The sequence below is a fragment of the Prionailurus viverrinus genome, chromosome X, assembly GCF_022837055.1.
Source record: "Prionailurus viverrinus isolate Anna chromosome X, UM_Priviv_1.0, whole genome shotgun sequence".
Classification (NCBI taxonomy): Eukaryota; Metazoa; Chordata; class Mammalia; order Carnivora; family Felidae; genus Prionailurus; species Prionailurus viverrinus.
Window position 1 is genome coordinate 2,295,661 of NC_062579.1, and position 446,483 is coordinate 2,742,143.

The following is a 446,483-nucleotide window of genomic DNA, read 5'->3' on the forward strand; positions in this document are numbered from 1 at the left end:
GGGATGCTTTGATGCCTTCCGAATTGTCTCTAATGCCTCCTCTGCGTCTCCAGAAGAAGAAATTCACACACTTCCTTTTTGAGATGCAACACTTTCCAGAACACTGGGGGGTGAAGTGAGAAGTAGAAAGAGATGGTCTGACTTTCAAGACTCACACAGGTCAGTCGAACCTGGTGTCCTGTCTCACCTCCTAGGGCTTCTCCCCATGAGGGGGCTGTTAATCAGCCTCGTCAAGTCTCTGGAGCATGATCATCTGCTTCCAAGTACTCGCATGATCCAGACCACACCCTGGCCCATGGATTCCCTACCACACAGACAAAGAGCCTCCTCTTTGAATGCCAGGTCACCCCCATACCATGATGATGCCAGTCTCATTTCAGGCCATAAGAGCACTTCCCAGCTATGCCCTCATTTGACAACCCCACCCTCTTTACAAAGCTGCTCTATGAATATTTCCAGGCTAACCCCTTCTCTGGAGGCAGAGAAGCTCAAAAGGTAAGATTCAGTCTGACACAGTAAATTGTTGAGTCACAGCTCTGGAATGTGGAATGTTTTTTTTCAGGAGGATGTTCCTCTTCTCAATCTGAATATAAAATACATGGTGATTACAGATGTTCAGTTATCAAGTATTTAATGCTGTCAGTCCAGCCGTGTGTGTTCCAGTGTGAACAGTTATTCCCAAACGTGAACACTTGAGAAAGTTGTGTAGGAGCATAAAGATGTGGGCTGCACCATACGTAGTGGTTTATGTCTGAGTAACCCATACCTTTGCACTTTGGAAAGCCTTCAGATGGCACGCCTAAATCCCTAAGGACAGGAGCCCCACCTGTGTTGTTTAGCATTGTACTTACAGAATCCGTTTTTGGAAATGAGCATTTCACTCAACTATTTGGTAGATACTCACTCATTGAGTGAATGAATAGATGTGAATAAGTAGATGAGGAAGCTATGGTATGATGAAATCAATCTGTGGGGGCCAGAAGCAAAGGAGCCCCACTGCACTGTGTCATGGGAGGCATTTCTTCTGGAGAAAAAGGGGTTTCCTGTTCCCAACTGGCCCTGAGAGATGCAGACCCAGGGACAGAAATTAGAAGCGAGAGAAGAGATGTTTGACTCAGTTGAGTCCACTGAACCCTGGTCTGAGTGATGTTAATCATCCCAGCAGTTGAGTGGGGGGAGGGGGGGGATTCCTATCTCTTTTTTGCTTCATGGTAAATTGAGTCCTGGGCACAGAGGGATATTCCAAAGGTGTTCCTGGAGTTGACATTGGCTGTTCTTGACAGTGAACTGGCTTCCAGTTGCTATTCTGATGAATGAAGATCTTCAGGTCTCCAAAGTACAGAGAAGTGAGGCTTACACACTGTATGTTTCTTGCCGCACGCCCCCAAGCCCCATACATGACTAAAATCTGTCTGTTCTTGGGTCATTTCCAGCTTGTTATGTAAAGCCTATCTGGTCACCCGAGGTCCATGATTCTTGCTTCTATGCAGGCCCCTGAAGGACAAGGGCTATGGTTTATTCTCTACGGTTCACAGATAGACCTTGTCCTACCCTGTACTCATGTGCATTCATTTTGTCTTTCTTACTTAGGTTTTGCAGTGTGCTTGCAAGGAGCCCCTTATTCAAGCAGACCAAGAAAACGTGAGACTTTCCACACGTGTATTCACTTCACAACCAACATGTCAATGCATGGATGGGTAGGTCCCTGTTACTCATTTGTGAGCAACCGTGTGTCACTGGGGCACAGCTTGACGTAGACTTGACCAGTCATCTAAATGGAGATTGGATGTCTCAGTTCTCAGGAACTGCTCATGGTAACACTGACTCTGGATCTAGTCCTCCCCCGGAGCTTGGTCACCCTTCCTCCAGCTAGACTGGGAGGGAAGTCAGGAATGCTGTGGTTCCAGCCAGTGAAGGAATCTGTGGGCCGTCTTCCACTCCCACAGGCCTGCTAGGAGTTCGGGCCGTGTCTACTTTATTTGACATCATGGTCAAGTGGGGCTAATATTTATCTTCTTCAAGTTATGCTCTTTACATGCTTCACATACTCGCATGTAATTGGGATTTGCCACATGGTTTAAGTTCCTGGGATTCCTGCAAAAGCTTCAAGTACAGCAAAGGAGGGTTTGAAGAGAATGAACTTGAGGGCTTTGCAGATGGAAATGCAGCTTGGAAACATTTCAGAGGCACAGCTAATAAATATAATGTGTGTGTATTATCACTAACATATATATAACATACAATATAGCTCACATATATATGTAATCATTATATACAATTTCACATTATATAATATATATTATACAGTAGCAACATGGCTAAGGTGATCTGGAAGCTTCTATGTGTTCCCTTTTACATCCATTTGCTGGGGATTTGATTTATAGATTCTGACTCAGTTAAATTCCAGGGGTCTCAGATCCTGAAAATTGAAAGGATTGAATGAGATTAATTTTGCTCTAGGTTTATAGATTCATGTTTTATTTGTTTTTTTTTAATTTTTTAAGTATTTATTTTTGAGAGAGAGAAAGAGTGTATGGCAGGGGCAGAGAGACAGGGAGACACAGAATCTGAAACAGGCTCCAGGCTCCCAGCTGTCAGCACAGAACCCGAAGCGGGGCTCAAACCCACAAACCGCGAGACCATGACCTGAGCCAAAATCGGACATTTAACTGGTTAAGCCACCCAGGCACCCCCGTGATTTATTTGCGAACACTGAAAAACCCGAAAGCTTATCTGGTTTGGTATATAGAGCATTCATTCTTATCAGATAATAACAACTCCCCTTCTAAGCCCCATGGTTTCAGGAAATACGCGGAATTTTTCTCTTCTCAGAGAATATTTGAGAACAGCATGTGACCTTAGCAAATCCAACATGGCAAGCATTTGACTCTGCTATAATACTAAAACCTACTAAATACTAAAACGTTATTTTAATTATTCCGTGTAAAAATATCTTTTTTCCAGCATTTAGATGTAAGCGGTACTATCACGCAAAGTAAACACAGGTTCACAAGCATTACCTTATCTTGCATATTTTGCCACCTCAAAAGACGATTGATGGAAGGTTAGCTGTGGGCTTGAGTAAATATTCATGATAGACAATATATTACTTGGCAGGCTTGTGCCAAATGCCCCAAATTGTTTTAGTTACTAATAAAACAAACACTAAACACTTACATGTTTGACCCACGGAAAGATTTCTGTATTAGACTTGGCCAAATGAATTGCCCGCAAGTGTCAGAGGATTCCGTGGGATCCTGGATGCCGTGATTTCATCTGAATGTGGTTTTTGTTTGTTACTGGAAAATATTACAGTCAAGGGGCGCCTGGCTGGCTCAGTCAGTAGAGCGTGCAACTCTTGATCTCAGGGTTGTGAGTTTGAGCCCCAAGCTGGATGTAGAGATTACTAAAAAAATAAACAAACTTCAATGAAATAAAATATTACAGTCAAGAGCCAAGTGTACAAAAAACAAGATTTGGGCAGCGTTTGTCTTCTTCTTTAAATAATATTAGACACCAAATATATAAGTAGAGTATGTAGACAAATATATATGGTTTTCTTTATATAGGCATTACGTATTACATAGTATATGTTTGTATAATATATGATTACTTATAATCAAGATATGATAGAATGGTGATATATGATCTCATCTATATGTACAGTTTTATTTCTGGTGACCAGCAAAATAGACGAAAGGAAGAACGGTGATTATCAGAAGGCAAGCCAGTGATTGTTAAAAGCCAGCTGTGTTTGTGTGTCCACCACCGTGCTGAAAGATCGGTAAGGCCCACGTTTGTAACTGCCATCAGCACATCTGCAAAGGTCACATTGTCTGTAATTCTAAATTTCTTACTGCAGCCTTAATTCTCAGATTCTGAGCCGCGTCCCTTGCGTTGAACACAATGAAACGTTTTAGAGAGTGTGGGCGAGCCTGTCCTATCCTCTCTTTGAATACGAGTTAACGAGGAATAAAAAGAAGGAAGATTAATACAAGCCAGGTTCTCGTGACTGCAAGCCAGTGTCGGGACTTTGTATAAACCCAGAGAAAGAAGCTTTCTAGCAGTAATCGTGAAAATTCTGACCTTTCAACGTGAATATCCAAAAAAGTAAATGCAAGCTTCAAAGACTTGAATCAAGTCAGTCCCTAGAAGGGCTGAAGTGGCCGTTGACCATGGAGAACTGATTTTCCAGTTCTTTGAAAGACTGGGGCTTGACATTACTACTTGACATTTTAAATTATTGTTCAGGAAGATAGTTGTAAAGAATTGCCTTGGTGATTTGTTTTATATAGATAGGTAGATAGGTAGGTAGGTAGGTAGGTAGGTAGGTAGATAGATAGATAGATAGATATAGGTATAGTCATCTCGCCTTAAAATCAGAGAATGTTGTCAGTGAGAAGAAACTTTTTTAGATAGAATAGTTTGACTAACAACTGAGATAGGAATGAATAATCTTCCATCAGTGTTTTCATTTGCTCCCTAAGCCCCACAATACTCTGCATTTTAGGACATTACCCCTTGTACTCTGCATATATCTCTGCATGGGCTAATCTGAATGATGGTAGTCTGTCCCTGTGTTAGTCTGTCCGGGCAGCTACTACAGAATCCCACAGACTGGGGGAGGGGTCCTAAATAGCACACATTTATTTCTCACAGTTCTGGAGGCTGGACGTCCCAGATCACGGGCCCAGTACATTCAGTACTGGGTGAAGACCCGCTTCCTGGTTCAAGGACGTCTGTCTTCTCACTGCGCCCTCACGGAGGAAGGTATGAGGGAGATCTCTGGGGACTCTTTGAGAAAGGCACTAATCCCACTGATGAGGGTGTCACCCTCGTGACCTAACCACCTCCCAGAGGACCCCGGCTCTAACACTAGAGCTTAGGATCTCAAAATATGAATGAAGAGTGGACCAGGGGCCACAATGGTTATATACAGAGTGTAGAAAACATGTTCCCATATGTTCTCGTGTTACCATCGTGATAGGTGTAGACAGGCTGTGAGACGGGCAGCACGGAGGGTCAGTAGAAACACAGTATTACACACTGGGGAGGTGAGACTCAGTCCGAGTGATGTTAATCATCCCACAAGGTACAGTCCAGTAGACTTTCAAAGCCAGGACAGAATCAGCAGTCTGAGACAAAAGGCATTTTCTCCCTCCCTTTTGGTATTTCACATTATAAGTCACACAGGAAGATGTTCATCAAAAGAAAGTTGTATGAACACCCATTCGTGAGAAGCTAAATGTTGAGGATTATTTGCTCTTCAAAGTAACAGGTACATAGGTAGTCATACAGAAAGGGATTTAAAAAACATGTGCAGTCGATTGGGAAAATGTTGTTTATATTTTTCCTCAGCATGAAAACGAAACAGCTGTTTTAAACAGTGAGTATTCATTAATTCACTTTTCACTTATTTTGTAATGTGTATTTGCTAAGCAACTACTATGTACCAAGGATTGGATTAAGCGTTGGGGATAAAAGAGTGAGCAAAACCAAACACCCAAACAGCCTATTTTCTGCCTCGTGGAATGTGTAGCCTCTTGGTGAAGACCGAGGTTAAGGAAATGATTTTTAAAATGTAAATTGTGTATCTATTACCTGGCAAGATGGAATAACTCATGTGGCATGCATTTGGGAATCAGTGCAACATTTTTAATGGAAGTAACATTGAACTGAGATCAGAAGGAGTTGAGGGAAATTTTCTATGTCAGGACAAAGTCACCCAAGCCAGTTCCTGAAACCCTCTTGGGGGAATTGCAGCTCTGTGGTTCTCTGCTACATGGTGGGCATCACCCGAGGACTAAGATCTCAGTGCCCATCACATCACACTTTCTCTGTTCATTGTCTTAAGAGAAAACTTTAGGGGCGCCTGAGTGGCTCAGTTGGTTAAGCGTTTGACTCTTGATTTTGGCTCAGGTCATGATCTCATGGTTTGTGAGCTCGAGCCCCGCACTGGGCTCTGTGCTGACAGTGCAGAGCCTGCTTGGGATTCTCTCTCTGTCCCTTTTTCTGCCTGTCCCTGGCTCACACTCTGCCTCAAAAATAAATAAACAGTTAAAAAAAAAAGAAAAAAACCTTAAAGTGGTTTATTAAATTGTAGTATCTTTGACTTAGGTTTGGGGAGTTTTCATTTGGTTCTCTTCTGTGTAGATGTAACTTACATACATGTGTTCATCATTTGATTGAAGTAGATTATTCTGTAATCGAAGTCAATTAACCAGAAAAAATAGCTCTCATTTTATGTTATTTAACTCTATCCTATTAAAATAGCACCCGAAAACGTGTACCATGCAGGGGCAATCACAACTCACTATGACTTTGACCTCTGAGAACACATTTTAGAATACTGAAAAATGTGTCACGGCTGTTTTTCTCCCTGACAAGAACAAAGACAGATTTATCTAGAGATTTATTAGCAAAATATGCTTTTGTGGCAAAATCAGCAAGAGGCTAAGCTTTGAGACTTACAGAAAGCAGAACAAAACAGGATAAAAAAATCTTTTAGTTAACCTATCATTCATGAGATAGAGCATTTATTTTATTTATTTATTTATTTATTTTATTTATTTATTTATTAATATGAAATTTATAATCAAATTGATTTCCATACAGCACTCACCACTAGAGACTTTGGCATTGGTTGAAATCTTCGATGGCTAGCGTTCTTCAGGGGAGAAGTTTTAGGTCTACTTTAAAAACAAATTGGAATTACACAAATTGGAATTCCTAAAAACAAAATTTAAAACCTGTTTTTGATCCAGGTAGCCAGAGAAATGGTAAGCTTATTGGAATTTGAAAAGTGAAAAACAAACAAAAAATTGGCATGTTAGTCTCTTACGTGCTTTTCAGCCACAAGGACTTGTCTAAGACCAGAGAATGAAGGATAAGCAAGGTCCTAATATCCTCGGTTCTGGCCTCACATTTTCAGTATCTGTAATGACTTTGTGCTCAGCTAGACTTGTATTGCCAACGAACTCCAAAATGGTCCCGCATATGGCGTGGGCAAAACCAGGAAGGCAGACATCTCATTAGTATTTGTTCTTAGCGAGATTGCGTCTTTGTCCAAATGCTCTATAGTCAGAAACATGGTAGACTTTGGTTGTTGTGTGGGTGCCAGAATTCTTCTAGATCAGATAGTGTTTGTTTTGAGTCCTAGAGCAAGTGTCCGTCTAGAGGACTGTTCCAGAAGGCCAGTTTGTGTTCCCTGAATCAGAAATAAAGGCAAGTCCAGTGAGAGACCGAGCCAGAGGCACAGTGGACTAATGTGTCCTGCGTCCTGACCAGCTTCGCATCCCCTCCAGCTCCATCACGGCTGATGCCTGACCCGGTCCTGGTCCAACCACCTGATGCCTGGCCCGGTCCTGGTTATGGCTGCTGGTGTATTAGCACCCCAGCACTGCCCGCAGTTGGGATTTGGAATGGGTCTTGCTCAGGGTGCCCTGAGGGTCTGCGGGGATGCATCCAGCTGGCTCCCCTTCCAGGACTCAGATGCCTGTCAGCCTCCCTGCTCAAAATGGGCAATCCGCTCTGAACGCATCAGTCATGGGGTGGAGAACAGCCCTGCCTCCCTCCATTCCCTGGACCATCTAGCTCTCGCGTCCTTGCCCCATCGATTCCTTCATTCAGGAGAGTTCCCATAGGAACATATCATTAATACCCAGTAATACCCAATAATACCTAGAGTTTTCAAGCCGGGAAAGCCCAGATGCTTCCTCACATGGGTTTATAGGGGATGGCAGAATGAAATCAGTGACCAGCTCTCCTGGAGTCACGTTGTTTATGGCAGCACATTTCCTGGAACATTAGATCTGGAAAGGGTTGTGTGGCCACAGGCCGTTCCTGGAGGCCTGGGATCTGCGGGAACCCTTTCCAGCACGGCCCTCACGGGCAGGGAGACGCAGGACTGGCAGACATGTGAGCTGTGGCTGCATCACCCGGACCCTCTGCCAGACCCGGGCATGAAGGATGTTGAAAACTTCATTGAGTTGGTGTTGACACAGATTGAGGTCTAAGTTTGCTTCATTTTACATTGTCAAACCTCAAGTGTTTAAGTGCAGTCCTTCTAAAACTTCACACAGGGTGAGTTGTAACACAGAAATGTGTTGAAAACGCTCCAGGAGACCTCCTACATAGATGGTTATGTTTGTGGCAGACTTTTTGTGCGGCTCCCTTTAAATCATGCATCTTAACTGATCTCGGGGCTCAGGTCTCCCTAACAGGGCTCCACATAGAGCAGAGATTAATTACTTCCAGGAGGCCTTTTTACCCAATCATTCCTGATGAGAGCAGGGGCATTTGAAATGCTGACTGTACAATTTATAGTTTGTGGTGAAATATTCATTTTGGTACCAGCCGTTCTGTTAGACATGTTCGCAATCCAGATAGCTCAGGAATGGCACCTAGCTGGGAATTGTACGTGTGGTTTTATCACTCACTTTCTGGGGGAGGAAATAGCATTGTCTTTTACTGCAAGAGCCCCTGGGGAGTGAGTCAGCTGTGGGTAAAGAAAAATGCACGGAGCCAAGAGTCTAGAATCAGAAAGGCATGATTTCTAGTGTTGCTGGTGCTGGCTTGCCCCATAACGTCTTGTACAATTTATGTTACCCTCCCAGAAGGCAAGGAGGACAGAAACCAAGCAGAGAAAACCCACTTTTATCACTTTTGTCTGTATAGGTTTCAAAGTTAAAAAAAAAAAAACTCTAACTTATGAATGTTTGAAAATAGTTTAGTCTGTGGATTGGCCAGGATAAGGCATGGTGCTGTTTTCGTTGGAATAAGGAAGGGTGTGCATTGTCTGCATCCTGCTCTCAGAAGGCTCACGGTATATTGCAGAACATACAGAGTTTCTCCTCATACGTGCATGTTTGCTGACTGACTAAAATCTATTCAGAACCCCCAAGTCAATACTCGTGATTCTGCTGTAGTCATCCATGAATGTGCAGAGCAGTAAAACTCTCTAGTCCATAGACACCCACGTTCCTAGCTAAGTCTGAACAAGTCACTGCTTTGCCCTTCCTCTTTTAACGCTTGTCCTCTAAACAGGTGTTCTTTATGTGTTCTAACGATTTACTCATTTTTGTGCTTTTGGTTGGTGATTCCATAGCTTAAAATGACCCCCGAGCATGGTGCTGAAGTGCTGTCTATATAACATACACGTATACATGTATATGTGTGTGCAGGTATGTGTATGTGTAGGTTATGCTGCTGGTAGTATGGGGTGATGTCATGGGAACACGCACAGAATACCCACACCTGGGAAAGGAAGGGCGTGGTCAGGCCCCAGCGTAAGTCTCCGTCACGTACAAACATAGCAGGGGAAGACGTCTGGCCCACCTCTCGTTTGACTTCCGCCTGCTGAGAGGTGACATGAACCATCACCACCATCCAGTTACTGTAGGTCTGCTGAGGCTGAACAATAGAAAGGAGATGGGAAACTTGGATCCTGGATACAGATTGGAAACTTGTTATATATAATATATATTAGTCAAGCCACTCCCCTCTTTATCAAACTTCCATAATCCTTTAAGGAAAGTTTTGACACCCCAGTGTCATCTGGCCAACAGCTAATCAGACCTTATCTTTATCACTCTTCTCTATCAGCAGATGCAGTTACAGGTTCTGTGACGTCTGCATAAAGAACTGTTTTTAGTAAGAATATAAAACAACAAAATCTAAATTCAGGTGTGATGTTTTAGGAGCCTTGCAAAGATTCATTAGTTTGATCATAAATACACACTGGTCAGTAACCTACCACCCACACTCACGTTCCTTTTGGTCACTGACGAGGCCAAACCCATTCGTAACTCACAGTGCTCAAACTAACTCAAAGTGGGATCCTTCTCATCATTCATTCACAGAAATCATCAGCTCCTCAGAGAGATGGGGCCTTGGGTACCATATCTACAGTAGTCACCCACCACCCCATTCCAAAGTTACTTACTATGTGTGCCCTTGTATTACTTTGTTTAGTCATTTCATGCTTTGGAATTATATTACATATATTGGTATGGAGCATACGGTCAATTATAGGTTGAATGAATGAATGCAGGAGTCCATACGTTTTTAGAAAGAGCTTATTAAAATAGCGTTACATTCCAGAAATCTGAGAATCAGTGTGGGTTAACAGTAGTAAACATGATGAGATTGGTCCTAACGAGAAAGTCAAAATAATAAGATTCTCTTGCTACTGCACAAAAGCAGACATCTAAAAAAGGTTAGCATTCAACAAAATTCCTTAGTTAAGTCAGAAGAGCTTACTACTTTCTTAATCTGAGAGAGAACACAAGGCAAATCTCATGCCAGGCAGCAAGACAACAGTAGACTTTCCAAGCACAATGAAAATAAAGTGTTCTGTTATCCCCAGTGTTTACACAATGCCATGAAAGGGCTGGGAACTAAAAAACTTTTTGAAGAGTTTGACAAGGATTAGGAAAAAAAAAAACCAAGAATTCACTTATGAAAGATACTTGTAAGAAAATGTTTCTATCCCCAAATGACACTCAGAAAATGGCACGTATGAAATATTGTGTTCACAGTAGCAAACAAAATAATTACACTCCCAGGAGTAAACTTAGCAAGTGTTATGAATGAAAAATATGAAGAAAGCCATAAAGCTAAAGAAAATTGAAGTGCTTCAGAAACAAGGCATAAATTGTCACTGAGACAGCTCAATATTGTAGAAATGATAGTTTTCCCTAAATTAATTTGTAAAAATTCAAAACAACCCCAGCCAAATTCCTTTTGTTAACTTTTAAAAATCATCTGGAGTGAAAGAAGAGCCAGAAACATCCTAAAAATGGAAATTGTGGGGCATTGGGACATATAGGACCATAAAATTGAAGTAATAATAAACACGTGCTAGAATAGACAAATCACAGAAACAAGTATATAGTAACAGATAAACAGAAAGACTATCTCATTAAAATAGTATTCCAAATCTGTCATGAAATGATGGATTACTCTTATGAAAACTGGTTTCCTATCTCACTCCATACACACAAAAAAGTGAACTATAGTTTTTTTTAATTACACGTAGTAAACAAAACTATCACAGGACAAAAAGAAAACATGGGTGACTCTTTTGTAATGTTCTGCCAAGGAAGGCATTTCCAGACATGGCAGTTAAAAATGAAAGTATGAAGAAAAAACTTGTATTTTATTTATTCTATAAACAAAGCAAACTACCTAAAAATTCAAATTACACAATTATCTGGAAACAAATGGTCATATATCAATAAGCAAAAAGTTGGTATCTGTTAATTAGCCCTTACAATATCTTTCACAATCAGCAAAACAAAAATGAGCAAATTTGCAAATAGGCAATTTCCAGAGAAAGAGAAGGAAATTAATTAATAAACATTAAAAAAAACCCAAACTCATTAATGTCCCTCTGCCATAAAATAATTTTGCAAGATTTTACTTTTTTCCTATTATTTTGGCAAAAAAATTAACAAAGTGGTAATAACATAGTTTCACTTTTTAAAGAAAGGCTGAAAAATGGAAACCTTCATATAATCTCGGTGGGTTAAACTTATGAATAAACTCAAATTTCTATTATATTCAGTACATGTTCACTTTTGAAGTGTATGTGATTCTTGATTGTGTGATTTGTTTCAAATAAGCTAGTTATAAAAATATTTGCAAAAATGCCCAAAGATACAGCTATCTAGAAGGTAAGAATAGATAAAATGTGAAAGACATACAAATACAGATGTCTATTTTTACAGAGCAAAACAATGATTGTTCACAATAGAATAGATAGATAATTGTTCACAATATAGTTCACAATATAGTTCACAATATAGTTCACAATAATAATTGTTCACAATAGAATATTATTCAATAGCTTATTTTACATTCATCTGATGGAGTAGCACTCTGACCTTTGGGGTAATGCTATGGAAATAAAAAATGTTGTGGAAAGATGTGAATAATATATATTTAGGAGAATGTATCATGAGATCCAATATTGCAGATGTATATTTACAATATATTTTGTGGCTATAACTGGGAGGAAGACTTATGGGGGACTATGAGTAGGTATTTAGTTTAGAGTTTTTAAAACTTACCTTTATATGCCTATCTATTACTTTCAGAACAAGAAAAATAAGTAATAATATGCACAGTTCAAGTGAAAGTATATGAATAAGAATGTCATCTATTCTATAAGTATCTTTGGGGAGGCAAGATTTGTGTGAGCACAGCTAATATCATCTCAATGGGGAAAAACTGAGAGCTTTCCCTCTGAGATCAGGAAACATGACAGGGATGTCCACTCTCACCACTGTTTAACATAGTGTTGGAAGTCCTAGCCTCAGCACTCAGACAACAAAATGAAACAAAAGGCATCCATATTGGCAAAAAAGAAGTCAAGCTTTCCCTTTTTGCAGATGACATGATACTCTACATGGAAAACCTGAAAGACTTCACCAAAAAACTGCTAGAGTTGATAACTGAATTTGGCACAGTTGCAGCATTTAAATCAACATACAGAAGCTGGTTGCATTTCTACATACCAATAATGTAGCAACAGAAAGAGATATCAAGGAATTGATCCCATTTACAGTTGTACCAAGAACCATAAAATGCTTAGGAATAAACCTAACCAAAGAGGTAAAAGATCTGTACACTGAAACTATAGAAAGCTTAGGAAAGAAATGGAAGAAGACACAAAGAAATGGGAAAACATTCCATACTCACGGATTGGGAGAACAAATAGTGTTAAAATGTCGATACTACCCAAAGCAATCTACATATTAAATGCAATCCCGATCAAAATAGCACCAGCATCTTCTCAGAGCTGGAACAAACAATCCTAATATTTGTATGGAACCACAAAGACCCCAAATAGTCAAAGTAATATTGAAGAAGAAAACCAAAGCGAGAGGCATCGCGTTCCTGGACTTTAGCCTGTGCTACAAAGCTGTAATCATTCAAGGCAGTATGGTATTGGCATAAGAACAGACACATAGATCAATGGAATAGAATAGAGAACCCAGAACTGGACCCACAAATGTATGGCCAACTCATCTTCAACAAAGCAGGAAAGAGTATCTAGTGGAAAAAAGACAATCTCTCAGCAAATGGTGCTGGGAGAAGCGGACACCAACATGCAGAAGAATGAAACTGGACCACTTTCTTAGACCGTACACAAAAATAAATTCAAAATGGACCTAAATGTGAGACAGGAAACCATCAAAATCCTAGAAGAAGAAACAGGCAACAACCTCTTTGACCTCAGCCACAGCAACTCTTCTTACTTGACACATCTCCAAAGGCAAGGGAAAAAAAAGCAAAAATGAACTACTGGGACCTCATCAAGATAAAAATCTTCTGCACAGCAAAGGAAACAATCAGCAAAACTAAAAGGCAACCAATGGAATGGGAGAATATATTTGCAAATGACATATCAGATAAAGAGTTAGTATCCAAAATCTATAAAGAAGTTACCAAGCTCAACACCCAAAAAACAAACAATCCAGTGAAGAAATGGGCAAAAGATATGAATAGACACTTTTACAAAGAAGACATCCAAATGGCCAAAAGACACATCAAAGATGCCCAATGTCACTCATCATTAGGGAAATACAAATCAAAGTCACATTGAGATACCACCTTAAACCAGAGTGGCTAAAATTAACAACTCAGGCAACAACAGATGTTGGCAAGGATGCAGAGGATCTCTTTTGCATTGCTGGTGGGAATGCAAACTGGTGCAGCCACTCTGGAAAACAGTATGGAGGTTCCTCAAAAAAATTAAAAATAGAAGTACCCTATGACTCAGCAACTGCATGAATAGGTAGTTATCCAAAGGATACAAAAACAATGATTCAAAGGGGCACATGCACCCCAATGATAGCAGCACTATCAACAATGGCCAAATTATGGAAAGAGCCCAAATGTCCATCAACTGATGAATGGATAGAGAAGATGTGGTATATGTATGCAATGGAATATTACTCAGCAATGAAAAAGAATGAAATCTTGCATTTGCAACAATGTGGATGGGACTAAAAGGTATTATGCTAACTGAAATAAGTCAGTCAGAGAAAGACAGATATCATATGTTTTTCACTCATATGTGGAAATTGAGAAACTTAACAGAAGACCATGAGGGAAAGTAAAGAAAAAAAAAGTTATAAATAGAAAGGGAGGCAAGAGAGTCTTAAATACAGAGAACAAACTGACGGTTGATGGAGGTGGAGGAGCGGGGAAAATGGATGACGAGCACTGAGGAGGGCACTTGTTGGGATGAGCACTAGGTGTTGTATGTAAGTGATAAATTAAAGGAATCTATTTTTGAAGCCAAGAGCAGACTGTATACACTGCATGTTAGCTAACTTGACAATAAATTATACCTTTAGAAAAAGATTATGCAAGTGGCACATGGCTGGTGCAGTCAGAAAAGCATGCAGCTCTTGATCTTGGGGCTGTAAATTCACGCCCCTTGTTGGGTCTAGAGATTACTTAAAAATAAAATCTTAAAAATGTGTATGAGCAAAATAACAAACTTTGGAAAAAGTGTTTTAACTTGAGTCCAGATGAGTAACATCACATGCTGTCTAACTATAAGAGATGGCTCCCTCCTGGTGAGAGAATCAACCTCAGTATGCTAGCATCTGCTACTCTGTTTCTCCCAGTGTGTTGAGATCAATGGGCTCAGGTGCCTGGAAAATAAAATAATATGTACCCCCTTCAAACCAGTTCTTTCCCCCTTTCTAATCAAGAAAAGGAATGATTCACATCTTCAGCCTTCATTAACTATCTTATGGAATAAGGAAACTGGCATCTATTTTCCCCAAATGAATGCTGTTCTATATTAACATTCTTGCCATAAAAACCTAACAACAGAGGGGTGCCTGGCTGGCTCAGTAGGTGGAGCATGGGACCCCACATTGGGGTTAAAGAGATTACTTAAAAAAAACATAACCACATGGTTGGGGGGAAGAAAGTCTTTAAGAATTGTAACAATCTGGGGCGCCTGGGTGGCGCAGTCAGTTAAGCGTCCGACTTCAGCCAGGTCACGATCTCACAGTCTGTGAGTTCGAGCCCCGAGTCAGGCTCTGGGCTGATGGCTCAGAGCCTGGAGCCTGTTTCCGATTCTGTGTCTCCCTCTCTCTCTGCCCCTCCCCCGTTCATGCTCTGTCTCTCTCTGTCCCAAAAATAAATAAATGTTGAAAAAAAATTAAAAAAAAAAAAAGAATTGTAACAATCTTTCTATCGTATGAAAACAATATGTCTCTGCAACTTGGCATCTGACTTGAAGGTTGGACCAATGTAAGACTGAGTAGGGTCTTCCTGGGACCAAGAGGAAGTTGACTTTGAGAAGGCTTCCAATCTGGAAGAAATATACCAGGTCTTTCCAAAAGCTGAGGTGTGGATGGTGGGGACAGATTGAGCGAGTACATGTTTCATTGAGGACCCAGGTTTTCTAAGCACTGATTTTTCAATTTTTCTGGGTTCCCATGAAATTTCTTAGTACCCACCTGTCCATTTTCACACATTTGCAGCCAGGAAGAAATAGCTCCTTTCTGGGACAGGTGGAAAAAGGTCTCACATCAGTAAATGAAATGACCTGGGTGAAAAAAAAAAATGATTCACTTGGCCCTGGTCATTTCTATCACATAGCATTTTAGGCACCATGGGAAGGTGCATATCTGTGCACACAAGTTACAATGCTATATTGGACAAGGGTTGAAACACAGTAGCACAAGCATGTAGGTTTTTGTGATTTGTAATGGTTGACAATATTTTTCAAGGGCTGACTGATTCCACTCAAAAGTGTTTATTCAGGGAAATTCCGTAGTGTATTCAGAAAAAGCCAAATGATTAAAAGCCAACGCCCGTAACTCCAGGCTGACTTGTCTTCTTATTTTCCTCTGTGATGGTATATATAGCAAAGCAGGGAGCTAATGTGGTGCATTAAATCACAGCCCTGATTTTATTTGCTTAGAGTTCTCTTCTGTTCAGTTAAAATAAATGGGAAAAAATGGAAAGGCTTTCAGATTCTCCCCCTGCCCCTGTTTAACTCACTTCAATTTAGATCAGTCACACCAGACCCTGAAACTGTGCTGCATGCTCTTATAAATCTCCAAGTTCTCTGGATGTTCTTATGCCTCTATTTTGTGTTCAAATAGATGTCTGGGGAAACTAACGTAATACTATGCAGGGAAAATAATACGCAGAGTTATAACCAATGGCTTCTGTAACCACAGCAAAAATATATTTTCTCTCTTTTGCATGAAAAATATATTTACAAGTCCCTCCCCTAAAGCAGATAAAACTAAGGGAAGGACCATCATTTCTGATGACATTAAAAAACGCCTTGACATATAAACTATTTATTATTGGTTAATATTAGAGGCTGGCAGCCAGTCTTGAGTGTTTTTTTTATAAGCTTTTTTTCTTTTCCTTTTTAAAAAAATTTTTTTTTTAATTTTTCAAATTTACATCCAAATTAATTAGCATATAGTGCAACAATGATTTCAGGAGTAGATGCCTGAATGCCCCTTACCCATTTAGCCCATCCCCCCTCCCATAACCCCTCCAGTAACCCTCTCATTGTTCTTCATATTTAAGAGTTTATGTTTTGTTACCCTCCATGTTTTTATATTATGTTTGCTTCCCTTCCCTTATGTTCATATGTTCTGTGTCTTAAAGTCCTCTTAGGAGTGAAGTCATATGATATTTGTCTTTCTCTGACTAATTTCGCTTAGCATAATACCCTCTAGTTCCATCCACATAGTTGCAAATGGCAAGATTTCATTCTTTTTGATTGACAGAAAATACTCCATTGTATATATAGACCACATCTTCTTTATCCATTCATCTATCGATGGACATTTGGCTTCTTTCCATACTTTGGCTATTGTTTTTTTTTTAACGTTTATTTATTTTTGAGACAGAGAGAGACAGAGCATGAATGGGGGAGGGACAGAGAGAGGGAGACACAGAATCGGAAGCAGGCTCCAGGCTCTGAGCCATCAGCCCAGAGCCCGACGCGGGGCTCGAACTCACGGACCGTGAGATCGTGACCTGAGCTGAAGTTGGACGCTTAACCGACTGAGCCACCCAGGCGCCCCTTTAATTTTTTTTCAGCGTTTATTTTTGAGACAGAGAGAGACAGAGCATGAATGAGGGAGGGTCAGAGAGAGAGGAAGACACAGAATCTGAAACAGGCTCCAGGCTCTGAGCAGTCAGCACAGAGCCCAACGTGGGGCTTGAACTCACAGACCGCGAGATCATGACCTGAGCCGAAGTTGGATGCTTAACCGACTGAGCCACCCAGGCGCCCCTGGCTATTGTTGATAGTACTGCTATAAACATGGGGGTGCATATGTCCCTTCGAAACAGCATACCTGTATCCCTTGGATAAATACCTAATAGTGCAATTGCTGGGATGTAGGGTAGTTCTATGTTTAATTTTTTGAGGAACCTTCATACTGTTTTCCATAGTGGCTGCACCAGTTTGCATTCCCACAACAAGGTAAAAGAGATACTCTTTCTCCACATCCTCGCCAACATCTGATGTTGCCTGACGTGTTAATGTTAGCCATTCCAACAGGTGTGAGGTGGTATCTCATTGTGGTTTTGATTTGTATTTCCCTGATGATGAGTGATGTGTAGCATTTTTTCATGTGTCAGTTGGCCATCTGGATGTCTTCCTTGGAGAAGTGTCTATTCATGTCTTTTGCCCATTTCTTCACTGGATTACTTGTTTTTTGGGTGTTGAGTTTGTTAGGTTCTTTATAGATTGTGGATACTAACCCTTTATCTGATATGTCGTTTGCAATATCTTCTCCCATTCCATCGGTTGCCTTTTAAGGGGATGCAAGCTGAGAAAGTGTCAAAGCACGTGGCAAACTGTCATGTGTAGGTTAGGTATTACTGATGAAAACGTGCGTTTGAGACTCAAGTATTAATTTCATTGCTTATGTATCTTTTGGCCAGATTTATTTTCAAAAATTTATCCTCAACTATACCTATTTTTCTTAAATGCCAGCAATATTAGTTTTAGACAGTGGGAAAAGATGATTATGTAGTAGTTCTGTAGATCTAGAAATAGTTTGGCTGCTTCTTTCTCATTACTTAACAAATGTGTCTTACTGAACTTGTTTAGCATTATGAATTGATGATTACCCATTGGCTAGACAAGATGTTAGGCAAAGCTTACTCTCACTACAACTGTATGTCTGAGACTTTGAGAACCATATTTTAATCAGGGTCTTTGGAATTTTTTCTAATCATTCTATAAATTCAAATGATCATATTTCAGGTAGAGTAAATATATAAAAATCAACCCTTCCCCACCACTTACAATAACATGACCATAAGAAATATGCAAGGTAGATGATAATATCAGTATCAAATTGGGAATTTTATTCTGGCACATATTATATAGAAGATTTTACATGAAAAAAGTTAAACCCGCTAGATAAAGAAACAAGGGATACAGCAGACAATTTTAGAATTATGGATTGTATATAGAAAACTTATGGAAAGAGTACCGGGCTGGCTCAGTCTGTAGAGCGTGCTACTCTTGATCTCAGGATTGTGGGTATAGAGATTACTTAAAATTAAAAGATTTTTTTTAAAAAGAATACTTATTGAAGAAATGCTTTAAAGAACAATAACAAAAAGAGTAGAATTAAAAATATGTGAACAGGGGCGCCTGGATGGCTCAGTTGGTTAAGCATCTGACTCTTGATTTCGACTCAGGTCATGATCTCACAGTCCATGAGTTTGAGCCCCACGGTAGGCTCTGTGCTGACAGATTCTCTCTCTTTCTGCCCCTCCCCCAATTCACGTGTTCTCTCCCTCAAAAATAAATAAACTTAAAAAAAATAGATCAGCAGAGGAGACATCATTTAATCCATCAGCCTGAAGAAAATCAGTATGCAAAGGTAATGTACAGTGTTGGGAACGGTGAGGAGGCTGGAATTCTGTACCCCATTACTGGGAGTGCACAGTGAGACACTGCTCATGGAGGGCAAGTCGGAGGAGTGTTCAGTATAAATGTGCACAATTCCATTACTATTTCTCAGCTATTTTCACACATGATAACGGTACAGAAATTCTTTTCACATTTGTTTTGTAAAATTACAATAATAAGCTTCCTAAAACACTGACATGATAGCATTGGTTAAAGAAATCCCTGTTAGCATGACGTGATACTAAGAACTGGTAACAAGATGGTATGTCTTCATTGCTTCTAGAAAGTTGTCTATGCTTTCAAATTTAAAAAGCAAGTAGTACAGAAAATATGTATATTTAATGCAGTCATACATAGTTTATTCTGTGCGTGTAAACATACCCAAATTAACGTGTACTAGGCTCTGCACACTGTTTGTTTTAGGGCACACAGATGAATGGTGGGGCACAAAGACCAGTTTTTCTCTACTTTCTATAATTCTTAGCAACCAAATTTATGAATTCATTAAAAATATAAGCACTGTAGTGTCTTCAGTGTTTTTATGCAGAACACAAGATTGTGCAAATCTTGTATGTAACTCTCCAGCTTCCCCTCTCTGACCTATAAAAATAGGATAAGGATAGTCCAATGGCACTGTGTTCCTGGGAAAAGCAAACAACACAATGTGGCAGTAACTTTTCAATGTGTAACCCATAACACAGATGTCATGCTATATGATTTTAAGTATTAATCTACATTAGTATTCACCTGGGACAACTCAAGCCTCAATTTAATTCCACAAAACTTGGGATCTTTGCCCTTGAAAATATTTTGAAGAAACACAGTTTTGAAAAGTAGAACCAAAGTACTCACAAATGTATCTTAGATGGAGCGGGGCGCCTGGGTCGCTCAGTTGCTTAAACCTCCTTCGGCTCAGGTCATGATCTCACAGATCGTGACTACAAGCCCCGCATCTGGCTCCACAGAGCCTGCCTAGGATTCTCTGTCTCCCTCTCTCTCAGCCCCTCCCCCATTCATGTTTTCTGTCTCTCACACAAAAATAAATCAACATTAAAAAAAATGGATTGAGCCTATTAGGCAGCGGTCAGTCATCCGTGGCACACAGTTTCCCTGTTCTTCCTCCCCTTCCCTTGCCACAGGAGCAAGTAGACCCCCATTTCCCTGTCTGTTGTCTTAGTATGCAGGCTCTCAGCAAGCCTTGTCTGGTACTAGTCATGTGGACACATTACAGGTTGAGAGTCTGTCCCTTCTGTGGTAGCAACGAGTTCAGTGACACGATTCCATTGCCAAGACCAAAGGGAGTCATTTACAAATGTTGCCTGAATTCACCCCATCTCACAACCAGACCAGGTTGAAGTTCACATGATTGATCAACCCACTGGATGACATGAACTTACTCCTTGTGGTTTATGGTCGGTGTCCAAGTAACTTGTGGAGACCTTGTTAGATGATTCCTAACTTCATCTTCTGGATGCCTCTTGGGTTCTCTCGTTGGCTTTGGGAGCACAATTCATTGATCTCCTTTAAAAAGCAAGTGATAGAATTCAAATAAATATTCAAGAAAGCTGCAGGTTGGCCTAACGCTAACATGTACGCTGATGTGTATCATGAATGAGCGTTGAGGGCAAGCTTCAGAACACATTCCTGGCCACACGAAAAATCTAATGTTGGAACGTTGGAAAGACAAACATGGTTTTATTATTTAAAAAATGTTTAATGTTTATTTTTGAGAGAGAGAGACAGACAGAGACACAGCACGAACAGGGGAGGGACAGAGAGAAAGGGAGACACAGAACTCAAAGCAGGCTCCAGGCTCCGAGCTGAGCCACCCAGGTGCCCCGGTACTGCCTGCTTTTAAATGAAATGAATTGAATGTCTCTGTGTTGTAAAATTAATACATATTACTTATAAGAAATTTTGAAAAAAAATACAGTCAGCCAAATGTTGACATACATTGTGCATGCCTTCCATATTTACTAATTTTATTGCTTTGTATTTGTTCTCTATTTATCAAAATCTTTTAATCCATTTTTTCTTTTACATTATCATACCCATGCCAAAAATTTTAATAATTGTATAATATACTATCTTATGTTTTTGCTCACACATTTTTCTGCTGCTAGATTCTTTCTCCTTTTGGCTAATATTTACTATTTTGACTAAGACTTCCACAGATTTTTTTTTTAACGTTTTATTTATTTTTGAGACAGAGAGAGACAGAGCATGAACGGGGGAGGGGCAGAGAGAGAGGGAGACACAGAATTGGAAGCAGGCTCCAGGCTCTGAGCCATCAGCCCAGAGCCCGACGCGGGGCTCGAACTCATGGACCGCGAGATCATGACCTGAGCCAAAGTCGGCCGCCCAATCGATTGAGCCACCCAGGTGCCCCCTCACAGATATTTTGGATGTTTGTTGATATTTATTAATTTTGATATTATGATAGCTTTTTATGTTTAATAGCCCTAGAATAATTTTCCAAATATGAAATTGCCAAATAAAGAGTATACCTGTATTTTAGATACTTGACAAGTATTGCTGAAAACTTACCAAATTATAATTTGTATTCACTGGACACACTCAAACCATAAACAATCTTTCCAAAAGTTTTGCCAGTTTAGCAAAGTGAAAGTCTGGTATTTGTTTTTCTTTTTCTCTTTCTTTCTTTCTCTCTTTTTTTCTTCTTTCCTTCCTTCCTCTCCCTTCTCTCTTTTCTTTCTTTCTTTTTCTATAATGCATGCTTCTTTTGGTAGTGAGGTTGAATACTCCCCCTGCATTTTTCAAGCAACTTTATGGAGGTGTGATTGATAGATAAAAAAGCAGTATGTATTTAATGTATAGAGCTCAATAAGTTTGGGATTAAATATACATCTGTGAAACCATCATCCCTATCAAGGACATAAGTATATCCATGACCTCCCAAAGTTTCCTTGCACATTCTTATCATCATCATCATCATCATCATCATCTGGGTTTGGTAAGAATACTTAATGTAACATCTGTCCTCTTAGCAGATTTTAAGTATACAATACAGTATTGTTAACTACAGCGTCTGTGCTCTAGAGTGGATCTCCAAGACTTACTCATATTGTGTAACTGAAATGTTGTACCCAACAGCCAACAACTGCCCATCACCCCTTCTCACAGTGCCTGGCAGCCATTCCATTCTCTGCTCCTATGAATCTCACTCTTTTAGTTTTCACATAGAAGTGAAGTCATACAATATTTTTTTAACTACATCTACCTCTCAGTTTGTGTGGCAGGTTTAAACAAGTAGAACCAATTGTATTCTTTGTAGTTGTCTCTTTAAAGATAAAATTAATAAATTTGCTGCTCTATACTAGACATTTTGTAAAAACACTGACTTAATAAGAAAACTGACCACAGTCAGACACAACTATATTATTTTCTTCCAATGTAATAAATGAAAGCTAGTAAGTATAAAACAGAGTACGGTGTCTGTACAAGAAATTGACAATCTGTTGGGCTTGGGCAGTAGAGAGCAGGATGTTTAGTTTACAGTATGTAATTATTTCACTGATGCTGAGATGAGCCAAAATGTCTTGAGAATCTTGTCTTAGAATTTTCTTCAAGAATTAAGACATATCCCTTTAAAAAACATTTAAAAAAAAAATCTTTTAAAGATGGGTTTGGAATTCTGAAAAAAAATATCATAAGTTATCTGGGTTATTCCATTAGAGGAAAGGAGAAGTAGTATCCATCAACAATAAGCTTTTATTTTATTTTTTAATGTTTATTTATTTTTGAGAGAGAGAGAGGGAGGGGCAGAGAGAGAGAGAGGGAAAGAATCCCAAGCCGACTCTGCACTGTCAGCACAGAGTCCGACACATTGCTCAATCTTATGCACCGTGAGATCATGACCTGAGCTGAAATCAAGAGTTGGATGCTTCATTGACTGGGCCACCCAGATGCCCAGACGATAAGTTATTAAGGTCAAGGGGTGATGCCTGACTGTTAGGAGGCCTCTTAAAATCACAACATCCTAGATCATTAGAACTGGAAGGAACCATAGAGACTGCATTGCTCAAGCCCCATATTTTAGATGAGGAAACTAATGTCCAGAGAAGCAAAATGGATTTGCAGAGGTCCCACATACGTTGCAGTTCTGAGAAGGAACTAAAATCTCCAGTGTCCCAATTCAGTCCTGTAGGGGAAAATGGAGAAGCCAAAGGAAGATCTGATACAATATCTCTTATGTGCGATAACTAAGTAAGGAGAAAATCAGACCTAAGAAATGGGTGTGGACAATAATGAATTAAAACTTAGAAACATTCTAAAAATAATAAAGCGATGGCATAAGAAAAAGACTTTGTAATCTAATGAATCATGACTTTTGAGAGAAGGGATTATATTCTATGCATCTTTGAATTTCAAGTGCCAGGCAAATTGCCCAACTCATAGAAAGTTCTCAAAACTGTTGTTGAAAACTGCTTACCAGTTTCACAACGCTTCTCAGTGACTGGGGTAAGTCGTACATTGTTGTTGTACCTCAGCAGTAGAGACTACAGTGTGGGTGCTGGCCACACTGGGCAGTGCAGGTTTGAATGTGTGGGCACAGCTGGAGCATTGGAAACACCAGGACTGATTTTAAGTGCCAACCAAGTCCCTGTATCAACATGAACTGGGCCATAAAAGTTGAGCTGCTACTCAACATTACGTAACTTCCAATTGAGAACATTTGACTTCACCTTTGATTTTCCGTTAAGAGTTAAGAGGGAACATTCTGGATGCGTGGGTAAGCCTGAAACATTTGGAATCCTTCTTGCTCAACTACAGCTCCCACTCAAATTTGAACTTCTTTGTTCTCATGGCAGTTCGTGGCCAAGAGCTCAGGATGCACTGAAGTGTCCATCTGGTGTCAGTCCCCGTGGCAGCATCAGTGCAGTCGGCTGATGACTTTGTCCATGTCTGATGTGTCCCAGATCCCCTTGGGGTTCCTGCAGTGGCTCACTTTCAGGAAGGAGAGAGTTGGATTTTCCTTTCGTAGCAACAGCTTTCACATGTTTTCAATAAGAGAAAACAGATGCACGTACAGTTCTCTTTGCAGTCCATAAATTCACAGGGAATGCATTCCTTTCTTTGTTTTTGCCTTTCTCACCAAGGGCTGCAGAGGTTTGCCAGGCATCCAAGATCTTGCTCTTGAGGCCCAACCTCGGAGCCCCATGCAATCCACAGCCAGAGACCCAAGCCTATCCCTGAAACAGTGCACCTGCTTAAACCATCTGTGGAGTCCAAACAGATTTGATTTCCCTTGCACCTCATTTATACTAGCAGCAATCACATGGGTAGGGCTGAATTCTTCAATCAAGGCATCAGTGGGGACGTAGCTGGATCAACCCCAAGTAATCACTATAGGTAGTGTGCTAAAAAAACACTTATGGGCAGATATCCATTGAAATCTTCTGCTGTTTGACTCATGTCACAAATGAGGTAACCAAAGCATCTAATCACATAAGGTAACCTGCCTGGAGTACTGATAGACTTAACTGTAACATGTTTCACAATATCCATATGTAATTGCTACTCAATTCAGTTTTCATCTGTTAAATATGTCCATTTGTAGAGGGACATATTAGCTATTTCCTGAATATATCATTTATTCTAAGGATCATGTTGTGCTTAAAAAAAACAAAACAAAAAACAAGTGATCATGCCAGCAATTGAAAATACTATGTTGACCCAAGGGATACAGGAGTGCTGATGCATAGGGGCACTTGTACCCCAATGTTTATAGCAGCACTTTCGACAATAGACAAATTGTGGAAAGAGCCTAAATGTCCATCAACTGATGAATGGATAAAGAAATTGTGGTTTATATACACAATGGAATATTACATGGCAATGAGAAAGAATGAAATTTGGCCTTTTGTAGCAACGTGGATGGAACTGGAGAGTGTTATGCTAAGTGAAGTAAGTCATACAGAGAAAGACAGATACCATATGTTTTCACTCTTAATGTGGATCCTGAGAAACTTAACAGAAGACCATGGGAGAGGGAAAGGAAAAAAAAAAAGTTAGAGAGGGAGAGAGCCAAACCATAAGAGACTCTTAAAAACTGAGAGTAAACTGAGGGTTGATGGGGGGTAGGAGGGAGGGGGGGTGGGTGATGGGCACTGAGGAGGGCACCTGTTGGGATGAGCACTGGGTGTTGTATGGAAACCAATTTGACAATAAATTTCATATTAAAAAAAATACTATGCTGGTTATATGCCACTGTGTAAGCGTTAAGACTAAACCAGGGGCACCTGGGTGGCTCAGTCAGTTAAGCGTCCAACTTCAGCTCAGATCATGGTCTCGTGGTCTGGTCTCTGAGTTCAAGCCCGGCAGTGGGCTCTATGCTGACAGCTAGGAGCCTGGAGCCTGCTTCACATTCTGTGTGTGTGTGTCTCTCTCTGTCAAAAATGAACATTTAAAAAAATAAAAATTAAAGAAAAATTGTAAACCAATCTTCCTAACCATTCATTTATAAAGTCAGATACTTAAATTGTAATTTGGGAAAATTAGTGAATAGAATTACTCTATTCTTCATACTTAACATTTGGGATCTATTTCTATGATTATCTTTATTCTGAAGGTAAGAATAAAGCCTGTGGCAATGTCCTAAATCTTGAACAGGCTCTTCCTCCAGTTCATTGCCTTTGTCTTTATCTAATTTCATTAATGCCTCTTACTCACATTTTACTGTCCCATCACTGGCTTTCAGCTTGAAAAAGGACTGAAACTACTTGAAATCTTCTATATTATAAGTAAGCTAACCACTCGTTACTAAAGTCCGCAATGTCCAAAAATATGCCTTTGTTAAACCTAAAAATTACATAATTGTGGGAAACCAGGCTAATGAATGAGGGGTAGTGACGTGATGGTCACAGATGTGTCTGGTCTAGGTTATTAGTCCAGACTGTTACAATCTTTCCCTGACTTCTTTGATATTCGGAAGACATTTCTGTGATCCCAGAAATAAACACCTGCTTTTAAAAAATGACATTATTGGGGCGCCTGGATGCCTCAGTTGGTTAAGCGTCCGACTTCGGCTCAGGTCATGATCTCGTGATTCCTGAGTCTGAGCCCTGCATCAGGCTCTGTGCTGACAGCTCAGAGCCTGGAGCCCACTTCCAATTCTGTGTCTCCCTCTCTCTCTGCCCCTCCCCCACTCACATGCTGTCTCTCTCTCTCTCTTTCTCTCTCTCTCTCTCAAAAATAAACTGTTTTTAAATGACATTATTTTTTTAATAATATTGTTTCCTAAATGATAATCTGTGTAAAATCTGCTTATTTTACATAAACCACATAAAAATGTGAGGACTAAATAAGGCTCATAAAAATTATTAATAAATGAAAATATTTCATTAATATAAAATTGATTTATTTTTTTTAATCTTTTTTTTTCAACGTTTATTTATTTTTGGGACAGAGAGAGACAGAGCATGAACGGGGGAGGGGCAGAGAGAGAGGGAGACACAGAATTGGAAACAGGCTCCAGGCTCTGAGCCATCAGCCCAGAGCCCGACGCGGGACTCGAACTCCCGGACCGCGAGATCGTGACCTGGCTGAAGTCGGACGCTTAACCGACTGCACCACCCAGACGCCCCAATATAAAATTTATTAATATAAAATGAATTAATATAAGTGAAATGAAAAATTTATTAAATGAAAGTTGCCAATATTTAATCAATGTTAATTATATGGCTAATTATGAATATAGGACAATTCTGAAAGGTATATTGTATATTACATAGTTGTCCAATCTAGTTTAGAAGTAACTTTTTTTGACATGTATATTTTAAATTCCAGTATAGTTGATGTGCGGTGTTATATTAGTTTCAGGTGTACAATGTAGTGATTCAACAATTCCATACATTACTCAGTGTTCATCATGGTAAGTGTGCTCTTTATCCCCATCACCTGTTTCACCCATCCCCTCACCCACCTCCCCTCTGGCAGCCACCAGTTTCTTGTCTATAGTTAAGACTCTGGTTTTTTTGTCTTTTTTTTTTTTAGTTTTCTTCATTTCTTTTGTTTTTTAAAGTCCACATATGATTGAAATCATGTGGTATTTGTTGTTCTCTGACTGGCTTATTTCACTTCGCATTATATCCTCTGGATCCATCCATGTTGTTGCAAATGGCAAGATTTCATTCTTTTTAATGGTTGAGTACTATTCTATTGTATATATACCCCATTTTCTTTATCCATTGATGGACAGTTGGGTTGTGCCCACAGCTTGGCTGTGGTAAATAATGCTGCAGTAAACATAAGGGTGCATATAGCCCTTTGAATTAGTGTTTTCATATTCTTTGGGTAAATGTGCAGTAGTGGAATTACTGGACCCTCTGGTAATTCTATTTTTAATTTTTCGTGGAACCTCCATATTGTTTTTTGGAGTGGCTGCACCAGCTTACATTCCCACCAGCAGTGCACAAGGGTTCTTTTTCCCCCACATCCTCGCCAACACTTGTTGTTTCTTGTGTTTTTGATTTTAGCCATTCTGACAGGTGTGCGGTGGTATCCATTGTAGTTTTGATTTGCGTTTCCCTGATGATGAGTGATGTTGAGCATCTTTTCATGTGCCTGTCAGCCATCTGGCTGTCTTCTTTAGGCAAATGTCTGTTCACATCTTCTGCCCATTTTTTAATTGCATTATTTGTTTTTGTGGTGTTGAGTTGTGTACATTCTTTATGTATTTTGGATACTAACCCTTTATTGGATATGTAATTTGCAAATATCTTCTCCCATCCCGTTGGTTGCCCTAATTTAGTTTTGTTGATTGTTTCCTTCACTGTGCAGAAGCGTTCTATTTTGATGTAGTCCTGGTTGATTTTTGATGTTGTTTCCTTTCTCTCAGAAGACATATCTAGAAAAATATTGCTATGACTAATGTCGGAGAAATTACGGTGTGTGCTCTCTTCTAGGATTTTTATGGTTTCAGGTCTCACACTTAGGTCTTTAACCCATTTTGAGTTTTTTTGTGTCAGCTGTATGAAAGTGGTCCAGTTTCATTCTTTTGCATGTAGGTGTCCAGTTTCCCCGGTACCAGTTGTTGAAATGACTTTTCCCATGGCATATTCTTGCCTCCTTTGTTGTAGATTAATCGACCAAATAGTCGTGGGTTTACTTCTGGGCTCTCTATTCTGTTCCATTGATCTATGTGTCTTTTATTGTGCCAGTACCATACTGTTTGGGTTACTACTGCTTTGTAGTATATGAAGAGAAGATATTTAAACTGCATTTACATTACTAATAAGTAATTAGTCTTTACTAATTGCTAAGTAATAAGTAATAACTAACTAATAATTACTAAGTAATAAGTCTTAGTAATTGTTAAGGAGGGATATGAAAATGAGCAAGAACAGAATCTCTTCTCCTTTAAATTATAATTTCTTTAAGTGATTATATATAATTTGTAATTGCTGCAACCCTGATCAAAACCATTTGGAGGGGCGCCTGGGTGGCGCAGTCGGTTAAGCGTCAGACTTCAGCCAGGTCACGATCTCGCGGTCCGTGAGTTCGAGCCCCGCGTCAGGCTCTGGGCTGATGGCTCGGAGCCTGGAGCCTGTTTCCGATTCTGTCTCCCTCTCTCTCTGCCCCTCCCCCGTTCATGCTCTGTCTCTCTCTGTCCCCAAAAAAATAAACGTTGAAAAAAAATTAAAAAAAAAAACCATTTGGAAACAGATGGAGAACCTGGAGCACAAAATGAAAGAATGACATAAAAACCCAGAGTAAATGCAGAAGAAAGTTAAAATGTTTTTGAAAAACAACAACGAATGGGGCTAACCAAATATTGAAAAGACTTGCAAAGTGATGATGGTAAAGCAGTGAGATAATGGTTCAGGAATTGATGTAAACATACAAATTTAAGTTCTGGAATAATTTCTAAAGATGAGTAAGACATTAAGAGATGATAAAAGTGGCATTTTCGTCAATGGAGACAAGTCACATTGACCAAGAGATGGCCTGGAGACAGCCGGCTATTTGGAAAACAGTGTCTCAGAATAGACATGATATCCAGATAATATACAGACAGCACTATATACAGACAGAAGGAAGATTTACATAATAAAAGAAATGCTAGCAACAGTAATATGAATCATTTAATGATGGGGGTTAACATAATTTTTAATTGCACAAAGATTAAAACAACAGATATTTTTAAAAATAAGTAATTAAAAAGGGTTTGGCAAACTATATAGCAAGTGTGCTAGTGCTAACGTGAGAATGTGTCTTATTTGGCCAAATCTAAGAATGGTTTTTACACGTTTACATTGTTGTTTCAAAAAAGAAGAGAAAACAGAAAAGACATAAAACAAGGAAGGACAAGAGGAAGAAAAATAGGAAAAGAAAAAGAAAAATGAAAGAAAACAAGGAAGAATGTGCAACAGACATTGCATGTGGCCACAAATCCTGAAATGTTCACTGTCTGGCCCTTTACAGAAAAGTCTTCATTCCCTACTTTTCACTGTACACCAAATAAAAATCAAATGTGAAAAACACCATAAACAGTAGGAGTGAAATGAACATTTGGGGAGAGAAGGATTTGAAATATGTATGTCAAAACTCACCCATTTTTTAATACAAGAATAAACCAAAAAACAAACAAACAAGACTTGTTCCTTAGGGTTTAGCTTCAGTATTATATACTGAGAGTCTCTAAGAATGTTTCCATTTTTTAATTTTTTATTTTATTAAAAAAGAACTTTTTTTAATGTTTATTTATTTTTTAGACAGAGAGAGACAGAGCATGAGCAGGGGAGGAGCAGAGAGGGAGGGAGACACAGAATCCGAAGCAGGCTCCAGGCTCTAAGCCATCAGCACAGAGCCCGATGCAGGGCTCAAACCCACAACCCGTGAGATCACGACCTGAGCCGAAGTTGGATGCTTAACCGACAGAGGCACTGGGGTGCCCCAGAATGTTTACATTTTAATGTAACTTAATAATAGTGCATTTTTTCTGAGTATAATTTTATTAATTTTTTACTTATGATTTCCCATGTTCTGTCTTACAAGAGAAAAAGTTTTCTATGGATCATCAGTAGCTACAATTCGATGACTTAAAACTCCATTTGGCAGAACTGAGAAAAAGGCCTCAGTGTTGTGGGAGATGCAGATCCAAATTCCACATGGCCTACTGAAACGCGTCACTACCTGGAGGTGTGGTATCTTGGAGGCAGGTGACAGGGCGAGGCGGGGAGGGGGGAGGGTCGACATGCTGGAGACCAACCTGAGGGTATGTGCTGCCCAGTTGTTGAGACTGATAAGCAGTAAATTCATGGTATTTTGTAAAATAGCCCTTCACGGGCACCTGGATGGCTCAGTCAGTTAAGCATCCAACTCTTGATCAGGTCATGATCTCGTGGTTCATGGGTTCCAGCCCCACACAGGGCATTGAGCTGACAGCATGGAGCCTAATGGGGATTCTGTCTCTCTGTCTCTCTGCCCCTCCCCTGCTTGGTTGCACACACTCTCTCAAAATAAATTAAAACAAACCAGCCATAATTTCATACATTCATATCTGCTGTGTGCCTGCCAGGTGACAAGATGTATTCCACCCACAGGCAAATAAAACCATAGCAACAACCTGGTGTCCCCACACAAGCAGGAGTCCTACGTGTCCATCAGAGCAAACCACATCTTGTTCTGCCACTGCCCCCTTGCTCCTCGCTCTGAGGCCGTGATACCAATCTGCCTCTTGCATCAAGCCATGTGTACGTCCTCGAACCTTTTTAGGGGGAAGTGGAGTCAGGAAAGAGCTGAGTTTCCTTTAAAAAACGTTAGTAATTGGTTATTTTTCTTTTTACTGGATTTTACTTTTCTTACCTCGGGGTTTATATGGGTTTTGAATTCTGTACCTGCAAGAATCCAAAATTATGTCCCCCTTTAAAAGTGGAAGCACTTTATTGTACTGTGCAGTGTGATGTCTCTGGTGGGAATGAGCTAATACATAGTAGGTATGAACAGGGACATGCAGCCATCAACAAACACACTAATTCAGGAGTCACCCAAAAATACATAGATTATATCCTTCTTCAAGGATAGATCATTTAATTTCATGTAGTAAATTTTTTTTTAATATTTATTTATTTTTGAGAGAGAGAGTGTGAGCAGGGGAGGGTCGGAGAGAGAAGGAGTCACAGAATCCAAAGCGGGCTCTGAGCTGTCAGCACAGAGCCCAACGTGGGGCTTGAACCCACGAACCGTGAGATAATGACCTGAGCTGAAGTCAGATGCTTAACTGACTGAGCCACCCAGGCGCCCCATTTAATTTTATTTATTAACTGAATTAATTTGTTAAATTAGCTTCTGAAGTGTAGAGTCGTGGTGTGAACGAGAACACTGTTGAGATTGAGATATTATTCGATGTTTTTTTTAAAAAAAAATTTCAAATGTTTATTTTTGAGAGAGAGAGACAGAGTGTGAGCAGGGGAGGGACAGAGAGAAGTAGACACAGAATCTGAAGCAGGCTCGATGCTCTGAGCTGTTAGGACAGAGCCCAATGTGGGGCCCAAACACGTGAACCATGAGATCATGACCTGAGCTGAAGTCAGAAACTTAACTGACTGAGCCCCCCAGGCGCCCCTATTCAATGCTTAGTAAATTGGACCTCCAGCACGCAGTCTGGCATGGGTGATGGAGGTGTAAACTTTTGGTTTGGCTAGGGACTCGTTAATCTGACATTGATTTTTAAAGCACAGGCTGCCGTTTAGAAAACAAAGGTACCAGAACTCTAGGTTATTTATTGATGAGCCAGGCCACCAAGGGGATTTTCTGACCGAGGTCACACCAGCTAGTGGAGGTCCATAAGGCAATTAGGTCAAGCCCTGTTTTAATTAACCTGAAATCACTTGAACATCAGTCCTGATTTTTACTAATTGCTGTCCTCACAAATGGACTCATGGGCTCTGAGGTTTCCCCAAGGTTCAACATAACTATGTCACTGTTATTTCTCAACTATATCTCAAATATGCAAATTTCTTATTTTAAAATTAGATGTCATGCAGGTGTGCAGGTTTGTGTACACACACACACACACACACATTGATGGTTAATGTGGAAGCTTTAATGTGTCCTACTTGAGTTTTGCAAAAAAATATATTCTGAGATCTTTACAAACTTCCAAAGATATGCATACCACTAGAATGGCATCCTTTACCCCCTAAAAACGGTGACAATAGTATCAGGATCTTTTGTCAGAATCTGGGCAGTAAAGATCGAGTAAAAGGAAGAGGGAGCCCCTGGGTGGCTCTGTGGGTTAAGTGTCCGACCCTCGATCTCAGGGTGGTCAGTTTTAAGCTTTGCGTTGGGCTCCACCATGGAACCTACCTAGAAAAAAAAGAAAATGCTCATGTGAAAACACATTTAGAGTAATGAGAGCCAAAAAGAAAGCTGAGGAAGAAGTCCTGGAGTTCTGTTAGCATCACCAGGAAACTGCACAGCGCATTTACCCAGAATTAGAATTGATGCCTCAGCAAAATCTGTGCCACTTACGAAGAGTCCCGCCATGAGCATTTGAGTCCAGCAGTGCCATGAGCCCACTATGCGGACTGACGCACACCCAGGTCCCTGCACACAGCACAGATGTGATTACCCACACCCTCTCCATGGCCAACACTAGAACCGGACGCCTCGAGAGTTCCTAAAGACGTGCTTCGTGGGCACGGCACGTCTTTAGGGAATTAAAACAGCGTTTCTCCCTGTTCTGAACAAAAGTTCCATCTCATACCTCCTCCTGTGGGAGAACGTGCATAGACACAGCATCTTCCATTGGGAAACAGGAATTTGCCACCAGTCAATGTTCCTTCAATGTGGCAAGGAAATGTTGCTGCTGCAAAATTCCAGAAGTTTGTCGAATATGGGAGGATCCGGCAGGATCACTGGCTGCTGTCTGAGTGTCCTTACTAGCCCTAAAATCATTTGATTTTCACGTGGGTAACAAAAGCATTTGGTCATGTGCCAAGTAGATACAGGTTGCGGAGCTGGAGTAATTATCATAAACGTCTAATAAACATCATGCAAGCAAGCCCTCGGTAAACGTCTGTCTGCCTCGATTTTTTATTGAGAGAATGTGATACACATACCCTAAAGGGGTGGGCAAATGTTTCCAGATGACAGAAGGAAGCAAGATGCTCACTTCCTAATGTATTTAGGCAAAGTGGATTTCCAATATTAGATTATACTTTTAATTGAAAGGGCACTGCATGACAGAGCATTTCCATCAGTGACTTAGAGGATTAGTAATGCATTTAAATTAATAAAATATATACTATCCCTGTAGCAAATCCATTTCTGAAAATTCGGTATTTGGTTTTGGTCACTTTGGTTACCTCAAGAACCTTTGTATTCGTAAATTTTAATCAAATAATACTTCGTTGCATGACTCATACACAGTTTGTATGCAGTATTTTTGCTGTATTTATATCATAGCGTGGCATCACTATTTAAAATATTAAAACTAAAGGTTAGCCTTTTAAATACATGGAAATTTCATTTTAGTAGTTATCTAAGTTACCTCTAATCACCGCCCACTTCAAAGATTAAAATCTCTTTATTTTTTAAGACCTGCACGTACACACTCAACCGATAAAAATTAGGATTTTTAAAATGATGTGAACTTTTGTCTCGATTTTCCACCTGATCGTTCATAGAGAAATGTGGAAAGCACACAAATTTCAACCACAGTTAAAAGCACAGCCCTCTGCTGCCTGATGTTTCCTGCTGATGGATACGTTTGGACAAGGCGTCACACATGCACCCTCTCCCCAAGTGCACGCAGAGTCACAATGATGGCAACTGCAGGACTTCTTTGTCTGAGAAGTCCTGTGACAGCTCCAACGATCATCGTCACTGTGTATTCTGAGTGGGACAGAATTCCCCCTGAGCTAACAAAGTGAAGTTAGCCAAAGGCTGCTGTCTTGTTTTAGACGTGTGTGCGTTGATGCAAAACTGTGTAGTTGACACGTACGTATTGAGGATTTATGGTAGATGAAGCCCGGAAAAGCATGAGGTGAAGACTGGAAGAGCCACTGAGGATAGACTGAACATTTTACATGCGTAATGTTTGCAATAATGAAATAGGTCATTTAATCATGAAGCATGAAGGATCACGTTTGGAATCAAAATACACTTGGCTTCTGTCTGTGGAGAGTCCAGTATCTAGTTCAGGATGTAAAGAAAACAGACTTTGCGCATGCTCAAAATCCTATCTGTATGTTTTCTGCTTGATTTGGAGTAACAAAATTGGACATGTTTCTGGTAGTTTTAAGGATTCATGGAGCTATGGCTGTGAAATGTACCAGTGAAAGCCAGAGAGAAGGGGAGCGTTCATAGGAGGAAGATTTCTATTGAGCGTCATTATTGCTCTTGGAAAGTTCCAAGACAACAGGGCCGTAAGGAATGGGTGTTAGTCAAGGATACGTGCAATGCAGACAATGTAGGGAAATAGGTCAGCATGTAGCCACTGACACATACACTCAGGGTTAAGACTCTGTCCTCAACTTATTTTAGAAAAATTGTGTTTTGTAACCAGCATAACATGTTTTAGAAGGAGAAACATTTTCTATTAAGGATTCTGCATGGCTTTTTCCTTTTTTAACATTTATTTATTTTTGAGACAGCGTGAGTAGAGGAGGGACAGAGAGAGACAGAGACTCAGAATCTGAAGCAGGATCTGGGTTTTGAGCCATCAGCACAGAGCCCGATGTAGGGCTCAAAATCATGGATATGAGATCATGACTGAGCCAAAGTCAGATGCTCAACTGACTGAGCCACCAGGTGCCCCTGCGTGGCTTTTATTTTGAAGAAGTAGCTAATTTTGCTTAAGCAACAGACCCTAGAAGAGGAACAGCTGCTGGTATTTCTTCCTAAAAATTCAAGATGAGCATCTCGAGTTGATGGAAGCAAAATGAAGACACGTGACTGTCCAAACTCACGGAACGTATGGCTCCAGAGTCATCTCCCTTTGATGTCATTCACATCCGGGAAAGGAAGCACGGGGAGAATGTGACGTGCCACCAAGAGTGCCCTTTACAGACAAGGGAAAATAAGCATCACGCATACGTGCCATGTTAAATAACGGTGGAAGCTGTACGATGCAGGAGAGGTCAAAGGGAGCACGGAGAAAGATTTCTGTAAGATCTCCGTGGAAGGAGAGAGTGGTTCCAACTCAGACAGCAAAGAAAGCCCTTCTGGAGGATTTGAAGCTGAGCCTGGGTCTGCAACATGCCTTGTGAGTTCCTGCCACGCCACCCCCGATATTTACTGATCCCCCTGATGGTGTATATGAAGTGCTTCCTTCTCTGGTGACCCAGGCATTCAGTTTCCTGGAACTGATTTCCTTACAAGGAACACATACCTGTATACCGTGTAGCTGCCGCATGTTTAAAACCGCTTCATGAGCCCCTTCCAGGTTTGCAGCCCAAAGTACTTCAGCCTTGTCTTAATCCTGCACTACTCCTGCATTTGGTGCAAGAAAGACGATATTGTGTGTGAGGCTATAAACACAAGGTGTCAGTGAATGGGTCGTCCATTTCCCGTAGCAGGTATCTTTTGCGTGTCTGTGACAGACACAGTTTTGCACTAGACAGGACTTCTGTTATAAAAAAGCAAGAAATCCCGGAGCACAGACAAGAAACGGTCAGAGAAATACAAAACTCTTCACTGAAATGCGAGAGATGTGTCTGGGGTAGAGGAGAGCAAACATGTTCACAATGTTCTGGGTACACGTAGGATTTCGTTTCCATGTTGTCCTAGGGTCCTCCGGAGAAACAGAGGCAACGGGAGAATGTTTGGAGGTTTGGCATGAGGCATTGCCTCATGTGATTGTGGGGGCTGAGACGCCCCCACATCTGCCATGTGCAGGGTCGCGAGCCCAGGGAAGTCAGTGGCGTGAGCTGTAGTGTGAGAGCAGGAGAGCAAGAACTGTGAGGTCCCAGGAACGGTCCACGTGGTTCCTTAGCAGTGACACATGTAGGGTGGTAACACGAAGCTGCATGCTAGCAGGGCGAACGGACGGGGACGAGGTACTCTTTGAACTCTCTTGGCAACTTCTGTAAGTTGAAGGCTGTTCCAGAATGAACCATTTCTGGCTTTGTTTCAAGCCAGAGGACACAGTGGGTGGCGAGAAGGGAGCAAAATAAGTAGTGGAAGACGGGATGTAAGCCAGTCACAGCGGGACAGCCCCCACCGTCGGGGGGTGACGTGATTAGGAAGGACAGCGCAGCTAGGAGCTGATGGGGGAGAAACGCAGACTTCCCAGCTCCAGCGGCAGAAGACAGGGCCGTGGATGGAGTTTCGGGGAAAGAAGGGAGGTTTGGGTCTGGGCACGGAAGGCCCATTTCGTACGGACGACTGAGAGCCGAGTCCCAGGTCGTGCCCGGGGATTGGCACTGTTGTTTGCAGAGACAGAGTTGCATACAGGGAGAGTGTGGCCAGAGGAACAAGAAGTCCATGTGGGACATCCCGACTCAGGAAAGGATGAGACATCCAAGCAGAGACTAATGTACGGATTTCATAAGTGATTTGAAAGGGCTGGCTTTAGAAATTAGAGAGTGAATTACTGTAAGCCAAGACAGACATGGGGAGGGGCACCGGGACGTGGAGGGACCCTGGGGTCTCAGGGGCACAGGCGACCAGAGTCCATGGGAGATGTGGGGGCCATGCAGGGTCCCACGCTTACAGCCACAGCGGAGCGAGGAAGCAGAGCCAGGAGGCCGATGGTCAACCCCTGCTGATGACACTTAGTGCTTCTCTAGGGAGTTAGAGGTGTCACAGTGAATGAGTTCAGTGTAGACACTCGGTGGAGTGGACACAGCATGGTTCCACATCAAAGCACAGCAAAGGAGGCTTAGGCAAGAAGGAAGGAAAAGAACATATTGTGTTCCAGAAGATTTGTGAGGGAGGCTTGAGAACATGGGGGATCACCATACAGCACGGACTCTCCACCTCAGCTCTGCGGCAGTGGGGCCGGTGCCCTTCGGTGCTGGGGTGTCCCGTGCACCCCACGATGGTGAGCTGCCTCCCCCATCTCCACCCCTGGCAGGGATTCTCGACCTCGGCTCTGTGGGCAGTGGGGCCGGTGCCCCTCGGTGCTGGGGTGTCCTGTGCACCCCGAGGTGGCGAGCTGCCTCCCCGTTCTCCACCCACCGCCCCTCCTCCAGGCACAACAATCAGAACCGTCTCCAGACATCACCCCAGGTCCCCTTAGGGGTGCACATCAGCGAACCACTGCTTGGTCACAGTTTGTTTTATGTGGCAGAGGAAAGCAGGATGGGAGACGGGGAGAGGAGGAAGGAAGAAGGAGACAGTTGTGCATTTCTGCTTTGTAAAAACCTCAGCTCCAGCCACTGGCATCAGTGCACTCAGAAACACCCCCCGTGGTATCTGTTGGATAAATTTTGTAGGCAAGAAATATGTGCATTGTGTGTGTCCTTTCAACCAAGCTGAAGTTCGCATGTACTAATTCCCTCTCGACGTGGGAAGAGTTATTGTTTTCGCAGCCCTAAGTCCCAGGCTGAGCCGGGCCACACACGGAGCCACAAATGCCCAGGAACGTTGATTCTGTATGCACGTGAGGGGGCAGTGTGAGCAGGAGGGCGCAGCTGTTTGCAGCAGATGTTAGAGACACAGAGCCCGCCTGGCAGTAGCTTCTGAGCACCAGCCGAGCAGGGAGGCACTTTCCAAACTTACCACTGCCCTCGGGTTTGCCTAATTCGTCAATTCCTGTGGGTCCCTTCCGTGCTCCTGTGTCTTACTTGAAAGGTGTGACATTTCACGATTCGGATGCAGCCAGAATGCTGTGTACCAAAAGACGTGCAGAGCAAAGACATTCCAAAATGAAGGCAGTTGCTTCTAGAAGCTTTGTGGACTCCCTCTGAGCATCAGGCACTTTTTATTAGTAAAGTGTTGCTTCAGGATTCTTAAATAGCACCCGAATCATGCCCACCAGGTCTGGTGTGTTGGAAAAGGCACTTCACTTCTATATGAAGCCAGACGTATATGCCCAGTCTAATGCTCCTAAAAGCATCAGCAGGGGCGCCTGGGAGGGCTTAGTCGGTTGACCGAACGACTCTCAGGTTCTGACTTAGGTCATGATCGCACGGTCCCTGAGATGGAACTGCCCATCAGACTGTGCGCTGACAGTGTGGAGCCTGCTTGGGATTCTGTCTCTCCTTCTCTGCCCCTACCCAGTGTGCACTCACTGTCTCTCTGAAAATAAATCAATAAGCATTAAAAAACTCATCACTGAAACCAGACTGGGGGACAGTCTACAAAACGCCTGACCAGTCCTCAGAAGTGTGAAGGTCCTGAGAAATAAGGAAACACAAAATTCCATACGATGTGGGAGCCCAATGAGACATGAAGATTATTGCAGTGTGGGACCTTCAGTGGAACCCCAGACAGGAAGAGGGCTTTACCCAAGAACTGAAGAAACCCAGGTACAGCGTGGAGTTTAGCTGATGGTACTGCAACAACGTTAATCTCTTAGTTGTGACAAGTGTTGTGTGGTTATGTAAGATGTTAACATCTCGGGGGTGCATAAGAGCTCTCTCTACTTATCGTCTTTCCAACTTCCTGTACATCTAGAATTATTCACAAATAAAAAGTCTGTTTAAAGAAAGGGCACCCAGGGCACCTGGGTGGCTCAGTAGGATGAGCGTCCGACTTCAGCTCAGGTCATGATCTCACAGTCCGTGGTTCAACCCCTGCATCAGGCTCTGTGCTGACAGCTCGGAGCCTGGAGCCTGCTTCAGATTCTGTGTCTCCCCATCTCCCCTCCCCTCCCCTGCTCATTCTCTCTCTGTCTCAAAAATAAATAAAAACATTAAAAAAATAAAATAAATACATAAAAAAAATAAAGAAACGGCACCCTTAAAAGGGGTTGGAAATGTGTAAGTTTTACATTCAAAAGGCATTAACCTGGCAACGACCACCCATGAAACCCTGAATCTGATTTGCGACCTCAAGACCAGGTGGTTTCAGATGCTGTGTCTCCCTCTCTCTCTGCACCTCCCCTGCTTGTGCTCTGTCTCTCTCTGTCTCAAAAATAAATAAACATTTTTAAAATTTTTAAGAAAAGGAAGCAATTAGAAGTGAAAAGAAACAGGTGTTTGCCAGGTGAGTAATGGAAGCCAGCCATTGTGTAAATGTAGCTCGATTCCATTTGCACAGCATCTGATGTCAGAAGTATGTGTGGTTACAGGTGAACAAACTTACACTCACAGTGCTTAAGCCACTTGTCCAGTATCACACAACTGCAGGTAACAGACTTCAGTTCCATTCCTTCTCTACCCAAGAAAAAACCCCTATTTTCCATTCTGGCATCTTCCCCGCCAATGCAGGTTTCGCACAGAAACTTACGACACAGGAGAAGAGACCAGAAGGATCAAGAGAACATGTAACAAACTCCCAAAACAAATAGTTATGTGGACAGGCATGAAATGGGAAGAAAACAGAGCACTTGGGGAATGTGGACAAGCATGGACTGTGCTGTAAAAGGAACAGCTGGGGAGAGTGGAGAAGCATATGGTGTGGTGGATAAGGAGCAGCTGAGGAGAGCGGAGAAGCATATGGTGTGGTGCATAAGGAGGAGCTGGGAAGAGTGGAGAAGCATATGCTGTGGTGGATAAGGAGCAGCTGGTGATAGTGGAGAAGCATATGCTGTGGCGGATAAGGAGCAGCTGGGGAGACTGGAGAAGCATATGGTGTGGCAGATAAGGAGCAGCTGGGGAGAGTTGAGAAGCATAGGGTGTGGCGGATAAGGAGCAGCTGGGGAGAGTGGAGAAGCATATGCTGTGGCGGATAAGGAGCAGCTGGGGAGAGCGGAGAAGCATGTGCTGTGGTGGATAAGGAGCAGCTGGGGAGAGTGGAGAAGCATGTGCTGTGGCGGATAAGGAGCAGCTGGGGAGAGTGGAGAAGCATATGGTGTGGTGGGTAAGGAGCAGCTGGGGAGAGTGGAGAAGCATATGGTGTGGTGGGTAAGGAGCAGCTGGGGAGAGTGGAGAAGCATATGCTATGGCAGATATGGAGCAGCTGGGGAGAGTGGAGAAGCATATGCTGTGGTGGATAAGGAGCAGCTGGGAGAGTGGAGAAGCATATGGTGTGGTGGATAAGGAGCAGCTGGGGAGAGTGGAGAAGCATATGGTGTGGTGGATATGGAGCAGCTTGGGACAGTGGAGAAGCATATGGTGTGGTGGGTAAGGAGCAGCTGGGGAGAGTGGAGAGGCATATGGTGTGGCGGATAAGGAGCAGCCTAGGAGAGCGGAGAAGCATATGCCGTGGTGGATAAGGAGCAGCTGGGGAGAGTGGAGAAGCATATGCTGTGGTGGGTAAGGAGCAGCTGGGGACAGTGGAGAAGCATATGCTGAGGTGGATAAGGAGCAGCTGGGGAGAGTGGAGAAGCATATGCTGTGGCGGATAAGGAGCAGCTGGGGAGAGTGGAGAAGCATATGCTGTGGTGGATAAGGAAAAGCTGGGGAGAGTGGAGAAGCATATACTGTGGCGGATAAGGAGCAGCTGGGGAGAGCGGAGAAGCATATGCTGCGGCGGATAAGGAGCAGCTGGGGACAGTGGAGAAGCATATGGTGTGGTGGATAAGGAGCAGCTGGGGAGAGTGGAGAAGCATATGCCGTGGCGGATAAGGAGCAGCTGGGGAGAGCGGAGAAGCATATGCTGTGGCGGATAAGGAGCAGCTGGGGACAGTGGAGAAGCATATGCTGTGGTGGATAAGGAGCAGCTGGGGACAGTGGAGAAGCTTATGCTGTGGTGGGTAAGGAGCAGCTGGGGACAGTGGAGAAGCATATGCTGTGGTGGATAAGGAGCAGCTGGGGAGAGTGGAGAAGCATATTGTGTGGCGGATAAGGAGCAGCTGGGAGAGTGGAGAATCATGGACTGTGTCGTAAAAGAAGCAGCTGGTGTGAGTGAAAAGGAGTGGGCTGGGCTATAGAAATAACAGCTGGGAGGGTGGAGACAGTCTCTGGAGAAGGAGCAGCACCGACGAAGGGATACAGGCTGTGAGGATATAGGGTTCACCGCCACACAAGCTGTGGACGTGTAGGAAAATTAACGTCCTTAACTTCACGTTCCTCTTGGGTAAAAGCAGGGGCCAAGGGTACCAGTTTCATACCATTTAGGGATTCTTTAAAATGATATATGCAAATCTTGTAGTCTCATGACTTGCTCATAAGATGCATTTCGCCTCCAAGGAATCCCCGCGGCACCAGAGATACTCGCGTCCCTGAGTCATTTTCTGTAGGAATTGTTCATGGAAAGAATGTGCATCTAGGGGCTGTACTCGCATCACAGCAGGAAGAATCCGGCACAGTGTCATGCCCAGCACACACGACATTTCAACTCCGTCATCCACAGAGGTTATTTCTGACGTTCTTCAACTGCAGGGGGACATATGTGACGCAGATGTATCCTCCCCGAGCCTGGTGCCAGCCGTAGTCCCAGCATGATGTGTCAGCATAAAACTGGTATCCCTCAGGTGTGAAAGGTGGCAACTGTTTCAAAATACGTCTTCTGTGCCAGACCCCTCCCCACACCTCCCTGGATTTCTCAGTAATGATGTATGAAGGACTCTGACAGCTCAAAGCGACATTTCCAAAGGAGAAAAGAAAACAAGGCCAGGCTTCTATAAATCATTCAAAAAGTGTGTTGAGTTCAAGAAAGTTAGTTCCATCTTTGGTGAAGACTGATCCATTCTAAACCTATTGGTAAGTTGAGAATCTGCTTTGGGAGACCTTTCATTGGAAGTATCCAGTGACCATGGCAGTTAACTCTCCTAAAAGCTATCCTGAGTTCACACTTCATCATGCTTGGGTGTTAGGGTCTGGAAGCAATGACGAATCTACTAGGTTCCAACACTGTGCTGAAGTGTTCTGTTTGGGCAGTGAAATTGGATCCTAATACATGCCTTTCTCTGAAAAGATGAATAAACCATATTGAAAACACAGTCTAGTTAAAACGTGTTGTTTCCTTCCTTGCTTCATTAAGCTTATTATGGTAATAACAAACAGGGAAAGATGGAAAAGGAAGAAATTATAGGAAGGAAAATAAGATGGAGATATATTGAAAATAAATGAGAGTCCGTATATAATGTTAGGCCTGAAGAAAAAAGCAAATTAATAATAGTGGCTTTGGTGATAGACTTGGATATGTATCTTAGTTCTACCACTTTCTGGTTGGTTAGGTTTTTTTTAGTGTTTATGGTAAATGCTTTCCAATCATAAAGTATTTTTTAAATGCACAGAAAAGTATAGGAAATGTTACAGTGAACAATTTTGCACCTTGCAGAAGTTTTAATATTTTGTTTCATTTGGTTCAGGTATTTTTTAAACGATTAGACAGAACAATTAACTGCATATATTGTCCCCTTTTTCTCCCCCCTTATTCCAGATGTAATTACTAATCCTTATGTGGTTTTTATTATCCTCATAAAACTTTTATACTTTTATTATGCATTCAGGCATCTGTAAACAATACATGGTTAAGGGGCGCATGGGTGGCGCAGTCAGTTAAGCGTCCGACTTCAGCCAGGTCACGATCTCACGGTCCGTGAGTTCGAGCCCCGCCTCGGGCTCTGGGCTGATGGCCCAGAGCCTGGAGCCTCTTTCCGATTCTGTGTCTCCCTCTCTCTCTGCCCCTCCCCCGTTCATGCTCTGTCTCTCTCTGTCTCAAAAATAAATAAACGTTGGAAAAAAAAATTAAAAAAAAAAAAACAATACATGGTTAAGTTACGTACATGGAATCACATGGTCTATATTCTTTGGTCCTCGCTTTTTTTCACGCAATGTGTTTGAATTTCAATCATATTCTGTGGGTGATGGTATAATGTGTTTTAACACAGGGAAGATGTCATTAAATTATCCTGCACTTTAAATATACATGTATCTATTCTATCGGTGAACCTAAGTTGATCCCAGTTCCATCAGCGCTGTAGTTTGTTTATACATTACTTGGGGCTCATTTTCGAGTTCTGTGAGAGAGCCTAATGGGCAACCTAGGTTCTCATCATGTTTCTCCCAGATCATCATGATCAGATTTGGGCAGCAAGGACCAGGCATTGCTCTTTGTGAAGAACTCCTCAAGAGATTCTCATGGGCACTGGGATCAAGATAGGCCCCTTCTTTAGAGAAACCCTTAGATCTGATGGACAAGTCATGGTGCTTAAGAATGTTTATTGCCCCATATTCTAGAGCAGGGATTCTAATGTGCAACCAGGGGTAAGAATTTCTGCTCTAGAACACACACATGCAGGTGGAGTTTCCAGGTGGTCCAGATGGTAGGAGAAAGGTTATCTTTAACTTTGCTCAATATTGCCAGTTGCCCACCAGAAGGATTATGTTAATTATATATGCTCCCCTCAACAGTTGGTATTGCCGCTCTTTGGGGATAGAAATGCATACTTTTGGGCGCCTGGGTGGCTCAGTCATTTGAGTCTTTGACTCTTCGTTTCAGCTCAGGTCATGATCTCACGGTTCATGAGATCAAGCCCCAAGTCAGGCTCTGCATTGAGCAGGGAACCTGCTTAGGATTCTCTCTCCCTGCCTCTGTCCCTTCCCTGCTCTCTCTGTCTCTCTCAAGGTAAATAAACTTATGTATAAAAAAAAAAGAAATGCATGCCTTTGTAATGTTTTATAACTTCTCAACTGACAATGAGGTCAAGGTCTTTCTGGTCACTGTCCATTTGGGTTTGCCGTTCAGTAGATTGCATCCCATATAATTTGCCCATTTTAATTTTTTTAATGTTTATTTATTGTTGAGAGAGAATGAGAGAGACACAGAGTACGAGGAGAGGAGGGGCACAAAGAGAAGGAGACACAGAATCTGAAACAGGCTCCAGACTCTGAGCCTGCCGTGGGGCTCAAAGTCACAAACTGTGAGATCATGACCTGAGCTGAAGTCGGCCACTTAACTGAGCCACCCAGGCGCCCCTACGTTGCCCATTTTAAAATGTCTTGAGGATTTTTTTAAAGTAGTAATTTCTTGGTTTTTTTTTTTAAAAAATGTACCTGGAAATCGTCCATTTCAGTGAAATGAGTTGGCATACGTGGCCTCTCTTTGGTGTCTTCATTTGTTTTCATCTCATTTATGGTCTCTTTCCTTATGTAAAACAGAATAATGCCAAAGTTTCAGTGTTTTTAGAAGTGTCTTAATGATTTGCATACTGATACAGCTTGAGGAATTCTGTAAAATGCAGCCACCTTTTGCAAAACACACCCCTGTTCAAACACAGAACATTCCATCACTGCAGAAAGCTCTCTGTGGCCTGAGAAGTCCTCTACTCATTTCTGTTTTCTTAAGATATGGAGATGTTCTAAGAATATATTATGGTAAGAAAGACTGGTTCCGACATATGTATTCCAGTTCTTTGCTTCCATCTGTGTTTTTACTTTTCCCTTTCTTGAAAGTATCTTCTGATACATAGAAAGTATTTATTATTATTGTTGTTGTTGTTGTTGTTGTTGTTTTGAAAAGCCTACAGACACCTGGCTAGCTAACTCGTGGAGCATCCAACTCTTGATCACAAGGTCGTGGGTTTGAGCCTCATGCTGGGTATGGAGCCTAATTAAAAAAGAGAAGAGATAAGTCTGGTTTATTAACTTTTCCTTCATAGTTAACACATTCCATGTCCTGCGAAGTCTTTGGCGACCCCCAGGATCATACATGACACTCTTCTTTTGTTGTAGACGTTGTTTATGGTTTCAGATTTCATGTTTTGGTCTCTGATGCATTCAAGTTTACTGCTTCTCCGGGTACATATCCTGATGTTATATCACCATTGTTGGCGATCTGTTTTTTTAATTGGCATCCAGTGGGTTAGGTTCAGATCCTATCTTCGGTCCTACTTTCTGTTCCAACATCACGTCCATTTGCAAGGCCTGTGCCAGCTGCTTGGGTCACCGGGTGCGTGCATCACTTGAGGTGGTATATACAGTGCTCAAGTTCTCAAAGCCTTTGCTGTGCCCCCTTGTGTGTGTCCCACGTGTTGCCCAGTTGAGGAGTAAGACCAGGACAGGGGCTTCAGTGGGTTCACACTTGGAAGTGGGGGCTGTGTTTCTCCAGCTCGACCCCCCTGGAGTGAGCTCTGCCTCGGGTCACCAGGAATAATACAGCATGCCCCGTTTTGGTATGTAATGAGTAATTGTTTAGTATGGGCACGTTCTAGATATCACAGGGAATGTCTTGTATTAAAAGCATTTTCGTTGTTTATCTGAAATTCTAATTTTACTAAGTATCTTAGTATTTTAATTTTAATTCTGATCTTGTATTTAAGTCTGCTGACTGTTCCTCACACTCTGTGCCTCCTGGGTGCCTCTTTACCTGATTTTTGTGGCCAGAAAGACAGGTTTCCATCAGGGCTTCAGCTGCGTGTGTGCGTGCTTGCGTGTGCACACACACACACACACACACACACACACACACACACACTCTGTTGTGTAGTTCCCTGTGACCAGGGTCACATTTGGGATGAAGCAGGAAGAGAGGAAAGTCATGACTCGCCCACGGCCCACAGGTGGCAAGGGCTCCTTTTCTCCTCTGTCTCGGGGAAGGAAGTGGGATGGGTCTCCTATAGGGGCTCCCCCTGCAACATCTGTGGCTGCCTACCTGGCAATGAAGTCATTCAGCCTGCATCAGCCAGGAGAGAGAGGAGAGAGAGAACCAAGCAGAAAGAAACACACATTCCCTCCACACCGTCGGGCACACACGAGGCTGTTTCTCTAGTTTGGGGGCAAAACCCGGAGAGTTGCTCCTAAAGATAGATATCTTGTCCAAGCTCCCTGCCAAGTTCTGGCATCCACTTAGCCCTCTGGTCAAAGCTGCGGAACCAACAAAGAAAAACTGGGAAACTCACTTCTATTATGGGACTTTTTCAGGTCTGGATTTCAGTCCCTCCAGGTGCTTACTGTTTCCTTTTTAGGGATCCTGACTGATTGTTTTTGTATTTTGGTCCCGGATTTTAACTATGCCCAATGGAAGGAGAATGTTAATTTAATTGTCTTATTCTATCCTATCCCCATTATTATAATTTGAAAAATCTCCTCTTTCCTCCGTGAAATTACTTCGGCCTAGTTTATTTTCACCATATATATAGTTGTGTCTTTCTCATCGCTGATCTATGCACGTGTCTTCCTAAGGCCACGCAGTCCTGATTTTCTGTGTGACCTCCTCAGGCTCCAGAACAACGATCGAAAGCAAGTAATGGGAGTCCTGCAAAGTTGCTCGTGTTTTTCAAGGTTGTTTTGGCTATTCTGGGTCCTCTTCAGCTCCTTTAAATTTCAAGCATTGGTGGTCAACAAAGCTTGCTGGAAATAGAACTACATTCCATCCATACATAATAATGTGGGGAACTGAGATCTCAACAATAAGGAATCTTAAAATCCGTGAGCATGATTTATGTTTTCATTTATCTAAATCTACTTTAATTTCTCTCAGCAATATTCTATTGTTTCAGGGTAGAGGTTTTGCTCAGATTTTGTTAAATGTATCCTTAATATCCTTTGTTTTGTGATGTTATTATAGATGGCATTTTAGTACCTAAAATTCCATTTGTTACTAGTATGTAATGTATGTATATATACACACATACGTGTGTATTGAAATTTTAACTCTATCCCCATGCAAAATTCACCAATTAGGATTAATAGTTGTTTGTAGATTATTAGCATTTCCTACATACAAAATCATGTTTCTGCCATGATAGACTCTTGGTCTACCTTCTTAATATCATCCCCTTAAATAACGATTGACAGTTGACCCTTAAATAACAACACTGGAGTTTGGGATGCTGACCACCCCCCGCCCCGCCCCGCACAATCTGCCTATAACTTCTGCCTCCCCAAAAACTTAACTACAAATAGCTTATTGTCAACTGGAACCCTTATCAATAACAAGCACTTGATTATCACATATTTTCTATGTTCTATGTATTGCATACTCTGTTCTGACAGTAAAGTAAACTAGGGAAAAGCAGGTATTATGAAGAAAATCATAAGAGAAAATATATTTACAGTACTGTACTGTACTTATTGAAAAAATATCCACGTGTAAGTAGACCCAGTTCAAACCCCGTGTTGTGCCAGAATCAAATAATATTTGTATTGTTGCACTGTGACCTTCAGTACAACCTAGAATAAAATGAGAATATTCTTTTTTTTTTTTAACCGTGTTTTGTTGGAACGTGTTTAGTCTTTCACTGTCAGACTCCAACAATCATAATTGGGTCTTGAATTTTACCACAAGCCCTTTCTGTGTCTAAATTGACCATATGTCTCTCTTATATCAATACTAGAAGTTACATTGATTGTTTTTTTTATGTGTTAATGCAGCCATGCGGGTATGGAACGAAGCTTCCTTGGCCATAATGTATTAATCTTTTTTGCTCCTGATGATTGCTGAATTTTGTTAAGGATTGTTGTGTTTGTGTTTTATTTCTTACACTATTCTTACTTGGTGTCATGGTTATTCTGGGTTTATTAAGTCATATATATATATAGTGTCTTCTGTTTTTTCCTGAAGAAGTTCATATAGTTTTAATATTATTACTTCCTTTAATGTCACCTAGAATTGATCAATAGAGCCATTTGGCCTCAAATTTTCTTTGGAGGAAGGTTTTATTTTTTTTTTTAAGTTTATTTATTTATTTTAAGAGAGAACGAGCTGGGGAGGGACAGAGAGAGGGATCCGAAGCAGGCTGTCAGCACAGAGCCCAACACGGGGCTGGAACTCACGAACCATGAGGACATGACGTGGGCTGAGGTCAGACACTTAACTGACTGAGCCCACCCCCACCCCCAGGTGCCCTGGAGGAAGGTTTTAGTTATAAATGCAATGTCAGGCCTATTCTGATTTTTTCCCCTGTTTATGTGTGTGTTTCCCTGCTTATGTGTGTTATGGTTTTTTTAAATGTCTGCTTCATCCAAGTGTTTCATTTGATTGGCGTGCATTGTTTCATAGCATATGCTCCTTACATCATGTAATATGTGCAGTGATGCCCCTTATTTCCTGATGACTGCTAGAAATCACTCTCTGTGTGCATACCCTTCGTTCTTCACTGCTCCCGCCCCCTGCTACATCAGGTTCACGTAGGCTCTTAACTTCTTTCAATGTACTATATTTTGGTTAGTTGATATTTGCTATTAGTTCATCATTTTCTATTCCACTGATTTCAGTACTATGTTTGATAGTTCTTCCTTTCTTGTTGTTTTTACTTAATTTGGGATTAATTTGCTATTGTTTATCTAGCTTAAGTGTAGGCTCAATGTGTCAGATTCCAAACTCCCTTCTTTTCTGAGAACCCTAAGAGCCATAAACTCTCCTAGAGGTGCCTAGGTGGCTCATTCAGTTAAGTGTCTGACTTCAGCTCAGGTCATGATGTCTCGGGTTCGTGAGTTTGAGCCCTGCGTCGGGCTCTGTGCTCACAGCTTAGAGCCTGGAGCCTGCTTCAGATTCTTGTGGCTCCCTCTCTCTCTGCCCCTCCCCCACTTGTACTCTCTCTCAAAAATAAATAAACATTTAAAAAACTTTAAAAAAAAACCTCTCCTGTACGCATGCTTTAGGTGCATCCCACAAATTCTGATGTGTCGCTTTATCAGTTTTTCATGTTTTCTTACTCCTGTTGTCATTTCTTTCTTGTCCTATACCTATGTTGCTTAATTTCTAAGTATACTAGGATTTCCTAGGCAGTCTTGTTCCTTATTTCTAATTGTTTTCCTGTCGCTGAATATGTGTCGATATTTTCAATTCTTTTCAGTTAATTGAGATGTTTTATGACCCTGTAGATATCCTCTGTTGATAATTACTCCATGTCCCTTTAAAAGAGCATGTCTTAGTGCTGCTCTTGGGCGGAGGGTCCCATAAACATCGATTATTTAGGTGCTGTCTGTGAGAGTGCTGTTCAGATCGTCTGTGTCCTTCATGACTTGTGTTTTGTCTACATTCGGTAACGGGTGCAGAGTCAGTTATAGATCTTTCTTTCTATTACCTTCCGACCTGTTTTTGCAAGTGAGAAATCTGCTGGCATTGTAATTGCTATTCAGTGCAACCAAATTGTGCTTTTTCTGTGGGATAATCTGTCATTTTATCTGTTACCTTAAACCTGCCATTTCCCTCGGAAAGTCTAGGGCTCAGTAGGTTTATTGATCCTGCTCGTTATTTGAGTGCACCTTAGATTGGACTTGTCTTTCGCCTTTCTTGGTTTCTGCCAAGATCCATAAGGCATAAGGCTGTTTTTTCTTAAAATGTTTATTTCTTCTAGAACTTCAACTTACACTTATGTCATCGCTTCTCAATCTAGTCCCCAAATTGTCTCAGCTTCTCGTTTCATATTTCATGTCTCTTTCTATGTCTGTGCTGAATCCGAATAAATTTGCACACACTGCCCTTCCTGGTTACAGACTCTCTTTTTAGATGTTCCCAGTCTTATGTTGATCCTATCCCTTCAAGATTTCTTTTTTCCATTTTGGAGAATATATTTTCAATCTTCAGTGTTTTCAACTGCATCTGTTAAAAAAAATCCATCTTTTTTCTATATCTGTTTTTTTATTTCCCTTTTTAAATATTCAACTTTTCACATTATCCTTTTGGGGATCCAAAGTCTTTGTCACATCTCTTTCTGTAGGTTTGTTTCGTGTGGACCAAACTTACGCTACGACCATTGGTTTCACGGGGTGTGTATCTTGTTTGTGTGTAGGGGTGTGAGTTTGCATTGCAGTCCCATTCAGAGGAGACATGCTGTCGACCTTGCACCGTCTAGCCCCCAGCTCCGTGTACCCCCTCCCGTCCCCTTCCTGTGCCCTCAGTGCAAGGGGCTGTCGTGCTCTGTAGTCCTGCCCTCGTGAGACTAGGACTGTGGCAGATCCTCATGATAGTAACCCTGCTCATGATAGTAAGTGACCTGCTTGATTTGCCTTCTTTTGAGTTACCGTTTAGTGTGTCCTTTCATCCGGGGTCCTAAGCCACACCTTTAAAGTCAGCTGAAGCCACCAGGCTACACACAACGCTTCTGTGAGCCTCCTCCCCAGAGTCCCCGGTTTCATGTGGGTAAAGCTGGCCCCCGGCCCCTGCCGCAGGTTGGGGAAATGCAGTCCTTGCTGTTTCCGTGCGGACAGACTCCCAGTGAACCTTGAGCCCCGTTGGCACCCTCCCCCCACCCCCATGCCCGGCGGCTTTATCTTACTGATATTTCTGTCTTCTGTGAAGGTCAGTCCGCACCACTGCCTGTTTGAAACAGGGGGTTCTGCACACTGAGCTGTCTTAATCGGAAATAAGCGCTCTGGTTTGTTTTCATTTTCATTTTGTTTTCCTGCAGGGAAAAGGCTCTCATGTGTCACTGGAAAGGAGCTATCACAAGCTCTGACCCTTAGAGATTGTTGCCTTGCTCTTGAGTTCCGGACTCCTTAGAGGCATAGCCTTGATGCCCCTCCCTTTAGAAGAGGGTGTAATGTTTTCATTCCATCCCGTTCTCACTCCATCCCGGCCGCCCTCCTGCACGGACACACAAAGTGGCCTTGTCTCCAGCAGCGACCCACACGCTGAATATTCCGGTCCTGCCACCTTGTCAACAGAGGGTGTGGAAGGACTGGCTGAGCTGTAAGCCCCTCCATGTGTCAGGGCTCTATTGACGCCCTGTCTCCTGTCCTTGGTGTCCCAGCAGAGAGGCACAGATGCTTGTGTGGGTCTTTAGCAAGAGCAGAGGGCTTGCGCCCAAACTTTGGCTGCGACTGGACGGCGTGCTGTGATCTGCACTTTTTCTAGCAGTGGAAATGGCCTGAGCCATGACACAAGAGTGCTTGACCTTCAAATGGGAGTAAGTCACAGAAAGAGGAAGTATCCTAGGGAAAACTGGGTGAGTGGGATTCCACTAAGCCATCGAGAATTGTTTGAGTTCCTACCATGTGCCATATCACAGATGTGAATGAGAAAGAACTTCACTGGCCTGAATTATTATATTGTGGTTGAATGCTTACAGTCAAGAGTCAAGAAGCCTGTTACATAAAATTGGACAAAACAGGATGCTTCTCTGGACCTCAGTGACCGTTTCTGTGTAAATGATAATATTCAGATCCGTTGAGTTCTTCCTAAGGCCCAGAAGCTAAGAGCTTTATGTGTAGCACAGCATTTAACCCTCACAGCTTTCTGGTAAGGCAGGCACTGTTCCCCATCCTTTAACTAATTGCCCAGCACAGCACAGCAGAGAATGGGGAGTCCTGAGGTTGACAGAGTCCCAGCCCATCATATTCTGGTGTGCTTCCAGAAGGGAAGACACGGGGGTGATTGGTCCTGCCTTGCTAGTCAGCTCCGAGGAGGCAGTGAGAGTTACAAAGGCCCTGGCCCCCAGCACGTGCTCAAAAATTAGTTCATCAGCAACATGGAGGTGACATCTAGTAGTGGGAAACCCATTAGGAGATGTCCATCAGATTTTCCTGGGGTTTCTTTCTTCCCGACATCTCCTGCTAACCGACCACCATCACTGCCCTTTGCACAGGTTTACATCTTTGTAGTGCTGTCTGTGTCCTGACTGAGGGTTCAGTGTAAAACCTTGAACTCTTGAGAGAAAATGTTTTCTTTTCAAATGGAATGTGTGATTTGCATCAAGGGTCATGGGGTGGCACAGGCAGGGCTGAGGCAGTGTCCTGGCTCCCATCCATGCAGGCAGGGACAGTGTCTTCAGAAGGGGTTGGGGAGCTCAGTCGGTTAAGCATCTGACTCTTGGTTTAGGCTCAGGTCATGATCTCACGGTTTGTGAGTTTGAGTCCTCAGTCAGGCTCCACACTAATGAGACAGAGACTGCTTCGGATGGTCTCTCTCCTTCTCTCTCTGCCCCTCCCACATCTGTCTCTCTGTCAAAATAAATAAATAAACTTTAAAATAAAAAGGGAGATTTTATGTCTCCTGTCTCATTGAGAACATGATGCTCGGGATGAAAAGTGGGGAGACAGGGGTAACAGGTACTCGTCATGCTTCAGTGCCCACCGTGAGTGACAGAATACAATGAAACTTCATGCTTATTCACGGGAGAAGCAGCTATTCCCCTGGCCACAGCCAAATCTCTACCAGCATTGCCCCCAAATCCAGTAATTAAGTACCCCCCCCGGGTTCTGCCACATCCTCATGGCTGCAGTACGTGAACACTGTTCTTCAACTTGTATGATTTAAATAACTATATCTGAAAGTTAGACTTCACATCATGACTGTAACTTCAATCCTGTTAACACGTGCCATCAACAGAAGGTTCCACGGAAATATATCCACCACCATTAGCAACCACGTCTCTGCAACCCACACTCATGTCTGGGACTGCACTTGCCGACGTAGGAAGGAAAGAACCTTCCATGTCTGCTGACTGCACAGCGTTGTTCAGGAGGAAATCTGTGTCCGTCCTATCGTCCAGTTAGAACCCCTTAAAAGAGCAAAGATATGTAAAGAAAACCTGTAACCTGCACTTCTTTGTAACACTAACGACCTTAAAAATAATAATTTGATGAGCCCCAAAAGCCATCCCCCACAAAAAAAAAAGTGGGTAGGGGGGTTCAGCTTGAACCATAAAATGAGAAGACCTGATACACGTCCAATGTCTTCGCAAAAGTATTTTATTTTTCTACTTTACTAACAAATGGTCAGAGAACGGTCTTCCCCTTGTATGTGAGCACAGTCTTGTCTCCTGAGGTTATTGGTGTAAAATAACTGAACCCCTGCAGTGAGTCCATGGAAACATCCCCAGGGGGCATCAATGGATTTGAACAGAATCTGGTTTCCTTTGTTTGGACCCTTGAAAATGGTTCCCTACTTTGGTTTTTTTCCCCTCTTCTCTTTCCCCTGTTTTGCTCACTTGCCCTCCTCTGGACCTCAGTAAACCGCAAGAGTCCCATCCGCAGTTCTCAGAAGAGCTCTTCTGACACGTGCCAGGGTGGGATTGTGTCAATGGCGCTGAGTGAGGGGCATGAAACCCAGAATGACCTCTGGGTGTTCCGTCTGCAGGTTTTACAGCAGTCGAAGCAAATGGCTACTGGGGCCAGACCATAAGGATATGTCCCTCTGTCTTCTCATAGCCCCATAATCTCCAACCCGGCTTTGCTCAGGGGATTTCCTTATCAGCTGTTCCCATTAGCTCAGTCAAGCCTTTCACCTTGAGTCTCTTCTGAACCAGGGCTATCATGACAGTTGTAACCTGTGGCCTCGGCAAACTGATGCGGGCTTGCAATCACAGGAAGCAAGCGTTGTTCCCTCCCCTTACGGCCTTTCTCACTCCTCTCTTGAGTTCCCTCAGCCCACCGCTGTCACCTCAGCAATGCTCCAGCCTCTAAAACCCATGTACTCGTGGACAGAATGTGTCGCCCCAGATTTGGTATGTTGAAGCCCTGACCCCCAATGTGATGGATCTTGGAGGTGGGGCCTCTGGGAGGGAATAAGAGTTGGATGGAGTCATGAGGTTGGGGCCTCATAATGGCATCAGTGCACTTACAAGACAGATATGAGAGAGTAAGTACACACAAAGAAGAGGCCATGTGAGCCCACAGCAAGATGGCAGCCATCTCCAACCCAGGAGTAGAGGCCTCAGAATGAAACCTATCTTGCCAGCACCTGGATCTTGGACTTCCCAACCTCCAGAACTATGAGAAAATAAATGTTGTCTGTGTTTTTTGTTACGGCAGCTGTAGCTGACTGATAGATATTCCACTATAGTTGATGATAATCCACACAACAGGAAGTAGTAACCCCTTCTCTGAATTTACCTTCTTACTGCTATTGTCATAACCTGCTTCCGGATATAATCACACATGTACATGGGTGTTTACCCTTGCAGATAATAAGCTATTTAAGGGCAGGACCATATCTCATGTCGTAGCATCTACTGCTCTGTCTTATCTAGGGTCGGTGAACTATAAAGTATTTCTCATTGTTGAAAGACACAGTTAACAATGGATGTTTTTTTTTGTGTGTGAAGATTTCCCCACTTATTGTTTATAACATTTTACTTCTGACTGTATTCATTTGAAATCCAAGGGAAAAAGAAAGTGAAGTTTATGACCTCTCAATGCAAATGTGAAAAAGAAGGAATCACAAAGGGATCCGTTTAAAAAATAGTGTGATTACAGTAATAAAAGCATTCCAATATATTTATGCAAAAGGCTGAACTTCTCCCTCTCTTTGACGTATGTTCTCTGCATGCTTACCTCTGTATCTTTGCTACCATTGCAGACTTGTGTCCTGTCTCATTTTCCGTTGAATTTGATCTTTTTAAGTCCAATTGAAGCCCACTTCCTGGAAGAAAATTTCTGAACTCCTATTCCATGCATTGGAGGTCTCATTTTTTTCCCACTTTTATTTGGAGTAGGGGCACCTGGGTGGCTCAGTCGGTTGAGCTTCCAGCTTCGGCTCAGGTCATGGTCTCATGGCTCATGGGTTTGGGCCCCGTGTAGAGTTCTGTGCTGACAGCTCAGAGCCTGGAGCCTGCTTTGGATTCTGTGTCTCCCTCTCTATCTGCCTCCCCTGCTCATGCTCTCTCTCTCTCTCTCAAGAATAAATAAACATTAACAAAATTATGAATAAATAAATAGGAGTAGATGATTCTTGATGGGGCTCCCATATGCCCTATTTGTTTCTGTGCTTCTCATAGATAATAAGTTCTGTATCTCCCACTGGTTTGTTCTTAATTAAGATCAGTGATTGAGCTTTTTTCTTTCCTGAGAATCCCCATCAGACTGGGTGCTGAGCCTGGTGCACAATTTAGGATCAGTATTTTGCTGTTGAGTTTTCATTTGTTAAGTTTAGGATAATTTTGTTCTTGGTTTTTATCATATATCCTTTTTCAAAAACTTTATTGAAGTATTCTGAGGCATTCATGTTGCAGATTGGATACCAGAAGTGACAGAAGATACATCCCCCCTTCTCTTAAATATAAATTTTTGATGTCACACAAGTCTTTGTAGGCTCCCAGGTGGAAAAAGGAGGGCCCTGAATCTGGTTGTGTGCAATGCTTCTGGTGTTTCTTACCTTCATCTCCCTCATTCTGGCATCTCTCCTGACCTCTTGCCCATGACGCCACTTGAAATCCGTGTCCAGGAATTTCCACCATCAGGACAGGGATCATCTCTGAATCAGTCTCATGGCCATGGAAAAAATGAGCTCTTGCTTTCCTCTATTGGGGGCACCTCGGTGACTGAGGCAGAGAGAGCAGGACTTATCTGATTGGTTGTTGCTATGGAAATCAGGACCCACCCCCCAAATTGGGTATGATGTCATAGTGGGTAGGGTGAGGGTTGGCACCGCAATTTAGGCAGAATGAGGAAGCAAGCCTAGCACTCACCACAGCTTTACAGTTACTTAGGACATAATATGTAATATTTAATTCGGCATTTTTCAGAAGCTGGTTGGCAAATTTAAACGTAAGAGTTCATCAGGTTGAAACTCTTCAATGAAGTCATCATGTACCTCTATAGAAATCTTAGGGAGATTTTGATAGTCCCATCTGGTTTGGGCTTATTATTTGTATTAGAATTTTAAAATTATTTAAGATAAATAAAAGTAGAAGAATTGAGTAAAGGATAAATGAAATTAAACACTCTTGTGTATATGTACAAAATAAAAATTCACTTTATAGAATCCCATGCTGACAGCTCAGAGCCTGGAGCATGCTTCGGATTCTGTGTCTCCCTCTCTCTCTACCCCTCTCCCCGCTTGAACTGCCTCTCTCTGTCTTTCAAAAATAAATATTAAATAAAATTAGAATCCCATTTATTTCAACCATTAAATCATTTAATAATAAAAACAATCTTGTAGTGGTTCTGCGAGTGTTTATAATGCATCTCTAGCACAATCGAACAGTGTAGCACCTTGAAATAATGGAAGAAGCCCACAACACTGCACTCACCCTCCCTGTCCTGTGTTGTTTTTATAACACGTGACTCCAACATACATGTTAAACCCACAATGTACTCTTAAATGTTGCTTTAAACTGTTCATTATTTTTTTTAAACGGGAGAAGAAGAGTCTCAGATTCGCCCACATAAACTGCGTTTTCACACCCTTCCCTTTGTGTACGTTCAGTTTTCCCTCTGGTATCCTTTCCATTCTGCCTGAAGAACTTTGTTGAAGATTTCTTGAAGAGCGTGTCTCTTGGAGACAAATTTCTCAGCTTCTCTGTGTCTTAACAAGGCTTTATTTCCCCTCTCTTTTTTGCTGATATTTTTACTATACGTAAAATTAGAGACTGGCAGTCTTGGGGTTTGTTTTTTGTTTTTAGCCCTTTGTAGAGGACACTCCACAATGTTCTGACGAGCATGGTTTCCATGGGCTCAGAGTGTATGTCCTAACTCACAAAAAGAGAAAAAGGCTGCAAAGCAGCCCCAAAATTGGCATCTCGGTCTGCTAATTCCTTCCCAAGTTCACATCAGTGACATAGGTCTCCATTATCCACCTGGGAGTTCGAGCACTGAGTATATTTTGGGCAGTGATGGATGCCATCTTCCTAGAGCAAACGAGCAGCTTTGAAGAAGGAAAATGGTTAAGAACTTAAGCGGCTGATTCATCCCATTAACCAAAGGGCTTTCAAAGTGCAAATGTGCCAAAGATATCACTGCCTCCTTAAATGGATTCTACGCACTGTTGACATCACTGTACCAGTAAGCATCATGATATTTTGATGGCCATGAACACCACAGCTATGGACATTTCTCCAGAAACCACTAGACACACTTTTGACTAATTTATCTAGTTCTCCTTAAACACCTGTCAGTTGGTGGAACAATTGCTTAATATTTTTCCTTTATTTAAATGGGAAAACAGCTTATTTGCCAGAATCCACTGATTTTTGTTTTAGAATTCTAGGTACACACTCTTAAAAATAGCATTAAATGGAATAAGTGTCATGGGTTTGTACTGGCAATATTTGCAGTGAAGAGTTACACCTTTTAATGGCAATTTTCACTTCTGGGAATCATGTTTAATGGGGTCAGAGGCAGACATCAGACTTTTCATTTTGTCTCCATTAAGTAACAATGAAATGGTTGGGGGGGGACTGTGGACCTGTTTGTGCCTAAGTGGAAAATGTGCATATAATCTGGTTGCCTGGATTTTTTTTTTTAGCTCTTATTTCATAGCGAGCACTGACATTTCAGGTGAATAACATGTGAAAGTTATTTAAACTCTCACAAATGAATCCCATATTAAACAGAAAGTCTTCGTCTTGGTTTTATTCTGGTCGCACTCTCATGTGAAAATCTCCCATATTATCAAAGCTGAAAGATAAAACTATAAATGATCATTTGTAAATTGGAAGAAATTAAACCTTAAAATGCACAGGATGAGGGGCACCTGGGTGGCTTAAGCATCCAACATTGGCTCAGGTCATGATCTCACAGTTGGTGAGTTCGAGCCCCGCATCAGGCTCTGTGCTGACAGCTCAGAGCCTGGAGCCTGATTTGGATTCTGTGTCTCCTCTCCCTGCCCCTGCTCTGCTCATGCTCTGTCTGTCTCTCTCTCTCTCTCTCTCTCTCTCTCTCTCTCTCTCTCTCACCCACACACAAATAAGGAAACATTAAAAATTTTTTTAATATTAAAAAAAAAGACATGATATGAAAAATCGTAAGAAATAGAGGCTGGTTGATTATGAAGCAGTGACAAGTCCTTGGAAAACAGAAATCATGTATTCCTCCCAGGGAAGAGAGCGAGATTAAACACACCAGTACAACGTAAAATACCACTTACAGTGCCTAACTGCCTGGCTGTATGTTACTGTGAATGCAGGATGGAGCACGGGTTGTTCCTAATTGACCTTGCAATGTGCTTGAGGGCCAGCCTTCAGGAAGATGCTGGTTAGTGATTGGTTATAAAGGCCCTGGCTGTAGCCGGCAGCAAAGCCTGGGGGTGGCAGGGACTTCAGACTTCTGAGCATGTGGAGGCCAAGGTGAGCGGTAGCCTGGCCTCTGTCTCCTCTCTCAGAGCTTAGAACCATCACCAGCCTCTCTGCTGCTGGTGTCACAGGTGTTAGAACTCCTGTAAGATGCTATCAGATCTTAACTGAATGGTGTCGGATTTAACTGAATTCAATAAGCCATGCATACAAATCATAAAAATTAAAGCAAGGGGCGATAAGCTGAGATCACTTGGAAAACGTCACCTTTTTCCAGTCCCTCGTATAACGCGATTAATGACTTAGGTCATTACCAAAAACCATCACAAAGGCAGAAAAGCCCACAGAATTTGCTGCAACCATGCATTTTTAACTTAGTAACTTGAATTGAGCACCCACTATGTGCCAGGCAGTGATGAACGCTGTGGGTAAAGACAGATAAGAACACAAGTTCCCTGTCCTCGGAGGGAACCAGGTGTACTCATAAAGGGATTCTACTACGTATGGTCACTGACATGTTCCCTGTGCAGCACTTTCTAAACATCTTAAGAGATGACGTATTAGAATAATCATCACCTAGGGGTAGTCAGGTTAACTCTAACAGAATGAGTTTCATTGGATAATTGAAAATGGATTTATATCTTAGATGCTGGAATTGTTTATTTGCAAACTGTTGTTTTAAATGGTTTCAAATTTATTTTCGAGAGCGAGAGAGACAGAGTGTGACTGGAAGAGGGACAGAGAGAGAGGGAGGCACAGACTCTGAAGCAAGCTCCAGGCTCCGAGCTGTCCGTATAGAACCTGATGCAGGGCTAGAACTCACGAACCGTGAGCTCATGACCTGAGCCGAAGTCGGACACTCAACTGACTGAGCCACCCAGGCGCCCCTATTTGCAAACTATTTTAATTACCCCAAACTAGAAGTTGTCCATGTACTTTCTCAGGGAAGGTTATAACTCGTAGTGTCTAGGTTTGGTGACAAAGCCCATAGTTATGGAAAAGTAATGACAGCAAAAAAGAGTACATACATTTTATTCTCAGAACTGTGGCCTTAATGTTACTGATTTCTGAAAGCAATGTCATCATTTAGAACAAAAATGACCATTACAGTATAAATTTTACTTCTTCATGATATTAACCTAACTTTTCAGGTTTTATTTATGCACTTCTGTGTCTCAAATTGTTCCTCTTTGCCACTATTATTTAAATTTTTTTTAATGCTTATTATTTTTGAGAGACAGAGACACAGACAGAGACCAAGCAGGGAGGGGGCAGAGAGAGAGGGAGGCATAGAATCTGAAGCCGGCTCCAGGCTCTGAGCTGTCAGCACAGAGCCCGACGCGGGGCTTGAACTCACAGACCGCGACATCATGACCTGAGCCGTAGTTGGCTGCCCAACCAACTGAGCCACCCGGGCGCCCCCCCCCCCCTTTGCCACTATTATTATATATTTGATCTATTCCTGTTATAGTCCGTACAAATAAGCTTTTTTCAAAGACACGTTCAGAACTCTTTCTCCTGCTTGGTGTAATGCCAGTGCTAGAATGCTAACATGGAGGCTGGTCTAGGCCAGCACTTCTCAAACGCTAATGTGCCCACTGCGTACCTGGGGTCTTGTTAGAAAACAGATGCTGATTCTGCAATGGTTTGCAAGACCACTGTCATGAAATGCACAGACTTAGACGGCTTTCAGACCAAGTCCTATTTTCTTATACCCAAGTTTGTCATGAAGCGGGTTGTTAATTTGACAAACTATGGGCGACTTGGAATGGTTGGGCATGTGTAGTCATGATCTTTGTGTCTCCCATTGCAAAATAATCTGTCTACAGTTAACATCATCCCCGCAAGTAGATCGGAATGCTTTGTTAGTTTTGTTTTGTGTAATAATTGTTGTGTGCTAATCAGGGAAGATGATGGGCACAAATTATTGTCATCTAATTAAATTCAGACACAGTGATCACAGTGAATTACCTGCATTACAGGCTTATTTTTTCTTTTTTTTTTTTTAATTTTTTTAATGTTTATTTATTTTGGGGACAGAGGGAGACAGAGCATGAACAAGGGAGGGGCAGAGAGAGAGGGAGACACAGAATCGGAAGCAGGCTCCAGGCTCCGAGCCATCAGCCCAGAGCCCGACACGGGGCTTGAACTCACGGACCGCGAGATCGTGACCTGAGCTGAAGTCAGACGCTCAACCGACTGAGCCACCCAGGCGCCCCCAGGCTTATTTTCTCTAACAGTTATAACGATAGCAACCATAGTATTACATACAACGTAACTGAGTGAGCACCTGTGATGTGTTTCACGGTGTAATGACATCAAATCCTACCAACAACCTTAAAACTTAGGTATCATTTTATCCCTGTGTTGCTGTGGCGAAACTAACTTTTTGAGAAGTTAATTCATTTATTCTTTATATCATTTCTAGCAAGTTAAAAGTGGAACCAAAGATTCAAGCCCACACAGATTCTTTTTCTTTTCCCGGATGTGGCTGCGGCTTCGTTTCAAACTTCCATTGTGCCAGTCGAAAAGCTGCCACTTCCTGAAGGTGAACTTGCCAGTGCATTTTCTGTCTTTTGAACTCCTTTCTCTCAGAGAGGTGTCCCTTTCCAGGAGGTGACCTGTTGTTCATTTCAGCTGAATTGTCAGCCCCATCTTGGGCCCTCAGCCCTCTTCTGTTCTAAAGCTCCGCCATATGTCTCTGGGGCCCTCAGAGAGTCAGAAGACGGCCCGTATCCCGCTATCTTACTCTCCCACATATATATTTTCCCCTTTGGAGGCAGGGATTGCCTCTTACAAGAGTTTCAGGTGGGGAAGGGAAATTTCATCTGCGTCTTGATAGGAGGCAGCCATGCCCACCCCCACCGGCAGGCATGGTGCTGTGCTATCCCCTCATCGGCTCCTTACTGTTAGGACTCTGGTGTCCCTCTGCTTGGAGAGGTGCATGTCCCATGGTGCACTGCTCTCACTTGAGGACTTAAGGCCATACCCTTATGGTTTTGAGTTCTCAAATGATCTGACTCTTGATACTTAAATGCAAAATTTGGAATAAAAACAAATTACTTTCTCAAGCACCAGTTTCTTGGAAGAAATGCTTTGCTCAAGATCAGTACTTCTGCTGGGAAATGAAAAAGAGCTCAGCTTTGCTACTCAAAGCCACAAATTTCACTCCAGCCTTCCTGGGTTCTTGTGTGTTCATCCTCTTGAGGAGCAGTAAGTTTCAGCCCGATGGCTTCCAGTGCTGATGCTCTGCAAAATATAAAGAGTTACCAAGAATAAAACATGCACCAGATATTACTTCCAACAAAAGGGTTAAATATTTATTTTTGAGAGAGAGCGACAGAACATAAGCAGCAGAGTGGCAGAGAGAGAGGGAGACACAGAATCTGAAGCAGGCTCCAGGCTCCGAGCTGTCAGCACAGAGCCCCACGTGGGGCTCAAACCCATGAACTGCAAGATCATGACCTGAGCCAAAGTTGGATGCTTAACTGACTGAACCACCCAGGTGCCCCACTTGCAAAAAATTTTTAAAGGGCATATTCATATGTTTGGAAATAAGAGTACAAATGTGAACATGATGCTTTTGGACAGCGATCATCCAGAAAATAATTAAGCAGGTGACACATGTATTTTTCTTATACACATACCACTGTGGAGGTTGAATCAAGAAACTGCCCTGGGGTTCCTGAGTGGCTCAGTCAGTTAAGCGTCAGACTTTGGGTCAGGTCATGATCTCATGGCTTGTGAGTTCGAGCCCAGCATCAGGCTCTGTGCTGACAGCTCGGAGCCTGGAGCCTGCTTCGGATTCTGTGTCTCCTCCTCTCTCTATCTGCCCCTGCCCTGCTTACACACTCTCTCTCTTTCAAAAATAAAGAAACATTAGAAGAAACTGCCCTTATTGGAAATATTTTGATTTCTGTAACTATCTGAAGCCAAAAAGAGAAGGGATTTATCTGAGATGAAATGTCACCAAGGTTTTATAGAATTCCTGAATGAGTCTCTTGAAACGCTTTGGAAGTGTTAATACAACAAATCAAAATTTTGTTTTCTGTGCATTTTGGTTTAGGTTTTGTTTTCCATTCTCTTTTATTATGATTTTCTTATCTGTGTAGAATTGCTCAAATCTAGGATGGATCTCTCTCTTTTTTTTTTCCTATCTTTTTGAATTACTGCTAAAGGAAAGTTTCAATTTTTAAAAAGCTGAAGTGTTTTCCAGGAGTTCTTATAATCCCAAGCTAGGTAAACTGATATAATTTATACTGATAGTGTAGACATTGACCATTCTTTTTTTTTTCCACAAAGGCAATTTTTTTAAACCAAAGTTATGACTGATAGAGAACAGATATTTTGCTAAAATGGAAATGAAAATTATATGCATACCTGAATTCACGCTGATGTGTATGCAGAAAGTTTAACAGGAGGCCAACGGTACAGGAGGAATAGTCTCTCTCCAGAGTTATCCTGGGGTAAAGTGGTATCGTGTGACTTGTAACGCTCTGTGAATGTCGTTGTAAGCTATTGCCTACAGATGTCTGATGGAGCAAACAGACCATGAGAATGCCCGCCTCTCGTGAAATCTCCTTACAAGCCTTTTCAACTCACTCAAGATTTATGGGTCCTGGATCCAAAGACAGGCACACAAACCTCATTCCTCCAGTTACATCTGTAAGACAATACCAGATTCGCCATCTTGTTTGCAGGCACCAAAGGGTGATGGGTTTTGAGCATTTAAAGTGCTTACCTCTGCACTTGGGGGAAGTATGGAAAATCACTTAGGGGTCCCCATTGTCAGGTGTCTCCTATGGAAGCTTCCAGCCAGTGCATGTGAGGAAACAAAGCCCAGAGAAACCAACAGGCTGACGAAATGGCACCTCCATTTGGGACTTCTCAGTTCTCTATGCATCAGGAAATGTATATTGCTTCCCTGAAGGAGCCTATATTTTGGGGGTTACATAATGATGACTATCTCATCATGGATTGTTGTCTTAAGAATAAAACCACCTCAGCTCTTCTTTTTTACGAAAATGTATGTAATTAAGTGAAGAATTAAATATGCAGTTGTTCATTTTTCCATTTGGCAGTATTCCTGTAATGGGTGAAAGAGTTTATAGTAATCTACAAAGAGCCAACATGCAAACAACATCATGGATAGTATCTCAAGTTTTCAATAAGCGTAATATGAAATAGGCAGGTGGGGTCGCCACTGGTGTTTACGGGAAACATAAGTACTGTTAAATCTAGATGCAGTGGGGATTTAGCATCTGTTGAAGGTTCTTCTGATGTTCATCTTACATGGCTTAGATTCCCAGGGCAGCGAATTGAGTTGAAGAGCATAGAGCATGAATGCAGTATCCATAAGTAAATGAGTTCCCTAAGTAAAAAAAAAAAAAATTATTTCATGACCTGTTATTTTTAAAAATCTGATCGTGGGTCACAGAATGGAGCATGGGTTTGGGGCAGTGACCAGGGAGTAGGACCAGGTGGAAAGATCCTGTGTCTCCAGAGTCGTTTGCATCACACGTTACACAAGATTGGTACCTGGGCAGCTGTCAGCCTCAAAAGGGTGGATGAAGCAGATAATGATGGAGACGACTTTCCCCGGAGCAACCGACACGTCACCGTCACATGGACACTCCACACTTGACTACCTAGCTCGGGTTGTACATCCTGGGAACAGGCTTCGGTTCTAACTTGATGTCGTATGGACTCGGGACACCTCCGGTAACTTGCTAGTGGAAGAACCATATCCTCCCTCTGAGTTACCAAACCTGAGCTGTTGGAACATGCGAACTGGCTGTCCCTCTGGCTGTCCCTGGAGGTTGCCCTTCCCGAGAGAGCCGCCATCAAGAACAGCTTTGGCAGGGGCGCCTGGGTGGCGCAGTCGGTTAAGCGTCCGACTTCAGCCAGGTCACGATCTCGCGGTCCGGGAGTTCGAGCCCCGCGTCAGGCTCTGGGCTGATGGCTCGGAGCCTGGAGCCTGTTTGCGATTCTGTGTCTCCCTCTCTCTCTGCCCCTCCCCCGTTCATGCTCTGTCTCTCTCTGTCCCAAAAATAAATAAACGTTGAAAAAAAAAAAAAAAAGAACAGCTTTGGCAGAGGTTATTTTGCATCTTGAGGATGCTCAGGTGCTAGTATTTCACGAGCTGAGAAGAGTATGGCCATAGCGCTTTGGCTTAAATCCCCTTGGCCGAATGCTTTCCACACGTTCACCATCCAAGACTCCATGCACAGTGTAGACAGGCCTGTGTGTTTCTCTGCAGGAGAGAAAGAGGAACCATTAGAGACTAAGCTTCAGATACCATGGTGATTTATCACTAAATATTCTGACATCTCTTCTTTTCACTGAGTGGGTAGAATGACAGATAATGTCTTAAAAAGCATAATGAACGCAGTGTTGTGTTAGTTTTAGGTGTACGATATAGTGACTCAATGATTCTGTACGTTACTGCTCATCACAGTGTGCTCTTCAAACCCATCACCCCTTACCCCCTTCCCCTACCTCCCCTCCCTCCTGCCTCTCCCCACCTCCCCTCACTTCCCCATCCCCCTACCTCCCCTCAATCCCCCCTCCCCCCACATCCCCTCATTCCCCCCTCCCCCATCTCCCCTCTGGTAATCATCAGTAATGTTCTCTGTTGTTAAGTGTCTGTTTTTTCATTTGTCTCTTTCTTCCTTTGCTCATTTGTTTCTGAAATTCTACATCTGAGGGAAATGATATGGTATTTGTCTTTCTCTGACTCCCTTCACTTAGCATTATATTCTCTAGCTCCATCCATGTTGTTGCCAATGGCAGGTTCCGTTCTTTCTTATGGCTGATAGTCCATTGTATGTATATATGGTACCACATCCTCTTTATCCATTCATCTGTGAAAGCGCACTTACTCATAATATCCTTAAAGCCTACTCAGAAATAAGGACCTTAATCACCATTTATGGGATTCAGCCTATTTCCTACCTCTACTTCTTCCACAGACAGGGGAACCATAGGATGCATTTTCCGCATAGAGTGTTGGCACCCACTATTTCTGGCCTAAATTCCTCAAATGTGTATGTCATGTTGATATCACTTCTGAAAGTTCTCCAGTGACATTGAACTCTGTGAACAGTCTGAGCACATTGTATACATATAACTAAGTTTGCATTCTGTCACTGGAAGCTGTTTGCCTTAATTCTTGTTTTCATATTTCATTTAATAATGTTACTTCAGAGAACATAGTTCACAAAATTGAGAATGACCATGGAAAGAAGCTCACACCACATTATATTACAGTTCACCATTAATAAATAAGCACATTGTAACATGTGTATTATTAATTCAAATCTAGAAAAGCTTGATAGTTTCCAGGTTTTACATTTGGCATTGGACTTTGCAGAAATTTTGCAATTGGCGTTAAGAAGTTCAGGCATCGCAGACATTGTGCATCAAATACTGCACTCCCAAACAGTGGGAGAAACCTAAATATTATTAGGCATGCTTCTGGCTAATCATGTTAAGTTTCACCAGCTTTGTGTCACAAGGCATTCTGCTTACAGAGAATATAAACAGGTATTCTTGTTAAAGTTTTCCGTAAATTCGTGTTCTTCCTTTCTGCTTTCCTGAACCCTGACTTATGTTCCTCATAAGCCTGATAGGACAGATAGCCTGATAGGACAGAGCAAAGATCTGTCACAAAGCAAGATCCATCGTGAAACTCCCCCAAATTAGTCAGGATGTACTAAAATGCAAGTTATCAGTTCCTCAAGCATGTATAATTATTCAGGTTTTTTATTTTTATTTATTTTTTTTTAATTTTTTTTTCAACGTTTATTTATTTTTGGGACAGAGAGAGACAGAGCATGAACGGGCGAGGGGCAGAGAGAGAGGGAGACACAGAATCGCAAACAGGCTCCAGGCTCTGAGCCATCAGCCCAGAGCCCGACGCGGGGCTCGAACTCACGGACCGCGAGATCGTGACCTGGCTGAAGTCGGACGCTTAACCGACTGCGCCACCCAGGCGCCCCTATTCAGGTTTTTTAAAAAATTTATTACTGAGGCATAGTTGACATACGACTTATTTTTAATTTAATCCGATTTTCATCCCTACTTTTATTTTCGTCAGTTTTTGTTTTGAAATATAATCAAGCATACAGACATGTCTAAATGTAGTGTAAAATCGACTAAAAATTGTTACCAAATTCTGGATACGTCGTTTGCCACATTTTCCTAGCTGTATTTCTTCGTTCCTTCGTCTCTTCTCTTTTCTTTTTTCTTTTTCTTCCTCTCCTCTCCTTTCACTTCCTATCATCTATCTGTCTGTCCATCTCTATCATCTCTCTCTCTCTTCACTTTCCTCCTTTCTCTTTTGTGCATACACATACAGGTGACACACATACACATGCCCCTGTGTACAAATTACTTGCATAATTTCCTGAACTGTTTGAAACTGAGTTGTCAGTTTCACGCCCGTGTGGCCCAGAGCATCATGGTGCATATTTCCTAAGGATAAAGGCTGCGTGAGCCTGATACAGTTATCAAAATCAGGGAATGTAATGTTGGCACGACCCTGTTCTCTAATTCTCATCTGTGCACAAACTTTGACCATAGTCTCTATAATTTCCTTTTCACCTGTGTCTTTCCTTTTGCAGGACCCAGTCCACAACCAGGAGCTGCATTACTTTGTCACACATCCTTCATTTCCTTCATTGTTAGAGCAGTCTCCCTTCCTGCTTAATGACATTGATGTTTCTGAGGATTATAGGCCAGTTCTTTTATGGAATGCATGGTTCCTCACGATTAGATCCAGTTTATTCATTGTGGGCAAGAACACCATATACCAGATGTTGTGTTCTTTGCACTGCCTCGTGTCAGGGTGCACCTGATGTCCCGGTATCCAGTTACTGGTCATGTCAAACTGCATCACTTGGTTCAGATGACATTTCCTTGATTTTTTTTTCCTGTAAAGTTACTCATCTTCCCTTTGCTGTTCATAAAAAATGTATGGTATGGATAAGAAATCAGTGAAATATATCTTGAGACCATGTCTATATAATCTGTTCATCAAACTCCTTTTGCATCTGGTTGCCATTAATGCCAATGTGATGGTTGGAAAATGGTGATTTTCTCTCTATTTATTCAAAATGCATTAGTTGGCATTCTCCTTTATGTTTTTTTTTTGTATTGGCCATCAGTATGGACTCATTGATAATGCAAATGCATTTTATTGACGTGATCCCTTTTCAGGCTGGCACCTGTTCTGACATGTTCCCAGCAATTCTTATGCACTTTCTGACATAACCTTATCATTGCTTCTTTAAAAATTTTTTTAAGTTTATTTATTTTAAGAGAATGAGTGGGGGGAAGCGGCAGAGAGAGGGAGAGAGAGAATCCCAAGCAAGCTCTGCACTGTCAGCGCGGAGCCCGATGCGGGACTTGAATGCGCCAACCGTGAGATCATGACCCTAGCCGAAACCAAGAGTCACATGCTTTCACCGACTGAGCCACCCAGGTGCCCCACATGATCATTGTTTCTTAAATGTCAAAATGAAGATGAAAATAAATGGCAGTCCCCACAGATAAATTGTACCTGGAAAACAAACTCAGCAATTATGCAATGCTAAAATCGAATTTAATGAGACCTAGTCTGGTGTAGATGGTAACCGAATTATTTTCATGAAAATCTATCAGTGTTTTAATGTTGTAATGGAGTCTTTGAATGCTAGTTAAGTGACCACCTGGTTCACCGTACCAAGGTCTTACTCAACAGTGGTGCCGAAGCTAATTTTGAATGGTTCCCGTAGTTGAGTGTACGTATTAAACTTTTTTTTTAATTCCAGTATAGTTAGCATACGGTATACTTTATATAAGTTCAAACATACAATATAGTGATTCAAGAGTTCTGTACATTACCCCGTGCTCATCACGATAAGTGTATGCTTCCTCCCTTTCACCTTTTTCACCCATCCCCCACCCACCTCCCCTCTGGTGACCACTAGTCTGTTCCCTGTAGTTAAGAGTCTGGTTTTTTATTTGTCACTTTTTTTCATTGTTCATCTGTTTTTTAAATTCCACATATCAGTGAAATCATATGGTATTTGTCTCTTTGACTTATTTTGCTTAACATTATCCATCCATCCATATATCCATTCATCTACCAATGGATACTTGGGCTGCTTCTATAATTCGGCTATTGTAAATAATGCTGCAGTAAACACAGGGGTGCGTGTAGCTTTTTGAACTAGTGTTTTCATATTCTTTGGGTAAATACCCAGGAATAAAATTACTAAATCTTACAGAATTTATAATTTTTAATTTTTTGAGGAACCTCATACTGTGCTACACAGTGGCTGCACAGTGCAGTAGGGTTCCTTTTTCCCCACATCCTAACAGGAATGAGGTGATATCCCATCGTGGTTTTTATTTGCATTTCCCTGATGATGAGTGATGTTGAGCCTCTTTCCATGTGCCTGTGGGCCAGATATCTGCATTTCTTCTTTGGAAAAATGTCTCTTCATGCCTTCTTTAGTTGGATTATTTGGCGTTTGGGTGTTGAGTTGTATTAATTCTTTATATATTTTGGATACTAACCCCTTATGGGAAAAGTCAATTGCAAATGTCTTCTCCCATTCAGTAGGTTGTCTTTTACTTTTGTTGATGGTTTCTTTTGCTATGCAGCTTTTTATTTTCTTGTGGTTCCAATAGGTTATTTTTGATTTAGTGTCCCTTGCCTCGGGAGACATATCTAGAAAAATGTTGTTACGGACAGTGTCAGAGAAATCACTACCTATGCTCTCTTCTAGGATTTTTATGGTTTCCTGTCTCACATATAAGTCTTAATCCATTTTGAATTTATTTTTATGGACGGTATAAAAGAGAGATCCTGTTTCATTCTTTTGCATGTAGCTGTTCATGTTTCCCAACACCATTTGTTTGAAGAGACTCTGGTTTTCCCATTGTATATGCTTGCCTCCTTTGTCAAAGATGCATCAAATATATAATCGCGGGTTTATTTCTGGGCTCTGTATTCTGTTCTCCTGATCTGTCTGTCTGTCCTTGTGCCAGTACATTACTGTTTTGATTACGCTAACTTTGTAATGTATCTTGAAATCTGGGATTGTGGTGACTCCTGTTTCCTTCTTTTTCAAGACTGCTTTGGCTATTTGGGGTCTTCTTTGGTTCCATACACATGCTAGGATTATTTGTCCTGGTTCTGTGAAAAATACTGTTGGTATTTTGATAGGGATTGCGTTAAATCTGTAGAGCGCTTTGGGTAATACGGACATTTTGACGTTATGTATTCTTCTAATCCGTGAGAATGGAAGGTCTTTTCGTTTCTTTGTGTCATATTCAGTGTCTTTCATTAGTGTTGTATAGTTTTCAGACTCCAGGTCTCTCAACTCTTTGGTTAAGTTTATTCATAGATATTTTATTATTTTTGCTGTCATTATAAACAGGATTGTTTTCTTGATTTCTCCTTCTGTTATTTCCTTATTAGTGTATAAAGGTGCAATGGTTTTATGTATATTCATTTTGTATCCTGGGACCTTACTGAATTCCTTTATGAATTCTAGTAGTTTTTTGGTGGAGGCTTTAGGGTTTTCTATATACAGTGTCTTTTCATCTGCAAATAGTGAACATTTTACTTCTTCCTCCCAATTTGGATACCTTTTATTTCTTTTTATTGTCTGTGGCTATAGCTGTGGCTAGGACTTCCAGTACTATGCTGAATAAAAGTGGTAAGAGTAGAGATCCTTGTCTTATTCCTGATCTTAGGGGGAAAGCTCTCAGTTTTTCTCATTGAGTATGATGTTAGCTGTGGGTTTTTCATAGATGGCCTTTATTTTATTGAGGTTATGTTCCCTCTAAACCTTTGTTGAGTTGTTTTTTTTTTTAGCATGGATGGATGTACCTTCTCAATGTTTTTTTTCTTTTTGCATCTATTTAAATAATCATTGTGGTTTTGATTCTTTCAAAATCAAAACATTGATTGATTTGTAAATATTGAACCACCCTTGCATCCCAGGACTAAGTCCCACCTGATTTTGGTGAATGACTTTTTTAAATTGTTTAATGTTTATTTGGTTTTGAGAGAGAGAGCATGAACAGGGGAGGAACAGAGAGATAGGGAGACACAGAATCAGAAGCAAGCTCCAAGCTCCAAGCTGTCAGCACAGAGCTTGACGCGGGGCTCAAAGTCACAAACCGCAAGATCATGACCTGAGCTGAAGCTGGATGTTTAAGCGATTGAACCACCCAGGTTCCAGGTACCCCTGGAGAATGATTTTTTTTTTAAATGCATTGTTGGATTTGATTGGCTGATTTTTTTTGAGCATTTTTGCATCTATGTTCATCAGAGATATTGACCTGTAGTTCTTTTTTATAGTGTCTTTATCTAGTTTTGGTATCAGGACAATGCCAGCCTCATAGAATATATGGAAACTTTTCTTCCCCTTCTATTTTTTGTAGTAGTTTGAGAAGAATAAATAGGTATTAACTCTTCTTTAAATGTTTGCTCGAATTCCCCTGAGAAGTCAACTGGTCCTGGACTTTTCTTGGGAGTTTTTTGATTATTGATTCAATTTCATCGCTGGTAATCTGTTCAAATTTTCTGTTTCTTCAATTCAGTTTTTGGAGGTTATATGTTTCTAGGAATTTATCCATTTCCTCTAGGTTGTCCAAATATTTGGCATATAATTGTTTGCAGTATTCTCTCACCATCCTCCACACCTCTGCCGTGTTGGTTACTTCTCCTCTCTCATTCTGATTTTGTGTATTTGAGTCCTCTCCCTGTCTCCCTCTGGCTAAAGATTTATCAATTTTGGTGATCTTTTAAAAGAACCAGGCTCCCGTTTTCATTTATCTGCTCTATTGTGTTTTTAGTTCGTATTTCAATTATACCTGCTCTAATCTTTAGTACTTCCTTCCTTCTACTGGCTTGAGATTTTGCTTATTCTTTTTTCTAGCTCCTTTAGGTGTATGGTTAGGTGGTTTATTTGATCTTCTTGCTTCTTGAGGTAGGCCTGTATTGCTATAACCTTCCCTCTTAGAACAGCTTTGCTGCATCCCAAAGATTTTGGACCATTGTGCTTTCATTTGCACTTCTCTCCGTGCATTTTCTCATATCGTCTTTGATTTCCTGGTTGACTCATTCATTGTTTCGTAGCATGTCATGTAAACTCCGTGACTTTGTGCTTTTCCCAGATTTTTTCTTGTGGTTGATTTCTAGTTGCATAGCATTGTGGTCAGAAAAGATGCATGGTATGACTTCAATCTTCAATCGTCTTGAAGATTCAATCTTCAGTCTTCTTGAATTAGTTTGAGACTTGTTTTGTGGCCTAATATGTGGTGATCTTCCCTGGAGAATGCTCCATGTGCACTTGAAAAGAATGTGTATTCTGTTTTAGGATGGAATATTCTGAGTGTATCTGTTAGATCCATCTGGTCTAGTGTGTCATTCAAACCACTGTTTCCTTGTTGATTTTCTGTCCGGATGATCTATCCATTGATGTAAGTGGGGTGTTCAAATCCCCTACTCTTATTGTATGATTATCAATTACTTCCCTTCTGTTTTTTATTAACTGCTTTATGTATTTGTGTGCTCTCACCTGTGTGCATAAATATTCACAATCCTTATAACTTCTTGGTGGGTTGTTCCCTTTGCGATCGTGTTGTGTCGTCCTTTGTCTCTCACTGCAGTCTTTGTTTTAAAGTCCTTTCTGTCCATTGTAAGTATCGCTACCCAGCTTTCATTTCACTTCCATTTGCATGGGAAGTGGTTTTCCATCCCTTCACTTTCAATCTGCATGTGTCTTTAGGTCTGAAATGAGTCTCTCGTAGGCAGCATACAGATCAGAAGCAAGCTCCAGGCATTTCTATCCATTCGGTCACCGTATGTCTTTTGATTCGAGCATTTAGTCCATTTACGTTCAAACTAATTATCAATAGCTGTGTACTTATTGCCATGTGTTACTTGTTTTATGGTTGTTTTTGTAGTTCTTCTCTGAGCCTTCCCTTGCTGTTTTCTCTCAGGGTTTGCTGGCTTTCTTTAGTGATGAACTTGGGTTCATTTCTCTCTCTCTCTTTGCATATCTATTTAGTGGTTTTTGATTTGTGGTTACCATGAGCTTTATATATAACCTCTAATGCATACAGCAGTCTATATTAAGTTGATGGTTGCTTAAGTTTGAACCCATTGTAAAAGCAATAAATTTTTACTCCCCTCCCCCACATTTAGGTATATGGAGCCATACTTACATATTTTTATTTTGTGAATCCTTTGACAGATTTTTAGATGTACTTAATCTTATTGATTTTGTGCTTCCTACTTTTCGTCTGTTTATGGTCTTCCTTTTTCACCCCAAAAGCCCCCTTTAACACTTCTCATAGGGCTGGATCAGTGGTGATGAATTCCTTTAAGTTTTGTTTATCGGGGAAACTCTTTATGTCTCCTTCTATCCTTCTGTCTTTGCTGAATAGAGTATTCTTGGGTGCACATTTTCCTTGCAGCCGTTTGAATACATCATGCCACTCCTTTCCGGACTACAGAATTTTGCAGAAAAATGAGCTGACAGCTTTATGGGGTTTCCATCATATGTAGCTGTTTTCTTTCTCTCACTGCCTTTACAATTCTCTACCATTGCTTTTTGCCATTTTAATTACTATGTGTCTTAGTATGGACCTCCTTGAGTTGATTTTCTTGAGTGCTGTCTATGCCTCCGGGGTCTGAATTTCTGTTTTATTTTCCAGATTCAAGAAGTCAGCAGTTATTTCTTCAAATACATTTTCTGCCCCCTTTTCTCTGTCTTCACATTCTGGGATCCCTATAATGCAAATGTTAGTATACATGGTGATGTCATTGAGTTCCCTTAATCTATTTTCATTTATTGTGATTATTGTTTCTCTCTAGCACCTACTCAGTCTGATTGCTTTCCATTACTCTGTCCTCCACGTCACTGATCCATCTTTCTACTTCCTCTCTCCTATTTATTCCTTCTGATGTTATTTTTTTAATTTCTGTTATCGTGTTCTTCATCTCTGATTGGTTCTTCCTTATGTTTTCTGCCTCTTTGTTAAGGGTCTCATTGATGTCCCCTACTGTCTTTTCAAGTCCGGTGAGTATTTTTGTGACCATTACTTTAAATTCTCTATCAGACATATTACTTACATTTATTCGTTTGGGTCTCTTGATTTGATTTTGTCCTCTTCTTTCATTTGGGATGTTTTCCTCTGTCTCTCCTTTTGTGTAACTCTCAGTGTCTGTTTCTCTGTGTTAGGAAAGTGATCTCCATCTCCTCGTCTTGAAAGTAGTGCCCCATGAAGAAGAGGCCGTATAGTGGCCTGTGTGCAGTGTCCCCCGTTCACCAGAGCCTGACCCTTCACGCATGTCTCCTGTGTGCATTGCCATGTGTCCTTGTGTCGTGGCTGAACTGTGTTCACCTTCAGTCCAGTCACCTGCAGTGGCTCCCTTTCCCTGTTGTGGGCAGGCTTTGGTCCCTGTGTGGTTCGTGGGCCTGCCTGGGTCTGCCTTGGGCTTGAGTTGAATCAGACCAGGTCTCTGCCAGAGATGCATCAGCAGTGACCTGCAGGGCAGCGTCCCTGTTTGTGCCCTGAGAAGCTTTTATTGGTGGGCAGAGACTGAAGCCAGATGTCTGCCTTCGGCGTACTGCTGGGGCTGTAATCAGACTGGCGTGTGTGGTTATCTTCCCCTCTCCCCGGGGCAGAAGTCTCTCTGGAGGGGTGCTGGCCCAGTTCACAGCTGCTTGCACACAGCCTCACTTGGGGCACCACTAGGGGAGGACTCCCTCCCAGGGCGTGGTGGGGAGCAGTTCCACAGTGGAGCACATGACTGGGACTAGCTGGGACTAGCCAGGTGGAGAGGTCCCCCCACACTGCTTCCAGCAGGTGTCTGTGTATCCAGGCAGGAGCACGGGTGGAGGAAATGTTGCCCACCAGCACTTTTTTCTTGGCGACGTGTCCGAAAGATCCCTGCCCCTCCAGCTCTGAGATTAGTAAATCAACCTCCTTCCTATATACCCCAGGCATTTTTCAAGCCGCTGCTTCTGCACTGAATCTTAGAGCACTGTGTGTTATGCTGTCTCTTTAAGGGCAGGGACTCAGTTTCCTCTCACCCCGTGGCTCGCTCAGAGCCAAGCCCACTGATTTTTAAAGTTGCAGGTGTTACGCCCCACTGATGATAACAACTGGCAAAATGAACTTGCTCTGGTTTTCAAAGCCAAATGCCATAGGGACTCATCTTTGCATGCACATGCCTGACGTTCCCGGTGTGTGGTCTGCTCCTCTCCCTCCTCTGTGCTTGTGGTGTCTATCCCTCTCGAGGAGGGTCCTCAGATCTGTTTGTCTCCAGACCATGTCTCCACCCTTCCTACCCTGTTTGATGCGGCCTCTTCTGTACACTTGCTGTAGAGAGTCTGTTCTGGCAATCTCAGGCCATTATCTGGGTTATTTCCACTGATGGGATGTCATCTAGGTGAATGGGTGGGACACACTGAGCCTGGGATGTTCCTCCTCTGCCATCTTCTCTGGACGTCCTCAACAGTACCTATTGTCTTTTCTTTTTTAAGGTTTTAAATGTTTATTTATTTTTGAGAGAGAGAGAGGGAGACACAGAATCCGAAGCAGGCTCTGGGCTCTGAGCTGTCAGCACAGAGCCCAATGCGGGGCTCGAACCCACAAACCGCAAGCTCGTGACTTGAGCCGAAGTCAGACACTTCACCAACTGAGCCACCCAGGCGCCCCTGTACCTATCATATTGTAACACTAATTTCACTAGTTGGCATTTCCTGTTGATTATGAGCAGAGAGCCTACCTGAAATTGTCTATGTTGTTCTTTGTTTTGATTTCAAGAGCTGTAACAGTGAGGCTATTTCCTCTTCATACAGCAGAACTTTAAGTATTTGAAGGGCATCCTCCTGCTTCCTTGGGTCTGTCATCCTTTGGCCAAACATCACCACACCCCACCTGTTTTCAAAGACACTGGTTTCCCTATCGATTTGCTATCGTCAGCAGATACTGTGCAATCTCTGGGGCAAAATGTACCAATGCCCATCAATTATTATGACTACCTGGACCACTGTGGTTGAGGAAACAATAACAGAGCATGTTCAGGCTCTTGCAGGGGATGTTGCCGTCGATCCCTGACGTCTGCCAGGATCACACGGAAGAGGAGAGTGCTGACTTCCATCCTAAATTTCAAATAGAGACCATGCTTCAGTGTGATACTCAGATGCGGTCTAACCTGTATAGCATACTTGACATTCTACGCAAAATGAAATTATTCTTCTAATACGCCAATCTCTGAAAGTAGTTAAATTTTATCACATTGTTAGCTTAGAACAATTTTATGGTCAGTGTAAATGTCATGGCTTTTATTTCCCCATAACGGGTTCTTTTGGATCCTGGCTTATTATATAATGCATGCATTGCGGGAAGGCTTGGAAAATCTCCCAATTGGGAAAACTGAGGATAAATATAATGAGGTGAGGTTAAGGAAATAAATGTCAGCTTTCCATTTAGCTTTCAAAAAATTATCAGGCAGAACTGCAGAATAGGGGAGAATTGAATTCACTTGAGGTGTGTTTACATGTTTACTATTTAGCTTCTGCATACCTCGCAGAAAACATGAAACGATTCTATGCTAACATTTTTCATGAAATTTTCCTGTCCTACAACACACGCGTATTTTCATTCGATGTGCTTCTCTAGCCTATGCTGTGAATGCAGGCAATTTTTTCAGGAGGAATAGCAAACTGTAAAACTGTAAACATTTAACCTAGTGGAAAAGATCTTTCAGAGGCTTATTCTTTGATTAAATACATACTTGCTTCAGTGTGATGGGTGTGTGGAAGCCTTTGAAAACGTTTCAGACGCAACAATCAGCTAGGGACACACTGCCCGGTTGTGTGTAACTGGTAACTTTGCAAAACAAACAAGCTGCTACAAAGTATAAAGTCAAGGTAGACATTGCGGAAGGAAAAAACAGCAGAATAGCCCTGGTTTCCACCCATCAAGACAGTTTCACATTTCAACACATTCCACGTCATTCCTATTTGAAAGCATTCACTCATGAGAATGGCATCATTCTGGTCCAAAGAACACCATCGTGCCAACCTGCTTATGTTGGGCAGTGAAAACTTTTCACAGTTGGCCACAGGTTTTTAATTAAAAATATTCGTGATGATTTTGCAGAGTCATAAAAATTCCAATATTCTTCATAGAAGAGTCCCTAGAGAGAGATTGCCCAGGCTGTGTCTGTTCGGCAGAAATGTGAACTCTACCCAAAAAGAATGCATGCTTTTGCCTTCTCTCAGTGGCCCTCCCTCAACATGGAGGAGGGCTGGGTATTAAGAAGGACTCGTCCCCACGACTCCATACAATTCTCACAGAGGTGAACAGACCGTAGGAGGCAGCAGCAACAAGAAAGAAACCAAGAGCCTGTGTTGGGGTGGAATTTTCCACTCTGTAATGGAGGGAGGGTAGCGTGCTCCTCTTCTTGCTTCAGGGCACCTACAGTGCATGGAGACCCCAAGGCGTGAGAAGATGTGCTAAGCCTCGGGGGCACCTTACAATTCTGCGTCATCCTCAGAGGGGGTGGCCACCACCCTTTTCCGTCAGAAGACTCCAGGGACAGCCTGAGGCTCCGCTCTTCTCTCGCCAAGAGCCACGGGCTCTGAGTGAGTTGCTTGGAGCTGCATTGGCTCTCCTCAGTCCGTTCCAGAAGCTTGGTGCTTATTTAAGGCATTGTAGTCGGGCAGCCAGGCTAAAAACAGAAGCAAAGGTGAATGTTCCCACTACACACGTGCAGAGGGCTTAGGTGTAAATGCAGATATCTAGGTATCTGTATTTTTGGAAGGAGCTAGGAGGCAAAGAACTCAAGCAACCCAGTGAAGTTGCGGAAATACAGCCTCAGTGAATGCTAACTGAATGTTGAAGCAGTTTGCAGCTGGACATTTTTAGGAGGTATTTGGGCCTTATCTAAACTCCCGTTTCCTGAAGGTTATACTGAAGACACATTTAATGAAGCTCTTTGTATTAGGCAGAGCTGGCATTTATTATCAGAAACTGTGCACTGTACAACGAACTAAGGACAGCCGTTCATTAGGCAAGGTGTCATGTATGTATCTCAAATAAATTCTTTGTATTGCACATAGTTGACTTATACATGTAACCTAGATGTTAGATGTTCTTTTCCTTCTGACTCAGGAGAACCCACGCATAATTGATAAGGCTGCAACACTAACTAACGAAGTCTTGCTAAGGGAGGAAAAATATAGTTTCATCCATTTTTTTTTTGTTTGTTTCCTGTCTTCAGAGGCAACCAACTAAAGATGTTCTTAATATTTGGAGGAAGGAGTGATTGTTCCTTACCTTGTGTTCTCATCGCACATTGAATCTCCCTCTATTAAAACAATTACGAAGGGCACCTGGGTGACTCAGTCGGTTAAGCGTCCAACTCTTGATATCGGCTCAGGTCGTGATCTTGTGGTGATGAGATCGAGTCCCAGGTTGGGCTCCATGCTCAATGTGGAGCCCGCTTGACATTCTGTCTCTGCCCCTCCCCTGCTTGCTCACTCTCTCTTGCTCTCTCAAAATAAATAAACATTTTTTAAAAATACCAGAACTCATACCATATTTTTCTGTAATCATTTCTGCCTTCCTTACTGAATTACTAGCTCTTTGGTGGCTGGGGATATAAAAAAATATTTCTGTTGGAGTAAGCCCCTTTAAATGTCAAATCCTCCATACGTGCGATTTAAGCCTCACAAAAGCACTACATGATAGATTTCATCATTTTCATTTGGTTAATGAAACACAGATTCAAAAAGACCAAGTCACCTGCTCAAGATCAGAGCACAAATCCATAGTTAATTTCAGACTTGAAACATGTTCTGGCAAAAATCACCAACGGAGACATTTCAACCACCACTGTGAATCATGTGTATTTCTCTTCTCAGGAACTCACCTGTGTTTAATGTATAATTAAGGTAATTTCAGCCAATATTTAATAAATACCTAGTTAGGTTTTCACCTTACGAAAAGATAGGACACAGTGCTTTCTATTTATTTACTAATAATTAGTAAATTAGTCAAGTTTTTGAGAAGTTTCACTTTCAGAGATGGTATAGTGAATGCATTAGTTCTCTATTGCTGCGTAACAAATTGTCCACAAAGGTAATGGCAGAAAGCATTTGTCACCTCACTGTTTTTGTGGGTCAGGAATCCTGCCATAGTTTGTCTGGTTGTCTCATGAGCCTTCATCAGATGCTCACTAGTCTTCTTCTGGGTTTTCTGGCTTAGGTTTCTCATGAGCCTTCATCAGACCCTCCCTGATCTTCTGGGTTGTCTGGCTCAGGGTTTCTCATGGGTCTTCATCAGGCATAGACTGATCTTTCTTCTGGTTGTTGGAAGAATGGCAGGATTCGGTTTCTCCTGTGCTGTTGGATAGAAGGTCTCAGTTCTTTGTTGGTTCTGGGCAGGAAGCTGCCCTCAGTTCCTTGTCATATGGGAGTCTCTTTGGCCAGCTCACAAATTACATCATTGAAACAAACAAGTGAGGAGAAGCAGACAGAGAGGACCAGCAAAACAGAAATGTAACAATCTTTTGTACCAATGTTCACAGTGTTACATTAACACCTGGCAGTGGTCTGTTCCTTGGAAGCAACATGTTACTTTCAGCCCACACTTGACAGGAGGCGATTATGCAGGCCTGCAGGTGAGGAAGCTGGGATCGCTTGGTGGTCATGTCAGAAGGCTGCTTGCTGGGGCACCTGGGTGGCTCAGTTGGTTGGGCGTCCAGCTTCGGTTCGGGTCATGATCCAGGCGTTCATAAGTTCAAACCCTGCGTTGAGCTCGCCGTTGTCAGCCTGTCCGCGTAAAGCCTGCTTCGGATCCCCTGTGCTCCTCTCTCAGCCCCTTCCCAACTTGCAGTTGGGAAAATAAAATAAATAAATAAATAAATAAATAAATAAATAAATAAATAAAAACAAAAATAAATATTTGTTAAAAAAAAACGAAAGAAAGCAATACATGAAGAGAGGGCTGAACAGTGTGTTTAGAACTGGACAATTACAGTTCACCGTGTATAAAAGATTTGAGTGAATTCTTTCAGAGATTCTAATTCCATCTGACATCCAACTGGCAACATTGGAAGTTGCCTCTAAAGCAGAATTAAATATCTTTAAATAATACACAAGCATATTCCTTGCAAGGTCTTTTTTTTTTAAGTATTTACTATAAACCTGGGCATTATGCAAATTAAGTAAGTGCTTTGTCTGATTGCTGACCACCATTGAGATGTCAACACTGTGAGAGAGCTCACCCTACATCCTGACCTCCAGCTCTGAAAACTTTAATTTTTGTTAATGTTTCTTTTTTGGAGAGAGAGAGAGAGAGACAGAGAGAGACAGAGCGTGTGTGGGGGAGGGCCGGAGAGAGAGGGGGAGACACAGAATCCGAAACAGGCTCCCAGGCTCTGACCTGTCAGCACAGAGCCCAGAGCGGGGCTAGAACTCACGAACTGTGAGATCGTGACCTGAACTGAAGCGGACGCCCAACCAACTGAGCCACCCAGACGCCCCTTGAAAACTTTAAGTAAATGTTAGAAAAAAATTGTGTCTGTGTGTAGAATATAATATGAAAAAATAAACCACCCAGTTTTATATTTGAACAGTGCACAAATTCAAACTTCAACTCTGTGAAAAGTCACTTTTCATGAGTGACAAAGAATATTAGAGTAGAAAGTTTTAAAATGCGTCCCCCTGAGGTTTTCAATAAGATCAGCCTAGAAACCGCACACTAATGATGACAGAATCAAGGCTTATAAGATCCATTTTAGAATATTCTGACTTTTAGTCATGTTACAAAGACAAGAGCCTCATTATGTTTTACCGTTTATACTTCTGAACTGCTAATGTATGTATTACTTTTCTATATATTATTAAATTCCATGTTAAGTGGAAAATGTTAATATTTTAACTCCACAGTTTAAACACTATTAATGCTAATGTTGTGATTCTACTTTTCAAAGGGCAAACTTTTCAGGTTCAATTTGAACCTTTTTAACTTTTATTTCTGCACTCTTTGGAGAGAATACTTTGGTGGCATGGATTTTCGTGAAAGTCAGAGAACGAAAAGCTAAGTTATGTCCAACTGGAATGTGTTTGAAGCTTTATTTGAAGGTGTATCCCTAATATGTGAGTAATTCATGACAATTAAAACACAGGCATGACACCAAGCAGGGAAGGCTGGACTCCAGCAATGCAGATGCTTTCCACTGCCTTGTCTACCCCTCTGAACAAACCTCTTCCTACTTTTGCCTTCTTTGCGGGCGTTTCATCACACCTGAAATGGGTACAGGGGTCTGTCATAAGAGCACCAGTCTGAGCGCCTTCCACATATGCTATAGTTTCAGGCCATCACCCCAGGAACGCCACTGTAAGTGCTCTAGACTAAATGACTAAAACTTGGGCAATTTTTCTCCTTCAGCCCATAAAGAGAAGTTGCAAACCAGTTATTTGAAACCTGTGAACCCCAAGAAGCTGTTGCTGTGTCCCATCTCCATATTTCGTGTAACATGCACTATATACTAGCATTTAACACACTTCATCGGAATGATCCTGTGTATGTGCCTATGTCCAACCACATACCTGAGGGAGAGGCTCAGCATCTTTGTGCCCAAGCATATAATGCAGTGCCTGGCACTGACCAGATGCTTAAGCATTGTAAAAACACCCCCCTCCCCAGCAACCCTAACATATGCTTATGTTATTGACCGTAACAACAGCACACGTGATGCCCAGAATTCTAGACCAACTGGGGCGGTGTTATGAGCTTGCAAGCAAGGTATTTTCTGGCATTAACATTAATACAGGGAGAGCATCAGCCGTTGACGAGCTGCCTCCTCTTGACAAGCATGTTAATTAGGTTTTCCCAGCTTTAAAGGCAGAAAGTCACCGCATTTTCCTCAAGGAATGAGAACACATGTGACAGTAAAGAATCTCCTGCAGGAGCCTGCGGAATCTCCATCAAGAGGCCACCACGCTGAAGAGGCATTCAGCTGGGATTGCCCTGGGGAAAGCCAGGATGCAAATATAGCTAGAGCTGTGCAGAAAGAGTTAAAAGCCATTCTGATCACCCGTTTCTTTGTTGTTCTCCTGGCTCTCAAAAGTTACTCGTTTTCACCGCTTTTGTTTTTGGTCTCTCTGTTGCATTTTCCCTTGTTTCCAACACAATGGCTTTCTCCTTTGCCAAGATTTCCAGACTGTGGGTCAGGAGTTTGCCCGTAAGAAACCTCCTGAGTGTGTCTGCTCCTTCGAGGCTTTGGCTGAAGAAGCATTCCTCACAAGGGAATGTGGTCATGTGCAAGCACCTAGAGTTTGGGCCAGATAATGATTTTGTTTGAACTCTCGTGCTTTTAGCCAACTTTCTTTCATGTAAGTTGTAGTTCTATAGCAAAGTCATGGTTATGTCATCTGTTACGGAGCAATTACCACAATAATGCTAAGAAAAAAATAAAAAGAAAAAAAAAAGAAGGAAATCATCCAAAACCTAGCCATTAACAAGAGCAGATGTTTGAAAGCTAATGGTTGTGTAAATAACAAGGCGTGTGACATTATCAGGACGGTTCAGCATTTAAAGACAGGTTGTTGATTTTCTCTACATAATGACACAAACTGAGCTGGAAACTGTTCAGTTGCGTAAGCAAAATAGTTTAAATATTTCAAAACACCAACATGACCCCAAAGAGTAAGCCAATTAATAATTTTTTTAAATGTTTATTTATCTTGGACAGAGAGAGAGAGAGACAGAGCATGAGTGTGGGAGGGGCAGAGAGAGAGAGGGAGACACAGAATCCGAAGTAGGCACCAGGCTCCAAGCTCTCAGCACAGAGCCTGACGCGGGGCTCGAACTCATGGGCCGTGAGATCATGACCTGAGCCAAAGTCGGTCGCTCAACCTACTGAGCCACGCAGGCACCCCAAGGTAATTAATAATTTTAATTAATTGTCATGGAATCCAGTGAATCCAGTGAGTAACTTTGTCATACTATGTAGCTTGGCATACAGGTGAACTCACGACCTCTGAAATCATTCTGGATTAAGAACTTTTGAAAACCTTGTGTATGCTGGATTTCTAGATTAGTCTGAGAGAGGCTTTGATGATTTAATGCAGAAATGTGCTTGTTATTGTTTGAAATACCATTTGAGAAAGACCAGATAGTGTAATGTGGGTTTCATCTCAGTTTGCATCTACACAAATTGCTTCCTCTGTAAGCATTTAATCTCTGATAGCAATTCATGCATTACCCGACTTAGGGTCTGTATCAGCAGATCACGTGGAGGAGACAGAGGGATAATGTCCCCATTCTCTATTAAACCGCCTCTCACTTATTACACCAGGACCCTAAACCATTATTTGAGAACTTTAGAAAGGATTACACTCCGGGAACCCCTCAATTTACGTCCGTTTGACTGAGACAGAGCTATGAACCGCCGATGAATGCTTGCCAACTTAGGTGCACCTACTTTGAAATGATTGCAGAACTCTAGTTCGGCAACACATATCACATTGACTTGCTTTGTTTCAGTCAGGTTTTTTTCTCCAACCAGCAACTGCATGTAGACCCAGGCCAAGTTGTACCACAGACCATGGGGTACGCCAGACTTTTAATGGTACGGGTTTTTTTCCCCTCAAAATAGAGGTTGCACAAGTACTGATTTGGATTGTCCCAACTTGGATTTCTGTTATTGTTGAGGAAGAAGATACTGCACTGAAATAAAGTCAGCTTCTAGCCAGGGCTAAATAATCCTCATCTTGAGGATGGGGATGCCCAGTACCTGTTGGCTGAATGGCTTCGAGAAGCATTATCAGACGAAACGTGACCCCACTCGCAGCTACTGACTTAACAGACTGGGCAAAGCCTTTCTGCTCACAGCATGCCAAGCTCCGTGTCTCACTTCATTAAGGATAAGGGGTTGCCATCCGAATGAGATATAGATTTTAAATTCTGTAATATATGTATTACCCGCCAGAGAATGTTGCCAGAACACTCCAGTCTTTCTATTCTGGTCAAATTAAGTAATGGAATATTCCTTGCCCCTGGACAGGAGTACAGCAAAAGAGAAAACTGTTTTATTTCCCACTATGTGGTGTGTGTGTGTGTGTGTGTGTGTGTGTGTGGTGTGTGACAGGAGCTGATGTTGAGCCACAGATTTGAATGTGAGCAATTTATTTGCGATGTGACCTTAAGAAACATCAGTGAGAGAAAGGGGAGGTAAGACAAGAGAAGAAGCTAAGGGTGTTTTTTTCCCAGCAAGTTCCCAGCGTGGACAGCTGGAGCTTACTTCTCGTGACAGTGTCTGGGTGGCAGTGCAGAACACAAGCTTTGGCGTTCTCCCTCCCAGAACAAGAGGGGGCTGATGCTGTTGGCCATGCGTGCCCATCAGCCATTGGGCGGGGCCAGTGTGGGAGGCATGAATCCCCTGGCCCTTCCGGCATGCTGTGTGCTCCACCAGAGCAGGCCCTCGGCCAAGGAGACACAGGTGCTGGGAGCTGGGACACCAGAAAACAAACCAGGGCCTTGTGGTTGAAAATCATAAGGGCTTAAGGAAATATGGGCAGGATATCTGTTTATATCTATATTTATATCTGTATTTATGTCTGTGTATCTATTTATCATCTGAATCAGTATGTCTGTCTGTGTCTATATGCATACCTATATCTGTATTGGCAATTGTACCTGTACGTATGCATTTATATCTATAGATACAGGTGTGTATGCATATATTTATCTACATACTTGCTGTGGCTTTGCAAAACAAAACCCCAATTATATCTAAGTGTCCAGATTTTACAAAACGCTTGCATAAACAAAGGTATGTATCTATGTTACAAAATGAGCCGGGAAACCCAATCATTTGTAAATTGATGGATTCAAATGTAAATTGAACAACTGAAAAACTATTGTATGAAACAACATTTGGATCAATGGGAAAATCATACCAGAACTACGAGCTATCTAGCAAGTAATGAAGAGGTTAATTCCATATGCCAAAGCCTAGGACAAACCTCTTTATATCTACCTAAGCTTTCTTTATTAAAGTGAAAAAGACTAAGTGTAAATGAATTACATCTTCAATATAAGAAACTAGAAAAAATATAATTAAAAAATAGGACAATGAGACTTATGGCTTCTCCTGTAAGAAGAAAAGTCAACTCTCCTTGGATAAGAGAGGGGAGGACATCGCAGTGCTGCCCCCAAGATTGCAGAGATAGACAAGCAAATACAGGGAGTGCTGTCTAACCAGAGCAGAAACTCCCAGGAGGAAACAGCCAGGGGCACCCTGGAAAACCTGAGGTGTTGGAACGGATGGAGACTGAGTGTAACCAACTCTGTGTGAACAAGTCTGAGAGTTAAAACCTCCAGGGGATTGCAGGATCCTAAACTTCGTGAGGTTTGCCTAGAGAAGCATGACTGGGCTCCCACAGTGAACACTGGAAGAAAATTCCTTCGTGATTCCAGTAGAAGGAGAAACAGAGCTTAACAGCATGAGTCAGTGGGATGTAAGTGACATCTGTGGGCTACTGCACCCAACCGCAGCCGAATACACATTCTTCTCAAGCTTACATGGGGTATTCACCAAAGGACACCACATTCTGGGCTCTAAAACACACCTTGATGAATTTAAAAGAATAGAAACCACACAGAATCAAACTAGAAATCAATAACAAAAACATAACTGGAAAACTGCCAAATACATGGAGATAAAACAACACACTTCTAAATTACACAATAGGTCAAAGAAATTACAAAATATTTCCCACCAAATAAATGAAAGCAGAACTTATCAAAATATGTGGGATGCAGTGAAGGCACTGCTTAGAAGGAAATGTATAGCATTAGATGTATATATTAGAAAAGAAGAAAGATTGAAAGTTGGTCATCTAAGTTTCACGTTAAGAAACTACAAAAAGGAGAGCAAATTAAATCCATTCGGAGCCGAAAAGAAGAATTGGAGAAGAAATCAATGAAATTGAAAATGAAATCAGTATATGAAACCAATGATACTACAGGCTGGTTCTTCAAAAATAATCAATGAAAACAATAAGCTTCTAGCCAAGCTAAGACAAGAAGAGGATACAAATTAATGTCAGAAATGAAAGAGGAGACATCATTACAGATCCCATGGTTATTGGAAGGCTAATAAGAGACTGCTATGAACAACTCTGTGGTCACAGATGTGATAACCTACACGAAATACAACAATTCCAGGGTGCCTGGGTGGGTCAGTCGGTTGGGTGTCCAACTCTTGATTTCCACTCAGGTCACAATCCCAGGATTGTGGGACTGAGTCTCATGTCAGGCTCTGTGATGAGCGTGGAGCCTGCTGAAGATTCTCAGTCTCTCTTCCTCTGCTTCTTTTCCCTGCTTGCTGTCTCTCTTTAAAAAAAAAAAATCCCTTGAAAGACACAATGTGCCAAAACTCACACAAGAAGAGATGATCTGAATGGGCCTAAAACTAGTACAGACATTGAATAACATTGAATTAACAAACTTCCAAAATGGGAAGCATGAGGGCTAGATGGGTTCATTCGTCAATGCTAGTAAACATAATGAAGTAATTATACCAATGTTTTACAGTCTCTTTCAGAAGATAGAAGCAGAAGGGATGCTTCTAACTCATTCTGAGGCCAGCATTACCCTAATACAAACATCTCTCGTGAACATAGATGCGAAAATCCTCAAGGAAATACTAGTATAAGAAGCACAAGAAGAAGTATATACTATGAGTAAGGTGGAATGATCCCAGCAGTGCTGGTTCAACATTCTAAAATCAGTCAGTGTATATCATATGTCTTCACTCATATGTGGAACTTGAGAAACTTAACAGAAAACCATGGGGAAAGGGAAGAGGGAAAAAATAGTTACAAACAGAGAGGGAAGGAGGCAAACCATTACAGACTCTTAAATACAGAGAACAAACTGAGGGTTGATGGGGGGGGGTGTTGGGGAGGGGAGAGAATGGGTTATGGGCACTGAGGAGGGCACTTGTTGGGATGAGCACTGGGTGTTGTATGTAAGTGATGAACCACAGGAATCTACCCCCCAAACCAAGAGCACTTTTAATATACTGTATTTAATACACTGTATTTTAATACACTGTATTTAATACACTGTATTTTAATACACTGTATTTAATACACTGTATTTTAATACACTGTATTTAATATACTGTATTTAAATACACATTTAATGCACTGCCAATTTTACAATAAATTATATTAATAAATAAAAAAAATCAGTGTGATCCAGAACATCAACAGGCTAAAAAAGAAGAATCATCGGGGCGCCTGGGTGGCGCAGTCGGTTAAGCGTCCGACTTCAGTCAGGTCATGATCTCGAGGTCCATGAGTTCGAGCCCCGCGTCAGGCTCTGGGCTGATGGCTCGGAGCCTGGAGCCTGTTTCCGATTCTGTGTCTCCCTCTCTCTCTGCCCCTTCCCCGTTTATGCTCTGTCTCTCTCTGTCCCAAAAATAAATAAAAAACGTTGAAAAAAAAAAAAAGAAGAATCATCTAATCATATTGGCAGACACAGAGAAAATATTCAACAAAATCCAATACCCTTTCATGACAGAAATTCTCATTACAGTAGGAATAGGGGAAAGCCTTCTCAACTTGATGAAAATGTCTATAAAAAAAACAAAATAAAAGAATAAACATCAAAGTGAAAGTTGCTAAAATAGCATAAATGATAAATATACCTTACCATGATTTCCTTGAAATTAACTAGATATAGAGTTATAAATATATATACATATATATTTGTATATACACAATGATACATTTATCTATATGTCTTAACTATATATTTACATTTACAGGGATACATTTACAATGATTGATATAAATCAATTTATTAAAGATTATGTGATTATGCAATCATTGTAAATTGATATAAATATATATGCATTTTTAGAAAGTTGGATTAGGGAAAATGAGAGGAAACAAAAACTGAATGAGATTATGAATAAAAACAATAGTGTGATCACAGACACTCACTGAAGAGATGAAAAGAATTCCAAGAGCATATTTGATGCACTCCTATTGCTATACATATGAGAATTCAGAAGGGAATGGTTGATTTCCTGCAAAAAAAAATCCAAACCTGGTTTCCAAAGAGCCAGAAAACTGAACTTACAAATAATTAAGGAAGGTGTTGAAAGGTAATTTAAAGAGACGCTAGGTTACTAAACAATATACATCAGGCTCGGATGGCTTTACAGCTGAGGTTTATTTGAGCTTTAAGGTCCAGATCAATTCTATGAGATGAAAGCTGGAAGACTGCCCGCTCTCATGATGTTACCACAGTTTTACTGCTAAACGTGCCAAGGTACAAAACAAGTGAAGAAATATAGAATAATTGTGATTATCATGAATGAGTAGATGCAAAAATTCTAAATTGATTTTTAGTCAGTAGAGAGTCTAACACAGTCAACGTGACCGATCTTTTTAACCCAGGATGCAGGATGATTGAAGATCTTTTGTTCTACTAACAAATTAAAGGAGAAAACCATCTGTTTATATTCATGGTGGCTGATGATGGAAAAACATTTGATAAATTCAGCAGCTACTCCTCAAAAAAGGCTAAGAACCAGAACAAAATGATGTAATCATGAAACGGACCAGTTATTACCAATTATCTTGATAAAGAACCAGTGAGCTATTTCTATTAAACTTAAGGAGAAAACCGAGAGGCACACCCCCCTACTCATATTTACCACTGCTTTGAATGTTTTCATTAAAGCACAAAGGCCAAAGAAGTTAAATGATCATTATACGTATAATGTTTAAGTTATAGAAATGTTTAGTATGCAGATGCTAACCCTGTATATCTAACAAAAATTAAAAGTAATGGGGCTCCTGGTGGCTCACTCAGTCCGTTAAGCGTCCGACTTCAGCTCAGGTCATGATCTCACAATCCATGAGTTTGAGCCCCACGTCGGGCTCTGTGCTGACAGCTCGGAGCCTGGATCCTGCTTTAGATTCTGTGTCTCCCTCTCTCTCTGCCCCTCCCCCACTTGTGCTCTGTCTCTCTAGCTGTCAAAAATAAAATGAGCATAAAAAAATTTTTTAAAAAGAAAAATACATTGTAAACCATATATTATATGTAACTATATATATTTTAATCCTTATGTATTTGTTTTATAATATATAGTATATATATAGTATAGTCTAGCATTTCTATCCAGTATTGTAAACATAGGTATGTAAAATATAAATTCAGGAGTTTTGTGTTCATATCAAAGGAAAAAGTCATGCCTGTAATAAATATTCGTCATTGAGAGAAAAAAAAATGATGCTCCAAAATCAACCTGTGAATTCGATACAATTTCAAATAGGACTTTTTTAACAGAATGGAAAGAAAGTAATGGAAGAGGCAGAATGTCGACAGAAAATGTAACAGTATTTGGTACATTGTAGCTCTTGCTGAGGTCTGAGCTCAGTAACAGGGAATCTTATTTGCTTTCTGCCTGCACATCAAGTTGAAAGGGAGGAGGGTGGTGACAGAGGAGGCAAGCAGGTACGTGGCCGTGAGAACATTCACGTTGTTTGCTTTCCCCTCAATGAGTTCACTGGGACTCACAACGTTTCCACTTGAAATACTTGTGGGAAATTAATGGAGGCATAGGCCGTAGAGAAAACGGTGGCACTTAACCACGTAATCCAAGGAGGGCAACCTGGGTTGGGACACTTGGGTTGCTTCTATATCGTAACTCTTGTAAATAATGCTGCTTCCTGAAAGCACTGTTAGGATGCTCTCCCTGTTTGCACTGCCCTTACTCACCCGTGTTTCGTGTTTTACGGCCACGACATTGGCACTTGGCAGGCACTTGGCATTTTCCTTTTCCAGTTGGTAGAAGAAAGCAGAAAGTTGCATCCATAACGGATGGTGGAATCTGCTGTGGAAACTCAGGAGCCGTTATTCCGCAGGGTTATTTTCAACTTAGACTGTGACGTCTTTGTCACGGTCTTTCCTCAATCCTGATGAACATGTGCACTTTTGGAGGGTTTCGGCTTTGCGTTTTTTCTTGTTGCTTGTTAATGCTGCTTTAAAACCTGTTAGTTTGTGTCCTGTTTGTAATCATTTTTGGTCTACGTGAATATTTTTTTTAAAAAGAGACCTAATGAGGGGCGCCTGGGTGGCTCAGGTGGTTGGGCGTCCCGACTTCAGCTCAGGTTGTGATCTCGCAGTTGGTGAGTTCAAGCCCTGCATCAACACTTGTATACATTACTCAGTGCTCATCGTGATAAGTGCTCTCCCATCCCCTTACGTGTTTTACCCATTCCCCTCCTACCCATCTACCCTCTGGTGACCACCTGTTCTCTGTAGTTAAGAGTCTAGTTTTGTGTGTGTGTGTTTGTTTTGTTGTTGTTGTTTGGTTTGTCTCCTTTTTCTGTGTTCATTTGCTTTGTTTCTTAAATCCCATATATGAGTAAAATGATACTCTCTCACTGACTTATTTCACTTAACATCATACTCTCTACATCCATCCATATTATTGCAATGACCAGATTTCATTCTTTTTCATGTCTCAGTAATACTCCATTGTGTGTGTATGAATACACCCCACACCTTTTTTCTTTTCTTCAAATGACTGTTGAGTTTATTTGCTTGATCAGTAATAGTCCCGGAAAAATTAGTTAACACTGAGACAACTGGAATAAAATACTAATTGTAAAAATCCATGACACCTTGAGGGGCACCTGGCTGGCTCAGTCAGTGGAACATGTGACTCTTGATCTCTGGGTTCTGAGTTCGGGCCCCACGTTACGTGTAGACATTACTTAAATAAATACACTTAAAAAAATCCGTAATGCCATGACAAGAATTAGAGTTTACCAAAGCAAAAAAAGATACCTTCAATCCTACCAGTAAATACAAAATTAATGTAATATGATCAGCAGCAAGAAGGCTTTTATATGTTTATACTTGACATGTGACCATATTTCAGTCACCATAGTATGTCCTCCAATTAAAAAAAAATAGTACACTGATTTTCTGTGACAAAGTTGAAAAGGTCAAGGCCTAAGGGTGGCGAGACCAGACCTGGGGCCTCCTACGTGCAAGGCACACACTCTCTCACTCAGCTACACCCCCTCCTGTATCACATCTCCTTTATCGATTCATTCATCAATATCAATAGACACTTGGGTGGCTTCTATATCGTAACTCTTGTAAATAATGCTGCTGTAAACATAGGGGTGCATATAGCTTTTCAAATTAGCCTTTTTGTATTCTTTGGGTAAATACCCACTAGTGCCATTGTCGGACCGTAGGGTAGTTCTGGTTTTCACTTTCTGAGGAAGCTTCATACTGTTTTCCAGAGTGGCTGCACCAGTTTGCATTCCTACCAGCAATGCAAAAGGGTTCCTCTTTCTCAGCATATACTCACCAATACCTGTTGTTTCTTGTGTTGTTATTGTTAGCCATTCTGACAGGTGTGAGGTGGTATCTCATTATGGTTTTGATTTGCATTTCCCTGATGATAAGTGATGTGGAGCATCCTTTCATGTGTCTTTGGCCATCTGGACGTCTTTGGAGACATGCCTGTTCATGTCCTCTGCTCATTTTTTAATTGGATTATTTTTTATTTTTTAGTGTTCAGTTGTAGAAGTTCTTTATGTATTTTGGATACTAACCCCTTATCACACAGGCTCTTTGCAAATATCTTGTCCCTTCAGTAATTGTCTTTTACTTTTGTTGATGGTTTCCTTTGCTGTGCAGAAGCTTTTTATTTTGATGTAGTCCCAGTAGTTTATTTTTGCTTTTGTTTTTCTTGCAGGAGACAGATCTAGAAAGATGTTGCTGATGTGAGAGAAATTACTGCCTGTGCCCTCTTCTAGGATTTTTATGGTTTCAGACCTTACATTTAGGTCTTTCATCCATTTTGAGTTTATTTTTGTGTCTGGTGTAAGAAAGCGGCCCAGTTTCATTCTTCCTTGTGCAACTCTCCACTCTTCCCAAGACCATTGTATGTCATTGCCTCCTTTGTCAAAGATTAATTGACCATATATAATCATGGGTTTATTTCTGGGCTCTCTATTCTGTTCCACTGATTTTTGTGTCTGTTTTTGTGCCCATACCATGCTGTTTTGATGACTACAGCTTTGCAGTATATCTTGAAATCTGGGATTGTGATGCCTCCAGTTTTGTTCTTCTTTCTCAAGATTGCTTTGGCTAGGGGCGCCTGGGTGGCGCAGTCGGTTAAGCGTCCGACTTCAGCCAGGTCACGATCTCGCGGTCCGTGAGTTCGAGCCCCGCGTCAGGCTCTGGGCTGATGGCTCGGAGCCTGGAGCCTGTTTCCGATTCTGTGTCTCCCTCTCTCTCTGCCCCTCCCCCGTTCATGCTCTGTCTCTCTCTGTCCCAAAAATAAATAAACGTTAAAAAAAAAAAGTTTAAAAAAAAAAAAAGATTGCTTTGGCTATTTGGAGTCTTTTGTGTTTCCATACAGATTTTAGGATTGTTTGTTTTACTCCTGTGAAAAATACTGGTAGTATTTTAATAGGGGTTGGATTAGGTCTGCAGATTGCTTTGGGTAATAAGGAAATTTTAACAATATTTGTTCTTCTAATCCATGAACATGCAATGTCTTTCCATGTGTTTGTGTCTTCAGTTTCTTTCATCAGTGTTTTATACTCTTCAGAGTACAAGTCTTTGACCTCCTGGTTAAGTTTATTCCTAGGTGTTTTATTTCAAGACTGCTTTTTAAAAAAATAGCCAAACAATAACTCCTTCTGCCTGAAATAGTCCCTAAACACGAAAAATATTTCTTATACATGAGCCCAGCTGGGTGTCCTGTCCTTTCTATAGCTTCAGATAAGCTTGTTAGTACTTGATCACATGACGAAGACTGGATTTGTTGTAATGACAAAAATCTCATGGTTCTATGCCAAACATTGAAATACAGCATGAAGCACTTGCTGAAAAAAAAATTTGTGATGCAGTGTTTTAAAGGTGCACAGACAAAACAAACAAAAACTGAAGGAAACCAGTTGTCTGTCATGTTTCAGATGACATATATTGAAATATGAATCAGTTCTTCATTAACGTTCAGCCATCTGGTTACTCATGGTTAGTTACTAGGGAGGCTACTACGTGGTTAGTAAGGGAAGCTGGCAGATGCTACGTTCATTCTTCCTCCTAGCTGGTTTTCCAACAGCCAATTAAAATATGTTAGAAATGTTAGATACCCCACTGTACCTCAGTATACTATTTGTTCTCTCTAAAACTTAATCCACAGGATTCCAAATGCATTGTATAACTTTTATCATTATGCTTCAACATAAATAATTAGCACAGTTTAGAGAAGTAAAAGAATATAAATGTCAATAAAAATTCCCCGCGTAAGCAAAATTTAAAAATGCTTTTGTTTCGTATAAAAACCTAGACGTGCAAATGATTTCAGATAAATGATCTATATTTTTTGCACATAGAATCACATTTATAAATCTTTTTCTTAAAAGTAGTTGAAATGACCGCCCTTACACTATACATTTAAACTTTGCACGCAGAGGATATAGCAAGGGATGTTCATTTGATTAATTATTGCTTCATGTTGCTATCTAGGATAGAAACCACACGATGTGTGTAACAGACGTGTTCTTTGAGTCTGGCATGGATTCCTATCAACTTGCTAAACATCAGGATACCTCAGAAGGCTCTTTGTTGCCACAGAGCTTATATGCATTAATAAGTTTTATGTTCTGAATATGAAAAAAAAATCTGTTCCCAGACATACCAGACCTAAAATTTATGCTGCCAAAATCAGGATTTGAAAGACGCTCAAGAAAGACTTCTCATTTCCCAGTATGCGGCCAGAGTTTGCCTTTGACAGGTTGTGTTTCTACTTGATAGATCAGTGGCTTGGGGTTTACCGAGGATTTCAGAATGAAATTTACTGAAGTCATCCAGGGAAGGTCATCAGAACATCAAGGGGCTTCCATCAACAGAGGGCTTAGATAGTTATCTGGGTCTTTCGGTGTTGCATATACCCATTTGATGAAGGTTACATAAGATGGGTTGGTCTGCAAAGCATTGCTTAAATAGAGCGATTGCAACAAGCAGGCTTTTGTCCACGGCAGGACTCCTCGTCCATCTCAGATGACAACCCTTAGGGCACGTCTCCTGGCAGCACTCGCTTGCACATGCCCACCATCGCTCTGCAATCTGACACTGCCTGGTAACTGCAAGACTCTACGTAGACATTGTCGTAACGCAGAAACTCTCGAGCACGGAGGGGTGAAAGGAACGTGGGTTCTATGTGATGGATTGGTAATGATGCCACTGTAATTCAGCTGAATCTTGGGGGAGAATGGGACCAATGTTTGGCATTGTGCTTTCATACAAACCAGCAAAGAAAAGTGAGTTTTTTAAATGCTGTTTCACTTGGCACGTAATCCCACTCTTTGTGTTTTGTTGGATAGCTCGTGTGTGTATCTATCATGGCTTCAAAAGTAAAACAACTTCTTATTATTTAAACAATAAAGCACTTGCAGGGAAAAACTAAGTAGGATTTATTTCTGCTCAAGACAGATTTTCCCACATGTAACAACCACGTCCAAAGAACTTATAAAACTGTCCTTGGTTTTACAGTGATAAATGGAGAACATTGAGTCTTTCAATCAAACAAGGTATCAAGATTGTTTATTGTGGTTGCTTTTTGTGTTAAGCAATGAATTGCAAAATAAGTTACTGCAGTATATAGATAACACTCAAATAAACATGCCACTAGTGGAGAAAGGGCATATTTTTCCAGGAACCAATATTTTCTCCCTTCTTCATTTTTTCTAATGTTGATCAAAACAATCTTCTGGCAAATTCAGTTTTGTTTTTTTTTTTTTAAAAGGCTCTATGTGTGTGTCTGTGTGTCTGTGTAGATAGACATTGTAGATGTATATATCTGCTGTGTTGTTAACAATATAAGACCGGGAAGGTGGAAATCAATGCTTGTCAAAACAATCCTTTAGCAAATTTAGTTTTTTAAAAGAGGACCTTTTATGTACTTGTATAGAGATAGATAGATAGATAGATAGATAGATAGATAGATAGATATAGGTGTATAGGCATATAGAGAGGCATAGAGATATAGAGTTATATACACATTTATAGATAAATAGATAAATAATATGTATATATCTGAGACTTTATGAACAATAAAAGACTGGGAAGACAAATTAATTCATTTACAATAAGCTCCCATTAGTTTTCCCTGTAGTCTGTCTGTTGATCTTTAACTGTACCTCAGAAACATCCTGTGTCCACATTCATATTAGGATGATTTTTGTTCTCTGTCTTTATTGCTTCCTCTGGTGTTCTGGGTCACAGAGAAAATCCAAGTTCCTTCCACTGCTGCTTGGTACCAATTTCACAGTGAAGAGGCAGTGGGAGTACCGGGAGGAAAGGGCAGTGGTCTCTCTCATTTTTGAATCTTTATTGGTCTCTCTTAAGAGTCACTAAGAAATATTCCTCCTTAGGAGGCCACTCCTGAATAGCTCGGAACAGAAAAAGATGACCAGGAAACAGCTTTCTGCACACAACAAAGGTTTTTGCTACTACATAGTATGTTTGAATATCATATCAAGGAGACACCTAACATGTCCACCAGAATCAACCTCAGCACCAAACAGTTCCTGGTCCCTGGGGCAGATGCTGGTGGCCACCATCTTGAAGGTTGGAATCCCAGTAGGGGTTATGTAAGAATTCAGGCAAAAACCCCTCTTATCTCTTCATGAATCCTTGATTCATTTCACGTTTATTAATTCATTAAATAAACATTCATGAAATGCTTATTTCTTGGATAAATGGCTGGAGCATTGCGTAACCAGAATAAGGACCACCCTAGATAATTCACATGTCCGTATAGTGCAGTTGCTGTCAACTGTGGGAACAAAATGCTACGAAAATGTATTTCCTTTCTTGGTACCCCAGGAAGTGTCCTTCCATCCACAAAGTGAACTTCAAAGTATGGAAGGAGTTGTGTGTGTGTGTGTGTGTGTGTGTGTGTGTGTGTCCACATTCATATTAGGATGATTTTTGTGTGTGTGTGTTTTTAATTCCCTTCTGGAGGTCATCCCACAGGCAGCCCCAGTTGGGCTGACGGTCCTCAATGTAGGGTGGGGTTCACAAAACAACCGATTGGGATGTAGGAAGAATGCATGAGAACTTACACTGACATGTATATCTACCTGAGTAATTAAGAAAGTGATTAAGATGTATTGATCCATGACATCTGGCTTGATGTTGACGCCTCGCGTGACAGATGGGATGTGTCTTGGGCTTGGAATGCAAGATATCCTGAGGGCAAGTTGGGAATTTGCACAGCAGGAGGAGCCCAGAGCAGGCTTTTCCTTAACTGCCAACTTTTTGCCTGATGTGACATACACACAGTTGAGTAGATTTGCCGATTATTTCACGTAGGTTTAACTAATCTAGCCCCTCAAATTGGTATGTAGCTTAAAACCCTCCTGTAAAAGAATTGTGGATTGAATATATGTATCCATCTATCAAGTCCCAAAGAGTTGGATAAGAGCACAGCTGGGTCTCCTGTTTAATCCTAGTAGAAACTTATCATGATGAGGTCCACACAATGACCATCTAATGAGATCAGAGAAGCAGTCACCCGCCAGATGTGAAGTTACCAAGAGCATTATTTTAAAAAAATTTTTAAAGTTTACTTATTTTTGAGAGAGAGAGAGACAAAGTGTGAGTGGGGGGAGACAAAGTGTGAGGGGGGAGGGGCAGAGAATGAGACACAGAACGTGAAGCAGGCTCCAGGCTCTGAGCTGTCAACACAGAGCCCAATGCAGGGCTTGAACTCACAAACCATGAGATCATGACCTGAGCTGAAGTCCGATGCTCAACCGACTGAGCCACCCAGGTGCCCCTGAAATGTGAATTTACATACAATATTGTGAGTTATGAACCTTCCCCTCATATATGTTATGTATTAAAATAATTACTAATTAGATTACTAAGCCAACATAATGAGCAAGACAGTTGGATATTAGAGATGATACATATTTTAATGAGAACAGAAATGAATACACATCACACATAAAAATACATGGAAAAATACTTTTACCTTATAATTTATGTCAACCTCATCCTTTTTCTACTTCTGTGTTGGTTGTTGTTTGTTTTCTTCTTTGATGCTTATTTATTTTAAGAGAGAGAGAGCGTGCACATGAGGTGAGGACAGGCAGAGAGAGAGGGAGACAGAGAATCCCAAGCAGGCTTCGCACTGGCTTGAACTCACACACTGCGAGGTCATCACCTGAGCCAAAATCAAGAGTCAGGCACTTAACCAACTGAGCCACCCGGGTGGCCCTCTGTGTTGGTTTTACAAAGAAATGGAATGTGAATATAGTAACACATGCCATAACTTAGAGTGTAACAAATACCAACAAACTAAAGATGAAAGTTCTAAAATGTCCTACTCGTGGGAGTAAGTGAACAAAAACTGATTGGAGCCCATGGTTGTGCTTGCTGAAGAGAGGGGTCTGTGAGAGCAAAGCCCACCTCCCCCAGTGTTTCAGATGACATTCTCCTCTGTCATTCCCTCTCTGTGAAACTACTACTTTATGGTTCACAGGAGCCTTTCTTGTGTTTTTTTGTGAAGTGTAAGAAACAATTGCTAACATCCTGCTCTAAGATTTTCTGAAATCCCCAAAATAATTGCCTCTAATGATGCCCTCTGCTTTAGACCCTAGGGGTGCGCCTTATCAGACAGGGAAACTGGTATAAACATAAAGGTGTGTCCGCTTTTTATAAAAATGGGCCTTGGCTATTTGAGAACATCTACCCACATCCATCCTGCTTCAGGTGAAACTGGGAAGGGGCTGCAGAAACAGCTCTTTCTAAAGAAGAAAGCCTCTCTCTTTCAGATATTTGGTTATATTGTCCAACCAAAACAACAAAAACAAAAACAAAACACACGGGACTCCCTTTGTGTGCAGTGAGATCTCCCATCCACTCCTGCTACAAAAATCCCCCCCAATCCTCAGTCCTAATACATCATCCACCCCTCCATCCTCTCTCTCCACCTGAGTTTCACCTGCACCCCCATTCCAATCCCTGGCAGTTAGAATGGGTCCGTCTTTTTTTACTTGAGTAGAGTTGACACACAATGTTGCACGAGTTTCAGGTGTACAATGTGATGATTTCATAAGTTTATGCACTGTGCTGTGTTCACCACGGCATAGCTACCATCTGTCCCACGACACCACTGTTACTTACCACAGTTTCCTCATCCATTCATCTACTTTGAGGCATTTAGGTTGCTTCCACGTATTGGCTATTGTAAACAATACTTCAGTAAACATAGGGTGCGTATAGCTTTTCAAATCAATGTCTTTGTTTTCCCTGGGTAAATACCCAAAGGTCGAATTACTGGATGATATGGCATTTCTATTTTGTATGTTTTTGAGGAACCTTCATATGGTTTTCCAGAGTGGCTGCCCCAATTTGCATTCCTGCCAACAGTGCACGAGGGGTCCTTTTTCTCCACATCCTCACCAACACTTCTTGCTTTTGATTTTAGCCGTCTGACAGGTATGAGGTGGTCGCTTTGATTTGTTTCTCTGATGATGAGTGATGTTGAGTATCTTTTCATGTGTCTGATGGCCATCTGGATGTCTTTGGAGAAATGCATGTTGATGTCCTCTACTTATTTTTTTTAATTGGGTTATTTGTTTTCTGGTGTTTGGTTGTAGAAGTTCTTCATTTTGGATACTAACCCCTTACCACACAGGCTATTGGCAAATATCTTGTCCGATTCAGTAATTGTCTTTTACTTTTGTTGACGGCTTGCTTTGCTATGCGTCTTTTTACCTTGATGTAGTCCCAATAGTTTATTTTTACTTTTGTCTCCCTTGCCTCTGGAAACAGACCTAGAAAAATTAGGCTATAGCTGATGTCAGAGAAATTACTGCCTGTGCCCTCTTCTAGGATTTTTGTAGTTTTAGATCTTATATTTAGGTCTTTAATCCATTTTGAGTCTATTTTTTATGTCTGATGTAAGAAAGTGGTCCAGTTCATTCTTTTGCATGTAGCGGTTCTGTTTACCCAACACCATTTGTCAAAGAGACTGTCCTTTTACCATTGTATACCCTTGCCTTCTTTGTTGAAGATGAATTGACTGTATACTGGTGGGTTTATTTCTAGGCTCTCTCTTCTGTTCCACTGATCTTTGTGTCTGTTTTTTTGCCCATACCATACTATTTTGATGACTACAGCTTTGCAACGTATCTTAACAGCTGGGACTGTGATACCTCCAAGTTTTGTCAAGTTTTGTTCTTCTTTCTCAAGATTGCTTTGGCTACTTAGGGTCTTTTGTGTTTCCATACAGATTTTAGGATTGTTTGTTTTAGTTCCGTGAAAAATTCTGGTGGTATTTAAATAGGGATTGCATTAGGTCTGTAGATCACTTTGGGTAATATGGAAATTTTAACAATATTTGTTCTTCCAGTCCATGAGCATGGAATGTCTTTCCATGTGTTTGTGTCGACTTCAATTTCTTTCATCAGTGTTGCAAACTTTTCAGAGTACAAGTCTTTGACCTCCTGGTTAAATTTACTCCTGGGTATTTTACATGTTTGATGCAATTGTAGATGGGATGTTTTCTTAATTTCTCCTTCTGGTTCTTTATTATTGGTGTATAGAAATGCAAAAGATTTCTGTATGTTGATTTTGTATACCGTGACTGACCTGAATTTATGTATCAGTTCTAGCATTTTTTTATGGAGTCTTTCGGGTTTTCTACATAGAGTATCATGTTGTCTGCAAATAGTGACTTCATCCTTGCCAATCTGAATTCCTTTTATTTCTTTGTGTTGTCTGTTTGCTGTGGCTGATGGTTGCTTCAGTTTGAACCCATTCTTTACTCCTCTCCCCACCTTGTTTTTGGTATATGGGGTCATACTTTGCACCTTTTTATTTTGTGAATTCCTTGACTGATTTTTATCAATATACTTATCAATTTTACTGCTTTTGTGCTTCCTACTTTTTTTTACTCCTACTCATGTTTTTTTCCTTTCCACTCAAAGAGTCCCCTTTAAAATTTCTTGTAAGTCTGGTTTAGTGGATGAACTATTTTAACTTTTGTTTGTCTGAGAAACTCTTTCTCTCTCCCTCTATTCTGAATGACAGCCTTGTTGGATAGGGTATTGTTGGTTGCAGGTTTTTTCTTTCAGCACTTTGAATTTATCATGCCACTGCCTTCTAGCCTGCAAAGTTTCTGCTGAAAAATCTGCTGATAGCCTTATCAGATTTACTTTGTATGTAAGTGTTTTCTTTTCTTTTGATGCTTTAAAAATGTTATCCTTATCACTACTCTTTGCCATTTTAATTACTGTATGTCTTGGTGTGGACCTCCTTGGGTTGATTTTGTTGGGGGCTGTCTGTGCCTCCTGGATCTGGATTTCCGTTTCCTTCCCCAGATTTAGGAAGTTTCCAGATATTGTTTCTTCAAATAATAATAATTCTGCCACCTTTTCTTGCTCTTCTTCGGTGATCCCTATAATGTCGGTATTATTATGCTTGATGTTGTCACTGTGTTCCCTAAGTCAGTTCTCTTTTTTATAACTCATATTTATTTCTCCTGCTCAGCCTGATTGCTTTCCACCACTCTTCTCCTCCAGGTCACTGATCTGTTCTTCTGCTTCCTCTAGTCTCCTATTTATTCCATCTCAGGTATTTCTAATTTTAATTATTGAGTCCTTCATCTCTGATTGTTTTTAAGTTTTCTCTTTGTTGAATTTCTCACTGAGAGCCTCCACTCTTTTCTCAAGTCCAGTGAGTATTTTACCATAACTTAAATTTTCTATCGGGTGTACTGCTCACATCTGTTTATCTCCCTTGCTGTGATTTTGTCCTATTCTTTCATCTGGGACATACTCCTCTGTCTCCTCATTTTGTGTAACTCTCTGTTTCTATGTGTTAGGTAAGTCAGCTACATATCCTGCTCTTGAAAGTAGTGTCCATATGAAGAAGTCCTGTAGGGCTGTGCAGTATAGTGTCCTCTGTTCACCAGGACCTGGCACTTCGGGGGTGTCTCCTATGCATTTTGAATGCACCCTACTATCATGGCTGAGCCACTTTTCCCTTCAGTGCAGTCGTCTGCAATGGCTCTCTACCCGTTGTGGGCAGTTTGGTTCCTGTGTTATTTGTGGGCCAGTCTGGGCCCACATTTGGCTCAAATGAGTCAGACCAGGTGTTTGCTAGAGATGCAGTAGCACAGAATGCAAGATACTTTCCCTGTGTTGTTCCCAGAGTTTTTGCTGGTGAGCAGAGACTAGAGTCAGGCCAGAGGTCTGCCCCCAGCCCACTCCTAAGGCCACGTTCAGACTGATGTGTGTGGTTACCTTCCCCTCTCCCTGGGGCAGGAGTCACTCTGACACTGCCAGGTTTTGTTCCTCTATTTTTATATAAAAAATTATAAAGGGGAAAAAAAAGTTGGCAGGTGGAGCCACTGGACATTAACAATAACGAGTGGCCAGTGAGCAAATCCAAAATTGCTAGAGCTCTCTGGTAAGAGAGGAAATCAAATGAAAGCAACATTAGATATTACTTCTTAACCAACATATTCACATTCTGAAAGCATTATCGTAGACAGTGTTGACAAAGAGGTGGGGAAATGGGGTGACACAGAAAATTGTGCTATGACTATCAGCTTCTGAAATAAATTACATATTCTGGAATCTGTTTTAAATGTCTATTCCAATAATACCTACAGGTGTACGCACAGATATACGTACAAGGAGATATATGTACTCATGTTCATATTTAAACATAGGTTTAGGGGCACCTGGGTGGCTCAGTCAGTGAAGCGTCTGACTTCAGCTCAGGTCATGATCTCACAGTTGGTGGGTTCAAGACCCCACGTTGGGCTCTGTGCTGACACTGTGCAGTCTGGTTCGGATTCTGTGTCTCCCTGTGTCTCTGTCCCTCCCCTCTCATGCTCTGTCTCTCTGTCCGAAATAAATAAAAACTTTAAATATACATTTAAGTAAATTTATAATTTAAAAATACATTTATATTTAAATGTAAAGTTAAATAGTAACACACACACACAGATTACAGGGTGGGGATCTACACATGAACACAGATAGAAGTACAAGGACTTATACATGAACAAGAATATAATGACAATTTTGGGAAAAACCAACCCTCAAACTCCATCCATAGGAAAAAGGTTATACAATTTATGGTTTTCCAATCAGTGACATTCTAATTACAAAGAATGTCTAGATTTATGTGCATGGGCATGGAAAGATCAATAAGACGTTAATAGATGAGAAGGCACGTTGGAGAACAATGTGTATGGTTTGATTGAGTTTTCATAAAAAGGCTTCACTCTGTAGAAGCCTGGAGGGAAGGATACAGTGGGAAGCTGAAAATGTCAGTAATGAGCGGCTCCCGGAAGCCGAGGAGTCAGGGAGTAGAAAATGGGAAATTTTATATTGAGTCTGTCTTCGTCTACTGTGTGGATGTGTTATTCTGAGAACGTGAAATTCAGGCACTAGGGAAGCAGATCCAGTGGTTCCCAGACATGTTGACATCTGAATTAAAATTGCCGGTAGGATTGAGGTTGATCCTCCGCTGACTTGAAAGTAGGGAAATTAGCCCGGATCATCTGGATGGGCTCAGTGTCAATACTGGACCCACACTGTGGAACAGAGAAGCAGAAGAGAAGGCAGGGGTGATGTGGTGTGAGAAGCACTCAACCGCAGGACAGCTGGGGCGGTGGGAAGAGGGGTCTCGCACCAAGCATGCAGGCGGCCTGCAAGAGGAGGACCAGCACAGAAAATAGGTTCCCAGGATCGGGCTCCCTCCTCAGGTTTTCTGGGCCCGTTGCACCAAGGACACAGGCTATCTTTGTGTACAGTTTACAGCATGCCAAGCACAAAGGTTTCGCTGCAGAGGGAGAGAAAGAGAAAGGAATGGGGAGGTGGGAGGGAGAGAGAGAATTAACTCAGGGTATTCTCCAATTCCATTTGTTGTATAGGAAGGTCTGGAAGACCATGGAATCGTGGACGCGAGTTTAAGCAAGGTGATAGGGAACTCATACAAATTTTAAATGGGATGATGAAGTGTGGCCATTCAGGGTGACACACAGAGTTGGGCTTTCTTTTTTTTTTTTTAAGTTTTTTTATTTTGAGAGAGACCGTGTGAGCAGGGGACAGGCAGAGAGAGAGGGGGACAGAGGATGTGAAGCAAGCTCTGTGCTGACAGCAGTGAGCCCGCTGCAGGGCTTGAACCCACGAACTGTGAGATCATGACCTGAGCCAAAGGACTTCAACCAACTGAGCCACCCAGGTGCACCCAGAATTTGACTTTATTAGAAAACAAAAAACAAACAAACAAACAAACAAAAACCATCACATGGGGAAGAATTCCTGCACTGGTCACCACACTGAATTCTCCGCTTTACCCTGGGTGGCCCTGGGAGCACACCGCCAGGCCATCTGCATGCAGACCATTGTCTGCCTTCCCAACTGGGCTCCAGCTTCAGGATGGAATCCCTGTGTGTTTGACATCAGTCCACTCAGAGCTCCCACCCCCATTCCTAATTAACGGCTCATCACTGAACTGGGCCGTCAGCTCCTGCAGGCATCCCTGGGTTGACAAAGCTTTATTTATGGCTGCAGATAAACTCTTTTCCTTTATGCCAGAAGTGACTGCAAGGCCCCCTCCCAGCTGCAAAGCCCAGCCTTTGTTTCTGTGACTAAAGACTTCTTGCCTTTGGAATCTGGACAGACATCAAGAAATCTGCGTGCAGCCAAGTCCGAAATGTTCTGGGGGAATAGGAGGCAATAGACAACAGCTACACAACAAAAACCGACCTTCGCCAACGATTTCTTAAGGCAGTAAAACATTCATGCAAAAGGTTCACCTTTTCAAGACTTTCCAGAGACAAGCGCCATGCATCTCCATAAAATACGCGTTTCGGGTTCTCAGATGCACTCTGCTCCGCTACAGTGAAATGCCTGTTGATTTAAGCCGATCTCACGTAACGTGGCGGGGTGCTGTTGGCTTCCTGCAGATGCCAGGCCCCTTGGCAGGATGAAGACTCTGTTCTCTGTCACTCCTCCCCGGTGTTTTCCTTTGCTTTTTACAGGTGCTGGGTTGTCATCAACTGGATAAATGCTGGTGTTTTGGCTCCGGGCCTTCCTTGAGGAAGCTGGCATTTGCCCAGATGACAGTACAGCACCTGTAGACGCTCAGCAGTGAAGGTACAAAGTGGCCTTTGTGCACACAGTGGTGGGGTGCTCCCGCCTGCACGTGGGAGGCAGCAGCGGGACCAGCCTTTGCCTCTCCTGGTATGTCAACAGAATCTGGCCGGGGCTTCGGTTTGGTAACACTTCTGGGAGCCTCCGTGAGAGTGCCACAGGACACTCTGATGTATGATGCTGGCAGGGAACCACAGCTCGTTGGCATCTTCTCCAGCCTGGAACCAGAGTCACGCCCGCCATTTTGGACGAAGGAAATGTTGTTGTAAGTGACTCTGATAACAAAGGAGACACGAATATGCTTTGCGTCACAGGTCCTGGAAAGGCTAGCGCATCTTTTATCAACCACTCCCTCTGGTGTGACTACCTTTGGGAACAGAGTTCCAGTAAGTACTTCCATTATTAAATCTTAAATCACTGCATACAACAAAGCTGGAAAAGAGTTGTAATCATCTTCATGTGGACAAACAGTAATATTCATCAATCTACTCATCAGTCAGTGAATGAACCGTTTTTAAATTAAGGAAGATAATTGCTTAATGATATTTACATTGATCATTTGACATAATTCATTCAGTAACACTTCTTTCTATACAAATAAACTTATTTGTTTACAATAAACACAGTTTACTATAAATTTATTTCTATACAAATGCAGTAAAAAAAAATTGGGAAGCATACACCCCTGTAAGATGTTCACAAACATGCACCTTCACCTTACAGTCTGACTTAGCAGATACTGAATACTCAGCAAGCTGGTACTAAGCCAAACACACAAACCTCAGCATTTATATTCCAAACCAGAATGTGTAGTCATACCCAGCCTGCAAAAGGAGCTTTTTAGTTCAGAAGACCTCCAGCCGAGACTTCTAAATTTACCATCAGATTGGCCACTTGACAGGAAATGATGACAAGGGGGGACCATGCAAATATTTGCCAACCCCAACGTGGTGCATCATTGCTAACAAAAGAGAAGACTGCACAAATACTGTACTTTCATTCAAGTCTTGACTAAGTCCTTAAAAGTATGCCTCCTGAAGGTTCACAGATGCACTCAGAAACTAAAAAGCAAGGATAATTTTCCATGTAAAATAATAAAACAATTAAGATTTCTGTCCTATCTGGTTAAGGGAGGGAGGAAAGAAAAAAGGGAAAGATTTTGTAGGACAACTTAAACTTTACCCATATTGTGATTAATATACAGGCCAGTCGGCAAACCCAAGTGGTAGTTCAAGAAAAGCTAGGTTGCAATCAAGTTGCAGAAGTGATCGGTTCAGCACCGAGAGTTTGGATAACCTTGTTAGGCAATGGTAGTCGCTCTGGCTGCATATTAGAATCAATTTGGAAGCTCTTAAAACATTCCACCATGAAGATCTGATGGAATCCGTCAGGTGTAACTCCAAAACCAAAAACAAAACAGAAAACACAAACAAACCCTTCTATGTATCAAGTCACATTGACATTTGACTTGATCTCCATCTATACATAAACGTATTTAGTATCGCATACATTCAGAATCGTATACATTTCATACATATATGCATAGTATTTCACACACACACATAACATCATGTGCTTACTTACAGGCTACCTAGTACCTTTTTAAAAAATTGCAATTACAGTATAGTTAAGATACAGTGTTATATTAGTTTTAAGTGCACAATATAGTGATTCAACAATTCTATACATTACTCAGTGCTCATCACGATAAGTGTGCTCTTAATCTCCATCACCATGTGAACCCATCCCCCACCCGCCTCCCCTCTGGTAACCACCAGTTTGTTCTCTAGAGTTAAGAGTCTGTTTGGCTTGCCTTTCTTTGTTGATTCATTCTATTTTCCAAACTCTAGATAGGTGTGAAATCACGTGGTAGTTGCCTTTCTCTGACTGACTTATTTCACTTAGCATCAGACCCATCTGTGTCATTGTAAATGTCAAGATTTCATTATTTTTGATGGTTGAGTAATATTTCATTGTATAAAAATACCCCATCTTCTTTATCCATTCAGTGGACACTTGGGCTGCTTCCATAATTTAGCCACTGTAAATAATGCTGCATTAAACATAGGGGTGCATATACCTTTCCAAATTAGTGTTTTTGTAGGGGTTTTTTTTTTTGGTAGATAACCCATTAGTGCAATTACTGGGTCATAGGGTAGTTCTATTTTTAATTTTTTGAGGGACCTCCGTACTGTTTTCCAAAGTGATTGCACCAGTTTACATTCCCATCAACAGTGCACAAGACTTCTTTTTTCTCCAGATCCTTGCCAACACCTGTTGTTTCCTGTGTTCCTGATTTTAGCTATTCTGACAGGTGTGAGGTGATATCTCTTCATGGTTTTGATTTGCATTTCCTTGATGATGAATGATATTGAGCGTCTTTTCATGTGTCTGTTGGCCATCTGTATGTTTTCTTTGAGGAAATGTCTGTTCTTCTGCCCATTTTTTAATTGGATTATTTGGGGCGTTTTGATGTTCACTTATATGTTATTTATATATTTTGGATACTAACCCTTTACTGGATATATCACTTGCAAATATCTCCTCCCATTCAGTAGGTTGTCTTTTAGTTTTGTTGATGGTTTCCTTTCCTGTGGAGAAGCTTTTTATTCTGAGGTAGTCCAAATGGCCTATTTTTCATTTTGTTTGCCTTGCCTCAGGAAACATATCTAGAAAAATGTTGCTACAGCCTATGTTAGAGACATTATTAACCTGTGCTATGTTCTAGTATTTTTATGGTTTCAGGCCTCACATTTAAGTCCCTAGTCTATTTTGAGTTAATTCTTGTATACGGTGTAAGAAACTGGCCCAGTTTCATTCTTTTGCATGCAGGTGTCCACTTTTCACAGCACCATTTGTGGAAGAGACTGTCTGTTTCCCATTGCATATTGTTGCCTCTTTTGTCAAAGATTAATGACTGTGTAATTGTTGGTTTATTTCTGCGCTCTTTATTCTGTTCTACTGATCTGCATGTCTGTCTTTGTGTTAGTGCCATACTGTTTTGATTACTACAGCTTTGTAGTGTATCTTGAAATATGGGATTGTCATTCCTCCGGTCCTTATTTTTGAAGATTGCTCTGGCTGTTTCTAGGAGGATTTGTTGTAACTCTGTGAAAGATGCTGTTGGTATTTTGATAGAGAGTGTGTTAAATCTGTAGATTGCTTTAGGTGGTATGGAAATTTTAACAATCTTCGTCTTCCAATCCGTGACCATGGAGTATCTTTCCATTTGTTTGTGCTGTCTTCAGTTTCTTTTATCAAAGTTTTATAGTTTTCAGAGTATAGGTCTTTCACCTCTTTGGTTAAGTTTACTCCTAGATGTTTACATTTTGGGTGCAATTGTAAATGGGACTGTTTTCTTAATTTCTCTTTCTGCTACTTCACTGTTAGTGTACAGAAATGAAATGGATTTTTTTTAAATTTATTGTCGAGTTGACTAAGATACAGTATATACAGTGTGCTCTTGGTTTTGGAGGTAGATTCCCATGGTTCATCGCTAACATCCAACACCCAGTGCTCATCCCAACAAGTGCCCTCCTCAGTGCTCATCACCCATTTTCCCCTTTCCCCCACCCCCATCAACCCTCAGTTTGTTCTCTGTATTTAAGAGTCTCTTATGGTTTGCCTTTGTGCCTCTCTAACTTTTTTTATTTCCCTTTCCCCTCCCTCATGGTCTTCTGTTAAATTTCTCAAGATCCACATATGAGAGAAAACATGTGGTATATTTCTCTGCCTGACGTATTTCACTTAGCATAATACCCTCCAGTTCCATTGCTGCAAATGGCCGGATTTCATTCTTTCTTATTGCCAAGTAGTATTCCATTGTATATATAAACCACATCTTCTTTATCCATTCATCAGTTGATGGACATTAAGGCTCTTTCCATAATTTTTCTATTGTTTAAAGTGCTGCTCTAAATATTGAGAAACAACTGCCCCTCTGAATCAGCATTCCTGTATCCCTTGGGTAAATTCCTAGCAGTGCTATTTCTGGGTCATAGGGTAGATCTATTTTTAATTTTTTGAGGAACCTCCACACTGTTTTCCAGAACGGCTGTACCAGTTTGCATTCCCACCAACAGTGCAAGAGGGTTCCTGTATGAAATGGATTTCTGTATATTGATATTGTATCATACAACCTTACTGAATTCCTTTGTTACTCCTACTAGTCTTTAGTGTTTTCTCCATATAATGTCATGTCATCTGCAAATAGGGAAAGTTCTACTTCTTTCTCTAACCTGGATACATTTTATTTCTTTTCCTTTTCTGATTTCTATGGCTAGGACCTCCAGTACTGCGCTGAATAGAAGTGGTGGGAGTGGACATCCTTGTGTTGTTCTGGATCTTAGGAGAAAGCTGAAATTTTTTCACCACTGAGCATGATGTTAGCTGTTGATTTTTCACAGATGCCCTTTATTATGTTGAAGTGTAGTCCCTCTAAATCTACTTTGTTGAGTGTTTTTATCATGAATGGATGTTCTACTCTGCCAAATGCTTTTTTTGTATCTATTGAAATGATCATATGGTTTTTATTCTTTCTCTTGTTGAGAGATGTGATGTTATCACATTGATTAATTTGCGAATATTGAACCTTCCTTGCATCCCAGGAATAAATCCCACTTGGCCGCAGTGAATAAATTTTTTAATGTATTGTTGGATTTTTTTGCTACTGTTTTGTTGAGGATGTTTGCACATGTTTGTCAGAGACATTAGCCTGTGGTTCCCTTTTTTTATGGTGTTTTTATCTGTTTTTGATATCAAGGTAATGCTGGCCTTACAGAATGAATTTGGAAGCTCTCCTTTCTCTTCTATTTTTTGGCATAGCTTGCAAAGAATAGTTATGAACTCTTCTTTAATGTTTGGTAGAATTTCTCTGTGAAGCTACCTGGTCCTGGACTTTTGGTTATTGGGAGGTTTTTCTTTTTTTTTTTTTAAATTTCAGTATAGTTAACATACATCGTTATATTAGGGTCATCTTGGGAGCTTTTTTGATTACTGATTCAATTTCATTTCTGGCAATCAGGCTGTTCAAATGATATATTTCTTTTTAAATATATTTTTATGAACATTTTTTTACATTTAAATTTTACTTAATATACAATGCAATATTGGTTTCAGGAGTAGAATTCACTGGTTTCTCACTTACATATCTATATCTTTCTGAGTCAGTTGTGGGAGATATATGTTTCAAAGAATTTTTCCATTTATTCTAGGCTGTCCAATTTGTTGGCATATAATATTTTATAATATTCTCTTATAAATCCTTTGTATTTCTACGCTGTTGGTTGCTTATTTCTCCTCTTTAACCTCTGATTTTACTTGAATCCTCTCTCCCTCTTTATTCATTTACTCATTTATTTATATTTTGATGAGTGTGGCTAAAGGTTTATCAGTTTTGTCGATCTGTTCAAACAGCCAGTTCCTGGTTTCACTGATCTGTTCTTTTGGGTTTTTTAGTTTCTATTTTGTTTCTTTCTGCTGTAATCTTTATTGTTTCCTTCCTTCTACTGTTTTTGGGTTTTCTTTGTTCTTCTTTGTATAGCTTATTTAGTTGTAAGTTTAGGTTGTTTCTTTATGATTTTTCTTGCTTCTTGAGGTAGACTTGTATCGCTATAAACTTCCCTCCTGGATTAGCTTTTGCTGCACCCCAAAGATTTTTGACCGTTTCATTTTGTCTGCCCCTGGGTTTTTTTTTCCTCTTTGATTTCCTGGTTGATCCATTCATCATTTAGTAACATCTGATTTAACCTCCATGTGTTTGGGTTCTTTCCAGATTTTCTATTGTGGTTGATTTCTAGTTTCATGGCATTATGGTCAGAAACAATATATGACATGACTTTAGCTATTTTTATTTTGTTGACACTTGTTTTGTGGCTTGACATGTGATCTTTTCTGGATAATATTCCAAGTGTACTTCAAAAGAATGTGTCTTCGGCTGTTTTAAGACGGAATGTTTTGGATATATCTATCAGATCCTTCTGGTCCAGTGTATCATTCAAAGCTACTGTTTGCTTATTGATTTTCTGTTTGGATGATCTATCCATAGACATAAGTGGGGTATTTATGTTTGTTTTTAGGTGTTTTACGTATTTGGATGCTTTATGATGGGTGCATAAATATTTGCAATTGTTATATCTTGTTGGATTGTCCTCTTTATGATTAGAGAGTGTCTTTCTTTGTTTCTTGTTACAGTCTTTGTTTCAAACTCTATTTTGTCCATTATAAGCATTGGTACTCAGGCTTTCATATCACTTCCATTTGCGTGATAAATGCTTTTCCATCACTTCACTTTCTGTCTTCATGTGTCTTTAGGTCTGAAATGAGTTTTTTGTAGGCAGCATGTAGATGGATTTTTTTTTATCCATTCTGCCATCCTGTATCATTTGATTGGAGCATGTAGTCTCTTTACATTCAAAGTATTTATTGATAGCTATGTATTTATTGTCATTTTGCTACTCGCTGTATGGTTTTTCTGGCTCTTCTCTGTTCCTCTCTTCTCTTGCTCTGTTCTCAGTTACTTGGCTTTCTTTAGTGACATACTTGGATTCCCTTCTCTATTTTTCACATATCTGTTACTGATTTTTGATTTGTGGTTACATTAGGTTTGCATATAACATCTTATGCATATAGCAGTGTATATTTTGTAGGTAGTTGGTTATGTTCGTACCATTTTTTTAATGTTTATTTTTATTTTTGACAGAGAGAGAGACAGAGCATGAGCGGGGGAGGGGCAGAGAGAGAGGGAGACACAGAATCCGAAGCAAGCTCCAGGCTCTGAGCTGTCAGCACAGAGCCCGACATGGGGCTCGAACTCACAGACTGCAAGATCATGGCCTGAGCCGAAGTTAGACACTCAATCAACTGAGCCACCCAGGCGCCCCTGTACCATTTTTTAAATAATTTTTTAAAAATGTTTATTTATATTTGAGAGAGAGAGCGAGCAGGGGAAGGGCAGAGAGAGAAGGAGACACAGAATCTGAAGCAGGCTCCAGGCTCTGAGCTGTCAGCACGGAGCCTGATGCAGGGCTCAAACCCACGAACTGTGAGATCATGACCTGAGCTGAAGTCAGATGCTTAACAGACTGAGCCACCCAGATGCCCCTATACCCTTTTTTAAAATGTTTAATGTTTATTTACCTTTGAGAGAGAGAGAGAGAGAGAGAGAGAGAGAGAGAGAGAGAGAGAAAGAGAAAGTGCACACACTGGTGGGGGAGGGACAGAGAGAGGGAGACACAGAATCCGAAGCAGGCTCCAGGCTCTGAGCCGTCAGCACAGAGCCCAATGCGGGGCTTGAAACCACGAACCGTGAGATCGTGACCTGAGCCAAAGTCGGACACCCAACTGACTGAGCCACACAGGCGCCCCCATTTGTACCCATTCTTTACTCCTCTCCCCCGTGACACACGTTTTATGTATATGGTATCACACTTTACATCCTTTTATTTTGTGAATCCCTTGATTGATTTTTATAGATATACTTACTTTAACTGCTTCCGTGCTCCTACTTTCCTTACTCCTGCTTATGGTCTTTCCTTTCCATTCAAAACTATGCCTTTAACATTTCTTGTAGGGCTGGTTTGGTGGTGGGAATGGCGCCCACCAGCTCTTTAGTTCTTGAAGAAGTCTCCTGAGGATTTGTGCCCTTCCATCCTGTGCTCTGAGATTAGTCAACACATCTCCCTCCCATATACCCCAGTTGTTGTTCAAACTGTTGCTTCTATGTTGTACCTCAACAGTTCTTTGTTATGCTGCCACTTGATGGGCAGAGACTGAGTTTCCTCTCACCCTCTGGCTCTCCCAGAACCGAGCCTGGTGATGTTTAAAATTCTAGGTGTTAAGCCCCAGGATTGTTAGAACTTAGAAGTCAAGTGCCTCTGGTTTTCAAAGCCAAACATTATGGGTATTTGTTTTCCCTGTGTGGGTCCCCAGAGCTGGGGGGTGCCTGCTCTGGCTTCTCCTCCTCTCCCTTCTCTGTACCCACAGTGTCCCTCCCTCCCGCAGACAGTCCTGCAGGTGTTTGGTTCCCGAACACGTCTCTGCCCTTCTTATTCTCAATACGGCCTCTTTTCTACATTTAGTTGTGGAGAGTCTTGGGTCATTTCCTGGCTTATTGACACTCATGTGGGTGCATTCATATGATTATAGCTGTAGGACAAGGGGAGCCTAGGATCCTCCTTTCTGCCATGCTGTACACAGTACCTTTTGTAACTTGAGCTTATGGAGGACAGGCTGACAGGCAGAAGAGTCTAGTGGCCTGATACTCATGGCCCAGGTTCATTTTCAGACTTTGTAACTCACTAGCTACCTGATCTGGAGCTGACTTAACTTGTATCTCACTTTCCTCAGCTTTAACATGCTGCCATCCCCTTAGGATGCTTGAAGAAATGAATGAACTCATGCAAATAGCACACTTAGCCAAGTGCTTCACTGTTACTGCGCCCTCAGTAAATGTTAGCTGTAGGGGTTAATTCTATTAGCTGTTTCCCTTGTAAACTACAGAGAGGGCCTTATGATCGACCCAGCGCAATACCCAGAGGGTGCACTCAACGAAGGCATGAGGAATGGTTTCCATTATTCGTAATGCAGCCAATTGCTTTTGATGGGCTGTCGTTTGAGATGAGGAGGGAGATATCTGGGACAAAGAGGTCAATCAGAATCAGTTTTGGATTGCACACAGTCTGGGGCTGGAAGTTCACTGACAGATCGATTCTAATTGGCTGTCTTTGACTACATGTAAATCACTACAAGCTGCCTCTCTGAAAGCTGTTTCACCAGGCCAGAAAAGATTATAATTTCCACTAACGGCACACTAGAATATCCAAGCTGTGTCTGACCACCTATATGTTGTATCAGTATGTGCCACAGTAAATCCCCAGGTACCAAGAGAAGACTGGGCTATCTCTAGGTATACCTGCGTCTGTCTACATGTGGGACTGTCTGCATGTGTACTCAGTGTCTGTGTGTCTGTCTTCGCATATGATTCAGTGAAGCATAAAATGTCAGAAAACTTCACTCCAGTGCAATCCAATTGTATGCTACAGTATGACTCTGTACTCCTTCAGCTCTGCGAGCAGGAATGTCTATACCATTTGTCATTCATTCGTATCTTCCCATCGTCTGGAAGAGTGGTTCTCCACATCAGGCACATACGAGAATTAGCTGGGGAATTAGCTTTCAAACAGCTCTGTTGTCCACACGTCACTCCACGTCTGAAGGTACCAGAAGACACTGGCCTTCTTCAAAGCCTCCCAGGGGATTCAAGTAGGCAGCTAGTTCTGAGAGCCACTGACCCAGGGTCATGCTAATAACCAGGGGCGATCATTCAAAACTCAATCTTTACATGTTACAGTAATCTGAGACTGGAAACTTCCCTACTTTGGGCAGCGTTTACTGTTGTAGATAATGAATTTCAGTTTCCTTTTATTTTTTCTTTCTCAAAGCTACTTGTAGACCATGGATATGCACCTGGATTACTGTTAGTCCATGAAATGACTTTTCAAATCTATACATTTTAATTACACTTAAATTTAGTGTCACTGAACCAGACAGGTTTCTCAGACATGCAGCCTCTTCACCATGACATATACCTGTGCATATAGGTAGATATATTAGGTATATAGGTGTATCTATATTAGGATTGCTAACATTTGTTTTCTGTCGAAGTAAGACTCATGTAAACACAAAGTGTTAAAAGTGTGCAACCCAGTAGCATTTGGTACATTTGCAATGTTGTGCAAACACATCCTGTAGGTACAGAGCATTTCCATTAACTCCAGAGGGAGGGAGGCCCTGTGCCCGTGGAGCAGTCACCGGCATGCCCCCACCCCCGGCTCCTGGCGACCACTCATCTGCCTTCTGCATGGGGACTTCCCCAGTCCAGATGTCTGATAAAAATGCAGGCATACAGGGGTGCCCGGCTGGCTCGGTCGGTTGAGCGTCCGGCCTTGGCTCAGGTCATGATCTTACAGTTCATGAGTTCGAGCCCCTCTCTCTCTCTCTCTGTCTCTCTCTCAAAAATAAACATTTAAAAAATGCAGTCCTACAGTATGTGGCCTTTGGGGTCTGGATTCCTACATGTTATTGCTAATTGTCTTTAAAGAATCTGTCACCATTGTGATTTGAAAATTCCTCAGTGATGTTCAGAACATGTTTCTGTCTGTGGCTCACCTGCCAGTATGAGTCTTATCACTGTGGCTTCCAAAACGTGTCCCCAATCTGTTGGCTTCCCTGCACATCTGTGACCATTGCATTTTAATCCACAATCCCGTCTTTGCCAGGACAAAGGCCACGTCTTTGGCCTGATCTGCCCCCTTATTTTTCTTCACACCAGCTCTTCTGCCCATGGCTGCCAGAGTGATCTTTAAAAATGTTCACGAGACCTTGAATTTCCTATCCTGGCCTCTCTCTCCCTGCATCCCACAGCGCCTCAGCTCCCCACCTCTGAGCATTTCCATTTATTATTATTTGCTGTTCATTTATTGTCATGTCTTATCTATCACGCCTCTGCCTACTTTGAGGAAGAAAGCAAACGGGGAGCTTTCCTTTTGTAGGCAATGTCCCACCTCTAGAACAGGACCAGGTACACAGCAGAAACTGAGGGAATGTTTGTCGAATGAATGTATAAATCAAGTGGGTGATTTTATGGAGGAAGGAGAAGACTGAGGTTCCCCTGGAGAACACCACTTTATTCCTCACTCTTTATGTGGTGGCATTTGGCTCATTCAGAGCAGATAGATACGCTGATGTCCCAGTGGGAAGTACAGGAAAGGCTCACAGTTGTCCTCGGATGCTGGAAACCGGGAGCTCTGAATACAGTGCATGGTGTTGAAAACCACAGAGGCAGGGACGAGGACTAAGAGAAGTTCGTACCTCTAGCCTTGTATGCATGCATGGGGGAGGGGGACACTTTGAATTGTAGACTATTGACAAAAAATGCCACCAAAGCCATCAGCAATAACAGCCGTAAGTAAATACTATGAAAGAAATCTCAAGTGTCATCTCCAGGCCCCAGAATACTTTCATTAGGATGAAGTACGTTTGCCACACCTCAAATTCCATTCATACTGACTTTTTGACTCTCGCTGGGAACATAGGGGGAAAAAAATGGAAAAACAAAAGTGTGTTTTTTTGTTTTTTTGTTTTTTTTTTAATAAATGAGTCTAGTCCACCGGGCAGGTGTAAGGATACTTTATTACTGAATCAGTATGTACAAACTCTAACATGAAAAAAATGAGTCACAGAATATCAGACTATTTACAATACTTTTTTTTTTTTACAAAATGCTTTTTTTTACAGGATTACTTCTCTCTAAATAACATGACAGACACACACAAAAATCACTTTCTTTTATTACAGACATAAATAAATATTGACGTGAAATGACCAGTCTAAGAGGCGTGATCTCTGTTGGCCATTTGGATGAGAAGGTAGGTCTTTTGTTATCTGCACACTACAGTATAATTAAGTAAAGAAATAGTAACTTTACATACAGACCTCTGTTAATCACTCTGTCAATGGTAGAACTTGCTAAAATACTCAGTAGAGGTAAGAAACGGAGTCTGGCCATGCACAATCATAGGTAAGAGTCACCATCGTTATGCATTTATTATTTTCCGTGAGTTGTAAGTACATGCAACAGTTAGCCTTCCTGTTCTGGTTACAACGTGAAGGTTTGTATAAAAAGATTCAGAGATAGTTGGAATCAGGGGAATGAGCAAACTTAGTTACTAAATCCATGGCACAAGGTGTAAGAAAGGGCATTAAATAAATAAGTCATTATCCCAAGTGACACTGACTAGTAGGAAGGACAGAATTACTGTGGGTACTTGCACGATACAGACATGAGTCAAAATTCAGCGTCGCCATCACGGGTTTCAGAGCACATAAGACACACTACGGGGGCTTTGAAGTCGAATGTTGTAACTTCCCGGGGCTTACTCCTGTAATTTACTCAGTTCCTTATGCAAGGCAAAGAATCACTGGCTGTCCCCGGTTGGGGACATCTGGCGGGTAAGGAACCAGGGATGCTGTGCTATACCCCAGAGCGTTACCGGCCCCAGCGCCCCATCTGCTGAGCTGCAGAAAGCCTGCTTTGTAGAGTTAGTGACGGGCTCTTTCAGGTTCCCAGGAAACAGACGTATCTTTAAACTTGGGTTTGTTTCATAATCGTTTCAAAAAACTCCCTGCCATCAATTTTAGTGTCTCTACTATGTCATATTAAAACAACAAATGGCTTAAAAGGGCACATGCTCACTTATAAATGTCGCCCCACGGGGCTCCAGTTAGAAAAAGAGGGCAGAACAGGTAACTTCACCGGCCGCTGTGCTGAAGCCGCCAGCCGGGACTTGAGGACTTGCTGTTTTGGGTGGGCATTTTGAAGAGTGAATACTGTCACTGAATATATGTGTCCTCATAGAAGAGAGATGCATTTAATTTCAATAAGATGTATTCGAGACTTAGCCACGCAGACTGTGTTTAGAGAAAAAAAAAAACAACCCATAGGTTATATCCCTTTATTAGGGCACTCAAATTTTTAAAATTAAAAAAAATGTATATTTTGGCCGATTTGCATATGATTAAAATTCATAGAAGAAACTCATGTTTCTTTAATCACCCAATCAATAGCATTTTTCTTCCAAAAAATGTGAATAATATTTAAGTTACGAATGTTACTGCAGAATTAGATGCTCCTAGGAGCTGCTTTTGATTTCCTAAGGGAGCTGTAAGCTTCAGAACGTTCATGCAAACTAAACATAGATTTGCTCATCGTCTCTTACCCAGATAAAAGAAACATAATTAAACTTTATAAAATTAAACTTATATAATAATTTAATATTTTGTATGTATGTATACACGCCTCCATTTTGAACTATACAGCCATACAAAAATTTGCTGGCGCAAATATTGGATTTGTTCGTGACAAAATAACAGACAAACTTGTAGCCAATGTTAGACATCTTCATTTGCGGAAATTTGACGATTTGAAATTCAGCTGCTGCTAAGGGCACTGGCATGAGTCAGAGCTTCCTGGAAGATACTGTGGTGTTGGGTCAAGCTCGGGGCTCTTTGAAAGGAGGGCTGTCTGCCGTGCTGTGCGTTCCAAATGCGAAACTCTGGGAACCAGGTGACCTCACACCACGTTGTGCTAAGGGTGTCGCAGACCCTGTTGGGAGCTGCAGAAAACACTTAGGAAGCAACACGCGCTTCCTGCTGAGATTCCCCAGGAGCGTCACTTGTGCTAAGCTGCAAAATATTGCCTGTGTCGTTGACTTTTAAAAGTCGTTACCACACAGGAACCAGTTTTCAGTATCTGTCACCACATATCCATGCGTATGGACCGTGTTTCCTAAAGATGTGCATCGACAGGACAGGAAAATCAGTCTCTCTCCATTTTGTAGTGCATTTGCTTCCTGACACTGTGGAGAAGCCACAAGAAGTGAAGGAGTCCTGAGTTCTCTCCTCCAGGAGCCGTCAGGGCGTCCGCACGCTCTCAGGAAACCACACCACGGTAAGTACCCAGTCCCACCATCAAAACCCAAGAAGACGGTACCGAAACCTTCCCCAGTTTACGTAGGTACATAGTGGGATGGGGAAGGCCTTCCTTTTAAATGTTTAACTTCTGACACATTGCTGTTTCCTCATAGAAGAAACACCGGTGGGGAAAATATATAATCCTTTTCTCCAGAAGCACTGTGTCTTTATCCACCTTCGGTAGCTGTGAAAACCATTTCTTCGGTGAGTCTCAAGGTCTGTGATGTATGTCACACACACAAAAACATATCTGTGCATTTCAAACCATAAATGTGGATATTCCCTCAAGAGCAAACTTTATCCGACTAAACGCTTCTGGGTGTAAGGCTGCCCCAAGGTGCACTGCAACATCACATATGGTTGATATGTCTTGACCCGAGTCCATGCTACAAAGGGGTAGTTTGGAGGCAAACAGTACAACAGAATGGATTTGAAAGACTAAATAGCCGTCCTCTGTCAATCATGGCCTCGTGTTTCCTACATTACCGAGAATAGGGAATATTCTAGCATACAAGTAGCTTACTTTGATTAAGAAAAGGCAAAACTTAGTAAGGACTGGAAGATACCCAGTAGTTGGGATCCTTTCATTGTAAGCAAGAGGTTTTGTACATTTTTAGGTTCGTGAGGTGGTAAAACAAAGCCTATCAGCAGCTCTTTTCTGCATTAAGAAAGCAAGGAAAAGGGAAGTAAGAAAACATGTCAGGAAAATGTCTCGTTTTGCAGGATGAAATGTTAAAAAGTATCCCCAGGAAAGAAGTTTCATTTCTCCAAGGCAGACTCTGGATAGCAGCGTGATTGGCTGAATCTTTCCTGTTTTGGATGTCTTTTGAAAACCGCAGTTGACAGACGGAGGCTCATTCGCCTTTGTGTGAACGTAGCTTAGGGACATGCGGAGATGTAAATTAATTGCTGTATTTGAGGTTAACCTTTGTCAGTTAAAAACTACACGTGGTATAAATCATCTTAGGAAAGATCGGAATAAATAGGGCCTAAAAACTGCATCATCTCAGTTGACTCTGCAAATCAAAGCCATCGTTGAATCTAAAAACGTGTTGTTGGTTTAGCGTTATGCTTCGTGTGCATGTGTGGACTGTGTCGAGAATGTGCTCCTCCAAATGCAGGGAGATCTCACTTCTGCAGTCATTCGATGGCGATTCGTATGTGGATATTTTGGTGTCCAGTGTCACGGGCCTCACCTTCCTTTCCTCCGTCCCCGCAGGAAGCTGGGTCCGTCCCCACTGGCTGTGTGTTGCTAGTTTCCAGAGGTGCCCGAGATCAGCAGAGGTTCCTTGGACGCAGAGTTACGGGGGCAGGGAGTTGTGTCGGGCGCCTGCCTGTAGAACCACACGTGCCGGCCCGGCAGCTCAGCACGCCGGCACATTCCTTCACTTCTTAGACGTCATCTGGAGCCATCTAGTATCTTTCTGGGGAAGCCTTGTAATGATGAGGATGCCGATGTTTGAGGTGGGGTCCTGAAGAGTGACAGGACAGACGTATCAGTCATTGCTGCTTTGCAGGAAGCCGGGTACCGGCTGACGGTGAAAGGATCGGAGCCAGGAAGTCTTCCCTCCCACGTCCTCGTCTTCCCTGCTCCGAATCGGCCCCCCCTCCTGCTCTTGCCCACCCCTCGGTTTCTCCCCCAAATCCATAAACTCACCAGAGGACTAGGACAACCCCCTTTCCTGCATCGTACAGTTATCCAAGCACACCAAATCCCTTTCTTTTCTTTTCTTTTCAGGTTTGTTTTTTGACAGACAGAGAAGGGGAGGAGCAGAGAGAATCCCAAGCAGGCCCTGCACTGTCAGCGTGGAGCCCGACGTGCGGCTCGAACTCACGAACCATGAGATCCAGACCTGACTGAAACCCAGAGCCGGACAGTCAGCCTACTGAGCCACCCAGGTGCGCCCCCCCCCCCAAAAAGTCCTTCTATTTCCTCGGAAGTTAAAAACGTAACCAGTCCTCGCATGAAACCCATTTTCAAAGGAGGAGTATCAGGACAGCATTCACCCGACCTTTACAGAGAGAAGGGGCTGCCAAGCTCTCCCAGGCTCATTGGCGTCTGCCTCAATTCTAGCCGCAAACGGTAATCGGGGCCAATGTAGCTAGTGCAATTGTAAATGTAAAACCAGGATTCCTGCTCTATTTTCTTAGCAACAGACAAATCTGGAGGCACCGCTTTGTAAATTTAAGCTGGAAAGAGATGAAGTCCATAATCTAAAAATCGGCGAGAGTCTCAGTGTTTTTGAAATAGCGGGTGACGATTCTTTTTAAAAACCTGGACTTCACAGTAAATCCAGTAGACTGATTTGGGTCATAGTATGAAGAAAATGTATGTCATATATTACACTCAAATATGTGTCGTGAGGAAATAATCCTTAGCAACGTGTTTCCTAGATCATCGCATGTGAAAATCGTAGTTTTTAAAACAATTTCAGATTGCTGTGAGGTTATAGATTTTTCTCCCTCGTGTGTATTTACAGTGTAAAAGGTAAGTAGAGAGCCTGACACGTGTAGAAAACAGAAGGGAGGAAAGGGATGCCAGGCAGGGAGGGAGCACTTAGTCACCAAGCACACGATGATGCTAATGTGGCTAGAATCAAGTCCCGTGCTGGACACACATGGGGCGGAAGGACTTGAGATGAAGAGAACCCCCCGCTTCACAGGGATCTGTGATAACTCGGTCATTTATCGGAGTGTTTCCCCACATCTGCTGACTTTCTGTGTCCCACACTCACTGTGCACCGAGGGCAGTGTGAGGTCGGGCGTCCGGAAAGTTTTGATGGTGGCCGGCCCTTCCCCTCCCGCAGTCAGCACCTGCACTTCCAGTCGGTACAGCGTAGATGGCCTCAGATTGGGCACTGTTAGGACGTAATGATCCTGAGGGAGCCACACAAAAGGAAATGCTCATCAGTGACCCTTTGAAAACAGCAGGCACAGTGCAGACGCATTCTGCACTGGGACCCACAGGCTGGTCCCAGTCAGAGAACAGGTGTGAGTGGTCAAACGGGTGTTAGTGCAGAGACTGGGTGTGAGCACGGAGAACAGGTGTGAGCGGCCAGAGAATAGGTGTGATTGTGGAGAAAAAGGGAGCAGTCAAGAACAGGTGTGAGCATGGAGAATAGGTATGAGCCCTTGAACATGTGACCACAGAGAACAGGTGGGAGCACAGAGGATATGTGAGTGTGGAATAGTTGTGAGTGGCCAGAGAATAGACCTGAGTGTGGAGTAGGGGTGAGCATGGAGAATAGGTGGGAGTGGTCAGAGAACAGGTGGGAACGTGGAGAACAGATGGGAGTGTGGAAAAGAGGTGGCAGTGATCAGAAAACAGGTGGCAGTGGTCAGAGAACAGGTGGGAGCGTGGAGGACAGGTGGCAGTGGTCAGAGAACAGGTGGGAGCATGGAGGACAGATGGCAGTGGTCAGAGAACAGGTGGGAGTGGTCAGAGAACAGGTGGGAGTGTGGAGAACAGGTGGGAGTGGTCAGAGAACAGGTAGGAGTGTGGACAACAGGTGGGAGTGTGGAGAACAGGTGGGAGTGGTCAGAACAGTGGGAATGTGGAGGACAGGTGGCAGTGGAGGACAGGTGGCAGTGGTCAGAGAGCAGGTGGGAGCGTAGAGAACAGGTGGGAATGGTCAGAGAACAGGTCGGAGTATGGCGAACAGGTGGGAGTGGTCAGAGAACAGGTGGGAATGGTCACAGAACAGGTGGGAGTGATCAGAGAACAGGTGGGAGTGGTCAGAGAACAGGTGGGAGCGTGAACAGGTGGCAGTGATCAGAGAACAGGTGGGAGCATGGAGAACAAGTGGGAATGGTCAGAGAACAGTGGGAGCGTGGAAGACAGGTGGGAATGGTCAGAGAACAGGTGGGAGCATGGAGAACAGGTGGCAGTGGTCAGAGCAGGTGGGAGCATGGAGGATAGGTGGGAGCGGTCAGCGGATGAGAGCATGGAGGACAGGTGGCAGTGGTTGGAGAACATGTGGGGGTGTGGTGAACAGGTGACAGTGGTTGGAGAACAGGTGGCAGTGGTTGGAGAACATGTGGGGGTGTGGTGAACAGGTGACAGTGGTTGGAGAACAGGTGGCAGTGGTCGAAGAGCAGGTGGGAAGCACAGCAGCCTCACAGGGGAGACTGGCGGCTCCCACTCGGCCAGAGCCCTGTGCCGAGTCGCCTCTCAGCACCCCGCTCGACCCTGGCAGCCCAGCGCACTTGGCAGGGTTCATGTGTGCCAAAGTGCCAGTTCTCAGGGCTCACCCTTGAGATTTCAGTGTTTGTTCCTTAACATAAGACTTTCCCATGGTTGAAAGTTTTCATCTGCACATCTTGTGATGTGAATTCTTGATCATCCAAAGTTCAGTCAACGAGCCAAGAGTTTTCCACAAAACACAGTATCTGTCAATGCCCAGGACTGAACATGTTTATTTTCATGCCAACACATTCTTTTCAGAATTCAATAAAACCTAACACATTCATAGAATAACTACTTTCTAATTCCAAGGAATTTTTCCTTCCGGACTTGTTTTTTTCTTTCCTTTCTTTCTCAGTGGACCAGGAGTTGGATGTCCTAAGGGCATTTTTAGAGAGGGTAAAAGCCCACACATGGGGTTGGTTTTGTTTTTTTTTTCAAGCCAAGGAATTAAGTGGCCTGGAAGACAGGCCAATTCATTATGGGCTCTCGCCAAATTTGAAGGGGGAAAAGGGAGAGAAACAACAAGCTTCTTTGAGCTGTTTTCCCCCAATTTAACACTTCAAACAGGGCAGGTCCACTTGGACCTGAGGGACAACGGTTAAACCACTTGCCCACAGGACAGGCTGGGGGCTGCTGAAGGAATCACCGGTTATGTCCCACTGACCGTTTTCCCTGCTCACAACAGCACCTATCATAGGTCATGAATACTTGCACAACAATGGCTCCAGAAGAAGAAAATGTGGGAAGACGCCTCAGCAGTATGGCACGAGTACCCCCGCCCCCCAGTGGCCGCTGACGACTAGCCGCGGACATGAGCGACATGCACACAAGAAGCAAGTCGACACCTACGGAAGGCAGTATCTGCGACTGTGAGATGATGCTGTTGGGCAAGCTGTTCTGTCTGCTCTCCGTCGTGACTTCAGCCCAGGTCACCTGAAAGCCAGTCATGGGCTGATAGAGATTGGCCTTGGCCATCTTCCAAGAAAAGTGGCCCGTGATGTTAACATCTTGGACAACAAACGAGGCAGAAAGGTTCTCGGGCTTGGCGAGCACCTTGGCAGGCACGTGACCTGGAGGGAGAGGACATTAAGAGGCAGAGTTAGGCTGCGGGACATGGGAGCTGTTTGCACATATCGCGGGCACTTCAGGCAGCCGCTCCCCAGGGGAGGCACACGCGGTCTGAGCTCGGTCCTCATGCAGGGCTTCAGGCCATCACCTCATGACCTACGGGGACAGTCAGCCAGAGGTGGTCTCAGTGCGGCCACTCTGCTGGGTGGTTTGGGGACTCTTTTTAGGACCCAGCTCTGGGGACGGGAGGAGAGAGGTCTCCGCCACGTGGCAAGATCTGGCCACTTCCTCAAGAGGAGAAGTGAGCGTCATGACCGGGGTGGGTAGTGACACTGTGAGAAGTGATCCCGTGTCAGAGCCGCGTTTCGCCACATCCTGGGGTACTCGTTCTGCCTCAGGACAGGAGGACAGGTCCCGGTAAGGAGAGCAAACGGATGAAGGTCTGGGGAGGGGTGTTGTGCAAAGTACATAAAGGTAGGTCACGTGGCACAGCGGTGGGGTGAAAACGAAGTAATTTCTATGGAACACGCCTGAGTACAAGCACTGGAGAAACCTTGGCTTCGTTTCTAAAGGGGTGATACTGCCAGCAGAGGATGTCACTGTTAGAGGTGACAGCGGAGGACATCGTGCTGTTAGGACAGAATGTGGCCCACGGCCATACGTTGCCTCCCAACCTGGGCCGTCAGATTTAGAAAGCGGGGGACGTTCGCTTTCTCGGGTGTTGTGCAATACAGTTTGGAAATGTTTTCCAAGTGTGGCTGGCATCACAATGCACGTTCAGCTCAAGACGTACCCGCTTCGCCGGGACAGCTCATGTGCCGGTGGCTTTTCCCCTTCAGGGCAGAGCACGGCGGAGTCGTGAAGAAAACAGTTTCTGCCTTCAAGCGGCCCTTGGGCCGAATCGGCTGCACAGTCACCTTATATTTGCAGGAAAACAACAGATCCTGAAGAATGATATAATTTTCCTAGAGCAAGAGAGAGAGGGAATATGCTAGCCATACGTCTCATTAGGGACCAAGATGTGGCAGATGAGTCCTGTTCTAACAAGGATAGTTTCCTGTGCATGCGTGCAGTGTGGCTTTTATAAAAACTACGAAGGAGACACTGTGCATGCTCTGGTTCCTCACGACTGTGGGCCGTCCCATGGCGTGGGACACGGCCTCTGGAAGAGAACAGGACCGCGGCGTGGCAGGACCGAAGCAGCTTCATGGGACCTTCCAGGCCGCGTGGCACGGTTGCCAGCCACACAGGTGGGTATGCCAGACTGTGAACCCACGTCTCATTTGTTCCTGACGTCCAGTGTGTACCAGAGCCTGAGTCACACGTGTACGAGATGCAGGGGCTCAGCCCGCGGCCTCGGTCACAGGTCAGGATGGAGGCCGTAGTGGTGGGCAGAGTGGGGGACAGGCGCGGAGAGGACGCAGCTGGCCCTCTGCCCAGGGGTGACGGGTGGGCGAGCAGAGCTAGGGCACCGGGCATGCCATGGGGAGAGCGGGACCAATGGCAGCCTCTGCCTGAAACACTGCTCTTCGGGAGCAAATCTACACTCCGGATGGGAATCTGCTGGAAGCCCATGTCAGCCACTAAGGACAGACTTCACAGCTACATAAAGAATGCATGCGAGGGGCGGGTAAGGGAGGCCTCCGTAGCTACAGATAAAGTAGCCCGTGCTGCATCAGAGCTTGAAAATAAATGGGTCTAAACGTCCTTTACAAATGGCAGTGGACGAGGTGTGAGCCTTCAGCAGACTGCTTTCTCGGGATTTTCATTCTTATTTCTACCAGATACAGGATACGTGTTCAGCAAATGCGTATTATGACCTTCAGACTTTCTAGAGAGGGTAAGGCTAGGATTGGGTGGTCCCCTGAAAATAAGCCAGATTTCATACAATTCCAACGCACGCATAAGTAAAAAAAAACTACTAGAAGCCTCGCCTCTGCCCATAAAAAATTTAATAAGCCCCGCTTCCGGTCATTTCTTTCTCTGCTTTTCAAGTAGTTTTCCCTTTTTAAAAATGTTTCTTTTTTCTTTTTAAGTGAACGCCACAAACTTTGGGAACCACTTAAGAAAACATAAAAGGAACAACGTTGGCGAGCATGAGTCGGGACAAGTCAAATCCAGTAAAAAGCTGTATTTCTGCAGACCCACTGACATGTTTTATCTTACTGCCTTAAAGTTATGTGATCAAGATAGGATTCTAAAAATACCCCACTTGCTGCTTTAGAAAATCGTCCAAAGAAAAATGTTCTGCTGAAATAGCGTATATCAACAGTTGAGACATGTGGGGCCATGCCTTTGGAAATCTTAGACTGTCCTGCTAGATCACAGACAAGTTACTGGCATCGATATTCTGGACACCTCACCGCCCTCTGCACCGTTTTGCTGTTGGTCCCTTGATGGCCCTCTGTAGCTCGTGCATCAGCCCCAAATATTTGGAATAATACACTGGCTTGTACCGAAGGGTTCCTGCCTGCAAGGACGTAGCGTTCTGTTCGAGTGAAAAGTCAGAAACGGTCCTGGCACACCGTGTGCGACTCAGGGAACGTCTTTCCTTCCCCGGACGAGGAGGAACTAGCTAGCGACACGGCAGAGCAAGATGGGACGTGCCACGGTCGGACGGAAGTTCACAGGCACCGTCCCACCCGCAGATCGTGCTGCCAACTCAGGACTCAGAGAACAATTCAAAGCTTCTGTCCAACTAAGTCGAGACACATGGGGGGTCTCAGAAGCGTTTCCCCCCTGACCTGGGAGTTCCCCACGAACCGCGTCTGCAGCCTCTGCGTTTCAGGCCCTGCCGTGTGCCCCCACGGGACGGAGCCCTCAGCGGATACTGCAGGACTGAACACAAGGACCGTTGTGTTTTCACTTCCACCTCGCGATCACCCAACAGCTAATCCGTGAGAATGAGCTGTGTGCGTCGTACCCCGGGCACAGCTCTCAGCCCGCTGTTTCCACACATCGAGGGAAGTGAAATCGCGCTGAGAATCGGGCGGTGTGACCGTCTCTTACCTGGGTGATGCCAGAAGAGGTCTCTGCTCCGGCACTGCGGTTGTGGGCACAGACCTCCGGGAGCCACTGCACGTGATATCGGTCGACGCTGAGATCTGTAAGGTCAGAAGGCACAGAGAGGACGGTCTGGAGCCACGGGCCGCACAGCCCACGGCTCTCAGATCGCGACAACGGGCAGGAAGGGATTGAAGCTGTGGAGGTGAGCCACAGACGCAGACGCAGAGCCGAGGAGGCGAGCGGGCCTGCGGAACTCACTGTCGGGAGGAAAGCCTGGGGGGAAACCTGGCGAAATGCGAGAACCAACCGGAAAGCACAGGAAAGTCACAGCCACGGGGCTGTCAGGAGGTCTTGAGAGAAACGTAGCCGCGGGGCCGGCGCTGAGCGGAACCCCCACAAGAAAGGGCGGCACTCGGCCGTGGGCGTCTTTGCTCCTGGGAGAGGGAGTGAGCATCCCGAGTGTGAAACCCACAGGTGGCTGACATGGCCGACAGACCCAGGCAAAATCAAAGCGTTTTCCTCACGCTGGGAGCACTGAGCAGTCAGGCGAGCTCCCCGGTGTGCCTCACACGTTCCCCCAGCACAGACCCAGGTGGGCACCTCTCCCTTCCAGCGTGCACAGGTGCATATCCTCACACGCCCGCGTGTCTGATCTCTGCGGAACCCCGACTTGCTGTCCAAGACAGAACGTGGGTTCCCTGGCACAGTGTGTCCACTGTCCACACGCGGCCTCACTCGAGGCAAATCTCTCAGATAAAGGACGGACTGATGATGAGCCCCCCCCCGCCGAGCGTGGGACGAGGAGGTCTGGCCGGCATCAGGTTTATTCACCAACCCATGTGCCCGAAGGTGTGGAAGGACACTGCCCTGCCACCGATTAATACCGCGTCCCCGCTGTTCACGCCAGCTGTTTAATGGAGGTTTCCAGAGGGTTAAACGCTTTGACGGGATCGGGTGGTTCCAGTGGGAGTTCACTTGGAGCACTTTGGATCGAGAAAAGAGGAGCTTTCAATCAGAGAGGACGAGCGGATATCAAGCGGGCACCATCAGTTCCGGGAACCACTTACCAGAGGTTTTAAGAATTACCCAACAGGCATTGGGGCTTTTTTTTTTTCAGGGGAAGAATCATACATTATACACAAGAATGAAGTCAATGAATGAATTCATATGCTTTCTTTCAAGTGGTGCCGTTCCAAGTATACAAACCGCTGCTCTCGGGACTTAAAAGCTCACAGAGCTACATAAACAACAAACAAAGCAGGTAAATGTACGTTAGGCTAGAAGGTAATTTGGCTACAGATTAATACAGAAGATAAGCAGGCAGGTGTGTTGCCTTATTGATTCACTGGCTTATCTCCTTGAGACAGAACTTTGCAGTGAACGTGGGGAGGAGGCCTGGCGGTTGCTGTGGGCAGAGCATGCGGCCGTGAGCAGGCCATCTGCCTGCCACTGCCCAGCTACGGTGTTTGCAATGACGAAAATACCGCGCATGTGGTGGCCCCTAGTCACTCGTGCCCGTAAAGCAACTGAAGTTCGTGGGTCCGAGCCCCGCGTCGGGCTCTGTGCTCACATCTCGGAGCCTGGAGCCTGCTTCGGATTCTTTGACTCCTCTCTCTGCCCCCCCCCGCCTCTCACGCTCTCTGTCTCTCTCAAAAATAAACATTAAAAAACAACATTTAAAAATATTTAAAGACCTTATCTCCTTTCATGCTATAATTGTTTATGATTGTAGAAGCTTGAAATAGACTTCTACTTACTTTTTCTGGGTGAGGTTACAATATTACAACATTTACGATATGCACTTTCCCTGTTTAATAACTTCAAAAAGGCTTGTTACTGACCTCCTTGGCATAGCAACCTGATACTTGGGATCATTTCCTCATTAACAACACTGGCAAGAAGAAACTGCTCTAGGGGCCTTGCCAACTAAATTTGGTAGCAATAAGGATAACCAAAAATACCTTTCCCAGCAAAACAAGTGACAAGAAAGGTCAAAGAGAAAATTTAAGGGACGTAGATAAGAACCCAAAATTGTATCTTGGGGCGCCTAGGTGGCTCAGTCGGTTAAGCGCCTGACTTCAGCTCACGTCATGATGTCACGGCTTGTGGGTTCGAGCCCCGCATTGGGCTCTGTGCTGACAGCTCGGAGCCTGGAGCCTGTTTCCGATTCTGTGTCTCCCTCTCTCTCTGCCCCTCCCCCATTCATGCTCTGTCTCTCTCTGTCCCAAAAATAAATAAATGTTGAAAAACAAAATTTTTTTTTAAAAAATTAAAAAAAAATAAAACATTAGAGGCGCCTGGGTGGCTCAGTCGGTTAAGCGTCCGACTTCAGCTCAGGTCACGATCTCAGGGTCTGTGAGTTCGAGCCCCGCGTCGGGCTCTGGGCTGATGGCTCAGAGCCTGGAGCCTGCTTCCGATTCTGTGTCTCCCTCTCTCTTTGCCCCTCCCCCATTCATGGTCTGTCTCTGTCTCAAAAATAAATAAAAAAATGTTAAAAAAATTTTTAAAAAAACATTAAAAAACATTTTTTTTAAATATTATTTTGTACAGAGACAGCAGGTAAACAGAATGAGATGACAGTATGTGGCCAATAAGTAAAAACTGTATGTTGATACTTGAAAAAATAAAAAATGATTTTTTTTGAGTCACTAATTTTAAATTTCAGGAGCATCAGCAAACGAAATCTGTACTCATGTCTCATACTTAAACTCATGACAATGACTTAACTGATTTTGGCTCTGCTGTGAAAAAGTCACTCTAAACGCAGGCAGACAGAATAAAACTGGTCACCCGCCATTTCTGCCTCAGCGTCTCTCAGGCTTGTCTTTAGTGCAATGAGACCACCAAACGGAAAACACAATTTGATCAAACACCGATTTGGGCCCTCAGGTCTCCGCACATTGCCTTGTAGTTCACTGCCATCGCCCACAGCAGCCCACTGGCCCCGTCAACAGAGTCCCTCCACGTCCCCCGCATGGAGCACACAGGCACTAAAGTGGCACCGATGTGAAGTAAGGTCATCCGCAGCCAGGGACAGTCTGCGGGACGCTTCTCCTGTCAAAGCAGCTCGAGTAGGACAAGCCAGAAGCAGAGCCAGTGTCCCGGTATGAATTTCTGATTCATACCCTGATTATTCTAGCCTGCTAATTTAGCATCCCTGACCCTCATGTTTCCAAAACACTACGTAAATACCACACGGCCACTTGTCTTTACTTTGGGTCTTCTGTGCTCAAGACCATGCATTTTTCCTTCAAAACTGTCCTGACCTTGGGGCACCTACGTGGCTCAGTCGGTTGATGTCCAACTTTGGCTCAGGTCACGATCTCGTGGCTCATGGGTTCAAGCCCCCCATCAGGCTCTGTGCTGACAACTCAGAGCCTGGAACCTGCTTCGGATTCTGTGTCTCCTTCTCTCTCTGCCCCTCCCTCACTTGTGCTCTGTCTCCCTCATTCTCAAAAAAATGAATAAATGTTACAAAAAAAAAAGTCGTGAGATGGGAAGAGACTCTTGTCTGCTCTGGGGCTGACACTCCCTGCTGAGGGGACTGATTCTGGTTTGTGCTAATACTGTGATATGGCATACAGTGATAGCTGAGTGCTCTCGGGACTCTAAGAATCATATGCATTGTTTACAACATGGTTCTATTTTCATAAGAGGAGGTGCTAAGAATGACACATTGGGGGCACCTGGGTGGCTCTGTAAGTTAGGCATCCAACTTTGGCTCAGGTCTGAACTTGTGGTTTCTGAGTTCGAGGTCCGTGTCTGGCTCTGTGCTGTCAGCTCGGAGCCCACTTCAGATCCTGTCACCCTCTCTCTGCCCTTCCCCCATTCACAGGCATTCTCTTTCAAAAAATAAAAAAAAAAACACAAATGACATTGGACACCCGCTTTCAACTCCATCCCCTCCCCCCCATCAGCTCTAGATGAGCTCAGCCTTGCCTGAGTTCATGGTCCGCTTTCTGAACAATTTTGTTCAGTCCCACGGCTTTCAATATCATTTTCTTGGACTTCCAGGGAAGAGGGCACAGGAGGAGGAGCCCAAGCTCACATAATGACACAGATACAGCAAGATAACACCCACCTCAGTGTAAACAACCCAGAAAATGACCTGAAGCCTAGCAGAACAGACTCATGACAGCTACATGTAGGGAAGAGGCACTGTGAAGAGGGTAGGAAGAGCAGAGACATGGTTGGCAATTAACCAGAGCCCCAGGACTGTCCCCGGAGAGAAACTCCATGGGCGTGGACCCTCACACCAGGCACCCAAAGCACAGGGGGACTCACACACGGAAGACAAGGCCCATAACGTCTGGCTTTGCAAACTAGAGGGGCAGAATTTCTTGAATTATTACCATCAGTAGAGCTTAAACATTAAACTCAGCAGGGATGACTCTGGAGAGCTGGAGGGTGAGGAGACAGAGTCCCCGCCTTTAAAGAGACAGCATAACAAACAGTCCTGCTGAGATACAGCACAGAAGCAACAGGATGAGAAACACCTGGGGTTCACAGGAGGGAGATCTGTTTAGTAACCTTAGAATATGTGCTGCAGGGAAGGGATCTTTGGGAAGTTTCTCCAAGAACAACAGTGGCAGGCACCATTTCTCTCCCCGACCTCCCTGCCTCGAAACAGGGATGCCTGCTGCAGGACAAATACTCTCTACCTGCTTGCTAACAATGCTCCTCTGCAGACATGCCCCCTGAAGCCAGATCTGGGCTGCACGTGGCCCTCACAAACCTTGCTAACTCAGCACACCCCTGCCCCCATGTTCTCCTGCGGGACCCACCCTCTCCAATACACCTTTGGCCAGAGCCCATCTAAAAGCAGTCCACCCAGCCTGGCACTGTGCAAACAGTCCTGTCAGGGGCCAACATCACCCCAAAGCAACTCCTGCCCCAGGGCAAGGGGAAGGTAACCAACATGCCAGGACAACTGCAGCTGTAGCCCCAGCAGTGGGCTGGAGGCAGACCTCGGGTCTGACTGCAAGCCCCACCCACCAACATGAGCTTCTCAGAGGACAACACAGGAAGAATGCCTTGCAAATGCCTGGTCTGACCCTACCCAAGCCCAAGGTGACCCCAGGCTGGCCCGTAACAACACAGGAACCAAACCCTGCCCACAACAGGCAGAGAGAGCCATGGAAGACAACTGGCCTGAAGGGAAACACAACTCAGCTACAAGAGCGCAGTGCACACAACACACAGAGCAGACTCCCCTGAGGTGCCGGACTCTGGTGAACAGGGGACACTGCATATGGGGCACTACAGAATTCTTCTTCATAAGGACACTGCTTGCAAGAGCAGGAGACGTCACTGACTTCTCTAACACAGAGAAACACACACGGAGAGTTAGACAAAATGAGGAGGCAGAGGAATATGTTCCAAATGAAACAACAGGGCAAAATCACAGAAAGAGAGCTAAACAAAATGCCTGATAGAGAATTTAAAGTAATGGTCATAAAGATACTCACTGGACTTGAGAACAGACTAGAGGATCTCAGTGAGAACATCAACAGAGAGATAGAAAACATAACGAAGAACAAATGAGATGAAAACATCAGTAACAGAAACTAAGAATCAAGAGAGAATAAACAGGAGACTAGAGGAAGCAGAAGAAGAGAGGCAGTGCATACTGGAGGACACGGTAATGGAAAGCAATCAAGCAGAACAGGAGAGAGAAAACTATTAATAACAACAAATGATAATACACTGAGGGAGCTCAGTGACTACATGAAACGTAATAACATTCACATTATTAGGGGGATATAAGAAGGAGAAGAGAGAGAAAAAGGGGCAGAAAATGAGTATGAGGAAATAATAGCTGAAATCCAAATCTGGGGGAGAAAAACAGAAATCTGGATCCAGGAGACACAGAGAGCCCCCAAAATATCAACCCAAGGAGGTCCACAGAGGATAAATAGTAATTAAAATAGTAGAAAGTACTGATTAAGAGAGAATTTTACGAGCAGCAAGAGAAAACAGTTGCCTACGAGGGAAACCCCCTAAGGTTATCCACTGATTTTCAGAAGAAACTCTGCAGGGCAAAAGGGAGTGGCAAGATATATTCAAACTGCTGAAAGAAAAAAGGCTCGCAGTCAAGAATATCCAGCCAGGTTATCATTCAGAATAAAAGGGGAGAGAAAGAGTCTCCCAGACATACAAAAGCTAAAGGAAGTCATCACCACTAAACCAGCCTTACAAGAAATGTTAAAGGCCACTTTGAGTGGAAAAGAAAGACCATAAGCAAGAATAAGAAAAGCAGTAAACACAAGCAGTAAGTTTTTCTACGAATGGATTCACAAAATAAAAGGACGTAAAGTATGACACCATATACCTAACATGTGGAAGGGAGAAGAATAAAGAATGGTTTCAAGCTTAAGTGACCATTGGAGCACCTGGGTGGCTCACTCGGTTGAGCATCTGACTCTTGATTTCGGCTCAGGTCATGATCCCAGGGTCATGGGATCGAGTCCCAATATGGCCTCTGCAATGAGCATGGAACCTGCTTAAGATTCTCTCTCTGTTCCTCTGTCCCTCCTCCACTTGCTCACATGCACTCTCTCAAAAATAAATAGATAAATTAGACAAGATAGACAGATAGACAGTCAGTCTTGTCTTCAGCTTCATCTTGCCAAGTATGAAAATACTGCAAGCTCGTATTTAGGATATGACTTCAGGATCAAGTGTCTAACTAGAATATGAAAAACAGTGTCATTAAATCAAATGTTTCCTAAGGGGATACATAGGAAAATTCTATCCTAAATGCCTTGCTGTTCTGGTTCTTGAGCTTAAGTTCTTCCTTCCACAAATGAATTAAAAAGTCCTTGAGAAGTATTTTTAAATACTGAAATTTATTTTCAGCATGCTTCAACTATGCTTCAAAAAAGTAGATATCTCTAATTTGTTCCTGAAATATACCTAACTCGAAATAAAAAGTAAAATGTATCCAACAGTGTCTGGCAAAAATTAAAGGCTGCACAATTTTTAATTCAATGTTAATCTCTAAATTCCAAACATCTAATGATCAAGAATGCTGGCCTGACTGAACTCAGAGCTGTGAGAAAGAGACCATCTCGGAGCACCGTGGAATAGCTGCGGTGAGGGGAACTCTCCACACTGATGGCAGGGGACATACACATGGAGAGGCAGCAGAAAATGCCCATTTCTTAGATGGGAGTTTGTTCTCTAAGCATCTCTAACACCAGAAATAGCACCTGGTAGGTAGTACATGCTCAATAAATGTTAGTTGGATGATATCCTTTCACGAAATAATGCCTCATTCTCTTCATATTTGCAAAAATGCTTTGGTGAGACAGACTTCCTGATTTTGTACAATTCTGTAAAAGAATTCTGAACACCTAGGCAGAAGGCATTTCTACTCAAAGTATGTTTTCTCTCTCTAATTTTTCATATTTTTGGAGTGCAAACACTAAGTCTAAACCAAAAAGCCTAAAATAATCAATTGTAGATTCTATTCGGAACTGATGTCTGTAGAATAACAAAAGGACAACTATTCCTTTTATAAATAATGATTGTTCCAGAAATTCACGGTTGAGGATATTTCTTTCCTTCCAGAGCATTCACTATTATAAGCCAACTACCATATGCACTATGGTGGGCTAATTTGATGTTTGAGTCACTTCCCTACAAAATTATATGCTGTGTCATCGTAAATAATACAAAACCACTGAAGCTCTCTCTGTGAGAATATTCAATGTGAGTGAACATATTTGTGCTTCTGAGTTCCTAACTCCCAAGTCCAAAACCAACGTTCTGGCCACCCTCACTTTTAGGAAATGTAACAGATAGCTAGAAACCAATTCCTACTTACCATTTTGTCTCAAGTAGTGAACAAGATTCTCTTCTCCTCTGATTTGTCACCAACATTTAGTTTCTTTTAGGTTTTCAACTCAGCGTATCCAATGGTGGAAATTAGTTACGATTAAAGAATATTCAGGTACTTGTGCCTAAGGCTTTCAAACCATTTGAGATGGGTCTATTGAGTTGTTTTCAGTGCACACAATTATAATTTTACAGAGTGAAAACGTCCAGAAAGCCAGCCAAAGTGTCCTTTTCATAACAGAAAGAGAGCTCATTTTCACATTCTGAACAGAATTCGTAAAATAGTAGCACTGTGTTTTGATTTAAAAGGCGTCTCCTTTCCTACATTTGTGATAATTATGAATGTACGCATGCTTCGTAAGTGTCTGGGGAACTTTGGTTTGGGATTCTGTAGGTCACAGGGTGCCTAACAGGCTTCTAGAAGGAGAACAAATGTGGAGTAAGTTCGGCACACATGCTTCCCACTTCAGAGAGGGCTGGACTCTCCAAAGCTTTCCACAGTCTCCTTCTACAGAGGGTTGTGGTACAGCGAGGCTCCCCCATGTTTTATATGTTAATTTGGCTTTCAAATTTAAAATCAGAAGGGAAATGGGATGGATATAATTTAAGAAAAAGCGCATTCTGGAGGAAGACAAAACTCTAGTTAGAGCATGACTTATTCTTAGTTCCTAAGTGGCCATGCGATCTGGTGAAATCAACCTACATCTGCCAGCAAAGTAACTCTACTGCACGGTGGTTCCAGTTTAATCTGCACTTGAAGACAGATGTGATTCCTTGGTCGTTGTGGGTTCCAGTCATTATTGTATGGGAATATTGACCATACACGTCTGCAATGATCACTTGTATTCCACCCTGTACTGAACGTCAAGGCAAGGGAAAGGAGTAAAATGTCAAAGGTCTGGAAAGGAAACTATAAAATTCTCATTATTTACATGCTACGTGATTGCCTTTACAGAAGAATGGAAAAGAATCATCAGAGGAAATGTTGTAATGAGCAAAGTAATATAACAATATAGTTGGATTCACCATCAAGACATACATAGAAGATGGATTTTTTTTAAGTTTATTGATTTTGAGAGAGTGAGACTGCAAGCTTGGGAGGGTCAGAGACAGGGAGAGAGAGAAACTCAAGCAGGCTCCGTGCTATTAGCACAGAGCCCAGCATGGGGTTCAAACTCACGAACAATGACATCATGACCTGAACCGAAACCAAGAGTCGGACACTTAACTGACTGAGCCACCCAGCTGCCTTGTAAGATGCATTTTTATATATGGCAGCAAAAGTTAGAGAATAAAATGGAGGGAAATGTATGCATGTATATATCATAGGATCCAAATAAACAAACACCTCAGAATAATCATATTAAAAAGTATTACAGGGGCGCCTGGGTGGCGCAGTCGGTAAGCGTCCGACTTCAGCCAGGTCACGATCTCGCGGTCCGTGAGTTCGAGCCCCGCGTCGGGCTCTGGGCTGATGGCTCGGAGCCTGGAGCCTGTTTCCAATTCTGTGTCTCCCTCTCTCTCTGCCCCTCCCCCGTTCATGCTCTGTCTCTCTCTGTCCCAAAAATAAATAAACGTTGAAAAAAAAAAAATTTAAAAAAAAAAAAGTATTACAGCTTCCACATTATATATTACAAATTACTGTTGGGAGGAAATTTTAAAACCTGAATAAATAAAGTGATATGTCAAGTGTGCAGATTTTTAAGGAGTGAATTCTCCAGTCATTACCATATATTTATTACTTTTTGAGAGACAGAACATGATCAGGAGCAGAGCAGAAGCAGGGCAGGGTCAGAGGGAGACACAGAATCCGAAGAGGTTCCAGGCTCTGAGCTGTCAGCACAGAGCCTGACGCAGGGCTCGAACTCAAGAACCGTGAGATCATGACCTGAGCCAAATTCGGACGCTTAACCAACTGAGCCATCCAGGCGCCCCTCCAGTCATTAACATATAGATTGATTGTAATTTCAGTAAAGATCTCAGAAGATTTTTGTGGAAATCGAGAAACTAGTGCAAATTTTTATACAAGAATACAAAGGGCAAAGAATAATCAAGACAATTTGAAAAAAAGTAAAAAAAAAAAACTGAAAGGCTATTATTAAAAATATGTATAAACCTACAGTAGTTAAGACAATGTGGTAATGCCAGAAAGTTGGAAAAATATGCCAAATGCCTCTACAGAAAGTTAAAGAAATTAACTTTCCCATAATATTTGATTTAGGGCCAAGGTAGCAGCCCAGAGCTTTGGGGAAACAGTCATTTTTTTTTAATGTGTCATTTAGTTTTAAGAGAGCGTGCAAGCAGAGGAGGGACAGAGATCAAGGGGAACAGAGGATCCAAAGCAGGCTCTGCACTGACAGCAGCGAGCCTTACACGGTGCTCGAACCCATGAACCATGAGATCATGACTTGAGCCGAAGTTGGACGCTTAACCGACTGAGACCCCCAGGTGCCCCAAATGTCAACAGTTGTGAAGAAACCGCTGGAACAAGAAGAACTCCGACACCAGTCTCCTGTATGGCACATGAGTGAATACCGGAGCAACACTGCCCTTCCAGAAGAAATGGAAGAATTGTAAAAACTGAGCTCTTGAAAAAATCTATTTTTGACACTTCTCTAAAGAAGACATCCGGATGGCCAACAGGCACATGAAAAGATGTTCAACGTCGCTCCTTATCAGGGAAATACAAATCAAAACCACACTCAGATATCATCTCACGCCAGTCAGAGTGGCCAAAATGAACAAATCAGGAGACTATAGATGCTGGAGAGGATGTGGAGAAACGGGAACCCTCTTGCACTGTTGGTGGGAATGCAAATTGGTGCAGCCGCTCTGGAAAGCAGTGTGGAGGTTCCTCAGAAAATTAAAAATAGACTTACCCTATGACCCAGCAATAGCACTGCTAGGAATTTACCCAAGGGATACAGGAGTGCTGATGCATAGGGGCACTTGTACCCCAATGTTTATAGCAGCACTCTCAACAATAGCCAAATTATGGAAAGAGCCTAAATGTCCATCAACTGATGAATGGATAAAGAAATTGTGGTTTATATACACAATGGAATACTACGTGGCAATGAGAAAGAACGAAATATGGCCTTTTGTAGCAACGTGGATGGAACTGGAGAGTGTGATGCTAAGTGAAATAAGCCATACAGAGAAAGACAGATACCATATGTGTTCACTCTTATGTGGATCCTGAGAAACTTAACAGGAACCCATGGGGGAGGGGAAGGGGGAAAAAAAAGAGGTTAGAGTGGGAGAGAGCCAAAGCATAGGAGACTGTTAAAAACAGAACAAACTGAGGGTTGATGGGGGGTGGGAGGGAGGGGAGGGTGGGTGATGGGTATTGAGGAGGGCACCTTTTGGGATGAGCAGTGGGTGTTGTATGGAAACCAATTTGACAATAAATTTCATATATTAAAAAAATAAAAAATAAAAAAATTTAAAAAAATAAAAATTAAAAAAATTAAAAAAAAATAAAAGAAACAATCTATTTTTTGTATGTTTTCAAAACACATCAGAGAGGATAAAAGTGCACCAGGAGATCCAAAAGGACCATGTCAATAACACAAGATAAATATGCTACGAATAAAGAAAACAAGATGAATTTATCCCAAAGACAGCCACTCCAGCAAATACTCAGAACGAAGAGAATGTATTCTGAGGGCAGATCTTTACTGAAGAATGAATCATAGCATGGAACTTCTGAAGGCACCTGACTGGTTTGTTTTAGTGGAGCACTGGGATAGTGTGGCATGTCTGTGCACAGTAGCGATTCAAAAATGTCACCGGAAATGTGCGACAAGGTAGAATGCCCATATGTTATACGAAAATGTGTGTTTTACATATAAATAGTATATATGGGGGGACATACACATAAAACAAATGAGGGAAGAACAGAAACACAGATAACTTCCGACAGGACATCCACCTAAATGCTGTTCCTATGAAATACTACTGAGATAAGTGACTTTTTTCCTCCATTTCCACCTCCAAATCCAATTATTTGGGTTGCCTTTTTTTTTTTAAACAAAAAGCTCATTTAGAACAAAAATTTACAGCACAAAATAATGAGTATTTTGGAGACAAGATCGGCCTTCTGAGAACGCAGTGAAGACAGGCTAACGTCCCTGAAATGTTAACGTGCAAGCAGCTGACTGATACTGATTTCCAAATGTGATACAGATTCCCAGGAAAGACGGGGCTGCCCATCCAGACTTCACAACAGCAAGGCATTAAAAAAAAAAAAAAGGACTAAAGTGTTTTGTTCAGCTCCCGTGTTCCTTAAAATCAACACCATGTCTCGACTTGACTTTCTCACCAGCACCCTGAGATCACTGGGCTACTGAATGAAAATAACAAATCATCAAAGAGCGTTGACGCACCTTCAGTCTTTTTCCAGTAGACCTTCACCTGCAGCTGGTTGTCTTGATAGAAGGGAGCTCCGATTTCCAGGAGGCGAGCGGGCCGTCGTCTTTGGAAAGATGGCTGTATGTGCACCACACTCTTCCTGGGTTTCCCAACTTGCTCTTCTGAAAAAAGTACAACACTGTGATTCCCTTGTTAAACGTAATCGGTGATCAGTATACGTTCACCCCGGCGAGAAAGGCGCTCTGGTGCAAAGAGGTATAGACAGCATTTCTCATTATAGATTTTTTTTTTGTAGTTATAAAGAAAGTAAGTAAAAGTTTCCATGTATCATGGAAACAATACAGATAGCTTTTCACAGAAGTACCAGCATCATCTATCCAACACCTGGGGTGAGGCCCTAAATGGAAACCTTATTCAATCAACTTTGTATGGGAAATATCGAGTCAGCAAATGCAATGCAATGCAGTGGTACGTTAGATGGCGGAATAGAATTTAAGCGTTCTTTTTTCTTCCTTCCTTTCCTCCCTCCTTTCCCTCCCTCCCTTCCCTTTCTCCCTTCCCTTCCTTTCTTCCACCGGGAAAACTTTCTCTGAATGAGGTAATCCAAACTTTGATTTCCAACACTCTGAGCTAGGCTATTTCTTATCACATCGCTGGTTTGTGCCACAATCTGACTCTAGTTTTACTGTTCTTTTTATTTTGTTGTTTTAATTTAGCTGCATCTTTCCCATTTGTGCTATTCTTAATTCCTAAAATCTGCTGGGTTCCTTCGTAACTACGTTCAAGACTCCATTAGCTCAGAAGGCACTGGCGCTCCTTGTCCGTGCCTGGCATGACGCTCTGTCCTTCAGAACTCACCCTACGCTCTTCTAAGGGATGATTTCCCAAGATGTACAGAGACAAACCTTCCTCAGTGCACCTATACGTTCCCAGCTTTAAGTAACTTTTCCTCCCCTTTAATTTGTCCCTCCAGCTGATCTCGAACTCCTGTAGCAGCAGAACCTTCCTCTAACCTCGCTTGGATGTCCACTGCCTGGCTCAGGGACACACATGTAGTAGTTGCCTAGTAAGTATGTACTGGATGAAATGAAATCTGAGTTCATGGCTCTAGAGCTGTTACCAAGCATTCACTTGTCTGGGTCTTGCAGAATGTTTTACTTATTTTGGCATGGTAATCCTTTGCCACGGGATTCAAACATACTTTTTCTGCAGGGTACACGTGCTTTGCTGTGTAAAGGGCAATCAACCTCACTTTTTCTCCAGGTATATATTCCTGGTGGTGTTTGGTGTGCTCGGTGAGCTTTGCCCACAATTTTATTTGTATCCATACAGCCATCCTATGAAATAGAACAGGGTCAATAAACTATCAGTAGAGGGCTGGACTGTAAATACTTGCAGCTTCGTGGGCCACGCGGTCTCTCCCGACTACTCACTCTCATTACAGCACAAAAGCAGCCATAGACTATCTGTAAACAAATGAGTATGGCCATGGGCCAATAAAATTTTATTTACAAAAACAGGCGGTGGGATGCAGATAGCCTGCGGGACATCGTTTGCAGATACCTGAGCAACTGGCATTAGCCTACACATATTACAGACAAAAGACGGAGGAATCAAAAATACAAAGAATAATGTCCAGTTTCACACAATTCAAGCGGTAGTGAAACTGAGCTATAATCCCAGGGTCATCGTGTGTCCATCACTAAGTGCCACCTCCTTTTAGAGAACAAGGTGAGAATATACATCATTTAATAATAAGGACAGGTGCCTGAGTGGCTCAGTTGGTTAAGTGTCTGACCTCGTCTCGGGTCATGATCTCACAGTCTGTGAGTTCAGGCTCCGCGTCGGGCTCTGTGCTGACAGCTGGGAGGCTGGAGCCTGCTTCTGATTCTGTGTCTCTCTCTGCCCCTCACCTCGCTCCCACTCTGTCTCTTTCTCTCTCAAAAATAAACATTAAAAATAATAATAAGGATATGAGAACTTTCCCCTGGCCTCACGTCTCTCTTACCCACCCCCTAATTTTAGAAGCAGGGTGAGAAATCCCGCAAGACTTCTCTGCTTTCTCAATTCCAAGCAGCCCCTTGGGAGAGAACGGATTGTGCTGCACTGATTACATCCCGCTAAGAAGCATGTTATGGAACCTTCTCTGACATGGGAAGACAGGAGCAAGAGGGAACAAAGCAGGGGCAGGGAGGACACTCCTGACCTGGGTGAGGCAAGTAGAGGAAAACTGAGGACCCCAGCACCCCGATGCAGAACAACCACATGGACCGTCCACTGCTGCTCACACTGCCGTGCCCCGATACCTCCATTCCCTCTGACACCACTGTGCCCACTGTCACTGTGGTGCCCACTTACACTACCATGCCCGCTGTCACCAGTGTGCCCACTACATCCTCTGCTCCAGGATTCAAAGGAAATGGGTGCATTACTCAGGTTCTAACTTAGAGTGTCTTATCTTAAATAGTTCAAATAAATGGATCCCTGAGAAACATTAAGTTTCAGGCTTCTGCACCCAAAGCCAATGTGTGTGTCGGGGGTTTCATCACATCACCAGCAGTCCTCAGACACCAGGTGGGGGTCCTACCATTCAGCTAATTCTGACGCCATCCACCTGCAGATGGCCTCGGATCCCCCTCTGACACCATCCACCTGCAGATGGCCTCAGATCCCCCTCCGGGGACACCATCCATTTTGGGGGGGGTCCCCCTCCAACACCATCCACCTGCAGATAGCCTTGGATCCCCCAGGGTAAGGGCTCCATCCTACGAGACAGCCCCCACTGCAGACACCACTCACATGTCCTGGTTGGCACCTGTGACACTCTGACTATCCGCTATAGGTCCCCAACTTGGATTCAACTAATTTTCTAGAGTGGCTCACAGAACTCACAAACATTTTACTCACTAGAGTACCTATCGGTTTATTATAAAGGCCCTAACTCAAGAGCAGCCAGAGGAAGAGCTACACAGGGTCAGCTATGTGAGAAGGGGCACACAGCCTCCGTGCCCTCCCTAGGGGTGCCACTGTGCCCACACTGCCACATGTTCACCAACCCAGAAGTTCTCCGAACCCTGTCCTTGTGCATGTTTATGGAGTTCCAGTGCCAGGAATGGGGTCGAAGACCGAATACATGTTTCTTATTTTAAATCACAGTATCACAGGCCACTTTGAGAGGTCCTATGTCATCCTCCAGAGAGAGCCAGTGTGCCCAGCAGCACAGAGAGCTCGGAACCCAGAGAAGACTGAGCCAGGACAGAGAACACACAGGGCTCTTGGCCGAAACTCATTCCGTTCCTGGTCACCATGGAGGTGAAGAATCCTGCTGCCCGCACGCAATGTATCTGTTGACTAGCTAACTAAGGATTGAAGATTTTCGCAAGCCATGTAGGTTTCTAATCCCTGTACTATTAGGGAGTGACTTTGAGAATTTGCCAAGGACCACCAAAATAGAGGTTTAGACGCTATGTTTAATCTCTATGTGAATTCTATCTTCCTGCCTTCTTATTATAGCCTATGCAAACCTTTATTTCTCATTACGTATACGTAAGGACATAGTTTTCTGTATCTCAAGAGTGAACTGGCACTGGTCTCTTGAACTGCCATTGGTCCCTTGAAATGTTTCAAGTAGAGAAATGCATCACCATGTAGTGCTGCTGAGGCCACATGTAATGGACAGATAGGCATGTGCGTCAGTCCTAGGAGCCTGGACCTGACTCGAAAGGGGCGTCCTGCACTTACACTACTAAATAAGAATGGAATAAAATCATTCCTGCATACTGTAGAAAGATACGAGGTCTGATTTATGCTCTTATTTAATAGTCCCAAAGTTAAGAGAAGTGAATGACCAGGCTGTTTTTTCAAATGTCACAATTCTGATTAATTTCACAGATCAGGAGCTCCAGGATATTTTCTCTCTGCTCCATTTTTAATTTGAAGAGCTGGAAGAATACCCCAGCAGCATGAGGCAACTCTAAAACATCAGTAATCTGTCAACCCTGGAAAGATTCTTCCAGCCTCCAAAAGAGCAAGCAACATTTCCATTCAAGACGCTGTTACATTTTTCTTCCTTCAAGAGGCCCTTTTACAAAATGGCAGGAACATTCAGCCTTTGTTGGCGTAGAACTTTTTGTCATTAAAGCACCTAGCAGCCTGCAGACCTGGAAAATATAATTCAAAAAGTAATTTACATGCTGGCATTTACTACTCTCTTTCCTATAAAATATAATTTCCCTTGCTTATTCTATAAAGTTGTAATTATTCTTTACTTCTCATCGGTCTGTGATGAAATATACGGTGTTCTTGTAAAAGTCATGTACTAGCATTTATGAGATTATATATCACCATCAGTGTATGAAATCCTGACAAATATTCAGCTATATCCTGCATAATCTTTGGTAAAGCCCATCTCTTCCAAGGGATACCCTGAGACAAAACAATATGTGCCATGACAGGTACTCTGAACTATTCTCTCGTTTACTTTTCCTTTATCACCTTTCTGAATCCACATGAGTAAGTTAATCCTTAGAATAAAGTGGCCTTTGATAGGTTAACTCTTGTATCTCTTTATTGATCAGTTAAAACATTATCTAATTTTAAAGATGATTAGAAAGTGACATTAGTGGGGCACCTGGGTGGCTCGATTGGTTAAGCATCTGACTGTTGATTTCAGTCCAGGTCACGATCTCATCATGGTTCATGAGATCAAGCCCCTCATCAGGCTCTGTGCTGACAGCGTGGAGCCTGCTTGGGATTCTCTCCCTCTTTCTCCCTCTCTCTGCCCCTTCCCAGCTTGTGCACGTGCTCTCTCAAAAAAAAAAAACTTAAAAAAATTTTTAAAAAGTGACATTAACATTCACAATAAACCTGTCTGATGGAAAGTTGACTGACATTGTAGATAAGATAGGGATTACTGATTGTGTTTCACAGATATTTATGGAGCTGTACTTAATGCACCACACATATAGGTGCAGAGCACAATGGACAGATAACCCATGTTCCATGATCTAGATGAGATTTTTGGGTTGGTGGATGTTCTTTTCCATGTTGGGAAGGGGTGGGTCTCAACCCCACATTGTGGGGTCTGCCATATGCAAAAGGAAGGATGTTTCCACTTCATATTACAGAGGACAGGGGAAGATAAACATGATGTGTTCATATGTATGGGGAACTGTGTGCCATTCTGAAAGGGAGGAATGTGCACTATATTATGCTTTATGGCTTAAGATATGAGAGAAAGAGAGGTTTACAATCCCCCGTGAGAGGGTGGGAGAAGAAACTAGTTAAAGAGGATCTCAGCGAGCCAATGGGCTTGTGTGGCGATGCCCCAGGAAGAGTGAGAAAGCCCTAGATGTGCTGTGGGGATCCAGAGCCCAATCAGAGCTCTGTGTCCACGGGGACTTGCCGAGGCACTCCATGTACCCCCACAATAGCAAGCTGAGGTCAGATTCTTCACTCCTTGTTCTTGGTTGTGGGAAGAAACACAAATTATGCGAGTCTGCAATCCCACACCAGCTTCTAATGGGGAAGGAATGTTGTTTACCAGAAAAACCAGGACACATAAAGGCAAACGTATTTTACACAACATGAAATCCCTCCCACCAATAGAAGAAAAAGGTCTTTGGTGAAGCAGAAGTCTACAGGACTCAGGTCTGAGAAGGAGGCTGGGGATGAAGAAGGGGACAGGAGTGAAGGATGAACTTTGGGAGAAGATGACTAGGGGACACTCTTGAGGGTGGAATTCAGAAGAAGGAGAAGTATGTTACACAGTTGCTATTTTCTAAAGCACATGTGTGCTGCCATCTACAGAATGGATAGTTAAGAAAGAGTGAAAACAGATACTAATTAGGAGACTTGTTTAATTGTAAGAAAGCGATGGGAATGGCTCAAACATGGCAAAGACCTTGATAGATCCCAAGAGCATTTGACATTAGAGACAAAAAGGACTTTCTGCAGTACTGCATTTCTGGAGAGAAAGAAAATAGAAACATGAAGACTGGCCTCTCAATCTCTGGCATGAACAGATGGGTGAAGGGGGGAGCCGTCTGCCATGGGAGATCCCGGGAGAGGAGCAGGTGTGCTGTCTGAGCACCTGCTAGCCACCCCCGTACAGGTGCTGAGCTGGCAGCCAGACACAGGGAGAGGGCATCAGAAGCACAAAGATGGCCGCTGAGTCCACACACTCACTGAGTTCTCCCAGGGACAGCACTACCTCCCCCCCCCCTTCCTTCCTTCTCCCCAACGCTGAGTTCTCTCCACACACAGCACGCTTTCCAATCTCTGCGCATGCGCACGCACACCCACCCGTGTGTGGGTGGATGCCCATGCCTTGTGGGCCCACGGGGCACTCATGACTCTTGAGGGATCTCATTCCCCACCGAAACTTTTCAGCTTCTTTCGTGTCCATTATGACTACGTGTGCAGTGGACTGATGTCTGTGCCATCGTGTGTACATGTTTATCTTCCAAACTCAATGTTGGGCAGAGCTCAAAATACATCTAGTGCTGCAATAATGTGTATGTGTGCGTATGTCTACGTGCATGAACAGTAGATGCATGTGTATGTTTATGTGTGCCTGTATCCACGTGTGTCTGTGTGCACGGACATGCACACATAAACAAATACATGGTACATATGTACTATATCGTGTATACTTGGTCTATAGGTATATATTCTATATACTGGACCTATGTTTATGGTACAATACAGTATAATATAGCAATTACCTCCATCATTAGGGACAGTAATGTCATATTTTGTGGCCATGCACTTCAGGTTGAGGAGTGGATGGATGACAGGATTAAAAAAAATCCATGAAGTTACTACACCTATAGAAAAGTTTCCAAGAGGAATTTTAGGTAAAAGTTGTATTATATTCAGAGAGATGCTTAAAAATAGTAGACTGTTTCAAAGACACTTAGTTTCCAAAGAGATGGTTTCTCATGGAGCTAGGAAGCTGTTTCTAGAACTTTTTTGAAAGCATCATTTCAAACAGACCTGCTCATTCCGATCCTATTTTTCCCAGGTGGTAGAAAATAATTATAAGCAATGACTGCGTCTAACTCTGCAGAGCGTGGCTTGCCTTTCCTATATTCAGACAGGCTTCTAGCACTTTCTACCCTTCTGCAGCAGGCCCATGATGAAAGGCAGATACCATGGGGCTCTACTCCTAGGGAATCAATATCACATGGTCCTTTAATCTCTCCCATTCCTGGAAACCTTGCCACGCGCTTCTCCTGAGCAGTTCTAACTAGCCCCGTCTCGTGAACAAAGCCCAAGACAAGAAAGGAACTTATTTTCTGGCTCAGATATGACTGCCATGTAAGACTCTCCTCTTGTTTTGCTCAGTTTGTGGCAAACATACTGGTTTAGAAAAACTGGAAGCAAGAAAAACCAATATGGGAAAAATTTACTCAATGGAATATTAAGTAGCCTTTCAAGAAGCAACGTGACCACTGTGGAATACCTGTTACCACAGGTATGTCACCCATCCCCAGGTTTAGGAGACGTAAGTTTTCTTGCTAAATTTCCACTATGACACCAAAATATTGCATATTCAAAAGATACAAATTAAAGTCAAAGGTAAAACTGAAACATGGCTCAATGACCAATCTCAAACACACAAATGTTTGCCTACTTTTGGCAACACGCAAACAAACAAAACCCCAAATTTGGATTTTGCTCTGTACGACCTACAAAACTTGAAGACTTCCTTCTTTCTCTCGCTACCCGTGTTGACACACAGGAGTCATCTCGATGGGCAGGGACGCTACTTCCCAAATTCAGCAAACATTTGGCCTGGGTAGCAGGACTCAACAATATACATTTCCCATACAGAGCGTGCAACTGACACATTTTTTGCCCCTGCAATAAGGATCAATATGATCAAGCAAAGGTTAAACACCAATTTGCTGAAAAAGACAAGCAAGTATGGCGTGGAACCCAAAAAGTAGGTTTTCTGTAGCTACAGCTGTCCCTCCCGATGGCTCACTGCCACGTCTGGGGCCTCGAGGGTTGGACATGAGTGGCTCTGGTAAGGACGCACCGTGGAGCCTGCCAGACGCTGGGAGAGGGTGCCATCGGGGGAGAGGCACACAGCGAGGCCAGAAAGGCACGCCTCCACAAGGAGAGGGCACTTACTGTGGCCAGTGGGGAGTGCGGGCGTGAAGTTCAGGGACAGGATAGGACGCTTACTGTGACTGGCAGAGCGTGCGGGCGTGAAGTGCAGGGACGCCTTCGCTCCTTTCAGGCGCGTCTGCCCCCAGTATGCGATGGCCTGCAGCTCCACGGTGTAGCCACTGTCTGGCTGCAGTCTGTCCAGGATCACCGAATTCTGGGACTGCAGGAAAAGAGAAGATTCGCCAAGCCCGTTACAAACCGCTCTGCCTCTGCCACTCCTCTTCCTCACAGAGCCAGACGGTCCTCAGGAAGCATCTCATCAGCCCCTGCCGTACATGTGCCCTTAAGGGGCGCCTGGGTGGCGCAGTCGGTTAAGCGTCCGACTTCAGCCAGGTCACGATCTCGCGGTCCGTGAGTTCGAGCCCCGCGTCGGGCTCTGGGCTGATGGCTCAGAGCCTGGAGCCTGTTTCCGATTCTGTGTCTCCCTCTCTCTCTGCCCCTCGCCCGTTCATGCTCTGTCTCTCTCTGTCCCAAAAATAAAATAAAAACGTTGAAAAAAAAATTTTTTAAAAATCCAGTTTTACTATCAATATAAGTAGAACGCCCAAACATATTATTTGGGAATTGTGTTCCTTATCCAATTACTGGATCCTCTTTCATGAGTATAGAAGTGAACAATTCTACAACGCCCAGGTGACTCAATCAGTTGAGCATCAGACTCTGGATGTCAGCTCAGGTCATAGCTTCCCACCTGTGGGATCGAGACCCAGTCAGGTTCTGTGCCGACACCACGGAGCCTGCTTGGGATTCTGTCTCTCTGTCCCTCCCCTGCTCACTGTCTCTGTCTCTCAAAATAAATAAATAAACTTTAAAAAGTTTGAAAAAAAAAAAGAATAATTCTGCTCTTGACTATTCTAGACACCACCTCATGGAAAAAAGAGACATGTTTGCCATAAACTGATGGAGGCTTGTGTTAGCAGATACCTGGAAAAATTATGAGTTGTCCTTAACTGTATTTCTTTGATATTTATTCTAAATCTTCCATGAGTAAATTTCAATCAAAAGTGGTAGTAAAAATCATCCCGAGAAAATGCTTTAAGATTTTTTTAGTCATTGTCATCGTTAATGTCAACCACTCATCAGAGCTTGTGTGTGTGATGCACAGCCTTAAATGAAGCAAGTCAAAAACCTGTTTATTTGCCTGGTGGCTGGAGGCCAGAGAGTAATTCTACCAAAGACTGGGAGATCCAGTGACATCGGAGCGAACCAGCTGTGGGATGGTGGCTCCAAGACAGGAGCACAGCTTCAATAAGTCTGAGTCTACTGCTCTTCCTAGGGTTACAGGAAAAGTAGGATACCAAAGTCCCTTGCAAGAACTCACGGTGAAGAAAAATAAGGTTACTGTCTTAGAATTCAAGACGTCTGTCAAACTATTACGCATGTGTTGACGTGAAAGAGCTCCTTGGCTGCAAGACTTGCCTACAAGTGGTCCAGGTGGTGGTATTACCAGTTATGAAAGCCGGACAGTGTGCATCAGTAATGTAACACCCAACCGCAGGCCACTGGTGGCACGCACTTTCCAGTGCGGACGATTCCAGTGTTATGTGTGTAGTGTGCCTGCTGCACGAAGGGCATCGTCTGAGATCACCAAAGACGGAATCACAGACACAAGACCCTTGTGTAAATTCCGCAATCACCTATTGGCATTCTGGTCTTCATTTTGGGTCTTGTGAGATCTCTTTTCAGCAAGAGAACATGCTTTTCATGGGCATTCCAGAACTGTGAGCATGATCCCTGCTGTAAATTATACATGGCATCGCTGTATGGTTCGGGCTTTTGAGGGATGAATTATCAGAACTTGGCCATCCTCATCAGCTTGGCTCTGCAATGCTGATGGGGCTGCATTTCCAGAATGGGAAGACTGAGCGTCAGACTCCAGACTGTGGCTGCTTCTCCCAGTGAGGTGGGGACTGTGCTCTGCGGCCCACTACCTGGTACCGGTAGAGAAAAACCCTCCCAGGGCCTCGTGGTGGACGTTCTACCTCTCTTAACCTTTAGCGTGTCTGCCTAAACTACCGATTCTCAATTTCTCCTAGTCACGGTTTCCTGTCGGATTGCCTAGCCTTCTCCCTAAACTATTATCTCTCAGGTAAAAGAAAATTCACTTTTGAAAAAGCATCCCCTTTGAAAACCCCTTCTCTCCTTATTTACCAAGGATATTAGAATGGTATCTTAGGAAATGGGAACCTACTGATTCCCAAGAAGAAAATTCCATACTTTCTCACATTCTTACGCATTTTCCCAGTTTCTAATCTTAATGTCAGTTGGTCAGATTTTAACATGGAGAATTCAGTGATCCACATGACCTACAGCTTGCCCGCAGTGGATTCAAAAACAGAAGTCCCCCGTAAGACAGTGACCTACCATTTTGGCCACTCTGGCCCATTGACACTTTCAATTAAATTTGCAGTTCATGTTTTACTTATTTAATTGATAAAGAATAGAAGTAAATTGCAAAGTTTCCTGGTAACCCGTGATGCTGTTTGGTGACTGATGGTGGGTGTGTTTGTGTGTGTATGGGTACCATACGCGTTTCACACATCATATTCTGCTTCCGACCCCTATGATCCCTTCAGATCTCCCTATGAGATAATCATGCATTGCCAATGATCGCCTGCTGTGAAGTCCTTCAAAATAAAAGATGGAACAGTCAGGAAATTTCTTAAAAATAAAAACAAACTAGGCATCACAGCTAAATATCAAGGATACGGAGTTTTGGAGACGTGTTTTAGAATTCTAAATGGCACAGAAATTGGAATCTTCACCGCAAAAAAAAAAAAAAAAAAGTCCTGCTATCCTTGTTTAAAACATTTTCAAACATTTGTTTTTTTATGGAATTCAACTTTACAAATTAGGAGGAAGTTGTTTATGTAAGTTTTGTAACAACAAAGGAATGTGTACCAAAAGGAAACCGGGTAACTTTTATGCACCGGGCAATTTTTATGCACTAAGAATTTCATACAATGCAAAATGTTCACTATCATAGAATCTCATTTCAGAACATGGTTCAGTGAAGATTTTCTTTCTTTCCATCTGGAAAATAAACCACTCCGAGTTCTTTTAATCAATGAGAGAAATATATTGTCAAACATGCATTTTCTAAGCTGTTTACTGTTCCACTGATTAGGTTACAGATGGAAATACCTTGCAACAGAAAAGCCAGGAACATTTGCTCTTTGATTTACAAGGATCTCAAGCACACCCAAAGAAAAAGATCTAAATGTAAAAGACATTTTGAATTATATCATTTTCTATGACTGGACAGTTAAGACAAAAATGATTTTTGTTCCTTCTCTTTCAGGAGTTTGGCCTGCTGTTTGGATGTGAGTCAGTCAACGGACTAAATGCAGCTGTTTTGTACCTAAAATGTCAAAGGCAAAAGCATCTGGCACAGCCCTCCATTCCTCGAACTTCCTCGGCCCAAACGAGAGGGATGGGAACCTTTCCTTCACCCATTCCTTCTCTCAGCTCAGCAGAGGCCACCTTTTCCCGTCAGCTGCCTTGACCTCCAGTACAACTCGGAAGACAACACTCTTCTTCTTGTTCCCACTTACCCCATCCGTAGTCTTTCTCCGCTTCTTTTTTGTTGGGACAAGTGACTTGGTGTTGACTGTCCAGCTCCAAAATACCTTGTAGTGATGCACGGGGATGTCTGGTTCCTCGGGGAGATCCCAGACGATGGCCACGGTCACGGTGCCATCGCTGTTTATGGTGGAGTTGGCAAGCCGGAGATTGGCAGGCGCTGGGGGTGCAGAGGGATCTGAAATCCGGGAGAAAGATAAACCATAGGACTTGAGCACCCGGGTGACAGTGAAACCCATGTCCTTGTAGGTCTAATGACTACATGGTCAACACATGAGCACTGCACGGGCCATATTTGTAATCTAGAAGGCTCCTTGGAGGCATTTATGTATCACCAAAACCCAGCTTCATCTTTACTGTGTTTGAAATTGATAAATGTTTATAAAACATGGCAAAATTCGATTTAGGTGGGTTGACATTAAGTAGGTCCGCAACGCAGAACTGCCTTGGAAAACTCTGGAAAGAGAAAGAGAGAAATGCGGCTCGTATGACTAACTGTTTTCATCTCAGTGGTTCTGTAACTTTTGATCCTCACTTCAAACAAGAGCAACAAAGGGATGTCAGCAAAAGTAAAGCAATTTTTGTCTTTTTTAAAAAAATATGTATTTATTTTGAGAGAGAGAGAAACAGAGGCAGAGAGAGAGGGAGGGAGAGAGAGAGAGAGCAGGGGAGGGGCAAGGAGAGAGAGAGAATCCCAAGCAGGCTCTGAATTGTCAACACAGAAGCCGATGCAAAGCTTGATCTCACCAACTGCGAGATCAAGACCTGAGCCCACATCAAGAATCAAAAGACTTAACTGACTGAGCCACCCAGGCGACCCAAAAGCATTTTTTTTCTTAATCTACATTACAAATTGGATGACATATGGATGACAACCGTTTCTGTAATCTCGCCATTTCTGGCTTGTCGCGTAAAGCAAAAGCTTCTTCGCCTCTCACAAGACAGATGAGGTTACTCTACAGACCTCCACTTTCAATATACATACAAAGATAAGCACCTACACAGAAAGATAGATGGCCTTTCCTTCATTCTCCGCTACAAACTGAACAAGTGTAGATGCCACTCACCACAAACGATTTACAGATGGATTTGTTTGAAGATGCTTTCCCAGAAAAATGCTGTCAATAATTGGAAGGGTAATGCCATGTGCATCACAAGTGCCAAGAAGTTACACCTAACTTGATATAAATGAAGATGACTGAGGGGATTTAGCCATGTTTTTACTGTCAAGATTGTTCGTGGTTTTAGAACAATGGAAACATGGATTATTTTTTTAAGTCTCTTACTTTTCTAGAGGTATATAAGGACTGGAGGCTTGGTTGATTGCTTAATTTTTATTTATTTTATTTTATTTTATTTTTTTTTTAAATTTTTTTAACGTTTATTTATTTTTGAGACAGAGAGAGACAGAGCATGAACAGGGGAGGGTCAGAGAGAGGGAGACACAGAATCTGAAACAGGCTCCAGGCTCTGAGCTGTCAGCACAGAACCCAATGCGGGGCTCGAACTCACGGACTGCGAGATCATGACCTGAGCCAAAGTCGGCCGCTTAACCGACTGAGCCACCCAGGCACCCCGATTGCTTAATTTTTAAAAATTTTTTGTTTATTTATTTTTGAGAGAGAGAGACAGAGTGCACATGGGGGTGGGGCAGAGTGACAGAGAGAGAGAGAGAGAGAGAGAGAGAGAGAGAGAGAGAGAGAGAGAATCCAAAGCAGGCTGCAGGCTCTGAGCTGTCAGCATAGAGCCCAATGCGGGGCTCAAACTCACAGACCTTGAGATCATGAACTGAGCCAAAGTCGGACACTTAACTGGCTGAACCATCCAGGTGCCACAGATTGCTTAATTTTTTTTAATGAGAACAGGAGAGCCTGGGTGGCTCAGTTGGTTGAGAGACCAACTCATGATTTTGGCTCAAGTCATGACCCCAGGATAATGGGATTGAGTCCCTCTTCAGGCTCCGCACTGAGTGTAGAGCCTGCTTGGGGTTCTGTCTCTCATTCTCTCTCTTCTGTGGTGATAGATAGATAGATAGATAGATAGATAAAAAGATGAGAATATTTCATTGTTGTTTTTCAGGTAAGGTGAATCCAAAGCATGTTACGTGACAGTGTTGATGAGGTGGTTCTAATATTGTCAACTTTAGGAACCTTCTGGGAGCACCCAAGACATACACTGGGATACGCTGATTCGGTGAGTCCAAGTGGGGCACCTCTATGGATAATTTATACGTTTACATAAACACGTATTTATGTTTTATGTAAAAGATCTTTCTCTGTGTAAAACACACATGAAAGTCTGATGACCTACCTGCAAGCTGGATCTTGGAAAGCATCACACCTGCCTGCAACAAGCCAAGAGGTGTGAACATGACTCAGCTCAATGTAAGCTGGAACACACTGGTCACAGTTACCCTGGGCGTGGGAAGCCCTGGACTCCTTGCTGTGCTGGCTGAGCAGAGCCCCAGGAACCGAACCTGGGTCATCGATGTGGCTATGACACCACCGAGCACTGCCCGGTGTTACAGGCACTTTCTCTACCTGACACGGCTCTGCTGAATTTCCCCTTGGTCCTGCGGGACCCGGATTCTCTTCTCTGCCTGATCCCCCCCCCCAGCTTCATCCCCATGCTGCCGTGACTCAACAAGACGGCATCCGGCCCCCGAACTCAGGGACCTCTTCTCTCTCATGCACTGGCACTTTCTAGGGATCTCGTCCAGTCACGGCTTTACCCAAAGTCTGTGTGCTGCTGACTCTCAAATGTATGTCTTCCACACAGACTTTGTCCCAAACTCAGAGTCAAATATTTGGTGGTCAAGTCAGCTGCCTTTGGAGGTGCCAGGGCCAACTCAGAACTAATGTGTCCAGCACTCACGTCATAACTGTCCCCACGCCATGGGAGCCAACCCTTCAATAAACAGAAACTCCTCCTTCCACTTAACCAGACTGAAAACCTAGAAGTCAGACACTTCTGGGGCTCTCATATCCCCTCAGCAAACTCTGTTAGCACGGACTTCAAAATACATGCACAATATCTGCACCACAACCAGCACCCACACCACGCCAACGCCCTCCTTCCCCCATCACTGCCAAGGCCTCCTCTCAATGCTCCCTCACGTTGTGGCTGCCTCCCTGGAGCCCGTCCTAAATATACAGCCAGGCGTCCCTTATTCTGCACAGCCCTTAGTACCAACTGACTTACAACATCCTTTATGTCCTGTCCGCCTCCACTCACAAGAATGAAAGCTGTATGAGGGGAAGATTTGGTTTTTTATCTGTTTTGCTCACAGATCCGTTTTATCTGTTTGTCTTCCCAGCATGGAGGCCAGTGCCTGGCACACATCAGGCTCTCAGCAAACAGTTGCTGGATGAATAGACGAATGACTTTGATTTGTGAGGGCGGTATTTCTGTTTCCATTTTAAACCTTGTCAGTTGGAACAGGTGAGTCCTAACAAGACAGTGAAGTGAACCAAGGGGCTGTCTCTGGCTTGAAACAAGAGACCGGAAGCAATCCCTCTTCCTGTAGGATTCGACCTGTATCCTAGGAAAAGGACCTACTGACTTTTCTGTGAGGGAACCTAGTTTGCAAGCTAATCATCTCTTCAAGGCAAGAAAAAAAATGTTAGTGCATAAGGATAATCACAGGTATACATGTTCTCAGGGATGTACCTGAATGTCTCTATGCTGAAAACAGGTGAATTCTCCAGTTATTGTAGGTTCATAGGAAGAGCTCAAACTCATCTCCTCTCCTAATAGAGAAATTCAAGTTTAACAAGGTCTGCTAGTATTAGGTATTGTGTTGTCTTAATATGCTCCATTCGGTACATAATTACTTAGTTCCCTAGAAAACTGTCCCGCACCTTGGATGTGATCATAATAATCCAGAAAAATACTCTCCCGTTTACAAAACGTTATGAAACGTGCAACATAACTCATGAGAACCACCTATGCAGAAATAATGCTTTCAAATATTTGAACTGGTAATATGTGCTTTATCTTACCTTAAAAGTAAAGCCCTTTCTGACAACTCACAATATCAAGACAGCATACTTCCGTTACCAAGATGAGACATCCCCAAAATAATCACTGTCCGATTACGAAGCCAACGGGAATTGTAGAGAGCATCTGGTTATTGCCCTGATTCTCCTCTGTAAGCCAGATACTCACGTGGCCATTCGTTCACTGTAGATGTCAGTGGAGAGGCAGCCTATCCTATGTGTCTAATCTGAAGGATTTCACTCGCAGTCTTAAAATTCCCATAGTCAAGCCATCCCCTGCCTTGTGACATGCTTCCCTTCATTACGAAGGAAAATATATTCCCTTTGCTGCATTACACGAAATCTCTTCTTTCCATTTGCCCGATGTCTTAATTGCATTAGAATTTAGAAATGTCTGCTTGGAAGTCTGCATGTGAAAAAGAAATACACACACAATCTATTATAATAAAGCCGTAAGGTACTGTACAGCTTATTCATTGGTGCTTTTTAAAAGAACGGTAAAGGCCTTAGGATTGGAGAGATGAAGTGACTTGTCCAAGGTCATTCAGGTAATGGTGGCAGAGGAGTGGGGAGTGAGAATGAAAACGAGGGAAGAGGAAGGTGAGGCTCTAAAAACACACCCACACATGCCACATCCCTACATGTATTATATATCCTCACCACAACTATGGGCCAGTGTCCCTGGACACAAAACTTGGAAAGCCCTTTCACGGGGAAGGTGTCCGTGCTAGTAGCCTAGTGCAGGGCCTGACAAATGTCCTCAGGGAAGGGGCAGAGAGTAAACACTCCAGGATCTGCACACCAGACAGTCTCTGTGGTGACTACCTCACTCTGCTGCTATAGCTCAAAAGCAGACATGGAAAATACGTCAACACATGAGCTGTGTACCAATAAAACTTTATCTGTAAAAGAGAGCAGCGAGCCAAATTTGGACCCCAGGCCATAGACGGCCAACCCCTGAGTGAGAGTCCTTTCAAAAGCAGTGATACCATTAGCTTTTTGAAACTTGAGACGAGCACCATTTCTGATGTTACAAGTGTATGGTTGTGCTTTGTTGAGTCAACGTTGGAGTTTTGTTTCCATTTTACAGATGAGGAAATGGAGGGCTGGAGAGTTTACATTCTAGAGTGTGTGTGTGTGTGCGGGGGGAGGGTCAGAGTCACATCACGAGACCAGTGCTCTCGGACCCCTCCATCTGGGCTGAAATCAGGGCACTTCTCCCCCACCTTTCTGCTGCTTTCCACTCCCTCTGTGAGATCTCTCCAATTACCTGCAGAAACATTTCAGAAAGCAGAAAGGAATCATGCTTCCAAAGATAACTGAAAGAGCAAGGCTGGGCTAGCTTCTGCTTACATACAGTTTCCAGCACAGGCTGTGTTGACCATTTGCCATGAATGGCCAATGTTAGCTCTGGACAGAAACAGTTCCTTGCATTAACGATCTTATGTGGTGCTTCAAGCCAAGGAGGCGTGGGTTTCAGAAGGAGAGGTTTAAGGTTTCACTCTGTCTTTAACTTTAGGTGGGTGACGAATGCCACAAGTGAATGGGTAGCATACAAACAGCAAGGAGAACAACCCGTATAAATAAATAATATACACATACACATGTATATTCATGCGCGAATAGAGGAACAACATACGTTCTAAGAAAATGGATGTAAATTTTATCACCTACTTGATTTCCTCAAATAATATCGAAAGACCAAACCTCCCACTGAAACGCATCACAGTAATATGTCTTAAGGGAAGTGACAGTGACCAAGTGGATATTTAAAATTTTTTTTAATGTTTATGTTTGAGAGAGAAAGAGAGACAGAACGTGAGTGGGGGAGGGGCAGAGAGAGAAAGAGGGAGACACAGAATCTGAAACAGGCTCCAGGCTCCGAGCTGTCAGCACAGAGCCCGACGCGGGGCTCAAACTCACAAATGGTGAGATCATGACATGAGCCAAAGTCAGATGCTTAACCGACTGAGTCTACCAGATGCCCCCCAAGTGGATATTTTTAAAGCAGTGGTATTACTACCCACAAGTTCTCCACCTGAATTAGAAGGTTGGTTCTAATAGGTCAGTTTTCTTTTTCTTTCCAGACTCAGCAGTTGGGATAGTTTTCCTTCCCTCACTAAGAAAGGAAGGAAGGGGGACGCCTGGGTGGCGCAGTCGGTTAAGCGTCTGACTTCAGCCAGGTCACGATCTCGCGGTCCGTGAGTTCGACCCCCGCGTCGGGCTCTGGGCTGATGGCTCAGAGCCTGGAGCCTGTTTCCGATTCTGTGTCTCCCTCTCTCTCTGCCCCTCCCCTGTTCATGCTCTGTGTCTCTCTGTCCCAAAAATAAATAAAAACGTTGAAAAAAAAATTTTTTTTTAATAGAAAAAAAAAGAAAGGAAGGAAGGAAGGAGGAAGGAAGGAAGGAAGGAAGGAAGGAAGGAAGGAAGAAGGAAGGAAGGAAGAAGGGGGGAAGGAAGGAAGGAAGGAAGGAAGGAAGGAAGGAAAGAAGGAAAGAAAGAGGGAAGGAGGGAAGGAAGGAAAGAAAGAAGGAAGGAAAGAGGGAAGGAAGGAAGGAAGGAAGGAAGGAAGGAAGGAAGGAAGGAAAGAAAGAGGGAAGGAGGGAAGGAAGGAAGGAAGGAAGGAAAGAAAGAGGGAAGGAGGGAAGGAAGGAAAGAAAGAAGGAAGGAAAGAGGGAAGGAAGGAAGGAAGGAAGGAAGGAAGGAGGGAGGGAAGGAGGGAAGGAAGGAAGGAAGGAAGGAAGGAAGGAAAGAAAGAGGGAAGGAGGGAAGGAAGGAAGGAAGGAAGGAAGGAAGGAAGGAAAGAAAGAGGGAAGGAGGGAAGGAAGGAAAGAAAGAAGGAAGGAAAGAGGGAAGGAGAGAAGGAAGGAAGGAAGGAAGGAGGGAAGGAGGGAAGGAAGGAAGGAAGGAAGGAGGGAAGGAAGGAAGGAAGGAAGGAAGGAAGGAAGGAGAAAGGAAGGAAGGAAGGAAGGAAGGAAGGAAGGAAAGAGGGAAGGAGGGAAGGAAGGAAGGAGGAAGGAAGGAAGGAAGGAAGGAGGGAAGGAGGGAAAGAGGGAAGGAGGGAAGGAAGGAAGGAGGAAGGAAGGAAGGAAGGAAGGAAGGAAGGAAGGAAGGAGGGAAGGAGGGAAGGAAGGAAGGAAGGAAAGAGGGAAGGAGGGAAGGAAGGAAGGAGGAAGGAAGGAAGGAAGGAAGGAAGGAAGGAAGGAGAAAGGAAGGAAGGAGGGAAGGAGGGAAGGAAGGAAGGAAGGAAAGAGGGAAGGAGGGAAGGAAGGAAGGAGGAAGGAAGGAAGGAAGGAAGGAAGAAGGAAGGAAGGAAGGAAGGAAGGAGGGAGGGAAGGAGGGAAGGAAGGAAGGAAGGAGGGAAGGAAGGAAGGAAGGAAGAAGAAAGGAAGGAAGGAAGGAAAGAGGGAAGGAAGGAAGGAAGGAAGGAGGAAGGAAGGAAGGAAGGAAGGAAGGAAGAAGGAAGGAAGGAAGGAAGGAAGGAAGGAAGGAAAGAGGGAAGGAGGGAAGGAAGGAAGGAGGAAGGAAGGAAGGAAGGAAGGAAAGAAGGAGGGAAGGAAGAAGGAAGGAAGGAAGGAAGGAAGGAGGGAAGGAGGGAAGGAAGGAAGGAAGGAAGGAGGGAAGGAAGGAAGGAAGGAAGGAAGGAAAAAGAAAGGAAGGAAGGAAGGAAGGAAGGAAGGAAGGAAGGAAGGAGGAAGGAAGGAAAGAGGGAAGGAAGGAAGGAAGGAAGGAAGGAAGGAAGGAAGAAGGAAGGAAGGAAGGAAGGAAGAAGGAAGGAAGGAAGGAAGGAAGGTGGGAGGGAAGGAGGGAAGGATGGAAGGAAGGAAGGAGGGAAGGAAGGAAGGAAGGAAGGAAGGAAGGAAGGAAGGAGGGAGGGAAGGAGGGAAGGAAGGAAGGAAGGAAGGAGGGAAGGAAGGAAGGAAGGAAGGAAGGAAGGAAGGAAGGAGGGAGGGAAGGAGGGAAGGAAGGAAGGAAGGAAGGAAGGAAGGAAGGAAGGAGGGAAGGAGGGAAGGAAGGAAGGAAGGAAGGAAGGAGGGAAGGAAGGAGGGAAGGAAGGAAGGAAGGAAGGAAGGAAGGAAGGAGGGAGGGAAGGAGGGAAGGAAGGAAGGAAGGAAGGAGGGAGGGAAGGAAGGAAGGAAGGAAGGAAGGAGGGAAGGAAGGAATCACCGTGCAGTATCTAGACACACAACTCGTACGTCTTTAGAAAGCTGCCGAAGGTACCCTAAGTAGTAAATAGTTCTAGGACACACGTATCGTGGAGTCTTGCCCAGTGGAAATGGCACACACAGATCAGCTGTGGGACAGCATAAAAAGTCACAGGTCCCGAGGAGCAGGGGGGACTTTACTACTATCACTGATGTCTGTTCTCATTTTACTAACACTCCATAATGTACACACAGAATAACATCCAGCGTGAGACTTGTGTGCTCTGAAAACAACACGGTCTTCGTCCTTTCCTTTTTAACGTATCCTGGGCTCACGGGAAAACAGACAGGAAATGTGTAGGAAACGCCTCAAATTTGGAGGGACATGAATATAGTAACTAGAAAATGACATATTAGCTTAGCAACAGAAGGTGGACTTTTACAGTGTTCCCTCTACATCCCTTTAACGTTTGCTGTTTCCGAATGGTCAACTGATACTGACCAGTCTTAAACATCCAAATGTTTGCCTGCTTTCGGCAACATGCAAAAAAAACCAAAAAACCAAAAACCAAAAAACAACCAAAAACCCAAAATTCGGATTTTGCTCTGTACAACCTACAAAACTTGAAGACTTCCTTCTTTCTCTTGCTACGTACATTGACACACAGAAGTCATCTGGATGGGCAGGGACATTACTTCCCAAATTCAGCAAACGTTTGGCCCAGGTAGTAGGACTCACCAATATACATTTCCAATATGGGGCAGGCAACACACATGCATTTTGTGTCCCTTCAGTAAGTATCCATACGGTCAAACGAAGGTTAAACACCAATTTGCTGAAAAAGGCGAGCAAGTATGGCGTGGAACCCAAAAAGTAGGTTTTCTGTAGCTACAGCTGTCCCTCCCGACGGCTCACTGCCACGTCTGGGGCCTCTGAGGGTTGGACATGAGTGGCGCTGGTACGGACACACCGTGGAGCCTGCCAGACGCTGGGAGAGGGTGCCATCAGGGGAGAGGCGCACGGCGAGGCCAGAAAGGCACGCCTTTCTCGGGTTATTGCCACCGTCTGACACAGGAAGGGGAAAGGGGACCTTTAGGAACGCGGGCATTCCTTTTGTGAAACTGTGAATGTATTTATTTTGAACCACAGCAGAACATGTCCGTGATCTGCTGTAGCAGGAATCCCGTGGCCGTGGAGCCCGAGCCCTGCAGACCCCCGCATCCCAGTGTCAGTCCCTGCACCTCACGGCTTCAGGACGCATGGCTAACTTGGGAACCCAGCTCCTCAGCTGGCCCGGCCAGCGGCCAGAGCTCTGCCCGTGTGTGGACACATGTCCCCGCGGAATAGCGTGCATCTGAGGACTGAGTCCCCACAGCAAGGAATTCGGTCGCCCACAGTGACAACCAGTATGGGAACCGGCCTCTTACACTCTTCCTTCTCTTCCTCCCTGCCTCACCTCCCATCTCCCTTGTTCCCTGGACGGCCTCCCGAGTAAGCCACTTGCGCTCAAAGCTCTCAGGCGCAGTGGCACCCTCTGTTCCTATGCGCCGTGCTTCCCGTGGTTTGTTCCAATGCAACAGGACACAAAAATTCTGGTACACCCTAGGATGTGGCAGCGGGGTGAAAGAAAGGCGCTTCATCCTAGCAGTGACCGAGGAAGGTAAGTCGCCACGTGGAAGCATTACCATTCCTAGTTTCCAAATCAGGGGACAGAAACCAGAAAGAGACATTATGCATTAGGATACCGAATTATTTGTCATCTTCATTTTTAATGTCAAAGCCGATTTTCCTTCTTAAGTACCGGGGGAAAGGTGGGAGAGGACTTAAATAAGTGAATACAGAAATTATCCCAACCTCTCTTTTGGGCTTTCTGTTGCCAGCAAAAATTACTGATTTTCTCTATTTTATAATCACGCATTTCTTCTGGGGGACGTACGGGCTAACAGCATCTACCAACGTAGCAACAACTCAGAACTTTCTGTACAAATCATCACTCTGAGGGGCTGAGATGAAGTTATTGGAAAATACATGAGTTAAAAGGAAATTAACTTAGTTAACAGCCAATCCATTCTGGCAAACCACAGACTAATTTTGTATTTAAACATAACCATAAAGAAGAGAATGACAAGAATTTTGGCTTCTCCACGAAAATCAGGATTAAGGCCAATGAATAGCAGGCAGAAAGCATAAGCTAAATGAAACCCATTTTATCAAGTTTTTTTTTTCTTTCTGTATTTAATTTGCCTTTTATTTTCAGATGTGTTTATTGTAGATGGAAAAAATCCCTTCCCCCTTCGCCTTTCCCTTGACCCAGACTTAAGTGATCAAGGCTGGCCCTCTACCCAACTCAAATACACTAGAAATTACTTACCCTTTGCACAGACTATTATTTTAGAAGCAATAATTCTTTCTCAAAGCAATTTTAAACCACTCGAGGACTTACAACTGGTATAGTTTCAGTTCTGGAGCACAGCGGGAATAAATGGGGCTTTATGAAATGAAAACGTACCATTTTTTGAAACATGGCAGTGTTAAAATGTTTTATTTCCTGCTTTTGCAAACATGCTCCATAGCTATAGATCTCCCTGGGAGGAACATTCTAGATTGTGTGATTCTTGCACGCTCACAAACCTAAAGTGTTTGTGCAGGTTTCGTAATCACCTCTAATATGGTTTCAGCGAGGCCGCATCACAAAATGATGGGAGTATTATAATTGCGCTCAACGGTTGAAGATTTCCTCCAGGACTTGTCCAAAGGATGCCTGACCATTTACAAGACGGCGACACATCTTTCCCCAGTTACCCGATCTCGTCAAATGGAGAATGGGGATCTTACTGGGGGAAAATTGTGTTAACAACCTTATTGGAATTTAACGTACATATGATAAAACTCACTCACATTAAATGAACCAGCCAGTGACTTTTCGAATTTACTGAGGTGGCCCACCAGCATCACTCACTGGCAACTTCACTCTTCACTCTTCCGGGCAACTCACTTCTGGCTTCGTCCAAAGTACCATCACCTTCGCCCAGGATCGTTAGAGTGGCCTCCCCCGGCATCCCTGCTTCCCCCTCCTCTCCCCTCTCGTCTCCTTTCACACACATCTCTTTCTCAGCAAAACCCTCGTCTGCCTTCGCTAAGACTGTAAAAAAAACGAATACCCTTCCTTAGTATTGTCCTGAGTTCTATTCTATCATCAGTAATCACTATCCTACTTTACAACAGTATTTTGATTATTAATCTTACTGTTTCCTCACACTCCCAACTGGAATAAATATGTGTGTGTGTGTGTGTGTGTGTGTGTGTGTGTTCCACAAGAGCAGATAGTTTTTTTCCTTTTGTTCATTTATTATCCCCTGTGCCCAGAACAGTGCCTGATACATATAGGTGCTCAACAAATATTTGTTGAATACAAAAAGGAATGAAACATGAGTGATCCAAGGAGAAGGTAAAGATGCAAAACTAACTTTGTTCTACAGCAGGGAGGCTCCTGGGGGGTTCTCACAGGGGAAGACAGTGCCCCACAAATCACTGTGAATACCACAAGTCCCTCCATTGTACACTTAAGAGGAATGATTGTAATGATGCAATAATTATATTTCAAGGGGTTTAAAAACTGTTTTCCCAGTGAGGCCCATTTCTACATTTGATGAAACTGGAGTAAGGTGGGGAAAGACGTGGTGTCACCCTGTAAATGGTTAAGGATCCTTTAGACCAGTCCTGGAAGGAAATGTCTTTGACCATTTATTTAGCCAGTGTATTACATTTCCACAGTAGTGTGATGCATTTTTGCTGGAAAAAGACTAGGATCTACTATGAATTCTGCAAACGTCTTTGGTTTGCAATAACGAGGCTGGGATGCTGAGGGTTGGATGTGTTTGGAAAATGAGTAACTAGAAGAGAGTAATGGTGACTGTGATGTTTCCCCAACATGGTGCATTCTCATTCAACAAGAGCCCCTTTAAATTTGAGGGATGCAGCCGTGATTCTAGACGACTAAGGTGCTCAGACACACGGCAGGGATATTGGGACAGCATGGCCTGGCTGCTTCCTCGGAACGGGTACCTCTTAGGCAGTTGGAAGCTACATGACCGGCCCTGGAAACTCAACAGAGCCCTGCCCAGATCCCACCCCATCCCTAAAGGTGTTCCACATCTGTCTCCAAAGGCTGCAAAGTGCTTCTGCCCACGTATTTGCAGCCCTGACCTGAGCCACCAGACGACCTGCAGCAGCAGAACAGATGGTTAACACAGTTCGGCCACTTTGTGCCTGGCTCGCCTTTGACTCATGACACCGAAGTTGATCCTCACCTCCGAACCCACTGTGAATTAATTATTTCACTTCCCTCTCTAAATCATCAGGCCAACTGGAGACAGCCTCGAGACAAGGTCTGATGTCCGTGATTCCACTTTTAAACTTTGTATTTGCCTCCATGGAGGGAAAAAATGCACTTTTCCTTTCTTAAAAGTTCTTTTTCAAAAAAAAGAGAGTTAAAAGTCTACAACACACACTGTAATAGGATCCAAATATGAAATTATTTCGGTTGCAAGCTTTCCACTGAAGACCAATCCTGCGGCAGAAGTCGCAAGTCAGAGCAGCCCGTTCAAACCCTCCCGTAACATACGTATGACTGATGTCATAAGCCTTCTGTTATGCATTAATATCACAAAGCGTTTTGTTTAAAATAAATCTGAATTCGCTTCCACGTAAGACGAGAGCGACCGGTTAGTAGGTGAACAAGCCGACCAGCCCGGCTCTGAGATGAGGTTTTGTAACACACGTATAATGAACGCTGGAGGGGCACAGTCATCTAAACACGACTGGGGGAATACACATGGAGGGAACACTCATATCTAACCTGGGTATGCCTTCAACTACAATACGGTGACTGTGAGGGGGTGACTCGGGGTTTAGATTCTGGGTGTGGTGAAATAAAAGAGATTAACTCACATGCAATATGACAACCGTTTCAAGAAAAGCCGCACAGTCTAAAGTAGCTCAAACTAAACCCTCCCCCTCCAAAAATTAATTCACTGGTGACTGACACAGAATATCTCGAGGCTAAGACTCAACACAAGTTGATAATGGAAAACCACCAGTTCGAAGTTGAGAAAACCCCACTAGATTATCTTGTGCGATGTTTGGAAGGTATAAAGCCCAATGACGGTCTTAATCGTATATTCACACGCTGCCTTCAAACACATCTGGTCCTTTTCGCCAACAACAGCAAAGCCACCTGCTGAGCAGCTGTGAATAGGAACGTGGGGACACGAGGGATGTGCATCCCAGGTATGCCGGGAGGGGGAGGGGAGCGAGGGGTCAGGAAAGTGAGACTGACCTTTGGAAGAGCGGAAGTGTTTGCTGGGGGCGGTGAAGCCTCGGGTCCCATGCACGTTGACACCTGCCACTCGGAACTGGTACCACCTGCTGGGTCGTATGTCAGTCAGCTGGACCCGCTCATCTGTGGTCTGGGGGGGAGATGTCACAGAGCACAGAGAACCCTTTTACCCAGACATGTCAACTGGGTCTGTCATAAAAGTGCACCACCTCATCAGCCAACGCCACGCTGCCTTGACGTCCCTGTGCCCTTGTGCCTAAGTGTGGGGACCGTGCTCAGTTATGAGAAGAGCTATCAGGGGTCAAGGAATTTCTAGGGCGTTTCAAGTGTTTAATTCCATTCATAGGTATTTCACCCCAAAGAGTTAAAGATCTCTGGAGTCAAAACCATATGAACATGGCTGAGCTACTTGAGTCTGGTGACTAAATACAGCACTAAACCCATGAGGGTTTTAATCGCTAAGTTATACATATGAGCGAATATATCCATGAGCTAATCATTACATTATAGGCAAGAAAATGAAATCACCTTTCAATTATAGAAGAAAAATGCCTCTTTAACTTGCTTGCCAAATAGAATCTTGGGAGTCAGATGGAGACTCACATGCTTTAAAGAGCGCTAACAATTTCTGGAAGTATGTTGCAACCCGAGCCTTTTTTCCCTATTTGAGTAAATCACGTATGATCTGCAAGGACCCGGTCGTGCTTCTCAAGGGTGAGGCGTGTTGATATCTCTCTGTCCAATAAAATGTCCAAAGGAAAAAAAGTGGGCAGTGGTGAAGGTGCCCGGGTTTGGCTGCGTCTCCTGCTGGAGTCACAAGACTTCAATTAACCTCCCACCTCATCAGAGCTGAGGGGAACCATACCCGCTTTCCCGACAATCTGTGGGGGCGGACCCCTGCACTGACTTCAAGAGCCAAATCCCCACATGCGGGGCCTCACTGACCCAGTGAGTTGCCCAGTGCCAAACCCAATGTGCGCTCAGTGCGTGAAAGTGAGCAAGTGGGATTGAACTGAAACCTCCTTAGCCCGGGTCCACAATAACTTCTTGCAAAGGGGTGTCACATTTACTTTAATATCTAAGGGAAGAGAAACATTTCCGAGACCAAGGGAAAGCTATGAACTCTCACATGTGGCTTTCTACCTCATTTAGCAAACTGCGAGGCAACCCTTCCACAGACATCACCATTTACTTTTAACTTTTAGTTTAAAAACCTGAAGCCAGCACGTTCCCCATAGCATTTAGCAGACAAAGAAGGCAGGGTGGAAGGAAGAGAAAGAAAGATGTGAACTAGTTAATAATAATAATAGTAATAATTACATTACTATTAATGTATTATATATTAATATAAATAGAATTGTAATATAAAATATTATACACATTTATAAAATTTATTATTATTATTCAAGATCTTCTCTATCTTCAAAAAAAGGAATAAGAGACATGATCTTCTTGTCCATTACTTTCATAAATCTTTAAATAATTCGTAAAATTTACAAGTGAGATTGTCCCATTAAGGAACATATCATGTATGTTGGCTGTATGCCGAACACCTTTATGTTTTAGTAAAGCAAAAAAAAAAATTTTAAGAAAATAGGAATCAGGGGCGCCTGGGTGGCGCAGTCGGTTAAGCGTCCGACTTCAGCCAGGTCACGATCTCGCGGTCCGGGAGTTCGAGCCCCGCGTCAGGCTCTGGGCTGATGGCTCGGAGCCTGGAGACTGTTTCCGATTTTGTGTCTCCCTCTCTCTCTGCCCCTCCCCTGTTCATGCTCTGTCTCTCTCTGTCCCAAAAATAAATAAAAAACGTTGAAAAAAAATTTAAAAAAAAAGAAAATAGGAATGAAACAATTCCTAAATTTATTTGAGCAGGCATTTTCCCCACTCGTTTGTTCATTTATTTAGGAGTGTCTAAATTATTTTAGTGTTTATCCTCTTTGAGATACTATTAGAAAAGAACCAACTTCCTCCTCCAAACACTTGCACCCTGAAACTGATTCTGCATCTACTAGAAACAATAACGGGAATCGGGTCCTTGGGGAAAAATGACCCGATCCACTTAAGGTCAGAATCTGTGCCTCCAGACACATGTGGAGAAGGCGTTTCAGCTGCTGAGGACATGAGGCAGGTTCACACTGAGAATCTGTTCATTTTCTAGAACCGTGTAGTTTTCTTGCAGCTGGCAGTCCGTTTAGCAGCTCTTAAAAAGAAAGAAAATATTTTGCTTTTCTCATCAGCGAGACAGAAAAGGAAGCAGCACGGGTCAAGATAAACCCCAAGCGTACTCCATGCAGGTGGGGTATCAGTGTGTAAGCTGAGCGGGACGGAGGAAGCACTTAGCAAAGATTTAGGAGCTGACGGCTACTTCCCACTAAGGGCTTTTGCGATAGGAATCTTCCTCCATGCTACTCAAGTCCTTGTGTAGAAGGAAGGCTTGAAATCCAGGAGAAACAGGAGTCGTGTAGATGGTCCAATGGCCCGTGAACTAGTCCTAGTAGTGTTATGTTTCTTTGACTCTGGCCGGTGTTAAGTTTATCTCCAGGAAATGCAGTTCTTGGAGGAAGTAAATGCGAACACTCAGATTAGAGAGTTATCTCCACTGCACATGTATTTTGAGCAAAGTAGGCCAATAGTCAAGTTGCTAGTTGTACCGGGTTATATCTGTGGACTCGTCCTGTCTTCCGTACACACACATGCTATTATGTCCGCGTCTGAGTGAGTTATTTTGTCAGTCAGGCTACTCTGGCTAGGGCACAGCAAGTTAATTTTCTTTTTTTAATGTTGGTTCATTTTTGAGAGAGAGGAAGAGAGAGACAGAGTGCGAGCAGGGGAGGGGCAGAGAGAGAGGGAGACACAGAATCTGAAGCAGGCTCCAGGCTCCCTGCTGTCAGCCTATAGCCCAACACTGGGCTCGAACATGCAAACCATGAGATCATGACCTGAGCTGAAGTCGGACGCATAACCGACAGAGCCACCCAGGGGCCCCAGCAAGTTAATTTTCTGCCTGCAGGTGTGTGGTCGACATTGCCTCAAGGCGGGGAGGGGTAGGGCGCAGGAAGCACTGACCTGGGCTACCGTCTGCCAGTGTGTGGCATCGTCTTCACTAGGATGGATTCCATAATTCCACCTTCTTTGCACCACGTAGATCACAGGCTCAATGGAAATATTGAATTTCGAGGACCACTTAATCTCCAGCTGTCCAGACTGCAGTTCTGTGAATCTTAACTCTTTTCTGGGCTTCAGGGGGACACCTAAAACAGGACCATGGCAATTAAAATGATCAGAGGTAAAGCTGAGGAAGAAAACCTTTAGAAAAGACAAATCTCGTGTAATGACAACAGATCCTCACTTCCTCCCAGGAAAGTGGCTTCTCCCTATCAGGGTTTCACATTTGAGAGCTTCTCACACTGAGGTCAGCCCACCACATTTCAGGAGAATTACCTTCTTTTCTTTTAGCTTTCCCTTTTTTAAAAAGAGACTCTAAACTGGTTCCTGATTCTGAACAAGCATTTTTCACCCAGGCATCTTGAGAGCAATTCTTTTACGTGCGTTCTTCTGAATAAGCCATGTTACCGAGTGGCATCACACGCGGTTAACAAGAATTCATGTGACACCATGGTCGTGAAGAGTTTGAAGACACTGTTCCCATCCAACATGCTCTGTTTCTGCTGATACAGTCTAAAGTCATTACAACGTGGTTCCCCGGTCTACTTGCCTTTCCATCTCAGAATGTTTGCCTTCTAAGGAAAAAAATTATAAGCCTAAAATGCTCTCATGTGGTCAAACATTACAAGAATGATTTCCAAAGCATGGGTCCTTAGCATTCCCCAATTGATTGCTGGGCTCCCTCCTATAGACTTATGGCTTAAAATTGAAAAATGATGAATTTATAATGTTTGGTTTTGGCACGAGTGACCGCCTTGCTTCAAAAGTCCCTCACAGGTGGCTCATTTTAAAGTAGTTCATCATTCTGATTTCTTTTTTCTCCCCATGGTGCATTCAAGTGGTCTGGCGACGGACAGATTTAAGAACCATAGTTCCAAATGGTAGCCATTATGGGAAGGGAAGTTTAAAATAAGATTATGTACCCATAGGATGTGTAAGACTAATTGGATTAGGTAGAGTCCATGGCACCACGAAGTTCAACGCCACGACAACCTAGAACTTCACATGCCATTAAGATCATTTTCTCTTGAGAATGAGCATTTGCCTAACACGTTGACAACTCGTTTGAAAACGGTATTTGATAACGCTCTATTTCGTTTTCCACTTCTTCATTTTAAACAGAGAGGAAACTGAAAAATGTGCAAATACGAAACGTAGATAATACCTAATGCCTGTTAGTGACGTTACTGAATATCAACTCTGATTTCACGTTGACCTTAATTTATGCTGCGTCTTGTTTGGGGACACTTTAAAGTCCTTAAACATTGAGGTGGGTGGAGTTGGGTAATTTTTAAACAGCACCAAATATATCCAGTCAAAGGTCAATGAGTTGTACAAAATACTTTCTAGAAAACATTCCCCATACCCACTGCAGTCTCCGTTTTGCTTTGCTGATGGGTTATGTGCATCCCTTTTCCCCTTACTACAATGCTGGTGTCTCAAGTGATCTTCAATGTGGGTCTGTGCTGTGGGGGAAGGGTTAATTACCTCCATTTTGAACATCAAGTAGTCAAGTCTGAGGAAGATGAAGTTGCCTACAGCGATGACCTGATCTCAGGTTTCTCTCTGAGTTTTCTGCTTGCCACATTTTGAATTAGGAAGAGCTACTGAGAAAAGTAGAGAAAGGAGGCACTTTTCACAGCTCTGCATGTCCCTTAAAGATTCTGATTTGAATGTCCCTGATGTTGCGGGCTGGGGTGGAATTTGTCTCCTGTTCTGACATTGTGTGACGGTTTATTCAGGTTCAAGTCATAAACTTTTGTTTTCGGTGCACAACCTTACACTGAGAGTCACATTCACTTTCAGGCCTAGAGTGCTGCTGCTAAGTATGTGACCCTCGATTCTGTACCCTGATTTAGGGCTGCAGGTCCCACTGTCCACCTGCTGGCCAGATGAATTTCTTCGCACGAGTCCCAACTCAAATGCCCCTCCTGAGGATGTCCCCACTCCTGATGGTATCTGCATGGCAACTCTATTCTTTTGGATCGCTAAGGGACCTCTCGACTTGCTCTTGGACCTACCAACACCTCGTGGTTTGACTGCAGAGTATAATTTCAGGAATTCCCCAGTCATCCTGTCTCCACGGTGACCACCCTTTCTTAGGCCCTCTATCTCCTGTCTGGACCTTCCTAACAACGTCCCGTCCCATGTCCCACAAGCCTATCTTTTTAGTTCCCCCTTCACAGTGTTTTGTGGCTATGATTTTCCTAGAGTACGGGACAGATTGTCCCCTCCACCTTCTCAGACTATTCAATCACATCTTATTTTCTGCGGAACGAAGGGAAACTTCTCAACATCACGTCACGGCATTGATCTTTATCATCTACCACCAGTGATCTCTCTGTTTGTCTCTTGGTACATTTTACATATTGGTCACACAACCTACCTTTACACCCAGCTTTTCTAGAAACACACTGTCAGCTGCTTCCTACCACCACGACGCGTTTATACGGATTTTTTTCAGTCTGAATTGTCTTTCCTATTTTCTGACCATGGACACGTGAATACTCCTGGGCTCAGTCTGAATGCCGCCCCTCAGAGCGACCTACCCTAAACCTCCCCATTGGAAATAAAGGTCCCATTCTCTGCTCTCTCTTCGAAGCTTAGCCTGCAACAGTCAACATGTGCACTTAACTGCCTCTTACTGCAGCCAGGTCATTTGACGATGTTCACTTTCTCCTTCATTCCCACACCTCATCATGGCTCAGGAGAGCACATTCTGTCACAGCAAATGCTCAGTAAATGTGTCCTGAAGGAACAGCCTAACCCCCTGTCAGCAGAAATTAAGAGGATACAGGAACGCCATCTTGGCACCAATGGGCAACCCCCTCGCTGCCGGAGGGCACTCACTTAGCAGAAGGAAGAAAACTTAACACAGGTATTTGCTTACTCTTACGTTTTTAAAAAGTAAGTGCTAAACAGTAACAAAACTATGTTAGTAAGTTTACAAAATGGAATCGTTTTATTGCATTGACATAACTTTCCCAGTTAAAAAGAAAAGACCGATTGCTAACCATTGCTGATATGCTGGAAAATCTGAAAGTTCGTTGCAGATGAGTTTTAATCCCAAAGTAGCTTCTCTAAAGATTGAGATCAAATCTCGACAAAATGATTGCATCGTGTTTGCACTGCAGGCAGGGTACTAGGCACCCTTTCTGCCAGGGGGGGTATGCACATGGGCAAGGAGGGAGTGGCCTCTGAGGACATTTCAGGATTCACGCGGTTTCTTTGTGCTGAGTAAAGAGAAGAGGACTGGGGAGTTCTTTACACGCATAAAGCACATTCTCTGAGACTCCCCATCCAAGTTTCTCCTTGGCCCTCCTATGCGTAATCCTCCAGCATAAATGCACCTCCGATAAATACTCTGGCCGCTGAAGTAACCTGAACTCATCAGCAGCAAACGCAAGCATAACAATCCCCTTGCTAGATGGTTTTAATCTTGAATATCATTCAACGACCAAGAGCCTTAATCGAACATAATGAGCATCAGAGTGATGTCAGTTCCCATTTCTTCATTTAACAATCTCTTTAATTATTACGTACAACAATCTTGCGATTTGCATGTGGAGAAACGACCCATCTGCTTTGCATTAGGGTCAGCTGGCTCCCTTGACTGGAAGGAGCTCCAGGACTCGGCTGTAATTGTGTGCAGATGGGGCTCGGCCCCTCGGCCCCCCCCCCCCAGCCCCGAGACACCCGGCCCCCACAGCCCGGCCTTCTGAAGAGTCCTAGGTAGCTTAGCCAGCATCCATGCTGCACAACCAGATGTGCACCAGGCATGCCTTCTCCGTGTGTCCTTTATTACGTAAATGACTAGAATTTTTCTTCTTTAGTTTTGAACAACCTAGTCCCCTGAAATCTATGCTGTTCTGTCAAACATGTTATCCTATAACATCCCACCGTATGGGACATTACAGGTGCATTTTCTTTAAAGCGTGACAAGTATTTCGGTGAAACCCAATGATGTAAAAAACTTTGCAAATAGAATGACAGAAAACTCAATGATCACAGTCGGCAGTTGTAAATCACGAGATCTGATAACTCCTGTAAAAATGTTTCTATCGTGAGTCTAAATGTTATGAAAATGTAGCAAGATAGAGTGTTCCAACGATTCAATAATTAGCCACTACCCATTATCTCTCACAGAGCTAATCAGTACTCAGGCAATTTGTGTTCATATCACATCCAGGAATCGGGTCACTGTATTCAAAATGCTAAAAAATGGATTTGTGAAAAGTGTTATTAGACCATCTCTAAAGACCTGAGCTTTAAATATTTCAAATATGAAGACATTCATGGAGATATTAAGTCAACACCATCATCAGATCTTTCTGGAAACAAAGCGATACATGATTAATGTTGGTTTGCGCATGGTAAAGAGAAAACAGAGATCACGGAGAGCCACAAATTGATCTCAGTCTTTACATTTGGACAACAATTTCAGGTTCTCACCTTCCCTACCCAAATGAGTGCCAGAGCTGCGAGTCAGAAGCACCAGTTTGGGCAGTAAAATAAAAAATTATATCACCTTCTGGAGGGAGGAGAGTGTAGGTCAGCTATAAATCAGGCTTAAAACAGACCAGGGGGGTGGGGGAGTCACAAGTGCCCGATGTGCAAGCATTGATGTTTTACCTGTGGAGAATCAGCCTTTTCAACTTCCCGAGACCATGCTCTGGTTTGCACCGCAGGGTACTGGCCGCTCAGGGGACATTTACCTGCGTTAACGTTTGCAAGCATCCCGGGGTGTGGCTAACAATGTTATTTGAAGGGCGAAGGAAAAGCTGTCTGTTGTCTTGCTTTCTTTTAAACTCTAACACAAGTCTATAAGGTCAACTTAGAGACAACGGCTTAGGACAATTCCTACAGCATAAGCCAAATTAAACGCTCAAATAGAATGCAGTTTGTTGACCATCGTTTCAAAACATGCATTGATTTTAAGAGCATCATCAGGTTTGGAAGCTATAGAATCTAGGAAGTCCCCCTCTTCCCTACCCCAAACACAGGAGGCTGAACAGAACATTTGTATGTATTTCTGTACTTTAAGAAAATTTTACTAACCCAATAAGCTTTCATGAAAGGAAAAATACAGTAGAGGCCAGTACATATCAATTTACTGCAAAAGTTGAGATGATTATTTGTCCACAGGTGAGCGTTATATGCATGAGTACTCTGATAAGGAACTACTGGACCTGATGTTGTACCCCAACAACTTACAGATCAGTGCTTTTATTAAAATATTTGATATTGGGGGGGCACCTGGGTGGCTTAGTCAGTTAAGCGTCTGACTTGGGCTCAGGTCATGATCTCGCGGTTTTTGAGAGCGAGCCCCACGTCAGGCTCTGTGCTGACAGCTCAGAGCCTGGAACCTGCTTCGGATTCTGTGTCTCCCTCTCTCTCTACCCCTTCCCCACTTACACTCTATCTTTAAGATAAATAAACGTTAAAAATTTTTTAAAAATATATCTGATATTGATACATCTTTTAACTGACCTACACTGTATTAATACAGTGATTTCAGGCCCTGCTGTGGTAGTTGGACAGACTCCAAGTGAAAATACCAGGAGAGGGGCGCCTGGGTGGCTCAGTCGGTTAAGCGTCCGACTTCAGCCAGGTCACGATCTCACGGTTCGTGAGTTCGAGCCCCGCGTCGGGCTCTGGGCTGATGGCTCAGAGCCTGGAGCCTGTTTCCGATTCTGTGTCTCCCTCTCTCTCTGCCCCTCCCCCATTCATGCTCTGTCTCTCTCTGTCCCAAAAATAAATAAACGTTGAAAAAAAATTTTTTTTTTAAAAGAAAATACCAGGAGAGCTGGCCCAGCTGGGAACCAGGGGGCAGATGTATTCCCGCCACCGAATACCAAGTCGTCTGAGAAACAGCTTGCAAGCTCAGTGTCAGCACCTGCAGACTGGGGTCAGGACCAGCCGGTCTCACCCAATGATGGGTGCCCTCTTCCTAAGGAAACAGACGGCACAGACCTAGCCTGAGCAGCGAGCAGAGGGCAAGCTTCTGACCCGTGGCTGGTTCGGGACAATAAGAAGGCAACGTGCAGGCCAGAAGGATGGTGGGGGCTGGTCCCCCACAGACGAGCCCAGGGGGATTTGGGTGCGGGATGTCTGGCTGGGTAGTAGGTCTTTCTCTCCTTGCACAGCCAAGCGCTGGGTCCAAGAGGACCCTCTACCTGGGAGACAGGGAGCCATCAGCCCCACCACGCTCCTCGGTGCGACTCCAGTCAGGAACACGATTACACGCTTCGGGTAGCTAATCAGCCAAGGCTGTGGCGGGAAGCATTCTGGCCGGCTGTGTGGGGCCCCTCCGACTTGCACTGGTTGCACCTGCTCGCATGCTCACTGCCATGGTCAGACGTCCCCCGACGTGGAAACCAGCCCGCCTTCAGGGACTGCCCAACAGAGCGTAGGGGAAAATACCTACCTGCAGCTATGTGTATGCTCAAAAAAACAGTAATATAATCCTAGTCTCATTGGGCAAAAGTCATCATCAGGTCAAGAGACTGTTCATCCTATTTCTAATGAGTTCTGCATGAACTGCCCGTCTCCATAAAAAGCCAAGAGCTACTTTATAGAAGGAGAGAGACTTCAACGCTTCTTTTAAAAGTCCATCATATTTAGTTAAGCATAGGTTTAAATTTTTTTTTAATTTTTTAATGTTTATTTTTGAGAGAGAGAAAGAGACAGAGTGCAAGCAGGGGAGGGGCAGAGAGAGAAAGGGGGACATAGAATCCAAAGCAGGCTCCAGGCTCTGAGCTGTCAGCACAGAGCTTGACATGGGACTTGAACTCACATCACGACCTCACCCACCTAGGCGCCCCTTTAAAAGTTTTTTTCCTAAAGTTTGTGTTTTTTTTGAGAGAGACAGAGAGAGAGAGAGAGAGAGAAAGACAGAGTTAAGCATAGGTTTAAATTGCAAGTCTCTTTTAATAATTAATCATTTTATGCTGGCCCTTCACAGACTATTTCCTTTATTCTTGGTGAACCAGGCATATTTGAAATTCACACTGACTCTTCAATGCTTTTTAAATAAAAAGCATATTTTAACATAGAATGCCTCTTTAAAACACCCTACTTTAAAAACACTAAGGGTTTTACAAATGGGTTTTCAACAATCATTATAAAAGCATGCTATTTTTGTGGTAAATGCTAATACTTAAATAGCAAATGATCTATAATAACAGAGAAGGTTTCATAATAACAGACTTTAGAAAAATTAAATGGTGTTTGGTTTTGCAAAAGCGATTTTATGTAGTTTACAATGAGAGGCATGAAAACAATAAAACTTTAAATCTATTAAACGTCACCCAGTAAGAAGGGGAAAGCGGCAATTATTTTGAATTTGAGACAGGTATTTATGCCAGTTTTCCAAAGATCCTATGGAAAAAAGAAAGGGGGGGGGGTGCAGTAAGAAAATAAAAGCCGGATGGATTACACAGGTTTCAGACTGGAGTAATTCTCAGTGTGGGCCAGAGGAGACCGGGGCAGGGACAGAAGTCCTGGGAGACGAGAGTGATCTAAGAGCGGACTTCTGAAAATAGTTCGCCAGCCGGCACATAATTCAAAACGGGCATATTGCTGGCGATAGTGTTTCATGCGGTTTAAAAATAACTGACCTATATTTGGAAATAATATATATTTGGTGTGAAAGAGAGGAGAATCAAAGATGATTCTCTCTACTTATAATATTAATAATAATATTTATATACATAAATGGTTTGATGAACTGACTCCCCATCTCTGGAAGATAGCTCTTCCTCCCCCTGGTTCTCAAGACACAACTCAAAATAGTGACAGTCCACACAATGACAATCGTGTTCTTGGATTATGCCAACAGGAAATCCACAATACTGGTGCATTGGTTATGCATTTCTCAAGGGTGCCCCACCCCCAGCCCATTTTTCCAAGGATTTAAATCCATTTACTCCAATGTACCCAGGGCAGCCGAATTGATTTATTCTTACTCGAGAAAAGTACGAGAAAGTTCCTGAAGTGATGTTGTCCTCCTGAAATGTTAAATGTGATAAGGATGATTTGCTCTGCCCCAGAATGTGTGTGCTGTGGCTGATCTATACAATCCGGTGGTATTTTCAGATGTTTGTGGCACAAAGTACACTTTCTTACCATTTTTCTTCTCTTCCAATGGTGCCATCTTTGTTTTTGGTTTTCGTTTTTGAGAGAAAGAGTAAGTGAGTGGGGGAGGGCAGAGAGAGCCTGACGTGGGGCTTGAACTCACCAACTGTGAGATCATGACCAGAGTCGAAACCAAGAGTCAGGCGCTCAACCGACTGTTTCCCCTGGGCACTCCCCGTAGTGCCATCTTTGACTGACACCCTTCCCCATGCACACACAACCCCACTGTGAGGGTCCCTTCACAGTGGGTGCTCTGCTCATTACCTTTGTACAGCGTCTTGGGCACCTGGCAGGTGTGTCCGCACCCATTGGAACAACATTTCTTAACCCCAGAGCACTCATTGTCAGCTTCACAACTTTCCACACAGGCGGCGGCAAATCCGCTTGCTTTCTCGGGGGCCGGGCAGTCCCCCTGCTTCACCGCTAGGATGTACTTGAGGAACTCACAGCTCGTCAGGCATTCGTAGTTCTTCTTGGGGAACAGAGGCTAAAGAGAGAAGAAGAACCATTCTCTTATTTTTAAGATGTAAAATTCTTAAGTCATCTTTGCACTCGACGTGGGTCTCGAACTTACAACCCCAAGGTCAAGAGTCACACACTCTTACCGACAGAGGCAACCTGGTGCCCTTAAAAGAGAACTTCTCTTATGACAGACTCAGGACGCTTGATTTCCAAGACATCAGAAAGGAAGGTAAAAAATTCTTACTTGGTCAAAATTTCCCTGGAATATTTTACAAAAAAAATAGATTTGTTTTCTTTTCCCCCCAAACCCATAATACTGTATGTTAATTTCTAAAAGGAACCCGACCCTTGAATTGTACCTTTCCAGATACACATGAATTATACAAACACACATTCACAAAGTATTACATGGTGAGTTAAATGTGGTTGTCAAATAATTGATTACAAATATTCATAAAGGATGTTAGTACCATTTGAGGGGCTCTTTCGGACCACTGTACACATATTTTCATTCTCTAATGAGTCATTTAGTTTTTGCACGGTCAATACTAATCAAGATGTGTTTGCTGTAGCCCTACGGAACATTTACAACCCTCACATCAGTTAACACATTTAGTGATAGCTTATCAAATAGTAGTCTAAGCCTCAGTTAACTGAACATATTTTAATAATATCCAGCTTCTAGAGTTAATGTGCACATGGGACCTCTTATCAATATGGAATTGTCAATAAATTCTGCAGAAAACGAATGTGAATCATTGTTACCTGTGACACAGTCAGGTTCTGGATAGCATATGGCTGATGATATTTCAGTTGAGCCCACAATCAATGAAACACTAGAGAGAACAGGTATTCCTTGACTTGTTTAGAGAGTCAGTCGCATTATGGAAACAGTGTGAGTAGTGGAAAGGGTCACTTATCAGATGTGTCTTTTTCCTTAGGAAAAATGGTTCAGGACAGCATTTGGTGATGCTTCTTTTGCTTTGATGGCTGGTTGCCAAGATAGCTGCCCTAACCCCAACCAGTCCCCTAAACCCATTGTCAGCTGCAATGCACCTGTTCAGCCAGGTAAAGTCCCAGCCCTCCATCCATCCCCTTTGTAAGGGTGCCATGTTGTTGCTAAAGAAGGTTTTGTGAGCCAGGCTCCCAGGCAGTGGGGATGGCACTCCCACACCCACCCTCTGCCAAGAACTGGGGCACTGAGTGACACGTGGCGAACTGCAGGCACCCCGCCAGGAGGGGAACTGTCTAGAACTGTCCCCTCCGTGTGCACGAAGTGCTCACCTGCATGGGCTTGAACTCTGGTGAGGCTGTGCTCAGTCAGCCCTAAGCAATGCCAACAGCAGTGTCAGAGAGGGGCTCCACTCAGAGCCTTCCTCCTGGAGGTAGGAGACCACCGAGGAAGGTTCTCTGTTTACTGTTTGATGTCAAATAGGAGTCAGCGACAGCAGAATTACATGTGGTGGCACTGGTGACCACGAACCGGGGTGCAATGTGAACAGCATGTGGTAGGTGCTGTTCCACACTGCTGACTAGCCATGACTCATGACTGGTAGCACCTGGGGACCCCTGAATGGCACCCGGCAACACTTCTGGTGGCTGAGTCAACACGGGCCTCACCGATGACTGCATAGGGCTCACCGCTACCTGGCAACATCTGGGCATCTCCTGATAACGCTGCCCACCACCTGGTAAGACCTACCCTGTGTTACCAGTTGCTTCTCAGTGACTGAACACGAGTCTCTACCACATGCTGGGAAACACCTGCCAGCATGCTGACCACTGCTCCTCACTGATGACCGAGTTTGACCCTCTACGCAGCTAGCGACACCCACGTCTTTACCTTGCTTCCAAAAAGGGAGTTAATGATAGCCAGTTTACTCCTCATGTTGATGGTGACTGAAATGTCATTGGAAACCACAAACATGGTAACTCCAGCACCAGGACCCGTCCCAGTCACCCAGGAAAACTCCAACCCCAGGGCAGTCCTCCATGCTGCTTCTCTTCTCCTTCCCCCGATGGTGCCTTCACAACCTGCCTGAGGCGCCTGGGTGGCTCCCTCGGTTAAGCGTCCGGCTCTTGACTTTGGCTCAGGTCACCATCTCACAGTTCATGGGATTGAGCCCTACGTCTGGCTCTGCACCTGGCATGGGGTCTGCTTGGGATTCTTCTTCTCGCTCTCTCTCTGCCCCTCCCCTGCTCCTTCTCTCTCTCTCTCTCCCTGTTTCTCTCTCTCAAAATAAAATTTAAAAAAAAAATGTGCTTACGAGTTATGACGGCAAGCGCTACATTAGGTGTATTTTACCACAATTAAAAAAAAACTTACCTAAGGGCGAGAAATGTGTGCATACTGTGCGGACATGTGTGATATCAGATATGAGCACTCTCTCACAGACACGTGGTCTTTCTGATAGCGTAAATCTAATGTACTTTCAGGTGTCAATGCTGTATGACCATTAAATATGATGGAAGAGTTCAGACTCTGACAAAAGTGGGAAAACTGGAAGCACTGGCTAGAAAAGGTATAACCCCAAAGCGTAAGTCACAATCGTGGATGTCAAATAAATGATTATTAGCCAAAACAGTGTCTCAACTGAAGAACTTCCCGGGTAAAACCTACAAGAAAGGCCATGCTTTCAATACAGAAGTACCATAAATTTGTAGCTCATTTTTTAACTGCATAACACTGAAAGCCTCGTCAGTTCTTAAGGCTTTTCTGTCTTAATTTCACAGTTCATTTTTCTGTTAGGTGCTAGGTGTGTTTCCCTTCACTGGCTTTTGAATTCCTAAATTTAAGTCCAACCCTAACTGTGGAATCAAGGAAGGATGTAAAGGGATCCATAACAATGACGGAGTGCTGGCCAGTTTCTCTCTCAACAAAACGTATACATTACATGCACTGAAAGAAAATATTTAGTTACCCAAGTCAATTGGCCTGCATGGGCTGAAATGGCCGTGTACAAATAACTTCATTAAATCTGGCAAGTGTTTATGGCTTGCTAACTGGGATATCACCACGACTCAGTTTGCGCTACGGCACGATCACATCGGCCTCTTTCGTCTTCACGTATGAAAACAGGGTATGATTTGAGATTCAGATAACAAAGTGTGGGCTCTCTGCTCACGTGACTCTCACCATCACTGCGCCAACCGCCATACCCTTGAACTGTGAGAGACTTCCCGGTCAGAGACAGTATCTCCTCATCTTAACAATTTACTGATGGAGCAAATGGGGCAGAATTAAAAACAAATAAACAAAAACAGTGGCCTTCCCAGGTCCGAAACATTTGTTCCCAGTGAATGTCATGTAACAGGAACAGTGATAATTAGCAGACTCATTTAGATCTTCCGGTTGATGTAAGAGGCGTTCTGTACGTTTATTCAATATTTCTCCTTCTTGGTATGGATTCAAAACTGTGATTTTTTGTGTGTGCATGTGAGTGTTTGGAGAACCGTGGAAACAAATGCGTGAACAAAAAAAAGTTCATCCTTGCCCTGGAGCTTTCTCGACGGGTACATGAGCCTGAAGTAATACAAATAACGTTATGAATATTACATGAGATGGTGCATACAAAGGACGAAGCCCTATTATGCACCCCAATGGGTACTCAATAGCAGTGGAGTAATTGGTGTCTCTTTTCTTTTCCCATGCTACAAGTTTACTGTTTAACATTTCCAAATTCTTCTGTTATTCCGACAAAAATGTTTTAAGAGCCACAGACAGAAAGTTGGCTCTGCTTCTCCACAGCGTGACCATCACAAGTTTCCAACATGCTACTGCCAGGTTAAGTTCTGAAATCTGTGTGCGGGGACGTTGCCCTGTTGGCACTTATAAGAAAGAAAAACGTCTAAGTTTGGGGGTTCGTCTTACAAATGCACGGATTTGGTACAACTATCTTACAGATGACTTGGATTCAGTGGTTCCATTGTTTATTAAAGGCAGATTTTAATGTTCTCTATCAATTATCTTGGATAATTATCTTGGATTAGGTTGAAAAACTATTAGTGGTCTGAATGTAAATTGGAGAATATATGGTCTCTGTATGCAGGTCTGTCACTATGCCTTTAAACATAGCTTATTGAGAATGCACTAGTTGAATGGAATAAAGACAAAAATGAGTGCAAGTCAGTGAAAATGATGTGTGAATATTAGTATTCTAGACATAAAGAAAATGTGTAAATTGGGCCACTAATGGCCAGTTATAAATCCTGTGAACATAGGTCACTCGGTGTCAGTAAAGATACTCCTGACCAATAAGCACCTACTATTTCTTATGATATTACGAGTTAATTACTGGGAGACTCGTCAAGAGAGATGTGAAAAATTTAGGGAAGGTGTAAGTTACCCCCATCATGATGAGTACAGTGGCCATCAGCTTCATGGGAAACGAAAACGTGTGGAAACACGGATGGATGTGCTAAATGCTATATTTGTTTATAAAATTGTACCAGCTACTAACACAAACTGTTCATTGTAAGATTAATGTAATTCCAACTCCTTATAAAACTATTAATATGAGGGGTGCCTGGGTGACACAGTTGCATCCGACTCTTGATCTCGGCTCAGGTCATGATCTCATGATTTCTGAGTTCGAGCTCTGCATTGGGTTGTATGCTGATGGCACCATGGCACGAAGCCTGTTTGGGATTGTCTTCCTGTCTCTCTGCCCTTCCCCCCCTGTGTGCTCACTCACTCCCTTTCTCTCCTTCAAAATAAGTAAACCAAAAAAATTTAAAACTACAAACGTGAATAATTTTGCAAATCATACAAATCATACATCTTTTGCTAAGTCATTGGCTCTAATTTAAAACTGGGGAAAATCATGGTTACTATGCTCATTAATTTTTGTTCATTCTTTTTTCTGCCCTTACCCAACACAAAACTAAGAACAGAATACTCTTCAAAGATCATGTATTTTTCTAGAGTAGTTAGTATCTACTGGTGTCATCATGCAGTCAAATAAGACAAAGTATTATAGTCAATGAAAATACCCTTGGTGCAATGGATTAGGTGAAAATCCTTAATATTTTATGGAATATTATATATTGTTGATTCTTATAAATTTCTTATAAATCTCTCCTACATCCCATCTCTCTGCTTAAAAACTAAAATATGTATTTTAGTGCCTTATCTGGGCAATATTCTAATAAGCTCAACTTACCTGGCAAACGATAAAAATACAATGAAATACTAACAATAAATACTAGGTTACCAGTTCTTGGATGCTTTTGTGGAAGATACTATTATCTTTGTTTTGTTTGGTATAAAATGCAAGGTATTGTACGATCAAATAATCTGTGCAGTAATCATGGAATGATGAACATAAAAACATCAAATTCAGTAAATTATCTTAATATGTTGGAAATCACATAAATATGAGGCCTCAGATATGGAGAGAACATCGGACTTGGTATTTAATTCAACTCAACAGGACTGTGTCATGTATCAAATATAGCAGTCTTTGAGAAAAGCCAGGGCTTGGGTGGGTTTGTTTTTTCCTGCTTCAGCCAATACACACCTAAAACGTTGACGGCAGAATCTGTCCCCCAGGGGCTTTGCTTGCTTGTCTCACTTATTCCTCCCCAGTCCCCATAACCATTATGATCTCCATTTTACACACGAGGAGACAGAAACTCAGGGAGATTATAATTTATCTGAAATCACAAAACAAGTAAGAGTGTGGGCCACTCTTGCAACAGTGTTTTTCTACAGACCATCCCATATCTCAGGGGAAACTAAGAAGGCAGCAAGGACTGTGGCTCTCAACTTGCTTTCCTAGGAGGATCACCTGGGAGCTTCTAACACTCTTAAAATGTCAAGGCACAGAGGGAACACATTCTAAATAGGTTCTGATAAACAAGCATATGTGGAAATCGTAGATATACACGTATATATGTAAACTATATATATGCAAATCAAAAGACAAGGAATTTTATCCAGGAATATTGATAAAAATCAGCAATACTTAGACACAGTTTGTGCTACTGAACTTCAAGGAGAAAAATATAATTTTGTGGCATTATCAACAATAGCCAAACTATGGAAAGAGCCCAAGTGTCCATTGACTGATGAATGAATAAAAAAGATGTCATATAGATACACACACACACACACACACACACACACACACACACACACACTGGAATATTACTTAGCCATCAAAAAGAATAAAATCTTGCCATTTGCAACGATGTGGATGGAGCTACAGTGTGTTATGCAAAGAGAAATAAGTCTGTCAGACAAAGACAAACACCATGTGATTTTATTCACATGTGGAATTTAGGAAACAAAACAGGAATATACGGGAACGGAAATAGAAACAGAGAGAGAGAGAGAGAGAGAGAGAGAAGCAAACTATAAGAGACTTTTAACAATACAGAACAAACTGAGGGATGCTGGTGGGTGGGGTGGGGGGATTGGCTAGATGGGTGACGGATATTAAGGAGGACACACTTGTTGGGATGAGCACTGACTGTTGTATGTAAGTGATGAATCACTGAATTCTACTCCTGAAACCAATACTGTACTGTATGCTACTTAGCTAGAATTTAAATGAAAATGTGGAAGAAAACAATTATAAAAATGTAATTTTTCAGGCACCCAGGTAAAAAGGGCAAATTGATTATGATGGAGAAAATATGGTTTTCCCCATGTCAATTTCTCCCTACAAAATTTAATGTGTGAAGCTAATATAGCAATGTTTGCATAATAGTAAGAAAATAAACTATACATATACATATATATATATACACAAACACACATAAAATCAGCTAAGCTGTTATTCAAACGTACATGTGACAGAACCATTCTCAAAGAAAAAACTCAGAGAACATAGCACCCGTGAGGATTTGTTACAAATCGATGCAATGCCAAATTCAGCCATTCTACAGATAAGCAGGAAACAAGAATAAATGGGCTAGTACAATACTCAGTACTCAAAGAAAATCATGCAGATACTTATATATTATGGGAGAGAAGCATGTGCAATCCAATTTGGACTTCATGTACAGTGGTAGGCAAAGTTTGTTGTGAACAATTTCAAAGAAAATGGCTATCAATGGACTCCTTTTTAGAAACAAAAGATACCACATTTTTTTAAAGATTTTATTTTGTTAATATTTTTATTTATTTTTTTTAAATTTTTTTAACGTTTTATTTATTTTTGAGACAGAGAGAGACAGAGCATGAACGGGGGAGGGGCAGAGAGAGAGGGAGACACAGAATCCAAATCAGGCTCCAGGCTCTGAGCTGTCAGCACAGAACCCGACACTGGGCTTGACTCATGAACCGTGAGATTATGACCTGAGCCAAAGTCAGATGCTTAACCCCCTGAGCCACCCAAGCACCCCATAAAAGATTTTATTTTTAAGTAATCTCTACAGCCAGTGTGGGGCTCGAACTCACAAACCCTGAGATCAAGAGTCACATTCTCTACCGACTGAGCCAGCCGGGCACCCCAAGATATGATCAAATTTAGAAGCCAAGTGTAAAGAAATAGGTGTAAAAGTCTTGATCACTTTATCATCCACATAAATATATACCTAAAATTAAATAAACCAGGAATTATGGTGAAGGAAGAATATTCAATGTAATAAAACTAACAATTAGGAAATAATGTTAGAAAAATTGGGAGGTACAAAGACTGGTGTGAGGAACATATAAGTAACTTGCGTGGAACTTAATTTTAGGGCATCAGTATATAATAAAGCAAATATAAAATTTTTTAAATAATGCTTTTGATCTCATAATGCTTTTCATAATCATTTTCTCCCCCAAATTTGAAGATTCCTTTTTCTTCTGTTAAGCTCAAACAGTATTAAACTTCAAGCATTATTTTTAAAAAACTATCAAGCATTGAGATACCAGATAAGATGTTCGCTTGATGGTAATGTATTGGGCTCCCCCAGACCAGCCCAGGTTTGCTAATTCACTAGGGAGACTCATAGGGCTCAGCATATAGTCCTACTCTGGGCTATGATTTATTATAGTAAAAGCAAGAACAGGGAAAACATGCGTAGCATGAAGTCCACAGGAAACCAGGTAACACATGTGAAATGCCGTCACCAGAGACATTAAGGAGACACTCAGTGCCCAGATTTTTGACAAGGCTGGTCACCAGGCTGCGGCCCAAATACCCAGACAGCCCTTGAGAAACTGGTGGCCATCACAACCATACTGTTGTACTAATAGTTTAGGGACAGTGAACCCCTCTTACAGTTAGGGAATGGGGGGAACCCACCCCAAACCTGAGTTCCCACATGCCAGCCAAGAACCAATCTTTTAATTAGGAATTTCTTTTTTTTTATGTTCATTTATTTTTGAGAGAGAGAGACAGAGGTGAGTGGGAGAGGGGCAGAGAGAGAGAGGGAGACACAGAATCTGAAGCAGGCCCCAGGCTCTGAGCTGTCAGCACAGAGCCTGATGCAGGGCTCAAACCCACGGACCCTGGGATCGTAACCTGAGCTGAAGTTGGGCGCTTAACCGACTGAGCCACCCAGGCGCCCCTAATTAGGGATTCCTAAGAGAGTGGTCTTAGGTTTGCTGTGGTAACTCTTTTGCACAGATAACCATGGATATTCTGGATGGTAGAATCTGGAGTAATACTTTGGTTTTACCCTCCTGTGTAGTTGTTACATTAAGTTTTTAATGTGCATATATAATTTCCACAAAACCATAAAAACATTACACTGTTAAAAAAAATCTCTAGTTGCATCTTTCAGAGAAGGAACATAAATACTACTAAAATAGGAAAAAGTAGTCTCAATTCAAATGTTTCTAATTTATGCTTGGAAATGCAATTATAATTTGCCTGGAAACTCAATCATGCATCCTAATTTATTAGATGGGATTACAATTAATTTGGTTCCCAGGCAAGTTAGAGACCCTGACCATGAATAATATAAATTAGGAGAACATCAGAAACATGCGTTAGGGAAGTCACTTCCAATGAGTACATGTCCCATTTGTCAAATTATGGTCATCTTAGGTTTACCTCAACTTCCTCTTGGGAAGAAAATGAAGAGATTAAAAAAAAATTTTTTTTACTGTTTATTTTTGAGAGAGAGAGAGAGGCAGACTGTAAGCAGAGGGAGGGGCATAGACAGAGGGAGACATAGAATCTGAAGCAGGCTCCAGGCTCTGAGCCATCAGCACAGAGTCCGGCGCAGGCCTCAAACTCACTAACCGTGAGATCATGACCTAAGCCGAAGTCGGTCGCTTAACTGACTGAGCCACCCAGGCGCCCCAAGAGATATTTTTAAACTACTAATTTAAAAAAAGTGTTAACCTGGAATTCTATACCTATACCTTTCATGTGAGGATGGAAACAAACCAGCAACTAAAATTCTGCATTTTGAGAGAGAAAAAAAACTAGGGGTTTCCCCTGTTAAAAACCATTTTTTGTTGGTTTCTTTTCAGTCCTTATCAGCAATTCGCATCTGCTCTGTCTACAGAATATCACAGAAGAAAACACAAAAGACTTCAGACAATCAGCGCGCAACTCCGAGTGAGCCCTTGACAGGGCACCCCAGTATCCAAGCGGGACACGCGCATTCTCCTGCATAGGAAAAGCCCCTGCTTCCACGGGCTCAGCTCAGCGACGCCTAATGGAAATGCAGACTCTGGGTGCCCACAGCATGCACCTCCCGAATCAGAACTAGCACGTCTAAAAGATGCCCAGGTGATCTGTGTGCACAAGGGAGTGTGAAAGGCGCCGTTCTGGGCCATTCTACAAGCTGCAGGAGGCATCTGCAGATGTGAGTGTCTCTCCATGTCCTCCCTGGCTTCTCATTCCAGAACCCTGGGCTTTTTACCCAGAGCACCTGTAACCTCACACCCCTGACAAGCCTCGTTTCCCCCAGCATACGAATGTATTCAAGTCTTCCCAAAGGAAAGGTACACAAAAATCACGTCCTTAAACTGAAGGTTCCTGGCCACAGCCCCTCCCCTCCCCTCCTCCCACACAGACACTCTTAACAAATGGACACAGACAGTTGTGTGGATTTGGTCGACATTTCCTCCTGTACTTTTTATTCCACAGCCCAGAGTTCTACAGATGGACGACCACTGCTCCACAGAAACCCTCTGACAGGGTTCTAGTCACCTCATGATGACAAAATCCCTTTTAAGTCTGTACCTTACTGACCTATCGCAGAATTCACAAGTATTAACCGTGCCCTCCGCTTTGGAGTGGCTAATGGCTAATCTTTATTCAATGTTTCTCATGTTCAGACCCTGGTTAAATGTTTTACATGCATCTTTTATTTTTTTACTCAAATTTGATGCTCTTGCAGTTTCCATGCTATATTCCCTTAACGCTTCCCACCTGCCTTGTCCCTCTTTCCAGGTGAGCTAGGTCTTTAAATCACTCAGAATAATTGCCAGTCTCCACTTCTTGTAAAATTTCAAAACTCATCAATTCTCCTCCAAGTGGACCGCATATAATTCTGTATTCCCCAGCGTCATACAAAAATTCAGTGAAAACTGGGTGCCTGCGTGGCTTAGTTGGTTGAATGTCCATCCAACAGCTCCTGATTTCGGCTCTGGCCATGATCACGTGGTTTGTGAATTTGAACCCCGTGTTGGGCTCTGTGCTGACAGCACAGAGCCTGCCTCACATTCTCTCTCTCCCCCTCTCTCTGCCCCTTACCCAGCTGCACTCTGTCTCAATATAAATAATCTTAAAAAAAAATGCAATGAAAACTGAGCACCTGAGTGGCTCAGGGCTGTGTGCTGAGTGTGGAATCTGCTTAAGATTCTCCCTCCACCCCCACCCCTGCTTCTGCTCCTCCGTGCATGCGTACTCTCTCTCCTTCTCTCTCTCAAATAAATAAATACATAAAAATAAAAATTCAATGAAAATTTTTTTCATTTCAATTTTTTTTTTAAATGGGGGTGAAACAGCCTACATTCCATGGAGAATATGTCCCATCAAGCCAATAAACTACTGAAAAACCCTAAGAAGTCACTCAATATTATTGATTTTCTCATTTTGCAGGACTATAAAATGTGACATAATGAGGGTAGCTTCTGTTATAAGAGGACCGGTAGGGACTCCCGGGTGGCTCAGGCGAACATCCAACTTCTGCTCCGGTCATGATCTCACGGTTCATGGGTTTGAGGCCCATGTCGGGCTCTGTGCTGACAGCTCAGAACCTGCTTGGGATCTTCTCTCTCCCTCTCTGTCTGCCCCTCCCCTGCTGGTTGCTCTCTCTCAAAAATAAATAAGTATTAAAAAAAAAAAGAGGTCCAGGACACCTGGGTGGCTCAGTTGCTTGAGCCTCTGACTTTGGTTCAGGTCATGATTTCACGGTTTGTGAGTTCCAGCCCTGTATCAGGCTCTGTGCTGACAGCTCAGAGCCTGGAGCCTGCTTAGGATTCTGTGTCTCCCCCTCTCTCTGCTGCTCCCCTGCTCATGCTCTCTCTCTGTCTCTCAAAAATGAATAAATGTTTATAATTTTTTTGAAGAATTAAAAAAAAAAAAGAGAGAGGACTGGTAGAGGCAGCCTCACAAGAACTGTAAAACGCCATAAGCATGCCTAGCCATGTTTCGGTCCCAGGACACCTGCGATTCCTAAGGTGAAAGGAAAATTGGGACGGAGTCTGCACTTTCCCCACTGCCCAGAGATCACAGTCCAGAAATACAAGTATCACCTTGAAAGGTAAATGTTTATCATTCGTAAAAATAAAAGGAAAACGTTTATCATTCCTAAAAATAAAATTTTACTATTTATAAAGTAAGAAAAATTAGCACTTTGTGAACATGTGCTATTCACTGGTTACCCCAGCCTCCACTGCCTCTCTCACCTACCACTCCCGGCCACGCAGCAGATTTCACTAAGGACAGTGAAGCTTTCAGAAGAAAACTTCCACAAATCCCACACTGACACCCACCAACGTAGCTGAGCTCATTCTCGTATCCTGAGAACACACACACCTTGGCATACGATACCATGTTCTTGCCCACCATTCATCAGCATCCTTCAGTAGCCCTAACTCTTGCACAGATGTTCCAGAACAGGAGAAGGCACTGCTTCCATTCCCGAATGCATGCATTTACCCAGCACCCAAGATTTTAAGACGCACAGCTGGGTTTTGGAGCATTGGAAGGGTAACATGTTTGAGTGCAAGAGACCCTCTGTAGGAGCGTGATGAATCTTCACAGCTTTAGTTTCTGACATGCATTTTCAGTAGTATTGGAACATTCCATGGCCCAGTGCACCCAAAGTAGTAAGGGGCCTTGTTCTTCCCCCTATTCCTTGAAGGACCCTTACTTCACTAGGATTTTGCATCATCAAAACTCCCTTCTGGTTTAAGTGTGTTCAAGCGACAGATGGTGGGGCCAACAACTTCCCATGAGAAACAGGCTCTACTTTATTTCCTGGTGGGAGAAGGACAACTTTATCCTCTACTCTGTTCGCTGGAATACAGCAGAGTGAGGAGCAGGTGCCGGGGGCAGAGCACAATGGACTAGAGATGGACCACCACCTGGATTCCAGATCTTGTTCCTCTACCGACTAAACATGGAATCAATCTTGGGCAAATAAAACCCTTTTCCTCCTTGTGCATCCGTTCTGTTGACCATCAAGTTCACCTGGTAAAAGTCAGACACAACTTCCAAGAATGGTTACGAAAATCAAATATAATAAGCTTGGAAAACATTCTGAAAGGCAAAAAAACACTAAGAAATGAACCAACAATCCTATCTCTGGTTGAGGGCAAACCTCCTTCCTATTCGTATTTTCACACTGACGAGAACTGGATCTATCAGAATCCAGGTTGGTCCGAGAACAGCTTTACTACAAACCCTGGATCCCTCTCTCAGTGGCATATCCTTGATGCAGATTAGGCCTCAATTCTCTGTGACCCTAATGCACACTTCAAACTGCCAGTGTTGAGGTCCCAGTGAGTTCATACCAGGATGTGAAATCACAAACGTCAGAATTAAAGATGAGAAGCGTGTCCTCCAGCAAGGAGGTCACTCAAACTACCATGTGTCACGCTTCACCAAAGCTCAGACAACATCAATTGTAATGGACATAATTATTTTATGCCATTATGAAAGAAAAAGAATCCTTAATGATTTAGACTCCTACAATTGTAAGAAAGAAACATTTAAATGTGAAGAAATGTGCATTTCATGATCAGGAAGAAAAATGGTTTAAAAATTATTTTTTAAAGTTTGAAAAATAATAAGATAGAGGTAATAATTAATAAACTAAAACAATGTAGCAGGACCTTTCTATGTATCTGTCATGACCCAACATGCTCCAAAAAATGACACAGGGAAAATTATCCCATGTGATCCATAGAAGCAATCCTAAAAGATGCTTGCTCTAACACATTTAACCTCTTCATTTAAAGCATTTTTAACTCTGACTGAAGCCCAAAAAGTAGCAAAAAGTAGAATTGTATAGAAAATCAAATGAGAAGTTCAAGAGATCAGTATGTGAAGAAGCCACAAACCAATTCTAGGTGTATTAACATGCCTCCAAAAGTCTCTTCCGTGTAGGAAAATTTATTTTAGGACTAAAATACCAAGAACAATCATGCTTTGTTTAGAAACGAGTGCTGGATGGGGCGCCTGGGTGGCTCAGTTGGTTGGGCGTCCGACTTCAGCTTGGGTCACCATCTCGCGGTCCGTGAGTTCGAGCCCCGCGTCGGGCTCTGGGCTGACAGCTCAGAGCCTGGGGCCTGTTTCCGATTCTGTGTCTCCCTCTCTCTCTGACCCTCCCCCGTTCATGCTCTGTCTCTCTCTGTCTCAAAAATAAATAAACTTAAGAAAAAAAAAAAAAAGAAACGGGTGCTGGTGACACAGATTAGGAAGTAACAACATTCTGAATAGTTGGGCAGGTTTTGTGATATAGTTAGGACCGTTGCTCTTTTTTCTTGAGGCAGGAGTTTGAAACCTTTTTCTGTCAAGGGCCACACAGGAAATAGTCCCAGCTTCATGGACCACTCAGCTCTCCTGCCGTAACACGGGAGCTGCCCCAGACAGTCTATACACAACCCGGTGTGGCCACGCTCCTATAATACTTTCCTTATAAAAACGGGAGGCAGCCCAGTTTTGCTCCGGGGACCATGGTTTGCAAACCTGTGCCTTAGAAGACAAATAAAGCTGAGATTGTCTTACAAATAAACACATTGGGTCAAACATATCTAACAGTTTAGCTCTTCTACCTGTAGAAGAATCTAGAGTCCTTCTGGGTCTCAACGTTTAGGAAAGTTTAAGGTCATGAAAATAGGGAGCCTGTATACACTCTTAGTAAGTCGCTGATAACTGAGAGGAAGGCAGCATTGTGTCAGGTGTGCCTCAGTGAGTGAGTGAGTAGTGAGGTCTGCCTCAGTGAGCGAGTGAGTAGCCTCCAAAATGCCACAACAGGGGTCAGTCCATCAGGATTCAGTCTACCTCAACATAACATTCAGCCATACTGCAAAAGAGAAAGGAAACATATACAGAGCTGTACAAGTGACCAACAGAACTGAAATTGAACAGCGAGGCTCAAGTTATTTGACTGTGGGATGAGGCGTGCCCACAGAGGGCTCACATTAACCGGTCCCTATCTTTCCCGCCTCTTGAGTTTCAATTAACCTCTCCTGCCAGACTAGGAATCACCATTTGTACAGGAGTCCCATTTTAACAAACTGCATTTGGTTCAGAAGGCCTCATGATTGCTTCAGAGGGAACAGTTATTAAAGAAGCGTGCTGTCACATTAAGAGTTTCCAGGGACAGAGGTTTCAGATGAACCTTCTCGGATATCGGAAGTAACAGTGTCAACCCAGAGTCACAGAGAGTAGGGGGTAATGTGTTTATGAAGCAAATAGCGTGCTACATCTTGTTCCCCAAGATCCTACAACAGCATATTTTAACTCCTGTGGATGTATGGTTTATGCGAAGCACAAAATACAAAATATAAGTAGGTGTGTGTGTTAGGGAACATACAAGACACTGCCTCAGCTCATCACCTTTGTTTTACTCCTGATGACTCTGCTCTGCTCTACGCTTCAAGGGGCCTGAACCATTTTAGTGTATTTGCTTCTTGGAGTAGATACACCTTAGAGTGAGCCCCACAGAGTCACAACCTCTCCTGATGTCTGCATGTGTGAATGTGTGTGTGTGTGTGTGTGTGTGTGTGTGTGTGTGTGTGTGTGTGTGTGTGTTTGGGGGTGAAGGGCTGCTGACTCGCTTCTAACCAGTAGAATACAGAAAAGTGGAATGGATGTCACTCCTGAGAATATGCTGTGTTATATGAGACTTGGTTTCAGCAGACTGGAGATCAGGCTTCTCCTGCTGGAGAAGAGCCACGTTGTGACCTGCCTGGGGTGGGGGGGCACACGTGAGGGACCTGTAGGCTACTTGCAAGGGCTAAGAGTGGACCCCGGCCAACAGCCATTGAGAAAACGGGACCTCAGTCCTCTAACCATAAGGAGATGGATTCTGCCAACAAGTGCAATGAGCCTGTTAGCAGAGCGTCAGCAGAAGCGGTCGAGCCCCCACACAAGAATGGAACGCGGCGAACACCGTGGTTACAGCCTTTGTGGGGCCTGGAGGCAAAGAATGCATTTGAGTCGTGTCCAAACTCCTGACCCACAGAAACTGTGAGATAATATATGGGTGTTGTTTTAAGCCACGAAGCTTGGGGGTAATTTGTTAGGTACCAGTAGATAACTAATAAGAGATACATTAAATTGAATGCCAGGTCAGCATATGTTTTCTGGAGAAGTCTGGCCTGAATCCCTGAAGAAGCCAAAATGTTTTGGGAAAACGGATGGGTAATATGTCAGCTCCCTTGATGGAGGACAGAAACCATGATTTACGCTACTCTGGAGCATCCCCACCATCCAGAAAAGGGCTGGCGACAAAGACATATGAAGCTTCTTCTTCCATCCGATGTGACACTACATCATTAGCTTCGCTGTGAGTGTCCTTACAGAGCAATTGGCTAAAAAAACTTTGCGTATCTGCCAATTGGATGTATTATTCAGGCATTTTCATGTTTGCGATTACAAAATGCTTCCAAAGACTTAGTTGACAGCAATCCTCGGGTCTGAAGTGCTTCTGGCAACACAGACGTCAGTCCGTAAGAGTTTGCAAACCGCCAATATTCCAAGCAGTCACAAAATGTGGAGTACGACTTTTGGAGCAAAACCAAAGCGAGATTAGGAAGACCTCATATTGATCATGTTCGTAATTGAGAAACTTCCATTCCACTTTTCCCAAACAACGCCGAACGCTCTCCTGGGAGAACCCAATTACACCACCACCTTCATAGTTGTCCGAGGCATGCCCAGCCCCAGCTGCACCTGGACACAGGGAAAAGTGTCAGACTTGGTCTTTCTACCTAGAGTTGGGGAGCCATCCGACTTGATGAGCCCCAGCCTCCCAGTGCTTCTGCACATGACTCTCATGGACTTGCTATGTGCCTTCTCTTATCTCCACGTTTACCTGGAAGGCCAAGGATATCAGGGGACTGTGGAGACACTTTATCCCCCATAAAATTGATGGAGCTCTTATTAGCCCAACTCCACATTCATATTCTCAGGGTAGAATCTGCGCACCATCCAAGGGGACACACAGGCAACGGGACCATACGAACACCTCACGCGGGGGAAGGCTGGACCACTAGGTCTCTCTGGAGGAGCTCAGAAGAGTTCCCTATCAGCCTCCAGTTCTGTTCAGAGAAGCCTGGTAACATCATGTCACTCTGATGCTATGGGGCGTGTCTTCTGGTTGGCTCCCCACAGCTCCCTACAGAGCTTCTTGGATTGCCACAGTAGACTCCCCAACCACTGCTCTGCACAGGCCTTGTGGACTTCCCCCATTCTCCTTTCTTCAAGAGGCCAGCATGCACTCAGCCCGACTCCCGCTCCTCCTGGCTATGTCTGAGCACATCCTAGGCTGGGTCAGACCCCAGACCCCTGGTTTGCTCTGGAGGAGACAGCCCAGTAGAGCAGCTGTCCCCTCTGGAGCATGACTGATGAGTTTAGACAGGAACTTTCCAGGACAATAACACCCTTCATGACCTACCTGAGAGCACAGGGCAAGTAAGATATCTCCCGTACAGTTAAAAATAGCTGAGCCTTCTGCCCAGGATAGGGGGTGAACAATGACGTGGAAATGTTGAGCACCACACTACATATAAAATGGGTGTCTTCTCCCACCAGCAGGTAAACCTCAACATCATGCTGACAGTTACTTGCAGAATATCCCATGAGAGCAGCCTTAGTTTATACCTTTAAGAAGGTTCTAGTCTCCTGGGGCGCCTGGGGGGCTCAGTCAGTTAAGCGTCCGACTTCAGCTCAGGTCAAGATCTTACAGTTCATGGGTTAGAGCCCCGCATTGGGCTCCGTGTTGACAATTCAAAGCCTGGAGCCTGCTTCGGATGTTGTGTCTCCCTCTCTCTCTGCCCCTCCCCTGCTTCCATTCTGTCTCTATCTCTCTCAAAAATAAACATTTGAAAAAAAATTCTTTTAAAAAGGTTCTAGTCTCGAAGCATATGTAGTAAAAGCTATTCTTGTGTGTCTGATTAACCAATAATGGAAGCAGAGGGTCACTAGGTTTTAAGAAATCTCAATAATGTTTTTCTTTTTTACATGAACATACACACACACACACACACGCACACGGAAACACACACAGAAACACACACACACATCACCGAAGTAAACTGATCTCCCCGACCTGCAGAAGAACGCGGGTGCCCTTCCACACCAGTGATCCCCGCGGAGATTTACACCACGTGCTACGGTTCCCATGATGGACACGGGCGCGGTCTTACCTCACAGAGGCTGTGGCACTGCTCCTTCTGTAGGTCCCAGGTGTCCTTGCACGGCTCCAGACACTGGGAGAGAGCAACAAGAAAAGTCAATAAACAAACGGACAGGAAAAAGGCCAAAGGAAGAAACCCCGTGCACCTCACTTTTCCATGTCTGCTCGTTTGCTTTGTTTAGCAAAGCCAGCTCCTCAGTGGATCGCACCAACATTGTATGAGCAGGGCCATCCCTACAGAACAGGAACCAACACAACCAGAGAAGAGTTGCCCCGTCTGCAGGTGCCATGTAGGGAAGGTAGTGGTGCCCACCACCAGGCAGAACACTATTTAGATGACAAGTATTTGTATTCAGTAAGAAAGGTTCTCTAGGGGCTCCTGCCTGGCTTGGGTCAGTGGGGCGCACAGCTCTTGATCTCGGGGCTGTGAGTCTGAGTCCCACGTTGGATGGAGACATCCCTTAAAAACGAAGTCTTTAATGGGGCGCCTGGGTGGCGCAGTCGGTTAAGCGTCCGACTTCAGCCAGGTCACGATCTCGCGGTCCGTGAGTTCGAGCCCCGCGTCGGGCTCTGGGCTGATGGCTCAGAGCCTGGAGCCTGTTTTGGATTCTGTGTCTACCTCTCTCTCTGCCCCTCCCCTGTTCATGCTCTGTCTCTCTCTGTCCCAAAAATAAACAAACGTTGAAAAAAAAATAAGTAAAATAAAATAAAATAAAAACGAAGTCTTTAAAAAAAAGGACAGAAGAAATGTTTTCTACAGGTTGTTGTCACAGATGAATTTTGTTTTTTCATAAACTACCATGGACTTGTTTTCAACTGGCAACATGGGCCTGTTTTGTCTATTTCTTTTTTTAATTTTTTTTTAATGTTTATGTATTTTTTAGACAGAGGGAGACAGAGCATGAACAGGGGAGGGGCAGAGAGAGAGGGAGACACAGAATCCGAAACAGGCTCCAGGCTCTGAGCAGTCAGCACAGAGCCCGACACGGGCTTAAACCCATGAACTCTGAGATCATGACCTGAGCCGAAGTCGGACGCCCAACCGACTGAGCCACCCAGGCACCCCTTTTTTCTCTATTTCTATATGTTCTCCCGCAGGTGACTGGGTGAAGTTTCAGTGTGTTAAGTATATGTAATAGGTACTTGTTAACTAATGCCTTCAGCTCAATGGGTCTACCAGTATGAACATGTATCCAATTACTCTGCCAAAATGCATTGAATACACTGTAACATAAAGACTTATGAAATAAATATAAAGAATATATAAATTCAACCTAAAAATATTAAAAAACTATTCAGAATACATAATAAAGCCTGAATATTTGTATAAAATCTGTCACCATATATATATTTAAACACATCAGAGGTGATGGCTAGGCTCCATTGTTCAATAACAGCCATCATAATAAATATTAATAATAATCCACAGCACATATAATAGTATATATTATATATGAAATGTATACATATTTATATAAGTAACAATAAAGATTATGGGATAAAGTATATATACATGTATAATATAGTTTACTACTATATATAACACTAGTATAATATATAAGTTATAGTACTATATATATTACATGTATACTACATACTTTATATATACTATACCATGGATCTATGTATCTATACGCACGCACACACACACACACACATTGATGTATACTGCAGCACTATATATACACTACATATACCACATAAAATACAGTACTATAAATAATATATAATACTATATACACTCTATATAACATATAGTAATACATAAGAGATAACACCCAGTCCTCATGGTTGAAATTAAAATGTTACATTAATACAGTGGAGATTTGATTCTCAACTTTATGTTTTAAAGCAAGTTTTAATTAGTAAAAATTAACAGCCTAGGTGGCTTAGTTAGTTGAGTGTCTGACTCTTGATTTCAGCTCAGGTCACGATCTCAGGGGCTAGAGATTAAGCCCCGCAGTGGGCTCTGTGCTGGGCATTGCGCCTGCTCGGATTCTCTGTCTCTCCCTGTCCCTCTGCCCTTCCACTGGCTCACACGTTCACACGTGTTCTCTCTCAAAAAAATTAACAGTTATGTAGCTAAATGTCAGTCATCTAAATACCCAGGCACCCATAAGGTCCTTATTATTTTATCTATGATCGTTATTTCATTATTGACAAAGTTTTCAATTGAGGTCAAAATTCTCAGTTAAATTCCAGATATGCATACTCTAGAACTCAGGATACATACTGAAAGTGTTTTTTCACTGTCCTTGGTAGTCACCTACCCCTGTGTTTTTAAAATAAAGATCTAGTTTGGCGGCACCTGGGTGGTTCAGTCCGATAAGCGTCCGCCTCTTGATTTAGGCGCAGGTCATGATCTCAGGGTTCATGAGTTTGAGCCCCACATAGAGCTCTGTGCTGACCACACACAGCCTCCACAGATCCTCTGTCCCCGTCTCTCCCTGCCCCTCACCCACTTGCTCTCTGTCACTCTCTATCAAAAATAAACACTTATATATAAATAAATAAATAAATAAATAAATAAATAAATAAATAAATAAATAAAGTTAGACCGTAAGACTCTATGGTGACACTTAATTTTCAGGTATCCATTGTCTTTTTCTTTTCATCAAAAAATATATATACATATGAAAACAAAGTGCTGTCCATGTGTCAACTATCAATCTGTCATGACAAAAGTGCTCAAACTGTCATCACTGGCTGATAACATGAACTTCATCTTGTAGTTTATCAGAAATGCAAATTCACAGCCTCTGCCCCTAGGCTTAGAGTCAGAATCTCTGGGATGGGGACCCAGAAATCCCTTGTAACAAATTCTCCCGGGAAATTCTGAAGTTTACTAAACTTTAAAAAGAACTGCCTTATTGTGGTATACCTTTCTCAAGAGATACCTGTATCAAATCAGCACATTGTGGGGCGCCTGGGTGGCTCAGTTGGTTGAGCGTCCGACTTCGGCCCAGGTCATGATCTCGCAGTTTGTGAGTTTGAGCCCCGCATTGGGCTCTGTGCTGACAGCTCAGAGCCTGGAGCCTACTTCAAATTCTATGTCTCCCCCTCTCTCTACCCCTCCCCTGCTCACGCTCTGTGTCTCTCTGTCACTCAATAATAAATAAACGTTAAAAAAAGTTAAAAAGAAATCAGCACATTGTACAACTTAAACTTCTACAACACTGTGAATCAAATCTCAATAAAGCTAGGGGAGCAAAAAGAACGGCTACAGGATTCGATGGAAAAAGAGAGTTCACAATGTCTCTTGTTTTGTTTTTTAAGAAAAACCTATTTCTTGTAAGAATATTTTATATTCTTTAGTGTTGCAGAGGAACAATTCATTTTTCAGTTATCTCAATCTTAATTTTTTTTTACTTTATTTTTTTTTAACGTTTATTTATTATTAAGAGACAGAGAGACACAGAGCGTGACCAGGGGAGGGGTAGAGAGAGGGGGGGACACAGAATCTGAAGTAGGCTCCAGGCTCTGAGCTGTCAGCACAGAGCCCAACATGGGGCTCGAACTCACAAACTGCGAGATCATGACCTGGGCCGAAGTTGGTCGCTTAAGCAACTGAGCCACCCAGGAGCCCCTAATTTTTTATTTATTTTAGAGAGACAGACCCTGCAAGCATGGGGGGTGAGGCAGAGAGAGAGGGAGACAGAGACAATCCCAAGCAGGCTCCACACACAGAGTCTGACATGAGGCTCCATCCCACAGCCCTGGGATCATGACCTGAACCGAAATCAAGAATTGGACACTCAACAGACTGTGCCCCACAAACGCCCGTATTTATTTTTTAAAACTTGAGCTCTTTCATGATACTTCTCTATGGCCTGCACGAATTTGTCCCCAGTTCACTGGTGTTCACCCCTCCCAAGCATATTAAAGCAAATCACAGGTTTTGCCAATATAACAGTTCTAAAAGAACACCGGTTTCTAACAGCAATGAAATTGTTTAAAAACTTGTCTACCCAACATATTTTACGAGTTCCTTAAAGAGTCAGTCTTGTTTCCTGAAGGTAAATCCACTTCCTTATCCTCAGAGCTCTCTGTATGTTTTTAGGCATTGATTCCTAGCCACAAAGTTTAGTAGTCATTTACTAAGTATATGTAGACCTAATTCCTTCTCAAGACCATTTGGGGATAATAAATGGCACTCTTGAGGATACCTTGAGATTTTGTTCAGTTGAAGACATGCCCCATCATGTTTGAGGACCACTCCATAAGGTCTAGGCATTTTTCAGAAAGACAAGTTCAGCTATACTTACAAACGAAGTCTTTGTCACTTCATTCAGGAAACCTAGAACATCCGTTCCACGTAAAACTGCTCGATGCAATGTGGCTAACAATGTCTCAAAATTACGTCATTCTAGCTTTGGATCATTACCAAACATGTAAATTGTGAAAACACGATACTACATACGTGCTTAGCTGCATTGTCACAACTACAGACATCAGTGCATTAAAAAGTTTCAATCCTTGGGGCGCCTGGGTGGCTCAGGGGGTTGAGTGTCCGACTTTGGCTCAGGTCATGATCTCACAGTTCATGGGTTCAAGCCCCGCGTCGGGCTCTGTGCTGACAGCTGGGAGCCTGGGGTCTGTTTGAGATTCTGTGTCTCCCTCCCTCTCTCTGCCCCCTCCCCCCACTCATACTCTGTCTCTCTCACTCTCAAAAATAAACAAACATTTTAAAAAAGTGTTTTTAAGTTTCAATCCTTTGAGACCTCCACAATTCCACATAATCCAATTCCTGACACTGTGGAACAAATACCTTATACGAAAGAAATATCATTTCCAAACACAGGCCTACTTGTGAAATGCTAATGGAAGCAATACATAACGCACTTGTCTTCTTGTTAATCTGAAGTCTATCTGCCAAGTGCAGCATCAGTATGTGCAATTCATTTAAAGTTCTATTTTAATTGCAGGCTTTGCCTTATTTCCAATAACCAGTAGTCATCAGTGTCTAAAGATATATCACGAAATGTTATTAATGCCAACCAACATTTTCTTTTAATAATCCTCTGTGAAAACTATCTGACAAGAAAAGCCTGGATATAGAAATCAGAGTAAATCTTTGCAGGATAGATCTGCCAAAGCTCTATTTCTTTAGAGTGCTCTTAGCCAGGTAGAATGATTGCAATAAAAGCCAGAGAGGGGGAGAACAAAAGCCCAACCATTTCTCGCACACTTCAAACAAGAAAAAGCATCCTGTTTCTCCAGATTAAAAAAAAAAAAAAAAAAGGTTTGTCAAAGAAGGCAGACTGAAATCTCATTTCCATGAGAAAAAGGTTACTACAAGCAGACGATTGCTTTGGAATTTACTACATATCACAACTATAAGTACCCTGATCAAATGACAAAAAACAACAACAACAACAAGTTACTATTTTAGCAAGTGTTTTAAGCTTTCACACTTTAGGATGATCAACTCCATGAAATTATGCCTTCCCACGTTACTGCTTCACGCAAAGAAAGAAAAACTTCAAAATTCAGAGAAAATTTTTAAAAAATCAGCCGACAGAGCGAATCACATAGATCATCACCTGGAATTTAGGCATCAATTATTTTTCACTTCATTGAGAAAGACACAGTTACAATATCACTTCCTTAGGTGATAATTCTGTATTACATTTATATTTTGACATACAGTAATACAAAACCTGTACACACGATCTTCTACTAAAATGTAAGCACTGAGCACTGAATCCTTGGGACATTTACTACAAGATTCTTCATGTACAGTACCAGCTCAATAAACATCTGTTAAGCAAAGTTATTGATGAGTTAAAATGTTTTTATAAGCAGTTCCTGGAGCTGGGACACTCAAAGATGCCCAGGGACCAAGCAGATAATGAGTGAGAGTGAAGGAGGAATAAGTTACTATTAGTGGGAGTACCAAAAAGAATCGTAAAGTGGAGAGCTCGCCCAATGACTAGGACACAGTGCTGTTCACTGCCTTCTAGCTCTCGGCCAGAGCTGCCCAGCATGCGAAACTTCAGAGATGCCAGGATACCTACTCTATGTAAACCTTTACGACTTCTAAATGTATTGCACAGCGCTGTGTAGGTAATTTTATTGCTATTTCCTTACAGCATAAAATATTAGATACATTATTTTAATTGCTCTAAGTAAGTGGTTTTGAAATGGGAGTAACTTTGTCCTTCCAGGGAACGTTTAGTGATATATGTAGATAGTTTTGTTTGTAACAAGTGAGGACAAGTAACAATTGCTTCCAGCAAGCAGAGGCGAGGGATGCTGCTTAAACATCATACAACACACAGGACAGTACCCCCCTCACCACCCCCCACAAAGTGATAAAAAAAAATTAGCTCCAAATTCAATAGTGCTGAGGTTGAGAAATTTCTTTAAAAAAAAAAAAAGGGCAACGGAAATGCAGTGGATTAGTCGTAATAACAGAGTTGATCCTGAGAAACAAGTGGCCCAGGATAGAGGAAGGAAATGTTAACTCAGAACCATCACCTCTAATTATGCCACAATTCTACATGTTCTGGTCACATCCATCCTTCTAAGACATGGTTTTGAGAATGTGAGTTCTCTGACAAAATTAGACAGTAATTATCCAATTAAGCCCCAAATATATAGATTTACATACAGAACATCTGGTCAACCAGCAAATCCTGCGTAACCAACTTCTTCAGCCTCCTATGACCTGCTTTGCCATGAAGCTGGTCTCTTTTCTGTTCCCCAAAAGCAAGACCCCTCAACTTCCACTGAGTTACTATATTTCTTCCTTAAAGAGAGTCTATTCTGGGGGCGCCTGGGTGGCGCAGTCGGTTAAGCGTCCGACTTCAGCCAGGTCACGATCTCGCGGTCCGTGAGTTCGAGCCCCGCATCAGGCTCTGGGCTGATGGCTCAGAGCCTGGAGCCTGTTTCCGATTCTGTGTCTCCCTCTCTCTCTGCCCCTCCCCCGTTCATGCTCTGTCTCTCTCTGTCCCAAAAATAAATAAACGTTGAAAAAATAAATAAATAAAATTAAAAAAATTAAAAAATTAAAAAAAGAGAGTCTATTCTGTCCTTGTCCACTCTGACCAACAGCTCTTTCAAACCACCTGCTTTTGACCACTGCTACATACACAGCACACATGGATTCCCCGTCTGCAACTCAAGCATTCCCCAAGACCTCTCACATTTTATTTTTCAGTTTTTCATGGAGACTATGAGTTGTACTAAAGTCACACTATCTCCAGTTGACTATAAACTCTTCAGGAGGGCTGTGTCTGCTGGCCGTGTACAAGCCTCGTTCGCAAGGCATGTGGCACCGAGCGCACCAACACCAGAACAGATTCTCAGGAACATCCCGTGCACCACAGAAATGCAGCCAGCGCAGAACGGGGGCCCAGAAAGCCTGGGTGTGAGCCCCATCTCTGCCATGTGTCTAACCTACAGCTGTGGGAAAATCACATATTCGGTCTCCACGCGCTAACTCCACCAGGAGAGTACAGTTGCTCCTATTGTCCGAAATTTTACTGAACGTCAAAGAGCGCCAGAACCCTTTACGGATTTATAAAGCACTTCTGAAATTATTTGTTTAGTGGCACCTCATCACAACAGATCTGTGGAGGTACATACAATGAGGTACTATTATTCGTAGATTTTACAGAGAGGAAACTGCAGTTTAGAGAGGTTGAGTAAAGAAAGGAAGTGACTGTGGTGGAAACTTCCGGAACTGGAAGCCGGACCCCTCCTCTGGCACACTCAAAGGAATGTTACTTCCATTACAGAACACTGTGCTGTTCACGCCACCTGCTACAAATGCTTCACAGGATGATGTATGTGAAAGGGATTTGGAAACTGAAAAGTACTTCACAAATCTGTAAGATTATGGAATTACTATGATCTCGGAAAGGATTCAGCTCCAAAATGCCCTAGGTGTTACAAATTCCAAGGTACTTATGAAATCATAACCAATAAGACTCAGTATTTCATACCACAGACGAAGGGACCCAACTCCCACGAGCCAAAGTAGTGACAGAGAGGGAAATTATTGCTACTGCTTTGGTGAACCTCCATCTGGACAGGTTAGCACAAATTTCCATACCTTACATTTAACCAAACACTTCCATAAAAAGAAATTATATTAACTTATATACATTACCAGCAAAGGAAGTTATATTACCTAACTAGCAATTACAATAAATCCTGAAGCACAAAAGGTTGGTATAAAATTCAAATTTTCACACATGTCCAATAATCAAGGAACAGAACCCATAATTACATTACATTAAATAAATAGAACCCATGGTTAAAACAAAGCAGCCAGCATTCTGTACAATCCAACCCGGTCAAATTAACATCTGCTAAATCAACAAACAAGGATTAGTGTTTCCTATATGCAATGTATTCATCTAGTCTCCAAGATGAAGGAAAATGTGTCAGCCATTCTGCCCTAAAGCAGTATATAATTTGCATGGAAGAAAAGCATGCAAATAAGTCTAAAGCAATGAAGCATAAAATAACCAAGAGAAGAATGTGTCAGAAGACCCTAAAGAAGTGATATGTATTTCCATATGGGAAAATTGGAGAGAATTTCATAGAATTGAGGACTCATGAATTAACTTAGAAGGAAGAGCAGGACTTGAGCGATTTTAGCAGATCTGGGGCATGGATGATAGATGTGGGGGGATATGGTGCAGGAGAGCTAACAGAGGAGAAGGCGTGGCAAAACACAAGGCTAGCAGCATGGCCCTTGGAATTCAGTGAGAAGCCACTAACTCTCCTAGAACAGACAGGTGCGTGCCTCACTTTGTGTTTAAGACAACTTGAGTATTGGTGCAATACAACGACTTATAAAATATATATATTTGGTCCTTCAGATGACCAAAATATATTTGCCAGATATATTTAATCTTCGTCCACAGTTCCTGCAAATGCTTCAAAGCCATAAAGGTGAATGGGTGTCTTGTTATTAATGAAGGTGACTTTAGGAACGCCCACCCCCACCACCACACCAAAGGGCAGGGGCTGATTGACAGGAGGACCAATCACTTGATCAGAAGGTTGCAAGTTTCAGTCCCACCTTCTGACTTCTGGGGAGGGGAGAGGGGCTGGAGACTGAATCAGCTAACACTTAGTTGATCATGGCTATGTAATGGAGCCTTCATAAAAACAAAATAGGACTGGGGCACCTGGCTGGCTCAGTTGGAAGAATAGACAAATCTGGATGTTAGGGTCCTAAGTCCAAGCCATGTTTGGTGTCGAGATTACTTAAAATGAATATATAAGTAAATAAACTTAAAAAAAAAACTACACACACACAAGAGGTCTGGTTTTTTTATTTTAATCCTTTCCAGATACCTTTCACGTTTGGGCAAGCAGAACACTTCCATGTGTCACAGAGCTCGGCCCCAAGCTCCATAAAAACAGAAGCTGCTTTGTTGGGGACCCTGTCCTATGTATCTCTTCACCTGCCTGTTGATTCATATCCTGTATCTTTTTGTTTGCTTGTTTTATTTATTTACTTTGAGAGAGAGAGAGAGAGCATGTGCATGGGAGGGGCAGAATGAGAGAGAGAGAGAGAGAGAGAGAGAGAGAGAGAGAGACAGAGAGACAGAGAGACAGAGAGACAGAGAGAAAGATCCTAAATTGGCTTCATGCTGTCAGCACAGAGCCTAACTCAGGGCTCTATCTCCCAAACCACAAGATCATGACCTGAGCTGAGATCAAGGGTCTGACACTTAACCGAATGAGCCACCCAGGTGCCCCCCCTGTATCATATATTTAATAAACTGGTTAATGTAAGTGCTTCCCTGAGTTCTGTGAGCTGCTCTAGGAAATCAGTCAGCCCCTAAGAGGGAGTCATGAGCATCTCCAATCTATCTCCAGTCTGGATTTGGCATTGGCCAATGAAGCTGGAGGCAAGCTGGGCAGACTCATAGGATCTGTGGGATCTGATGCCTCCCTGTCATGTCCGAATTGAGTTGAATTAATTCTCAGACATGCTGCTGGTGTCTGGGAATTGCTTGGTGCTGGGGCGGGGCGGGGGGCAACCCCTCACATTGGCATTGGGTCCAGGAGCCCTGAAAGAGCTGAAATAGGAGTTGGATTACAGAAGTGAGGTCTTGCAGCAAATGAAAGCAGAGCAGTTTTTGCAATGTCTTCCAAAGCTTCTGTCCACCATTTATAGCATTGATATGGCATCTGGATGGCACAGAACACTGGATACAAGGAAAAGGAGCGTGAACCCATGAAAGGCAATGTAGGGCTGCTCCAGACACAGTTACAGGTTTGCCTTGAGATAGGCATGAGGGAGACATGAGAACAGGAAAACACCCCAACACTTCTAACCTCCATCTGAAAGGAAGCCATGGTGTCCATCAGATGGAGGGTGTGGGAGAAACAAACGTAGGGCAGGTGTTTAACAATTGAGGGGTTCACGTGAGGAGTTCAAGGTGTCCAGTGGATGTACACAAAGGAATGCCCAACAAGCTACTGGAATTGTGGACATGGAGTTTTGGAGAAAGGTTGAAGAAACGATGGGCATTTATAAGTTTCTCTGCTTTTCCTCTTACACCATTCATTCATTCGTTCATTCCTTTCATAAATATTTCCAGAATTCATCTACCACAGTGTCACACTAGGTGATAGGTCTGCTAAATCTATGAACTACACACACAGGAAAAACTTCCTCCAAGTTCTCTAAGTCTACCAAAGGAAAGGGAAAGGGAAAGGGAAAGGGAAAAGAAGGAAGGAAGGAAGGAAGGGAGGGAGGGAAGGAAGGAAGAAAAGAAGGAAGGTGTGTTTGTTTATAAGCAAACATCCATGCTACACGTGAAAATGGAAATACAGAAAATATGAAGATTAGAGTGTCAAGACTTTGGGGAGTTGGGATATTCAAGAGCTACAATGGCAACACTGAATACTTCAGCAAAAATGTTTTTCTCTCCCCTTTTTCTGTTTGTGAACAGGAGACTGGAACTCAGGGAGATATAAATGTTGGAACATGTTGGTGAAGAGAAGGAAGGCATGGCTGAAGATGGAAGAGAAACAGGAAATAATCAATTGACCAAGGTCCCAGAGAATGTTTCAGGGGCTACAATATGGAAACATAGAATTCTAGAGAGGCAAGGAATCTCTGCTGGTCATCTATCCCAACCCTACATCCTCCAGATTCAGAAACTAAAATATCTTTGTAGAGACCATGGCTGGTCAGCAGGATTTCGGTCCACGGCTCTATGATCGGACACGGGTCCTTCAATTCCAACGTTCGGCTTAGAGAATGTAAGAATTTGGATGTAGGGGTACAAGACAGTGTTCAAGGGGTACAAGAATAGCCGTTCCAGTGAGAGTTTTCTAATACAGTGAGAAAGTGATCAGATGAAGGTGTCCTCCGTAAGTGCAATTCTGCTGGTTGAGCTTCAGAGGTCTCAGAGGCAAGAGCACAGAAGTGGATCATTCCTGCCAGGTCTGCGGACAAGAGACAGACCATGGATCCTCAGAGTCAGATTAATCTGGAGGAGAACTCCTCATCTACCACATGCTACATGTTTTCTCCCCATTAGAGCTTTATTTTAACCTCTCTGAACCATACGTTTGCGACACAGAAAAGAGTACAAACATTTTTGCCAAAGAAGATCATGTTGAAATAAATTTTCTAAAGACAATCTTTTAAAATACCTACACAAAATAGGTGCTTGGTGAATCTGGTTCTGTTCCATATCTAAAGGACCAATGAAAAGAATTTTAGTTCTTTCCTGTTTCCCTGATACCTACCTTTTTTCTTTTAATTGAAGAAGAAAATACAATTTCTTTTCATTCCTGTCTCTGAAGCATATTCCAATAATTGTTTTAAAAGTGCCATTTCTTTTTTTTTTGCCAGAATTCCAACAGCTATGTTTGGGTGGGGTGGTATTATTCTTGTGTGTGGCCAGAAGGTGGGATCAAAAGGAAAAATCTGAGACTAGGGCACTGTGCATTTTGTAGCACATATGGTATGCTTTCACACACACACACACACACACACACACACACACACACACACACAATTTCCGTTGGATAATAGGGAAGCAAGTAATAGTTTATATTTAATTTTTGTCTGCATTGTTGCCTGGAGAGAAGGAGTAATTTTTGCGTTCCACATACAAATACACACAAAAATCCAACTTTTCATTTCAGACAGGTATAGATTCATAGCATATAATAATGCTATCAAGAGAAGTTTCCAAAGACCATTTCTGTTTTCTAAATTAATGGCAGCAGTTTCTCTGGGAAACTGTAGATCTGGTTTTTAGATGAAGTGGGTTTTTTTTTCAATATGTTTCCTAAAATATGTGCACCCGACTGCCTTTAGAAGTATTCGTGGACTCCCTCCAGCTCTAAATTGGTATAGAAATTGTTACAATCCTGTGTGTCGAAAAGCGCACTGGGTCTTGCCCAAATAATGACATCTTTTGGCAGACATCCTATGGAAGTACAGTTGAACCATCATCAGAGCCTAAACCACAGAGGATTAGCATGCCAACCCAGCACAACAACGTTACGCCTTAGACATCTCATGTCGCAAATCAACTTTCTTTGAAACGATCAAAGGATCATTCCTCTCCCACCATGTCTGTCTACAAATCTGGGCTCCCTTTTATCACAACTATGTCTCACAATAAAGGGAACTCTGACATCAGAAGCTTTTTAGATTTCAGTGAAGGTGTTGAGAAACAAACAAACAAACAGAAAACAATGGAAGTGGGAAAATGACATTAATCAAGGTAGAACCATTGTCTGCTCGTAGCTCTTTCTCACCTAAACTATGTCATTATGCATATCATTAACTCTCTGGAGGCAGACAGGTCACCGAATCCTGTGTCACTGAAGACCACACGTGCTTTCTTAGCGTCCAGATATTCTGCCTGTTCTTCTGCTATGGAATTTTACCGCAGCACTAGAGTTTCAAATACTATTCGCATGGCTATTTCTCACATCAAAAAGATACTCATTACAAAGACAAAGTCACAACTTTACAGTGGAAAACACAGGCAGAGACTGCCTTCACGAAGCGACAAAGGTAACGTCTCCAGGAATGGGAGAGGCACAGCATCACCACGGGAAATATCAATCAAATCCACCATGAGGCTCCTTCTATGAAGCAACAAACCTCTAGTCTTAAAAAAACAAAACAGGGGCGCCTGGGTGGCGCAGTCGGTTAAGCGTCCGACTTCAGCCAGGTCACGATCTTGCGGTCCGTGAGTTCGAGTCCCGTGTCAGGCTCTGGGCTGATGGCTCAGAGCCTGGAGCCTGTTTCTGATTCTGTGTCTCCCTCTCTCTCTGCCCCTCCCCCGTTCATGCTCTGTCTCTCTCTGTCCCAAAAATAAATAAACGTTGAAAAAAAAAATTTTTTTTAAATAAAAAAATAAAAAAATAAAAAAAAGAAACCAAAACAAAACAACAAAAAAAAAACACAACACTAACATCATGAAAGACCAAGAAAGAGGAATGCTTCCAAACTAAAGGGGACTAAAGATCTGTAACAAGCAAATGCAAAACATAATGGGGGGCCAGATCCTGAATCAGACAAAACAATGCTAAGAAGGACATTACTGGCACCACAGGAACATCTAAATGCAGACTATACATGGAGTAGCATGACATCCAGGTTAATTTCCCTGAATTTGATAATTCCATAGTAAGACATGCGTGCTGAAGCACTGAGGAGTAAAAGAGTCATGAGGTCTGCAACGCGTTCTTAAATGGTTGAAAAAAAAATAACAATTATGAGGGCATACATACATATAATTTTTTTATGTATACATAGAGACTAAGTGATGAGGCAAATATACCACACACACAAAAAGTTAACCACTGGCAAAGCTAGATTGGCGTCAGCAACTAAAACCAGGGCCCAAGGGTATCTGGGTGGCTCGGTAGATTAAGCGTCTAACTCTTGATTTCGGCTTAGGTCATGCTCTCACAGTTTGTGGGTTCAAGCCCTGCATCGGGCTCTGCACTGACAGCACGAATCCTGCTTGGAATTCTCTCTCTCTTTCTCTCTCTCTCTCTCTGCCCCTGCCCTGGTCACACTCTCTCTCTCAAATATAAATAAACATTGAAAAGAAAAAAAAAAAAAAGACAGGGATGGAATCTGACACACCATCTGTTTTGGTAAAGAAAATCTAGGGGCGCCTGGGTGGCGCAGTCGGTTAAGCGTCCGACTTCAGCCAGGTCACGATCTCGCGGTCCGGGAGTTCGAGCCCCGCGTCAGGCTCTGGGCTGATGGCTCAGAGCCTGGAGCCAGTTTCCGATTCTGTGTCTCCCTCTCTCTCTGCCCCTCCCCCGTTCATGCTCTGTCTCTCTCTGTCCCAAAAATAAATAAACGTTGAAAAAAAAATTTAAAAAAAAATCTACTGGAATACAGCCACGCCCATTCACGCACATGCTATCTGTGGCTGCTTCTGTGCTACAATAGTTGACTAGCTGCGACAGAGACCGTATGTCCAAAAGGCCAAAAAAATTTACTCGTCTGTCATAGAAAGTTTGCTGTACCCTGATTTAGATAAAAGGTATGTGGAAATCCTTTGTACTATTCTCATAATTTTTCTCAGTTTTTAATAATCAAGCTAAACACTAGAAGTACATAAAGTATCTTAAAATGACTTGAAATCTCAACATCACAAATTTTCTTCATCTGGCATCATTAAAAAGCTATTATGGACATACATCTACTGCCAAAAGAGGGTTGAAGATCATAAAGTGGGCATCGATAGGCTTATTTAAATAAGGAAGAGTGGAGATTTGCACAGACGCTTCAGGTCTGGAAGCCAAAACAACCACTCATCTTTCTCCAATACTGACCCCCACGCAATCAAAATAACTCAAAACCCTGTCCCAGCCATTAGTCGGGTCTTAGAGGCCGAATTAAGGAGAGCCATATTGAGCACCCAGAATCTCAAGGTTTCACGCAGTCAGATTTTGCATAGCCTGGAATCACCAGTCACAGCATCCAGCAGGCTTAAACAGCCAGACCCCATCTCCTGAGTGAAAGCCAGAATTTAATCTGCACAGCATGCTTTTGACACCACAGAGCCCCCAGGTTAAAGAACTTCTCCTTGACATGCTTCAAGTTGAATGGAGATTAGGATTTCTATCACTTCATGCTACATTTAAAAGCTTATGCAAGTCTAGCGTTGATCCTTATCTCCGTATGTATTTTTTCTACACATTTTCTTAACAACACACAATTCCTAAGAAATCATGTAATCGGTAGTGTTGGAGAACCGTGTCAATCGTATTCCCAAGCCGGGTGGCCTCGAGTCCTTTCTCCCTGTGCTACTGACCTTATAAAACATTGCACACATCACAGGAGAAATTAGATTGTTACTTGTCCCCATGTTAAATCTCACAGAGACAATTTTCAATACCTTATATGTGCTGTGAGTTAATAAGATTGTTCCTATCAGCATTATATATGAATGGCATAGGTAGATACACACTGTCAGCTTATTATTATTTCTGAGAAATTAAATCTGTGTCTGAGAGGTGAGTGGGTTGTAGGAGGTTCTAAAAGACAACCTGAAAGCAAGTCCTTATTTGGACAAATCAGCAAGACTGTCAACACTAATCCGTTCCAGAGAGAAGCAGTCTGTAACATTGACAGCTTAATATCTTATCTGTGTGGCTTGGTTGTCTGACCTGTCAAGCTCAAGGAAGGCATGGCGTGCTCTTGAAAGGACCAGGGAACCGAAACTCACAAGGACTTCCATGCTTCCTGTCTGCCTTGCCAGATCAAATCACCCCAGCTTTGTCCACATGAAAGCGTCTCGAAGACATTAGTGCATCCCTCAACAAACCCATTCAACTTGGCCTTATGTGGTAGGTCTGCTCAAAATTAACAAGGGAGTCACAATATTCATAACGTTCCAGAAGCTGGAAGGAAAACACTGCCATAGAGGGTATATATTAGTTATGGGCGGGAAGCCCTATTTATATAGAACATATTTGACCTTTAGTCCAAACTCAGAACTCACACAATCTCATTTAGATATGTGATTTTGTTCTTCCTCTGCTCCCAAAAGACTGATACTGAGTTTCTGGTGTCCAATAGAATGCCATTATAATAAGATAACAATTGAAGCTACTTGTGAACCCTTTCACAACTAGCAGCAAGTGAGAACTCAGTAAGTGTGGATCACAGCTAAGGTTTTGTTTAAGGTTCCTACTCTTTCAGGGGAGCTTGGGTGTCTCAGTCGGTGAAGTGTCCGACTTCGGCTCAGGTCATGATCTCGCAGTCCGTGAGTTTGAGCCCCACGTCGGGCTCTGTGCTGACAAGTCAGAGCCTGGAGCTTGTTTCGGATTCTGTGTCTCAGTCTCTCTCTCTGCTCCTCCCCCGCTGACATACTGTCTGTCCATCTGTCGGTCTCTCTCTCTCTCTCTCTCTCTCAGAAATAAACATTAAAAAAAAATTTTTTTTTAAGGCTCCTAGTCTTTCAGGAGATTTTGCAGAGCCTAGAATGGCTTTCTTTATACTGTGGGCAATGCAGACATGGGTTCCCAATGGTACTTTCCTTGACCTGAAACACATAATCAAGAACCCAACCACAGGGGTGCCTGGGTGGCTCAGTCGGTTAAGTGTCCAGCTCTTGATTCTGGCTCACGTCATAATCTCACAGTTTGTGAGATCAAGCTCTGAGTCGGGCTCAGTGCTGGCAGCATGGAGCCTGCTTTGGAGTCTCTCTCTCTTCCTCTCTCGCAGCCATTCCCCCTGCTCTCTTTCAAAATGAATGAATAAACTTTAAAAAAATGTAAGAACTCAAACATAGCAGTCTCATTTTGTTGTTTTGTGTTTAAGTCAGCTAATTCAACACTGTTTAATGAACTCAATGTTTACTCTGGACTCCTTTACCCACTCATTCATCTGCTGAACAAAAAATCGGCCATAGAAGGCTACCGAGTGCTTGAAATGTGGCCCATGTGACTAATAACCAAATATTTAATTTCACTTCATTTTAATTCATTTAAATCCAGAGAGCCATATGTGGCCAGTGGCCACCATATTGGAGATGACAAACTGAGTGTTAGGAAAGTACAAACCTGTGCATTCAACATCCAGTACACTCTCTTTTTAGCGGGAGAGGAAATAAAAACCACGTTTCCCAGATGACCTTGATACTAAGATTCTGGATCAGTTAGGCTGTGCTAATTAACATACTTACGCAGCACTTGGGGACAGAAATGAAGCAGAAGGTAGTTTCTTGCCTGTCCCCTGTTCACTATTTCTACTGTCACCCTCATCTTCCTTCCGCAGCATCCTGCATATGTGGACAGGCTTCATCAGGGGGAGATTCTTAACTCTGATGTCATTGTTCCAGAGAACCCCCCCAAGCAAGAGAGAGAGCCAGCTCTACACTGGTCTGGAGTCATTTCTGGAGGTTGGGCAGATAGCCCCATCATTCCTTCAACACTTCCAATTTGAGAAGCACCTCTTCCCGTGTTTAAATTCCTTCCAGTTTATGTACCTAGAGTGGTTTCTTTTCTTCATTCTCACTGCCTGATACAACCGATCAAGATGCTAGATGTGTACTCAGGCTTAACCCCTACACCATCAAAAATGCAGAGAACGTAGATTCAGCTTCTCTGATTGTCTACCGTGTCACCAATGTTCACCTCTAATCCCATGACCCCTTCACTGTGCAGTAAACAAGAGTAAGTAAACAAAGTAATATTCTCCACCTGCTTTACTCCCCTCCCTCCCTCTCCTGCATATACATTTACTGAGCTACATCTACGTGTCCAGCAGTCCGAGGCACAAGGGCAGTACACGTCCACACAGACGTTGAAGCCTCCCGGCTTCAACCTCAAGTGCAACAGATGACAAAATTCATGGCACCATTACAACGCAGTGGGTCAACGCTACGAAAGAAACGTAGAGAGATGCACTGATGGAGCAGGCTACCCCTGACACAGAGCTGGGCAAAAGCCCTCAGGATGAAGTGAAGTGTAGGCAGAAAACAGAGTAATGAGTAAGAAAAGAATGAGTAGCAAAAGAAGGGGGAATGGAAGGTTATGTTCCTGTAAGATGTGATCTTCCGAAGCATGAAAATAAAGCTGTAAATTTCAGCAATGCAGACCCACCCGAGAGGTTTCTGCTGTGTTGTGAGATGAGAGACATAACGTGATTTACAACACACAGAGTAAACTCTCAGCTTGTGGGCAAATGGAAGCTGGGATCTTTGCAATCCTTAGAGTAATTGCTGAATGTGTTTCCAGAAGCATAGCAGGCAGGACGTCGAAATGCAAAACAGAAGAAAGAAAATGACTCTGTTACTGAAGAAATTTATGTTCCCTTTATCAGAGACAAGTGATCTAGCTTCCTATTTCTCCAAATACCCAGTGCCGTTTTACAAGAACAATCCTTTAATTACCTCAGAAAGACAGCACAGAGAGGTCTGCTTTACGAAATGCTAACATTCCCTAAGTAAGATATATGCCCTTGAGAACAACATATACGTGGACACAGCGATATTGTATGGCACTTATGACGTAGTTGACTGTAGTTAATGACTGCTTATCCCATTCAGGGGAAGCTTAAAAACAGTCTCGCTCACACATAAATTTATTCAAGAAATTTAGGTAAGATGTGCAAACCCCATAAATCTGAACAGGCAGTTTCGTATAATTTAGGGCCACTACATTTAACAGTCTAACTGGCCAATGACGCACGGAACAAGCAGTAAAGGGTATTTCTTTCACACATTTTGTTACTTGCTTCCCAATTCAGTTTGTTCAGTTCACGTGTCAGTTCACAAGAGTGACCCTACACACCTTGAATCTGCAGAATAACATGGTAGCCAAACTCAACCAAGTCACCGCTGACTGATCATAATACAGCCACGTCACTGAGAGCCAACCAGATCTGCTTTGTTCCTGATGGACTTAGTGCACTTTTCTACGTTGTGGAATGCGCTTCTTCTATTTCTTTAATATGCAAGAAACGTCTTTATGTTTTTATTCAAAACATTAGAAACTCGCGCCCGATGCATTAACTTTAAACAGCAAATGTGACGGACTCGTGCACACACTTCACTGCAAAGAGGAGATTCAGCAAAGTAAAGCATCAGAATGCCATCCTCCAAATAGTTTTAGAGACTCAAGACTTGTCCAACAAGGCGATTCAGCCCTTCCTATGCACTAATGAGCTCCTCTGTCTTTTATTTATTTGGGACATAGAGTTGCTGTTGGTTAGTGAGCAAAGCCAGTGACACCCACATGACTCCCTCTTGGTCACTTTCGCCAACCCACCCAGCCCATCCCCACCCAGAAGCCCAGTAAACCAGTGACAACAAAATGCTCTTGTGCCCTGGGTCGACTGCTCCTCAGGAGTTTTATAGACCACCTAACAATCAAAGAAGGGGGTAAAGGCCGCCTCTGTGCCCGCAGTTACTTTGTCTTTCCTCACCGGCTCCCCACGTTCCCCGCCCCCCACCCCCAGCACTGCCACCACCATATCCTCACACGGCTAAGCAGGCAGAGGCATGGGGCTTTTCAGCCTGAATTTCACGGCGTGATAAAATGCAGGGGCTGTTTCCCTGGGGACCTCAAAGCCCTCCTTTGTGAGCCCAGTTGAGGGTCAGGTTAAGTCCTGCATTTTGGCAGCAGGAATCTGTTTGCCTTCACGCTGAGGTCTGCTAACGGGGGCGAGAGGAAGGGAATTCCATAGAGAAGCCAGTCTCAGAAAGCGTTTTCTTGGAGGCACAGCCCCCTCTGCCACTAGACAGAAATCGGGCAAATGTGAATCCACTGCCCACCGCGCTGATAGCCCTACCAAATCAATTTGATTAAGCCGCGAGGGACAGGGCCTTCTCTTTCTTGCAAGGCTGAGTTCTCACTTGTTGCTTTAAAGAGAAAGAAAAGCAAAGCACAGCCTTTAGCTCAGACATTTTAATCACCAAGAAGAACTTGCAAAAAATAGTACTGGAAAGAATGAAGATACATTTCTTGGGTCTTTTTTTTTTTCCTCACTTGCAATTAGATCGGAGAACTTTGAAATTAATTCTTCTCAATACAAGAAAGCTGTTGTTCTATGTAAAGACAGTGTCCCCAGTGAAAAGGTTTACAGCACATGATTAATGTCGATTATTTCTGTAAACTATCATGACAATTTCTGCTCCAGAAGGAAACCGACCGGTAGAGATTGCCCTTAAATACGTAAATCATTGAATATGACACGCATCAGTAGTTTGAACACAGAGAGAGTTTCCTAATGTAATCATAACTGACACAACAAAGCTTTCTCATTGTAACAGGATTATATTTCCTTCTAGAAAGCTGTCCCAAGATTAGAAATTTACTTCAGAAGTTCAACCTATATGTGGAAAGATAAGCATTTTTAAATTAAGAAAATAAGCAGGGTAGTCAGACAGATAGAATGCCCAAGGAGTAAGGAATTTTTCAGGGGATGCAAGCAATAAGGAACAAAAAATTTTATGAATCTGACGAGTCATTGCAAACATAATTGGATATAGACACACATACACATGCACACATGCACACACACACAAAAGCAATACATTACCAACTAAACAATTCATCTTTGGTAAGTGGGGGAATAATCCGATGTCTGGAATAAGAAGAAGGAAGCTCTCAACAAAATGTTCAATGAAATAAAATAGCAATCCTTACATTCATCTTCTCATTAAACTTAGTTCTTGTGATCATTTTGTTTTTACTTTCAGTGATGTGGATGCAATTATTCCATCAGTTTTTAAGTTTATTTCTTTTGAGAGAACAAGAGAGACAGCATACATGCGCTAGTGGGGAAGGGGCAGAGAGAGGGATAGAGAGAATCCCAAGCAGGTCCCACACTGTCAGCACAGAGCCCCATGCGGAGCTCAAACTCACAAACCACGAGATCGTGACCTGAGCCAAGATCAAAAGTCAGATGCTTAATTAACCAAACCATCCAGGCGACCCTCCATCCAGGCGACCCTCCATCAATCTTTTAAAATAAATTCTAGACATACCAATGCAAGAATTGGCACTCCGTTTTATGGATTCCTAACAGTGCTTATGTTACCCACAAGAGGTCTTTATGTTGGGGTGGGGGGGAAGGTGTGTTTGCAACTTGTACCCATGGATCTTTGTCTAATCAGTCAAAATAACTATCAACCCAACATACCGGTGACTATAACTTTAAGCTTAAAATCAGATGTTGCACTAATGAATTGGGCCCTCCTATTCTAAGTTACGTTATTATTCTGTCCTGCTTCTGTTTAAGATTTAGGTTGATGAGAATATCACTATGTATAGTACCTTTTGGCCTTACCATTATATGAGATGCGTTTCCCACGTGTCATTTTGAAATGAAATGCTTTTACCACAAAAGGATCTCAATTTCAAATGCGAGCTCCTTCGTGTGCAACTCAAGGTTCCTCTGGGAAAAGCACAACGAGACAGAGGGAGCTGTGTGCAACCTCACATTGATGGGGGAACGTCAACATATCCAGCTGTCCAGCAGCAGAAATGTCCACACCCTCCTCAATCAGAAGGGTGGACCAAAAAAACTTTCTGCAAATGTTGGCAGGGCATCAGTTGACTAAAATTTCAACTGCTGGCCTTCCTGAAGAAAGACTTCTTGTCTGAACCCTCAGATTCTATATGCAAGACACCTGAACTTTTTAAATGTTAATAAATGGCCTTGTGTAACTAACATAGTGGTAGATTTATGGAACTGTACTTTGTTTTTACTATTGTTTTCTCTTTTTATATTTCTCTACTCACCTTTTGAATCTGTGGTCCTTAAGCTCTTTTGTTTCTTCTAGTTATTTTGCAATCTATCTTATCTTTCAAACTGTCTGAATCTAGAAAGTTGGGTCCACCCATTATATATAAGTTTGTATGAGATTTCTTCTCCTTCTTCTTCCTCCCCCTCCCTCCCCTTCGTCTTCTTCTCGAGACATAGAGTGAGCAGGAGAGGGGCAGAGGAGGAGAGAGAATTTGAAGCAGGCTCCGTGTTCAGGAGTTTCATGCAGGGCTTGATCCCATAACCTTGGGATCATGAGGTGAGCGGAAATCAAGTCAGATGCTCAACCAACTAAGCCACCCAGGTACCCCTAGTGGTTTTTTTTCTTCTTACACGAAGATTGGGAGTAGGGAGGCTCTATAGAGACATACAGATGACCTTGGATTCTGGAAAATAGGTAGTTTTAAGACTTTCCATAATTTGCTTTTTCAAAAGAAGCAAGGCTATCTCTAGCTCTAGTAGGCATCCAACCTTAGGAGAATCTTTTGCTGGGGAAGAAGAGCAAGATGATCATGTCTATCAGACTCTGTTTTTTTAAGTTAATCATAAGGAAATGCTGGTGAGTTCAGGAACAAGAGTAATCACCATGGCACAATCGAGGAAGACATCTTCAGGCATGTGAATGTGAATTTTGTAGTCCTAGTGATTTTGGAAGCACTGTCAGAGTTCTGAAATACTTTGCTACACTACAAGGACGTCATATTCCTCAGCATGATCGTAAATGTAAAGGACTAACACCTATTTTCCATCTATACTTGGTTACAATAGAAAGCTTTATATCTTTTGTAGATGGCAATTATTAATAAAGCCTATTCCTGCATGCTAAAAAAAAGGGGGGGGGGGAGGGGAAGACTTGAAAATAGAATACTTTTTTTAATTTTAATTTTTTAAAATTTACATCCAAATTAGTTAGCATATAGTGAGACAATGATTTCAAGAGTAGATTCCTTAATGCCCCTTACCTGGTTAGCCCATCCCCCCTCCCACAACCCCTCTGGTAACCCTCAGTTTGTTCTCCGTATTTGTGAGTCTCTTCTGTTTTGTCCCCCTCCCTATTTTTATATTATTTTCATTTCCCTTCCCTTAGGTTCATCTGTTTAGTCTCTTAAAGTCCTCATATGAGTGAAGTCATATGATTTTTGTCTTTCTCTGACTCATTTCACTTACCATAATACCCTTCAGTTCCATCCACATAGTTGCAAATGGCAAGATTTCATTCTTTTTCATTGCCAAGTCATACTCCATTATACACACACACACACACACACACACACACACACACACCACATCGTCTTTATCCATTCATCCATCGATGGACATTTGGGCTCTTTCCATACTTTGGCTATTGTTGATAGTGCCTGGGTGCCTGTGTCCCTTCAAAACAGCACACCTGTATCCTGTGGATAAATGCCTAGTAGAGAAATTGCTGGATCATAGGGTAGTTCTATTTTTAGTTTTTTTGAGGAACCTCCATACTGTGTTCCAGAGTGGCTGCACCAGCTTGCATTCCCACCAACAATGCAAAAGAGATCCTCTTTCTCCGCATCCTCGCCAACATCTGTTGTTGCCTGAGTTGTTAATGTTAGCCATTGAATCATACTTTAAGAGAATATTTCATACAGCATTTGTAGGCTAATGACATCAAGGTCGAGGGCTCGATCCCCATGTGGCATGATTTGCTGTACGCAAAGCAACCTGTTCCACCTCGAAAGGCTCTCTGAGCAGGCCACTGGTAAAAAATGCACTATCCCTCTTGTGGAAACAGGCAGGGTTTTTCAGCCTCAGCACTAGTAACATCTGGGGTTGACTAAATCTCTGTTCAGGAAGACTGTCCTGTGTGTTGTGCAATGTTAGCAACATCCATAGCCTCTACCCACTAAATGTCAGTAGCATCTCGATCCCCACCTGTGAAAGGGGAGGTCTCAGAACATTGACAAATGTCCGAGGGAGAGGGAGGCAGGGCAAAAGTGCCCCCAGTGCAGAACCAGTGGGATAGGGTGAAGAGCCTATGACTAAGCTCAAAACCGTCACCATCAGGAGAAAAGCATCCAGAACAGTCCTACTGGTTCTGAATCAGAACCCTTGTCGCCATGATATGGATGTCTCAATAACAGAATCCAGATGGGAATTCTGCCATGAGGCTAAAACAAGTAGGTCAGAACAAAAGCAACTCACTGCAACCATTCAAAGGATGAAAGAAAAGAAGAAGTAAAACAAATAACAATTCTAACTAACTCTTGAAAATAACTTTAGGTGCTTGCAAAGTATTTCCAAGCCAACATTGCTTTGAATAATATTTCTGTGGGACTTCTGGAATATTCATGCGAAAAAAGTCAAATCTGTTAGCTTTTGAGTGAACAGAATGTTTTCAGCTAGAAGCTATTTTAGAAATACTTTCCCTCTTAGCTTTCCCTCTCAACCTTCCTGAGAAAACCCAAGACTTCCATGAAGATGAAAGAATGAATCATTATATTATTGAAATCCTTGCACTATACTTCTTGGAGCCAAACAAGCATCTTAACCACATACATTTTGATTTGACCTCATTTCAACACCAGGACCTGTTTGATTCAGCTCAGCCATCTAAATGGGAACAACAAACATCAAAACTCCCCACAAAGCACCTGAAATGCAGTGAAATTCATTACATCGTAATCATGTCACAAACTGACAGACAAGCCAATTAAAAGTTTAGACGCTTCTCAGATTAATCTTCAGAGTAGAAAACAATTTATATGCCTCTAAAGTTGACCAAATAGTATATTAAAATAGAATAATTACATAAAGACCATTTTATAACAAAGAAAACAAATTTAATTGGATCACCTGCTAAAAAGAAGCTTCCAATAAGTAAACATTCAAAATAAATAACTTGGCCATAATTCTGGAGTCTAAAATAAGCAAAATCATTCAAAATAGGCAATTTTTAACAATTTTGCTATACCTAAGCCAAATTGAAGAGTGAAAGTTCTTTATATATATTTTATAAATGTTTGTTTTTGAGAGAGCAAGAGAGACAGAGCATGAGCGGGGGAGGGGCAGAGAGAGAGAGGGAGACACAGAATCCTAAGCAGGTTACAGGCTCCGAGCTGTCAGCACAGAGCCTGGCACGGGGCTCAAACTCACGGACTATGAGATCATGACCTGAGCCAAAGTCAGACGCTCAACCGATTGAGTCACCCAGGTACCCCACTATATTCTTTATATTTTGACCAAATACTATCACTTCATAAAAACTAAGGAATCATGGAAATGTGTTACTCTATTTATAGAGTAGCAACATTATTTTTAAAATACTCCAATGAATCTCTGCAAAATCCAGATGTGTTAGTAAACAGCCAATTTTAACATATATAAGCTCAGTTCCATTTTAATTTCTTGTACATCTCTTATTTCTCTAATAGGGGCAGCTGGCTGGCTCGGTCAGTAGAGCATACGACTCCCGATCTTGAGGTTGTGAGTTTCAGCCCCACCGGGTTGGGTGTAGAGATAACTTAAAATCTTTAAAAGTGATGTTATAGATACGTGGATATATGGTAAGTGGAAGGACGCCATACAGAAGGAGACATACAGTCTAGATGTGCAGTAAATAAAATTGGAATCCATGACTGAAAATAACCTTGGTATTTTTTCTTTAGCATAAAAAAGCAAGCAAGGGGGGCTACTGGCTGGCTCAGCACGTGAATCGTACGACTGTTGGTCTTAGGGTTGTAGGTGTGAGCCTCACGTTGGGTGTAGAGATTACTTAAAAATAGAATCTCAGGGGAAAAGATAAAGGAAGCGAGGAGCGACACTCTCCCGAGTCAGCGTCCCCTGTATCACCAGACCCTCTGTTACAACGGCTGCAATAGAGAAAGATTCAAGGACGTGAAGATGCACCAGACAAATGCTCTCCTGCCCTAGTCTACTTCTCTTCCAGGAATGATACCTGAATTCCTTCAGCACAAAACCAGGGCTGGAAGACACAGCTCACCAAGGCACCGCCAGCCTTCCATTGCGCCCCATGCCTTTACCCGCCAGCCACGGTATCTTCCCGGCCCACAGAGAATGCACCTGCTGCAAATTCCTATCTGCTCCTTCACCTCATTTTTTTTGCCATAATCCTATCATTATCTTCTCTTATACTCACGAGGCCAAGACTTTTGTCTTTGTTCCCAGGGATAGCCTCAGAGAAACTCTGCACGAGAAGAGGGTACTCGATGAATGAACATCCAATAAGATCCCATCACCCTGAGGCTTCACAAGACCAAGTCCTACAATTTAAAACTTTCCTCCAGCAACAACAGCCCCCTCGAGTTTTGCCAGCACGAGACGGTGCTCCGACAAGCACCAGCACTTCCCGGAAGTCTTCTCAGCACAGCACGCTGCCTCTCTCCACAGGGGTTGAAGTAGATTTCCCAGGGAGCTGAGCAAGCTCCACGTCTGGGCTCCTCACTCCACACTTGGAGCCCCTCCTCCAAGGCCCCGGAAGATGGCCTCGCAACGTGTTCACAGGCAAAATTGGCAAACGTAATGCCGTTACTCATGTTTCTTCATTACGTAAGTTTGCGTTCCACACACCTGAGTCACATTTCGGCAAGCGGCTTCGTCTTCGGCAGAGGGCTGGCCAGTGTGTGTTGTATCTGCTGCCCAGGACAGCTGCCCGGGGAGCCCGCCACCGCTCTAGAGGTGGTGCGATCCCCTCATGCAGACTCACAACATCTCCCATGGGCTTCAGGGATGCAGGGACTCTCCCAGGAGTTCTCCAGGCTGCTGCAGAAGACCACAGCATCTCCGCACTGGATGAATTGTTGCCTCGCAATGTGCGCATACACCTGTCTGTTGATGTACGTCCCGTGTGCCCTTTATGAGAACCGCCCTAGAGGCTTCTTGGATAATCAGGAAAAGGCAAGTGAGAATCAGTGCTGAAGCATATTCTATTTGCAAGTGAGGGTAGAGCATTGCCCGAATTTAGAGCTACAACATGGGACAAGTAGAACAATTGTAGGAATGACAAAAAAAAAAATCAAAACACAGAGGATCGATGATGATACAGTCCCATACAATAGAGTCTGAAAAAGAGGCACAGGCTGATAATGACGGATATCACCGGCAGGAGGCTGTCCTTTTAACCACGCTGCGGAATCAAACCAACAGGAGAGGTGTAGACGGAGAAATCCAATTTGTAGTCACAGAGGGAGGACTGGGGGAAAACCATTTGAAAAGGAGTCAAGGCTTAACAGAACTAGTTTATCAATGAAAGACATTTCAAAGCCTTAAAAGAAAAATTACTAATGCCCATTGCTAATTAATCATTCTACGGATTCTCATGCAAATGCTCTTTGGGTGGCTTTGATCCGCACTGACACCTGAAAGAAAGCACACAGTGTCTGCAGACTGGGGAGATACTGGGAAGGCATGGGGCGCCGGAGGACACAGAGGTCTGTGCCTAATACCCTGGGAATTCTGGAACCGCTCGCTCGGGGCGGCCAAGCAGCAGAAGGCGCCATCCCGGCCGGCCCCAGGGACTCAGAGATGGCCCGTCCCTCTCGGGCCGCAAGACACGTACCCTCATCAAAAGCAGATGGCCTTCCCATGCCCTCTTTCTTAAAACCGATGCAAATCACCTTTCAGGACTCTCCAGTACCACCGCGTGCGTGAAAAGGAGAACAGAATATGTTAAGGCCTTGAGGAACTGGGTAGAAAATGTTCGATAAAATTAGCCAGAGAGCGGCAAAGTAATAGAACTGTCACCTCGTCGAGGAGGAAGAGGAAAGATTATCTGGGGAACATTAAAGACGAGTCCTAAAATTTCAGAGCAATATTCTGATCTAACAGGCAGTCAAGGGTCATGAAGTTCACCGTTTTTACCTGACTTACAACAGAAGTGTGTCAGAGGGACGGGCCTCTGCTTTGTGGGATTCTCAAGCGGGTGCACTGAATACCATTTAAAATGATATTAACTCAAGAAACAATTTCCCAAGTTGAGATTTCTCCACTGGCTTCTACAAGGCCACACAATCACTTCCGAGTGGGAAATCGTGCATAAAAACGGGCAGACTGCTGGCTTTCCTATGTATGCGAACCAGGCTCCTGTCTAAGGGTAGCTGGAAAGCCACTTACACTCCTCGAGTTTCCATCACAGTTAGTGATCACAGGGATCAGAGGTCCTGTCTCAGGGTGAAATCTCCCTATTGGACACGCCGTTTGGACAGCAGCTCGAGAGAGAGGAATGCCATTAGCAGCACCCTGGTGTAGTCAGTCTTTGGCTTATGTTTTTAGGTATGATTTCAAACAACACATGCATTTATACACAATAGAAAACTATCCTAAATTGGAAGTGAATGAGAAGAAACAAGACAAAATGAGCACAGAAAATGGAACCAATGAAGTGTCTGATACCCAATTATACTCTCCAGAGGCCTTGCCGCTCTTGGGTGGGGACCACGAGCATGGGTCTGAGCTTCCTCCCACCAGCACCAGAAGAACTGATCAGTCCGCACAATTCAAGTGTGCCTCCGTTCAGAGCCAGGAAGGAGCCTTCCTGACACAAATACTAAAAAGGATTTTCTCCTCACGTTCAGAAATACCACATTCTACTAAGAGAATGGACTCAAGAGTGCCTTCGTAGTAGCCATGTTGAGGGGCTCACAGAGTTCCTTCTCACGGCATGTTTCACGAGAGGGTAGCATCTCACCAAGGCCAAGTCAATACCCGCACTTCTAAAGGGTTCCACAAACTGTGAGTGCATCAGCAGTCCTTCGTCCCATTTAGAACACTGGATATAATTCACAACCCTCACACTCATTCATTTCTTTCATGCTCATTTTTGTCATGTGCTCATCTCTTCACTGCCTCTGTTGTCATTTTGGTGATTCTGAGGTGGAACACAGAAGGCACAGAGCTCAACTGAGAGTGATCCATGAACAGGTGTATGTGAACCCACTGTCCTGTCACATGGCTTGGAAGCTGTCCTGCAGTGAAAGGAAGTGCCCACAGAAAGTCTTACTGTCTACACAGGAAGTGAAGCAGATCTCGTTGGCACCGCCTTCCAAATACCACACTGTCTCCCTCACCCCCTCCAGATGACTGATACACGTGCAACTATGCAAGACCTTCAGCGATTCCCTTTTGCATCAATCAATCAATCAATCACTCTTTTTCTCAACTCCTTCTCTCCCTCACCTGGCTTAATTTTTCTCCTTTGCTCTCCTTGCCAACTACCACATTTAAATTTGCTTCTTGCGTTTCTTGTGCATTGCCCACATTGGAAGTAGCTCCATGAGGACCTGGAACGCTCTACCTTTTCTTTTTCTTTTTTTTAATGTTTATTTATTTTTGAGAGAGAGAGACAGAGCATGAACGGGGGAGGGTCAGAGAGAGAGAGACACACACAGAATCTGAAGCAGACTCCAGGCTCTGATCTGTCTGCAGAGAGCCCAACGCGGGGCTCAAACCCACGAACTGTGAGATCATGACCTGAGCCGAAGTCGGATGCTTAACCAACTAAGCCACCCAGGTGCCCCTCTACCTTTTCATTTTAGTATCACTCGAGTCCACAACAGGGTTTGGCACCCAGTAGGCATTCAGTAAACATTCAACGAACTGGTAAAGAATGAGCTGGTGGGATGCCTAGGTGGCTCAGTTGGTTAAGTGTCCAACTTTGGCTCGGGTCATGATCTCACGGTTTGTGGGTTCGAGTCCCACATCAGGCTCTCTGCTGTCAGCGCAGAACCCACTCTAGATCCTCTGTCTCCCTCTCTCTCTGCCCCTCTCCCACTCACATACTCTCTCTCTCCCTCTCTCAAAAATAAAGATTGTAAAAAAATTTTTAAAGAATGAGCTGCATAACACAGGACTGAAGATACAAAACCAAGGTCTTCATTTTCCAGTTGACTTTATTGAGTAACAAGCATGGTGCCAGGTGCTAAGGATTCAGCGGTGACCAAAATAGACACGGCTGGAGCCCTCAGGGAATTTTCCAGTGAAATCATTTGGCACTGATCCTGAACAGGATAAAATGCATGGTTTTGCACCTCAGCTTCAGCCTCAGACCGTGTCTCTGACCTAACTTCCAACTCCAAACCTTGCAGCCTCAGCCAGCACGATACCTCTGTTGTCCAGGCCATGACCCTAGTCGTTGGAGCTAGACCTGTGTCTTGTCTTCCTTTGGTCTGCATCCCTGATTGAGGCCACCAGTACAGGACTTTAGGATTCGTGAACCATATTTCTGTCGACGGGCATGCCATGAAATTAAACACAACCCCATTCCCTCCTGAAAATAAATCTGTGCCCTATGACTAGGAAATATAATACCATAAAAAACAAATAAACTATGGTCTTGTTGAAGGTCTATTTATATGCCACTGATCCAATGAGATATTTATCTCAGCAAAAAAAAAAAAAAAATACTTCTGATCTTCTCCTAAGAACTCGCCATGATGAAGATTTAAAAAAAAAAAAAAGGTCCTTTCTCAGCATACAAACAAGATTTGGCGTTCCTTGATTCTTGCTTTTATCTCCATTTAATTCACCAAATGTAGGAACTAGATCAGACTTTTAAGAATTAAACCTTGCACAATGTCCAGTAGCCAACTTAACCCAGGGCCCACTCTGTGATCTCTATCCCATGACTACAGCTCTCACTTCACAGGTGGTGACATGACTTACCCATCTGTTTATCCTTCTAGAATAGTCTATAAGCTTCTTAAAATCAGGGGCTGTGTGTGTCATTCAGAGTTTGGTAAGCCAAGGTCATCTGGGGGCCAAACCAGCCTGACACCTGTTATTGTCCTGCTCGCAATGAAAGCATAGTTTTTAATTTAAAGGTGGTTGAAAAAAAATCAAAACAAGAATATGATTTGGGGAGTATGCGACAATTATATGACAATCAAGCATCAGTGTCTGAAAACAAGGCTTTCCTGGCACACACGGCCATTCATTTACTAAACATACTATCTGTGGAGGTTTTCAGGCCATCAGCAAACAGCTGAGTAACCAGAACAGGGTCACTACATCCCACAAAGCCCCAAATCCTCGTGATCTGGCCCATTAGAGGAAGAATTTGCCAAGCGCCTATCTAAATCATCATCTCCTCCCCATAACACGGGGGGAACCCGGAACAGAGAGGGCAGGGGGCATTCATCAAATGTTTATTAAAATGAACCAAAGTTGTTAGAATTCTAATGTTTGGAAAGAGTCTCAGACCTCAAAATTGCTCTTTTATCTCGTAAAGCACTTTCTTAATATTTAGCATTTTTTAAAGTTCATTTATTTATTTTGAGAGAGACAGCAAGTGCAAGTGGAGCAGGGACAGAGAGAGAGGCAGAGAGAGACAGAGAGTCCCAAGCGGGCTCTGTGTTGTCAACATGGAGCCCGACGTGGGGCTCAAACTCACAATGGTGAGACCATGACCTGAGCCGAAATCAAGAGTCAGATGCCATCCGGGCGCCCCTCATAAAGCACTTCCGATACCATCAGCAAAACAGGGCTCTGGCAGTTACAAAGCAAGTTCATCTTCTGTAGGAAGCTCACTCACCCACTGTGATAAAGTAGAAAAGACGCTCTATCCGGGGGGATGTCAGTCCACCAGCAGGAGCATCAGTGGACTAAGCGGAGTGGGCAGTAGACCCTCTGAGTCCCAGAACCCTACAATCAACACACAGCTCCATCATCAGATGCCAGCACGGGCCTGGCCAGGTGTGGCATCTGATGGGTATCGGTGGAGGAGAAGGGAAGAGCATGAAGGCATCAGAAAACTGAAGGAGGCCTCCCGGGTTTCCAGCTGCCATGTCTGCCCCAGCCCCCTGCTTGTGTATTTCCAACACCTGCACAGGACATCTTGCTGCACGCCCGCAAATGCCTCCGACTGGGGAAAGAGCCTTGCTTGTACCACAGCAAAGTTAATCCTGCCACCTCAGTACGTGGGACACGGTGGCCCTGGTGACCAACACTGACTGAGCACAGAATGCTTCATTGTAGCCTTTCTGCCTCCATTTTCTCATCAATACAAGAAGGACAAAAATATACCTCCCAGTCCTATGCAGCAATATTGAAGGCTCCCCTTTCTTGGCTACCCTTTAGAATATTTGGTCATACCCTATTTACCCAGCTGCTGAGAACCTTTCCTGCCCTACACCTTTGGACCAGGCTCCGAATCTACCCATTTGTCTCAGTCCACTAGGACACTTCCTCATCCAGGCTGCTAAGTGTTTCCACCCAGATTACTGGCAGCATCTTTTACCTCAACATCCTCCTTCCTAACTCACTGTTTAAAATCTATTCTTCCCACGGAAGCCAGAACCTTTACGCCTGGGATGACCCCGCCTGCCCACGAAGTTCAGACTCAACAGCTCCCACAGCCCTGCATGACTTAACCTTGCTCGCCTCTTAGCTGTAGCTCTAGGCATTCACCAACCTCAGGCAACTGTAATGCTCTAGCCACACCCACATAGTATCTTAGAATTTGCAGTTGGTGTAGACACCTTGAAAGTACGTGGCAGTCATGAAGACTGTGGTTTTAACCTCACAGTTTGGACAACGGAAGGTCAACATGTTCCCAACAGAGAAGTATGGAAATAGGGAAGTAAGGCGGGGGGTGGAAGAGTCCAGGATACATTCGTGCAAAGGCTTATGACACACATAATGGGCTCAATGGTACTGGGGACTGTGGGAGACTGTTCTCCCACTCAAGTGACAGGGAAGCCAAGGTATTGATCCGCCCTCTCCTGACCATCAGGGTATATAACTCCCAGCACCTGCAGCCTCAACCCCACTTGGTAGAGGGCACAGGTTCTCAGGCAGAGTGTGACAGGTGCTCCAGAAAAAGCCACAGGTGTTGAAGGGATCAGCCAACACCACAGAGGGGATACAGAAAACTCCTGTCTGTACCTGGCTCTTCCAGTGCTAATTCTTCACACGTGCCCTTGTCCATTTTGCTTTCTTACAACATGTTGCCACCTGCCAGGAACACTGACAAAGCCCTCCACCTCCCGCTGCTGCAATGAGCTAACGCACCTTCAGGCATTAATGTCAATGTCGTCCGACGGTCTGGGGTCCTTCTGTTATTTGCCCTATCTGTTCACCAGCAGCAATTTTCAAGTTCTGTTATAATTTCCTCCTGTTGTCTTCTTCCCCCCATAAGACTGGGCACTGCCTCAAGGTTGTCGGGTTCATCCCCAGAGCCTAAGATATTTGGTAAGTGTTCGGGGAATATCTGCTGGCTGGATGAAGGGACTTATTCTAGGAATAAATGTATGAATTGATTTAATACTTGCTCTTAGGAACACTGTCATTTGAGAAGGGGCCCCAAGAAACTCTAATGCGATGACTATGGACGTGACCCAGGCTCCTTGAGTGAGTCAGTTTGGGGATGTCTACCTCTTCCAGTTTTGTTCTGTGTTGAAAAGGCATGCACCAGAATGCTCTGGAAAACAGTGACCCATATATGCCTTAACCCACAACTACATTCCAATCTTGTAGACTACACAAATTGTATTTCGACGCCCTATGTACACATACCCCAGAAGAGGTGGGGAGGGTCTCTTAGACTGTAGGTAGGCCCTCACTATGTATTTATCACAAAAGCAGAACTGCATGGTGCAGACAGTGAGATGTGCCGGGTAGAGAGAGACAGCCGGAAAGTTAAAGAACAGACACAGGGGACCAGAGAAATGCTACAGCACAAATTAAAAGCATTTTTTTAATGTTTATTATTTATTTTTGAGACAGACAGAGACACACAGACAGAGTGCAAGTAGGGGAGGGGCAGAGAGGAGGGGACACAGAATCCCAAGCAGGCTCCAGGCTCCGAGCTGTCAGCGCAGAGCCTGACGCGGGGTTCGAACTCGTGAACCGTGAGATCGTGTCCTGAGCCGAAGTCGGACGCTTAACTGAGTCACCCAGGTGCCCCCCCTTTCTAATTTTTTAATGTTTATTATTTATTTTTGAGAGACAGAGAGAGAGAGAGTAAAATCATTTTTAAAGAGTATGTGACAGATTACAGCAGAAGACAGACCAGTCCAATGAGCAACTATCAGGAACTTGGTAGATGTATCCATTTGCATGGGCTACCATGACAAAGACCTTCCCGCTGGGCGCCGTACACAACAGAAATTTACTTTGTCTCAGTTCTGGAGACTGGAAGTCCAAGATCAGGGACTGGGCAGGGCTGGTTCCTCCTGAGGTCCAAGAGGGAAGGATCTATATCAGGCCTCCCTCCTTGGTGAGCACACTCTATCTCGTCCTGCGTCCTTGCATGGTCCTCCCACTCTGTGCCTGTCTCTATCTCCTCTTCCTCTAAGGACAACAGTGCTATGGGATCAGGGCCCACCCTAGTGACCCAATTTTACCTAAACTACCCCTTGAATGACCCTAAATCCAAAAAGTCACATTCTCTGGTAGGGGGGAGGGGGGAGGGCTTCAACATAGAAACCAGAGGGAGGGCTTATTTCATCCGCAACAGGAGACTTTTTGGGATCTCCATTACTCATGTGATTTTCATAAAGGATTGAGTCTGACTGAAACCACTTTTAAAAAGCATAAAATTGAACAAAAAATCAAAATGGCTGCACTAATACTTCAGCAAAGCTCGATTTTAGGGGTGCCTGGCTGGCTCAATTGGCAGGGTGACTGAATGTTGATCTTGGGGTTGTGAATTTGAGCTCCATGTTGGGTGTGGAGATTACTTAAAAAATAAAATCTTACAGTCACCTTTTTCTCTCTTCTGGAAACCTCCCCTCCTGCCTTCTTAGCCCTTCTGTTTCAGGAAGCGGGTATCACCCTGAACACGACTAAGGAGGCACAGACACAATTCCTGTCACAACTGGCTAGATCCCATATTTTCTTGCAAAACGCCCCAGCAGCTTCCTCCACAAAGCCTTGCAGCTTTCTGAAGGCCGTCTCCTGCTGCACTATCCTTTGCCCAGCAAAGCAATAAAGCCATTGTTCCTCTTCATCCCAGACTCTGTCTTTGCATTGACTCTGAAGCATAGAGGACGGTTTCCGATGTGACCATAAGCTGAAAAGCTGGCACTAACCAGGAGCGAATGCTGCCATGGTGAAAATAATAAACAGCCACCAACCCCACGCCGCCCATGTGGCCAGCGTTCCCCATGGCATAGGACTGCTCAGTCTTGGACACAACCAGCCATGATCACGGTCAGCAGTGTCACTTGGGAGAGCACGACAGACAGCACCATCCACCCTCCAGCCTGCCCTCCGCAACTGGGAGGCAAGGACAATCACATTCTGTGGGGCCAAACATCAAAAAAGGGAAAGATGGTCTCAGAAGAGCTACGAGACTACAAGAGCTACAAGCTACAAGAGTTGAAAGCAGTAATTGGAAATGGAGTCGACTAAAGGGAACAGAAACAGCACACTGAGCAAAGAAAAATCAATGAAGGCAAAACAAGAAAGGAGAGTTCACCAACCCTGGTTCTTGGTAAATCACACAAAGCTCGTTTGCCCACAGCTTTTGATTATGTTCAAGGCAGATGTGTCTGTGTTTCTGTGGTGTGCGCAGGCCCCCAAAGTCCAAGACCCCCCTCCCAGCTCTGCAATTAAAGCAGCGATCACAGGATCTTGTTCTGTAAATGGCCAGTCAACATTTTAGGCAGGGCTGGCTTCATGAGTGTATGGCCCATGGTGTCAACTCAGGGCCACACGTTTAGAAAGGACCAGCCATGAGTTAATGCTTTGCTGGTGCCATCTTGGAGTTCTTCATTTGCAAAAGCGTCTTCAGTCCTTAACTGAAGCATTCTGCCTTTTATCTAAAAAAATAAATCCAGGGGGCACCTGGGTGGCTCAGTCAGTTAAGCGTCTGTCTTCAGCTCAGGTCATAATCCCGTTGTGTGTGGGTTCGAGCCCCACATCGGGCTCCATGCTGACAGTGCAGAGCCTGCTTGGGATTCTCTCTCTCTCCCTCTCTCTCTGCTCCTGTCACACAAATAAACTTTAATAAAATAAAATAAAATAAATCCAGCACGCTAATTCCTGACAGAAAGCATGGTGGGAATTTTTTTTAAATACTTGTTCAAACATATCTGTAACCACATTACTGATTCTGTATGGCGGATTATTTCACTTGGACTTTCCTCCACACAATTGGCAATTTGTATGTATGTGTATAAACGATTTACATCTATCAATATGTGTATGAGTTTATGGCCATAAACTAGCACAATGACTCGGAATTCCAACTTCACGTGGGGAACATGGGGATGTGAGACTACCAAATGCAGAAAGATGTCACATGTAGAATGGAGCTCTGGTCTGGGGAAGGAGGACACCCACATCATTACCAGGTATTTCTGTACCCACAATGGGTTTGTCAGACAGTTTCCCAGCAAACATTCTGCTGTGATTTTTTAAAGTAGTTATCAGTAATCTCCAAGACAAAACAGACATTGTACCACTGAAAAATAAACTTCTGTGCATGCATGCATACACACACCCCTTTGCCTTTTCAATTGGCCTCATTCATAAACAGATTCACCCTACTCAAATTACCTTAAATTACAACCTCAGAACCAATTAAGGTGTAAGCTTAAAACCTGCTGCCGCCAGAGATCTCATGGTGTCTGTAGAGAAGCTCTCCCGAACAGTAAATTCTCTTCAGGTGCAGAGGACCACAAGGAAAGGAGGTGCTGGGCTCTGTCTATGTTGCTCTCATGGGTTTGTTCACATCCTGTTCTCCAGCACCATGTGTCTTTATGCAGAACCAACTTCTATCACTTTGGGGACACATTTCACAGGTCTACATAGGCAAATATTTTTAGATCTGTGGTCTCACGCTGCACTTTCTTGTAAACACCACACCAGAAACAGTGTGAACTCAGGGAGGACATGTTCCCATGGCTCCTTGGAGAAATGCCCACTGATTGGTAGGTATGGGGCGAAGCAGTGACAAGATGAGCCCACAACATCCTGCTGTGCTAGGAATTTCATAAGGGCTCAAAAATCAATCGGCAAGCACAAAGACACAAGAGTGTGGCTGAAGATGCTGTTGGTGGCCCCAGCAGTGACAAACGGAGATCGATTAAAAAAAAAAAAAAGTGCTGTGACGGATGACAGTCCAGTGAGGCGAACAAAGACTCTCCTGGACCGAACTCTGCACAGGCTCCTCTGAGTTTGTGTTTTACTCCATCCTTCGGGCAGTTCTCAAGAGCCCTGTGTTAACAAGAATCCTGCTAAGTCAGTACAGCAGAACCCGCACCCTGGACATCTGGTCACCTTGGATATCTGATCAATTTCCTCATCCCCAGCATCCTCCAAGTGATGTCCACCTTCAACAAGAACCCTGTCAGGTAGGTGTACCCAGGATCCCCCTTCAGTGCTGGTGTTTGCTTTTAGTCACTTTCCTTCCACTCCCCCCACCCTGCTCCTTGGCATAAACCCCACTCACCCGTGCCAGGTTCAGAGTTGAGCTCATGCTATGCTGAGGTCTCTTTGCTGCTATTGCCACAATTACCGACCGAAATCTGTTTTTTGTTTTTGTTTTTGTTTTTTTACCACTCTGCTGTCAGGCTCTGGTGTTCTTTGCAAAGTAAATAAGAATGATGAGTGGTACTGATACTACAAACATGAGCATGACGATAAAGCTCTTCCTTAGACCAGAGTGCAGATTAACGCAAGCAGAGGGAAAGAGGAACGCGGTGGCTCCCAGAGCTGGCCGCACACCGAGCTGTGCCCGAGAGGCGAACCATTCCCAGTCTCACAAGTGCCTCAACCACCACTGAGAGGTGACACTAATAACGAAGTTTTCTATTCCTAGGAAAAAACATGGGAAGGAAATGGTGCCACGTGTCAATATTGGAATTGTGGAGCTATGGGTGACATGTGTTCTATTTCTGTTCTCTACGTTTTTTTTTGGTAAAGATTTTACTTTTAAGTAATCTCTACACCCAACATGGGGCTCACACTTACAGCCCTGAGATCAAGAGTTGCATGTTCTAATGACTAAGCCAGCCAGGCGCCCCTCTGCTTACTTTTGAATGGGTGTGTATTGCCTTTATCATGGAAGCAGCATTTTTTAAATCTTTTTTGTTTATGTTTAGTTATTTTTGAGAGAGAGAGAGCATGAGCAGGGGAGGGGCAGAGAAAGAGGGAAACAGAGGATCCCAAGAAGGTTCTGCATTATCAGCACAGAGCCTGATGTGGGGCTCGGACCCACAAACCATGACCTGAGCCAAGGACTCAAACCCATGAACCGTGAGATCAAGACCTGAGCCAAAGTTGGACGTTTAACCAACTGAGCCACCCAGGCGTGCCAGCAACATTTTTTATACTATGCACTTACTAGAACAACTACTAAAGTTTAAAACATCAAATTATTTCCTTCTTGAACCTACTCAAGAACGATGTGGATATTTCAGGTAATGAAATGTTGGGGACCCAATTCATGGAAATGTTTAAAAACTGTTATTCTGTTACGTAAGTTACTGGTATTAGAAAATAAAGTGGTCACTTAATTTGACCCTCAAGACATGAAAGCAGGTAAATGTGGCAATATTCACAGCGCTCATTCTGGCAGAGCTATTGACTTTGGAGGATACTACTTAAAATTGAAAACACTGGCATTCCCTCCATCCAAATCATACACACTCCACAAAAAGCGACAGAGACAGAGAAACACAGGGAGATAGAGAGGAAGGAGGGAAGAAGGCACAAAGGAAAAGGATCCTAAAATTCAAACTCATTGCATACTCTGACAGATTTTCAGCAGTATGAAATCTCCTTGTTCATATTTCTCCACATTTGACACATTTTTAAAAAGATTTTAAGTAATCTCTACCCCCAATGTGGGGCTCGAACTCACGACACTGAGATCGAGAGCCACATGCTACTGAGCCAGCCGTATTTAACATTTTAAAGATTAAAATGTAGGGGGCACCTGGGTGGCTCCACCAGTTAAGCATCCAACTCTTGATTGCAGCTTAGGTCATGATCTCATGGTCATGAGATCGAGCCCCACACTGGGCTCCACACTGAGCATGGAACCTGCTTAAGATTCTCTGTCCCTCTCTCTCTGTCCGCCTCCCCTGCTCACGCTCTCTCTCTCTCTTTCTCTCTCAAAATAAATAAATAAACTTAAAAAAAAGGAAATCTCAAAAAATATTAAAATTTAGCTATGAAGAAGCAAAGGAAAAAGAGGTTGAGAATGTCCATTTTTCACTAGTAGCAGTTCAGTGATTCTCAACTCACTATTTATTAGATGATTTTTGCCTAGTATCATAGATGTTTTGATAAAACATTAAATAATGCTGCTACTGTGACCCAAGGGGACATTCATTCTCTCTCTCTCTCTCTCTCTCTCTCTCTCTCTCTCTCTCACACACACACACACACACACACACACACACACACACACACAGTGGAGTAAAAAATTTTCAACTTTTAACTTTTAGTTGTTGCATCATTATAGTTTGGCCACAGTGGAATTTCGGAAGGCTTCATTTCTATGTTCCAAATGCATAAGATCGTGTTTATGATATGGTTAAGACCCTTAAGAAGACACACTCAATATTTTCCAATGTCCAAGAAGCAAAAATAGAAAAACTGATTTTGTAACTAAATGAAATGATGGTATGTGCCCAGAACACGGAGATTTATACCATTTATGGTAAGTGCCCTCAAGTTTGTATTTCCTCCCAGTCTCTAGACTTCTTGACGCTGGAAAATCTCTCTCACCCCCACTCAATTCACCTTACGTGCCCTGGGATGAGGTCCAGGGATGCCCAACAGCTGACCGCATCACCTCATGCCAACAAACCACCCTCGCGCTTCCCACCCCAAACAAACATGCCGAGTGCCAACAGCAGGAGCCATCTGGGACAAAATACATCCCACTCTAGGCCAACTGGACTCATGAAAAGAACAGAAATCCCAGCCATCAGCGATGGCCTTGGGCTGAATAGTGCAGAACTCTGTGTACATTAGAAATTATAAACCGTGTCCACAGTCTTTCACCCAGCCCTACCCCGTCCTGTGCTCAGTGTTGCTGAAACTTAGCCTTAAAATTCTAGCACACAGCTAACAAAATGCGAGTCTAAAATGAGGAGAAAACTGAGTTTGCATGTACTCTACAAGAGATTCGAGCCTTCCCAGTACTACGCCAATGCAATCTTCCCTAATGTCAGGCAGGTTTTAGAATGTCATCCTTCACATCAGAGAAAAAGCCAGGACAGCTTCTCATCCTATCATTTCACTTTTCAAATAGAAAATCAGAGTTCTGGAGAACAAACAACACAGGGCTTCCACAGCTGGCAGAGACCAAGAGTTGATGGGAACGTAGGTCACCATCCTCATCCAGGTCACTGCACTGTGAGGTCACGCTGACCCAGAATGGCATCAGGGACACACTGGGTTCCTTTGAGGGGGAGGACAGAGCCAGTTAAGGGATTTCGTTGCCAAAGACCAGAGAGGACCAGCCACTTTCTTGAGGGCCACCCCCTGCCCCAAGTCTGCGCTGGGCTAGAAGGGCAAGACTGAGGCATGAAGGGGCAGGGGAGGGTGAAAGGTCAGAGCATGGACTGTAGGGCCAAGTATCCCGGGTTCAAACTCAGTCTCTCGTAGATTCTCTATATCTAGAACAAGGGAAAGAAGGGTGACTACTTGAGAGGACTGAATGGGGTCCAAGTGAGTCAATACCTGCACAGTGCTTACAACTGCCACGAGTACTTTAGGTCTATTCAATTAAAACAACAACAAGGAAAACTTCTATGCCCACAGCAGCAGAACTGCTATTATCAAGAGAACGGCAGGTATCAGCTTCCAGCACAACACCGACCCAGGAAAGGCGAGTCAACAACGTGGGAACTTCCCAGGGTCCTACCTAAAATCCCAATTGTTTGATTCAACAAATTTGATCCAAGAGCTTTAGGTTGAGGCAGTCACCCCCAGCTCGAGCTGGGGCGAGGGGTCCAGAGGGACATGGGGAAAGGTGGTCCGAGGGTACATACCTCCAGTTAGAAGCCCAGTAAGTTCTGTAGACTCAGCACGAGTCTTGAAAGCTGCATACTTGAAAGCTGCTAAGATAACAGATCTTAAGTGTTCTCACCACACACGCAAAAATGGTAACTATGTATTAACTCACTGTGGTCATCATTTCACAATATATATTCTGTATATCCAATTATCACATGGTACACTGAAACTTACACAATGTTGTTGTGCCAATTACATCTCAGTGAAAGTGGGGGGGGGGGGGGAATCAAGCATTTGGACCCATAAGAAGTTACATGTCACTGCCTTTTTCATTCTTCTCCTTGCTTATCTGAGCCTCTTGTCTGTCTCCGGACAGCTTTTTACCCTGGAGGTCAGGGGAGGCAAAGCCGCCCTCAGTAACTGGAGATATCTGAATCTGCGTGTGGGAGGTTAAGAAGGGGCGCTCAGCAGTGACTTCGTCCTTCAAAGGTATAACAGCAAGTTCTTTCATTGTGGCTACACAGACAACTAGCCAAAAAATGAAAACGCGGGTAACAATCCATAGCCTTTGTTGGAGACAGTAAGATCAGTGGGTGTCAGGAGTGTGCAGGGAGGGAGAGAGAATTGGAGGGAGAGAGAAGTAGGTGGAGAGCAGGGGGTGTGAGGGCAGTGAACCGCAGTGTACCATACAATAATGATGGAAACATGATGTTATACATCTGTTCAAACTCCTACAACATACAGCACCAAGAGTCAAGTCTAATGGACCACACTTAAATTTTTTTTTTTAACGTCTATTTATTTTTGAGACAGAGAGAGACAGAGCATGAACGAGGGAGGGTCAGAAAGAGGGAGACACAGAATCTGAAACAGGCTCCAGGCTCCGAGCTGTCAGCACAGAGCCCGACGCGGAGCTCGAACTCCCGGACCGCGAGATCGTGACCTGAGCCAAAGTCGGCCACTTAACCGACTGAGCCACCCAGGCGCCCCAAATGGACCACACTTAAAGCAGGAGGTTAAAGACCGGGCCACTGCTTTTGCTGTAAACCTAAAACTACTGGGGGGAAAAAAAAAACCATCAGAAAGTCTATTTAAAAACTTCAAGATCTCTTAATATTCCCTTACATATGGCATACACACGAACACTGAATTAGAAACGATACCTCCAGAAAGAAACTTATCATAAGTACAAAAACTATGTTGAAATTAACGTCCACTCAAAGTAGGTAGACAGAGTTGATATGGTAGATGATAAAGAAAATGCAACCCAGAATTCTTCCTTAAAATTTTTTTAAATGTTTATTTTTGAGAGAGAGAGAGTGTGAGTGAGGGACGGACAGAGAGAGAGGGAGACCCAGAATCTGAAGCGGGCTCCAGGCTCTGAGGTGTCAGCACAGAGCCCGGAGCAGGGCTCGAACTCACGAACCGTGAGATCATGACCTGAGCCAAAGTCGGACACTGAACCGACGGAGCCACCCAGGTGCCCCACAGCCCAAAATTCTATACAGAATTGTTTTAAAGTACACATGAGGAACTATTGTCTTAATGATTTTACCAGTAAAAGCAGTAAAAATGCCAGTTTGCATGGGATGTAGATAATCAATGAAATGAAGAGATTACAAAACAAACAAAAAAGAAACATTCATCTTTTTTGAAATCGGAAATACCTCCCTGAAATAGGTGTTGCAACTATGTTATCAATACCTGGTTAGAAGTAGAATATTCAGGGCGCCTGCCTCGGTGGTTCAGTCAATTGAACATCCAACTCTTTATTTCAGCTCAGGTCATGATCTCACAGTTCATGAGATCAAGCCCCCCCCCGTCTGGCTTTGTGCTGACAGCGCGGAACCCGCTTGGGATTTTCTATCTGTCCCTCTCTCTCTCTGCCCCTCCCCCAGTCCTGTGCAAATGAGCATGTACTCTCTTTCTCTCTCAAAGTAAATAAACATTAAAAATAAATAAATAAATAAAAGTAGCATGTTGGTGCTACTTTTGGAGAATGAAACTGCTTGTGGAATGAAACAACATCAGCAATGGTCTGCCAGTCGCCAGCATTTGGGCTCATGGCATCCTTCTTCCTGAGCTTACAAAGCATCTATCAGCATGGCACCTGTGACCTACATAAATCATGAATTCCCTTATGTGGTTGTCATTTTGTGAACCTGAAGGCAAAACTGGATTTTTGCAGTCTTCATGTGGGGGAAGAAAAGGGCGGGAGATGAAGGCAATGGCTGTGGCCATACAGTGGAGGGAGCCTCGTAACTGCATTCCGCGTTGACCCAGCCTCTGCTTCCAGCAGTTGGCTGCATCACTGTGTCCGCCATTTTGCCTTCTTACCAAATCCAAGGTTCCAGTAAGTGCCATCCTCATCAATATAACAATGCTTGTTAAACTACCAGGGAGGGAAGCAATCACAAATACTCTTCAACAAACACTGGAATTAACCAGTGGTTTTCCAAGGTGGCCATAAACACTGTGTAACCACGGACTCCTCAAATTTATTGATTGATTGATTGATCTATTTATATTTATTTGTTTTTTTTATTATGAAATTTATTGTCACATTGGTTTCCATACAACACCCAGTGCTCATCCCAACAGGTGAATTTACCATCACCTCCTCCTGGTGATGGTAATACCCATCACCTACCCACTCCTCCCTCCCACATAAACCCTGCATAAACCCTCAGTTTGTTCTCAGTTTTTAGGAGTCTCTTATGAGGACTCCTCAAATTTATATCCCAAGTCCTGACTGTGTTTCTGAACTAGAGACCCCAGTTACCCTACGGTCCATTTACGAGCTCCCCTGGATTATCTCCCAGGCTGAAACTGATCGTGTCCAAGAGGAATTTTGGCGTGGCTCTCCCCCACACCAGGAAAATCCCAGCTCCTCAACTTCTCTTTCATCTCAGTAACCGACCCATGCTTCTCCCAAGGTTCCCAGAAACGCAGGCATCTGAATGGAGGCTTCCTTCTCCTCACACCCTGTGTCCAAGCCTGGCCAATTCTGCCTGGGTTTAACCCACATCCATCCACTTCATGCTGCCTTTACCATAGTTTCACATTTCTGCCTGAATTTGTCACATGCTTCTTCTGAATGGGCCTCCAGTTTCCATTCTCGGCCCTGTTAATCTTCCCCCAACGTAACTTTGCTGTAACACACCCCCACACTTATGACTCTTTTGTGACTTCTACCGATAACACTTCATACAGACTATAGAATCCTTGTTCCTCTGAGACCCTGCAGAGGTCAGGCCCCTGCCTGCTTTCTTGGGTCTTGGCCACCAAGTAACAGCTTCTTAAAGTTCTCTGAAGATAGCAAGTTCTTTCCTGCCCCAGTGCCTTTGCACATGCTGTTCTTTTTGCCTAGAAAGTTCTTAAGCCTATTCTTCAAAATTTCAGAGCAATTTTGTCCTCATAATCTTCTTACATTTCTTATTATAGTACCCTATTCAACAATCATATCTCTTATCTTATTATACCTTATCATTTTTCAAACATTTGACACAATGTCTATTCATTTTTGAAATGGCTGCCTTCCTTTCTTCCTTCTGTGTTTGTAATACCACCTGTGCTCCATAAACACAAGGTCTATGCCTATTTGCCGAGCACGTGGCATAGAAAGGGTAGGTATGGCATGGAACTGATGGAAAATGAGTATTTTAAATGAAAGAATAAATGAATTCTTTGAAAGTAAACATGAGAAATATGTTAGATATCAGAATTCATTCCTTTACTAAGTATTTACCATCTCCCCCTTCATTTTGTCACAAGAAGGGGAAAAGTCCTTCTCATAATATTTATCATTCATTACATGATATGAAGGTACCTGTTACATTATGAGAACACTTTGCTTCAAGAGAGAGGTTAAATACTAGATTCTCACCAACACTGCTAAGAGGTATCTATAAAAGGTCAAATGATTTACTTTTAGGAAAGATGTTTTCATCTCCATGAGGGAAGATTGCTTTATTTAAATATTTAACATTCAAATATATTTTTTTCCAGAAAAGTGGGTCAAGGCATGTAACAATCAGATATGAGGATATTTGTAGATAGGTGCAAATTACATGTCCTTTCTGGTTGTTGCTAAGGGACACAGTGTTCAATTAATCTTCTGAGTAGTAATTTCCTGCTGATTTCAAAAGAGAAAAAAAAAAAACAAAACATCTTTCTGAACCTTCAGTACTGAGTAGCAATGTAAACTTGTCCAAATGTCCAGACCCGTCATTGAGTCATGTGTGTTTTATGTCTTAGGAAATATCTCTGCACACATAAACAACCTTTTGTCAAATAAAGCAACATTGACTTATATTTTGTATTATGATGCTGCATATTTTGTGTATGAATACTTTATGTGTACAGAATACCATTCACAAAAAAAAAAAAAAAAAAAAAAAAAAAAAACTTGAATGACAGTGTGAGAGCCCAGATAGGTCAGAGCATCAGACTTTTAATCTGAAGTCCAGGGTTCAAGCCCCTATTCTGGCACTTTGTTTTAAAAATTTGAATGACAGGGGCACCTGGGTGGCTCAGTGGGTTAAGCATCTGACTCTTGATCTCGGTTCAGGCCATGATCTCACGGTTTGTGAATTTGAGCCCCACATCGGGCTCTGTGCTGACACTGTGGAGCCTGCTTGGGATTCTCTCTCTTTTCTCTCAAAAATAAATAAATGAACTTAAACAAAATTATTAAATAATTAATAAATAAAATAAAATAAAATAAAATAAAATAAAATAAAATAAATAAAATAAAATAAAATTTGAATGACAGAGGGGAACCTGGGTGACTCACTCACTTAACTCAGTCGGTTAAATATCCAACTCTTGATTTCAGCTCAGCTCATGATCTCACGGTTTGTGGGTGGGAGCCCCGTGTCGGGCTCTGCACTGACAGTGCGAAGCCTCCTTGGGAATCCTTGTGTCCCTCTCTCTCTCAAAATAAGTGAAAATTAAAAAAAAAACCTAAAAACTAAATGACAAAAATCAATTTTCTTAAATTGCATGCAAAAATCAGTTTACCAGAGAAATCACAGACATACACACACACACACACACACACGCACGCACGCACACACACACACACACACTAGCCTGTTTACTTCCCATGGCTCCCTTGACATTAGAAAGAATTAAAACTTGAACCCACCCCGTCATGCCAATGAGAGTTTACAAACCTACTTTTATACAAGCAAAATGTCAGCCCTCAATGGTCACCGCATGTAACGTGCCTGGAGAGCCTTCCATGGAGGAAATCCTGCTGTTCGGGCCCCTATCTGTGCATATAAATTCCTAATCTGTCAGCTCAGGCCCCCGTGAACAGTCTATTTAGGCCTGGCTGGAAGCAGTGGGAAGTCGAGCCATGGCGGAGAGTCCCCTTGTCAAGTGACCGGAGGTCAGTGTTATAATCTCTGCTGGGGCCAGGGGCGCGTCTGCTCCCAGCGTGAGCCATTCATTGCTAACAAGTTCCGCTACATCCGGGAGAGCCAGGAGCGGTGGGCAGAGGGGCTTATGTCCTGTCCCCTGGACGAAGGGTGGACAATGGGACACCCTCCCCACCTCACTGGCCAAGCGAGGGATCTGGAAATCTGTTAATTCATCCGCTGGGGCGTGCATCCTGAACACCACTCATCTCCTGAGTGTAACAGAAAAACTAATCAGTTCGAGGGCAGATGATGTCACAGAGGAAACAAGACGGAAAAGGCATTTTCTTCATTGCTCTAGGGCAAATAAGATCTAGCAAAATGAGAGAACCAACCAAGACAGTAGAACTCTATCTAGCAGTGCATACTAAGTCACTATTACTGGGTGTATCGGTTCACTATCCAACTTTCTGCAGACACACGATAGCATAAACCAGAGTACACAACTATTTTTCACGTTAGAATTGTTGGTTATTTTACATGTCTCTCAACATAAAAGTAGGAAGGTGTGGTAACGTGATTTTAAGATACAACCCATGTTTCATTTTTATTTTCTTTAATTTTTTAAGCTTATTTATTTTGAGAGAGAGAGAGAGAGAGAGAGAGAGAGAGAGAGAGAGAGAGAACACAGGTGGGGGAAGAACAGAGAGAAAGGGAGAGAGAGGATCCCCAGTAGGCTCCACACTGTCAGCACAGAGCCCCACACGGGGCTCGAGCTCACGAACCGTGAGATCATGACCTGGGCCGAAATTAAGAGTGGAACACTTAACTGGCTGAGCCACCCGGGGGCCCCAACGCAGCCCATGATTTAAAACTGTTAAATCATGACCCCATCAATTCAGTAAACACTAGTCAGAGCTCTGTGCACGGCTGACTCCCGCGCATCTAATGAATCTCTGAAACTGTTGTGCAACATCAAATTTGGTTCTTTTCTCTATTCATTGAGGTCACCACGAGCGACGTTTTGCCGTTCTTTTCTTTTCCCACAGACTGACAGGCGCGTTCATACGACACGGCGATGCTTCAAACCCAATCAGAACGAGGAGACTTGGCAATTTTACCTGTTTCTGTTCACCATCGTTACAAACTTCATGGAAAAGGAGAGTCTCTGTCCGACAGAACTGGAGACTTTTCCCAAATGCGGTCAAATAAACAGTAGCCTGGTTCTTGCGACAGCTCGGGACAGTCCGCCGCCCCCGGGGCCCAGGATGACACTTGTAACAGTGTCGCCCTGAAGGACCCCCACCCCACCTTACGGCACACACGACCCCTCCTCACTCCCAAAATGTTCTCCATGCCAGTACCGTGAGGTTATCAGACATCGGCAGGGACTTCCGTTCTGCCTTAACATGGAAAGGAAAGCTGACTTCTGGTTTTAAATGATCGAGTTAGGTCAGTTTCCCCAAACTGCTACAGAATGAATGCTTAGTTCATTTTGCAGGATGAGTGCGCTCAAGGGCCAGATGTGCACGGGTATGGAGAAGCTAATACCGGGAGGAAAGAGACAGTCGAGAGGGTTATAATGAGTTTGACACCTTAAAGGCGGGCCAGCCTTGACAAGGACCAGCTTCCCACCCACACTCACTTCTTCATTCCAGGTGTCAGCCAGCTGCGTGGGGACACTCAGTTTGTCCTCATGTTGCAAATGCCAGCAGGAAAGGAAACTTCACAAGCTTCCCAGAAGGGCCCCCATACACCAAATGTAAGGACCTTTTGGCTTATCTCTTTCCTTTTTAACGAGGAACTCATGGTCTGGATTTATTTGTTTAACATGGGACAGAGAAGCGAGACACAGGATCAAGGTGCAAAACTGTTGTGAGGGTTCAGAAAGCACATCCTCCAAGTCTCAACTAATTTATGTTTCCAAAACAGTTATTCTTGTTATTTTTTTGTTGTTTAGAAATAGGGAAAAAAAAAACACGCCACTTTCTTTCGTCACTTCTGTTATCATTTCTGTGATAAATCAGACCATAAAATAAACAAGTTTCACAAATACAGGACAAATTGCGCCTTACAGTGACCAACGTTACTCACTAGGTGATGGCGAGGCTTCGTGTATTTTTTAAGGTGTTAAAGACATAGACAGGTCCTATGAAGAGCATGAAGCTATAAGCCGGAGGAGTTCACAATGGGATGCACGCAGCCCCTTCCCATGGAATCCGTAACTCACACATGGAAATCCCTGATCCATCCTTGAAACGGGAGCTCAGGAGCAATAGAGAAAGTCCAAATAGATTTTCTCGGGCAAAATGCAATATCTGTACATTCTCTGTCCCTGCCAGGCCACCTCCGCCCTGTCAGCTCTGTGTAATATGATACCAAATCCTCATACCCTCAGCCCCTTTTCCATCGTGGAGTCACTCGTCCCGAAATGGATATGCAATACACATGCGGATCCCAGAAGGAAGTCCAGAAATGCAGTCTAGCATGCCGGGACCACCATACATCTGACTCAAGAAAGAGACTTTTCAAAACCCCAAAGCTGTGACTTTGGCACCCCTTGCGTAGCACATATTTCCTTTCCAAAGTTGAGAGAGAAAGAGAAGCTCCCAAGTATTTTATAACATAATGTATTCCACATTTTCAGAGGCAGCATTTTTAGGCCAAAACATGTGGTAATACATAAATACATAAGTCGATCGTATGTTGCCTGCAACTCTCAAAACAGAGGACCAGGCTCTCCACAAAAGGCATGGTCACCATTTCAGCAGAAATCATTCCCTCTGGGGTGCTGCTCTGGGACACTCCACCCATATGCCTAACAGTCTCAAGAAATTAATGGCAACAGCAGTCTCCATCTGAAGGCGGAGCTGAAAATAACCAAGGCTCGTAGCCTTTGGCAGGATGCAATCATGACAATGCTTGAATAGAACACGCCCATCCCTTGGTCTTAAATTCAAACATTTCAACCCCCACAGTCCCGTTCAGAAATAATTTAGAGGTGAGGCGCTTGGGTGGCTCAGGCGGTTGAATGTCCAACTTTTTTGGCTCAGGTCTTATCTCACAGTTCATGAATTTGAGCCCATGTTGGGCTCTGGGCTGACAGCTCGGAGCCTGCAGCCTGCTTCAGATTGTGTGTGTGTGTGTGTGTGTCTGCCCCTCCCTCCTTCATGCTCTGTCTCTCTCAAAAATAAAATAAACATTATAAATAAAAAAGAAATAATGAAGAGGAGTCTCTCCTTGGGTGTCCTAACTGATATCCCTTGCTGTTGTAACCAAAATGCTGTTTTGACTGATTGGGGTGTGTGTGTGCATGTGTGTGTGTGTGCATGTGTGTGTGTGTGTGTGTGTGTGTGTGTGTGTGCATGTGTGTGTGTGTGTGTGTGTGTGTGTGTGTGTGTGTTAATTTAACTCAAATGGCAGAGAAACTCAACTTGGGTATTGAGTTCCATATATCTGGTTTAATATGATACACTTTGATTTCCTCTCCAAAAGGCCAAGATGGCCAAGATGGCTTAGTATAAGTGTTTAAAGACATCCACAACTTTTCTCTCCAAAGTGCAAGTACAGAAAATGAAGGCCCACGCGTTATGTTATCTTTATTTGCATGAATCAGTATGGAGAAATGGTCTTCCCCAAAACGAAAGAATGAGCTGATCCTCTTTGTAAAAATGCTGCACTATTTGTCCATAAAAACTGCTGAAGCAGGGCATGGGAGGGGAAGGACGTCTTTTCTTCTTTAATGAGATCTTCCAGGAAAAGATATTTAGGGAAACATGATCTGTCAACTTGGGAAGAACCCATAGCTGTCTCAGACTTGCTCCACGAGAAACAAAGAGTCGCATTTAATTCACATCTTGCTTTCCCATCGAGAGCGGCTTGGGAAGCTGAGATGTAAAAACCATGTTGGGTTTGCAGAGTTGGCCAATTTCTACGTTGTACACTGACTGCTTCAATCCTTAAAAACTGGAGACAGAGTGGAAAGGGCACGCGTCCCCAAGCCGGGAGACCCGGGCTCCCCTCCTCTGACATAAGGATCGTCACGTCAGGTTCGTTGGGAGTCCATTTGTTCCTTCACATGTCGGGGAGGCCAAGGAAGTTGCCTACCTTCTCATTCTTAGAAATCTGTAAAGTGGAGAGCTTATCTGTTCTAGAGTTCTGCAGAAACTCAGTGAGATAATTGATGCCAATCACGGAGTTCTGCACCAACAACGAGTACAGGTACGAACATCATTAGTCGCATGGTTTCGGGGAGACCGGGATCTCTGACGCTCAAGACAGACAGTCGATGGAAAAGAAATCTAGAATCTGCAGTAGCTCGTCCTAAGCACCTGCTTGGCAAGAAAATGCCTTCCGCACCCTTGCTCCTCCTCCCTGGACGGTACCTCCTGTCTCAACTTAGGCAGTGCCCACCGCTCTACCTGTCCGCAGTGAGGCACAGCATGGTTGCATCTGTGCTTTGCCTGCAGCCACGAGTGCTCACTGGGCCCCTGGCATGCTGCGAGCGTGGGGTTTCTGCACCTCGGCGCTATTGACGTGTTGGGTCAAATACTGCCCTGTGGGGGCGTCCTGTGCAACACAGGGTGTATAGCAGCATCTCTGGTCTCCGCCCACCAGCTGCCAGCAGCATCTCCTCCCCTCACCTGTGATAACCAAAAACGTCCCCAGACATTGCTGAATGTCCCCTAGGGGCAGCACAATTATTTCTGGATGAAAACCACTGGACTAGTGTGTTTGGGGAATGAATTTTTTATTTTATCTGATACAAATCAATTTATATCTAAATAGCAAATGTGGTGAGTGAATAGGATATTTGGCAGAGCTGCCTGACAACTTCTGAGATTATTATAAAAATCTAGGGGCGCCTGGGTGGCTCAGTCGGTTGAGCATCCGACTTCGGCTCAGGTCATGATCTCACGGTCTGTAAGTTCAAGCCCCGCATCGGGCTCTGTGCTGACAGCTCGGAGCCTGGAGCCTGCTTGGGATTCTGTGTCTCCCTCTCTCTCTGCCCCTCCCCCACTCATTCTGTCTCTCTCTGTCTCTCTCTCTGTCTCTCTGTCTCTCTCTCTCTGTCAAAAATAAATAAACATTGGGGCGCCTGGGTGGCTCATTCGGTTAAGCGTCCGACTTTGGCTCAGGTCATGATCTCACGGTCTGTGGGTTCGAGCCCCACGTCGGGCTCTGTGCTGACAGCTCAGAGCCTGGAGCCTGCTTCGGATTCTGTGTCTCCCTCTCTCTCTGCCCCTCCCCTGTTCATGCTCTGTCTCTCTCTGTCTCAAAAATAAATAAACGTTAAAAATAAATAAATAAACAAACAAACAAACATTTAAAAAAAATCTAGACTGACTGTGGACAATTATGTTGGGAAGTTTGGAATATTGTTTTCCGAAAGGGCTAAGCTTAGGTTGAACGATCAAGCTTTCAATTTATTTACATATAATTATTTATTTTCCATCTTCACCGTCTTCAACTCAGAGCAGTGAGGGCAACCCTAACCTAGCAATGTGTACAAAGATATAAAATTAACAGTAAAAGCCAAAAAAAACAAAAAAACAAAAAAGCAAACAACAACAAAAAAACACTGCAGGGGTTTTCTATCCATACCTGCCACCCGGGGAGGGAATAATGAGACAGACAGATATCTACCAGTAGCAGGCCCAGAAGCAAAGGAAAAAGTAACAGCCGTAGCCACCCCAAGCTGTTCGTGCCGGCCGCAGGCCTCTGCCCACGAAACACACACCAAGCAGGAGCAGGTCAGGATGGTTCTTGGGCGGCAGCAGGGTCCTGACCCCACCAGCTCTCTGCTGACCTGCTGTGGTTGTCCCTCATTTCTATCACTGGACTCTGAGCCAATGCCAAGCCCTTGAAGGTGTGGTTCTAAGGGTTTATCGGACACTTTGAAAAGTTCAGTAACTATCCCCTCATCTGAAGAGTGAAAACAACTCCCTATCAAAGTGAGATAACTGCGGTAGGTTAGAGAATCCTGTAATAGACTGAGAGTCCCAAAATGAGTCCATGTTCAAAGGGAATATTAAACCAAACAGTGCCCATGCAACTGCAAAACTCACCTGAGCCCCAAGTGCAGAGACAGAGATGTCTTTCCAGTTCTATGTCTCAAGAGATGTACAGATACTGCTCAAAAGAAACAATATTCAGTACGGTAAAATTTTATATTTCCCCTTCAGATTCTTGGAGGGTGTATCTAGTAACAGATTCTGATGCCAGGAACAACCATTTAAAGTACAAAGAGAAAACATGGGCTCTAGAGGCACAGTCCCGCCATCTTGCCCACAACCAGCCAATTTCAGGAACGTCGGACAAGCCTATTCCACCCGAACTCAGCTTGCTAAGCTATAGTATGAGTAAAATAGGAGTAACTATCCCCTCATCTGAGGAGTGAAAACAACCAAGCCACTTCCTTGGGTTATTGCAAAAACTGAAAGGGCGTCTTTAGAGTACCCCAACCCATCTATTTTTCCCACAGCACAGTCTCTAAACTTCATCCCGCTTTACAGAGTGCCCAATCTCGGTGCTCAAAGGTACAGAAGAGTAAGATTGCCTCGCCCACCCTTCAAGGAGCTCAGGGGAGCCCTAGAGATTGTAACCACAATCTGTCTCCTCAAGGAGACGCCCATCTATCTAAGGAGACAAACACATAAACACCAAGGTAGATGAAAGTCCACGTTGGAAACAGACCACTTACTGTGGGAGCCCCTGGGACTCCACGGGTCATATAATCTGGAAAGAAAATGCCCAAACGAGCGAACAGCGACCAAAAGAACATAATAAACAACTCTCTTTAATTGTGAAACAAAAGCTGTCAGGCATTTGTTATGTTCAAGGGCTTTTCCAAAGGACGGGTTCAAGAAGCTCTGATTCACTGAGCGCTTACACAGCTCAAGAGTCCTAGAGCATACAGAGTCGTAACACTGTCCGCCAGCCTTTATTTCAACAATTTAGACTACAAATAATAATAATTAACTGAAGAAGACCTGGCTTTGAAACATGCGCTCGATGCTAAGTGAAATAAGCCAGACACCAAAGGGCAAATCCTGTCTGACTCTACTTACAGGATGGACCTAGGGCAGATAAGTTTGTAGAGACAGAAGATAGGAGGGTGGGTGCCAGGGGCGGGGGGAGAGGGGACAGAGTTTCCGTCTGGGATGACGAGAACGTTCTAGAGATGGAAGGGGATGATGATTACCAACAGTGTGAATGTACTTACTGCCACTGAAATGTGCACTTAAAAGTGATTATAATGATTTTTTTTTTTTAAGTAAGCCTAAACTGCTTACTTAAAACAATCAGTGCTAAGGAAAGAACACGGGAGAAGAGCAGACACTTCCCTCCCTGGGAGTAGCTGCAGACAGAATGCATGAGCTCACTCCTGTGCCTGCCGTGTGCTCACATCTTATGGGGTAAAGTGTTCCATGTGCCCTGTCATCATGGCAAAGCGGCCCTTCTGGTCCATGAGCACGCTGCTAACAATGAGAGACTCCTTCCCTCAACAGAAACAAAACTCACATCTTAGACACAGTATCTCCTCTTTAAAATAACGGTGATGGGGCGCCTGGGTGGCGCAGTCGGTTAAGCGTCCGGCTTCAGCCAGGTCACGATCTCGCTGCCCGTGAGTTCGAGCCCCGTGTCGGGCTCTGGGCTGATGGCTCAGAGCCTGGAGCCTGTTTCCGATTCTGTGTCTCCCTCTCTCTCTGCCCCTCCCCCGTTCATGCTCTGTCTCTCTCTGTCCCACAAATAAATAAACGTTGAAAAAAAAAATAAAAAAATAAAATAAAATAACGGTGATAAAAATTCCTGGAACATAGCTTGTCTGAATGAACTTTAGTTTGTGGTGAAATAAAACTAACTAATGGCTTGGGGCACAGAATAATTTCCATGAGGATCAAAAAACAAACAAAAAAACCACCGCATATTAACACTTACTAAAATGGAAAGTTCACTCAACCACGTAGAGTGACCGTTGCCACTAATCAAAATTATTCTAGATGTGATGCTGCCCCCACGGGGTCCAGTATTCCCAATTTAGCGGGTTAGACACTTGCTATGCAAAATGTAGTCTGTGGACAGACAACATCACCATCACCCAGGAACGTGAAATGCAAAACCTTGTGCTGTATCCAGACCTGCTGGATATTAATGTGCATTGGAACATCTCCAGGTGATGGGCTTTAAAGTTTGAACAGTATCTGTTCTAAGTGAGTGGCCTCCAAAATGGGGGTCTTGACACAAATGTGCACTGTACCAGTAATTTGTAGTCTCTAATGGCAAAAATAGCCAGTAAGTGTCAAATAAATCAATGTGGGCAGATCCTAGACAATTCATCTAAAACACAAATCTCACACATTTGCATCTTCACATGGTTCCTGGACTGGAAAAGGAAGTGGGTAAAGGAGGGAAGATACAGCCCAAGCGTGAGAGTGACCAGCTGCCCCCCTGGGATAATGCCAAGACAAGAATCAGAATAACATGTAAAATAATTAAAATTTTTAACCGATAGGAAAATGATTTCCCGCAGAGCATTACTCATATAGTGTATATTAAATAAACCCTGCCTGAAATTTCACACATTAAAAAAGTTACACTAGGGGCGCCTGGGTGGCTCAGTCGGTTGAGCATCTGACTTCGGCTCAGGTCATGATCTCATGGCTCGTGAGTTCAAGCCCCGCGTCAGCCTCTGTGCTGACAGCTCAGGGCCTGGAGCCTGCTTCCGATTCTGTGTCTCCCTCTCTCTCTACCCCTAACCCACTTGCATTCTGTCTCTGTCTCTCTCAAAAATAAATAAACATTAAAAAAAAAAAAGTTACACTCTGTCATCTAGTTCCGTATCACTCAAGACTCCTTTCTCAGAGTAGTCTCATGGCCACGTTAGTGTGAGAGGGCACCGTTTTCCATCATAGCTAAATAAATATGCGAGGGCTCGGGGGCAATGCTATGATCACTTTTCCTACCTGTTCATTTTCATTTCAGATGTCGAAGACATAAATGAGTTCCAGTATTTCGTACTACTGCCATTATTTGCAGATCTGAAAAATGCCCAATGATTAAAACCAATCTTCCATCATTCTAGGGGCGCCTGGGTGGCTTAGTCAGTTAAGTGTTCGACTATTGATTTCTGCTCAGGCCATGATCCCACGGTTCTTGAGTTCAAGCCCCACGTCGGGTTCTGTGCTGACAGTGCGGAGCCTGCTTGGGATTCTGTCTCTCTGCCCCTCCCCCATCACATGTGCTCTCACTCACTTGCTCTCTCTCAAAATAAAGAAACTTCGAAAAAAAATCTTCCATCATTCTACGTGATTTTCCAAGTGAGGCAGACTGCATGCTGATTCCAAATCCCCTTTCTAGAACAGGATGGTCCATGACCATAACTGTATACACCTCCCAGTCCCACTGACGTCACTCTGAGCTCTGTGACTTTGCTTGGCTGCTGGGCTGTGCAGTGACTTGTGGAAAGTACCACCTTGGAGCAAATGTTTTCAGATCCTCCCAAGGGTCTTCCTTTTTTTTTTTTTTTTTCCCCACCCCTGCCTCAAAACCAGCATCAATGCCAAGTTCTAACCAGCAGGCCAAGCTAAAGACCCTAACAGGGGAGAGGAAAAAGTTTCCTCCCTACACAAGTCTCCCCACCTAGCCATTCTATATGGGGCAACGAAAAACAGTATCATTACAAACTAGTGCCGTGTGAAGAGGGATATTTTCTCACAAGCATTCAAGAGAATACAGCAAAAATCTATCGGTGGAGACATTCTCCAGCCTCTCAAATTCCTGACTTCCCTCTTTATTCTCTTCTCTTTACAGCCTAAGTACCAAAAGAAGGGGTCACCATACCCTGAATCAAATTTTTCCCTTTCCACGTTTTCCTCAGCTAACATGAAGTCAGGCTCCTGTCATCCAGGCTCCTCCAGACCCCTCTTTCAAAGTTGCCAAGGACACTGGGGTCTGTTTTACTGTCCTCACATCTCCTTAGCCACGGGACCTGCAGGAGCCTACTGTCTACATCGAATCCTGCACAACAGCCAAAGAAAGTTAATACTTTCCCTTCCCTTCTCGGGAAGATGCTCTGAAAGCCAAATGGTATTCATTTATGTGACAATGTGTGCAAACTATAAATCTTAACCGAATGATAGATATTAACTTCATAAGTGAAGATCAAGGGAAAGTTGCTATCAACACATTTCAGGAGGAATCTAGAAGTCATAAAAATGTCACATTGCCCCTCGTGTACGTTACGGCCACGAGAGAATCCTACTGATCACAGGGGCCTTCTGAGAGCACAGAACTTAAGAATTCTGATTCAGACTACTAAATTTATATCCTATCTACATCCCATCCCCTCGTCCCACTTAACCCTCCAGGAGGTTTGGGTCGGGCACACAGATGGCCTATAATTAAAGCCTAGCCAATGTAAAGTGGGCTGTGAAGGAGAAACAAAGTGTAATAAAGAGGGGGTGAAGGTAATGAGGTTCCACCTGCAAACACACAGAAACAAACTACAAGACAGATGATGAAGGGAATGGAGATATCTCCTTCGCACATGGGAGAGACTGACTAGTTGGTCCCAGGACTAAAGAAATATAAAGGTCGGGGCAGGCTGCACATAAGACAGACGTTACATCGGCCATTAGCGGAAAAGACGACTTTGACAACAGCAAGCCACGGAATGGACGCAGCCGGCTCTCGGCTCCACACGTAAAGAATGTGAAAGTCACCGCTCCACCTCGGTGGCGGCAGACCTGGTCTGTAACCGGCAGATGGCTGGAGGCTCAGTGAGTTAAAAAGTCCGGTAATAAAGGGCCCCACGATATTGTGAGATTCACCTCCAAGAGCTCAACCAGATCACCACAGCAAATAGTGGAGGAAAATCCCCTGCAAGATTCTGGCAGGTGGGGCGGAAAACGAGCCACTTTGAAATCTGCCGGGGGGGGGGGGGGTCTCTTCCCAGCGGGCCTGCCTTCAGGGACACCAGTCAGGCAGACCCTAGCCTGCTAGAGTCTTATCGGGACCTAACGGATGTGGGGAAGAGAGATACCCAGTGCCAACTGGCTTTAGCCATTCCCTCATACCTGAAGGGGGTGAGGGTCTTGTGAGGTTCACAGCCCAGAGGCACAGGCTCTAAAACACTGAGAACCAATCATAAGCTGCAGGACACTTGCCCTCTGCACGCACCTCTCCACCATGTTACTCAAGGCCGGTTTCCAGCAGTCCCTTTTACCTGCTACGTCACCTCCGGCTCTCCAGAGGAAATTACAGGGCGTACGGAAAGGCAAAAAAACACAATCTGAACAGGAAACACAAGCGTCAGAACCAGACATGGCAGGGATGCGGGAATTATCACACCAAGAATTTAAAACAACTATGATTCATATGCTAAGGGCTCTAGCAGAAAAAGTGGAGAACACGCAAGGACAGACAGAAAGGCAGCGTCGGGACAGAGATGAAAAACCCACGAAGGAATCAAAAAGGGATCCTGCTAGCGATAGAGCATAAAATAAAACAAACCAAACGAAACCCGGGGACAGAGAGGAAGAAGGCCTTTGTGAGGCGCTTACTCATGGGTAAGAACACAGCTGAGTCAAGAATCCTACCAGACTCTAAACTACAGACCCAAGAAGCTCGGGGGACAACAGGCAGGACAAAACACCATTCCTTGGCACATCACTTTCAAATTACCAAAAACCAAAGATTAAAGATAAGGGCTGAGGGGCGCGCGTCAGGCAGTTAAGCATCCAACTCTTGGGTTCAGCTCAGGTCATGATCTCGCAGTTCGTGGGTTAAAATTCTTTTTTTCAACGTTTATTTATTTTTTGGGGGACAGGGAGAGACAGAGCATGAACGGGGGAGGGGCAAAGAGAGAGGGAGACACAGAATCGGAAACAGGCTCCAGGCTCCGAGCCATCAGCCCAGAGCCCGACGCGGGGCTCGAACTCACGGACCGCGAGATCGTGACCTGGCTGAAGTCGGACGCCTAACCGACTGCGCCACCCAGGCGCCCCCAGTTCGTGGGTTAAAGCCCCGCATTGGGCTCTGCGCTGACAGTGTGGAGCCTGCTTGGGATTCTCTCTCTGGCTCTTTTTCTCTGCCCCTCCCCCCATTCAGAATCGTTCTCTCTCTCTCTCTCAAAATAAATAAATAAACTTAAAAACAAAACCCAAAATATCTGGAGGGGGAAAAAATACCTATAGAGGAATGCAGATAAGAATACACCCAGCTTCTCCTCAGAAACAGTGCCACCAGGAAGAGTGGGAAGAAACATTTAAGTAGTACAGGGGTAGGAAACACCAACTAGAAATCTGTACCTGTGAAATTATCTTTCAAAAGTGAAGGAGAAATAAAGACTTGCTCAGACAAACGAAAAGTGAAGGAATCTGTTGCCAATAGACCCGCCTTGCGAGCAATGTTAAAAAGCTCTCCTGGAAGAAGGAAGGACATGAAGGAAGGGATATGTAAAGATAAATAACAAATTTTCTTTTTCTTGCTCTTAATTGATACGTTTGTTCAAAATAGTATATTTCAGGGACCAAGCCATGCTTGAGCTCCAGCAGAGGGGATGGCCACATAGTCCAAGAGACGCGTGTGAAAACTGTTCAAGAGGATGGACATAAGGGGAAGGGAGAAGAAGGCACTAAGAAGGATTTGGAGGGTTTTTTTTTTAAATGTTTCTTTACTTATTTTGAGAGAGAGAGAGGAAAAGCGTGAGCTGGGGAGGGGCAGAGAGAGAGGGAAGAGAGAGTCCCAAGCAGGCTCTGCACTATGGGCACAAGAGCCCAAGGCGCGGCTCAAACTCACGTCACAAACTGTGAGATCATGACCTGAGCCGAATTCAAGAGTCAGAGGCTTGGGGCGCCTGGGTGGCTCAGTCGGTTAAGCGCCCGACTCTGGCTCAGGTCATGATCTCGCAGTCCGTGAGTTGGAGCCCCGTGTCGGGCTCTGTGCTGACAGCTCAGAGCCTGGAGCCCGTTTCAGATTCTGTGTCTCCCTCTCTCTCTGACCCTCCCCCATTCATGCTCTGTCTCTCCCTGTCTCAAAAATAAATAAACGTTAAAAAAAATTTTTTTTTTAAAAGAGTCGGAGGCTTAACCGACTGAGCCACTCAGGTGCCCCAGGATTTTGCAACGTTTCACTCATGAGTGAATATTCACGTTTTTACTTAATACTGAAAACCCAGGGAGAGAGATAAGTGTAGGGATGGCAAACAAGCAACTCAGCCCAGGTCACGGAGCTTGTGAGTTACACCATCAGCCCAGAAACCCAAAGCCCAGACCCTCCACGATGCCACTCACCACCCCTCACACAAACAGTGGAAGAAATGGGTTTAAATTAGGACACGGTAACTGCAGGAGTTTCTATAGGACCGTCAAGCAGGAGCGACCAGTATGGAGCTGTACCCACCACTCGGGAGAGAACTATCACAGCCGTTTGTGTGTGTACAGATGAAGGTATACCAAGAACAAAGCAGGTAAGGAAGGGACACGTCCTTGGCTAAAAACGGACTTCTCACTCTGCCTTCCAAATATCAGGGAGCAAATGCCAAGGTCCCATTTGTTAGATTTCCATGATTCAGAAAGAGAAGCTTCAAAATTCTAGTCTTTACTTAACATTGGATTTGTGCTATTATAAATGCATTACTGACATTATCCTGCAAGCCAAGGAGAATGCAGTCCTGTCTTAGTCCTCTCTTAGTCCAGATCGAGACACAGCCTTTCAGCAGAACGACATCAAACATTAGAACATCGGGCGTTTCAGCATGGGAGCACACGCGCGTGGAGATGCGTCTCTCCCAGCCCGGATGGGTTTTTTCTTGTCAAATACTATACCAGGATTGGGCAGAAAATGCCTTTAGAAGCAACCCAGGAAACCTTCCCCGTGTATGTAATTTAACATTGCATCGGAGTTCACTCCTCCTTATATATTCTCCATTACCACTTGGAAAACAAAAGTTGTAAGGAGTTTCATTGTCTTTTTGTCTCAAAACGACAAACGAAACAGGGAAACAGACACAGCATGCGCAGGACAAAAGGGAAGAAGGGGTCAGGAGGGAGCAGTACTCCTCAGCTTTAAAATACAGCAAATAAACGTATTCGCCTCGAGTCCGTCCTGGGTGTTGGAAGCACCGTCTGTCTTTAAAGAGACTGAGCAACAGGCCTTTTTGGCGATCGGAACACTCTTCGATGCTACCTCATGCAATACTTTCGAGTTGGCCACGATTTACAGTTGATTAGCCTGCATAGTTGAGTTGCTTTCTCAAAGGATCCTAGGAAGGGATTATTTCTGTGCCCAAAGAGCCCTAGAGAATAGGGAGGGCCGCTCGCGGCCGTAATGTGAATTCCCCGGACTCCGTACACTGTGCTCATTGAAGCAGATAAAGCAAAGTTAAAGAAGCATTTAGTTCTTCAGAATGCCAGCCTTAATAAGTATCTTTTTGTGGAAGGATTTAGGAGGAGGGGAGGGTTATCCTTAGTGCAGGCATTATTTCCTCGTACAAAAAGGGAAAATGTGCATACAGTTGGATGTAAAAAGCCACGGCTCACATGCCCCCCTCCCCTCCCCTCCCCTCCCCAAGGAAAAGTTGCTGAACACACACTCCCAAACACGAAGGCATGAATCTTCACAGCTTAATGGTCCCGGGGCCATTGTGCAGTTTCTCTTGGGAAACGCAGCTCATTGATCTGCAACCACCCAAGTTCAACCTTTCAGCTGTGAGAACTGGGAGCTGCACGGCCCTCAAAGCCCCACCTTCATCAGCAAGCAGAGCCCAGGACGAGCTGGGTTCCGAGCTGTGTCCCCGAGGAGGCGCTGGACGGCTTCCCTTGCACTCAACAATGCTGCCCGCCAGGAAAGTCTGCAAAAGGCTGAATCGGCCGCATCTGCGGGCGGCCCGACTTCTCAAAATGATCTTTGCTTGCACGGCGCACGCTGATCTTGGCCCCAGCGGCTTTCGCAGCCCTTCCTGGGAACAGTGTTCCTTCTGCAGAACCTGGTGCGGCATCACGAATTTGTAATCACTTGAAATGCATGTCGTTCAATACGGCGATGCCATGTAATCCCATTTTTCTAACCACCAGCAAATCTCTCCTGTTCTTCCCTGCCTCATCCGCAGGTTGTCTCACAGCGTGAAGAGATACGAGGACAGGGACGGAGCTATTGGTGGAATGAAAATCACATCGTGATTCCCACAGTCACTTGACTGCACTTTCCACTGTAGTTGAAGAAGTTGAAAACCCAGTTTATCTACATGTGTTTCTCTATGCTTAAAAGTTTCAATATGGGCTCCCAAAGCCGACGGCAGACTGAGAAAGTGCTTCATAGAGACCAACACAAACCATTACCACTACTATTAACAGAAATGGGAGAGGGACAGACAGAGAGAATGAGAAAGAAAGACATCTTTACAAAGTGCACACTTTAAGTCATTTTTTTCCTCCACACAAATGGAAAATGAACTCGCCCACATTGGTAGCTACGCGCTGAAAAGACCCAGTGGAGAGAGGTCCTTTCTTTATTGTGTAGCTTTAAAGACTATTCTTTGACCTCTGCTATTTATGACTTAAGATCTGTGAAGACGGGCCAAAGCCCTTTGGTTCCAAAGGGTGCACACAAACAAAAGCTTTCCACCTTTGCTCCACTTACCTCATTTCCCATCAGAACACGTTTATACTGCACTCCCCCTGGGCTCATCATTGAAACTGCACTTTTTTGTTTCTTTTGCCCAGTTACAGCCATTACCTAACTGACCAGAGGCAGCCACTGCTCCCTTCCAAGTATGATGCCATAATCATCACGACCCAGCGAGAAGACCGTTGCCTTGAATACAGATGTCTTGTCAACTCATCTGGGCTAACCACAAAATCGTGGATGGAATAGTCCAGGAAACCAGAGGAAACTCACCAGGCACGGTTTCAGCCACAATACGGCAACTTTTTGTTATTTGTTATTTCATGAGTTTATAAACTTATCACTGGCCTTTCTCACTCTTTTTAAAAAAATTTTTTTAATGTTTATTTATTTTTGAGACAGAGCATGAGCAGAGGAGGGGTAGAGAGACACAGGGAGACACAGAATCTGAAGTAGGCTCCAGGCTCTGAGCTGTCAGCACAGAGCCCGACGTGGGGCTCGAACTCTAGAGCTGTGAGATCATGACCTGAGCCGAAGTTGGACACTTAACCGACCGAGCCACCCAGGTGCCCCTGGCCTTTCTCACTCTTTTTTTTTTAAATTTTTTTTTTTAATGTTTTATTTTACTTTTGAGACAGAGAGAGACAGAGCATGAACGGGGTGGGTCAGAGAGAGAGGGAGACACAGAATCCGAAACAGGCTCCAGGCTCTGAGCTGTCAGCCCAGAGCCCGACGCGGGGCTCGAACTCACGGACCGCGAGATCATGACCTGAGCCGAAGTCGGCCGCTTAAGACTGAGCCACCCAGGCGCCTCTGATTGTGTTTCCAAATCGCATGAGATTAATTTCAGTACCCTTGTCAAAGATAGCTCCTTTTGTTTATGCTTTAGCTTCCAAACAGCCAATTCAAGGGGAAAACACTGTTGGTTAAGGAACGCAGTACCCATAGGAGGAAAAAACAACAACAACATCTACCTGTTTCTGGGGAAACATCATTAGTACTAATAATGCCAACACAAGGAAGGCTGCCTCAAGCTTCCTTCTAAGGATGGCAGGGAATAACAGCCCAAAGCCCCCAAGTTCCTCAGGGTAGTCCCAAAGGCTGGGTTTGTGGGACAGCTTCTAACAATACTATACATGTTGCTAGCAGCAACGTGCATCCCATGAAAACCACTGGCTAAAGGACAATTTTGAGGTGGCAAAGGTACAAAGTATAGTTTTGGAATCAAGACAAAGGTTGCACAGCATCTGGAAACGATATACGCCCCGGACACATATAAATCATGCTTCTCCCTGGTGACCCCTGGTACCATGAGGCTACAGAGAGTTTGATACCCTGCCCCTGGGCAAGTGTCAGGGGTATGGCGGCTTTGTTAACATGTCACTGCCACGTCATGGCCAGGGGACCTTCTGTTAGCTCCAGTATCCCCTGCAAAAATAAAAGATCCTAACAAAGATGTTTGCCTGAGGAAAAAGGTAATATGGCCTCTGTGTAGACATGCATGGAAGGTAAAGGGAGTGCTTGACAAAGATCCTCCTTAGAAAAAAATTATTTTCTCCTTCAACCCAGAAAATAGAAGGCATAACCTCAGTAGCGTATCCCCGATAGCATGGCCACAAGAATTAAATGGAAAAAACAAATCTCCGGCTTAGCCATTACACACATACGCCCTTCAAACCACCCAAAGAACATCATGTTTTGAGCAATGAATCTGACAAGGGGGTTCTCTGACCCAACCTAGCTGCAGCAGGAATATACCAAGGTATATTTATTTATTTATAGGGCGATGGAAGTTCTTCTGAATCAAAGAGGTATAAGAACTTTTGAGAAAGGAAAATTAGTTTGCAGTCGGTAGCCTATACTTTTCCAGGCAAGTTAGATAGTGTCCTTGTTCACTCAGGTAGCAAAAACAGATTTCAAGAGAGTTAAAGTCAAAACCGAGACTTTGGGGGCCTGGCTGGCTCAGTCAGCAGAGCACATGACTCCCGATATTGGGGTCGTGAGTTTGAGCCCCACGTTGGGTGTAGAGATTATTACTTAAGAAGGTAAATATACTTTAAAAAATACATAAAAATAGGGGCGCCTGGGTGGCTCAGTCGGCTAAGTGTCCGACTTCAGCTCAGGTCACGATCTCGCAGCCAGTGAGTTCGAGCCCCGTGTCAGGCTCTGTGTGGACAGCTCAGAGCCTGGAGCCTGTTTCAGATTCTGTGTCTCCCTCTCTCTCTGACCCACCCCGTTCATGCTCTATCTCTCTCTGTCTCAAAATTAAATTTAAAAAATGTTAAAAAAAATTTTTTTAAATACATAATAAAATAAACATTTATTTTCTTGTAATGATTGTTCTCTTAAAAACATAAAGAAATCATGTGCCCAAGGAAGATTATGCACCAGCGTAACTCAGATGTCTGAGAGGAAATCCTGTGTGTGAATAGGTAAATACAACTAGACTTGATCTTCATGTCAAGGATCACCGACAGATAGAGCCCAAATTTGCACACCCAGCCACTGAAAGTCAATGTGGTCTCCTTTCTAAAACCTAACACTCCCCAACCTTCAGTCCACATAGGTGCTCTCTGCCAGCTGCCAAATCAAACCCCAACATCTTCAAGCAATCGGCACTCATCCGTGCTCCGTGAGCCTTCTGATGAATACATTACAACTTGAACACATCTGTCAGACCATAATCACCATGTAATGCATCCTGACTGAGATGTTTTTCATATGTTCAAACAGACTCCCTTGCTAACGCCAGCTTTCGGGAACCCTTCTTCAATCGCAAACCAAGTTAAGAGCTTTCGCTGGCATCTTCTTTCATCGGACGAGAGGAGAAATTAATAGCCCGAAAGAGTAGGCAAGGGTGACAATGAAGACTTACATGGAGGTGATTTTTCCTTCCGCAGGTCTCGGCTTTGAAGTTTACAGCAGGTGGAAGAGTGTTTCACACCCATAAAAAATGATACGGAAAATCAGAACCACGTTGGGCGATTAACATGTCACTTGTTGGATTTAAATCTAAATAAGAACCCGTTCTTTTCCTTACATATTGATTGTGCTCTGCGCCTAGCAGGGAGCTCTGTGTGTTCTTTCAGGCCAGTTTCTAGGATAAGGAAAAAAAACCCTGGAATGTTCCAGCTACTGCAGGCTAATGATCACCCAAAAGCACACTAATATGTTTGATAAAAGTTCCCAGCACGAGGGGAGAACACACTTACCATAAGAATGACATACGAGGAGAAGCAAATCAGCGACACCAGTTCAGGCTGCCTTCAAAGCTGGAGGCTGCAATTCGAACTGGGGACGTGCATTCCAGGAGGCTGGGGCGGACGGAAGGGGGCACAAACCTCTAATTGTTTCAACCATTAACTCCTGGACCCACCTGCATTCTCCCGGCTGGAAGCCTTCAGCCCTTCTCACACATCTCAGCAGGCCTTCCTCACCATCTAAGAAATGAAGTTTTAGCACTAGATGCTTAGCTACCCCATTTATAAGTTATTTTTGCTTTTGTCTGCTTCAGATTCTCTCACCTTTCTCTCTCTTGTTTCCCCCTCTGACTTTGCATCACAGATGATATCCCTTTGCGCGTTCCTGCAGAGGGACACTGGACAGCGTACCGGAGAATGACGTTTCACAAATAGTCCTGACCCCAGCCCGCTGCTCATTTGATTTCCATCTGCATTTACACCGTAAAGTTCAAGGACTCAGGGCTCCCTTGAAAGAGGCTTCATCTCTTGGTAAGCGCTCAGGACCAGGGTTCATCTTTGGGGACCTAAAATCATGCCATTCTCTGGCATGATGTGATAGGACCGTCAGGCAATTCAACCATCTTCATGACCCATGCTAATATGATGTAGGTACAGACGGCTTTGTCAAAACCACACCAGTCCAACCTTCACACACCCAACAATTTCTTCTCATATGCATTCCATGCAAATTTTAATTCCACCACTGCTTTAAGGAATTTCTGTCTTCTCTTCTCAGATCATGATATCCTAGTTACTTTCTCCTGAGAAACAGTGTCATGATCTTTACTGATGGAGAGACCATGGGTACAACAACTTTGTCCTTGAAGTTGAATGTATAAAGTTGGGGAAAACTATATGAATATCAGTATTACCATAGACTTTAAACGTTTTCATCCACTATTTATTAGAGTTGCAAAGAAGTAAACAATGTTCAACTTTGGTCTTAGATTTTTGGACACAGAGACCGTCCACGTGTGTCCGAGTTTTCACTTTTCTCCTTAAGATATGTTTTCCTTCAGCTTTATGGATTCACAATCATTATCATGTAAATGATAGAAAGCATCTAACACAAAACAAAAACCTTCAACAGTCACATTCCATTCTATTTCAGAGGTTTGACCCTTATCCAGTAAATTTCGCAGATGTCAAATGAAGCTGTCCAGATGTTCATACAAGCAAAACCAATACCCCTCACCTCAAAATCTGGCTCTGAATAAACCTGGAAGAGGACTCAGAATTTGGAGTTGTAGCCCTTGTAAGAACCAAACTCCCACGGTGATCAAAGCAGCCTGCCAAGGCACCAAGGCTGGGCCCTAAATTACTGCTTTTCAACACATCTCCTCAAAACCAAATGGGAAACAAGTGGAGTGCGTGAGTTATAGCACCCAAAAGGAGAAGGATGAGGCCCCAGGCTCCTCACAGATAGGTGGGTTGTCATCAACAGTGCTATGCCTCCCTACAAGGTAGCAGAGCATCATGGCAAAGGATAAATCTTTTATAAAGTGGATGTATGACACTCATGCAAACATAAAATGAACACGTGTCAAAGATCAGATTGAACCCATGATATAGTGCAAGGACCAGTAATAGGTTACGTTTGGTTCAAAGGAGAAATCCAAGAAATATATAAATATATTCACATGCAACAAGACTTACTGGAACGGATTAACAAATAGATGCAAAATGGTCTATTCATGGGGGAGCATCAATTGCATTCCACTGGCCACAATCCATTTGCATTTCCATGGACAAGAATCATCTGCATTATTATCAGCTTTCTACCATTTGCAGACTAAGAAAATAGCTCAGAGACAATGAACCCTGGAGATAACTTGGAAGGGTCTAACCCAAGACACTCATTCTGAGTCGTTTTTGTTTTGCTCATTTTGAAGTCCTTCACAATTTTTCCTGGCTCGCATAATCCCATTCCAACAGTGGGTTTTCCAAAAATTGTGATTTCTTTGACGTTTTCTTACTATTGTCTATAACGCATCCATTCAAAAATCCTCACACACCAACCAACAATGTTCCACAAATGATGTTAGAAACTGTCCACTCTTGTTTGAGTTTGAATACATCAAGATACGTCTTTGTATTGAGGGAAGAATGCATTTTATTGTTTTGTTGAAGTTTGGTTTTGCACAAGTTAATGCAATGCCATAGAACAGACTGGCGAACTCTCACCAATGGCCTGGCACCTGTTTTTGTACAGCTGGTGAGCTAAGAATTGTTTTTACATTTTTAAATGGTTAGGAAAAAATCAAGTTGCATGACATGTGAAAATTACATGAGATTCAAATTTCAGCGTCCATAAATAAAGTTTTATTGGAACACAGCCACACTCATTTGTTTATGTATTCTCTATCGCTGATTTCACGCGACAACGGCAGGCTGATTGTTGCCACAGAGACCTTGCGAGCTACAGAGCTACAGAGATGAAAATAGTTACTGTGATTTGCCGACCCTGGCATAAAGTACTAGACGCTAATTACAGTGTGTGTGTGTGTGTGTGTGTGTGTGTGTGTGTGTGTGTGTGAAGAATAAGCTTCCCCACACCAACGAACAAGTCTGCTCCATCCTCACACTATCTACCTGGAGATGCCATCAGTTCCCACAGGCAAAGGCTCAGTCCTAGAAGGATGCTTTCCTCTCACCACTTCAGCTTGTCATCTGTGCTTCTGACCACTAGCTGGAAATCAGACATTTCCACACCTCCCATTCCTTGAATTCAAGCAATTTCCTAGAATGGCTCACAGCACTCAGAGAAACGTGTTACTGACAACATCATCAGGTTATCATCTGGCACATAACTCAGGAACAGCCAGATGGAAGAGAAGCATGGGGCTTCCATACCCTCACCAAGGGCACTGCTTTCTCAGCACCTGGCTGTGTTCACCAACCTGGAGCCCTCCAAAGCCCTCCTTCTGCGTTTTTACGAAGGGTTCACTACATAGGTGGGATCGATTAAATCACCGGCCACTGAAGGCTGAACTCCTGCCCTTGTCTCCTCCCTGCAGGTCTGGGGGTGGAACTAGAATCCTCCACTTATGGAGGTCACCTTGGGCAGGATAAGTCTCACTTTAGGATCAGAGTTCTCAACTGCACTGTGAAAGAGTTACATTGGAATATTCCTTAAAGGCTTCTAGCTTCAGAATTCTTCTCTCCATCCTTCCAAAAAGAGCAATCCCAATGGTCCACATCACTCACATTCCCTCACCTCCACCCACCCATCTAACTTTTACCATAAACATCCAGAAGCTGGGGTCTCCTTCAAACACTTCTGTCTTTCGCAAATATTGCCATCCAGGTGAGTCGTGAATGACTTACAGGTTGTGAAAAACCTCGGGGGTGGGGGGGTGAGCAGAATCTGAGAGGGCCACGCTCACTTATACAATAACCAATTAACGGATGAGTTCAGGGGAACCCCAGAGTGGTAGAAAGGGAGGAGAGCTAGAATTGGAAAGGAATTACGGGATCAGCAAAGAGCAAAGGAAGGACGGATCCTCAAAGTGCACAAGTGCTCCAGCGGGTGAGTAAGGAGAAAGTGGGAAAGGTGGGTCATTGCAATACTGGGGACTCTTAAGGGATCCCGGGCTAATTTTTTCAAAGGAATGAAGTAAGATTTTTAAAAAGGGGATTTGCTCAGGAAGCCAAAACAGTAAAAAGTAACGGCAAAGACCAAACGTGCTGTTGTATTACTTAATCATGAGGGCCTGGGACACAGAACAATTCAGTGAGTATTTGTTGAAACTCAAATCATCAAACTCTATTAGAACAAGTAAATGAAATGTAAAGAGAATGTTAAAATAAAAACAGGGCTGCCTGGGTGGCTAAGTCGGTTAAGCGTCCGACTTCGGGTCAGGTCATGACCTCACGGTTCGAGAGTTTGAGCCTGCATTCGGCTCTGGGCTGACAGCTTAGAGCCTGGACCCTGCATCAGATTCTGTGTCTCTTCTCCTTGGCCTTTCCCTCTGCTCATGCTCGCTCTCTCTCTCTCTCTCTCTCTCTCTCTCAAAAATAAGATAAAATAAAAAATAATAAAAAAATTTTAAATAAAATAAAATAAAAACATAAGTGAAAAACCTGAACAAGCCATCCCATTGTGTTATATGGGAAAAATTAGGAAATTTACATTACATTTGGTATAGAATAATGTGTTAAGGGACAGATTTAATTAAAAGAAGTTCTTAAAATAATGTACATTGTCAAAACTAAACATTTTATTAGGACATTTTATTACGTTTTTATACCACCCCACTAATGTTTCATTCCAAAAAGTATTTAGGACTGCTTAGATTAAAACATTTAGATAAAAATGGGTTACAAAGATTTAGATAGAATAGAAAAATGCCTTTCGGTTTTATGCCAAAGGCATATGTTTACTATCTTAATTAGAAGATCTTGGGGTGCCCGTGTGGCTCAGTGAGGTGAGCATCTGACTCTATTTTGGCTCAAAGCATGATCTCATGGTTCATGAAATCAGGCCCCACATCAGGCTCTGAGCTGAGAGTGCAGAGTTTGCTTGGGATTTTCTGTCTCTCTCTCTCTCTCTCTCTCTGCCCCTTGTGGTCACATGCATGCATGTACACTCTCTCTCTCTCTAAATTAGTTAATTAATTAATTAACATTTTTAAAAAGTACAACCTTGGGGTGCCTATGTGGCTTAGTTGGTTGAGCGCCTGACTCTTGATTTTGGCTCAGAACACGATTTCATGGTTCGTGAGATCGAGCCCCAGATCTGCACAGAGCCCCCTTGCGATTCTCTCTCCCTCTCTGTCCCTCCCATGGTCACGAGTGCACTTTCTCTCTCTCAAGATAAAAAAAAAAAAAACATTAAAAAAAAAGAAACAGATGATCTTAATATTTAGTTATTACTAAAAGTGAAGTCCTGAAAATAAGTTATTCTAAAAGGCATCATTTTGGTAGATTTGGTATATTTTAAAAGTTTTGCCCCTTATCATCCTAAACTGACACTTAGTTCAGGTGTCAATTTTGCAAACAGTTTATTTTGGAGTACCCGTGTTCCTCTGGGCTACGTGTTTTCTCAGTGTGAGGAATCACCTTAATGGAAGAATTTCTAAGAAATCCATTTCTCCAGGCATTTGCGGAATGAAGCTGAACCAGTAGAACGGGCCATCTTTAAACAGCCTCTTCTTGATTTCCCATTGGACAATGGAGATTGAAGAGAGAGAAGGAGAAAACATTATTCTTTCCCTAGAGTTGGGCCACAATGTTTCCAGGAAGTTATACATTTCATAATAGCTATAGAAGTGGTCTGGGGGAAACCAAACGCCCCAGGGGCATCAACTTCTACAATGGGCAAAAGATCTTTTGTAATTTTTGTAAGGTTCTATGATACTTAAAATGTGTGGAGAACACGATGGGAAAACTACTGGCTTCTGACTCCATCAGAACCCAGTTCAAATCCCATCTCTGGTACTTGCCAGTACTTAGTAGCTGAGTGACATTATACAAAGATCATGCAAACTTCCTAAGCATCCGTGAAACAGAGATGGTCATGCCAATTACAGAGTCAAGATCAGGTTCACTGATTCAGGTCCATCTTCACAGGACAACAACAAAAAAGTAAAAACAGTGACTTAAGTAACATAGAAAATTTTCTTTCATGTGTAAATAATTTAAGAAGTCTAAGACTTATAATGGGGACTCCATGGCATCAAAGACCCAGATACCCTCTGTCTTTCTTATTGGTTATTCTCACACTGGCCTCCATCGTCAAGGTAACTCATGGACCAAGACGGCTGCAGGAGCCCCTACCATCGGTCTGCATCCTAAGCAGTAGAGGACAGAGAAGGGGAACAGCCAGGAGTGCATTTTCTAGCTAAATCAGTTTCCTATAGAGAGGCATTTCAAAAGTCCTTCACGATCATTCCAATTGCATTGAATAGGCTTTTAATAACTTAGCAGCAAAAAAGCTTTGGGAAATGTAGACGATTAATTCTAGGTGATAATGTGCTCAGGTGAAGAACTAGGTTTGGGTTAGTAGAGGAGAAAGTGGATTAGGAGGTAAAGAGCAATCCACCTGCCTACATTAGAGAGTATTTCATGAGAATTACAATTCCTGTATGTAACAAGCCCCTGACGGGGCTCCACACGTACCACATGCCTAGTAAATTCCACTCTTGTTTTCCGCCATATAAGAATATGCTGAGAAGAGAGCTGTGTTCTTAGTGTCTTTTATAATTGCAGGGGCGCCTGGGTGGCGCAGTCGGTTAAGCGTCCGACTTCAGCCAGGTCACGATCTCGCGGTCCGTGAGTTCGAGCCCCGCGTCAGGCTCTGGGCTGATGGCTCAGAGCCTGGAGCCTGTTTCCGATTCTGTGTCTCCCTCTCTCTCTGCCCCTCCCCCGTTCATGCTCTGTCTCTCTCTGTCCCAAAAATAAATAAACGTTGAAAAAAAAAATTTTATAATTGCCAAAATGCACAGAGCAGTGTTCTCAGTCTCGGCGTTTCTGACACTTAGACCAGATGACTCCGGCTGTACAGGGCTGTGCTGTGTGCTGTATGCTGTTTTTCAGCATCCCTGACCTCCACCCACCAGATGCCTGTGGCTTTCCACCATCAGTTGTGACAAAGAAAACTATCTCCAGCCATTGCCAAATGTCCCCTTGGGAGCAAGATCGCCCCAGGCTGAGAACTACTACCTAAGCCTACAATGTCCTACAATGGACAATGAATGAGTCACTACTCTATATTATCTAGGAGTCTGAGTTCATAGTGCTGATGTCATTATGGAGAACAGAGTACAGGGCAAAGCTGTAGATTTTCCTAATGGACAATAATCAATCTTGCAAATTCGTACATATGCAAAATGGATTACATATTACTTTTCTCCTAAATGTAATGCAGTAAAGATGTACTTTGAGGAAGGACAAAATGTAATGTACAGGTTTCATTCATTCATTCATAGTGGCTGCTTACTTTCTGGTGAAGGAGACAGACTCTGAGAGATAAAGGAATAACTCCATGGTGCCACGTTAGGGTGTAAATGAAGCATGCAAATGGCGGGGGTGATCTGGGGAGGCAAGGCTGAGATGGGAATGAGGGGTGGGGGTGAACTGGGTGTCTCTCTGAGGAAGGAGGGCTCTGTGGGGAGAGGAGAGCAACCGCGAAGGGCTGTAAAGTAGGAGGAGATGAAGTTGGAGAGAGTTGGAGACACAGGGCCAATGTTTTGGTCTGAGCAAGATGGAGAGAGATCAGAAGGTGTGAGGTACACAGCAGCATGACTCAGCGTATACGTGTAGAGGGTCTTTCCAGCAGCCCTGTGGGGACTACACGGAGGCAAAAGAGGAGGCTGGGAGACACAACAGGAAGTTCATGGATTGGTCCAGGCAAGAGATGATGGCCCACGGACCAGGGGCAGGGGTGGGGGCAGTGAGATCGGAGGAAGAGCCCATATTTGCAGACGGTAAGCAGAAATGATGAGCACGTGTGGTTTCTATAAAACATTATGTAAACCTTGTCTATCATCATTACTTCTGGGTGTTATTTCTTACTCTTCAGTCCCAATATTTGTTCAAAATAGGTTTTGAAGTTGTTCCTTTCTGTTAGCACGATGCAGAAGGCAGCGTTCTAAACTTTGGAACATGTCTACCCCTTTGGTGAGTGATTCCAGGACTGTCATCAAATATGTATGTGCTTGAATTTTCCCATTTGTAAAATGGAGTTACTATCACTCACCATTTACCTCATTAACCTAAAGATTAAGAGGAAAAGACTACATAGGCTCCACAAATCTCAAAAGAAATGCAAACTGTAATTATCTGCAAATGTGCCCAGTGGTGAAAATTTCCAAAGGAGATAGACCGTGATTAATATGTAAGATTCATTCCCAAAGATTCAGACTAAAGACAACCCTTAAACTTATGTCAGCTTTGTACTATATTCCAAAGTTGCTGGTGGGGTTAGCTGTGACTTATTAATGCATTCTTGCTCTCAGGCAAAAAGGAATTGATTTCTCTGCTTGTGAAATTCAGTCTCTCGTGTCAGCCTTGATCATTCGATAACAAGATATGGTTTAACAACCTGCTGTCCCGGCAGGGCGAAGGGTGTTTAATTAGGATACTTAAAAGAAAAAAGAGTTGAAATGAACTTTTCCATTCAAATTTCTTTGAAGGGTGTAAAAAAGAACTACTTTTTTTTTTAACGTAATAGGGAAAAAAGGGGTAGCTTAAATGAGAGAATGCTGGCAATTCGTGTAATACTCAACTAATATAAAACTGGACAAAAGCAGTACTTAGGAGACTTTATCAGCATCATGGCATCATCTCTCTCTCTCTTCCTCTCTATGTTTATATACACACATACTTACCTGCAATCGTGACATAAACAAGTTACCCAACATTCCAACTAAAGAACAATTAATATAATAGACACCAGAAAATGTCTTCTCAGAACAAATGTTTATGTTATTACATAAAAAGAGGAACAGTGCCCAATCCAGACATGTCATTTCTGCCCAAGATTTAGCAAGTCAGAGCTAAGCAAAGCTTATTTTCACCAGATTATTTCACATTCACCTAAGAATTCTGTTCTATCTTGAGTGATAGTCACATGTATCCCATGATATAATGTGTGCATGGATGTTGGAACGTTATCATTATAATAAAGTTCTTGGCTTAGGAATATTATGCTACAATCATTTACTGTGAGATATGTGTTTGAAAGACCTCTCCAAATAATCGTGTTCCTCATAAATATGCTGTTTCAGTATTATGTATGGCTCAGATAAAATTTTAGTCATACAATAAAGGACTGTTTCAATTTTCGGTCTAATAGTAATGTTTATGACATAAATTTCGTCAAACGCTATTATGATCCCAAAGTTGCCAATATTTTTAGCCAGTAGTAAACTTTACTCATTTATATACTACATATTACAAATACATATATATTCTTTTTTTTTTCTTAATTTGCAATGTTTTGGGATTGAGGTAAAATGTATGCTATGAAATGTATGAATGGCAACTTCAGAGTGTGTGTGTGTGCAGGAAGGAATATTCAAAAATGGAGAAGACACTTTTGAATTTAAAGGATCAAACTAACCAGCAATTCTAAATGTTCGGCAACCAATTCCAACCTGCGTGTGGATGGTCGGGGGACAGTTTACCCCAGCCGTTCACCAACGTTCCCGCATCAGCTGAGTGTCCTACAATTTAACTCAATTCTGAAACCATGTACCTGGCGACAGTATCAGATTGTACCAGTTAAGGGCTCAGTCCCAGGAGGCTGCTCCCCAACCCCTCCTCCATGCCCCCCACACCCATTTTGATGCCAACCTGGCAAGTCCCCTTGTCACCTGTGCTTCTGACTGAGCTGGTGTAGATGGGAGGGTCCAATTGATCCTCTCATTGGTTTCCATTCATTTGCTCGGGCGGCTCACCAGGACACATGAGAATCACTTTACTTACTAGTAATTAATCAGTTTAGACGGGTTTATTATAAACAGATGTTAACTCAGGAACAGCCAGATGGAACCGAAGCCCAAAGCAACGCACAGGGAAATGACGATGATGTTCCGGGTACATCACCTGTCCCCAAATCTACATCTGCACGTGTTTACCAGACTGCAAGCTCTCCGAACACCCTCTTTTCTTGTTTTTGCTTTTAAATGGAGGCTTCCTAACCTAAGCAAAATTGATTAAATCATTGGCAGTTGATGGTTGATTCAGCCTCCAGCCCTCTCCCCTCCCTGGCAATCAGGGGCAGGGGTGCTGGAAGTTCCAACCTTCTATTCAGAGTGGGTTCCCCTAGCAATGAGCCCCCATCCTCAGACGTGTTCCAAAAGTCACCTCATTCACATAAACCCCACTGTGATGGCCAGGGGTCATTATGATGGTAAGGGGAGGACACCCATTCACCTGTAGAGCTCTGAAGGGATTCTAGAAACTGAGGACAAGAGACCAAATATAACAAAAGACGTTACCATTGCTCTTACTGCTCAGAAAATTCCAAGGTTTTGGGAGCTGTGAGCCAAGAACCGTAGAGAAAGATCAAATATATGGAAAGTATATTTTGGTCATCTGAATGACCAACTGTGCATTTCTTATGAGTGACAGTATCGCAAATTCCTGCAAATCAAACTACGTACAAAATCACGTAAGGGTAGGTAGGATGCAGTAAACCTTCTGGTTCCAACCCGAAGATGTTTTCTCCTTAAAATTTATTTGGATTGAAAAAGGTACAAACAGAGAAATAAGGCGACATACAGAAGAACCGCCACAGGTATCTTGATTGAACTGAATTTGCACGTGATGAAACGTCACAGACAGATATACATACATTGCACCCGTGTCGGTTCTCTGCTTCTAATGGTGTTCTACAAACATGGAAAGCGTAAGCATTTGGTGGGGAATGGATGAACAGTACACGTACCTTCTCTGCTGTCTTTGCCACTTCCTGTGACTCTACAATCATTCCAAAATTAAACGCTTTTAACAACACGGATACAGTTGTAGGGAACATACCTTAGAACACTGCTTGTGATTCTGACACCAAACCAGGGAACCGTTGTTCTGCAAAAAGAAAAAGAAATATTGGCTCATTCAATAATTTTCTAACTCATGGCTACATAGTGTGAATTTCATTTTTCAATATTGTCATTAACAAAAGACCCGTTTTTGCCCTCCTATCATTCTCTCTTCCTAAAATAGAAAGTGCACTTCTAATGTAAGTCCAATTTTGGCCTTGACCCCATGATAGAAACAAAGACATATAAATTAATGAGGATTTCAAGCTGCCTAAAAGGAAAAGTGTCTGAGCCATGTCTCCTGCTGGCTGCCTGGGAGTCAGACCTCACTGAAAAGCCTTCTCTTTCCCTGTCACTGGATGTGTGACGGGGGACAAGGGATTTACTATCCGTGTACCTCAACTGATCCATCTGTAAGACATAACCATATGCCACGCGTGAGGTCACTGGCATAAGGAAATGAAATAATACCCACACGCCAGTTAGCACGGCCTGATATTCACTCGGTACAGAACAAAGATTAGGACTATGGTTTACTGTCTCTAACGTTAGCATTTCTGCTGGGAAATCTCTTACTCCACATGACTGACATCTTGGTCACGACTCCTCCTTTGGCTCGGATAGGTTACATGAGTGTGTGTTAGGCTGGGGTAGCTGGTAGGGATAGTAAAACCAACCACCCCATAATTTAGATGTCGTGGCCTCCAGCTCTTGGAAGTTCACGGTTGGGTATGGCATCAAGTAAGTCCATTTCCTCTGTCTGAATCTCTAAACTTTGAATTTTGACAACATCATATTCTATTCATAGATTAGTATTACACTGGCGCTCAGTTCAGAGAAAAGAAAATTAATATATCTTCTTAAAAATCCTTTTATAACAAGCTCATGGAGATATAATGTATACACAGAAAGCACACTGTTTTAAAGTATAGAAACCAGCGGTCTGTAGTAAAAAGTATGCTCTAAATACTAAAAGGTATATTCAGAAGGCTGTGCAACCATCACCACTATCTGTTTTTGGAACATTTTCACCAGCCCAGAAAGAAACATGTATCCCTTAGCACTCACTCCGCCATCTCCCTCCCTCCAGCCCCTGGCAACCACTCACCTACTTTCCTTTTCTACGGACTGATTCTGGAAACCTCATGGAAAAGGGATTATACAACATGTGGCCTTTTGTGTCTGGATTCTTTCACTGGGCATCATGTTTTACATTTTGCTAAACGGTATGGTATTTTTGCTCTGTCTGCATTGCCACAAAAACCATACGTCATTCCTTTTTATTGTCCAATCCCATTGTATGGATATACCACATTTTTCTCTTCTGCTCCCAATAATCTGTCTCCATATATCTTATGTCCAATAGTATATGTTCTTAATCTAGGATTCCTACTGAGTCAATCTCATCTGTATAGGATCAGAAAGTTTCCTCCACTAGGCTCGGATCATCGTGCTAAATGGCCTCAGCCCCACGTTAAAGCTTTAGCTGTTACATCTATCACATGGCCCTAACTCTCTTCGGCAGCCTTATATCCCCAGATCCCAGAATGTACCTCCAGTTTCAGCTAAACTAAGATCAACCTACCCGTCTTCCTACTGACCCGGCCCAGCTTCCACCCCGATCCCTTCTAAGTCTTTCTTTTCCTGGATAGATGGGGAGGACCTCTGGAGAACCTAAGGGTGTCTTCACTGCTTCTGCATTTGCTGGGCTGCTCTGGAGAGAAGTATGTACCCCATCCTCTCTTGTCTTAGGATATAGGTCTTTTATTTAAGTCAGCTCCCAAACTAGACTGTGGTCCCAGACACAGCGCTTCCTCTTTCCTCTTTGCTTCAATGCTTCACACCAGCAAATGGACCAGCTCCTGATTCTCACAGAGACGGCTTCCATCAAAGGTCACGTGAGAGACACTGGGGCTGCAAAGTCAGCATGGCAACTGCTGCCTGGCTGATACGGTAACACCAATGGGGTAATATGCCTTTGACAGGATTATTATCAATAAATGGTACTATCGTACTAATGACCACATCTACACAGCAGGCACTTGCTTTGGTGTTTGCCATATTCAGCCTCCCCAGGCATCCCATGTAATGACATAAACTTCATTTACCCATTTTTAAAGTCAAGAAACTGGGAAGCCAAGTAAAATATCCACATTCATGAAGCAAATGGTTAAACACAGTTGTCACACCACAATGGGTAAAGGTTCAGCTAAACAAAGGGTGACTTTTATGGAGCATTTTGAAGGAAATCTCCAGACTCAGAACCTTGGAAGGACGGGAATGAATTGGTTGGGATGGTCCTGAGTATCGTACATTCCAGAAGCAGCAGATCAGATTGAGGGGTTGAAGCAGAGAATAGGAGGGGTGGTTGGGTAAATAGATAGAACGCAGATTACAGTGGATTTGGACTTATTGCTGGAAATAAAATGTGTTATGTCGTACATGTCAGAGGGTTAAAAAAAAAAAAAGGAGAGGATTGGACAAGTCGTGTACCTACAACACCTTGACTAGTTTCCTTTTGTTTCCTTTGACTATAGATAAAATGGCCAGACCTCAACAACAAAACACCAAAACTCCAGCAAAGACTGCCTTCGGCTGCCCAGCAAATGCATCCTCTAGTGCCTGGCACCATGCGGAAACCCAGTGCTCCCCATGGTATTGGCTCATACACCTGTCAAAATTACAGAGAAACTAATAGTCACAGAGCCTATCTGCTAAGCTGTTTACATTCGGGGGGAATTAACATCAATGCATTTCCTCAACCAAGGCATTTTCATTTTAAGCAAAATTTCCCACTAATCACAAAATGAAAAACTATCATTATATACAGAAATATTTGGGGCAATAGCAAGCAAGCATGAAAGATCATTTTGGTCGTAATAGTTTTTTTTTGTCACTGAAGACAGTATGTCCTAGAATGCTTAAGAAGATTAAAATTATAATCCACATAAAGTATTGAGCAAAATGTTTGGCACGGAGTTAGAGGTCAGAAAAAAAGTCCATTATGATTGACGTTACTTTGTTTGCCACGATTATTGTTTTCAGGAGTCGGGGAGTAATCCTGTACTTAAAATCTCCCAGTTCCTCTGTATAACCCAATGCAATCTTATTAGTGAGGCTCAGAAGAGGCAGCCCATCATGTTTTTCTCCTTGGATGGTAACAATCCTGCCATGTTTGCCAATATGATGACTGGGCAATGGTATTCTTTTTGGTTTAATTTCCTTCAGCCATTTGTATTTCCTTTAGAGTGAACAGTCTGTGCATTTTACCATTTCTTTTCTGAATCCTTAACGATAGCCATTGTAGCAGCTACGAGGGCCAATTAGATTGAATAATCATTTGTCTATAATAGGTGTTGTAGAAATTTTCCAGTGATCGTTGGCCTTTTGACTTTATGCATGAGGTTTGCTCCATGAAAAAATTTTCTATACACACACACAAACATGCACACACATAGATATGTGTCTCTACATTTCCTTTTGGTGTTTTAAGTTTCCTGTTTTTCTTAAAACAACCCCCCCCCCTCCCGCCCATGTAAAGGTTTTGCAGCTGTTCTGTGCTTTTGCCTTTATCAATCAGCCTTTGGCATTCTATTTATCTCTACAAAGAACATCTAAAAATCCTGCCTAATAGCATCAAGGATGTGGGTAAACCCCTGATTTAACTCCAGCTACTGTGTTTCAGCCAGGTGCACACACACTACCATCCACCTACATTGCTTACCTGTGATGCTCTTTGAGCAGGAGAGTAATGGAAAAATACAAGAATCCAGTAGTTTTCAACAACCCGCCCCAGGGGAAGTTCTTAGTCAGATTACAATAGCCTTCCCCAGTTAAGCCACTTGACAACAAAAATAAAATACAGTATTGGCAATCAAGTCTTGTTCTGGGTTAAAGCCAGCAAAGATAAAGAGTCAAAGTACATCAGACAAGAAAGGCGTTTGCCTGTTGAATCATTATTGTAACCTCCAGGTAGGATCAGACAGCGGGACTTTGGTAATTATATAAAGATTACATCCTGTATTTTATTGGTTTAACTAGATCAAACATGAATGCTAGTCAATCCAACTTTCAAAGAGTTTATATAAGTTCACTCAACTGCACCCAGACATTATTTCAATGACATTTTCAAAGTCTCTTCTAGCCTTTTGATTTTTTTTCTCCTTAAAGAAAAATAATTCTTCAAAAGCTTCAGGTAAAGAAAACACTTCGTTCCCTCAAAGACAACCCACAAGGATAAAGATAAATGAAAACTAGCTATCGAGATACAACCATTTGAAAAAAGAAAAGAGAATGAGAACAGATCCCACATATTTTCCTTAACATAACCAAGTGTAGGTGTGGAACAAGGACTAATCAATTTTCCATTTCAGAAACATAGCACTAAGCCATTGGCCAACAGCAGTATGGAACATTTGAAATTGAAACTATCCCAGAAAACCCACTATGGACCAAACATTTACCATTCGACCCTACAAACTGTGACTTTCAGTTAACCATTTTGTTCTTATATTAAACACAAGTTTTTGGGGGCGCTTGGGTGGCTCCGTCAGTTAAGGATCTGCTCAGGTCAGGATCTCAGGGTTCATGGGTTCAAGCCTTACATCGGGCTCTGTGCTGACAGTAGCCAGCCTGATGTGGAGCTTGAACCCACAAACCCTGAGATCCTGACCTGAGCCAAAGTCTGTCACTTAACCGAATGAGCCCGAGAGAGAGAGAGAGAGAGAGAGAGAGAGAGAGAGAGAGAGAATGAATCTGAAGCAAGCTCCATTGTCAGCTCCATGCAGGGCCTGACCGGGCTCAATCTCACAACTGTGAGATTATGATCTGAGCCAAAGTCAAAAGTCAGATGCTTAATTGACTGAGCCACCCAGGGACCCCTCATTGTTAAGTTTTTTAAAATGAAAACATTGAGGGGAGCCTGACTGACTTAGTCAGAAGAGCCTGTGACTCTTAATCTCAGGGTTGTGAGTTCAAGCCCCACACTGGGTGTAGAGATTATGTAAATAAATAGAATTTTTTTAAAAAATAAAAAATAAAATGAAGGCATGGATTAAAATTTAGGAATTCACTTTAATCCAGAATAATTTCCTATTAATTTGAACCATGGAATAATATACTTAATTTCATTTGTTATCATAAGGATGTGCTTTTCTACTGTTAACATACTTGGAACTTTCTCACACATTCCACAGCAGCTAAAAGATAACATAACAGAAGGACATTGGATGAGGCATTTATGTGGCTTGAACTATTTTTTTTATTTTTATTGTTATTTTGAGAGAGAGCACAAGCACAGGAGGGGCAGAGAGAAGGAGAGACAGAACCCCAAGCAGGCTCCACACCATCAGGGCAGAGCCTGATGTGGGGCTCAAACTCACGAACTGTGAGGTCATGACCTGAGCCAAGATTGAGAGTCAGACCCTTAACCAAATGAGCCACTCTGGTGAGAGATGTTCATCATAGGACAGGCTATTCATATGTGGGAGCACGCAGTCTACAGATCTCTGTACTTCCTACTCAGTTTTGCTGTGAACCTAAAACTACTCTAAAAAATAAAATCTACTGGGTGCCAGTTAAGCATGTGACTTCAGCTTGGGTCATTATCTCACGGTTCATGAGTTCAAGCCCCGCATAGGGCTCCATGCTCAGAGTGTGGAGCTTGGTTGGGATTCTCTCTCTCTCTCTCTCTCTCTCTCTCTCTCTCTCTCTCTCTCTCCCCTCTCCTTCCGTCTCCCCTTGCCCCCTGCTTGTGCTCTTGTCACTCTCAAAATAAATAAACTTTAAAAAAATCTACTTCAAAGGATAGGAAAAAAAAGAGAGCTTTGTGTTTATACTTGTTCGTAAGTAGGATCTCTTTCTAATGTTATGGATCACTCTCAGTTATTCGATGGCCTTTCATCCCCTACTCCCTCTCAAAAAATTCTCTCTGGATTCTACAAATATCTCACATTGAGCTGAATTCTGTAGAACAACATTTGGCCATACACAACGTACCTCTCTCCAAATGCCCAGCACTGGAATGCATGCCTGGCCACACTGTCTGGGTGTCACCTCTTCACACTCTGCAGCTTGTTTGGGAATGAGAACCTTCCATCAGGAACCTGTGCCTCTGCCAAGCCAGACCCCCATGTGTCCTTTGGGTCACTGCAAATGCTACTTCTTTGAGGAAGCCTTCCCTGACCACCTACGCCCTGACTATCACAGACCCCCTGTTACACACACTCGTGCAAGCTCCCTGCACTTGTCCTCCAAAACACTCTATTGTGGTGGACACACAGAAATCTACTTGTGTTGCTTCCAGTTACTGACCATCTGCCTGAGAACACATTAGAGACACAGTCTGTCTATATCTTTTCTTTACAGTTGGCTCCCTCACAACCTCAACAAATATTACTGATGAAATAAGTAAACGAATGGATAAGGAGTCGTACAAAAAATTTACACTTTAATCATTAGGTCATGAGGAGGTAAAAAGGATGAAATGAGTAGACTGAACACCTTCTTGGACAGGTGATTTTAGGAAGTGGGTTCACTATTCTGTTTCCACTCATCATGGCAATATTAAAAATGGAACCAAAGCTTGCATGCAGTATAAAATATAAATTATTTAAGACATAACCGTGCTAATTATCTTGGTACAGACGCATGTAATTAAAGTTATCTAAAGAAAATTTATAGAACAGCCAAGTGCCAGACTATGCCATATGGGAAAACATTACATTTTATTAACATTTTACTATGAATTTTGACAAGGAATATTCCAAAGGATTCTACATGTAGGAGACTATCAGATCAAGACAGAATTTTTACTCCTTAGTGTCCCTATGAGAATGGTAGGACCCACCAGGGGATCAGAAGACTGGTTTTTCTTAGGACGTTTCAAGCATCAGTCTACCAAGTTTAATCTCCGGAAGGATATGCTAGTTACTGATGCATTCTTACAGTTAAGATTTCAGAGATGTATTGTCTAAAGCCATATTTCTATTTTCCAGAGACACCTCCACTAAGATGAGCCATCTCCATGGAATCACATAAAACCTTGGAAGATTTCAAGGCAGAATAAATGACTTAGGCTGAAATAAATCCAGCCATAAGGAGGTTTAGAGGGAGCATTAAAGGTAATAACTAAAATTTAGTAAATGACTCGTTTTACAAAGCAAGGGAAGCGTGAGAGCAGAGTACCTGCTATAAATTGAACACCGAAAGCATTGTTGATGGGAGACCTGAGCAATAAAGAACGGTCCCTATAAATGTCAGTCTCCTTCCCTCCTTCTCATTCATCACTCTGAAATGTTTACTTCACGTGCCAATTGTGCGTGAGTTCCTCCGATTCCAGGAACCTCTCGCCAATCGCCGTTTCGGCTCTTCTAGAAGGTAAACACACGCCTGTGGACTAAAGTGGTGAGTCCCGCCAGGCAGACCTGTCACGTTTACTGTGTAGGAACAACCGCCCGCCTTCCCCAAGGTGGGCACCATGGTCAGCCACACCTGCATCTTCTTTCTTCTTTCTTCTTCTTCTTCTTCTTCTTCTTCTTCTTCTTCTTCTTCCTTCTTCTTCTTCCTTCTTCTTCTTCTTCTTCTTCTTCTTCCTCCTTCTTCTTCCTCCTTCTTCTTCCTCCTTCTTCTTCTTCTTCTTCCTCCTTCTTCTTCCTCCTTCTTCTTCCTCCTTCTTCTTCCTCCTTCTTCTTCCTCCTTCTTCTTCTTCTTCTTCTTCTTCTTCTTCTTCCTCCTCCTCCTTCTTCTTCCTCCTTCTTCTTCTTCTTCTTCTTCCTCCTTCTTCTTCCTCCTTCTTCTTCCTCCTTCTTCTTCTTCCTTCTTCTTCTTCTTCTTCTTCTTCTTCTTCTTCTTCTTCTTCCTCCTCCTCCTCCTCCTCCTCCTCCTCCTCCTTTCTCTTCCTCTTCTTCAAAGCTTTCCTGACTTTAATCATTTGTGTGTGTGATGTTGACAAAGATAAGACTGGGAAGAGGAGAAGGAGCAGTAAGGGAGAAGGAAGGGGACAGAGCAGGGAAGGAGGACAGAAAGAATCCAAAGAGACCGGAGCAAATGGCATATTGAGTCTCTGGGCATAAACCTGAGATATAAAGACTTATTTCTATATAAAATAATATAAATATAAAAGCAGAAATTATTTTTGGCATCAAAAGGCACAGGGAAATCTGCACTAAGATCACTGCACTTAAAGACACTGGCGTGGGGACCTCCACTGGCTCAGTGGGCTGCATATCAGTGGTCCCTTCAGCAGGTGTCTGAGTGGGGATGTGGCAGCATCTGAACTTTTGATGGTAGGTTCAGTTCTATAGGTTCAGCTCAGCCTCTATGGCAACCACCAGTACTGTCCAGTCTGGGACACGGGGTCCCCACTAACATGGGGCCCCAGGTACACCTGCTGTATTGCACGGGAATTCGAGACAAAGCACAGAAAGAAAGATTGGCAGAAATGAAAAGGGCAATGAGTTCTAGAAGCAAGAGTAACGTCCAGGATCCAGCTTGTTGGATGTAGAATATGTCCCTTCAACAGCCTGAGGCAAAGCTGTGAGACACTGTGCTTCTTTGAGATGCACCGCCAGACTGTCCCCAAAGTCAGGGTGCGCTTTCCCCAACTGTAGTTTGGTGTGACGCCGTGAATGTTGGCCTGGTAGCAGCCGTGACATGGCGGTCAACATTCCATGAACGTGACCTTGGTCCCAGCCGTGCTTACTGTCACCAATGACACTGAGTTCTGTATGTTGTTGGTTGTACACATGTTGGGTTTAACTGCCGTTTAAAGTGAGATGAACGTAATTAGGCAATGATTTGGCATTGAAAGGCAAAATTGTGGTGTACACAGAATGAAGGAGTCCAGGTAAGACTCACGGCCACGAGACTGCACTGTCCTATTTTCTTGCCACTAGTAACGAATACGTTACAGGATTGAAGCAATGGGACACAGAACGAGGTATGCCACGTGATTACCGATAGATGAACAAAAAAGTGCCAATGGACACAGAAGAAATTACCAAACCTCCCGGACCAGATAGAACGTATGACAAAGCAACAAGGTATTAGTGTGACCCAGTGATGCGTCTTTTAACAAAGACCATCTCCGAGCCTGTGTCTTGATTTTAGTACAATGTTTGTTTCTTGGGGTTGCATAAAAATAGATGTTCCATCCATGGCTGCTTCTTAGATTCACTGAAATCTCATACAAATTTATGTTGGCCCTCTACCAATTCCTTGTCTTTGCCACACTGACACATCTTTGAGAGTTACTCTCGGGCAGGCTACCCCTGCCTTCCCCAGTCTGCTTTCAGGAAACGATTAGTGAAGGACTTCTGAAACCGATCCGTATGTTACAGACAGTAGCCTGCGATTCTAAGCAGTGAGGTGTTATCAGTGGCCGGATGGAGGTCCACTGAGGACACTCAGTGTGAGTTTCGATGGCCTCCCGTATGGAAAGTACATATAGACAGGACTACCCAGGAAATTAAAAGGGGAAGGACCAGTAATAACAATGCTTCCAAAATTGCTGGTGCAAAGAATCACCCACGGAATCTGTTAGACATTGCGGTTCTCCGGGACTGACTCAGTAGATCTTGATCTGACCCTGGAATCTGTACACCGACAGACGCCCTAAATGTTTCTTATAATGGGACACACGTGGTCAACGCTAGGCCAACAGATTGTCCGAACTTTGAGGGATTATGGAACGAAGGCCCAGTGATGAAAGACACAGAGCAGTTGTAGAAACCAAAAAAAGCATGAAAATGGTTAAGTGTTTGTGCTCAGGGAGGAAAAGTGTAGTTTAAAAAGTATAAGGTAGAAAAGAGTTCTAGAGGATGATAGGTCCAATGGGTGCCAATGCTTGGAGCTGTTTCTACCTCAGAGGGAGAATTTTGTCACACAAAACAGTAATTGTCTGTAGTGAATCCTCTCCTGCACCACCCAGATGTCCCCACAACCCCAGAACCGAGATCAATGTGCCTGCTGGGAGTGTCGAGTACTGATGGGTATTACCTAAACCCCTCCTTTCCCCTCCCATAAACTCTACTTGCTGGGAGAGGTTACCTAACCCAAGGCCACACTGCTTCCGGGAGAGTCCCACATGGAGTGACTGGCTGATGCTGGGCCACAAAGGACCAACCCCCTTGTCCCATTCACAGTAACATCCGAGGCATTTCCAGCTCCAGATGATGCTATGGTATCCACTTGAGGCTGTGGTCACAGATGGCATGACAGCCCAACTCCTGCCCCGTGCTGGGTCCTTCACTCCCCTGAGGTGGTGATCCTGGGAACGTCACCCAGTATGGTCGTGAGCTCACGTCTCGATAGCTTAGCATATGCTTCATGACTAACACAACCTGTGAAAACCAATCACCTTCCCATATATGTGCAGGGGGAGAGAATGAGTTTTCTCCACTTGAGAGGCTTTTGGAAAAAGCCAAGTAGATATGAGGCATAATTTTTGAAAAAGGTGAGGGTGTTGAAGAAGTTAACCACGTAGTGGCAGGACACAAGAGCCACAGGAAAGCGAGCCCTTCCCGTGCAGAAGAGGCAGGTGGATCGACAGGAAACAGCAGGTGAGCTGCAGAGCATTCTAGCCCAAGAACAGATCTCATTAAGTCCCCACAAACTCCTTCTCAGGGGGCCAGCCTCTCTGAGGATGCATGACAACATGACTTCATATTGATACATTCTTTCCTGAAAGGAACAGAATTGTCTCCTCTTGAAAGTATTCAGAAGAAGAGAGCCAAAGCATAAGAGACTCTTAAAAACTGAGAACAAACCGAGGGCTGATGGGGGTGGGAGGGAGGGGAGAATGGGTGATGGGTATTGAGGAGGGCACCTTTTGGGATGCGCACTGGGTGTTGCATGGAAACCAATTTGACAATAAACTTCATACATTGAAAAAAAACCTTCAAAATTGGGAATTTAAAAAAAAAGAAAGGGTTGAAGTTATAATAATAAAAAGATGAGATAAATTAAAAAAAAGTATTCAGAAGAAGAACATGGTATTGTTTCAATATGTTTCAAGTCGCCATTGGTGGCTATTTTTTATTTGTGCATTTAAGAGCAACTTTGTCTTGAGGCTGTGGATGAAACGATTGAAAGGCAGGACAGAAATCTTTTTTTAAAAAAACATGTCAGCACCATTCCAAAGTTCCTGTGAGGAATTAAAATCATTATCAAAGCACGAAAAAATGCAAGAGCAATGTGGAAAAACATAACTTTACACAACTCTTAATTACATCTTTTACTAGAATTCTCTGGTACGCAAATTTACAGCACGCTGAAGTAGACTTTAACATTTACTCACTAGCGATGCGTAAAAGATTTCTTTGGCATTTTCTGTTCCTTAATTGTTATTGTTGCTGCGTTTTTATCGTAGGATGTTTAAAAAACTTTTTTTAATGTTGATTTTTGAGACAGCAAGAGAAACGCAGAGTACATGAGCAGGGGAGGGGCAGAGGGAGAGGGAGACACAGGATCCAAAGCAGGTTCCAGGCTCCGAGCTGTCAGCACAGAGCCCGACGCGGGGCTGGAACCCATGAACTGTCAGATCATGACCTGAGCCCAAGTCAGACGCTCAACCGACTGAGCCACCCAGGCGCCCCTACTGTAGGATGTTTTAAACATGGACGAAACAGGGGCGCCCGGGTGGCTCAGTCGGTTAAGCGGCCGACTTCAGCTCAGGTCACGATCTCACGGTCCGTGAGTTCGAGCCCCACGTCAGGCTCTGGGCTGATGGCTCAGAGCCTGGAGCCTGCTTCTGATTCTGTGTCTCCCTCTCTCTCTGCCCCTCCCCCGTTCATGCTCTGTCTCTCTCTGTCTCAAAAATAAAAAAACGTTAAAAAAAAAAAATTTAAACATGGACGAAACAGAAAGTTGATCAAGAGAAATTTTAGCCAAAAGCAAAGGCATGTAGGCGGCCACTAAAACAATGACGTCATAAGCTCTCTTACTTACATGAGGATTCAACCGTGTCCTACCCGGAAAGACTGCCGTACAACTGCTCCTCTCACTGATACCAACTGAAAAAAGCACTTTACGGTGATCTCAAAATGTTTTGAGAGCTGTTAGAATTCTGACTTCTCCGCAGGTAATCAGCTGAGACCTTCTCTTAGATCTTCATAAAGTCACCTTCTATGCAGAGCATTTGCATCAGTTGGCATTTCTGCCACTTCCTGTCTGTGAAAGTATAAGATCTATACAGGGGCACCTGCGTGGCTCAGTCGGTTGAGCGTCTGACTTCGGCTCAGGCCATGATCTCACAGTTCATGGGTTTGAGCCCCGCGTTGGGCTCTGTGCTGACAGCTCAGAGCCTGGAGCCGGCTTCAGATCCTGTGTCTCCCTCTCTCTCTGCCCCTCCTCCGCTCGCACTCCGTCTCTCCCTCTCTCTCAAAAAGAAACAAATGTTAAAAAGAAAAAAAAAAAGAATAAAATCTATCCAAATATGGCCAAGCCTGTTCTGTAAACACAACCAAGACCAGAAAAGGGACTCGAAATGTGTTTCTAAATACGCTCTCAAAATGTTTGTAAACTGTAGAATTCTGACTCAGATGATACCATATAATTACAAATCAGTGAAGACCTCTGAGGGTCATTTAATCCATGTTTCTGCTGGAAACAAAACAAATCTAACTCATGAATGACGTGTAATTGTCTTGTAATACAAGGAACTTTCCAGGGGAAAGAGTTTCCGCATCTCGGTAACACGTCACCCTGTTCTGAGTTTTCCATCCCTGAATCCCCACTGAAACCTTGTGAACCAAAAGAGCAAAGGGGTGAGGAATTATTAAGGTTCAGACCTTCTGCCTGCTGATTCTCTAGTTAACAAAATCCTCTGATCACTGTCTCCAAAACATAAGCCTAAGAAAAAGGTCAAAGCCGGAGAAGACACAGCCCAGAGTCCATCCTGTGAGAGTATGAAGATCACATAGAGATTATTCCATCCCAGAATACTCAGGGTGGGACCAGAATGATGATGTAAACCACTCACATCTTGTAAGTGAACATGACATGGGGAACTTTGTGAAAAATGGTCACCAAGGTCTGAGGAGAAAGGGAAAAGTGCAGAATGGGCTGGGAGGGAGGATCTAAGCATCCCATGATAGCGCTAAACCTCCTATGCGCCCCCCCACCGAGGACTCTTCTGGACATGCCAGGTTACTCATTGTTGTGGATCTGAGTAACATGCAAAAGCCATCAGGAATACTGGCAACACAAGATTCTGAGAAACATTCTACATCACTGCAAGAATCGCCAGTGTTGAGAGATTCAAGCCCAATGTTCTCCCCTTGTAAATGAAGATACTGGAACCCAGGAAGTCTAAAAAATATGCAACACATTGCTCCTTTGAACAACAAAAAAAAATATTCCAATAATTAAAAGCATGTCCAACTTGGGAGTCAAAAGAACCTATCTCACATTCCAGGTCACTTACCCATCATAAATTGCAAGCTTTCAAAAAAAAATTAATGTCTTCTTTTCCAAAATGACAAGAAAGGTGGTTTTATAAGATGGTCACAGACATGTTTATGAAGGACCACCTGTGATCGTCTAAAGTCAGAGTGACATCTAGCTGTGACTAGTGACGTCTAGTCTAGTTGGCAAGATGTAGTCAATCAATATGAATGATTTGCACATAAGAGGTGACTGCTAATAATTTACAAGGTCCTGGGTAGCTCAGGTAATTAACCATGGAGAAGTCGAATTCTAAGAGCCCTTAATAAGTTTGGATATAACAATAAAGAAAATGGTTTTCAATTGTTTATGAGTAAGATCAATCTTATGAATTTCTACGTGTTGTTTCATGTCTTTCCAAAAGCACAATATCCACAGAAAGCATAAAATCTGCTCTTCAACACAGTTCTACACTAAACTATATTCATAACCCATAACCCACTTTTGGAGAACATGAAAATCCAACAACGTAAATACTGTTTCTTTTGGGGGTGGCTGGGTGGCTCAGTCGGTTAAGCGTCCAACTTTGGCTCAGGTCATGATCTCAAGGTTCGTGGGTTCAAGCTCCACATCAGGCTCTGTGCTGACAGCTCAGAGCCTGAAGCCTGCTTCAGATTCTGTGTGTCTCTCTCTCAAAGATAAATAAACATTTTAAAAAAGTTAGAAAAAACATATTTAAAAAATACTGCTTCTTTTGGGTTCCAGGACCCAATTCCAATGTGTGTTTTTGGCGGGGGATGGGGGGGATTCCCTGCATACCACTGAGCAATTCTCAGACACCAGTAGGGTGTCAGAGAATTTTTTTTCAGTTTAATTATTTTTGAGAGAGAACAAAAGTGAGAGTGCAGGCAGGGGAGGGGCAGAAAGCACAGAGAGCCTGACCGGGGGGGGGGGGGGGGGAGCCTCAAACTCAAAACCACGAGATCATGACCTGAGCCAAAGCTGGACACCAAACCGACTGAGCCACCCAGGCGCCCTGGGTGTCAGAGAATTTAACTCACTTCTGAGCCTGTAAAGAGAGCTAACAGCAGATCCCACAGGTAAAGGGCTCACACCTACAGGACTGCCCCCTCCCTTTCAGATGCCAACAGAAAGTGTAGGCTGTTACCTGCTTCTGACCACCATGCTGAAGACTGAAGCTTCCAACAACCCCCTTCTTGGGTTTGGTTAATTTTCTAGAGCAGCTCACAAGAACACACAGAAACATTCTACCACATGATCATTTTTTAATAACAGGCTATACCTCAGGAATAGGCAGACAGAAGAGATACTTAGGGCAAGGTTTGGGGAAAGAGAATGGAGCCTTCACAACCTCTCTAGGCTCCTCACCCCTGTGTCTTCACCAACCCAGAAACTCTCTAACCTCTTTTGGGTTTTTCTGGAGGCTTCATTACAGAGGCACAACTGATTAAATCACTGGCCATTGGCAACCAGTTCATCCCCCAGCCCCTCTCCCCTTCCCAGATGTAGGGGTGAGGTTGAAAGTTCATAGGCTGGGGTCACTCAGAAGTAGCCCTCAGCCTTAGGTTTTCCAAAAGTCGGTGCATTAGCACAGCAAACGACACCTCCATCACTCTTGTCACAGGGCATATCGAGGGGTTTGAGCCAGGAACCAGTGGATGAAGACCAAATACAAGAGATATGTATTTTGGTCACCTGAATTACCAAATATGTTTCTTATGAATCACAATCTCACACTGTTCTTGATATCATTTAAAATTCAAAATGAAATACAGGGACTGCACATTTCTTAGGCTGCTATAAGAAAGCACCACAAAGTAAGTTGTTCAGACAGCAGGAATTCATCGTCACCATTCCGCACGCTAGAGGTCTTAGATCAAGGTGTCCGTGGGGCCATGCTCTCACTGAGGGCTCTAGGGAAGGATCCATTCCATGCCTTTCTCCTAACTTCTGCTATTTCCTTGGCTTATGGTAGCCAGTCTAGTCTTCACATGACCTTCTACCCTCACGTCTGAGTGCGTCTGTGTCCAAATTCCCCCTTTGTAAAAGGACCCGGTCCTACTGCACTGAGGGTTCACCCCGCTCACACACAATTAAACCTGTAACAGTGAGTAAAATAAATTCAAGCCATGGGGCAAATGCCATGTTGTTTGAACCACTCCCCAACCTGCACCCCAGCTGACAAGCCCTGCCTTAATATTTTCACTCACGTGTCCCATTGGCTTGAAACATCACTGTTACTGTTTATTCCTGAACTTTGGGCTCCTTGCCACCTCCTGGCATATGTCAGAGCACAGTGTCTCACTCGGGCCCATCTGCCCCTCCATCTCGCTGACGATAAGTTGTCCCCTGTCTTTACATAAAGCACTTAATTCTTAGAGCATATGTTTGCATCATAAGGAAGCATTTGCTAACCATCATGTAGACTGTTTATGATCAAGGAGTCCTGCTTTTGGTGAAAACGGACCCCTTAAGTAAGTGTGGAACCATAACCTATGCTTTACTGTACTCATTCGTCAAGGGAGAGGGTTGGAATAGCTCTTTTGAACCATCGGTTATGGTTCCAGTAGGTGAGGCAGCCCATGAATGCCTCCTCTGACCATCTGTGTTCAGGGATGCAGGTCTCGATGAGGAATCCTTAAGAGGAACCTTAAAGAAGGCAGTTCATAAGTAGCCGAGGTCCATTTATGAAACGAAAATGAAGAACATAGAGTTGAGGGTACGGACACAGGGTAGAAAGAATGGTCTAGCTTATGAACGGTTCTCGTCTAAGGGCAGAAACAAATGCCACGTTGTTTGAACCACTCCCCAACCTGCACCCCAGCTAGACCTTAATCAAGTTTGCATAACCTTGAATGAAGGAAGGCTGGTTAGGAGAAAAATGCTGGGGCCAAGCGGCAGAGGAGGACTGAGTGCTACAACACAGCACATCTTACCAAGCAGAGAAAGGCATTAGAGAGAAACCCTAGCACATAGACAAGTCCATAGCAGTGGTTCTCAAAGTAGGGCCCTGAAACCAGAAGTGGCCAGAAGCATGTTAGACATGCAAATTCTAGGCTCTCACCCCAGACCTGCAGAATCAGAAATTCTAGGCACAGGTATAGTAAGCTGTGTTTTTAACAGGTCTGTTGGGTGATAATGAGCCTCGCTAAAGCTGCAGAACCTCACTGGGAAGACAGGAGGAGGACAATTCATCTCACTTTGCCCTCCGTGACTTGAACCCATCACTCCGACTGCTTCTTTCTTCTCTCTCATCAAATTTACCAAGTAAATGGAGTCCTCCATCCAGCTTTTGAGTAGCTCATAGCATGCCAGTCATTAAAAAAGACAACATCAAGCAATAAATTGATGTGTGCACACGCACGTGTGTAATACGCAACCAAGTCAAGTCTGTGTCTGCGCAGGTTGCTCAAGGCGATAGCATCCCTCACAGGTGAGGCCAAGTGGCCTCCACTGTGGCTTGGCCTCACCTCAGTCTATGGGCATCTTCTTAAGAAATGACCCTAGGAAGATGCTATTTAGGGTAACAGGACAAGAATAAAGAGGATTTCAAAGGCATTCTCAAATCTCCCTATTATTTTTCAAAATAGATGCTTGACAGCTGTGAAGCTTGACAGGTGTGATCTGTTGTTCCTAATAAGGAGTTCCCACAAGGCACATTACTGCCTGGTTTCTGGCATGTTGACCAGCGGAGGATTAATTTTAAGTTATCAAGCTAATTACTCATAAGCATTAACAGTAGCCATAGAGAGCACGTTTCCAGATAGCAGGAGCTGAATTCTATTGCTATTATCACTGTAACCGTTTGGAAATTTCTACTTTGCACAAACATACAATGCCTCATAAATGAGAACAATTATTTCCATTTGCATTCCTATAGGATATTTTAGCAACATGTTTTAGAATGCATGAAGTCCTAGAAGTCCTTATTTTAATACTAAAACAAAACCTACCGCCTTGACATACACTTATATGCTGGAAGACTCAGGCTCTAGTTTAGCTGACTTAAACTTGTAGTGGGGAAAATCTAAGCAAGAAAGAAAAAATTACTAGCACCACATGCTTTTCCCATTCTAATTGACTTTAAGTCAGATTTTTATCACATTGTTTACTTGTGATATATGCTTTTTTCATTCTAACTTCTGTGTTATTCATTAGAGAATGCAGAATAATTCATCAGACTAACATAAAGCACCTCGTGGTCAATTATACCCTGACTTATATGATATTCCAGCCCATTCATCACAATTCTGAGTTATTTTCATATGAACTTCAAAAGACAGTATGCTTTAATGAGAGACCACTTGAGAAAACATGATGAATTAAATGTGAGACAAGAAGAGCAGCAGTAACCCCAAGAAAAGACTGCACTTTGAAAAAAAAATCAATTCCAAGAAAAATGTGTTATCTGCAGAATTATAAGCACCCAGCAGGAGGGAAGTCAGGTGTGTTTTCATAATAGAGTAGGTGACCTAGAATTCAATGCCCTTTTCTCCTTACACAATAGTTACCCAGGAATTCAAATTTCAATTAAAAATTCTACTGAATCTATTGCTATGCATCATATGGGAATAGGAAATCTTTAAGTGACAAATGCATAGAAGACATCTGAATGTCATTCTCTATCCATAGAACTAAGCACTTCCAAAGAAATTTCAAAGGGTAACTTTTTAAAATTAAAAAAATTAGGGGCGCCTGGATGGCTCGGTTGGTTAAGTCTGACTCTTGATTTTGGCTCAGGTCATGATCTCACATTTCGTGGGTTTGAGCCCCACATCGGGTTTTGTGCTAACAGCTCAGAGCCTGGAACCTGCTTTGGATTCTGTGTCTCCCTCTCTCTCTGCTGCTCCCCTGCTCATGCTCTGTCTTTCTCTCTCAAAAATAAACACTAAACATTTTAATTAAAAAATTAAATTAAAAAAAATTTAAATTACTTTTCTTAAAGAAATTTTAATTTTTTAGAGTAGTTTTAGGTTCATATCAAAATTACAAGAAAGGTGCAGAGATTTACCATACAACCTCTGCCCCCACACATGCACAGCCACCCCTTATCAATACCCACCCCCAGAGGGTACACATGTTACTACCGATGTGCCTACACCCACACATCTTATTTACCCGGAGCCCACAGCTTACATGAGCACTCACTCTTGGTGTTGCACATTTTATGGCTTTGAACAAATATACAATGACATGTATCTACCATTATAGCATCATATAAGTAGTTTCACTACCCTAAAAATCCTCTGTGGTCACCCTGTTCATTCCCTCCCCTCAACCCCAACCCAAACACTTATCTGTTTACTGTCTCCTGAGTTTTGCTTTTTTAAGAATGTCATATAGTTGGAATCATAATATTGAGCCTTTTTCAGATTGGCTCCTTTCACTTAGTAAGCATTTAACTTTCCTCCATGTCTTTTTGTGGCTTGTTAGCTAATTAAATTTTAGTGCTGAATAACATCCCATTGTCTAGATGGACCACGGTTTATTTATCTATTCGCCTACTGAAGGACATCTTGGTTGCTTCCAAATTTTGGTAATTATAAAGGTGTATACACATCCATGCACAAGTTTTTTTATAAACATGAGTCTTCAGCTCATCTGGGTCAATACCAAGGAACACAACTGTTGGAGCAGATGATAAGTGTATGTTTAGGGGCTCCTGGCTGGTTTAGTTGCTTGAGCATCTGACTCTTGATTTTGGCTCAGGTCATGATCCCGGAGTCGTGATTGAGCCCTGATCAGGCTCTGCACTAAGCATGGAGCCTGCTTAAGACTCACTCACTCTCTCTCTCTCTCTCTCCCCCTCTCTCGGTTTCTCAAATTGAAAAAAAAAAAGAGTATGCTCAGCTTTTCGTTAAAAAACAAAATTTCACAAAGTAAATTTGAAGATGTAGTTCTCTCTATTAAGCAATTCATGAGCCCAAGCAACATCCCATCTGGTACGAGATGCTCTGAGGTGTTGCACAAAATGGAATGTTTCCCCAGAGGAAAAGAGTAGAGGAGGAAGTTGTTCAAGAAGAAAGGATTATTCTGTCTTCTCTTTGTAGGGAAGGGAATAGGAGGGTTGTTATCATGCAGATTAGCTCACTAGAGCTGATCAGCAAATTTCAGGTCTACTGTTAAAAGGTCACATTCCTCAGATAGGTTGAAACTGTAATTAAGTCTTGCTTTGCTGTCCTGGATGGCAAATGACTTCCATTTTGGGCTGTTTCTTTTTCTTTCTTTCTTTCTTTTTTTTTTTTTTTTTTAACAAAAATGGCCAACCTGTCTTCCAAAATGGCTGCGCCATTTTCCATTCCCTCCAGCAGTGAACGTGAGTTCCTGAGGCTCCACATCGTCACCAGCATTTGGTGCTGTCCAAATTCCAGATCTGGGCCATTCAGACAGGCATGTGGTGGTATCTTGTTTTTTAATGTGACTTTTCCCAATGACATGTGACATAGAGTCTCTTTTCACAAGCTTGTTTGCCACCTGCATATTTTGTCTGGTGAAGTCTTTGGCCCATCTATAAATCGGGTGTTTAAATTACTTTTTTCTGGCTCTCAGACCACACTGTGAAGTGCCCAGGATCAAGGGCATACGTGTTCTTGATTTCTGAGTCCCAAGATCTTCAGCACAAGACACTTATTTGGTGCCTAAGACATCTTAACAACAGCCAACATTTCTGGAGAGCTAACTATATGAGAGGTTCCGCTCTAACTAAACTCCATCAGAGCAGAACCCAGTGAAACAGTACTCACCGCCAACCTCGTCATGAGTGAGGAGACTGAGCAAATGGAGGTTAAAGGGTCTCAAAGAAGGTTCGGAGACAACAGTTCTTGAAAAGGAGAAGTGGTTTACTTACAGAGAAGTTCCCAGGGAATCAGACTTTAGGACCAGCTGGCAAAATTAAAACTTCTTATTTTTTTAATTTTTTTTTATTTTTTTGAGAGAGAGAGAGACAGAAGAGCACAAGCAGGGGAAGGGCAGAGAGAGAGGAAAACACAGAATCTGAAGCAGGCTCCAGGGTCTGAGCCTTCAGCACAGAGCCCAACGCTGGGCTCAAACCCACAAATCATGAGATCATGCCCTGAGCCAAAGTCAGATGCTTAATCGACTGAGCCACCCAGGCTCCCCAAGATCTCATTCTTTTAAGTAATCTCTACACCCAACATGGGGCTCAAACTTACAACCCCCAAATCAAGAGTCACACGCTCTACCAACTGAGCTACCCAGGCACCCCAAGATTGCATTCTTTTAAGTAATCTCTACACCCAACATGGGGCTCAAACTCACAACCCCAAAATCAAGAGTCACATGCTCTACCAACTGAGCCAGCCAGGCATCCTGTATGCAAACAAAACTTTAGCCCTAATTTCATGTGATTATTCAAAAAAGGAGTTTCCTGGTTTTTTTTTCTTCTGAAATTGTGCAGTAAATAATGGAACTAGACTGTACAAATCTTGCCGTATTAAAAATAGGTTAAAAATATTATACAAGTCCATGGCTCCTGAATAACACAAAGATCAAAATACAAATGTATGTCTGTTATAACGTGGTCTCCCCTCCAAATACGTTTTCCAACAGTCAGTGTAACACTTCACAAGTGAATACATTCTGTCCAAAATTGTTTTAATTTCTCTGCAGCTGTGAGGACATTATCTCATAATTCCGGATACAAAAATGTGGAGACAACAACAGAGGAAAGATGTTCCTACTTTTTTTTTAGATCCCGGCCCAATGGGAATATAACTTCCCAGATGCAGGCCATTTCTGGAATGATCAGCAGATGAGTTTGGCTGTGCTGCTTTCAAAATGGTACAGCCAAGTGTCAACATAAAAAGAGAGAAGAGGGGCGTCTGGGTGGCGCAGTCGGTTGGGCGTCCAACTTCAGCCAGGTCACGATCTCACGGTCCGTGAGTTCAAGCCCTGCGTCGGGCTCTGGGCTGATGGCTCAGAGCCTGGAGCCTGTTTCCAATTCTGTGTCTCCCTCTCTCTCTGCCCCTCGCCCGTTCATGCTCTGTCTCTCTCTGTCCCAAAAATAAATAAACGTTGGAAAAAAAAAAAAAAGAGAGAGAGAAGAAAGTGGGACGGACTGAAAGGGAGAATTCATCTCTATTCAGAGATGTCCTGGACAGTTCCAGCAAAACTCTGCTGAGGACCTACTATGTCCAAGGAAATAAGAAAGGAAGTGCCACATAGATGAGATTGTTTTGAGGGGCTACGAATACCTCGAAACATGGAAGAGACAATGGAAAACAAAATGTGTTTACCTTCAAACCACGAGTGCTTTAATGGTATGCAACATCTTATTTCTTGCACTTCCTGCACGCTGAAGACATTTAAAAGAATCACAGTTGGGGTGCCTGGGTGGCTCAGTTGGTTGAGCATCTGACCTCGGCTCAGGTCATGATCTCACAGTCCGTGAGTTCAAACCCCGTGTCGGGCTCTGTGCTGACAGCTCAGAGCCTGGAGCCTGCTTCCCATTCTGTGTCTCCCTCTCTGACCCTTCCCCATTCATGCTCTGTCTCTCTCTGTCTCAAAAATAAATAAACATTAAAAATAATAATAATAAAATAAATAAAAGAATCAGTTACCAAAACACAGCACGGCAACTTTTTTCTCCAACTTTTTTCTCCTTCTTTCAGGAACTAATCAGTGGCAATCTTATAATTAACTTAGCACTTATAATTAACAGACTTCAACTCTGGAAAGCAAGCCCCGACTTTACGTGGTGATGCAATCTGTAACGTTGCCTTTTCTTGAATCATCCGTACAGCAGGGCTGTTGGGCAAGACTGGTTTTCAACCCAGGGGCCTGGATGTCACTGGACCTCCATACGGCTGGGGTGGTGTTGTGCTCACTTCACCGCACACCTCTATGATGTGCCCATCACTGTTCACTGGCGGAAATAGCCATCAAGCGAGAGATGAAACAGGAAGCAGGTCAAAAAGGAGCAGCTTGCCGTGAAGAACAGACAATGGAAATGTGAGTTATCTCACAAGAAACTGTTTGCATGGAGGTTTGTCAGGAAACATTTCCACATTTTCAAATGCAGGGGATATTATTATTATTATCATCTCCCATGACTGTAAAGGGTCTTGGTATTTGCAACCTACAGGGTCCACTCATCAGCTGGAAAGTAAGCTAAAGGCCCTGAAACGTCAGGCCCCCTGGCATATTTGGTTTCTCAGAACAGGACATGGAAACTCGTCCCGGACCGAGGACGACACATTAATATGAGGTGTGTAACCTCATTCGAACCTGTCCTGGCACCTTACGTTTCCATGACTCCGTCAATTTTCTTTCCAGCCCACAAACTCTAACAGGATACATCTCACAAGAGTGCTATTATTCCCAGTTGTATAGGCGTTTAAAGACAGGAGTGGAGACATTATTTCAGTCTAAAAAGGGCTGTCTCTCTCAATCATGTGTTACTAGAAAATTAACCAAGAGTTGATTCACTTACGTTGCATGAACCACTTTATACTAAAACCCAAACAGGAACACAGTGAATAGGTAAAAATCGCCTTTAACCTGAAAGCTTTATTTGTGTTTGCATTTAGACCTTCTCAACTGTTTCAGCCTTTCTTTTAGAGGAACTTGCCAGTAAGCAACCTCCCAACCAAGAATGGAACCTATCTGGTTTGTCTTTAGATAATAAGCACGTCACTTATATTAGAGGGAGTGAGGAACACCAAAAATAATTTCGTGTGTTGCAAACTACGACTTACTGATGCATTGTAATATAGTGGGTTGAAGAAAGGTATAAACTGGAAATAAAATAAGGAAAAAACATCTCTGAAGTTCAAAAGTAAATGAATTCCCAATTTTCCTCTGGTCCCAAGCACTGGTACGATTAATGACATTTTTGGAAGGTGATGAATTACTTTGCAAAATTAATGTTTCTTATTTCATTAGAGGGAGTCCTATTTTCATTTCTGGACTCATAAAACTGTCACTTCTTTGGACATAATCAGACATTAGCGGCAAAATGATTAGATAGTAAATTAAGGGACATATGCATATGTGTTGGCTGAAGGTAACTTGAGATCCTGTGCAAACCAATGAGGAAAACACACTTCCTCAAGACAGAGATACTCATCACCATACATTATATAATTTAAGCAGTGACCACTTAACCACCTTACCTTTCAAACTAGGAAGGCAAAAGATATGCAAAACAAAATTATAGATCTTTGAGGTCACTGTAACAGAATGTTTTCTCACCTGGGCAGGATATTAACAACCGGGAGAGTAAAAAGTTTATGAAGTGACAAATGTTACTACAATTTAAAACAAAAAGGTAAACACAGTGTGAATTAAAAGTTTTTTTTAGCTTTCTTCCCCCCTCTTAATAGGCTATTTTTTCTCAGATTCCCCTCAGGATAGATTTGAGCACTTTGGGTATAAAAGAACCCCAATTTGTCACCATTTTCAAGTGCAGCCCTCCTCATTGTCCAATATTTATATCTTACAGAGATGCTGGAAAGAATCATAAAGAATAGGGGTGCCTTGGTGGCTCAGCCGAAGTGTCTGACTTTGGCTCAGGTCATGATCTCATGGTTTGTGGGTTTGAGCCCCACGTCAGGCTCTGTGCTGACAGCTCAGAGCCCGGAGCCTGCTTTGGATTCTGTGTCTCCCTCTCTCTCTGCCCCTCTCCCCTCACATGCTGTCTCTCAAAAAAATGAATAAACGTTAAAAATTTTTTTTAGAATCATAAAACACACACACACACACACACACACACACACACACACACACACAGAGTCTCCCAAAACAAAAACAAAAAGAAAGACAGCAAACACAGAAGGGACACTGAGTTCTTGGAAGGAGCTGTCACATACATGCACAATTACCACTTGCAAACAGTGTGAACATGTCCTCGCACCACAGAGAAGTACAATGGCAGCTGGGAACCAAGAGCAAGGTCATGTCCTGAGACCTCTGTTATTCCCAGACAGCAAACTCTAGGGCATCCAGGACCCCAGCTGTGGTCAAGATGTTTCTGCAAGGATCACAATAATTCTACTTTGTTGGACAAGTGTTAGTGGTGGTGGACAGAAACAAATTCCATTTATAGGAAAGAAAAAAAAAACCTCGTCATCTAAGAAGTTATGATTATGCATTAAACCAACATGTATGAAGATTTTAAATGATGCATGATTATAATAGTTTCTTCACTTCATAACTCTTTGCAACTACTTGCTTCAGTGTTTCTCTCCCCCCTCGCCCCCCACCCCCCGCCGCCTTTCTCTAGCAGAAAATAATGCTTGTGAGAGCAGGAAGTACGTCTCACTTATGCTGGGTCCCGCAAAACCTAAGATACTTGAAAGATGATGGTGTTTGACAGATTCTCACTGGTTGGAAGAAGGATCTGGATGGTTAAATGCACAGGGGATGGGTGTTGACGGACTGGTATTTTTTCAGGCTTTTCCCGTCATACCATTCATCTTTCAACTATCCACAACTGCACCCTTTTGTGATGCACTGGTGTCTCCAGGAGCCAACGAGAGAACGAGAAATGTAGGAATATTTCCCCCCAAAACTCAGGTTCTCACTTATGTTATAGTTGATATTTCCACTCTGTCTTCTCTCCCTGTTAACATCCTGAGAAGCGGGGTCATTCAGTATAAATATTTGGAAATATGACAATTAGTGCTTGAGTTTCTGCTATGAAGCCTCGGTTCCCTCTCTTCCAGACCTTCAACTTTCTTATCTGTAAAAGAAAAATAACACTCCTGACCTCACAGAGTTGCTGTGGAGGTCAAACAGATATTTTATGTGAAACTACTTCGTCACCACCAAGACACTGTCAAATGCAATGCTAACTCTCTTCTAACCTGTGGCTCAGTAATTCAGAAGAGTTTCTTACTAGGGGTCCGCCCCCATGAATTGAGACTGGGGTCCTGTCGCAAGCTGCATTATGGCGAGGAGACGGAATGGACAGCCTCCTTCTCTCGCCTTCTCATGCTTCTCCAGGGCTTTCTCTGAACGCTGCTGGCAAGATCTCACAAAGATCAAGTGAAGAAAAATCATTGTGTTTAGCGGTGTGGCCCACGGTTCAACCACAGCAACAAGAACCACGAAGAGCTATACATACACGTGCGATGGCCTGGCCATGCTTTTAGCCTGTTCTGTAGAGCAAAGGACCTGAGCTTCGGTACAGCGACTAAGGACCAGTTCCCAAAGCCTAGCTGCTAGCTGAGAGCCTGATACTGTATCACGTCCATCAGGAGCACTGGGCGTCCCCAACAGACAGAGAAAATTGTCGGAAGACTCTGCCTTTCCTCGTGTTGACTGCTCTGGGCTAGAAGAACACAGCGTTTGAGGTTTTGCCCAAGGGTCCTCTCCCCTAGGACACTTTCTCTAAAGGGAGATGCTCCTTCCTCAGAGATCTCATACAAATAACTATCTTCGCAGGCACTTGTGGACCAAAGTCTTAGCCACCACTAGACTAGAAGTTCCTCATAAGCAGGGATCTTACAGTCTCATCTTTGAAACTGCGGCAACCTGTCCATAGTAGCTGAAATAAACCCAACTGATGAAAGCAGTGCTTTTTGGTTTTTAAAGGGAGAGACAGAATGAGCATCTACAGTCTGTGATTTACATTAAAATGAGCCATAACCTGGGTGGCTCAGTGGGTTAAGCATCCGACTTCAGCTCAGGTCGTGATCTCGTGGTTTGTGAGTTCTAGCCCCACATCAGGCTCTGTGCTGACAGCTCGGAGCCTGGAGCCTGCTTCCAATTCTGTGTGTGTCTCTCTCTCCTGGCCCCTCCTCTGCTCACATTCTGTCCCTCCCCCCCCCAAAAAATAAACATAAAAATTTTAAAATAAAATGAACCATAAACACTGCTCCCATATTCCTTTCTTTACTTATTGGCTATCAATGATAACTACTTTTATCCAAGCTTCTCCACCATCAGGGAAAATGCCTCCCGTCACCATTTGGAACGATGTGTGAAAGCTAAGGATAGGGATTGTATTCTAGGTCCTGGGGCATATGGTTCCCCGGTTGCTTGCTGAGTAAATCCAAAGTTGGTTGATACCCCAACTGATGGGTCCCCCTTGTCATCTTCCTAGATGTTCAGGGGGTACTGTCATTCATGATGTCCCCTCACCCCATCAACCATCCATTGACCATACAACTATTTCAAGCTTGCTTTAGCAGTGTCTACATTTCACAGGGACAGTGAAGGAGCATGATGTGTTTATGTATTGGGCTCAATATCTGAAATCTTTATACTGAAATCATCAGGAGACATACGCTAAATCCAAATAACAGAAAATGTTCTAAGTGCTTCTTCATTTACTTTTTATAATTTTTTATTTTTTATTTTGAGAAAGAGAGAGAAACAGAGACATGCAATCTGAAGCAGGCTCCAGGCTCTGTCCAATCTGAAAAACAACCGTGTTGAATGAGATCAGGTATCTCCGAAGGTAGGTGTCTGAGATTGGGTTTCCTACAAGCAGTGGCCGGAAGGGGGCTTCCTGAATATATGATATATTGGGGGAAGCCCTCAGTGGAAAGGGAGGGAAGAGATCTCAGCTGGAGACCTGCAGAAGCCTGGTCCCATGCAATGATTTGGAGCATAAACTGGACCGAAAAGAGTTATTCCAGTGGGCGGGGGCTGGGCTCCTACGGCCTCCAGCAGTGAGCCAATGGCAAGATTCGCCCTCATTGAGGGAAGAGGATACGTTGCCTTGCTGGCAACACGGTGTCCATGGGCAGAAAGTTAGTCTCTAAGGGGAGCAGCTGTAAGCCATTAGCAGCTAGCTGATACAGGAGCTGGGGGTTAGGGAGGTGAGGGACAGAAGGTCACCAACAGCATCTACCGAGAAAGAATAGGTGTCTATGACCTATTTTCAATATTTGAGAGAATCCAACAGAAATTACACATTTTCCTAAGATGATGGTACGCAGATTAGTAAAAGGTCAGGAAGACGGCTTCATCAGCCAACTCTGTAGTGTGGGTGACTTCCTGCTGATCTGAAGCTTGAAAGAGTTAGGGGTATCTTTGATTAATGTAAAGAGGAAAAACTAGGTCATACCTAATAAATGCCATATGTACATAGACTGCACACTTTCACGACATGGAGCCCAAATACGTGAAGTAGAAATGTGCAAGACAGCACTGGGACTCTGAAGGTCTGTGCGCTCAGGCAAGTCTTTCCAAAGGTAAGTTCTGCGGTAATTCGCACAAGGGCATTGCAGTGGGGCATCTGCAGTGTTCCTTGTGCTGTTTTTCATAGATAAGATGTATTCTGATGATATCACATGCACCCCCAGCCCCCACCCTCAAAATTGTGTGAGAGGAGAACTCTCTAGAGCATTGCCAAGTTATGCAAAGAAACCTGTCCGTTTCTGAATTAATATAAGCAGAGCCCGCTGACTTTCATAAGTTTCTCTCCCTAACCGGAAAGTTTTGTTTTGTTTTTTAAGTAATCTCTACACCCAGTGTGGGGCTTGAACTCACAACCCCAGGATCAAGAGTCCCACACTCCATGTACTGAGTCAGCCGGGCACCCCAACTACCTAACCCTATGGGTTGTTTTTTTTTTTTAATGTTTATTTTACTTTTGAGAGCAAGACAGAGAACACGAGCAGGGGAGGGGCAGAGAGAGAGGAAGACACAGAATCTGAAACAGGTTCCAGGCTCTGAGCTGTCACCACAGAGCCTGACGTGGGGCTTGAACCCACAAACTGTGAGATCATGACCTCAGCCAAAGATGGACACTTAACCAACTGAGCCACCCAGGTGCTCCTAACCCTATGGTTTTACCCATTCACCAAAATGCACTAGAACAGGTTACACAATGGAATCTGGTGAATCCATTTCAAAGAAATCATAACCTCCTAACTTATGATTAAGTTTTTTACGTGGAAACACAGCAACAACATTAACTTTTAACTCTTTAAGTTAGGCCTTCAAACACACATACATGCATACAGTATATCATCTGTTTATATGCACAAATATATATGAATATATACAATATAAACATATGAAACTATGTATTTCTTCTTTAATGATACAGTGAACAAAGAAATGAGCAAGTCAATAAGTGTTCTTTAATATGTGTTTAAAATGCTCTATAACAGCCACAAGAAGAGAGACTTTTAAATCACATTCAGGGAGAAACACCAAATGAAAAACACAAACGTCCGCCATGATTAGCCCAATGTTTAGTTTGGTTAAATTCAGAAATTCTTAGAAACACAGCCAGAGATCCAAGGGACCCAGACCAGGAAATACAAAGGCCAGAGCTGAGGATGCCCTTTCTTCCCGGGGCCTCTCCAAATGCCTGGCCATTCTGCCTTAGAACTTAAAAATCACCTCAGGGCCAAGTAACACGCCAGGGCTGGGTATATTCACCACAGAAGTAGTCCTGCAAAGTCTGTGAGCCTCAGGCTGATTTGTGGCTCCTAAGGGTTTTTGATGTGATAATTGTTTGTTTACTTTTTCTTGGAGGAGAGGCTGGTCCTCTAAGTAGAATGAGCTAATCACTGGCTTAGTTCTTTCTTTTACCAAAACAAACAGCTTCCAATTACTGCTAAGAGAAGCCTCTGATCTCTCTAATCAGCTACCTAAGCAAGCCTATCTGTGGTACTTTATAGGGTGAATAATGTCCCATTAAACAAGAATCTCTTACCACTAACAAAACTCTAGACCCATTGGGCCGTGCCTGCCAGCAACCTGCTACTTATCTTCCAACCAGAAGATGTGCTCCTTCCCTGAGCAGTGGCGAATTCTGGCAAAGGAAATAAATAAACACATCTTTCCTTCCTCCGTTGCACATGGCCTACTATTCGTCCTCAAGTCCTGTTCTCTTGAGCCTCCTCCGAGAAAATACAGGCACAGAAAAGAGCAGATTCCGGGTCTCCTCATATTTAGTGAAATGACTGCCTTTTTTTTTTTTTAATGTGAAATTTATCATCAGATTTGTTTCCATACAACACCCAGTGTTCATCCCAACAGGTGCCCTCCTCAGTGCCCATCACCCACCCTCCCCACCCTCCCACTCCCCATCAACCCTCAGTTTATTCTCAGTTTTTAAGAGTCTCTTATGGTTTGGCTCTCTCCTGCTCTTTTTTTTTTTTCCTTCCCCTCCCCCATGGTCTTCTGTTAAGTTTCTCAGGATCCACATAAGAGTGGCAACGTGGATGGAACTGGAGAGTGTTATGCTAAGTGAAATAAGTCATACAGAGAAAGAAATGACTCTATCTTTAAGGCCCTGAGGCTGAGTTCCATGGTTGCCACAACGAAGCAAAATCAGGGGAGGCAGGAGCGGTGTCTGCTCGGAATGTCCCAACTGCGTAAGGGAGGGAGTCACTCTTAAGTTAAAGGAGACTCACCAGAAAAGAAAGCTTATTTCAGACACAATCTTCCCTCCTTTCTTCTTTAATATTTTAGTGAGGTTGAGGAAACAAGGGTAGAGGTTATTCCCAAGTGAATACGGATCAGCATCATACGCTGGAACGTTATGGAAAACCCTGTGAAGAATCCTCATGGCAAGGGGGCTTAAGCCCCGCCAAGGGTTCTGCACTCTTGAAATACAAAAGCCCAAACCAGGGCTGGCTTCACAGATCTATGAACAATGCACGTGGCCCATGCTCAGGGGACCAGTGCCTGGGGTTTGATGCTCTGTGCTCACCATATTGAAAATCTCAATGATTTTATCCTTGAGTTTGTGTTTCATATGGGCTGGCACAACAGTGAAGCTCATCCTGGAGGCGTGGAGCCTCAAATCACGCGTGATCCTGCCTCCCAGTGCTCCTTCACCTTGTCAAAAAAGGTTCTCGGCTACCCACTCCCGTGTTCCCTGCACCCAGTCTTCTGCCCCCACCAACTCCTTGCCCCCAAATGACTGTCACACTCTGTCCCCTGCCGTGACCTGGACAAGGGTCAAGGAGGGTTGATGTTGGGCATGCGTGCACTGAAGTGTCCCAGAATCCAGTGTGGCTGCCCTCATGTCACACGGGAAGTACCACACTGGTGGGTGGGGTGGCCAGCCAGAGTCTAAGACACCCAAGGAGCAAGCCCATCCCAGGTGCAGGTATCTACTGCATCCAGCAAGGGGGTTGCAGTATACTTGGGGGTTGCCCATTTGCCGTGGTTGGAGCACTAGGAGAAGGAGACCCCTGGCCCAACTCCCAGAGGACAGCATCTAGAACAAAGTGCAGGGGCGCCTGGGTGGCACAGTCGGTTAAGTGTCTGACTTCAGCCAGGTCACGATCTCGCGGTCCGTGAGTTCGAGCCCCGCGTCAGGCTCTGGGCTGACGGCTCTGAGCCTGGAGCATGTTTCCGATTCTGTGTCTCCCTCTCTCTCTGCCCCTCCCCCGTTCATGCTCTGTCTCTCTCTGTCCCAAAAATAAATAAATGTTGAAAAAAAAAATTAAAAAAAAAAAAATAGAACAAAGTGCAATGCATTGGTCTAGAAGCTTGCAGAACAGGGTACCAAGAGTACCTGAGTAAGCATGTCCGCAGCTGGCAGACCCCAGGTACCTGGGAAGGTCTACACACATCCTGCAGATCCTCCTGTGAAATGCCCACTGAGCACACCCCATGTTGCACACTTGGCGGGGGAGGGGTTCTCTCTTCTCCCTTCCCGCCTTCCTGAGTCTGGCTTCTCCTTGTCCCTCTAGCCCATCTCAAGGCACCCTCCAGGCATGAGTCAGGAACGACAAATTGTGAAATGCTGCTGATGTGGCAGACAAGTGACATGCTCCAATATTTGCACATAACAATGGCAGTGAATATAAAGATGAAGATTAAAATCCATACGAGTAACTTTTCAATTTTTCTTTACTGCAAATGACATTGAACAGCCAATTTGAAACACCATGACAAACTGAAAGAGCCACAGAAGGAAAAGTGTTTTATATTTTAGTTCCTTGAACAACACTCTTTTTTCTTGATATTTGAAATAATGGCCCATACGTTTTCATTTTGCACCAGGTCCCAAAAATTCGGTAGTCAGTCTTGAAGTAAATTAACCAACTAATCAAGGTGCCTGGGTGGCTCAGTCGGTTAAGCGTCCAACTCTTGGTTTCAGCTCAGGTCACCATCTCACAGTTTCATGAGTTTGAGCTCCACATGCACGGAGAGTGTGGAGCCTGCTTGGGATTCTCTCTCTCTCGCTCTCTCTGCCTCTCTCTGCCCCCCTGCCCCACTCACTCTGCCTCTCTCAAATAAATAAATTTTAAAAGTCTAAAAAACTTTAACCAACTAGCCAATAAAATCCTAAAAATAAGAATAAAACTGGGGTGCCTGGGTGGCTCATTCAGTTGAGCATCCAACTTCAGCTCAGGTCACGGTCTCGTAGTTGTGGGTTCGAGCCCTGCATCAGGTTCTGTGTGCTGACAGCCCGGAACCTGGAGCCTGCTTCGGATTCTGTCTCTCTCTCTCTCTCAAAAGTAAACATTAAAGAAAATTAAAAACAAAAAAGAATAAAACCAAGGACTTGTAGCCTTGGCTCCACTATGTTCTGTGCCGGCAGGTACTTGTCCCCCATGGGACCCACGTGAGGCTGGAAGTTCAAGGAGGTGGTCTGCCCACACCACCCACGTGCCCAGTGGCCAAGCCTGCGGGAGAGCAGGTCTGCCTGGCTCCAGAGCCCACATGTCTGCTCCACACCCCACAGCCCAGATCTCACGTTCACAGACAAGGAGGCCCTTCCCAACCACCCCTGTTGGGGGCATTGTAACGCCATCGTGTACGTGATATGTGCAAACCTGCAGTGTGCCCAGTGCCCCGCACAGGGAGCCAAGGGCTGTGCCAGATAATTCCAGAAGTCCCCAGTCACCATTCCCGCCTGCATGGATCAGCACCGAGTCCCGCGGGCTTCCGGGCCCGGGTGATAGCTACATGGCCGGCAGGTGATGCCCACCAGCACCGCAGAAGCGAAGGGACCAGGTGCACCCCATCTACCCATGACCCTACGGCCTCATCACTTTCACAGGAGGCTGGAAAGTGTGTGGAATTGGGGCAGAGACCATTCAATTGCAGCCTCCTGTGTGGGCCTGCTGCTCCATGGCAGTGCCCCCAGACGCTCCAAGTCTTTGTCTACACCATGAGTGCGGAGGCTGGGTCCTTCCTAGCCCAGCCCTGGCAGCTCATGTCGTGGTTTCACGGTTCGTGAGTTTGAGCCCCGCGTCGGGCTCCATGCTGACAGTGCAGAGCCTGCTTGGGATTCTCTCTCCCTCTCTCTCTGCCCCTCTCCAGCTTGTGTGAACTTTCTCTCAAAAATAAATAAATAAACTTGAAAATATATAAATAAATAAGAGAAATGGATATTTGTGAATATGTTCTGTAGACCAGTCCTCTGCAGGCTCCTTCGCCTACTGCCTGTGGATCTCAGTAGCCTCACCTTTCCTTCCCTTGAATGGACTGTGCCCCTTCTCACTGTGTTGTTGTTCACCTTGGGGGGGTCTTCAACTCTGTAGGGCTCTTGAGACCAGCCAGGGGGAAGCATTCATGGACTGCCTGCCCGTTTGCCACCAGAATGCATCTGTCTTACTTCTTCCTGGTGCTGACCAGGAAAAGGAAACTTGAGGGGTAGAGAGTCAGCCTGTGCATTCTGTTGTGATGCAGTTTGATTGTCAGGAAGATTTGCGAGTCTTCAACTTAGACACTTGGGCTTTGAGCCCCGACTCTGCCCACTGTCTAGCATCCTTGTAAGAACTAAATAGTGCTTGAAAAAGCACTGAACGTGTTTACTGCAGCCGGCCCTGCAGAGTTGCTTCTCTGAACCTTTTTCTGGTTTCTCAAATTGAAAAATTAAAAAGCAATTGATAGGACTGCATTCAAAACATGCAGACACATTTATGCCACAGTCAGATCTCCTCCATCTCTAAAGTCAGCAGTGGAGGGCGCCTGGGTGGCTCAGTCGGTTAAGCGGCCGATTTTGGCTCAGGTCATGATCTCACCGTCCGTGAGTTCGAGCCCCGCGTCGGCCTCTGTGCTGACAGCTCAGAGCCTGGAGCCTGTTTCGGATTCTGTGCCTCCCTGTCTCTCTGCTCCTCCCCTGCTCGCGCACTGTCTCTCTCTCTCTCAAAATAAATAAACACTAAAAAATTAAAAAAAAAAAAGTCAGCAGTGGAGGGGCACCTGGCAGGAGCTGTTCCACAAGCCTCCTCCCACCCCGGCCTTTCCTGTTAACAAACAACATGTGCCCTGGAAGGAGCTGGAAGCAGCCTGACCTGCATCCTCGCCCAATGATTTAACAAGGGGGCAGGGACAGGGAGGCTCCAGGGCTTATAAGGAGAGTGAGGTGCTGCCTTTTCAAATCTGAAGGAAGCTTAATCCGGGCAATTTAGGTAAATCAGATAGGCATTACCAGGTTAGGGTTAAACCTCCAAGAATGGCTTGGCAATTGATTGCAGAAACAGCAGCTATTAAGTCCTAACTGAGTAATTTGCAGCTTACCCCACCCCAGCTAATTAAAATGTAATCAGGATTGTCTGGCAATGTGTGTTTCCTCAGCAGTTTTTCTCCTGAAGAGAAATCATGCCAGGAGACCACAAGAAAAGCCTTTCACGGGAATTGGCTTGATCTAAACTGCTTCTTTAGCCGCTTAGACTGTAAAACAAATAAATTATAGCAACTGACAATTCAATTAGAAAGAAAGAAGGAAGGAACGAAAAGATACTCTTTCTCTCCAAGAATGGGTTGCTCTGTTTTGTTTTCTGGGGCGGATTAAACCGTAGTGTACGTCGCATCTTGTCAGGAGAGGGGCTCTGGCAGGGCAGGGCGGTTTGGAAACCAGGTGGCCAGGGAGGAGCCCTCTCCAGGATGTCCGCGTCGTGTCAGCGCGGAACAGGAGAACGCGGTTTTCCCTTTCTCCACAGAGACGGGAGGACCGCAGCGGCTGCCAGTTAGGTCCTGGGAACCCCACTACGTGTTGCACGAATGCGCACTCACGCGCATGCACGCTTCGCGAGCGGGTGCGACCTCTGAGGATCCCAACTTTGAGTTCTGTGCGACCCGGCGCTAGGTTCCACTAGCTCTCGGGCCACGAGGGACATCCCCCAGACTATGGAGATTCGTCCCAAATTCCACCGTCATTACAATCGCCTCCTCTCGCAGCTTAGTAGCCGGGGCCCCTTGGAAAGCCCCCTGTGGGAGGTGGGAGGGGCGCCCAGTTTATGTCCCAAGATCAGAGGGCTGATCTTGCAAAGATCCCGGGTCTCCTTCTGGCCTCCACAGCTTTCCTGAGGCAAGAAGGAAGGTAAGGCTTGGAACAGGTGAGCCGCTAAGGAGAGAGGCGGGAAGGCCGTGGAGAGAACGACGGCACACGAGAGAAATAAGGCGTCTGCGAGAATGATGTCAGACCGTGCGCACTCGTGTGTGTGCTGGGAACAGGAACAGGACGCGCCTCCGCAGAGTCGGCCGGCCGCGCAGATGCGTCCCCCGCACCCCGGGTTCCCACGCCGAGACCTGCGGGGACCCTTGCTACCGTGGCTCCCCGCAAGGGTCCCCGCAATCCACAGGCGTCAAAAGCGCGCTTCTCTGAACCTCCGACGTTCACCCTCATCCAAACGCACGCTCTCCCATCCTCAAGCAGAAGAAGGTCGTCAGGGGCCCGGGGGAGTCACCGACCCCGGGGCTCTGCTCGGAGCACCCAAACCCGGCCCTCCAAGTCCCGTGCCCCGTGCATCGCTTCCCTTACTCTGCACACTATCCGCTGGCAAGACGGAGAAGCTCCGGAGCTCCAAACTGGGGCGCGCACAGCGACCATCCCCACCCCCGCCCCAACCCACACATTCTGGAACAGACGACTCGGCCCCAGCGCCCTGTCTGCGGCTCCAAGGGGGTGGGGGGGTGGGGGGCCGCGAGCTCCCGGCCCGCGGATGATGAAAGCGGCGCTCAGAAGAGACAAAAGTATCGGCCCGCGGGCACCTGCGGGGCTGGGCTGCCCGCGCGGGTCCCCGGGCGCGGCTGGGCGCGCCTCCCGGCCTCCCTCCCGGCGCCGGCGGCACCGAGGGCCCCGCCGCGCCCGGGACTTTGCGGGACTGGCCCGGAGCCCCGCGCGCGGAGTCGGGGGAAACTCACAAGCGCGCACACGCAGCCTCGGAATCTGCGCGGCGGCTCGCCCCCTCCCCAGACAGCGCCGCTCGTTTTCCGCCGGGAAAGGAGAGCTGGCAAGGATGCTGCAGTCTCCGGTCCCTTCGGAGGAGGCGGCTGGGGACGGGGGCTCGGCAGCCCCGCTTGGAAAGCCACGCCGAATCGGGACGGCGGGATCCGCGCGCCGAGCCCGGCCACAAGTTGGGGCGCCCGGGCCGGGAGGCCGGCGGCGCGCGCGCCCCCCGCCACGGCCCGCGGCGCCAGCGCGGCGGCTCCCGTACCTGGAAGTGCTGGAAGAAGGCGGACATGCGCGTGATCTGCAAGCTGAGGCACCTGGACGAGCAGCGCGCGCGCTGGACGCTCACGGCCGACAGGGACTCGTCCAGCCGCCGAGCGGCCGCGGCGCCGGGGCCGCCCGCCAGGCAGCCCCCGCAGGCCGCCAGCCAGAGGCAGAGGGTCAGGGCCGCGCCGGGCGCCCCGGGCACCATGGCTGCAGGTCGGGGGCGCGGGCGCCGGGCGCTGGCCGAGGCTCCCAGCTCCGCGCCGGGGCCGCACTGCCGGGGACACCTCGCGGCCGCCGCAACTCCGCTGGAAAGTTCAATCATTCAACTCCAGCCCCGCGCCTTCCCCGCCAACCTCCTCCCCGCTCGGCCTCGGGGGGCGGGGTGAGGGTGACAGGCGGCCGCGCCATTGGCTGCGAGCAAAGTGAGTGACAGGGGGGCCGGGCCGAGGGCCGTGGGCTGGTCTAAGGGGCAGCGAGCCCCCGCGCTCAGAGGCCGGGCGGCGCGGACCCGGTCTCCCCCGTGCGCCCCGCTCTGGGTGGTCGGGCTCCCACGCAGGCTCTCCGGCAGTCCGCCCTCCCCCCGCCCCCCACCATCCAGGTGATAAGCCGCAGGTGTGAGCGAGCCCGGGCCTGCGAGGGAGCTGCCTTCTCGGAAAGGAGGGCCCGGGGACCCCCAAGGGCGTCCAACCCGCCCAAGGAAGGACGCAGCGCCTGGAACTTGGAGGCTTCCTCTCCAGTCTGTACCCCGGGTCCAGACTCCGCTCATACTTTCGCATATTCGAATTTCCTTTTTTTTAATTTTTTGTTGGTCCCAAATAGTGGAAAAGAACTAAGTAACAGAACTGAAATGGGCATTTCAGTGACATTTTCCTTCCTCTCCCTCCCTCCCCCATTCCTTCTTTCTTCCTCCCTTCTTCCTTCATTATAATGACCTGGGAACCCATGTGAGTACCTAGCAAGTGACATTTGTTAAACAACAGCCCCACACTCGCTGTTTCCTTGGGTGTCTGTTTTCCTGGTAAGCGCTACTCTCCCAGTGTGGCGATTCCAAACAGAAATCTTTCCCAAACCCTTCCCCATGTATCCGTCCCAAGCCTCTTGGTTCAGCCTTTGTAGCAGGAAACTGCAGCCCCACTATTTCTTGCCATCTTTCCCCGTGCTCTCTCAGCACACATGTTCTCTGTCCCCAGAGAGGGCCCTGCCACAGAAAGAGCTGGGGGCGCAACCGTAAGACACTACCTGGAACAGAGTTTGTGCTTCCCTGAGCTCCATGGGGAAGGGACAGAGCTCAGTCTCCTGGCTTGTAGAAGCCCCGAGAGAGGGCCGAGATGGGATCCTGCAGGCTGTGCTTGAGGCATGGGGATATTTATTTAACAGGACTGAGTCCAAAAGAGCCATGCACACCCCTTTTCAGGTGCAGACCACCTGACTGACGTCCCTGTGCCCTGAGGGCTCCACATGCTGTACAGAATGGCACTCACACGTTCTAAACCCTAGGACCTCCATCGGCTCCCAACTAAGCACAGAGAGGGTCTATCTAGAGGCACTCCGTCTGCCCAAAGACACATCACAAAGTCTGATTCCTCTTCACCTAAAGCTTAGACTCTTTCCAGTATCCAACCTTCCCTCCCCACCCCTACCCCATTCTTCTGCACATTCTCCACTCTGTGATTCTGAGCTTTTCCTGTTAAATTATAATGACAACCATCTACAGTTATCCTACTATACCTATGATTCTTTTTCAAGTACATCACTTTTTTTTTTAATGTTTATTCACTTTTGAGAGAGAAAGAGCAGGGGAGGAGCGGAGGGGGAGGGACAGAAGATCCAAAGTGGGCTGTGCACTGACAGCAGTGAGCCCAATGCAGGGCTCCAACTCAGAACCATGAGATCATGACCTGAGCCAAAATCAAAAGTCAGATGCCTAATGGACTGAGCCACCCAGGCACCCCTCAAGTACAGCATCTTCTGTGTATATTTCTTCACATAGTTAAGTCAGCAAGGCCAATACAATTCACTGCTTAGTGTGTTTCTCAGTGAATTTTTTTAAATGTTGTTTATTTATTTATTTGACAGAGAGAGCAGGGGAGGGGACAGAAACAGAAAGAGAGAGAGAATCTCAAGCAGGCTCCATGCTGTCAAGCCCGATGCAGGGCTTGAACTCACGAACCACGAGATCATAACCTGAGCCTAAATCAAGAGCCAGACGCTTAGTCGACTGAGCCACCCCGGTGCCCCTCTCAATGCATGTTTAAAAATCAGGGAATTCAAAAGTTTCTGTAGGAAGAAGTGACTTCGTGGGTGTGCACCCTGCACAACCGTACAGAGCCCCACCGTAGAAGGAGCCACACTTGGTTTAATGTTCTGTCACCATCTTGGTTTTAATTTCAAACAAGGTTTGAGTAGTGCAGCCAGCCCTATGTGTACGTTTCAGCATGACAATACTACCCTTGAGCAGGAAACGTTAAAAAATGTAGGCATGAGCTCAATGGTTTGTTTAAAAGATGCTCAGAAATGTGAATGGAAGTCTTTCTTGAGTATGTTAAACACGTACTATTGACCAAGAGTAAAGAAGCTAACCTTGGCGACCCCAAACTGGAAGGTGTATACAGCCTCACAGCAGTGAATGGAGGTGTGTCGTGTGAATACAGGATTGTCCTCAAAATCACTTTCTCTGGGAATTGCTAAAAAAAAATGTCCAAAAGCTGTGGCAGAGCATTTAACTTTTAAAGTTCAACAAATACCTGGTCTCCATGGAGGCAAGGATATTATGCATGCCTACATTTTCTTATGTCTTTGATTTATAACTTTGCATGTCATATCATGAAATTTATATTCTAGAAAGTGAAATACGGACAAGCATGCTGAGCTTTTAAAAACAGCATTTAAATGTTCAAAGGGATCACTGTTGTTTTTTTTTTTAAGTGTGCTACTTATATGGTTTCCATAGCATATACATGTCCATGAATAAATGCATTTTATAATAAACCACAACAGAGAACATCTAGTTGGTTGAACAGAAAGCTTGGGATTAAACATGTAAGGCCACCTTATGCATATGTTAAAATTATACTTGTGGTTATATTGCTTTCTTGTTTTAGAATTATCACAGACATCTTCTGTGGCTATGCTGGCCTTTTTTAATGTTATTTATTTTAATTTTAGTTTAAAGTAACTTTTAAAAGGAAAACATTTTGGTAAAGGCAGAATAACAGTTGTAACCTAACGTTTTTTATTCTGCATACATGTGCTCAATTTACTATGCATTTCACCCTGCAACTTGGCTGGTAGGAGCTCTCTAACGTTTTTTTGGAAGTTTATTTTGAGAGAGAGAGAGAGAGAGAGAGAGAGAGAGAGAGAGAGAGAGAGAGAAACGGCTCGCAAACAAGGGAGGTGCAGAGAGAAAGGGAAAGAGAGAATCCCAACCAGCCTCCGTGCTATCAGAACCCAATGTGAGGCTTGAACTTGTGAACTGGGAGATCATGGCTTGAGCCAAGCTCAAAAGTTGCATGCTTAACCGAGTGAAGCCACCCAGATGCCCCAGCAAGCTGTCTAACTTTTGATAGGACTGGTTAAGCTCTGTACGTTCATGAAGATCCATTACATGAGAGGAGAGCCATTACTGTATAGAAGGAATGGATGGGTCAAAATCGTCCAGCTACATTGGTAAGAAAGAACTTAGCATGCCTTTCCTCAAATTCAACTTGAGCCCTCCAGTCTGAATTTGGAGAATAAATGAAACTTATATTGACTTCGATTTGACTTTATATTCACAAAATATCCATCCAGCAAGGACAGTGGAAAAGGGTCTTAACTATTTCTATCTATGTGAACAGCGACCAACTGTGTGACCCGTCTTGGTCAGGTTCTAGAAGAAACACACAAGCCCCTCATTCACAGTTTCCAAAAAGTTAGCTATGCTCTTCCTTGCAATTTATTTAGGTTATTAGTTTCTTCTTCTTTACCCCTTCCTTCCTTCCTTTCTTCTTCTCCTTCTCCTTCTTCTTCTTTTTTTTTTCCTTTTTTTTTTTTAACAGAGAATCAGAACCCCCTGGGAAGCTTGCTAACCGTATACTCCAACACTGGGGTAGGGCACTGGAATCTCAACTGTTTTTTTTTTCTTAATGTCTATTCATTTTTGAGAGAGAGAGAGAGAGAGAGACAAAGAGCATGAGTCAGGGAGGGGCAGAGAAAGAGGGGGACACAGAATCCAAAGCAGGTTCCAGGCTCCAAGCTGTCAGCATAGAGCCTGATGTGGGGCTCAAACACACGAATCATGAGATCATAACCTGAGCTGAAGTTGTATGCTTAACCGACTGAGCCACCCACGTGCCCATGAAGCTTTGATTTCAATAACATCTATGGCTTTGTTATTTTTTAAGGTAACTTTTTTAGGTATACATGTTGATATGGATTGGACATATAAATCTCTTTCTTAATAATCACATGGCTCTACCTTTTCCAGTACATTCCAGAGGAACAACATACTGTTAGACTCATTTTTTTCAGAGTAGCAGCTTGTCTTTTCAAAAGCTTTCCAGCTGCACTTGATAGGCATAAGCTATAAAGGAAACAAGCATAATCTTTCTCTCATATGCCCCTCCTGGATAAGCAAATAGACAACTCACTCTAAAATTGGGAAGACCAATACTTCAATTTGATGCCATTTATGAGGCCCCCCGTCATTGGTTATAAGTTCTAAGGGACAATGAAGTGAGGGGAGGGAACTCACATATGAGTTTAATTGCCTTCATTGATGATGTAATAACATGCACCTTGTCTCAGAAACTGCAATTGACTTCTGGAAAGGAAAATGTGAGAAAACCGAGAAATAGGCCTTGTTAGACTCATTCTCACATCTACATTTGCAGGCTAAGTCCTCACAATTTTGGTAACAGGACTCTTCGAGATTCTTCCTTCACTGTGTTTTCCTTCTTCTCCAGACTCTATCCCTTCTGCTTAGCTCGGAACTACATGATCCAGGGGATACCAAGAGCTCTGAAGCGGAAAAGATAGCGACATGGGCAGCGTGGGATGCCGTTAAAAACTGAATGGATAAATATCAGATTTCCATCTTTTGTAATACGATTTCAGGCAAGAATGGGTTGAACCTCTGTGGTACTGTTTGCTGCCCTGGTCCCTGATGGCCAATTCCATCCTTTTGCAAATGAAAATAACTTTTTGCGTAGGGCCATTGGATATATTATGCTTTGCAGAAGAAGACACATTCAGTTGCAATCATCTGTGGGTGATGTTGTTTTTTTTTTTTTTTAATTATCGCACAATGTAGATATCCCATTGGGGATAAATTAGCATATGACACATTTCTTCTTAGGCAAGATTATAAAAATTCAGTTACTGCATATACAGGTTTGAAGGCACTAATTCTATTAATTACCTAAACTGCTTTTGGTTTTGTGCAGTTGAAGAATAGTTTAATGAGACTCCTAAAATTTGGGGACAAAATATACAAAAGGATTATCACATAACATGATTTCAAGCTACTACGTCTTTACCCGAGTTTGCCTTCCCTCAGCCGTCCTTTCCCCCAAAGTCACCATCAATCTATCACGTAGTATTAAGTTTGGTACCCGTTATGCAGGCATGTGAAGAGCCTATTCAGTCATTACTAAAATTAAAATAACCACTAAAAAATAAAATGTGTGCGTTTTCATGCGTCAAGGATCAATTGTATGGTGACTGTGACATTCAACTGTGAATGCTTTTTCCCTCCCAGCACCTACCACCAGAAGTTTTTAGCTTTAGCACATTTAATGGCCTCTGCTGGTTTTATTGTCTTACGGAGCATAGTGCCTGCTGAACCATGCGGTTTGGAAACCATGGGGTTTGGAAAACGAGTGTTTTCAAAGGATGTTCAAAGCCAGTAAAGCTGAAATCTTGTCCCAGTGACCGGGCAATGGACTGATTTTAGCCTAATTCTAACATCATCTCATATATAAGCAGTGGATACTGAAAAACATACAGATAGCCATGAAGTGTGTGCTACTTAACAGTCAAATGCAGGAGACCATTGAAAATATAAAGAGTAACTTGTGTATCTCTGGCTCTAGACATGAACAAAACATGACTGGTTTGCCACCAAACTTCTATTTTCAGAAGCATAAGCCATTACAAGAAATTAAATTTATATCATTTTTACTAAATCTTTAATGATATAACTTTAAAAACCTCATTTTTCCTCTTCCGACTGGCCTAGTTATCTATCATGTGAAATAATGAATTTTCCAGTAAAATTCATACTTAAAATTGTGTAAAATCACACTTTTTTAAGCTTTCATAAAAGGAAGTTCAAATAAACAATCATACTTTATTCTGTTCTGTTCATGAAAAGAAACCTATGTATTCTGTTTAAAGACGTTAGTGGGTTTTTCTTCTTTGATCTTTCAAGCCCGTTGAAATTTACATTGAGCCATTGTAAAGACCATAGATTTGGAGAGCTCTGAAAATTGAAAAAGGCAGCTTTTAACAGGAAACAGCGCCACATGCTGGCCACATTCATAAAATGCGGCCACAGTCCTTCATCTGTGATAACCTACTATTATTAGGACTAAATGGTCAACTCTAGAGCATGAACCTCACTGGGAAAATCATGCAGTGTTCTCAGTTAACACCAACTAGATTAATTGTAGTGTGGATTTAAACACAGGAAGACCTTCCTGTATAAATGCAGTCACGCTGAACTAAATGACAGGAATGAGTACTGTAGTCTTCAAATGAATTTTTTCTTAGCTTCTGAACACTTTTCAAGCTCGTCACTACAACACTGAACGACAATGGCCGACTGTGTGTGTGAGTTGCATTCAAAGAAGCTTCTGTTGAGAACACCTTTGCAACTTACACACTGCTTGCTTCTTAAGATTCACAAAATACCATGGGACACCTGAGAAGCTCAGTCAGATCTGACATTTGATCTCAGCTGAGGTCATGATCTCACAGTCTGTGGGTTGGAGCCCTGCATCAGGCTCTGCATTGATGGCACAGAGCCTGCTTAGGCTTCTATCTCCTTAACTCTGCCCCTCCCCTGCTTGTGCTCTGTGTCTCTCTCAAGATAAATAAATAAACTCGTAAAAAAGAGATTCACAAAATATGAGAATATATGAATAAAATTCACCCCCAGTGGAAACTAATGCAAAGAAAATTGACAAGCTTTATCTACAGTGTCAGCAAAAACAAAGAAGACCAAAGAAATGCCTTTCAATGCTCACGGACCACTTTAGACAAGATGAACCAAGAGTCAAGAGATTAAGATAAACACATTTAAGAACAAGAGAGAAGTACTGTGTCACCCTGGCAATATGTGAATTGATGAGTGAAGCAGCTAAGGCATGAATTGGTACACCTCTGCATCCTCAGGGGTTTGGGAGAAAAAAGCATCCCTTAGGACTGAAACAGAACAAAAACAAAAACGAAGTTTTGGTTCACTTCTGGGATTTTTCTACAGTGGCTATCTGGCTCCAGCTGGAGAATATTCTGCTCTCTAATTGAATTTTGGGCACTTCAAGGAATTAGAAATCAAAGGTCATTCCCTTCCCTCCTCTTCTCCATGCTGGTGCTTCTGGAGTTGCTAAGGCCCACCCCTTCCTCACACACTCACACACCCTTCCACACAAAATGTTGCCTTCGAGTTCCAGAGAAGGCCTGCCAAGGCCAGGACTCCCTTTGCTCTCTTTCCTCAGCAATCTGTGTTTCCTGGAGCACAGATGGACAACAGGCATCAAAGATGGTAACTGGAATTGTCCTGTTGCTTCCGTGGGATTCCGAGTGGGAATGTTTTTCCCATGGTCCTTCTGGACACTGCACCACCATGTAGAGAAAGTACTCAATGACACTGTCACAACTTCTCTGTTCAATAAGAACTTAGGTGAAGGAGCCAGCCTGTGTTCAACCCCTTTCTTTTTCTTCTGCCACACACAATTCTTGGCTACTATTCTGGACGATGATAGTTGGGTAGCATTCATCTGTGAGAAATGTTTATCTTCAACGTCTTGATATTCATAATATTTCTCATCTGTGTGAGGACCGTGTTAGCAGAGATGTTCAGTTGAGGGCATCATACAGGCTGACATGTTCCTGCATCATGGATATGTAATAAGCCAGAGAATGTACAAGACAGAGCTGGCTCACTCACATTAGCAGTTGTCACTACAGAAATTACTGCTTCCTGGCCTTATGCACCGTGGAAGAAATGAAGAGAAATAAGGCTTTTCCTGTTTTCGAAGAATAAGGTGCACATTTTTTATTGTTTATTTAATACCAAAGACCGTTTGCCCGAGATGGAGGTTTTGTCCCCCCCCCCCCGCCACCACCACCGATCAAGTGACATTATAACTAGATCTGCAAACATGTTGAAATTATGACTTTATCATAATTGCCTACTCAGATCCTAAGGGATTATATAAGAAATGATACCATTTGAAGACCAGAAAAGTGAAGAACACCATTTTGGAATCACCCCAGTGTTGAATTTGGAATCCCCCCAGCTGTAGCAACGAGGGATGTGTCTCCTATGCAAATTCCCTCACTTCTGTACATCTAATCTTCCCCATGTAAAATAGAGATCTTAGGAGAAACCAACCCCCTGGATTATTTTGAGATAATCTTTCAAAAGGACTAAGTACAGACCTTCAATAAATAATGAGTCCTCAAATGAGGCAGGGTAGATATAGCATGTACAGCATTAACCAATGGATTTATAAGTCTGGTTTTCATTTTTAACTACCCTTCTGTTTAGTATAAACTTTGTATCAGGGCTTCTTAACTGTGGCACTATTGACATTTGGGGCCAGGTGATTTGTGGTGGGGAGCTATGCTGTGCCATGAGGAGCCCAGCTGACTGTCACCCAGTAGAAGCCAGTAGCATCCCACCCATCCCCAACAATCATAACGAACAAAAATGTCTCCAGATAGAACCATGTGTACCCTGAGAGTCAAAAGTGCTCCCAGTTGAGAACCCCTGATTAGGGCAAGCATCCTGTAGTTTACAAGAGTCTATTCCCTTTAAAGGAAAGAGAAAAATGATGTTTGGATGACTTCTGTAGTGGGCATTACTTTCTGAACATGAAAACCAAGTCCACTTTACAAAATGATTCACCGAAACAGCTTATTTGACAAAAATGGTGTTGGTGAGATATGAATGAGGACAGACTAAAGAGGAAAGCAAATACCCAGGGAAACCACTATCTGCTTCTCCAGAGTATTCAAGGCAAGTGCTTCAACTTAGAATATTCTCTAAAAAGAACTCACAGTACATGTGAACACAAGAGCTACTATTGACACCTGGGCAAACACTCTACCTGATTTTAAACATTTTCTTTAAGACTAGTCAGTGTTTGCTATATAAAATTCAATGGTGGGAATGAAATTCTACATTTTTTCCCACTTAACTCTTTAAAAACATTTTTTAACGTTTATTTATTTTTGAGAGAGAGAGAGGCAGAGTGCAAGCAGAGGACAGGCAGAGGGAGAGGGAGACACAGAATCCGAAGCAGGCTCCAGGCTCTGAGCTGTCAGCACAGAGCCTGACGTGGGGCTTGAACTCATGAACCACAAGATCATGACCTGAGCTGAAGTCAGTCACTTAAGTGACTGAGCCACCCAGGTGTCCCTCACTTAACTCTTTTTTTGTCATTGTTAAGGTAAATATATATAAAATAGAGTTAATTTACAGAAAATAAAATACACAGATTTTTAAAGAGACAATTGAGGGGGTGCCTGGGTGGCTCAGTCAGTTGGGTATCCAACTCTTAATTTCAGCTCAGGTCATGATCCCAAGGTCATGGGATCAAGCCCCGTGTCAGGTTCCATGCTGAGTGTGGGGTCTACTTAAGATTCTCTCTCTCCTTCTGCCCCCCACCCTGCTCGCACTTTGTCTCTGTGTCAATAAAACAAAATAAAATGAAAAGGGGACAATTGATGGGTCTTAACAAATTCTGCAGTTGTGTAACTGGCAATACAGTAGTGCTACAGAACGCTTCTGTCATCACAAACAGTTTTCTCATGTCTGCATTAAACTCCTTTGCTCACCCCAGCCTCTGGCAACCCAAGATGTGACTTTTGTCTCTTCCAGAATGTCCTGTAAATGCGATCATATGGGATGAAGCTTGGGGTCTGGCTTTTTTGTACTTAGCATAATGCTCCTGAGTTCTACGTATCTCATGCCAAAAGAGTTCGTTCCTTTATTCGTACTAGTTGTTTTTGAAAGTATGGTATGGAAGTTCACTCATAGCATCAGAGATATCTGAAATTACAGAAACCTGAAACAAATGGGAATTCTTCACAGCACGTTCTCCTCTCTGCTTCCCAGCAAGCATTTCGGCCGACTGAAAGCAGCAAGCCTGGTTACAGCTGCATCCAGGGAAGGGCAGCCAAGGGCAGGGAGACACCAACATTTGACGCCAGGGGCAGACAGCTGGAACTGGGTCTGAAGCTCTGTCCCAGGTGAAGCAGCTTCAAGCCCAAAGCTTCAGAAGGCAATACTGATTTACCCCACAGAAAAAAACCTGAATTAGGCCCAGGGAAGTGAGGATGAAGAGCTCAAACCATGATCTAACATGAGAGAACAGATCAGGAGTCAGATCAAAGATGAATCCAGGGGGCACCTGGGTGGCTCAGTCAGTTAAGCGTCCGGCTGGAGATTTCAGCTCAGCTTATGATCTCACAGTTCGTGGGAATGAGTCCTGCACTGGGCTCTGTGCTAATGTCACATAGCCTACTTAGCATTCTCTCTCTGTCTCCCTCTCTCTCCCTCCCTGCCCCTTCCACACTCATGCTCTTTCCCTCTCTTCCTCTCTCTCAAAAATAAAGAAACATTAAAAAAAAAGATGAATTCAGGACTAGAGAAATATTTCGTAAATAAAACCCAGAACACATTAACTAAAAACAAAAATAAAACATTGATCTATTCAGCTATATTAAAATTAAGACACCTTGTTCATCTGAAACATCTCAAAGAAAGAAAAGAGACTCATTACAGAGTAGAAGAAAATATTTTCACGGTATGCACGTCTGACAAAATATTAGAATGATGACTAGAGCATGAATTCCTACAAACCATTAGGAAAACATAGCACAAATAGATCAACAGAAAAATAAGCAAAAGCTTTGAACAGACATGGACCGACGAGGAAACACATATTTCTAAAAGACACATAAAGAAATGTTAGTCGTCATTGGTGGTCAGGAAAAGAATACCTAAAGTAAGACCAGAGTTCTTTCACATCCTTTCTCTTGGCTAAAGTGTGTGACCAAGTGTAAGAGTAGGAGATGGAGAGTAGGAGGCTCCATTGCACCTTTAAAAAAAATTTTTTTTAACATTTATTTATTTTTGACAGAGAGAAGCAGAGCATGAACAGAGGAGGGGCAGACAGAGAGGGAGACACAGAATCTGAAGCAGGCTCCAGGCTCTGAGCCATCAGCACAGAGCCCGATGCATGGCTCAAACTCACAAACCGCAAGATCGTGACCTGACCTGAAGTCGGACACTTAACCGACTGAGCCACCCAGGTGCCCCCACACCTTTTATACATTGGCGGTGGGGGCGTAAATAATGCCATCACGCTGCAAAAGGGTCAGGCATCATTTCTAAACAACTGACCAATCCCATGGCCAATGACTCCTCAATTCTACGTCCATGCAGCCCAAGGGAAGCTACTGCATGTATATCGTACAAATCATGGAGAAGCGTGTTCGCAACAGGACAGCTCATGTTATCAAGACCTCGCAACCAACAAAATGTGTATCAGTGGGAGAGAAGAGGCATAAACTGTGAGGTATTCCCATAATGAAATAGTGAACAGCTGTCAAAATAAATTAATTACCAAGATGTATATGTTAAAGATCAACCTTGGAACAGGACCAAGAATAAAACAAGAAGGGGAAACATGCCAACAGAGTACATATGGTACAATATCCCTGTTAGGGAGTTAAAGATAACTAGAATAAAAAATATATTTATTAGTGAGCATATACAGGCAATAAATAAATTTTAAAAATAAAAGGAAATAGGTGACATAGATGGCAGGATCATGGCAGACAAAGCAGGAGGGATTTGCTGGTGTCTCTTACACTATTAACAATAATGAATTAAACAGCTAGTTGAGGGGCGCCTGGGTGGCGCAGTCGGTTAAGCGTCCGACTTCAGCCAGGTCACGATCTCGCGGCCCGTGAGTTCGAGCCCTGCGTCAGGCTCTGGGCTGATGGCTCAGAGCCTGGAGCCTGTTTCCGATTCTGTGTCTCCCTCTCTCTCTGCCCCTCCCCCTGTTCATGCTCTGTCTCTCTCTGTCCCAAAAATAAATAAACGTTGAAAAAAAAAATTAAAAAAAAAAAAACAGCTAGTTGACTATGTAAAATGGGCTATCGCCGGAACAATGGTCAAAATGTGATGAGCCAGGAATTATAATTTATCCAACTCTATGTTCCTGAAATTTAATAAAAAAATAGAATGAAGTGAAAAAAAAAAAAAAACACAGTCCCAGACACTATGCGTTCATTTGAGCAACATTTCAAGGTCCAGGGCTTCTACACAACATTTAATGAATTCTTTGTTGAAAGAATGAACCAAAGAGCAATTTTTCTGGATGCAAAATCAGAGAAGAATAGGGTTTAGCAATTGAATGTTATTCTTGGGAATAATAAGCAAGAAAAGATAGTGTTCAAAAGTTGACCTTGAGAGTGAAATAGCTCCAGAATCTGTAGAACTGGTTTGAATCCCTAGTAAACAACAGGTCACTGTTAGAAAAGACTAGAAGGTAAGAAATAGAAGAGAGGGGATGGGCTTAGCAGGAAACTAGAAGAACAACATGGTTTAGACACCCAGCATCTGGAGTTCACTGTCAACAATATGGTCTTCTATGGGCCCATGGCTACCTACCGATGGGGGACATTTTGCTTGTCAGGTCTTCACTCTTCACTCTCCCAGCAGACAAAGATTTGAGGGTCGCCCTATACAGATGATATTCAAAACCATGGGCTGAATGAGATCATATGGGGAGCAAGCATGAGTCATAAATGAGAGGGGCTACAAGAAGACAGAGGGATTAAAAGAACATCACAAGCCTGAAAATTAGTTACTACAGGAATGTAGCCTTCCTCAGATGCATGAGTTTGATGCAAGTTTTGATTAATGTAATATTAGGAAAAGTTATATGCTCCTAACATGTGTCTATACTAGATATAAACTAACCTAATCTACATCTTTAGCTCCATCCGTCATTTGAGGTCTTTGTGCTACTCTCACAGTTTTGAATTGTTTTCTCTATGTGTACCCATGCAGACAAGATACATCAGCTACAGGTGCTTTTGGTTTCCTGCTTTATGTCATTTGGATCAGTGCTGCTCAATGCTGGTGACAATCAGTAATTAAAAAAAAGGCAAATGCCCAGGCCCTGACACCTGACGTCTTCATTTACTTGGTCTTGGGTGGCTTAGGAATCAGTATTTTTAATTTATTTTTATTTTTAAAAAATGTTTATTTATTTTTGAGGAAGCATGAGTGGGGGAGGGGCAGGAGGAGTGGGGACAGACGATCCAAAGGGGGCTCTGCGCTGTCAGCACAGAGCCCAACGCAGGGCTTGAATTCACAAACTGGTGAGATCATGACCTGGGCCAAACTTGGGCGCTTAACTGACTGAGCCAGCCAGGTGCTCCAGGAATCAGTATTTTGTAAAGCATATAGGTGATTCAGATGCCACCCTAGTTGAGAATCAAGAATATTTGTCCCTAAGTTCAAACTATGTTTTTGGGAGAAACAATACGAATTTGATGAAAATTTACCAACCCACATCAGCCCTCCTGATATTCCGGACAGATCATTCTTTGCTGTGGAAGCCATCTGGTGCAGGTAAATGTTCAAAAGCATGCCACTAACCCCTCCCACCAGTGGGACAAACAACAGTGTCTCCAGACATTGCCCTGTGTTCCTTGTAGGACAAAAATGCTAGCCTCACAAACTACTTGTGTAACCAGTTCTCGTGTTACAATATCCAAGTAGTACTTTAGTTCTAAGAAGAACCAAAAAAATAAACATGTTCTTCAGTTAAAGCACCGATATGTATGTAATCATGTGAAAGAGAGAGACAGGCAGACAGTATTGTTAAGTGATGTTCTGGATGACATTTTTAATTCAAAATTAACCAACAAGAAAGTTTTCCATTTCTTTAAGTTTGCATTTCTGGATCTCCACCTCTACCCAGCCTTCAGCCCAGTCCCTTTTCAAACAGCTTCAAGAAGCCTTACTTCTTGTAAAGATGACCCCCCCACCTCCTCTCCCAGGAAGGCTGTAAACAGCCCCACATGCCCCCACCTCACTACCAGCTAAAGCTTCCTTGGCCCCCTCCCAACAAACTGCCATGTACTGGCTTTTTCACCTCCGTCAGCTACCAGAAGGAGCCCACCAGGAGGGAGGAATGAATATAGCATTGCTTCTCCATTCGCTAGCCTTCAACAGGTTTCTTTGTTTCTCATGTGCTCCCCTGCCCCTCCCACAGGCCCATGATTTTGTGCTTTACCTCTCTAGCAACAAGTTAAATAATATCCTTCCATTCAGTGACCCTCTGAGCCTCTTACTATGTTTCAAGCAAAGATCTAGTGACTCTTGAGTCTCTTACTATGTTTCCACCAACGTCCTAGCCATTAGGACACAATAATGGACAAAATCCAGTCTCGGCTCTCGTGGAGGTTACTTAGTAATAGGCAGAGGCGTCCACGTTGTCTAGATAACAGTTGCCCTACGGTTTGCATTTTCCTATCGTGTGAGCTCCTCTTTTAAGCAAATACTCAACTCATGAGTTCTGTAGTTCCAAAGAATGCTAAGGATGAGCTTTTGAAATGTGGAACTTGCCTACCCAGGTACCTGAATGCAAGTGGGTGCTGTCACTGGTCTGCTGGCAGCATTTTGATTCTGCACTTCATCTTGAGAGGTTGACAAGCATTATTGATGTCACGTTGAAGAAGTTCAGAAGCAAAGAATTTTTTAACACCAACTGCAGGCCACTCAACAGCCCCGAAAGTGAGCTGCGGGTCCCGTGTCATTGGTGTCTACGTGGCACTGGGCCAGTCTGGGTGTCTTTGCTGAATTGAATGCCGTCTCACAGAAGAAGGGGCCTTGTGGGGCCGTGTGCATTGGTGAGCCGTGTGACTCAATCACAGCTCAATGCTGGAAGCCATCTAAATGGCAAGCTTCCAACATGAGTGAGATAAAACAGCATTCACCATGTCAGAGCTGTGAGAATGGCCTTGGGCTCTGCCCACGTTGGGATCTGCCACGGTAGACACTGCTAGGTTTCAGCTTAGCCAAGCCATTTGTGAACCAGGCCCTTGGCATTTAGGGGTACGTCTGGGAACAAAGGGCACCACTGAGCCAGATGCTTTGCTTTGTGGGGGACAATGACACATCAAGTCACTGCGGCAGGCAGAGAGATGCTCTGGGGCCAGGGCAGCAGCCTTCCTGAACAGCCCATTTCAGTCGGACAACAAGACGTGCTGGGTCCTTCCCACCCTGTCAGTCACTGAGTTAGAACCGACACACCCTGAAATGGGAGTATTGGGCAGAAAAGTCACAAGGGCTCTGCAGATCAGGTGTTCAGCCTTGACAAGCAGCCGTGACAGCCGCTTCTGGGTGGAAGTTACCATCTTTGGCCAGAGGCTCCAATTGGCAAATCATCAGACATAAAGAACATAATTGAAATGGGGTGTGAGTGTCAGGAGACCCCCCAAATACCAGTAATTCTCTGCATATGGCTCTTCATGGTGGGGAGATTTGCCCCCGGCGCTGATGGAACAGGGGAGCAGAGGCAATACGTATGTCAGCTCCTGCTACGTGTTCACAGGTACATGCAACAAAAGCAGCACCCTACACTGGCCCCCAAAGGTCCCACTGACAGAAGGTCACTCAACATGCCGCTGGAAACCTCATCCCCAAAAGAGTCAGTTGAATTGGGCTGCTCCCTCACCGCAAGGACAAGGCAGCATGGTAACCTGGGAGCCAGCATTCAACACAGTTGGACTCTCTCCCCCACCCAGAGTTCCCCAGCTCAGCTGGGCAGTGGCACATGGCCCTTAATTCTGCCTGGGGACAGGGAGACCTTGTCCCCAATCCTAATGATCTTCCTGTTCCAGCCACAAGGCTGAGGGATGGAATTATGGAGAGAGAGAAAGAGCAGATTCAAGGCAGGAGGTAAAGCACATTTATTTCTGCTTTCAAATGCCTGGGAGACGCTCATGTATTCGGTTAAGCACAGAGTTTATTTTTCCTCATCATTGAATTATCTACTGTTGGAAGTCAGGAAACTTTTGTTACAAATCAGCCCGAAGCTTCTTGCAAACTCAAGTCGAAAGCCTGAACAGTAGTCCAATGAGATGTGCAGAGTCGTTACTTTCGAACATGACCTTCAAATACTCCTCAGCTATACTTTGTGGAAACATATGATTACTCTTGCCACCTGGTTACAACTTGGATGGGTTTTCTGTCTCTAGGCTGAATGTGTTGCAATTATTTATTTCCAATCTCACAAGATTTCCAGAAGATATTTTAAAAGTGATTCTAGAACTGTCATTTCAGATGTTACAATTACATCCACTGACTCTATTGACTTTTATTTTTTGTGCTAAATGACTAGCTTAGCAAATGTGAAATTTAAGTGAAAAATAAATTGTAGATTCAAAATAAAGTAATGAAGCTGAAGACATAAAGATGTTGGGAGATCATCATTAGCTGGGTTTGTGGGACTTGTGCACACAATAACATGACTGACGAGGAAAGCATAACATAGAATGCATGCTATATGGTTATAGCTGCAAAATGTGAGACCTGTCTTTATATCTATCTACAAAGTTCTACTAGATGGCTTAAACATTTTGAGTTTGGTGACTGTTACCTATCTCGCTGTATTAAAAACCTCTGTCCTTACAGAGCTATTCACTATTTCTGTCCCCATGAAATTGGTATGATATTTTAAGAAAAAATTACAAGATGTGGTTTTCCTGCTCTGTATGTTGTGTTCTCTATGAATGATCAAGTACTTGCTCATATCTTTTAAAAATATACTAGGGGTGCCTTGGTGGCTCAGTTGGTCAGGCGTCTGACTAGGTCATGGACTCAGGTCCTTAGACTCAGGTCATGACCTTGTGGTTCATGAGTTTGAGCCCCGCTTTGGGCTCTGTCAGCACAGAGCCTGACACGGGGCTCAATCCCACAAACCATGGGATCATGACCTGAGCTGAGACCAAGAGTCAGACACTTAACTAAGCCCCCCAGGCACCCTAGAATGACAGTGAAGTATTAATTGGAAGTTTCACAAATGTTAGCATTTTCCCAGAGGGTTCAGCACCCTCTCATTTGACTTGATTTTTGTTAAGAAGTCCTAAGTTGTTATATTACCTGGTTTTTGGTACTTTAGGATTTAATATTAACTAGACTGCAAAAGAAATATTGTTCTGTGAGTCTTACAAATGAAGAAATGAAGGCTCAGAAATTAAGCAACTTGCCCAATGCATCCAGTAAGTGTGGAACTCTTTCCAAACCCAGGTCCAGCTACATGCATTTTCCATTAGACATCCTTGCAGACACCAGAAATGAACAAAAGGATCTAGTGGAAAGATGAGACAAATGGAAAGGAAGAATAAATTCACCCATGGCTTCCTCTGTAATGACGTGAAGTTAAAGGCTACTACTAAAACCTTACACAGAAGTAAAAGATTTGTAAGTAAAAAGTAACACTAAGAAGAACGATATTATCCCAGTGAACAAAGGATATGCAAAGGATCACACTAGTCAGAAGATTAAGTGACCACAGGTCAGAAGTCAAGAGGAGACATTGCTGACCAGCTTAAAATGTCTAGAAACACTGATTCTCAGACAGACAGATGGCCAGCACATATGGCCACATTCTCATCTATGGAGCAGAGGTCAGGAAATTTTACAGGTGATCCAGGAGTCTAAATTAGGGGTCAGCAGATTATACCCCAAGGGCCAAATATCCTGCCTATTTCCTGTTTCTGTAAATAAAGTTTTATTGGAACACAGCCACTCCCATACATTTGTGTAATATCTACAGGTGCGTTCACACTACAGGACAGACTTAAGTACTTGTAACAGAAACCTTTTGATCAACCAAACTTAATATATTCACTACCTGGGCCTTTTGCCAACACTGGTATAAAACACAGACCAATTGTTGGGCAAATATCATTCTTCTTCTTCTTTTTTTGGTTCTGCCTATTTGTTTGCCTTACATTTTTTAAAAGGTTTTAACTTTTTTTTTTTCCAACGCTTATTTATTTTTTTGGGACAGAGAGAGACAGAGCATGAACGGGGGAGGGGCAGAGAGAGAGGGAGACACAGAATCAGAAACAGGCTCCAGGCTCTGAGCCATCAGCCCAGAGCCTGATGCGGGGCTCGAACTCACGGACCGCGAGATTGTGACCTGGCTGAAGTCGGACGCTTAACCGACCGCGCCACCCAGGCGCCCCAAAAGGTTTTAACTTTAATTCCAGGATGGCTGACATTATATTAGTATTTCATCCTTCCCCTCCCCTTATCCACCTTCCCTCTGGTAACCATTAGTTTTTTCTCTATAGTTAAGGGTCTGTTTCTTGGTTTTCCTCTCTCTCTCCTTTTTCCTTTGCTCATTTGTTTTGTTTCTTCAATTCCACCTATGAGTGAAATCATATGGTATTTGTCTTTCACTGACTTATTTCACTTAGCATAATACTCTCTAGCTCCATCCACATTGTTGCAAATGACAAGGTCCTATACTTTTTATGGCCAAATAATATTTCATTGTGTGCACGCGCACACACACACAGACACCCCACATCTTCTTTATCCATTCATCTATTGAGGGTCACTTGGGCTGCTTCCATATCTTGGCTACTGTAAATAATGCTGCAATTAACATTGGGGTGCATGTATCCTTTGAATAAAGTCTTTTGAATTATTTGGGTAAATACCTAGTAGTGTGATTGCTTGATGATATGGTAAGTCTGTTTTTAACTTTTTAGGAACCTCATAACTATTTTCCAGAGTGGCTGCACCAGTTTGCATTCCCACCAACAGTGCAGGAGGGTGCCTTTTTCTCCACATCCTCAATAACAATTGTTGTTTCTTGTGTTTTTTGTTTTTGTTTTTGTTTTTGTTTTGCCATTCTGACAGATGTGAGGTAATATCTCACTATAGTTTTGATTTGCATTGCCCTGATGATAAGTGACGTTGAGCATCTTTTCATGTGTTTGCTGACCATCTATGGGTCTTCTTTGGAGAAATTTCTGTTCATATTTTCTGTCGATTTTTAATTGGATTATTTGTGAGAGGTTTTTTTTTTGGTGTTGAGTGTTAAGTTCTTTATATTTTTTTGATTCTAGCCTTTTATTGGATATGCCATTTGTAAATATCTTCTCTCATTCAATAGGTTGCCTTTTACATAGAGTCTATAGAAACTCTAAAGGCTCCACCAAGAAACTGCCAGAACTGATAAATGGATCAGTAAAGTCACAGGATACAAAATCAATGCACAGAAATCTGTGGCATTCCTATACACTAATACTGAAGCAACAGAAAGTGAAATTAAGAAAATGATCCTATTTAGGGGTGCCTGGGTGGCTCAGTCGGTTAAGCATCCAACTTTGGCTCAGGTCATGATCTCGCGGTTTGTGAGTTTGAGCCCCATGTTGGGCTCTGTGCTGACAGCTCAGAGCCTGGAGCCTGCTTCAGATTCTGTGTCTTACTCTTGCTGTCCCTCCCATACTCATGCTCTGTCTCTGTCTGTCTCTCAATAATAAATAAATGTTAAAAAAAATTTTTAAGAAAATTATCCTATTTACAACTTCACCAAAAACAATAAAATAGGAATAAATTAAATCAAAGAGATGAAAAACCTGTAGTCTGAAAACCCTAAAACATTGATGAAATCAGAAATTCAAGACCATGCAAAGAAATGGAAAGATATTCCATGTTCATGGAATTGGAAGAACAAATACTGTTAAGATGTCTACACTACCCAAAGCACTCTACAGATTTAATGCAGTCCCTATCAAAATACCAACAGCATTTGTTTACACAATTAGAACAAGCAATCTTAAAATCTGTATAGAACCATAAAAGACCCCAAATAGCCAAAGCAACCTTGAAAGAGAAATGCAAAGCTGGAGGCATCACAATTCTAGACTTCAAGTTATATGACAAAGCTGTAGTCATCAAAACAGTATGATACTGGCACAAAAACAGATGCATAGATCAATGGAATGGAAGTAGAAAACCCAGAAGTAAACCCATAACTATATGGTCAGTTAATCTTCAACAAAGGAGGAATGAATATGCAATGAGAAAAAGACAGTCTCTTCAACAAATGGTATTGGGAAAACTGGACAGCTACGTGCAAAAAAAAATGAAATTGGACCACTTTTGTACACCATACACAAAAATAAACTCAAAATGGATTAAAGATCTAAATATGAGACTTGAAACCATAAAAATCCTAGAAGAGTACACAGGCAGTAATTATTCTGACATCAGCCCTAGCAACATTTTTCTAGATATATCTCCCAAGGCAAGGGAAACAAAAGCAAACATAAACTATTGGGAATATATCAAATGAAAAGCTTTTGCACAGCAAAGGAAACAATCAACAAAACTAAAAGAATGAATAGCGTTCTTAATGTCACCAAACCACTTGGTCCACCTCTTGTCTGTGTACTGTTGCCCTAGTTTTTACAACCATATCCTTTTGCATGGATCCCTGACACTCTCCTTTCTGTTTACTACTTCAGTAGCTCTCTAGAGGGTGTTTCTCCTTCACACTTGACCTTCTCACTGTTGCCCAATGTCAGTAGAGTGAGCCCTTCAAGTGCATAGTAGATGATGCTGCTCCCTTCCTGTCCACCCCCTGACCCATGGCTTCCCATCACCGTAGATTAAATCCGGTCTTTGTCCCATGGCCTGCACAGCCCTTCCTCATCTGCCTCCTCCCTCTGATCTTGCCTTCTCCTCATTCTGTTCAATCTGGCCCCAATGCACATCTTGCTGAATTCAAGCTTGCTCTTCCCTCAGCGGATTAGCAAACGCTCTTGCCCTTGCCAGAGACATTTTTACACCACTTCCTCCATTTCTCTGCTTACATGTCACCATCTCATTCTTCGCCCCAAGGAAAACACTTCCAACAAACTGCAACAGAGACACTCTTAGTTGTCATGAGTATTGCATTTTGAATGTCATGAAACAAGAAATGGCAAGTTTCCTCAAAATTCTCAATACATGAGTAGATTTTCATTTCCCTATCAACAGCATAACCAAAAGAAAGTTATAAAATGGATTGTCTAAGCTGAGAACAACGTTTTTATCAAGTTCTTGTGACTTTATATTAACTCTAGTTAATATATATTAGTAGTACTCTCTCTAGTACTATATATTAACTCTCAGCCCTCATCACTCACTAGACCCTGGTTCATTTTTCTGACATTTATCTCTGTCTGAAGTTGTATTATTTATTTGTACACTTGTTTTATTTACTCGTTTGTTCTGTATCTCTCCAATTAGAATGTATGCTCCACGAAAGCAGGGTTTTGTCTATCAAATTTGCCACTGATGACACAGAACAAGAATTCAGTAAGTATTCACAGAATATTGGATGAATCTTCTATGTTTACAGATGAAATGTGATTGTGTAATTCATATATCCTGCTGTTCTGTTGATGGGATTTACATCCTTTGGAACAAATCGAGGTTAAGATTCTACTTTATACTCTGTACTCTCTCCATGGTGTGTTACCTGGTGCCCCTCCTCTTTCTGACTGGATCTGATACGACTTTTCCCCTTTCAGATTTAAAGAAAAAATGAATCTGTGGGGCACTTGGGTGGCTCAGTCAATTAAGCATCCGACTCTTGATCTCAGCTCTGATCTTGATCTCATGGTCATGAGTTCGAGCCCTGAATATGGGTTCCATGCTGTTGTAGAGACTACTTAAAGAAAAAAAAAAAGGAATCTGGAACATTACTGTCCTGCTTACCCTTAGAATCTTTGTTCTTGTACTTTCCTCCACCTGAAACACACTGGTAGGAGCATTTTATGTAACCAGTCTAGTCTGGCTCAGGTGTACCCTTCTCAGCTAAGCCCACCTCGCCCTCCATGTCTGAAGCTGGGAACTGCCTCCACCCTGATACTTTTCATCCCTTTCCTCTGCCATACTTTCTTTCTCCCATGGGACTCACCACCCTAATAAAGAAGAAAAAATTGCAGCATAAAATTGTTACTATGTAGAGTACAATAAGAATGTAAAATATAAGTAATACACAATGCTTGTTGTTTATTTATGTCTCCCTAAAAGGTAAGGTCCACAGGGGTAGAAATCTTTGTCCATTTTCTCCATTGCTTGTACCTATCTTAGTGCATTTGCTCCATTGCCTACCTTTGTCTGAGCTGCTATGACATACATTCCATTGGCAGCTGGGTGGCTTAAACAACAAACATTTATTTCTCACAGTTCTGGAAGCTGGAAGTCCAAGATCAAGCTACCAGAAGATCTGGTGTGTGGTGAGGGCCATTTCCGGGTTAAAAGACAACTGTCTTCTTGCATGGCAAAAGGGGTGAGGGAGCTCTCTGGGGTCTCTTTTACAAGGCACTAACCCCATTCCTGAGAGCTCCACCCTCGTGACCTGTGACCAACTCCCAAAGGCCCCACCTCCAAATACCCTCACACTGGGAGTCAAGTTTCAATGTACGGATTCCAGGAGGACACAAACATTCCATCTATGGCATCACCTTCCCTCACTACTCCTGGGGCTGATCCCTGCAAGCTGGTCCCAGGTTCTCCTATAAGCAGACTTTCAGCTGGGTTTGGTCAATGGGAGGTTCTTGTAGGTGCCTCCAGGTCATTGAGCCTTTTATAGGATTCCAATACCTCTGGATATGCTGGCTGTGGTTCCAGCTTCCACCAGGTATCCAAGACCTGCATCTGGAGTCACTGCCTCCTTCTTGGTTCCTTCCATTCAGAGCCATAGGGCTCCTACAGGTCATTCTCTGCTTTGCTTAATCATCCTATATTAGCTATTTAGTATCTCCATCATCTTCTACCACCTTCCTGACTTAAATTCCCACTGGTTTGAACACTCAGAGTAGTTTCTGTTTTCCTAATAGATCTGGAAATACACAATTCCATTTTTTCTGCTTTTTAGCAGCTAACTTGCAAGTCAGGTCAGAGAAAGTGAAGCAAGACAGTGGACAATGACACACACATGACTCACCACATAATAAAACCAAATAACTTAGCAACTCAATAGGTTTAGCCGATAAGCTCTGGTTTTATAGGTTTTCTTCATTAGCATATGAGAGATGCACTATAAATCACCCATTGCAGACAAGAGCTATAATCGGATGTACAGTAGAATCACAGTCACATGTGGCAAAGTAATTTATCATGAGATTTTAATTATATAAAGAGACACATTAAATTTGTCTCTGTGTCCTCATCATTCAGTTCAATGCCTGGAATGTAATAGTTACCTGATAAATGCTCATTTAATGATGAAATGAATGAACTAAAAATATTAAAAAGTATGCACACTGAGCTCTGTACATTACCTTACAAGATAGCCCAAGAATTCTGGCAACCCATGACTTTATGGCTGAAGAAAAATCCCCCTGGTTGGTAACACAGAAAAGCTGAAGACAAATGTGTTACACTGCCATGTGTGAATCCCAGGAGGAGGGAGCTTCTGGTTGGATCTCAGGGCACCTGGCTTGACCACACCTCCAGGAATCACATTTCTCATTATTGTCTTCTCCTCAGTCTCGGATATCTGAGAACAAGCAACAGTGATTGATAGATGTTCATAAGGGAGAGAGAAATCCTCAGGATTCAGGTCTCTATGGGGAAGGTCATTTCCCTGAGGTTCCAGGCATGCTTAAGAGCACCGGTGTTTAGTGGACAAACAGTGAAATAGATACAGGATGACAGAATGGGAGAGCGGGAGGCATAGAAGACAAAGGAACTGTTCTATCCTACTGGGAATAGTCAAGAGAGAGAACCATGAGTTCTGGCCCCAGCTTTCATGAGGGAAGATCTCCATGCAATCTTACCACCCTCTTAGCCAATGCTGGCTTCACAAGTTCCTCGTAGAATTTCCACCAGGGATGCTTCTGATAGATCAAAGGGGACACACGCTGTGCAGCCCAGAAAGTGAAGGCACAGATCCCTTCCTCTGACACTGATCAATTATCTGTAGGGAAAAGCCTCCACTATGGTGTCCTGGCACTTTGCATGTCTCCCCATGGGCCACCCAGGCAAAGCCTGACCACACTTTGACCCACGGCTTGGTGGAGTATCTTATGACTCCTTCTGGAGCCAGGGGAGATAAGCCTTGTGCGGAGCTGCTGTCAGGCAGATCCCAGCCCTGCTTTATGGTCACTTCTCTTGCATCTCCCTGCGAGCAACCACCCACAGCTTGTGGCAGCTCTCATCTGGCCCATTTGGTTCTGTGTTGTCCTGTGTGACTAGAGTTGTGGACAGCTGATGCCATGCTGACCCTCCTTTTGCTCCCTGTCCTGTCTGAATCCACTGGGACCCTTGTCTTCTTACTGGGAATCCATGGAAGAGTGGCAAGCCAAACTGGTGGAGGCCACCATGCTGCCGCTTAGTGAGTGTGTGGCCCTACGGCTTGGCTGAATCTTCCCATCAGTTCTGTTAACGGACTCCCGGGCCTCATCCTGGGGGATCTATGTTCTGTAGCTCAGGCCAGCGTGATCTGTCACAACTATATAGCACTTCCTCTCTGTGATGTGGCCACTAGTACTTTTTGTTGTCTCACAGGGGTTCATATACTCGCTGCCTCCAACGTCTACAGGTCGGGATCCTCCTGTGTGCATCCCCAGGACCGTCACACAGCAGCTGTGAGGAAGCTATCTGGTAAAACAGCTGTTATTACATTCTCACACTGCTCCAACCTTATGAGGTTCTTCTAATTGTCCTCAAATATAGAAAGTTCACAAATACTTCCTCGAGGAAAAAAGGGAGCTCTTAAAATTATTTGCAGGCCACTAATATGCTGTGTTTCATCATAGAGTGCATATATTTTTAAAGATTTTATTTTATTTTTTTTAAAGTAATCTCTACATCCAACGTGGGGCTCGAACCCACAATCCTAAGATCAAGAGTCACGTGCTGTACTGACAGAGCCGGCTGGGCTCTCCCGTAGAGGGCATATCTTACTTACTCTTATTCTACAGAATAGGTACCTCTCCTCTACTCATAAAGCCCTCTGAACAGACCCAGGGCAGGAACAGCATTAAGGAAAAGTATTTAATTCTAACTGCAGAGGATTTGACTGTGGCCACATAAGCCGTTTTCTTATGATAGCTTTAAAATAAATAAAAGTGCTAGCTTTTTCAATGAACTGTCACTCTCATGTGTTTTTAATCATGGTTCTTGTTAGTTTTGAATTGTGTAAGAATTCAAATTCATGCTTAATTATAACATTACTAGACTTTGGTAAAGAATAACCCAGATGTGATACATTAAGAATAAAAAGCACACTTCTTCATCACTGCCTAAATATGCTCCTATCATAAAACTTATCTGATCCTAAATGTCTTGGGCTGCACAGTGATTGATTGCAGCCAACCTTTTCATGGCCTGCCAAAAAAGGAATAGGCAGACAGGTGTGGGTGCTGCTGGGCCCTCCTGACAGAGCAAGGGGGGACCCATCCTAGGCTGTACCAGGGTTGTGCCCACAGACATTTTCTCGAACCACGCTATGTTAGGGAGTCTTCATGCAAACTCTTTTAAATTCCTAGTTCCTCTTTTCAGAATTATAATTTCTGATAGAGATAAAGGGAGAAAGGAGGGAAGAAAGAAGGAAAGAGGGGAGGGAGGGAGGGAGGGAGGGAGGAAGGAAGGAAGGAAGGAAGAAAGTAAGGAAGGAAGGAAAGGAAAGAAGGGAGGGAAGGAAGGAAGGAAGGAAGGAAGGAAGGAAGGAAGGAAGAAAGTAAGGAAGGAAGGAAAGGAAAGAAGGGAAGTAAGGAAGGAAGGAAGGAATGAAGGAAGGAAGGGAAGGAGGGAGGGAGGAAGAAAGGAAGGAAGAAAGGAAGAAAGGAAGGAAGGGAGTGAGTGAGGGAGGAAGGGTGAGCACTTTCTTCCAATCTGTAATGGCACAATATTCAGAAAAGAATATAAACTACAATTTACTGTAGACAGCAACACAGCCAGAAGTAACCTGTCATTGTCAGTATTGTGATGCAAGGCTTTCCTTGAAGCCCCAGACTAGGTGGTGTGCATTCTACATAGTGAAAATTTGCAGATTATTTGAATAGACGGTGCCATGATATCAGTATGAGATTTAAAGACAGGGCCTTTGAAGTTATTTCAATTCCAAATACAAGTTCCACAGAAACTCCAGGACACTGAGGCTCCCTTTGCCCTTGGGAATGGCCTGCTTGTGTTTGGGTGGGGAGGACTTGGAAACAGAGATTCCCCAAGTTCCAGAAGGCCTTCGATAGCAACCAGTCCCAAATCCACTGAGGCGGAGAACAGCCGCTGGCAGGGAGTAATGAGGAAGGGCTGCTCATTGGTGGGGGGGTTTTCTTCTGGGAGCCAAAAAGACCCGGGAATTTAAGAGAGTGATGTTGGCACACCTCTGTGACTACAGTACCACTCAGTAAGCTGTATGCCATGTGAATTTCATGGTATGTAAGTTCTCTCTCAAATTTTTTTAAAGTTTCTAATTTTTAAATTAATTTATTTTTCTAATGTTTATTTATTTTTGAGAGAGAGAGAGAGACAGAGCATGAGCAGGGGAGGGGCAGAGAGAGAGGGAGACACAGAATCCAAAGCAGGCTCCAGGCTCTGAGCTGTCAACACAGAGCCTGATGCGGGGCTTGAACTCACGGACCATGAGATCATGACCTGAGCTGAAGTTGGATGCCCAACCTACTGAGCCACCCAGGCACCCCTAAAGATTTTTTAAGTAACCTCTACAGCCATCGTGAGGCTCAAACTCATGACCCTAAGATCATGAATCACACGTTATTTGGACTGAGCCAGCTAGGTGGCCCAATTTCTCTCTCAATTAAAACAAATAAATAAAAGTTAGCAGTAGCTAAGTTTCTTTTGTACACACACACACACACACACACACACACTGTATGGGACATGCTAACACTAAGAAGATACATTTATCTGAAATTCACATTTAATTGGGTTCCCTGCATTTTTGTTTCCGTCGATTTTATTTTTTAGAATTGTTTTAGGTTGGGGGAACCTGGGTGACTCAGTTGGTTAAGCATCTGACTTCAGCTCAGGTCATGATCTCATTGCTCATGAGTTCGAGCCCTGCGTTGGGCTCTGTGCTGACAGCTTGAAGCCTGGAGCCTGCTTCAGATTCTGTCTCTGTCTCTCTGCCCCTCCCCTGCTCACATTCTGTCTCCTTCAGTTTCGAATATAAAATAAAAACAACATAAAAAATTTAAAAAAAAAAGAATTGTTTTAGGTTAGCAGGAAAACGGAGTGGAAAATACATATAGTCCCCATACACCTACCCCCTTCCCCATCACACACATGGCCTTTCTATCAACATCCACCACCAGAGTGGTACATGTGTGTGTTCTATGGGTTTGGGCAAATTTATAATGAAGTATCCACCATTATAGTATCATCTGCAGTAGCTTCACTACCCTAAATATCCTATGTGCTGTGCTGACTCATCCCTCTGTTCCCTATAACCCAAACCTTGGCAACCACTGAACTTTTTTTTTTTTTTAATTTTTTTTTCAACGTTTATTTATTTTTGGGACAGAGAGAGACAGAGCATGAACGGGGGAGGGGCAGAGAGAGAGGGAGACACAGAATCGGAAACAGGCTCCAGGCTCTGAGCGATCAGCCCAGAGCCCGACGCGGGGCTCAAACTTGTGGACCGCGAGATCGTGACCTGGCTGAAGTTGGACGCTTAACTGACTGTGCCACCCCAGCGCCCCAACCACTGAACTTTTTAAAATAATTTTTTTAAAGTTTATTTATTTATTTTGGGAGAGACAGAGACAGCATGAGTGGGGGTGAGACAGAGGGATACAGAGAATCCCAAGCAGGCTCCACACTGCCAGTGCAGAACCTGACATGGGGCTTGATCCCACAAACTGTGAGATCATGACCTGAGCCGAAACCAAGAGTAGGACGCTTAACCAACTGGGCCACTCAGGCGCCCCATCACTGATCTTTTTATTGTCTCCATAGTCCTGCCTTCTCTGGAATGTCATCTACTTGGAATCACGTGGTATGTAGCCATTTCAGATTGGTTTCATTCTCTTAGCAACAGACATTTTAGCTTTCTCCACATCTTCTTACGGCACTAGAGCCCTTTTTACATCATTGCTGAATAACGTTCCAGTGTCCGGATGGATCACAGCTTAGTTATCCATACACCCTTTGAAGGACAGCTTGATTGCTTCCAAGCTCTATGAATAGAGCTGCTTACACATTTGCATACAGGTTTCTGTGTGAACATGACGTATCAGTTCATTTAGGTAAACACCAAGGAGCATGATTGCTGGATGGTACGGTAACACTTTGCTTAGTTTTGTTAAATCTGGCAACCGCATTCTCAGTGAACGTGCACCTCTTTGAAAGAGGCACAGAACAAGGATGTACTTGAGTGAGAAAAGGCAATAAAGGATATCTTATCTTTATTCGCTTACTCATTCACCCACTCATTCAAGTGCTATTTATTGAACAAAACTGTGTGCGAGATCCTGGGAATGCAAACACATACGAGAAATGGAAGAAGTACGTGTGTTATAAAGGTTCCCGAATGCAAGAGAGAGCGTGAAGAAAAGGTGGAGAGATTTTCCCCATGGAGGCTGCAAGGGGGGCTCAGAGAGTGTCCCCCCCAAAGAAAGAAGGCCTTCCTCTTGAAGGATGTACATAATCCCAGAAGGGGTATTGAGAGATACGTGCAGAAAAGAATGATCCAGATAGAGGCACAAAAGGTACGAACTAGCAATGAAATACATTTATTCAACAAATATTTAATATCCTGCCATTATGCTGGGCCTGAGGACACAGCTTTCACCAAGCAGGGAGCCTTGACAAGTATTCTACAGGAAAATACTCAACTCAGAGTGGCAAGCCTTCCTCATGCTTGGGAAAATAGGTGCCTGAAAAAGCCCTCCTTTTTTTCCTGGGTAGGTCTCCCCTTCTATTACTGGAGAATTCCCCCTTCTACCCTAAAAACGAAACATTACCATCAGCTTCTCCAATATGAAGAGTAACGTAAATGTGTGTATAAATAGTGTTTACCATCTATCAGAATTTCAAAATTTGGCTTGGGGATTTTTCCCCCCTAAGCTACTGAAATTTCCTAAGTTGAGTTAACATTCCAAACTTTAGTTACTATTGTCCTATGTGAGATCTTTGTATCTTGTGTCCGATGTGCTGGTTAGACGTTTCTTTATAGGCATTTTAAGATTTACAGGTGCACTTGATAAAATAGCTAGAAATTGTTGAGATGTTTTTCATTGGGTAATTTATTCCATATGTACCCAACAGCCAAGCATTTGGCAGGTGACCAACAGATATGATTTAGAAAGCCTGAATAGCTCACGCAGGAAATAAGTAGGTGACAGATAAAGAAAAATGGCAACTTCATGCTTTAATGGCAACGTAAACTATCTAGAAGGGACATTTATCAGTTCAACGAGAATCGATTTTCTTCACTCTCAACCCATATAACAAATCTCTTTCTAAAAGGTCAGAGCATTTGCTCTCGTAATTTATTTGTTTATGTATAACTAGCCATCTCAAGAATCTCTACAAGACAACTTTCTCTAGCACATGTTTTACCTTGATCCTAGGTGGAAGATAATCACCAAGTGACTTGTTGAATCAGGCATACGTGGAGGCAAGGGAAGGAGATTTGATTTAATGTGCATTTACCAACATCGGTGCAAGTGTTGTGTGGGGACTTGGAAAGGCAGCTGGGTGAGTTTCACCCCTCAACCGGACGTCAACTATCTGCACTGTCTGATTTTGTTCTACTTCATATGTTAAAATGACATAACTCCAAAGAGATGTCACTTGTTAATTAGTGAAAATCTAAAAAACAAAGGAGTTTTTGATTAATTCATAGAAAACAGGGAGTTTGAATAAATGTCAAGGCAATGTTTTAACTAGGTAAACTTAATTCTAGTATTCACATAAAAACAGAGGATGGAGAATTAATGTTTATTTAACACTTACTCCTTCAATTGATCACCATTTGTTTAGTAAATGTTTACTGAGAACCTCCTCTATGCCTGAGAGTATCCAGATTCCAGTAATAAAACCATGAATATGAACAGAACGTCTCCTCTAAGGGCAACCAGTAAGTAAACAGCCCTGATATGTGGTGTGAGATGAACCACGACAGAGAGAACAACCACTAGTCTGTTTGAGAACCAAAAGATGATGCATTCTAGAAAAGGTGATGTATAGATCTTTGACCCAAGTCTTAAATGAATCAGTAGGTGTTTGGTATGCATAGATAGAAAGTGTAGTACAGACAGAAAATAGACAAGTGATGATGATCAAATATGAACTGTGTCCATCTTTACCAATTATTCACTATTCATTCCCAAGCAAAATACTTATTTGCCTCTCTATCTGCCTGTTTTCACATCTGTAAAATAGAGATACTAATGATATTTAATTTGCAGGCTATCAGAAGGGTCAACCGAGATAACAGAACTTAAATTCTTAGTCTATGGCCATTACGTTCCATGTTAATCCTATGGAACATTCCAATTAGGTCACCATACCTTCCTCTACCATGAATGGTGGGCAAATGGTGTCCTGCTCTCTCCATCCCCTCCCTGGAATGATGCAGGTAACTCCATAAGCAGCACAGAGCAGAAAATGAAACTTCCGTTCCTGATATTTATGTGAAGCAATCCAAAGCTGTGTGCAGTGGCTCTCCATGTTACACAAGTATCTCATCTCTGACATTTCTCTTCTAGAATGTCTTACCATTATTTTTTAATTTTTTGAAATTCTTTTATTTATTTTTGAGAGAGAGAGAGAGACAGACAGAGCATGAGCAGGGGAGGAGCACAGAGAGAGGGAGACACAGAATCTGAAGCACGCTCCAGGCTGTGCTGTCAGCACAGAGCCTGATGCAGGGCTCGAACTCACAAACCGTGAGACCATGACCTGAGCTGAAGTCAGACGCTTAACCTACTGAGCCACCCAGGCGCCCCAGAATGTCTTACCATTTTAGAATCACTTTTCCCATTGTCTTTTATTGTAAAGGGTCTTGTGGGAGGCAAAAGTATGATCAAATCCCATCCCTAAAATGTTGATTTATACTTTGATTCAGATTTCTTTTGAAGTATTCCCAAATTCCCAAGTAATTGGTGTTTCCTGTTATTTTTGGCCATTGATTTATAACTTCATGGGATTATAGTTAATAAAGGTGGACCATACAATTGCTAGGTTTTTACTATTTTTACTGCTGGCACCCATGCATGGCTTCACTCTTGGGGGCAAGTCAGACTGTGGGGTCTTTGAGCTGTAGAAAGAAAGTAAGGGGAGGTCTCTGATCATCTGCTTCAGGGAACCAGCATGCACCCACTGACCAGATGGAGCACCCCTCTGGCGCACTAAGAGACACCGCCATCACAAAGAGTTCCTTTGTACGCCTTACTCCACCTTCCATTCCCTGAGTCTGACAGATGGTAGATATTTAGCAATATTCCTTAAGTAGATGAATAAATATTTTTTCTTACCTTCGTGTAATGAGCATGCCTCATTTTATAACATGTTCATAAAAATAGAAATGCAAAATAGAAGGATCTTTTAAAAACTGTCATCATTTATGGACACTTAATTTATTCTACCAGGACACTGTTTATACAATCAAGGTATCGCAACTGCTCCCCTGTTCTTGGGAAAGCATTTTGTTGCAATTTTACTTTATCAAACAGCATGGCATTAAAGATAAAATATCTTAAGTATGAAGTGTGAATAAATTAAAAAAAATAAAAATGGCACAAACATTGAAATATATAAACTTATGATTATATTTCTCCAAGTAGCATAAACACTGAGGAAGAAGCCTCATGGTCTAACAATGTCATCAGACTCGGAAAACCAGTAATTTGGAAATGCCATTTTAACCGTGGCATTGCTTGAACTAATTCCTCTTTCTGAGCAATTGTTTTTGGCTCAATCTCAAGCTACCAAAGCTAAAAAGAGTGAGAAATGTAACAGCATTTCAGTTGAGTGTAAGAGAGAGAAAGACATGAGCTTTCTGCGCACGTCATCATTCACATTTTTTACTTTTGTTGGTGGAGCTATAGGAAAAAGTGGGAATTTCCAAATGCCCTCAATATGTCCTTGCCTCCTGCTACTCGTGCATCTGTGAGAAAAATCTGCACTATTTCGAAGCATTGTAAGCAGACTGAAGACTTACATGAAGAAAGCAATTTACTTCATCAGGATCACTAAGTGTACATTACCATGCGTTATTAGCTGTGACTGGGCCTCTGGCAATTGAAACTCTAATTGCTGAATGAAACGATTCTGCAAACAGTCCCATGACTGTCAAATCAAGTGGGGCTGACGTTGGTTTCCAGTTCTCATCTTTCTTTAAAATTGCCATTACATCTTCTGTTGTAAATTTCTTTAAAGTGCTTCACAGAGAAACTTAAAACATTTTTTCGGGGTGCCTGAGTGGCTCAGTCAGTTGAGCGTCTGACTACGACTCAGCTCATGATCTCATGGTTTGTGAGTTTGAGCCCCGCATCGGGCTCTGTGCTGACAGCTCGGAGCCTGGAGCCTGATTTGTATTCTGTGTCTCCTCCTCTCTCTGCCCCTCCCATGCTCATGCTGTCTCTCAATAATGAATAAACATTAAAAAAATTAAAAAAAAACATTTTTTCCTTCATCTTCAAATGGAAATTAATGATTTGATTTTTTTTCATTTTTTGAGATACAAATGACACAGCATAAAATCCCCCATTAGGGGCACCTGGGTGGCGCAGTCGGTTAAGCGTCCGACTTCAGCCAGGTCACGATCTCACGGTCCGTGAGTTCGAGCCCCGCGTCGGGCTCTGGGCTGATGGCTCAGAGCCTGGAGCCTGTTTCCGATTCTGTGTCTCCCTCTCTCTCTGCCCCTCCCCCGTTCATGCTCTGTCTCTCTCTGTCCCAAAAATAAATAAATGTTGAAAAAAAAATTAAAAAAAAAAAATTTAACATTTATTTATTTTTGAGAGACAGAGAGAGACAGAGCATTGAGCAAGAGAGAGAGAGAGGGAGACACAGAATCCGAAGCAGGTTCCAGACTCTGAGCTGTCAGCACAGAGCCTGACGCGGGGCTTGAACTCACCAACTGTGAGATCATGATCTGAGCTGAAGTCAGACGCTTAACCGACTAAGCCACCCAGCCACCCCAAAACCCCCCATTTTAAAGTGTGCGGTTCAATGATTTTACTATGTTCACAAGAGTGTACAGCCTCTTTTACTGTCTAATTCCAGAATACCGTCATCACTCCACAGAAACCCCACACCAATTCTCAGCATTCTCCATCCCCTTCTCCCGGGCCCTGGCAACCACAAATCTACATTCTGTCTCTACAGATTTGCCAGTTCCGAATATTTCATGTAAGTAGACTCCTATGATACGCAACCTTTGTGTCTGGCTTTTTTAACTGAGCATAATGTTCTGAAAGTTCATTCCTACTGAAGCACAAAACACTATTTCATTCCTTTTTGTGGGTGAATAATAGTCCCTTGTAGAAACAGACTGTATTTCGTTCCTCTGTTCATCTGTTGATAGACATTTGGGTTGTTTCCACTTTTTGGCTAGTAGGAATATGTTGCTTCAGATACTCGTATTCAAGTCTCTTTGTGAACACGTTTACGGTTCCCTTGGGTATGCATCTATGAGTAGAACTGCTGAGTCATGCATCTAGGAGTAGAACTGCTAAGTCACATGGTAACTGCCAAAGCGATTTCCAAACCAGCTGCTCCATCCCGCATCCCTACTGGCTGTGTTGTGAGGGTTGTAAACGCTTCACATCATTACCAACACCTGTCAGTGTGTTATGCTCTGAAATTTATCACCGAGAAGAAATGATGAATATTCCATGAAGAGGTGAGTTACTGTAACAAAAACAACTTCATGTTTGAATTTCACATTATGAGGGGGAAAAAACCCAAAGGTGGTAGGAGTTCAGTAAGTGTAAATTTCCTTCATTAATCAGAGGAAATCTACAAAACTAATATTTGTTAGCAATCATTGCTTATTATAGAACCACATTTCAATTCATCCTTTTAAAAGAATGATCGCACAAAAATGCAAACAAGCTTCAGAAGGAAATTCTAATGGCTTGATCTATGAAATGGAGTGATGGTAAAACCTGTAATAAACACATATCTGCTTCAAAAACATAGTGCAGAAAACATTCATGTCCAGAAATATCAGGGTGCCAAATACCAATGTTCAGAAACACTGGTCTTTTGTTGACTCACTCATGTCTGTGTGTCTCACAGTGGCTGCATAGTATTTTGCATTGGCTTACCAAGGTATAAGCCATCTCCACAACATCACGGGCAGAAGAAGGAGTAAGAGGCATTGAACAGGTGGGAGAGAACATGCTACTCTCAGGGAATGGAAGTGGTTCCTATGAATGAACCATAAGATTCCATGATCCAGACGGATCTTGAGGTATGTACAAGCAGGGGCCAGACATGAGGGACTGATGGTCATGCAGAGAAGCATCAACATACATGACCTGAGATTGCTGTCCTAGACATCCCCTGCTTGCAAAGTTGGCCCTCAGTTGGCATTTGGGGACTTGGGAGTTCAGGAAGATCATCGCCATTCTCTGACAAGAATGGCTCACTGTGCTAAACTGTGTGCAGTGTGGGTTATGGTGAACAACTGCTCTCCTTCTGAGTCTGGAACTTTAGTACATGCTGGTAGGCAGGGGGGTGCCTATGTAATCAACTCCCCAGTTAAAACCTGGGTGCCGATTCTTTAATGAGCTTCCCTGGTAGACAATATTTCACACATGTCACCAGAAATAATGTGCGTTCTGTCTCAGTCTCTGTCTCTCTCTCACACACACACACCCCAAAAGAAGGAAACAACAGAAAACCCAATCCCTTTCATCTCTGAGGGAGTGAATAAGTTGCGTGTTTAGAAGCGATGAATAATCACTACCTAATTCTGAATTAATCAGAGGCTTAAAATATAGCTTACGTAAATGGGGGAAAAAAACATCTAGCCAAGTTGATGATGAGAAAGGACTTTTTAAACTATTGTATGGCCCAAACCCTTGAACAATCAAAATACTAATTCCATATAGCATAGAGGATTTTTTTTTAATCGGAACTCCATTTCACATATAAAGAAGGTTTCCCAAAACACTGACGATAATAAGGAAAGTTTGCAACTCCAGCTGCAAGCACATTATAATTAAGACATGTTTGTTTTGTTTTTTTTTTTACCTTGTCTATTGACCTTAGCATAAGCTGCTTACCTTGAGGCTGGGAACCCAGCACTGAGTGTATTACTGGGTAATGACGTCTTATGGGAACAAAAAATCGCAATCTTATTATTTCACTGACATTAACAAATAATGTTCTCTTGTTTACTCCATTATTCTTCCAAACTGGGTAATAATTTTTAGGCAACAGTCCTGGATCACTTGTTCCTCTGGAGTTGATTTAATTAAATGGGGAAATTAATGTTATGCTGTCTTCTGGCCTAAGGGACAAGATGACCTTCTGCAAATCTGTTAAGTGTCAACTTCTAGCAAGAACAAAGGTGTCCCTGGATAACTGTGAATTATTCAGGGCATTAGCTTTTAGATCAGCAGTGATGATCCCTCTCATTTTAGGAAGAATAGAAAACAACTCCAGAAACAAATCCACTCGTCATGCTACTCCCATCTTTCCATATTCCCATTCTATTCATAAGATAGAATTTTTTAAAGTTTTAAATATTTTCCCATTTCTGTAGAGGTAATAGCCCTGCAAATGCTTTCTCTATGCAGACAGAATATATTTTCATGCAAAACATGCATGATAAATAGGACCTAAAACATCTGAAGGCTTATGTCTCTAGGGACATTCTTCCCTTTTGAGCCTGATGAAGTCTCACAATTCTTGATAAAAACTGAACATCTAGGCCAACTCAACATGTGCTTATGCACGAGAGGCTTCAAAAACCATTCACAGACCTAGAGTATATAAACTCAGGAGACAATGATATGATGTGAAAAATCCACTTGGGCTCAACACAGGAAACCAACATTTATAATGAAAATCGAAAACGCAAATGAGCCCAAGATGGTCTTTTTGAAAGTCAAAGCAGGCAAGCATAGAAGTGAAAAGTCAGTCTAGAAACCCGGCCTGAGGACTGTGGTACTTGTCAATTTTCCTCCACTGGACATGGCACTGTAAGTGGCTCTCACAGTGGTGCTGACATCTTGTACTCCTTATTGAGAACAAGAAATGTAGATTGCAACCCAAGTAAACCCTACTGATCTGTTTCAAATACTTCCAAAGTGTGGAGGAGGAAAGGACTATGGAGCCCTCGGGTGACAAATTAGATTGTCACGTGGCAGACAAGAGGCTGTTTCCACCCGCATCTAGTTTCGGTTAGGTCAGATTGAGAATAACATGCAGGGAGGAGACTGTGGACGCTGTTAGTTGTTTACAATCTTTGCAGGGAATATGGCTTTGGATTTATGGGACATATCTAGAATCAGAAACCCCACAGAGAGAGAAAGTAGATTCATGATTGGCTGGGAGAGAGAGTCACTACTAATGGTTACAGGGATTCCTTTTTGAGTGTTGACAATGTTCTGGAACTTGACAGCGCTGAGCATTGCCAGATATTATGTGCAAACTAAATGCCACCAACACGTACACTTCAAAATGGTGAAATGCCATTTTCAAATGGTTCCAATGGCGAATTCTGTGTTATGTGTGTTTTCCAATATGACAAAAATTTGGCAGTTCGAGGAAAGGACAGGGAGAGACAGAGAGACAGATACAAGGTGATGGGAAGACTTTTGCCTTCCTAGGAAGGAGGTAAGTGTACAATTTTTGTAGGTTTTGAAGAGTTGAAGCAAAGGAGCCCATAGAGAAGGCAGCTAAAGCTGGAGGACAAGGGGAGAGAAACCGGTCAGGAGGGTGCTGAGGACAGGGCTCTGGGCTTGGGCAAAGGGAGGATGCTGACAAGTGAGAAAGATGCTCAGTGAGCAGGTACTTTGAGTTAGTTCTGACTTGACTGTTCTTTTCCCTACAGGATAAAGAGGAAATATATTACCTAAGGATCAACAAGAATGGGAAAGGAGTAGTGAGAAGTGAGAAGTAAAAATGTAGAATCACTGCCTTGGGTAATGTCAGAGGAGGCTGCAGGGGCAAATGAAAACATCTCTAAGTGGTACCCGGGCCCAGATAAAACTGGAATCCATGGCATCTCCAGGTGGCACAGTCCTGGGGCTCTGGGGCTGGATGGTTGATTGGTTGCTTGTTTTTTGTTTTGTTTTTTTGGTTTTTCCCAGCAGGGCACTGTTGTCGGATGCTGGATCAGAAAGAGCAGGCAGTTGTTGTGTTGATCCAGGGTTAGGCTTGGCAAAGTGGGCAAAACGGGCACAATGCAAGATCTTAAAGTTTTGACAGGACAGGGGCCCCTGAATGGCTCAATTAAGCATCCGACTGTTGGTTTCGGCTCACGTCAGGATATCACTGATTTTTCATGAATTCCAGCCTTGCTTGTGCTGTCAGCACAGAGCCTGATTGAGATTCTCTCTCTCTCTCTCTCTCTCTCTCTCTCTCTCTCTCCCTCTCCCTCTGCCCCTCCCCCATTCACACTGTGTGTCTCTCAAAACAAATAAGTAAAACTTTTTAAAAAAAGTTTTGACAAGAGAACTACTAAGAAGACCCTTGACACCTCTTGCATGTCCTTTGGTTTATTTTTTATCTTTTCCAGTTTTATCATGGCTTTTGGGGAAGAGGATTTGCCAAGCTCCTCATGCAAACATTCTGGAAGTTTCCTCCTTCAGCCCCAAGGTGTTGGCCAATTATGTCATTGCATCCATTAGGAAATGTCACTCAAAATAGGGTTTGGTGCACCTATTACTTCAGTGCTGAGTGAAACAAAATAAGAAGACTTTTTTCCCTGCTCAATTTCAGATAAACCTTCATATAATAATGCGAAGTATATATCTGTGACAGGGGATCATGGCATTTAACACCAGCCACGTTCACTTGACTTAAGAACTCAGGGATATGGAGGGCCCTGGAGGAGCGACCTGTGTGGAGGAGACCACAGCAAGAGTACAGGGCTGGGCTGGCGAGCAGGTGGGTGTTATGAGGGATGTATGGATTGGCAGTGACGGGGCAGGAACACCCTGATGTCGTGTGCTAAGTTGTGTGTGCACTGGATATTTCCTGTGGCAAAGGGCCATAGCTTTCACTGGATTGTGTGAGGGTACCATGATTCTCAAACAGTACTGACTACTGACTCCCGCACAGGGACCGGATGGATGATGGACTAAGAAATGGGCACAGAGGATCATATGAGGTTGGACGGCAAGTGGCCCGGCTATGGTTTACATGGTTTCATCTATGGCAAACTTCCCTCAGTTACCAAAAGGATGTTTTCCCAACATTTATTACACATCCCATTGGAGTGTCGAGGGCTGATGCCTCAAAGGAATATGAGGTCCCAGTTAATAGAGTTTTCCCATCTTTGAGGAAGAGGCAAGATCTACACTAATGAAACAACTGGACCCAAAGTAATCACAGTGATTGATAACATCATACCTCCAGCTCACAACAGGTTCAGTGTGACATCCCTCACTCACACTGGCTTCTGGAAGGCCTGGAGGTGAGAGAGGAACACACAAAGAAGGGGTACTGTTTACCCTTCATGTTTTCTTTTCAACAAAAACCCCTCCTCAGTCTTGCTACCATAGGGTAATTGGTGTGTCATTTTTATGAATACATGCCTACAGGTGTGAACATCTTACTAAAAAAATATACAATGGTTCCATTTATGGTAGTTGCTAAAGTAGTTCTAGTGTTTTCCTCTCCCCTTAAGAGTGGTCTGTCTTGCGGCACCTGGCTGGCTCAGTCGGTTAAGCATCTGACTTCGGCTCAGGGCGTGATCTTGTGGTCTGTGAGTTCGAGCCCCTCGTTGGGCTCTGTGCTGACAGATCAGAGCTTGGAGCCTGCTTTGGATTCTGTGTCTCCCTCTCTCTCTGCCCCTCCCCCGCTCATTCTCTCTCTCTCTCTCTCTCTCTCTCAAAAATAAATAAACATTTAAAAATATTTTTAAAAAAGAGTGGTCTGTCTTGCCTTTCCCAGCAGATGCTCTTTTCAAAGAAGATGTTCTTCACTCTATCTAGGCTCTTGAGCTTTGTATAAGGCTAGAATTGCTGATCCTGGAAACCTATTAATGATCCTCCCTATTATCTGTCTGGTCTATGCCAGTGGGTCTTGCCTGATGACACTTCTATCCAGAGCCAAATGGTTTGCTCTGTTAACTAGCAAAGGCTGAACCCATTAGCTTTTAGGACATCAAAAGAATGCTCAAAAGGAGTATTTGTCACCTTTTTATGGTTTAAGAGACATCAAGTACCATGTTCCTGGTCTTAATGGACTTCAGTAAACAGGGACAAGACTTTCATCTCAGTATGTCCTCACTGCCTGCCACAGCCCTCAGGAAAAATGAATGGAAACAAAATCAACAATTACATGTATTTGTTCTACCTGAAGGCTTGGTAGAAATCAATCCTGATCATAAAGATGAAGCTAATAAGGGTTTGTATAATGCTTGACAAGACAATTACAAAGAGCAGCAATGCATCAGGACTCCTTAATTCTTGCCTTAGGTATATTCTCTGGCTCAAATGCCCAAGAGCTTTAGTGTGTGCATTTTGCACCATCACCAGAAACACCTCTACAATTTAGCCTTTATATGAAAATGCAAGGAAAATCTTCTCTTAATTTATATATATATATATATATATGTATATATATATATGTGTGTGTGTGTGTGTGTGTGTATATATATAGGCTCAATATATATATATATAGGCTCAATATATATATATTGGCTCAATATATATATATATATATTGGCTCAAAGTATGTACATAATTTTGTGGCTGGATTTAATTATACCTTTGTGCATAGAAACCTACTGACATTTGTGATGCAGGGATAATTTATTAGCATAACCCAACCATTGACATTTTGTCTAGGGGAAGCATGAAGTTTGCCTACTCTTGGTCCATTTTCTCACAGCTGAGGTATGTATACATGATGGTCAACTAGACGTGGTCAAGGGGACATTTGCCTGGGGACTGATGTGTGAAACACACAGGAGACTGAGATCTACTTTTACAAACTTCAATGTCAGTTTGATCTCTCTTACTATACTATACTATTACTATTGCAAAGTGCCTCACCACCAATTGCCTCAGGAAATCTCTGAAAGCAATGTTCTATTCTTATGGATTGCATCAGGAGCCACAGCTGTAGGGGCAAAATGAGAAAGAACTCTTTTTTTTGCGTATATCCTCCAGAGTTCCTGTAACTTCTCCTCTGTCACGAACACGCAAGATTACCCAGTCTTACTTAGCATTCCCAGAGTACCTGGGTCTATTCAGTGTGAGGGGTCAATTAGATACAGAAAATGCATCTACAGGGAAAACCAAACAACAAAAGGCAATGTGAGATATCTTTGGGAATCCAACTGTAACATCTGCAGGTAGATCAATAAAAATCTTGGGGAATTTTCAGATTACAATGTATACATTCTGATATTTCGGTGAAATCAATCAGGTATAGAACAACAGAAAGCCTACTTCTCAGTCTGCTGCTAAGTAGCCCTGCAACTTTGAGCAAGATAATGAGGTCCTTGGAGTTTCTGTTACGTGGAGGGGCCCAGACTGACTAATCTTAAAAGTCCCATGAATTTATAATGTCATGGACTATATCCTTCTGGTCTTTATTAGAAAACTATATATTATTTTGCAGAATCCCTTTGCTGGATTGGAGGACTTCTCCTTCCTCTACCACATACACTTTTTTGAACTGTTCTAATGACTTCTCTCTATTTCTATGTTATATTTGAATGAATGCTGCTTAATTCACCCAGATTTTTAAGAGAGCTTTGCTCAGCTCTCAGGAGATTAAGCTAGTATGTATCATTTATAAAATATTTACAGCATCAGTAGAAAGCTCTGAATAACAAATGGTTTCTATTTAAATGACAAGAGACTGTTTAACACTTTGAAACTTGGCTTTTCAGTAGCTGTATTCTCCATCTCACTTGATTTATGATCTAAATGTAAAAGACCCCTAATCAAATATGTAATTTAAATAATCTTATTGATGGAATTTTTATCTATATTTTCTGGGTTTGCTTTTTGTTTCATAACAATAATTGGGAAGGACTCACAATGAAAACAATTTTCTAGATTAAAGTTGGAAGCCTCTGGGTTTTTTGTTTTTTGGTATTTTTTTCCCCCCAAAAGCCCTGGCTAATCTAAAATTAAGTTGTCTATAATGATATTTAAAAGCTGAAGGCGGTTAATTCCCCAATAACTCTTTCATTTTTGTATTCGACACATCTTCAGTTCATGCAACTTGCCTGAGATTGCACAGCTGTTTTTATTTATAGTCTAATGGTGGAATTTCACTTGTCAAAGATGCTGTGACAAGTAAATGTCCCTGTGTACATTGCATTCGATGACGTGGTCCACTTACAAGCCAACAAAATGTCAAGAAATACCATTAAAATCCTTTTAGCTGTGAAGATACTGAATTATTCTTTTTCAGATCTTATTCTTTGAGGGGCTATTATAAGAAAAGTTTACATGCAAAAAAGTCCATTAGTTTATATAACATGCTTACTATATTTAATTACGGAATGAAAGAAAGTCAGGCTCATCTTCAGATCTTAATACTAACAATATTCATCAGTAATCATAAGCAGACAGATATGCTGCAGTGATATCAAGATCTGTTAAACCAGCAGGCAGTGGGCAGGTGTGTTTTAGAGATCTCACTAAGGAGTGATGGATTTGCATAGAAGAGAAACATCCAGTCCACTATGTGCCTCAGTCTCAGGTGAAATACTCACAAAGCTTCTATCAAACTGCTGCCCAGTAAAAAAACTAGACAAATTCTAGGAGTTGGCATTGCTACTTTTTAAATGGCCCAGACCTTGGCCATTTCTTCTTCAAAAAAGTCAAGTGTCAAGTGATTTCTTACTGGTCCTTCCCACTTAAGCAGGCCATAGGAACCCCAGGGGTGCTGACCTGGGTCACCTTGTTGCCTTAAAGTTGACTTGCTGATGGGAATGGGATACATCCAACTCATGGTTATTTCAGAATTAAGTGGGTCCATTCACCACAGAATTATGGTCTTTTCAAGTAAGGCTATTTTAAGAGATAATAAAATATCCATGTATTTTTATTTATTTCTCCTCTGGGCTTGCTTGTTTCAAAATTTGATTCTGCTTATAAATAAATAAATAAATAAATAAATAAATAAATAAATAAAATATATATCTTTCTAAACCCACATATTCGTATATATATGTGTATATACACATATATGCATATATATACATATATACATATGGGTTTAGAAAGATTTATTGGAAAATACAAGGAATGTTAACTCACCATATGTCTTTCACATTCATATCTGTTGAAGCTGTATTTCAGTGTTTTTGGGCATAAAGTAAGACCCATCTATGGTTGATAACAGTAAAAACCCATGCAATATCCTACCAGTATTGGGAAGATTTCTTAAAAGTCAGTTGCCTTTGACAACATGAACAATGGGTCTGTTATTCACACTATAAAACAAAAATTTATTACAAAGAGAAGTAAAAAATGTGAGCAGAAAATTCTATTCGGTTACTCCTTTCATAAGATTGGCAAAACATTTTTCTGTGTGATATATTCAGGTATTTTCAATTCAGCAGTGCAGTCAGATGATTTAGTATAAAAAATAACGTGTTGGTATATGGAGGCTCTCTGATTTATTTCCTACCTGTTCTTTTAACTTTATTTCACACTTTGATTTTTTCAATTGTTTATGCAAATTGTGTTTGCATAATAAAGGCTACATATCTGGTCTCCTTATGAAATTATTCAAAAAAAATTTTTTAATTCTACAAAATCTAGACCATTAATATGCTTTCTTTAAATGGAAGCCAACTTATGAATTTCTTCCTAACAGAGCTACAGATTTTCCACGATTTGGGAACCGAGACAAATGAAGGCCATGTAGGCAACAATGTGTACCTGTCAGACCCCGTGGGGCAGGTTGAGTAACAGGCATCACCTGAGAGCCCTTTCTGCCCATTCATTCCAGGGGAAAGCAGAAAACTCACTCCCCCTGACCCCACATGCATGTCTCTGACTTGTTAACAGTGAAATACGTGAGTCAGATATCAAATATTGCCATTAGAAACTTCTACCTCCAATATCTACAGTTCTTCTAATGAAACCAACATTGACACATTCTCCTCTCCCTTCAACATCCTAGACAATCTCACATTAAAAAATGGCATTTTATTCTGCAGTTTTAAAATAGAAAATTTCAATCTCTGTTACCAGATGGACTTGCCAGTGAAACTTGCCTCATCAGATGAGTGCAGAAATCATCTCGATGAAATGAGTATTAATTTTAGTAATTACCAAAAACTACCTAATGCAGGCTTGTTGTATCAAAGCACACCAAGATTCTTTTGAAAAGATATTCTGAGTATTGAAAAGGAAAGTTCCAGCATAATCTTTGAGAGTTGCAAGGAAGGTAGTGGAGAAAGGATTGGTATCAGCCTAAGCAAGTATTGGTATAATAATAAAATAAGTATTATTATTATGAAGCTTCTCATAAGGACTCAGTAGCATGGTTTAAAGGTTATCACTCAAAAAAGCGATACAGATAGATTATCAGGAAAATTTGTAAGTTGACTCCTGAAAAGAAGTTTGCAAGCACCCAATTTTACAAAAGTGAAGTCACAAAGCATAGAGAACACACTGAAAATCTTGGAAACTCCCAGTATAATAACTCAACATGGAGATACATTCTGTGAGGTGCCAACCACAGCTTATTCTCTGGACTGTCCTTGGCCTCAGCAGGATGAACCCACATTTTCCAATCCTCGACATTCTGATACCACGATATTTCTTGCCCATGTTTCTTGGAGAGTAAATGAAGTGCAGACTTCCTTCAACACTCGGCAACAACACACAATTCTAAATGTTTTTGTAATTTATTGATAGCTCTGGGAAATCTGTTCCAGACAGTCATGCTTCATCTAAACCACACGCTTCCTGATGTGGGACGACAGAAGAAGGAGGGCTGTAGGTGGTAGATGGTCAGCTCCCTATCCCTTTGTCCGGTTAATGGGGAGTCAGGTGGCAAGGACAGGGGAAAACTGTAGGAATACTTTAAAGCTGTGGTTTGCAAAAGGAAAATGTATCATGCAGCCTAATTATTTCCTTACCTTGTGTATATGACTCTATATAACCCAAACTTCAGAGCTGTCAAAGCAAACCTCAAAGATGGGGAAGGTTGACAGGGAAAAAGCCAAACAAAAGAAAAACAGCCCATTTTTCAAGGACAAGCACTTTCGGTTCCATTCGAGTTCCTTGCTATCTAAATAGCGAGGCGCAATGACCCAGAGAGTCAGTGTAGAAAACATGTCAACGTAATCTAACAATGTCAAAAGGACTCAGTCATTTGGCCATTCAATTTGTCTCAGTCATTCTGTTTGGATTTCTATTAATTGGAATTTTTGATAAATATATTGGATGTCATGTGGTAAAACTAACAACCTCTTTAGAGCGTACCAAGTTTCATGGGTAACAGATAACAAATCACTTTTTACAAAATTAATGCCAGCCAGTCCACTGAGGTCACAGGCACTTGCTGTCAACCATCCTTGGTTTAAAACTCTTAAAGTTTTCAAGACTAGTATACTTCGGGTCTCTCCAGAATGACATCTGAGGGATAAAATCAGACTCATCAGTAGGATAGGTCCAGGCAATGTAGCATTTCATTGCCTGAAAGAAGGACTTCATTAACTCTCCTGAGTATAGAAAACGAAGATATTTTTCAGAACTGTTTAAATAAATGTCATTCTGTTTATCAAAACAGAGAAATCTGGCAGGCATTTCAAACCATATGGGGCCTTTGAAAATATATGAGAAACATCTGATTATGTGTTTAGCTGAATATTATTAAAACTGCATGTAAACCCTTGGGAGAGCTTTTGGCCTACGTTCCCTAAAATCACCCTCTAGAGCATCCTATTTGATATATTATTATGTCACAAAATTATTCCAATATAAACAAAACAGAACCCCCAGTGAAACTAACACAGTCCTCCATTATTGAGCTGATTCCATGAATAACTGTAATTATAAATATCCATAATCATTTATTTTGACTCTAAGGATAATACATAAAGCCAAAACCTGTGATTTATGGAAGCCATAGATTCAGTATAAAAATGAAGGTGTTGCATGCTGCTCAGGAAAGATAAATAAATCTCCCAGGCTAGAAGAGCAGGTAGCGGGAGAGGCTGAGAAAGTGGAAGAAGGGAGAATAATCAGTGATGAGCTTGTGTCCTCCAAATCATCTCAATGTCGTCCGGGACCTTCAACTTCACTCCACCACTTAAACATCAAAGTTTGTTTCCAAGGGATGTAATTTAAATACCGGTGACCAGCTAAGGCTAATTGCCTTTGTACTTAGAAGTTTAATTAGCTTTTGCCAAATGAATAGTCTTAGATGTATACGTCAAGGAGGATTGCTAAGTAGAACCCCATGCAAAATATTTCTAAGTAAGATTTATGGAATATACTACTTTTACAAGTGGGGCGTTATAGATGCTACCATTAATGAATGAAAAATAAAAGATATACATTTAAAACCTTTCACTAATCTCAAGCTGAAACCCAAAGTCTTGGAGAGTGTGACCTGGTAAGAAACTGCTGAACAGCTTTAGGAGGGGGATAAAAAAACTCAGGGAGAAGGAAACTGAGTTGTGTTGGCAAAAATGTACATGCAATAATTGTGGATGAGACCCAGTAATTCTTTTTACTTTATGCCAATTTCAGTACACTCTTACGTGTCTTGATTTTGCTTCCATCGGTATTTGCCACTCGGACACCATTATGGCACACACACTCCACGCTGGACTCTGTTAATTTCCTGTCTCTTGGGCATGGGTTCCTTCCTTGTTTTGCCTAAGTGTGGGCAATATTTAATAAATCTGGGTTATAGCCTAATTCCTGTCCAGTAAGGACTCTACTGTCTGCATAAACCTGTTTTTTCCACAGGTGGCAGCCATCAACACAACGGCAAGCATTTGTGCAAGTGGCAGCTTTTGGTTTTTTAGTTCAAATCAACTCCTCATCTTTGAGGTATGGGCCCAGAGCTCTAGCACCCTAGAAAATGCACATGATATACACTTATTTATTCTTACTTTGGGGGGGGGCATTAGAGAGGTATATTAAAAAATATATTACTAGTGAAGTATAGTTGACATTATACTATAAATTTAAATCACAAGTGGGCTTCTCAGATAAAGCACAACACACTGCGTTAAATTTGAATTATATTTTCATGGAACACACTTTTGCCAAAAAATTATCTGGTGTTTATCTGAAATTCAACCTCAGGTGGGCATCCTGTATTTTTTTTTTAATTTTTTTTTTAATTTTTTTTTTCAACGTTTATTTATTTTTGGGACAGAGAGAGACAGAGCATGAACGGGGGAGGGGCAGAGAGAGAGGGAGACACAGAATCGGAAACAGGCTCCAGGCTCTGAGCCATCAGCCCAGAGCCTGACGCGGGGCTCGAACTCATGGGCCGCGAGATCGTGACCTGGCTGAAGTCGGACGCTTAACCGACTGCGCCACCCAGGCGCCCCAAGGCATCCTGTATTTTTATTTACTGAATCTGGCAAGGCTGACCATAAATACAAATTGTACATGTCCCTAAAAGAGTAAGCATTCAAGGAGAATGAATCAATATTGGTTTCCATTCATGAATCACATAAACAACAAAATACAAATAGGATGCGAGTCAATAGCGCTATTGGTTGTTAACTCAAGGGAGACTTGGGTGGAAAATCCCCTTGATCAAAGCAAATCTTTCATTAGCTGCAAAATGAAAGACTGGGTTGCATATGCCCAACACATGTTAATATGTATGGCTCAAATAAACCATGGTAAATATATTAGAGTCACAAAGATCCTCCAAAGCCGAAATTATAGCGTCTGAAATCTCCTACATAGAATTAATCCAGGTTGGCACAAACCAAACCAGCCAGCAAGCACCACCATGTAGAAATATAAAGCAGTGACCAGCAAACGCTCTGTGAAGAGGCTGATAGTAAATCTTTTCAGCCTTGTGGTCATGTGGTCTCTGTGACACATACCTAATGCTGCTTTTCTAGCTGACAATCAGCCATAGACAGTACAGAAAGGAATGGGTGTGACTGTGTCCCAATAAACCCATAAAAACAGGAGGCTAGCTGGATTTGACCCTTCGGCTCAAGTTTGCCAACACTGACCTAAGACAAAAGAAGAGTCTGTTGGTAGCCGCTCATATAGTTGATAAGATTTTTACCTAGAGGAACTAAAAGCAACTGCAAGGATTACTCCACGCTGTGACTCTACTCTAACAGGATACATGGGAAACTTCAAAAGCTTGGTTTGTGATACTGTAAAAACTCAAACTCTCCATGGTAAGTGCCGTTACGAGGAGTTAGTTATTAATGAAATCAACCAGCTTGTTAAATAAGACCTAAATTTTGAGGGCTGGAAAGATGAAGAGGTCTGCTTATCCGTGATGGATTACCCACAGACATTCTTGTCTCATTTTGAAAGCTCCCAAGGAGGGCAGTGAAATCAATGGATTTTAACCCATAGTGATGAACAGAATGGAGAAGACACAGTAACAGAGGATATTTCAACAAATTGTGGAAACTGGAAGTGAATGTGAAATGCTAATTGAAGAGGAAGGTGAAAATTACACTCTGGGCTCTGATCACACAGTGCCACCATTTGAGGAGGGAGACACAGCTGGAAATGAGGAATTTTGGTGCTGCCTGGTGTTCCAAATGAGATATAACGTACAGTGTGAGCAGCGTGACACTGATGCCCATTTTCCTTAAACAGCCTCAATCTCATCTTTTCCAGAACCTCATTTGTCTTTCCAGAAAGTATGGTAAAATAGCGAAAGGAGAATTATTAAAACAATTTTTTAAAATGTTGATTTATTTTTAAGAGCAAGAGAGAGACAGAGTGTGAATGGAGGAGGGGCAGAGAGAGAGGGGGAGACCCAGAATCCGAAGCAGGCTCCAGGCTCTGAGCTGTCGGCACAGAGCCTGATGCGGGGCTTGAACTCACGAGCAGTGAGATCGTGTCCTGAGCTGAAGCAGGATGTTTAACCGACTGAGCCACCCAGGCACCCCAAAAGGAGAATTATTTTCAAATGTTGAATGAGAAAAATTATTTTTCCTCTGAATCTCAACGCAAACAATTCTTTTCAGAGAGCCTCAAACACACAGTCCAGTGGTGTCAGGGTCTGGGAAGAAGAAAATCTTCAAGCAGCTGAATCAATACAGATTTTATTAGACGTAATTGATAGGTGTCTGTGTCTACCAAATTTTCACATTACTTTGAATTAACACCAGCAGAATAAAAAAGATTCCATGGGATTTCTTTGGGATTTGATGTGTTATCCAATAACAATGGAAACCTGTTTTACCAAAACAAGTGATAATGTATTTACTTAAGTTACAGCTAATCCCACCATATTTCATCTTATAAAATGTTTAATGTTCTACTTTTCACTAATAAGACATAAAACATACAGGTTGCTTGAATGATTAAATTTAGTTTTGTATCCTTTCTCATTAAATAAAGAGGAAAATAAGATCATGATGTCTAACAGAATTAATGGAGTTATGTCTGAGTTTTTATAGATTGTTCTTAATTAATTATTCCCAAAAGCCTAACACCAGTACATATATTTACCAAAAGAATACTATGTCATTTATCATATCCCTTGCTTCCTAAGAACCTGCAATTTTAAACAACACATCGCATTACATTACAGCAAATTAATGTGTAACAGGATATAGATTTATTCTTGTTTATATAACCTATAATAAAAATGGATAAATTCATTACATTACCTCTTTACTGCTTTTGGTAATCAGTCTTAAAATGTCTATGGCAATTTATTCCTCAGTATGTCTTATGATGTTCTCTAAAAAACATACTAATTCATTTATTTGAATTGAACTATTTCATTTGTTTTGACAGAAAGGAAGTCAGATATGGTTGATTACTCTGAAAAGAGGGGGCTGATTTGCTAATTACATTACACGGTGGAAATTTCCATTTACTCAGAAAGCCTTATACACAGATCCAATGTTTTGACAAGCACATATGTAAGGCACATTTTTTATATATAAAAAATGTAGTATTGAGAAAGATTTATTACAATGCCAACAATATTCAGATTGTTCTGAATTCTGTATTTCCTAAGGTTAACAGAACACCTCTAGGGGTGCCTGGGTGGCTCAGTCGGTTAAGCTTCCAACTCTGGATTTTGGCTCAGGTCATGATCTCACAGTTTCCTGAGTTTGAGCCCCACATCAGGCTCTGCACTGACAGCACAGAGCCTGCTTGGGACTGTGTCTCTCTCTCTCTCTCTCTCTCTCTCTCTCTCTCTCTCTCTCCCCCTCTGTCTCTCTCATAAATAAATAAATAAATAAATAAATAAATAAATATATATATATATTTTAAAAAAGAGTACCTTTAAGGGGCGGGGGGAAACAGGTAAAATTAATGACCATTTTATAAGTCTTGTTATAACTACTTTTGGTTTAATGATGAGCATTTGAGAAAATGAACAATCATAGTCACGTGTTTTCAATCCTTTGTAGTCACGTATTTTCAATCCTTTGGAGAATCAGTGTTTCCAAGTGCTTGTTTTCACAAAATTGAAGGACGACATGACTGAATAGTCAGCAGCGGGTCTCAGTAGGGGGCATACTCCCCAGGGGAGATCTGGCAATCTCTAGTGATGACTTGGGATGTTGTAACTGGGGATGTACTACTGACATCTAGTGGAAGACACCAGAGATACTGCCAAAAATCCCCAATGCATAGAACAGCTCTCTCTCCCCTGCAATGAATCATCTGGTCCCAAGTGCGATACTAACAAAGTTGAGAAGGCTTTATATATGGATATGTAAAAAAATTTAAATCAAGGGAAAAAACTCCCCTTATCTCATTAAGAGACTCATTTAAATAAATTTTATGTAACAATTATTGATATTTAATTAATATTGATGTTTAATTATGTTAATTTAATTAAGCAATGTCTGTTTATGTTGTTTCAATTAATTTTGTAACAATAATAAATGTAATAATAGCACAAGCTAGAGGAAATTTTAAAAACTCCTTGAATCTTATCTTTAGGAGACATTTTTAAAAGTAATATTTAAAATAATTTACAGTTTTGTTTCAGTTAAGTGTCGTAAGTTGTGCAGGTGGCTATAACAAAATAGTATAGGTTGGGTAGCTTATAAACAATGGAAATTTATTTCCCACAGTTCTGGAGGCTGCAAGTCCCAGATCAGGATGCCAGCCTGGTCAGGTGAGGGACCTCTTCCTGGTTCATAGCTGTGTCCTGATATGGGGGAGGGACCAGGTAGCTCTCTGGGCCTCTTTTACAAGGGCGCTAATCCCATTTATGAGGGCTTTGTCCTCAAGACCAATCACTTCCCAAAGACCCCACCTCCTAATACCACCACGTTGGGGGTTAGCATCACCACGTATGAATTCTGGGGGGACGCATTCAGACTACAGCAGAAAGTAAAATAAGTTATCAATCAGAGATTTTCTTGCTTTTTTTTTTTTCAACGTTTATTTATTTTTGGGACAGAGAGAGACAGAGCATGAACGGGGGAGGGGCAGAGAGAGAGGGAGACACAGAATGGGAAACAGGCTCCAGGCTCTCAGCCATCAGCCCAGAGCCTGACGCAGGGCTCAAACTCACGGACTGCGAGATCGTGACCTGGCTGAAGTCGGACGTTTAACTGACTGCGCCACCCAGGCGCCCCTCAATCAGAGATTTTCAAGCAACAAGTAATATTACTTTAAGGTAAAATTATCTGAGGAAAGTGAATAAAAACTAAAATTCAAGGAGGAAAACAAATAATGTGAAATTTCCCCGTTAAAGAAGAACTTTTTCAGGGGTTTTAATTAATTGTAATAGGTATCCACTTGCTGTGGTAATTAGATGAAATCAGACATGTTTAAGAGAGTGGTGTTACAATTTTGTGTTCAGATGCTTATGTTTACAATCGTGTAAATTTCATCCTTTCCATCTAGTTAAAATGATGAGGTAAAATTTTACATCTAATTAAAGTGTCCTAGAAGCTCTAGAGGCTGGCAAGATTCTTTTGAGATTATTCCAGCAAAAATGTTTGAAGACCACCAATGTACAGGGCTGATCCAAGTCCCCAAAACCATATGGGGGCTCCAGACAGATGGGCAGAGATAAATCCCTTCCTGTTCCAGGTCCTCGTGCCTTTTCTTTCTTTCTTTTTTTTTTTTTTAAAGGTTTTTAAAAATTTTTTTTTTCAACGTTTATTTATTTTTGGGACAGAGAGAGACAGAGCATGAACGGGCGAGGGGCAGAGAGAGAGGGAGACACAGAATCGGAAACAGGCTCCAGGCTCTGAGCCATCAGCCCAGAGCCCGACGCGGGGCTGGAACAAACGGACCGCGAGATCGTGACCTGGCTGAAGTTGGACGCTTAACCGACTGCGCCACCCAGGCGCCCCTGCTCATGCCTTTTCTACTCTCTCAGCCCCAAAGCATTTTGAACAGCAACTTCTCAAATCCAAATATACTAGTCATTCATAACGCTGAAAGCTTTTAAATAAGAATTCTCAAATTATTGGGGTAACTAAACAATATTCTGATGCGATGAGACCAAGGAAACAAAACAAAACAAAAAAACAAAAACCAAAAACCAAACAAACAAAATCCATGCGTTGCCAGATTTAAAGAGTAATTCGTCTGTATGAAGAGAAACGATCATGCAGATGTTTTTTGGATTTTTAATTTAAATATTCATTAAATGAATTTAAAATATATTTATAATCATCTTCCTTTTGAAGAACAGAGGAAGGCCTTTATCTGAGACTAAGTGCTGTCCCTACTCACTGAAACCCAAGGGCTGGAAATTTGAAGATTTATTTCAATCTTTCTCTACGGCAAGTTGAATAACATTTAAGAAACGCAACACAAGATGGCAGTGTCTCCATCCTTTCCTTCCCAGAGAGCCTCCGGCAGAAGGAAAAGGCGTGTTTCTACAGTGACCAGATGGGGTGGGGCACTTTAAAATCAGTTGACAATAAGTACACATGTTTAACTGAGGAAATTCTGTCTACACTTTGGATACAGAACTCATTTTTCCCATGTAGTTCACTTTAAAAGTAGTGCACAATCCTTAATTGTTTCTTATTTATTAAAGCAGCCCCATATAGGTAGATTGCTATGTTAATACTGACAGAGAGTAAAAAGGAAAAATGAAGAAAACAATTAAATAGTAAAATCGCCAAACTAGTATATAATATCATTACATTATGGCTTCATGCAAAGGTTTGTTTTTTCTTTACATGACAAAACATGTAATTGTACCTGAGTCCTATCAACTTACATAGGTGACTAATAGGTAGATGACTATTCAGTCATTTATATTTTACATGAAAACTATACACTTTTAAGAAAGAACTACATATTCCATAACTGATTGCAAACGTGCATATAGTATACACTCTGTGGGGGTCAGAATTTATCTGAGGAAGTTTGTATCTGTGAACCCAGCCAGACCTCACTCTCAGTGCCTCATTCAGTTCGTTCCTCTCTAAAAACAGGTATAATTTCACCGAGCCAGTTCTCAAGAATGAAAGACCTGGTGAAATTGTCTCATGCGGCACATAGCACATAGAGGGGGCTCTTTAAAACAACCATCATTGGGCACCTGGGTGGCTCAGCCAGTTGAGCCCCCAACTTTTGATTTCAGCTCAGGTCATGATCTCATGGTTCATGGGTTCGTGGTTCAAACCACTGACAGTATGGAGCCTGCTTGGGATTCTCTCTCTCTCCCTCTCTCTCTGCCCGTCCCATGCTTGCTCTCTCTCCCTCCCTCAGTTCCATACTTGCTCACTCAAATAAATAAATAAATAAATAAATAAATAAACAAACAGTTTTAAATTTTTCAAAAAAAAAAAAACAATGAACACTGAATATTCTAGCTATTAATGCTTGTTAATTAAGACCCTAAGGAAATGAGGAATTTTCTGGCTTCAGAGCCTCTTTTTTCTATAATTGCTGCCCCATCAAAGGGAATATCAAGCAAATCGCATCTTCTTGGGGGGGACAATTTTATATCCATTTCCCTTTCTTCAAGACTGGAGTTTATATATTATTGTTAACTATTTAATAAAAGAATTTTATGAAATTTTAGCACATAGATGTCTGCCCTTTACTGTCTCATTTAGTCTACATAAGGAACTTGTGAATTTTTTTTTTCTATTGTGCTCATTTTATAGTGCAAAGACTGATGGGTTGAGGAGGCAGTTTTATGACTTAGGTCACAGAGCCAGGAAAGGGTAAATCCCTGGGATTCCAGCAAAGCTCTGCCTTTTCGAAATTCCCACATGCATTAGCTAATCCTCGATGCTGCTTCTGGCTATTGTTTCTTGTTCTTAGAGGAAATACAAAGTCCAGCTGAGCAGAGAAGTTTTGGAGGAGGCTGCTGAGGGTGGAAGGCCCCTCATCTGCAATTCACGCTTGCTCTGAAACTCAGGAGTCCAGCCAGGCCCAGCCAGGCAGTCGGTTGGCCTGAGAGGAAGGGGGTGCCATAGCCCCCTGCCATCCACTCTCTTCTTCCTGGCACTCCATCCTACTTAGGCTCCAAGCCCACATCCCCTCACTGGCTCAGAGCACGCAGGTATTTGCTTGGACAGCCCCTTCGATTTTGAGTTCCCTATTTATTTGTAGTTCTTGCATGGAGCCTCCAGACATTGATTTAATGATACGTTGGTGTTTCCTCCCCGCAAGCTTCTTCCAGTTGCTGGCACTCCTCTGGGAATTGTGCATGTCCAATTGAACTGGCCTTCAGCAGGCAGAACCTGCTTCTGGAGCTTTTTGAACAAATGATACTTTCTATTAAATGCTGAGTTCCCAGAAGTGAAAACCCAGCTGCTCTCACCTCAATGTACGCATAAAGGGTCATATTTTACCCCATTCACTGGGTTTTCTAGGAGCCCCTGGACAGCAAAATACAGTAGAGCTGGTTGCTCCCTGCCAGTGATCTGGAATCCCAGCAAGCCCTCGCCTGGGACACCACTGGCAGCGTCAAATAAAAAGCTCGTCACCACTCTCCACTGCCCCCTTGTTCTGGTGTGATGTTTTGTGGTTTCCTGCAACTGAAATGGACGTGGTGTCTGGGTCTGTGTGTAGGTTTGGGGATGGATACACAGATGTCTATCACATGCACTTGAACATGCACAGCCAGCCATCAAACAAGCTGGAATGACCGAATCCCAAGAAGACTGGTCGACAGCGATCGGTGGCCCGGGGAGTCCCATCTGCCTCTGTGACTGAACACTTTTCACATACCTGCTGGGTGCAGGAGGTCTTTGGAAGACGTAGGTCTGCAAACACAGGGCATGGACAGGTCTCTTGTGTGGGCCCCTGCAGGGAGCAGGTCGTGGGTTCTCCTCCAGACTTCTTTCCCCTTACTTCTGTCATATTCAGGCATCATTGCTTTCTTTCCTTTTGCTTTTCTCACGTTCTTTTTATTTAAGTAAATAAGCTTAAAGGATGTTTTGAAACCAATGCAGTGTCAACTTCTATCCAATGAGGAAGTGAAAATACTTGGGGCTGACCAGAATACCCTGCCACCGTTTTATTTTACCTCTTTAACATTATAGGGGTCAGCTGGCATTGGGTTGCCTCTTTCAGGATGTACAGTCTAAACATTTGTCAAATATTAGGCTATGTGACAGTGGTCTCGGTTTCCTTTCCAAATTCACTCTGTGCCATTCAACTGCCATTTTAATTCAAAAGATCCAAGTCAGCTTCTCAGAAATATCCGTTTGCTCCCTACTTCAGGTTTAGCTCCACAGAATTAATTTTCCAGTGATAGTGCTCCTTCAAGAAAAGATGCTGTATAAGCATATTGGCCCCGTATTTCCAATACGTGCTCACACAAGTCTCAGATATAAATAATGTTCTCTGAAAATAAATTCTTTCTTGAGCTTGCCATTGTCTAGCTGGTAAATAAGCCCTTTGTGTGGTGGGTTCAGTGGGTGTGAAGACATTATCATTCACCTGTAACCTGTTCACTATATACTTCTAACAAATAAGGGCTTTATAAAACTTAACCATAATACAAATACCCCATCAAATGAAATTAATGGCTATTCCACAGTATCATTTAACACCAGTCATATTCATTTTTCTTGACTTTGTGAAAAAAGATGACATTTTCCCAGCTAATTTGTTTGTATCGGGATTCCTAACGTTAATTTACCCCTTGCATTTCTTTCCACCTAGACAAACTCCCCCAGCCTGGTTTTTTTTTTTTTTTTCTGTGTTATTTGTTTCTTTAAGATCAGAGTCCTTTTTCCTACAAAATGTCCCACATTCTACCTACATGTTGAAGGCTGTATTCTTGTGGTAATGTTTAACCTGGTCCTTTACTGCAAACATTTGTATGTAAAACGCTGATTAACTCTAGAAACTTGATTAGATTCAGGGTTAATTGTTTTGGCAAGAATACTTCCTTAGTGGTGCTAGGGGCTCCTTGTTGCATCCCAGCAGGAGGCATGTGGAATATTGATAACACTGACCTGGTGTTCCAGAGGGGTCACTGATGAAGCCATGTGGAAGCGCCCTGTCAATCTTTCACCTAAAGGTTTTAGCAGCCACTAATGATCATTGTCTTGATGTATGATATCATTAACAGGTAGCAAAACACAACATTCTAATCCTACTATCCGTCCATTTATTCATGTGATTCTCTGCAAAGCATAATTTTCCATCATTGACTACCTGGGTATTATGAAGTGCAGTCCGCACAGGAAAGACAGGATAAATGTGTGACATTTTTCTCTCCTTCATTTTCCGAATAATTAATTGGTGCCATCAAGGTGACCAAGAAAGCTTTTTGGGAGGAAAAGGGGAGGGGGATACATTTTCATAATTTTCTTAGTCTCTGTACACATGCAAATGTATGTGATACTCTACCATAATGTCCTTAAGAGGTGCACACATGCAACTTTGCAAAGACCTATAAATATATGGCGTAGTAGCTTCTGTTCTCTTCACCGGGAACCTTTACACATTTCAGGGCAATCATGATGATGACCAAGGTAAGCACAAGGTAAAATTATTTAATCAGTAAAAGATACTGTATACTTTTGTCTTTGGACTATTATTATCGTTCTTCCTGATGCTTGAACATCAACTTCTCAGATGGTTCATTTCGTGTCCATTGTATCTAGCCTTGCAACCACTTAGCCACACTATGCTTCAAAAGCTTCCTTCCCTCTGCGTCCCATCTCTCTTTTTCCTTAAATTCTCTTTCTGACCTGAGATCTGGCCCATAAACTAATCTGCACAAAACCAAAATCAGTGCTCCTACCCTGTTAATTCCAATGTGTTCCTTCTCTTCCTATCCCAGTCTTTAACTCTCAGAATCTAGATCTTAAAAGAAGTCAATCCTTGGACCCAAGGGAACAAAGGTCTAATTGCACTTTTCCAGAAGGTCTTGGTTTATTCAACCTTAGAAAAGAATGCAATCCTGCCTTTTGTGACAACACGGATGGACCTTGAGGGAATTATGCTAAGTGAGAGAAGCCAGACACAGACAAGTACCGCATGATCTCACTTATAGGTAGAAGACCAAGAATAGAAAAGTGGTTACCAGGAGCTGCAGGATGAGGGAAATAGTAAGAGGTTAGTAAAAGGGTACAAACTTTCAGGGGTGAAATGACTAAGGTCTGAGGAGCTAATATACAACATGGTGACTACAGAGGACAACACCGTATTGTATAATTGAAGTTTGCTAAGAGGAAGGAAGGAAAATAAGTGAGGTGGTTGATGTGTTAATTAACTTGGGAGGGAGTAACCCTTTCACAGTGTGTGGATACATAGCAAATCATCACATTGTACACTTTAAATATCTTACACTTTTATTTGTCCATTATACCTAAATAAGGCTGAAAAAGATGTCTTAAGTTGTTCTCCTTTGGAATTTTGTCCACACTTTTTTTTTTTAAATTCTTACAATACTTCCTCCATTTTGTTGTAACAATCCAATCCTTCCTTTCCTTCAGGTTTGACCAAATTTGTCCTCCTTTGTCATGACAGTCATCTGCCTTGGGAAATCCATGGGATTATTATCATAGAATACCTCGTGAAAATGCTAGTATTGTGGTCCTGAACTCTTATTTATTTTCTCTAACACTGTTTAACCCTTTTACGGGTTTAAAGTAAGATGTCCTTACCAAATTGTACACTCTTTGAAGGTAGGGATGGTGTATTTTATTTTATTTTATTTTTTAAATCCTATTTATTTGTTTGTTTGTTTTTGAGGGGGTGGGGAGAGAGCCAGGAAGCGGGGGGAGAGAGAGAGAGCAGGCTCCACACTATCAATGCAGAGCCCATTTGGGGGCTTGAATTCATGAACTGAACTGTGAGATCATGACCAGAACTGAAATCAAGAGTCAGACACTTAATCAACTGAGCCACCCAGGCATCCCTTATATTATAATGAGCTATAGGAATAGCATGAATATTTGCATCTACAGTAAAATGCCTGTAAATTTTTAGATGAGAATGGGGGTATAGGAGACCATTCTAAAACATGCCATCCACCACTAGGCTGACAAACATGTATACTGCCTATACTTCAGCATGATATTTCTTCTGAACCATTCTAATATTGAAAAAACAAATTGGGGGAGGCACCTGGGTGGCTCAATTGGTTGAGCATCTGGCTTCAGCTCAGGTCATGATCTCACAGTCCAAGAGTTTGAGTCCCACTTCTGGCTCTGTGCTGATGGCTCAGAGCCTGGAGTCTGCTTAGGCTCCTGTAGCCTCTGAAGCAGGCTCCACACTGCCAGCACAGAGCTCAATACGGGGCTCGATTCCATGAACCATGAGATCATGACCTGAGCTGAAAACAAGATTCGGACATTTAACGGAGTTAGTCACCCAGGCACCCCTGACCTGTCCTAATATTTTTTAAACTTCTTATTTTCATCTCCACTACTGGAAAGTGATGCATTTCTGTGCAAACAATCTGGGTGGTGTATTTTAGGACACACATAATTCCCAGTATGACCTATGCTAGCTGAATTGCCAAAGAATTTTTATTAGCCCACCAGTACAGTCCAGGTGTGGAAAACGGTAATTCACAGGGTCCATACACTGGTATATCCATTTGGAGGGCAATGTGGAAATAAATACCAAATACCTTAAACTGGCAGTACTCTTAGTCCCAGCGATGCCACCTCTATGAAATAATTCTAAGAAAACAATTAGAGATATATATACCCAAAAGATAGATGCACATTGATTCACATCACTGATATTTCAAACAAAGTTAACATGACCTGGAAATCCAAAAATAACAAACCACATGAGATATATATAATGTTATAACTGCTCAACCATGAAAAATATTTTCTGAAGGAATAGCTATAAAATGAATTTCACTATTAAGTAAAATGAAATGGTTTAAAAGTAGTTAAGTGAAATGTGCACATAAAAAAAACTAGCTAGGACACCCCAAAACATTAATAGTGACTCTTTCTGGATAGGAGCATTACAGATGATTTTTAGTCTTTATATTACTATGACTTTACGAGGTTTCCAAGTTAACTAAAATGAACAATATTATTTTTAAACCCCAAAATATTATTCTATAAATATCTAAGCTACACAGCAATTTTTATGATTGTCATACATAGCTATGACGAGCAATTACACCACCATGTATGGTGTATAGAAATGTATGCATATATCTACAAAAACATGCACAAGGATATTCTGAGCATCCAGGGGTGATGCAAATGTTTTAGGACTAGAAGGACATGATGGTTGCAGAGCGTTGTGAATGTATGAAATGCCAGTGGACTGTACACTTTATTTTCGTTGTTTTTTTTAAGTTTATTTATTCATTTGGAGAGAGAGAGAGGGTGAGCAGGGGAGAAACACAGAGAGCCGTCTGCACAGAGCCTGACGTGGGGCTTGATCTCACAAACTGTGAAATCATGATCTGAACCAAAATCAAACGTGGGTCCTCAACCAACTAAGCCACCCAACGCCCTATGGGTTGTACACTTTAAAATGGTTAACTTTATGCTCTGTGAATTTCACTTCCACAAAAAGAGAAATCAACAAAGAAAGAATATTCAGAGAAGCATCATTTGTAATAGAGAAAAGCAGGCAAATAACGGAAACGCCTAACAGCAGCAGAATGGATAAATGGGGGTAAAATGAAAACAACAGGCTGCAATACAGCCGTGGAATCAAGGAACTGCTGTCGTATGCAATGCCAGGGAAGAATCTCACAAACTTAGCCCTGGGTAAAAGAAGACAGGCACAAGGAGAACACACCCAGGATTCTATGTATGCAAAGTTAGAAACAGAAGTCACTTCAAGCTCCGGAAGTCAATTTTGAGATTACCTGTGTGGAGGGAGGGGGTTAGTGAGCACCGGGAAGGGTCTGTGCAGATGGGGATGTTCCTCTGCTTTACCTGAGTGGTGGCTGCACGTGCCAGTTCACAGTAGGGAAAATTCACCAACGTGTAAACTTACGGTATGTGCATTATTTACAATACCCTATTGTTTTCGTTTTTATCTGCTGCCCTGCAAATTTTCCAGCCCCTAAAGGACCTCCCCTGATGCTAAATATCTTCTTCAATTAATGAGACAATTATCTTTCTTATAAAGTTGGACTCTATTTCTATAATTTCAATTGTGGACATTCCATCCGCTAATTCAACAACAACTGAATTCCAGTATATTCTGAACTCAGTGTTAAGTGACAGAGAGACAGAACCAGAATGAAAGCATGTACTGAATAAATACTTTAACATCCATCTGGGCTTACACCGTTTGTTAACACAAGAACACAAAATTTACACGTAATTTACAGGGGTCAAAATTCCCCTGTAGACCCTTTTCCACCCTAGAGTAAGAGCCCAGCTTTAGACAAAGCTTCATAAGAGTAATGTGAAATTTGCCTCATATTTTTATGAAGTAATATCTTTGCTTTTGCTTTTATAAAAATTAAATTTGTACCCTATAAAGCAGTATTTTTAAGTCAATTTATTTGTCTATGGGGTTGTGTGATTTTCCCCCTTAATTTGTAGAACATTTTCAAAAACTTTTTGAAATTAAATATTTCTTCTGAAAAGATGTCCTATGAAGTATCTCAGATTCTTTAAACATTAAATGGCTATAAAAATCACATTTTACTGTACTTGATTAACACAGTAACCTTAATTGCTCAAGATAAAACTGATACCTATAATTTAACTTCTCCAAAATATTTTGGCAGTATGTAAGTTTTTCATTAGAGTAAGTAACTAATAGTAATGCTTTTCCATAGCTAAATTATATAGGATATGAGAATTTAAAAATCAATTTCTAAATTCTTTAAAAAATGTTTTTGTTAATATTTATTTTTTGAGAGAAAGGCAGACAGAATGTGAGGGGTGGAGTGGCAGAGAGAGAGGGAGACACGGAACCTGAGGCAGGCTCCAGGCTCTGAGCTGTCAGCACAGAGCTTGACATGGGGTTTGAACTCAGAAACTGTGAAATCATGACCTGAGCCAAAGTTAGATGCTCAACCGACTGAGCCACCCAGGTGTCCTTCAATTTCTAAATTCTTAAAACTACATGGCTAAATATTTCATGACATGGGAAACAGTACCTGGTGTTTGCATCCTTGTAACCCATGAAGACTAGCAGAGCAAAACTGGCCATTAACGTGACAAGAAAACCAAGACCATAATACTTATATGTAGTGCTAATTAAACCAGAGAGATTTATACCCATTTCCTCGAGCATTTAAAGGAAAAAGAAATATAATGAAACATGTCTCGTGTGAATAGATGAAAAGATGACATACTCTTCTTTAATCATATTTAAAATTCCCCCAAAATTATAATTCTAGAATATGTATTTACAAATTATCTATACATATATGGTTTACACACACAAGCAGGTGTGTGTGTGTGTGTGTGTGTGTGTGTGTGCATGCACACACGTGTGTGTCTCCCCTTTTCAAGAAATCTGATGTGCTTCCTCAGGACCTCCATCCCCCCACCCTATGAGAAACACCTCTATGATCCAATCATAAGTCAAATGTTTTCTAGATTTCACCAAGCTAAATGTTTGATTTTTCATTTCATACAGTGTTCTTGTGTCTTATAAGCAAGGTCTTTGTGTTACTAATGGCTTTGGAACTTTTTATTTGCTCTCTTTGTTTTGTTGCATGTATTCCAGAAATTGCGTCCTATTAGGCAGCCTTCAGCCTTCCTAGAAAGAACCACATCTAATCCTACACTCTTTTCTGAGTTCTCCTTTCTTTCTAGAGTTAGATAAATTATATGTCATGTGCTGTTGCAATAAAATATTGATCAATCTTCTAGGTGAGAAGATGCCCTGGCTGTCAGCAATTATGCAGGGCTTCTGTCATTAATTCTCTAAACAAAACATGAACTATTTTTTTGCCCTGTTTTATGTAAGATCCTTCTCCACCCCATTAAAAATCTCCCCCTCATTCATGGGACATTATTGCATTGGGCTAAAATTTTGGCATAACTGTAAGCAGTACTTTTTCAACAAACTGTGAGTGGAAACATAAACCACTGGCTGTTGGTTACCCTAATCCCCTGGTCTTCTCATCATAATTAACCTGGGTTTCTGGGGGCAGGTGTGGCATACATATATATAGGTAAATGAAGGGCAAAATATTCTAGAGTAAAAAAGAAGCTCTTGACAACTTAGATCCCTCCATTTACCTCACACCATCAATCATACATGATCTGGTCAATTCCATACTCTACTAGGGACACTGGTCATGTCTTGTCTGAATAATATCCATAGTCCCTAGTTGGCTTCCTAAATCTGGGCTTTCCCTATGTATGATAAAATAGAATCTTACTGAATAAAAAGAATGAAGCCCTACGAAAGTTAAAATTCTGGTCGTATCTTGCAATTTTATTCAACATGGAGCTACTGCCCTTTGCAAATCTTAGACTCAAGTTATGGCAGACATATCATGGTTCCCTGAGCAAGCTGTTCACACCCAGGTTTCTAAGTGTCTGGAAAGCTGCCTCCTTCTTCCCTTCTCTCACAAATGAACTTCTATTCAACCTTCAAATTCATTCCTAATTTGGCATCGTGTACTGTCTTGACTCCCCAACACAGAATGAATGCCTTCCTCCTTTCTATTCCTGTAGTTTGCCATTTATAAACCATAATCTTTCATATTACAGACATGATATTACACTAATATGAGGCTGGTTACCCACCCTCCCACACACACACACTGGGAGTTCCTTGAGAATAGCATTCATTTAGTTGTTTTTATATCAGATACATAAAAACAGCATGTTATTCACTCAACCAACAACACCATAATGAACCTATTATGGTGCTCTGATGGCAAGTACTAGGGATACAATGGTGGACAAGAGGGGTGCCTTGCTTTTAAAGCCACTCATGCCTGGGTGGCTCAGTCGGTTAAGTGTCCGACTTTGGCTCAGGTCATGATCTCACGGTCCATGAGTTCAAGCCCCACATCGGGGTCTGTGCTGACAGCTCAGAGCCTGGAGTCTGCTTTGGATTCTGTCTCCCTCTCTCTCCCTGCCCTTCTCCCACACATGCTCTGTCTCTGTTTCTCAAAAATAAATAAACATTAAAAACTTAAAAAAATACACAAATAAAAATAAAGAACTTCCAGTCCAGTGACTGAGTGGTCAGTAAACATGTACTGAATCATTTAACAAACACTCATTTATATCTTGTTTGCCTGGTGGCTTCTATACTAGTTTGAAGGATTACAGATAGCCTACTTCAACACAGTCTTCATCTGAATCACAAGCATGGTTAAAATTGCTTGGGCACATTTTATACCAGGCATTAAAACATGGAGGAGAGGTTACTTATGCCGGTACGCTGAGTAAAAAAGGAAAAGTGATAAGCAGCACCCATTCCCATTCTTCATTTTCTCTACCCCTGGTCAGAGCTGAGGAAATTCCCACCATCTACCCATCTTTCCTTGGGTGGATATGGGTGACAACGGACATACTGAGAGGACTCATCTTAGATGGTGATGGGGCTGCAGATGGGTTCTGGTCTTGAGAGATGTTACTCATTTTGTCCTTCTATGGAGTACAATCCAAATGAGCCTCTGATGGCGCTTGGCAAACGTATCACTGGCACGTGCAGCTGAGACGAGGTTCTGCCCTCCTCTAGTCTCTTGGAAGCTGGCATGCTCCCCCTGAGTTCTGTTTCCTAATTCCCATCATGCCTTACCACTGAGACTCTTCCATAGGAAGAGCGTAATGGAGGCATCCATCCACGCCGGCTTCCATGCTGTCACTAAACTGAATTCTGATGTTGTCAAAAAAAAGGGACCTTTGAAAACTCTTTCCTTCACTGAAGGGCCATATTTTCTTTGCTCTGCAAACCCTATTTGACAATACTCTAGTGGTTCATTTTTAGTCTTCCTTTCGGAATGAACAAGTATGACTTTCATTACAGGTGATGTTATGCTTCCCAAACTAGGTGGATTCCTGCTGCTAGTGCTAATAAGAGACACCCTCACCTCACTTATTACTTGGCCCACCAAACAATGTTTCATTATGGGAGAACAGTACCAGAGAGCGTCAGCTGCCCATGGGAACCAATTCTCTCCTCTCTCCCAGAACACCTCCCTTTGTAGTACAGCTGCCTTCATGAAAATTTCAGGGCGTACAGCAATTCTAGAAACCAATCCATATTCTGAAAGCATAAGGAATACAGACTAGATATTTTGAAGGCCTACGAATATATACATATTGTCCATCATAACTTAGTCTGTAATCCAAAATTTCCATTTGGGGATTACATATGTCCTTATTCTCACATGTTACTCATTTCCACAGAGAGTAACCCTGGACACACTAAGAAGGCCAAGAAATATTTAGTATCCTTTTTTTGTCCTTAAAAGGAAAAGCTATTGTTTGGCAAAAGGTGAATAAACTCTGGTCTCTGGAGACCTGAATTCAATGCACATTCAAGCGCTTTGTTAAATACTAAACCCAGCAAATTAAGTTCAGCATTTAGGTGACCCCCCCTGAGGCATGACTAGGAAGAAGGGCAGAGGCTGGGGAAGAAGAAGAATGACTCTTCCATTTAAAATCATTATTGAGATTTGATGTAATAACTAGTCACATTCAATTGCAATAATACAGAGTTTTAAATCAGCCAAGCGTACAAGAGTGTGAAACCATCATGGAATATTAGAAAGACCTTTTCCTTTTCAGAGTAACAGATGAGGAAATGTTGACACAAAAGAAAGGTTCTGATAAGGATGTGTTGACAAAAAGATGAAAACGATGGTGATAACAAGGAGGCAAAGAAACCACACCGAGAGCATTTCTGACAACATGCAGAAATCAACCCTATGTTAGTGTCTTTTTATAGATTAATCTCCTTGCTCCCTGGGGCAAGTCAGCACAGCCAAATCGTACCATTGTCAATCTGCAATAAAAATATGTAGTCAGATATGAGAGCAAAACAGGAAATCCTAAATGGCATCATTAATATGCAACACAAACTGTCTGAAGAATGAAATCTTGAAGCAGAGAGATTTGCTTTAATGAGGCAAATTAAAGCATGAGATCTCTCCTTTGTCATGAGATCATTGCCTAGCTTTGACTCTGACATCAGGACATCTTTTCTACCTGAGAAAGAGTTAAAGTGTTGCATCTTTAAATCCTGGAAATGGTTTATGCGCATCCAAGAAGTGAGGATTAAAAAGAAAAATCTTATCTCTGCTTCTCCCTCAGATGCTAGACAGTTTGTTAAGACAGGAATAGCTGAAGATAACAGGGTGATGCCCGCCCTTGTCTCTGTGCAGAATGAGGATAAGGAGGAGTTCTAGCTGCATGCTTGCTATAGAATGAAGAAAAGTGCTTATTTTGTTGGAGAAATGAATAAAATACTGCACCAAAGATGGCCAACGGGACTAAAACAAACTCCGGTCTCTGGTCTCTGGCTTAGAGACCCCTCCTCCAGGTTCTTCTTCCTTTGTTCGCTGCGGACATGAAAACCCCCACAGATATGGAAGCTAACAACTACAAATTACCCTCCCCACTTGTATTCGGTGCTCAGATCTTAGGAGAAATGGTCTCCTCTGAGCCCGCCGGCGTTAAATAAATCTCCAATCCACCAAGATCTCCGAGCGCCACTTGGGTTTTCCGCCAGTGTTCCAGCCTGGTTCTGTAACATACTTGGTTCCCTGACCAGGAAACCCAACCAAATGCGCTGGCCCATTGTTGCCACCAGGTTTGGGAGAAAGGCGAGGTGGTGACGGAGTGAGGGATTGCAAGGGAGAAGGCATGCCCTGCCTGAATTTCAGAAGTCTCCTCAGTTGCCTGGCCCATTGTTGCCACCGTGTTTGGGAGAAAGGTGAGGTGGTGACGGAGTGAGGGATTGAAAGGGAGAAGGCGTGCCTGAATTTCTACAGTCTCCTCAGTTGCCTCAGGCCAGCCCCACTCCATCATTCCCGCCAGACTCAAAGAGACCTGGTAAGTGAGGACCCCGACATCGGAACTGGTAAGGCCAGGGCCCCAAAGTAGTCAGGCCCACCCAAAAGGGTGGAAGGGGGACCTGATCAATCCCCGGAGGACTTAATAGGTCTCACAGGTAGAAAGTTTGGCAGGAGGGAATGTAATAGACTCTGCTGTGTGTGTGTGTGTGTGTGTGTGTGTGTGTGTGTGAATGTGCGGCTAGACCAGGTTTGCCAGTCAAGTTTGAGTTTGTGGCTCCATGGACAGGTATCCTTAAGGTCCCCAAAAGTCTACAGAGTCTGAATGGGCTTTCCTGTGTCATGGTGAGAATATAAGGTCTAGGGTGACATCAGATCAGATTCTGATCACAAGTCACAAAGTTGAGTCCACTACGGCCAAACCTCACCTAAACTTTGCCTCGGGAACATGACCAGAGGAATATCTGAATAGTCCTCTCATCTGACGGTATATCCTCCCTTTGTCTGTCTTTGTGACACCAAACATGAGAAAGAAATTAATAATGGGATCAAAACAGAGTAAGCCTATGATTTTAGAGGTCATGCTCAAAAATTTTAAAAAGGGATTTTCAGGTAATTATGGAGTGAAAATGACACCCAGGAAGTTAAGGACATTTTGTGAACTAGAATGGCCCATATTCAATGTAGGATGGCCCTCAGAAGGGACATTAGATGCTCAAATAGTGCAGTGGGTTTGGCTAATAGTCACTGGGAACCCAGGCCATCCTGATCAATTTCCATACATCGACTCCTGGCTTGAAATTGCCCAAAATCCTCTGCCTTGGGTGCAATTCATCCATAGCAAGCAGAGCCAGGCAAAAGTTTTAGCCGTCTTATCCGGAGACTCACCCAAGGAACCAAAGAAGTGACCCACCGCTACTCTCATATTTAAAGGAGATGCGGAGGATGATATTGTCTTTCTACCTCCTTATAACTTGTCAAGCTCCCTTCCCCTCCCCCTGAACTTGAGAGTCCTCCCCAATCTGTCTCTCTGCCACAGCCCCTCCCCCTGAGCTTGAGACTCCTCCCCCATCTGTCCCTGCCACAGCCAGGGTCAGTGCAGCTGCCACTGCAGTCAGTGCCGCCCATCTCCCCGCCCCTCTCAGACCCAGATAACCCTCCCCCACAAGGGCCAGCAGCCAGACTGTGCCCCAGACCCAGACCTAACACTCTCCAAATGCATGTGACAGAGATGAGAGAGCCTGAAAGACAGAATGAGGATGGAACAGTCCAGCCCAGTCATTCCATGATGTGTTATCTACCTTTCTCTACAACCGACCTCCTCATTTGGAAACACAACACTCCACTATACTCCGAAAAGCCACAAGCAATGGTCGACTTGATGGAGTCCCTCTTCCAGACCCACCGGCCAACTTGGGAAGATTGTCAACAGTTACTCCATACTTTGTTTAATTCACAAGAAAGAAGAAGAAGAATGACAGAAACATGACAGTATCTAGAAGATCACGCACCTCCAGGGATCAATGACCCTACTGTCTGGGCTCAAGCTGCCACTCTTGAAGAATACCCAACATGGGATTTCACCACAGAAGAAGGAAAAGCCCACACCTGATGATACCAGGAAGCCCTCCTTCGGGGAATCTGAGATGGAGCCAAAAAGCCCATGAACATGACTAAAATATCGTCAGCCACACAGCACCCTGAGGAGTCTCCTGGAGACTACTATGAAATATTATGTGAAGCATACTGTGTATACGCCCCGTTTGACCCCGAGGCACCAGAAAGTCAACACATGGTAAATACCTCTTTTGTGGCACAGGCTGCCCCAGATATCAGAAGAAAACTCCAGAAGTTGGAGGGCTTTGCTGGATGAATATCACTCAGCTGTTACAGGATACCAATAAAGTTTTCATAACAGAGGAGTCGCAGCCGAAAGAGAAGCAGAGAGAAGACTAAAAAAGAAGCCCACCCTTCTCACAGCAGCACTAAAAAAAACAGATGCTGCAAAGACGGGAAGACCCCAACCACCAAAAGGGGGGAAGCCCAGAGACCCCTTAGCAAAGGACCAATATGCATACTGCAAAGAGAAGGGACACTGGAAGAATGAATGTCTGAATCGGAAGGGGTCCTCCAAACCCAGCCGATGTCTGGAGGAACCTCAAGGAGAGAACCTCGGTTGGTCTGGCCAGGGTAGAATCGGACTGAGGGGGACTGGGCTCTTTCACTCATGGCTCCCATGAGCCCACAGTCGAAATGAAGGTAGGGAGACAAACGATAACTTTCATGTTTGACACTGGGGCTGAATACTCTGTCGTTACTTCCCCAGTGGCGCCCTTAGGCCGAAAGACGGCAACCATACTTGGGGCTACTGGGACACGGGTGATGCAACAGCCCTTCTGTCAAGCTCGACAATGTGAACCTGGGGGTCACAAGGTCCGGCGTGAGTTCCTCTACTTACCTGACTGCCTGATTTCTGGGCCGGGATCTACTCTCCAAACTTGGGGCCCAGATAACTTTTGAACTTACTGGACACACTAGCCTCCAATTAAACCCAAGGCAGAAGGAAACCCTGGTCTTGATGATTACCCTGCCAAGGGAAGAAAAGTGGAGACTATTCTGTGCCCAGGCCCTATCCTGTAGCCCCTCAGAATTCAGGCTTACATTCCCCTCTGTATGGGCTGAAGATAACTCACCTGGACTAGCTTGGAGTAGGGCCCCCATCATCGTTGACCTAGCTTGGAGTTGGGCACCCATCACTGTTGACCTAGCTTGGAGTCGGGCCCCCATCCTTGCTGACCTTATCCCTGAAGCCCAACCTCAGAGACAAAGGCAGTATCCCCTTCCACTAGAGGCTAGAATGGGCATATAAGAGCACCTGACCAAGCTCAGAGAAAGAGGTATTCTAATTGAGTGCCAATCGGCTTGGAATACCCCACTCTTGCCAGTCAAGAAGCCAGGAGGAGGATACCAACCAGTACAGGATTTGAGGGGCATTAACAAAGAGACTGTTTCCTTACACCCAGTCATTCTGAACCCTCAGTATACTCTCCTCAGCCAATTTCCAGGGTCAGCCAGATGGGTTACATGCTTCGACATAAAGGATGCTTTCTTCTGCCTCTGCCTGGCTCCGCAAAGTCAATCATTGTTTGCCTTTGAATGGATTGAGCCTGTTACAGATCGCCAGATGCAGCTGACCTGGACACTACTTTCCCAAGGTTTCAAGAACTCACCCACTCTTTTGGGGAAGCACTACGTTCAGACCTCGCTGACTTTCCGAGGGAAACCACAGGGTGTGTCCTCCTCCAATATGTAGAAGACCTCCTCCTTTCCAGTGATACCCAAGAAGACTGTATGAAAGGTACAAAGGCCCTCCTACAGCTCTTATCCTACTTGGGGTATCAGGCCTCTTGGAGAAAGGCACAGGTTTGTCAGCAGCAGGTCCAATACTTAGGCTCCCTCCTCACAAAAGGAAAAAGAGAACGAGGACCAGAAAAGAAGAAAGTGTGGCACCACACTGCCACAGCCCCAAACAAAACGAGGCTTGTGTGAATGTTTAGGGGCCAGAGGGTTCTGTCGCATTGGGAATTCTCAGATTCTCAGCCATAGTGAGGTCCCTCTATGACCTGTTTGTTGGGAGGGCCAAACCTGGAGCCCCTCGCATGGACTGAGGAGGCAAGGGCTGCTTTCATAGACATAAAATTGGCTCTGGGATGAGCCCCAGCCCTTGGTTTGTCTGATATAGAAAGGCCCTTTAACCTCTTCATACATGAAAAGGACAAAATAGCCCTTGGAGTGCTCACTCAGAGCATGGGGCCTTGGCAATAGCCAGTGGCCTAACTGTCAAAAAACTTGATCCTGTAGCTGCAGGATGGCCCCCATGCCTCAGAGCTCAGAGCCACAGTCCTGCTCATCAAGGAGGCAGACAAACTCACACTGGGACAAACACTTAATGTTAAGGTCCCACACGTGGTCATGTCCCTCATGAGCACCCAAGGATATCATTTCCTCTCCAATTCTTGGCTGACATAATCCCAAGGCCTTCTCTATGACAACCTAAGGCTCACTCTCGAAACAGTATAAGAACACTAAACCTGGCCACCTTCCTTCCCATGGAGGAGGGAGAACCCGACCATGACTGTTCTGGAGTAGTGGATGAAGTCTATGCCAGCCGCCCGGACCTCCAAGACCAGGGTATAACAAGCCCAGAGATTACCCTGTTCAGTGATGGGAGCAGCTATTTACAGGAGTGCAGCCAAAGAGCAGGGTATGAGGTAACCACACCACGGAAGTTCTGGAAGCCAAGGCCTTGTCGGAAGGATGGTCGGCACAATGGGCTGGACTCAGTACGCCTTAACCTGAGCCATCATCCTTAGCAAAGGTAAACGAGTTAACATCTACACTGATTCCTGGTATGCCTTTGCTACTGTGCATGTACACGGGGCCATCTATAAAGAAAGAGGCCTCCTTACTGCTGCAGGGAAAACTATAAAGAACGAGGAAGAAATATTAAAGCTTCTTAAGGCCGTATGGCTACCAGACAAGGTAGCTATCCTACACTGTAAGGGACCTCAGAAATGAGATGACCCCATAACACAAGGAAATCGCTTGGCTGACAAAACAGCCAGAGCAGCCGCCTGTGGTGACCCAGGTGAAGCTCCTACCTACACTCTGACTCTTGCACCCCAGAAGGAAGCCTCCCCACCCCGGCACAAAAATGAAGAAAGAAGTTGGGCCTCGACAGAAGAGGGCACACTAAGCAAAGAGGGATGGTGGGTTTTGTCCCATCGTCTATGGGAAAACACCCAGTGAAGGAAAACACCACCTCATGCACCTAGGGAACACGGCACTAGAGGCCCTTTTCAAAAAGAGCTACGATATCAGCCAGCTGCCGGCATTACGCCAAGCTGTCAACAAACAATGTGTAACGTGTGCCAAGAACAATGCTTGGTCTGTCCCACAGCCGCTGCCTGGCTCACAAAGGATGGGGGCCACCCCTTTCAAAGACTTAGGGGTGGACTTTACCAACATACAACCAAATAAAGGGTTTAGGTACCTTCTTGTAATAATCTGCACATACTCGGGATGGGTCGAAGCATTCCTGACCAGAATGGAACAAAGTCGTGAGGTGCCCAAAGTTCTTCTACAGGAGATTGTTCCTCTGTTGGGTTTACCCTTAACCATACACAGTGATAACGGACCTGCATTTGTGGCAGACGTTATACAAACCCTGACAGAGTTCCCCAACATTACCTGGAAACTGCACACTGCTTACCGACCCCAGAGCTCAGGGAAAGTACAGAGGGTGAATTGCACCTCAAGGAAACCCTGGCTAAGTTCCACCAAGAGACTAATCTCCCATGGCCATATTGACTACTGCTGGCCCTCCTGCATGCCAGATGCACACCTAGGGCATTGGGAGTCTCCCCTTTTGAGTTATTATATGGGTGCCCCCACCCCACATGTTTAGGAAAACTCCCAGGAGACCTACACCAGATTGGAGACAAGGGAATAAGAGAACAGCTCCAGACCTTGGGGGCAGTCCTAAACAAGTTACAAAGATACACCATAGAGAGGGCCCCTATTTCCTGAGGGATCCCCATTCACCCCTCTCAGCCAGGAGACTCTGTGGGTCAAAAATTGGAAGAGGGAACCTCTTAAACCATGGTGGACTGGGCCTTATACTGTTATTCTAACAACTCCTACAGCCATTGAAGTTTCAGGTATCACTCCATGGGTCCATCACTTCAGAGTTAAGAAGGCCAACTCACAAGAACCTACAACCTGGCGAAGTGATCCAGATCCAGTCAACCTGCTTAAACTGACCCTCAAAAGGGAAACTGGCCCCTGAGACTTCCAGCCCTGCTCCAGCCACACCCCAGAAGCTGGCTGGCCTGTGCACAGCAGAAGCTTAAAGAACCAACACGTGAACCTAGCTTAGGGGTTTGGATGCAACTCTGCCAGCTCTTGCTCCTTACTGGTGTCATCACCCTGGTCTTACTTCTTACTGGTGGGTTGATAGAGACTGCACCAACAAGCTGGACATGGGACAAAAGATGCATGCTGGGTCTCACATACCTCTTCTGGATGGGAGGGTTATCAAGTATTGCCTGGATATGATGATAACCCATCTCACCCTCACAACTGCCACTTACTCACTTTGCCCCCAGGATTGTTATATGACAATAAGGGGGGGTCAAGGGCATTCAGTGCCTTCACCTCTCTCCACAAAGAGTGCTACAAGGGAAAAACACCCACTGTCTGTCAGCTGCAGGGTTCCCCAAGGACTAAGTATTGGACTGAGGAGATAATCCAAAATGCCAGTAACCCATGTCACAACAAGGGCCTCCAGAGAGGGAAGCGAGCTTGCTACACTTACCTTCCTCAATGGGGGATCTCAAACAGGGGAGGGGTGCACTACAGGGCCCTTCAAAAAGTTATAAAGGATACCCAGGATAGGGTAATACAAACCATAAAGGTGACCACTCTTCCAGCAGCCTACTAGGGTTTGAACCTTTCAGCCCTCAATCAGGTGCTTACCAATTCCCCACTCCAGCGTTGGGCCAACACTACTCTACAAATCCTCCATAAAATAGATATTTACATGCAAACCTGGTGGATGTGCTTGCCCTTCAGCTGGAGGGATTACTTAACCACTCCCATCCCTTTGACCTGGAAGCTCCTGAAAATCTCAAAACCAACACCTCTGTCTTAATTGGACCCCTGGCCACTGGGGTCCATCTCACAAATGCCGACAATCTAACCTGTACAGTTCCTGAAGGTTTGAACGGTACCTCTCTAGGTGGAAGAAATATAACCTTAAAGAGGAATACAACCCATGTTCCACCCCTGGGGTGTTCTATCTATGTTCTAATTCGTCCTGCTGATGCTTAGAGGCCAACTGGATTCAGATATGATATTCCGTCTTCCTAACCCCAGAGATATCCGTATACACTGAAGATCAGTTCCTAACAGCATTTAGCCCCAAGTCCCAGGCTAAACGGGTAATCCTGCTGCCCGTTCTGATAGGAGCAGGAATTGCAACAGGAATAGGAACCAGAATAGGGGGTGTAGGTTCATCTGTAGGACTATATCATAGACTATCTCAAGAGCTAAATGAAGACATGGAATGGGTGGCAGATTCTCTAGTAACCTTACAAAGCCAAATAAACTCTGGCAGCAGTGACCCTCCAAAATAGGCGAGTCCTCGACCTCCTCACTTCGGAAAAAGGAGAGACTCGCATCTTTTTGGGGGACGAATGTTGCTATTTTGTAAACCAGTCAGGAATAGTTACAACTAAGGTTAAGGAACTCAAGGAAAGAATTCAACATAGACGACAGGAAAGTATCAATCAATGGAAAGAATGGGAATTCACGGATTGGGCATCCTGGCTTCCTGCCTTGGCAGGGCCCCTCTTCTCCATAATTTTACTTGCATCCATTGGCCCCTGTATACTGAATGCCGTGGTACGCTTTATTGAAAACAATGTTGCTTGCCAAACTCCTGCACATATCTTAGCCTTCCAAGAGTACCAACCTGTGAAACTGAAAGGTGATGCCCACTAAAAGTTTTTTTTAAAGGCATCAAAGGGAGGAATGTTAGAGAAATGAATAAAATACTGCACCAAAGATGACCGACAGGACTAAAACAAACTCTAGTCTCTAGCTTAGAGACCCCTCCTCTGGGTTCTTCTTCCTTTGCTGTGTGTGAGAAACCCCCCACAGATATGGAAGCTGACAACTATCAATTACCCTCCTCACTTGCATTCGGTGCTCAGATCTTAGGCGAAACCATCTCCTCTGAGCCTGCCGGTGTGAAATAAATCTCTGATCCACCGAGATCTCCAAGTGCTGCTTGGTTTTTCCGCCAGCATTCCAGCCTGGTTACCTAACAATTTATAGCTTAGTACCAATGATTGGTAGGTATCTCATTGTCCACAATTATTTGTAATGTTAGAATTCGGCAAAGAAATTTTTTCCCACTAAATTTTCTGGTGAGGTTTTTGCGGCGATAGTGGGGTTCACAAGGTCTGGAGCTGACGGCCAAGAAAGAAATCTCGAGACGTCTTTGGTGCAAAAAGGTGATTTTGTTAAAGCATGGGGACAGGACCCATGGGCAGGAAGAGCTGCCCCAAGACCATGAGGAGAGACTGGTTATATAATATGGGGCTGGAGGAGGTAAAGTCCAGGGGAAGTTTCCAGTGAGATTTTCATATGCTAAAGAAGATTCGCAGGATACTGGAGGCCTAGCTATTGTCAAGCTAGGGTTGTTTTCCCCTCTAGCAAAGCATTAGCATTAAGACAGTACAGAGTTTCTGGAGAAATGTTTTACTCTGCCTGTTTCAAGTATTTGTCAGTGGGCTGCAGGTTCTAAGGAAATTTAATTTTATCTGCCATTTCCTTCTGCCTTTGTTTCCCACATCATTTTCTACTAATTAATTTTACCATAATATCCCGGAGATCTAAACCAAAGATAACTCCTTCTGCCATGTATACCTATAACAGAGGCACACACACTCACACAACTCACTCAATCACTTACATACACCCATGATAGAGCAGTGTTTCTCTACTGGCGAAATAACAACCTTTTAAGAGAAGAAAAAAATGTTATTTTCTCTCCTGGAAATGTTAGTGTTTTATGACATAGTCATTCAGGTATTTGTCAAAATGTCTATGGTGACAGAGAGGGGGCCAGTAAGACCCTAATTTTAGCATCTTGAACCAAAGGCATTAAAGTAAACCTTTCCTACTAAGAAATTAGTAACTCTCATAAATCACTTTAAAAATAGCTGTTGGTTTTCACAGAGACAGGAAGTAGATTAGAGGTTATTAGGAGCTGGGCAAGGGGAAATTATTACTTAATGGTACAGTTTCTGTGCAAGGTGATGCAAAAGTTTTAGAAACAGCAGTGAAAGCTGAATAACAAGGTGAATAGAATTAACAGCATGGAACTGTGCCCTTCAAAATGTTTAAAATGGTATACAGTTGACGCTTGAATGATGCAGGTGTTAGGGGCAATGACCCTCTGTGCAGTCAAAACTCTTGAGTATAACTTGACTCCCTCCAAACTCAACTACCAATAGCCTACTGTTGACCAGAAGCTTTAATAATAACATGAAGTCGATTAATACATATTTTTTAAATTTTTTTAACGTTTATTTATTTTTGAGACAGAGAGAGACAGAGCATGAACAGGGGAGGAGCATAGAAAGAGGGAGACACAGAATCTGAAATAGGCTCCAGGCTCTGAGCTGTCAGCACAGAGCCCGACGCGGGGCTCGAACTCACAGACCATGAGATCATGACCCGAGCCGAAGTCGGACGCTTAACTGACCAAGCCACCCAGGCGCCCCAATACATATTTTTTATGTTATATGTATTATATAGTGTACTCTTATAATACAGTAAGCTAAAGGAGATGTTATTAAGAAAATCGTAAGGAAGAGAAAATACAGTTACAGAACTGTACCATATTTATTGAAAAATTCTTTGAGTGGATTCATGAAGTTCAAATTCATGTTGTTCAAGAATCAATTAATTGCATTTTATTTGATATATATTTTACCACAATCATAATAATTAAAAAAGAATGACTGTTACTATAACCTGTCATAATGAGGGAGGATGCTTATCCACACGGGAGTAACAAGTGTTGAACAGTTGAGGCATCCGCTTTAGATGTCTCCTTCCATTTGACCAGTTCATACATAAATATTTGATAACCAAAACTGGACAAAGGAAAATCCAGAGTCTAGAGCATGTCTCCCCTAGACAAGAGTGCAAAGTGAATTCCCTTTCTCCTGGTGCCCCCATGCCTCAGAGTTCCTACAGCATGCCATGGATGTATCATTCCCACAAATCATTCTATGGAGTAGGCATGTCTTGTTTTGTGGACTCTGCATTAAAATGGATGTGCTCTCTCTGGAACTGGGGGTAAAGCCTCATGCATTGGAATATGGCATTCTTTCCTTTTAGCTGGATCATTTAAGGCAAGTATTTCCTTAAAAACTGCACATATAGAAAATGGAACGAATCACTTCAACAGTCAGGGATGTTCCGAGAATTGGAGCTTATGTGTTTAAATCACTTGGCACCTGATATCTAAATATTCACTACTTTGCAGAGAAGATTTTGAGGCTTTAGAAGGAATGGTGTCTCAACAAGGCTAAGAATGCCCTGTGAGTTGATTCTAATAGCACAGTCTTAAGTTTTGCCCATGATGGAGAAGAGGGAGGCTTCACAGAGAAGCTACCATGGCTAAGGTTTTTCCCTAATCAGCTCAGTTAAAGAGTCTAGTCTAGAGCTGATTTCTGCCTCTGGGGACATAGAATACACGTGACAGATCTTCATTTCTCCCTCACTGTGCTTTACATATTGAGGAACAATTTCAATGCAGTAAAATGCCAATCTTAATTTTCTGGAGTTTCATGGCTCTTTACATTTATAAATAACCATTTAACCACCACCCAAATCAATTTGAACGTTTTGATCTTTTAGAAAGTTTCTTCCTGCCCCTCTGTTACTGCCCTACCCTGCCCTCCACCCCCAGGAGTTCACCTTCTCTGACCTTTATCTGCCCACTCCTGAAATCCACGTAAATGGAATCATACAGTATGTCATCTTTGTGTCTGGGTTTTTGAGTTCCATATAATGACTTAGAGATTCACCTGTGTTGTTAAGCTTCTCTATAGTTTGTTCTTTAAAAAAAAATAATTTCTTTAATGTTTTTATTTATTTTTGAAAGAGAGAGAGAGAGCAAGCAGGGGAGGGACACAGAGAGAGGGAGAAACAGAAGCCGAAGCAGGCTCCAGGCTCTGAGCTGTCAGCACAGAGCCTGAGGCGGGGCTCACCCATAAACTGTGAGATCATGACCTGAGCTGAAGTCAGATGCTTAACTGACTGAGCCACCCAGGGGCCCCACTCTGTAGTTTGTTCTTATGGCTGAGTGGTATTCCATTAAATGAATATCCCAGAAAGTGTTTATAAATTCTCTTATTGATGGACATTTGGGACTTTTCCAATTTGAGGCTATTATTAATGAAGCCATTAAGAACATCTTTCATAAATCTTTTTGCAGATATGAGCACTCCTTTCTTTGGACTATACACTCACAAGTGGAATTTCTGGGTCCCGTGGAAATGTATTAATTTTATTAGAAACTGGCAGTTGTCCAAATTGATTGTATCATTGTACATTCCCAGCAGCAATGAATGAGGGTAGACTTAACCTATGATATCATAAAGTAAATCTACTTTTAATATTATAATAATAAAGTATGGAAACATCATGGAACTGGCTCAAGAATTCCTTCTTTCCTTCCTTAAAAATATCCTGAGTTCTTGTAAATAATGACACACGGTTTTAGGTTTCAAGGTTAAGCGGAGAAAGAAAGAAAATAGAACGAGATCCCTGATGTCATAGGGCTTCCATTCCAGAGGGAGAAAAAGGTCAATAAAGAAGGAGAAAACCAATAGTACAATTTCAGATATTGCTAAGGGTTATAAAAATGAGGCAGGCTTTACAGGACAAAAATAGGTGCTATGGGTGCAGAATAGAGTATTTCGAGTGTAGTGTGGTTGTTCTCTCTAGGACATATTGAACTGTTCTGTCCTCGTTCCTCCTAGCTTACTCAGATTTCTCTCGAGCAGTTGGGAGAGATCTTAACAAATATTTCCAGCACTCAACCCAAAGACACCTGCAATTTTCTTACTCTTTCGATAGAAAGAAGAGACTTCTGATGGGCTTGGTCAGGATTATACTGCCAGCCATGAACTATTGGCTATGACCAGTGTGACAAGCTCCATTAATGCCAGGTCTGGGCCACATGCCTCCTGCAGTGATATGGGTCAGACCCTGTGTATTTCAATGCTTTCCATGTGGCGTTGGGGAGAAATTCCAAAAAGAAGGTAGGATCCTGTCCTTAAAAGAAAGTGGACAGGGCAGATAAAGTTAATACACCAACAGTAAAATCTGTAATTTGCAGGGGAAATAAAAGTATGAAGTGGTTAAAAAAAATAAAGGTATAAAGTCAAGTGTTTGCAACAAAAATAGATGAATACTGAGGGAGATCAATTTAGAATGAGTCAGATGGGGCTAGGAATACCAGCAGCCAGACAAGAAATTACTGGTGGCCATGATATAACAGGGCCCAGAGAGCTCCAGGTATCACCCCCTAACCCCCAAAGCACTCTCCCCCATATATGCTCCATTCAGCCCCAAGACACATACTATAATATGAAAAAGGAACTTTGTCTCTCTGTCACCTATACCTACAACGGAACCAAGCACGCAGCTGGTGCCTGATAATACTTGTTGCATACTAAATAAACAAGGAAATTTGGTTCTAAAATTTTTGTTAAAGAAGTGTATTGAGAATGCAAAGGCTTTTATTTGTAATGTTTATTTATATTTGAGAGAGAGAGAGAGACAGAGTATGAGCAGGGGTGGGGAAGAGAGAGAGAGAGACACAGAATCTGAAGGAGGCTCCAGAGTCTGAGCCATCAGCACAGAGCCCAATGCAGGGCTTAAACTCATGAACCATGAGATCATGACCTGAGCCGAAGTCTGATGCCTAATGGACTGAGCCACCCAGACACCCCAGGAATGCAAAGGTTTTGCAGTCACATACCATTTATTAAGATTGTAGATTAAGGAAGTTTTCTTCACTCTTCTTCTGTCTACTTAAACTTCAGACAGAAGTATTCATTTCTCTCTTTTTAAAATTTTATGTATTTTTGAGAGAGAGAGAGAAAGAGAGAGAGAGAGAGAGAGATCGATCAAGGGAGGGGCAGAGAGAGTGGGAGAGAGAGAATCCCAGGCTGACTCTGCACCTTTAGCACAAAGCCTAATCCAGGGCTCTGACCCACAAACTGTGAGATCATGACCTGAGCAGAAACCAAAATCTGGACACAATCAACTGAGCCACCCAGGCACTCTAGAAATGTTCATTTCTGAACTAAGCTTATTCTTCATCGCTTCTCACCTTTATGGTCAAGGAGAGTCTGTAATTCTTCTGTCTGGCATAAGAGGTTGTGGAATATTCTACGAATGGATGGGAATTCGCATAGTTTAAAAATTCCTGGTCTGCAATGACATTCAATTCTAACAAGAAATAAAGTCTCAAAATGGGGCTAAGATATGTATGAGATTTGTAGGCATATGACTTTGGACACTTCTTTTAAACTTGGAATGGGCATAAACTGCTGCTGTTGTGCATTTTCGATATTTGTTTAGGACAGACTTTGGAGCAATTTGCCAAATAGATGGTTCTAATTCTCTTTGCATTTACTGAACATCCCAAGAAGCAATGTTTTATAGCCTTCTTTGGAAAATGAACATAGAATTAGTACAATTAATCCCACTGACAATGATTATAGCTAACTCTGTGCAAGCCATTACTGGTAACTTTACAGGTAATAATTCAATTAATTTGATCCATTATGTATAATGGTTTTACCCTGTGAGCCTGGAATAGAAAACGATCTTTTGATTTAAGATACAGCTCCATTATTCATGAAACAGTACTGGAAAGGGGTAATCAATTCACTTAATTGATTTGACATTCTGTTTTGAGTAGAAGTGTTGAATATTTTTTGATGGGAGGATATGAGAATTAAGTGATTATTTTCAGGATAGATTTAGCCTCTAGTTTTTCTGATGCTTGTTCCAGTTTTTGTCATCATAATAGATTCAGGATCATTTATTTTTGATAAGAAAATGTCACACAGGAATAATGATGTGTAAGCAGTCGGCTTAGATGATTTTCTTTGTTGGTTTTTGCTTGCCTTGGAATCCAGTTCTCCTGGGCATTCCTTGCCCCATCTCCCTTGTGACAAAGAATGCTTTATTGGGGGCGCCTGGGTGGCGCAGTCGGTTAAGCGTCCGACTTCAGCCAGGTCACGATCTCGCGGTCTGTGAGTTCGAGCCCCGCGTCAGGCTCTGGGCTGATGGCTCAGAACCTGGAGCCTGTTTCTGATTCTGTGTCTCCCTCTCTCTCTGCCCCTCCCCCGTTCAGGCTCTGTCTCTCTCTGTCCCAAAAATAAATAAACGTTGAAAAAAAAATTAAAAAAAAAAAAGAATGCTTTATTGAAAAGCAATACACCAGGTGCTTAGTGGGAAGAAACACATGTGAGGGTTTGGGTTAGGTTTCTCAAGATGGATACAATTTTTAATACCTGAAGATGAAGAGAGCAGGAAGATTTGGAGAATGGAAGCAAGGCTCCCAGCTGGGTGTGGACTGTGTGCATGCAAAGTGTGGAAGAGTGACCCAACCTCCCCTGTGTGTATATGCCTCTCTGGGTGGGGCTCTGGTTTCTCTCTTCCTACAAGGGATCACAATGCACTTCTTTTTTTAATGTCCCCCTAGAGCAAGGATGGTGTTTGACTGATCTTGTATCCTTGGCGCATAGCCCAGCACACAACGGTTGCACCACAGATATTTTTAGACTGAATGAACAAAAGTGAAAAACACCCAGGAGAGAATAATAGAAGGCTCATCTGAGGATGTGGACTTGAGTCTGGATGCAGAGCCCTGCCTGCAAACCCTTCCACTTTCCTATCTGCTTCTTTCTCCCACCTGCTTCTTTCTCCCAACTTCTACAAGGAACTTCATTCTCCTCAAGCCTACCAGCCATGGGACTTCTCTGCTCTCCCTGAGCAGATGACTTAACGCATTACTTATGAAAACAATAGAAGCTGTAGTTGGAATCACTGTATCTTCTTGCCTCAAAATCTACCTACAGCTGGACACTTTGCTTTCATTCTCTTTTTATAAATATGCTTATTGCTATGAACTCTCGTCCTCAACAGTTGCCTCTTCAGTATCCTAGCTTTGATCATTAATCCATCTTTATCTCTCCTGAATTACCCATGTCTGCTCTCTACTGGTGTTTTTTCATCAGCATTTAAATGTGATGGTATCTCCCTTGGTAGGAGCTCATCCAAAGCAGCACCACCACAAGCCTGGCATTGTGCCATCAGCCCTGACAGGCACGAGCACCACTCCAAAGCAACTCCTGCCCCAGGGAGAGGGTATGATAACCACAAATGACAGTCTGACTGAGGCCCCAGCAATGGGCTAGGGCAAGCAGATTATCTAATTGCTGGTCCTGCCCACCAACAAAAGCTTCTCAAGAGACAACACAGGGAAAGTGCCTTGAAGTTCAGTGCTATGGCATCTCTGGTAAATAGCTGGTCTGACTCAACTCAACCCCAAGGTGTCCCCAGACTGGCCCACTAATAACACAGGGACCAAACCCCACACAAAACAGGCAAAGACAGCCATAGAACCATTGCAGATGACTGGACTGAAGGCAAACACAGCTCAACCACAACAGTAAGGAGCACACAACACATATAAGAGGTACTCCTGAAGCACCAGGTTCTGGTGAACAGGGGACATGGAACTGCAGGGCACTATAGAACCTCTTCTTCATAAGGCCACTACTTTCAAGAGCAGAAGACATAGCTGACTTTCCTAACATAGAGAAACACACGCACAGAGTTAGACAAAATGAGACACAGAGTAATATGTCCCAAATGAAAGAACAGGATGAAATTACAGCAAGAGACTTAAGCAAAAATGGAAATAAGCAATATGCCTGATAGAGAATTTAAAGTAACAGTCAAAAAGATACTCACTGGAGTGGACAAACTCAGTGAGACCCTCAGCAAAGAGATAGAAAACATAGAAAAGAACTGGTCAGAGATGAAGAACTCAATAAGTGAAAGTAAAATACATTCGAGGGAATCAATAGTAGACCAAACGAAGCAGAAAAATGGCTCAGTGACCTGTAGGACAGAGTAATGGAAAACAACCCAGCTGAACAGGAGTAAGAAAAACGAATAACATAAAAAGAAAATAGATGAAGGGAACTCAACAACACCATCAAGCATAATAACATTTGCATTATAGGGATCCCAAAAGAAGAAGAGAGAGAAGCAGAAAATTTATTTGAAGAAATAATAGCAGAAAACCTCCTGAATCTGAAGAAGGAAACAGAAATCCAGATCCAGGACATGCAGAGAGTTCCCACCAAAATCAGCCCAAGGAGGTCCACACCAGAACACAGAGTAATTAAAATGGTAAAAAGTAGTGACAAAGAGAGATTTTTAAAACAACAAAAGAAAAGTTACATACAAGGAAAACCACAGAAGGCTATCAGCTGATTTTTTTTTAGCAGAATTTTGCAGGCCAGAGCAGCCTGATACGTTCAAAATGCTGAAAGATACCAATAAAAATGAAATCATTCCATTTACAACAATGTGGATGGAGCTAGAGTGTATTATGCTAAGTGAAATAAGTCAGAGAAAGAGAAATACCATATAATTTCAGTCATATGTGGAATTTAACAAACAAAACATATGGAGGACTGGGGAAATGAAAGGGAAACAAACCATAAAAGATTCTTAGTGTTAAGACAACAAACTGAGGGTTGATGGAGGGAGGCTGATAGAGGATGGGCTAGATGGGTGATGGGGATTAAGGAGAGCACTTGTTATGATGAGCATCTGGAAAGAACACAAATACATGTAAGTGATGAACCACTGAATTCTACTTCTGAAGTCAATATTGCACTGTATGGTATCTAACTAGAATTTAAATAAAATTTTGAAGGAAAAAAAGAACAAAACAGAACAAAGTGCTGAAAGAAAAAAATCTGCAAACAAGAGTACTCTATCTAGCAAGGCTATCATTCAGAATAGAAGGAGAAATAGTTTCATAGACAAACACAAGTTACAGGTATTCATCACACTAAACCAGTCTTACAAGAAATGGTAAAAGGGATTCTTTGAGTAGAAAGGAAAGACCATAAGCAGGAGTAGGAAAAGTTGGAAGCACAAAAATACAAAAATTAACTCTATCTATAAAAATAAGTTTGGAGATTCACAAAATAAAGAATGTAGTATATGATACCATATACCTACAACTTGGGTGGGGAAAGAAAAGTAAAAATTTAGTGTTTTTAGAATGGGTTAAAAGTTAAGCAACCATCAGTTGAAAAGAAAGCTGAGCTAGAGTACTTATATTGCACAAAATATACTTTAAAACAAAGACCATACCAAGAGACAAAGATGGACACTACATGATCAAAATGAAGACAACTCAACAAGAAGATATAACCATTATAAATACTTATGCACCCAACACTGAAAGCACCCAAATACATAAAGCAGCTGTTAGCTAATAAACATAAAGGAAGTACTAGAGAGTAATACAATAATAGTAGGAGACTTTAACACCCTACTTACACCAATGACTAGATCATCCAAACAGAAAATCAACAAAGAAACAGTGGTTTTGAATGACACATTGGACCAGATGGATCTAACAGATACGTTCAGAATATTCCATCCTAAAATAGCAGAATACACATTCTTTTCAAGTGCACATGGAACATTCTTCAGAATAAATTGCACATTAGTCTACAAAACAGTCTAAACAAATTCAAGAAGATCAAAGTCATCCCATGCATCTTTTCTCACCACAACCCTATGAAACTAGAAATCAACCACAAGAAAAAATCTGGAAAGAACACAAATACATGGAAGTTACATGCTACTAAACATGCTACCAAATAACGAGTGGATCAACCAAGAAATCAAAGAGCAAATCAAAAAAACATGGAGACAACTGAAAATGAAAATGTATTGGTCCTAAATCTTTGGGGTGCATTAAAGTTGCTCTAAGAGGGAAGTTTATATAGTATCACAGTCCTATCTCAAGAAGCAAGATAAATCTCCAGTAAACAACCTAACTTTACACCTAAATAAACTAGAAAAAAAAGAACAAACAAGACCCCAAAAGAATAGAAGAAAGGAAATAATAAAGATTAGAGCAGAAATGAATGAATGAAAAAGAAACAAACAAACAAACAAGCAAACAAACAAAAACAATAGAAGAGATCAACAAAACCAGAAGCTGATTCATTGAAAAGATCTGGAAAATTGGCAAACCTTTACCCAGACTCATCAAAAGAGAGAGAGAGAAAGGGGGAGAGAGAGAGAGAGAGAGAGAGAGAGAGAGAAAGAACTCAAATAAATAAAATCAGAAATGAAAGAGGGAAATAACAACCCAAACCACAGAAATACAAAGGATTATAATTGAATATTATGAAAAAATATATGCCAACAAATTAAACAACCTAGAAGAAATTGATAAATTCCTAGAAGCATACAACTTCCTTAAACTGAATCAGAAATAAATAGTAAATGTGAACAGACTGATTACTAGCAAGGAAATTCCAGTGGGAATCAGAAAACTCCCAACAAACAAAAATCCAGAATTAGATGGCTTCATAGGTGAAATCTACCAAACATTTTTTAAAAAGTTAGTACCTATTCTTCTCAAACTATTCCAAAAAATAGGAGAGAAAGGAAAGCTTCCAAACTCATTCTATGAAACCATAATTATCCTGACACCACAATCAGATACAGACACCACAAAAAAAGAGAATTATGGGCCAATATCTATGATGAACATAGATGCAAAAAATCCTCAACAAAATATCAACAAATTCAAACCCAACAATACCTTAACAAAATCATCCTCCACAACCAAGTAGGATTTATTCCTTGCATGCAAGGGTGGCTCAATATTCACAAATCAATCAATGAGATATATCACACCAATAAGAGAAAATATAAAAACCATAAGATCATTTCAGTAGATGCAGAAAAAAACATTTGACAAATTGTAATATCCATTCATGATAAAAACCTTCAACAAAGTAGATTTACAGGGAACATATTTCAACATAATAAAGGCCAATTATGAAAAACCCACTTTCCCCTAAGGTCAGGAACAAGACAAGGATGTGCAGTCCCACCACTTTTATTGAACATATTACAAGAATTCCTAGCCACAGCAATCAGACAACAAAAAGAAAAAAAAAGCATCCAAACTGATAAGGAAGAAGTAAAACTTTCACTAATTACAGATGGCATGATACTATGTATAGAAAACACTAAAGACTCCACCAAAAAACTACTAGAAATGATGAAAGAATTCAATAAAGTTGCAAGATACAAAATCAATATACAGAAATCCGTTGTAATTCCATACACTAACAATGAAGTAACAGAAAGTGAAATTAATAAAACAATCCCACTGATGATTGCATCAAAAATAATAAATACCCGAGAATAAACTTAACCAAGGATGTAAAAGACCTGTACTCTGAAAACTAAAACCTGGATGAAAGAAACTGAAGATGACAAAGAAATGGAAGATAGTCCATGCTCATGGATCGAGAAAGCAAATATTGTTAAAATGTCCATACTACCCAAACAATTTACACACTAATGCAATTCTTATCAGAGTACCAAGAGCATTTTTCACAGAACTAGAACAAATAATCCTAAAATTTGTATGGAAACACAAAAGACTCCAAGTAGCCAAAGCAATCTTGAAAAAGAAAAACAAAGCAAACAAACAAACAAAACCTGGAGATATCACAACTCCAGGTTTCAAGTTATATTACAAAGCTGTAGTAATCAAAATAGTATGTACTGACACAAAACAGACACAAAGATTAATGGAGCAGAATAGAGATAAATAAAGCAATGATTATATGGTCAATTAATCTATGACAAAAGGGCCAGAACATGCAATGGGAAAAAGAGAGTCTCTTTGATAAATGGTGCTGGGAAAACTGGACAGCTACATGCAAAAGAATGAAACTGGGCCACTTTCTTTCACCATACACAAAAATGAACTCAAAATGGGATTAAAGACCTAACTAAATGCCAGACCTGAAACAATAAAAATCTTAGAAGAAAGCACAGGCAGCAATTTCTTTGACATTGGCTGTAGCAAGTTTTCTAGGCAAGGGAAACAAAAGGAAGAATAAACTATTGGGACTACATAAAAATGAAAAACTTCTGCACAGCACAGGAAACAATCAACAAAACTGAAAGACAACCTACTGAATGGGAGAAGATATTTGCAAATGACATATCTGATAAAATAGAATAGAATATATATAAATATAATAATATATAAAATAATACAAATATAAATATATATAATATAAATATAAATAATATAATAAATAACACATGAAAATAATAATATATAAAGAGCTTATACAACTCAACACACACAAAAAAAATCCAGTTTAAAAATGGGCAGAAGAGAGCACCTGGATGGCTCAGTCCGTTAAGCATCTAACTTTGGCTTAGGTCATGATGTCGTGGTTCATGAGTTCAAGCCCTGCATCAGGCTCTCTGCTGTCAGCACAGAGCCCACTTTGGATCCTCTGTCCCCTTGTCTCTCTGCCCCTCCCAACTTGCTCTCTGTCTGTCGGTCTCTCTCAAAAGTAAATAAACATTTTTAAAATTTTTTTTAACGTTTATTTATTTTTGGGACAGAGAGAGACAGAGCATGAACGGGGGAGGGGCAGAGAGAGAGGGAGACACAGAATCGGAAGCAGGCTCCAGGCTCTGAGCCATCAGCCCAGAGCCTGACGTGGGACTCGAACTCACAGCCCGTGAGATCGTGACCTGAGCTGAAGTCGGATGCTTAACCGACTGAGCCACCCAGGTGCCCCAAAAGTAAATAAACATTTAAAAAAAATTTTTTTAAAGCATGCCAAACCCTGGTTTATAGTCTCCCCAGCTCCCCTCCCTGATACCAGTAACCCTCTTCATGTGGATTTCTGTGCTGTGCTTCAGCCTCATAGAGCCAACGAACTTATTGGAAAGCTGCAGGTGGATATGCACAGGCCCTTCAAGCCCAATATATTCTGTTGCATTTAGCATCTTCTTCCAAACTTGCTCCTCCTCCAAGATGATATACTCCAGGAAAAAGCACCACCATCCACCCAGTTGACAAACTGCTAAGTAGCTTTCTCTCAATCTTCCCCCTCTGTTAAGCTTCCGCCCTATGCTAGGTTACTTCCACCATCCACGGTCCCAACTTTCTTTTCTTTTTGTGCCAGCTCATCACTGATGTTACCTTGGTCCAAATGATGGACGTTGGCTGATTTGCCAAGGTTTTGCACTAAACTAGTGATTTCCTTGTGGTCCACAGTCTGGGTGGGAGCACCTATGGCTGAAGGCTCTTTCCTTGGGGACAGTACAGGATGGGCACTACACAAATCCATACTGCAGCCCATTCACAACACTATACCTGAGAGGTCTCATCATGCGCATCTGTAGGACATCATTCGTCACCAACTGCAAAACCAAATTCCATTGACATTCAGACAAAGAAGACTAAAGACCAGCAGGACCCAGAACATGAAGCCCGGTCTGCTGTCACTAAAGGATAGTCCTGCCAGAGGGAGAAGTAAGTGGAAATATCTATCCTGACAAGTCAGCACTTAAAAAGTCTTGAAAGTGCATCTCCAACCATTGGCAGAGAGAAAGCATGCACAAAACTGAGAGATTTTTTTTTAAATTTTTTTTTCAACGTTTATTTATTTTCGGGACAGAGAGAGACAGAGCATGAACAGGGGAGGGGCAGAGAGAGAGGGAGACACAGAATCGGAAACAGGCTCCAGGCTCTGAGCCATCAGCCCAGAGCCCGACGCGGGGCTCGAACTCACGGACCGCGAGATCGTGACCTGGCTGAAGTCGGACGCTTAACCGACTGCGCCACCCAGGCGCCCCTGAGAGATTTAAATTCAGAGAGATACGCATCACATATTCAAATGCAATAAAAGCAGTGCCAGGATGGATTCATTACCTTTTCATCTGGAAAATTTGGGAGTCATATTTCCCAAAAGCAGATGCTGAGTATTTTTATCACCGTACCCCATCGGGTATGCAATTGTGTTACTGGACTAAAAATCCTGTTATCTATGGAAATACAATGATCTGTTAAAGTTTCTAAAAATGGGAAAAAGAAAGTATACAGCAGCAGTGTTTAAGGTGCATGATGTATATGTCATTTCTGTTCCTGTAAGACCCTTTTGCTGCCTCTCTGAAGACTGGGCAGTTGTTGAAAGGTAGGGTTTTCTTACTTTCAGCCTCTTACTAAAACTCAATCTTGCTTCACCTGAAAATCACAGCCTGTCTTATGAAATGACCATTTGTGGAACTATAGACTTGGCGTGCAACGCTATTGAGCTTAAATGGTGAAAAAGTGAATTTAAACAAGGTTAAATATGTAAGTGTTTACATAGAGATATGCAAATATCTATAAGTGTTGTAACCATTTATATGAAATGTTTTCCTTAAGGAGGTAATATCTGACTCATACTTACTAATATGCCCTGTATAAAATAGTGTATGCTGTTTGCAGATTTGGGTTATAAAAATGCTTTCCTCTTTTTCTAGTGTTCAGCCATGTAGCTAAGTATATGGAAATTTACAATCCAATTTTCCCTGTTCAGGTCAATTCCTGCCCTTGTTGAACAGGTACATCATCTTCCATTTTCTGTGGTTTTTACAGGACGACTTTTAAATTCATTACACTGCCACATGCAAGGCCATCCACAACAATATTAAAGGAATAAATGGCATAGCCCACTAAAAGAGTACTATTTTCTGTAAAATGGAAATACTGGTAGTCTCTTGAAAGGTAGCAGAGAATACTTGATTTGAGAACTTACTATACTCCATTGACACCAAGAGGAGCTACATTTTTAGGCCATTTCTTTTTTTTGTTATTATTTTTTAACATTTATTCATTTTTGAGAGAGACAGAGAGTGATCTGGGGAGGGGCAGAGAGAGGGGGAGATACAGAATCCAAAGCAGGCTCCAGGCTCTGAGCCAGCACAGAGCCCTCATGGGGCTCGAACTCACAAACCATGAGATCATGACCTAAGCTGAAGTCTGACGTTTAACCAACTGAGCCACCCAGGTGCCCGTAGGCCCATCTTTAATGAAAGGGTAATAAAAGAATGTGGAATTGTCTGGAAATATGGCCCAATCTCCTCAAGAAAATTATTATTTTGTTGTTGTTCAATGAAGTGGATGTCAGGAAATAACCTGCTCAGGAGCTTTGCTAGAGAGCCTGTAAAGGATATTCTCTATATGAACAAGAGCGAAACCCATCAATTATTAACAGGCATCCCATAAAACGCCACACATAAGGTGACCCGGTTTTGTTTCTTTGTGTCGTTACCACGCAGCCTTTCAATGTACAGAAATGCTCTATACGGACATACACACAAGGTATGCTTACCTGTGTGCTTAAAACAGTGTCAACATTTCTCTCCATTGCAAGATGAGAAATGTCTTTCCAAAGTCTACTTTTGTTCACACTCACGATTTCACTGTTCTATGTGGGGCCCTCCACATTCTGCTGTTCTGGCTCTGCTTCGGTGCTTTACAAAGAGTTTATTCATACAAGACACATTACTGGCAGATTAATGGCCTCCAAAGAGGCCCACATCCCAATCCCCGGAACCTGAGAATATGTTACTTTACATATCAAAAGGGATCTTATGGATGTGTTCAATAAAGGATGCTGAGATGGGGAGATTATTTTATATGACCTGGGCAGGCCCCAACTAATGATCTGAGCCCTTCAGACAACCTTTCCCAGCTGGGATCAAGGAGGTGCAGAGGGAAAAAGAAAGTTGGATAGATGAGGTATGAGAAGGCAGCAACCTGTCACTGCTGGCTTTGAAGATGGGAGGGACGGTGGGCCACGCAATGAGAAGGGATACTCACCCCCAGCTGATAGCCAGCAAAGGAATGGGGACCTCAGAGCCCAGGGTGGGACCTAGTGCTGCCAACAACTTTCATGAGTCTGGAAGTGAATTCTTCAGTTAAGAACTTGGCCCAGCCAACACCATGATTTTGTGAGCCCCATGTCAATGTCCCACGTACAAAACTATGACATAATGAATGTCTGCTGTTTTAAACTGCTGAGTCTGTGGTAATGTTTTATGGCAGCAGCAGGCCCCTAAGGCAGTGTTCTCAACATTGCTTACAATATTCCTTCCATTCCCTGAATTCCCAGACACCATCAGCTATAAATCAGCAAAAATCTAACATGGAAGATTTTCAGGGAGAGGCAAAATGCCACGACATCTCTGAAGGTAAGATGCAGACTGGTTTCAGAAACAAACAAAACAAAAATGTAAGACCGGAAACAAAGAGAAATTAAAAATACAGTAAAACCTTGGATCTTTAGGAACTTGTTCTGCAAGCGTTCTGTAAGACGAGCAAACATTTCTAACAAATTTTAAGTTGATATGTGAGCAATGTCTTGCAATGCAAGTAGTACATGATGCCAAATGTCACATGATCACAACTGAGCCAATGTTTTTGAAATTCATTTTGATTTATGAGTGCTTTGGATTACAAGCATGTTTCTGGAACGAGTTATGCTCACAAACCAAGGTTGTACTGTGCTTAATTATCTATGGGTCACCTAGGTGGCTCGGTCGGTTCAGCATCTGACTCTTGATTTCAACTCCGATCATGATCTCAGTTTGTGGGATCGAGCCCTGCATCAGGCTCTGTGCTGACAGTGTGGAGCCTGCTTGGGATTCTCTCTCTCCCTCTCTCTCTGCCCCTCCCCTGCTTGTGCTCCTTCTCTCTCTCCCGCAAAATAAACAAAAGTAAATAAGTAAAAATACTTATCTTTGAATTAAGGAAATACAATATTTACTGGTGGTTATATTTAGGGCTATATTTAGGGTTATATTAAATTTATGTAAAAACATCAGGTCTCCTAATCCCCTTAAAGCCATGTTACAACATCTATTCACATGTTGTACCCCAGAAATTTCCCACTCTGAAATGCAGACATAATTAAGAAGGCAGCTAATACTGGCTCCCTTCCCTCTGTGCGCACGGTTGTTAAACGCTCAGAGCCCAAAATGGTTTATTGCTGTTCGGCTCATTCCATAATAAACTCCTTAAACACAGGAAGAATGTTTGTGACTTAAAGCAGAGTTAACACATTCTAAAGAATTTAAACTTTCTTGAAAGGAATGACCCTTTTATGATCAGAAGGTATTCCTCAAGTTACGACATGAAATCATTTAAGACTGGCATAATACCTTTTTTGTTGTACAAATATATCGGTTATGTTTCTGGCATGAAATGTAATATATAACTCATTTACTCATTCTAGCAAGAGATGCCAGGAATGAATTCTTCTTCAAAGTCACACCCTCCCAACAAGAGTTGGAAATATCAACTATTACCAGAAGCTGGCAAAGATTTATTTCAGTGTGATTTTTTTTAAGGAATATATAAACTGAACTGAATTCTATGCAGTCCACTCACATTTGCCAAACATATAGGTCAAAATTTGCAAAAAGTAAACAACTACTACACTATATACTGCCCAAAAAAAGCCTTCTGAAAATGAATAAACAATTGTGTGTGTGTGTGTGTGTGTGTGTGTGTGTGTATGTGTGTTATGGGGTGATTAGGCAATGGTGGCTGAATTACTTATTTTTTTTAAGATTTTTATTTTTAAGTAATCTCTATACCCAATGTGGGGCTTGAACTCATGACCTTTTCTTTAATTTTAAAATATTTATTTATTTCTCAAGGAGAGAGAGACAGAGCATGAAGGGGGGAGGAGCAGAGAGAGGGGGAGATGCAGAATCAGCAGGGGCTCCAGGCTCCAAGCTGTCAGCACAGAGCCTGACGTGGGGCCTGATATCATGAACTGGGAGATCATGACTTGAGCCGAAGTCACTCAACTGAGCCACCTAGGTGCCCCAGCTCTTTTTTTTTAAAGAAATGAGAAAAAAAAAAGGGATATTCTTTTTTGTTCGTTTCAGAAGGCAGCCCGATCTGAAGTCACTTCATTTATATTGAATAACTGAATCTGGGTTCCTTAATAGAGCACGGAGCATTGTAGATGGTAGAATTCCAGAAAATGTGTGTCCTCACCAATAATGGGTCCGGTCACTCAGGCCTTCCTAGAACATCAGGTCGTTTATTTTCCAAATAGTCCAAAGTGTCTTTAAATTTAGAGTCTGTTCTTCTTCTCACTCTTCATTGTCCTTCCTCTGAAGGAACAGCTTCTTTCCAATATGTATTCTTACCCCTCCCGTGTATCTGTCAGATTAAGGCACTTGAAGCAATAAGCCTCTAAAAGTGTTAGTTTGGTGCTGCTTGTGATACTCTGTCACTCAGGTTCCAGCCCAAGAGCCAGATGGCATCCCCTCCCAGCTCCCCGCAGCTGTAGCTGGAAACCACTGGCTGTAGGTTACCTCTGAGGGCGGAAGGAGCTAAATTCCTAGGCTCTTCACAGCTTCTGAGGAAGAGCCACGCACGCTGGGTTTTAGCAGCAAAATTGGCAATAGGGAGCTGGAGGGGACCTGTCCTCTACAGGCTGCATTTGACGGCCATTCCTTGTGACTCTTTAGGACACGCTCCTTACCCATGACCCCAGGGACTGGACAGAGACCCAGTGGCACAACCCAGGCTCCAACTCCAGACTCATTCCCTATCAGCTCCAAAAGGAACCCCATCCCTTTGGAGTTGCATTGTGTCTTCTCTGGGCTCACAGGGTGGCTCTGTGGATTGTTAAATAGGTGATTTTATCTCTTTGGAATGCAAATTATTTTTCCTCTGCAAGATTAAATTAGATGCTTGAGTGAAGTCTTTAGAATATAGGAAACACTCGGTGAGCATTTAAAGTCCTTCTGTCTTATTGAGGATCTTAAGGGCATTAAAGATTGCACATCTTCCTTTACAAGTTCCTTTTAGGAACTTCACTATTACTGAAAGTGATGTTGTTTCTTAGTTTAGTCAGGGGTCCCTCACCACGAGTTAATGTTCTTCTTCCTACTGCTTCAAATATTTTTTTTAATGTTTACTTATTTTTGAGGGCAAGAGAGAGTGGCACAGAGTACAAGTGGCAGAGGGGCAGAGAGAGGGAGACACAGAATCTAAAGGAGGCTCCAGGCTCTGAGCCATCAGCACAGAGCCCGATGCAGGGCTGGAACCCATGAACCACGAGATCATGACCTGAGCCAAAGTCAGACGCTTAACGACTGAGCCACCCACGTACCCCCCGCTACTGCTTCAAATATTAATTCTACTCCTAATTTTTCTTCTAATTCTCCTTCTTCTCCCTTCCTCAATTTCTCCCTCTCCATCCCCTTCTTTCCTCCCTCCTCCTCCTGCTTCTTACATATATACACACATCCTCCACCAACTGTAAGACAAAGCAAGCTATGTCCCAGCCTTCCTGTGCTAAAAAATATCCCCTGCGTGTAGCAAGCTGTGCCTCCCTCATCCCTGCATTATCACACACAGCTGGCAACCGGGCAGTGTCGAGTCTGGAGCAGGAGAAAGACTGATGGATTCAAATCCTTGTTTTGCCAAGTGCCAGCTTGCTTGACCCTCACCAGCATTTTTTCGAACAAACCCTCCCTGCCTGTAACACTTTAATGACAATGGCACCTTTGCAGAGCTGTTGCGAAATAAAGGGGGATTTCAGATGAACAACTGGCAGACCTACTCTATGATGTTAATAAATAATGAATCATGGAAGAAATTACAATTGTGCCACTGATACATACGGAACACCTATTACATTCTAGGAAATTTGGTGAGTACTGGCCATTCCAAGAAGGTTATCTTCCCTTGATGAGCCTCTGTGGTTTTATTAAAGAAATGTTTGTCAGCTTAGCCACGAAATTCTCTGGCAGATTCCCTTTCTACCAAAGAATGGATGAGGTAACCTGACAGCCTTTGGATCTTACCTTAGAGACACCAAAGACTCTCTCTCTATTTTCTCTTTCCTTTTTGGGAGACTGAAATAGATTTGTGCCACCAAGTTATTATTGCCATATTGTGCATAAGATCAGCCTTTTTATATACTCAGTTTTTTCTGACGTTTGTAGAACACATATAGATATCTCTGATCCACAGATGTTACACCTCTGTCATTTTTTTCTTGCTTATGTTTCCAAAACAACTATCGCAGACAACATTTTAAATATTTTCTTCTGTCATATTTTTGAGCATTCCAAACTGATATTCTCATGTTTCTTGTATTGCTCCTGGTTGATCAAGTCTTGCCCTCAAGTAGAAAGCTGTTTTGAGATGCCTTGTGTTTCTGTTTTAAAATATGTATCTTGTTTACTGAATTAAATTTGTCATAGAAAGCGTATCAGCACAAACATTTCAAATCTGTGCTCCTTCTATAGAATTAAGACAATTTCTGCTTGTTTCATTCATCTGCTGATGACTCAAACTCATCTATTGATAAATAATGTTTTAATGAATTCCTTCTCAGTCTCATTTAAAGTATATTAACAATAATGATATGCAAAAGTCAATATTCTTTATTACTCTAGCAAACCGGATTTCTCAACCCACTTGACAGTTTAAAATTGCCACTGGGAAGAACTTGACTTTCAAGGAGAATTAAATGGGGTTTATTGTGGTGACTGATTATCAGCATAAGAACCATGCATTTTTCTACTACAGTAGAGGAAATAATTTAATTAGTCTGTTATTGTAAATGTTCTGATTTTAATACATTAACTTGTGGCCCATGGCTGATGGAAAAGAAATTAACACTGACTCTTTTTGACTGTGGAATGAATTGGACTTTCCAGGGCAAGAAAATTAATTATAAATGCTCTCTATTTAAGACTGCCAGATTTTTTTAATGATAAACGATGTAATTATTAGATGTCAAGTATACAAATAGTCACACATTGACATTTCAGCTTATTAATTCCAACATTCACCATTGTGTGTAACATATTCATCACATTTAATTGCTCAGTAAAGGGGAAAAAAATCATTGTTCTCACGGTTCTCCCTGTGATTTTTAGGCAGGAAATTTATGAAGGCACTGAATGCTAATGTACTAAATTTCTGGTTGACAGTCCCGTGCTTCATTTTGAGCCAAGACCAAAATAAACAAAAAGAATGGGTGCAAAGTAGGCTGGAGTTACAGCAGTGGTGACTAAGTTTTACAGAATTACAAGTTAGGCGAAATCTGTCTTTAGCATCCTCTCATCTGCGTTTCCCTTTCTGCTACCCACTTTCAGGTGGGTGTGGGGAGTATCCAGGGCCATTATGCTCACCTCTGGGATCCCAGGAGCTTCTTCCTTCCCAAGAGATGCCCACCCTCATCAACCAGTGCTCCTGTTCTTGGTAGGGATGAAGACAATGGTCTAGCTTCAAAAGATTTCAGGGGTCCCCTCACCCATGACAAAGAGATAACAAGAGTCAAGAGTGATAAAGTACAATTTTTTGCCCTTTAACCCAGCAGTGCTTTCAAATTTGCATTTTATTCATCCTATCTGTGACGAGCAATTTCACATGTCGGTCTAGCTAGGCTACAATTCCCAGTTACTCGACAAAATGCTAATCTGGGTGTTGCGGCAAAGGTATGCTGTAGATGTGATTGAAGTTCATAATCAGTTGCAGGCAAGTGAGGGAGATGTTGAGGGAGTGGACCCAGTGCAACCACAAAGGCTTTCATCTGAGGGAAGCAGGAGGACCAGAGTCAAAAAGAGAGAAGGTGATAGGGGTGCAGATGTTCGAGTGATGCACTCTGATGATGGAAGAAGGGCCAAGAGCTCAGCAGTACAGCTCTGAAAGATGCAAAAGGCTCTCTCTTGGAACCAGAGTGAGCCAGGCCTGCTGACACCTTGCTTTTAGTTCAGTGAGACACATTTTGGACTTCTGACCTCCAGGATTCTAAGGTAATATATTTCTGTCCTTTTAAGCCACTAAGTTTGCAAATCTGTTGCAGCAGCTATAAAAGACTAATACACTATCTAATACATTCTGAAAACTTCAGTCTGAAATCTATTATTTACTCAAGCTGCACTCTGTCAATGCACACATGGCTTTGTATCTTCCTTGCAATAACTCTGTCGCACCTCTGGAGCCACAGTGCATGGATTGATAACTGCTGTCGTCAAGCACAAAAGGCAAGGGAAGGCCTAAAAACACTTCCCTTCTGTCTTCCTACTTGCACTATTTCCTGCAAAGCCTTGGCATGTTCTCATGGTCCTCCAGGCAGCCACTTCTATGCATGCAAGGTCAAACCTATCAGCCTTCCTCATTAGAGATCTATATCCTGTTTTTCTACCTTAGTTCCAACCTGTGGTGGGCAGAAATACAGGATGGATGTTGGGATTCCCACCCCTCGTGTAGACACAGTATACAATCCACCCCCCTTTGAGTATGGGCACAGTCCATGAATATGAAGGATGCCACTTCAGTGATTAGGCCTCTGATCTGTGAACTTGGAGTTATAGTAAAGGGTGATTATCTGTGCTGGCCTATCCTACTCAGTTGAGCCCTTATAAGTGGCAAGATGCAGGGCACCTTGTTGGCTTAGTCAGTAAAGCATGCAACTCTTGATCTTGGGGTTGTACATTCAAGCCCCATGCTGGGTGTGGAGATTACTTAAAAATAAAATCTTTTAAAAAATTGATTAGAAAAAAGTGACAAGATACAACAGCAGATACTGCCCTACTCAAATAAGGAAGCAAAAGCCATGTCAACGTGGGCCATGTGGCAAGGAACTGTGGGTGGCTTCTTTGACCTGAAGGGGGCCTGGAAGATTGCCAGCAGAAAAATAGAGACCTCAAACACACAGTTGTAAGGACATCTATTTTGCCAACAACCTTCAGGGTTTAGAAGAGGACCGTGAGCATGAGAAAGAAGGGCAGCCGGGGGCAACCCTGTGATTTCCACCTGGGGAAGACTTGAGCAAAGGACCCAAGCAACCCATGCCTGGTTTCTGCCTCACAGAAACTGACATGGTAACTTGTGTTATAGGCCACTCAGCTTGCAGTCACTGCTTACACGACTATGGAAATAAATACGCCACCCTGCAAAAAGTATTCTTCAATTCGTTATCACTAGGTATGCAAAATTAATTTAAGCTATGTTTTTAACAGTTTATAATCTTACATATGCTATAGAACAGAGAAAAGCTTTTGTAAATGAAAAGAAGTTGTGGTCTGAGCAGTATGAGTGATCGGAAGCCTTATTGTTCATCCAAAGAAACTCCCTTTCAATTTCCCCGTGTACATGGACTCTTCTGTGCGCACCTGGAATGCTGGTAGCAAACCCAGGTAGCAAGGAGATATATCAAAGATTTTGTAACTACTGCTGCCCACAGCCTTGGTGGTCTTTGTCACTCACTGGACCTTATGCATGATAATAGATTCATGAATCTCTTGTCCTTTGGGAAAGGTAGGTTCTATGGTTCTATATTCACAGACAGATTTGGAAATTTCTAAATGCATGGTGCCACGTCCAGTAGGCAGGGCTTGGAATAGGAAGAGCTGGTTTACATCCTGGTATTTAATGTCTGCATCTTGCATAGAATTATTTTACTGTCTCTGCACCGAATACAATAGTAGTCATAACGCATGAAGATATTTGTAAAGCTCATATGATTCAGTTTATCTAAAAGTACCTTGCACATGGATTTTCAACTACTAAGTGTTCAATAAATATTTATTCATTTGCTCCTAGACACATGGCACCAAATATGATAGTTAAGGATATGATACAATTTATGTACCCTTATCTCCAGCATTCGGGTTATTATCAGCCTAGAAGGGCATGAACAAGTCATAGCTCTGTGCACTGTCCAGGGTATAATAGATTAGACAGCCCAAATCCTGCATAGGGTAGTGAACCCAAAAGAGTGCTACCTTTACAGTTTCCCTCAAGAGTAAAGCACAGATCTCCTATGTAGCAAAGGCACTTTTCTTCACCTCATTAGCAAACCCCACCAAGAATGACTTTTTGAGAGTGTGAGCCAAAGAATGAGAGGAATTCGGAGGCAATAAGGAAGATTGCTCACTCCAAAATGCAAACGCAGAGTGGAATTTCCACTTCAGCTGCAAAGTTCCCTCACTCCACATGCATGAGAAGAGGCATGTCTATGAAATGCTAATGAAGTCAAGCCCATTCACATGTAAATTTCTAGATTTTTTTCCCCTCAAAATTAAGTTCTTACAAGTGATTTAAAGAGTAATTGGCTTCTAGATACGTTTTCCAGCAAGTTACGCCAGTCAAAAGCTTGTTTGAAGGGTAATGCTGCCTGTTCAAGTTGCCTTTGGGAGAACTCTAATAGAGAAGGGTCTTTCTTTCCTTTCACTGCTTCCATGACTAATGCAGTGCTTCCCTCCAGAAGATAAAGCTATAAAGGGGATGATATGTCACTAGGAATGGTTAAGACACAAAGGGCATTTTTGCCTTATCTCCCTGAATCATAATCATATTGCACATTCTCATGATGTCCGTTCTTTCGTTTTCTTTCTTTCTATGTTTCTATGTTTCCATGTTTCTTTCTTTCTTTCTTTCTTTCTTTCTTTCTTTCTTTCTTTCTTGTTTCTCACTCTAAGTCCTATACCAGATGGTAAATCCTCAGAATCATTTAATAGGTTTGGCAAAAATTCTAAGAGCAAAATGATTTTCAGAGCTGTATTTGAAGCAAAACATGGAGCAAAGGAGGTATAGATCCAGCACTTGGGACAGAAAAAAATAGTGTTAAATGAAACAGAGGGAAAGCTTTATAGTTCTATATTATTGTGTCTTGAATGCGTAGATGAAGAGAGAGTCTTCAAAGTGGATGTACAGGAAAACATAATTCACAGGAAATTAAAGTCCACTGTGAAAGAGCATAAGAGAGGACTTGGTTGTTTAAAATAGGTTATATCAATGCCAAGACAAACTATATCCCAGCTAATTCAGAAGACTTAAAGACATGACCATAGAAACAGCATCAGCAACCTTTGAAGATGATAGAGTAGGTGAAATCCCAGACTTCAGGTAAAGACCCTAGTTTTTCAAAAAGGAGATGAGGGTATATTCGAGAAACTAGGTTTTTTAGTACCACACTAATTCTTGGTTAGATTTTTAAAAAATAATTCAAATGTGCTATCCTGTCCTGGATTCCTATGTTACTACAGAGAAAGATCCTAGTGGAACTATCCAACCTCCCATCACTCATTCTATTCATTCACTGAGTGTGTACTTATGTACCTACTATAAAGCTAGTTACCATGATAGGCACATGGGAAATAAAAGGGGCTCCTGTGAAGTCCACTTTTCCAAAGAAGCATTCTAGTACCGCAGTTGTAATAAGTGCTATACAGCGATTATAATACATGTTGGTATACAAGAACACGCAAGGTGTTTATGAGGTTCCAGATGAAGGACAAATCATCCTGAGAACATTATAGAAAGCTTCCATGAATGTTAGGAGATCTTCTTTCCCTTTAAGATTCTTTAAAAGAACTGATTTCCAAATGGGACTCAAAAATATTTTTTGTTGGTGGCCAAGCCAATGCTCAATACTCCCTAGAGACCATGGGTCTCCAGCAAAAGCAAAACTGGAGATGTAGCCCAGGACTTGTGCCTATATGTGACATCCCCAGCCCTCTCCCTGAGTTGAAAATGAGTCAGACCACTGGACACAGCCAACCAGGCCAGCCCAATCAAGCATGGCAAAGAAGAGCCTGAAAGACATGGCTTGTGTGACACACTGGCTGTCCAGGCTGTTCCTCCAAGTCTCTGGGAGTCCATTTTGGTTGGGAACAGCAAATAGAGGAAAGCCTGGCCCTTCTCATGGAACTATGAAGAAGGGGAAAGGAGATGGGAGGAAATGATGAAGCACAGGAGCCCTGCCACAGGCACAATGTGGCCCAGTGCTGAAGTCGGGCTCCTCTGCTCTCCCTTGCACATCCATTACACACTGATGTATGTCTATGTTCACTGGAGACTGCAGCTTGGGGAAGGCCATGGGACAAAGAATCATGATAACTCATACATGGTTGGTGTATAGACCTTGCTGATTGAGGCAGGAGGTCCTGGGTAAGAATAGGCCTTTAGTAGTGTATCCTGGGAACTATATTTTTTCACACACACCTTAAATATATGTATTAGCCAAGGTTCTCCAGAGAAACAGAACCAATAGGTTATATCTATATACCTATATCTACATAGATATGTATATATATATATATATATGTGTGTATATATATATATATATATGTATATATACACACACACAATACACACACACATATATACATCTATATCTATATCTATCTATATATACAAACACACACACACATATATATATACATTTATATCTATAGAGATCTATGTATCTATCTATCTATATTTGCGGAGGCTGGCAAATTGGAAATCTGTAGGGCAAACTGGCAGACTGGAGGTTCAGGTAAGTATCAATGTTGCAGTTTTGTGTCCTGAGTCCAAAGGCTAAAATCTCAGGCAGAATTCCTATATGACAGTCTGGAGGGGGAATTACTTCTTCTTTGAAAAACCTCAGTCTCGGCCAGTAAGGCCTCCAAGTGATTAGGTGAGACCTATAATGGAGGTTAAGTGATTGCTAATGTTAATCACATCTGAAAGTACCTTCACAGGTATTTTATAGACTGGTGTTTGACTAAACATTTGGTAACCAAAGTCTAGTCAAGTGATATGTAAAATTAACCAGCATGGTCCATTAGAGTAAACCATGAGGAGAAAGGTGTCATTTCAGCAGATCCACACTTGGTGAAGGTGTGTTAGGTGATGGAGACTGGGTTAGGGGAAATGTATATTCTCTTTTCAGCTGTTCATAAAAAAAATCAGCACCAGGTCAATAAATATTTAGTGAGCCAAGTACTAATTGCTGGCTGCTATGGACACAGAAGTGAATAAAACAGAAGAGGCCCTTATGCTCACGGAGTGGACAGTCTAGACCAACATACTACAAGTGCAGAGACCAGATCTGGTCTGCCACCTGTTTTTGTAAACAAAGTTTTATTGGAATACACCACGTCCATTTATTTACATATTGTCTATGGCTGCTTTTCAACTACAGTGGTAGAGTTGACCATATGTCCTATAAAGTCTAATATTTATTCTCTGGCCCTTTACAGTAGGAGTGCTGATTCCTGGTGCAGACTTTTGCATAACATGGCAGGGAAGCCTAAGGTATGACATTCTTTGGTGCTGTTCACAAACACCAAAGCTGGAGGGATTGCTTCTCCAAGAATAAGAAACGAGAAAATTAACACGGAGCCTTTCAAATGTCAAGAATGGGAACTTCTAATAGCAAGGGTATTTATTATAGAACCGGGGGACTAAGTGAAGGTGCTTACTTACTGCTGTTGCAATAAGTAAGACATGGCTTTTTGCCATGTGTGAAACAGAGGCAGAAAGCCCACAAGGAGAGAACAAATGAAAACTGAAAACAGCACAGAGGGGTGCCTGGGTGGCTCAGTCAGTTGACCAACTGACTCTTGATTTCGGCTCAGGTCATGGTCTCATTGTTTGTGGGATCAAGCCCCACGTCGGGCTCCATGGTGAGCATGGAGCCTGCTTGGGATTCTCTCTCTCCCTCTCTCTCTGCCTCTCCCCAACTTGCACATGTGCACACATGCTCGCTCTCTCTCTCAAAAATAAACAGTTAAAAAAAAAAAGAAAACAGCAAAGTGTAAATACCAACTGAGATGAGAAAGAAGTGATATAGGCCACATTGTTTACAAGTAAGCCACAATCACAAAAGCAGAATTAAAACCTATATTGGATAGCCAACATAGAGAAAAATCTAAATCAATGAAGTAAAAACCAAAAAAAGAGATACTCTAAGAATGAAGAGAAAAAGAACAAAGCAAAAAAAAGCATGTGGAAAACAGAGAAGATAGGAATAAAGATTCGATGTAATGAAATTGATTTTTTCGAGGAAGCCACCAGAATAATTGAAGAGAAGCAATTAGAACAACCTTTATTAAATATTATTTCCTATGTGCTGTGGTAAGCACTTTACATTATCATTTTTAACCCTTACAAGAACCTTGTAAAACAAAACTAATTTATCCCTGTTTTTCAAGTGAAAAATTAAGTAGCATTGGGAAGCAATTAACTTACCCATAGTTAGCTAGTAAATGGAAAAATCAGCAATCGAATCCCGGGATAACTAAATTTAACACCTTGTATTCTATGTCACTAATCAAAGGAAGAAACAAGAAATATTTTACTGAGGGGCGCCTGGGTGGCGCAGTCGGTTAAGCGTCCGACTTCAGCCAGGTCACGATCTCGCGGTCCGGGAGTTCGAGCCCCGCGTCAGGCTCTGGGCTGATGGCTCAGAGCCTGGAGCCTGTTTCCGATTCTGTGTCTCCCTCTCTCTCTGCCCCTCCCCCGTTCATGCTCTGTCTCTCTCTGTCCCAAAAATAAATAAACGTTGAAAAAAAAATTTAAAAAAAAAAAAAAAAAAAAAAAAAAAAAAAAAAAAGAAATATTTTACTGAAAGAAAAAAAGACCCAACTTGGCGATCACAATGATTTGCCTTCATTGTGTTCCAAAGTATTGAAGAGTGATTTACATGTCCAAACACTTTGTCGTGTTTATGCAAAACAAAAAATGAATATATACATTTGAAGGATGACTTTAATCACCCTAGGAACCAACAATGTGGTGTGCAAGGACAATGGATGCAATTTCAGGCTGCACCAAGGGGAATGTATTGTCTGCCTGAAAGAAAGGAAATGATATTCTGTGCCTGACAAGCCACATCTAGAATATGGTCCAGTTCTGGGAGCCAATTTTAAGGACTCTGACGAAATGAGCCGTAAAATGGAAGACAATCAGCTGACCACAACTGTATGAAGTGTTCAAAGAAGTGTGCAGGTAAATACTGACTCAATTGAAAGGACAGAATGAAAAACCCAATGGTGGCAGCAATGAATGCTAAGTGATGCCTTCCAAAACACATTCTCTGAACTAACTCAAAGTGAAGTCTGATTTGCATGACACATTAATAAAGCAAAATGTAACCCTCCTACCTTGTTGTACAAACACCATTCAAATGACTTCTTGTGCAGTGAAGGTAAGTTTTGCTTAAAATATTAGAGGGAATACCATTTCATTGTTTGCTTTTTTCAGTCACAATTCTGTGGCTTATAGAACAACACAGCCTATTTCAATTGTTATTGTCATTTGGGAACTATTATTTTACATACTTGGCAAAAAAAATGATCATAGTCTAAAGACAGCTCTCTAAAGCCACATTGCATTGCCCCTGGAAAGGTTTTGGATGCTGACAGCAGCTGAGTAAAAGCCCAATACAATAAAAATGAGCTCTTCAGAGGACAAGGGTAGCCAAAAGAAACAAATAAATATGTGGGACACAGTTTCATACTTTTTGCCACTTTTGAATTAGTAATATAGAATAATCGAGGGGAATACATTATAAGTTTTGTTCAGAATATGCTGAAACAATCATTATTTTATGAATACCCCATTAATGTCAATTATTATTCATTATTAATAGCCTACCATCAAATTAAAAAGAAGATATATGTGTGTGTCCTATTCTACTCTGTTTTTCTCTCTCATCTTATTAAAATAATCAGCTGCTTCATAACTAATTAATGATAATACAACTTGAAAATAGAAACTGCAACCCAAACACCAGATATTAAAGTTGATATGGGGTGACATCCTGTTATGTTCTTAAGTTATTTATAAAATTTTGATTACTGGTAAATATTTGATACTTTTCCTAAGATCTACTTTCAAGTTCCAAGTAGTTTTATGTGATCATCTAATTCTTGCTATTCTAATTTTTAAAGAGACTCAACTCTGCATAGCCTTTAATTTCAAACATTCTTACTTCAACATATGAATCTTACAGAAAAAACTCTAAAGAGTTGCAGATATTCGAGTCAGTGCAATCAACTGCATCATATCTAAGAACTCTGATTCTTAGGGAAAAGAGTGTGAATTATTTCATCAAGTGAATGTTTCTTTTTGAAACACAGGAGGCAAAATTCCATGTATTTGTCCATCACATTGTTGACAAAGAGCTTTTTCTTCCTCCCCCTTAACTCTCATGAAAGTGCTATGAAGTTGCTGTTTTAAATTCCCTTACTATATGGGCATCTGGGTGGTTCAGTCAGTTGAGCATCCAACTCTTGATTTTTGACTCAGGTCATCATCCCAGGGTTGTGGGATAGAGCCCCGTGTCAGCTTCCTTGCTGAGCATGCAGTCTACTTGGGATTCTCTCTCTCTCTGCCCTTCTCCCTGAGTCATGAATGAATGAATGAATGAATGGGAGGGAGAAAGGAAGGAAGAAAGGAAGGAAGGCAGGAAGGAGAAAAGAAAAGAAGAAAGGAAGAAGGAAAAAAGGGAAGAAAGAAATTTCCTTACTATATATATGAGAAATTTGAGGTTTGGGCATTTAGTGACTTTTACAAAGTCTAACAACTTTCAAGTTGCAGATCCTGGCCTTGAAAATAATGGTCAGGTTCACTCCACTTCTACCTGTTGACCACTGTTATGGAAGAAAAGAATCAGAAGATGTGACACAACCCAAATGATTCACTAAATGATTCACTCCCTTATTCTCAAAAGTCAACATGGACATAACACCAAAGTTGATAATGGAGTTTAAACCGTTTTTTAATGTGCTTTTCATTGGAAGTGTAATGTTTCCTCACTGATGTGAGACAAGTGTTGGACAGATTAGTCACTGGACATGGCGCCTGTGTCTTAAGTGCTTTGTTCCTTCCTCAGAAGCTGGCATGTACTTGATGTGAAACAGACATTTGATAACAAGCCTGTGGACTGAATTTTCAGCAAAACCTCTACATGTAGGATATGTTAGCGATTGCTCACTGCCCTCCTTGGGACTCCAGCTGCACAATGCTTAACAAACAAAACATCTATTTAGTGCATTTAGCTTAACAAGCAATCATAGAGTCAGAAAGAATCAAACGGATTATTTTTACCAAGTTACCAAACACACTCTCATTCAGTGAATCAGCCTGCCAGTTCAATCCAACCATTCCCCCCCACCCCAGGAATGACACAGACATGAGTCCCTGGTCTGAAGACAGGGACTGACCCCACAGCCAGCACAGTTTCTGTGCTTGGGGCCAGGAGAGAAGAATCTGTTCCCCCTTTAGATGTTTTGAAATGGTAATAAAAATGAAAATGGCATATTCATCCCCAAACTTTAAAATCATCCCTGGAAGCTGAGTAGAATCTACCAACATAAAATTCAAGCCAACATTCACCATTTTCAAGGCACAAAACCTCACAGAATTATGGAGAAAGTCCATCCAATCAATGGAATTCAGAGCTAAGAATTCAGCCACTAAGTAGCATAATTACTGTAATTAGTCAAATGCTGTAATTACAGTAAACACATGATCAGTTGCCACTGAAGCATCTAATTGCATAGCATAATGGTGTTATTATGATTTCTGATGATATAATATGATTTAGATATATAATAAATGCCCATAACAATATTAAGACATTTTTCATTTGTGAATTTCCTTAGTATCTGATTTGGCTTTCTTATGTTTTCTAGGTTTAAATCTCAGTCATACAGGAAATCAAAGTATTTTTTCAGAGAAAGGAAAAGTGAATATTATCCACCATGATACCTCGGTGCGAAGGTGGATAGAAAGAGAAAGGATTTGAAGTGGAGTGTAAGGTCACTCTCATTAGGGTAACTGCAAATGGAAATTAATAGCTACAATGCAAGAAAACACCTGCACAAATTTGATTATTTCACATATATTCCTGTTTTCAGGAATATAAATATGTACCTTAAGTTTAGCGCTAAGCTATCCACGAAAATGAAAACATAATGCTGTCAGCACTGACTCCGTTTTAAGGTTCCTTGAAGAAGACCTGAACGTTGGTTATGTATATGTCCAAACTTTGTACGATATAACAGTAGACCTATAACTGACTTGTCTTTAATATAGGTTTTGTATAATTGAAAATATTTTTATCTCTTAGAATTTGAGAATTGGATGAATTCCTTGAGGGTTAAGAGATGCATAGTTCAGAGGTTCTTGAACTCATTTCATAGAAGGTACTGTGCCTATCAGTGGAAGTGTAATTTTCTTAAAGAGGCTTTCATCAGGATCTTTAGTGGATTTGGGAAGCAGAAAGGTCTACCTGGGAAACTTTGCTATCCATCTCCACTTGCGCTGGAATCTTCTCTACAAATGTCCATCAGATCTTTGCTTAACTTCAGCATCAAACTTTGTTTTCAAAAAATTTTCTTATTTTTTTAAATGTTTATTTTTAGACGGTAGTAAGATATTGAGAAGGACATTATATCATAATTAAGGGGGTCTATCCACCAAGAAGGCCTAACAATTGTAAACATTTATGCTCCAAATGTGGTAGCACCCAAATATGTAAATCAATTAATCACAAACATAAATAAACTCATTGATAATAATGCCATAATAGTAGGGGACTTCAACACCCCACTTACAACAATGGACAGATCATGTAAACAGAAAATCAACAAGGAAACAATGGCTTTGATTGACACACTGAACCGGATGGATTTAACAGATATATTTAGAACATTTCATCCGAAAGCAGCAGAATATACATTCTTCTCCAGTGCACATGGAATGTTCTCCTGAATTGATCACATACTGGCACACAAATCAGCCCTCAACAAGTACAAAAAAGATTGAGATCATACTGCACATATTTTCAGACCACAATGCTATGAAACTCAAAATCAGCCACAAGAAAAAATTTGGAAAGGTAATAAATACTTGGAGACTAAAGAACATCCCACTAAAGAATGAATGGGCTAACCAAGAAGTTTAAGAGGAAATTAAAAAGTGTATGGAACTCAATGAAAATGATAACACCACAACACAAAACCTCTGGGACACAGCAAAGGCGGTCATAGGAGGAAAGTATATAGCAATCCAGGCCCTCCTAAAGAAGGAAGAAAGGTCTCAGATACACAACCTAACCTTACACCTTAAAGAGCTGGAAAAACAAAGTAAATAAAACCCCAAAACAGCAGAAGACAGGAAATAATAAAGATTAGAGCAGAAATCAATGCTATCGAAACCGAAAAAACAGTGGAACAGATCAATGAAACCAGAAGCTGGTTCTTTGAAAGAATTAACAAAATTGATAAACCACTAGCCAGTTTGATCAAAAAGAAAAAGGAAAGGACCCAAATAAATAAAATGAAGAATGAAAGAGGAAAGATCACAACCAACACAGCAGAAATACAAACAATAATAAGAGAATACTATGAACAATTATATGCCAATAAAATGGGTAATTTGGAAAAAATGGACAAATTCCTAGAAACCTATATACTACCAAAACTGAAACAGGAAGAAATAGAAAATTTGAACAGACCCATAACCAGTAAGGAAATCGAATTAGTAATCAAAAATCTGCCAAAAAACAAGAGTCCAGGGCCAGATGGCTTTCCAGGGGAATTCTACCAAACATTTAAGGAAGAGTTAACACCTATTTTCTTGAAACTGTTCCAAAAAATAGAAATGGAAGGAACACTTTCAAATTCTTTCTATGAAGCCAGCATTACCTTGATTCCAAAACTAGACAAAGACCCCACTAAAAAGGAGAACTATAGACCAATTTCCCTGATGAACATGGATGCAAAAATCCTCAACAAGATATTAGCTAACTGGCTCCAACAACACATTAAAAAAAGTATTCAGCATGTCCAAGTGGGATTTATAGCTGGGATGTAGGGCTGGTTCAATATCCGCAAAACAATCATTGTGATACATCACATCAATAAAAGAAAGGACAGGAACCACATGATCCTCTCAATAGATGCAGATAAAGAATTTGAAAAAATACAGCATCCTTTCTTGATAAAAACCCTCAAGAAAGTAGGGATAGAAGTCTCATACCTTAAGATCGTAAAAGCCATATATGAAAGACCCAATGCTAATATCATCTTCAAAGGGGAAGAACTGAGAGCTTTCCCCCTATGGTCAGGAACATGACAGGGAAATAAAAGAAATAAAGAAAGAAAGAAATAAAAGGCATCCAAATTGGCCAGGAGGAGGTCAAACTTTCACTCTTCGCAGATGACATGATACTCTATATGGAAAACCCAAAAGATTCCACAAAAAAAAATGCTAGAACTGATCCATGAATTCAGCAAAGTTGCAGGATATAAAAATCAATGCACAGAAATCAGTTACATTCCTACACACCAATAATGAAGCAACAGAAAGAGAAATCAAGGAATCGATCCCATTTACAATTGCACCAAAAATGATAAAATACCTAGGAATAAATCTAACCAAGAGGTGAAAAATCTATACACTGAGAACCATAGAAAGCTTATGAAAGAAATTGAAGACACAAAAAAATGTGAAAATATTCCATGCCCCTGGATCAGAAGAACAAATATTGTTAAAATGTCAATACTACCCAAAGCAATCTACATATTCAATGCAATCCTTATCAAAATAACACCAGCATTCTTCACAGAGCTAGAACAAGCAATCCTAAAATGTGTATGGAACCAGAAAAGACCCCAAATAGCCAAAGCAATCTTGAAAAAGAAAACCAAAGCAGGAAGCATCACAATCCTGGACTCCAAGCTGTACTACAAAGCTGTAATCATCAAGACAGTATGGTACTGGCACAAGAACAGACACTCAGATCAATGGAACAGAATAGAGAAGCCAGAAATGGACCCACAAATGTATGGCCAGCTAATCTTTGACAAAGCAGGAAAGAATATCCAATGGAATAAAGATAGTCTCTTCAGCAAGTGGTGCTGGGAAAACTGGACAGCAACATGCAGAAAAATGAACCTGGACCACTTTCCTACACCATACACAAAAATAAACTCAAAATGGATGAAAGACCTCAATGTAAGACAGGAAGCCATCAAAATCCTCGAGGAGAAAGCAGGCATAAACCTTCTTGATGCTGGCCGCAGCAACTTCTTACTCAACACATCTCCGGATAATATTTTTTAAGTCAAAAAAAAAAAAAAAAGAAATGTTTATTTTTGAGACAGAGAGAGATACAGAATGTAAGTGGGGGTGGGTCAGGGGGCAGAGAGGGAGACACAGAATCCAAAGCAGGCTCCAGGCTCTGAGCTGTCAGCACAGAGCCCAATGTGGGGCTCAGACCCACAAACCACAAGATTATGACCTGAGCTGAATTTGGACGCTTAACTGACTGAGCCACCCAGGCAACACTCAGCACCAAACTTTGTAGTAAGGAGGTTCTAACTAATCTTTGAAAGCAATTGTCCCATTTTCCATAAAATGGTCCAACCATTAAAAATTTATTCTCACATACTGACTGTAATTCTTCCTCATCATAAATTCTACCCTGTTGTCTTCATTCTTTTCAATGAAAGCCCTCTGAAGTATTTGAATTTGACGTCAACCACACAAACCATTCCATCTCTAGAATAAGTGCCTCTGTTCCTGTGATCCCTCCTCATTCCTTTCTGGTGCACGGCCAACCCATCAAGACACTGTTTAGAGTGGGACATAATGACCTAGATCAGGGGTTGGCAAACATTTTCTGAAAAGGGATAGACAGCAAGCCTTTTCTGCTTTGCAAGCCATGTGGTCCCTATCACAACACCTCTACTCTGCTGCTGCTGCTGCTGCTGCACAAAAGCAGACATAGACAACACGTAAATGAACAATGATGTCTGTGCCCCAATAAAACCTTCTCTTAGAAAACAGGGGACGGGCTGGATTTGATGTGCACAGTTTGCTGATCACATCTAGGAGAATCTGAAGCAGAAAAGAATGCTAGGCAAGTGTGACTATTCTCTGCCAACTAAACTTCTGTTAATCCGTTTAACTATTCAAATAAAACCATGAAGCATACCACTGACTTGTATTAAGAATACAGTTAAGAAAGCTCCCTAGACAAGCAATGTCTGATAGAACTTTCTGGCATAATGGAAAATTCTCTGTGCTGTCCAGTATGGTAGCCACTAGCCACATGTGGCTATTAAGCACTTCAAATATGCCTGATGCATAATAAGGACTGAATTTTAATTTTAATTTAATTCTAATTAATTTATATTTAAATTTAAATAGTCCTTGAGTGGCTATCACACTGCACAGCATGGCCCTAGACATTGTTTTCTTGTGCAGACTTCTCTTCAACACTACTCATTTATGTCCCTGTACATTACATTTTATTAAATTTACACACGAAGTACTTTTTATCATTGAAGCAAATATACAGCTTTAAGCATCGTACAGGTTCAATAAATACTAATGATGATCAGCAAATTGAATCATTACAGATAATGAAATAGCAGGACAAAATTAGAATCAGTTTTGGTTTTATTGACAAAGATTTTCCATTGAACTGGGAGCCATGATCACATAATGGTATAGGCTTTCATAATTTAAAATTATTTTAATGGATTTCATACTTTTGATATTTATCTGAAGCTAATTCAAGCTTTTCCTATTTGACATTATCCTGCCATGAATATTGATGGGTTTTACCACAGAGTGAATTTCCAAGTGTCTTTGTTTGTCTTGTACCCTGAAGGTTCATCACATTTTAGCAGGCATTGTTTATAGTTTAATTTCATTCAAACTCTGGAGAAAGGGGAAAAGATCATTTTATCCTAATGCTCACTGTGCTCATGAAGCAGAATACTAAACAACAAAAGAATTAAGAACACCATCCCGCTATAAAGTAAACAAGTCCACGAATTGAGAACCCAATTATTATTCAAAACACATTGTCTTTATTGCTTCCCTTCACTTATTTATTCAACAAAAACTGCTCTTAACATTGCAGATACAAGAGTGAACCCAAACAAATGTGGGTTCTGCCATCAGGGAGCTGACGTCCCATTCAGATGACAGACGTTAATCAAAGAACCTCAGAAACAAAGGGCCTTTTACAAGTTGTGCTCGGAAAAATTCCACAACGTGCTCAGGGCACAAGACCAAGGGGCCTGGTGCTGCCCAGGAACGAGTGACATTTGGGGTGACATGTTGAGAGCAAGAACAAAGGCTCCCAGGCAGAAAAGCAGCAGACACATAGTAAGGAGAGGGAGCGCATTAGGTCAAAAGTGATGGGGAGAGTGAGGTGAGGTGAGGTGAGGCTGCGGAATGTCCAGGATGAGACCTCAGCATTATTGCTAGGTTCTGGTCCCTACACCAAGAGCAACGGGGTTGGAGGGATGGGGGGCGTAGCGGTAAGACCGTTAAGGATGAAAGGGGGAAATGAGGGTTGCTCTGGGGACACAGGCTGGAGGGCCCAACACAAATGGTGAATCCAGCTTCTGTCTCTTGTCCAGGCAAAAAACAATGGCATCTCGTGGTGGAGCGACCAGAGGGGAGATGGCAAGGGCTAAGTGTACTTGAGACTTACTGAGAAGACAAAGTTGACAGGAAGGAATGTCAGGGAGTGATGGGGGAGATGGGCAGAGCAAGGAAGCCCCCAGGTCCCTGGCAAAAAGAACTGTGGAGCCTCTAGTGGCTGTGAGAATCGCCCTCGTGTTCTCAAGAGGACCCGCAGGAGTTCTCCGGAGAAACCGGGAGCACAGAATTGAGCTAGTGCTGGAGAGCTAAGTGTTCACTGTTACGGAGCAAGCTTTCCAGAACAATACAGACCTCCAAATGGAGGAGGACCTTGTCTTTGTTTAGGGGTGCGTGTGGTGTGTGTGTGTGTGTGTGTGTGTGTGTATGTGTGTGTGTGTGTGTGTTTTAAACATAAATGAGGATGCACAGCATTCCCAGGAACTCCCATTCTCTACCCTTTCACACTGTGTTCAGTGTGCTGACTGTATACGTCATCACCTGTGCCTCTCTCTGAGGAACCACTCCATCTTTGGCTCCCCAAGTTAGATAAGGGCTGTGTGAACACTGTTTCCAACCGGGCCTCAGGGCACGCAGCCAGCATTCACCAAATGCTGCCAGCTGAGCAAAGCACCCACGGACCTTAGAACCTCTATTGCCTTGGAATAAAAAAAGGGCAGACAACTGCATTATTCTGCAGGTTCAACATTTTTTGCTTATTCATACAGGATATTCCCAATCACTCCTCACCCTGGGCCAAGTCCATGTGACGTTACTCTTGTATTCATTTCCTATCGCTGCCGTGACAAAGTACCACAAGCAAGACAGCTGAAGACAACAGAAATGTATCATGGCTGTCCCTGAAGGCTGCAAGTCCAAGACGTAGGAGTCACTAGGGCTTTGTTGCATCTGAAGGGTCTAAGGAAGGCTCCTGCCTTGCTTCTTCCTAGTTTCTACAGGTAGCTCAGTCCCTGGTATCCCTTCCCTCACAGCTGCTTTGGTCTGATTGCTGCCTCCACTGTTACCTGGCATCCTCACCATGTGTCTCTGTGTCCGAATTTCCCTCTTCCATTAAGGGTGCCAGTCATCGGGTTAGGCCACAGCCTAATGAGCTCATCTTCACATGTTTGTATCTGCAAAAGCCCTGTTTCTAAACAAGGTCACAGGCATGGATACTGGAGGCAGGGACTTGAGCATATCTCTTTTGAGAGACACGATTCAACCATAACGCCATGCATTACATTTTCCTAACTGAAGTATTTATGGCTGTTGCTTCTCTACTATATTCCCTTATTAGTCCTGGTATAAGAGAAAGAAAAACAGAGACACAGTCAGACTAATTCTGGCTATCTCTAGCACTTGGCACATGATTATATTAGCATTTATCTGATTGTAACAATTATTTGATTCTGTGCCAGTTCCAATCCCTGACTTGAAATTGAGATCCTTTAAGACATAGGTTAATAAATGTGTGCCATTTATTAAATAAGACATGAAAGACATAGGTGTTATTTTAACTTAGTGCTTTAATGCCTATCACACGGAGGGATCTCAATAAATGTTTGTCAAGTGAAAGACAGAGAAGAGGATAGAAGAAGGGAGGGGAGTTGGAGGGATTTTCTGGTTTCACCATCAGTCTTTGCTCTTAACCAGATTAACTTGCCTCCCCCTTAACCTTTTCTAATTGCCTCCATTAATTTCCCTCTCTAGCCTTGCAAGGATTCAAACTCATTATCAGACATTACTGATAAGCCATGAAGGGAGTGATAAAGAAGAATGGTTTAGATATTAATCTGTCTCAAATCTGCAGATAAGACAGGTTAACTCTGGGGGACTCCTTAAAACCTGTGATGCTGTGGACTGCTAATAAACACTGCTGTGGTGGGGATTTTCTGTGCCGTCACCATGGTCAGGAACTCTGCTTCATTTAGAGCTGCATATGGGGTCATTTAGTATCAACTGCTCAAATATCTAATCTCAAAACTGTCTTCACCCACATAAAGGGCTCTGTTGAACATCCTCCATAACCAGTTCACTTGCTGTACTAGTTATCTACTGCTGCATAACAACAGGACCATGAACTTAGTGGCTTAACACAACACATAGCTTTAATCATAGCTTTAATCAACCCATAGCTTCCATGGGTCAGAAGTGCAGACACAGTCACACTGGCTCTTCTCTCCAGCATCTCTGATGAAGCTACAATCAAGGAGTACACCAGGGCAGGGGGCTTATCTGAGGCTCAAATGGGGAAGGATCTGCTTCTAAGTTCACACAGTTGTTGACAGAGTTCAGTTCCCAAGAGGGAGGTCCAAGTCCTATGTAATGCAATGCCAGAAGTCACTTTCCATCAACTGGCCATGTTCTGTTAGTTAAATAAATGCAAGTCACAGGTCTCACCCACACTCATGGGCAGGAAATTCCATAAGAACGTGCACACCAGGAACAGGGATCACCAGGGCTCTCTTGAGCATGCATTTACTATCCTTGCCAACGAAGGCCAGATTTCTCATGAAAACTTGAAGGCCATAGGCTCTTGTGGATATAGTATGGCAGATGTCTTGTAAACACTAGCCATCATCATGGATCAATGACTACCTTAACTCAGATTGAAGTTATGCTTTCTCCATTTGTTTGTTCAACAAATATCTATTAAGCATGTATTAGTTAAATATTTTTCCTGTCATTAAGTAGAGAAAGCAAATGTGTATAACTTAAACTCAAAACAGATACTTTCACCCCCAAAATGCATTCTTGGTACAAAGCATCTATATATTCTAAAATTCTAAAATTAAAACAAAACGTATTTATTTTTGAGAGAGAGACAGAGTGCGAGTGGTGGAGGGACAGAGAGACAGGGAGACACAGAATCCAAAGCAGGATCCAGGCTCCGAGCTGTCAGCACAGAGCCCGATCATAGAGGCTGATATGGGGCTCAGACTCACAAACTGTGAGATCATGACCTGAGCTGAAGTTGGATGCCCAACCGACTGAGCCACCCAGCTTCCCCTAGAGCATCTATATATTTTAGGTAAACATGCTTACCAGTGTCTTTGGTATAACTGTTGCAGTGATGATAAAGTTAGGGGAAGAGTTGGAGGCCATAATAGGAACACAGGATCTGAAAGATGTGAGCAAAGCAGTGGTCAGAGTTCACTGGGGGCCACTGCTTTCTGCTAGCCTGGAGCCCATGCCCTCAGCACCCTGATGTGGGGCCACACTGGAGGGAAAGTGGGTTCTGAGACTCCTGCACAAACCAGGAACCTCAGGGGGAAAACAATGGGAGGACATATCCTCTGGGAAGGGGCATAGCTACATTTGTCTGACCTGGCTTTAGAGGGTTTGAGGAAAAGCAGGTAACTGTCTCTGAAAATTCCTAAAACATAACCTTTCATTCACATGCTTTCAGACTTGAAGATGCAGTATGGGTGAAGCCTAAAAAACCCCAAACCAAAATTTTAATCAAGGGTCTTGTGTTTCTCATTCTCTACCTGCACTTCAGAAGTCCACGTGGAAAATCCCTGCATACCATTTTTGGAAAAGTCTTGTGTGTTGTGCGCATGTCTGTTAAATGACAGCCTTTGTTGCTAATGCATAAAGATGGGGTTTCTAAATAGTGATCTTATTTTTGGCAACCTGATGAAGTATCTTTTTCATTCTGATGTTTTCACAGCTTCTTCAGTGTTTTCAATTAAACAATCATATCATTTCCAAATAATGGCAGTTGTTTTTTCTAATTCTCAGATTCTATTTATTTTCCTTTTACTTTTGTGCTGGCTAGGACATTTAGTATAATGTGGTATAGAAATGACTTCAGGCTTTTTTTTCCCTTCAAGATATGAAAGGCAGTTTCCTTGAGCATAGCTTCTGCTATGGTATTTTTCAAGCTATGTACCAGCTTAAGAATATTTTATCATACTGCTAGGTTTCCAGAGATTTTATTTCAAGATCATAGATTAATACGAATTATTTCCTGCATTTATTGACAGAAATATATAGGTTTCCTCCATAAACCTGTTAATGAAGTAGATTCAATGAATACTCTTACCTTGAATATAAGAATGATCCCATAAGCATTGTTACAAATATGTCCACAAAAAATAGCAGGCACAATTATATACATGGCTTTGTCTAGCTCTTCAAAGAACATTTTAATCTTGCACAATAACTTTTAGTCTAAGTAAAACACTCTAACATAACTTAGGTACCTAAAGCAAACAAAAATAATGAAAGAATCATAATTAAAAAAGAAAAAAAGGCTGTGTGAATACATTTACTGAAATATCCAAAATGGGCAAATCCCATGAGACATAAAGCAAAGTGGTGGTGGCCAGGAGTTAGGAAAATGCAGAGTGATTGCTCATGTGCACCAAGTTTCTTTTAGAGGTGATGAAAATGCTCTAAAGTTGATGATGGCAATGCATGAGCAGCTCTACAGATATACTAAAAACCATGGAATTATCTACCTTAGATGAACAAATGATGCAATAAGCAGATTATAAGTCAATAAAACTCTTTAAAAAAATTTTTAACATCTATTTATTTTTGAGAGACAGAGAGAGACAGTGTGTGAATGGGAGAGGGGCAGAGAGAGGGGGAGACACAGAATCCAAAGCAGGCTTCAGGCTCTGAGCTGTCAGCACAGAGCCTGACATGGGACTCAAACCCATAAAGTGCAAGATCATGACCTGAGTCCAAGTCAGATGAATAAAGCTTTTTAAAAAAGAGTGTTAGCCAATCCCACTCATGAACATAGATATAAAAATCCTAAAGTATGGGGCGCCTAGGTGGCTCAGTCGGTTGGGCGTCCAACTCTTGGTTTCAGCTCAGGTCATGATCTCATGGTTCACGAGTTTGAACGCCACATCAGGCTCCGTGCTGACAGCGCAGAGCCTGCTTGACATTCTCTCTCTTCCTCTCTCTCTGCCCTTCCCCACTCTCTCTTTCTCTCAAAATAAATAAACACTTTTTAAAGATAGAAAACATAGATGACCAATACATATTAGAAAAAGTGCCAAATTTCAGTAGCAATCAGAAGAAAAAATGCAGTTTTAGCACACAATGAGCTGGTTGAAGATGAAGGTGCAGAGTACTAACTCCCCTCCTCCCACGGTCATACTAAACCTACAGCTATATATGGAACAATTTCCTCCAAATTTACAATGAAATTTCATTTCATATACCACAGATCACGAAGAGTTAAAAAAAAACTTATTATCTATGGGAAAGGACATGCACCTATGGAAAGTCTCATACATTGCTGGCAGCAGTAAAAATGATTTGGAAAATGATTTGGTATTACCTAGTAAATTTGAATTTGTGTATATTCTACAGCCTAGCCATTCCATGCTTGGGTAACATTCCCTAGAGAATAAACTTCTGTGTATGTGCTCTAAGAGACATAGTTACAAATGTTTATGTCAGCAACATTGTTAATAGCAAAGTTCTTAAGATTCTTAGAAGCTCTTTGGTCTAGCTGAGAGGATCTAATTATTCTTCACCATGTTAAATCTTTCAGTGATTTCAACAAAGCTTCACAAAAATACAGTCTTGATTTGATCTTTATCCCCAGGCTATCTTTTGAGAATCTAACTTTGGGGAAAACTGGAGATGAGAAAGTTTTAATTTCTAATCCAATTGTGCCCCTATATCCTCTCTCTGAAGTCAGCTTGGAAACTGTCCAGATCTTTTTTTTTTTTAATTTTTTTAATGTTTATTTATTTTTCAGAGAGAGAGAGAGAGACGGAATTGCAAGTGGGGATGGGGCAGAGAGAAGGAGACAGAATCCAAAGCAGGCTCCAAGGTCTGATCTGTCAGCAGAGAGCCCAACGTGGGGCCCAAACCCACGAACTGTGAGATCAATGACCTGAGCCAAGGCCGGATGCTGAACTGACTGACCACCCTGGCACCCCCAGATCTTCTTCTAGCTTATCTCTTTCATCATATTCAGTTAAAATGAACCAACAGACACTCAACTTTTCACTTTGCAGGAAAGGAGGAGTTTCAACCACCAGGAGCTACAACATTGTTATTTTTATTAGTTTTTTTGTGTGAGCAGACACATAAATAAAGTATTACAACAGGGTTGTTTTTTTGAAAAGATTTTATTTTTAAGTAAACTCTACACCCAACCTAGGGCTTGAACCTACAACTCTGGGACCAACAGTTACATGCTCCATGGACTGACCTAGGTAGGCACCCTAAAGATAAGTATTTTTTTTAATTGCATGCTAATGTGAAGGGGAATGTCCACTTTACCTAGATGGCTGACGACAAAGCATTTTCTAAAGTGCTAAGACTAGAGTAGTGATTTAATTCCAGGCATGTGAAATCCAAGGGACCAAAAGTCCATGCAACAGGGCAGCAAGTGCAAGGGCCCTGAGGTGGGAACGTGTCTGGTGTGTTTGAGCAGTAGAAGAAAGGCCAGTGAGTTGGAGAACAGAGATCAGACAGAAAAAAGTCAAAAAAAAAATCAACTTAGTAGAAACTCAGTAAAGTCGTGAAAAGACAGAAAACTGTGTTGCCTTTGCAATGCTAAGTAGGTAGTTGTTCAATGGTTTCCATTTGTTATGTTGATCAAAATACTGCTATTGTGAGGGGGAGGGGTTGGGGATTGAGGGGGTAAAGTGGGGGTAAAGGTGGTGGAGGAGGGTTACTGATACTAGATGATCCTGGTTTATTTAGGCTCTGGATCAGAATTATGAGATTAGCAAAGTTTGTCTTGATGGCTACTCGTTTCTACTTTCTGCTCCATATTTCCCAATGTATCGATTGCACAAGCTTCTCACTCTTTCCGTGCTGTGCCTCTGACTTGGGCCAGCCCTACCTAAATAAGAGCACCCTCCAAAGATTAAGCTACTCCTTTGTAAAAAGAACTCAGGAATGGGGCGCCTGGGTGGCTCAGTCGGTTAAGCATCTGACTTTGGCTCGGGTCATGATCTCACAGTTCGTGAGTTCAAGCCCCGTGTTGGGCTCTGTGCTGACAGCTCGGAGACTGGAGTCTGTTTTGGATTCTGTGTCTTCCTCTCTCTGTGCCCCTCCCCTTTAAAGGGGAACTCTTAAAGTTAGATAGAAGGATAGAAAAGATAGAAAATGTCTCAGCTACACACAGATGGTCTCCAACTTATGACGGTTCGACTTAGGATTTTTCAACTTTCCAATGGTGTGAAATCCATACACATTCAGTAGAAATGGCACTTGGGAATTTGAATTTGGATCTTTTCCTGGGCTAGCAATATGCGGTCTGATCTCCCTCGTGACACTGGGTAGTGGCAGCAAGCTGTAGTTGCCCGTAGGCACGTGATCATGAGAGTCAACGAAGGATACAGTGAGAAACATTCTGTCCCCATACAGCCATTGTGTTTGTCATTTTCAGTACGGTATTCAATAAATTCCATGAGATATTCACCATTTTATTATAAAGTAGGCTTTGTGTGAGACACTTTTGCCCAACTATAGGTTAATAAAAGTGTTCTGAACACGTTTAAGGTAGGCTGGGCTAAGTTATGGTGCTCAGGAGGTTGAGTGTATTAAATGTATTTTCTTCTTAGGATATTTTCAACTTATGAGGAGTGTATCAGAAGTAACTGCATCGTAAGTTGAAAAAAATGTGAAATAAGTTTAGTCTTGACAACATCAATGGGGACAGGTTTTTCTTTCCCCTGCTGTGACTCAGATATCCTAACTAAGCATATATCCTTTAGGTTGTTCACTGGGGCTAATTTAAAAAAAAAAAAAAAAAGGAAGAGCATTATAGTTAAGGAAGGAAGGAGTTATTTCTGAGTAACATTCATTACATTTCTTTTGCACATGGTGTTAAATGGTGATCAACCTTTGTGTTTTCTCTGTAATTTTTCTCTGCTTCCCACACTAGATGTCACTGTGTAGCTCATTATTAAATCGCCTAAGGAAACTCTTCCTAGAGAAAGGGAAACTAAAAAAGATCACGAAGGATGCCTAATATGGGAGCACCCAAAATGTGTGCAACCACTCTGCTCAACTGGCTGACATTCGGCCAGGAGACAGCTCATTTTCTATACATGACTTACCATTAGTCTAGCTCAGGGTAATGCTCAGAAAACTTATCAACAACTTGACTTTTTTCTGTCTTTTCCGCATTTGCATACCTGTCAACCTGATAAAAACTGAGAATTTGGGAAATGCAAATCGCCTACTCATGAAATTTAATGATGTGCACATGTGCTCTATTTTAAAATGGTGCAAAAATATGCCATCTCCTGGATGCTTAAAAAAAGCGCCTCCACCCCATCCAAGGTAATGGAACTGTAGAGTGAAGACCCAACCCCACATCCTTTGTCTTTTTTCACCTCCTGTTTCTGCTGCATCATAGAGCTTAAAATCAGAAATGAGCTTTCAATACACAGGGTGACCAACTGTCCCAGTTTGCCTCAGTTGAGGGGTGTTTAAAACCAAGGCAAGTTGGTCAATCTACTGGCTATTGACACCATGAAGATTCATTTGCTTTCATTATTACAAACCCACTGCCCCGTACGAGAACTCCTCTGAACACACACCCACACAACCCTGAGTTCTTTTTACTTAAGAACGAACCACAAGAGAAGCAATGTTACTCAGTTTACAAGGCTTTTTAAATTCCACCAGAACAATGGGTTTGAGTTGCTGGCTGGCACTCAAAAGGCAAAAATATCTTCCAGGATGCTTTCCAGAAGTAGAAGTGTTTGGTCATGTCCAGCTTGAACAAGAGTGACTACGGAAATGGAAAGATTTGAACCACCTCTAAAGAGTGCACTGTAAGAGATTTCCAGGCACTCTTCTAAGGTAAATATGACTCCATCTTGGCAAAAAGGATGTGCCTACACCAGGTGAGAGGGTTAGCCGTTTCCAACAAATGTAAAGAACTAATGACCAGTATGGATCAAAGGTAGTAACTCTACAGTGTATGACACAATCAGTGACTTTGATTCAAAGGCGTGGTTTTTTGAAAAAATTTTTTAACGTTTATTTATTTTTGAGACAGAGAGAGACAGAGCATGAATGGGGGTAGGGTCAGAGAGAGAGGGAGACACAGGATCCAAAGCAGGCTCCAGGCTCTGAGCTGTCAGCACAGAGCCCGATGCGGGGGTCGAACTCACTGACCGTGAGATCATGACCTGAGCTGAAGTTGCACACTTAACCGACTGAGCCACCCAGGTGCCCCAAAGGTGTGGTTTTGATGTGGATCTAAAATAATATCTAAAATAAGATGAGATCATCTTTCTCCAAGAAGTACCAGTGGACAAATTACTCAGTTAGTGTTTTAGGAGATGATGATGATGATGATGATGATGATGATGATGATGCCTCTGTTTCCCTCTTTAATTTTCACACCTACACTATGAGGAATCTACCCATATTTCCATTCTGCCGACAAGGAATTCTGGGTGCATACCCGCTAGACTTTGCACAGACAAGGGAGCGGAACGAGGTCTCTCTGATGCAGGAAATGCAGCATCTCACCACCCGTCCTTACTGTGTGTGGGGTACCAGCCAGGGTATTCCCGGTAAGGAATCAGATGCTGCTCAGGAATCCTTCTTGGGAGCCATCTGCCTGACTATGGCCTATAAGCATCTGGAGGAACACCCTGGCTTAGGGAATACTGTTTCATGTCTCATCTGAAGAGTTTGTTTAAAAAAAGAGAGAGAGAGAGATAAGTTGGAATGAATAGAATCTACAGTGTTTTCTCCAGATTTTGTAAAGCAGATAACCTAAGACTCTTAAAAATAATTACGGAAATGTTGGCAGAAAAAAAAGATGCCGAGGACAGTTTGATAAACTGCTTACTGGTGCAGAAGTAGGGAGGAATGTGGAGGCACCTGGGGCCAGGACCAGTGGTGAACAGCTACCACTCACAGACTGTCAGTGGCAACGGAGAGACATGGTTCCCAGAACGTGGTAGTACCTGCATCCCAAGGCTGACCTCGTGCCTCGTCCCCATGTCCTCCTAGAGCCCAACATGAAAGCAGCAGGCATATGTCCATGCAGGTACTCCATCAGCTGCAGACAGAATGCTTACAGATAGTTCCTCCCAGGTAACAGAGGGAGTGGAGAAGGACTGAGGTGCATCCCGTGGGGTATGAGAAATATACCCACTGCAACTTTTCACTGCTTTACACACGTTCCGACTGGCTTCTCTGCCTTGTGTGTCCTCCATCAGGCTCTAAATGACTCCTGTCACTGCTGAGCTTCTTGAAAGACCCAGTTGCCTGTTCTGCTTACAAATGCTCCTAGTTCTACCTCACATCTACAAGTTTCATCAACACAGCATCAACCAGCAAATAATGTCTGCCACAAACACCTCCAACATCATGAAAGCAGATTTGGGAACATTAGAAATTTCATTACTCTTCTGAAAAGTATGTTTTCGAAGATTCTTCTTTGCCTTATGAACCTAGCTACACAAAGTTTCCTGAAAATGCTTTGTTGGCATCATGGTGGAAGGGTGTTTACAGAATCCTGTGGCTGCAGGGTGGAAAAGATGCCTTTGATGTTAGTGTTTTCTGAAAGATGGACAACAATCTCTTCCAGAATTATTTCCAGTCTCCCATTCTCCAACTTTCACACTGTGAGAGAGGATGAGGTAAAAGTCATCTGCCCACCACCCAGGTGGCTCAGTTGGTTAGACTTCTGCCTGGGTCGTGACCTCATGGCTCGTGAGTATGAGCCCCACGTCGGGCTCTGTGCTGACAACTTGGAGCCTAGAGCCTGCTTCGGATTCTGTGTCTCCCTCTCTTTCTCTCTGCCCCTCCCCACTTGCACTCTGTGTCTCTCTCTCTCAAAAATAAAAACACATTAAAAAAAAAGTCATCTGCCCACTTCTCTGTAGCATCACAGTTTAACCCTTCCATTTCCACTCACTGTTGGGTTTCCCCAGAGCCACTTTGGAGGCTGAGATGTCAAACAACATCCGGCAGGTATGCTGGGAACAATGAGATTCATTAACCAGGGGTCACACCTCTATAACCCAAATCTGTTATCTTGTGAGTCTGCTCTCTCTTGTCCGTTAGAAACAAATTTCTTTTTTCAATAGCCGGTGCTTCGACTGAGAATTGCTGGAAAAGAACTAACTTGATTTTGTATTCTTATCACAGTTTTGAATGGTGCTATATACCCTGTGTGTGTTTTCTGGTTTTCTCAAATTGAAAAATTAAAAAGCAATTGATAGGACTGCATTCAAAACATGCAGACACATTTATGCCACAGTCAGATCTCCTCCATCTCTAAAATCAGCAGTGGAGGGGCAGCTGGGGGGCTCAGTCGGTTGGGCATCTGACCTCGGCTCAGGTCATGATCTCACGGTGCGTGTGTTTGAGCCCCACGTCAGGCTCTGTGCTGACAGCTCAGGGCCTGGAGCCTGCTTCGGACTCTGTGTCTCCCTCCCTCTCTGCCCCGACCCTGCTTGCACTCTGTCTCTCTCAAAAATAAATAAATGTTAAAAAAAATTTTTTTTTTTAAATCAGCAGCATATATGAGGATACGCAAGTCAGACCTGAAGCTCAGGGGGTGTAGATGACTTAGTGCCTTAGCTCCTGCGTGAACGTGCATGCTCTATGACCACATCTGCACCACACCTCCCCGAGCTGAATGCAGTAAGGGTGCAAGGCTAAATGGAAGAATGCCTCCTCCACAAAGATGTCCCTGAAACCTGCAACAATCCTGAGACAGGAAGATTATCTGGATGGCCTGGGGATGCAATGTCATCACAAGGGTCATGACGACAGGGAGGCAGGAGCTGCAGAAGACAGAAGGTAATGTGAGGAGGAAAGCAGAGGTCAGAGACAGAAGGAGAAAATTGGAGTGGCCACCCTGATAATCTACAGATGTGAGAAGAGGGCCAAGTGCTACGGGACACAGGGAACCTCTAGGGGCTGGAAAAGGCAAGGAAACAGATTCTTTCTTAGAACCTGTAGTAGGAACACAGCCACCGATTTTAGCCCAACAAGACTCTTTTCAGACTTCTGAATCCAGAATTGTAAGATCGTAGAGTTGTGTTATGTTAAGCTGCAAAATGTGGTAATTGGTTACAGTGGTAACGGGAAACTAATACATCTGGTTTCTCTCTCTCTCTCTTTTAAGTTTATTTATTTGCTTTGAAAGAGGGAGTGGGAGAGGGGCAGAGAGAGAGGAAGAGAGAGAATCCCAAGCAAGCTCTGCACTGCCAGCATGGACCCCTATTCAGGGCTCAAACTCATGAACCCTGAGATCATAACCTGAGCTGAAATCTAGACTTGGACGCTTAACTGACCGACTCACTCAGGTGCCCACATCTGGTTTCCTCAGTCTCATTCTTTCTGTAACACCATGATTGCCTGCCCTCTTTTCTTCTCCTCCTTGGATCTTTCTCCCTCACATAAAGCTCTATGGTCTGGCCCCTCAAGCATAGCTCTTGAAATACGAGAAGTACAAATAGAGAATTTCGCACTTCTTATTCAACACTATAGTCTGGTTCACAAGGCCACTTGCTTGTTGCTAAATCCTAATTGGGTCAACATCCATTTGATATTGGGAACAAGACATGACCTTGATGCTTCTCTTTTCACTTCCTCTACAAGAGAACCTTCACTCACACTGTCATCCCTGCCTAGGCCGAAGAACCTGACAGAGCTATGGGAAAGGCTGTACTCAAAAATGGAAAAAAAAAAGAAGAGTAATTTAATAATATTAGCTCATGTTACAAAAGTACCACCTGCAATGCCTTATTGCTGTGTCAGGGGAAAAATAAAGTCTTTGTCCTTAGATAGCTTATTGTCTAGGTCAGCATTTTGAAAAATTGAGTTGTGCACCAGAATCCTAGGCGAGGCTTGTTAAAATAGCTTGCAGGCCCAGCCCCAGAGTTCAGGGCTTAGTAGGAGAATTCGTGTTTCCAAGAGACGCTGCCGCCTGTGTAACGGGAGAGGCGGAGTGCAAAGCGGAAAAATGAACAACACAAGGTAGTGAGTGGAAGCAGTGTGTGAGAAGTGCCAGTAGGCAGGGAGAATGGTGGAAATCAGTGTTGACTGGGGAGGGAAAACGCAGTTCATGGTGTCTGTGGCACCGAACTGGCCCAACCAGACTCTGAGTATGGGCGTAATTCCAGGTCTAAGGAACAATAAGCATGGAAGCCAAGGGAGACTGCGCGCAGTATGTGGCCAGGAGATGGCCAGCAGATCCCAGCAGCTGGGGGTAGGGTGTGTGGAGGGGGTTAGGGAAGTTAGATGGGTCCGGACTAGTTGACTTGAGTACCAGCAAGACCTGTGCAATTTGCCGCACCCTTTCCTTACAACAGACTATGCACCTGGTGTTGGAGGATTTGGTGCAGGGGAAACACAGAGGAAGACATTTTGAGCATCTATCGGACCTGGGGTCAGAGCTTGAGCTGGGGTCACATGCACAGGGAAGAGAGACGGGCATAAAGCAGAGGCAAGAGAAGAAATGAAAAGATTTACGCCAAATGATTCAGTGTAGGTCAGAAAGAGAGGGTCAGAGGAGGTAGGAGAGATAGAAGGAGCAGAGTTGGAGGTGGGCAGGAGGTCCAGGACAGTGAGTCAGCTCGACTCGACGTGTGCGGCCAGAGGGAGCTACAGGCAGGACCAGCGCTGGCATTTTATCTTTTCCAGCTGACCCTGGCTCCACATATTTCATTTCCAAAGTCCTCCTGGACACATCCACGATGCGTCCTCAAAAGGACTGAAATTAAGTACCACCTTGTTCATATATGTTTTCCTGGGAGTGATGGAAAAAATATGGTCTATTTCTTTCTGAAGCTTCAGAGGTAGAATGAATAAACAGCTCTCAGCAGTTTTCCCTTCTTGCAGCAAGAGAAGCAGATCTCATTCCGAAGGAGAGCCAAACTTTCAGTCTGGGAGCATGACTATCTCACTGGGTCCTTTGGATATGGAAAAGAAAGCCTAAGTAGTATCCTCAAATGGAATCAGAATAAAGAGGAGTTAAGTAATTCTGCATAGTAACAGAGGAAACATTTGCCACCACAAGCATGGATGAGGATATACACATATAAACTTGGATGCAGGTGCTGGTGTAAGTACAGATGTCATCGTACGTGCCCATGCGGATGTGTACATAGATGCAGATGTACACGGCAGAGGTACAGAAGAAGGTACAGATACAGGACAGGCATGTAGATGTAGATGTAGACATAGTAACAGACAGAGGTATCACTTTAGGTAGAATAGGTGTGGGACTGACGTACATATAGTTGAAGTTATAAGAATAGCCACAGACACAGATTTTCAAAATGACAGTTTTAAGAACAGATTAAGTATAAAAGAAGATGTACACACAGGTTACATGTAGACATAGATACAGACATAAATGAAGACAATAGAGGATCAGACCTGGTTCTTGTCGGTTCCCTCCACTTAACAATGACAAACACAGTGACGATGGACTTCCAGATGTTTTCATGAGTCCAATGCCATCAATGAAGGGACTCACCTTCGGGGACTTTGTAAGCATGCTAATACTCTTCCCCTGACCCACATAAAGTAAGTGCTTAAGAAGGTGAAGATAGGCATATGGTGGCATCTATATGCATCGTTGACAGACACGGTCTTGTTTTCTTGCCTACAAAATAAATATTTACTTTAAAGTACAACATACGTTCCAAATTAGACTTTGTGCTCTCAGCTCTCTCAGCTCTAATTAGTCATGATTTTCACTAGGTGTGAAAAGTGTCTCTTGTATGATCTTTGCAAGAATTCTTAAAAGTCATTTAAAAGCATATTAAAAATCAGGTAGTTATAGTAACCAGCTATCATAATATAATGCCTTTGTTTATACAGTACCTGGGCAAAGGGTTTTATAATTACCGTGACTTATTAAATGATTTCATAATGATCTGTCACATTCATTCCGTATTCACTTCAAAAGCAAATTTTGAATTTTCTGACTACGTATATTATAGATGATTAAGGGGACCATCACTTAATAAAATATAATCTATGGCTGCATGTTTATGCTACACCCTCTATTGTCAGAGTAAATACAGTTAGAAAATAACTCCAGCTACTGTTAGTTTTAAATTCTAGAAAATACACAAAATTCAAATTTCTAGTATAGAGTGTAAAATTCTTTCTTGGCTTCTTTTGCTTAAATGCTGGACATGCGGACCCTTAACTATTGTATATAGTACTTTATCATCCCCTGTTCCTTCAATTAATTCCAATACAATTAAGTGGGTCACCATTTATATTTTTATAAGTGGATACTGAATTAGAAATGGAAACTGAAAATGGAAATGAAATTCCCCCACCCCAAATTTATTATTATTATTATTATTATTATTATTATTATTATTTGAATGCTCTGCACACCAGTGTGCCTTCTCTTGAGAACATGTGTATAACAGATCCGGATGCTCCAGAGAAGGAAGTGGTCCTAGTGCTGCACCTGAGCCCAGTGTCACGGTGTTTAGCTGCACATTGTCACCATGGAGAGGAAAACAGTAGTAATGATGCAGGAAACCAGAGCAGGGAAGGCTGAAGTCTCCATGTAAAATGAAAACCTGTTCACGAGATGAAATCAATGCAAAAGGTGGACAAGAGGCGGAATGAGGTAAATTTATCAAATGCAAAATGGACTGAGGATAGAGATTTGGAACGCGGATAAATTCTAGGCAAATGTGACCTAGGGCTTGATCAGCCAACAAGGGAAGAGACATGGAACAGACGCTCATTTTGTGAAGAAGTACGCACATCTTACCCAAGTGTCAGAGGACTTTTCTAGAAGATCACGCCTTGATCAGAAAGGTCTTGAAAGCTTAGATTAGAATTGGAACAAAAAAGTGTTAACAGGTAGTAATTTTTTTTTAAGATACAAAACCTTCTTAGAAACATAAAAATGGCTCTTAACTTCTCAAAGAGATGGTAATAAATCTTTCTGAGGATTTATCTTTAAGAAAGTAATTAAAAAATATAGAAAATCTTAACCTCGGAGAGTCTTCTCAGAATATTATTTCTAACAGTAAAAAATTAGAAACAACCTAAACATACAAAATACAGGTAAGGCTAACAGTTTATCCATTTGATAGGAAAGCGTATAGAAAATAAGTTGGTGCTTTAATAATAATGATGATACCAACAAATAATTAGCAAGAAAACAGCCATCAGTGAAGGAAGCGACTTAAAGTCTCTCATATTAAAATCTCAAATGTTAAATAAAATGCCTATTAAGGTAATTCTTTAGACCTGGGTCTATCCTTTTATTTGCAGGGTCTTAGTATCTTTAAAACAAGAGACCAGTCTTCAGATTTTTCCTACAATTTTCTAAACTTTCTAAGGTTTGACACTGGGATTTAAAAAAAAAATTTTTTTTAATGTTCACTCATTTTGAGAAAGAGAGAGAGACAGAGCGCAAGTGGGGGGAGGAGCAGAGAGAGAGAGGGACACAGTATCTGAAGTAGGCTCCTGGCTCTGAGCTGTCAGCACAGAGCCTGTCACAGAGCTAGAACTCACAAACCGTGAGATTATGACCTGAGCCGAAGTCAGACACTTAACCAACTGAGCCACCCAGGCGCCCCAACACTGGGATTTTTTTTAACCTGGCTATGTGAGCAAACTCTGCAGTACTTTTTCTAAACATGTGCTTACTGTGAGATTCATTACCCTTAGATTCGATGGTAAATCTTTAGGTGAAAATCAGGGAAAAGGTTGCATTAAGATTTCTCAGAAACAGCATTATGGAAATGGTTTTACTTGTTCTTTCTCTCTCAAGCCTCAATTCTAAAGATCTTATTGTGTCCTGTTCTCCATCCCTTAAGAATGACATCTACCTTGGTTTACTACCTGCTAACTCTAATTTTCTTTCTCAGAACCTGTTCGGCCTCTAAGCCCATAGGTTGTGCCTACTGGGAGTCACACATGTAAATTTCACTAAATTCATTCATTCATCTATGTATCTATGTATCTATCTATTTAAATTTTAGAGACAGAGAGAAAGAGAGAAAGCACACACATGTGAGCACATCAGGAGAGGGACACAGGGAATTTTGAGCAGTCTCCACACTCAGTGAGGAGCCAATGCGGGGCTTGATTCCACAATCCTGCATTCATGACCTGAGCCGCAATCAAGAGTCAGACACTCAACCGACTGAGCTACCCAGGCACCCGATCATTCATTTATTTTTTTAAATAAACACCTATCATGCATCTAAATTTGCAAGGTGTCATGTGAAGCAGACAGATACAAAGGACTTCTTCTAGGGCACTTACCACATAGTCACGGACACAGGCATGAAATACACAAATTGCTACACAGTTATATAATTGAGGGGCCACTAAGAAGTAAACAGAGGGCTTAGAGAGGATTTCAGAGCTGGACCTGGTTAGACGGGGTTTCCATAGAAACGGATCCTGAGACCAGGGTTCAACTGCAAGTGGTATATTTGGAGGTACTCATGCTCTACTTGGGTAGAGAGGAAGTGAGACAGAGAAAGGATGACAGGCAGTGAAAGGGACGTTATTAAGCCAGCTATCATGGAAAGCAGTGAGAGCTTAATCCCATCAACCAGTAACTGTAAAGAATGATGCAAAATGCCAGTTCTGGAATTATCTCGCCAAAGGAGCAAGGAAGCTGGGGCTGGGGAATCACATGCCAACTTGCATGCATCACCTGTGGAAGATGCTTCCCAGAAGGTAATTCCCCAGTGCTTTGAGGCCCCTGGCACACACAGGCACATCAGCCCTCCACGGTCCTGGAAGTTAGTGCTGCAATGAATAGTTAAGGTCCCAGGCATTTGAGCCCTGCACAGCTAGCATCTGCTACTGGGCATGGTAATCTTACTGCACAAGCACTGTACTGACAAAATACAGCTTTGACTGCATGGAAAGTCTTAATGGATACAGCTTTGAGTGCCTAAAACCAGGGTTACTTCTTGAAAAGAAAGAGTTATCAGTGCAGCCAGAATACACAGCAGAGCGACTGCCACAGGTAATATGCTTCAGGAGTCCAGATGCATACAGAAGGTGGGGATGATGGTGGTTGGGTCCAGCCAGGGCACAGCTGTGGATGGTAGTACTGAGTGAAGGAAGACCACTGGCACTCCCTTCATATGGGCTGAAGAAGTCCCGCATGTCGGCTCGTCTGGATACACATTCATAGTTTCTGACCAGCTAACAGCTCTTCGTTAATCCTGGGATTAAATAACACACATGACCACAGGTCACAGTATGGGAATCACACTCCTCCACACGCACAGAGCCCTCATTTATGAGCCTTGGATTTCCCAGGCAGGCACAGTGTGGTCCCCACGGATTCCTGAACCCAGTGTGTGGAACCACATGAGAAAGATGCTTCTAAGATGACAGCGTTGATCAGGACCAAAGGTCTTGGCTCTAGCTGTGGGCTCTAGGTGGTCTTATCAAGGATCCAAGACTGTGGTGGATTTCCAAGCATATTTTAAAAATCTTCTCATTCAGACACTCCAAAATTGCATTTATGAGAACAGTAAAATGAACCTTAAAACAATATCAACTTTTAAAACGATTACTATCAACACAGAGGCAACAGTTACTTGGAAAATGTGTGAAGCACTGATTCTCTGATATATGGCATAAACTTGCCTTCCTTATACATGGATAGTAGATCTGTGATTTTGCTGTGCCTAAGTCTCATTTTCTTCATCTATAAAGTTCCACTTAATAGGATTACAAAAGATAAAATAAGGTAATCACTTAGCAATAGTACTTGACAAAGAGAAAATAGCCAATAAATGTTAGCTGCTGTTGTCATTGTTAATTTCTAAAAGATGACCACATAATTTCACTGTCTAGGCTTAGAGCCTTTTATTAGTAAAAGGTAAAGTTATTATTAATTATGCCAGGATTGCAGGCATAAACCTGCACTGTTTCGGGAAAGGTGGGGTGTACACGTTGTAGGTATAAGTAGTTCATATCAACATCTCAGCTGAAATGAGCTATGATTCATCATCAGAAAGGTGACTCTTGATTGACACAGTTATATCAATGACATCTGTGGGGGTGGAGATGGCTAGAAAATGGCTTTGCAGGGGCACTTGGGTGGCTGAGTCGGCTGAGCATCCAACTTTAGCTCAGGTCATTATTTCACAGCTCTCTTGAGTTTGAGCCTGCATCGGGTTCTGTGCTGACAGCTCAGAGCCTAGAGCCTGCTTTGGATTCTGTCTGCCCACTCTTTCTCTGCCTCTCCCCCACTTGTACTCTGTCTCTCTCTCAAAAATAAACATTAAAATTTAAAAAAAAAAGAAAAGAAAATGAGTTTGGAGAGGGGACAATTGAGAACCTCATTCGACAAGTAGACTAAACCTCTACTCCAGTATCGGGGACTTGACCAACCATTCAGTGTTGAGCAAAACAGACTGTTTGAAATTAACTTTTAACTATATTTTTTACATAGATGCCTTCCCTTCACATAGATACACACCGGAGGGTTATTATTTGGCAACCTGCCAATACGGTAAAGTGTCTTTATGTCATGAGTTGTACAACAGCACAGTCATGGAACTGAGACGTTGGCCTGCAGGAGAGAAAGGCCCATAGCTGTTGATGAAGTCATGCTTCAAGTGAGAAACCACTTTTACTTTACAGAATTCCCCTTAAATACTATAAGACAAAGATTCAGAGCTTTAAAAAAAAAATCTAACTCTTGACCCTTTTACCCATATCCCTGGTATTGAAGAGTTATTTCAAAATCTGAATGGGTTCTTGACCATCTACTCTGAAAATGTGTCTTTAAAAAAGTGTTTTTAATGTTTATTTTTGAGAGAGAGAGAGACAGAGACAGAGAGACAGAGTGTGAACAGGGGAGGGGCAGAGAGAGAGGGATACACAGAATCCTTAGCAGGTTCCAGATTCTGAGCTGTCAGCACAGAGGCCAGTGTGGGGCTCGAACTCACAAACTGTGAGATGGTGACCTGAGCTGAAGTTGGAGGCTTAACCAACTGAGCCACCCAGGTGCCCCTGAAAATGTGTCTTTGATGTCTGACATCTGTCCTCTGTGAGGTTATTTTTTTGGAATTTTTTAACGTGTGCTCTTTTTTTTTTTTTTTTTTTTTTTTTTTTTTTTTTGAGAGACAGAGCCAGAGCAGGGGAGGGGCAGAGAGAGAGGGAGACACAGAATCCAAAGCAGGTTTCAGACTCTGAGCTGTCAGCACAGAGCCCAATATGGGACTCAAACCCACAAATGAGAGATCATGACCTGAGCCGAAGTCGGATGCTGCAGCACCTGAGGCACCCCCATTCTCCGTGAGTTTTTACTCAATCTCACACTGCCTCTTGTTACACATATCAGCAAATAATTGCAGAACATGATGAATCCTTTAGTGGTTGCATAAGCCAAGCTACCATGAAGGCAAAGATGACGGACTCTACTGTGTTTGAAAATGCCGTCCACTTCTCAGATACTCCTACTTTTGGATTGTGTCTTTGGACACAGGTTGATTTCTTGATGGTTTGCCTTACAAATGGAATTGCTGAGGCATACAGTAGGCACATTTGCCACTTTCCTAGGTGTTTGCACACTGCTCACACATACTGGCCTTGCCAACATGGTCAGATTCAGAAATTTTGCCAATCTGATGGATGTGAAAATATATCTCATTTTAATTTCAATTTGCATTTTCCCAAATACTACTGATCTTGAACATCTTTTCAAGTTGTTATCACTATTCCTCATAATTGTTGTTATCGCTAATTTACATCCTTCAGGGAACTTTCCATTCAAGCCTTTAATCATTCTCCTTTGATCTCTTTGTCTTTTTTCCAGTTGACTTGTTAGATTTTTATATACTAAACAATAATCTTGAGGTCTGAGATATGTACATAATAGAGATAAGAGAGATGATAAACAGGTAAATATATAGCTCTACTGATAACAGATATCAGTATATATTCTGCTCTGTACCTTTAACTTTTAAATTTATGGTGACTCAGGTCATGAAAAAAATTCAGATTTTAATAAAAGCATAATTATCTCTTTTGTTTACAAGTTTTGTTTCTTGTGTATGGCTTTGAAATTTTATTTCCTACCCTGAAATTATAATCACCAATTCCATACAAATATTTTCAAAACTTTGTTTTCACCTTTAGGCTTAATCTGGCTCCATCTATCCTATGAGATAGAGATCTAAGTTGTTTTTTTTTTCTTATATGGAAAGTCAGTTGTCTGAACACTGTTTACTGAATTTAACTATACGAAAAAGCATGTATTTTTTCCATAATTTTATTGCATCACTTTGCAAAACCCTTGATCTTGAATTATGAAAGAACTCCTCAGTATGTTATTTTTCAGAATTTTCAGAATTATTCTGGTTATTCTGGGAACACTGCTATTATTCATAAATTAATACACATTTGCTAAATACCAACCAAACCAAATTTCCTGGGATTTTTATTGAAATACCTTTGTACTTACCACTGTCTTTCCAGAGAACTGTATCATTATTATAAAGTTGACTCACCAAACACATTATTCTGTAATTTTTCTCTCTACAGAATTCATAGCCCTTTTGTTAGATGCATTCCTAGGTAATGCACGGACTTGGTAATCATGCTGAATAAAATGACATTATTTTCCTTTTACATTTACTAATTTGGTTAGTGCTGGTGTAGAACTGTAGTGGTTTTGTGCATTGAAGTCAATGAATAAAAGTGGATAAATACAGAGCAGTCACGTGGCATTTAATCAGCTACAAGCATGTTTAGTTGTGGGTTTTACTCAAGACCCTTTTCAGAGCATTAAATTTTAAAAGAGCCGAGTAGAGCAACAGACAGGTAAAATGGACACATAACACAACATATCCCAGAGTTTAAAACAATTATATAAGGGCTGAATTCAAGCAGAGCTGAACAGAGGTACAAAACGGATGACCTCAATTAGGAAAATCCACTGAAACACGTCAGTTGTGCACAAGTCGAGACACAGGGAGCCTGCATGTATGTCATCCAAAATGTCATTTCCATTGTTTTTAACTGATACCCTTTGGGTATATATACATATTAAAGAAACATATTTGGTATTTTAAGTTTCAAAGTTGAGGCAGCAGATCCGATTGGAGGAAAAAAAGTCTCTGTACCCTTGAAAGGATCAACAGTGTTCAGATGACCCAGTTACCAAGGACCTACAGGATCATCTAGAAAAACCCATTTGGACAGCATCTCTCAGCAGTACCCCCTGCAAGAGTGAGAAAGATTAATTTCCCACTGGTAACAGGTAATCTGTGCTCGATTAGGCCTAGTATTGTTCCTGGCCTCCATCATTAATACTCAGCAAATGAAAACAAACACAGTTGAATAGCGAAAAAAACTTGCAGGGCCTTGAGTAGATGCAGCCTGACTTGACATTAACATCTTAATAGCTCTGATAGAATCACTTAGGAGCCTAGCTTCATGTAAATAGAAAAAATGTTAATGAGGACAAAAAAAAAAGGATGATTAATAAATGTGATTGAAATGAAATGACCTTCCCTTATTCACTGGGTAATTAAAGTAATCAAGGGAGACCCAGCTGTGATGAGAAATGTCACAGAAGAGACGAAAATACAATTAGCTATCATCACTGCGAAAAATACAGCATTCGATAGGTTTTGTAGAGAAAACGGTGCTTTTAAAAATTGCTTTGAAAGTAAAATAGGGTTTTTTTTTTCTGACTATCTGGAGAATGTTCCTACTTAAGGGAACCTGCAGCAGTATAAAAACACAGCGCTGAGATACAATCCCCGTGGCATAAAAAAGTAGCGTGCAGAGATTTATCTTATGCACCCCTAGATATCCTTTGAATTCTAATTAGACGCTCCCTACAGTGTACAATATCAATCAGAAAACAGTGCCTCAAAGGCACCAGATCACTTCAAGCTCCTCTGATGTTACTCCTGGGGAAAGAGGGGGTGAGGAACACATTGTCCTTAAAATGCCTCTGTCTTTTCTTTTGGCAGAAAAACATGCCACACTGTCCAAAACGCTGGGAAGGAAATCAATCCACATTCCAGGGTCAGCGATAAAGTCTTCCTATACTGCAGTGACCAGGGACATCTGGGCAATGCCGCCTTAAGTCCAGCTGATGAATAAACATAATGCAACCCGCGGCATTCCTTTCCTCCCTCCTTTCATTGGGAAGTCTCCCCTCCACACTCCTGCATATCTTGAGCACCTGGGTGTTCAATAGATGCTTGGCAAATTCACTGTAGAAACAGAGGGAACTATATCACTGTATAGCAACCCCCCCTACATTGTTTTGACTTAGTGAGTTCATCACTTTTATCAGATACATGTTAATGACCTTGACAACGTTGGAGTCTCACATCAGGATTTCCCTCATGGTGCTATTGTGCTTCCTATTTTGAAGTGACTGTAAACCTATGAAGGCGAGAGCTACAGGTCCATCCAGCATTTGTTTCCGAACCTGTTGCTGCCCAGTTTATCATGTTCAAGTGCAGAAAGGAGGGTCAGGCCAGCAGAAATACCCTGTGGAGTGTTAAGAGAGGCAGAGGAGGGTCCTTTTCCGGACTGTCTAGACCACCTTCTGAAAACAAATTACTTTTCTCTATTTTTATTCATTTCCTGTTGGCTTATCTTTCTCTTCCTTTCTCTTTGTTTTTGGTACTTTGCCACTTTATCTGCCTGCCTACACTTTGTGTCTCCCTTCTATCTATCGAGACGTGAGATTTTCTCTCTCCCCATCTTTGGCAAGTCTGTGGATGCTGTTTCTGGTATTTTTAGCCTTCTCTATATAGCCCTCCAGCTCCCCCTTCATTCTTTTGAGTCTTCTTTTCCTTTCTATATTTGATGGGTTGACTCGAATTTATCAGTCACTTAAACACTTGTGGGCTGCCCACAGGGGGAGCATGAGCGGCCAGCAGGGCAGTTGGGATTCCATGACCAGTCACCTCAATCACGAGTGAGGAACACCTTGTTGTGACCAACACAAAGGAAGGTTGTGCTCATTCCAGTGAAGAGACACTGAACAGCTGCATAAAAATGACAGGTAGTGAGGGCAAACTGGGCGCAGGTGGGGAAGGAAATAAATAGAAAAAAAAAATGACCCCTGCCAATCCCTGCCATGTTCTAATTTTATGCATCCCGTATTCAAGCAATACAGTGTAAGATATTCAGATTGAATTGGGGTTTCTAATTTTAAGTCTTAAGAATTCTTCCACGGTGTGAATTTCCATGCTGTCCCTGGTCAGTGCTGAACATGATGTCAGTGTTTTCCAAGTAAATTCGTGTGCAATCTAAAGCATCACCCCTGCAGAGGCCAGACATGTAAGTTTACGGATGGGTCACTGGCCAGTAGATTGCCCTGGACTGAGTTCAAAACCTCAGTATAAAATTGTGGTGGTTGGGGCACCTGGGTGGCTCAGCCAGTTAAGCGGCCGACTTCGGCTCAGGTCATGATCTCTCGGTCCGTGAGTTCGAGCCCCGTGTCAGGCTCTGTGCTGACAGCTCAGAGCCTGGAGCCTGTTTCAGATTCTGTGTCTCCCTCTCTCTGACCCTTCCCCGTTCATGCTCTGTCTCTCTCTGTCTCAAAAATAAATAAACGTGGGGCGCCTGGGTGGCGCAGTCGGTTAAGCGTCCGACTTCAGCCAGGTCATGATCTCGCGGTCCGTGAGTTCGAGCCCCGCGTCAGGCTCTGGGCTGATGGCTCAGAGCCTGGAGCCTGTTTCCGATTCTGTGTCTCCCTCTCTCTATGCCCCTCCCCCGTTCATTCTCTGTCTCCCTCTGTCCCAAAAATAAATAAACGTTGAAAAAAAAAAAGAGAAAGTCTATAAAAAAAAATAATAAAATAAACGTTAAAAAATTAAAAAAATAATAAAATAAATAAAATAAAATAAAATAAAATAAAAAATAAATTGTGGTGGTTAATTTTACGTGTCAACTTGACTGGGCACCCCATATATTTGATCAAGAATCTTTCTGGGTGTTTCTGTGAAGCTGTTTTTGGAGGAGATTAACATTCGGTATACTGAGTAAAGCAGACTGCTCTCCATAATGTGGATGGGCTTTATCCAATCAGTTGAAGGGTTGAGTAGAACAAAAAGCCTGACCCTCCCCCGAATTAAAGAGAACTCTTCCTGACAGTCTTCGAATTGGGACATCAACTGTTTCCTACCTTTGGATTTAGACTGAAACACTGGCTCTTCCTGGGTCTCAGGCTTTGGGACTCAGACTAGAACAAAACCATCAGGTCTCCTGAGTGTCCATGTTGCCAATGCACCCTGCAGATCTTGAGACTTGCCACTCTCCATAATCACATGAGCCAATTCCTGATATTAAATCTCTTTCTGAATATATGCACAACCTACTGGTTCTGTTTCTCTGGAGAATACTGATTAATACAAAAATCTTACCTGCATGAGACACCTTAATAGTCATTTATCACAGCATCATATTCTTTTTTTTTTTAATTTTTAAAAATTTGTATTTATTTGAGAGCGAGAGTGTGTTCGCACACAGTGGGGGAGGGGCAGAGAGAAGGAGAGACAGAATCCCAAGCAGGCTCTGCACCATCAGCGCAGAGCTCAGTGCAGGGCTCAAACTCATGAACCACGAGATCATGACCTGAGCCGAGATCAAGAGTCAGACCCTTAACTGACTATGCCACCCAGGCACCCCGCATGGCATCATGTTCTTACATGTAAGGACAATAAGGTCCAGAAAGACTATGGAATCTCATGAAAGCTAAACAACAAAACAATGTCCTTGCTAACTTTGCTTTTTTTTTCTCATGTCTTGCGGGGATTCTAGGACAGCCATAGCTTTGTTTATGATTTGGGGTGCATAGAATCTAATTCACTATTATTAAATAATATATTATTATTTTATTCCATAGAATAAAAGGATCCAATTCTTAAGCCTCCAGATGTTACAAGCCACAAGTGGAACATATTGAAGAAGAGGTGAAGATTCTTCCAACATTACTAAGTTCGCTCCAACCCGGCAAAGATGATCCGGAAAGTTTCTGTGAGTATATTCTTTATTAACTTAATTTCATCAAAATGTCTATAGTACTCCTCCAACCACTGAGATAAAAACTATCTCTGGTTTCCCTTGTGTCTGTTTCTTTTTTAAAGTAGGCTCCACAGCCCGTGGGGGGGTGGGTGGGGTCTCACATGGGGCTTGAACTCACAACCCTGAGATCAAGACCTGAGCCAAGATCAAGAGTGTGATGCTTCACTAACTGAACCACCTGGGAGCCCCTCCTTTGTCAGTTTAGTGGTGCTGGAACTGTAGCTCTGCCAGGGACTTGAGAATATCTCCAGGAACCCTCTGGAAGCACGTTGGGGTAGGATAATCCTCAGAGTCTGTGAATATGGTACTCACATAGCAAAATGAACACTGAAGATGTGATTAAGAATCTTGAGAGGGCGAGATAAGATTCTGGATGATCCACGTGGGCCCAATATCATCACTTGTAAAGGTCCTTACAAGGAGGAGGTAGGGGGCAGAGTGGGAGAAGGCCGTGTGGAAACGGAAGCAGAGGTTGGAGAGAGACAGAAATGTGAAGAGGTTACACCTCTGCCTTGGCAGACGTAGTGGAGGAAGGGGCCACACAAGCAAGGAATGCAGGTGGGCTCTAAAACCTGGAAAAGGCCAGCAAGCCAACAAAACAGATTCTCCTTTAGAGGTTCCCGAAGGAATGTAGGCCCCCGAACATCCTGATTCCAGGGCAGTATAACCCATTCTGGGCTTGGACCTCTGGAGCTCTAAGATAACACATTCGTATCATTTTATTCACTTATTTATTTATTTTTAATGTTAATTTGTTTTTGAGGGAGAGAGACAGACTGACCATGATTGGGGGAGGAGCAGAGAGAGAGGCAGAGGATCCCAAGCAGGCTCCACACCATCAGCGCAGAATCTGACACGGGGCTCGAACCCACAAACCGTGAGATCACGGCCTGAGCCGAAATCAAGAGTCAGACGCTTAAGTGACTGAGCCACCCAGGTGCCCCAAATTTGTATCGTTTTAAGTCAGGAAGCTAGCTAATACAATGAGGCTGGTAAAAATAGATGCCTGGACGCAATCTTCAGTGAGTCTAATTCACATCTTCCACCAATCAAATTTTATATTCCACGAATTTCGTCAATTACCGGAAGAACATGAAGGCTGAGTCACAGTTACGCTTCAGCTTATGGTCTGAAGGCAAAAGCAGTTTTTTTACGATGAAATACATCTCTTTCCTGATTAAGAAGCTTAACAACCATCCACAAATAGTACATTGATAGACTCACAGTGATCAATAAATCTTTGTCAAAAACACAAAGTTCCATTCGTTTAGCTTAAGTCAGCTTTCCTAAAGGGATATTTTGGTAGCAAATCCTTAAATTTTTCCGGCAGTCTGCCACATTTCTTCCACAGGTTTGCTTCCTGAGGACCCTGCTGTTACTATGCCTCCATAAACGGTCCAAATTTAAAACCTGTGGGGGTTTAGTGATGAGAGCATTTGTAATATCAGTTGGTTTGCTTTCTTCTGGGCTGCCATCTTGTTGCCCTAAAAGCTCAGTAGGGTACTGGGTTAGTGATTAAATACTCAAGAAGCCAGTGCTGGTGTGTGCAGTGCTGCTAAGTCTCTAAGCCTCTAAGCATAACTGCATTTCTTTCTTTCCTTCCTTCCTTCCTTCCTTTCTTCCTTTCTTTCTTTCCTTCCTTCATTTCCTTCTTTTCTTTCTTTGCTTCCTTTTCTTTCTTTCTCTCTTTCCTTCCTTCCTTTTCTTTCCTTCTTTCTTTCTTTCCTTCCTTTCTTTTTCTTTTTTCTTTCCTTCCTACCTTTCCTTCTTTTCTTTCTTTGTTTCCTTTTCTTTCTCTCTCTCTTTCCTTCCTTCCTCCTTTCCTTCCTTCCTTCCTTTCCTTTTCTTTGCTTCCTTTTCTTTCTCTTTCCTTCCTTCCTTCTTTCTTTCCTTCCTTCCTTCCTTTTCTTTCTTTGTTTCTTTGTTTCTTTCTTTGTTTCTTTCTTTCTTTCTTTCCTCCCTTCTTTCTCTCTTTCTTTCTTTCCTTTTCTTCCTTCCTTTCTTTCTTTCTTTCTCTCTCTCCTTCCTTCCTTCTTTTTTTCTTTCCTTCTTTCCTTCCTTCCTTCTTTCTCTCTCCCTTTCTTTCTTTCCTTCTTTTCTTCCTTCCTTCTTTCTCTCTCCCTCTCTTTCTTTCTTTCTTCCTTTCTGCCTTTGTTCCTTTCTTTCTTTTCTTCCTTCCTTTCTCTCTTATAAATGTTTATTTATTTATTTTTGAGAGAGAGTGCAAACAGGGGAGGGGCAGAGAGAGAGAGGGAGACAGAACAATAGTGGGGGAGGGGCAGAGAGACAGGGAGACACAGAACCCAAAACAGGCTCTGGGCTCTGGGCTGTCAGCACAGATCCTGACGTAGGGCTCAAACTCAGGCACCGTGAGATCATGACCTGAGCTGAAGTTGGATGCTTAACTGACTGAGCCACTCAGGTGCCCCACCCCTGCATTTTTAGATTGATAGAGTGGTCTAGGGTGTGACATTGTGTTAGAGTGCCTTTCTATCTGCCCGTGTTCTCCCAAAGAGCAAGAGAGTCAGGCTTCCCTTATGTTTTCTTCTTAAACACTGTCCCTTCTCTCTATGATGCCCTAATGCCTTCAGTAAACTACACAATCTGGTGACTGCTGTGTTGATGAAATTCTGTTCCTGATTTGTCACCCTTTCAGCAGCCCCATCCTTTGTCATGCGAGTCCGTAGTTTCGCACATTATTGGTGAATTTACTTTGCTGCTGCACTGATGTTGGGCTTGGAAACTGTATTAGTCTCCCATTACTGCTGCAAGAAATTACCACAAATAATCTGTTTAAAATTACTCGAATTTATTATCTTGCAGTCTGGAAGGCAGAAAGCTAAAGATGGCTGTTTCTGCCCCACAATCAAGATGTTTCAAGGGTTGTGTTCCTGCTGGAGGCTCTGGGAGACAGTTAGTTCCTTGCCTTTTAGATCCTAGTCCCTCCTCCCCCAGCCCATCACTCGTCTCTTGGTTTGAACCCCCCCAAGGTCGCACTGCCACTGCTGTGACTTCTACTTCTGCTACGATATCTCCTTCACCTAGCCTGATCCTCCTGCCCACTTACATAATCCAGGATGATCTCCCATTTCATGACCCTGATTTTAATCATATCTGCAAAGTCCCATTGTCATGTAAGGTAAGATACTCACAGGTTCTGGGGTAGAACATGCATGACTTTGGGGGACTATTATTCTGCCCACACACAAAAGTCATTTGCTTTGCCAGATGGTAGTTACACTTGTGGTGAGTGTAGCATAAAGTATCAACTTGTCAAGTCACTATCTTGTACACCTGAAGCTAATGTAACATGGTGTGTCAACTATAATCAAATAAAAAAATTTTTAATGTCACTTGCCTTGGTCAGAGGAATATAGGCAGAGGTGATGGTCTGCTAGTTCCAAGTCCAGGCGTAAAAGGTAATGCATATGCCCACCCATCCCTCTGACGGTTCTGTCATTACCATGAGAGGAATGTATCCTACCTAGCTTGCGTTCCAAGGACAACGAGAGGTACGTGAAGCACAACTGAATCCAACCTACAAGTCCAGCAGGACAAACCCAGTGAGTCAACACCAGTTGACCCTGACTCAACTTGATTGATGCTGGGTTGAGAGAAAAAAATGGACTGTTAAATTACGAAAATAAGGGGCACCTGGGTGGCTCAGTCGGTTAAGCGTCCAACTTCGTCTCAGGTCATGATCTCACAGTTTGTGAGTTTGAGCACCTGTGCTGACAGCTCAGAGCCTCGAGCATGCTTCCGACTCTGTGTCTCCCTCTCTCTCTCTCTCCTCTCCCATGTTCATGCTCTCTCTCTCTCTCTCAAAAATAAACATTTAAATTTTTTAAAATATAGAAATGAGTATCAGACTATTTTGTTATGCAGTAAGCATTATGGTAATGACGAAATGATACAACTGCATCCAAAGTCTGCAGTAACACGTCTGTTCAAGTCCTCCAGGATGAGGAAACCCTTGCCCTGAAATGGTAAAGAATTATAATTATATTTGCATCTTGCTTTCACATCCCTTTATCTACACATAATACTTTTGTCATATCCTACTATCTTCTGCACATTGGAAGATCTGGCTATATGTGAAGAATTCCCAAGATGTTTGAAAAAACTGTATTCTGACTTGAAATTCCTCAAGGGACTTCCTTGTGTCTTCAAGCATGACTCCATAGGAAATCTGAATTGGACTCCATAATACACTTTATTCATTATGTTACAGAAAGGAAATGGTCGGACAATATAGGCCTAATTAAAATGACAACTGATTATCTGTCTGAACTGGACTTATAATAACTGGTCAAAATTTCCAATTTAATCTGTACCCAAACACTGTCCATATATATCTCAGTGAAGCTAATTGATTCTGAAGGCATGGATTTGACATTACCGGATATTAAGGAAATGAGGAATCTACCTGTTTTTAAAATCTGTCTGCCCTTGGGGCACGTGGCTAGAGAAGGAAGCTGGAGACTTAAGATTAGGATAAACTTCTTCACATTCAGGGACATTCTCAGTTTCAAATATCCCAGGCCACATTTCAGATCATTTGACAGCCAGCGTGATCTGATTTAGGGGTCAGAATATAAGGACGCGGTGGTTTTTCCAAAGAAGACATACAGATGGGCAACAGACACATAAGAAGATGTTTGACATCACTAATCATCAGGGAAACACAAATCAAAACCACAAGATATTATCTCACACCTGTCAGGATGGCTATTACCAAAGGGACAAGAAATAACAAGCATTGGTGAGGATGTGGAGGAAAAAAGGAACCCTCATGCACTGTTGGTGGTGGTGGGAATCCAAACTGGTGCAGCCACTGTGGAAACCCGTATGGAGGTTCCTCAAAAATTAAAAGTACAGTAGCACCTGGGTGGCCCAGTCAGTTGAGTGTCCAACTCTTGGTTTTGGCTCAGGTCATGATCCCAGGGTCACGGCACCAAGTCCTGCATCAGAGCAGAGCCCACTTAAGATTCTCTTTCTCTCCCTCTCTGTCCCTCTCCTCCACTCACACACTCTCTCTCTAAAATAAAAAAATAAAAATAAAAACAGAAATTCCCTATGATCCAGCAATTCTATGTCTAGGTATTTATCCAAAGAAAACGAAAACACTAATTTGAAAATATATACGCACTCCCATGTTCATTGCACCATTATTTACAATAGTTAAGATATGGAAATGATCTAAGTGCCCATTAACTGATAAATAAAGAATGTGTCACACACACACACACACACACACACACAGGAATACTACTTGGCCAGCAAAAAAGAATAAAATCTTTCCATCTGTGACAACATGCATGGACCATGAGGTCAAAGAAAAAGATAAATACTGTGTGATTTCTCGTATATATGGAATCTTAAAAACAAAGGAAAGCTCACAGAGACAGAGAACACAATGGTGGCTGCCAGAGGAGGGATGAGAGAAATGACTGATGAAGGTCAAGAGCTACAAATTTACAGTTATAAAACAAATAAGTCATGGGGATGTAGTGCGAAGCATGGTGACTAGAGTCATATTACAAATCTGAATGTTGCCATAAAATCTTAAAAGTTCCTCATCACAAGAAAAACAACGCAAACTCATGTGGTGACAGATGGTAATGGATTTGCGGTATCCATTTCACAATGTATACAAATGTTGAGTCCTTATATACACTTGAAACTAATAAAATGCTGTGCATCAATTACACTTCAATACAAAAAAAGAACATGGTGCTTTGAAGGCTTTTTTCAGGTTTTTAACCATTTATTCTGCATCCCAAGAGGCAAACCAGTGAGTTGCTTGTTTTTTTTTTTAATCTCAATAAAATATTTTAAGGAGTTTTCCAAGCAAAGACAATTAAACTAGAAAGGGACTAACTCTAAAATATGCACATTTCTCTGAAAGTTGGATATAATTTTTACTTGCAAAAGAACACTCAAAACATAAACGGCACGTATTCAATATAAAGATCTCAGCTTTTGCAGAATTGCAATTTTAATTGCTAAGACGAATGTTGAGGCTGATTTAGCACCAGAATCATAATTGACCATAAATGTTCTCTTGTTTTTACAACCATTCCTGTGATACAGAATATCATTTTAAAGCTGGAGCAAAGTTTCCCCACAAGAGTTTGTTGTGGGTTGAACTGTATCCCCCAAAAGATGTTGGAAGTCCTGGCTCCCAGACCTGTGAATACAACCTTACTTGGAAACAGGGTCTTTCATATGATTGAGTTAGGATGATCTCATCAAGGTGGGCCTTAATCCAATACGACCGGTGTCCTTATAAAAAGAAGAAATTTGGGCATAGCAACAGATGTGGACACAAGGCAGACGATGTGACGATATAGGAACAAGGCGTCATCATCAACAAGCCGAGGCATAGCTGAGGCTGTCCGAAACTAGGAGGGAAGCATGACACAGGCTGTCCCCTTCAGCCCCCAGAAGAACCCAAATGTGCTGACGCCTTGATCTTGGACGTCTGGCCTCCAGAACTGTGCCACAACAAATTTCTGTTGTTTGAACCACACAATTTGTGGTAGTTTGCCACAGCAGCCATAGGAAACCAATACCAATGTCAATTTTCTTCAATATGTTACAGATTAGAAGCTATCAATTCTAATAATCAGATG

The 446,483-nt window shown here is 42.8% G+C and overlaps 1 protein-coding gene and 1 long non-coding RNA gene across 5 annotated transcripts; one reads left to right on the plus strand and one right to left on the minus strand.

Annotated features, from left to right (window-relative positions):
- Positions 1 to 1,588: 1,588 nt before the first annotated feature.
- LOC125157111 (uncharacterized) lies at positions 1,589 to 124,872 on the plus strand. The gene is made up of 9 exons (XR_007148859.1): positions 1,589 to 1,697; positions 3,667 to 3,784; positions 4,660 to 4,770; positions 114,428 to 114,498; positions 116,470 to 116,579; positions 116,716 to 116,806; positions 118,341 to 118,501; positions 121,474 to 123,106; positions 123,893 to 124,872. It is a non-coding gene; the product is annotated as an uncharacterized LOC125157111 (long non-coding RNA).
- ANOS1 (anosmin 1) lies at positions 114,244 to 303,240 on the minus strand. 4 transcript variants are annotated; one of them, XM_047843331.1, is made up of 14 exons: positions 302,946 to 303,240; positions 267,209 to 267,256; positions 191,857 to 191,919; positions 173,880 to 174,102; positions 165,381 to 165,565; positions 162,318 to 162,447; positions 148,808 to 149,013; positions 145,269 to 145,413; positions 137,090 to 137,236; positions 124,866 to 124,960; positions 122,650 to 122,821; positions 121,638 to 121,858; positions 119,338 to 119,479; positions 114,244 to 118,074 (listed from the first exon to the last, which is right to left on the minus strand). In XM_047843331.1, the coding sequence occupies exons 1-14, from the start codon at positions 303,150 to 303,152 to the stop codon at positions 118,016 to 118,018; spliced, it is 2,043 nt and encodes a 680-aa protein (XP_047699287.1). In that variant the 5' UTR covers positions 303,153 to 303,240; the 3' UTR covers positions 114,244 to 118,015. The 4 variants fall into 4 exon arrangements, with proteins under 4 accessions (XP_047699287.1, XP_047699289.1, XP_047699286.1 ...); XM_047843333.1 differs by lacking the exons at positions 114,244 to 118,074; positions 119,338 to 119,479 and having other exon boundaries at positions 120,899 to 121,858; positions 122,650 to 122,773; XM_047843330.1 differs by lacking the exons at positions 114,244 to 118,074; positions 119,338 to 119,479 and having other exon boundaries at positions 120,899 to 121,858.
- Between the last annotated feature and the right edge of the window lie 143,243 nt (positions 303,241 to 446,483).

Excerpts from the sequence above, each read along its gene's own strand:
- ANOS1 (XM_047843330.1), bottom strand. The coding sequence starts at position 303,152 with ATGGTGCCCGGGGCGCCCGGCGCGGCCCTGACCCTCTGCCTCTGGCTG. Across the intron at positions 267,257-302,945 it reads CCTTCTTCCAGCACTTCCAG|AACAACGGTTCCCTGGTTTG; the intron begins GTACGGGAGCCG and ends TTCTTTTTGCAG. Across the intron at positions 137,237-145,268 it reads CGCACGCTCTGCCAGTCACA|AAGAGCAAGTTGGGAAACCC; the intron begins GTAAGCGTCCTA and ends TACTTTTTTCAG.